The sequence below is a fragment of the Drosophila guanche genome, unplaced genomic scaffold (assembly GCF_900245975.1).
Source record: "Drosophila guanche unplaced genomic scaffold, DGUA_6, whole genome shotgun sequence".
Classification (NCBI taxonomy): domain Eukaryota; kingdom Metazoa; phylum Arthropoda; class Insecta; order Diptera; family Drosophilidae; genus Drosophila; species Drosophila guanche.
In genome coordinates, this window is record NW_022995747.1 from 7235496 (window position 1) to 7791118 (window position 555623).

The 555623-nt window shown below is 45.6% G+C and overlaps 62 protein-coding genes and 4 long non-coding RNA genes across 141 annotated transcripts; 30 read left to right on the top strand and 36 right to left on the bottom strand.

The window, feature by feature from the left end:
- Positions 1-19315: 19315 nt before the first annotated feature.
- LOC117582976 lies at positions 19316-21025 on the bottom strand. The gene has a single exon (XM_034271098.1). The coding sequence runs from the start codon at positions 21008-21010 to the stop codon at positions 19316-19318; it is 1695 nt and encodes a 564-aa protein (XP_034126989.1). The 5' UTR covers positions 21011-21025.
- Positions 21026-23399: 2374 nt separating this feature from the next.
- Positions 23400-25058, bottom strand: LOC117583232. The gene has a single exon (XM_034271453.1). It carries the CDS (start codon positions 25056-25058, stop codon positions 23400-23402), a length of 1659 nt encoding a protein of 552 aa, XP_034127344.1.
- A 10781-nt stretch (positions 25059-35839) lies between these two features.
- Positions 35840-103241, top strand: LOC117583366 (box A-binding factor). Of its 2 annotated transcripts, XM_034271646.1 has the most exons (4): positions 35840-37449; positions 57401-57466; positions 99198-99745; positions 99868-103241. In XM_034271646.1, exons 3-4 carry the CDS (start codon positions 99278-99280, stop codon positions 101776-101778), a joined length of 2379 nt encoding a protein of 792 aa, XP_034127537.1. In that variant the 5' UTR covers positions 35840-37449; positions 57401-57466; positions 99198-99277; the 3' UTR covers positions 101779-103241. The 2 variants fall into 2 exon arrangements, with proteins under 2 accessions (XP_034127537.1, XP_034127538.1); XM_034271647.1 differs by lacking the exons at positions 35840-37449; positions 57401-57466 and adding an exon at positions 79307-80028.
- A 912-nt stretch (positions 103242-104153) lies between these two features.
- LOC117583233 lies at positions 104154-106038 on the bottom strand. The gene is given in 2 exon segments (XM_034271454.1): positions 104154-105494; positions 105553-106038. Coding segments are annotated over 2 exon segments (1827 nt in total).
- A 388-nt stretch (positions 106039-106426) lies between these two features.
- LOC117583234 lies at positions 106427-108276 on the bottom strand. The gene is given in 3 exon segments (XM_034271455.1): positions 106427-106951; positions 106953-107771; positions 107839-108276. Coding segments are annotated over 3 exon segments (1782 nt in total).
- Positions 108277-108429: 153 nt separating this feature from the next.
- Positions 108430-109414, bottom strand: LOC117583011 (allergen Tab y 5.0101-like). The gene is made up of 3 exons (XM_034271161.1): positions 109260-109414; positions 108804-109198; positions 108430-108741 (listed from the first exon to the last, which is right to left on the bottom strand). The coding sequence occupies exons 1-3, from the start codon at positions 109395-109397 to the stop codon at positions 108474-108476; spliced, it is 801 nt and encodes a 266-aa protein (XP_034127052.1). The 5' UTR covers positions 109398-109414; the 3' UTR covers positions 108430-108473.
- A 12771-nt stretch (positions 109415-122185) lies between these two features.
- LOC117583235 (tissue factor pathway inhibitor-like) lies at positions 122186-122613 on the top strand. The gene is made up of 2 exons (XM_034271456.1): positions 122186-122306; positions 122372-122613. Exons 1-2 carry the CDS (start codon positions 122195-122197, stop codon positions 122611-122613), a joined length of 354 nt encoding a protein of 117 aa, XP_034127347.1. The 5' UTR covers positions 122186-122194.
- Positions 122614-125739: 3126 nt separating this feature from the next.
- On the top strand, positions 125740-134132 carry LOC117583012 (ankyrin repeat and SAM domain-containing protein 1A). 3 transcript variants are annotated; one of them, XM_034271162.1, is made up of 13 exons: positions 125740-126261; positions 127431-127434; positions 128601-129503; positions 129989-130307; positions 130378-130817; positions 130866-131100; positions 131163-132207; positions 132270-132481; positions 132542-132835; positions 132908-133082; positions 133143-133304; positions 133364-133495; positions 133564-134132. In XM_034271162.1, exons 3-13 carry the CDS (start codon positions 128630-128632, stop codon positions 133705-133707), a joined length of 4032 nt encoding a protein of 1343 aa, XP_034127053.1. In that variant the 5' UTR covers positions 125740-126261; positions 127431-127434; positions 128601-128629; the 3' UTR covers positions 133708-134132. The 3 variants fall into 3 exon arrangements, with proteins under 3 accessions (XP_034127053.1, XP_034127054.1, XP_034127056.1); XM_034271165.1 differs by having other exon boundaries at positions 125741-126261; positions 130878-131100; XM_034271163.1 differs by lacking the exon at positions 127431-127434 and having other exon boundaries at positions 128608-129503.
- Positions 134133-137080: 2948 nt separating this feature from the next.
- On the bottom strand, positions 137081-137571 carry LOC117583013. Of its 2 annotated transcripts, XR_004573771.1 has the most exons (3): positions 137454-137571; positions 137147-137396; positions 137081-137095 (listed from the first exon to the last, which is right to left on the bottom strand). It is a non-coding gene; the product is annotated as an uncharacterized LOC117583013 (long non-coding RNA). The 2 variants fall into 2 exon arrangements; XR_004573770.1 differs by lacking the exon at positions 137081-137095 and having other exon boundaries at positions 137112-137396.
- Positions 137572-138081: 510 nt separating this feature from the next.
- Positions 138082-138363, bottom strand: LOC117583014. Its single transcript, XR_004573772.1, has 2 exons — positions 138207-138363; positions 138082-138149 (listed from the first exon to the last, which is right to left on the bottom strand). It is a non-coding gene; the product is annotated as an uncharacterized LOC117583014 (long non-coding RNA).
- Positions 138364-141754: 3391 nt separating this feature from the next.
- Positions 141755-142200, bottom strand: LOC117583385 (protease inhibitor-like). Its single transcript, XM_034271670.1, has 2 exons — positions 142077-142200; positions 141755-142014 (listed from the first exon to the last, which is right to left on the bottom strand). Exons 1-2 carry the CDS (start codon positions 142186-142188, stop codon positions 141827-141829), a joined length of 300 nt encoding a protein of 99 aa, XP_034127561.1. The 5' UTR covers positions 142189-142200; the 3' UTR covers positions 141755-141826.
- Positions 142201-144605: 2405 nt separating this feature from the next.
- On the bottom strand, positions 144606-145059 carry LOC117583332 (kunitz-type serine protease inhibitor nigrescinin-5-like). The gene is made up of 2 exons (XM_034271592.1): positions 144908-145059; positions 144606-144838 (listed from the first exon to the last, which is right to left on the bottom strand). The coding sequence occupies exons 1-2, from the start codon at positions 145029-145031 to the stop codon at positions 144639-144641; spliced, it is 324 nt and encodes a 107-aa protein (XP_034127483.1). The 5' UTR covers positions 145032-145059; the 3' UTR covers positions 144606-144638.
- Positions 145060-156527: 11468 nt separating this feature from the next.
- On the top strand, positions 156528-158101 carry LOC117582918 (zinc carboxypeptidase). Its single transcript, XM_034271016.1, has one exon. It carries the CDS (start codon positions 156564-156566, stop codon positions 157914-157916), a length of 1353 nt encoding a protein of 450 aa, XP_034126907.1. The 5' UTR covers positions 156528-156563; the 3' UTR covers positions 157917-158101.
- Positions 158102-160267: 2166 nt separating this feature from the next.
- Positions 160268-161497, bottom strand: LOC117582919 (40S ribosomal protein S3). Its single transcript, XM_034271017.1, has 2 exons — positions 161386-161497; positions 160268-161096 (listed from the first exon to the last, which is right to left on the bottom strand). The coding sequence occupies exons 1-2, from the start codon at positions 161419-161421 to the stop codon at positions 160392-160394; spliced, it is 741 nt and encodes a 246-aa protein (XP_034126908.1). The 5' UTR covers positions 161422-161497; the 3' UTR covers positions 160268-160391.
- A 586-nt stretch (positions 161498-162083) lies between these two features.
- LOC117583812 (E3 ubiquitin-protein transferase MAEA) lies at positions 162084-163779 on the top strand. The gene has a single exon (XM_034272395.1). The coding sequence runs from the start codon at positions 162197-162199 to the stop codon at positions 163376-163378; it is 1182 nt and encodes a 393-aa protein (XP_034128286.1). The 5' UTR covers positions 162084-162196; the 3' UTR covers positions 163379-163779.
- A 129-nt stretch (positions 163780-163908) lies between these two features.
- On the top strand, positions 163909-165488 carry LOC117583813 (ras-related protein Rab-8A). Its single transcript, XM_034272396.1, has 4 exons — positions 163909-164364; positions 164427-164719; positions 164785-164898; positions 164962-165488. Exons 1-4 carry the CDS (start codon positions 164241-164243, stop codon positions 165070-165072), a joined length of 642 nt encoding a protein of 213 aa, XP_034128287.1. The 5' UTR covers positions 163909-164240; the 3' UTR covers positions 165073-165488.
- Positions 165489-166000: 512 nt separating this feature from the next.
- On the top strand, positions 166001-169075 carry LOC117583814 (serine/threonine-protein kinase Nek8). The gene is made up of 9 exons (XM_034272397.1): positions 166001-166747; positions 166806-166944; positions 167006-167289; positions 167350-167520; positions 167580-168089; positions 168144-168312; positions 168368-168553; positions 168614-168846; positions 168914-169075. Exons 1-9 carry the CDS (start codon positions 166047-166049, stop codon positions 169050-169052), a joined length of 2532 nt encoding a protein of 843 aa, XP_034128288.1. The 5' UTR covers positions 166001-166046; the 3' UTR covers positions 169053-169075.
- A 23-nt stretch (positions 169076-169098) lies between these two features.
- On the bottom strand, positions 169099-174134 carry LOC117583811 (SAFB-like transcription modulator). 2 transcript variants are annotated; one of them, XM_034272393.1, is made up of 9 exons: positions 173856-174133; positions 173240-173713; positions 173141-173168; positions 172948-173047; positions 172820-172866; positions 170789-171899; positions 170271-170420; positions 169738-170205; positions 169099-169687 (listed from the first exon to the last, which is right to left on the bottom strand). In XM_034272393.1, exons 1-9 carry the CDS (start codon positions 173973-173975, stop codon positions 169309-169311), a joined length of 2877 nt encoding a protein of 958 aa, XP_034128284.1. In that variant the 5' UTR covers positions 173976-174133; the 3' UTR covers positions 169099-169308. The 2 variants fall into 2 exon arrangements, with proteins under 2 accessions (XP_034128284.1, XP_034128285.1); XM_034272394.1 differs by lacking the exons at positions 169099-169687; positions 170789-171899 and having other exon boundaries at positions 170104-170205; positions 173856-174134.
- An 850-nt stretch (positions 174135-174984) lies between these two features.
- LOC117582877 (peptidyl-prolyl cis-trans isomerase sig-7) lies at positions 174985-177020 on the top strand. The gene is made up of 2 exons (XM_034270950.1): positions 174985-176541; positions 176603-177020. Exons 1-2 carry the CDS (start codon positions 175076-175078, stop codon positions 176976-176978), a joined length of 1842 nt encoding a protein of 613 aa, XP_034126841.1. The 5' UTR covers positions 174985-175075; the 3' UTR covers positions 176979-177020.
- Positions 176976-177645, bottom strand: LOC117582880 (complex III assembly factor LYRM7). The gene is made up of 4 exons (XM_034270954.1): positions 177600-177645; positions 177404-177547; positions 177264-177345; positions 176976-177200 (listed from the first exon to the last, which is right to left on the bottom strand). Exons 1-4 carry the CDS (start codon positions 177618-177620, stop codon positions 177034-177036), a joined length of 414 nt encoding a protein of 137 aa, XP_034126845.1. The 5' UTR covers positions 177621-177645; the 3' UTR covers positions 176976-177033.
- A 90-nt stretch (positions 177646-177735) lies between these two features.
- Positions 177736-187283, top strand: LOC117582878 (protein Lilipod). Of its 2 annotated transcripts, XM_034270952.1 has the most exons (9): positions 177736-178262; positions 182721-182845; positions 183030-183169; positions 183236-183466; positions 183588-183656; positions 184652-185148; positions 185219-185450; positions 185511-185667; positions 187164-187283. In XM_034270952.1, exons 1-9 carry the CDS (start codon positions 178191-178193, stop codon positions 187189-187191), a joined length of 1551 nt encoding a protein of 516 aa, XP_034126843.1. In that variant the 5' UTR covers positions 177736-178190; the 3' UTR covers positions 187192-187283. The 2 variants fall into 2 exon arrangements, with proteins under 2 accessions (XP_034126843.1, XP_034126842.1); XM_034270951.1 differs by lacking the exon at positions 187164-187283 and having other exon boundaries at positions 185511-185991.
- Positions 183574-184585, bottom strand: LOC117582879 (tetratricopeptide repeat protein 12). Its single transcript, XM_034270953.1, has 3 exons — positions 184177-184585; positions 184005-184127; positions 183574-183940 (listed from the first exon to the last, which is right to left on the bottom strand). Exons 1-3 carry the CDS (start codon positions 184512-184514, stop codon positions 183712-183714), a joined length of 690 nt encoding a protein of 229 aa, XP_034126844.1. The 5' UTR covers positions 184515-184585; the 3' UTR covers positions 183574-183711.
- A 192-nt stretch (positions 187284-187475) lies between the features above and the next one.
- LOC117582884 (protein polybromo-1) lies at positions 187476-192882 on the top strand. Its single transcript, XM_034270957.1, has 3 exons — positions 187476-188512; positions 188568-191618; positions 191680-192882. Exons 1-3 carry the CDS (start codon positions 187567-187569, stop codon positions 192648-192650), a joined length of 4968 nt encoding a protein of 1655 aa, XP_034126848.1. The 5' UTR covers positions 187476-187566; the 3' UTR covers positions 192651-192882.
- A 625-nt stretch (positions 192883-193507) lies between these two features.
- On the top strand, positions 193508-195254 carry LOC117583342. The gene is made up of 3 exons (XM_034271604.1): positions 193508-193740; positions 193813-193993; positions 194355-195254. The coding sequence occupies exons 1-3, from the start codon at positions 193599-193601 to the stop codon at positions 194983-194985; spliced, it is 954 nt and encodes a 317-aa protein (XP_034127495.1). The 5' UTR covers positions 193508-193598; the 3' UTR covers positions 194986-195254.
- A 197-nt stretch (positions 195255-195451) lies between these two features.
- Positions 195452-204286, bottom strand: LOC117583343 (ETV5-related protein Ets96B). Its single transcript, XM_034271605.1, has 7 exons — positions 204211-204286; positions 199371-199884; positions 199125-199298; positions 198120-198240; positions 197902-197948; positions 195932-196622; positions 195452-195874 (listed from the first exon to the last, which is right to left on the bottom strand). Exons 1-7 carry the CDS (start codon positions 204226-204228, stop codon positions 195490-195492), a joined length of 1950 nt encoding a protein of 649 aa, XP_034127496.1. The 5' UTR covers positions 204229-204286; the 3' UTR covers positions 195452-195489.
- On the top strand, positions 202433-204123 carry LOC117583341. The gene is made up of 2 exons (XM_034271603.1): positions 202433-202596; positions 202657-204123. Exons 1-2 carry the CDS (start codon positions 202527-202529, stop codon positions 204063-204065), a joined length of 1479 nt encoding a protein of 492 aa, XP_034127494.1. The 5' UTR covers positions 202433-202526; the 3' UTR covers positions 204066-204123.
- Positions 204287-206006: 1720 nt separating the features above from the next.
- LOC117583168 (solute carrier family 25 member 44) lies at positions 206007-208644 on the top strand. 2 transcript variants are annotated; one of them, XM_034271362.1, is made up of 4 exons: positions 206007-206071; positions 206510-207429; positions 207502-207629; positions 207705-208644. In XM_034271362.1, the coding sequence occupies exons 2-4, from the start codon at positions 206733-206735 to the stop codon at positions 207894-207896; spliced, it is 1017 nt and encodes a 338-aa protein (XP_034127253.1). In that variant the 5' UTR covers positions 206007-206071; positions 206510-206732; the 3' UTR covers positions 207897-208644. The 2 variants fall into 2 exon arrangements, with proteins under 2 accessions (XP_034127253.1, XP_034127254.1); XM_034271363.1 differs by lacking the exon at positions 206007-206071 and adding an exon at positions 206091-206110.
- A 153-nt stretch (positions 208645-208797) lies between these two features.
- On the bottom strand, positions 208798-218220 carry LOC117583167. Its single transcript, XM_034271361.1, has 6 exons — positions 217898-218220; positions 217681-217807; positions 213281-213670; positions 212497-213224; positions 212168-212443; positions 208798-212097 (listed from the first exon to the last, which is right to left on the bottom strand). Exons 1-6 carry the CDS (start codon positions 218211-218213, stop codon positions 208865-208867), a joined length of 5070 nt encoding a protein of 1689 aa, XP_034127252.1. The 5' UTR covers positions 218214-218220; the 3' UTR covers positions 208798-208864.
- Positions 218221-222849: 4629 nt separating this feature from the next.
- LOC117583273 lies at positions 222850-224847 on the bottom strand. The gene has a single exon (XM_034271498.1). The coding sequence runs from the start codon at positions 224513-224515 to the stop codon at positions 224258-224260; it is 258 nt and encodes an 85-aa protein (XP_034127389.1). The 5' UTR covers positions 224516-224847; the 3' UTR covers positions 222850-224257.
- A 4720-nt stretch (positions 224848-229567) lies between these two features.
- LOC117582794 (allatostatin-A) lies at positions 229568-234636 on the top strand. Of its 3 annotated transcripts, none has more exons than XM_034270803.1 (3): positions 229568-229773; positions 233304-233735; positions 233783-234636. In XM_034270803.1, the coding sequence occupies exons 2-3, from the start codon at positions 233345-233347 to the stop codon at positions 233866-233868; spliced, it is 477 nt and encodes a 158-aa protein (XP_034126694.1). In that variant the 5' UTR covers positions 229568-229773; positions 233304-233344; the 3' UTR covers positions 233869-234636. The 3 variants fall into 3 exon arrangements, with proteins under 3 accessions (XP_034126694.1, XP_034126695.1, XP_034126696.1); XM_034270804.1 differs by having other exon boundaries at positions 233307-233735; XM_034270805.1 differs by having other exon boundaries at positions 229569-229773; positions 233798-234636.
- A 10-nt stretch (positions 234637-234646) lies between these two features.
- LOC117582793 (protein abnormal spindle) lies at positions 234647-241389 on the bottom strand. Its single transcript, XM_034270801.1, has 6 exons — positions 241189-241389; positions 240946-241122; positions 240644-240856; positions 235658-240554; positions 235291-235592; positions 234647-235227 (listed from the first exon to the last, which is right to left on the bottom strand). Exons 1-6 carry the CDS (start codon positions 241201-241203, stop codon positions 234949-234951), a joined length of 5883 nt encoding a protein of 1960 aa, XP_034126692.1. The 5' UTR covers positions 241204-241389; the 3' UTR covers positions 234647-234948.
- A 481-nt stretch (positions 241390-241870) lies between these two features.
- LOC117583450 (dorsal-ventral patterning protein tolloid) lies at positions 241871-245823 on the bottom strand. Its single transcript, XM_034271750.1, has 7 exons — positions 245521-245823; positions 245383-245465; positions 244786-245202; positions 243903-244723; positions 243581-243842; positions 242948-243516; positions 241871-242885 (listed from the first exon to the last, which is right to left on the bottom strand). The coding sequence occupies exons 1-7, from the start codon at positions 245707-245709 to the stop codon at positions 241924-241926; spliced, it is 3303 nt and encodes a 1100-aa protein (XP_034127641.1). The 5' UTR covers positions 245710-245823; the 3' UTR covers positions 241871-241923.
- A 1013-nt stretch (positions 245824-246836) lies between these two features.
- LOC117582876 (dorsal-ventral patterning protein tolloid) lies at positions 246837-274402 on the bottom strand. 4 transcript variants are annotated; one of them, XM_034270948.1, is made up of 14 exons: positions 274244-274402; positions 265319-265940; positions 252152-252495; positions 251655-252082; positions 251299-251592; positions 250626-250883; positions 250003-250561; positions 249737-249935; positions 249399-249663; positions 249070-249275; positions 248351-248994; positions 248106-248286; positions 247795-248048; positions 246837-247730 (listed from the first exon to the last, which is right to left on the bottom strand). In XM_034270948.1, exons 2-14 carry the CDS (start codon positions 265755-265757, stop codon positions 247422-247424), a joined length of 4380 nt encoding a protein of 1459 aa, XP_034126839.1. In that variant the 5' UTR covers positions 265758-265940; positions 274244-274402; the 3' UTR covers positions 246837-247421. The 4 variants fall into 4 exon arrangements, with proteins under 4 accessions (XP_034126839.1, XP_034126838.1, XP_034126840.1 ...); XM_034270947.1 differs by having other exon boundaries at positions 250626-250880; positions 251655-252085; XM_034270949.1 differs by having other exon boundaries at positions 246837-247727; positions 251655-252085.
- Positions 274403-274799: 397 nt separating this feature from the next.
- Positions 274800-276233, top strand: LOC117583338 (methionine aminopeptidase 1). The gene is made up of 3 exons (XM_034271601.1): positions 274800-275006; positions 275090-275827; positions 275893-276233. Exons 1-3 carry the CDS (start codon positions 274853-274855, stop codon positions 276123-276125), a joined length of 1125 nt encoding a protein of 374 aa, XP_034127492.1. The 5' UTR covers positions 274800-274852; the 3' UTR covers positions 276126-276233.
- On the bottom strand, positions 276174-276619 carry LOC117583339 (DNA-directed RNA polymerases I, II, and III subunit RPABC5). The gene is made up of 2 exons (XM_034271602.1): positions 276434-276619; positions 276174-276356 (listed from the first exon to the last, which is right to left on the bottom strand). The coding sequence occupies exons 1-2, from the start codon at positions 276526-276528 to the stop codon at positions 276248-276250; spliced, it is 204 nt and encodes a 67-aa protein (XP_034127493.1). The 5' UTR covers positions 276529-276619; the 3' UTR covers positions 276174-276247.
- Positions 276620-277417: 798 nt separating this feature from the next.
- Positions 277418-282168, bottom strand: LOC117582931 (bromodomain-containing protein DDB_G0280777). The gene is made up of 4 exons (XM_034271031.1): positions 281883-282168; positions 279361-279918; positions 277729-279237; positions 277418-277666 (listed from the first exon to the last, which is right to left on the bottom strand). The coding sequence occupies exons 1-4, from the start codon at positions 281907-281909 to the stop codon at positions 277508-277510; spliced, it is 2253 nt and encodes a 750-aa protein (XP_034126922.1). The 5' UTR covers positions 281910-282168; the 3' UTR covers positions 277418-277507.
- Positions 282169-283295: 1127 nt separating this feature from the next.
- On the bottom strand, positions 283296-330141 carry LOC117583605 (calcium-activated potassium channel slowpoke). Of its 43 annotated transcripts, XM_034272011.1 has the most exons (27): positions 326124-326292; positions 325557-325768; positions 324928-325266; positions 321077-321235; positions 320771-320882; positions 320306-320457; positions 319838-320005; positions 315676-315767; positions 307514-307624; positions 305415-305520; positions 303208-303360; positions 302981-303136; positions 300947-301059; positions 299645-299803; positions 299508-299584; positions 295416-295466; positions 294159-294182; positions 292646-292720; positions 291806-291838; positions 291546-291735; positions 290866-290931; positions 288941-289118; positions 288365-288872; positions 288026-288162; positions 287771-287913; positions 287488-287707; positions 283296-287419 (listed from the first exon to the last, which is right to left on the bottom strand). In XM_034272011.1, the coding sequence occupies exons 2-27, from the start codon at positions 325602-325604 to the stop codon at positions 287282-287284; spliced, it is 3708 nt and encodes a 1235-aa protein (XP_034127902.1). In that variant the 5' UTR covers positions 325605-325768; positions 326124-326292; the 3' UTR covers positions 283296-287281. The 43 variants fall into 43 exon arrangements, with proteins under 43 accessions (XP_034127902.1, XP_034127911.1, XP_034127896.1 ...); XM_034272020.1 differs by lacking the exons at positions 325557-325768; positions 326124-326292 and adding an exon at positions 329653-330141; XM_034272005.1 differs by lacking the exons at positions 305415-305520; positions 315676-315767; positions 325557-325768; positions 326124-326292 and adding exons at positions 306939-307044; positions 312765-312856; positions 329293-329313.
- A 3692-nt stretch (positions 330142-333833) lies between these two features.
- Positions 333834-341480, top strand: LOC117583826 (protoporphyrinogen oxidase). The gene is made up of 2 exons (XM_034272414.1): positions 333834-335373; positions 341471-341480. The coding sequence occupies exon 1, from the start codon at positions 333924-333926 to the stop codon at positions 335346-335348; it is 1425 nt and encodes a 474-aa protein (XP_034128305.1). The 5' UTR covers positions 333834-333923; the 3' UTR covers positions 335349-335373; positions 341471-341480.
- LOC117583828 (bolA-like protein DDB_G0274169) lies at positions 335386-336075 on the bottom strand. Its single transcript, XM_034272416.1, has 2 exons — positions 335704-336075; positions 335386-335641 (listed from the first exon to the last, which is right to left on the bottom strand). Exons 1-2 carry the CDS (start codon positions 335992-335994, stop codon positions 335483-335485), a joined length of 450 nt encoding a protein of 149 aa, XP_034128307.1. The 5' UTR covers positions 335995-336075; the 3' UTR covers positions 335386-335482.
- On the bottom strand, positions 336127-340048 carry LOC117583824 (CLK4-associating serine/arginine rich protein). Of its 3 annotated transcripts, XM_034272408.1 has the most exons (6): positions 339660-340048; positions 337712-339541; positions 337508-337604; positions 337091-337199; positions 336886-336991; positions 336127-336826 (listed from the first exon to the last, which is right to left on the bottom strand). In XM_034272408.1, the coding sequence occupies exons 1-6, from the start codon at positions 339854-339856 to the stop codon at positions 336262-336264; spliced, it is 2904 nt and encodes a 967-aa protein (XP_034128299.1). In that variant the 5' UTR covers positions 339857-340048; the 3' UTR covers positions 336127-336261. The 3 variants fall into 3 exon arrangements, with proteins under 3 accessions (XP_034128299.1, XP_034128301.1, XP_034128300.1); XM_034272410.1 differs by lacking the exon at positions 336127-336826 and having other exon boundaries at positions 337549-337604; XM_034272409.1 differs by lacking the exon at positions 336127-336826 and having other exon boundaries at positions 337504-337604.
- Positions 340496-342134, top strand: LOC117583827 (probable serine/threonine-protein kinase mps1). The gene has a single exon (XM_034272415.1). It carries the CDS (start codon positions 340781-340783, stop codon positions 342074-342076), a length of 1296 nt encoding a protein of 431 aa, XP_034128306.1. The 5' UTR covers positions 340496-340780; the 3' UTR covers positions 342077-342134.
- Positions 342106-345285, bottom strand: LOC117583825 (set1/Ash2 histone methyltransferase complex subunit ASH2). Of its 2 annotated transcripts, XM_034272412.1 has the most exons (7): positions 345100-345285; positions 344854-345038; positions 344452-344796; positions 342977-343357; positions 342641-342921; positions 342326-342583; positions 342106-342257 (listed from the first exon to the last, which is right to left on the bottom strand). In XM_034272412.1, exons 1-7 carry the CDS (start codon positions 345216-345218, stop codon positions 342153-342155), a joined length of 1674 nt encoding a protein of 557 aa, XP_034128303.1. In that variant the 5' UTR covers positions 345219-345285; the 3' UTR covers positions 342106-342152. The 2 variants fall into 2 exon arrangements, with proteins under 2 accessions (XP_034128303.1, XP_034128304.1); XM_034272413.1 differs by lacking the exons at positions 344452-344796; positions 344854-345038; positions 345100-345285 and adding an exon at positions 343473-343631.
- Positions 345286-345641: 356 nt separating this feature from the next.
- LOC117583438 (ubiquitin carboxyl-terminal hydrolase puf) lies at positions 345642-360508 on the top strand. Of its 3 annotated transcripts, none has more exons than XM_034271737.1 (20): positions 345642-346044; positions 346147-347184; positions 347258-347975; positions 348193-349102; positions 349168-350054; positions 350105-353440; positions 353505-353691; positions 353750-354336; positions 354409-354532; positions 354605-354795; positions 354884-355157; positions 355231-355413; positions 355538-355937; positions 356000-356105; positions 356166-356337; positions 356416-356606; positions 356666-357018; positions 357077-358043; positions 358102-358439; positions 358508-360508. In XM_034271737.1, the coding sequence occupies exons 1-20, from the start codon at positions 346002-346004 to the stop codon at positions 359260-359262; spliced, it is 11760 nt and encodes a 3919-aa protein (XP_034127628.1). In that variant the 5' UTR covers positions 345642-346001; the 3' UTR covers positions 359263-360508. The 3 variants fall into 3 exon arrangements, with proteins under 3 accessions (XP_034127628.1, XP_034127629.1, XP_034127627.1); XM_034271738.1 differs by having other exon boundaries at positions 354608-354795; XM_034271736.1 differs by having other exon boundaries at positions 354409-354795.
- A 206-nt stretch (positions 360509-360714) lies between these two features.
- LOC117583442 (metallothionein-3) lies at positions 360715-361146 on the top strand. Its single transcript, XM_034271743.1, has 2 exons — positions 360715-360881; positions 360941-361146. The coding sequence occupies exons 1-2, from the start codon at positions 360857-360859 to the stop codon at positions 361102-361104; spliced, it is 189 nt and encodes a 62-aa protein (XP_034127634.1). The 5' UTR covers positions 360715-360856; the 3' UTR covers positions 361105-361146.
- Positions 361147-361340: 194 nt separating this feature from the next.
- Positions 361341-369854, bottom strand: LOC117583440 (atlastin). The gene is made up of 5 exons (XM_034271741.1): positions 369740-369854; positions 364090-364379; positions 362815-364028; positions 362673-362739; positions 361341-362612 (listed from the first exon to the last, which is right to left on the bottom strand). Exons 2-5 carry the CDS (start codon positions 364282-364284, stop codon positions 362460-362462), a joined length of 1629 nt encoding a protein of 542 aa, XP_034127632.1. The 5' UTR covers positions 364285-364379; positions 369740-369854; the 3' UTR covers positions 361341-362459.
- On the top strand, positions 365430-368424 carry LOC117583439 (putative tyrosine-protein kinase Wsck). The gene is made up of 2 exons (XM_034271740.1): positions 365430-366931; positions 366994-368424. Exons 1-2 carry the CDS (start codon positions 365825-365827, stop codon positions 368281-368283), a joined length of 2397 nt encoding a protein of 798 aa, XP_034127631.1. The 5' UTR covers positions 365430-365824; the 3' UTR covers positions 368284-368424.
- Positions 369855-370104: 250 nt separating the features above from the next.
- Positions 370105-372265, bottom strand: LOC117583441 (alkaline phosphatase). Its single transcript, XM_034271742.1, has 2 exons — positions 371958-372265; positions 370105-371897 (listed from the first exon to the last, which is right to left on the bottom strand). Exons 1-2 carry the CDS (start codon positions 372013-372015, stop codon positions 370327-370329), a joined length of 1629 nt encoding a protein of 542 aa, XP_034127633.1. The 5' UTR covers positions 372016-372265; the 3' UTR covers positions 370105-370326.
- Positions 372266-372942: 677 nt separating this feature from the next.
- LOC117582784 (serine-rich adhesin for platelets) lies at positions 372943-407138 on the top strand. Of its 10 annotated transcripts, XR_004573746.1 has the most exons (12): positions 389007-389127; positions 392436-392745; positions 392814-393463; positions 394608-394726; positions 394800-395514; positions 395586-395954; positions 396006-399095; positions 399174-399332; positions 399542-399960; positions 400555-400662; positions 401279-401304; positions 401548-401675. XR_004573746.1 is itself a non-coding variant. In XM_034270760.1 (11 exons), the coding sequence occupies exons 3-11, from the start codon at positions 392493-392495 to the stop codon at positions 401789-401791; spliced, it is 6018 nt and encodes a 2005-aa protein (XP_034126651.1). In that variant the 5' UTR covers positions 372943-373283; positions 380222-380873; positions 392436-392492; the 3' UTR covers positions 401792-407138. The 10 variants fall into 10 exon arrangements, 5 of the variants coding, with proteins under 5 accessions (XP_034126651.1, XP_034126652.1, XP_034126648.1 ...); XM_034270760.1 differs by lacking the exons at positions 389007-389127; positions 400555-400662; positions 401279-401304 and adding exons at positions 372943-373283; positions 380222-380873 and having other exon boundaries at positions 401548-407138; XM_034270761.1 differs by lacking the exons at positions 389007-389127; positions 400555-400662; positions 401279-401304 and adding exons at positions 372943-373211; positions 380222-380873 and having other exon boundaries at positions 401548-407138.
- A 1904-nt stretch (positions 407139-409042) lies between these two features.
- On the top strand, positions 409043-415524 carry LOC117583658 (multidrug resistance-associated protein 4). Its single transcript, XM_034272121.1, has 6 exons — positions 409043-409634; positions 410746-410976; positions 411040-413028; positions 413091-413644; positions 413709-414657; positions 414713-415524. The coding sequence occupies exons 1-6, from the start codon at positions 409555-409557 to the stop codon at positions 415035-415037; spliced, it is 4128 nt and encodes a 1375-aa protein (XP_034128012.1). The 5' UTR covers positions 409043-409554; the 3' UTR covers positions 415038-415524.
- A 460-nt stretch (positions 415525-415984) lies between these two features.
- Positions 415985-421148, top strand: LOC117583660 (probable multidrug resistance-associated protein lethal(2)03659). The gene is made up of 6 exons (XM_034272122.1): positions 415985-416237; positions 416572-416802; positions 416870-418780; positions 418835-419301; positions 419359-420316; positions 420375-421148. The coding sequence occupies exons 1-6, from the start codon at positions 416164-416166 to the stop codon at positions 420697-420699; spliced, it is 3966 nt and encodes a 1321-aa protein (XP_034128013.1). The 5' UTR covers positions 415985-416163; the 3' UTR covers positions 420700-421148.
- A 731-nt stretch (positions 421149-421879) lies between these two features.
- Positions 421880-442170, bottom strand: LOC117583661. 4 transcript variants are annotated; one of them, XR_004573809.1, is made up of 8 exons: positions 442023-442170; positions 430860-431783; positions 428184-428336; positions 427265-427405; positions 427079-427193; positions 426452-426639; positions 424709-425120; positions 423801-423922 (listed from the first exon to the last, which is right to left on the bottom strand). XR_004573809.1 is itself a non-coding variant. In XM_034272125.1 (7 exons), the coding sequence occupies exons 2-7, from the start codon at positions 431620-431622 to the stop codon at positions 423642-423644; spliced, it is 1641 nt and encodes a 546-aa protein (XP_034128016.1). In that variant the 5' UTR covers positions 431623-431783; positions 442023-442170; the 3' UTR covers positions 421880-423641. The 4 variants fall into 4 exon arrangements, 2 of the variants coding, with proteins under 2 accessions (XP_034128016.1, XP_034128014.1); XR_004573808.1 differs by having other exon boundaries at positions 426443-426639; XM_034272125.1 differs by lacking the exon at positions 424709-425120 and having other exon boundaries at positions 421880-423922.
- Positions 442171-444284: 2114 nt separating this feature from the next.
- On the top strand, positions 444285-446095 carry LOC117583124 (putative defense protein 3). Its single transcript, XM_034271316.1, has 2 exons — positions 444285-444877; positions 445941-446095. The coding sequence occupies exons 1-2, from the start codon at positions 444417-444419 to the stop codon at positions 446011-446013; spliced, it is 534 nt and encodes a 177-aa protein (XP_034127207.1). The 5' UTR covers positions 444285-444416; the 3' UTR covers positions 446014-446095.
- A 1522-nt stretch (positions 446096-447617) lies between these two features.
- LOC117583090 (probable phosphoserine aminotransferase) lies at positions 447618-448981 on the top strand. Its single transcript, XM_034271268.1, has 3 exons — positions 447618-447764; positions 447843-448519; positions 448581-448981. The coding sequence occupies exons 1-3, from the start codon at positions 447720-447722 to the stop codon at positions 448951-448953; spliced, it is 1095 nt and encodes a 364-aa protein (XP_034127159.1). The 5' UTR covers positions 447618-447719; the 3' UTR covers positions 448954-448981.
- Positions 448950-449752, bottom strand: LOC117583092 (guanosine-3',5'-bis(diphosphate) 3'-pyrophosphohydrolase MESH1). Its single transcript, XM_034271270.1, has 3 exons — positions 449689-449752; positions 449150-449626; positions 448950-449090 (listed from the first exon to the last, which is right to left on the bottom strand). The coding sequence occupies exons 2-3, from the start codon at positions 449570-449572 to the stop codon at positions 448974-448976; spliced, it is 540 nt and encodes a 179-aa protein (XP_034127161.1). The 5' UTR covers positions 449573-449626; positions 449689-449752; the 3' UTR covers positions 448950-448973.
- A 224-nt stretch (positions 449753-449976) lies between these two features.
- On the bottom strand, positions 449977-451095 carry LOC117583091 (cytochrome c1, heme protein, mitochondrial). The gene has a single exon (XM_034271269.1). It carries the CDS (start codon positions 451033-451035, stop codon positions 449992-449994), a length of 1044 nt encoding a protein of 347 aa, XP_034127160.1. The 5' UTR covers positions 451036-451095; the 3' UTR covers positions 449977-449991.
- Positions 451096-461285: 10190 nt separating this feature from the next.
- Positions 461286-461849, top strand: LOC117583389. Its single transcript, XR_004573791.1, has 2 exons — positions 461286-461459; positions 461536-461849. It is a non-coding gene; the product is annotated as an uncharacterized LOC117583389 (long non-coding RNA).
- A 5711-nt stretch (positions 461850-467560) lies between these two features.
- Positions 467561-468920, top strand: LOC117583251. The gene is made up of 2 exons (XM_034271477.1): positions 467561-468125; positions 468181-468920. The coding sequence occupies exons 1-2, from the start codon at positions 467671-467673 to the stop codon at positions 468845-468847; spliced, it is 1122 nt and encodes a 373-aa protein (XP_034127368.1). The 5' UTR covers positions 467561-467670; the 3' UTR covers positions 468848-468920.
- Positions 468839-471681, bottom strand: LOC117583250 (bromodomain-containing protein 8). The gene is made up of 2 exons (XM_034271476.1): positions 470422-471681; positions 468839-470367 (listed from the first exon to the last, which is right to left on the bottom strand). Exons 1-2 carry the CDS (start codon positions 471601-471603, stop codon positions 468979-468981), a joined length of 2571 nt encoding a protein of 856 aa, XP_034127367.1. The 5' UTR covers positions 471604-471681; the 3' UTR covers positions 468839-468978.
- A 692-nt stretch (positions 471682-472373) lies between these two features.
- On the top strand, positions 472374-473630 carry LOC117582959 (CDGSH iron-sulfur domain-containing protein 2 homolog). Its single transcript, XM_034271070.1, has 3 exons — positions 472374-472531; positions 473063-473280; positions 473341-473630. Exons 1-3 carry the CDS (start codon positions 472435-472437, stop codon positions 473422-473424), a joined length of 399 nt encoding a protein of 132 aa, XP_034126961.1. The 5' UTR covers positions 472374-472434; the 3' UTR covers positions 473425-473630.
- A 319-nt stretch (positions 473631-473949) lies between these two features.
- LOC117582958 (elongation factor 1-gamma) lies at positions 473950-475679 on the bottom strand. The gene is made up of 3 exons (XM_034271068.1): positions 475549-475679; positions 475255-475404; positions 473950-475085 (listed from the first exon to the last, which is right to left on the bottom strand). The coding sequence occupies exons 1-3, from the start codon at positions 475558-475560 to the stop codon at positions 473955-473957; spliced, it is 1293 nt and encodes a 430-aa protein (XP_034126959.1). The 5' UTR covers positions 475561-475679; the 3' UTR covers positions 473950-473954.
- Positions 475680-476131: 452 nt separating this feature from the next.
- On the top strand, positions 476132-481273 carry LOC117583595. Of its 3 annotated transcripts, none has more exons than XM_034271986.1 (5): positions 476132-476412; positions 477576-478097; positions 478163-479187; positions 479262-479874; positions 479934-481273. In XM_034271986.1, exons 2-5 carry the CDS (start codon positions 477588-477590, stop codon positions 481101-481103), a joined length of 3318 nt encoding a protein of 1105 aa, XP_034127877.1. In that variant the 5' UTR covers positions 476132-476412; positions 477576-477587; the 3' UTR covers positions 481104-481273. The 3 variants fall into 3 exon arrangements, with proteins under 3 accessions (XP_034127877.1, XP_034127878.1, XP_034127879.1); XM_034271987.1 differs by having other exon boundaries at positions 476133-476412; positions 477576-478101; positions 478167-479187; XM_034271988.1 differs by lacking the exon at positions 476132-476412 and adding an exon at positions 476433-476563.
- A 456-nt stretch (positions 481274-481729) lies between these two features.
- On the bottom strand, positions 481730-485845 carry LOC117583596 (aminopeptidase N-like). The gene is made up of 5 exons (XM_034271989.1): positions 485256-485845; positions 485051-485206; positions 483562-484996; positions 482985-483496; positions 481730-482930 (listed from the first exon to the last, which is right to left on the bottom strand). Exons 1-5 carry the CDS (start codon positions 485714-485716, stop codon positions 482645-482647), a joined length of 2850 nt encoding a protein of 949 aa, XP_034127880.1. The 5' UTR covers positions 485717-485845; the 3' UTR covers positions 481730-482644.
- Positions 485846-486063: 218 nt separating this feature from the next.
- Positions 486064-491658, bottom strand: LOC117583597 (aminopeptidase N-like). Of its 2 annotated transcripts, none has more exons than XM_034271991.1 (7): positions 491547-491658; positions 489155-489633; positions 488942-489097; positions 488023-488880; positions 487412-487961; positions 486503-487023; positions 486064-486431 (listed from the first exon to the last, which is right to left on the bottom strand). In XM_034271991.1, exons 2-7 carry the CDS (start codon positions 489622-489624, stop codon positions 486203-486205), a joined length of 2784 nt encoding a protein of 927 aa, XP_034127882.1. In that variant the 5' UTR covers positions 489625-489633; positions 491547-491658; the 3' UTR covers positions 486064-486202. The 2 variants fall into 2 exon arrangements, with proteins under 2 accessions (XP_034127882.1, XP_034127881.1); XM_034271990.1 differs by having other exon boundaries at positions 491552-491644.
- Positions 491659-493699: 2041 nt separating this feature from the next.
- On the bottom strand, positions 493700-497293 carry LOC117583598 (M-phase inducer phosphatase). The gene is made up of 2 exons (XM_034271992.1): positions 496792-497293; positions 493700-495838 (listed from the first exon to the last, which is right to left on the bottom strand). The coding sequence occupies exons 1-2, from the start codon at positions 496863-496865 to the stop codon at positions 494425-494427; spliced, it is 1488 nt and encodes a 495-aa protein (XP_034127883.1). The 5' UTR covers positions 496866-497293; the 3' UTR covers positions 493700-494424.
- A 1367-nt stretch (positions 497294-498660) lies between these two features.
- On the top strand, positions 498661-499372 carry LOC117583237. The gene is given in 4 exon segments (XM_034271459.1): positions 498661-498703; positions 498878-498930; positions 498933-498994; positions 498996-499372. Coding segments are annotated over 4 exon segments (246 nt in total). The 3' UTR covers positions 499084-499372.
- A 42613-nt stretch (positions 499373-541985) lies between these two features.
- LOC117583253 lies at positions 541986-543190 on the bottom strand. Of its 2 annotated transcripts, none has more exons than XR_004573777.1 (2): positions 542959-543190; positions 541986-542469 (listed from the first exon to the last, which is right to left on the bottom strand). It is a non-coding gene; the product is annotated as an uncharacterized LOC117583253 (long non-coding RNA). The 2 variants fall into 2 exon arrangements; XR_004573776.1 differs by having other exon boundaries at positions 542661-543190.
- Positions 543191-555623: the final 12433 nt, after the last annotated feature.

Consider the following 555623-nt stretch of genomic DNA (forward strand, 5'->3'; position numbering starts at 1 on the left):
GCGCAACTTAATTAGACGCTTAGACTGGCTAATTGCCAGTCGCAGGATTTGCCGCTCTGGCTGTGGCTATGGCTGTGGCTGCGTCTGAGGCTGATAAATTGATAAACTTCGGCTGCAGATGAACAGCTAATGATGGCCATTAACAGCAGTGACAGCGGCAGTCGCAGCACAGCCGACTGAAAAATGGTGCAAAAATGTTTATTAAATGTTCATGACTGACCGACGCGTCGGTCAGTGGAGCAGCCAGGCAGGCAGGCAGGCCGTACCAGGCCTAGCCCAGCAGCACCCAGCACCCAGCTCCCAGCTCCCAAGAGCTTGGCTTGGCTGCATTTGTTTGTTTGTCTCTTTGGGTCTTTATCTCACGAATCATTTTTGGCTGGCCATTTTGACAGCGTTTTGAGTCAACAACATGGCGCATGCAGCAGATACAAATCTAAGCGGCGCATTATGCAACGGCTGCGGCAATAGCCAGGGCGATCGTGCAATATACAAATGCTAAAACCAAAAACTATCTCATGGATTTGCGCAATTTGTCATCCTGGAATCAGCATCGGCATCGGCATCGGCATCGGAATCTGAATCGGAGTTGCTGTGGAGAAGAGTGGCCAGTGGGGCCACGGGGCACGGGGCACGGGGCATGGGCACTGGCAGTGCGTGTGTGCGGGCGTGGCCGTTGAACAGTTTTTATTGATAAGGCTTGGCAGGCCAGGCCTGGCCCGATGTTGCATTTAGTTGGCCAATTATTAATGCCTGTTGTCGCCGGTCTGCGTGTAATTTGTGGCAGTTGTACCAACCACTGCCGCTGCTGTTGCTGTTGCTGTTGCAGTTACTGAAACGCGATACATATTGGCGATTGCTCATTTATGAATGTCCAGGCGATGGCCGCGATGTTCGATCGTCAATCTTCGAACTTAGCCAAGCTTACATGTGATTTAACAAGCTAACAAGCAAGCGGCTTTATCGCCGATTAGCTGCACTCGATAAGAAGGGGCTTGGGGCTGGGCTCGGGTAGCCGTAGCCGTAGCCGTAGACCAAGTCGTGGCTGCCAGAAGAGTTCATTGAACGCGGCTTTCAACAGCTCGAGAAAAGCGTGGTGTGTGCACCATGCCACATGCAACATTTTTAGCATTTTTATTATCGCAAGTCATTTGTCAAATTGCTAAACTGACATTAAAGCCGCCTTTCCTGTGGGCTGATAAACCAATTTGACATTTCGCGGCGATGATCGATGGATCCCGCGCGCCTGATCCCGGGGAGTCAGTGCAGGCTGGTGACATTTTTGCGCCAATTTCGGTCGCTGGGCCATCAGTTAAGCCAGAGCCACATCAGGCATCAGACCTCCAGACCTCAGAGTGCAGCAATTCGCATTTTTCGCTTTCAGTTTTCCTGCAGCTCTTCGGCTTAAGGTTTTTTTTTTCGGTTTCTTCAGTTTCTTCGGTTTCTTCGTTTGGCGTTTGCATGCGTGGGAGTTGCACGAACTGTGTCGTTAAATAATGCTCCATGTTTGTCCTGCACGAGACCCGCGAAACACAAACCAAACCAAGCCAAACAAAACGACCAGGCCAACAAACAGACCAGCCACAACTGGAACTGGTTGGCCAGCGACGAGCGCGGAAGCGCTGCTAAAATGGCAACTGGAGCAGCGTTTTGGGTGGCCGGACGGATCGCGGAGAGTCCTACCTGGGTTGGGGTGTGCTTGGATGCGGTATGCGGGATGCGGGAACCGGGACCCGAGACCTCTGGGCCGGCCTTGCATTTGATGTTGATGTTGCAGCCGCCGCTTTGTTTAATTGATAGACGACGACGACCCACGCTGCGGCAGCTTCAGCATCAGCATCAGCCAGACCAGACCAGACCAGACCATGCCACGCGGCAGTGGCACGCGATGGCTGCTGCTGCTGCTGTTGCTCTTTGCCAGGCCGCCTGCCAGTGGCAGAAAACCCATCGAACTCAAACTGTGCGCATGCGCGCATGCGACGCGAGGCGAGTCGAGTCGAGGCGAGGCGACGTTGCGGCGTTGACAGATTGATGCCCCCTAACAGTGGAAGTCAGGGCCCCCGCTTCATTATTCAAATTACTTGTGTGTTTGTGCGGAATTTATCAAAGTCCTCCTGCAGCAAAAGAGGCAGACGATGGCCAAGAGAGTTACAGAGAGAGAGAGCATGAGGCTTGTGGGCCACTCGTCTTATTGCTCTCGTTGTGTGTGTGTTCGCGTGGGCGTCAAATGTTGCTTTCCTCTGCTCGAAATAAAACTATTTGCAGGTCAGTTAAGATAAGTCTTTGGAGCATGTAGTAGTACGTCCCAGACAACGTCCAAACTTTCCTTTTGGCTAAGGGCAGCCGCTCATTCAGCGGCGGCGGCAGCAGCCTCATTCGGCAATGGTATTGAAACTGGAACTCCAAGTCGAAGTCGAAGTTAAAGTTGAAGTTGAAGTTGAAGTCGAAGTTGGAGCTGTAACTCTTACTGGAAATGTCTGCGACTGGGTGTGGCATAAATTCTCATAAATCTATGGCCCAAAAAATCAACTCGTGTTCGAGCGAGTACATATGTAGATGGAGGTTGTACATACATATGTACATATGCTTGGCCGGAGTAATTAAAGCAGTTTAACATGTCTGAGTTGGCCAGTTTTTGGAGCTGTCACAACATCAACAAGCCTTCATTCATGCACTGCGACAGCCAAAAGCACAAGCCAGCCAGCCAGTTAGCAGGCCCAGCCAGTCCGTCCGTCAGTCAGTCAGTCATTCAGTCAGTCAGTCATTCAAAAGCCAGCCAAAAACTTGCCATAAATCAACTCATTTGAAATGCATCAAAGGCAGCAATCAGAAACAGAAACAGAAACAGTAACAGTTACAGTCACAGTCGGACAGAAACTGCCCCAAAAGAAAAACGCAGTCTGTTGCACAAATATTTTTACACGTTGCCAGCCAGATTTTCAATTGAAATTGAAATTGAACTAAAAGTGACAATGCGCGGGCGGGGCAACAGCCAACAAAACAAGCCCAAAACTGTCGATGCTGGGGCGTGTTGCACAATGTGTGAAAACAGGATCAAAGTCCTGCCTAAACATTTGTCAACCCAGCGGCGTTTATATAATCAACGATGCCATGCTGACGTTTTTTTCTTCTCTGTGTGCCCGCTCTTGTGGCATGAATATACACCAATTAAACAGTTTGTCTGCATGCAACGAACATGCATCAATCAAATGCCTGGGAGGACAAACATGTCGTCAGTCGGTCAGATCTGAACCGGAGCTAGCTCCACTCTGATTGAACCAAAAAATATGCATTCGAGGTTTGCTCCATCGGTTTCCAATGCCACAAGACAGAGCGCGACAGAGCTGCCTGCTACTGTTTGTGGCAGCCCTCGCATTGCCCTAGGAATGCCAACGCAAATGCAAATGCAGCAGCCGCAACTCTTATGACAGCCGCCTGAGCCGCAATTGAAACTGCAACTGCAACTGCAACTGCCACTGCCACTGCCCCTGGGCTGGAGGCGTGGCTTTGACAGCACTGCTCCGACTGGGACTTGGTTATTATTAGCATCGTTTGGCCAGTGCTTAATTGATTTGGTTGTTGGCCATGTTAATTGACAGCACGCACGGATGTAACATTGCGATAGCCGCCTGACACAGGCCAAAACCAAAACTCGAAAACTAAAATCGAAAAATCGAAAAATCGAAAAATCGAAAAACCAAAACCAAAAACCAAAAGCGCAGTTAGTTGGCCAGTCAGTCAGCTGTCAGTCAGTGAGGCAGCCACCGAGTCAGTGTCAGTCCAATCCCGTCCACTCCAGTCCAGTCGAGTCGAGTCACTGCTCCCACATCAGCTCCCAGCGCCCAGTTCCTGCGACTGACCATCGATCGGATCGGGGCAGCGGTGGGGGTTCAAGGGGTTTTATGGCCTCAGCCTCTACTTGCAGGGAGTCGGTAAATTTCACTTATCAAGAGCGAAACAATTAACGGCAGTTGCACGAGTTATAAATATAAATGTCAGGATGCCAGACACTCCAGACACTCACTCCAGCCTCCGAGCCCTGAGATTCGTGAGCATGTTGACCCACATGCAATTGGCAACTGCCAGCAATTTGCCACCTCAGCGAAAATTATGATCGCCAGCATTTCCTATGCCAGATAAGGCGACTCAACTTATGCACAAATGTGGATAGTGACTAGCTTGACTCTGGCTCTGGATTCAACTCTGACTGTCTCTGTCTTTGACTCTGACTCCATCTCTGACTCCAACTGCGACTGCAACTTCCCACAATATCCACACAAAGTCAACAGCAACATTTTCGTTATAATTTCTATTATTTTCCCTTTTGGCATAATTGCAGACAATTTACTTAACGATCAATAGCGTCAAACGGCAGGCAGCCTGCCTTTCAGGCTGGCATAGACGTCGAAAAATTTATTAGCTCCCGCAGCTTCAACTTCAGCATCGGCTCCAGCTCCAGCTCCAGCTCAAGCTCCAACTCTGGCTTCAGCCTCGTCCGTGGCCATGTGTTGGCCTCTTGGCAACATACAAAATGTTGCCAGCAGTCAATGCTGCTGAGCTGATGCTGCATCCACATCCGCGTGAGAGCCGCTCATCGTGCCCGGTTTTCTATCCTTGAGCCTCGCCGGCTAATGCGACCAACATTTTTCTTGGCTTTTGTGTGGTTTCTGTTGCCATAAAACATTTATTTAAAATGGAGCAGCATTTCTCCATCCACCACGGGCGACCAGCCACCAGCCACCAACCACCAACCACCAGGGCAGGCATCCACATCACCGATCTTGCGATCCCCAATGTCGGGCCAACAGATGAATGCTGTTCATATTTTAATTACGCGACTTTATCACGTCATTTCAGGGTGGCAGCCATATAGAATCGAACTGGAGCACAGTTGTGGAACATTTTGATGGCTGCTCCATGGATTACAGTCAATAAATTTTGCAGTTATTAAAAGATAGTATGTAAAACCCCAAGATAGATCTTAATACTTCAAAGACTACTGCTGCAAATGTCTAGAATTTCTGATTAGCAAATGTCGAATGTCTGTTCGGATTTGATGATCTATTACTTCAGTTTTGATGGACGATCTGTACTAGCAGCTGGCAGATGGAAAATTACACAGTTTAGCCATGAAACGAATAAGGAAATCAACATATATTTTTATCAGCCACTTGACCTACACATTTGTAGACGCTTTAACGGTTTCTATTGTGGTCAATGAAAAGAGAAAAAAAGAGCAATTTATTTGATGCAAACATTTTCATTATTGATCGCTTATATCTGGTGATTAACATATAACCTCTGGCCACAATTGTGGTTATTTTTGGCTGCATTCACAAGAAACTCATCGACTTGAGACGGAGAGAACTGCTTCCTCCCTTGGCCCATCGTTTGTGTGGCTCACTAATTTGGCTTAATCCGGTACCCGAGAGTGCCACCCGTTGATTGACGATAATGTTGCCTAAATGCACATTTGGGGGAGAGAAAGAGTGTTGCTACGAAAAGGGGTTACCAGGGGGCGGTGGGTACAACTATTTACCTGTCAATGGCCCCAAAGTGTGAGAACAGACTCGACTTTCCATACAGCTTGAACGCACATTTTGGGGGCCTCATAACAAATGAGCAATAAATTTCTAAATTTTCGCCAATAAACAAACGTAATGATCATGTTGATGATGTTGATCGGTGCGGTTCCACAGTACCACCGTACCGCAGCAGCCTGGCTATGATCAGTCGCTGCTGGACACCCACTGCCGGGGCTGATTATGTTCGTCTGGCCAATGTCTGTATAGGATTGGTAGGGTAGGGTAGGGTAAGCTAGGGTACTCGCAGTATGGATTTGAGGAGGAATCTCTGGCGATCTTCGACGATCATCGCCGATCTTCGTCTTCGTCGGCTGATCAATGCGGTGGTCAGTGAAATGTTGTTTATGTGCTGCTGATTATGAGCGGGCGTCGCGTCGCTGATGTTGGTTGTTGGTTGTTGGTCTGGGCCTTTGTTTCTGTGTTTTTTGATGTTTCAACAACGTCGAACTTTGGGGTCATAGCGGCAACGACGCATCGTAAATCATTCATAGAGGGAGCAGGCAAGGCACAGAGGCAGGCAGGCAGGCAGGCAGGCAGGAGCGAGGCATCCGACAACGTGAAATTTGTTGCTTTGCCTGCACACAACAAATTGATTTTAGTCACGATACTGTCAATTAGCCAGCCATGGGTCAGCATCGCATCGCATCGACCATCGACCATCGACCAGGGGAATAGCGACGGGACTCTCCTCCAGTGAGGTGTTGATGCCGGCGAACTCTGCTTGCTGCCTGCTGACCCGGCTCACAGTGCAGCAGCTGTGCTGTGCCTCATCTTCATTGCTCCAGCCCCATTGCAGCCCCATTTGCAGACCCATTGCAGTCCCCATTCCTGCTGCAAAGCGATTGTCTCCTCCTCCATCGCTTAGCCGCGATTAAGGCTGCAAAATTATTGTTATAGTCGCCTGCCAGGGCAGCCTCCGTCAGTGTTTGCTACTTTATTAAATCAAACTTTTCACATGATCATTATCACGTGAGCCCCAGGCCCTGACCCCACACAGATTCACACAGGCACACAAAAACACATGCAGCGGACCACACTCTGACCATTGTCTTTGATGGCCCTGGTTTATGGCCACAATTTGGCGGCCTTTCGCCTTGCCGCGATCTAATTGAGTGATTTCCGGAATGCCAAATGGGAGAATAAGGAAAACCTAATTAACTCTTTACCAGAGCCTTTGTTTATTTGCTTTGCTGCTTTTTCGGGGGAAATCGCTGAAATGCCTAAGCGATAATTAAAGCCAGCAATTCTTGGCCCAATCCAAATCCAAATCCAAATCCCAATCCACGGCACTGCACTGCACCTCCACTCGAGGCGCGCTCGGTCGCTCGCTCGATCTCCTTTTCGAGTCAGGCGTACCTGTTAAGAGATACTTTGAACCTGTTGTACAGTTAGAGTTACAATTTGCAACGGCCTGGCCTGGCCTGGCCTGGCTGGAGTCGTCGTAGTCGGTTGTATATCGATGGCGATGCACTTGAAAATCGTGATTTCACCTTTTGTACAAGGTAAGGCTGAAAACGGCAACTACCAAAAAAGCAGCCAACAGCCGCAGATACAGCCACAGCAACAAAAACAACACAAAGGCTTCTAAATGGCAAAGTAAACTGATTTACAATCAAAGGCAACGAAGCGCAAAGCGCAAAGAGCTGCAATGAAGTCTCAAGTTGAGTTTCGGTTTAGTTCCGTTCAATTCGTTTGCCCGGATCCTAGCTGCAAGTCCGACTGCGACTGCGACTGCGACTCCAACTCCGACACAGAGTAGCAGTCGCAGTCCCGTTGCCATCAGCAGCGCAAAATCAATTGAAGTAATTACGAAATGAAGGCACGAACTAATAAACTTGGTCGTCCCAGGTCTTTCTGCCGCGACTCGACTCGACTCGACTCGACTCGGCGGCACAGCCTTAACAAGCTCAAGTGCTGGGCCCAGGCCCAGATCCAGTCCCAGGCACAGGTCGCACTATTGGCCGGGTTTTGGATCCCACTTGTGGTCCTAGCGACTGGCAATTGGCAGACGACGACCACGACGACGACGACGACGACGCCACCGCGCCCAAAGCCTCCACAGACAAACTCTCAATTTACAGTTAGTTTAAATTAATTAAACGAAATGCACTTAATTAGAAGACAATTCCCCGAATGGCGAAATGCTCATCGAAATCGACCAGCGCCAGCTTCAGCTCTAGCTCCATCCAAAGGCTGGGACAGAGGCACAGCCACAGCCCAGCAAGTGCATGACTTTTGCTGCCTAACCTCGAAACGAAATCAGGCCAACCCAAAGAGCCACAATTGCATAGACAAATTCAGATTCAGAGACGAAGCAGGAGACGTAGACGGAGCCCTGAGACAGCTACAAATTTGCGCTGCTTCAGCGCTCGGACAGGCGCAATCGATCGCACGTCAGAAACTGGGGCCAGGCATCAAGAGAAATATGGCTTTTCATTTAAGCCGGGTCAGGACGCCCCAAACGCTGACCCCTGCAAATGAAAACGAAAACTGAATCGAAAAGAGCGCCACTTGTGTGTGTGTGTGTAGGGAATGGATTGAATTGGAAGGGAATGGCCCGCCAGGCCAATGCCCAATGGGCACGGGGCATCGGCCATTGGGAGCGGGCCATCTCCGGCTGTAGTCCAGCTCATGGTGCGGCATCAGTCAATTTCAGGTACCCATTATTATTATTTGTCGGCGATGAGTTGAGTCGCCCCCTAATCGAGGCGCACAGATCAAAAACGCTGCAAAGAAAACGTAGCCCGAGATGCGCCACACCCGCATCGCAGTGCCCGAAAACCCCGAAATATAAAAAAAACGAAACTACAATTGGACAAATGGAAATTAAATCTATTGTCTAGGCATTGGGTCAAGTGCTGGCAGAGACGCAAACTGAGGCAGCGACTGCGACCGAGACAGAAACGTGTCTTAAATGGGCGCGTGCCCATAATTTGAGATGATTTCACGCCGATTTTTGTTGGGGGTCTTAAAATGTTTGCAAAAGACAAAAAAAAAAACTAAATATGAAATAATGGAATTTTCCAAATGTCCAAACTTTATGGATTTATAGTAAAAGCTAGCTCAAAAGTCGATCTCATCAGGTTTCATTTCCTGCTAATTTGGCCATTCACCAATCACTGGGTTTATCTTTCATGACATTTCTAGGCTGGTGATCAATCTTTGATCGATCTTTCTTCGCGTGGCCAGTTTCTGTGGATTGTCAAGCACAGCCTTGCCCTTCGTACCTTGTATACCAAAGTGTACCAAAGTGTAGCCGTAATTGAGCCAAATAATGAGAAATGCGATCATAATTTGCCTCATCTATTTCTGGACCGAGTTGATCATCAGCTCGGCAAGCCGCAGCAATATCCTCCAAACGAAATGAGCAAAAATCTGTGGGCAACTCTTGCCCTTGCCAACGCCCACCAAATGGGTGAAAGCCGCTCCGAAACTTTGAGACTTCGAATCGAAAATACGGAAAACGTGCACCGATTTTGACACCCAACGAAGTAATCTGAACCCTCAGAGTGGCTCCGAGTGGAGTGGTTTCAGTCAGTCGGTGGTGCAGTCGGTTCCAGCTGCTCTGGAAATGGCGCCCCGAAAATCGTTTTCAATTAAAGCCAGAGCCCAAATAGGCCGAAACGTGCTGGAGATCAAATTAAATGCGCCAAAAAAAATTTTGATTATTTGTACAGTTGGAAATTAGAAGGAAAGTCGCCAAGCGAGTGAGCAGAAGAAGTAATCAACCTCATCATCACCTTTTGTGGCTTTGACTCCAACTCCATCTCCATCTCTGGCTCTGGCTCTGGCTGGGACTCGGGCTCGTCTAGTCTTGGCCTGACTCTGTGGCGTGCTGCCAGAGTAAGAGTAAGTAGGTTGACCACTGGCCAGAGTTGACCCACAGAGAGTCCCGTCCCGTCCCGTCCCAAGTCCTGAATGCATTTGGCGGTGCGCTGCGCTGCGGTGCAGTGCGAATGCGGCTGTCGTTGCATGCCACACGAGATGAAAGCACGCCGAGAGCGGCAGCGGCCTGCTCATGTTCCGAGGCAGGCCGAGTGCCAAAGTAATTAGTCTGATGGCAAATAATTTGGGCAAGCTCGCGGTTCCGCATTGCCTGCTTATTAGGCCTATGATAGACCCGCGGCCTCACATTAATTGATTAACATTCAAACAGCTGGCGAGAGAAATGAAGAACCAGCACACAGACACATGGATATATCCATCCATCTCATGGTGCCAAACAACTTGGAAATGCACTTCAAAATGCTTCATCATCCAGCGGCACCATCATCAAAGCGAATCAAGGCATTACTCGTAATAAATAAGCCAAAAATACATCTAAACAAAATATGTGATGCGGCTGCTGCTGTCGACGCCATCAATCAGAGGAGGGAGGCAGAGCTGAAGCTGAAGCTTGAACTGGAGCTCGAACAAGGCCGAAGGCGTTTTACAGTTTCACCAAATGAAATCCACTATAAATAGCCAAAGAGTCAAGTGAATGAGCCACAAAATGAGTGCCCAAGAGAGTCGAGATGGAGAACACATCCGATAGAGCTGTGATCCGCAACGAATCTCGCATACCCTAGCCACGAATCTAGGGTCTGATGGACTGAAGAGAGTCTGGACCAGCAAATAATTACCGAAAATCGACCTACCGAAAGCCTCATCAACTGTTCCGCAATTGCTGGGACCCCCCTTCGGCAAAGACTTTATTGCTATTTACAATTAATTTTTTTGTTTTTGTTTCGATCTCGGGTCGGGCCTTGATTGCCACACCAAGACGCGGATGGATGGTCGGGTTGATGGACGTGAGTAGTGTCCGTAGTTAAGGCTGCACATCTCGATCCAATCCCATTCCATCCCATCGCCCGAGCTCGAGTAATTAAAAGCAAAGCACCAAGAAGCGAGCACGAGCCGCAGCCGTAGCCAGAGTCGGGAACTGCAAAACTTTAATTGAACACCTCAAAATGATGCGCACGTAACGCAGCTTAACGACTCCAATGAGGCCTTAAAAACAATGCCAATACCATGTCCTCCCTGGGCCAACGCCATCCTATCCCATCCCATCCCATTCCATCACATTTCGTCCCATTCCATTCGACCAAATGAGGGCAGACGAAGACGAAGAGTCCGATCTGAGACTCTGACGCTGCATGCAATGCCGCCGCCGCCACCGCCTTAACACGCCCCACATCAAGTGGCCCGAAGTTTGCACAAGAAATTAAACTCGATCAGGGCTGGGGCCGGGGGAAAAGGGATACAGCGGGCAGCGGTGCAAATCAAGCCCCATGTCCGTGTATCAGTTGTGCATCTCCTTGCCCTTAAGTAAAGTAAAGTATCTTGTTGCAACTTCATTTCGTTGCATGGCCCCCAAATATTTTCGCATCGTCCTCGCATGGAAACACCCTAACAGAAGGTATTTGCACTTTTGTGAAACTTTATCTGCAATGTCTTTATTCAAGGATGCGATCGGTATAACTTCGAAAAGGAGTTTCAGCAGAGATCTGCAAGGGTATTTCAAGCTTCGACTCTGGAGTATTCCCCTACTTCTTGTTTGGTTTGCTTTGGGGACCGCAATAACATGCATGTTGCATATTTTGGCCTGGCCTTGTTGTTGTTGTTGTTGTTGTTGCAGTTACTCCTGCCTGTGCCGCTGCTGATCTTGCCCTTCCACAACTCTTCTCCTTCCTCTCGAACCGACTGAAATTATTTTCTCTCCCTCGTGCATGTTTCGTTTTCGGTTTTCGGTTTTCGGTTTTATTTTATTTTCGGGCTTTCGGTTTTCGGTTTTGGGTGTTTTTATGTTCTTATAATGCGACTTATCAGATTTTTCGAAGCTGACAATGGCCGAAAAGTGGCCAGGCCCAGGCCCTGGCCATGGCTCCGGCTCGAGTCTGACTCTGACTCTGACTCTGGCCGTTGGCAATGGCCGTGAAGGTGAATGACAGGGGAGGAGGCTGCCACGGGGAAAGCGACCCGGGGCCCAGGGTGTTGCGGTTTTAATGCGTGCGTCGCTGTCGCTGCCGCTGCCGCTGCAGCTTCCCCTGCCACTGCCTCTGCCGCATGTTGTATTAAATTTTCTTTTCTTTTTGTTTCTTGCCCCTCTCTGGCCACGCGTCTGGTTATTTAATATGGTTGTCTTTCCCTCCTTTGTTGTTCGATTTTGTTTCGCGATGATTTTCAATAAAATTAAATTGAAAATAAAAATAAAATAAAATTTTATGTTATTATTATTTTGACGCTGCCCCAGCGACGAGATGGAGTCCCTCGAAGCGAAAGATTGTTGGCTCCCCGCCCAGATAAGCGCGTCAGTAATGCATTCCTCATTCGGATTTGAATCTTAATTGCATGCGTTGTGAAACATGCATTTTCGGAGGGAAATCTTATTGAAATGACTCTATTTATTGCTGATAAGATAGGGAAATGTAGAAACCCAAAACACCTCTGTTTATGTTTCCCCCTATAATCAATCCAATAGTAACTCACCTGCCAAGAGTCTACACGTGTGACCGCCCATTCCTAGTCATTCCGGATATTGCCATTAGTTCCCACAACTTTAAGTCAACCTCCCCTCGACTTTGCATGGATCCCCATGGCACCCCTCACCTCATGCGATGTCCAATGGATTCCTTTTTGTTGGTGTTGGAGTTTTGCGCTTGTCAAATATTTGCAAATCGCTTTGACATCTGGTTCGACAACTTGTTATCGTCTGCATGCATTGCGTCCACGGTTGCCCGACTCCACTGCGACTCGACTCGACTCCACTCCACTCGCCTCGACTTAGCCCCGGCTCACACATATTTCGTTTTTAATAAATTGTAGCACTATTTGATATGGCCACGCCCTGCCTCCTGCATCGGCCACCCATTCCCGACTCCCAGATTTGTTGGCCATTGCAGCTGTCGGGCAGAAAATGGCATAAAGTCTTTGATTAGGCGTGGAAAAATATTGTCCGAAAGCATTTTAATCGTTTTGATTAAAAGCCACCACGCCTAATTAGTTGCAAACTGTCCGTCTATCGGTCCTCCGTGTGCCTGGTGTGTCTGGTGTGTCTGGTGTGCAGTCTGAGGAGGGAAACAAAACCGGTTGATTCGTGCCAGTGCAGATGGAAAACCTTTTCGTCAATTGCTGGCCAGCCAATTTAGCAAATAATTCATAGAAACATAAATCGCGATAGGCCCTGGCATTGTGAATGCATTTGTAATTTTCAGATACTTGCGGACGGACCTGCAGACCTGCACACTGGACTGCAATTGCAAATTGTTGGCCAATTGTTTTTGTTTTGCTTTTTGCTTTTCGCTTTTTGGCTAAACAAATACGAAATGCAGCAAATGTTTCTTTCAGCGGGCGACACGCCCATTGTTTGTAGATATCTTTTCGCTTTGGTTTTCGCTATTTTTTGGTCTGTGCATTTGTTCTAATTAATTTTTTCTCCATCTGTTTGGTTATTGTTTGTGTTTGTGGCATTGTTATGGCTGCGCACACTCAACACATTCTGTCGATAAGCATCGATCGAGCAAATGGCCAAGAGAACCAGCCCAACTAGCGGCGCGAACGACATTGGCAAATATGGACGATTAGCAGCGGATCAGAGCCTGAGCATTTCATTTACAAACTTGGCCAGAACACGTGCTGCTGCAGCAAAAACTGAGTACAGCCAATGCCGGCGGGTGGTTCGATAAGTCAGCAACGAATCTCCCATATGATGCTGGCCTCTACATTTGCCTAACTTGCGCTGCAGCCCTCGCACTTGGCCTGAGCATAATGTTCACAAAAACGTGCCACTACACCCATGACTTGCCACAGCAGCAGCAGCAGCATACAGCAACAAATGCCTTTTAATTGAAAATGTTGATTGAACTCAAGTCTTTCGCTTGGGCTGCCTTCTCTGTGCCACTGGCAGCCACTCTGTCCCTGTGCCTGTGCCTGTGCCTGTCTTTGCCCCAGCCTCTGCCCCTGCGAGTCTGTTGTTTTGCAGCGTGACACCAAACTGTTGTAGTAATTAATAATACCGGACAACTGCAACAAATTATGTTTTTAATAACTGTAAATTTGTAGTTGTAAAAATGTACGATTTAATTGCCGAACGCTTTTGAATGTATTACGAGTGCTAAAATGGAAGCGGAGGGGCTAAATTTCACGCTCTTTTCAATCATTTATTGTATGTACATTTATAGAGCAGCCACTACATATGTACATATGTATCTGTGGTGTGTGTGTGGTCCAACATTTGTATTGTATTAACATTTGACCTTAGGAATGGGGGGGGGAACGACCACCAAAGTGGCTTTGAACTAGACCTTGTCATCCGCTTAGACCGCTTTGGCTCTCTGACTTTGACGTTTCGCCAATGCCTAACCAATCGACGGGGAGCAGGGGAAACTACAGAAACCGTCAAGATCATTGAAGCTGGCTTTAACGTCATCGTCATCCTCGTCGTCGTCTTCGCCATCTTCGTGCACGGCTAACTGCACTTGGCCGATGCCAAAAAAGAGAAGAAAAAATGATTCGCTGCTTAGCATTTAGCTGCTGCTTCGTCTGCTGGCCCAGTGGTCGTGGTCAGGTTGATGTGGCTGTTGTCGTCGCCGTTTTGTTTAACTACAATTACTTATTTAATCATAATTTCGTTCGCGTTTCAGCAATCATCAATCATCAAATGCAATGCCGACAGCGGCCGGTCGCAGAGAGTTCTGCGACTGGGCCAACTGTCAGCCTGACAGATTGCCCGCTTTCAGCGCAACGGAGAGCGAGTTTGCAAAGAGAGAAAGAGTCACTCCGGGTGTGGAATGCAGCGGGGCATGGGCATGGTGAGAGTCTGCCCCAGCTGTTTAGTGCAAAAAGTGGCATCAGTGGCAGGAGAACGCCACAATTATCTAGTCAGCAGTCAGTCAGTCAGTCAGTCAGTCAGTCAACCGGCTCGTTGAACTTGCTGTTGCTGTTGCTGTTGCAGTTGCAGCGCTTCAATCGCGCAAATCAATCGATCACGTTTTGACTCCAAAGAAGCTCGAGTACCTATGACTGGGTACAACTCTGGAGTACCCTGTAGGACACAGGTTCGATGTGGATCGTAACAACTCCTATGTGCATTGCGATATACCTCTTCGCTTGCAGGATATCCAGGCGGCCTAGGAAAAAACTGAAGCGCAACTGAATGAACTTTCCAAATGGGGCAGCACTCGCGAAATGGTGCTGCTGGCTGCCGGCTGCCGACTGCTGACTGCGGCCGAGAAGCGGGCTCAGATGGATTGATTGATTGCCTGAAACAGTTAGCAGACATTGTCTGGCTGGCTTATTGCTATTTATGATCTTGATCTATGGATCGAGGGCAAAAGCACATGCGGCGACTTCGTCGTCATCGGCATCGGCATCGGCATCGGCCGCATCGAGCAGCAGCCAGTGCACATGCTGATAATCAGCACGGAGCCCCAGCCGAGCCTGATAATGATGCTGCTGCCGATGCTGCTGCTGCTGCTCCGACTGAGTGCTGGCCTTGATTGCGCCTCATGGTACGTCGCTCTTCTGCCCGATGGTGAGGATTCGATCATGCTCTCGGTGTGGAGAGCAGAGCAATCATCGGTGCAATACTCGGGCACGGGATCGGGATCGGGATCGGGATCTGGCTGCAGTTACCGCCTAGTTTCTGATTGAAAACATTTTGCCAAAAATTGTTGCACAAAAACCTTTAAGGGTAAGAGCCGTTTGCCTCGTTTCGGGCTCTCGGGTTAAAGAGCTGTTGGTGTTAAGTGCATGATAGTCGATTCGATTCGATTCGTTTGGAGGCTGCCACGGAGCTCGAAGCTCGCAATCCGATGATGCTGATGATGTTGGCGTTAAACGGCCAAAGCGCCAAATTGCCTATTTATGGCCAGCAACAGTTGGTGGACTTCCCCCCCTTCGGTCACCTTCCTCCTTGGTTCATGGATTTGCATGCGGTGGCTAGAAAGTACCTATTAGGCCGGACCCGAATGCGAAATGGTAACACAGCTCGGCAACACACAAAATTGTGAATTGTAACACATTGGTGCAAGGGAACAAATGCGAAAAAAAATCGATGAAAAATCTTGGCAGCAGCCCAAACTGGTTAGCACATATTGCCACTTTTTATATTTGCCTTTTAATTACGCGATCGCCCAAAAAAGACACACCAGAGACGGCAAAACTCAAAAAGAATTTTGTGTGCGTTTTCTGCTGCTGCTGCTGCAGCGGCTGCTTGTCGGCAATCAATGAAAAGTCAATAAAAAACACCCAAACACTGGAGCCAAAGAGTTATCATTAAGGTTGAGTTTTACATTTCAGGCAACAACGTGTTAAGCAGCGTTTTATGGGATCACTTGAGATGAGGCTGGGCCAGCGACTGAGACGGAGAGTGCTGCAGGTGCGGCTGACACGCCTAGCCCAGGCTGAGGCCACTTGCCACTCGCCACTCGCCACTCGCCTTATGCTAATTACTAACATGTCGCCAAGTGGCAACTGCAATTTGGTTCGGTTAATTTCTTGGCCCCTTACAAGTGTTTCGGCTCAAACGTAGCCAAATGCGTGTCTGCGAGCGTATCTACGTCAACGGATCCAAATTCAAATTTGTAGCCCCAGAAATTCTCTAATGCATTTGCCACTTTCGTTGGAGCCTCCCATAACTGACACCTCTGGGGTGCCATAAAGGCTTGACCACACTTCGAGGGAGCACGCTTCTTAATGTTCCCCAAAGAGCCTTGGTCCGCTGGATAGTTTTGCCCCAAACAATGCGCTAATGATTTATTTAAGGCACATTAGCATCAACATCGGCATTGGCAACGGGATCGGGATCGGGAACGGCGCATTGGGTTTCAGCATTCAGCAGTCAGCAGCCAGCAGTCAGCACGCGGCGGGAACCGAACCCACCGCAGCCAAGCCGGAGATTGCCCACTGGGCCAGTTGGGTGGGCGTCAGTGGTTGGGTTTTTGGGGCCGCACCCCTTCTGCGTAGCATTGGCAGTGACCCGGCGAGCGCCATAAACTTGCCTTGAAGTGGATGTGGATGTGGATATGAAAATGGATGTGGGAGCCAGGCTGGCCGCGTACCTCGTGTATCGCAAGCTGCGTATCTGCGCCGCGGGTGCAAAACGAAATCGACATTTAATGCGCTACCACAGAAATCGGTCTGGGCTGAAGCTGCTGTCGGGAAGGCGAGAGGGAGGGACGGAGGTATGGAGGTAGCGGCAGCGTTTCCGCTTGGTGCTGCGGTTTGCCATGATATCGCATATTTCAATCAATTTGCTTATTATTGTCGTTGCTCTCGGGGCATTCCCGTTAGTATAATAGACCATAAAGGTGCGCTCAAGATCGACAACAAAAAACAGAAACAAAAAAACCAGAAACATCAAAAGAAACAAGAAAGCAAGAAAGGGTAGCGCCAAGAGTCGTAACTGTGGGATACCCTTGCAGATGGAACCATCTGCCGCTTATATGGAAGAAAAAAGACATCAATCTGCAGGGAATCAGGAACTGGGATGAGCTCCTCAAGTGCTGTCTTGGTAACATCCTCTCTCAAACACGTTAGATCCCTTGGATAGGGTATTAAAGACACAACAGAAAGCAACCCAAAATTTCACCACAATATATAAGCGAAGACGAATCTCTGTTTTTTGGTTTTGGGGGGAATTTCGGTATGGGATGCACCGACTGGGTCCGAAGCGTGAGATGCGACCACATGCAAATTTGCGCGGCACGATGTCGTCCCTGACAGACACTTGTCAACGAATTTCTTTTTGTTTCGAGAGGCCTGGCTGCCTGTCTGCCTGTCTGCCTGGCCATTTTGTTCTCGACAAAACTATGCAAATATATGTCAGGCTCGGGCTTGGGGCATGATGGGGCATGGAAATGATGACGATGCCAATGCCGTGGCAGGCAGAGTCGTCATGTCAACTTCTCGACAACAACAAATGAAGATCAACGTTGGCTTATTTATTTTATTTATATGTACATCCCGACACATACACATGCACATATATCCAGGAGAGCACGCCCCTGCAACTGCAACTGCAACTGCAACTACAAGTGCAGCATCCACAGCATCCACTGAATCTGCAACACTGCAACTGCCGCATTAGGCATTCAGTTGAAGGCAAACACTTGGCCTGGCCAGAGAGAAACTGCATGGCAAACACATTTTTCGCGCCCCAAAAGTGTTGGAGGCGTTTTGTTGTCCACTTAGAGACACGGGGCCGTCTCTTGTCTGCCGTTGGATGTTGCTGGAGCTGGAGCTTTTGCTGGAGCTGCTGCTGATCTCGACTTGCAGCAGCCACTAAGCGTCTTAGGCACACGTCAGGCTGTCGCTTCTGTCTGTTGTTGTTGGTGTTGGTGGTGTTGGTGTGGGTTTCGCTGCGGCCTTTTGTTGCCTTTTGGCGCCTTGCGGTGGTAGTTGTTGTTGATTGTGGCATTTTGATTGATTTCTTTTGACTTTTGGCAGCGGCAGCCGCAAATATTTGGTAATCCTGCCAGCGAACAAGCCGCTTCATCAGCAATTTTAATGCATATTTTAACACCTTGGAATCGGCACTCGGCACTCGGCACTCAACAATCGGCTCTCCGCTTGACGATTTCCTCTGGCATTTTAATGCCAGACCGCTAGGCAGCAACTTTCTAAGCGATGGCTCCGATAACCGTCCAGAATTCGTTGACATCTTTGCCACTGTTACTGATGCTGATGCCGCTGCCGCTGCCGCTGTTGCTGCCACATTTTGTGCGGCTGACCATAAACTTGATTTCGGCGCACATTCGGCGACAATTTGTCAGAAATTCTGGCACTTTTTCAATCCGTTTTCAGCAGCCTGCGTATTAAGGTCAACGTCAGTGCTTAATTGAACACCTGGACAGCCACAGTCGCAGCCACAGTGGTAGTCCCCAGCAGTGGTGGTCTGCACAAATGACTCATAAGACGGTCCCAAGGTGAAGGCAGATTGTTTTCCCTTTCTGGCGTGGAATTTCAAAATAAATCAAATAAATCACCGCACAATGCCAATGTCCAGAACTCAATGGCAACATTAAGAAACTGCAACACACAGTCAAACATGTCCAGATAAGATGTGTTCCATGTCTGACAATGAATCAAAATGATTGCAAATCAAATAAAACTGTGCCGAAACCCTTCCACAACTGTTGTAAAACTGTTTCTAATAAACTTGTGAATTCAAATTCAAGATGTGCCACATTACGCCACATCTTTGACAGCTTTGAAGCTGCATCTTCGCTTGTCGAAATTACACAAAAGTATCTCGTTGCCGTGCCAGTTGCAGGTGTTGGAGCTGAGCTTTGGATTTGGCTGTGGATTCAACATCGACTTCTTCTCTGGCTAAATAGTGCAAAATCGTGAAATCAAATTTGTTCACGTTGCTGTTGGTGTTTGTTGTTGCTGTTTGCTGGCAGTCGATGTCTATTATTCGCTTTATGTTAATCAAAACGGGCCAACGAATCAGACACTTCTTGCGTTGTCCTACCGCCACAGAGAGTGCCACAAAGTGTAAAAGACAGACATCCCTTGGTGCCCCTTCTGGCGGGAGTAGGCCACCGATTTGTTGGTGTTTCTGTTGGTAAGGCTTTACATAATTTGGTGGATTTCTTGTGGTTTTTTTTTTCTTTCTGATTTCGCATTTGGAGTCTGATTTCGTGTCTCGCTCGCTCGTCGTGTTTCTGCGGTGTCTTCCTGGTAAGCAATTTGCATTTATTTTTATATACGAGTACAACGAAAATAACCAAATTTCAACCAAATTTGTTCCTCTACAGGCTGTTGAGAAAGACGGGTATGTAGAATCGCAGCAGTTCTAGCCCAAATGCGACGAGGGAAATTATTACTCCCAGGAGACTCAGGTGCCAGGCGAGCCGAAAGTCCTTCAGGGTGAGGGCAAGCAGCTGCTGCGTTTGACTGTAGTCCTTGATGGTCATGCGTCCGGCCCTGACCATGTCGTAGAAGCTCATGCGGATCCAGTAAGCAATCAGACCCGACTGATCCATTCGCAGGATATAGTGATGCAGGCGGTCCCTGTAGACAGACTCCGGCGGGATGAGCAGGCTGCCCTGAATGAACCCATCGAAACACATGTTGCGGGACAGCCGAAAGACGGGACGCGAGAAGTGCAGCTGCTGGGTGTTGATGACAGCCCACTTCACGGTGGTGATGGTGTAGGCCCAGCTGGTGTTGAAATAGTTTCGATTGTCGTAGAGTTTCGTGGGATCGTTGGTCAAATGGAATGCCGAAGCGTACTTGGCCCGAAAATCGCCATCGAAGTAATAGAACTCGCTGCGCATACCAAAAATCTTCAGACTGGACCGCAGCAGATCGTCAAAGCTATCAATTCGGGCAGAGGTGGGACGCGAGATCAGCAGGGAGAGCAGTTGGGCCGCACAGGCACAGACGAGGACGAGTGCCAGCAGTCGGGGCGTCAAGTGCACCAATCTGCCACGAAAGTGGATGCCCAGATATTTGAGTAAAGCCGGAACCAGCAGGCCAAGTACTACGCTGGCTGTCACTACCACAACCACTGCCTCGTAGCTCAGTATCCGACGGAACAGCGAGGACACGGGCATGGGTCGCTCCATGGGCAGCATCGTGCACCAGCTGGAGTAGAGCATGGGATAGGAGTACTGATAGTAGCTCTTGAAGCCCTTCTCCGTTATCATGGTGGTGGTGAGTCCAAAGTCCACGCTGGCATTCCGCGTCAGCTCCAGCATGTACAGACTGGCAGCTGTCCTGCCCGAAGCCCATGTGGGGTACGACGCCTTCAGCCTGCCACCCAAGCTGCTCGCAAATTCCTCGATGAACCTCCACAGGTAGCCAGCCACTCGCGTCGCTCCACTCGCATCCTTGTACGCGAATGTATTTGGGGGCGACAAGTCCGGAATGGCTATGATCTCTTTGCCTCCCAAATTTGCCAGTTGGTCCATAAACAGCTGGAGTCTGGATGGTCCGTGGGTGAGAATTTTCTGTTTGATGAGTTCAAAGTGGGGAAAGGCTCGAAAGCTATAGATGCTCAGATGGCGACTCCATTGCTGGAAGTACAGCATCACATTCAACATGCTGTTCTTGAGACAATAGGACAGGATGTTAGTAGCCAAAAGATCCTCGTTGGGGCTGCCAGTGTCCGGTACTTCGATCAGCACACGCACCCCTCGAAGGTGGCTCAGACTGGAGGACAGGCCCCGGAGCTCCATCTCAATGGAGTTCCGCGAGAGGCAGGCCAGCACAAAGAGATTTCTGTTGAACTGTTGAACTAGATCCACGGCGGGCCCATTCCTCTGCCACACAATCTGAGGATTGGTGGACAGGTTCCGTTGCCAGAGCCAATCCCAGCTGCAGTTGAGACCGCTTGGATTGTCGTAGAACACGGTGGTCTCTCCGGGCACCAGGAGCTGCAGCACCACACCGTACAGATCCAACAGTTCCAGGGAAATGCTCGGACTGAAGTGAGCCAACATGTCGCGGACCCTAAACCAGAACTGAAGGACAAGCGAGGCTCGCAGTTGGAAGCAGCTCTGTTTGCCTCTACTCCTATTTGCTTTGGAAATGAAATCAAGGCTCTTATCGGATTCCCATCGCCAACAGCTAATAATAGTTAAGGAAGGGCAGTTGCACACAGGGAAATGAAAAGTTTACACTGTGATAATCGCCTCACTGGGCTTCTGCGCTTCTACGAGTACCTTTATGAGCATTTAAAGGGGTCAAGGCGACGCGATGTCAAACTTTTGAAGTTACGGGCATCTGGGAATGTCTCTGCAGCCGTGTAAAATCCATAAATTCCTGACCTTTCAACCTGTTTTGGGCAGGGCACCCGAAATGTGAGCAAACACAAGGCAGAAATAAGAAACAAAAACCACAGGGAGAAAATATGCCAATTCGGAACCAGAGGCCCCAATTCCAGTAACCAGCGTCGAACAACCGACAACCAGTCGGCTGCAGCTGTAGAATTTTTAAGCCGAAATATTTCTTGGCTTCATTGTTTACTCTGACAAGAAGGGACAACACAGTTTTTAGCAGCAGCATGCGACGTTCGTGGGTATTTGTAAATATAATCCAAATAGTCATAGCGCCATTGCCTACCAACAAATTCCCTGTGGCTTTTCTTTGTCAGAGTATCAGTTCGTCGGTGTTGCCACTACCATTCGGAGTGCAAAGCGGCATTTTGTTTCTGGCTGACTTGACGTTACATGGTCGACGTAAGCTTAACTCCACTGATCCTTCATGCCATCTGACAACACCCTCGCATCCGTCTTGCGGAGAAAGTTATGTCGATCGCTTGCCGCTTGCGTTCGGCGGTCGGCGGTCGGCGGTCGGCCTGCGTAGTTTCCTCTTCGCTGACCTTCGCTGGCTGGGACTGATCGTTTAATAATTTTCAGCAAATTATAAGCAGCGGCTCGAGTGGCTGGCTGGAGAGAGAATCCTCCATGGGAGGACGGGAGGAGGACAACTAATGGCGGCGCCACTCTCCCGGGAACACCAAGAGCACGATTGGAAAACGTCTCACATGTCGTGCCTCTCGGAGTTTGGCTTATGGCACGCCCCCGCATCTCACCTTTTACGTTGCAATGATTCTGGCTTCATTTTCCCGTCGATCACGGCGACATAATTCATTCCCCCAGGCTTCGTGTTTTGTGGAAATTTGTCAACAAAGTCGTGGCGCTTCTTGTGTGTCATAAATTGCTCTTGGCCTGCCAATTGTCCCATCCCACAAAATACACATATCTAAATGCATTGGGAGGATATTTCTGGGTCATCTGAAAATGCTAAAAAGCTATTACAATCTTTATTGAATTTATTACTCTATCATTTCTGCACTAGGCAGGAAGGCATTTGCGTGCGAACATGTTAACAGGGTCAACTGAGTTGGTTGAAAGGTTTTCCTCGACAGTCGATGCATTCGCCTAACAAGAGCTCATTTGAAATTGAAATTGAAATTGAAATTGAGATGTGCAATGTTGCAACACATCTTTTGACAGCAACCATGCAAAAATGCATCTTCGCTTGTCGAAATTACACAAAAGTATCTCGTTGCCGTGCCAGTTGCAGGTGTTGGAGCTGAGCTTTGGATTTGGCTGTGGATTCAACATCGACTTCTTCTCTGGCTAAATAGTGCAAAATCGTGAAATCAAATTTGTTCACGTTGCTGTTGGTGTTTGTTGTTTGTTGTTGCTGTTTGCTGGCAGTCGATGTCTATTATTCGCTTTATGTTAATCAAAACGGGCCAACGAATCAGACACTTCTTGCGTTGTCCTACCGCCACAGAGAGTGCCACAAAGTGTAAAAGACAGACATCCCTTGGTGCCCCTTCTGGCGGGAGTAGGCCACAAATTTGTTGGTGCTAGACTTCTTCTCCTTCTTCATTGTTTGCTGCCAAGGTTTTAACATAATTTGGTGAATTTGTTGTGGTTTGTCTGGGGTTTGTTTGGGCACTTCTTTGCAGCTGGGAAGCGGCGTTCGTCTCCCATTTCGTGGTGCTCGTCGTGTCGCTGCGGTGTCTTCGTAGGAGGCAATTTGCATTTAGTTTTATTTGGCTTTGCCGTCGACAAAAAATGCAGGGAACAGCCGACACGAAGGTGTAAGTGTAAGACAGTAGGAAACCACTCAGCGATGCCAACAGCATTGTTAACTACTGTCAGTTCCAGCAGGAGCAGGACCCAAGCCAGAACCCTCGTCACCGTCACGAAGTGAACAAAAAGTTTCCCTTTTCCCTTTGTTGTTTGCCTGGCTTTTGTCTCTATTTGCCGAAGGTGGCAAGGGGTTTCAGTACGGAGTCCTTAGTCCATTGTGGCCTTATCGCGCTCACATCACAGCCAACAAATTTTCCACGCGTAATTGTCGCGAGGATAATTAAAAGCCGAGCCAGGACTTGGCCCGGCGCACAAGCAGCTCGCAGGCAAACAGCCACAGGCTAATTAGGACACATGTACCGTAGCTCAGGAACACATTGGCCAGGTCCTCGCTGGACAGCGGCCGGATGGGACGCCCTTCGCTGAGGTTCCGAATGTGGAGGCGCCCCGCTTGGACCATGTAATAGAAGCTCCGATCCACCCAGTGGTCAAACAGTCCGGACTCTGCCAGCTGCAGCATTAAGTGGTGCAGAGTGTGTCGGTGCGGCGAGTTCTCGGGAATGACCAAAGCGAACGGCACCATTTGGTAGTAGCAAAGGTCCGTGGAGTAGCGGAAGAGGGGCCGAGAGCTGTGGGCCTGCTGCTCCGCATAGAGCTGCCACTTGGTGTTGGTCACCGTATAGGCGAAGCTTGTGTTCAAGGAGTTCCTCAGCTGGATCAGTTCCGAGGCGAGATTGCTGAGTCGGAAAATGCTGGCGAATCTCGTGCGCATATCGAAATCGTAGGCGGCGTACTCGGAGCGTAGTCCGAAGATGTGCAGCTTGGAGTTGGCCATCGCCTGGAAGCTGTCGATGGGCGGTTCGGTGGGTGCCTCCAACAGCAGACTCAGGAGTCTTCCCTGGTAGTTGGCTGTGAGCAGAGTGGCCAGCACCAGCCAACCGATGGCCTGGAGTCGCCTGTGCCGCTGCCAGCGTCCGCGCAGAAACTCGTGCAGCAGCCACAGCAGCACCAGCAGGGCAACCGTCTGGGCGGGCACTGTCCAGGTGAAGACTTCGCTGACTTTCAGCTGTTGTTCCATGGGCAGCATGGTGCACCAGCTGGCACTGTGCACGGGATAGGCGTACTCGTGGTAGCGGTCAAGGTACCGCATCGAAATCGGTTGCACACTGGCTGCCACATCCACGCGGCCGTCACTGGCCAGATCCAACATCTGCACGTGGGTCAGGGTCTTGCCCTGCACCGGCTGGCCAATCAGCTGTAGTTGGGCATTGTGTTTACGAGCAAACTCCACCAGCATGTTCCACACATAGCCCAGAATCTGGGGACGGCCCTGATGATCTGAGTAGAGGAGAGTATTCGGCTCGGAGTTATCCGGCATTGTGCGTATTTGATAGCCATGAAGATTCCGTACTTTATCGGGGTAGAGGCTGGAGATCGGTGTGTCCAGTCCAAAGAATTGTTTCCTCAATGAAAAGCCCGGATACGCCTCGTAGCCGTACACAGTCCGGGATGCCTCAAAGTTGCGCAAGATCACATTGGCATTGATCATGTCCATTTGATGGCAGAACTCCAGCACTTTAGTGACCAACTGCTCATCGTCCTGCCTCGCAGCCAACTCGATGAGCAGCCAGGCCTGCCGCAAGTAGCGCAAACTATTGGACAATCCTCTCAGCAGATCCTCCTGATGCACGCCCGGCAAACAGGCCAGCACCAGGAATCCCTCGTCAAGGAGCCCATTGAGCTGAACAACAGTTTCAACCGAACGCCAAATAAATAATGGAATGTTCGAAGCAGCTTCAGGTCGTAGATACTCCTCCAAGTGGCAGTCTGTTCCAACGGGGTTATAGTAGAAGATTGTCCTCACATTCGGACTGCGACTAATCACCGATACAAGCCGAGTGAAGAGTCCTTCGGTGAGAGAATTGTTCCGTCGCGACATGTTTGAGCACTGACAGCGGTCTGAGCTCATCCAGGAAATTATTTACTATAAATAGAAGTAAGCTTCGTGGACGCATTTAACTTTTCCCATTGCCAACGCAATTGTAACTTAATGTTCCATCAATGGACGTGTCCTCGATTTAATCACAATTAAATATAGAACAAATGACGACTACTCATTGGACACTAAGGAACTTTGGAGTTTTTTATAGATTTCTGATATATTTGTATATCGAAATAGAAAGGTTCAACGGCTTATTGCCCCCCCTGTTACATATTAACATACAACTCATGCCACCCTTCATTATTTTCTTTCCCGATGTCACTCCACTTAAAAGTTGTTCCAGCCAATGCAAACATTGACATAGTGGATGGACAGTGAGCTCCACAGCAGAAGCCAACACATACATATATTTTCATTCAGAAAGACAGAAAGTCCTGTCCGTAATGCTTTGCATCATAACAGTGCAACGGGTTACATTTGGGGCATTCTTTTATATTTGTCAGCGTTTTTAAGGGCTGACTTGCACACTTCTGCACTCTGACTCTGAATACAATGAAAATGCAACCGGGAGAGAGGACAAGGTAGCACAATTCAAGAGGCACCGCGCCAACGCTCGAAAGCAAAAGTCCTGACCTGTCGCCAGAGTGACCCAAATAAACAAGTGAGAAGGTTCCGGCAAGAGCCTTCTCTTTTGTGCGAATACCCTAAAAACACTCAAGAATTTTAATTTTAAATTAATAATATTTCAGATTCTGCAGAATGCTGAAAGGGAGAGGGCTTGCTTCGTACGATTTTAATGCCATTTAATGTATTATTTCCATGAAAACCAATATGCCTGCCGACAGTGAAGATTATTGGGTATCCAAGACAATTGCTGGCAAGAAACCAGCGTGTTGACAATGGTCAAATGTTCGGGCCAAATGTGAAGATGCAGCTGGGGATCGTAGACCCCCGAACCCGAACCCGACCCCACCACAGCCACTCGCCACTCGCCACTCGCATACCAGCCCAATGGATTGTTTGTCTCCTCCGCAGACTCTGGCATACATCCGTACACCCACCAGATATGCAGAGGCTGGCGGTGCTGCTGCTACTGCTGTGCAGCAGATGCACACACACACACCACTTGCTGGCCCCAACTCTGCACAAGACTAGCAGCGACATTATCATCATCATCGTCAGCAGCAGCATCATCATCAAGCTGTTGTTGTTGTGATCGTGGTCGGTGGACTGTCTGGCACTTGTTTTATCGTCATTTTACAAGCATTTTTCATAAATTACAGTTTATTGTTGTTTGATAAACGGTCAGCGGTGGGCGCTACTTGTATTTTGTGACCAGCAGCAGCAGCAACAGAAGCAAAAGCAACAGCCGCTGCAACGGCAACGGCAGCGACACGCAAATAAAACCCAAAGAAGAAATTATTGTACTTTTTTTGATTGTATTAACATCATTGTCATACTCATCGTCATCGTCATCGTCGTTGGCGTTGGCCACTACCATTTGCCGCCGTGTTCGTGTTCATGTTCGTGTTTGTTGAACGGTCTTGATAAGTTAAGCGTTGACATCTTTATGCCCTGCCTGTCTGTCTGTCTATGTGTCTGTGTGGGCACTAAACATCCAAAACCAAACCCAAGCCCACCTTCTTCTTTTCGAGCATAAGGAGCAGTCATCGTAAAATTAACATCAGCCAAGAGGAAAACGAAAAACAAACTTTGGGGACACAGTTAAGTACTTGAGACCGTGATTAAGAGTGTTTGCCTTGTGCCCACTGAGTGCTGCCATTGTTCCAAGAATCCTGCTGTGCAAAATGCTTTCACTTTCCTTCGGCCCAGGAGTTCTGGCAGGGAGTCGGGAGCAGCCCCCTGCCAGCCAAGAGTGGCGCCTGGCGAGCGCTAAGCAGTTGGAAAAACAAAAGATACTTACGAACCGTAACTCACCCACTTATGATTTACGAGCCTGAGCCGAGCGTAGAGTCCGCGGGGGCCTCTGGCTTTTGGCGTGCAAATTACCAATGCAAATATGCATCCGCAGAGTGTCTGCCAGCGAGAGAGGGGACGAGGGGCAGGCATAGTGTTGGCGGTGGCGCAGAGATTTGCATAATTTTATGGCCACAAATTCCACTTAAACAACTTAATTAGATTTCAAAGAGAGGCAAGTAAAATGGCTGATTCGAAGGCACTTAAATAAATAAACAAAATTCGAAAATGGAGAATGGATGGCATGTCCCTTTGGGGCAGCTGTCATTTATTTATGTATCTGGCCTGCGCCATTTTGGCCAAGTCAACTAACTAAACGATCAAGTGCGCGCTGGAATGGGGCTTATCTATCGGCGTGGACCAACTAAATGGCCACAAAACAGGCTACGAGCTGCAGCCGCTGCAACCGCCTCACCGCCTCCGCCCGAACCAGGACTTGGACCCAGCCGCATCGGGCATTTGGTCATTTGGGCGGGCGGGGCAAATACGCGTTCGTCTCCCGCTCTAATGGCAGCTAATCTAGTTAACAGTTTTTCAATTATAGACGATTTGGTGCGGCTGATAATAAATGCGATAAAACATATTTCAGACCAACGACGCCAATTCCCCAGATTACATCAGAGATTGCCTGTCCGACGGGGCTCGGGCATGCTCCGGCCTGGCCTGGCTTGCGTTTGGTTTGGTTTGGTTTGGTTTGGGCGTATTTCGGCTGCAATTGTCAAAACGATTTGGTCTCGGTCTCGGTCTCGGCATCGGCTGGTCTCTCATTTGTTAGGCTCATGGTTATTATTAGCTGCGGGCGCTAATTGATTTGCCAGCTTGTACGAGCCGAGCCAAGCTCCACGACGAGTACAAACCAAATGCGAATCATTATAAACTTAATTAACGGCCTCGGACCGCCCTTTGATTCGGTTCGCCCTTTAATTACAAATTCTGGCAGTGCTAGTACGTCCCATGTTTTGATTTCCCAATTCAATTTCAGTTTTAGAAAATCTTGCGAGAGATTGAGAAATCCAGGCAAGCGATGGCCAAGCGATGGTGCCCCGGCGGCGACGAAACAATCATTTTTGGCAACAAATAAAATTAATGAGCTCGGAGCTGGCAGCGGACAAGAGCAATGCAGTGACGACGACGACCAAGACTGCACTGCTAACCCAGTTCAAGTGGCTGGCCAAATGTCAGGAGTTGGGCATTTTTCTGATAAATGTGCCACATGGCAACGAAACCAGGCACAGGGGCACAGGGCTGCGGCTGCGGCTGCGGCTGCGGCGATTCTATGCCAAACAAAAATGAAAATGAAAATGAAAATGTTGATGGCAGCCCCTCCCGAAAGGTGGCCTGGGCCCCGTCACAGTCACATCATAATGATGCCCCCAATCCGTGTCAGAGTGGCTCGAGGTTGGGTCCTTAGCCCAAGTCGTGCGCCGCCAACAAGGAATATGTCAGAGGCGGCACGGCCCGGCCCTGGCCGGTGATTCGACGTGTGCCCGCTTAGCAAACATGGCCCAAACCGGCGGAACCTAAAAGCACCCGCTCTGACGAGCACTACAAATGCCCTAAAAGAGGGTACATTCACGAGAATTTAAGTTATTCAAGCAGAGATTTCTCGCAAGTAAAGCTGAACAACAAATGAAATCCATCTAAGCGCTGAAAGTGTATTCGGAATGCATCTAGTTTGGTTGGAATATTTGCAATTTGTGTGGTTTCCTCATGCAGTTCTGTGCGGCGTGACAGCTCTCGGCTCTCGACAACAACAACAAAAAGCGGCAGACTAATGTCGAAAAACTTAGCATCGATCTGGCTGGCATATGACCAAATTTAGTTCGAGCCGGCGGCTCTTCTGCTGCCATGGATTTCAAAACTATATCTCAGAACTCGCCATCCATCGATCTCACTTGGCTATCCGCAGCAGCAGAGCAATGCAGTGGCCGTTGCCGTTGCCGTTGCCGTCGCTGTTGCTGGGTTGGCCTGGCAGTCAATAAAATTATAAATGCCACTTATTAGACCGAACCATTTCTTGGCAACGCTTCGCTGCCTCGCCTGAGCTGCGATTTGATGTATGTAAATATAATGAAGCAAATATCGGGCTAATTAAAATAAATTCAGGGCGTGGCGAGCTCTCATGCCGTTTGTAATTAAATTAATTGCCAGCCATAGCCCACCAACACACCACCCCGTCTGCTGCCTGGCATTGCATAATCTAGAGGTTCTGCCTCCTGCTAGTTGGACGCGGAACTGCTGCTGCTGCTGCCACTAGCGGCTACTTCCAAACACTCAAATCCATGGAGTAATCATTCTGTAGCCAATGGAATCGGATGCAGTGCGCAACTAATGCGATAAGAAAGAGAAACCAATTGATTAACCACAACTTTTGGCCCATGCCCAAACTCGTTAAACATTCCACTCCAGAATGCCCAACTGTCACAGGTCTGTGTCGTTGCTGCTAATTGTCCTGTGCTGTCTCCTGTCCTGTCAAATTGCCGAGTCCCTGCACCCGCGGGTCATCAATGGCGAGGATGCGGCGGCGGCGCATTGTCTCCTGAATCACCTGCCCACCATACTAGTGGGCGTCACGGACCTGTCCAAGGAGTTCGAGGGAAAGCGCTACAAAGCCGAGTACATGATTCCCCACTGCCGCTACGATCAGAATGTTCATGCCGACGACGTGGGCCTCATCCGGACAGCCGAGGCCATTAAATACGGAAAATTTATACAACCCATCACAATCGATTGGCGGCCAGTGCCGCCGGGCTCAAAGCTACTTACCACAGGCTGGGGCGCCATCTCGTATGTGGAATTGTCAAAGGAAAGCTCGCCCGTCGAGGAGTATCCCCAAAAGCTGCAGAAGATAACAATGACAGCCATCTCCCTGGAGGAGTGCCAACATTATTACAGTTCGAGTGGGACTGATGACACTGAAGGCGTGGACGTTGGCGGCCTCTGCGCCTTCTTCGCCGGCGGCACCTGCAGCGGCGACTCCGGCGGCCCACTTGTCCTTAAAGGAAAGCTGGTGGGCGTGGTGAGCTATGGTCTCGCCTGTGGCGATAACATACCCGATGTCTTTGCCTCCATGTGGATGTACTACGACTTCATACAAACAATCATCCGTGACTGTCTGCACCAGGAGTGTGTCTGCAGGGAAGAGATGCTACTTCCCCACGACAAACTCTACAGCGAATCAAGTAAAGTAGATTATTTTCAGAGTGCCAAAAAAGCATCAAATTCAAAGCGGAAATCTGTAAACAGGAGGACAGTTTTTGGATAAAAGTCTCAATGAGAAATAAATTATGTAGTCGTTTCGGTATATTTGTAGTTATCTGGCTACCACTGCGAACTGACGATTATGATGATCAGATAATGAGCTAAGCCTGTGAGAAAGACTCCTCCAAGCCCCCCTCCAGATACAAGGAGCTAGAAAATTCTCTAGAGCAGGTGTTGAAATGAATCTTCTCTGGCCATGATCACCCGTTTCATCACCCGTTTGAATAACACAACCAGGAAGTCGATGACAATTATAAATCATCTTGGTCTAGGCTGCATTTCTGCAGCTGTCATGATGAGCACTTCACTCAACAGCTCCAGCACTGAATCAGACACAAACGGGGGCTCCAGCACTGAATCAGACTCGAATGGTGGAGACTCATACACGAACAGTTGCTCATTACAGCAGCAGAAGCAGCAGAAGCAGCAGGAACACCCACCCACCCCGAAGCAACGGCAAATGGGGCAAGTCAAGTGCTGCACAGGGCGTCCTTTATTCGCCCTCTGTTCGGAGTGGGGCAGCTAACTGGATTCCGTTTGTGGCTTAGATAACATTGCTGTGATGTCAAATTTCTGGACATGCAGCGAAAGGTTCTTAAATTAGAAAAGCGTGTGCTGGCAATTCCTTCTTCCAAAGTATTTTCACATGTTTACTGACTCTCTGAGAGCTGTGGCTCTGTGGCTCTGAGCTCTGGCTCTGGCTCTGGGTCGTCGTGTCGAGTAGTTTTTTGTCTATTAAAATGCTATTCCGACTGGAGTAGTTTAGTTGAACAAGGGGCAGAGGCAGCAGAGGCAGCAGCAGCAGCAGCCGCCGAGTCGTAGTCATCATCATTTCGAGTGCTGAAAAGCATTTTTATGTTCTCGTGGCGTCAAGTGCCGCAGCGAGCAAGGAGCAAAAAAAAAAAAACAGCAACAAAAATGCAGAAGAAAAAAAAAACGAAGCTGCAAAAGTTGTGCGCGGGCCAAGAGGGCCAAGCGGGCCAAAGCCCAAAAACAAGAACAATGTTGATGATAATACTAACAACAACAGTCAGCCACTAACAGCAACTGCCTGCCACAGAAACAAAAGCAGAGATAACGAAGCACTTGATACCCTGGAAGTTTAATTACTAATGAATTGGAAAGATAAAGGGTTAAACGAATGAATATACTTTCTTCTCTGGTATACAAACATCTGCTTTAAATAAGTATTCTCTCTCTTCCAAAAGGGTATAACAACCACTGTGGCTGCAACTGCGCGGCGTGCAAATAATGCAATTTGTGCAATGCGCCATCACAAACGTGGGAGTCAAAAGCTGTAGAGTCTGAGGCAGTGGCAGAGGCAGAGTCTGAGTCTGAGTCGTAGCTAGAGCGCGGCTGCCTCATTTTAGTAGCTTCCCCACTGAGCAGCCGGGTCTTAACTACTGTCAGTCATACTCCTGGAGTTGGGTCTCTGCAGTGAGTGGCTGTGTGGCCGGAGCCGATGGCATTCTTGGGGGCTGCCTCCAAACAAATAAGTGCATTTAGTGTTTAACAAATGTTCGCTTTTGCGCTGATGGCGATGTTGATAAGAGCGGGCAGAAATGAATTAACAGTCATAAGCATGGGCCCGCTGATGACAACCACGATTCGGAGCCCCCAAGATGACAATTGATAGTAAGTATTTACCCCCCGTCTACGCCGAACAAGATATGATGATGATCGTTGTTAATGAGCCCGAATGTTTGAGAATGAACAAATAATTGAATTGAATGTCTGGCAAATGGAATGGAAATGAATTGCAATCTATGGCCAGGTCTACGAGCTGATTCTGGTCTTAAAGCGCATGGCAACGGCGGGCCATAAAGACGGAACACATTGCTGAAGCACCACCGCCGCCTACGCCGGTGAGTGAGGAAAATTTCACCTCGACTAATGCAAACACACTTGAAAACCTGCAGGGGCAGCCGTGGACTTGGATGTGGAGCAAGAGAGATCCGCTTGCAAACTGAGAGGCTGGAGGCAGACAAATGAGCGGCGGCAGGACAGCAGTCGACCCAGTACCCAGTACCAGGCGGGTGTCTCCTTGGTGGGTTTCATTTAAATTAAATTAGAGCTGCTAGCTCTCTAACTGTAACAATGAGTGATGCACGCACTAAAAGCTGACAGGCCAACGGGCCAACAGCAAATGGCAAACTCATCAAATGGCAATGCCTGCCCATAAATCAGCTGTTTGGTTGCTGGGAAGCGACCAAGCAAGATGTTGGCGACGTCCCTGTTCCCGGCAAATGGTAATTAGCAGACGAACCTGCTGCAATCAATACAAATTGAAATGGAGACGGAGACGGAGATGGACACAGACATGTAGGATTGAGATGGAACCAAACGAACCTAGACTGCGATGGCGATGGCGATGGCGATGGCGATACTGATGGCAGTGCACATAAAGAATGGACCGGAGCGGAGGCAGAACCAAACTCGACCGAAATGAGCCGCCCACGCGAAATAGATATTGGTTTTATGGCCTGTCGCAGGTGTCAAGTAATTCGTCATGGCATGTGGCAGGTCGCCACAGTCCGGCTACAGATCCGTTTGCATGCAAATTAGAACAAGTTGGAAAAACACACGACTCTCCAGCTAAAGCTGAGGCTAAAAACTGTGGCTGAGGCTGCGGCTGAGACGGACTCTGACAGTGCTGACAAACGGATTTGGCATGCACCTGCTGGTACGGCGGGGCTGGGGCTGCTGCTGGGGCTTACTCTGGGCTCAGGCTGGTGCTGGCGCTGATGCTGTCGCTGGTGCTGGTGCTGGTGCTGGTCCGGTCTAGATGTGACCCCTTTGGCCGTGGCTTTCACATTGCAGGCCACTTTCAAGTTCAAAGACAAATGGCTAAGCATTCGATTCGATTTACTTTTAATTTATAATTTGCCAAACCTTTTGAACCCCACTTCAAAATGGAAGCACCAGCCAGCCACTGAAACGAAGAGAGAAATGAAATTGTCGATGGCCGTCGCCCTGGCAATTTGTGGATGCAATTTCATTTTGTATTCAGTTCCGCATCATTGCGGTGCACCGAGAGAAGTTTACCCACACTTGTGCCTGCTTTGTCGGTTTCCCTCCCGACTGCAGACTCTTTGTCTCAGTGCAGTTCCGAACAGTGAGCAATAAAAGTAAAATAGTGCAAATAAAATCAGGTCAAACGGCGCTCACTGGACATTGGCCATTGGCCACGGGCTCCATTGTAACCGGAGAACTTTTGCGGCCATTTGAGAGGTGCACTTCCCAGGCCATCGGGCACTCCTTTCTTTCGGGACTCGACGCTGACCCTGGGCAGCATTTAAATCGCAGCTTAATTGACTTTTGTCCCAGAGACACACAGCTGCGTATCCCCACAGGCAATCCAAATGCGAATCCGAGACGGGACCCGGACTGGTTGTGGATGGAGACGGGCAGACTGGGATGGAGACGGACACGGAGTCAACTGTGGCGTTGTCAAGGCAACGTGGACAAGACATCAATCATCACTAAATTAAAAATGTGAAACGTTTAAAATGCCATCGAGGAGGGTGAGCAGGCGATAGAGCCAGTGCCAGTGCCAGTGCCAGAGCCAGTACAAGCGAGCGAGAGAGGTGAATGTGGCAGGATCGATGCCTCATAAATAATGCAACAGCAACAGCAACAGGCCGCAGCAACAGCAAATGTCACATTAAACAGGCAATATTAAAGCTGAAAAGCAGATGACACCGAAATCATGTTAGGCGGCACTTGAATGAGTATCAAACGGCAGCTGCCATAAACACACAAACCCACTGTCCAACCGTCTGACGGGGATCTGCTGTGCTCTCAGGAAAAGGAGGAGCCAGCACTTGGCCCAGCTCCAGCTCCAGGGAGGACAAGTCTCGGTAGCAGTTGCCGACAGTCGTTTTACACTTGTCGCCGGCAGTGACCAAAGTTGGCAATTGCCGCGCCACTTTTATGTGGCCTCCGCCTTGGGGACCGACCCGACCGCGGAGGCATCAAATGCCGGGATAGGTGCAAACGCCGCACGTCAATTGCTGCATTAGGCGATTCCGATTCCGATACCAATTCCGATTCCGTTGGAGTCCAGTGGCGTTGCCATTGCCAGTGCCGTTGCCGTTGCCACTGCCGTTGGTGAGGTCGGGAGAAGAGGCCCAAACATGTTGTCATTGTCGCGTTATTTATGACAGTGTTCGAGATGTTTCTGTTACCCTTTTGCAGCTCCTGCAAAGGAACTCCGGCAACACTTGTTTATGTTAATGCAGCTTCTATGGCTGCCACCGTCCGGCTCCTCCTCCTCCTCGCCTGACAGCGGCTCTCCATTCAAGTGTCCGTCAATGGGCCTCGTTAATAGAGTTCGAGGCGGCGAGTTCGTGTTCGTGTTGGTGTCCGAGTCTGTGCATCGTGTCCGTGTCTCGGGAGCTGGCCAAAAGTGGCGGGCGTGTGACAATTAAATTGTCAAAACCGCAACCTTTCGACGTGTGGCATGTGTTGGCCTGTCAGCTTCTGAAGCCTGTGGCTTCTCTTGTATATGCTGCTCTCTGGCACCTTTCCAAATATTTCAATTATGATTTTTATCCAGCGGAGAACTCTTTTAATTTTAGTATTTTTCACACAAGCCTTGCTCTGTCCAGGTTGGTTTTTTGTGCCTTTTGGCCTGCTGATAAATGAGCTTTGATAGTGTCGTAATGCCAGGGCGTTGCCAGCCAGGAAATGTGTGCACTTTTGTGGCTTAATGAAATACTTACATATAATTTTATTCAATTTCTTATCAGTTCGAACCTGGCCCTAAGCAATTTGTTGGCCATAAGAGCGGATTCGTGGCTCTCTTAGCTGGCGCTCTCTTAGCTTAATGCCTGGCCTGCGTTGACGCTAACAGCGCTGCTTGCGTCGTTCCAGACGCTTGGCTTCAACCTATTTTTTATTGGTCAAAAGCTGATCGGCAACTGATATTGCAGCCAACTGGAAATTAACCGCTACGCCAACCTCTCTCACTCTCTCTACATTTCTGCACTGGAAGGCCAAAAGCGAAGAGAGAGAGAGAGAGCGTCAGAGCAGGCAGCGCGTCAGAGAGCGTCGATCCGCGATAAACACGAAGCAACGAACGACGCTGGCAGCGACGACGAGCAACAGGTTTTCTCAGTGCTCTTAGCGGCGTTTTTTTTCAGCCGTTCCGTTGCTCCAGGTTCGTGTGCGATCGCTCGGCTCGAGCTCCAAACCGCAGCCTGCTCTACTCCTCTGATTCCCTCCCCTGCTCCCTGCTCCCTGCTCCATGCCTTGCGGACTGGACTGTATTACTCGGTCAGTCGGTCTCCGAGAGGTTGTTGCTATTTCGTGTTGCCTGAGTTTTTTGCTCAGAGATTTTTTGCTGTTTTGCAACTGTTGCTCCTCTGCTGCTGCTGCTGCTGCTGCTGATGCACCGGCAAATGCATTGCTGTCTCTGCTTCGGCTGCTGCCTGCTGCCTGCTGCCAGCGTCGCCTGCACTCGACTGCGGCTGGAACAGCTTGGGAGCCGCTTGCAATTTTTATCCTCTTGCAGTTTCTGTGCGACTTTCTTGCGGGACTGTTTGAGCTTGTTGCAATTGCGCGCGTTTTTTGCAGTGGGACAGGAAAGCTTTTTCCACGCGAGAAGTTCGCGAATTTCTGTGACTGAATCGCGTGCGCGTTTACGAAGTCGCGTGCGAGCGTTTCCACTGCGTTTTTTTCGTACGATTTTTTGGGCAACGAACTGCCATCGAAATAGAAATGGAAATTGAAATGAAAATGGGACACAAAATGGAAATGGACATTGAGAGGCAAATGAAAATGAAAATGATAATCCCGCCTGCATCTGGCGCTCAAACCTAATCTCTTACTGTGCGGCTACCTTACAAATAGTGCTCGTAAAAAGTCTGGCAACAGTAAAAGCAATTCAGTGTGGCCATAAAACCAAATCAAGGTAGTTATAGTAGTAGTAGAATACGCTCAACCGTATATGCGGAATATATACAAATAGTGTACAATGCCTATAGCACTATGCCGCGATAAGATCGGGCTGAACATATGTCTGTGCATACGTATGCGTATAAAGTAATATCCACAAAAGAGAGACAAACTCGTTTCGAGCATATAAAGAAATAAATAAAAAATCAAATTAAATTAAACTCACTTTTAATTACTGGCTGCCCAAAAGATCACATAAAGAGCGTGCAATAAAAAATATTGGTATCACTAAATTAATTATATTGTATATAGAGAAACATGTTGCAATAAAGCGATCTTAACGATTCACAAATAAAGAAACAGAGGCTCTAATTCAGCTCCGCACAGTTCGATCCCGCTTCGGCTACCAATTCCCGCTAACGCCTCGCCGCTTCCAATCGTTCAGTGTTCGCGTGGAGCTGAAACAAAAGACTTGGGCAACGAACTTGCTGCCATTTGGTGGTGTCGTTTGTCGTTTTTTTATATTTTGTCGAGCTGCACACAACAAAACACATAAACACAAACACACACCCCATCGAACATACACACATACACCAGATAACGGCGCTTCGGGCGCCTCCGAATCACCGAGTGATAGCAGCGGCAGCAGCAGGCCCCACCAGATCCCAACGAACTAATTGACAACTCAAATCCTGCCAAACAACGAAACGGCAGAAAAAACAATTGTTAAACAACGTTTCGCCTGCCAGTCGGATTGTCGGATTGTCGGCCTACCCCACTGGGGGGACACTTCACATTCGACTTCAGCTTCAGCTTCAGCTCCATCTCCAGCGTCAGCTACGGCTCCAGCTTCAACTTCAGTTTCAACTTCAATCAAATCGCTGCCCCAACGACAATTGCAAAGTGTGCCTCTTAATGCATTTTACCCGCAACCACAAACACACATTCAAACAAACAAACAAACAAACAACAAAACAAAAAAAGAAGTTGAAATAAATTTACATAAATATTTCACTTGCCAGTTTTTGCCAGTCCACGTCCACATCCGCGTTTCAAGAGATTGAGCCTGGATAGGCAACAGTGTGTGTGTGTGCGTGTGAATCTGTGTATGTGTGTGAGTGGAGTGTCCCGTTCGCATCTGTATCTGGATTCGATCCGTGCCTTAAACCATTCATCGCTCAACCATCGCATCGCAGCGCAGCAGAGATTCGGCCCAGCATCAAGAGATCTTCCAAGTCTGCCCCGCCCCAAGGTGAGTCGAACAACAAAACACTTTGCCTCAGTTTATGCGTTTGTAATTGCACTTTATGTGCCACTGCCAGTGCCACTGCCGCCCATCCGCGTATTGTGTTGCCTGGCTCCTGGTGCTGTGCCGATGCCACTGTCAGAGTTGCTTTAAGTCCGAGTTAAAGTTGAGGAAACTTATCAATTAGTAGAGGCAGCGATTTCAAATACAATTAACTGACAAGACAAGCGGATGGCAGACGGCAGACGGCAGACGTTTGTTCGGCCATAAAACCGTTAGTAAAGGCATTTTTAACAACAATTAATTGCTATGATTTGAGACTAAGACTAAGACTGAGACTAAGCCACACTCGTGCAGGGTGAGACATACCTGTACCTGGCACTTGGCTTTAAACATAATTTATCTCTGGCACCAGCATCAGCTCCAGCCACTTCCTTGCTCTCAGTTACATCCCACAGAGCTGTAATAATCAGAGTGAGCCATAATTACAAGTTCAGTTGAGCAATTTAAATGAAAACACTTCAACACGTTAACAATTGGCGCGTCTACAGTGTCAGTTGTCGTCGTTGTCAGTGGGATTGCTCTTGTGATGCAATTGATTGGAAAAGCGACTTTTTCCTCTAGCCTCAATTAAGAGGAAACTCAGCTGGAAACAAACTGAGTTTTTCTCCGTTTCTGTTTCATTTGATACAAATTATTTAAATTGAATGAGTAACCAGGGAACTTGATCTACCCGATAATGTTGGGAATATAACAAAGAAGTTCTGTACACAAATACATGAATATATTTCCATATCTTACTATAGAAAATATTCTTCTGCGTATTTCCTCTTTAGGAATACCTCCCCGATACATTAATTCCAATTTCTAGAATATCTATAGAGTATTCCAATGCTGTCTTCACATTCTGTAATTGTTTATTAAAAACTCACATTAAAACAAAAGCGAAGGAGAATAAAAAGTATTAATCAGCTTTGAGGAAATTGCCAGCGATAATGTTTATAAATAAATATGCAAAGAATTATTTAATTCTCACAATTGCGAAACGCAAGTCACGAGATCCCCGCAGCCAGCAGGGCGTGTGCTTCCAAGGGGCTGTGGCTGGGGCTGAGGGAACTGCGAGAACATAAAGCGAATTAAATGAAATTTAAGGACAGCAATGATGACGACAAAAGCATCAGCAGCACCAGCAAGAACAAACAATCACAGATGCAACTGCACAACAGCATCAGATACAGAAGGAGCAACAACAATTGTTTAATTGCCGAGAGCTCTGACAAAGAAATCGCCAAGTGACTGAGACAAAACGCGACAAATTAGTGCAAGAAATGCTGGCCAGAAGCTCAGACTCAGACTGAGAGTCAATGCAATTCTTGGTAGTAGTCTTCCTCCCCTAGTCTTTGAGTCTTCCAGTCATCGAGTAGCCGTCCCCCAGTTGTTAATTGTGGACTCGGATGAGTCAACAAGAAATGTTCTTAATAGCTGTTGTTACCGTTGCAACTTTTTTCCTCCTTTTTTTAATTAATACTTTTTTTCCGCTGCTTTTGCTATAATTTATGAACGACTTTTTTGTGAGCTGGCGGCTGCTGCTGCTGCAATTAATGTGACTGATTCGAAGCCGCGCGGCTCGGCTCGGCGCTGCACTGCGGTAGCGCGTTGCATTTGATTTGCTTTGCTTTTCTTTGCTTTGCTTTGCTTTGCCAGTAATTGTGCTCATTATGCCTGCGCTATTGTTGCTGCTGGTAAAGTTTTTTGCCCGATGTACGCGTCATTACACATGTTGTCTAGACTAAATGTCTGACTGTCTGACTGTCTGTCTGTGTGTGTGTCAGTCAGTCGGTGGGTCTGTCAATCGGTTAGTCAGTGAAGCCGTCAATCTAGTTGGCTGCCGTTTAGCAGCCATTTGATTTCCAGCTAACACTTGCTGCCGCTACTGCTGTTGCTGCCCTTTGTTAGCCCCCTTTTGATTGCAAATCAATGACGCACTTGGCTGACATTTGATTGGCTTGCCTCTGGGTGATGTCACCGCTGACGCGGCCTGTCGCCAAATGTCACGCATCCAATTGACTGGCAATTATTCTACATAGAAGTAGGAGTAGGAGGGAGGATCATAGTGTCGATCAGAGTTCGTTGCCCAAGTCTTTTGTTTCGCCACTCCCTCGCATATTTGGCTTACACTGCCATCGATTACCGCAACCCAAAAACCAAAAACCAACTATAATGAGGCAAGCGCAAATATTTCGCCTATTACTCAATCCGACCAACAGGCAGGCAGGCACCCAAGCCAAGCCAAGCCAAGCCAAGAAGACAGCACAGCCACAAAAGCACCAACAATGGTCGAAAATCAATGACTAGAAGACGTTAGGAGGCGCCAACTTATGTATGCATACATTTTGAAGTTTTCTTCAGTCCCAGTCCTCAGTCGGCAGTCCGCAGTCCACAGTCCTCCCCTCAGTCTTTTAGCCACAAATTTGAAGAGTTTTCACTAATTTTGAGCCGCTGCCGAAACAAAACACGCGAATCGAACAACAGCCACAATGATAGACAGTGCTGCATAAATAAAAGTAAATTTAATGACAAGCAAAATATTTCTTGTCATGCCTATCAGATTACAAGATTTCTATATGGACTCGCTGACGATTCACCATACCACACTCGCATGCTTGCATACACGGAAAATATTTGTATGTGTCGTTAAAACATGATTACTGGCGCTCGAAGAGAGACGGAACGACACAGTCACATATAGCCCAGTACATGACAAAGCCGTTAGTGTCATTTGAATGCGAATGTTGCAAATGTTACGAGTGCGATGCGATGTGATGTGATGATGCTATCAAGGAAGGTGTCCCGGGTCCAGGGTCCCCGCTACCCAGTCTTTGATACAGCCGCTGCTTGAGCAGCTGCACAGACAAGTTTCGTTGCATTTACTCCCAAGATGCTGAGAGTAGGAAATACTTACTGCGGCACTCGCTGTGATAGGAAATACATCAACTGATCAATGGTATAAGTTGACCCACTTTGTGCTAGGTCAACCTTCAAATGATCTCCCAAACAGTAGTACTAGTACAGAAACCCCGCTTCCATCTGGCATTCCCATCTATTCCGAGTTAATTGTCTTTAAACGCACTGAGACTGAGACTGAGACCTCCGCAGAGTGGGAAAACTTTTTGCCCATTACAAGCCCAATCGCCAAACGAAAATCAATTTCACACATTACAACGGAATCGAAACAAAATGAAATGAAATAAAATAAAGGCCATGAAAACTCGCTCTTTGGTGGGGGTCCCAGAAAGATAGACACAAAAGACAGAAACAAAGACGCATGAAATTGCTAATTGTGCGAATGAAGGGCCCAGCCCAAGCCCAAGCCCAAGCCCAAGCCCAATCCCCAGCCTAGCCCAGGCCTATGGCTGTGTATATGGAGATGAATAGATGGATATAGTGCGGTTATGCTCCGATATAGGCAGAATAACGCCGTGGGCTGCCTCAATTAAATTCGTAGCGAATTCCCAAGCAACAAAGAAAATTTAATTACACCACATGTGGCACAGGCCCCAGCCCTTTGAAATCGCTTTTGGGCCTGTAATCAAGTGAGAAATTTCCAATGGGCCTAATGAATTTTTTGCGGCAACTTGGCGGCCGCCGCTCTTTTAATCGACCAGAAAACTGGGCGTTATCGTTTTTATGGAAAAGTCCAACTAAAATCGAATTTGAATCAATATTAATCGTTAATGATGTGTTGCTGGTCCCTGCCGGCAAATGATCTTGATGTATATGTTTGTTGATGATGCCATACATTGGAAAGGAGGTCGGTCAGACCAGAAAAATATTGTATGCGATCACCAAATAGGTTTTGGCACATTGTTTGTCACCCAAACAGCAAACAATGGGGAAAAGCTGACAGCGCTAATTAATTGCAATTAAAAATGCGTTTGCTGTCATCAACGGCGACTTCCCCTAATTGGCAGCTGCGAACCCATCCAACATCCACCGATCGAAGAGTCTCCACCTGTAAGGTTCCTCTTCTGTGGCTTCTGGGGCTTCTTCTTTATCAGCGCAAAGCCATCGAGCAGGCAGCGGCAGCAACATTCTATGTTTATTTAAATGGATAATTTGCTTAATTAATTTTCAAACTGAAACGCTTCGCATTCATCATTTTAATTAGCCGCAGGTTCGCTTTCGAAGCTTGGAGGCTGGCTCTTAATTTATAAATTATTTATAAATATTTATTTGACAAATATCTGTTGTTCGTCGTTGAGCTATTAATTAAGAAACGCAGTCGATCTCCGATATACATACACGGTATGCATAGGTGTATCCAATATCCGAAGCCTGAAATATCGGCGCGTGAGGAAGCGCAAAACTCATTAATCTTTCGGCCTGTCTTCGCAAACAAAAAATGCACAACTGGCGACAGCCATTAATTCCTCTTTAATAGGATTGCAACTGAGATTAGGAATGCAAACAAGTCCACAATATCTCAAAACAAATATTGTTTTGTTTCCATTTCATTGAATGTGACAAGTACCACATCCCCCCGAAACAAAGGCCATAAGATCAAATTGAAATTAGTTTTCTTTATGTTTACGCTGGCTGTGATTTTGTGTTCGCTTTCCTGCATCCAAATCGGCGATTTGCATATTTCTCGTAGGTGGTTCAATGAACTTGCTGAACGGAGAGCTGAGAGCTGAGAGCTGAGAGGAGAGTGGTTTCTGGCTGGTGGGGGCGTCGTTAGATGAGGCGGCGGCGGTAGTGGTTGTGGAGCTGGTGGAGACGGCGACACTTCCAGCGCTTTCGGCTTGAGTCGGCTCGCCTACGCGTTATTTTGAGAAATTTGCAAACATTTGCATGAAATCAAAAACGAAACCAAAACAAAGCTAGATAGATATAAATTCAGTTTATGAAACCAATCAACCTAAGAATACCCTCAAAAATATTCAGGAGAATTCAATTTCACATTTTTGATGGATGTTTGTGGAGTCTGCCAAATGAATATTCCCAATTGAATGGGCACAGGGTACCATCTTCCTGGGTGCAAGCGATTGCACAATCGAGGAGCTGCTGAATCCGGCATTAAATAAATAACGCATTTGCGAAGCCATTGATAATGTCAATTTGGGCAGTCGGCAGGCAGACAACAATTGCAAACATTTTCCAGCTCGGTAGCAATTTCTATTAAAGCATTTTCCACCGGCTAACGAGGATTTCCTTCGACTCAGTTGCTGCTTTTTAGGTTTTTTAATTGCAATTGAGTTTCGACATGAACTGCGTGCATTTGCGCAATGATTTTTCCGATAGCAAACAGCATCGACTGTGCCATAGACCATGGGAATGAGCAGCAGCAGCAGCAGCAGCAGCAGCACCTCCAGTGGCAGTAGCAATTCCACCAACAGCTCCTGCCTCCAGCTGGGAGGAGAGTCTCTTCTGGCCGGATAATTTCATTAATTTATGCACTTGCCAGCCTTTGCAGCTTTGTCCACTGATTGAGATATTGGCAAGCGGGAAGTGCTTTGACAGCAATTTGCCTCCGTTTAGCATTGCTCCCGTAATGATTGGCCAACTAACGTTTACTTCGAACCCATTATTAGCCGGAGTCGGATACTACGAGTCTGCTATGTGTATCCATATCTCCTCGAGTCATATCCATTTATCAAACAACCTTCGCGCTAACCCCATAAATTTATTATTATTTGCCTCAATTCTTGTTACGCACTTCGGCCTGCACTTGCACTTGCACTTGCCTCAGTTTCGGTTTCAGTTTTAGCTCTAGCTTCGATTTCAGCTCGTAAGTAATCTAAAATGCTAATTAAGCTGCCGGCATTTGTTTGGCATGCCTTGTGCTGTGTGGTTGTTGCTCCTGTCGATGTTGCACGCATGCAAAAACGCACTTTACATACCCCGGAGGCTGACCAGCCTCAGGTGGGGGGTAGACCCGAGACTCTCTGTCAGACTCTGACTCTGAGACCGAGCTTGCATTAATTAATAAATGTCGTGATGTCGCTTTTGAAGTGTCTGTCATTATGAGATCAATTAATAGGAACAAAATTCTAGATCAAGGCGAAAATCAACAAAAATGTCGCACACACTCAGCGCGTGCGTTTCTGTGTCTGTTTTCGTTTTACACTTGCAGAGGGTGAAACGATTTTCGCAAGAACTTTGAAGCACAACAAGGAAATCACTTGCTCAAACGGGGGGAGCGTGTTTTGTATATGCGCTACCTTTTTGTGCTTCCGAAGACCATTCAATTAATTCCTTTCATATCACTATGCAAGGGTATCAAACGTTTCGGTGCTGCAAGCAGTCTTTTCTTTTATTTTGTTGTTGCCTCTATTGATCGACACGCAGTCGATATAGGCTTCGACCTGAACATGCGCTGACTCTCTGAGTAGTCGCATGTAAACTCGGATCCCGCCAGCCTGGATTTCTGCTTTTAATTGCTTAGATTTCGCAGACAGCACGACGTTAACGAGAATTATTACATCATGCAATGGACAGCAAATGGCAGCTGTAACTAAATCAACTCCAGCGAAGGCAAATCAGATGGCCACATGTCAATCATCATTCAAAAATACACATATTTTTTTATGATCTGCTCAAATTAAGTGCCTGCTGAATGGAATTTACACTAAAAGCTAAAGTGAACTTTTGCCAATTTGTTCATTACATATTTCTCAATGAAAACATTTACATTTACTACTCTGCAAATATCTTTATTGGTCGTGGATTTTTTATTTCCATATTTACAGTAATTGCATTTTCTTGATTGAACTCTTCAATAACTCTGAAATGGTTTCCTGCCTTCAAAACTGTGTCTTAATTTAGAAAAACATGCAAACGGATTTCTGGATTCAGCACTTACAAGACATTTTATGGTTCATGGCTTATTTATTGTTTTCATATTTAACTTAAAACTTTGCAAATATTTTAAAGATTTATATTTTTTTTTTAAGTTTGCGCTGCGTTCCATTTTAATTTATTTCATTTCATAAATTTAATATAAATTGCCACTAATAAACGCATTCCGGCCGCTTTCAAAACTATTTTGATATATTTTTTTATATTTATATTATTTTTATATTTTTATATATTTGATTATTTTAATAATGTTTTTTATTGCTCGAGAATTGCTTATGTTTTTGTTTATTTTTCATTTTTTCTGTTTTTAAAACCTCAACTAAAGTTTCCTTGTGATTTCCATAATCCCCGCACTAGTTTTCTGGTAGTGCAATATTTTTTAAATTTATTTTCCATTTAAAATAAACGCTTTTTGCACCGCCTTGTATTGCTGTTTGCTCTTGTTGCACTTGCTGTTTGCCGTTGTGGCTGCTATAATTAATGTTGCTGATACCAAAAATGTTGTTGTTTGGGCTGTTTGTTTGCTGGCGGCTGAGATTGCAACAAAGTTGTGCGGCTGTTTGGTGTTGGCTGCACTTGCCACTGCTGTTGTTGGCGGTTTTGTGTTACACACAAATATTTTCGCTATTAAAAACAGATCGAACACTACAACGAAAATTTGCCTTGCAAATCCGAGCGACTGAACATTATGTGTAAAATAAAGTATCTACAATATTTGAACTTGATTTGGCGGCATGACAAAAGTCACGGGCCATGGCCTGCGGCGAGGGGGCGGCTGTGGCCGCGGTGGCGGCTGTGTTCTCCCGGGGTCAAGTACAACGCGGCCGGCCACTGGCTAACCAAATGCAGCTGCGGCTCGTCGATTGCGGCTGTGCGTGAGAACCAGCTGTGTACAGATACAGATACATGGCTACAGCTACAACAATGTCTGCTGCCTTATATATATCAAGATTTCAATTTTTGCATTAGACTTATGCCACTTTGTGTGTGTGTGTGTGTTTGTGTTCGAGTATCTATGAAAGTGTTCTTGAAAATTGACGTGGCACGGCAGGCACGCATTTGTGGCCGCTGCCGCTTTTGCTGCTGCTGCTGCTGCTGCTGCAACAGTCAGGCTGGTTAATAAATTTGGCGATACTTATCAATTAGCATACGAATTACATGCCTTGCAATCATAAATAATGCGTGAGTTTGTGCCTGCCCCAAGAAGGGGCAGAGAGCAGCGCGAAAAACAGCTAGAAAATAAACCGCACTTTGATGCATAAATTTTGATTGGCGAGTCGCCGTGGTTGCTGTCCGTGTGTTTTCCGAAGTCTCCTAAGCATTTAAGATCTCTGTAAATTATAAACATTTCTACACACTTCTCGACTCGAAGGTGCGTGTTTGATTTGCCTCCGATTGGGAATGACAAATAAACAACAAATCATGCGGCACGAAGCCCAGCGGACCAACGGACCAACGGACCAACGGACCGACGCGAATGACTTAGGCAACGAACTTGATGGCCCGATCATGCCTCCTCCTCCTCCTCCTGCTCCCACACCACTCGAGTAGTGTAAATTCTGTAGGCTCATTGTTATGCTCGACACTTTTGCGCTATATTTACAAATTGGGCCAATAAAATGAACACCAACGAGCGGCAGAGCTGGGGCCCGGAGATTCCAGAGACCACAGACCAGAAATGTAAGGTCATAAAAATCGACCAGGCAAGAACCAAAAAACCAGAGGGACAACAGGCCGAGGCTGATGAGTTTTTATGCATGTTTTCATGACGGTCATATAAAAGTCGCGTCTAGAAGTCAATGATTGTTTAATGAAACACACAGTCAAACGCTACTATGCCGATCAGGGTAGCTCCGGTAAGGCCATTAAAATGGTCAGCAGATAAATCAAAAAAACCAGCTTCGATCCCAAAGTCATCCCAGCAGAAGAGCCACACACTTGATTACGCCGATCGGAGCCGAACTCCGAAATCCGCCCGCTTCGTTAGCACATCACCTGCTGGGCCTAGGCTGGAGAAAAATGTCAATTATGAGCTAATCCCCAAGATACGGAAAGCTCTCTATGCCGAATGAAATGAAAATGTTTGCCAAGGGATTAAATTGAGTGTTGGATGGAGAAAGAGACAAAGAGAGAGGGAGTCAGAGAGAGAGAGAGAGAGCGCTAAGCTGACACGGCACTGGGCACGCGCTAAAGCGTTTAGAAACTGAACACGTTGATAAATCGATCGATCCGGCTATCCATCGATCGAGACGATCGGCCGCCTTCTTCCCATCCCTTCCCTCCCCTCGTTCACACGCTCGTCGAGTGCTTATTGAATATTTGTGGGTTGGTGACTCCAATGTCTTCATGCATCCATACCATACCATTCCATACTTGTACATATCTCGTATCGCGTATCTGCTGCTCCAGATCTGGATCTGGATCTGGCAATCGATTGCTGCGTTGTCAGCCGAGCGACACTCCGGCTCCATGATTTATGCGTATTTAGATACTTTTTGTTGTCGTTGGCAGGCATTTAACGCATGTATCTGTGGGTGTACTCCAGTTCAGTCCAGTGTCGCTGTATCTGTAGCTCAATCTGTGAATGTGTGTGTGTTGAGGCAATTACGCCCACCTACCAATTTTCGATTTCGATTTCGATGCGATATTGGCATCGCATTTGTGTCATACGGTCAGACGGATTTTGAATGGAATTTCCCACATTTTATTCCAAGTCTGACTCAAAGAAATTTGCTAATTTTTATTATGGTTTCTTCTCGTTGCGGCTGCGGCTGAGACTGAGGCTGCGGCTGTTGTTGTTTCTGTTTATTTTAAAGGCTCTGCTAATTAAAAGCCAATAAAAACACAGGCAGCACGGCCATTAGCCGGTTACAGCCATCTCAAGCAGCTGCGGAGTCATCCGTTGACAAAACACAGCCTTAGACGCATGACTAAGTGACTGCAACTGCTCCTAATTGGCCGCATGCCACATGCTGCTCGCGGCTCGCTGCTTGTTGCCTGCTTTGCCACTTGCCACAGTGGCTGCCTGTCGCTTAATGGCTCTGTGGCTCTGCCTCCCTGCCTGCCCTCCGCCTGCCTACCTGCCTACCTGCCTGCCTGGTCCTTAGCGCTTCTCCCTCTTTCTTTCGTTAATTTGCGAAATTGGCCAACTTCTGGCATCTATCTACACTGGCAGAAAGGGAAGAGTGAAAGGGGGTTCGGTTCCCTCACAGCATTCTTTTTGAGAATTCCATTATTTGGATTGCATTTCTTGTGCAGTTTTTTCTGAGACTGCAGTGTTATCGGTTGGGCTGCTGGATCGCCTCGATCCCGGTCTCGTGGCTCTTATGATTTTTTAAATTTAAGTCACGCTTTTGGCAATTAAGTGCCCCAACACCGACGGAGCGACCCGGGGCAACGGTTTTGGATTCGGATTCGGATTCGGATTCGGGCAACTGTGTGGCCCTCGACAGGTGCTCCAATCCACTGCAAGATCTGGGAGGAGGGTGTTGCTCGGACTGGGGGCCTTTTCCCACTGCGATATGTTTGGGGCGACATGAGGCGCATTTGCAATTATTTTGCGGCTCATTAAACTTTTAAACACGTCGCTCACGTAGTGACGCGTCTGTCAGACGGCTGCCATGTAGCCGGGCACCCCACTCTCTCTCTCTCTCTCTCTCTCTCTGCCCCTTGGGAGTCTCCGTCCCACACCCAGCGGTTCTTTGGGGCTGCTGCTGCTGCTCCTCCAGCGCCTGTGAAAATGTCATAAAAATCTCTGGGGAGCTCTACAGTTTTGGCTGCTTTGATTTCTATGCTTTTGATTTGAGTTTTAAGCTTTGCTTTTGCTACCTTTTCTCTTGTGATTTCGCGTTTTTCGCTTGCGAAATCAAATAAAAGATTTCTTTTTTATCGCTCAAGAGTGGCTTGTTTGCCGTTTGGTTGGTTGGTTGTTTGCCTGCCTGCTTGCTTGCTTGCTTGTTCGTCTGTTGTCTGCTTTTTATTTTATGATTATTATATTTTTTGAAAATTGCCGTCACACCAGCGACAGCGCAGTCAGAGTCACAGTCACAGTTACTGTCCCAGGCTCATATTCAGTCTCAGTCTCAGTCTCAGTCGCGTCGCTGTCGTTGCACACACAAAAGACTTGAGCAAGAAACCTGGTGCAATTTTTTGTTGTATTTTGCGCATTGCATTGCCTGGCCATAAATGATTTATTTTGGCTTGTGTTTGCCGCCGCTGTCAGATGCAATTAGCTGCAGTTTAATTGAAAGCCGAGCAATTGCCCAAAATGCTTTTCGGACGTTTCAATTTTGCTTCTCTCCCAGTCTTCCCGTGCTCCGTGCCAAGGCTGCTCTCGTCTGCGGTGTCAGGCCGCATTAATGTGTCGCCCCGGTTTTCTGGTTCAAGTACGTTTCCTGCGATGACAACCAGCACAGAAAATTCCGTTTCATGGCCATTTGCATGAAAATCGCTTCAGTGTCTGCCGACAACGTCGTCGTTGTCGTCGTCTTCCGTTGTCAATAACGATTTCCATCATCATCATCAGCTGCAGTGCAGCATCATCCTGTCCTGTCCCCGGATCAGACTCGGACTCGGGATCGTGTGTGCCATGTGCCGTGTGCTGTATGCTGTATGCTGTATGTTGTGTGTCTGCCTGCCCGTATCCAGCATTGAAAGTGGAATGCGAACCAGTTTTGGGACAGCTAAGATCAGCACTCCTCCAGCCCCATCTGGCGTGCAGTTTTCGCCAACTAATGAAATACATATATGCAAAAAATCAAACTAAAGACTTTGCTTTGCTCCGTTATCAGCCGCCTGTCGCCTGTCGGCCGGCTGTCGCCTCTTGGAGTCTCTTGGCGTTTCCACTGGCTCTGATCTAAGGGGGGCATTCCTTTTGTTATTGAGATTCGGTGTCAGCTCCAGCTCCAGCAGCAGCAGCAGCAGCGGAACGGTTTTCGATCTTGCGGGCTTTTCTGTCCCCAAACCCCAAAAAAACTATGCATAATTTATGAGCCCTGAGACTGTTGGGTTGCATCGCTTTATTATGCTAATGGCGGCGGCGGCGACTGTGGCGGTGGCGGTGGCGTTGGTAATTTGTTCATTCCGTTTCTGGCCAGTTGGGCTTAGTGTCATAATTAAGCGGCTAATTGATTTGTTGCAGGCGTTTGTTCACTTCTGGTGCTATTATTATTTAGTTTTATGAATTGATTGGTGATTAGTGATCAGCCAGGCACGGGCGCTGGCTGGGGCACGAAGGTGCCAACAGCTTCATCAATCAATTAGTTATGGCCACGATATGTTTCTCTGATTGTGAGGCAACGCTTCCACCAGCTCTTTCTCAGACTCAACCCAAACCAAAAAGAAACTGTGCAGAGAAACGCCCCAGTCCAAGTGGCACTGCAATCGCAATGAATTTGGCAATAGTCGGGTCGGACACCCAAAAGAAATAGCAACGGAAATGCCATAAACCATATAAAAGAGAGCAGTGCGGCGCATGATTAGAGGCTGCAACTCTCGCATTGGGGCAGAGTCGACTAAGAGTACGAATACGAGTGCGGGCTCTGACCACGTCGTCGTGTCTGGTCTGGTCTCTGCTCTGGTATGGCCTGGCCTGGCCTGGCCTGGCTGGGGAGCCGTGTGGTGTGTGCCCCCGCGAGAGGTCGTCCAGCCACAGATCCGGCTTGCGAATGACTCCGGCTGGGTCCCCAAGTCTCAGTCTGACTTGTTACAAATATTTTAAAGCGCTTAATAATATGCAGTTTATTATTGTTATTGGCATCGTTGTGGCACATAAAACATGCAATTGGCATTATTAACGCCATCGGCTTGGGTCGTTTAGTTTTCGGCCTGGGTTTGAGTTTGGACCCTGCATTTTGGCTGTATTTTATTTTCGGGGCGTGTGTGGGAATGTTTTGCAGTGCAACAAATGACGCTGATTGATTATGCTAGCTGGCCATTTGTCGGGGCCAAAGTCGCCTCGCCTTGCCCAGGCTCTCTGTTCACACCTGGCCAGGGCATAAATATACATTCAAATCACCTGCACTCTAATTAACAGAAATATACTCGTATTCAAATACTCGCACACTCCAAATATCGATTATCGATCTGGGGAACAGTCGCTGGTCGCATTTAACACGCAAGCGACATTGATGGAATCGCGCCGCGCTCTTGTCAAAGGAAACGAGCCGTCCGCTGGCTAATTAAAAGCAAAAGTGTGGCTAATAAATAGATCTGCAAGTACATTTATTTTATATAATGACTCAATATACGTATGTACGTACGAGTGCGTGATTCGGCTGGGATCTGCTCGAGCGGAACGCCCGATGAATAATAAAAGTCCGTGAAGCTCTCGGCTCCACACACGATTATGAATGCGAAAACGAATTCAAATCTAAATCCTAGCCTGAATCTGTCTCACTCCGAGATACATTAGTCTAATGAGCGAGCCAGATAGATTTGCGTGACTTGCCAAACTCTGATTTTATTTCATTTTCTTATTTACGTTTTTCCTGCATTTGCACTGCGGGTGTTGGCTAATTCCCCAAGCCCCCAAAAGGGGTGGGCGTCATGAGGTGTAAAGTTGAAGTCAGACTAGAGGGGAGTCTATGGGTGATTTACTGAACCATTCTTCGTATTAGACTTTGTATAATCCTAGCCCATATTTCCACATAAAATGCATAACAAATTGTATGGTTGAAGAATTTATATAATCTAACCAATCACAGTATTCAATGACTTCGAAAAAAATCATTGAAAAATCAGTGAAAATCTGAGATAAAAAGCCAGCCAAACTGCATTTTTCATATGCAATATTTCGCTTTAATTTTCCATCTTTAGACGCCATCTCTGAGTGTGAGAGATGCCATATTTTTTCGTGGCTGATTTCGATTTCCGTATTGCCAAATTGTGGGCTTTCAACTAAGCCGCCGCCGACTGACTCCGAAGCGACGCGTCGTGTCGCTAACTGCGTGCAGCGGCGGCAACGCGGCAACGCGGCAACGCGGCGTATGCGCATTTTTAATTGCCCCAACATGTTGCAGCGAAGATTGGCAACGTTTTTCCCCCGCACACCAAACCTCCCGCACCATTTTTCGTGTGTGGTGCCAATCTGCTTCTTTGTCAAAGTGCTTGCGGTGCGGCAAATTAAAATTGACATTTGAACAGCTCTCCGACCAGGCCGGGCCAGGCCTGCCTGCGTCTCTCCTGGCTTCAGTCCGTTTTAAAGCGTGTCTGTCTGCCTGTCGTTCGATTGGCGCGTTAATTTCAAATGGTTCACCATTTTTGGTCAGCGTTTTTCATTCGGGCAGCACTTTATGAATTATCAGTATGGAGCCGCCGCCCCGCGATGACACAAAATGTGAACTGTTACTGGCCATTTTCCGCTTTTGGGCCTCTGCGCGATTTTTCGCAACGCAGGAAATAGTTTCCATGGCGGCTGCTGCTCCATATAAGGTCTAAGTATTTGCCAAATCACACGCCATAGAGTCAGGCCAACCAGCCAACAGGCTAGCCCCCCAAAGACAATGCCGTCGTCCAGTTTGGAAGAGAGTCAAACTCCCCAGATATAGGTTCAGCCTGGTCTGGTCTGGTCTGGTACGGTGGCGGCTATGGTCACGATTTTAACATTTTTGAGCAGCCGCAGTGCGCACCCCAAAATTTTGCAGCGTTTGCCCATTAATTTTCATTGAAAACGTTTTCATATTTTTGGCACAGTTTTCCTGTGGCTCTCGTACTCGTATAGCACAATATTTTCATTGTAGTGTTTTGGCATATATTTATGTGCCGTAAAAAATGCGATCAAGATTACAGCTAGGACCAGAGCAGCGAGCAGCAGCAGCCAGGTCCAACCCAAGACATGGACTACGTCTCTGAATCGAAGTCGGAACAAGCCTCGGACTCGGCTCGAAGACCTCAAGTACATGCTCCACATGTAGGCTGTGGCTGCCACATTGTTGTTCAACTTTGCACTTCAATTGCTATGGCTGTAGGTTCGGGCGTTTGCTGCCCGCTTGTTTCCCGGTGGTTTAGTGTGTGTCAGTTGTTTTTTTTTGTTTTTTTGGGGGCGCTGGTGCAAATTAATGGATTCATTCAACATTTTGGCAGCTGCTGCTGCCGCCACAACAACGAAGTTCAATGCTTATGTTAACAACTTGGCACCTCCCGTACTCGTACTCGTAGCCGTCTGTGTGTGGGGATTATGCAGAGGTTTAGCTAGCGTCCATATTAATTGAATTTCTTGTTTAATTTATCAATTAGAGTGTGGCCTTTTTGTTGTTAATTAAAGCCTCGGCGACTCATTTGACTGGCCAAATTAACGGCCAACTAACGTGGCCATTATATGGGGACTCGGTCAGGAAACAAAGAAACCACAAATTGTCTGTTATTGTGTGTGCTTTTTATTCTCTCTCTTTATTTTTTTGGGGTGTGGACCAGGGCGAGTCCCTCGATCTGACTCTGACTATGGCTCTGGGTCTGGGTCTGGGTCTGGGTCTTTGGCTCGGGCTCTGCTCGGAAACAAATGCTAATTATATGGCTACCGAGTACTCGTATGTTTCTTTATATGAAGCTCTTATTGATTCCCAACTGCCGAAGTCCGAGTCCGAGTCCGGGCAAGGTTATGATTTCTACTGGATGTCTGTCTGTCTGTCTGTCTGTCTGTCAGTCTTTCTGTCTCTCTGTTCCTCTTGGTGGCTGCAGCAACAACAATAGCCAAAGCCACAGCCACGCCCCTTTAATTGCCACCTAGCATTTAAGTTAACTAACTGTTCATAAATAGTTATGGCATACACGGTCACTCCGAACACGGGATCGGGCTGGGGCTGCTGCTGCTGCTGCTGGTGGAGTTCTGTTCACTGCTGGGCTGCGCCCAAAAAACTCAACCAGAGTTGCCGCTTCAGCTTCAGCTTCAGCCACTGCCCCAGCTGCCGCTGCCTCTGCCTCTGCCTCTCTGGCTGCAGCAGCAACAGGCAGACCATTGCAGGCCATGTCCACTGACAGAGCCATAGCCTGGCAGCATTTTCTTATTTTTTGCTGTATTTTGTTAGCCATTGTTAGCGCAACAAATTTTATTTTCCCACTCTCGAGCGGAGCTTTGTTTTTGCTGCAGTTGCCTATTGCTGGCTTAAGACTAAAATTAGTTAATTTAGCGCATTTTGCTGGGTTTTAGCACTGAGGCGGCGGCTGCCAATTTGATTTGCAGTCCAATTGTTGATTGCTTTATTAACCGTTCGTTTGCTCTGCAAGCCATGTCCTTGGGGCAGACACAGACACAGACACGAGACCAACCTCAAAAAGGCTTCCGCACTTTATGGGCCAAGAATCATGGCGATAATCCAGCGGCAAATTGTTTTCAGCGTTTGCTGATTTTCCAACCAAAGAGGGAAACATTTCAAATTAATATTAAAATTCTATGCAACTGATTTCTGTAAATACTTTTCTTTTCAAATTCTTTAGGTTGAGAGAGATATGATCCAGTTCCCCCAAAACCAGTGGAGGAATTCTTTTCTTTCTTAGTCAATCTTTTCATTCAAAGTCGCCTTAACTTTCTTTCTTAAATATTCCACCCTTTCCAATTAACTTCCAAAATGCTTTTCCGGTTGTCCCATTGTCCTATTCCATTTACAGTTGCAGCTTTTATATGATTTCTAATTGAAATATGGATCTGAGATTGGTCCAGCCAAGTGTTTCCCACTTTCATAAATTATCCAATATGCAAAGCAGAGCAAAACTCAGTTCCGATCTCAGGCTCCCAGGCATAAATCAGACACAACTCACAGGAGACCCCACACACACACACACACACATGGGAACCCCACACACAGGGCGGTGTCTTGGCTTGGTTCCATTCATGCGTGGTGTGTGCGGCCCGTACTCCCATGACATTTGGAGGTGTCGCTGCTCGAGACGTTTATGCAAATGAGCTGTAACAAAAACCACCACAAACCCCCGCCACCACCACCGCCACCACCACCGCCACACACCCAACATGGGACGACTGGCAGAGGGCGTTCATAGTTGGGCCTAATTGCCCAGGTCTCTGCCCGAGATACACAGATCCAACGGGGACACTCTCTCAGAGGTCGGTTCCCATTGTACTCGTACCATTGTCATGCAGAGTGCATAGAAACCCAGCCTGCACTCTAGAGCAGAATGACTCCAAGTACGAGTGCGACTACGACCACGAGTGCACTCGTATGAGTTGAAGTCTGGCATTTGCATAAATTAAGCCACTTGAGGTCCGGGGCTGATGCTGATGCTGATGCAGATGCTGATGTGGATATCGATGCCATTTGTCAATCAGCGGCGCATGCAAATCAATCAGGCGATGGACAAGCTATTCGTCATACACCCGACAGTTGGCCACAATTTATGAGCCAGCAGCAGGCCACTTACCAACAGAAACGAACACACACACAAAATAACAATAACCACACCAATAACAAATGAGAAAGAAACAAAAAATACACATAAAAAACGATAAACGAACAAGCCTTTGGGTTTGAGTTTGCATTGCTTTTGATGCGTGTAAATTGTATAAAAGATGCGTTAATCACATTTATTCACATCTATTTATGGGCACTGAGTGTTTGGATCTCTGAAATCATCCTCAGGCATAGCCCCAGACACAGACACAGACACAGCCAGAGGCACAGCCCCAGTCCTATAACCAACATCATCGCATCAACAAAAAGTGAATGGTTTTTATGCTTAACCATCATCAATGCCCGACGAGTTGTACAATTATGACTTTACACTTTGTGCCACCTTTTGGGTGGTTTACGATCCAACGGTCACATTTTATGGCCCATCGTTTAGCTCCGGCTAATGGGTGTTATTCTTTGGTAAAAAGTGTTGACACTTTACTTCGTAGAGCTCTTCTACTTTCCGCCGAAATATCAATAAGCGATCGTTAAACTTAAGCTCCCAAAGCTCCCCCGGTCAAAGGAGTTGGTTGAGTTGCCAAAAAACGATCTAAGGTTGGGCATTTCCGCCTCTCTTACTTACCTGACATCTGGTTAATGCTGTGTTAAAAGACAGTCACAAAAGACACGTGAATCGTCTTGCATATATTGTCAGAGGATTAGGCATTAGTTGGGACTTATTTGGGGCCTTTCCGCAGAGATCTGCATATGTTTATACTTATGTCTTGAGATCGTAAATGGAGTCGAGCAAACAGAAGTCCGAGTCTGCTTTGTTAACACTCTTAACTCAATACTAAAGATAATTCTGGTCGGATTTCTCCAGCATTTTATAGGTGAGAAATCAATCCATACACCTAAAGCAACTCAGCTCTGAAAAGTCTGTTTTTGGCCCATTAAATTGCCTTTCCGCCGAAGCGGGGACCAAGTCCAACCCATTGGGCAAGTCAGACGGGCGAGATATATAAAAACCAAACCATTTTGGCAATTTGGAGCAGTTCGAGCCGCAAGAAATGTTGAAATACTTAGCAAAAATACAGCCACAACGGCACACAATAAAAAATAAACGAACGTTTTTATAGCTTTTCAATTGATTTTAAAGTTTTTGGCGTGCAGAGCAATAAATAAAACTGCGTACGGCGCATTATACAATAATAAATCTCCCAGACTCTACCTGCGTAAATGTGTGTACGGTATGTGTCTGTGTGTGTGTGTGTGTGTGTGTCTCCTAAAAGTCCCCAAGATCTGTATGGTGTATGGTATGTATCAGTGCTCCAAGAAAAAGTGGGCGTGCTGCGTGTTTCGTTGTTGGCAGCAGCGCACTTTGCGCATTAAAATGCCGCGCATGCGTGCCAAAGTGTTGCAACGTCAGTCAGAGTCAGAGTCAGATTCAGATTCAGAGTCGTGCGCCTCTGCACCGCCTCGCCCTCGCCCTCTCCCTCTGCTCACTGCTCTCCACGTCTTCACCCTCATTCCATCTATACAGGATGTGGACAGATCGTGTTGGGCAATATGCCCAAAAACAGCCTTCTGACCTGCCCCAAAGTCCCACGGCAGAGCTCCCTCTTTTTTTGTTGCGCCTCGGCCGGCCGATCGTAATTAATGTTGCGCTTTTATTCATAATAAATTCACTTTAAATGCATGTTTTCTCGCACATTAAAAGCGCATAAATTAAAAATCAACACCCAAATGCGTCAACAGGTGACTCCGAGAGAGCTGCGTGTGTCTGCCACAGAGGGAATGGTGCAGAGCGAGAGGCTGTTGGCCGTATGGCCATGGCCATGGCTACCCCATCACTCATACGCAATGAAGACATTTATATGGCGAAAGCCATTTAGCGCCAGTCGCCCCGTTGTCGCTTCTTTTTTGGCGCCAGGACACAGGCGGCGCAGTGGGGCGCTCGACAGGTGCACAGAGATGCCAATAGGGGAAGGGACTGTTCAGGAATGGCTCAGAATAATGTGCCTGCCATGAGGATGATCCCTCTTCCCGGCCACGCCTCTGTTTGCTCTACTCACGCACTTGTTCGGCAGCCTGGCTCTGCCGCTTAACTGGGGGACTTGGCGGGGGACTTCTAGCCGCCTTTGGCCACACCACACGCAATGGGCGTTGCCAGGCAGGCACCTGTAGGCCCAGCCAGCAGCCAGCATTTTCCGTTGAAACCAGAGCAAGGCAAGGCACACTCACACACTCACACAGACATGTGCATGTAGTTGCAGTTGAGGCTGTATCTATGTGTCTGATGACAGCATCTTGGGCAGTAGGCAGGCAGGCAGGCAGGCAGGCAGGCTGCGACTTGTGCGTTGGCTTTTGGCTGTGGAACATGTTAATTCGTGGATTGCATAAAGAGAGTAAACGGAGACAGCATCTGTGGCCGTTACATGGCAGACCGAAGACCGTTGGCTGCTGGTGATGTTGTTGATGTTGGTGGAAGTTGCTCCTTATTTTATGTAATTGCCAACTAAACACTTTCGGCCGCAATCGTAGACATCGTCTGAATCCAGCTGCAGCTCCTCCAGCGTTTATGTCTAATTGAAATTGCTCTGCGTGCCGGGCATGCCAATAGCTGAAACCGAACCGAGCCGAACTACGGGAGTACGAGTATCTTTATATCTATAGCCGGGGTGTACTTATATGTTAAGTGTGCTGATTTGTATTAATTATATCGCTTTAATGATTTTTCACTTTGAAACTATTTGCAGTGCACTGGCTGGCATTTCCTGCGCACAGCACACGGCATTCTTCCTGCTCCGCTTGGGGGAGCCAAAGTAAGTCAATAAATCTATGCAAAACTTACTTACTTACTTATTATAAATCATATGACAAAAAGCGCGACTGTCGCGGCAGAGGTGGGAGCACTTTTAATTACCTGTTTTAGCCACTCACACACACAATGAACCAGATCCCCCTACAGGTTGGCTGTTGTTGTTGTTGTTTTGTCATAATAAGCCGCCTTAATTTGGCTTAATTTGCGGGGCGGCCGCCACAGGGTCGAATGAGTAACGTTTAATTGCTGGCCAGAAGCGAGCCAGCAGCAGCAGTAGCAGCAGCAGCAGCGCACTCGCAAGAATTTCAACTGAAATTGCTCATTAGGGCGGGGGGCATTCCTTGGAAATAGCAACAAAAATAACAGTTACTGCAGCATTAACAATAATAATAATTAAAAACCAATTTTTTTTGCTTCATTTCTGTTTCGTTTGTCCGTACGACTGGGTCATAAAACAACCAGAAAACTGGACTATAAACACACTCACATACATATGATGTCTGTGTAGGTATCCTATGGCTGTATGTTCGCTTAGTTTATAAGTTTGCTTAGTCAAGCGGCAATAAACAGAGGAAAAAAACTGGGCGCAGCCCACTGGCAGGCCAAGGAACTCTACACACAAAGCAGAAAACTATATCGAAAATATATGCAGATACACCCAAAAGATTGCAGCTAAATATTATTGCAATTAATAATTTAGCAACAGAATTTGCCACTCTGCGCCAGAATTATAACACAAATTATTAACAATTAAGCCTTGCCACTTAAGCAGCAACAACAACAACAACGAACACAAATGTCTGGCCAAATTTTTGCCACGCTGCAAGTGCAATTGTTGTTGCTGTTGCTGCTGCCACTGCCACCGGGAGTTAGGCAACAATTAAGCAATTTTCATAATTACAAACAATGACCAATTCTTTGACACGCTCGCAAAGCGCGAAAATAGTTTTTTTTTTCGGATTTCAAGCAGCGGATTGCAGCAAGCAACTGCAACTGCAACACCGTAAAACGTTGATTTGGGCCCGAAACTGGCAGTTGATGCAAGTTTAATCGGGTTGGGTCAGAGAGGAAGGGAACTGGCAGCATAAACTCAAATTTACCCTAATTTGTTACCCAAAGAAATAGTTTCTTCTACAGAAAATACTCAAAAGAATATTGTTATATTATCCAGCCTTTCTTGACACGAATCTCCTTCTACTTTCAAGTTAGTTCAAAGCAAAACAAGAGACTGCAGTCGGCTTGTACACATGTTGAAAATACCCAAAGAGCACCAGAAATAGCCTGCCACTGCTGTAGCAGGCTCCACCTGACAACAATCACGTGCCCAGCAAATGTGCGGCAGACAATTGACCAGAGGCTGCCACCGACGTGTCGTGCATTAGAGTGAGGACAGATAGTTAGATAGATGCTGGAAGAGGGAGGTAGGGGTTTGCAGGGGTGCCAACAGGCAGCTGATTTTACAGGCAATTTCTGCACCGATTTATATAATCAGCAGCGACACAAAACTTGGCAACATACTGCAAATAATTCGCCGCTTTGGGCAATCTAAAACAATTTGCGTTTTGTGCTTTTCCTTGTGGTCTTTACGATTGGGAAACTGACCCATGGGTGGACCACTGTGGCTGCAGTGGTTCCAGCAGGTTCAGCATATCGGACATATGAGTTTTGAGAGACATATGAGACTCATCGTCCCACCCGCAATTAATGCATAATAATTGTAAATGAAATTTTAGCCCAGTAGCAGCGGCTCTGGCTTCAGCTCCAGCTACAGCTCCAGCTCCAGCTCCAGCTCCTATTGCAACAAAGTGCGGCAAGTGTTGCAAATGCCGGCCGAGCGGGTCTCTAGGGTCTTCTGCGGCTACACGATATTAAACAATAATTGTAACTGTAAAGTGAGCTTAACGTGAGTGCATCAAAGCATAATCTTTCTTGCAACAGACACTGGCACAGCCACAGACAGACACTGAGACGGATGGAAGCCAAAGCCAAAGCGCAGACTGTAAAACAAAACAGCAAAAACTGCAAAAAAATACTCATTGAGGGGAAAAAAAGAAACAGAAAAAACATAGACAAACGGACAAATGGACAATCGGACCGGAGGAGTCAAGAAACTTGGCTAGTACGTAAAACATACCGCCTTATAATTAGAGCAGAAATTCTGACGTTTCTATTTCAATTTCCAGCAAACGCCACGCAAAACTGCCACGCCAAGTGACGTTTTGATTGAGTGATTGGCAAGACGCGGCCCAGAGAGAGACAGAGAGAGAGAGAGAGAGAGAGAGAGAGAGAGATAACTGGACAGAGTCCCAGACCCGGTAGCCAACCAGGCAGCAAGTGTTTGCCCACTGCGGTTGCTCTGCGATGGTTGCAAATATCTGCATACCAAGGTATTCCATGGCGTGGCATGGCGTGGCAAGGCAGGGCAAATAACTGAATGAAAAATCATTGTGAAAGAAGGTTTCGAGTTACCCTCGCCCAACCGAACCGATCCGATCCGATCCGCAGGTTGATGGCTGGCTGTCGCACTCCAAATCCGGCACGTAATTCAAGACCCGGAGAAATTTCCATTGCTTTATAACAAGAGCAGTAGAAAAACCTCCGATTCCGATCGTGTCCACTTTGTAGAAACATTTATAATTATCATCGCAAGACAATTTAGCAAAAAAGAAAAACTAATACTACGGCTGAAGCAGTGGCTGTGGGGGGGAGGGGTTCGCGTTGGGACCACACCCACTTTTATGGCATACGAGTTCCAAGTGGTAATTGCACCAGTTTGAATACGTAATAAAAAGCGAATGAGCAGCAAATCGATTAGCAATCTAACGCGCCCATTGTGTGGTCGTATCAGATTTTTGTTCCCCAATGCTAGAGACCAGATCTTGGACCAGCCCCGGTACGATCCAAGCGATCCGGTCCGCTCCGGTCCCGACTCCCCGACACCGAGCACGAGCTAGACGGCGAGACGTCTGTCTGCCAGTCCAATGGATCGACGGACCTAGCGACCGATCGACTTGCGGATACTGTCCGCTGTCGCCTGACACTGCTCAATGTGAAGGTCAGTAGGTGGCGGCCGGCAACCACAAACAATCAATTAGACCGAATGCCTAAAACGGTAAAATCCATATGTGTATCCCATACCGTACCTCCGATAATACTCGTACTCGTTCTCGTTCTCGTAATTCTATGCATAGTAGCACACACACACGGCTTGGCCGGCTGTCGACCAGGAACCTGGGTGTGTTATTTATACAAATAAATACATATTTATGTGCACATGTATATGAATCTACTTCCAGTCATGCACCAAGATCAAGGTGAGAGTCATTGAGCCGGTACCGAGATGGGAACCAAATGAATCAGACGCTTGAGCAAGAAAAATGCAAGAATAAGCAGGCAAAAATTAGATTGCATAAGATTACTTCTCAGCGGAACAGAGAAATTATTCTAAAAATCTGTTTGAACTCACTCTCACACAGTGGACTGGAAAATCTTCTTCACATATAATTTCTCTGAGACAAAACGTGTCTGCTTGCTCGAGAAGATCCACTTTATATCAAAAGCCACAACTTTGGTATAAATATTCCCTCCAAAGAGAGCTCGATGAACATTTGAAAGTAGTTTCAATTGTTGGATTAGTGTCGACTTAGCTAATGGTTTGCCGGTTAAGTATTCCCCCACCAGATGGTAAACGATCAAATTGTAATTGTTAATTGCTTTCTTTTATGCTCATACAGAGAGCATACCCAAGAGATAAAGTCCCGCCCACGCCTCATCACGGGTGCTCCAATTTGATTTGATAGAAAATATTTTGACAGTTTTCGCAGTTATTGTTTGATGCGCTGTCCGGGAGATGAGTTCATTAAGTGCGCCATAATTGAGCCTTAAATGCTAAGCCCAACTTATGAATAGGCGTGCGTTTTGACAGTCGGATTGACCGCCAGACTGCCTGACTGACTCACTGACTGACAGGCTGACACTGATGGGCCATTGTGGAGGCATTGGGCCAAGTGAAATTGATACAACGAAAGTAGGCAAGAGCCAGAAACACTTTGATGGCGACCACTTCCTGCTCAGCTTCTCTTTAAGTCTCCGCTTAAGTGTATTGTATTTTATGTGCAGCTATTTAATTAAAACAAGGGCTTGGTTATCTGGTTACCCGCCAGCTGGCCTTGATAAGAACCACCCCAGACAAGAGGCCAGAGCACAGCCTATGCCTATGCCCGACCCGTGGCGCTCCTTTCGACCAATGGCATATTGAATGGCACACAGTGAAATTACAGACATTTGATGCTATTAGCACAAATTTTACCATCTGCATTTGCAGAACTCTACTTTGATTGTGCCGTTTGGGCTGGCTCTAACAGATTTACACCGCCAATTGGCGGTGGGCCTCCATAAAGCACCCCCAGAGCTCTAACATATTGATTTCCATGTCCGGACCGGACCGAAACGAACTGAAGCGAGCCGGGACCGGACCGGACCGGGCTGGACCGGACCGGACTCGTGGCAAATCAAATCGAAATGAATCGCAGCGAATTGAATCGCAGCAGTCGGAGTCTGCAACCAGATGAAATAGATCCGCTTTAATATCGGTAATTAGGACCACACCTATGCGATATTCAAAGTGATTTTTATTCCAATCGCAATCTCTGCAAACTTTGCTTAGATTCTGACTTGTATTTATTTTATTTTTTATGTTTATGGCAGCTGCCTTTTGGCCGAAACTCGATTAGTTTCAATTTGCTCTCGTGTTGTTGCCTGCTTTTCTATGGTTTATTGGCTCTCTCTCTCTCTCTCCCTCTCCCTCTCGCTCCTTCTCTGGGTGTATGTGTGTGTGTATTTTATATTTGCATGCTGTTTTATTGAGCCGCAGCCATGGCCCCAACCTCGCCGCAATTCGGAGCTGGAGTTGGACTGTGCGACTTGTAGGGGAACGGGATCGGGATGGAGTTGCATATGGCTTGCCTATCACACGATAAACTGACCTTAAACTTGCCATGCTGCTTTTGTTATGGCAAAATTTAAATAAACTATTCAGCGGTCAACTTCTATGTGCAATTAGTTTTCCTATGTGTCCCTCGTCCTCGTCCTCCTACTCCAACCCCTCCACCGCTCCTATTTTGTGTTTGTAGGTTTCGCGTCGTGTGTTGAAAGTTTTTTTCTTTTAATAATTTTTTTCTTCATATTTTTTGTGCTGTTGTATTTTTGATTTTGTGGCGAGGTAGCAAGCAGCAGGTGGTCCCCTGCTGCACTGCCGCCAAAAGCTAATTGTGTTTTTCTCACATTTGCAGTTAGGGGCAGGCACCGTTGCCGCTGCTGCCACTGCCGCTGCCGCTGCTGCGGCAGTGCGGAGTGTGTACAAGTATCTGTGAGATACATGTGTGCCTTGCTCCATGCTTAAAACAAACACACAATAAATTGCCTGCGCACAGCGTGCGTCCCCAGCATACTCGCATGGTGGAGCCGTTGCTGGTGCAGCGGTTCTACTTCGATTTCATTTTGTTCATTTTGCATGTTGTAAATTGAGGCACGTTAGCCGTGATGCCTTCCTTCTCTCACTCACACTAGACTCCTTTAATGGAGGAAATCGTTAGGATTTAGCTATTAAGTATATATAATTGCTTGTTAGCGAATGTGAATGCTGGGGAATTATATGCTCTGTCCGACCATTAGACTCCCAGAGAGAGAGAGTGAGAGAGTGCCAAGACCCAAATTGAATCTGAATCTGGATGGTACCATCATCATCATCACCCATGTCCATGCAGCTTGGTACTGATTCTCAGGCATTTCTGCTGTCATCATTGCCATTCCCCAGTGTCCCGTGTCCAGCTTTCAGTATCCAGTGGGGCTACCTGTGTTTTCGCTCTCTCGCGCTGTCATCGGATCTCTGGCCAGTTATCTCACATTTTGTATCCACGCTGGTCGGGCCTATCAGAGCTCTATCGCCTTATGACTACCAGATTTTTCTCTTCTGAAGGAGCTGCTTCAGGCTTGGGCTCAAATCCCCACAACCGGTTGCCAAGCTGGAGAGTCTCTGGCTCAGACCACATGCTTCATTAGACGTCACATTTGGCCAAAGCGTAAAGTGTTCAAAAGCGAAAACGACCCGTCATACGACAAGATCATGATACGAGGATCTCAGATCTATGTGTATGTTGCTGGAGATTTTCACTTTGCCCACTAATGAAGGCACCAGGCGGCATATGGAAATGCATTTAGCAAAACAAAAATATCGTCTAGCAAAAATTAAAATAAATAAGCAACAATTTTCCAAACAGGTGCGCGGCCGCCTTGTCCGCCGTCTAATGGAAAAGCTTAGGCTGCAACCGTGTGGAGAGGAGAGGGGAATGGTGTGCAAAATGGTAACGCGCTCATGCAGATAAACAGTTAGGAAAAGCCAGGCGTTGGAAACGTTTTGTCCGTGGACCACATGTGGGCTGAGAGATGCGCTCGAAATGAACTCAACTCGAGTGTTGTCTGCAAATGCAATTTAAGGAGGGGATGGGGCGGTGTTGGTGGTGCCCCAGCATATGCATAAATATGTGTATATGAACATGCAATACAGTTGGGCTGCCAGTCAGCTTCAGTCATCTTCAGTCAGCCTATTTGCTGTAAGGTTGCGCCCCCCGAAAACATTGAAGAATTTTTCCATGTATCCATGTATCCATGTATCCATGTTTCTATGCTGCTGGATTGTCTTCGCTTCCGAGTCGCAGTCGATTGTTTGCATAGCACAAACAACTAAACTAACATAGACTGGGAGTCAGAGTGGGAACACAGACTTGGAGTCGGAGTCACCCAGTCTCAGAGCGGACTGCCGACTACTACCGACTGCTGCTGCTGCTGCTGCTGTTGGCGTTAGCTGTCACCAATTTGGTATTGAAAACAGTCAACAGACTGCTTGGCGGCAGCAACGACAAAAGCAAACGTTGTCGTCTCGCTCGTATTAGTTTTAAATGCCACATTGGCATTGGGCAAACACTTTGAACTGCGCGGTAGAGAGTCAGTGCCCCAGGTCGCAGCTGCGATACTCTATCAGGCGCGGCCTTTGCCCAGTCTCTGCCCCAAACAAGACAAGAGTCGGCGTTCCCCGGAGATGGCCCCTGGCTAATAGCTGGTCACCAGCTGTGGACAGCACTGTCCACCTGGCACTCTGTTTGCCCCTCTCTTTGTCCGTCGGTCCGCATGTCCGTCTGTTTGTTTGTTTTGTTTGTCTCTTAGGCCTAAGCGGCGTTAATGCGTAGTGCAAACACTCGTGTGGACCACACAGCAGCAGCAGCCAGAAGCAAGCAGCAAGCAGCAGGCATACAGTCAGCAGCAGCAGGAGCTAGAGCTTGAGCTTGAGCTCCGGGCTACCGTTAGCCACTGACCAGGGGCTTTGCTAATTGGCCAGAAAGCTGGAAAAAAATGGGTAAAAAAAAGTTAGTAATGCGGTGACCATGGAGATTGTGTGCCGCTGGTAGTAGACAGAAATTCTCAAGCAATTATGAAAGTTTCACTTTTTGGGGGCCCATGGCATGCGCCATGCCATTCCAGCAAGGAAAGGAAATTATGCAAAAAATACAACAAAGAGGCAAATGCGAAATGCGAAATGCGAAATTTTTCAGCTGTTTGCCAATTTTGGCCATGGCAAATTGTTTGCCCAGTCTGCTGCTGCTGGCTGCTAGCTACTGCCTGCAAAAGCGATGGCGATGGCTTAAAAAGTTGTAAATTAATAGGCGAAAATACGTGAAATATTACACACACACATACAGACGGTACACACTTTTCCAATAGGTGAACGCCCATTGCGGGTCTTTCAATCAAATGGCCGAAAATGGCTTCTATAAATTGCTGGCCATGCATTAAATGTGACGTTGTTTTTCGGCTGCCACGGACTGCGGCACTTACCAAACAATAAACATTCATTTTACCATGCGGCTGACAGAGATTTGTTGCAACAACAAGCTGCTGTCAATTGCCAATTGAAATTTATGCAGCATGCCTACTGCCTCCATCTCCTTCTTGGTCAGAACATTTGGGTGTGACGATTGCTCCGATCCGAACCCGGGCGACACTTGAGTCAATTTTAATTATGTGCACTCGTATGCCAGCAAATAATGACGTCGGGGGTTGCCCAAAAATGGCGCAGACAACATGGCCAGAGCACTCCAATGGACTCTGAGCCCAATGTAACGTCCACTTTTTTGTCGGTTTTTCCATGCTTGTTGCTGTTGCTTTGCTTTTGCTGTGCTTGTGCTTGTGGCAGTCCTGCCTGTCGTTTGTCAAATTGCCATAAGAGACTGCAGCTGGAAAACCTGGAAAATGCTAGCAAAACTCCAACACGATTCGTTTTGTTATACCCTTGTTAAACGAAGTACTGCCAGTGGATGGAGAAGCTGGTCAAAGTCTGCGAATTTAGAGGTTATTATTACATTCAAATCTTCAGTTAAAACAAAATTATCTAAAGAAGAAGTAACAGACCAGCAATCCATCAAGGGATCAAGGGATATCGCATGGTAAAGATTATTGTTAGCTTTCCCATGAACATTTTCAATTATCTCCCGCGAAGTGTAACACTTTTCGGGCCGCGCAAGTGTGTGCCGCTTGCAGCTGGCAGCAAAGTCAGAGTCAATTTGATGTTTGTTTTAGGTCGCACTTGTTTTGCATGCGGGCCTCGCCCATTACTGACAGCAGCACCACCACCGCACGCCCACCGGGTGTGGAAATGGGTACGGCTGCCATTTTGGGTGGGTGTTGCGCTCAACACTTTCGCCAGTGTGGAAGCCTATGCCGACGCCGAAATCGATTTCGATGTCAATTCGTTGTGTTTTTTGTTTTTTTTTTTCTGTCTGGCAGTCTGCACCGCAAATTGCATTGATTTGTGTGGGAATGCGGCGTTAATTTGATTTGATTAATCAAAGTGCATGAGCAGATTTCACCCGAGCCGAGCAGAGATCCGAGCCGATACACATGCCAATCGATCCAAAGGAGTGCAGGCGCGCTCCGACATGTGCCGCCGGGTCGTGGCTTTGGATATGCGCATGTGCTCGCGAGTGTTGCCTTTTTTGCTGGCTTGTGTTTTTTATAGGTGTATGGCCAATAATTCACTCGGGCGGCCTAACGGTTTATTAGCATAAATAAAAATAAAATTGATATGTTTGAACTATTTCCTGCAGCAATGCGCGCTACAATTTTCGTACATGACAACCAACAACCATCCAAGCAGCGTTCAACGAGCAACAACCAAAAGGCGACGGCAACAAGAACAACCTGCAGCGAAGCTTAGTGGCTGCCACGGACTGCGTCCGCGACTGCGACTGGGCTAAAACGAGCTGCAACTAAGTGGATTCAGCTCCAACTCCGACTCCATCTACAGCTCTAGCCGCAGAGTGCGGAATTGGTAGCCGCTGCAACAAAATGTTGCGATGTCAGCAGCAACGACGACGATGAAGGCGGCGCATGCAAATGGGGTTAGGGTACAGGCACAGGTACATTTACTAGACAGGGTGGAGCGGAGTTAGCTGGGGCTCTGGCTGAGGCTGAGGCTGAGGCTGATGCTGAGGCTGGGTTAACCACCATCGTATCTAATGGTTATATAAATTTGGCACTTCATGTAGTCCACAGGCTGTGGTCCGCCGTTTGCCGTTGTCTAAGCGCTTGTTTTAGACTCGAACATTGCCTTGATTTGAAACAATATTGCACGACGGGGGGAGGGCAGACGAACGACAAACGACAAACGACAGGAAAAGGCTGGCTTTGGGTTCACTTGTAGATCAGGCAAACGATTGCCGAACCTCTAAAACCACGGGAAATAGGTGTATTGTATAATTAGTTTGTTTCCATAAAATATAAAGTTCCATTAAAGCTGAAATATATGCAGCCAAAATGGCAATAATATTCGAGAAATTCCCAAAAAGCTCACTTAAGACCTTCCCTCTGCGGTGGATCCATTACACGTCACGCCGTTATGGCACGCCTCAGCTACAGCCAGCCGAGGCTGTAGCTCTCGCTCTCCACCTGTCCCCAGGTGAGATGTTAATTTTTACAGAGCCCAGAGACAGAGACAGAGCGGGACAGCCAGAGAGATACACGCAGTCGACACGCACCGCACGTACGCCACTCACTGGCTCACTGACCACGCCCTCTTGTCTATAGCGAAGTCAACTCTCCGCCGATTCATTGGCTCAGATCGATAGAGTTATCATTTATGCAAATTTCCCCTGGCAGCTTTTTGACAAAAAAGAAACGAGCTCTTTAGAGGCGGGCGACCCCCGAGAGTTTTGGGATCTGCATTTTGATTGAAATATTTCGTATGAAAAACATTCATGCATTTATGCCATTTGCATAATCAGACAAGAGCCCAGACAGGCGGCCAGATCCAGTAATTTTCCGCTTTTCTTGGGCAGCCGAATCGAAACAGCTAATGATTTACTAGAAGCTGGAGCTAACCACTTGAAGAGGCCTGCGTCTGGCGTTTGGGGTCTGTGTGTGGCCAAAAGGCAACAGCGACTAATATGCACTTAACCCACAAATGCCAGCAAAAGCAAAAAAACGGCTAAGACAACACGAGCTATTATTAAAAATAAGGAAAAAAAATGATTATAAAACCAACAACGGCCAATGGCCAGCCAACGGACAATGAGCCTCGGCGCGGGCCAAAAGCTATACAAAGTGTAATTGATGATGAAGAAAAGAGATCGATCATATTATGCGAGCTCATATCAATCACGACCACGACAAAATACACACACATACTCGTATGGCCGGGGCTATGAGCTATGGGCCAGCCAGGCGTATGCGTAACGTGTGGCATTTTGAAGCAGCGGCTACGCGGTGGCAGCAAGGTACAGCTACCTGACCATAAGCCACGACAAAAGCCAAGCGTAAATATTGGCTGTGTGGCCAGTGGGTATGCGGTTTGCGGCGTGACACTGCCCAGCAAAAATGTTTAACCCGACTAACCGTGCGTATGAGTAATGTTCCAAGTGAAAAAACAAAGCAGACGAAGAAATAGATATAGAAATAGAAAAAGAAACAAAAACCGAGAAACAGCCAGTACAGAAAATATATAAATAAGTGTAATAAGGCCCCGGCATTCCATTGAAACGAGTTTCATATTAATTGGCCTTTTCATAGCTGAATATTTGTTTCGGTTTCTTTATTCCTCCGGCCTTATGCGGGTTCAATGGTTTGTTCTACTTTCTGGGCCACCCCCTTGTGATGCCCGCCTCCCCCTCCCCCTCCCCACCCTTTTGGATATTACAAAGCACAAAAACGAGAAATATGAATCTATCTCGTACAATATATAGAGCTGCTCCTCTTTTGAATCATTCAAAATGTGGACTGTGCCCAAGGGCAAATATAGAAAATATTGTTGTACGGCTGTGCCTGTGCCTGTGCTTGTGCCCCTCTGCGTGGACCCAATTTCTTGGCCAGCACTTTTTGTTGTTTGCTTTTGGCCATTTCTTTATTGTTTGTTTTGATTAATTTTGTGTTGTTGGTTTTGTTGTCCGTGTATCTTAAGTGGAGCAGAAGAGATTTCGCGCTCGTTTATCCAACTGGCAACCCAATGCTTCCGTTGTTAAACGATTCGAATTAAGTTTCCCCCCTTTACCCAGCGTTTCTGTGAATGAACTTTTTAGAAATGAAATGGAATGGAATGTGCTGTGCCAGCGGAAATGAATGGGGATCGAACTTTCTTTTGGGTGTGCTCCGCCCGTATCTCTGCCATCGAATGATTGGGCGGAACGATAGCAGCCAATTGGCAGAATAAATACTTCAATTTGCTGCTGATAAAGTTCAAAGAGTTCCCCCCATTTACGGCTTAATTAAGCAGGAGCATTTTACACACGTAATTAAAGTGCTTAATCGCTCGAAAATACCAAAATAAGTTTAACAAATGTCAGTCCAAAGCAGCAAAAATCGTAAGATGTAAAAAAACACTTGAGAATCTTTATGCCATAAATCTTCACTTCCACAGCCAGCCCCAGATGCAATGCAGTCTGCCTACAGCGAAAAAAAGACACTTGTTGCTGTTGCTGTTGGTGTTGCTGCTGCCATTTTGCTGTTGTTGTGGCTGTCGGCTGTCTTGTTGGCTCATTTGACCTTTATTTCATAGAAAAAAGCGACGATGTCTGCATTTTGCCGTCTGCAATTGCGGGAGAGAGCAAAGAACCAGTTGGCCATTGATCATCACCTTCCTCTTGCCTCTTGCCTCTTGCCTCTTGCCTCCTCGGGCAACAGACCCAAGACCATTGATACGATACCCATACCATGCCACAGACCATTGGCCTGTCATTGCTGGCCTTGTTGTAGTTGTTAGCACTGCTAGTGTGAATCATAAAGTATAATCACAGCAGCGACCAGAATGATACCCTGGAGGGTAGACTTAACTCTTCGCCAATTTACATTTGAGAGATGAAATTAGTCAAAGAAGAGAGTACAATGAAAGATGATGTGGGAAATGGCTAATGTCTTGCCACTCTGCCTAATACGCCCATAAATCTGATACCATACCACAGAAGAAAAGCCGTTAAAGTCATTTCGCATCATTAGTATGATATGTGCACTTGTATGGGTGTTGATTTCTGATTTCCGAGCTGAGCGTCTTGTATATTTTACGAGATGTCTGTACATCTGTGACTCTCTGTGTGTCTGTGTGTGTGTGTGTGTTTGCCGGCTGTGAGAATTACTGAATGCGCATGTAAATGCAAGTGCTGTGGCGGTTAGCAGCAGAAGCAGCAGAGGAGGAGGTGACGGCAGAAGTTGCCGTACGAGTGCGAGTATTCTCCAGTCAACTTTTAATATCCACCTTGACTTTGATAGGCCATGCACGGCTGGGCCCGTAAATTAGCGGCAGTTAGTGACCCGGCCGCGGCCGCGGCCGCGGCCACGGCTTGGCTCGGGCCGTGTGGATTGGCATATTTCATGCGCTAAATGCATCATTAGGCAATTTGATTTACGGCACACGTGTGTGCTCAGGTAGAAAGAGGAAATGTACATTTACGAATAAGTGTACATAGGTATTTATGACTCGGGGAAGATTTATCCAATGCATATGCTAAGTGCAGTCCCGTGTGCTGGGGCATTTTAATTAAAATTGAAAACATTTTTTAGCCAGCAGCAGGAGCAACAATAAAATACAGCACATGGCCAAGTGAGGCAAACAATTTAATTAAAATTTTGTTTGATTTTTTTGCACTCTGCAGAGAAAATGGCCAGCCAATCTGCAGCGCTGTCTGCCACTTGCGGCAGTGGCAGCTCCAGTTGCGTTGCACTTGCAGCAGTGGCAGTGGCAGTTGGCTGCCAAACGGTGCGGCGGCCATTTGTGTTTCGATTTTGGCCAAAAGCGCTCTTGGATTTTTAGTGCTCTTTTGGTTAAAACGAGATCGCAGCAAGTGGCACGCAATGCGGCGGATGGTGGCTGCCACTTCACTGTCTCTGCGTCTGTTTCTGTCTCTGGACCTGGCCTGCAGGAGCCGACTGATGCGTATCGAGCGGCATTTTAAATGAAGCGATTAAAATCGAACGCCTGCACAGTTACACATTCAGCCCCCAGCACCTTCTGCCCACAAACCATCCCCCGAACCTCCTCTTGGAGAGTGTATCTTTTAATGCAATCAATTTTTCTCACAGCTGCCTGTTGGCATGAGAGCATCGATCATGTAAATTGAAATTGAGTTACATGACCAACATGACATCATTTGGGACCATCGCAATTTTCTCGATCTCTCTGAAAAGATGTACAGTACATATGTATGAACCCCCTACCTTCGCGACTCTACTCGTTCGTACATATAGTTGGGTTCATTAGAATAAGCAAACAGAAAAAAGACCAACAAAAATCTCGTATGGCGGTCAACAAGAGACGGAGTGCGTGTGGATCGGAACACCCACAGTTGGATAAACATTGACGCGAAGCAATTAGAGCCCCCGAGACAAGATGGCAAGTGAACTGCTCGCTGGCTCGCTGGCTCGCTCGCTGGGCACGGGCACGGGCACGGGTACGGGCCCGGGAGCTATCTTAGCAATGTGTCCATCCCAATGGGTGACTGCCATTGGTCACCTCCATGAATGTATCGTTATTTATGCGCCTGTTTGCCTTTACGGACACACACACTCCGTTGTCGATGGTCGATTGTCATTGATTTATGCCACTAATTGTTATTCATCGCACCGTAGGTGGGCCTCCCTCAGCTCCAGCACTATCCATCGATAGTTTAGGAGCTGTTCTATATCGCGTGCTGTTGTCGCATAAATCAGAGGGAGCCAAACCGAGCCGAAACACTGGCAGCCGAATAACTACATCACCTAATCATTTGTTTTTGTGGGCCCTGACAATGGGCTGCTACCAAAAACGGTAGTGCTGGCCACTAGCCTATGCTTAACCCCTTGGCTGGACCTGTAGTTCGTTTCGTTTGGTTTCGTTTCGTTTAATGATCGCCTACGCAGAAAATATTGCCTCAGATTTGTCTCATGTCAGCATAAATTTGTCTTAATTGATTTTAAATTCGACCACTCTCGTTGTTTTTTTTTTACGAGCGCTTGCAGGCCAAATTTGAATCTTGGAATGAGCTCAACCTCAGAGCAGCAACAATAACATTTAATCTGAAACAACAAATTATAGTATACATTTTTCCGCTTTTAGGTGATTGCATAGCTAATGCCGCACCAAAAGCAGCCCGATGTTTGAGAATTTTGATTGAGCATGAATATGCATGCTCAAATACTACTCGTATCTAATTCAATTAACGAGCGATAACGACTTTATCTAAGCAATTTGGGGGAAAACCTGCACAGACGGGAACAGCTTTGCATATCGCTCGTTAATGTCAAAATGATGAATTCCTTTGCATCGAACACATTTGCGTGGGTGTGGGAGAGCCAAGGACAGCAGACAGAGTTCTCTCGGGAATAGAGTAGCTTTCCCTGTTTAGTGTTTCGGATGGCAATCGAAAATTTCCATCTGATTAGACTCGAAGAGATAACCATCTAAATAGGGTTGTTTCTTCTCTTTATGTCAATCAAATCACATTTAACATATGTAAACGAGCCTGAATTTATCTCTGTATATGTATTGACATATGTCATTTACATTTCCATTTACATTTATTGGAATGACGTCGGAAGATCGAGTGTGGACACATTTAGGGCAGCAAATTATCAACTGAAATTGCACCATAAATAAGCCAAACGAAATGTAAAAATTATGAGACAGATACAAACAAGATTCCGGTGCCAGCTAATGGAGTGGGCCTCCCATGGGATAATATCATTTTGGTGGGGATTGGGGGAGAGAGCTTCCCACAGATCGTCGCACGCTTAATGGCGTGAATTATTTACCGATTTTAATGCCAAGCCAATACCAATATGCTGCTGCGCCTTTGCAGGCTTTGATTGTTGTTCATACTAATACTTTTGCGGCATGTCATTGCTTTTATTTAAAACAAATCGAAAATTGTTAAATGCCGGCATGGCTTTTGGGCAGTGCCGCCGACGCGACGTTAAAGCTGAAGTTGTATCTGGGATATGGTCTACGAATATCGTCGACTATGTGGTGTCGATGGTCTCGATGTGGCGGTGGCGGTACAGTGGCTATCGGTGGCATTCGGTGGCTCGTTTAAGGTGTGTCCCGGACCCCAGACCTTATAAAAATAAACAACAATGAAAAGCGACTCTATCGCTATCGCCATTGAATGCGTTAAATGCCGTGTATGTGGAGCAGTTTGATTTTTGAGAAACCTCCACTGTACGAGTCCGGTGAAAAAACAACAATGAAACGGCCTAAAAAAAAGATCAACAATAATTTCTGTACGGTCTGGAGGGGGCTACTTAAATAAACAGATCTCTTGGAATGGAGTGCTGGCCAGGGGGGAGGGAAAATGAAAAATAGCGGCATCGAGTCGAACAAAAATAAACCACTCTTTGAGATATTTTAATCATAATAATAGACAACAGCCACAGAAAAGCTGACAAGAGCCTTTGTTCAAATGTCAGGCTTAATAAAGGCGCAAAAATTCATTTTAAACGTTTTTTAATGACGTCGATCTTGAGCTGAAATGAGTCTGTGTGAGCTGTGATAATGCCAAACTCGGGCAATTTCAATGAGCCAAGCGATCCGCCAGCGCAATGACAACCATCACATTTTTACCTACTTACCCTGAAGAAAAAAGAGACTCTTTGTGCTTTGCGTTTTGTCTGGTGTTCGTTTTGTGGCTTAAATTAGAGTCAGGGAAGCAGAAACTGAGTCGGCAACCTCCTCCACCCACAACACCCACAACATGGCATCACGTACAAATATCGTATGCACGATTTTGCACTATTTTCATATCTATCCAACACCTGCGCAAAAAAGAGCCTGAAACTGGAAATGAGAATACAGTTGGAGATGCCCAGAGATCTATCTATCTAGCTTTGAATCTTTTTGTGAGTCAACAATGTTCATCGATCACGGCAGAACATGAAAAGCAGTAGAAAAGCTTTTTGTAGTTACCCAACTCCTTCAGATATTCAAATCTAAAGCCCAGAACGTGAATGCAACTTCATATGGCTATGACTTTGGAAAGACCTCAAATGTGTTTCGTATGCCCATTCGCTTTGGATGGATGCCAAAGTTTTTGGCACTGAAAAAAGCGAAAAGAGGCAAAAATCAAGGCGTTGAAAATCATTAAGCTAAACGCACGACATTTCCGTTTTAATCAACCACCCGCTACCAGCAAAATTAACTCGACTCGAATCAAGATACGAAAATGACAGAAACAGCGCCGAATTATTGGAGATAGAAATTCATGGACTGAGAGTCGTGATGAATGGAAGAGCTATGGGGGGGTTCCAACAAAAGTTTGAATACTCTTTTTACAAATTAGAGATATGGCTTATATGAAGAAACTGGACGATAACTTTGATATTTACTGTCTGGAAAGTGTTTTCCTGCAAGGATGGTGATTACTTTCTGAAAAGCAAACAAAGCTTCACCTGATAATTCATTTCCAGCAGCATAATGGCTGTAAGTGTGTAGCCAGGTACACACAAACGTATATAACTTATCCTCCATCAAAGAACTCTAGTCCACTTAAGTTTTATCCACATTCCTGGCAATCTATCCAACACTTCCCCTTAGCTTTCGCCCTCCTCTGCAAGGCAGCCAGGCAGAGGCAGAGGCACAGGCACAGGCACAGGCAACATGGTCTGCAGCAAATATCTTGCGGAAAAAAGAGTAAACATCAAAATTAACTTTAGCGGGAAAGAGTGCCGCAGAGGGCAGTAGGGGAGGAGAGAAAACGGAATTTCATGGCTCAATGAAAAGACCAGCTTGAAGAACTAATAAACCTCAGCCGACACCAACCGCTCCGACACCCGACCACAGTCAACCACAGGCCAGGCCATGGCTGTGGCTGTGGCTGATGCTGCGGCCGCGGCCAGAGCTATTGCTTGGAAATATAGTTCATAGGCATTGTGATTGCCTTCAATAAATTGCAAATAATTTCGACCTCATTTTGCTGGGCCCGCCACACGGTCACGGACACCGTTCGCGTTCGCCTGCCCCCGGACAACGCCCCACATGCCGCCCCGGCCAGCTACGCTGACTCTCCTTCTCCTCCTGGCTTCACGAGCCACCTCCACAGCACTCTGAGCTCTGCGTGATAAAATTTTGAGATCTATAGACAGATCAGAGTGCTCCAAAAAAGCTTTTCAGAGAGAGACCACGCACATGAACACAAATTTAGTGCGCCGTCATAAATTTTCCTGTGACTCCGTTCGACTTCTTTTTAATTAAAATGCTATCAAATGTCAAGTTTACATTGCCGGAGCGCCAGCTGCAATACCGACCAAAAGACAGGGCACAAACGCAGGCACAGGCACAGGCACAGGCAGAGGCAGAGACTTGGCCAAAAGCAAAGCAAACACTTGTCATCTTGACAGGCCAAACAAAGCGTGACAGACGAAGGGAAGGGAGAGAGCAGTGCAGAGCAAAGCAGAGCAGTGGAGAGGAGAGGAGAGGAGAGGAGAAAAGAGTTGTGGAGAGTAGAGGAGGCAGGCCTAACGAGGGTCATTCAATGAGTTGGAGCTGCATTTGCATTTGCATAGGATACCCCACACAGGCACCGACACAAATGCACGAGTCGAGCCGTAAGACTCGTAAGCACTCTTGCACCTGGCAAATGTGGGCTCAGCTCACCTCTTGGACTCGCTCTTGGACATGTTTAAGTAATTGCGCGCGTGCGTGGTGGCAAACAATTGAGACACACTGTGCACACACACTGGGCTGCCTTTGTTTCTGCCACAGTTTCAGTTTTGCTCTTGGTCTGGCTATGGGTATGGGCCTGGGCTTTTGGGCTTTGTCTCTTGTGTCTGTCTGTCTGTCTGTTGATAGTTTAGTGGCGATAAGCGCGACATGTCAGCGTCAGCTTCAGCTTCAGATTCAGATTCCGCTTCAGATCCAAGTTGAAGTTTAGCGTGGCAGGCAGCTTTAGATTTCGAGCACAATATATTTTGTCAGCTCAAACGGTGTACATAATAGCCCACAGATAAGATTGTAATGGGCCGGTTAAGCGGCTCATAAATCATTGGCATGGAAATTGGTTTTCCATGATAGACAAGACAACTTGTTGTTGCCGGTACTCGTACCCGCTAAGGTGACTTCCGCAAGGCAAGGCGAAACCTGCAAACTAAGTCATTTTAAGCAGCACTTTTCACTTTCCGCTAAACACTCTCCACATCCGCTCGAATCCAGGGGCCCCGGTGAAAAGTTCATTTCGATACAAAAAACTAAAAGCTAAACTCATTTTCATAACAGCCCCAGGCACCGGTCAGTACTCGACAAACTGTATTCAGTATCGTGAATGTGCAGCTTTTTATTTGTATTTTGTATTTAAGAAAAGAAAAAAAGCGTCTGGTATGCGCTTCCTGTAGAAATATGCTGGAAAAACGGGTAAGGCAAGTGGAGAAAATGAAGCCATTGCCTCAAGGAATTTATAGGAATTTTACAGAAGGCAAGAAAAACCAACAAGGAAGGAAATCAAGTATTACGAATGTTTCCATAGCTTTTTCTTGCACGTGTTATTAATGTGCCCATTGTCCTTTTATTTTCTGTGGGCCATTGTAGCTTTCGAATCGGAAACAATCAAGCAAATTCTTGACAAATGGTTTGTTTCTTTGATGCTATTTCTGGGCCTAGAAAACTCAAATACATATAGATTTATTTATGTCACATGTCTTTAAGCATTCCGACAATCAATTTGACGTAGTCGACAATAAATAGGCTCATTCTTTGTGCACCCAATGTTAAATGTTCATTTAACAATACCAAATTCTGCCACAAGGGCATGTAAAGTGCCAAAAAAAAAAAAAAAAAGATAAATTCCAGTCCTCCCGCCTCTTTCTTCTCCTGTGCCGGCAGCGGCTGTGGAGGGGGCGGTGTCGGCTCTTTGGGTATACAAATTTCCTACACCATATAAAATGATTGATTGCCCCGTTGACCTGGAAACGTAGCCAACTAATAGTTACACCCAACAATAAGACCAGGGGACAGTGGCACTACACGCACACCGAGATCGTAAAGATACATGCACACATCACACACACACAGAGATACGGATCCAGATACAGAAGTCCAACGGTAAATGGGTCAAAGGGGGCGGTGAACAGGCTCCACGAAGATGAAATAATAAACGTTGCCTGAGTGGGCGCTGCATACCAGAGCTGGCGATGTAGTTGGGGAAACCTCAGTCGGTAGCATATGGGGATCCATGGCAGGGAAGTGTTTTCCAGGTAGCTCTGGTAGCTTGCAGCACTTCGAACTGAACTGTGGGACTGAGAGAGAGAGAGAGAGAGAGAGAGAGATGGAGAGAGCCGAAACACCGTCGACCACATGACATGGCGCTATTCTCGGGTCATTTTTCTAGATTTCGGCAGTTGACGAAAGCGGCAAGTTAATGAGCTGGTGGCCCCTTTGTTATTCCCCTGATTACTAGAGTTTCTTACATTATTATATGTATGTTTCGGCCCGCCTCTCGTTTTCCGCTTTTTCCCATTTCAATTTCAATTTCAATTTCACTTTTCTATGCCATCTACATACGAGAACCGAGAGATGCAGAAGTCGAGCATTGACTGTCATGGTAGATGGCCAGGGAGATACACAGGGAGATCTTACACATGAGGAGAACAAAAGACTGGGACAGCGAACTTGTTTTGGAGTTACGGCCACGGGGGCACAGGGGTAATTAAGAAACCGTTAATATTGGAAACGCTCCACTCCACTCATCGCTGCTCGGGTGTCAAATCAAACATAAAAAGAAATTATTAAAAATTCATAAAAAAAGAACACGGGAGGAATATATACAGAAATACGTAGATAAAGACAAATGTGAACAAAATTGAAATTCACGCGTAGAAATGTGAGAAAAGTCAGCAGGAGAGGGCCGCTGTGGGACGGATGCCATAAAATGCAAAGCAGATGATCATAGATACCCACAGATACCCACTGAAGAGACCAATAAGCCGGGGTAATGCCTTGCCTCCCCATCCCGAAAATGTAGCGTTAAGTGCTCAATGGCCAGAAAACGGCATTAAGCCATAAAATCGTATCGAAAGAGAAAGAGGCGAAAGAAATGCTCAAAGACAGAGCCAAATCCCACAGAAAAAAAAGCAAACGAACGAAACGAACGATTGATGGAGTTCAAATGCATATTGATTGACGTTGAAATGCTCCAAATGGAGCACGAGAGGCAGGTGCAAGTCGTTTGTTGTTGCTGTCTTGTGGCTAATAAGTGGCATGAATTAGTGAAACGCTTATGGGGGTCAGGTCGTTGCGGCACGCCACTCAATGAACTGTTTACGGGGCGAGTCCCAGTCCCAGGCTTTTAAGAGAAAGACTCGCTGCCGGAATCGCAGTCACAGTCGCAGTCGCAGTCGCAGTTGAAGTCAAAGTCGTTGTAGCTCTGGCTCCATGGGCCCCATTGAGGCGAATCGAAATCGTAAATTCGAAATCATTGACTAAAAGCTTTTGATAAATTAGAAAAAAAAAAAAAACTGGAGCTAAGGCAGCAGATCAGCCATATGAGAACGCCTCAATGAGAGCGTTTCTATCAATGGAGCAGCAGAGGCAGCAGCATCAGCCGGCGCATAATTGTTGTGAGAAATCATCTCGTATATTTATGGGAAAAGTTCAATAGACTGGGCGTGTCCCAAAAGCCTTTCCCCATAAACTACAATCAAACAGAGGTCAAAAGGGTTGCATATTTTTGCACAGCTCCCCCATTCATGGGGATATAGAATACAAGCTCGTAAACTGTTGAATTTATGGGGCGAGACCATATCAAAAATGCTGACAGTTTTAATGCTACATGCTAGACTATGCAAATTCTAAAAATAATCCCAGCTTTTCATAGGAAACCCCCCAGACAATAGACGACTCAAGCAGCAGCGAACGTTAAGATAATTGACAAATATATTAAGAGCATAAATCAGAATCGGATTTGCTAAGAGAGCCCCAGCGAGACTCTTAACAAAGCTCCGAAATGGTTCCATTGAATCGACTCTTTCGTTGGCGAAAATAAACACAAAAAACAGCAAGTTTTATTATCATTTACCGCTTCCCCGATAGCCAGAAACAACCAAAATAGTATTAACAAAACCCAAAAATAAACTGAAATCAAAGCAACAAAAAGTCAAAGTCTCTGCCAGCGTTGTCGTCACGCTCTCAGCCGCAGACGCTGCTGTCGACGCTCGCGTCTCGAGCGACGGCCGCTGCTGCCGATGCCGCCGCCGTTGGCCAGCAACTTCTTGGACATGCTGGCCAGGCCAAGAGCGAGATTTGGTTCAGTTCAGTCTCAAGTGTTTGAGCGTTGCGTGCGTTTCAGAGCTGCGAGCGGAGCGTTTCGTCTCTGTATTCTACACGAGTATCTCCCCGACTTCCGTAAAAGTTCATTTGCCGTCGGTGTAACGTCAATTATTTTCAACGTTTTCGCTCTCGTCGCGATTCCTGTCGCCCACCACGCTAAACGGATGTTGCCCGCCAACGGAAGTCGTCGTCTCCGTCTCCTACCTTGACTCCCAACCCGATTCCAACTCCAACACCGTCTGCGATACGGAGCACGGTTTTTAATTAACCGCCGCCCCAGTGCGCCAAATTAGTTTCAGTCTCAGAATATCTCGGAGCCGTCAAATGCAAATGAAATAGTGCCAAGCAAATTTATGAATGCAGCTCAAGAATTATGCCTCGTCCGATAAGGTGATCCGATATGATATGATATGTGTGCGAGAGAGTGCCGGTCTGTGAGTGTGTCTCCGATCTGCCCAACAATTGGTGGCCATAAATAATGCCCATAATGGGCTGAGGCTGACTCTGACTCTGACTCTGAGTCGCGGCTGTGGGAAAAAAACTAATGAAAATCTCTGAAAATTTAATAAAAAATTCTAAAAATCTGAAAATCTTTTTGTGTGGCCCGAAAACTCAGCAACCTAATCATATCCTATATGGCCACACCACCAGCTCCTCCATTGTACATATTTATGTGGATTTATTAGGCTGTTAAAATTGGATAAACTTTCCGACAACATCTGTCTAAAAATATCAAACCGGTAAGTGCAACTTTTGTTGCCAGGTTCGTTGTCTAAGTTTTTAGTCTATTCTTATTTTATATTTCGGCGAACGCACATTATGCTAAGCAGATCCATATTAAACTCAAATTTCTATAGTTTCTATATATATATAAACATTATACATACATATTTCCCAATAGTTTTATATAAGAATACAATGCTGGCTGCCTTATCGCAGGCATAAATTTTGGTTTTATCGCTGATTTGTATTTGGAAAGTCGTGACGCAGGGTGACCACAGAAAACATGGCCAAAAAGCCGCAAAACAAAGCCAAATTAAATCAAAAAATATATATAATGAAAACAAAAAGGATTTTAATCAAGCTCTTGGCGCTTATACTTTTGTAGAGAATTCTTTGCGCTCTTTCTGCTCTTTTGTGTCTAAGAATTTGGCAAATTGAATAGGAGTTTGGCGAAGCGATGATAGCGCATCTCTTCATAATTTGTATACCCGTCTTATCAGCCACATTTGACAGCCATTGAGTGGCTGTGTTTCGCCGTAAGCACTGCAAGAACGGGCCAAATTAGACACTCGGAGTGAGCAAAGGCAGCGCATGCCCGGCCAGCAATAATTATATACTAATTTAGCGTATAATTAGCTAATTAGAACTGCGCAGCAACAGCCAAAGACTCAGGCAAAGAAAAAATCTTCCGGCAACACCTTCTGTGCAAAAAATAGAAAAAACACTTGCGAAAATAGAAAACGGCGAGCACCAGTTGAACCCTTGACAAGCCCGAAGCCCGAAGTCCGAAGACCGAAAAGCTATTAATCAAGTGTGGCTGGCTATGTGTTTGGTTTGCTGTAAATAATAATGACTTCATAATTGATAATTTTTGCCAGTTTCTGGAAGAAAGTTAAAGCCAAACGCGGCAGTAGCCGAAACCCTAATATCAGCTTTGATACCCCTACACCCGTACACACACACACACACACACACACACGAACGTATACACACACACACAAAAAGAACTGCTGACGCGTACGAGCCTCATAAATTAGCCATCAATGAATATTAATCAGTTTTATCTATTTATTTAAATTGCATAAAAATATAATAAATAATCAAATGGCAGTGGGGACAGTGGGTAGCCACTATATGGATAGTGTGTGCAGGCCGCCAACGAAAATGAAATCAATTTCAGATAAGATCCCAAATGGGAGCAACACAATCAGTCACCGAAGAGCCCCTGAAGAGAGACAAAGATCAGAGCTCAAGCGCAAAACAATTGGCACCAAAGCTCACAGGAAAGAAGCAAACACAAACAAAGAGACACCTTAATGGCATTTAAATTAAAAGACTGTCATTAAAAGCTCAAGGCATTAAAATTATTAAAGTGAAACGTCGCCACGTTAAAGTTAAAAACGGAAAATACAAATAATAAAATACAAATCCAAATCAACGTCGCATTCAGCAAGGCAAACAAAAGACTTGGGCAACGAACTGGAGTTAAAGATAGACTTTGCTGCATTTGGGCATTATTTTTGTATTAACTCTTAATCAAAGCCCCTAGGGGAATCCGAGACAGGAACAAAAGACTTGGCCAACAAACTCGCTTGCGCTTTCAGCTTTAAAAATTATGAATGAAAGCCCATAAGCTATCATCTGGGAACGTGTACAACTGATACTAGATGGGTCGAGATCAATGAAAGTCTGGTTACGTTATGCCAGTTAGTGTGAATCTTTGTGCAATATGTTTGCCAGTCTTTCTCATCGAAAGTGTTAAGCCAAAGCAGTCAAAGTGTGTGGAACTTTAAAGCCAGAACATAGACTGACTGATGAATGATTTGACATTCTCACTCTCTCTTTCATTTCATCAATTTCCCTTAGTTAATTTACCAATTCTAGCGTTTATTTGTTTATTTTGTTGTACTACAAAAATTAGCCACTCATTTAACCATTTAGCATCTATGCTGCCGGACCCAAGATTTTCCTCAATTAACGGCAAATTTAGTGTTTAGCCAGAAACTCTTCCAAATAGAAAAAATGAATGAAATAAAAGCTGTTAATTTGTTGTCAGCCAGCAGGTTGAGAAATCAGCAACTGATTGACTTTGTCGAACTTTACGATTCGTTGTTGTTTTGCTGGCATTCATGTTTTCTAATCTCTAATATTAATAATTAAAGTTTGATGCCCGTGAGATGTTTTTACCATGCAGCAGACAGTTCCCAAAATTGAATACATGTTAAAGCGCCACAAGGGAGGAATATGCAAATTTCGGAGCATGCCTTTGGTTGGTTGGGTGTTTGGTGTTTCTCTACGGTCATGTTCATAATTTTCTATGAAAAATGTTGCTGCTGTTCGGTTGGTTCGCAGTTTGCGGCTATTTTCTCACAGATAAATCTATGCCACAGGGGCATAGAAAATTTCACTCAAATGAAACCGGAAGCCTGGCCGTCAAGTGGAATGGACCCCGGAATGAAGTGTTGTCTGGATCGTTCGTTCGTTCGTTCGTTCGTTCGTTCGTTCGTTTAGCCTTAGCGGGTGTTTATCCGAGGTAGAAATTTTCATGAATTTCTACAGATACTCATGTGACCGTACATATGTGTGTTCCCCAGACACGCAGCACATTTTGCACTCCATTTTTTCTCACTTTCGCATGATTGTGTTAACCCTATGGCTCTTTCTGTTTCTTGCTTCTCTTCCACGCTCCTCATGTCAGACACTTTGTCAAAATAGCATTTGTTACGCTGTCAGTGCCAGCCACCAACGCACTGGACAGCAACAAAAGGTAGCAACAAGCACAGATACAACAGCAGCAACCACAACAACAACTGAAACAACACCAACAAGAAACATAGTAATAACGAGAGTTATCCAAGCATCATCATTATCAACTTTTAACCATCGGTTTATGTTGTTTGCCACCGAAATGATTTAATTTTGACAGACCTTTTTTTACCTCCCCATATACAAATACATATGTACATACTCGTACATATGTATGTACATACATACATACTCTCGTACTTTTTCGAGTTTCTTTCTCGACTTTTATGTGTGGGAGTTTTTAGCTTTTAATTTAAATTTCGTTGGTGTTGTATTTGTTGCTGTTGTTTATGTTGTTGCTGGGTGCTGTCTATTTTGGTCATAATTTTCGTCGTTGCTGTTGTCGTTGTTTCTGTTATTGTTGCTGTTGCTGCTGCTGCTTTTGTGGCATGAACTTTATTTGATATGCATTACCCCCGACCGCGCACTTTCGTCTTTGTTTATTTCTTCTACAACTTCTCTCCTTTTTGGCATTAAGTGCTTGTAAATTGGGTCAGTGGGAAGTTACACTTCAGCTTCGGTCGGGTTTCGTTGTACCTCACTCGCCCTTTCCCGTACTCCACCACGTCGTCATGTGTCATAAAGTATTTGTCCGTGTTGTGTGTGTTGTGTGGATCGCGTTGTCTGCTTTGAGAACTTTTCCCCCATTTGATTTGGATTTTTCTTTGCTTTATTTATTTATTTATTCAGTTACTTCCATCCACAAATACAAAACAATTTTCTTTATGTGACTGTTGCTGCAGCTGTAATTGCTGTTGGTTTTTTTTTTTTCTTTCGAGTATCATAAGTGCTTTTGTATGGCTGCAACAGCAAACACCTTTGCTGCTTTACGATCAACATAAAAATTCGCCAAACGAATGGCATCTGGGAGCCACTTCCTGTTGATAATCCACATACCTCAAGTACATAAACTGATTTGTTGATCCGAGCAGATCTCTCTTTCTCTCTTGCTGAGACAGTATGCAAATCCTTATACAACTTAAGTTAAAGTTGTCAATAAATTTTCCTCTGATTAGGATTAGCATTGGGCTTTTGATGCAGTTTCATGGTGCAGATGAATTTTTTATTGTTGGTTTTTATGTACATTTGTCTATGTATACCAGCGGGCCAGTGAATCCCACACTCAACCTCAACCTGTACGAGCATTTGGCCATAAAGCCGAATGCCCCCATCCTTCTGCCACGGCTCATTGAATCCGGCCGCGGACTCTGTCGATTTTGTCCATTCAGTCCGTTCTGCGGCAGTCAGGAAGCAATGTGCAATCTGAAGTGACTTTGGCTGTCTGCTGTCTAGACTCGAGACACACTCAGATGTGGCTCGTTCCGTGGCCGACAGCTGTAGCCGCTGCTGCCCGTCCAGATGATTCGAACAAGTGCAGCCAGCTCTCTGAATTGGTGGTAGATGCCGATGCCGATGCAGATGCAGATGCAGTTGGAGGAGGATGAAGATGAGGATGAGGTTGAGGATGCCAGCCAGTGCTCTTGCCTGATTTTTATTGACACAAGTTGTTGGTTTACTGTTGACTGCTGAGCGGGGACGGGGACGGGGACGGGGACTGGGAAGGGGACTTCAGCCTAGCCTGGCCTGGCACACATTTTGCATATTTTATGAGTTCGTGTCGATGTCGTTGTGGCTTGTGCAATGGGTGTTTTTTGTTCTCCTCTGAAAGCTCTTTGCATAATTATTTGTGGAACGTATTTTGTGTTTTTGATTTGAATTCTATGTAATGCCCCAGCTACTGTGGCATCTCTACAAGTACTTCCATTTAATGGCCGCATTTAGTAGTAGTTTGTGCCGTGTTTCTGTACTCTGGTGGAGGTGCAGCGACTCGTGTAGCCCATCTGTAAGTACAAATACCCACGGGACATGTGACCCACTTGCTGGTTAAGGTCCCCGCTCTGCTGCTACTCGTACTCGTACTCCCCACTGATCGCATCGCATAAATCAAGAACAGTCATTAATGTACCTACACATACATATGTACACACACTCATGCACATACAATACTTATACACTTTAAGCAAATCAACAGCAGATGAGGTGGAGAAGGAGGTGGACCCCCTGCTAAATGAGTTTTCACTATACGATCGCATAAGCATACACAAATACTGGGAGATTTCGCTTGTTAACATTAATAATAACTTGTAATTTGCAGTCGTTGTTGAAAATCACTCACTGGGCGCCGCAGACACAACAGACTCTTCACTGGAAAAAAAAACTAATTACAACATTTTTCACATGTCTGTGTGTGTGTGTAAACAACATTCATTCATAAGACCAGAGCCAGCATAATGTAATGTAAATGAGAAAAGAAAAAGACCTAAAGAAACGCAGTTTAACAAACAGAAAAAAAAAAAACCAAAATAAGAAGAAAAAACAACTGAGACTTTGAAGATCTTCCGCATGGCTGGGCTTCTGTCTCCTCTTCGCCCATCTCCTCTTGGGCATCTCAGTGTGTTGTTAATTTCTGTTCATTAAGTCAGAAAATAGCCAAGTTTAATGTTCGACGAGGCACAAAATTAATTAAACATTTATCAAAATCAACGCCGCCTCTCAGCCAAGCCAAAGCCTCCACAGATAACACCGAAAATCTCCCCCCCACAAGTCAGGGCCCGACAATGACATTTCGGCACTTTATGATTGGCATTGTTTTAGCGAGCGTTTTTGGGAACGCTTTCAACTTTTATCGTTGTCATTGCTGCTCTCGTAGGGGGGGTACTAGTCAAAGTTGAAACGAAATTCCGCTGGAGACCCGAGACCCGAGACCCGAGACACGAGACCCGGCGCAACTCTCGACCGAGGCCGCCAACGAAACCGAAAACGATGCCACAAATACCAAAAACCAATCCAATCCAAGACTTGGATACAGACATGGACAACGACAGCAGTCCGCCTGTCGTTTTGAAATGAAAAATGTTTAAAATACAGCAACAACAACCACAACAACAACAACAACGGCAATCCAAGTCCAAGTCAAAGAAGAAGAAATACTTTGGTTCGTTATTCTTAACTTGAAATTTACTTTTTTTCGGGGGCTCTCGTTTTTGCCTGCCACGATGTGGACTTGGATGCGGTTGTGCGGTTGGGGCATGGGGATATGGATGGGCATATCGATCGGCATGGTCCAGCACTTGAGATGCACTTGAGTGTTGTAAATATTTTTTAAGGCTGCCTTGGCAGGCGCTAAAGTTGAAACGAATCTCGAATGCCCTCCGTGAAGGCAGATGAGCCACATGTCTGTGGAATGATATGAGATGAGCCTGGCTTATTATGAGGGCAGCGGCTGGCTTTTGATGCCATCATTGAGGCTGTCAAGAGGTCACTCCAAGCCTCTATCTATGAACAAATATTGATGCACAGGCGAAAGCTAACAACACAATTTAGGTTGAGCTGTCTTGTTGAGAGATTCTATGGAAATTGCAATGACTTCAAATCAATGAAAATAATAACTTTAGATACGAATGTATTCCACTCTAAAATACATTTAGCTTCCTTCAGATCAGCCATGAACTCCATTCTGAAAGAGCACTCTACCCCTGAAACTTGTGTGTGTTCGTTTTGAGTTTTGGTTTTACCTTTTTACCTTCGGCTCCTGTTGTCCATTTGGTTTGCTTGCTGCTTTTGTTTTGGCTGTAAGTCTGTCGCGTTTTTTGGCAATTTGGGTTACATTGGCTGCTGTCCGAAAAATTATCTGGCACTTATATTCACGCTTAATTGGCATTTTTTATGAAACTCGAGCGTGCTGCAAAAGTGCAGCAGAAACAACAAACAGCAAACATTCGTGCTCTTCCCGGCTCCTTGGCGGTTTCTCTCTGGTCCTCGTCTGTCTTTCTGTCCACTGACAATGACACTGGCACTCAAAATCAAAGAGGAAAAATCAATTTAATGAGCAAAACATGCAATAAATTACATTGCCCAGACAAATGAATTTTATTTATTTTATTTGTGAACCTTTCAGCAAATTGGGTCAAATATTTTAACGGAATTTCCTTCATTCGGTTTTTTGCAATTTTTATAAGTTGGTTTCTGTTCCATTATGGCCTATCGCCTGAACAGGAAATGTTCAGCAGCGACAACAAATTTCCCATTTTAATAATTTCGATTTCATTAATGCGAAATTGAGGCAATTTATTTTATTTGATTTTTGTTTCTATTTCTATTTTGTTTTGCATTTACTTTAGTTTTGCTGTGCTGTTTGCCAAATGACAAAACGAGTTCTCAAACTCAAGTTTGACCTTTTGCTTGTCTTTTCTGTATTTTTGCTTAATGTTATGCATGCTTCCTGTGTGTGTGTGTGTGTGTGTGTGTGTTTTGGTGCATATTCAGTTTCAGTCTCAAATTGGACCAACAACAGCATTAGATTCCATTTGAAACTCCAGCAGCTACTACACATATACTTAAAATGTAACTAAGGGCCTTTAAACAACATCCATTTCGAGATCAATTTATTTGACAACATAGCGATTCAGCTCCGGTTATTTGTGGCTATCAAAATGACTGATGAGCCAGCTCTATAAACTGGTTCGCATCTCGATGGCCTGAGGATGAGCCTGAGCGTGGGTGTAGTTGGGTGTTTTATGGCTGCGGCTTGTGGTGGTAGCTGGAAATTATAAAGCTTTGATTCGATTTTAAATGCAAATCGATTTCGATCGGTGGAGTATTTAAATGCGTCTAAATTCGTTTTGCTTGCCTTTGTCTTAGTCCAAGATCTTTGAAATATTTTTATTGATTTCTGTTTATTGCGCTGTCCCGCTGTGCACTGCCCCGCACTGCCCCGCACTCCGGCAGACGGACAGAAATTAATGAATGGATTCGCTTGGGAAATTCTATATATTGGTGCCGTAAGCTTGCATCATTGACAAATCGCTGGACAAAAGGCTCTGCGATCACTTAGCCAGCATTCGGCTTAAGTCATAGACGAATCTGGGTATCGTGGGTAACGGGTGATAAATGGTATTTGAATGTGACTTGCTCCATGGCCTGCGTACACCTGTTCGGAGTCAACACATCGCTGAATGAGTCGGACTCGCTTCCGGCATGAATGGAATGAAATGGAATCTGGAAGCTGCCACTGAATGAAGGCAGTCTCAAGCTCTCAAGTGTTGGTCTATCTCTTGGCCTCAAGTGCTATCGAAGGTGTTTGCGGATCGATTGTTTAACTTTCCTTAGTATGGGAATCTGGACGATTGCATCACATAGCTAACAATAAATACCATAGCTAAATTACGCTCAAAACTCGCATCGTTAGCAGCTCAATGTTGATTGATATGGGATCCCCATGCGAAACGATTCCATCTTCAAATAACCATAACAGGGTTTTCGATTTTTAAAGTGTTTCTCGTTTGTTCTCCTCGTGCTTTATGACCAACACAAGCAGCAGCCTCTTGGTGGCTGCTCCTCATAAAACGCATTCGATACACCTGTTGGAGCATCTCAGGCGAGTGGTGTTCGTGTGGCTCGTCAAAGCCCAATAAATTTTCGCTAGAGGTACATTAAAATTTGTCACATAAATTACAATTTGCGTGCCCCTGTCGACTGTCCAACTCACTGTGCTGTGCACACTTGTCACACAGATATGCAGCAGACGCACAGATACACTCACACACGCTGACAAGGAGTTGGCATTTCGAAATGAATTTGTACGATCCCGACCCTAATTGCCATTGAGTGTTGTCCCGGGCCAAATGGCGAACACTAATTGTGCGTACAACTCGGCAACTGCAGCAACGAAACTGCAAACAGCTCAATTTGCATGTGATCGTGTCTAGCTGGTGGACGTAGATGGGGATTGGGATGCGGCTTGCGGCTTGCGGCTTGCGGATTGAGGAAGACACATTTGGAAGTCCCACTCCCGTTAGAGAGGAGGATTCTGTGGCTTTCTGGGCAATTAGCCTGGCGGCCAGGCAATCCAATGGGAACAAATCTGCGAAATGGAGCGCAAGCATAAATGTCAGCTTCAATTTGCCATGCAATTAAAAAGCAGTGCCCGGCAGAGCACTGAGAACTGACAGATCACTGGGGCCAACAGCTTTATTTGTAGCTTCATTTTCCTTCTTCTGCGGGAATCTTGCCCGCAAGATGAATGACTTTGCAGCTGCTGTGTATCGCCAGGCGATAAGCGAATGCCGCAGTCTGATAAAAGCCATATCGAAGGTAGAAAGTAAAGTAGATGACTTTCTTTTTTTCCAAAATACTTCTTGGGCAACAAGTTAACAAAGGAAACTGAAAGATATCTACGTATATAACTCAATTATAATTACAAGTCGATTGTGCAAAATTTTTTGGGCGTTGCTTGGATTCGATTTTACGTCTGGGTCTGGGTCTGTGGCACGAGTTGTTCCGACTGGGTTTCATAATTAAAATGCAGGCTAAACGGGAAAGAGTTGCGGTCACTCTGAGCTACCGCAAAATGTATAAATTATGCAAAGTCAAACAGCAACAGCAGCCACAAAAAGAAGGCAACAGAAAACCTTAAAATTCATTTTGTTGGCAAACGTGGGCATTGTTAGACGCTTTTGTTGCTGGTCAGCGATTGGTCAGCACTGAAAGTTGGCTCATTAGCATGTTTGGCACACGCCCCACACCGCAGCAGCAGCACACACGCCCCACAATCCCACCATGACCCACCAGCAGGTTGAGCCTCCCCCTGATAATGTTTTGCCTGGACTCGCAAAGGGGGGCCATTGAGTTATCTAGCCCAGATTGTTGTTGCTGTTGCTGTTGCTCTTGCCGCCTAGCTTGCTGGCTGACTGCAATAAATCAAAATTATTATCCACACATTTGACTTTTTAAGGCAGCGCATGCATTTCGACCATTTATGGCATTGGTTCCTGGTTGGGAATCCGTTAGCAGTAGCTCTTGCTTTGGCTCTGGCTCTGACTCTGTCTGTGGCTATAGCTCTACCTCTTGCTGCGGCTGTGGCACTGGCAAACGGCCTTTGAAAGAATGCCATAGACAGAGTCCGCGACCAGGGCTATAGTCAGCGAAACAGTGGCGCTGGCGTTGCGCTTATCTGGCGAACGCAATCTGACTGAGAGGTTGCAGATCCAAGCTGGAGCTGGAGCTGGAGCTGGACCGGGCCACATTTGAATATGACGCACGAGTGAGCCGCAACACACACCAAACTAGGGTGTGTGCCACTACCTCAGCACCAGTCTCAGCCTCAGCCTCAGTTCCAGTGCCAGTGGCAGTGGCCAGAGTTTTCTTTACACTGTGACTTGCTGGTGAGCACGCTTGATTTTCGATCGGCGATAAGAAATTTATAGTTTCGGTTTAAAAGGCATTAGAGTGTAATATATTTAAAGTTTGGCATCGTATCTCCCATATATACATATAAATACAACTAAAAGGAGGCTCGTTTGCCATTGTTGCTGGCTCTTAGATCTCTAGTCTCTCTGGACTCTCGACCCGTGGGTGTGTAAATCTATATGCAAATATTTTCACTCCCAGTCCCAGTACCAGTGCCTGTTGTATGCCCAATACAAAAGACTTCGACAGCGAACCCTGCTCAGCTCTGGCCTGTCATAAAGTTGCGCCAAAAAGGAGGCCACAGCCACGGACAGAGCAGGAGAGTATCGGACAGAGGGCTAAGAACTAAGCTGATAGCTGAAAGTTTTTTATAGATCAACTGCATGCAATCAGCAAGACCGAGAGTAGTGCGGGAGAGAATAATGGCGCCGCTCGGGCCATCTAGTAAGATGAATGGATTTAACAATACATTTAACGATATGTTTTACAAACTGAATGGCTTAATGGCTTGTCCAAGATTTATATTTATTAGCCGCAACCCAAGTTACTTAGGCTAATTATTTAATTGAGTTACTAAGATACATTCCCAACAATAAATCAAGTCCCAGAATGTTTCAACACCTTATGGAGCTTAGTGTGGGCTAATTCCCTCAATTACCTAGATTGCTTGAGCTAACCAATAATTTGCATTAGATTTCCCTTTCCCAAGATCTGGTTGTAATCCAACATCATTATTCCCGACTATAGCCATACTTATACTCAAAAACTTGACGCGACAAACTCTTGCAAATTCATTTCTATGCAAATTTCTTGTTTCCATTTGGATTGTGTGTGTTTTTTTTTTGTTTCTGTGTGTTTGGTTTCGTTTCCAGGAGTTTCACTTTCAATTTGTACGGGTACGGGTACGGGCACTAGGATTTGTATGGGTTTTCGGTGCTTTTGTCACAGTTTCTTCTGTTGCACTTGGTGTATTGTCTCTCTACTTATACGACTTTATGACAATATGTGTGTTCGAGTTGGGTTTCTTTTGTCTTTGTGCGAGAAGCAGCAACATCAGCATCAGCAGCAGCTGAAATTGTTTTATATGGTAAAATGCAATTTGTGCAACTTGGAAAAGCGACAAACAACAACAACAAAAACAGCATCAGGCAATGCATCCTTTACTATATATTGAAAGTGAAGTCTCTTGCTGCTGCTGCTGTTTTACTCTGTGAAATTTGCATATTTGCGCACAGCTGCTTTTTCTATTTTCATTGGGGACTTTTCCTCACTTGCTGCTGTTGTCTTCAGTCTTCTATTGCATTACTTTTGGCTTCTTGTGGTCGTCCCCATGCCCCCATCCCATTGCCATCGTTGTCGTGGTGGCTAATATGGTTGCTCTCAGGCCACAGGAAAATGTTGCTGCAGCTTCTGTTGTGGAGCCTCTTTTGTTGCTCATGTGCAGCATTTGTCGTTGCTGTTGCCACATTCTGCCGCTCAGGCGGTTTGTAATTAATGGTTAATTAATTGAAACGAAGTAGCTGACAATCTTAATGATCCGTAATTTGTTATTATGGTAATTTATACAAGCCAAAGCAAAGTCAGCAGCCACAACAGCAACAGCAACAGCACAGCAACAGCCACAACAACACCAACACAATGAAGACTGATCTGCACTGGCAGCAGTCTAGTTCGTATGCCGCGCACTCTGCTGTTGTCTTGTAAGACATATACAAATAAAAATTCATTAGCTACTGATCCGAGTGAGTTTGGATGACGGCGACAATTGTCTAATTGCAGTCACGAGCAATTTATGTACCTACTTCAGCTATGAGTTATACATATATATGCCATACTTATATGGGATCTGTGCTCTTATATGGGCGCTGCGGAGAACGCCCACAGGTGGCCCTAAGAGCCGGTGCAATAATCATAAATTGTGCTTAGCCAAAGCAAAGTCAAAGCAGCAAATAATGTCAGGCCATAAGAAATGCCAGCAGAGACATTACTCCTACTGCTCCCACTACTCTCTCTCTCTCCCGCTTCTCAGATCCACCGTACAAAGTATCTTCAGCATCACTAGCCACTAGCACCAGGGAGATGAGCACGACTGGCAAACAACAACAGTCAAGAAATTTGCATCTTGACGAATTTAATGATGATGATGAAAAAGACGCCACAGCAGAAAAAAGGGGGGGAAAATCATTTTGATCGAGGCAAAAAGCAACTTCAAGGAGCCCCCAGACAGCACACGATGTTTGTTGAAGACATTTTGGGGATGTGGGAGTGTTGATGCTGCTGCCGTTCCCGTTCCCTTTCCCGTTCCCGTTCCCGATCCCATGTAGATGCAGTCGTTGCTGTTGCCGTTGCACGTTGCCGATGCATCGCGATGGTAGAAAATATTTATGAAGATGCCTTTTGGGTGGCATTGCGGAATGTTTGACGTTCGCTGTCTCATGTCAAGTGGTGTGTGTCGCTCGATGGGCAAGTGAAAATATTTTCATTGCACTTTGACATGACAGCAAAACAAATTGCCAGGCATACCACGAGTACGAGTATGAGTACGAGGCAAAGACGGTTAGACGGCTACACACCTACAACATGACCGGTTAAATGGCATTAATGAATGGCAGTCAGCCTTCAAAACTAAATACATGGGAGCGTCACCCTTTTGTCTGTGCTGATTAGCCAGAATTTCTGGCCTGGCCCGGCCCGGCCCGGACCTGGTCCGTGCCCCAGCCTCAGCTTCAGCCAGAGCCAAAGCCAGTGTCTCCTTTGTTTGGCTGCCAAGTGGCGCCTGCAGCCATCACGTCACAGACAGCTACAACAGCAACAATTGCTGGTTTCTTTGTCGATTTGATTGTTGGCCCAAAGCTCACGATTCGGATTCAATGTCTTCGCCCCGGCGCTCGTTTGCCAAAATCAATAAAGTTATCATGATTTCTGGCAGAGGCGTCTCTGCACGTAAATGCTTTAATACTTTAATTTCTATATATTTTCATATCAATCCAATTTGAAAGCGCCCAAAATTAAGTTGCTGTTGCTCAGGCAGCTGTCACAATTTTTCTACTCACTCTCGGGGGTTGAACGCCCACCGCGCCCACCCAACGAACAACCAAAAAAAACTGTTCAAAATTCAGGAAAATAAAAACTCAATTAACATGTCACGCTTGAGCAATGCAATGCAGTTTTTGTTATATTTTTTGTTTGCTACTCCCAGATTTTGACTAGATTTTTTCCAAGAGTTTTTTGTGTGTTTCTTTTTCCTGTTTCTGGTTTGTCATTATTATGTCGCCAGTCAAAAGGCAATTGAAAGTAACAGCCCAAAATTCGTGAGCTACCGTTTTGCAATGACTTAGAACAACAGTCAGCAGCTGAAAAAATTAACTTGTTAAAATGCAAATTTTTGTGACTTGGGGGGCTGTCTGCTCCGCTCGGCATTTAGCCTTGTTATTAGTCCGGAGCGGCATTGAGACAGTTCCCGTATTGATTTTGATAAATTACTTGTGTAGCCCGTCGAACAATTGCCAATCATATTTTTGTTTTGTTTTTGGGGCTGCGACTGGGTTGGGCTGCTCGATTTTGGTTCTGATTTGATGGAGCGTTGCCTTAATTAAGGCATTAATCAATAGCGTAACTGTAGCCCCCACTGTGGACCTACATATTCGATGTTGTGCTTATGCTGCAGCTGTGTGTGAAAGTCCCAATGCAAATTTTCACTCATCCATGTACCAGTGGGGGGGCCAGAGCTGGGACTGGGACTGGGTCCTCCTGTGAGTGTGGGCCGCCAAGATGGACATGTTCTGATACAAGTTTCATAGCAAATTTGAAATTTATTGTGCCATGTTGCTGCGGTGCATGGCACGACAGCAGCAGCAGCAACATCATCAGCTGCAAGCCGCAACAGCGGGAGCAGCACCCACAAGCACAAGGCCGTTAGGCACAGGCACAGGCACAGGCACGGCACTCTCTTGGCCTTATTTGGCGGACAGTATTTATGCAGATTTTCCGTGTGGGTGGGCAACACTTTCTACTCTACAATTCCACTTGCACACTTGCATTCAATCAACCCGAAAAGAAAAGCGGAACTCGAGAGTGCTTTAGTTTTTTTTTACGTTTTTTTTTTTTCTTTTTTTTTATTGATGCCTGGTATTGATTGCTTTATGAGCTGTCGCTTGGCATAATGTACATATAATTTTTATGGCCAGGCATAAAAATCTAAGCAGTTGCAACAAATGCATCCGACAGTTGACAACAGCAGCGGAAAGCAACAGCAAACAGACAACAGGCCAATCAGCAACATCTTCGTTAGCTGCCTGACCGCCTGCCTGCCTGCCTGCCTGCCCCCTTGCTGCAACTGCAGTTGCCTTTACTGCTTCGTCATTAATCAAATGGAATTGAAATGCGCCGCGTGTACATCACACGCCGTTGTTGTAGCTCTCGATGTTGATGTTGATGTTGATGTTGCTGCTGTGCCTCTCAATGTTGCTGTTGCTGTTGCTGTTGTTACCGTCGAGCAGCGCCCATTTGGAGTTGGCCATTTTTGCGCATTTTAATCATGCCCCGTCTCGCCTGTAGTTATTTGGCGTTTTTTTTTCTGCCCTGGCCAAAAGAGATCTGCGCCAACTGATAAAGTGATGGCGATGCCAGCGTTCAGCTGGTTGCGGACTTCCCCTCTGCCTCTGCCTCTGCCTCAGCCAACGCCAACGCCAACGCAGGCCGCACTGGCCAAAATGATTAATACATCTTGATGCGATTTGGTTTGTAACGCAGGCCGCAATAAAAACGTGGCTTTTGATTGACAATGGGGCAGAGCGGCAAAAAGAGTTTGAGATGCCGGACCGTTGATTGCTTCATTAGGCGGGGGCCTCGAAAGTTGGCGAAACCGTAGCTGAAGCCGAAGCCGGGAAGACCATTTGATTCAATTATGCATTTGCATGCAATTGAAACATAAGCCACAAGTGGCAGTGGCATACTCAGAGTCAGCCTCCACAGCAGCAGCAGCAGCTGCTTATCAGCCAAAGAGAGCCGTTGAGCTATTGGTCAATTGGTCAACAGGCAGTGCCACTGCAGTGCCACGCGGCATGTGGCAGCCGTGTGGCGTATCCGGCTAGTATTTGGGGGCAGACCAGACTGGTGGGCGATAATTATCTGCTTGAAAAATGATCGAATGGTCTGCCGCTGGAGAGCGGTCTCACTTGGCTAACGATGACAATTTGCAATGAAGAGCGGGAGAAAAATATATGCAAAATTATTTGCAGCTGCATGCCACACACCCTAGCACACAAACACACTGACAGACACACTTAAGCCATACGTTTTGAGCTCCCGTGCGTTTTCAAATGGGTTTTGTAATTTACGCAGCGCTGAAAGCGTGAGTTTCACAATTCGCATATAGCGGAATATGGCAGGTCATTAATATTTGGAATTTCCTGTGCGTAAATGATTGAACCAAAGATCAACGGAGTTTACCCCAAAAGTATGCAACGAAAGGCGAAACGCGACACATCATTAAGTTGCACAGCGAGCCATGATTAACCCATTTTCTTATATAATTATCACATTGTACACACGCACACGCTGGGCAATGAGCACCGCGTATACGCAATGCAGAACGCCCCATCGTTTATCTCAATAAATGTGATTACGGAGCCAGGCAGGCCAGGCCAGGCCAGGCCAGGCCAGCGAGAAGATCATCAACAAGTACCGCTTTCCATCGATGATGATGGCTCCATTTTGGCCAATCGAAGTGCAATTTGATTGCGGTACGTGAATCCACTCAAAGACATCGTCGCGTATGCTCTGCACTGCTCTGCTCTGCTCTCCTGTGCTGTGTGGAATGGCCAGCAGGTTTTCATTTGTACCGCATTGTCTTCGTTATGCCTCAATCTTCTTTTATGAAATTTCTTGCCTGCAATTGTTGGAATTATTTTAATTGATTGAGCCAACGCAAGAGGGGGTGTTGTGTGGTGTGGTTTTTTTTGCTTTGCGACTGGTTTTGGCTTTTATTTGAGTCAAGCCGAACCGAACCGAACCGAACCGAGCCAAGCCGTCTGCGCACACTCACGCACTCGACGATTGGTAATTGAAACTTGTTAGTGAAGACATTAAAAAATCGTTTAGCAAGGTATTTGGGTTAAAAATGCGTGGAAAATCGTGCAACCAAAGCGACAAAACAGAAATGCCAGCAGCAGCAGCAGCAGCAGCACAGGCAGTGACAAGTCCAACAAAGAAAACGGCGGCACAAAGCAGAAGCAGCCAAAGCGTGTGATTTTCATTGATTGTCTCCCAGGAGGGAGGAAAACCCAAACCATTGAGAGAAAATTGTGTAACCGCAAAATAAAAATTCCTGCACATAAACTAATCCCAGACGATGGGTTTGTCTCCTCTTTCTTGCATGTTTTGATCACTGACGCCGGCAACAATGGATAGAGCTCCGGCTGTGGGTTGAGGTTGGGGATTTGGATTTGGATTTGGGTCTACTCATAGACCAAATGGTGATGGTTTCCCCTCTTTCCACTTCTGCAACATGCAAATAACTAAGTCAAAGCGCTCAAGATCTTGGCTTAATTAAAAAGCTTTCCAATTATAGTTACATTTTTATTTATGACCCTCTAGTTGAGAGCCTAATCCCCGGCTCTCATCAAAGCCCCCCCTTGGATATATGGATAGTTATTCAAACATAAAAACCCATCATGCTATCATGTTTTTAAAATGATGCCGCCTCGGGCTGTTTGCATTGGCCAAAATGCGCTAACAATTTCTACGATTACGATTGCGATTACCATGCGGCATTTGGGGGGAAATAAAATGCACTTCCAATCCCCCTAGAAGACCCCCCGCCAATCGCAATACCCCGTTTTGCAGATGCAGTTGCATGCATCTTCATCATGCCACAGACACGAGCAAAGATGGGAAGATGCATGTGCCGGGCACATGCACATCCACATCCACATTCACATTCACATCCATGGGCCACGTCCATGATTGGCTGGCCGCCAGTTATATGAGCACGTCTCGACGGCCCGGCCAACTTTCTTTCCGAGACTCAGACTAAGACGCAGACTGCGGCTGTGGCTCAGGCACAGGTTGAGACTCCGTTTTGTACTACGTCCCGCATCCAAATCACAATAATCGTGCTCAAATTAGTCAATATTTGAGCGCCAAAACGCTCAAACAAAGGATTATTATTTTATTTCATATTTCTGCGCCTCTCTCCTCTCTCCTGTCTCCTGCTCTCTCACAGAGCGTTTCCCTGCTGTCGGTCATAAAGTATATATAAAGTAATTTCTGCATCTTAAACATGATTATTAAGTAAACCACTGGGTAGGCAAGCAGCAGCAGCAGCAGCAGCAGCAGCAGTAGGTTGGGCTGTCAGTTGGCAGGCAAATGACCACAAATGATTACGCAGAGTTTTTGTGTGAAACTTTCAGTGCTTTGCCTCCGTGCGATAGTCGTGGTGCGATAAGTCAGGGAAAACACTGGAAAACGAGCTCACCTTAAGAGCCTTAAAAATGTTAACTGACCGCTTACCAAATGGACCGCACTTGTTGCCACTTTTTCTCCTCTTTGGCCTGGTCTTTGATCAGGTGTTGATGCTGCTGCCGTGTCTGCTGCCGTCTCTTAGCTAAGTATTTCCAGAGCCCCATGCCACAGTTTGATTTCTCCACAGATATTGCACTTAAAAGTCTCTAGAAGCAGCAGCAGCCTGGCAGGCCGGGCAGCATCTAAAATATTTACCAACAGCGGCATTTTCTCTACGCTCTGCCCTTATCTAAAGTATGCAAGCCGGGGTACGGGTCTGGGCACTGGTACAAGCTCTACGACTACACGAGCAATGCAAATTTGTTAAGTCATTTTTGTTTGTGGTTCTCACGCTGCCACACCGCCACAAAACAGCGACAGAACCGCCGTAAGGTCCATTTTTCATACACACAAATATACGATTACTCTACGATTGGGAGTCAGTTTCCAGCGAATAAATAAACACACACAAAAAAGAGTCAAATCAATTTGACAATTTGAACATTTGGCACATTTGCTAGAACACGACTTGGGGGCACAACTAGATACAGATACAGAATCAGAAATGGCAAGAGAACCAGCGCTGGACTGTCAGTTCGATCACCTTAGGGGTACACCACACATGAATATATTGTGTGTAATTCTGTTCTGATATGGGAATACGTATACAGTAGCCAATATCAGACGGAACTTGCGGCGATCTACAGTGCAGGGTAGAAGGATAGGATACCCCAACACGTGTACATACAAATTTATGAATTTACTCCGTAGATTGTGGTGCAATAAATTTTGTTGTTTTCGTTCGATTTTAGTTTATCTTTTGTCATGCTTTAGTTTATTATTAAGTAATGTATTTTATATATATTTTAATCAAATTGTATTCCCATTTCTCTGTCTCCCACTGTGCATGTACGTAGCCGTTCTTTTTGCAAGCTTCTATTCTAAATGCCCGGCTCGTAGTGCGTCCGTCTGTCTGTGTCTCACTTGCCAAATCTATGCAAATGAAACAAGCCAAAAACTGAGAGAAACCAGAATGGGTCGCAAAGTAAGGGAAACAAGACAAATAAAACAAAAAAGAAGAGAAAAAAAACTGTCGCAATGACAGGTTGAGTTTGGTTCGAGTTTGAGTTTGGCATTAGCCAAAGTCCAAGTGCGCCTTCGCGAGAGATTTACGAGGCGGGCACGCCAAATGTGTTTACACTTTGTCACCCTTCTGTCAGCTTGATTTATTCGTTTGCAGATAGCCAGCCGGCTAAAAAGCCAAGCCAAGAGCGGCTCAAATTAAAATGCAAGTATGGCCGGAATGCAGGCCCAGGCAATGCGGCTAGAATGAGTGAGCGAGCTGGCGAGTGAGTGAGCGAGTGAATGACTGATTGACTTAAGTGGCCGACTGACAAGTGGCTTTAATCAATCGGTGTGTCAGAAAGTGGTACTCCATGTGTGTGTCAGTGTGCGTGCTGGTCGGAGAAATGGAGAAACTAAAACTGAAATCGAAATCAAGGCAGAAATAACTTAGTCACACTTTTCCTGGAGCTTCTGCACAGAAGAACTTTTTCTACTATCACGATAGAATCGTTTTTGGAAATCTGCTCTAATTGATCAACTTTCTTTTATTCTGTTTCTTCCGCAGTTAACCAACACTGACAACCATTGCGCATTAGCCCACACTTGTCGAATTAAGGCGCTACTCTGGCGCTTCAGGCTCAACAAATGATCGGCACTGAGGATATGTCCGCGTCGGCTGGCATGGATATAAGCGAATCCTTTCGTGCCGAGGATCTCTCCAAGGCGGACTTCTTCGACTTTGTCACTGGCCCCGACATGGGCATCGGCATTGGTGTGGGCGTCGACTCATTGGGCGTCAGCCTGCACCAACAGCAGCAGCAGCAGCAGCAGCAGCAGCAGCAGCACCATCAGCCCCACCAGCAGCAGCAGCACCACAGTCAGCACAACAGTCACACCGCCAGCCACGTTCAAGTGGTGCACCAGCCAGCCATCTCCATCTCCACCCAATCGCCGCAGCAGGCCCTGTGTGGCGGTGGTGCGAGAACCAACAGCAGCATGATCCACGATGGTGGGGGAGGTGGTGCAGGCGGAGGGGGAGGCGGCATTGTGGTGCCCGTGGGCAATCGAAATGGCAGCAGCAATGGAGGCGATCCCACGTTACAGGGCTATGAGGTAGGTGCACAGGAAATCATGCACAGAAAAACCTCTTAAGAACTACCTGAACCGATCTGATCCAATCTTATATGATAATCAACTCCTTTCAAATGATCTTTTGTTTCTTGTAATCCTTTCAGTTCTGGCACCAAGACAAGGACAGCAGTCGCCTCGATTCCACCTCCATATTCGAGGATCTGGATCGTTACTGCTGGCAGCAGCAGCCGATCACTGCCAGCGCCGGTAATAGTGGAGCCACCAGCACCAACCAGCCCAGTCCCACATCTCCTCAGTCGCATCACCACCAGCAGCAGCAGCAGCAGCATCCACATCCACACCAACAGCAGCAGCAGCAGCAGCAGCAGCAGACAAATCCCAGCAGTTCCTCGGCCGCCTCCAGTGGGGCGGGCAGCAGCAGCGACACCATCAGCAGCCTGGACACCACCGACGGACAGATCTACACCCTGACAGTATTAAACGGCGGGGAGCCCTGGCTCAAGCGCTCAGAGGCAGAGCAGCTGCCGAGTTCCCTGGATCTAGACAGTCTCCTGGGCAGCTTTCCGGGTTACATCAAGTCGGAGTATCCGTACGACGACAGCGGCTTCAGCACAGACGGCAAGGATGTGCTCGTGAATGGGGCAGATGCCAATGGTCTCAGCAGTATTTCCCAGGTCCCCTCCCAGACGCTGCCCTCGCTCGTCACGGCCATCTCCATTGCGGGGGGCAATGACTTGGGGCAGCAGTTGGCCCAGTTCCAGAACAATAACAACGACTGGCATATGGCCGATCACAATGCCGACACGGAGCAGAGCACGGCGGAGTCGCTGCTGCGGAGTGCGCTCCAGGGCAAGGGATACGCCAAGGGTCTGCATATGCAGAACGGTCTGGCCATGCCCGTCGTCAAGGAGGAGGACATGCGACGGCTGCTCTTCACGGACGATGCTGCCGATGCTCTGGGCTTTGCCGACTCCACGCTGAGTGCCGCCCAAATGTTTGACGAGGCTCAGGGCATGGCTGGTGTCCATCTCACATCCCAGCAGCAGCAGCAGCAGCAGGTGCAACAGCAACAGCAGCACAATGGCAACGCCAACATCATTGTGGACGACATGTTCCTGTCGCTGGAGAACGCCTTCAGCGATGATTTTGAGAAGATCAAGCGGATCGCCAATGAGGTGCAGCAGTTCTGCACCGGAGGCTCCTCCACGCCCACGCCTGGCGCGGATTACAGCAGTGCCAGCGATGTCCTCATGCAAATCTCACCGAATGCGACGGCAATCGCGACGGCCAATCAGCTGCAGCCGCCGCAGCCTTTAAAGCCGGAAGTGAGCACATCCACACCGCCCACGGGTGGAGCTGCCTCAGCCGCCACTCATCCGTCTGGCAGATCGGGCAGTGGCATCTCAAAGCCCAAGAAGCAGTACAAACGGAGCAGCAGCTGCAGCACCAGCAGCAGCAACAACAATAATCCAAATGTGGCTAACAACAACAACAGCAGCAGCGGAGGAGGAGGGGTAGGGGGAGGAGCACTGGGCGTGGTCATGGGCAGCAGTGCGGGAAGTGGCAGCTCCTCCTCCAGCGGCAGTGCCAGCAGCAGCAGCAACAGTCCGCCCGCCAACTCCAGCGGCTCCGGCTCCTCCGCCAGTGGACAGCGAAAGGAGCGCTCCCTGCACTATTGCTCCATCTGCTCGAAGGGATTCAAGGACAAGTACTCGGTGAACGTCCACATACGCACGCACACGGGCGAGAAGCCCTTCGCCTGCTCCCTGTGCGGCAAGAGCTTCCGGCAGAAGGCGCACCTGGCCAAGCACTACCAGACGCACATGACCCAGAAGAACAATGGAAACCTGATCAAAGGCAGCTCCTCCAAGCACCAGAGATCCAGTGGCGGATCATCTGCGGCAGCCGCAGCAGCAGCAGCGGCCGCAGCGGCAGCGGCAGCCTCCATCAATCAGCAGCGGCAGATGACCCCATCACTGCCGGGGATGATCAGCAATCCGAACACACCGCCCGGCATCCTGCCCCCAGCGAATGGTCTGCTCACGAATCGGTAGTTCCACGTAGCAGAGGTACCCGCAAAACGAAACTATTTCTTGTTCCTTACTCACAAAACACACACAAACACACAATGACAAAAGCTATAAAACTACTACTCGAATACACACACACACACACACACACACACTCCTGGAGGGACCTCTCCAGATGGTCCACTCCGCCTCGAATTTATGTCATTGAAGAATTCCTATATTCAGCTTTCTGTGCAATTCCTATACCTATACCAACACTCGAAGCACTTCCAAATAAAATACTCAACTTAATGTACATTTAATGCCTAAACACAACCACAAATTAAATTTAAATGTGCCAAATTTTGAAGATTTTAATTAATGCTACTACCAGATAGAATCTACAACTAAACTAAATAGAGATACGAACATTTAAGCGTAATAATCAAGCTAATGAAGCAATTCTACGCGTGGTGATATCAAAATGAGGCCAAACGCTTCCCTGCTAAAAGAAATACTTGTGTACTCCCCGTCCGACATCCAAACTTTATTCTCATTCTCCAAGAACGTTGCGTTTCGTGTTTTTTTTTTTCCTGTAAATTAAAAGTATTTTGTTTTCTTAGTTGCATTGCCCAAATTAGCAGAATTTTGTTTGCTAGTGTAAATGTAAATAATTATTGAGTTAATTAACTAATTATATTGAATTAGTTTCTAATTAGTTTCCAGCTAAGGGAATGCCAAATGCTTGAGATCAAAGTTCAAGAACACTGACCCAGGGCCAGTCTTTATGTGTTTTTTTCCTGCCAAGTACTTTCCAGAATTTCTCTCCTCCTTCAAGGATCTCTTTGATCTCTTGGGCCCCTCCCAGTGTTCGCAGACTTCGAAGCGGCATTCTGCTTAAGTAGACGAGGGCACAAGTAAAATTAATCTATAAACAAATAAACAATCAACGCGTTCCAGCAGCTGTCGAAACGAATGCGTAAAACTCAACATGCACTTGCCATTATTTTTGTATTTGATAAAAATAAATTGATATAATAAAACAAATAATAATACAAATAGTGCCCTTAAATGTATAGAAAACGATGAAGAGAGAAAGACAGAGAGAAGTAAGCGTTGGTTAAGCTTAAACTAATGGTTAATTAAACTGCCAATTATTTTGTGATAGTTTTTAAAAATTAAATTCCATTAATAATATATTATTATATGTATATGTAAGTGCATATCTTCAATGGTGTTTGGGTTATGTAACATTTAATCGATTTGTTATAAACTGTGTGTAAACTTTTTGCAATACGAGTAGTATTTCTTCTTCTAATTTATTGAATTTAATGGTTATATGTACATACGACATACGACAGTCCGTTGAGCAAGGGGGAGAGGAGAGGTCGTTCGATCCTTGTTTTATATTGAAGCCTAGGCTAAGCCACAAACACATCAACAGAAAATCTTAGTTAAATCTTTGTTAGTTAATATTTATGCACACACACACACACACATATCCATTTGCGGTTAAGTTTTGCATTAATATTTTTATTAGTATTGCAAGCATAAAAAAAAATAAAGAAATCTAAAACGTTTTATTGACAATTAAGATTCGGTTCGCTTCGTGTCTGCATTGATCCTGCCTTGGGTTAATTAGTTTCAGCATCTGCCACTCGTTACGGAGCCAGCCACCACTCGTCTCTGAAGATTGAAATAATTTTCTCCAATAAAGGAAGGCACATGAAAGCTCATGCAGCTGCGCATGTCAACCGGAGACGCAGCCGGGGCCCACGGGCAGGCGGCACTTGTCAGTCAAAATCAAAGTACTTCGTACCCGGCTACCGCCACAGCCTGGGAGCATCAGTGCCTCATTTGGTGGATGGCCGCAAATGCGTGTGCCGCATGCGCCAAACAGCCAAACAGCCAAATGGCCAAATGGCCAAACGGCAAACTGCTAACGCCAGCAGCAGCCATCAGCGTAGATTAGAGAAAATTTTTCACCCGAAGAGATCAGGCACCACACGACCGAGACACAGACTGATGCCTCCACGGCTCCATGCTTCGACTTCAGCAACAGCTCCAGCAGCTGCTGTTGCGGCAAAAAGTCATTTGAGATCGAAACATGTCGATTAGGGAATTTCAAGAGGCGCCAGTGGCCGTCGCACAGGTGGCTAACATCATGGATGCCGCTGCCGCAGTCCGTGGCACCTTTGGGGGGTGCTGCAACAAGCACGCGTCTTAATTGCTTCTGATGTTTGAACTCTGAGCCACGCTGCAGCATACGTACAAGTACGAGAGTATATTTGCTCAATGAAAAATATACAGGAGAACAGACAGCAAAGCCTAATATCGTGGAAAAGAAAGTTATCTACGAGGACTAGTCAAATATAAGCCATAAGTCTGGGCCATAAAAAGATTAGAGGGGTGCGATGCCTTCATTTAGCTAACCGTCGCGACTGTGTATGCAGCCTATGTCGGACAACGACCACCTCCAGTAGCCAGACGATTGAGGAGAGCGCGGACATAAAGCCGAAACCATACCAGACATACTGCAGATCCATTAACTGCATGGCCCGGAACTCTCTGAGGGGACTCAGGTCGAGAAAGTGCAGTTCCCCTGCATCGATCAGCTCCGAGAAGGCGCTCTGCATCCAGTGCAGGCTGAGGCCCGTTTCGGCCAGTTCCATGATGAGCGTGAGAATCGGTTCAATGAACACTGAATTCTCATGGATGGGAAACCCGAACGGTATGTTATTGAAGAAGCAGAAATCCTCCCGCATTCGAAACAAGGGCTTGGAGAACACCTTCTGCTGCTCGGTGACGACCATCCACTTGGTGGTGTGCATCATGTAGCCGTACTTGGTGTTGAAGGAGTCGCGCAGACTTATGTACCGGCTGAAATCCGGCACCACCATGAACATGGAGTCGTACCTTCGGAACTCTGCCAGTCGCCCAATCAGCTCCGCATATTCCGGCGTCCAGGCCACCACCTTCAGGCTGGAGGCGAATAAATCATCGTAGCTGCGATACGGCAGCTGCTTGGGCGCTGCAGTTACGTAGGCGGAGAAGTAGGAGTTGTACCAGGCCGTGATGAGAATTCCCAGCACGCAAATCTCCAGGTAGATGCCACGCACCAGAGTGGGAGCCCGATGCACCTCAACGAAGGACTGCCCCAGCACTCCACGCAGGCAGCTCTCGTGCAGGAGGAAGTCATACGGAGCCACCTGATAGCCATGAAGCCACAGGGTCATGGCCAGCAGAGAGGAGATCACCACCAGCGTGGACAGGGCCACCAGGAAGGCCTGCAGATCGAACACCCTCGTGTAGTACTCCGGAGTGGGGACATCCGCCTCCACGGGCAGCATGAGACACCAGTTCATCTGCTCGTAGGGGTAAGTGAAACCGAAGGGCGGTATGGTGGGAAATGTCAGGGCCATGGACATCTCCACGGAGTTGTTCCGCACAGCGGCCACCGTCTGCATGGACGGGGCAAAGACAGTCGGCGATGTCTGCCGAAGCGGCTGCACAAAGCTGAAATTGTATTTCCGCTGAAAGACGTCCATGAAGTGGCCAACGGTGCCCTCGTACACCAATGTGCCCCGCTTGTAGTAGGCAATCATTCGTGGCGAAGTGCCGCCAATAATCATGGGCATTCGATAGCCGAGGAAGTTCCTCAAGCGATTGGGGAAAATTTCCAACGAGGAGTTTGGCTCATAGAGTGACTCCTCGACTTGAAGATGGGGAAAAGGTGAGTAGCGGTAGAAAGTTTGGGTTATCTGGAGGAAAGAGAATATATTTTTATTTAATTGAATCCTCGAGTATTTCTTTACCCACCTCGTGATCCGCAAACAAGACCAGAACATTTAGCATCTTCATTTTCCAGCAATGCGAAAACAAATCCAGGAGTAATCCTTCACTTGCCACTTCCACTTCCACTTCCATCAGAAATATAATCCTCGATGTGGTCATATGTCAGAGATTGGCTACCAGCGCCCTGAGCAAGCCATCGTGCTCCTCCAGCCTTCCGTTGCTCAAGTAAACCACGGACACCAGTCGATTGCTGATGCTGTTGTGCAGAAAGTAGCTCACATTCTCATCCAGCTGTAGCACAGGAATGCTCAGTTCATCCATGAGTTCCATGGCCAAAGAGCTGCCATTCCAAGCCTGGTCCGGCAACGTGGCATTCCGGTTCTTCATCAGCAGCAGGTAATCAAAGCGTGACTCCTGCCGTATCCTGTCCAGCAAATGCACAACCTTTGAGGCATTCGCCCCCAAGCAAATCAACCAAAGGCAGCCAAGGATCAGAGCCGGACAATCCATCACGATGGACGAGTCACCACTGCATGACACTGATTGATGCCGCTGCACATTTAAAGGGTTGCTAATGAATCCACCGACAACGCCGGCTAATGGCCAATTCCAATTAGCAGGCCATGTTAACAAGTCCCAAAAGCGAGTGAAAAAACCGTACACCAAAAAGAAAACATATTTCCCTTGGGTCTACAAGGCAACAACTGAAACAACCAAAAAATGTGGTGGGAACTGTCCCATACAATTGTTGTAAAATAAAGAATTGGGTTGACTAACGTTTGAAGTTGCTAAAGCCTGAGTGTTGGAGACTCTTTTATTCATATTGGATACAATTATAAATTATATTATAAATGTGCATCGAAAATACGATTTCCTTTGCCATTTTCTCCGAGTGTATTTAGCATACAAACTTCCTAGCTCTGTCCCTAATTTGCTGACGATAGAACCACATAAGCTCCAAAAGAAACACCAGGGCAGCCGCAGCCATCATCAAAGCAAAGCCCAGAGAAATCTGTTGCAAGTCCATCAGTTGCATGGCGCGAAACTCCTTGGGCTTGCCCCGATCGACCAGGCTCATCTGACCCGCCTTGATCATCTCCGTGAAGGCCATTTCCCGCCAGTGATTAATTAGACCCGTGGCCAGCGATTCCAGGATGAGGCGGTTCAGGGCCTCCTGGAAGATGCTGTTCTCCTTGATGGGAAAGACAATGGGAATGGCGCGGAAGAAGCAGAGCTCCTCCTGCATGGTGAACAGGGGAGAACTGAAGACCTTCTGCTCCTGGCTGATCAGCAGCCACTTCTCCAGCGGCAGCATATAGCCATATTTGGTATTGAAGGAGTCGCGCAGCTCTATGAACTGCTTGTAGTCCGGCTCGAAGTGAAATATGGACTCATACTTCTCCATGCTGCTGAAGAAGTTCAAGTTCAAGTATTCGGTACTCAGCGGTCCAAACCACGATCTTCGTTTGGGAACGGGCAATGCTGTCGTAGCTGGTAAATGGTGGCCGCAGCGGTGCACTCGTCACGTAAGCGGAGAAGTAGGAGTTGTACCAGGCGGCAATCAGAATCCCCAGCACACTGATCTCCAGGTAGATGCCACGCACCAGGGGAGGGGCGTGAAAAACCTCCGCAAAGGACTGGCCCAGCAGTCCCCTCAGGCAGCTGTTGTGCAGGACAAACTCATTGGCCCGCACACGATACCCATGGAGCCTCAGGGCCATGCCCAACACCAGAGAGATGGCCACCAGCGCGAGGAGAGTGAGCAGAAAGGCGGGCCATTCAAATACCAAGGTGTACAGCTCTCTGCGTGGAATCTCCTCCGGTACAGGCATCATCAGGCACCAGCTCATCAGCTCGAAGGGATAGGTATAGCCGGCAAAGGGCCACTGAGGATAGATGGCCGCCAGAGCAAACTCGGCACTTCCGTTGCGCACTGCTCCAATGAGTTGCAGGGCTGGCGGTATGGCGGATTCATTGAACGGATGAGGCTGCACCAGACGGCAATTGAACCGCTGCTCGATGCACTTCATCAGATTGCCAACAAACCCGGTGTACATTAGCTCTCCATCGGACCCTCGGTACACGATTAGACGAGGCGCAGATCCGCCCACCACAAAGGGTAGCTGATATCCATGTAGATCCGTCATTCGTGGAGGGAACAGCAGGGTGGTATTCTCGAGGCGTCTCTCAATAAACTGCAGAATGGGAAACGGAGTGTAGCTGTACAGGATGTGGCCAGGTTGCTGTAAAAGAAAATGTTGGAAAATGGAAAATGTTATGCAACAAATTTATTTTAAATTTATATATTACCTCAAAATCCTCATAAATAAACTGCACATTGAGAAACTCATGCAGCCAGCACCATTCCAGCAGTGTTTGCACTCGCATCTTTTGATTTCTCATCACGAAAAGAATCGGAACAGTGTTCAGCATTCTCAAATTCAAGTGGATAGCCTCGAGCAATGCCTCGGGGAAGTCGTCACCCACAAAACCAATGCTCAGAAAGTTCTTCGCATGATGTTTGCTCAGATTATAGTTCACGTGCGGGAACTGCTCGTCAATCTGAATGACAGACACCGGCAGCTGCCATAGACTCTTCAGCCAAATGGGCTCAGAATTTCCCAGCAGCAGAACATACTCAAAATGCAGCTCGGCCTCCAGTTGCTGAAGAAACTGCAACTCGAAACACTGCCAGCCGGGACACTGCACAGCCACCAGGATGAACTGAAAGAGCCACAGCTGCCTCATGCCGTATGACTGTTGGAATGTCTCTGTGGAAGCAGTACCCTGTAGCAGCTCCTTTTATGCACACCCCAAACACACACATTAGCATGGGGGCGTGAACATTGAGAGTCATAAATCAGCACACACAACACGTGAGGTTTTTGCACAGGTAAGCCACGTTTGGGAATATATTTGAATCGAATATGAATGGGATTAATCCATCAACGCATGTACTGGTCGGAATATATTTTCATGTTGTCGGGATACTTCTCCCCGAGGGCACACAGATTCTTGAATTGGACATCACGACGCTTGCAGAGCGCACCCGCTGACATGGCGATCTGGTAGATGGCCGTGTGCTTCATGCCGACAGTGGAAAAGCAGCAGCTGAGGTAAAAGTAGTTGTTTCGATCCTCGGTGAATTTCAAAGCAGAACAACCCACAAGCGTGTTGCGATCTGTCATCAACAGCACTGGCCTGTATGTCGATCTGGCGAGTATAGAAAGAACTATTGAAGAACTCCCTTATGGGGAAACTGTTAGGGAACCTACTTAGAGTCCTTGCGCTCTTCTAGATACATCAATTGCTCTTTGGTAACATATTCTCCCTCGTCGAACCACTTTGACATGATGTTGAGGACCACTTCTTGGTTTTTCTTCTCTTTTCCTTGATAGCCATCGGTATCAAAGATGCTGCCAATGTTGGGAATATTCGGCGATGTCATACAAGGACGTGGCAGGGGCATACAGGTCATGAGATCAGCTCGGGCAAAGTACTCGAGCTCATCGGACCAGTCCACGCGAGCCATCCTTCCCGCAGGCATCAGATATCGCGTCAGTCCAATGGCGGCCTTATTCCGAAATCCATTTATGGCTCCCAGTATTTCCGTCTTGTAGTGCTTCAACTTCACAAACTTAGCCATGGGCCTGCACTCAAAGGAGTAGTTCTAGGAGAAGGATATAAAGTTGGCGCTGCCATAGGAATTTCTATGATTTTCATATATCTACGGTCTTTAGGCAAACGACATTGTTCGCTCCACAGTACGGCAGATCGCAATAAGCGCTGGCATCAAATTTGAATCCCGAAACTCCAGTCAACCAACCTGCCAGCAAGAGGATCAGCGTTAGGCACTTGCCTGAGGACATCTTGGTTGGAGCAGCACTTGTAGCAAACTGAGATTCCCTTACCGAACGGCTTGGCATTTAAAGCCGAGAATTTCCTGCATAAAGTATGGTCTGTTCTTTAATATCAGGTATAATTTCTGAGAATTTTTGCCAACTGTCCAGCTGGTCAACGAATCAATTCTCAGAGTGCCATCAGTTGTTTATTTAACTAAGAAATATCAATGAATGTTTCACAACTGAAATACATTTCAGTCAGCACAGCACCCTATTTATTTCATCCATAAAGAGCTCTCGACGAGCTCTCAACTTCCAAAAAAAGACGTATAAAAATGAAATGAAATTAAGAAAATAATTGCGGAACGCATCGCAGCCATAACTGAAATGAGGCAGACATCTCGTCGCACCGATGGATCACTCTTAATGAGGAGCGGCAGCAACATTGCTCATTATACGAGTACATATGTATGTACATACGAGTAGTATATATTTTTCAAGCACTTGTAACTTTTGCTGCACTCGACTCGATTTGGCAGATGCGTCAGCACTTGACCCGAGCACAGACTCAGAGTCAGACTCCTCCGTTTCCCATTTGCAGACTCTTTGCCATGTCCCATGCCACCATGCTCCATGCCCCATGCTTGTTGTCCGCCAAATTGAGTTGACGTTGACGTAATGCCCCGCCACTTGACTGAGTCTCTTTTTTTGGCTTTGTCTTTTTCTGGCTGACTTTTTTTTAATATATTTTTTGGTTATTTTTTTGTTGATGAAGTGCATCAACGTCAGGGGCCGCCTTGGTCGGTCAATTAGCTGCACAGACCGAGAGTATCTCCCGGGTCGGTCGGGCACGAAAAAAGTGGCAGCGTGGTGAGCTTTACATGGCAGGGCTGCAAATCTTGTTGATTTCTTCTCTTGGTTTTCCTTCGTCAGTTTTTATCTCCAGTTTTGTTTTGGCTGGAGGTCACGTGGAGACTTTAATTGGCTGGATTGCGTACGCGATGACAATTTACTGAGAAGAGCCTCCAGAGTTCATAAGTGTTCGAGCGCATTCTTTTTATCTTTTGCAATGCTTTAACCTCATTCGGTCCACTTTAAATGTAGTTTTAAAACCCATAATCATAAATGTTTGCCTTCAGAACATCAGTTTCAAGCCACAGATTGTAAAGCTGTATAATCTGGAGTACAACTCTTTGAAACATCGCAAACATTATGCAAGATTTGCAGAAGATTTTCCCTGTTTCGCCTCCTTCCTGTGTACACCCGAGAAATGGTGCCTGAACATTACAACTTCCTGGCGATCATAAGCAAAGATCGTGGCACCGTTCCATTCGTTTGGCAGGCTCTTTACACATGCCCCAGGAAAGTAACATATATATGTGGGGAGGGGAGTGGAGAGAGGACAGGTACATCTCGAACCATAATGCCGCAAGTGATCGTACATCCGACTGTTTGGTGCACTCTTTGGTTGCCCAGTTGTTGTTGCTGCTGGACACGAGACATGCACGAGCCGGGGCATACGCCACCAACTGCAGCTCCTCCCCAGACAAGCGTTGCATGCCACCAAAAAAACGGTAGCCTTTTTTGGGATAACAACAATGAGGCCGGACCTCGGACCCCGGTCCTCGGACCTGGTCTCATTGAAAAGCGAAAGATGGCCAAATAGAAAATGGTGAAAATGGCAAAAGGCCAAAAGCGGACTGACAAAATATTTTTGTATATGATAAATGGCACAGTTTAAAGTAAGTCGAGCACTTGCAATTGTCCATGTGCATGCATCATGCGGCGGCACAATGTAAATTTTTGCACTGCACCGCCGCTCTGACCATTTGTGAGTGTTTCTGGGCCGTTACTGGTGCCTGGCTAATGGTGCCACACTAACCATAGTCCATAGCCATAATCTAGTACATTTTTCGCTAGGTCGTCCAATGGAGTCCCAAAGCTCCAGTCCAGTCAAGTCCGGTCCAGTCCAAAGTTACCTGATTTATGAAAGGGTCTCATAATTTACCACAAATATGGTCATAATTTTTGTTGGCTTTTACTTTTTGGGGGGTACAGCTGCTGGTCTCTGCTAATGAAGCGGCAGCCGCCAGAAATAGCCAGAAAGACCCCGAAAAAAATAAAAGAAACCAAAGCAATAGGAGACAAAACAAAAAGTAAAGAAAATCTCCAGCAAAGAAACTCATTTAAGTGGATGGACAGCCGATGGCCACTTGTTGCCATCGTTTCCTAGCAATCAGCAACTGCAGTGGTGGAACGTGTCATTCCTAACAGACCAGGACCAGACCAGACTAAACCCGACCCGACCAGACCAGACCGAGCCGTGCCGTGCCTATAATCATCATCAACATTACCAACCAGCCTCAGAGTCAGCCTCCAATGTGGAGCAATCACGTCCTGGACGGCACTGGACTGTGCCGGACTGGCCAGGGGCCCACTGTTTCAGCCATGCTTCAATAAATGTCACTCCTCAAGCTTTGCATCTAAAAATTGATGACAATAATTTGTTGCATTCGCCCGAGGGGGTGTGGCCAGCACCGATCTGCTGCGATCCGCTCCAGCTTTAGCTCTAGCTTCAGCCCAAAAATTGTCTTGGACAGACTGAAGCTGGCTCGAAGCTGCCACTGCCACTGCCACTGCCTCTGCTGCTGCCACTGCTGCCGCTGCTGTTTTCAACACAATTTATACAAAGTGTCGCAGTTTTTGGCGCTTTGCATTTGTTGCTGACAGACTGCCAGGCCGCAGCCGTGCCCCAGCCATGCCCCCCTGCAACGGTTTGCACTTTGCCGAATACAAAAACGAAGCATAAATTTCGTCATTTTGTCACAAGTCGTTTGTATGCGATACCCTGGCCGGATAGAGGCAGGTTTAGGGGCGGCAGCTGGGACGGGCACTGGAACTTGGGCTGGGCTGGGCTGGGCTGGTCTGGGAGTTGATTGCAAAGCGATTTGGAGAATTGTTTTCCCCCACAAATCCATGAAAAATCAACACACACTCCTCTAAGAGTTAACCAAACCCCAACCGGACTGGACTGGACACGAACTGGGACTCGGACTCGGAGTCGGAGTCGGACTCGGACTCTGTCTGGAGTGTGTAGAGGCGCTTTGATTTGATTTCGATTACACATTTTTCAATTTGATAAATTTATTGAGCTCCGGCTTCCAAACAAATCGCCTGCGATGCCAGATAAGAGCCAGGAAACTTAATACACCGAATATAATGAATCCTCTGGCATGAGGGCAACGAGTAGCATCGCCAGCTACTGGCTCCCTCTTGGCCATGGCCAATGCCACATACGAGAGCATATGGCCATGGACTGGCAATCGACTTGTAAATGGCATCAATTGCGACCTTTTGCCATTCTTACGGAAACATTTCGCTAATGAAACCGATACCTCAAATGTCAAGACACGATCCGGTTCGCCTCGATTTGGTTTAGGTTCGTTTTTGGCCTGTGGTCAGTCGCCCGTCTTGCTCCTGGCCAGTGGCAGTGGCCTGCAGCATTTACCACATTCTAGCGAACTTATGGCAGCCATAAAAATGTTAAGCACAAAACATTTGCCACATTGGCACCTTTTGGCCAACAAAAAAAACAACAAAAAGAAAAAGTTAAAGAAAAACGCTGAAATGGAGCACGCACGTGGCAAATGCACCCGAGGCGAAATTGGATGCTCCAACTTCTCCATAGTGATCGCAGCTGCAGTTCGTTATGCGGAAGCTGAATCCAATCATAATTTGAAGACGTTTTTTTGTCGGTTCGGTTAATTTATGTAGACTTTCCCGGGCTATCTTAGGAATGGTGCGAAATGAAATTACCACTGAAGAGAAGGCCAGAGGATCGATTTAAATAAATGATCTCTTTAGCTATAAAACCATACAATCGACTAGTAAATTCGCAATCTTATTATGTGTAGTATATCCATCCAGTTCATCCCTCTCACTTAAAAAGAATGCTTACCATAAACCCTTTTGCACACAAACATGTGCCCCCCAAAGCCATAATCCAGGTGCAGCTGCGTTTATAAGCATTTTTACAAGTTCTACTTGAGCAATTGGAATTGTATATGTTTTACTGCCTCACTTGATTATTTCTTTACAAAGCAGACAGCTCGGAAATTAATAAAAAATAATTTGTTAACAGCACACACTTGATGCCAAAGCAAAGAGATGATGCTGGATGGGAGTGCGGGCACTGTGGCTGTCGCTGTCTCTGTGGTGCCCCAAAGAAAACACGTCAAGCAATCATTCAAAGCTGTCCCAGAGATGGGGACAGGGGATCAGGGATCGGGGATTGGAACCCATGTTGGAGTGTGCTGTGGCGTGGGCGTGCAGCAGAGGCAGCAACAAAAGATCTGTGGACACATAAACAACATGCGACGCTCGATGTTGGCTGGACGCCAATTTCGTGGTACTCATGGGAGCCCAGAGCAAACCAACGAAAAACATATAAACGACCACGGGTACGAGTGCACATACGAGTAAGAGTACGAGTAAGAGTACGAGTACGGGTCCCAATATACGTGTTTAAACAAATACAATTTGCAATTATATGGCAAGCAAATCAAGTTGAAATCAGCATGCGATTTCCACCTGTGGCCGGCGTCATAATTCGTGGCTATGTTTTTGGTCATAAATCTAGCGATTTACAATTATTTTTGTTGTTGTTGTTTTTGGTTGTTTCTGCCTTTCTGCAGGTTTTTGTCTCTCGTTTTTGGAAATAGAGAAATATACAGAAATGCATTTCGTGGCACAGCGGGCCTGGACTTGGACATGGACATGGTTGGTGGCTGTTGGCTGTTGGCTGTTGTCTGTTGGCTTTGGCTGTGCCTGCGACTGTGCTTCGTGTACAGCAACAAAAGGCACCACACAACTGCTCCTAATGGCCATTATGGTCATTTCGTTATCACTTGCAACAAAGCAGGCGGCCCAAAGCGGCAACAAGGAAACGTTGCCACAGCCTCTCAGTCTCTCAGTCGCTCAGTCCCGATGCTGAGGCCGAAGGAAGCCCGAGCCAAGCAGAAACCAGAGACCGAACCGTGATCTGCTGACAGTCATAAATTTGCATAGATTTTGCAATGCAACAAATACAAAATGGAAAACTGAAAAAAATCTTAAGCTAAACACTGACAACAAGAAGAAGACGAAAATTATTTATGATGACGCTAACGAGCGACGACAGGTGGCGCTACGCGCTCTCCCCATCCATCCCACTTCACTTCAGCAACCATCTCTCCCCTCTCTCTCTGTATGTCTGTCTCACACGCACTGTGATAACGCAGAGTGCGTGGCTGTAAATTGATTTTACGGCGCCGCCCGTGTCCAAGCCCCAGGCCTCAAACCACAGTCATCTCTCTAACCATTCAGCTTGTCTAAATTATGCAAAAGACAAGTGAAAATTTGCGTTAAGCTGAGTTTTTCCACAGCCGCAGCTACCCTCCCTCCCCTCCTCGCTCTCTCACTCACTCTCTCACAAGATCTGTTTTAGAGATGGGCCGTCAGTCGAGCTTTTAAGGCATGCTCATGGCAAATATATTACAACAAATATTTAAAGTTTAAGCTTTGAGCTTAATTTAATGAACACAATCAAATATTGTTTTCTTTCACGGACACTCACGAAACAAGTGCAGAGACCGAGCACGAAGCAAATCCCCGATCCATTCGCATCTCTAAGCTGTTCGGTTCCCTCTCTCTTTCCAGCAGACATCTCCCGCTGTCAATGGGGCATACCATGCATTATATAAAATCGGCTTGAGGGATTAGCATCGCGTACGTACCGACTAGATGTAATTAAAAGTGAAATTGTTTTGCTTTGCCGAGCGGTGCTAACGAGTTTCCCCCCCCCCAACTAGAAAATGCAACTGCAGTTTTGCTCCACGATATGATTGATGGCTGAGTTTGAGTTTGTCATGCAAATTTCAACAGTACGAAGCGTTTCGTTCGTTCGTTCGTTGGTTCGCTCGGTGCACTGATGATGATGTTGTCTCTGGGGCAGGGACTGGGACCGGGACCGGGAACGGGACCGAGACCGAGACCCCTCTTATCCTCTAACCAGCGAAGCTGCAAACCATCTATAAGTCGCGTTTGGGGCTAACGAGCGGCGCGTGGTACCCAGTGGAAGTCTGGTTCGGTTTTTCTTAGCCATATTCTGATATCATAAATATGAAGCTGTTTTTATTAAAAATTGCCTGATGCCCGAGACCTGGCCTAAGCCATTGCCGCATGTGTGTGGCATATAAATTGCATTGCGCTGGAATTTTAATGACAGCCTTTGGAAATTAATCTAACGCGTTCGCCGGCAAGGCAGCCAGAAGAGACCAGAGCTCTGGCCCAGTCCCACATCAACATCTTGTTGGGAAACGAGTTTGGAAAAGTGTCGCAGATTGTCGTTGCTGTGGCTGCTATTGATTGTTAAGTGATTTGCTGGGCCTAGCTACAGATGAAGCCCTGTCATAGAGTTGCGGCTGGCGGCTGGGGAGACACATGCAGTTGCGGTGGGTCTCTTCTGCAGCAAAGTCCGATCGTTATCTGAGGAAATAAAGAAGCCACCGGCTGTGGATGCGGCGGCTTTCACTTGTCCCGCATTTGCATGGAAATTCCGCGCCAATTTCAGCGCAATTAATCGCACAGCCGAGACCGATCTAGAGACGCCCCCAACCTGGATCCCCATCCTGGCAACAAAAAAAAACCCAACAAACCAGTTGCTGCTCATTTGCATGGCGGCTTAATTAAAACCGTCTGTGGGTGGGTGGATGGGTTCGTTGGTGGCTTGCCATCATCCACTGCCTGGCTTTCTCTCTCTCTCTTCCTCTGAACCTCTCTGTGGCAGCCACCGCTTGTCTTTATTTATGTGAACATTTCGTGGCACATCTGCCCGGCCCCCATTTAGTCAACGGCAAAATATACTCGCTCATAATTTAGTCAACGGCAGGAGGGAGAAAAAACACAGACAACGCGAAAACTTTCATGGCCAAAACGGTGGCAAGAGTGGGCGAGCAGCCATGTGTCAGTCATGGGAAAAGCGGAATCTCTCCGCCGATGGAGCTGGCTGATTGAGTACACTAATTTCCAGCAGTGGAGAGGTTGCTGAGGTACACCTTGCCATCGGCCTGTGATCAGAATGTTCATTATCAATGAAGCATTTTAAATAAACAAATATAACAAAAGACAATGAAAATATATACAAAAGGATATGCAAAAATGTTAATATTTAAGTGGTAGATTTATTTAAGTAACTTTCAAAAAAATGTGTACAGCATTCGGGTTAGTTTTGACCCACATATGGCCACTTGAATGGTTATCAATAACTGAGCTAAAAATGTAACAAAATTTGATTGCTCAATGTAATTAGCTGTATGGAATTTGTCATACATTGGGTAACCTTGCAGAGCGGCTGAATGATATGCAAGATTATCTAGTGCAGCGCATTCCGCTTTATAAACAGATCCAACTTGAGTACCTTTACCCGTCCAGACAAGCATCTTGTCAGGGGCTGGCTAATAGATCGACCAGCGTTAATGTGACAATTGAAATGCTTTCAGTTTTGTTTCTGTTTATTTTTCTCGGTACAAGCCAGAACGAATTCGGTGGCAACAAGTAGAGGAAATAGCCCAAAACCGAACAACGGCAGCAACAGGAACAGCGACAACGACAACGACAACGACGACGATGACGACGACGACGACGACAACGACTGAAACGTTGTCAATTGATTTTCTGCACTATTTCAATTTGACCTGGCCCCAAAGCAACGGTAGCCGGAGGATTGGTTTGCTTGATGCCGGAGTTCCAGAGTTGCCGAATCGCAGAGACAGTGCAAAATGAAACGAATTAACAATTTGATGTAACTGTGATTTTTTGTTTGCTTTTGCTGTTGCTGTTGTTGTTGTTGTTGTTGTTGCTTTTGTTTTTGTTTTTTGTTTCGTTTTGGCCACAGTCGCTCGCACACGCCCTCAACGAAGCGAATTCAAAAGAAATGCTTATCGTGCTTCAAAGAAATCCAGGCAACGGCAATGCCAACGACTGGCCAGCCACAAAACATGAAATTGAAAATGCCAAACGCTCCGTACCCATACCCCTACCCCGCAACAGATCGACAATGTAGAGCTTATAGTAAAACTGTAACGAAACCCGATTGAACCCGCCATGGGTGGCGGTGGCTTTGGCTGTGCCTTTTGCCAGAGCCCACAAAATATAACAAGTAAGAACAATATGGTGAACATTTGGACTATGGGATACCCGCTAATTGGACGCTATCTATTATAGATTTTGAGTATTTGTTTGGGGTTACAAGGAAGACTTCAAAATCCTTCCAATTACATGCCGCAGCTCGACACATCCGCCCGCTCCATAGCGTTCCATTTAATACGATATACCTCTATGTGCTCTACGAATGCCGGGTATTACAACAGCAAACGGCGGACCTGAACCTGGGGACACGGACAATAACATGTACGAAAAAATTGCATTGCTGGTGCTTTTGCTGCTATTTTTTGTTTCTTTGCGCTCTATGGCGGCCGGCCACGATCCCGATCCGGGCCGTGGCCGAGCGAAAAAATCTCTGTCAAAAAATCGCTGGCGGCCAGCTGCAAGGCCCTGCCCAAGCACATCCTCACGAGGCAACACCACCACCAACAACTGGAGGAACAACAGCAACAGCAGCAGCAGCAACATCGACGACTACGACAACAGCAGCGACAACAAAAGGCCAACAAAAAAAAAGAAATAATTAATATGCCTCAAAATATCCCGGCCAGGTTTTATGACAGGCGGCAGGGTTTTCGAAGGGAGACTGGGTGGGGGTGAGGATAGGGGACAGGAACTGGGACTGGGGGATTCATGCAGCTGCAACTCGGATGCTGGCCGCTGGACGCCGTTGGCGGCAGGAGCTGTTGCTGTTGCTGGAGCTGGAGCAGCAGTTTAACTAACGGCTTCTGTGCTTGTTGTGCTGCCGTTTCCGCATCTCGGTGTCGCCTCAGAATGTGCACGATTTTCCCTCAGATTCAATTTCAAGTGCAGCAGTGGCAGTGGCAGCAATAGTAGCTACAGCTGCAACTGCAACTGCAACTGCAACAACCACAACAACAACAACAACAACAGAGACAGAAGCAGCAGCAAGCGCCGCTATTAAGTCGACGACAACAACAAGCAATAACCCTAACCGATGGAGCCGCCAGCGGTGCTCGTCGGTGTTTTGCCTGCTTGCCACTGTCTGCCGCCGCGCTTCTTGCTGAGATTTCTATCTTTGATCTCTTACTCCACATGGAGCAGTCTCCATGGTAGGCAGCAGCAGCAGCAACAGCAACAGCCTTTTGCCGCATTATGTGGCAGGGCCAGCCAGTGCTGTCTGCTTGTTAAATTGCTCATTTAAAGCATAACGAAATGGTCTGTGTGCTTCGGGGTCTAGTCTGCTTCGATCTGCTCCAGAGCATGTGCCTTCCTAGAACTGGCCTCGGCACTTGTCTCCCTCCCTCTCTGGATTCTGGTTCCCCCTCTCCGTTCCAGATGGCAGTGCAAATTGCTTGGAGTCATGTTGCCAAAGGCATTTTTAATTAGCATCCAGCGGAAATTAGTGGCCCAACCTCAGAGAGGGACCTGTTCCAGACCCCGAATAGATTTGTCAGCTCAGATCCCCTCCCATCAAATGTGAGCATTTTGCGATTTGCGTCATAAGCCTGCCGTCAACATAAATTACAGTCTCTGGGTATTGGAATTTATCGGTGACATTGCGATAACGAGCATTGTCCGCGATCGCGGCTTGGGCCCCCCGACAGCATCTCAAGTGGCCACGACACACGCAATTATATTTGATATTTTTATGGCATACGAGTACGGGTATTATTATGTGTTTTTGCTCCCGACTCTCCCTGAAATCAACAGGTCTGCAGCAGGCAGGGCAGTGTCATGTTGACATAGAAAGCTGACAGAGACAATAAGCTCAAAGTTTAGCCTTTTTTGTCTAGCTTATAATGAAAGAATTTGTCCATAATTAAGAAGATTGCTTAGGGATGTCGAAAGCTTCAGCTCCGAGATAGGTAAGAGCTGACAACCAGCTTAGGTAGCTTCCAATAGCTTACTTTATGAGCTTCAAATATCTGCATATCTGTGCACAGCAATTGCCAAATTGATGTCACAAGTTCCAATCATAAATCAAGCAAATTATTATTATTTTTATTATTATTGGCCAGCAGCACAGCTCTGTGACAACGATACGGGGAACGGGAACATGTGTATGTGTATGAGCCACATATAGAGATATCTTTGAACTACAGATCGTAGAACAAGCGCCAATCTCTCTCGCTGCTGCTCCTGGTCCTCTCTCTCTCTCTCCCTCTCTGGCTGCCTTTCCTTCTCCTCTAGGAAAAAACCATAAATCATGACAATACCCCAAAGCCGGCATCCCCATCGACATTGGCACAGACACAGCCATCCTCCATGCTTCACTGGACAATCATAATAATCACAGCCGGCTGCCGCACCATCCAGAGAAACATCCAGCAGCAGCAGCAGCAGCAGGAAAAACAGCAACAAAAGCTACTTACTATGTCTATGTCAAGCCGATATGCAACTGATAAAAGAAAAACTGGCCAGCAAATATATAAAAAAAGAGACAACTCGAGCCGCAGAAATACCCTAAGCTCTGAAAAGAGTATCGAAACATTGGGCTTAGCCAAACAGAATCCTGATAAATTGGTTGCTTGTTTGCTAGACGAATATTTGTTTGAAGATCTCTAGCGGAATATTTGCTCGGTTCTCCTTTAGATTATTCTCAAAAAGGGTAACTAAAGTTCATTCAATTCTAATTCAAATTTAAATAATGAAATAAGTCAAATAATAATTTTAAGAGAAATATTCGCGTTTCCATTTCTTATTTATTTAAGTCTCGTCTTCTGGTGTAACTTTTAGCGTATTTTATCTTCGTTGTGGCTGGCCATCCGTGCAGTTTTTCCTACCCATTGATTGTTTTCTTTGTTGCGCCTATTTTCCATCTCCATCTCCTGCTCCCCATCCCTGGCGAGCAGCAGGAAAATTGACAATTGCGCACCTGCTTCATTTTCCTCTGCTGCTGCTGCTGCTGCTGCTGCTGCTGTGGCGGCTACCTCTGCGGCTTGCGGCCAACAACAATGCCACTGCCAATGCCGCTCGGCCATCGTCTGGCTAATGGCATTTAACGGTCACCAAAATGCCCGCTGTGTAGCAGTAAACTTTCCAAAAACAACACCAAAAAAAACAACAACCAACCAACAAAAATAATAATAGAAAAATCGTAGAAATAAAAAAAAAGGCCGAAAAGAAAAACTATATATTTATGTGGCCATCGAATGCTGGTTTATGGCTAATATCAATACGGATGCTCGCGTGCGCGCATTCAGATTTACATTGTAACGCAAGCAATTTGCATAATGCCTGGGATACATACACCCAAACATACATTCATCTATCTATGAACATGGCCATAAATATTTCATAAATTGCATAAACCAAAGGCTCGGATTGCGCATTGCGCATTGCGCATTTGCTCTAATTGTATGCTAATTCGGCCATGCCCCAAATAAATCAAAGAGGCCCCTGCCACTCTCCCCAGCCTGTGTACCCTCTCTGCATAGACTTGCTTGAGTTATGAGTGGGTAGCCCTGCAGCTGGTCGGCATCCTTTGTTCGGTGGCTGGCCAAGTCCAGTCCTAATTAAAAACTGCTTATGGGGCCTATCAAACGGCCATCACTGGGCCAATTAAGCGCTGGCCAGCGCAAAATATAAGAAATAAGCCTCGACCTGACCAAAAGATCAATGAGTCGTTGATGAAGTTGTTTTGATAACAACAACAGGAGAAAGAGGAGGAGGAGGAGACGCTCGCTGAGGCTGTGGCCCTGCCTTAAAAAACGTGCGCAATTTATCTAAATCAGTGCAGGGAAAGAGAGCTCTAGCTTAACCTTCTCTCTATCTCTCTCTTTTAGTCTGACAATTGGCATGGCAGCAGCAGGCATGGCTTCTGCTTCTGCTTTTGCTTCTGCTGGCCAAGATAACCATCATAAATGCATTGAAATGTCATTGCCAACTTGTGCTATCAGTCCATGGGCAAGCTCAGGGGCGAGCTACCCAAAAAGAGAGACACAGCATCGATGGCGATAATAACAAGAAGTAAGACCCCAAATCGATGGGCATGGGCTTGGCCAGTGGCAGGAGCTGCCAGACAGAGAGCAGCAAGTGCCGTTACCCTTTATGCAATTACAAGTACGTGCAATTGCCAAAGAGCTTAATTAGAAGCGCATAGAGGGGCACTTGACTGCCTCGCCGACTGACTGACTTGACTGACTGATGATTATTTATCACCGTCGTGAGTCGTGCGACAATGACACGAGATAGCCACAGAGCGGCGAGCGGCGCAAAAGCCAGGAGACCAGAGGCAACATCGTTAGCAACATTTTGTCTGCAACAAGTGACTGACACAGCCCATGCCCCCATGCACTGATGGACAGCCAGGATGACGGACTGCCTAGCTGCCCGACTGGCTGGGCGCACTCAATCTTTCAATTTGAGGCTGCACTCCAATCGGTTCAGGGCCCTGTCATCATTTTGGTTCCTGACGTTCTGTGAGAACGAAATTAGTTTGCCATCAAAAAAAGGCGCAGTGGAAAGCAGCACAATTCCACTGAATAAATGGTCTAGAAATATAAATATTGCTCAGCTCAGGTTACGCTTAAAGGAAATCGCAAATGGCTGATCAATCACCTGCTGGTTAAGTATTGTATTTCTAGCTATTTCACAGCTCTAGATACTACGAAAACTCTGGCAATTGTGAATGTCAGTAGCACATTGAAGCTTCAACTATGCTCAAACGTTGTTTATACGCAATTTTGTTGGCTCTTCTGAGTGCATTGCCAGAGCATGCGATGGATGACGATTATGCCAAATTATTTGTAGACTTCACCATTCGGCAAGGTGGGTTTTTAATTAGTATCTGATAACATTAATGTAGCCATCAATGGTTTTCTTTTCACCCACAGAGAGTTGCCTGTTCCGACCCGTTTATGGCCGATGCAAGAAATTCTTAAAGGCATACGGCTACGATTTTGAGAACAATGTCTGCGTGCAATATCTCTATAGCGGCTGTGGAGGCAACACCAATCGCTTCAGCTCTATGAAGGAGTGTAGAAAATTATGCGTTGTGAACAGAGATAACGTAATCAAAAATGTCAGAGACAAAGACCCATACCCGAGTCCTGACTTCGTACCGGTATGGCCGTAAGATTCCGCTTAATTTTGGAATGTAACGAAAAAAAAAACTATAAAATGATTAACTATAAAAGTGTACTCCTCTTATTGAAGTAAAATATAGATCCAGGTGCTCTATTCCTCTTGGATATACCTTCCAAAACTAATCGCTATATGGGTGCATGGCTAATCCCCAATTCATATCCAATTTGTTCTATGCGGAAGTGCTTTGTGGCAGTCAATGCAGCGGAACTAAACTATTAACGCCTCAAAATTGTACGAGTACGATGCTGGTACAATCTAATGACTTTATTATGAGCAATGCAGGGCCACAGCCACAACCGAGAGCCACGGACTCGTAAGTTGTTGGAGGCTGCTGCTTGCTGCTTGCTGCTGGCTGCACCCACCAGCAAATGACGTCAGGGTGCGGCGTCGGCTTGGAGCCGGAGCCTTTCAAGTGTGCTGTAAACTGAAATGAATACGAAGCCAAAAGCAAAGCAAAACTGAACCAAGATCGGGCCGGGCCATGACTGTATATCAGTTGACGTTTTCTTTGGCTGGCGTTGACAATTATTTATGGTAATAAACAGTTCCGCTAGCGCTTGTACTTGCCCTCGTATCTGTATCTGTGTCTATTCCTTCTCCTTTGCCGAAGAGATACTAAATCTCTAAGTCCCGCCAAATATTTGTGAAGCCCACATAATGCGCCTCTAATTGCTGCACTGCGCGACACTGCTATCCACACTTCATCGATGAGTTATAATAACCGTTACATTTTACGGTTTCCACAATTGAAAATGGGTGGAAATGTGCATTGAGCAGGGCGGACTGCATTCAAAGAATTCTCAGTTGGTAAGGCACCCAGAGGTCGGTTCGGTTCGGTTTCAGCAAACAGCTGGAATGGAAACAAAACGCAAGACAAAAAAAATGGCAAAACAAATGGCCAGTGTCTCATTAATGCCACACAATAGTGGCAGCCAACGGCGTCCAAAATATGTATGCAACATTCATCAATCACACAGCAAGCGAACGAACGAGCCAGCCAGCCAGAGAGCGAACGGAGCGTGCCGCACACTCTGCTGACCGGACGGACGGACGGACGGACAGACGGACGGACTACTGAGAATGAGTTCACGCGCTGCACTTGAGGTCGGACGGACAGAGCGGACACTGGGTGGACAGAGTGGACAGCGGGTGGACTTGTGTGCGGATTGATTTGCTTGGCGCATTTTCAAGTCAATTACACATATTTGTGGCATTTGCGGCAATTGAGTATGAAAACTCATGCGGTGGGTCGTAGGTGTTGGTCGTCTGTCTATTTTATTTGTTTGCGGGCTTGTTGGTTTGTGTGTGTGTATATAGATGTGTAGATGTGGCATGCCACAACACGGCAACAGTGCGCCTCGCTGCATGTGTCCGCCCACAAAACGTAGCTAAAGCTGGAACTGCGACTGAGACTGAGACTCAGGCTGACCAAGTGAGTCACGTTGCCAGTCATGCGAACCATAATTTATGTCCCTGTCCATGTCATTGCACAACAACATCTGCATGGGGACGACGGCCAAAGCTCATGGCACAGGGCCAACCAAGGGTTAAGCGGCGGCGGCTCTTATCAAACAGCTGATTGAAAAACGAAGCTTTGCTTCGTAAAGAGCAAACACACTGATAAGAAAGTTTCTGGGCGGCGCATGTGTCACGCACAGAGAGAGAGAGAGACGTAGAAGTGAGAGAGCGAAAGCATGGGAGAGAAAGTAAACACTGTTGAGTGACATATTCAGAGAGAGAGAGAGAGAGAGAATATAAGCACACGAAAGCTCAGTGGGCCAGCAAAAACAGCAAAGAACAACTACAACAAATACTGCCAGGTAAAGAGAAGAAAATAACAGCAGAAAGTTACTCATTTTGTTTACGACGAGAGTATTTACTTGTGTTTCTTTTATGGGGTACAACATTTTATGATCTTAGATTCGGTCAGTACGCGTGTTATTTGTGCTACTCGTACGATACACGAACTTGAGTTGAAGCTACTTTGAAGATTTCCGTTTTGGCCGTTTTCGGACAACCTTTAAACTTTAAAGTATTCACAGTGAAAGTTCTTTGGAAAAATATTTCAGTGCAAAATCATAAATGAATGATGTAAGCACAAATCCTATAATTTTTTATTTTAATTTGGAAGTTTCCAATAATATTACTAATAAGTTTGTACATACAAATTTAAGATGTAAGACTCTAAAAGCTGTAGGCGGATATTTCATTCAATCTCTCTGAACTTTAGCCATGGGTGTTCGCCACTGCAGTGCATTTCCCTGAATGCACATCCATATATCTAAGAGTTTCAATAATAAACTAACAACTGCCCGAGCTGCAAGATTCTGGGAAAGATATACAACAGATCGGTACTTACTCAACACCTTCCACACCCACATGCTGCATACCATCATAAATTCTTTGTCGGATCATTTATCAACTCAACGATCGATCGATCGTTGCAGTAATCCAATACAACTTATTTCAGAGATAGAACATTTATTTTTATGCATGGCAACACGAAAGGGAAGGCGTTGGTTCTTTCACTGCTGGTGCAGTGCATTCCTCCAGCAGCATGATTACAGAAATGTAAAGAAAAGCTGCAACTATTTTTACACTCTTACATTCTTACACTGGCGCTATCGTTCCCTCTCTTTCTGTGCCCTGTGCTGGGCTTTCTCCATCTATCTCGCTCTTTGGCTGTGCGTCTGTCAGTTTCGCACATCAAAATACGTAAACAAAAGCATATTATCGTCTAAATAAACACAAACAAAACTGTATTTATTCTCAGAGCGCTCTCCCACTCTCTTTATCGCTCTGCATTGCTCGCTGGCTCTCCGACTCTGAGCACACTCTCCGGCTGCTTTCCCCGCTCTTTCGCCCGCATCAGGAAGGCAAAACAATCGAGTGAAAGCGCGGAGCGGTGCAAAAGGCAAACCATAACCAAAATGTATTGTATTCCCATGAACAAAACAGAGAAATACTGTTATAAAAAGAAAAACTTTCATTGGTGTCGTCTCCCGAGCGGATGGGATGAATACATTGCACACAAGAGCCAAAGTGCACGGCGCATGGTGGCACTGGCAGTGGCAGTGGCAGTGGCAGAAGGGGAGCAGAGCAGAGCTGAGCACAGCACTACGGAGCGGAGTGCCACGGAGAGCGAAATTATTACGGAACTAACGCCAGACCCAGACCCAGACCGAGACCCAGTCGCTGTCGCAGACTAGAGTTGTGCAGTCGGAGCGGAGTCGGAAATTGGTATCGTAGGGCGGAATCGGAATCGGAATCAGAATCAGAATTGCGGGGAGTCGAGAATTGAGAGGCGGACGGAAAAGACCAAACCATTCTCGTCAAATGGGAAAATGTGCTAGAAATGTTTGCTGGACGACGACGACGACGACGACGATGAGGATGGGGCATGCTGCACCATGCATGAAGACAAGCAAATGAAATAAATTGGATTCCAAGTGAAACGAAACGAAATCAAATGACAAAATTTATTAAATTAAACAAGACGTGAAAAGTCGGTCCCCTAGGCACACGACGGTCCGCCCACACGAAACGAAAGTCTACAAAACGGCACACACACTCGCTTATACCGTGCCGTATATAGCGAAATAGAAATAATACTTCCCAAATAAACTAAGCGAAAAAGGTAGATGGAAAAGAAATCAACGAATTCAAAGAAAAGCGAAAATTGTTGGTCTTGCAAGGCAGAAAATGTATCTGCCAAGTGGCTGTGATTGTATCTCAAAGTGTGTGTGTGTGTGCGTGTGTGTACTTCCATCTGCAAGAGTGTGTGCGTGTGTGTATATGGTAGTACGAGAGTACACGCCTTTTAAGTGCACTAACCGAAAATGCCAATAACAAATGTGTGTGTGTGTGTGTGTGTGTGTGTTTGTGTCTGCTTGTCTGTGTATTCCCCGAGTTTCACAAATGAATGAACAGACAGTTGGACAGACAGCACCGGAAACGATTTACCAGACAAAACTGTCAACGTTTTCGCATTGGATTACACCCGAGAGTACGAGTAGTATCTGACAGATACGTTTTCCATATGCATTCACATTGTCTGGCTATAGCTTTATGGCTGCTTAGGGTCAATATCCTTTGACCCAATTATGTTCGGGGTCTCTCTATGAGGGTGTGTGTGGTGTGGTGTGGTGTGGGGGGAAGAGACATGCAAACTACTGCCAATTGACATTTGTCGTTGTTGCTTGTGTTGTTGTTGCTGTGGTGTCAAGCGTCTGCTTCTAATGTGCCTCAATTTCCGTTGCCTTTCTTTGGCCTGGCCTAAACGCATCCTCCGTAACCCCCGCCCACGCCGTCTCAACCCTCCAGCTGCTGGTGTTACTCCTGACACGCCTCAGAGTTTGCTGGCGAAAAATTATGAATAGCCAGCGGGGAGTGGGGTAAGGGAAAGCACTCCACTCCTGGGGTGTAGCATAGTACGAGTAGTATGGGGGAGTGGAGCACAAAGCTTGGTGGTGGGCGCGGCAGAGCAGGCGCACTCTATACAATTCTCTCTCTGGGTCGCTCGCTCTCTCTCTCTCTCTCTTTGTACCCCTGCCTCTGCAGGATGTGCCTAACCTACCTTTTGTTGAATTTTATAGTATATAGTATGATAAATGAGACATGTACATATCCATGTTTGTGGTTGCTTCTGTGTGTGTGTGTGTGTGAATGTGTGTGTAAGCAGGTGATTATCTGTTGCAGCCTTCTACCAGTATTTATCTCATTGAAGCATTGAAAAGTGGCAGGACAGACAACACGACAGGACAGGACAGAGCACGACTCCACAGGACACGACGAGACGACGGGCAGCCTGCTTTTAGGCGCACACAACGTGCGTTATCATGTTGCAGAGTCAGAGCCCAATGCCTTTCCCACAAGTATAACTGCACAATGGGACAAACTTGCTTGAGTTATAGTAGAATTCTCCATGATTTCATCTTATTATCAGTCAGCAATGCGATTGCTTTTTGTGTAATTTCACACTCTGCCATTTAGCTACTCGTATAGCTGATGCATCACTCTTTGAAATAGAAAACGAAACCGAGTATATGGTGTGGCAGGCTAACATTATCAGACATCTGTCTGTAGATTGTCAGGAACAAAAATAAACAGTATATATTACATATATATACATACAATAGTACATATTTATATATTTGTATACCTCATGCAAGCTCCTTTAACTTTTGGTAGATTTTCCTAGCATTCCCAGCAGCAATTATCTGTAGCTTTCATTCTTAAGTTGCCACATTCCGTTCAAGCTATCAAAGCAATCCACTTTTGATAACACAAATTCCATATCACGTTATCTTAAACTCACCTAAAACATTAATTACTTACTCTTTTATAGCAGAAAAAGTTAATACAAATAAACAAATAGACCACAACATCAATATGTTAGCTTTATCAAGCCGAAATCACTTTGATTTCTGGTATTTCCGATAAATTTCCCCTACTTTCTAACACTTTCTTTCTTATCAGACATTGCTGAGAGAATTTCATATCAGAGATTTGCATGTGAGAATGGCATTTAGCTCCCATGGTGCTTGTCACGACTGTGTCACGTAGCACATATCAAAGATACTCGAAGATATTCCAGCGCGTGAACAGCACTTCATCAGGAGCAAGGCTCCACTCGCTGTGCGAACGCACCACCAACCCCATTCTGGTGTCTTATTGTGCAATTTTTTTAATGGCATCCCCTGAGTGGGTGGAAAGCAGACTGTTCTGGGCTGCTGGATAGGGACGGGTACGAGCCGGAGCTTAAATGGAAAGACATGCAAAAAGTCATTAGAGAAAAGGCGACCTGCCGCCTGCCACGTAACACAAAGCCGCCGGCGTTTTAATGAAGCACACTTGACAGTCATAATTCATTTGCAGCAAATCAGCACCTCAGGGCAGCGAGGGGGGGACTGGAAGGCTGGTCCTTGAAACCTGTCAGCGATTAAGAGTGTATGAAAGTCCATTAACGAGAATCCATTTACAGCCTCTTCCCGCATCCAGCGACAATGGGCAAGGATCAGGAGTTCCTGGAGGCGGCACGTAACGGCAACATCAGCCACATCGAGAAGGTCCTCACACAGAAGGCTAAAAGAGTCGGACCCCTCGCCAGCCTACGTCGCGGCACTGGAGTCAACGTACAGGATAGCGGCGGCTACTCGGCCCTCCATCATGCCTGCCTCAATGGCCACGAGGATATTGTGAGGCTGTTGCTCGCCCACGATGCCTCGCCCAATCTACCAGACTCCCGTGGCTCATCGCCCCTCCATCTGGCTGCCTGGGCCGGCGAGACGGACATTGTGCGACTGCTCCTCACACATCCCTATCGACCGGCCAGTGCCAATTTGCAGACCATTGAGCAGGAGACGCCGCTGCACTGTGCCGCCCAGCATGGACACACCGGAGCTTTGGCCCTACTCCTGGGCCACGATGCGGATCCCAATATGCGAAACTCTCGGGGAGAAACGCCCCTAGATCTGGCCGCCCAGTACGGCCGCCTGCAGGCGGTCCAAATGCTGATACGCGCCCATCCCGAGCTGATCGCACACCTGGCGCCCATGGAGAGGGGTACGCCATCGCCATCGTCCCCGGCCTCCCCCAGTCGGACAATCTTTCCACACACCTGCCTGCATCTGGCCAGCCGCAACGGACACAAGAACGTCGTGGAGGTGCTGCTGGCGGCGGGCGTAAGTGTTAATCTGCTGACGCCCTCGGGCACGGCCTTGCACGAGGCATCGCTGTGCGGCAAGGAGAATGTTGTGAGGACACTGCTGAGGGCTGGCATCGATCTATCCGCCACCGACAACGAAGGACGCACTGCCCTGGACATTCTGCGCGAGTTTCCGCCGCATGTGACCAAGCATATAGTGGCAGTGATCAACAGTACGTATAAGTAATCCTTGTCGAACAAACCACAAACTAAATCAGCTTTAAGATGTATCACAAATTAATCATTTGTACTCATAGAGAATGCAATTATATACGTAAAAGTTATCTGAAAGGAACGACACAGAAACATTGTTGACCCCATTCGTGGAGGAGCGAGTGTACCACATAAAGAGATAAGTGCTAGGTCCATTCCACTTTGATCCTCAAGTGTGTTTATCTTTGTGGTGCAAGATCAACTTGTTTTTTATGTCGTTCCAAGAACTATAGCTATCTTTTCGCAGAACTAAGTTCATCCCTTTGTCCGTAAGTCCGTAAATTGCCTGACTTTATTTTTTTATTATTTATTAATTCTTCCCATCACTTAAAATAACTTAAGATACATGAAATGCATCTAAGTAATTATTGGCGTGATTTGTTCTCATTTCTTTAATTGTTAAATTATGTTCTTAATCAAAAAATGTCGTTGTTTTTCTTTGCAGACTTTCGCCATCAAATGGACACCGATGAGGTTGATGAGGTGATTTACAGACAGCACACGGGACCGCCACCACTCTCTGGGCGGGGTAGCCAATTGAAGCAACAGCCGCAGCACAGCAGCAACCACTACCACTTCAACTCGAACAACCACTTGCTGAACCACTCGCACTCTATGCAGCAGTCCGGCTACAGCAAGCAACGCCTGAGTGCCGGCAATGGGGCTGGCACCTACAATGGCGGCAAGTCCCTGGACAGTGCCCTGCAGCCTGAGGATCGTTTCTACCAGGATCTCAATGCGCACTCTCCGCTGCACAGTCAGATGTGAGTATGGGAGATCGGATTGCTTTGGATTGTCTCTATCTGTTTGCTCTATGTTGTCTCCTTGCTATAGCGAAATGGTTGGCGGCTACAGTGTGAGTCCTTCGTCTTCGCTGAGCAGCTTTGAGCCGGCATCGGTCTCACCTCGTTCTCGGTGCTCCACTGGTGGCGTTGGTGGCCAGCCCCTCCAGATGAGCACCTTTGCCCCAGCTGGTCCGCCAAAGAAGCCGCCGCGTCGGAATCTCTCCGTTTCGCCCACACATGCCGGATCGGGCCAGCAGTTCAGCTACAGCTCCCCCAGCTCCGGCCAGGGACAGCAGCAGCAGCAGCAGCATCTGCGGCGTCCGCCACCCACCGACAGTCCGTACTCCCATCAGAGCCATGGCAGTGTCGGTGGCATGAGCTTCGATGAGACGCAGCTGAGGGAAAGGCAGCGATGCGATCGGCTCTATGCCAGTGCCAGGCAGAGCACACGCTCCGCCATAGATGGGGCAGTGAGCATCAGTTCAAGCAGTAAGTAGAGTTAATAAGAGCTGCCACTGTGGGTCACAACTTATAAAGATAATCTTGCAGATGACATGCTGGATCGGCAGTGTAGCAGCTCGGAGCTGAACAGCGAGACAAGTGTGCCGAATTCGAGCGGCGAATCGCCAGCCACCAGCTCCATGAAGCGGCCCATTCCGGCACCGCGAAGTGCGACCACCAAGTTGTCCAAGGAGCTGCTCAAGTCCTGCGAGAGTGCTACCCTGAAGTCGTACAATCCCAACCGGAAGCTGAAGCGAAACCGGAACAGCAGGTGAGGAAATCCTTAATGGGAAATCGATTGGAAATAAAATAATAATTTCGAATCCATTGCAGCGCAAATGCAGCCAACAAATCGAGTGGTGCCGCCGATGAGAACTGCGAGGCCAAGCAGCAGATACCCAGCAGTCCCACCCACTACAAGCAGCCACCGACGCCGGATCATCCGCCGCCCAGCTCCAGCCAAGCGGAGCGCACCATCCACGAAAGGATACGTCCGTTGAGTCAGGAGTACAAGCGTCGCTCGGCCCTGCTGCAGTTGCAGGCGGCACAGCAGCTGATGATCGAGACGGGTTCATCGCCCTCGAAGCTACTGCCCACGCTGGGCACGCCCGGCTACGACTACGATGATGCGGTGACAGTGGTGCCCCGCTGTCCGGCACCCTCTTCGGGCTCTTTGAGCTCGAGCATCTCTTGCTCCTCGGACCACAGCCTGTCCCACTCCACGGACTATGTGGAGGAGTTTGTCAGTGATGTTCCCTTTGCGGGTCTGCTCAAGGGAGCTGCCTCACAGCCCAGAGAGCAGCGACCAACGGTGCAGGTGCTCGTACAGGTACCAGAGGAGGGAAAACTACAGCAGCAGCAGCAGCCCATGCCCCGTGTGCGTCCTCCTTTACCCACCAAGCCAGCTGTGCCGGAGAGAAAGTTCATGAAGCCCCCGACGACGCCCACTAATCAAGCACAGCAGCAGCAACAGCCGTCACCTCAAACGCTGGAGGCCAATGGCAACTCCTCAACGAATGCGGAGGCAGCTCCCGTGGCACCTAGACGTTCCCCCTCAAAATCGCCTACAAAATCGGCTGGAAAGTCCCCTGCCAAGTCTCCGGGTAGCGGACACTCGGCGGCCACACGGAATTCGATCAACCTGCTCAGCCCCTTCAATGCGGAGGAGGCACGCAAGAAGATCTCGGAGATCATTGAGAACTTTGGCAGCGGCATCTTAAACACCAGCATCACGCCCACACACGACATTGAGCTGGATTTCGAGGACATGGAGGTGCCCAACGAGCGTCGGGAATTGGCCACGCGTCTGCGAAACGCTGGACTGCTGCATCTGGAGAGGATGCTCTTCGAGAATGGCTATGATAACTACAAATTTGTGGTAAGTTTGTGCTCAGCTGCAGCAAACTTCAAGAAATTGTACCTTCATGTTGCTCTCTCCAGCACAATGTCTTCGAGGAGCCTGATATTCCTTTGCTGCACATTCCCGAGCGAGATGCGCCGAAGCTGCTGCGCTTTGTACAGACTCTGCCGCCTGCGGAGTTTCAGCCGCAGGTGCCCAGCAAGACACAGCAGGAGAATAAGCAACAGGGTGTCGCCACGCTGCAGCAGTGGCTCCACAGCATCGCCCTGCCCGAGTACCTAGAGTTCTTCAAGTAAGTTGCATAGCCGATTCGCAATAATTATCCATACAAATCGTTTTAAATCTCGTTTAGCAAACATCTGTACAACACCATTGAGAGCGTGTGCGGTGTGTGGGATGTGGAGCTGCAGACGGTGCTGGAGATCAACAAGCTGGGCCACCGCAGACGCATCCTGCAGTCCCTGGCCTACATCCGACTGATGCGGGACAGCGACTCCAAGGCGTCTCTGAAGACGCCGCTGGGCGAGAACAACGAAACCAATCAGCTGACAACGAATGGCAACAGCAACAAGGAGGTGGTAGCAGCCAGGATACCTCCCAATCCTGTGCAGCATCGCAATTCTATAACGGGCTATCGCAAGAGTCGGTAAGAATAGAGCTAATTTTGGAGTAACCAAAAGGAACTCTACTCATTTACATTATTCATATTCACCTGAAGACCTGCACCACCACCACCGGCTCCTCCGGCAAGGAAAGCCGTGCCATCCACTGCACCACTCCACATACGGGCACCCACAGAGCTGCTGCTGGGTCTGCCAGCCAATCTCCGGACCACCGAATGGCGCCACTCGGCGCAGACGTTGCTCAACGAGCACATCAATTACGAGGTTCAGGTGGGGGTTATCCTTGCACCACTCTCATGGGAGAAAACTAAAGCTAAAGAATATTTACAGTATCTCGGCTCAACGGTTGTGAAAGAACTACGTGGCACAGAGTCCACTAAGAAGTCCATACAAAAGCTGAAAGCCTCTAGCGAGGGTGAAGGCAAATCGGGCTCACCGCTCTCCCTGGCCATCAGTCATCGCGGGGTAGAGTTTATCGATGTGAGCAGCAAGGTAAGTCCATAAAAGAGAGCTCTACCCTATCTTTATCTGTATATGGATATTCCTTGTAGCGCATCATTTGCGAGCATGAGATACAAAACATCAACTGCGCCTGCCAGGACTCGGAGGATCTGCGACACTTTGCCTACATCACCAAAGAACAGGATCTGCACTACTGCCACGTGTTTCAGGTTCAAAGCACGGTGAGTAAAACCAGTAACAACAGCTCGAAGGTATCCCCTTGCTAAACTTCTCTTATTTCGCCATGCAGGACCTGGCCAGTGAGATTATACTGACGCTGGGACAGGCCTTCGAGGTGGCCTACCAGCTGGCGCTGCGCGATGGGATTGCCGCCACGCCAGCGCTGCTCCTGGATAATGGCATGCTGCTGGGCGAGTACTGTAGTGGGAAATAGAGTGAGGACCTGGCCGTAGTTCAAGCAGAAGCCAAGCAACCCACACCGGCACCACTCAGGCCAGGTCGCAGTCTCAATCTAAATCTCACTCACAATCCCAAACACAGTCGCAGTCGCAGTCTCTGCTCCAAACTACTTTGCCTCACCAACTATGGGGCGCTGTTCAAGCTCTAGTTAGATGGAATTTTTGTAATACGGTAACTACACAACTTCCAGATCGTAGTTCTTGCATTTTATACGAAATGTTATTTAGAAAAAGAAAAAGATAAAAACATTTTCGAATGGCCAAAGAACAACTACAAAACGAATAGAACAAAAAGACTCTTAACAAAAGGCACAATTTTTTCAATGTAAGAGAAACGCACAACAAAAACCCAAGGCTTTTTTCGAGCTTCAAAACTTCCACAAATGATAAAAAAAAAACAGAGCCCAACAGCTTACATTCATATGGAGATTATCATTAGATGCATTTTTAATTTTTCCCCTCTTAAAAACCAAGCATATGAACATAATTGCATTTACAAAGTAAACAAAAAAAAAAGAAACGAAATATATGAAAATGTTTTAGCAAATTTTTAAAAAGATAAACAAAAAAAAACAGACAAAACCATTGAGAAACACAAACAAATTTAAAAATATATTGGCTTATTAAACAATTTTATCGATGTTGAATGCTGCACAGTTCCAATAGGAACAAACAAAGAATTGAAATTAAATTAAAAGTAAATTTAAAATACAAAAGCAATGCAAAAATCATATCCCGCATTCATGGATATCTATAATCTATTGGCTAATCCACATTTACTCTATATACTATATACATACGATTAATACCTATGTAATACCGATATGTATGCGTGTGTTGTTATATAATTTTTAATTGAATATTTAAGCGAATCGAATCAAATCAAAGTACAGACAACGCATCAAGTTATAAGCGAATTGTTGCTTACAAAATCATCATTAATGAAAGTTTACTACATCGATGTGAAGAGAGTATTGTATCTTCATAAGTATTAATGAATGTACAATTTTAAGTATCATTTTTGGAGCATATTTTACGAATTTTTAAAGGAATGGAATTTTTAACTAGTCCCTTAGTTGTTAAATTGTGAAACATTTTGTATTTGGTTTAAGGCCAGGCCTTGTTGTTGTTATCCTCTCAATCATTCTCTTGAGTTGATGTTTTATTTAGCAATTGTATTCATAATTTATTCTCAACATGATTCTACTCTATCGATGTATGCAAATGCTTTAAATGTTAGCCTGCTTCTGGTACAACAGACTCCATTAAGTACCTACCTAATCAATACAAAAACGAAGATAATTAAAGATCATCTTAATCCAAATTCTCTTGGGCAATTCAATACTTTGTTATGCCATAAAGACAACACCCTGCTCCTACTCCTTTTCCTGCTCATCCCAGATATAAATCAATTTTAATAAGCTATATGCGAAATCATATTCTAGCCCATAACTAATGAAATTGAATAAGAAAAAACAAACAAACAATATATACAAACACATACACAATATACAACAAATTGAAAGCTGACGATAATCCGAAGAGCAAAAACCCCCCATAAAAGAGAAATAAATACAAATTACAAACGAAGCAAAAACAGAAATTGATGGAGAATACTAAATAAATACATAATTAACTGAAGCCACAAGTTGTTTAACTCTTGGACGGGTCAGGTCTTCCCATTTAAACGCCTCATGATGTCAATTAAGGCGCACTTTCCCACACTGGCCTCACCATAGCAGAACGAGACAGCTAGTTGCATAGAGGGACAGAGAGGGAGAGAGCGCGCGCGCGATCAGTTACACAAAGGCATACGCGTAAATGCTAGTTTAATGTGAGCCGGTTTGCGGTACGGACGGCCAAGCGATGTCTTGTTGGTTTTGTATAAGGCTAAATGCGTTAACCATTTGATCATGCGAATATTAATTGGCTTTGGCCAACACCAAAACTCGTCCCGAGCCCCGAGCCCCAGCCCAGCAGCACTTTTGCTCTAATGTTGCCTGCAACAAAATGCGCGCATGCGTCAAAAGTTGCCATCATTGGATAGGATAGGCAAAGAGTCTGTCCAGCCAGAATGACGACGTTTTGAGCAGCCTGGGACAACGTGGAACCTGGGACCTGAGCATCGGCCAACATCATACTAGAGATGGGTTTTAGTTAAAGCAGAGAAAGAGATTTTTAAGTACTTTCACAAAACAAATTGTACAAAATATACAAATTTCATCTGATAATGCCAAAATTGATGTAGACAAGCATTAAACAGGAACTTTTTCCATGATTTCCAAAATACTGTCACGATATCGTGTCACGTACCCATCGCTAGGCGGCTGGCAGCATTTGATGCCGCTTCATCTGCCGCTTAACGGTTTAAGTTATTGTCTCTCTCCGTCTCACTTGCGTGCAATTTGTGGCGCACAGCTTATCACAATTTCATTATTATTATTATTATTATTATTAGTATAGTCAAGGGGATATGTACATGTATCGTTACCATCAGGACACCCCACCTTCCAGTCTCTCTTCTACAGAGTACCATTTGCCATTTATCTGGATGTGCGTTTATTTGTAATTGAAATTGCGTGACTTTATTCTTTGATTTCGCTATTCGCCATTGCCATTGCCTTTGCCATTGCTTCTATTCTCGTAATGTGCTTTGGTGAATAGGGTGGAGCGGGGGAATGTGGAATGAGATGCCCAGAGGAGAGGGGTCAAACTGTAAACTTGCACATTTTGCCCTCTTCCAACTGATTTATGCCTTTAACGGCACAGCACACAACAAAGTGCATATACAAAAAAAAAACAACAAAGCCCAGCAGTTATGCTTCAATTCATAATACGACCTGAGGATACCATATGTATTACCAAGCGTAATACTAAGAAGAAGAAGCATGTCAATTAAAATATCAAAATGATTAAACTATGAAGCTTTTACAATCAATTTCATCAGCTTTTTTAAAAATTATTTTCTTTTGTACCAGACTGTTACAAATTTCTTCACAAACCCAACATACCCTTGTATTCTACGAGTAATGCATATAATTGCCAACAAACTTTTCTTGAGCTTTCATTTCGCCTCGGCTGCAGCGCAGATGAGAGTGAGTGGCGGTTGCTTTTAAAGCTGTTCTCCCGTTCCAAATGCCAGCAAGCAACGAAATTTTTGCCCAGCCCTTGACAATCGAATGTGTCCCAACCACCTCCCAAATTGATTTTGTGTGTGTGACTGTGCATGTGTATGTGGGTGCGTGGGAGAAAGCAATACTAGACAAGAGCTTTTTTTTTTAGTGCTGTGCTGATAACCCGAATGCTGGGTGCCTGTTATGAGTTGTACCAAAAAAACCGCCAGACGCCAACAAAACGTGTGTACTGAAAGTGGTCGACATGTTAGCAATTCAAGCATTTATTCCATTCGGTGACTTTGCTGCAGATGAATGAATAAAATAACGATTACTCTAATTTCTCTCTATTGGCATCCATTGGCCTGAGACTTCGATATACGTGTAATCCTCACAAGTCTCAAAGCAATGTCTTTCGGTAGAAAATCTATTCCGATTGCCGCCACAATTAGAGTATGTAAATTGACGGCATTGTTTTCGATTCGCATCGTAGGCCCACATCAAACGATGTCCTTTGCATTCTCCATACTCGGGACGAAGTTCACAGACCCCTATACAAAATCACAAAATTAATTCCTTATCCGTATCACATTTATATAAGAGTTCACTTTTTCTCAATGAAACACTGGCTACAAAATCAACAACAACCACAAACGCGGCCAACATGCCAAGTAAAACTCCGAGCATTCGCATTATCGCTCCTCAAACTCAGAATGTAAAGTGAACTGGATTTCAGCTGTTTTTGGGATATTTATAGCTTACAAAATATTTCATTTTGTTACAAATGGAAATGTGCTTGGGTCTATTACACCGAGTCATTATTTGAAATGAGTTAAGTTGCTATCGGAGAACATCTGCATTTCTCGTATGTACAAAGTCGAAATTGGAAAACTAATAGAGAAACCAAATATCACAATGCTGATAATGTAGACATGTAGGTATACAGAACTTTTTTTTCTTTTTCTTTAGCGAAAACTAAGATTCTCGGTCCCCACTTTTACTGTAAGCCATTGAGCTCATCCGCACCTACGAGAGATGTTTCTACCACGTTTTCCATCTTATATGAATATATATTTATTGAAAATAATATCTTTTATTTTAATTGTGGTATTTATATCTATATTCATCAGTTTTTTCAAACATCACACAAGTGTTGACACATTCCTCATAAGTTGAAAAACGGTTACGATTGCCACCGCAGTTGGAGTAAGTGAATAGAGTGCATTCATTATTGTCTTTATCGTAGGCCCACACCATTGTATGTCCATCGCATCTTCCATACTCGGGACGCATTGCACAAATCCCTGCAAGAATTGTCACCATTATTATATCCGTGTTCCATGATATCGCTTATATCTTACCCATCTGCAACGGATCATGAGCCAAACCACATTGTATAAAAGCAGCAAGCACAGGCAATAGTCCAAGTAATGCTCGAGAATATTTCATATTTTCCAATTTGTCCCTAGAAGGTTAGAATGCAACTGAGCTGAAGTGCAACAGATGTTGTAGTATTTATAAGTAAGCTTTTCCTAGAGCAGTGAGTCCGTGTAATTGAAATGAATGAATGAAACAATGAACTAGTTCACTAAGCCCAACGATATTTTCTGTTATGGGTTTTAAATTCCTTGTACAGATATTTTAATTAAGGCATAATTTTAATTTTAGGCGTACATTTGTGCAGACACAACATTTATTAGAAATAGCTTTATTTAAATTAAATCTTTAATTGTATTTAACGTCTAATAAACCCTTATCCGTTACAATAACTCATGCACTGCTCATTGCTGTAAAAACGATTTTGGTTTCCACCACAGTTCGAATAGACGAACAACTGGCATTCATTCCGGTAGATGTTATAATTAAACAGTAACCGATGTCCTCCGCAATTGCCATAGGCAGGTCGCATGCTGCAGATAGCTGTGCAAAACAGAAAGCAATTGTAATCAATTTTTAAAACATTTCAGGGTAACAAACCAAAACGTTTCTTTTTTTCTAGCTTGTCAGATACGTCCTCCGAGGATTCTTTCTTGGCATACACCAGTGAAGCAGCTAAAAAAAACACAACAAGACGCATCCAGAACATTTTGATATATTTGTAGAACCAGCGGCAGTTCAATGGCAAACTCAGACACGGGTCTCTGACATTTATAGTGCCATCCAAGGGAAGGCTATTAGTCAGCACACATTCTGTTTTCTCCACAAATAAAAGCTGTTGTCTTTATATAAATATTTTTTTAGGCTGTAAGATGTATAATATTTATTGAAAGGCGTGCAAAAAGAAAGGGTGGGCGATTTAGTATATAAGGCACAATCGTAAGTTTTTCATTGGTAGTCTGCATCAAATTCCAGTTGTTTAGTCATATAACCCGGTGTTTTCGGCAAAGCCTGTCACAATTTCTAAGGGAGTAGAAGCGATTTTCATTGCCACCACAGTTCGAATAGATAAATACATCGCATTTATTCAATAATGAATTGTAGTACCACTGAGTGCGATGTCCCTTGCATGCGCCATAAGACGGTTTCAGCAGGCAAAAATCTATTCGGATCGGAAAGTTATTATTGTCTTTTTGGCACATTTTTTCATTTAATCTCAAGAAAACAAACCCATGTTAAATGATATATCTTTTATCACAACTGTACCTGGCAAAGCCTCCACGCTTTGGGTATACACAAGCCGAGTGACAAGAGAAAAAAGAGCAATGCACAGCCAAAACATTTTAAAGTCTTCACAGCACCCACGGTAAGCAATTGAGCAACTTATGTCCAGACCGGTGCATTTATACTGGCCGTCAATCAAAGTATCCATGAATGTATTCTCACGAATGTAAACTTAGCTCTACCTGGATTCTTAATTTAGCAAACGAGCTGATCCGAAACTTTGATGTGGGAAAGGTGTGCACATTAAAGGTGTTAACGATTCATCAAGAACAAATTGTACTCATTTCCACGGCACATAAGATCCGTAAACCAAGGGGATGGGCTGAATACAAATGTACCATCTCTAAAATAAAATATTTCAGAAATGGAAAAATAAATGACAGAATGAATAAATAGAACAGAGTCGACATGTCTGTTTCTATACAAAGTATTCAGTTAGTTTTACAGAAATCTACAATAAATAAGACTTCAGAGCTATGCATTTTAAATTCTCCTGAAATATCCTCTAAAATTATTACATTTTAAATGTACCATCATCCAGAGTCTTCAAAAGGGCTTTAGCTGTTTTCTATATTTCCCCTTATTGATTTAAAAATTAAACCATTCTTAGATAATATTTGTTCATTTACTAAATAATTTACCAAACCCGTGAGATACATTTTCGTCATTCTTTATTAAGAAACTGCTAATATGATCATGACAAATATTTTCACGTGTTTTTCTCAACGCTTTTCAAAAAATCAATTTCGTTACATACGTATATCATTTTATTATTAATATTTTAGTGAATATTTCCATTTATAATTATTTTCTAATATTAGCTAATATCCAATCATTCATTTGTAAAGATTTATAGATAGTATCCGGGTCCTGTTGTTTGCAAAAATCGTGGCATTCCTCATAGCTGTGAAAACGATTGTTATTACCGCCGCAATTCGAATAGATGAAAGACTCGCATTTCAAGCGCAAAGCGTTGAAGTAAAACTGCCGACGATGGCCCTTGCATTTTCCATAGGAAGGTTTCTGGAGACATACATCTGAAAAGATAGTAAACTTATATCTTTAATTCGTTGGGTAAAACTGAGAGTAACAAACCATTGTGTAATTTTTCTCGAAGCTCTCTAAACCAATTATCCCTAAAAGGATCTTTGGTTGCGGTGGCATAAACAATACCAACGATCATGGAAACAATTGCAATGCGCAGCAAAAACATATTCAGGTGAGATCTTTCTGCCAGCGAATGACCAACACAGTCCCAGAGTTCTGGCATTTATACTCCAATGAAAGTAGAGGGTTTCTACAAAGCAAAAAGTTTCCCCTACCTGTACTATAAATTTAGCATCCAAAGTTATCCAAAACTTGTCATGTAGAAAAGGGCTTGGGCTTGCATTACTCAGTACGAAAAAATCTCCGAGAAACAAAGTAATTATGCAGGCACCAATTCAGTTAAGCCACGCGCATTTATTTCAGTATATTTAATTGTAGTTTTCAAAGCCGTACAGAACTCTTATACTCTTTGTATGTTTCACAGTGTATTTCTATGTACATCTTAGAGTTGACGGCAAAATTTGACGCATTCGACATATTTGGGGAACCGATTAGGGTTGCCGCCACAGTTTGAATAGACGAAATGCTCGCATTTACTCCGATGATAATTGTAGTACCACATAACACGACGACCTTTACACCTGCCATACGACGGACTCTGGCTGCATATAGCTGAGCGGAGAAGAACTTTTTTGATTACTTTTCAGGGAATATTTCATGGCAACAAACCACTGCGTACGTATGTCTCCATGTTCACTATTTTCTCCGGAGGTATCTCTTCGATGTTAGCATACACAAGCGAAGCGGCTAGAATAGCAAGAGTAAGGCGCCTCCAAAACATATCTGAGTCGTACCCACGGCTAGGCAATGGCAGGCTTCAGCCCGGTCTACTATAATTTATAGTGCCATGGAGTGGGCACGAGCACTAGCCAATTAGTGAGGTGTTTTCTGTAATAATAAGTACCAACTGGTTCTTGTTTTTAATAGTTCTGTGTGTGTCCAGAAGTCGGTCGACCGCTTTAAATTAAACGTCCAAGCGGTGGACTCCAACAAATATTGGGATATTTATATATAAGTATTTATGTACAAATCATCAAAAAAAACGTGACACCAAAAAATATTATGGAACAAAATATTGAAATTAAATAGAATTCACTTTAATTTAAATAATTGTATATTATTTTAAATTTAAATGGTTTACGTTTTAGATACATTTTTAGATTTATGTTTAAATGAGAAATATTACGGCTCTTTTATTAAAACCACCAAATCCTTATTTCGATTTCGATCTATGGAATGAACGACAAAATTCGACACATTCTTTATAGCCATTGAACCGATTGTGGTTACCCCCACAGCCCGAATATATGAAAGGCTCGCAATTATTTCGTTGCTTATTGTAGAACCACTTTGCCTGAAGTTCTTTGCATCTGCCGTAGTCCGGATTATTGCGGCAGGCATCTGTTCGAAGTAAATTTATTTTTAGTTAGTAAATATAGTAAGTATGTATAAGAGTAACCAACTTTTGAGTAACTGTTTCTTCCACTCATTATCCTTTTCCTCCGACTTATCCTCTTCGTCTGTATACACATTCCAAACAGCAAGAAGTAAAATGACGAGGCGCAGCCAGAGCATTTTCTGAGCACTTACGACACGCCAATGACCAATTCTGGCAAAGAGTTTCTGGCATTTATACTTACTCGTATAACGCGTAGTCCGTTAAACAAAAGAAAAAGGAAAGTTTCTCAAAAGTGGAATAAAAACTTTGATGTGGAAAAGCAATGAGCAATGAAATAAATGTTACCGATTAGTCAGCGGGAATCACACTCTTATCGACGGCGCTTTAGTTGATAATTATTGTATTTACTTATCTTAGTTCTTGAAATGAGGAGGTAGTCAACTTTGTTGATTTTTTTTTATTAAAATAAGACGTAAAGTAAGTTAACTTTATTAAACAAGTTTAAAAACATGTAAGTCCAATATAATGTTAATGCAAATAATAATATTGATCTTAGTTTTAGGGAAAATGATTTCTAAGCTTAGCAGGAGCCGCAAAGCACTGATTAGCGCATTCCTCATAGGAGTAGAAACGATTTTGATTGCCACCACAGTTCGAATAGATAAAGCGCTCGCATTGATGGCCGATGTTATTGTAGTACCACAAGGAGCGATTTCCCTTGCATGCGCCATAAGAAGGGTCTTGGCTGCAGAATACTGAACGGTCCGGATCATGCATTAGTTATTACGGCAATATTTGGCTAACAAACCTCTGCGCTTAATATATAACATAGTTTCAGACTCATCCTGCGCATTCGAGTATAAGTCTTCTTTCCTCCCTTTGAGTTTTGCAGAGGCGAGCCAAACGAATAGAGAAACGAGAGCAAGGCGGAGCCAGAACATGGCGAGATCTCTCGTGGGAATCCACTGAAATCCACTGACCTACAGAGGCACAGGCCTGTGCTATTTATAGTTCCATTAATTGTAACGAAATAAATGAAATGATTGAAAAAAGAAAGTTCTGATCCATTCCACCTGGCATTTAAAATAAGTGGCCAATTTGTTGGCAACTTTCATGTGGCAAAGTGTTTGTGCCATAAAGGGCTGTAGCTTAGAGAATTGCATTAGTAATTTTACTGATTTGGATCCTCACACACAGGGAGAGACGACCTTGTACTTAGATTCTGGAATTGATGTATTTCAAAACAAATTTGAATCTTTTTATAATAGTTTTGCTTTGGCTGAGCGCATATAAGTGGGATTGTGAAATTCTGAGTTGAGCCAAATAGATTCATTATAGATATATACATATTCTTAGCTAGGAAAATGATTATTTTTTAGAAAATACATCGGAAGTTTTCCAGTGTTCTTCGCTGCAAAACTTCTCGCAGTCATCTTGGCTGTGGAAACGATTTCGGTTTCCTCCACAATTCGAAAAAGTGAACGGAGCGCATTTTTTGCTTCGGAAATTGAAATTCCACATTTTGCGTTTTCCTTTACAACTTCCATAGGAGGGTCCTTTATAGCAGATTGCTGAGCGGTTGGGAAATCATTGTATCATACGTGTTTGGTTAAATCTGTGTTTAACATACCTCTGCGCTCCTTTAGCATACTTTTTACACGCAGAAGCATCGGATTCTCAAGTTCCTCAAATTCTTCGGAGCCACCAGAGACAAGTACAATGCAAAGGACTAGAAAAGTAAGAATAAGCCGCTGCCAGAACATGTTGAGATCTTCTCGGAATCCACTGAAAGCTTCTACTGATCGACTTAGGCACAGTTCTCTGACATTTATAGCTCCATTAATGGAAACTTTGGGGCAGTGCAGTCCACTTCGTCACGAAACTTCTCACTTAATTGGCTTTTAAAATAGAACTTATCAAGTTTTTCTTAGTTTTTATTTCGATCCTCCATCATTGGTTGTTGATGTAGCTTTAATTTAAGATTTGGCCCAATATACCCACAAAACTTTAATTTCACTAATAGAAACACTTTTCTTGGCGCTGAATCTTTTTAATTTGTTCATAAATTAAGTACATACGAATATAAAAAACCAACCAGGAAAATAATACAAAAAACACATTTTCAAATTCACAAAAATATGAAAACAAAATAAGTTACTAATAAAAATGTACATACTGTAGGTGGTATACATACTTTAAAGATTGATGACCAAATAAAATGGTCTTCTTGTGGAATAGAATTCAACCGATTTGAACAAATCTTTTCCCTTCATCCATTCAATTGCAAAAAACACCATTGACAAATATCAATGTATTTATTTTTGGAAGCGGGCTTTGTAAAAACAGAATATTACTCTCCGATCCCAACCCTAACAATGACCATCAACAAAGATCCAACATATAGATATTAGACTGTATATACGGGTTATTTAAATAAGAAAATTGATGTAGTCAGCAATTGAGGTATAATTTTGTATTGAAAGAATCATTAAAACTTTATTTTTTTTTAAATATTTAATGCTAAACTTCGAACCACAGGCTGGATTCCATCAACTACAATTATCTTTGTATTATTATTAAGGGAATATACATAATTACAATTCATTTAATTTTTATTCATTCAGTGCTACAAATTTTCCAAAAATTGTTTCATATTGTAGTTGCCGCAGAATTCCATACATTCCTGACGGGTGTAGAAACGGTTCCGGTTTCCACCACAGTTTGAATAAATGAACGATTCGCATTTATCTCGAAGGGCATTGAAGTGCCACATTTTGCGCTTTCCTCTGCAATCGCCGTAGGACGTACGGGGTATAAGGCAGACCTCTGATTAAATGAAATCATGTATGTACATATGTGTGACTAATTTGTTGGCCAATTCTATGGATAACAAACCTTTGCGCTCTGTCATCATTTTATCTTCCAACAGTTCCGATGCGTCCATTTCCTCATATTCAGTCTGTTCTGCATATACAAGCCAAATGGCTATAAAAACAATGGCAATTCGCAGCCACAACATGTTTGGCTCTTCACGGAATCCACTGAAAGCCACTAACCGACTAAGAATCAGGTCTTTGGTATTTATAGTTTCACTGAGGGAAAGAAAAGTCCACAGATTTGTCATAAATACTTTCACTTACAAAGTTTTCACAACAACTTCGATGTGGAAAAGTGGTTAAGCTGTGGCTAAACGTACACCTAGAAAAAATAAATAGTTTTAAGTAGAAAAAACTACCGTAGCCACACCGCTTCAGTACTTGTTGGCAAATTTATTTTTTTTTGTAGTTTATGCCTTCTGCTTTGTGTTTTCCTGATTTTTTGTAAGAAGTTTATCTAATTGCTCTTCGCCATTTCATGAAAAGAGGCAGAGCTCATGGGGTAAGCATAAGTAATATATAAATTATTTTAATATTTTTATGCCAGCATAATCATAAAAAAAAAAATATTATTATCGATTTAATGAAAACAGTAACTTTATAGTCAAACCAGATTTTGCTGAAACATGGCAAAGGCACGTTGTTATTTGAAACATTGACTGTACATTTTCCAACAATTTACATTTTTTCTTAACGTTGTTTAATTTAGATGGCCATAACAAAACTACCTTTAACATTTGCCCAAGTCAAAACTCAGTGAAAAAGGGTTTGGGGCTACAGCCGCCAATATGGAAGTCTCTGCCCTGAGAGGCAGAACGTTAGCTGATCCACGTTCCAGAAGGTATCTTTTGTCATGTCTTTGTCGATGTATTTTGGTAGTCCGTAAAGTGAATAAAATAATAAACTAGCATTATGTTTAAATAAAAGAGTCCATGATTTTGTTTTCTTGTAATATTTTTATTGAAGGGTAAATTACAAGAATGTTATAGATGGTCTGATGCAGACCAGATTATGAGTTTGTTCCATTATTACGCCCTGGATGAGTATATTGACAATTCCTTGCATTTTCTTCATTCATTCATATATTTATGGATCACACTTTTCAAGTTGTAGTCGCTGCAATATTGCATGCATTCCGAATATTTGTAGAATCGATTACTGTTACCACCACAGTTGGAATAGGGAAACCGCTTACAGGTATCTGACATAGGATCAAAGTACCACATTATGCGATTTCCGTCGCAGTTTCCATAGGAATGCTTTTGGAGGCATGTTTCTAAGTAAACCAAAAAATTTCAAATACAATCAATTTTGCACAAAGGATTGGCATTGACATACCTATGCGTTCCTTCTTTGCATTTGTGTCATTCACCTGTTCCACATCGATTTCGTCCTCTAAGGGTTTCGCGTACACAAGCCAAACGGCTAGAAAAAAAAGCAAAAGTCGCCCCCAGAACATGCTGAGATCTACTACTAATTGGACAAGGCATAGTCCTCTGGTATTTATAGTAAAACGGAAATAGAACAAAAAAAGTTCTGAACCGTTGCATCTGGCTTCTAAAGTAAGTTGGAAAAGTTAAATACTTAGATACGTACGGATAAGGAAAAGTGCTTAGCAATTGCTCAACTCAACGTGTAATCAGTGGCCAGAAAGTTATGTGACTGGTTGGTTGGTCAGCAGCAGAGAAACAGCAAGCGAATTCAATTAAATTTCCCAATAAATTGCAAGTGCAGAAAGCGAAATACAAAAAATAATCGCACGCGTTTCCACGGCGCTTCAGTTCATGTTAGACAGATGCATAAAAAAATATATAAACTGGCCAGCCAGCCTGGTCTCTGGCGTGCGACGTTTAAACCGGTACTTAGCACTCCAATACATGATTACGCAAGCTGAACACCTTAGCTCACTTATACATACAACTGTATATACATACATCATCTTCTGCTTCATATTAACGAATCATAATATCTGCTGAGATCGCACACATCACACACACACGCCGCGCTGAAAGCGAAAACATCGGGAAAAATGTTTTGATAAATTTGAAATTCTAGATCAAGGCCAGGCCCGGCTAGGCCCATAAATATAAATGCACATTGGATATCAATGCTAGGCACACGCAAAATGCGTAAGTAAACTAGTTTTTTGTTTGCCTCCACCGATGCAGCAGGAGATCTGGAGAGCCAGAGCCCGTTCCACGTTCCACGTTCCACGTTCAACGTTACTCCGGCAAACGATTGCAAAGGAAGCACTGCGCTGCCACGCAACACGATAAATTGTCAGGCGAATGCATTTTGTCACATTTGGCTATTTTGCATTTGTAAATTACAAGACAAAACACTTAGCAGTCGCTCAGGTTAGGTGACGCGAGATCTACAGGCTACAGGCTACAGGCTCGGGTTTGGGGTTTTGGGTTTTGGGTTATGTTGCGCGCTTGGCAGCCCCAATTACAAATGGAAATATATTTTATTTATTTTTATTTCGACTAGGTCTTGACCGGAGTGACTTGCGCAGCAATCAAATGTGTTTCAGGTTTATTTATGTTGAATATAAATCAGATTAAGAAACTTTACGACTGATTGCCACCGTTTTAATGTTTTAAAAGTAATAATAAAAACTTACTGGCTTGCATACTAATGGGATGGGATAATACTTAAAATAGCATTTAAATTTCAGCATCATTTCAACTGTGCTTCAACTCAATGCAATTCCATCGAATATCTTTCTATTAGATTCTTACATTTTTGATAGAATATAATCAATTCGTTTCAGATTATTGCCTTAAAAGATTCCGTTAATGAATGCTCGCAATTTTTGAAAGCCAAATTGCCCATAAAATTATGGCAAATCAATAAGTAAGTGTGCAGAATTCCCCCGAACTTTGCAGAAGTGGTGGCCTTCGTTCTAGTCTTGGCCTTCTATAAGCAAATAATATAAATTATGAATAAATAATAATAATAAATACAGTTGGCTTCAGATTTCGGCTTGGGGCAATGACAATTTGCAGTGGAAATCAGGCTGAAACCTTTTCACTGAATTGATTGCGCCCAAATGCGATTTATTTAAATGTGGCATTTACATGCATAATTTACTAAACTTCGCAGACACTTGGCAATTATTTGGAGTCATTTCCAGTGACCCTTGGGCGAGCAGTCAAGGCCAGGAAGTGGGCTATCGCGGGGCAAATCTCTCGCCACTTCATGATTGATGACAGCTGGAATTCCCTGGCTGGCCATTCAGCTAGCCTTCCAGCCAGCCAGCCTGTCGTACACGCAAATGAACCACATGGAAAATTGTGCAATTATTGCTAATAAAAATGTTTATGAACGTAACATGTTACCCGATGCCAGCACGATGGCAGCGATGACTCCTCTCCTGTGCCTGCCTGCCTGCTGGTGATATGAATCACCATAAATCTAAGAGCGGTATAAATATTTATCGCAATTTTATAATCATGCCAGTCCGAGGCCAAGACGGGACCGACCAAGCGGCCTGCTTCATGCATGCGTGAGAATTGCACACGCATCGAAAATAGTGAAAAAATGTGGTAGAAAATGTGACTCAAACTAGAGATACCCTATAAGCTTGAGAAACATCAGAGCTGCAGAAATTATAAGGTTCTTCTCTGGACTATTCCTTCTTAAGCCTCAAGCCTTTTTCTTAAGCTCACGCTCTACAACAATTTTCCGATACATCCCCTTCTTCAACTCTGGCCAATACAATCCCACTGTTTGATTACAGGGTAGCGCACATAGTTGACCATTGGCCAGTTTGTGTTGCTTTTATGACAGGCAAATTTTACCACTGCGATTCGAATGGCAGAGATTAAAACGCCAGCCAGAGAAACTCTCGCAAAATACGATGCAGAGGGATACGAGAAAAAAAGGTCGAGCCGTGTTAGAAAGTGGGTTAATTAGGAGCAGCAGGAAGCCGCATCCCACCGTCCCGTCACCGAATTACTCCAATAAAACGGGGCAGAGCATAACGCATTGGAATGCCCGAAAAACTTGACCTGAAAAGGCATCAGACATGTCCAGGATCCGCTGGACGACGTCATGGTTAATTGGGCATTCAAATGTCAAGTTCAATTTTGGGCCACATTAGCGTTACCTATAAAAGGGCCGCTGGTTCTGCGCTCTGCATAAAATGAGATTTATTGTTGCATTTTTCCCAACTGCCTCGAATGCCACGACTCCTGCCTGCCAGCCTGCCTGCCAGCCTGCTGCCTCGCTGCTGGTGGCAATGGTCCAGTGATCTGGGCCTGGCTTGGCCAAAAAAAAACAATTGTCCAGACCTCGCCAGTCGTTTGCCTTCTATCGTTTTGCTTTTGAATAATTTCTGCCCCCGATCGCACTCGTATAAATTGGAATATCGTTAGAAAAATGCAAGCTAAATTTTTGCAAATTGCATTTTGATGTTCATTTTTTAGCTGAACTTAGTTTTTGTCATCTTTGGCATAAATGAATGTTCTCCTGGCGTTGACATGCAGCTTCCGCTCAAGTCTGACAGCTTTTTTATCAAACTAAATGAACGAAATAAAAATGTAAAAAAACTTGCAATTAATTTCGACTAAATTGCTTGGCTCTTAAATCTTTTAAGTGCAGCCAACTAGATCACCAAAAAAAAGAGAGATATATAAAACTAAAGAAAATCTGTGTGCGCTTTAAAGCATGAAAATTGATTCGGCTGCATTTGTGGGTCATAAATCAAAACGATAAGTAAATTAAAAGCCATAAATTTGCAATTAATTTTTAATTTGTGCAAATTGATAGACATCAGCGTGTTGAATATGCCAGTAATGTGTTTTTGCCGAATAAATCATAAGCCCCAGAAAATGGAAAAACATAAAACAGGCAACTTTGATCCAGAATCTCACAAGGAAACGCCCAAACGCAAGTGGACTTGGCCATACAAATAATTGTACAAATTATTCAATAACTATCAAACTAATAACAATAGATATGAATCCTTAACGAGTGGAAATGCCGGTAGAAAAAAATACAGTGAAGTACGATTATGACTTTGAATATTTCCATTAGCTTTCATCAAATGTACTACAACATTTTTCCTTATATTTTTCTTAATATTTATTTGTGCCATTTCCCAAACGAATTTCTTTTCATGCCTTGGCAATTATGAATGTGCCAGCGTTATCTCGCCAACAAATTCGTCTTGGCCAGCCAACACCGGTGCCAACAATCAAATTGCATTAGCTGTCCAGCGGCGGTCCAGCTGTCCTGGGAGCCAGCCTCTCGCTCATCTTCCACCAAGTTCAAGCCATACAAAATGCCCATGGCTACAACCTACGCATTGTGGCCAATAAACAAAAGTGTGAAGGTCTCGGTCTCTTGGGTCCACACTCCAAGCAGCACACAGATCTCTAGTGTAAAAGGTGCAACACGAACTGTTGACCCTGAGGATGTTGCTGCTGCTGTTGCTGTACCTCATGTTGCTGTTGTTGTTGTTGCTGTTTCTTTTGGTCGTTGAACATTATTGGATGTGATTAATTATGCTGACATTAAATCGGCTAATAGAAATATATCTCGTTGCGTTGAAAATGATGTTGACGTGATTGTAATTGAAGTTGTTGCCAGTGCCGTTGCCGTTCCCCTGTCCCCTGTCTGATGTCTGATGTCTGATGTCTGTTGGCTTTGCCTTTGAACCCCGACTGGGGAAATTGCCTTTTTCCAACTGCGTGCTGCTGTGCAGTTTATTGCAAATTTGTTTGTATTTATGATAATTGATGGGAAGAAATGGTGAAAAGCTGAGCGCTTATGAATCCTATCCCCATTTTGGCACCAGGGCATAATTCAAAACGATAACTGGCGAGACTGTCGCTGTTTGACTTTCACGCCAATGAAAATGCAACTTAACAACCAGATAATGATGTTCCAATGAACAGCACATACAAATTAGTATCCAAATAATATACTGAACGGTTTTTGTTTTAATTCAAGAATATTTCCTTTCATTTCTCAGTGCTGGCCAGAAGTCAGAGGCGGGCTTCAAATCAAACTGAATACTCAGCGAGCAATTTGGAAAAGCTCGGGGGTTGTGGCAGCAATTAAGCAGCCAAGCCATGTCCGGGGCTATATAATCAACTTGCAACCTGCTGCAATCTGAAAGCTTGAGTTATTTGCCACGCAACGTCAACGTATTTAAATCAATTACAAACAGCAATTTGCGCCGGCAGCTTCTTCGCTCAGGCTCTAGCTCTGGCTCTGCTCTGCTCTGCTCCACTCTGCACTCCGCTTCTACGAGTATTCCTGCCACCAATTGAGGCATGCGTTTGTATTACAGATGGGATGACAACCTGCAGCAACGAGCTGAAACAACTTGAATCTCCGGTACGTATACGTACCGCTCGGTCGTGTTAAGTACGCGCGAATTAATGTGCTGCCACAGTCACTACATCTTTGCAGCTCTCTCTCTTTCTATCTTGCTCTTGGTGCCCCAGTCTCTGACTCCGCCTCTGCTGCTGCTGCTGCTGCTGCTGCTGCAACGATTGCAGATTGCCCTCCCACCTCCCCCCCAGATTTGTGGCAAGAATTTAACAGCCAAAGCGCCGCCTGGCAGCCTGGTAACCAGGCGTCGCGTAATTTACGTCGATTTGATGTTGCCAACATAAATTTATCGCGCGCACATTTTTCGCCAGCGATTTGTTGCCAGCGTCGCCTCCATGCTGCACAGAGAGATGTCGTTGATGATGCTGCTGTTGCTGCTGCTTCTCCTCCTGCTGCTGCTGCTTCTGCGTTGCATGTTGCTGCCATGCTTTGATTTCACAGAGCTGCAAAAATGTCGCAATACAATAATGAAAAAGCAAGGAAAATCATGTTGGCATGCGGCATGGAGTGTTGTTGCGATTGGGTTTGAGATTTTCGCAAGGCAACATTTTTTAGCCGGAGATTTTTATTGACTGAAGAGGCCGCTAAAGATGAGGCAGCAGACTTTTGGTGAAGAGGAGGCGCCTGCGTGCACGAAACACGCTGCGGTATCACATGTGTGTGTGTGTGTGTGTGTGTGAGTGTGTTGCATGCCATGACATGTTCGAGGAGCAGGAAGTCGTTTTGCGTTTGCCTTGGCCACATTTATGAGTTACGCTTCTGACGTACGTACATACATACGAGTGGGGTGTTGCAAGCACATGGCTGCCACATGCAATGTGCCATGGCCAAAAGGATAACACTATGCACTTTGAAGCTAAGAATGCAGCAGTCCCAAAATAGTTATCGATTAGGGGATAGACGAGTTCCATGTGCTCAAATTTTCTTGTAGAGCATTTTCTTCAATATATTCTGAGCGTTTTCTTCTAGGTTTATATCTATTGTAGAGCATCTCTGCTTCTGGATTTTCTTTTGCTGGACATCTTGCCCCTTGGGGTTGTTCAGCTTTCTTACAACTTGTTTTCTGCCTAGGCCAGCAAATGATGTCATTAGTATACACGTACACACTGGACACTGGACACTGGACACTGCTGCCAAGGTAGGTAAAAGTACAGCACACGCAATGTGAAATGAAGAAATTAAGTGGCAACATTTAGCAACTCTGCAGCATGCAGCAGCCAGCATCCAGCAGCCCATTCCGCCCAGAGGGCAGCACGCCAAACCAATCCAATTGTAAACAGATCAGAATTTCATGCAAATTGTTTTGCAATGAAGGAAGAGGATCTATTGGTGGTGGGTGGATAATGGGCCCTGGGACCAATATCCGTTGAGGCGGAGCCAGCTTCCCAATTACAGGGAGATATTGGCAATTGACAATTGGGGTTGATCGGAGCGAGACCGAGTGATTTATGCACCGAACCATTTAAAGTCCGCGGCGGTTCCATAAACAAATTGTCGCCGTGCTCTCTAAATGGCCATAGCTCTCAGTTGGCTGCTGTTTCTGTATCTGTATCTGTTTCTGCTGCTGCTGCTCTGAAATTGAGCTGTAATTGAATTGCACTGCACTTCAGGATACTACTGGGCTACGCTCTAGCTTTGTTTTTTGGCCATCTTGCAATTTATTGCAATGCATTTCACAATTAAAACAACACAGACCCAGACCCAGCCATGCAGTCAGCCAGCCACCAGCCACGTCATTAGTTTTCGGCCCAAACAAATATGGCCATTGTGTGTGTGGCTATGTGTTTGTGTGTGTGTGTGTGTGTGTATGTTTGTTACGAATACAAACATTTTGCACATTTGTTTTTGGTCCGCTGATAATTTGCTGCCAGACGCTGACTGACTCCCCAACAGGCTGCCAGTGGCAATGGCAACAATGTTGCACCAACAGCAACAGCCGCCAAACTCATTATTTTTATTGTATGTGTTGGTTGATTTCAGTTGGGTTTGGGGAGAGCACTTTGCAGATCTTGCAAAATTATTCTCGGCAAAATCCATAGCCTATAGTCAATGCTATGGCCAATACCAAGCACAAACCAAACCAAACCAATCCAAACCGAATCGAATCGAATTGAACAAACCCCCAAAGCTGTATAAATATCATTGTCAAATGCGCTTTTAATTGATGTGGACAGGCCTCGAACATATTGGACAGCCGTGCCGGACACTCGAGCAGGCAGATCTGACAAGCTCACATTAGCAATAAAATACATAAACATATAATTGGTGTCCCCTCCCCTCCCATTCCCGCCGCTCGTCGGCTCTTTCCTTCATTTCATTTACAACTCGAGTCTAGGGTAATCGAGACTTTTGTTTCGAATGTTTGTCCGTAGTATTGGTGGTTTTTATTTTTGTTATTTTTGGACTTATGTATGTGGCACTCGTTGCACTCTACTATGCGGCGTGATTTATGCCTTCCAACGGAAATTTATTTCATTTTTAATGAGTAATTTACACAAAATTGCATTAAGCCAGTGCCAATGCCCGGCTCAGGCCACAAAACGCAACAAGACATGGCAAATTTCTGACATTTCCTTGATTTATGTGCTCTGCAAATTGATCGCTTAACTGAATGGAATTTGTTCTTTAATTGTTAAATTTGATTTGAATTCTTTTCGTGCGCCATTAAGTGTGTGCAGTGCCCCAGGCCTCAGGAATAACTGGATTCCATGTTGGGAGAGTGGTGCATAGAAACCACAAATTCTACTCATAAAAAAGTGCACTAACAATTAACTTAATCTTAAAAATAAATGGTTGTTCTCCCATGGGGTTTAGAATCGATTTAAATGCATTCTTTGACTTGGGTATATCCCAGGAAAGTTGTGCCAATTAACGCTCAAATAGCAAGCAGTGCAATGTTGCCCGTATTTCCATATGCGAAAGCAGTTCAAAAAGATTGTAAACTAATCCCCTAAACGTAAATTAAATGGTAAATTAATCTCTTAAATGAATGAGAGGTTCGTTGCAAGTGTGAGATTTAAATTTGAAATCACTCTGGGCCTCTGCTTGGACCACACCAACAGCGCATGGCCCCCAGAAAGTGATGCCAATTAACGCAAAACATAGTCCAAGCAGTGTGCTGCAGTGGCAAGTGTTGCAATGATTTCCATATGCGAAAGCAGTGCAAACGGACCCAAAGTCTTTGGAGATGATTTAGTGGCCGACCATCTACGGCCAGCACACTGGACATATGTGTATCCATGTATCCATGGGATACACATTTTAATTAATATGTACAAGCATCACCTAATGAAGCGGCTTGTCTGAGGCAGCGGCTGACAGCGGCAGCATGCTGCATACGTGACCAACACGGCTGTCTGGTATTTTTGGTATTTTTACAACACCCCGAGCGACAGAGAGAGACAGGGAAGGAGAGAGAGAGGACAACAGGCATAGGAGAGATGGCAGGCATTTCCATAGCGAATGCGAAATCTTGGAAAATGGTGCGAATGCGAATGCCTTAAACCGAATGCCACTGCTGCTTACAGGTGGCTTACATTATATGGCCAAAACACCTAAGGCCATGATTTATAGTTTGTGGTAAATTAAGAAATTAAAATGCTTTTATGGACAACCATCCAAGCCGTAGGCTACGCAGCCAAAGCCGCCCGAGAGGAGAGCAGCTTCTGTTTATTTCTGTTTTGGTTTCTTCCTCTCTCTCTCTCTCTCTCTGTCCCTCGCAAATTAATTGCCAAAATGTTTGATAAGATTATTTCTCTGCATAAGCCGCCCCCACGACCAGCACCCCAGCACCCCAACCACCTGCCACATGCCACCCTCAACCACCCCCAGGAGTAAAGCCATGGATTTTCTTAATTAAAATTTTCGGTTGCATGCTACTTGAAAAATTGTATTGCTCAAAAGCTAGCAGCTAGCAGCTAGTAGCAACAAATTGTTGCCAGATATTAATGTGGCTTTGTAATTGGTTTTTCTCAAGTCCAAGTCACGTTAAGTCAATTAAGAGAAATGCATTTTTGCATTCCTATACGGAACGAACGGAATGAATGGTTGGTTGGTTGGTTGGTTGGTTGGTTGGATGTATAGACGGATGGTGGCAGCAGTTGTATAACAAATTATTGTTCAACTGTCTATTGGTAGACATGGCGGAAAGCATTGGTAAATTGAAAGTGAAACCTTCTCGGGTAAGATACTTAAGGGCGAGCATAATTTATAATTGAACATGCCAGAAGCTGGAAAATTAAGGATTTACTTTGCATCACTGCCTACCCCCCGAAGAAGATCTCCACTGTCTACACAAAGTACACTCGGTTGAAACCTTGAACCACATTACCATTTAAGCTCTATTAGCAGCGCCAAATATTTCCAACTTTGTGTTCGGAGGGGGGCTAAAGGGAAATACATACCACGTTAATTGGTTCTCGTGTTGGCAGCATACTCGTAGTATTTCTATTTGCTGGCACAGACACACGAGGAAACGAAGACGCAACGCGGCGCTGCTGGACTTAAAGTTGCGCCATTGCAACGCGCACTTGTTGCCACCGATTGCTCTGACCAAATTCGGATCCCCCAGCACCCTCTCCCCCTCTGTCAACCATCAGCGAATGCCCAGAACAAGCTCGTTAAACGTTTTCCGATTGCAATTGCGCTATAAATTCAACCAAAAATGTAACTAATGAAGTGTTATGAAAGATGCTCATAAATCGTTGACATCGATTGCCGTTGGGTCTGTTGCAGGGAGATAGAGAGGAGCAGCATCTGAGAGAAGAGCTGGGAAGATAGAGGAAGAGAGGAAGAGAGAGGAGGCAGAGAGAACAAATCTTCAGAAAGAACATAAAACTCTACATGGAAACTGTCAGCCGTGCGAAAATGATCAAGGCTGGCAGATGATATTCAGGAAACATTTCGAAACAAGTCGGTGATACGATGGATTTCGGTAAAACTAAATTAAAATATAAACTTTTACTCAACATGCGTTAGCTTGGAGAGAGCAGAATGACAAACGCTCTGAAAAGTTCTTCTTCAAAGCTTATCTCCAAACGGGAATAGCAAACGCAGTGAAAAGCTCTTCGTCAAAGCTTATCTCAAAACGGGAATATTTTCTGGGGATGAGACAATATTTTGTTTTCATGCTGCTCTCGATTCTTTTACTGCACGGAGCATATTGGGCAAAAGCTTGAGTGCTAGTTTAAGTTTTATTATAGGGTATCCATAGATGGACCCTGCAACCACTACTATTGCTTATCAGTGTTTACTCTGCTTAGCATATTCCACTTTCAGTTGTTTGACAAAAGCAACACGACTAAACTGTCTCTGGCCATACGCGAGTGAAGATGTTGTGGATCAGTCGATTGTTGCTGTTGCTGTCACTGACCTTTGGTCACCTTGGTGCCCATGCACAGGCGCAAGTCCAGGCACAGGCCCGATATGACCACACGCGCATCTATCAAGTGGAGCTGGCGAGTGCGGAGCACGTCCAACTGTTCCAGGCGTTGGAGCTGGCAAGCGATTCGTGCTCGTTCATGGGCCATGCCCGAGTGCCGGGCCAGAAGCTGACGATCATGGTGACCTCGCACAAGGTGGCCGACTTTGATGATCTGCTTCAGAGCTACAACGTGAGCCACCGCATCCTGAACCACGACTTCCAGGCACTGATCGATGCCAACTACCGCGAGGTGGCACCCGAGGGCACACCACCGGATCAGTTTAACTGGAGGCGCTACTTTCAGCTGGACAGCATCTATGCCTGGCTCGAGCATCTGGCCAAACAGCGCCCAGAGGTGGTGACTCTGGTGGATCTGGGTGCTAGCACCCAGGGACTACCCATCAAGGGTGTAAGAATTGCCTTTGGTGGTGGGAACCTTACAAGCGTCTTTGTGGAGAGCGGGATACATGCCCGCGAATGGATAGCCCCGGCCACGGCCACGTACTTCATCGATCAGCTGCTAAACTCCAAGGATGCGGCTGTGCAGGCTCTGGCCCGCTCCCAGAACTGGCTGATATTTCCCACAGTCAATCCCGATGGCTATCGCTACACCTTCAAGGGCGATCGCATGTGGCGCAAGAATCGCTCGCTCTTTGGCATCTGTCGTGGCGTGGATCTGAACCGCAACTTTCCCTTTCACTGGAACGTTACGGGGGCCAGTGGCGACCCCTGTCGCTATGACTACTCAGGGCCGTCGGCAGGCAGCGAGGTGGAGACACAGCGTCTCGTTCAGTTCCTCAAGGATCACGTCCAGTCGGAGCGCATAAAAACGTTCATTTCTCTGCACAGCTACTCCCAGCTGATAATGTTTCCCTATGGCCACACTCCAGAGCGCGTGGAGAACTATGAAGATCTGAAGGAGATCGGACAGCTGGCAGCCCAACGGATAAAGGAGAAGAGTGGACGGATCTACAGGAGTGGCAGCATCTATGAGACCATTTATCCCTCCAGCGGCGGATCCAAGGACTGGATTCATGGACTGCTGCAGGTGCCCATTACCTTTTCGTACGAGCTGCGCGGACCACCGGACAGTGAGGATCTGTTCATCTTGTCCGCTGTGGAGATTGAGCCCACGGCCAGCGAAGCCTTTGCCGCACTCCAAACAATCGTGGAGGAGGCTGCCAAACGTGGCTATTACCAGTCAGAGGCAGCCGCTACAGACCAAACTCCAAGCAGAAGCAGCAACAGCAACAGCATCTGATGATGATGATAAATGTCGTCTGGCCCGGCAGTTCACATGAAAAACACATTACGCGCCAGCCAGCGTTTCTTAATGCTAAATAATGATGGCAAAATCATGACACAAAACCTCATAATAATGTTGGTAAATCAAAGCAAATATAGCCAGAGCAGAGACTCGAACGGAGCTGAGCTGAGCAGAGCAGAGCCTTATGCCTTATAGAAATACAAAATACTCGTTGTAGTTGCAAGTTGCAACTATTACAGTTATGATGCCATTGTTATTGTATACTTGCCACGGCCATGGGGTCTATGGATCCACTCCACGATGGATGCGGCTTGTGGTGCGGCTGAAGGTTAGATCTTCCAGTATGGTATTTATCAAAGAACAGGATAAGGCATTAAATGCTTCTATAAAATTGTGTTTAGCGTGGGAAAAGCTGACTGTGGCAAGTACTTTAAGGGAAGTCCATTCAAGTAGCTCATTAATTTTTTGATTTTCTTGCAAATTAGCTGGAAAAAGTTTGCTCATAAGGATGAGCATGAGAGACAAAGTGGATCCATTGATCATAGAATCATAAATACTGATCAGCATGATAATGGATAATTAGTAGATTCCCCTATCAGAATGTTAAATACGGTTTTCCCAAGGTGGTGTTTAATTTCAATGAATTTAGTTTGAGTCTTGCAATTTCCAATATATCTTGGCAACTACTTTAGATTAGATATGCTGAACATTGCCTGAAGTCTTCCTTCCCATATTCCTGAATTATCTTTCGGATTTTAAAAACAAAGTGTATAAAAAGTGCGTCCTAGCTGCAACAGATTTGCTTGCACCAGAACTCTGGCAGCTGACGGGCAAGTTATGAACCTGTGCAGCCCCGCGACAGACAATATGCATGTTGTACAGACACACAAACACACACACACACACACACACACAGGCTGTGAGACAACTGCAACATGCGACTAGCAACACGTTGCTGGTGCTGCTGCCGACATTGCAGACTTGTTGACGGCAATTGTCGAGTTTTTGTTGCTGTATTCCTTTTCGTTTTCTGCTTTTTGTTGTTGTTGTTGCTGCGGCTGTTGTGGTTTATGCCATTATAATATATAGTTAGTATTATTGCCGTCTGTCTATATGGAGAGGAGAGCTATGGCAGCCACACACACATGTCAGACATTGGCCGGTTAATAATGTTGCTCGCGCCGCCGTGGCTGAGGCCGGGGAGATGCCGATGACGTTGAAGATAGATATTGATGTTGGCCATAATCACGATCTAATTTATTTACAAATTTGTGTTGAAATCATACGTTCAAAGTCGTGTTTAAAAAGGTTCTATGATTTATGCGAGCGTTGAAATCCACCAACAAGCAACAAAAAGCCAGCAACAATGGAAATTCCAACAGCAACAAAAACATTTCTCACAGTCCCGCAGATCGGTTTGGAAAATTAGCTTCTTCTGGACCCTAATTGATTGGCCAAGTGGCAGTGGAGGAGGATCAGCTGGAGAGAGTATAGCAGGGGTGATCGTAATAGTGCTGGAAACCAGGAACCAGCCGCTTTTGAGTTGGCTAATTTAGATTTATTGCGAAAATCGCAACTTGATGCGTGATGCCGCCAAGACATGGCCCACAGCCGCCTCTCCCTAGTCCTCCTCCGACAGGAACAGCAACAGCGACAGCACCAGCTACTCCTCCCTCCTCCCTGTACATAGTACGTGTGGAGGCGAGTGTTGCATGTGGCCATTTGTCATCGGGCGAGGATCGTGTGCTGCAGCTGCGATTTCAGTTTGTTTCAAATGGGCACGATGTAAAAGCCCCTAACATGAATCTCTTTCTCTTGCGCTCTCGCTATAATCTCGGAAATGTTGAAAAATTGAACGATTGTTGATTTTCACGCTGCCGCGCCGCTGCCGCTGCCTTGTCCCTGATGCCTTTGGGGCCGGGCCGTGTCACAGTACTTGGAAATAAACATATCAACGTGATAAATAAGAGACCCATAAGCGAGCCAGGTTATCAGCGGACACCGGACACAGAGTCCCGGCTACACGCTAACCGAAGGACAACCTCATAAATCAGGCAGGGAACAAAATGTGAGCCGTTTTAATCGCTGATTTCCGCTTCATAAGAAATGGAAATACAGACTGCAAGAGACGCAAGTAAATGAACAGAAAAAAACTCGGCAAAACTAAAGAGAATTACAAATAAAAATATATTCCAAACTGGTTTGCAGGCCACAAGAGGCACACACTCACACCCCGACTTTGGACATTCGAAACTTTTGGGGGCAACCCTCGCGGTCTACACTGCACTGCACAAAAAGGAGACTCGATTCGATTTGATTCTTCGGCGGCTCATACTCGTTTAAAGTCTATTTATCTTGTGAAGGTTTATTGAATTTATAGGGTTTTCTGTGTTTTGTGGTTTGTTTTGTTTGTTGTATTTACGGGGCGACTTGGACTAGTCGCTCATTTGATGAACAGTAAAACTAAGTTTACAAAACCTTCGCCTCGGACAGATCGTCCAGGGGCTTGCTGGGTGGCGGGATCTTGTACTCCGTCTCGGGGGTCTCGTAGATCTTCTCCTCCTTGGGCTCCACGACGGACACGTTGTCGGGCAGTGGCTTCTTGGGGCCAATCTTGTTCTTGGGATCATAGGGCAACATGATCTTGACCTTGATGCCGAGCACTCCCTGGCGCAGCAGCACGTGACGGGTGGCGGTCTCGACGTAGTCGTTGCACGGATCACCAGAGTGGATCATCAGGCCATCGACGAACTTCATCGACTTTGCACGCTGACCACGCAGCTTGCCGGACACAACGACCTCACAGCCCTTAGCTCCCGACTCCATGATGAAACGCAGCACACCGTAGCAGGCGCGACGGACGGCCAGTCCTCCGGTCAGCTTGTAACGCAGCGACTCAGCCTGGGCGATGGCGCACAGACCACGGGTGGCGACCTTCTCGGCGTACAGCTCGATGCGGCCGGTCTCGAAGTTGAAACGCTTCTGGACCATGGCGGTCAGCTCGCGAATGCGGCGTCCCTTCTCGCCCAAAACCTGCTGGGTCTTGGTGGCCATGATGATGATCTCAGTGCGGGAAGGGGTCACACGCACCTCCACACCGGAGTAACCATCCTCGGCGAGCTCACGAGTCAGGAACTCGTTCAACTCAGCCTTGAAGATGCCGTCGGAAACGAACTAAAATGATGAAAATACCAATTGTTAGCAACTATTCCACACCAAAGTCCACTGCCACCGCTCCCTTCTGTAGTTTTTGTTGTGATTCAATTGACAGCAGAGGTGCTCCGCTCCACGCTGCCTCAAACAAAATGTTGACGCCAGGCCATCCAACGGTTTGAGGTTATCTACGAATTCACTTCACTTAACGACTTTCCGCCCAGATTTTTCACACAACTTTATGCAATTAACACGCAAGCAAGCTTTGCACTACCCTATGCATTTCCCAATGCGATTTGCGTTAAATTACCTTGCGTTTCTTTGAAATTGGGAGGCTGGCATTCATTTTGACAACTCGCACGGAAACGTGGTAAGCAGAAAAGAAAGTGTGACCGCGAATTTTCGTTAAAGTATACCGAACGACCCTCGAAAATATACTAAAATATACCGTAATATACGGAATAGTTTTCGAAATATACCTATATTTGCACCGATATATGTAAAATATACCGAAAAGTATAAAGTATACTGTAAACCATTGATGTAACTATTGATACTCGTGATGCTGCTAAACCAGAGCTCTTTCGCTTTAAGTGTGATTTCATTTCAAATTAATAATCATACCCAGTATCAGCATTTGCATTCAGTGGTGAAATTTTGCAGATAGAAACGAAAATAGGGGAGCAAAATTGTCATCGTACGCCCAGTCGGTAGTATCGATACGTTAAGCGAAGGAAGTCATCGATTTGGTACAGAGTTGATAATTTATTTCGAATCAACAAAAATTTCCGTTCGCCCGTTGTCGACCAGAGAGTATCTAAATTTTCATACAAAAATTATGAAGAAGTATGAAGAATTTTAGATTAGTTCAGATGAAAGATATCGTAGTAACTTTTATTTTTAAGTAAAATTTGTTTACCTATTTAAATAGAGGGTGCTCAAGTGGGTTAAGTCCGTATGTTTACTATAATTAGTATATAATACAGTATATGTTTTGGTATATTACTGAATATTTCCGAGGGTCAGACGGTATATTTTATATTGCAATTGCAATTGCGTCTCAATTGCAAGCAAATATAAATCCATTTAACAAGGAAATCTGCGAAACAAGGACAAGGAAAATGTCGGAAATCAAGGCGTTGGAGCACGCCACTCTAAAAGTGCCATACGAGATACTGAACAAGCGATTCCGCTCGGCCCAAAAGATAATCGACCGAGAGGTGGACCAGGTGATGAACGTATCGCGGCAGGTGGATAAGGCCTTGGACGCCGATCCGCCCGTACTGGCGGATGTGACCAAGCTGATGGGCAATGTGGCGCAGAAGCTGCAGGTGCTCAAGCGCAAGGCCGAGGAGAGCATCAATGACGAGCTGAGCGTCACACAGATATGCAAACGCAAGCTGGAGCACCTCAAGGGCATCATGCCTCCGAACACGGGCACTGGGGAGCTGTGGCAGGGCTCTGTGGACCAGTGGAAGCGCATACGCCTGGACCGCCTGGTCATCGAGCATCTATTGCGCATGGGCTACTATGAGACGGCCGAGGAGCTGGCCGCCCGCTCCGATGTGCGCCATCTGACCAATCTGGACATATTCCAGAACTCGCGCGAGGTCGAGGACGACCTGGCCAACCACAGCACCACCAAATGCGTGCTCTGGTGCATTGACAACAAATCGAAACTGCGCAAAATAAACTCGACCATAGATTTCAGCCTGCGGGTGCAGGAGTTCATTGAGCTGGTGCGTCACAATCAGCGATTCGAGGCGGTGAAGCACTCGCGCCGCTACTTCCCCGCCTACGAGAAGACACAGTTGAACGAGATCTGCCATGTGATGTCACTGCTGGCCTATCCGGCCGACACCGAGATGGAGCACTACAAGAAGTACATGGACCCGCAGCGCTGGCAGAAGCTGGTGCTGGACTTTCGCCATGAGAACTACCGCCTCTTCCAGCTGTCCAGCACTTCCGTCTTCTCGGCAGCCGTCCAGGCTGGCCTCTCCGCACTGAAGACGCCCCATTGCTACACCCAGACCTGCCGCAATCTCAATTGCCCCGTCTGCCAGGATGATCTCAATCGCATCGCCCTCAAGTTGCCATATTCGCACTGTGTGCAGAGTCGCCTCATCTGCCGGGTGACGGGCCTGCCACTGAACGAGCACAACCAGCCCATGATGTTGCCCAACGGCCAGATCTTTGGCCAGATGGCTCTCACCGACATAACCAAAGACGATGGCACCGTCACCTGTCCCGTGACCAATACCAAGTTTTCGAATCCCAAAATCGAGAAGGTCTTTGTGATGTAAGCCCCGAATCCTGGACTCTAACGTTAACCTAAACCCTCATCACTAAGTTAAGCAATGAATGACTCTATTTTTGAATATGTAACTCCCATATCTATGATTATTATGTACTGTACACCTATCTATGGTATTAAGAAGTAACGCAACTGCAGCGCGCCCCCCTCGCCAAGAACTGCGCATTTGAATTTCGATTTCGATTGATGTCAATCGCTGCTACTACGTCTGCCTACTGCTGCGCCGTCGCGGTTGTATTGATTTCCTCCGCAGAGCAGGGCAGCAGCAGCAGTCGGTGGCCGAGGCTGAATCACACGCGAACAAACGTTATTTGATTCCTCTAAGTGGAAGATTATGCATACATCTATATATATAATATAACGAGCCTAAAATAAATCAAATACAAATTATATTACACGATTAGTAAGCAAAGCAAAAGGGAAGTGCAGTTGTCAATTACAAAATTCTTGCATTTCGATTGTTTCGCGCGAACTGCTCTCTCTCTCCGTGACGTGCCCCACTCTCTCGCGCTCTCTTTCTCTCTCTCTCTCTCTGACAGGTTCAGCTGAGTGCAGGAGGAAACGGTAAAATTGACTGTAAATATCCATGACGCCGTTGCAGTCGTAGGAGAAACAGCTGCGTTTAGCAAACAAACAGATACATAAACCCCTCTCCCCGCGGGTGAGAGGAGAGCCAAAGCACCACCACCACCACCGCCTCTCCACTTCCACCACCTCTACGAAAACCCCACCACCAACAAAAACAACCTCAGAAGCAGGGCGCACATTCGTAACTGAAAGAAAAAGCAAAGCCTACTACCCCATAAATAGTTGTATTAAATATTGCCATCAAAATTGTTTATACTGGCATCATGGCACTGGACTTTGTGGCCACATATAAGATATTGGTGCTAGGGGACTCGAATGTCGGCAAGACGTGCATTGTGCACAGATACTGCGACGAGAAATACTACGACACATACATCTCCACCATCGGTGAGTGCATCCCCCCCTGCAAATATGTTACATCTTTTATCTTTTTATCTCCTCTCTCGCAGGCATAGACTTCAAGCAGAAACTGATTAATCTCGATGGTGTGCCCATAAAACTGCAAATCTGGGACACGGCCGGGCAGGAGCGTTTTCGTACATTGACAACAGCGTATTATCGTGGCGCTATGGGCATACTGCTCATGTACGATGTGACCAATCTGGAGAGCTATAACAATTTGTCCTATTGGTTGCGCAACATCCAGGAGAATGCCTCGCCAGATGTGGTCAAGGTGCTGGCGGGTAACAAATGCGAATGCTCCACCACACAGCGAATGGTCGACAAGGACAGGGGTGAAAAGGTGCGTGCAACTTTCGAGATATTATTTGGGTATACACTAATAATCCTGGAGTCTATATCCAACAGATAGCTGAAAACTTTGACATGCCCTTCTTTGAGGTCTCGTGCAAATCGAATATCAACATTGAAGATGCGTTTCTGTCGCTGGCCCGCAAAATACGCGAACAACGAGAGCGACGGGTAAGCAGAAAAAGAAAATATCTAGCCCTAGAGATGTTTAATTGAAATTATGTTTATTTATAGGGCGACAACTTTGACAACGAGGAGAACAAAGACAAGAAATCCCCTGGATCGAATGGCCTCGGCACCTTCAGCCTTGGCAGTCTATCCGGCGAGAATCGCTGCACCTGCTAGATGTTAGATGATACACGAAATGCGATCGCAACCGCAAACCGAATACAGAAAACCTGAGAACCAAGTTGTCCAAAGCTGTTGAAGCTGCATTGTAGCCCAAGTATGTGGCGCACACCAAATGCCAAGATATTACAACAGAAATAATACGAAACCAAAGCGCGAGATGAACATTTTAAATGCAAATAAGAGGGTCGATGGGTGGCAATGGATGCCTGTATTAAATTCGATATATTGTATGTGTATGTACAATACAGATTGTGCATTTTAAGGGTACAGATAGTCCAAGAAACATAGCATAAATATTTTAGCATATTCCTGCAAATACCATAACAAGGTCGATTATACATGCATATTGTCTCGATTCCAATAATTATAATCTAATGCTAAAAATACATTTATACTCGTAAGAAACGAAACGAAATCCATTTACTTTAGATTATGATAAGGTTTGGTTTCATTCTATTCTTAGGTGAGTATTTAAATGTCTATTTGTACAGAGAATTCATTACAGAATGGGCAAAACTTTAATGACTGTTCCTTGTGCTTTCGTTAATGGGTTTCCCAAGCAAGTTGAGTGCAAATATTGTCTCTAGAACATAGATTCACATAGATTTATGATATATTGGTTTAGTCATTTATCTTTTATTAAAAATAGTTTTCTGGTATTTATCATTTTAATTCATTTAACGTCAATCAATCAGATTAGCATTCGTGCAAATATTACCTTCAATATGTGCGCCTTCCCTTGGCATTTCTTATACGATAATTGCACTTTGCTGCTGCCATTCCCCTCCCTGTGGAGGTGTCCAATTATTCGAATGACTGATAACAATTAGACTGCTGGCGGTGCGGCGCCTAGCAACGGGCTTGACCACAACTCTGGCACCCACATGCCAGAGGACAATTATACAATAGACAGGACCTGCGATTCGATTCGATTTTATACGCCCACGGCCGCTGGTTGTGTCTGGGAGATGAAAAAACTGCGCGCTAAGGCGAGCTCCCTGCCCATCTTCAATGGCAGGATAACGGATGCCACAACCTTGACCACGACATCACTTAAACTGCCGCTGGGTGGAGGAGTGGCAGTGACTCAAAAGAAGCCCACCTGCACCCGTGTGCAGCCAACAGTGTACACCATTACGGACGGCACCACAGGGGCTGCCAACACCTCGTTGGCCGAGGCCATGTCTAGCAACAAGGCGCCACAGCTGCACCAGCAGGCGGGCAGACAGGAAGTCATGCTGCAGCTGGGTGTGCCCAAGGAGACCATCAGCATTGCGGGCCCAGAGCTGGCCAACTACAATAAGGTTCGTGTCGTCGGACAGGGTTCCTTTGGCATTGCCATCCTGTACCGCCGCAAGTCCGACGGTCATCAGATCGTGTTCAAGCAGATAAATCTGAGCGAACTGACGCCACCGGGCAGGGATCTGGCCATGAACGAGGTGGACGTTTTCTCGAAGCTCCATCATCCGAACATTGTCAGCTATCTGGGCAGCTTCATCAAGGACAACACGCTGCTGATTGAAATGGAGTACGCGGATGGTGGCACCCTGGCCCAAATCATTGCCGAGCGTCAGGGCCTGCATCACTTTCCGGAGCGGTACATCATAGCTGTGTTCGAGCAGGTCTCCAGTGCCATCAACTACATGCATTCCGAGAATATTCTGCATAGGTAGGGCTTTACCTTTAGACACTCGAAGGTCTTTAGCTGTTTCATCTATCGATTGTAGGGATCTGAAGAGCGCCAATGTCTTCCTGAATAGACGGGGCATTGTCAAGCTTGGCGATTTTGGAATCTCTAAGATAATGAACACCAAGATCCATGCCCAGACCGTACTGGGTACGCCCTACTATTTCAGTCCCGAGATGGTATGTGCCTCCATTAACAGGTAGTCTCTTCAGCTGATACTCTCTATTGATCGATTTCCAGTGCGAGGGCAAGGAGTATGACAACAAGAGCGACATCTGGGCACTCGGCTGCATTCTGGGCGAAATGTGTTGCCTGAAGAAAACATTCGCTGCCACCAATCTCTCCGAACTGGTCACCAAAATAATGGCCGGCAATTATACGCCTGTGCCCTCTGGCTATACCTCCGGCATGTGCAGTCTCATGTCGAACCTGCTGCAAGTGGAGGCCGCCCGACGACCCACTGCCTCTGAAGTGTTGGTCTATTGGATACCACTGATATTTCGTAGCCTGGGAAAGAACAAAGGGTGAGAGAATATTATTACTTTATGGATACCCTAGATGATCTATAACTTCTCTTTTTGTAGCTACTCTTATGAGGATGAAGTTAGCAGCACTGGTAACCAGCTTGCAGTTACTGTTCCCATGGCTGCCCGCAGCAATGTAACCATGGAGCTGGAGCTGCCCACCGCCCAGACGGAAACCAAGCAGCTGATGAGCGCGGAGACAGCCGCGCCACATGAAATTCTGGAGAAGAGGTTGGGTTTTGACATTCAAAGTAATTATTCCACTTGACTCCTGTTTGCTGCTCTTTTAGATCGGTGCTGTATCAGCTAAAGGCATTCGGGAACTCCTTCAGCATGTCTCCCATTCAGCTGCCGCCAAAGGCTGTCATTGTGGGCATGGCCATGAGCGATTCCCACTTTGTGGTGGTGAACGAGGATGGATCAGCGTATGCCTGGGGCGAGGGCACCCACGGGCAACTGGGTTTGACCTCGCTGGAGGCCTGGAAGCACTATCCCAGCCGCATGGAGAGCGTGCGCAACTATCATGTGGTGGGTGCCTGTGCGGGCGATGCCTTCACCATTCTGGTCACCAAGTCCGGCAGTCTGCTCAGCTGTGGCAGCAACTCGAACCTGTCGCTCGGCCAGGACGAGCAGCGCAACTACCACAGTCCCAAGCTGATAGCCAAGCTGGCGGATGTTCGCATTGAGCAGTTGGCAGCCGGTCTGCATCATGTCCTGGCCCTGAGTCGCGAGGGCGCCGTTTATGTGTGGGGCACCAGTGTTAGCGGAGCCCTCGGTCTGGGCAACTATCAGCAGCAGCAGTGAGTGAAGGGAGCAGAAAGCATCACAATCCGTTGCCCTCTTTGTCTCCTTAGGAAGTTTCCCCAGAAGATCCTGCTATCCCATGTGAAGACCAAGCCCACGAAGATCTTCTGCGGACCGGACACCTCGGCCGTGCTGTTCGCCAATGGAGAGCTGCATGCATGTGGCAGCAATAATTACTACAAACTTGGCTTCAATCGTCCCGGCAAGATTACAGCTTTTGTGAGTACTCCTGCACTTCTCGTCCCACTCTGCTCCTCATTCCTTTTGCTTACAGAAAAAAATCCAACTGCCGAGCAAAGTGCTAAAGGCCAGCTTCTCGTCCACTCACTCGGTTTTCCTGCTGGAGGGTGGCTATGTCTACACCATGGGCCGCAACACAGAGGGTCAGCGTGGCATTCGTCACTGCAATCAAGTGGATCAGCCCACATTGGTGGAGGCTGTACGCTCTCGCTACATTGTGGTTTGTAGTCGATTTTCTGCTCTCCAACTTCCCTCCTGCTGATTACTGATCCTCCCGCAGAAGGCCAACTGCAGCGATCAGTGCACGATTGTGGCCTCTGAGGATAACATCATCACCGTTTGGGGCACTCGCAATGGCCTACCCGAGATCGGGTCCAGCAGCAGTGGCCTGGGCCTCGAGGTGTGCACTCCCAACTCGGACATGGATCTGGGAAACAATACGGCGGCGTTCACCAATTTTCTGGCTTCGGTCTACAAGTCTGAATTGATACTGGAACCGGTGGATATATTGGCGTAGGTTTAGTCACGTTTAATCTACTTCCTGCTTACCAATCCGCTGCAATCTCTTGTTCTTTGGCAGTCTGTATTCCTCCAAGGAGCAGTGCGAACGTGGCTATTATGTGCAGGTCCATGATGTCTATCCCTTGGCGCACAGTGTCCTCGTTTTGGTGGATACAACCACGCCGCTTATATCGTCCTATGAGGGGGATTGTCCCTAGCCGCGAATCAGTCATAGGTTCTCGCTTCGATGCTTATGTTAAATCATATTTTAATTGTTAATACATTTATTGGTTTTCAAATGTAATTGTAGAAACTTAATCTACTGCTAAAACAAGCTAAAGTATAGAGATAGCGCTCCATGGCGCTGTGTGGGGAAAGTCAGTGGAAGGGCGGGGAAGCAAGATAGGTTGTTGGTGGTGGAGGGTGCGCGTCATCTATTGCCTAACAAAATGCACATTGCCCGTTGTCAGCCGCCTAATAGCGTGACACCTGATTGCCGTAGCGGTCCTGGGCCGGGCGACTGCCGCCGTACATGCCCCCAGCACCGCCACCGCCGCCGCTGTTGCCCTGATATCCGCCAGTGGAACGATCATTGTAGCTGCGATCAAAGCGGCTCTGGGCTGGCACCTGGCGCCAGCCATTGTCTTCGACTGTGGTTGATTTCGGCCACGAATTGTTGCTATGCATATTCGAGGACATGCCATTGCCGTAGGACTTGATCGGTCCGCCACTGGATCCCAGGTGTGAGCCACCCGAGGAGGGCGCCCAAATGTTGACATTGTTCGAACTGCTGCCATAGCCGCCGCCGCCGCCTCCACTGCTGGTGGAGTTGTCATAACGCTTGGCGCCGCTACTAAAAACGAATAGAATTAGACTTAAACAATTTGAAAGGCTCTCTCTTACTGCTGCAGGCTGTGGGAATCGTCGCGTCGGTAGTTGGAGGTGTTGCTCCGATCAGAGTCATTGTAGCGACCACCAGTGCCTCCAGTGGCGTTGTTTTTGTGTACATAGGAGCTGGCTCCACCACCACCACCGCTGGCATTGGTCTTGTGTAAGTAGGAGCTGCTCGAGCCACCGGCACTGGCCGATATGGGCATGTGACGCACCTCCACCTCGCGCTTGTAGTCCTCACGCTTGCTTGACGAGCTATAATCGTGCTTCGAGCTGGAGGCACTGTAGTCATTGCCGCTCGAACGCTTGCTCGGCACTGTGGTATAGTCATCGACAGCTCCACGCTTCGAGGCAGACGATGTGGCATAATCGTTGCGCTTGTTCGTATAATCCAGACGCTTGTTGGTGCTCGAGTAGTCGTCTATCACGCGCTTGGCGGCCGACGAGGAGCCATAGTCATCATGCTTCTTATCATAAGCGCTACAGCGGCAAATGAGGGAAGTTTTAACAAAAAGGCTTCTATTGTAGAGCAAAGAAACACTCACCTGCGAGAGCTGACTAGAGATGCATCGAATCGTGGTGGAGGTGGGGCATCAAATAGGCCACTGCGCTTGCGATCGGGTACATCACCGTAACGATCATCCGCACGCTTGGCCACGGCACGCTTGACAGTATCATCGCGCGACTCCATAATCCTGATGGCCAAACAAGAGTGAGAGGAAGAAAGATGAAAAGAGGAAACGTAAATTTAGTTAATAATCTTCGGGTAATGGATAGATGGGGAGAGGGTCAGCGTAGAGGACATCAGACTTTAGACTAGGATGCAATGCATTTGCCTATCAATGTTCCGTTTCTGAAGCAGTTCGGAGTTGAGGAAACATCAACAACGTGGAGATGGCAGCTGCAACTTAGCTTAAACACACAAATCAAATGCTCTCCGGCAGTGAAAATAATTATATCTATAAGTAACTGTGTTGTCTAGGGCGTTGGAACGAACGTGTGCCGTGCCATGACGCAATACGGATTTGTTTTATGTTTGGTTTTGTTTGTTTTTTTAGCATACTTCATCTGTTGACGCTTCAGCTCGAGGCGCTCCAGTTCGATTTTCTCGCGTTCCAGTTTCTGGCGCTCCCGCTCCATGCGCAACAGCTCGGCCTTCTCGCGCTCGAGCCGCTCCCGCTCGACGGCCAGCTTGCGTCGCTCCTCCGCTAGGCGCTCCTCCTCGATGCGCTGGCGTTCGCGTGCCTCGCGACGACGGCGTTCCTCTTCGCGCAGCTCGCGCTCACGTTCACGCAGACGCTGGCGTTCGCGCTCCTCACGTATCTTCCGGTATGAGAGCATCTCACGTTGACGGCGCTCCCGGTCCCGCTGGCGCGCCTGGATCTCACGGTCTACGTCGCGCGGATTGCGCCCCGAACGATGAATGTCTTGATTGGAGCCCTGACGCTTGCTGTTGCCGCCTGGCCCGGATCGTGAAGTCTCGCGATCGTGACGCCTGTCGCGGCTGACAGACTTGTCCTTGTCGTCACGACGCTTGAGGTGACGCTCCCTGTTGTCCTTGCCGTCGCGCTTGGAATCACCGCTGGCGGACTTTGTGTCGCCTCCATCGTTGTTCTTGCTGTTCTTCTCGGCGTTGCCGTTGTGGCTGCCCTTGCCGCCGCCATTGCCTCCAGACTTCTTCTCGTCATCCTTCTTCTTGCCATCTTGCCCCTGAGTGGCCTTGTTGTTGGTGTTGTTGCCCTTGCCATCCTTGGAGCTGGCACTTCCCCCGATCTCGTTCTTGGTGCGCTCCACCGATATGATGCGTCCATGCAGCTCGGTGCGGTGCAGATTCTCAATGCACCGCGAGGCATCCGCCGAAGAGGACATGGTCACATAGCCGTAGCAGCGTGTGCCGGGCGTGCGTGTGTTGGTCACGACCTTCGCACCGATCACCTTGCCGAACTTGGAAAAGATCGCCTTGAGGTCGCTGGCCCGCGTGAGGGTGGACAAGCCGGAGACCCAGAGATTGCGTGACAGCGTCGTCGCCTTGCTGTTGGACGCGGAGGATGTTGATGTTGCCCCCACAGATCCGGCAGCACCCGATCCCGTGCCCGAACCGGATCCGGACTTGCTGCCAGCGGCACTCGATGCGGCGGACGAAGCTGCCCCAGCGGCTGCTGTCGCTGATTTCTCTGCAAGTTCCATGTAAATAATAATATTGGAAGAGAGTGTTATGGTCAGAGCTTTGAGGAGTGGCTGTAACTGGTTAACGGTTAACGTTTTTGGTTTATGATACGATCTTTAAGGGAAGCATTTTTTGGCAAAAAACACACACACACATCTTGTAGCTGGCTGGTGTTGGTGGAGTTGGAGTTTAGAGCGTAAACATCATGAGACTTTCTTCGATAGAGAACCCGTCGCCCCAGGAAAAAAAGGAAGCAAAGAGAGTGTGAATTTGTTTGGGTTGCTGCTGCTTGGATTGTTGTAGTCTTCGTCTTCGTCAGTGGCTGGAACAGGAAGTCCTGGGAAGAGAGTAAAGTTACCCTGAATCTCTGCGTCATCCCTGCGCCATGTGTGTGTGTGTGTCTGTGTCCTTTAAAGCGAAATTTCTCGTAGCTGGAAACTCCTTTTGTGGTCTGCTCTGATTCGTTCCTTTTTCATTTGATTGAGATGTCCTGCTAGTCCAGATGCCGGTAGTAGTTTATCTCCAATCGAAACTTTTTGATTCACTTTCAGTCATTGACATTCCAGGATCAAAGCTGTCATAGATGTGTTTGAATATTTTCTTCACATTTTCATGGAACAAACACTCTACTCTCTCTGCCTCAGCAATGCTGCTCATGTGTCCATGGGGAATCCAACGCTGCTCCATTGCACACGTCTTGTCCTCATCATGCATGTGGGGTAGGGGGGCTGGCCCTTCACTCCTTGTTGGCCCAACCAAATTCACACTCTCTTGCACGAAACTATTTCACATATTCGTCTACTCAACCTTAAAGTTGATCGAACCTTAAACTCGGATCTTGCTTGGCCCAAGCATATCCCCTTTCCCAACGTGCAACTCTCCGAATTTCACCGGAGATATGCATGCGGAAACGCTAACTTAATTTACCTTTATCATCCTTTTGGCTGGACGACTTTGAAGATAATTTTTGATCACTGAAAAATAAATTTAAATAAACTCATTAGCAGGGGAAAAAATATTTGAATCGGACTCTATAGATTTTGGTGGACACTAACCTGGTGTCCTTTTTATCAGCAGACTTTTCATCCTTTTTCTTTTCATTTTTCTTATCGGCATCTTTCGAGTTAGTCTTATCTGATTTATTGGCTGGTTTCACTGTGAATCAAAGATTTTTCCCTCATAAATTACTGTGCTTTGAATCTTATACATATTTAAGCGACGGATCAGCCGAAATGCTTCTACACTCACCCGACTTGATGGATTTGTCATCTGGAGCCTGGGGACAATACAATACAAAATTAGATTAGAAAACTGTAATTGAATTTAATTCAATTTATTCAAAGTCACCTCATCGTGCAGCAGTTTTTGTTCGTCTTCACCAATTGTTAGATTGATGGACTCGTCGTTGTCCAGGTTCACCGTGTCCCCGGTGTTTTCCTCCTCTTCTTGAATATCATTAACGGCGTCGGCTTCACCGTTGTTATCGCCCTCTTCTGGGACATCCTCGGCCTCGCCATCGGCCTCACCTTCGCCGTTTTGCTCTTCGTCGTATTCCTCCTCCTCTTCATCATCGTCAAGAATCACACAAACGTCGTCCACGTCGCCCACCTGATCTATTTCATGGCCATCCTGTTCGTCATGACGGGAAAGGTCATCACCATTATCAGGTCCTGCCTCCCCTTGCTCGTCTTCATCGACGGGCTCCTCCTTTATTTTAATTCCACTCTCATTCTCGCTCGTGGGCACTGTTGTGCTCTTCTTTACCTTTGCAGCCGGCACAATCAAATGGGTGGCCGGGTCTAGACCTTCCTCTTTTATTGCCTGGAAAAATACAACAGAAAAACATAAAACACACACAGGCATACGAAATTGCACAACCATTTTTCGTCAAGCTTCTAAACGGATTTGAGTGCGCCTTTTCTTTGTTCAACGAGAAATAAATGGGGGCGGGTGTACACTTTACCTTTTCTAAGCGATCGATGAGCGCAGCCTTTGGACCCAAAGTGTCCAGCTTGCGTTTTTCTAGCTCATCTTTCAAGTCGCAGACACGCAACTCGGTTACCTTCTTGCCTAATTCGGGCATCTTCACGTGCACTTAATTAATTAGTCACTATCTAATTACTTTAACAACGCCTAATGCACTTATAAACCGAAACCAAATTCAATTCTTAGACACAATTTTTCGTTTTCACAGCGTGTGAAAATCCCAGACAAGTCACTGAATTCGGAAGTAAAATAAAAATGGCGACGATTACAGTTCTGACATGTACATATCGATTGGGCCTACTCAGGTACAAAAATACTAAATTCGGGGAAATAGACGAGGTTTTTAGTCAGCTGTTTTTATCGTACCATATTTTTCATTCAAAAGCCTAGCATTTGGAAATGCATAGGAAATGTTTTCGAGCACATACTGCTTTCTAGCAGCGGTACGCTCAAAAAAAAACCTGCCAATTAATCTTAGAAAATCAGCTGATGGTATTTTATGGCACTCGATCGTATTTTGCTGGATTAAATTACCAAAAGAAGGATCTGAGGGCAGAACCATTACAAATCATGATGGTTTCAAGATCAAATACTCACGTTCATAAAAATGCGTCTCTTCTTGATTCTTTCCCGCTGGTACGCTCTTTCAAAATGTTGTTGGCGCTTTCTACGTTTTGTCCTCCTCCTCCGCTATTAAAAGAGCCACACATAATATAATACAGCCACACAATAAAGCCACACATTTATAATAGAATGGAACACTTATAGTGTTTTCCCACGTCGATTCATTTCCGATTCAATGCTTTGTTTACTTTTTGTTCACTCCTAGGCACAAAGTAAACAAATCACCTCATGTGCCGGCAAGTTTAACCGTACGGAATGCACTTTACGCCTCTGGTCACAAACTGCCGCCAGAAAAATATATTGCACAATTTGCTAGCAAACATTATTTCGGATCTGAGTGCTAGGCTAACAGCCTTTTCACACTGGCGACCATCCACCATCCATTTCTGGATGTCTGGCGTACATTTTAGAAACAATAAAATAGTTGCAGTATAATTCGTGCTACCATATTAACATGTCGATAGCAGCCAACCGATATATGTATGTTCCACCTCTAGACCATCTTTAGGGTGTTTTTGTGAAGAATTTTCTGTTTTCCATGGGTGTTTTTGCTGATAATTAAGAAATTGCATCATGTCCGTGGTGATTGAGACCACGCTGGGCGATCTGACGGTCGATCTATTCACAACCGAACGGCCCATCGCATGCCTGAACTTCCTGAAGCTCTGCCGGCTTAAGTACTACAACTACAATCTCTTCCACACCGTGCAGCAGAATTTCATTGCCCAGACCGGCGATCCAAGCGGCGCTGGAGATGGTGGCTCCTCCATTTGGGGCGTTGTGGAAGGCCCGCAGAAGCGCTTCTTTGAAGCCGAATATCTGCCCAAGATTCACCACTTGAATGCGGGAATGCTGTCGCTTGTGAGCGCGGGAAAGAACCTTGTGGGCTCCCAGTTCTTCTTCACCCTGGCAGAGGACCTAACCTCGCTGGATGGCACCCACTGCGTCATTGGCGAGGTGGTAGAGGGACACGAGGTGCTGCGCCAGCTAAACGATGCCATTGTGGATGAAAAGTTCCGTCCCTACCAGGACATACGCATAACCCACACGGTGGTGCTGGAGGACCCGTATCCCAATCCGCGTGGCTTGCAGGCTCCCAGTCGCTCGCCCTCGCCCAGTGCCGAACGGTTGAAGAACGGACGCATCGCCGCTGACGAGGACATCGACGACACCGACGGCATGACAATGGAGGAAATGCAGGAGATGCTGGCCGATCGCGAGGCCAAGGCCCGTGCCACAATACTCGAGATCGTGGGGGATTTGCCGGATGCCGAAATGGCACCCCCTGAAAACGTACTCTTCGTGTGCAAACTCAATCCGGTCACGACGGACGACGACCTGGAGATCATCTTCAGTCGCTTTGGTGTGGTGAAGGGCTGCGAGGTGATACGGGACCGCAAGACAGGCGACTCCCTGCAGTATGCATTTGTGGAGTTTGAGGAGCAGAAATCATGCGAGGCAGCTTACTTCAAAATGGACAATGTGCTGATCGACGACCGGCGCATACACGTGGACTTCTCCCAGTCCGTGTCGAAGGTTACGTGGCGTGGCAAAGGACGTGGCGTGGAGGGCGCTGACGGCAAGCTGGACTTTGACAATCTGCGGGATAACAATGATCGAAGGCCACAGAACAACGGCAGGGGCAGAGACAGAGGCAGAGACAGACCCGATGAACATAGGGATCGCAAGAGGCCAGACGATCCGAGAAGTCTATTGAGCTCCGCAGAGCGGCGGAAGGCAAGAGAGCAACGCCACCAGGAACAAAACGATCGAAGGCGTTCACGATCCAGCGATCGAAACGAGCGAAGGAACCCAAATGAGAGGCCGATCAGAGAAGGAAACGATCGAAAACGTTTCAATGATCGCCACCGCTCACCCTCCAGAGATCGTAAAGATCGACGGGATCAACGTATGGATACAAGAAGATCCAGATCCCGAGATCGCAACAATTACAGGCGAGGGAGATCCCCACAAGCAGAGAGACATTATTGTCAAAGCAGAGAACCCATCAGAAGCAGAGATAATGGGCAAGACAGAAGGTTTGCCGCCTGAAATTGCCTAAAAACTGTGTCAGTATATTAATAAGAATTCCTTTTTCAGGCCCCAGCAAAGACATCCCGAATCCAGAGACCGCGATGCACGTAATCAGGATAGAAATTCAAAGCGAATAGAGCGCAAGGAGACTCCCGATAGGAAACGTAAGCCCGCAGCATCCGTGGAAAAGAAACACAAGAGCCAGAAAGTGGCAAAGAAGAAGTCGAAGCATGTCTCCAGCAGCAGCTCAGACGCTAGCGAAGATTCGTCGGACAGTGAAAGCGATTCGGATGACGAGTCCTCGGATAGCTCTGAGGAGAGCTCTAGTTCATCCTCCTCCTCGGACGAGCGCAGCAAGCGCAAGCAAAGCAAGAAGACGAAGCAAAAGAAAGCCGAATCAAAAAGCAAACACAAATCTAAAAAGAGACACCATGGCAAATAAAATAAAGCGATTTACTTGACTGGATTTTAACTACATCCTAAACGTTTCTTGTTTTCTATTTCTTCCGAGCGGCCACCTCCGCGTCGAGCGCCGCCATCGCCGCGCCGCCACAGCAGCCTTCTGTGGCCTTCGCACCGCGACGTTTGCGCGGCGACTCGATGACGGCATCCGGATTGAAGACTATATTGTCCATTCGCGTCGTCTCTGGCGTTATGCGGAGCTCTGAAAACATTTAAATTTGATATACACAGTGGCATGGTAATGTTTATGTAATGTGCAACCCACCATATACGCCGTCATCTCGTTTCTGGGCCTGAATCACATTCGTCCGCAGCTCGTGGGCACATTCCTCCGCCAGTTTGATCTTCTGTAAAAATGTGGGATCAGAAAGGACACAAATTTAAGGAAGAAAACCCCTTGCATACGCTCTGAATCACATCCTGGTCGGTCACAGCTCGGTTTTGCCGAAATTCGTCGTTGATTTTCTTACGCGCCTCTTCCAGTGCCCGAACGTCGCCATCAAACACGTACTGGCGCGTGCGATGGAGCTCCTTGAAGGCGCTGAGAGCCTAGAATTAAAGAATTAGGATTGTTTTAAATGCGATTTTACGTTTAATTTACTTGGCGGCGCAAATTTGACATTTTTAATAATTTTTATTTGTAACATATACAAGAACTATCGGCATTAATTCTGGTATTAATTCAGTATTACGATTACTTCCGTGGTATTTTCCCCTCTGCCTCGTACGGTCACTTTGTTTGTTGATAAATTTTATTGCGGCGGTTCGGTCGTTATTCGGGGCCAAATTAAAATAAATTTTGTCGGCACCCAGCAAACTCAGAGCGGAACGAAATACGGCTGCAAAAATCTATTTAAATTAATTGTAACTACCTAAGGTCAGCCAGTGCTGTCCCGTTAAGTGAAATAGTCAAAATTTAAGTCACACAACTACGGCTAGAACAGCGCGTGCCCCTTTACCCCTCTGTTGTAATCGTGTTCGTTGTGCGTGGTTTAATGCGTGTGTGTCGTCACGGGGAAAAAGTGAAATTAGCTACCCATAGGAATTTCATCTCTACAAGAGATTCTCCGTCTGTCCAAACTTGGTGTGTGTCCAAGTTGTACTGTGTTTTGTGAAGTGATTTTAAATAAAATAAACAAAACTGGCCCAGTTACAGGCAACAAGCGATAAGCTATCCTCGTTCCTCCTGAACATGGACGAGGAGGAGGAGGAAGTCACCGATCTGAAACTGCAATTGTTTCACAATACAGTCCGCGAGCACATTGTAAGTGAATACCACCCCAAAAAGGGTTTCCAGCAAAACATAATCAGAACGCATCAGTGGCAGCTGCCGTTGCAGCCTGACTTTTCATTGCAACTGTACTGGTCGTCGCAGGGGGCGCTCGAATCTGTGTCTGTGTGTGTGGGAATCGAGTTACATACATTATAAAATTTGATAAAAAAATCATGGGTAATTTATTTGTTTATGGTTGTTATCAGCACTTTCTGAGCCTGCGTTCGACTTGTATATATGGTCTGTCGTCAAAGCGATTATCGGGGAGGAAGTGGAGAGGCGATAGTGGCCAGCAGCCACTTCTTTGCACTTTCTATTTGGGCTGCAAAAAATTATCGCGAAATCGCACACAGACGCACACAATCAAAAACACACCTGTTGTTTATAAATAATCAAGGGGTTCGAAGAGTTGATACTTAGTAAACGAAAATTTAGGTAGCAATCGTATTATGATAGATTCAGATCTTAATGGGAGATTAAACTGTAGCATATGCACTTTTTAATGGAGCATTAGTAACAATGGACAAGAATGTGTCATTGAGAAAGCAGGTTCGGCCAAAGAGTGCCCCTAAAGGCATATACCCTCCGACATACACCTGCACCCGCAAGCACAAAAGTTCAGCAAGAAGAAGACTGAAGTAAAAGAAGGTGAAGCAGAGCATGCAAATTGATGAAACGGTAAAAACAACACAGAAAGCAAAAGCAAACAACAAAAAATATCAAGAAGAAAGAACACAAAAGCAACAAGTGAAAGTGTTCCCCACTAGCCAGATGTCTATTTATAGACATTTGGTCCTGTAATACCCAAAACTGAAACAAAATGCATGTATGTAAATGTACATATGTATGTATAAAGATATGTTTGTGTGTAAGCAATGTTTATAAGATTGCGAAAAGCATAAATTTTTTGTTTGAAACAATTTAGACAACAATTTCGAAAAACACTTGTGTAGACAACTTGCAGACCCGAGCGATTTTCAAGTGCATGGCAAAGGCTGCCCGATATATTCGCCCTCCCTCCTTCCTTCCCTTCGAGACTGGGAAGGTAGGCGTCTGTCGTGACCAGCGGCAGCTGCTGGCGTTTGTTTAAACAATGGCAGTCAAGGCGTTAAACACATTTGAAATTGTTCAAATTACTCATAAAAACACACAGACATACACACCCATGGTATTTTGGTATTTTTGTATGAATGCATTTAAAAATAGCCATAGGTTTAAATATAATCACTGCAGATGGATTTACTCCCAGGAAATGGAAACCATTTTTTTATTGAAGCACATTTCTCATTTGCCGAAAATTGAATAATCCCCCCCCCCCCCCCCCCCCCCCCCCCCCCAGGCAGAATGTGGGTCAGATCAGAAGTACGTGAGCTTTACTCGAAGCCCAAACCGAATGCCATGGACTGTAGGAGACATAGCAAAGCGCTCATGAATAATGCAGAAGTACACCCAAAAACCGAAACAGAAGTACCAATGTTGGGTTAAGTGGGAAGTTCTGGCGAGCGTTGGAAGCCGGCTTTCCAGCCCACAGCATGGGACGCATGAATGTGGTGCCTCACTGGTGGGTTGTGTTACCACATTATAATGCAGGTCTTAGTCATTCTCTTACAACTGCTCTGTGCCTCGGCACAGCGATAAGACGTTTGATATGTATAGTTCAGAGTGGTTTACGAATAAAATTTCATAAATTTCATTTTGCTTTCAGTTTTCACCTGCACAGACTGTTTCGTATCTAAAAACATCTTTCACCTTGTTCAATTAAATTATGTGAGGAAATTCCCATAGTTTGTGCCATTAGATACCCATTAATTAGAGATTGAACTAGCTTGCAAGTAGAATAATAATAATTAAGGCTTCAGTCATAAGTTTCCCTTGGACGAGAAGTCTGCCCAACAACCACTGCTGCAGTCCTCAAGGTCCAAGAGTTTTCAACCTTTTCCCATCTGCAGGGATGCAATATGCCCTCGGATGCTACAACTCTTGGGTATAGAGCACTCAGTAAATACATTTCGCCAGCCCATTCACCGGCAAAGTTGTCTTCAAACCAAGCAGCAACCAGTCAGACAAGATATTATAGTATATACTCGTAGTACAAATGCCGCTGCTCTTCCTCTCTCTCTCCCTGTGTCTCCTGCTGCCTGCTTCTTGCCTTGCAGTTTGGGCGTTGTTCCTATTTATGGCCAAAGTCGACGTCGACATTTAATGGGCGTTGTTTTCCTGCCGATTTCGATGTCTCGAGTTCATGTCAAGTCATTGACTCTCCTTGTCGCCTACGATACGATTTAGGGGGATATTTTTTTTAGATATTTTCGGTTAGAAACTAAATTTGTTTTGCGGGCACAAATCTCTTGGAGCGTGCCATCATTTAATTTGCAGCTACTTATACGCTTACTCGTACTTGAAGCTCTCGTTGCATTTTCATTGCCTCATTTTCATTCTGGAATGTGTACGGAGAATGTTTATAGAAGTAGAAGCCGCGCATACTATCTCGCAGTGGACGTCGTCTACGTGTTCCAAGTTCAACAGAGAGAGGCACGTCACTGCCCAGCAGCATGTATAGTGCGTTTCAGAGTCAAAAGATTATTGTCAGAGATTACAATTCAATGGTCCCTGGATTATGCTCTGTCATTTGGGTTCTCCCCATATTATAGTTATGAAACTTGTATGTTTTATGGTCTTTCTACACGCTTGACTCTACAGTCTCGAGTCTAGACGATTGAATGTTCTATAAACAGACGACGCACAATTGTTGATAGCAAATGTTTTGCGTTTCTTTATACATTTTTTTAAAATTTGGTCATAGTTTTGTAGAGAAAACATCTTGAACAGTAATAAATTCGGGGCACACAGCATACATATGTAGATATGAAGTTCTGTGACTGCCGAATGGCACAAATAATTGAAGATAATTTGATTTAATTGTCTCTGATCAGACCGATCTATCCGATGCTTTTCGGTGGGGCCAGACAAAAGTTAATTGGAATTTGCACGAATACCACACTGAAGAGTAGCTCACAGATACAACTGCAACTATCTTGAATAACAAACAAAAGCAGAAAATTAATTGTTATTTTTTGTTCCCTCACTCTCTGTTTTTTTTCTCTGCCTTTGGGTAGAACATGAAAAGTCTCTTTTGTTAATGGGTTATAGTATGTGTATGTATGAGCGCCTCTGTGTATCTATCTGTTGACGTATCTATTTTTGTATTGTTTTTGTTTGGTTTACCACAAAAAAATATAGAAATATGACGTGTTGGCATCTATTTTGTGGACATAAATATTTCCCAGTCGATCTTTTATTTTTTGTGGTTCCAGACATTAATTCATTTTGAACATAAGTCTTGTGCGGGAATAATCGCCAAATGTTTGAAGTGGATGACATTCAATTGGTTCTGCTGGGTCTTATCGTCAATTTTCGTCGGCCACTGATAAGCCCCGTTTGTGACCTTTGCACGCTTCTATTCCTGGTGTCGTCGGAAGCATTGGTGGTCATAATTAATCATCAATTACTCGTATTTATTTGCTTATGTTGATAGACGGTGTTGTAACCAAGGTGCTGACACAAGTGGTTATGGAAAGTGGTTTTAACCCGATAGTAGATTCAATGGACAAATATTCATTTTATCCATTAATGTGAAATGCGACTGATTCCAAGATAGTTTATGCCTGAATGGAAAACATTTAGAGTAAAATCTGTAGGCCGTCTACACTCTCTTTGCACACATTGTAGGTACATAAATGTGCCGTGCACATTGATGCACGGCTCGAGACGCACAAGCGTAAACAGCAAAAGAGAATGCCCGAGAATAGTATAAAAGAAAACTTTGATACAATGCGCGTGCTTAACTCAGTTAGGGTTTTTCTATGTTGCTTTTATGTTAGATATATTCATTTGTTCTTCATTCTTCCAGCTTTCGCTCTAAAAACACCTTCTAAATATAAAACTACTTGTCAAGTCAATTGAAAAGAACATTTCTTTGATGCAAGAAACAAAATCATTTACCAAGAATCTTTTGTCCAAGTTAAATACAATCTTCAATGCCATAAATAAGAGCAGTTCGACACAAGTACTCGTAGATACTTCTATAGATATGGCCCTGAAACCGTGCAGGAACAAAGAAACAGACTTTGACACCTAGTACCTTCCTGATTCACGTCGAATTTGAAAGAGATCTAGTTCCTAATCGTATCGTACATGCATGTGTTTGGGGGTTTGCAAACATACATTTACTTGAGTATAAATAAATATACTTTAAATTCGAGCAAATGTTTTGGCAGTTGGTAGACCGAAACCCCAAATAACGACAAAATATTTGCATTTAAAACAAAACAAAAGAAATGCGTGGGTGGGGAAAACAGTCTTATGAAATCGCAGATAAACAGATCAAGAATTGTAGTTCAATGTATGGCAGCTACAGGAATGATATATTTTCTATATTCTTTCTTTCAGATTTTCTTGCTGCTGATTATTTTGCTGTACTTTAGCTCCTATGTTGTTGTCTCACGTTTTCGGCGACGCGATCGTGACGATCTCTATTCGAATGACGAGGACGAAGTGCTGGTCTATCGCATAAGGTAAGGCATCCCATACCATTTCACATACGATCCAATCCGCCAGGGAGAGAGAGAGAGTCAATAACCTGTCGTTTACCTTTGCTAATTGCCAAGTCACTCGCGAGAGTTGCTGCATTCAAACATGCCAATGCCAGTGCCATTAATGAAAACGTTTTTCTTTTAACCCGTCCACCAATCTCTACAGCTTTTGGCTCTGCACATTCACACTGGCAGTTGCCGAAGGGGCTGCCATGCTGCTGCCGGTATCCATAGCCAGCAATGAGGTGCTGCTCTTGTATCCGAATAGTTACTATGTGAAATGGCTCAACAGTTCCCTCATACAAGGCAAGTAAAGTCAAACCCTAAAGCCCTCATGTTGATTAATCTTATACCTGATACTTCTCCCTACAGGTCTCTGGAATCATGTGTTTCTATTCTCCAATCTGTCACTGTTCATCTTTCTGCCATTCGTGTATTTGTTCACCGAATCCACGGGTTTTGTGGGCCACAAGAAGGGCATTCTGCCGCGTGTCTATGAGACCTTTACGGTATTCATGCTGATGGCTGTCATTGTCCTCGTAATAACTGCTGTTCTCAGCGCAGTTTTTGGGATACAAAAATTGCAATTCTTTTGGTTTTTAAGTGAGTACTGCACCCATCCATCAATCAACCATCCAACGAATGGGGGAGCGGTTACAGTGCACACTGCACCCTCTTTAATCTATAAACAATTGTCGTAATTTCCGCTCTTTACGCTTCACAGATCTGGGCAGTGTTCACCTGCCGTTCCTTTATTCTTGTGTCTCGTTTCTGGGCGTAATGCTAATGCTGAGTGAGTATAGAATACAGTGTAAATTAATAGCTTTAATAAATAATGTGTATGGGTTCTATGTCTCCGCTTCTGTTTCTGCCTCCATCTGCTTGATGTACTTTTCGATGTAGGCCAACTGCTTGGGATTGTGCTCGCGTGCCTTGGCCACGCTCTCCACAAAGTCCGTGGTCTGTCCGAGACGCTTGTACGCCGTGGCCTTGTACAGCCAGGCTCGCAGATTGGTCTCCTGCAGCTTGTCCACCACATGCTGGCAGTCCTGCAGGGCGCGCTTGTAGTTGCAAAGTCTGAAAGATCACAAGAGTGAGAGCTTAGGGATGGCCAGAGGGTTAGGCTCTTCTATATACCCACTTGATGTAACACAAGGCGCGATTGTTGTATGTTATGGCACTGTCCTTGATCTGAGCCAGGGCCTTGCCGTAATGGAGAATTGCCTTTTCATATTTTCCATTGCGAAAAGCTTCGTTGCCATGACTGCCAGGGAAGAGGAATGAAATCTGCTCTATAGATTTGAGCTGCTTACCTTTTTTGCACCTCCGCCTCGTATTCGCGCTTGGCCCGTGCCTCGGCCCGCTCATTGGCATCTTTCTCCACCTGCTGCATGAAACTCTGCTGGTTCATGGCCTGCGCCATGCCCGCCTCCTTCTGCTTGTCCTCCTCCATGCTCTTGCGGTTGATCACAGTGCGATTCTCTCGCACCTTTAGGCGCACATTGTCGGGATCCAATTTGTCAAAGTCCGTCTTGGCCTCGGCTGCTGTGGCGGCTGCTTGTTGCTTCTCATCACTCTCGTTTAATATATCGTCGATCTTCTGCAGAGTGGCCTCGAACTCGGCAAAGTCATCAAGTCCCTTGCTTGTCATATTGAGCTCTGATCTGTAATATAATATGCTGCTGTTCCTTACCAATTTCTGTTTAAACTGTTGTTTGGATGTCATAGAAACCAACGCGCACTTTGTTTACATGAAATTGATAGTTTGTTTGTTTTTTCTTCCCTCAGTTTGCACTCCCTACGGCTTTGTGCGTCTGTTCGGTGTTGTCAACCAGGTGCTGGTGCGTCCAATGCTGCGGCGGGATGTGAACGAGGAGTTCAGCGCCTTCTACATGGAGGAGGCGAGCGTCAAGCGAAAATTGGCCCACATTGAGCTGCATAACGTGAGCATTTCGGATGCCACCAATGGCCATCGCAATGGACGCAGTCGTGGATACCTGCCACCGTCTCTACTGCAACAGTCGTATGTGCATCTCTATCAGCGCAAGGCGATGGGCCACGATGTGAGCGAGGAGCAGCAGCAGCTCAACGAAAGACTGAGAGAATTGGACTGTGAGCGCAAGGAGCTGGACAAGCAGCGCAAGTCGAGCACCTTCCAGCGTACATTTGTCTATCCGCTGGCCATGCTGCTGCTGCTCTTCTGCACGGGCATGACAATTCTGTTGGTGGTGCAAAATACGCTCGAGCTGCTCATAGGAATCAAAGCTCTCCCGCTGAGCACAAGGGTAGGTCGCCAGTTCAGACTTTTACCTAATTTTGTTGCTAATTAAATTGTGTTTTCAATTTATTTTGCAGCAATTCACGCTGGGCATTTCATCGTTATCAAAGCTGGGACCCTTTGGCGCCGGACTGGAGGTCTGCCTCATCTTTTATCTGGGCGCCACCTCTGTGGTGGGCTTCTACAGCATGCCCTTCATGCGGAATGTGCGACCCAAGCGGCACCAGACCTCACTGCCCCAGCTAATGCTCAACTGTGGCTTCATGCTGGTTCTGTCCTCGGCCCTGCCGCTGCTCAGCAGGATTATAGGTACACGCTTAAATGCGGAAACACTTTAACGATTGCAAATAACATTTGTAACACTTTCAGGCATTACGAACTTCGATCTGCTGGGAGACTTTGGTGCCATCGAGTGGCTGGGAAATTTCCAAATTGTTTTACTTTACAATCTGGTGTTTGGCACAACCACAGCGTTGTGTTTGGCCAACAAGTTTTCGGCCACCGTGCGACGTGAGCTGCGTGCCCGGTTAGTGGAAAACTATGTGCTCTTTACCAACTACATGAGCTTCATCAACTGATATCTGCGTAAGCGACGCCACAATGTGTCTCTCGTGCAGCTGCAGAGATGCTTTGTCGAGTCGCCGCTTACGAGTTTAACTAGATTCTATGCTAAGTATCATAATTTAAGTTTTAGAAGCAGTCGCAATACCACCGCTAGTCGCCACACAAACGAAATGAACTGTTGAGAGATAAAAGGTTGAGATATATGGGTAAACTGACCGCAAGACATATACATATATAATACATACCTTATACATATGTTCTATATACACGTTTAGTTTAAACAGAACTGATATTCGTACCATCTATAACCAAATGTTGAACCGTTTCATTGTTGTACTTCACACTTATGGAGGGTGGCCCGGGCCCCCTGGATGGACACAGAAATCTCACAGAACATGTAAATAAGTTGAGATTTGAACTATCGCAAGAGAAGTGCAGCAAAAACGATTCGATTTATGATCTAAGACTTGCCCAATTGTCCGCTTTCTTTTAAGGTTACTTTTATGTGTATTTTATTTCGCTCATATATTTTGTATTTATTTACCATTTTTATAATTTTGTGGTCGAAAAGAGCAGTAATTTCTATATGACGTGGCGTGACGTCTTGTCCTCCATGCGGGATAATGCTTCAGGTCCACTATCCCTGATTTTAGTTAACCAAGCTCTCTCACATACAGTGGTCTGATATCCTTGGATGGTTGTCTGTCCTTAAATCTTGCCATCTGATCAGGATTGCAACTGGAGCTGAGCGTCAGGATCGGGAGGTCATCACAGGCAAATTCTTTTTCTTCGTGGCCTGTTAAGCTCTAGAGTCCCCTGTAGCCATTCCGAATCGTGACTCAGTTCCTGTCTGGCTCCATCACCATCCAATACCATCTGATGAATGGATTGCTTGGACATGGTTGTTCCGACGTCTATCAAATGTGAGGTCTGAGTTTTGGCTTCACGGAATGTTTTCTTTGTCTTGCTGTCAGAGAGATTCTCTTTAGCTAGAGGAACACCACCTTGCTCTTGATCGAAATAAAAGCTTGGAGTACTTGGTCGGGACTAGCTTCCTAGTCAGCGATTTGCAAGCTGTCGATCGGCCGGAGTCTGGTGTGATAGGTTTGTTCCTCCCTTGGGAGAGAGTACTTTGGCATTCGGATGGGTTTTGCAAGATTTGTCAATTTTGACTCTGAGTTTTGCTAAGAAATATAGGTTTTCTTGGCATATATTAAATCTATAAATGTTTAATAATTTGTCTGCTATTTATTTAAGTTTCAAGAATGTTCCTTACACACAAAACAAATCATTTTATCGCATACTCAATCACACACACAAGCATCTAAAAATTATGTGATACAACTATAATAAATTAAACATTTTAACAAAATTCACTTGTTTCGCTCTGCTGCTTTTTCACCTCCTTCTTTGTACAAATAGTGACTGGCTATGATTTTATATTTTCTTTTCTTGCAGCTTGACCTCGCTCATTCTAATGGCCTGAACGATACCCGATCCTAAAAATAATAATAATTTGGCTGTGATTTGATGTGTATAATGAATATCAAGTGGTTGAATAAATATATAAATTTGTAATTAGATAGGATTTTTAAAATTTCAAAATCTTTTATTTACCACAATGAGCAATATTCAACAGGTTCATCACAAGCAATCGATACATCGATACCAGCACATGCACCCTTAATTTTTAGCACATCGCTAGAAAAATATGTAGTATATTTCGGTATATTTATGATTGTCACACGGTATATTACAAAACACGGTCACACTGTGCTGCATTTTTTTATCTGGTGGCGTCGCGTTGTCGGTTTTATTAAAATTAATTATTTTCTGGGGCAAAGGCACATATAATTAGAAGATGCTGAGTCGCAAGCGTCGCGCCAGCTCCATATCGAGTCGCCAGGACGAGGATCCGCTGATGCTGGACGACTCGACGCCAGAGCAGTCGCCGGTGCAGCAGACAGCGACACAATCGGCGCGAAAAAAGCGCCGCCTGGATCCGACCGAGCTCTGCCAGCAGTTGTACGACTCCATACGGAACATCAAGAAGGAGGATGGCTCAATGCTGTGCGATACGTTCATACGGGCGCCCAAGCGTCGCCAAGAGCCCTCGTACTATGACGTGGTGGTGAATCCCATCGATTTGCTGAAGATACAGCAGAAGCTCAAGACAGACTCTTACGACGATCTGGAAGATCTGATGGCTGACCTGGAGCTGCTTATTGGCAACGCGAAGGCCTTCTACAAGCCGGAGACCATCGAGTACCGTGATGCCCACGCCTTGTGGCAGCACATTCAGTCGCAAAGGCAGCGCATTATGGAGGCCAATGGCATGGCCGAGGAAGAACCGCGCGCCAAGCGCATTTCGCGCAACATTCGCCGAATGACGAACAGCACGGAGCCGGGCGGGGATATGGATGATGAATTCAATCAGTATGAGGAGCTCTTTGCCTCCGTAATGATGGCCACCGACCCGATGGGCGACAGGGCCATGTACCGCATGTTCCAGCTGCTGCCCTCCAAGAAGATCTATCCGGACTATTACGATGTGATTGAGCACCCGATTGACCTGCGTCTGATTGCGACCAAAATACAAATGAATGCCTACTCCTCGCTGGTGGAAATGGAACGAGATCTTCTGCAGATGACAAAGAACGCGTGCCTCTTCAATGAGCCGGGCTCGCAGATCTACAAGGATGCCAAGGCCCTGAAGCGCATCTTTACGCAAAGGCGTATCGAGCTGGAGACGGGCAAGGGCAAGCTGGCCAAGCGACTCAAGAATTTGTCCAGTGCGGTGATAGCCGGTAAGAGAACGAATCCTTCAGCAAGATACAAGTTTGAATTTCCTTTCATTCGCAGCATTGAAGGAAGAAGTGGAGAGCTCCGATGACGAGGAGACGAGTAAAAAGGGCGAGGGACCCATGTGGGCGCTGTTTGATTATCTCTACAATGCGCCTGGGACTTCCGAGCATCCTGGCACCACGGGTCCACCGCTGGGCAATTCCCTGTGGAAGCTGCCAGTGCGTCGCTTTCATCCGGATTACTTTGAGATGATCAAGCGGCCCATTTCCATGAGCCAGATCCACACGAAGCTGAAGAAGGGCGACTATGCGAATATAAGTGATCTCACCTCCGATCTATATCTCATGCTGGACAATGCCAAGAAGGCGTTTCCGGTTACCCATCGAACCCACAAAGATGCTCTCAAGATGCTGAAAATTATGAATGCCAAACTCGTGGAGGAGTCCCTCGAGGAGACTGGAGACGAACTGGAAGACGAAGAGGGTGACGATTTGCTAGATGCTGAAATCTTTTCATCGACCAACACACAGCCGGAAAAACGGAAGCCGGGCAGGCCGCGCATCAACTCCAATTCGAATTCAAACACATCGCACACGCCAAACAACTCGAATTCCCCCAAAACGAATCGCATTGCCATCAATGGGGCCATCAAGAAGAAGATTCTGGCCATCCAGAAATGCCTCGTTGAGTACTTGGTGGGCAATCGTCGCCCCATCGAGCTGTTCATGGAGAAGCCGCTCCGTAAAGACTATCCGGACTACTACGACATCATCCAGAATCCCATCGATATGAGCACCATCGACCACAATATACGCAGCGATCGCTATGCAACTGTGGAGGATGTTGTCTCCGACTACCGCTTGATGTTCTCCAACTGTCGGCAGTACAATGAGGATGGCTCCACCATCTACGAAGATGCCAACATACTGGAGAAAGCCCTCAACGAGAAGCTGAAGGAGTTCCCGGGCCTTGTGGAGGTGAAGAAACCTGTGCAAAAGTACTCCAAGGTGGGGCGCAAGCCAAAGACTGCACTAGTCACCGATCGGCTCTGGCAATTCTATGAGACGCTGCGCGAGTATCAGGAGCCCAAGGGCAAGCGTCAGCTGTCGCTGATCTTCACCAAGCTGCCGTCGAAGAGCGAGTATCCGGACTACTATGACATCATCAAGGAGCCGATGGACATGGACCGCATTGCCCAGAAGCTGAAGCAGTCCGCCTACGAGAGCCTGGACGATCTGTCCGCCGATTTCCTACTAATGCTGGAGAACGCCTGCAAGTACAACGAGCCCGACTCGCAGATCTATAAGGATGCCTTGGTGCTCCAGCAGCTGACGCTGCAGTTGAAGCAGCAGCTGCGCATAGAGCGGGATTCACAGCCGGATGTGCCGCTGGCCGTACAGGAACTGTTCCTCACGCTCTTCACGACGCTGTACAATCACCAGGATGAGGAGGGACGCTGCTACTCCGACTCCCTGGCCGAGCTGGCCGAGTACGATGAGTTGGGCGAGGGGGCCAAGGTGCGCGGCATTTCGCTGGACTTGGTTAAGCGCAGACTGGACAAGGGCGCCTACAAGCGGCTGGACATCTACCAGGAGGACATCTTCTCCTGCATGGAGCGTGCCCGCAAGCTGTCTCGCACGGACTCGGATATATTTCAGGACTCCATTGAGCTGCAGACCTACTTCATACGCAAGCGGGATGAGCTGTGCAAGGACACCCTGAGCTCGCCCGCTCTCAGCTTTACGCTGGAGCGCCTGTTGGCCGATGTGGAGGTGATGCGACGGCAGAAGCTGCTGCAGGAGGAGCAGGAGCAAGAGCAGGACAAGGATGAGTTCAATGCCGCCAGCAAGGGCGAGAGCATGACAATCAATCAGCAGGTCTACTCCCCCGGCGACTATGTGTACGTGCAGATGCCGGAGAACAAGATTCCATCGATAGCCTGCATCGAGCGGCTGTGGACATCGCCCAACAACGAGAAGCTGATGCAGGGCTCGATCTTTGTGCGGCCCCACGAGACGTATCACGTGACGACGCGAAAGTTCCTCGAGAAGGAGGTGTTCAAGAGCAGCATCTCGCAGACCATTTCCATGGACAAGGTGCTGGGCATGTGCTATGTGATGCACATCAAGGACTACATCAAGATGCGTCCCGATCGGCTGCTCGAGAAGGATGTGTTTGTGTGCGAGTCGCGCTACAATCTGCAGGGACGCTGCTTCAAGAAGCTCAAGAACTGGCCCCAGATACGCGAGGGTAGCTCCGTGCGGTTTGTGCCGCGCGAACAGCCGCTGGAGCTGAAGCGCGTGATGTCCGTGTTCAAGGAGCGCATTGAGAAGCACAAGGGTGAGCTCGAGGAGCTCAAAATGCAGGAGGCAATGGTGGAGAAGGAGAAGCCCAATGTATCCTGCGATCCGCCACCGAATGCCGAGAACAACAGCGTCTACTACCAGCAGTACAACACTGCCTGCAGCGGGGCCATCAAGACGGGCGACTTTGTCTACGTGGCCACCCAAACGGGCAAGCAGTCCGTTGCGCAGGTCCATCAGATCTGGGAGCAGAACGGAAAGTCCTACTTCAAGGGTCCCTGGCTGCTGCCGCCCAGCGAAACAACGCCCGCCCTGGGCAAGCAGTTCTTCCGTCAGGAGCTGCTCCTGAGCACCGTCGAAGAGGTCAGTCCCGTGGTGGGTGTTGTCGGTCGCTGCGCCGTGCTGGAGTACGCCGAGTTCATCAACTCCCGACCCACAGAGATAGCCGAAAGCGATGTCTATATTTGCGAGTCAGTCTATGATGAGGTGAAGAAAGCTGTGCGCAAATTGGTGGTCGGCAACATGCGCAAGTTCCAGCACAGCTCGGCCGTCACCGAGGATGAGATCTTCTACTTCAAGACCCCCATCAAGCCGGCCAAAGATGTGAAGAGCGAGATCAACGAGCTGAGTATGCTGGAGGACTCGATGGATGGGGATACACCGTCACTGAGTTCCGAAATTGCTACCATGTCCTCGCCAGCGCCGTCTGTGAACTCCACACCGCTGACCTCCAAAGTGAAGGCTGCCAAATCAGCCAAGAAGTGCCTCACCGGCTACATTCTCTACTCCAGTGAGGTGCGAAAAGGTAAGTGCTCTCGCCCCATCCATAAGATTTCCATAAAATCCTAATCATACTTGATTTTCAGGCATTTGTCAGAGCAATCCAGAGGCTTCCTTTGGGGACATATCCCGTATGGTGGGCAACGAATGGAAGAATCTACCGTCCAGCGTCAAGCAAAGTTGGGAGGATCGAGCCAGCAAACAGAACGAGGAGACGGCAGCGTTGCGCCGTGAGATAGATGATGCCCAGAACAGTGCCAGTCCTTCGTCCCAGGTCAGTGCCACACCGGAGACTCCAGGGCCGCCACTCACCTACGAGTGTCAGTGGGACAAGTGCGATTTCCAGTTTGAGGAAATGCCCGACTGCACCGAGCACTGCCTTTCCGATGCCACCGGACACATACAGCGGCATCCGCAGGCGGGCGTTGAAATTGAATACGTCTGCCTCTGGCGCAACTGTTCGCGCATCAAGAAGTCCACCCAGGGATTTCCCAACGTGCTGCGGCTCATCAAGCACGTGCGCGAGGTGCATTTGAGTAAGTGCGGCAAGGTCTTGGGCATTGCCGAGCGCAGCAAGAACTTTGTGCCGCGCCGGCAGAAGCACATGCCGCCGATGGCTGTCACTGTGCCAATTCCGCCCATCAATGCCCATTCACCACGTGCCCCCAACACCATAGAGGCAGTGCAGCTGCAACAGCAGCCGCCACACACTCAGCAGATGCTGCAGCAGCAGCAAACGATTGTCCTCGGCCCACCGCCAGAGCCGATGTTTGTCACCGTTCCACCGCGCACCACTCGCGTCATCCACTCGGAGGCCTACATCAAGTACATCGAGAGCCTCCAGACCGGCAGTCATCTCAATGTGGCCGCCTGCAACAACAACTGGCGTCGAGCCCTTACCCACGTGACTCCCGCCCAAGTTGCGCCAAACGCGCCACTGCCCGAACACTGGCTGGGACCCAATGTCCGTGATCAGGATAGCGTTGTGCAGGCCCTGTGCCACCTACGCAACTTTATGCTAGACGATGTGCTGCAGATACGCCGCAGCTGTAACTAGCCGCTAAGCAACTAGCCTCATAAGTCCAAAGCGTTTCGAGTTCAACAATTAAAGTAGCCCCCAGCATGTTTTCGTATCTATTAAGCATAAGCAGTCGTTTCAGGACAATCGTATCATTAATTGTGAACTATGAGTACATATTTAAAGGTGGCACAAAATACCCAGTCCAACTCAATTGGACTGCAATTCTGTTTCCCTTAATTCTTTCAACAAATTGTTTATAAATGCTAAATTGGACTTTTTCCTTGAGCGTTTTCTTTTATTCAATAGTGTCTATATATTTGAAGATGTGTTATGTATTACTTCTTACTCCATTTCACAATTGTTTCTCCTGAATATATTTGTAATTTCCTCTATTACATAAATGTATTAAAATAATGATTCTTCCCATAAAATACAGATGATTGCAGGAAAAACAACATGCATGTCGTGTGCATGACTAGAAACATTGCTGAAACATTTCTTGTTGTTAGACTGTTACTGAAATGTGATTCTAATTTGCTACAACTTTTCTTCAGCTGCAGTTTTTGTGAGGGTCGTGTAACCGCCCCTGTGCTCCACTCCCATATGGTTTCCATTCGGTTATCAGTAGCTAGGGGGGAATGACGTCAGAGCATTGTTTAGTTTTTGTGTGTTCTGTTTTGCTCCGTAGCTACGACAACAAACCGGTTCCCCCGGACTTTGGCGGCGTCACCCAGTTATTTCGTGGCGCTTATCTAATTGGCCTCTGCTCTGGCCTGCTCAGTGGCGCTCACTGCCGCTCACACGCGCTCTTACTGATGGCCTCATTGGATGATTACCCGCTCGCCGCCACCGCCGTTGCCGTTGAGGGGCTGTTGTGCCCAAAACTTGGACCTCCGAAATCAGTCGTAGTCTGCCACTCGCACATCGTGGACGGTATTCATCATACACACACACACATTTAATTTATTTACTAAAGAAACAGATATGTCGGAGGGTGAATCGAAGTTTGGTTTCAAGGATATGGAGAAGGCCTTGGAGACGCTGAAGCTGCTGGAGGATCATGACATGCAGTACCGAAAGCTGACAGTTCGCGGTCTTCTTGGACGCGCCAAGCGAGTGCTGACCTGTGAGTAGTACAAGCCAAGAGATAATCCCAATCCAAACTCACTTGATTGCTCCTCCTTCCATGAAAATGCAGTGACCAAGGCCGAGGAGAAGCTGAAGAACATCAATGAGGCGATTGGAGTGTTTGAGAAATGGCTGGAGGATAATGGCGGCGGTGCGTCCAGCAAGAATGCCAAGACTGACAACGAGGACAAGGTGGAGACAGTGCCCGGCCTGGGCTTCAAGGACAAGGCGGCGGCGGAGGCAACGCTGAGGTAAGCGGGACATTTGGGGACATACTAATGAGGCGAGCGATTATCGACCTTCGGGCAAGAGGGCGAGCAGCAGCGGCTGCGGCATCTTATGATGTCATGTCACAGTTATAGAGTGTTTCGAACTCGGAAGTCTCATTAGATTGATAGAGCGAGCGCTGCTCTTTTTGTATGCCTCTCTCTCTCTCTCTCTCTCTGCTGCTCTCTGCCAGCAAAGCGGTTCGTAATTATATCGTACAAATATGTATACCCATCGTCACTTGTATATACATATATCCAAGAGCACATTCCACTGCTTCTGGCTGTATCTACAATATTTGAATAAGTATATTTTATATGCATTCGATTCGATTTGTCATTGCAGCATTTTGGCGGAGCGTGATCCGGATTACCAGAGGTTGGCCATCAAGGGACTGATTGGCAGCTCGAAGCGTGTGCTGTCCGGCACCAAGAATGAGGACAAGATCAATTCCATCAAGGAGGGTGTCCAAGTGCTGGAGGATTTTCTGGAGAAGTTTGAGGCCGAGAACCGCATCAAGGAAAATCGCGCCTATTTGGCCTATACTGTCGCATCCAAGCTGCCAGAGCCCAAAGACGATCTGTCCGTTGAATTCCTGGCCGCCTATGGCGGCTCCAAGGCCAAGGGCAACTACAAGCACCTGCGCACGATGTACCCGAAGGACGATGAGACCACCAGCTGGGACATTGTGCGCAATCGTCAGATAGCCAAGCTGCTGGAGCAGATCAAGAGCGAGGATGCCAAGCTCTTCGACGCGGAGTCGGGCGAACCTACAGAACTCCACTTGCAGTTAATCCACTGGGCGTACACGCCACAGCCGGACAAGGTGAAGGCGTATGTGGAGAAGCTGGCCAAGAAGACGCCGCAGAAGCGCAAGCCGGAGAGCAGCAACAACAGCAACAGCAGCAGCAGTGCCAACGATTCCAGTAGTGAGGATTCCGACGATTCTGTGCCCAAAAAGAAGAAGCGCGAGTAGGGGAGTAGCCACCTAGGCTGGAAATTTAACAAGGCTGCCACTTTGTAACGAACAGAAAACGGTTCATAGTTTATTTAAGTATTTTAACTCAACCTCAACTCAACGCAAACTACGATTAATGGTGGACATCTTCTATATATACATATATGTATGTACTTATGTATTGTGGTATATAAATATCGTATTGCGTATGATGCCAACCCAAACGAAGGCCTCGCTTTGATGTACAAACAATAAATCAAAGAGAGTGGAAGAGAGAGAGAATTGCATTTGGGCCGTTACAAATCGAAACATCGCGTTTTCTACGTTCCCCAACACTCACGCATTTGTTCGGGTCTTGCACTCTTTTTATCCGTTATTTACGTCATCATAGCGAAACCTTCACTTAACATTCATTCAAGCCCGCCCTCCCACGCACCCTGCACACGCAACTAAATTACACAATGTACAAGAGACCCGGCCACGCCCACACACCACTTGCAGCCACTAATACTTATACGAATACTAATACTTATGCAAGCCGGCCGTATCATAATAATCCGACTTTGGCACGCGAGGAGATTGCGTTTGTGCATCGGTGGGAGCTGGCGGCGTCTTGGCCAGCGACAAAGTCAACTGGTGCTGATCGATCTTGCCGGTTCCGCCTGCCGTGAGATGGCCATAGGCCATGTTGAAGAGTGCATCTGGATCACAGACGAAGCGGTAGACATAGCGCTCCCCGTTCACCTTCTGCATTATGCCCTTCTCGTAGTAGTAGCGAAGACTGCGGGACAACTTGTCGTAGTTCATGGCCGGACGATTCTTCTGGAGGCCCCAGCGTCGAGCGACTTCCTCTGGTTCGATCAGCTTGAACTCCATGCCCCGGCCAGTCCACGCTATGCAACTGGCACTGCAAATGCACAAAAGGATTGTAATAGAGTAGGAGATTCTTGGTCTAGCCTCTCACCTGGTGTTGGGTTCATCCAGAAGGGCTACCAGGAATTGCCACAGTTGCAGCGAGCCACGCCGCTGGCTTATGGGCTGGCCACTGCTGCTCGTGGAGATGCCATTGCTGGCATAGAACTGATCCAGGCGCAGCTCCGCATCGCTGGACGTGGTCGAATCGACAACGCTGGGCCGCAGAGCCGCGGGATAGGTGGAGGATATGGTGGCATTGTACGGACTGCCATCATACTTGAGGTCTCCATCACTCACCGCCGCCGCTGAGTTGGGGGAGAGATCTCTATAGATGGCGGCGTGCGACTGGGATTGCGTCTGCTGCTGGTGGACATAGTGCGCGGGTGTGCCATAGACAGCCGAGCTGGAGATGACAGCCGTGTGGCTGAACTTGAAGGCTGAGGCTGCATGCAGTGGCGTCAGGTGGGTCAGTGCCTGCTGCTCCGCCTGCTGGTGGTGGTGTCCATGATGATGATGATGGTGCGGATGCAGTGCAGCATGTTGTAATTGTTGTTGCTGATGCTGATGCTCCTGCTGCTGTTGCTGCTGTTGCTGCTGTTGTTGCTGCTGCTGCTGTTGCTGTGCCGCTGTCGTGGTGGAGTCGGCGTGCTCGATTTTTGTGTTGGGCTGAAAGTGCTGGCCAGAGGAGACATCGTTGCAATAGACGGCAGCAGCAGCGACGGCGGCAGCGCTGGCCGTTTCTAGAAGGGATCCGGAGAAGAGTTGAAAAGCCGCTTTCATGCACGTTTAAACAATGTCGAGACATCAAGGGAAGGGGGCACTAATCAGGATACTCTTCCCCACAAAAGAGCATTACAGGTTGAGCAATACAGATTGAATGTTCAGAATGTTTATGAATTTCCCCACTTAATGTGTGTCCTTTAGCTACATTTGCTACACATAAGTCTTGTCATATATCTCCAACCATCTTCAGGGTATTCCACACTTCGTCTAGTTCTTAACGAGCTCCCTTGGCTCGTTCTGTTGTTCCTGGTGCTGCTTTGTACCTAAATGGCCAAGGTATTTAGCAGCCAATTAATTATTTAAACAGCCCACCCTCTGGAGTCGGGCACTGCAAAATGCTCAATATGCTGCAATTTAACAGGAAAACAAACCTCTCTGTGCTGGCTGTGCACCCAACCCACTCGAACCCACACTGCTGCCACGGGGCCTGCCCTTTTCATTAGCCACCATTCCCAGGTCTTTCCATCACATTTCACTCCCCCTGGGCGCGACTCGGGCGCTGGGCGCATTAAAAATTCAGAAGATACCTCTGCATAATCCATGAGCAAGTGTCGACAAGTAAAAACATCATTGTCGATAACAACAGCGATACCACCGACGCGATGCGATGCGACGCTGCTGATGGAAATGCAAACCTGTTGGCTGTGCGGCCCAAAAGGGCAACTGCCCCACACCCAATGGGAGTGGGTGTGAGTACCACGTACCCCAGTCTGACTCTCTACCCATCGAACCACTCAGCGGCTGCCTGTGATTGAGTTGCTTGTTTGACAGATGCTGCCACCCCATGGCATAGCTGCCTCATCCTCATCCACCGCAGGCCAACTACTATATCGCAGTGCGTGGCGTTGCTCTCGAAATTGAATTTCAAAGCTCGTGCCTCCGACTCTGGAACCGCCAATTGGATTAGCGGTTACTAACACCGGCGAATATTGTTATTGTAAATTATGCGCGCAATATCTTTCATTTTATTTGAGAAAATATCCAGTAAAAACGAAAAAATAGCGCAACGAGGCAACCAGTAATTCCCCGTAAGTGAAACGAAACCCACCAAGCCATAATCTTGGCCCAACAAATTGAGTTATTGGCATGCAAAACTGATAAGGCATGGAGCCCCACGGCTCACGGATAATTTGAATAAATGATGAAGGAACGAACGAAAGAATGAATGGCTTTAATAATTTTCTTTTCATTTTTCATTTTTCATTTCGATCAACGCGGAGTTATTGGGGGACTTACCTTCGTCGCTCTTTTTCAGAATGCCCGCGGGTGGCGATGATGGAAATCTGGCAAGAGCATAAATCAAGAAGAATATTGAGAAATGTATACATAAATATAGTATATTTTATAGCAGAGGAAACTGCCCAGAAAATTGCTGATTGACTTAAAGTTGACTTGTCTTGTCAGCATGAGATTCAATAATCCAACGGCAGCGGCAGCGCCACATCCCCACTTACCTGTAGCAATATGGATGCGGATGTGAGTGCGGATGCGGGTGCGGATGGGTGTGTGGGTGCGTCACAGCGGGTATATCGAAGAAAGTTGATGTTCTTTCATGGCGCACGCCTTTGACATTCACTGCAGAGATTCACCCAAGAAGAAAAAGCGAACACAAAATAAAATTACACATTTTTTGCGGTTGCTTGCCGATTTATAAATGTTAGAGACGCTACCCATACTCGTACTCCCACTACTTAATCGAGGGAACCTTTAGCTTTTGTTAGATAATATTTCATATTAACGCTCGCACCGGGATGCCTTTGAGAGCACAAATCGAGCGCTTGTCAAATGCACTTGACTTGCCCATAATCGAATGGCAAGACAGGTCTAAGATTAGATAACAACAAAAAGAAGGGAAGTACGAGTATGTACTTTATACTTAAGCAAAACATAAATTCGGTTCGTGTTTAAATCGTAAAAATCATTCGGGAAATTTAACAAATAGAAAATAAATTGCTTACAATTGTTTCTAAATGGTTTAGTAGATGGCAAAGGCTTGCTTAAGTTCTAAATTTGTTTCCCCCTTTTGGGTTCTATTTCGTTACCCCCTCAAATACCTTCTCATGCTGATCCCGAATCTGTAAATATATTTACTATATTTAGGTACGCGGCACGCGCCATCGTCAGTTATGTTTTCTTAATAAAAAACTTAACAAAACAAAGCAAGTTAAAACAAAGCCTAAAGGCCAATCCCACTCCAAGCTATCGGAAACGCCTGCCCCACAGCATTCCCATGGAATGATTTCTCATCCCCCAAACTCCCCCCTGACTCATAATGGAAAATTAATAAACAAGGATGGGTGGGGGACGACGTGTAAATAGCAAAAACAAACAGAAAGTAGACACAGATACAGTTCATACAGGGGAGGGGGAAGGGGTATGCTGCATCCGGGCATGAACGTGTGGATGGAGGAGAAGAGCGGAGAGTGGAGAGTGGAGAGTGGATGTGGACGGACGCTTACCATTGTACCTTGCGTTCAAGTAACCCTCGGTGGATGTGTCCAGACCGAATTTGCCAATAGCCGGCGTGGGCGTGGGCGTTGCATACATGACCAGCTCATCGGCCAATTGCTGGTGATGGTGGTGGTGATGGTGATGATGATGATGCGCATACCAGGCCGACTCGCGTGTGAGATCTGCAGAGGAAGGATAAGAGATTATCCGTTAAAGCAGATGGTTATGGGAGAGTAGAGAGGATCACTACGGACCATTGCACAGGGAGGCAGCACCTCCGTTTGAGCTGCTTGAGGCCGCGGTGGCATTCATCAGAGCGGACGTTGCAATCGATGCCGGTGGCGGCGGCGGCGGCGGCGGCGTCAAGCTTCCGGCTAGGGCCGCTAGGGCCGGCGATGTTGCTGTTGACTTCTGGCCAATGCAGATGGCCTCCATCAGAGTGTGGCCGGCATCCAGGTCATTGCTGTGACATTTCTTGTGCTCCGACTCCAGGTGGCCGCAACTGGAGGAAGACGACGATGAGGATATGGCCTTGGCCACGGCCGGCAACGTTGAACTGACACAGGAAACCACCGAGTCTGTGGTTAACGTGGATGTATTCGGTGCCCCATGATAGAGCGCCAAGTGAGGATGATGATGATGATGATGGGGATGATGATGATGCGAATGCGGATGCGGGTGCGAATGGGAAAGCGAGTGATGATCCAAGTGCGTGAGCGTCTGCTGGAGCTGCTCCAAGTGCGTCTTGGCCTCCTGGCTGTAGTCGCTCTGTGGAATAAGGAAATGAAACCAGACGCAGCAGGAAATTACTCATGAGTTTCGGGGCGTTACTTTGGGGGTTCGATTTTCGCGTTTTCTTCAAATTAGTTGTCAATTTGTAAATCTCTGTTTTTGGGGTAGCATTTCGGTGCGACGACCTGAAGGGCATCGACCATTCAGACCTTTAAGGGGGCGCCTTAAAGCCACCTGCTGAGTGCGTTAGTGATACCCGCTGCTAACAGGTTGCAGGAAACAATGGAAACAACAAAGCCCAGTCCCAGTAGCCAGTACCAGCCCCAACCACAGTCTCAGTCCGTCACATTGACATAGTCAAGTGAATGGAACTTGTGGCAATTAGTTTAACAGCTTCTGCTTCTGCTTTTGCTTCTGGGTGTCAATTGTCGTTGTTCTTGCCTCGGACCCGTGGTCGTGCCCATTAAGTAATGAGCCATTGTCAGCGCACAACTAGAATTCGCACCAACTGGACACACAAACACCTCAAAGTACTCATATGAGTACTCATATGGTGGCAGTGGCACACCAACTCCATTTCCTCCAACTGCTGGTTTATTGACACTTTTACATTTAATGAGCTCCGCGTTGAGGTTAACCTTTCTTTTTGGTCACACTCTCGCTCTCTCCCCTCATTAAAGATTGCGGGGAATTTCACTTTTCTTTTTCTTATGGGGGGAAAATTGTTTGAAAATTCCTATCCCTAGTCTAATCATATCTCAATGCAACAATGAATGAATCACAAATCATTATTATTCATAAAATAAAGTTACACCGGAAATACAGTAAATGTGGCAAGACCATCTCCAAGTGTTTGTTTTTTTTGAACAATCTGCTGGCGACCTACATCCCAAAGTGCATTTCGTATCCCTCACTTGACATTTGCAAACTGGAACACCAAACGATGCGATGCGATGTGCACCGTCGCATTCGAGAATCATTTGTACGATAGTTACCCCTAATTACATGCCCGTAATCATTGCCGGTTGGGCTCTATCACCAATAGAAGCATCAGTGCCAGCCCTGCTCCAGATAGATACTCTTCGAAACGCAGAAAGCGGCACCGCACCGCGCTCTTTGTAACATTCAGAAGAAGAAATGCAGAATGCTCAGCTTTCTCCTCCTCCCAGCCGTGGGTTATGTAAATCTTCAATGTTGTGTGTACATTCAACTTGAAGCAGATTACATTTGGCAATCGCTAAACAGTTTTGCTTCCGCTTTCCTGCAGCTACCAATTTTTGATAAATTGCAAAATATGTCGTTTGCCTGCGCTCGCTAAGTGCAAGCAAACAATTTGTCAAATCAAATTATTACCACAATTATTTAGTGTAACTGTCACGAGCACATGGCGCACACGGAGGTGCACAGATTTAGCGGGGGGGGCAGAGGAAGCCAGCGAAGCGTTGTCACCTGCCACGCGTGCGCAGCTGCAACAAGGGCTTAGAGGCGAAAGCGTTGGTACGACTACGGAATGCCCTTTGGCTCATAATCTATCATTAGGTGTTCTATGATGAAGCATTTCCTAGCTTACTCCCAGATTTTTGCAGTTAAAAAAGAAGGAAACACTTAAAAGAATGTTATGGAAATTTCTTTAAAATTGAATTCTTAATGAAATTGTTTCCTGAAATCTTTTCGAAGATTGATCGTTAAATATCGAATGTTATCTTTGTAATATCAAAATATAGCCATTATAAATATCTCCGAAAGGTGCTCAATAACAAATAGTACTTCAAATTCGAATAGTTTAGTTCCAATCACACTTTAGTGGCTCTGCAGCTGAAAGAGATACATATACCGTATACCCTTTGCATACTCTTAGAGTGTACTTCAGGGCCCTACCATTAGGCCCTAATTTGTATGCGCAATTGATGCCAATTACGATTGCAGTTGGGAAAAACAAACGTTGGCTGCCGGTGACTGACTGACAATCGTTCGCGTCCGTTCGATGAATCAACTTTGAACTCTGGCAAACAAAGAGCAAGGTACGAGGGTGGGTGGGTTGTTGCAAAAGATTACGACGCATGCGCGCCCGCAACTGACATTACGAAACTTTGGCTGTATTTACTTTGAATTTGACAGTGCCTCTGTGGGTGTGTGTCTGTGTACCTGTGTACCTGTGAGGTTGATCTACTTTGCAGCAGCCGCCACACGAGACCAGAGGAGGCAGCGCACAGAAGGGCACAAGAGGCCGACAGGAGACAATGCTTTTCTTTTTACGTATTTTTTTTCTCTGCTTGCTTTTTTGGTGTCTTTTGTTTCCACGCTGAGGTGCGTTCCGACTCCAACTCTGTCGCTGGCTGTACCGCTGGCTCTGCCTCTGGTTCCACCTGGGGCTTGGGCTTGGGCTTGTGCTTGTGCTTGTCGTGGAAAACACTTTCACTGCACATGAGGAGGCAGTGACACGGTCGTCTCCAAAGTCTTTGCTGTCTTCGCTCTTCTTGTGGGTGCTTTAGGCTGTGGCTGTGGCAATGGAAGCGCGACCGAGCAAGTTTCTCGGTTTGTTCGCTTCGCCTGCTTTGCCTTTTGCATTTTCGTTTGAGCTCTGGCCCAGTACGGAGGTGTTTCTTCTCAGCTTTCCATACCCCAAAACAGCCGCTAGAGTGCCTCAGAATTACCTGCTCCATGTTCAGTTCAGCGACATGTCAGAACACAGTAGCCGGGACTATCTTTGGCTGTGCACTCTGCTGCTGATCTGCGCCGTGATCCAGGGTAAGTAATCAGTCTTTGCTCTCCCTCGAGCAGCTATAATACCTCTGGCTTTCCTTCCAGTGGCTCTGTGCCAACCGTACCAGGTGCCGCATCGCTGCTCGAATCGCTTGGAGAGCGCCCTGGAGAACATGCGACGACGCAGCATTCAGACCAAGAGCTCCACCGATCGGACTCGCTCGCGATCCATGTGGCAGCCGCCGGCGCAGAGTCCCTACCAGCTGTACCACAGCTTCTATGGCCAGCACAGTGATCCCGAGGATGATTTCTACAATGCGGGTGGCAGCTACAATTCGGGGCGTGGCTACCATGCCAAGCTGCTGCATAGGAATGGGCGCCCCTATCCGTTTGCGGACTCCACCGCTGCGTTGGAGCTGGAGGAACTGCTCTCTGGACACCAGCAGCAGCAGCAGCAGCAGCAGCAGCAATACCAACAGCACCATGAGCACCGACAGCCGCACAAGCTGGACATATCCCGAGTGGATGTTGAGGATCTGAAGGTGCGTGTGCCGCCGGCAAAGTCCGCCGCACGTTGGGTGGAGATCGACAAGTGCAAGTTCAGCACGGAAAACTCCACACTGGACACGCGGCTAATCTTCCCGGATCTCACGCTCAGCGGCAAGGTTGTGATGCAGCCCATGGGTGGACGCTGCCACATGATACTCCGCTTGCGGCATGCGGGCATCGAGTTCCGCACTGTGCCACTGGGCATGGAGCCAGCGGGCTCAGGCGCGCTGCCTCACACGTATGAGCAGTCCAGGAGATTGAGCGCCTCCTCCGTGCGCACGGATTCTCACTTTGCGGAGCCAGGATTCATCTCAGTCTTTGCACACGGCTGCCAGGGACCGACTGGCATTCGGCTGCGACAGAACTCGAAGCGGAGATTCGGCTACGGCGCGGGCACCGCTCCCCAGGTGGAGTTGGGCGAGCCGCATGTCATCATGGGCACGACGCGACCGCAGCCCCAGAGGTGGGGCAAGTACCACAAGCCGGACTACGACATCAGGCTGGATCAGACCACGCAGCGGGACAAGAGCCTGGAGTTGGGCAGCGATAGCCGTGGCCAGGACTCGTCGGAGTTTGTGGATGTCAACGGGGACAATTTCTACCGGCGGAAGTTCAACAGGCGGCGACGTCGTCGTCGGCGCTTTGCAGATAACGGAGCCACGGAGAACTTCGTGGATCAAATGAGCTTCAACGAGGATGTGCTCCACTTTGAGGATGAGCAACTGCAGCAGATGGTGGAACCAGATGCCAGAGCCTTTGCGGACATCTTCAGTGCGAGTGGCGGTGGCGGCGGACACAGCGGGGATCGTGATGAGCTGGTGGGCGAGGCCATGTCCCACGAGCTGGAGAAGCTCTTCTCCATGGGAGTGCGCGGTCTGCTGACCACCTACATGCAGCGCGCCCTGCAGCCGGCCATCAAGGAAACCCTCATGGAGAACATGGGCTACACCTTGAGCTACGGCTGAGTTCCCCCACATGGGGGGGTCCCATCCCATGTATTAACCCCTTAATTTATGTCAGATTCAACAGAAATAAAAGCTTTAAGCAGACTAATTGATACATTGGACTGGCTCAGGCGCTCGATTGTCTGAATGGATTACATAATCTTACCAATTTGGCGGTATCCATTTAGTGGAAAGTGCAGATGGCACGCTCGACTTCACACACTCACTCACGGACACCGGACCCACACTCTTGAACTTGATGGCGCTGCTTGCGCTGGCTGCGGGTAAAAATGTTCACTAATAGGATCCCGTTCCGCTTTGTTTCTGCACATCAATAACATTCAATTATTCAGCACTCGATGGCTTTCACTTGTCGCTGCTGATCGGCACGCATTCCGTTGTCATCGTGCAGACGTTCTCGAGTATCCGTGATAACTGCCGTGGTGACGCCGTTACAGGATTCGACCAGGCTCAGGCTGTGCTTAGGCTTAGGGGGTGTCTGTGTAATGGGGTTGGATGCGCCAGGATGCTGTGGATTGTGCTCTGCGCAGGTGCAGAACGCCCCCAGAGGCTGCTCATTGGTTCAAATGCTCCTAGGAACGGTGGCCAATAGTGGGTCTGCGTGGGCGTTAATTAGTTTGAAAACCAAATTAAAATTAAATAAATGTTTAAGACAGTTTTAAATCATTTCTTGCTAATCTTGTGGTAGTCATTAGTTTAATTAATTGCTTTATCAAAGAGGTAACTTCAAAAACCTTTCTCAATAGAATTTCAAGAGAATTCTCTAATAAATGCCTATCTTAATGATTATAATCGCAAATATGCAAATTTCATGTTCAAATTTTCAATTCAAGCGAAACTTAATCTCCAGAATTGCCAACCACTTAAACTAAGGTCATGGCGCTGCCAGACTGCTGGATTTACGTTGCGTGTGCCAGTACTGCGTAGCGTGATAAGTTCATGGTATCTTCGGCAATGTGGTGGAATTTGCATGTTTTCGTTGCATTAACCTGTTTTCCATGATCCTTATTTAATTGAATTTTACCTATATTTTATGTATATTTAATGGATTTCATTAAATTCAATTTTTAAAGTATATTCAATATATAGGGACGTTCTCTCTTCTCCGTAGGAAATTTTCTCTCTCTTTTAAAGGGATATTTATCTCTCGCAACATCGGAATTTTCATCGCAACAATGAGTCTTTATTCCATCCCCACTTACGTTGAATTCCAACACTACTTACGTATTTTACCGTTGGCAACACAATTTGTATGGACCAGCAACATGCTGCGAAAAGTTAGCAGCAAAATATTCTCCAAATTTAATTTACTAATTGTATTCTCAATTGTATTTTTATTTTTTAAATATAACATATAGTAACAAAATTCTGTAGCATTTCCCAAACATAAAATTGCCTAAATTACAGTAGATGCAGTTAATCCAATTAAAAATATTACAGATATGGCGATGGGACCCATTGATATTGGAGAATTTCCAATTGATCCACATTCCATAGTTGGTCCAATTTTTCAATTGGATCAACTGCTATGGAACCCATTATTAGTATTGAAACAGATCCATTGAAAAATATTAATAGAGATTTTGAAAATAAATCCCAGAATATTGATACATACAAAACATATGAAAATGTTAAAAGCAGTTGATTAAAGGGATTTACAAATATTATTATTTGGTTGACCCTTTTAATTTTAACCTTATTATGCAATCAATTAAGGAAAGATGTATCATAAAATCAACAAATCCTATGTAGAATTTAATGATGATTTGAGTAAAATTACATTTTTAAAGCTGAGAGTCCTAACCAGATGGTATTATTAAACTGAACATCAAAATTGAGGAAAAGGCTTTTAGATTCACGGTATATTTTACGGTATTTTTTGAAAATGAAAAATTATATTTCGGTATATTTTCGAGGCCCTCACGATTTTATCGATAAATACGCGGACACTGTTTACTATGTTTTATTATACAATTATTGTACAAATCAAGTCCATTCATACAGGCGTAAGTAGCTAACAACAACAACAACCAAGTGCCGAACAGGTGAACACCCACCCCAATGGTTTTTGATGCAGTGCAGGGCATGGAGAGAACTCCACCTTGAAACTTTGTTTACGCACAATGTTTTGTCGGAGGTGGGGGCGGTGTGAGGCGTTGGGTGGCCACTCAGTCAGGTGGTGCCTTGTGTCTGCGCATTATATAATGAAAACTCGAATATTAAAAATGTGAGAATGGTGCTGGAAGATAAGATAGCCCTTGGGATTACGCAAAACTCCGGCCGGACATCATCCTTTGCCTTGGCGACTGAGCAAAGGTTGGGGCCGCGTGTACCCCAAAATAAGATTCGATCTGTCATGGCGCGACCTTGAGGCCTTCGCAATGATTTTCGTGCGTATGCGTTCGAGTTGCGTCAACACTGAGATGTTGTTTTGTTCTTTACAGATACACACACACACGAGAACGGAAACAAAGGGAGAATACCCAGGAAACTAAGTGAATGATAAACATCATGCTGGTTGAATGCACCCGCCGTCAATGCCCGAAGATGCTCTGAACAGTGCTCTTCATCTAGAAGAAAGCGTTACATCCGCATCGGCATCACTCACATACGTGCCCCGCATGCAAGCGCATCACTCCGGACGCACTGTGTCCGACAGGTAGCATCATGGCGGAAACGAATACACACCTCACTGTGGCGTCCAGCGGAGCCGCTGGTACGAGCAGTGGGGTGGACGGATCTCCCTACATACGCACAATCGAGTGGAACATGATGAACAAAACCAAGTTCTTTCCGCTCTCCATGCTGAGCTCGTTCTCGGTGCGCTGCTGTCTGTTCCCGCTGACCGTGATTAAGACGCAGCTCCAGGTGCAGCACAAGAGCGATGTCTACAAGGGCATGGTGGACTGTGCCATGAAAATCTACCGATCCGAGGGTGTGCCCGGACTATATCGAGGATTCTGGATATCGTCGGTGCAAATCGTATCGGGCGTCTTCTACATCAGCACCTACGAAGGCGTGAGACACGTTCTCACCGATCTGGGTGCTGGACACCGTGTGAAAGCTTTAGCCGGAGGCGGATGCGCCTCGCTGGTGGGTCAGACCATCATAGTTCCTTTCGATGTTATATCGCAGCATGCCATGGTGCTCGGCATGTCGGCGCATGCCGGTGGCAAGGGGGATATCAATCCGTTGGGTATTAAATCATGGCCCGGCCGTAGCCGCCTCCATATCTCTATGGACATCGGGCGGGAGATAATGCGTCGCGATGGTCTGCGCGGCTTCTACAGAGGCTATATGGCCAGCCTCATGGCTTATGTACCCAATTCGGCAATGTGGTGGGCCTTCTATCATCTATATCAGGGTGAGTCAGACCGCAAAGTTCTTCCATTAGCCAGATAAGATTAATTTAATTTGGATTGCCTCTTCATTCCAGACGAACTTTGTCGCATCTGCCCCGATTGGGTATCCCACTTGTTTATACAATGCGTGGCCGGCAGTTTGGGTGGCTTCACAACGACAATACTAACAAATCCATTAGACATAGTGCGCGCCCGTCTGCAGGTGAGTACACCCCACCGCGCGAGTTATAAATATAATACCTTATCTGTATCATAATGTTTTCGTCACTCTGTCTAGGTGCATCGATTGGACTCGATGAGCCTTGCTTTCCGCGAGCTGTGGCGTGAGGAGAAACTGAACTGCTTCTTCAAGGGCCTGTCCGCCCGCCTGGTGCAGTCGGCGGCCTTCTCCTTCAGCATTATCCTTGGCTACGAGACCATCAAGCGAATTGCCGTAGATGAGCAGTACAAGCATCAAATACGATGGTAATGAATTGCGCACAAGACCCTCAAACCAACTCAAACTTGCATTTACGCGACGTACTGAAAAACCACCAGAGGAGATTCGACTACGTTTGTAAATACCAATAAAAGGAGCAGAGCACAGGTTGACTAGTTAAATTAGCTAGCGATAGCAGAATGTGGACACCGTATACCGGTTACCGGATATCGGATGTATTCACTATGATTAATTTTAGTAGAATGTTTCAATTTTCTCGCGCCTAGGATATTCAAATAATGCAATTTAATATTCAAATACCCCCGAAAAGTGTTGTAGCTTAAACTGTACATTATATTGTTATAATCTTTAGTCATTTTATACCTAACAAGTAGAGGCAGATAGATCGGGGACAAGCCTAATTTATTACAAATATAAATATGTAGAAATTGTAATTGTACTTTGATGATGATGTTGATAATAATGCCGTTTACAATGGTAACCCAATTACTTGTACTTTTACATTTACACTACTTAGCACAGCAATGTTTGCGCCAAAATCATATTACTATATTATATATTATATTGTATTGTATACTGGACATGCCGAAACTAGAAATTAATGTCGAAACAGGGTCCCCGGTAATACAACCCCTGGGGGAAACAAACACCTACCTATAGATAAGCATTCGCGTATGTCTGTGTGTTCTCTGAATGAATAGTTTTAGTTTTTGCGTACATATATTGTAATAAAGTACAAACCAAGAATTGTTACATTTTTGGCACTGTGAATAGTAAATTGAAATCCATGATCTCCATGTGGCAGAAGATCCAATCTCCCTGGGATAATTTTCTACCAAAATTCAACAGAGTTTCTACGGATTAACACTTCTTTCATGGTGGATTCTACACTTCATTGAGACTCAACGCATAATGATTGATGATTGGAATTTATTTCGTGATTTTATAATGTAAATAAATTAATAAATGTTAAGTAATCTAGGGCTAATTTGGCATTACTAGTTACTCCCTGTTGCTGCCACAGTGGTTGACTCTCTAGTATCTTTTCCAGCGCCACTACCCTCCGCCATCTCCGTTGTGCTGTCGGTTTGTCTTTCTGCCTCGGTGGTTGATTCCGGCTTAGCTTTCAGATCTTGTTTCTTCCATCCATTGTTAAACAAACGTATGGGAGTGGGTACCTCCCCGGTGGGCGCCACATCCAAGCTAAGGGTCGGCGACTGAGGCAAAGGCGGCTCTTCACTGGCCTTGTTATAGATCACCCAATTGTCGGGTCTGTCAGGTTTGGTTAGAACGGTAATCGGTGCAAAGGCCACGCTGGCCAGCTGCTTCAGTTTCTGAGCCTTCTGCAGGGCACCAGTGCCAGTGGCAGTTCTAGTCTTGTCATCGTCATAGTCGTCCGTCTCGTCGGCTAGAATGTCATTGCCCAACTGCTTGCCCAGGCTGTCCGGGAAAACGGTCACCTTGCTGTTGGTTATGCTCCGCGTGGAGGTGGACAGCATGGGCTTGGGTACCTCCGTCACGTAGTTGCTCTGCGTCTTGTTCTCCAGCATGTGCAGTACGTAGTTGTCGTCCAGTGCTGTGACGTTCGTTGCAGTTTTGTTCTTGTCTGTGGCGTCCAGCATTAGTTGGGGTCTCAGGTAGCCGTCCTTGTCGTATTTCTTGGTGGACATTCCACTGCCGTCGGTTCTGTCCTGTTTTCCCGTCACCTCACTGTCCAAGTCGTTACTGGGTTCGTACTCGTCGTATACGTAATCGTCGTCACTGTCGTTTTCGGTGCTCTCGTCCTTCGTGATATTGGATAGAGTACGGCTGATATAGTCGTAGTCTTGTAGGTAAAGTTTGTTCTTGGTTTTGGTCAGGTCACTGTCATTGCTGTGGCTGAGTTTGTTGCTGTCCGGTCCAACTTCCTTCAGTTCGGGTGTCCGTCCGTAAAAGTTCTGCGTCTGTATGTGCGTATGCGTCAGTGGTCTGTGAGCAGAACTGGAGAACGGACTTGGCTTACTGTCCGAGCTAAGCTCACGATCGTAGTAGAGTTCGCTCTGGCTTGGGTGATAGTCTGGCCTATAGGGAGACTGTCCCGTCAAGCCGTAACCCCCGCCACTCTGACTTTGTGGCCGTGGATAAGAGCTAACCACTGGACTCACCTCGGGACTGGGACGTGGTCGTATGTTAAAGCTAAATGTGCTGTCCGCTCCATTGGCACTGGCCACCCCAGAGATGCTCCCGAAGTTACCGGCACTCACGGCGCTGCTGGAGGCATGCAGAAAACCCGACTGTGGATTTCCGCCTATCTGGGAGCTGGTGGACACAGGATACGACTGTGGATTTCCGCCTACATGGGAGTTGGAGGGCACAGGGTACGACTGATGATTGGTGCCTATCTGCGAGATGGTGGACACGGGATACGAGTGAACCGATGAGGGTCTGGAGGAGTACGCTGGATCCGCAATAATGTGGGTGCCTCCCACACTTAGGGGACTGTTCACCACTGTGTTCTCGTAGTGGGGCCGCTCCTTATGTGGCTGGGAGATCGGAGTCGGTGGCGTGGGAGAGGGGCGTCGATTGCCGAGCGGATTGAAGCTGCTAGTGGCAAAGGTCAAAAAGTTCTGGAATATGTTCGGTGCTCGAGTGGTGGTCTGGTGTCTGTCGTCATTGTCGTTCAGGTAAATGATTGTCGGCGGCTTTGTCCTGTGCGATTGTGTGCTAAACTCCTGCGCCTGTGGCTGAAAGTAGCCATAGCTGGGAATGGGCGTGGTGCTGGCATACTCCCCGTAGTGTGCATCATAGTTGTGGTTTGTGTTGTACGGTTTGTAGACAGTCGTGTACTCGGCATAGTCCGCCGTGGAGGAGGGTCGTGTCTGTGGAGATTTGTTCGTCTGTCGTATGTTGATTTCGATCTCGTACTGGTCGGCGTTCGGTCCGTTGACTACCACCTTCTGGGGTCTTGTGTATATCGGTCTGCTCTGGTATTGTCTCAGTTCAACTACGCGTTTTGTGGTCTTGTTGGTCTTGGGTGCTTTGGTCAGTTGTGTGAATCGTCCCAGGTTGGCTGTGGTGGAAGTATTCCTTGGATTGGTACGATTGCGTTGTATGTGCAACAGTCGTAAGTCAGCAGTCTTGTCCTGTAAAAGTTTTCTTGAGACACGCTTCGAGGCATTCAAGTCGTCAGTTGTTTGTCTTAGTGGGTCTATGGAGCTGTCTTTCTCTGTTGGGGCATTGGTTATGTTTGTCAGTGGCTGTCGGTCTGTTGCTTTTGGTTCCGTGTTGTCCGGTACCAGTGGTTCAGTACTTCGTAGCTCTGCCAGTTCTTCCACGTCCTCTTCTATGTCCACGTCCTGTTCTTGGTCTTCGTCCACGTCTTCTGTCTCTGTTACTGCATCCGAATCGGTTGCATTTCCACCCGCGGCATGCCTCAGCTCTAGGGGAACATTATTGATGATCACCTTGCGCTTGAGACCCGTACCCTGGTCTGGTCTTCTCACGTTCACGTTCTTGATGTTCAGTGTTATCTTGGGAGATTTGTCCAGCTTGTTGCTTACCCCGTTGCCGGTCTTTCGGGTCGGTGTCACCCTACGATTGTTATTGTTATTGTTTGTCGTCACTGTCTTGCGTTTGAGGTCGAGTTTGTCGCTTAATTTTGTAAAGTTGCCACTGCTGGGACGTTGGAAGCCACTGCCCGAATTGGGATTGACCTCCACCTGAGGCCTGACGGGCTTCACGCGATTCGAGAAGCCCGCCTTCTCCTCTTTGATGATCTGCAGTGAGCCCAGCTCCGGCTGCCCAATGTTAAACACCTGATCTGGTTGCTGGTGATGATTGTGTCCAGCCACAAACGGATCCTGCTCCAGCCAGGGGCTCAGATCGATGGGCGCCAGGCTATCCACGCCACAGCTCTGCCGCTCGTTGTCCGTGAACTCTGCGGGTATGAAAATGTGCGGTTGGAGCGTACCTCCGCCCACTGTCCGACAGAGAACCTGGGCCAGGGACACTCTCCGCAGTGAGTGCAGCTGGGCGGGCGTAAAGGAGCTCTCGAAGCCTCCGTTCTCATACCAGAAACGATCGCCCCTCCGCGAGTTGCTGAACTGCTGGGCAATGATGCAGGCAAAGGTTGGACCCACCAAGCCACCCACCACGGGACGCTCCGCTATGCCGCCGACAAACAGATCGATATCGTGGACGCTGCGGTAGGCGTGGCCAATGCGCTTGGCCGACTCTGGTCCGACTACGTTGGCTGAGGATTGCAAGAGAAATATTCCTTGTAAAAATCTAATGGATAGATGGGGAAAATGAGAGATAATTACCAAAGTCATCCCAACTTTGGATGGGCGTGAGTCCACAAGGCACACGCCAGGCACTATATGGAGCAATTCCATGATCCCTGCCACGCTGGATGTTGATGGCAGCCAGATCCAGGCCAAAGGGAAACCCAGCCGTCTGAAACAAATGATTGGTGAGCTCCGGAGTGATGAATTCATCGCGCTTGAGGGCACGCTGGGATGCTAAGCCTCTGAGTAGGCGATGCAGGGACCCGGCAGAGCCAATGTCTCCACGCTGGAACTCCTCATGGAGGCTGACATCTGGAGAAGGCAAACATGAGTTGGGAACATTCAAAGGATACCAAATAACTCACTATTGTTGATCACATTGTGATGGCGATCGCATCTCGTGTAGGAATTCTGCACCAGGGAGTGGCCAAAGCGAAAGGCAGCCGCGGCGAAGGCATTGGCCACCGTGGGATTCACCTTGGAGCTGTAGCGTTCGTAGTAGCCAGTGGGGAGTAGGTCTAGGTCGAAGAGACGGCACACCTCGCGGCCCAGAACGACTGGCAGGAACTCGCGGTATGTGATATGCTGGAACATGGCGCCCACAAGTCGCCGCGTCTCCTGGTAGACCTTCTCGTCGCTCCAGTGTGGATTCATCTCGCTCAGCTCCATGGCAATGCGATTGTGTTCGCCCACCCAAACGTGGTGCATGGCCAGAAGGCCCGGCTGCTCTCCGCTTCGGCCATCACCGGAACGAATGCACTTGGTGGCTATGGCCCCGCGCTGGCAGACATCCTCGGCGGGATCACCGCGTCCGTAGATGAGCAGGCCGTGGCGGAAGACGCGTGCATTGTCCGAGGACTTGGCACTGTTCGAGTAGATGGGCGAGGCATCGATGTAGGAGGTCACCTGGTTGGTCTGCTCTCGCCAGGACAGCACACAGTCCCGCCGCTGGGCCGGAGCCGAACGCAGGAACTCGAGGCAGCGCACCTTGAGCGGTGCCAGCCAGGGATCATCCAGGGGCACTTTGATGGGGAAGCAGGCGGGGTGGAAGTCCTTGCCGCCACAGCAGCTGGGAATCGAGCCATTGATGGAGCTGCACAAGAACAGGTCTTAGAAATTGGCGAAAGATTAAAGACAGTTTTGGCTTACCGTGGCTGGGCCGTGGAGGTCATGTCGTGGTCGAGCATCTGTCCCCACTGGGCTATCATCAAGGTCAAAGGCGCCTCACCTTCCCTTGCTCCATGGACTAGTAGACTCACGAAACGGGAAGAGGATAGCGTGCTGCCATCCGTGGAACTGCGGACAGTGTCCACACCATCGCCGTACTCCGGAGGCAGAAAGCGATTGAAGGGCATCTGAGCGGTTCCCCAGCGAGGTCTCCGCTTGTTGTTGCACGTGCCATCGTGGGTGCGATACCGCTCCGAGGCGGGCATGCAGGGTGGTGGATCTCGGGGCGGACAGAGTCCCTCCAGGGCCGTGCGGCGCAGGGAGATCTTCTGGGCGTGCGACTGGCGGGCCAACTCATCGATGTGCTGGAAGCTGTCGAAATAGAGACAGACGAAAAGAGAGACAGAGTCGTGTGATAGTAACAGGATCTGAGGACATCATCCTGGCTGCCTGCTAGGCTCTAATGGATCTGGCGTCCACGACATGGCTGCGCTCAAATTTCGTATTCGAGTGCTGCCTGCCACCGTCGCTGGCTTCTATTTATAAAACGCTCTGCCAGAGCCGAGCACCGAGCTCCAAGCGGAGTTGCTGGAAACGGGTTCGCTGGCGGCGGCATCAAATTGGGATCCACCATCCACGAATTAAAGCAAGTTGCGTTGTGTGGGGCTGAGAGTGTGAGAGTGCAGGTTTTTGTGTGGCGGGAAAACGCATAAGAAATCACCGAGCTTGCCGCTGGCTTTAATTTACTCGCTTTTGCTTTCCATTTGCCACATTTATTAGCAGGTTGTCGCTTTTTATTTTTTGTTTTCGTTGATTTTCATTTCGTTTGAATCTTTGGAGGTATAATCACTTGGTCATGAAACATGCAGTGTCACATAGGGCATGATCGCATAATTTAATTGTGGGAAAGTTAACCATAATACAGGGTCACTTTTTCTGGTGAATTTTGCTTTGTTGTGCCAATAAATGTTGGCGAAAAAGGTTCATTGTATCTACAATGTAATTATGACCGAAAATATAGTCCCAGCTGCCAGTTGGTGCAGGGGAATATTTTTTAGAGTATCGTTTTGGGTGCGTTTGAATATATTTTCTATTGAAGTTATAGTCCGTTTGTTCTTTTAACAGACATGGATTATTTCTTGGGAAACTGTCTTAATATTTCAGCTCAAGAAAGCGAGCTTTTGTGAAGCTTAAATTTCTCAAGAAAATAAAGAAAGAGATTATTTTTCTGAGGCACATCCGAAAAATGTTGCAGCTCAGTTTCTGACTTCCTCTCTCGCGTAGAGATATCAAATCACAGATGATTATTTTATAAAGAACCATATTACAATTCCAATTAAGTAATCAATGGACCATCAAAAATTGGTTTTTATTACAGGAAATTAGTAAACTCACAAACTTTCAACTTTCTCTCAATTGTGTTCCATTTTTACTTCCTATCCGGGCCATAATTATCCTGAGATCTGTCGATCAATCGATCTTCTAGATTTTCACTGTTTCTTCGAGGTTCGAGACGAACATTTAGTGAATTAACTTTGATTGTGGGTTGCTCTTGGGAGGATGTGCAAGTGCAAGTGTATAATGGTTTCGGCACGTTTTCCAGTTTTCCCACAGGCCATGTGGCAGGTGAAAGTGGAAATGTTTTCCCGGCTTTGTTTTGAGCTTGGGTTGTAATTTCTCGCAGTACAATTTAGTTACAAAGCTTTTTATTTTGCATTTGTGTTAATAATAAAATAAGTCCATACAAAACATATGGCCCTGTGCCTTGGGGTTAGACAGCGTATGCGCAATCTCAATCAGAGAAACATATTTAAATACATATGTACATATTTAGGTACATATGTATGTATATGTATATGTATGTGTGTAGGAGTAACAAAAAGCGCAGCCGCAGCCACGGCAGCGTTCATTGAACTCTGTGCAGAGACGACAACGAAAACAGCAACAAAACAGCAAAAACAACAAAATCCACTATACAAAAGTACAAAAACTTTCGTATGGCTGGGAAGCTTGAGGCCGAATTCGAATTCGATGCTCGGCGCCGACGCTGGTAGAAAACGAAAGTCGCGTCATGTTTGTGTTTCATTTTCTGTTTCTTTCTTTTCTTCTCCAGCATATCAGTGGAAGTCGTCGTCGCTGTCGCTGTCGCTGTCGCTGTCTCCGTCGTCGTCAAAGTCCACTGTCTACGTCTTCGTCTGCTTCTGCGTCTTCGCCTCAGTTACCCGTCCGTCCGTCCCTCGTGGAGCTTTGTGTTTAGCTTTACCTTTCGCTGTTTTGTTGCTGATGCCCCTTTTGCTCTCCCCCACCGTTTGATGTAATCAAATTGCGAATACCCAATCCGAAGCTTGCAATGGAAGTGCTTGGAGTGGGTGCGAGAGGGAGGTAGCTCACCTACGATTCGCTTTGATTCGGTTATGCCCATCGGTACCCTCAAAGCGGGTACTGATAGTTTTGATCAGAATACTGACATGCAAAGAAAGCTTTTCTAACATCAATCTCTGTAGGGAGTTAATATAGTCGAGGAATATGCAGATGATGCTAGCTGAGCTTTATATTCAGTGGATGGAAATTCCATGCTTACTGAGATGATTACTAATGATGTTCTATCGATGCATGGTGTACAGAGTACACCGTAATTGCCCTGCATTTAAGAGTATTTATATCTTCGGCTACAAATTCTGCATTTTTCCTTAGTTTATTTTTCTAACGTTTCTTGTCACGTTCGCTCACTCGCTTTCTTTGGCTTCTAATTTGGCTAAATGCTACTTTTGGCACTATTAACAAGCCCCACATCATCAGCATCTGCTGAATGGCTTGTATCTGTTGATATTTGTTGATATTTAATTAAAACCCAACATGTTGGCCATTTCGTAATTTGATTTTTTAGGCAAGCAGACATTGGACAAACATTCCATACAGCTATGGCCATCAGCATCTTTTGTCTGGACGGTTCGATGTGGTGTCGCCTCATTGATTGCAATTACATAAATGTAATTTTGAGAGCTTTGCATTTGGCTCGGTCAGAGCTCATTGCACCTGAGAGCCCTGTCACCTGGAGACTCCAACTGGAGAGCCCGAAAAGAGCACACCTGTGGAGCATTGTCTGTGTGTGTTTTTTGGGTGAAAGTTCTCGACTCTGTAGCGAGTTAATGCGTTTTATGACTTTGTGTGTGGAAAATTGCATGGATTTTCACAGCCACAAGCTGGAAATTCAACCCGTTGTGAAAAGTGAAAACTTACCAGTGAAAAAACTGGAAAAACTTCGTTCAGAGTTGGAGTCGTAGTCGTAGTCGCAGTCGGAGTCAGAGATGGTGGCGTCTGCCATTTCCGTTGCTTTAGCCAAAGAGGTCATTTAACCCTGGCGGCTTTAATCTACCTTCACCCATACCCTGCCCGCACCACTTGTCTTAGCCGGGCCTGATCTGGTCTGGTCCGTTGGCTTGTCTTGCAATTATCCGGCATTTCAATGTCAAAGTGAAAGTTGACTCTTAGTCATGAGCATTCGCACAGAGACACTCCCCGTACGGGTCCCAACGTTTTGGCTACGATTTTTGCTGCCGGTCGATTTTCGTTTCATTTTGGAGCACCTTTTCGATGGGACGGGGGTCGCACTTCCACTTGAGCCAACTTCCAGGCCAGACCACTGCCACTGCCATTCCATTCCCAACACTCCAACTCATTAGCCATGGCTTGGCTGCTCTCTGCTGGTGCTCCCTCTGCTGCTGTGCCTCTGCTGGCTGCCATGGATGCCGTAGAACTCGTTAATCAAGCGAGAAAGTTGCCAACGGTAATTGGTAGGAGAAGTAACGGGGGTACCTACTCGTATGTACCGCAGGAGAGGCTTCCTCAAACTCAATAACACGAGTCGTTCGAGTATTGCTTACTTTTTTCTGTCTTTGTCTTTGCTGTTGTTGTAACTGTTGGTTTTGCATTAGATTGCCCGCGGCCAAGCGGCTCGAGTGTGCGGCATGCCACTCTACTGGCGGACATTAACGAGAGCTGCACGCAGAGTTTTAGATGTAGTTTTGGTTGGGATAAGTGTGTAAGAAATATGTGTAGAACAAATACCCTCTTTTAAAAGGACCTGCATGGCATAATCAAATTGGGGCATTATTCCCATAGTTTCCCAAGTGAAAGAAGATCCCACCTATTCATATTTCTGTCTATTCTTCATTCCACCCTCGTTTCATGAAATCGATTCGATTTTTAATTATGCGCTTCGCTTTTGCGAATAACTTTTTTCATATGTCATCGATGACATATGAATGATGAACTTTTGCCGCAGCACAGCAACCCACACGAACACCACATATCAACCAGACACCCTCACATAGGAGTACCACCACCCCTGGTGTGCCATATGTGCCATCCCTGGAACTTACTTTTTGCGAAAGGCCTTGGCTGCTGCTATGGTAGCATAGGCGGCCATCTCCCGTCGCTCGGTGTCCACGGTGGGGGCATTGAAGCGGGAGAGCATCGCGGCCGGATGATTGTCCTGCAGGGTTTGACCTTTATGCGGTATTTTCAAGGATTGGAATTAAGGTTAGGACTGGCGGTTATTGTCTTTCCTGCAGCAAACCCCCAACCACATATACACACCATTGCGCAGCATCTCCGGCTGGATGCGACCATAAAGCTCGGCCATGGCGTCCAGTCCCTGCCGCACGCTCTGCTGCAACGCCACATCCATCAGGGTGGGGCGACGTGAGCGTCCATTCCGCTCTCTCTGGAATGTTCCCATCTCAGTCTCAGCGTCCATGTGGTCCTCCTCCTCGAGTGGGATCAGTGGACGGGGTAGCTCCTTGGTTGGTGGCTTGCTGCTGGCATTTTCCAGATGAAGCGAATGGGAAAATGTCGCTAGGAGCAGCAGCAGGAGCACCACCATCAAAAATGATGGCTGCACCATTCCGAGCATTCGGTAAAGTTCTGTAACAGATCATGGCATTGATATTGAAGACATTTCGCGAAGGGTATTTTCATGGATAAAACTGATGCATATTTGCAAATTTCATGGCTGCAAATTATTGATGGATTGCACTACTCTGCCACCTTAAGGCCACAAAAATTATGAAAAACAAAGCTTAATCAACAAGCTGACAAATTAAACTTAATTATCCATGAAGCAACGATGCTGTAGGGTCACCAATCTTGATATAACATTTATGTTTTTACGGCTATTTCTGTTATGGTTTGATTCGATCGGTTACATCAGCAACGATAACAAAAACAGAAGCCATTCAGCAAAACCCCGCTATTATTTAATATATTTTTTGTGGGGCTGCATACAGCAATTACAATAATAAACAAATAAGAATGCTAAGAAAAATATTACGGCTATGGGAATACCTTTCAGTCATATCAGTTAAAATTATCTTCAAACAAAACAATCACTTTCATCTGGTAAGATTTGCATTATCTAAGTAATCTCCTTATAACGAATATACCTCTGTGCAGTGTGTAGTCTGGCTATACAAAATTAACTACAGCTACAAATTGTTAGCGCCTAACCATATTTATCACATTTTTAGCTGTAGTTGTGTTTTTGTTGTTTCTTGTTTTGCACTTTTTTTGCATTTTTATTTAATTCACTTTGCGCTGGCTGCGCACGAGTGATTTTAGTGCTTGCTGTTATGCTCATACCCAGAAGAGTTGATTAATTATGTGGTGTGAATAGAATTTTAATTGATTTGGCAATCAATGGGTATATAAACCATTTGGGTAATTCGGGTATCTAGCTACATACACACACACACACACACACACACACAGTATACACTTGCAGATAAGGTATCGTTACCGATTAAGTCAATTAACTGTTAGGGGTACGCCATGCATTGTAAGCCATGTTTCCCCAAAGCTATATAGTGCCAGTCTTGATTCGTTTTTGCTGATTTGATGTAATGCGGATCACTTTATATGCTTCAATGGCCACGTAACGGGCGTCAAGATTGGCAGTTCTCTATGTAATAAAATGTGGCATTCCCAGAGTAATACAGTGTGGTGTGCATGCAACTCCAATAACCGGGTGTTCACAAAACAAAGGCGTTGCATAAAGCGGATTGAGGTATTTGGGAATGTTAGTCCAAAAGAACATAAATATTTGGAGCTGCGGAGAGTGGTAATCGTTCAAATCGGCAATATGCCCTCTTTCTGCACTACCCTAAGCACTGGTAATTGTTTAAAAATTCAATTTTTCATAAACAAATTATGCAATTATCCGAAGCTTTAGGCTGTCAGATGTATAGTTTTGCATAAGGCACACAGCTTGTTTCCACATTCAAGGATCTGCCCCTCTGCCATCCTCCACTAACCACCAGGAAGTGGCTGACTTGGGAGAAATTTTCCGGGTGGCCGTCGAAGCGTTTTGTTGTAAGTAGATGTTTCCTTTGGCCACGCTCACTTGGCCAACTGTGGCAGTCGGGCCATTAATAATAATCAATTTGTTCGACGATCTTTTGCGCAAAAACGGAAATTGACTTAACCGAAGTGCAATTTGTACTGTGATTAACACCTGCCTCAATTAAGTAGCTGAAGGGGGAGTGGCCGCGTATCTGTGCTACGTGCTCGCTCTACTCTCTGTTTGAGTGGGAGTTGCTCCTCGTGACTCCTGGGGCTGGGGCTCTCCTTGTGGCCAGTTCGAATATGCCGCACACACCAAATAGAAACTTTTTCGCGTTTGTATCTTTGATCGTCGTAAACCGAACTAAATCGATTCTCACCTCACGGCTTCCATTAGAAGCCGAAAGAAACGGAGATGCCGAGATGCCGATGCGAGACGCCAAGCCGTGCTGTGCCGTGCCACAGAGTTGCTCACCAAAAAAAAAATAAAAAGAAAAAAGTCAAGTCGGAGCCAGAGCTAGAGCCAAGACCCAGAGCAAAGTCTTCCCAGGCAAGCGACCAGTTCTCTGTTGGCTTTCATTCACTCGGTCTCGTAGTGTCAGTTTTGCTGCCTCCCTCCTCGGCCACTCCTCCATCTGTCCCCCGATCCATACTCTTCCACTTTTAAATATTTATTATTTATTTTCAACTTGTTGGCGCTTATCGCCGTCTCCGCGCCGCACGGCCCCTCCACGACTCTGAATTTGTTTTGTCCAGTATTCAAATCGCAGAGAGAGAGAGAGAGGGAGAGAGATAAAATGCCTCCGGCTGCATAAAGTTCCCATTATAGCCGGGGCATAAGAAATGTCTTACTACATTGTGGATTGCCATTCATCCACTCATCCTCTCCGCTGATGCCACATCCAAAGAGTCAACCAGTTCCACATCCACATCTACGTCCATGTTCACGGTCCATCCATCGCCATGGCCGGTCCATCAACAGATGCCCAGCTGGATGCTTTGCCACTGCTCCTCGGCTCCGCGGCACCACCGCTCCATCGATGGCTTATCGCCCGCCATCATCGAACTGCTTTCAATTAGAAGAGAAAGTTCTTGCCACAAGAGCATGCAAGAAAAAGTGAAAAAAGCCAAGACAGAAATACAAAAATAATCAACCAATACACACACACACACAAAAAGAAGTGCTGCTGTTACCATGAGATTGGATGCTTTTACTCTCAGCCCATGAGGGGGACAATGAGGGGATACGGGGCCAAGGGCAGGGGCCGGGCACAGCCAGCTCATAAAAATTGCACCTCATAAATTAAGAAGTTGATGTATCACCCAACAAAGTGACAAACAATAACACTCGCACCTCCAGTCCCAGTTACAGTCTCAGAGATCAACGTGGATAAAGAGAACTGAAGATTTGTGATCTGAACCGAACGGAACGGGGCGGAACTGAACGGAAGGCGAAAAGCCCATGACATCAGCATTGCAAAAAGTCTGAATATAGAAATGGAATAGTGCGGTTGGCAAAGAGTCTTGACATTGATAGTCAGATATCTAGTGGGTCTGATGGGAGAGACGAGAAGCGCATTGTACAATCTGTGATAACAAAGGGGACTTCCTCTAATTAGTTTTATAGAGATTGCAAAAGATAAAGAAAAGTAGCGGATTATATACGACCCGGAAGTACAACATGAGAGCTGTGGAAGTTGTGTATGGGATTCTTATTAAAGGTAACAGAAACGGAATTTCAAGGAATCTCAGATGATAAAGAAGTCCAAAAGATAGCAGATCTTATACTTGAATTTAATCCCCTTCGAAAATGTACAAAATCAATAGAGATATTTCATGCTCGTATGTGGGATGCGCAGGAGATCGTTTAATTAAATATGAGAAGAGACGTTTTATACATTTTTAGGAAATATGGCATCCATTCAAAATTTTTATTGAAAGACCGAAAGAATTTAAGAGAGTTAAATATAAGTTTACCGAATAAAAGTTCCTTTCACAAAGCCTAAAAGCGATTGCTCATGGGATTTTCCATACCCCTCCGTTTCTCGAAGTTTTTTAATTGCTTTCAACTGTAGTTACACTTGATCTTATCAGATCTGAATCACGTAATAATCCTGAACTTGTTTCAGATTAAGTGTTCTTTGGAAAGTTGGATCATCATTTCAAATGATGCTGAGATTCCAGACACAGAAAATATTCAATTTGAAAGGTAAATGAATAAATGAAATATGCATAGTCCAGCTGCAAGATTAAAGCCACAAATGGGTTCAATTAGCGTTCCATATAGTATTTCAATTACAGTTCAAAGCGATTCTCTCAATTGGTAATTGGAGTGACGTCCCATCTGGCTAAAAATGCACAAGTGGTGGGCGTTGCATTTTGTATACGCCTCGTAAATTAAGTATACGTAAGCAAATAAATAAATACATTTGCTTGACAAGAGCCACGCACTTGGGCAATTGGTTTCAATTGAACTGTGTGCGCCCTGCCCTCCAAAAAAGAGTACAAATAATCAACAACCAGAACTATAAAAAACGCTGACTTTGATCCACTAAGCGACATCCATCCCACAAAAGCTTTTAAGAGCCCCGCGTGTAGAGAGTGGAGACGAAGAAGCAATATGGGACTGAGATGGAACTCTGCCGCTGCTGCTACTGCTGACGACACTTAAGTGCTGGACGAATAGCGACGGCGGCGGCGGCGACCAAAACCTGAGAATGAGAATGAGACTGAGACTGGGTCACTGTTACGAGAGTAAGAACCAGCAAGTATACTCTGCTCACACAAACAGACGCCGTCCAGATAAGCAGAGCGATTGATAATTAGAAGAGAGTGTGACAGAGAGAGAGAGAGAGAGGGAGGGAGAGCTTGTGTGTGTTTGTGAATGCGATAGAGGGACAGTGGGACCGATAGACGGACAGTGGTGGAGCCAGAACACACAAAAAGAATCGCTGAAATAATACGCGAGGCGCCCCCTTGGCTTCTGACTTCAGACTTCGCTTTCGTTTCGCATATTTTACTTTTCCCCTTTTGCTTTTTTGTAATTTATAATTTATTTGAATTTTTTGTCTGCCGTTTCTGTTTCTTCACTTCTTCTTTTTTCTTACTTTCACGCGCAGCCACAGTGGTGGAATGAAAAGGTTCGCCTCCCTCCCACGCACAACCATTGTTCGGAGTAATTGAAATTGGCAATCTCTTGAAGCGTTATTCGGTTTCGGGTTTTATTAAAAGTTCGATTTTTATTGGCCCTTGTTAGGATAAGCTTTATAAATAGATTTACAAGTAGTACGAGAAGATATGCAAGTATTATTATAGATATTTGATTATCTGGTATAATAAATATATTGTAGATGCGCTGTCATGCTCTCTATACGAGTACGTGGTCCTCCTAATGGCTGAAAAACTACTCATGGTCGTTGTTCAGAATGTTTGCCATTTACAGCACTTTGTTTGATTTAAATTGAATTTCAATTTCTGTATAATTTTTTAATTTTATTTCATTTATTTTCGTTTCCATTTTAGTACAAAATCACTTGAGCAAACATGATCCCATCAAGAGGAATATAATTTTTAGTATTTCATTTTTGTTTTCGGCTTCTTTTCTGTCGTTTCTTCCAGCATATACAATATGATTATTAAAAATAATAACAGTTGTATAAGTATTAATGGATATATTCATGTATGTATGTATAGATAGTTATATTTATATGGTTTAAGAGTGTTTAGTGTTTATGTGTATGTGTGTGGGCTACGTGCTTTGCATTTTGAGCTGCAGCAGCACCTGGAAGTCTCCAGACGCGCAGCCCAAAACTGGCGGAGCGCGTGAACAACAAAAGCAAAATTAAACAACATTGTAAAGTGTATGTACGGGTATATGTGTGTGTGTGTGTTTGTGCGCTTAAAAAATAAAACAAACTTAAAGCTAGCCATGTGTGTGTTGGTGTGTGTGTGTGTGAGTGTACAGCTAAAGTATTGCACTATATAGTATGTATATATAAATATGTGATAAACAATTTACATCGAATTGAATTCACCTTCCTCGACAGAGTCGGGCTAATCTTCTGTTTGTTTTTTTTTCAGATGAACTATCGAAAATTAGTAACTGAAGGAACAGGAGCATGAACTGGTTGAAGGATATTATCATACAGTGTACATATGGAGAGATATATAGAGAGACAGTTGAAAGTAATAGGATGCACTGACAGAGTTACAGTGTGGCAGATAATCGTATAAATATGTGATGTTTTTAGTTCCCACTTTTTTTTGTAGTTGATTTTTTCTAGATTTTTCTTTTTGGATAGGTTTTTTTTTGTTTGTTTAAGGAATGTCTTTCTTAATTGTTGGCCATACTCATCCAGCAAATCAGCAAATTGCTCTGCCCCCGTAAACACCTTTGAAGCCTCTAACATCACCCAAGCATCCGCATCCAGTGAGGGATTTGGGATCGGGACGGAACAGGACAGGATCCAACGCAATCTGAAATCCCCTTAAAACCCACTGCACAGCACTCGAAACACAACCCCGACGACGCCCGCGTCCAACATCCATTATCCTCCTACCATCCGATCCGATCCGATCCCATTCCATCCCATTTGATCCCATCCCATCCCAGATTCACTTTCAGTTGCGTCGCTCCCCGGCGCGCGTTGTTGCCGCGTGCCGTGTCTGCTGCTGCTCCTTGTCGCGCAACTCCTTGATGGCGCCCACTGTGCCGAACATCACCTTGGCCGTCAGCTGTGTGTGGTGCGAGGCGCTGGACTTGCCGCCGCCGTTGGCCGCCGTCTCGCGGTCCAGACCCGTGTTCGCATTGGCGTAGGCGCTCGTGTAGGAGACGTAGTTGTTGTTGAGATCGCGACCGCAGCTGCACTGATGCGACATATTGCACGTGGTTGGCTTGGATGGGGTTGGCTGGTAGAGCCCTGACCGATGAATGGATACGGCTTGCTGGATGGATAATTCCAAACTACTTATTCGGTTTGGTTCTGCGGATCGTTTTCTTTTGATCTGCCAGCTATTTATATTTGTCAGCTTTTCTTTTTTTACTGCTGCTTGTGTGTGGGAGTGCTTCTTATTTCTTATTTCTTGTGGCTGTTCTCGGAAATGAGTGACCAGTTGATCCGCCTGCGGTTCGCCAATTGATCGCGCGTGCACAGAAATCGTCGTCCGATAGTCGCAGTCGCTCACACTTTCACAGACTCACTAGAACTAATTTCGAAAAGCTGTGGTGTTGTTTTTGTGGCCAGGCCCCAGCCAGGCAGCGAGCGTCGGCCGCGCAGCAGCAGCGACGGCCCCACGATGAGCAGAGAGCGCCAAAGAGAGAGAGAGATCAGCAGCTGAGCAGACCCAAACCCAAACAAGAGAAACACTGAAAACTGGCTGCGATCGCTTGCTGCGCCGCTGTCTCTGTCTTGGCTGCAGTGAAATGATAAATTTCTCTACACTCTGCAGCTCCGATGAGCCGTCGCGTCGTTTCGGGGATCGGTCTCTGGGCTCGGCTCGACTCTTGAAACGGGGAGCCAAGCCAGAGCTTCAGCTTCAGATTCAGCTCTGACGCTCTGGTGCTGCGCTGCGCTGCGCTGCGCTGCTCTGCTGGTTGGGAGAGCTTTCTTGATTGCAGCAGAGTGTTATTTCTAATGCCGTCCCGCCCCCTCCCATTGCTCTTCGACGAATGTACATACATATGTATAATCGTCGACGCTGCGCTTGTGTAATCTTTACGTCGTCTTTGTATGGCAGCGATTTGGTTTTTTTTAATGTTTTGCTGTTATTTTTCTTTTTCAGTTTCGTGCTTTTTTTTCTCTCTCTGTTTTGCTCATAACAATTTGCGAATTCCAAAGGCACGCTCGCAAGAGCCGGAGACCAGGTGAAAATCACTAAGCAATGCAGCGAATCACCTGTTGGCTCTCCACTCCACTCTCCTCCGCTCTCGCGACTCCCCTATCGACTGCTGGCATTCACTAAGTTTCATTCACCTTTCGGGCCAAAGCAGACAACAAAAACTTACTGTTTTTTTGGTATTTTCGTATTTTTTAATTTTTTGTACATAATGCAATGCACTTTGTACGCACACGGAGCGGAAATGCCATTCCTCTGTGTGAACCTGACCCCAAAAGTGGAAGAATTAACAAGATTTCTATCGCATAGCAGCAGCTGGAAAGCATACAAACATATCTAGAATGACATAAAGCTGGGACAAACGTCGAAGCAAACGCATTCGCTTTCGATCAAGTGGACGTATCACTTTCCTCTGCCAGAGACCTGTACTACCAGTTTTCTCCAAGAACTCCAAGCGGTGTGACCCATATAACGGCGACGTTGGTGTTGACGTCAGCGCCGCGCCGGTTGGCGTAAGCGAGAGGGAGAGCGAAGCAAAGCGAGTTGCGGCTTTTAAGTGGGTGGCAAAGTAAAGAACCAAATTTTTTGTGGAGACCGAGAGAGCGCAAGTGATGGAGAGTTCGAAAAGAAAGCGAAAAAAGAAATTTCAATGCAGCGAAGCGTAGAATGGAGAACGTACATTGGAGTACACACACAAACACACATATTCTGTTTGCTGCTCACCTACTTCTGGGCCGCGGCGTTTGTCGGAAAGTGTGTCACTGAGAAGAAACCGAGCGGCAACAGCAGCAGAGGGACAGAGAGAGAAAGAGAGCAAGCAGTGACTGAAGCAGAAGAGAGCCAAAGCAGCAACATTCTTGGCTTTTCTGACTTTCTGTGTCTCTTCCATGCGAACAAAGTGCAGTGCCGTAGTCTGCTTGGGTATGCGATCTCCTGATCTAACCCCCCATTCATGCTGCATTCTTGACTACGCATCTGCCCGACAAAGGCTGCACTGCTTATTGTACTTGTAAATTTCCATGCCATCCGCTTTCGACTTTGCTGGGCGCCCTGCTTGACTTCTAATTATAAATGCATATTTATGCTGCCTGTTAGTCGCTTCTACTAGTTTTAGTTGCTGCTGCCTCGAAGAGTTATTGCTGCTGCCACTATCTAACGCCGCATAAGTTCATCTGGATCTCAAGTGCACTCTGTGCACTGCGTTTTTCTCATGCGCAGAATCAATTAAAAGAGATGGAAAATAAACCTCAAGACGGCAGAACTTGTTGTGGGAAAAATCTCCGAAAACCTGCATAAAAATCGTGATTTTCCATTTTTTATTTGTGGTTTTTAGTCTGTCTAACAGCAGCAACAGCAGCAACTACAACAGCTATGAAAATGTTTTCTTTGCTTATTTTTTATGTTTTTGCTTATGCATTTTTTTGTCGGTGGGAAGTTTGCACTGCCCGTCTGTCTTTATTTGCCTTTATGTGTGTTTGTGTGTGTGTGTGTGTGTGGAGTAGGTGTGGGCCAAACAGGTTGGGTGCCTCGTTGTCTTTAGCCCGGCCAACTGTGCCCAGGTTGAATATATATACCCGGTACTTTTAGATCACAAGGGTATATGGTATTAAAAACGGAACTTGGATCTGTAAGTACAAAAATACACAGAAAATAAAAAAACTTAGGCTTACATATTTCAGTCTATTTAACGATCCACATATAAATCATCTTGAACGAGCTGTTATTACGGCCGAAGTACTGAAAGTAAGATTTTATTTCCGTATTTTATTTCCACTTTTATTCTTTAGCCCAAAAATTTCAAAATATCACTTTTAATTGTTAAGCGATTTTTAGAGCATTTATTCAAAAATTTATAACCATCGAGCACTGAAATGGATTATTTTTTGGCAGGTATCTAATTGTCGTAATGTGTCCTATGGTTTCCTACTTCTTTCCTCGCTGTTTTGGTCTGTTTTGTCGGAGATGATGATTTATAGCTGAACTTGTCTTCTGGCAAACGGGCAAAATTTAAAATTACTTGAGAGCGAGATCGAGTCACACCATTACGACGACAATGACAACGAGCCCAACAAAAACTGGCGCATATGGGAGCCATTCTCCTTAGCGCCATATGCACACATGGCAGATGCCAAATGGTAAAATGGCCAAATGAGCCGCTGGCCTCCGATTAGACCGCTGGGAAATTTATTAACCTGTTCCGGTGCGATGAAGGCCCAGAGTCAGCCCATCGAGATTAGCGCGGCCACGCTTTGGGCCATGTTCTTGGTTTCAGTTACAGTTTCCAGCTCCCCCAGCTCATGTCATGTCCGAACATATCATTAGCTTTTCTTATCAGCCTGATTTATGATCGATTGCTTGTGGTGAATAAGGCTTTCCAGACAAATCCACGTGCAGCCCATTGGGGATCGTGTATCCCCTATGCAAATGACTCTCCAACTTTATCTTCCTTTTGTCAATAAGAGAGAACTTTGACTGGCTGACGTAATTGAGCGCCATTTGCCATCGAAAGCCATAAAAGCATGCGTACATATAAATTTCCGTGGAAAATTGTTATTGCTCCACAAATCTCAATGCAATTTCGGTTTCAAGCTGCGCTCGGGCGACATTTCCTACAATTTTCCCATCATTTTCCTCACAGGCAATTAGCCTGAATGTGCAGGAGCCGAGAGTCTCCCATCAAACGTGAATATTTTTGCCATATTTTCCAATTAGCAAGCGATTTTTCCTTTTATTTGTAATTAAACTATTTACAACTAAGCATCGTCTCAGCGGGATAACCATTGGTAATGGCTTCCTCCACTGTAGCGTTTTTTCCACCCCTCTTTGTGGGTAATTGCTTCGAAAGGAAATCATTGGAACGTATGGGAATAACGTATGGGAATTTCTGACGCAGCGAAAAGGACGCTGTGCAAAAAAAACACGTCAAGATTTAGAAAAACTTGTTCAAGTGCAATTATTTATATTAATATATTTAATTTTTATAAATCTATTCATTGAAGCATACCACAACCTTCAATAGTATCCACCACTGCGAAAATGGTGTTCAAAATACTTGCTAAAAGTGCGTTTGGATCAGCAAAAGGGGCGACATTTGTATAATGCACAAAGGAAACGCGGACAGGACAGAGAAGAACCAAACCGAGCACAGATGAGCATAGCGAATGCGGAGCAGGATAAATGTTGCGTGGCAGGCCCCGTGGCGACATTGCGAAATGTATGCTGGCATTCCGCATAAAATTCCTTGGCGTTTCGCTTTTGAAATGTTACAGCTACAGCCAAAGGAGGGGCATATCGGGACACTGTAGCGAAAGGACTGCCTGCATGTCATTCGAGTTGTCTGCCTGGGTCGCGGGTGCCCCACAAAGCCAGGTCTAAGAAGGAGACTAGGGCCAAGGCGCTGGGAGGCAAGTGTCCTGCATTTGACTAATGCGCGCCCAGCCAGCTGACAATTTTCCATTCGAAATGAGAAATAGTTGGACTCACATTTGCAGGATGTGGGCGCAGGAGTGAGAATGCAAATCACACATATGTATGGAATATCCCGGGGGCGTATGTTTCCTTCTAATGAACCTCAACACCGCATTCATCATACGCACTGTCCTTCTGCAATGAGAGTAAATTGTGTTTCATTTATAGCGGTCTCCTCTGGCATTTTCTTGAAGGTTCTAAAGTGTTTTAGCTTGTGTCCTACATTCGTGACGTCTTTAAAGGAGCCTTCTTCCATCCTCACATTTCATAAAACTAGCCTAGAAGAAAGATAAGTTAAGGCAAGTCTGAGCCAAGAACGGTCTCTTGGCTTCTACCAAAATGCAGCACGGCCATGGCCACTTGTTACATCCTGGCTGACAGCAGCCACCAGCAAGGACCCTGCTACACGACACCACCAGCACCATCACACAGCCATTCAGTTCGTGTTGAATTGCAAACTCACCACACATTGTCGTCATCGGCAGCGGCAATGGCATACTCCCCTCCATGTTGTTGTCGTGTGGGTGGTTTTGGTTGATAAGGGCTCACCACCACCACAACAACAACGGCAAAAACGAAGGAAAGCAGCGACGGCTCGCTCATATAAGAGCCACGGTTCCAACGGATGCGAATTCAAAAGTTAACCGACATTCGATCTGTCAACGTGCAGCAGTCGAAGGAGCAGCCGCAGCAGCAATTATACTTGGCCGCGGAATATTTAGATATTTGATATATCTCGTGTTTTCCGTACATTGAAGTGCATTCAAGTTTCAGCTAATTCTTTTATCGTTTCAAAAAATTACTTCGCGATTTGTGTGCTTTTAAAATAGAATGTAAGTTGTGCCTATGGATTGAAAGACAAGACGCTTTCGAATTTGAATTTTGTATTTTTAAGACAAATTTTAATCAACTGTGAAACCCTTTTTTTAAGATTTAAAAATGTATTTAAATGTGACTATATTTGATTCCCATTTAAGAACAAATATTTTCCAGTTTCATGCAATTTTTCACCTGTGCCTTTAAAGTTTTGCAACATATTCTTAAATCGATCAAGATTTTAATCTTTGATTAAATCTGCAGCACTGAATATTACTGCGCAAAGTCTGTACAAATCACCATAAGAATCTTTTAGGGAATCACTGAACTTTGCTATACTCTCGACTGACAGAATATATTGGGGAAAATATTTAAACAATTACAAAATGTTAGCATTTTCTTATGCAAGGAGCCAACATTAACGATTATTTTGTTTTTCAATTATTTAAATATTATTTCTGTTAAAAAGGATAAAAAGACAAATAACTTTAAAGGGCACAACAATGATCTAATATCCAGAAATTTGATCGAAATTAATGTTTAGTATCTGTTGGATACAAACGCAATGAAAATATTTATCAAGTCACGTCTCTCAAAATGTCATTGATGCTCAAACGAATTCCTTGACTTATTTGAAAATACCCCAAAGCCCAAACCATAATGTGGCCCCAAAAAGTATGCAAGAGAAATGAAATGCAATTTGTATCCGCCAGAGATCCAAGAAAAAGCCTCAAATTCAATTCGGCTCAATTTCAATCGCTTGGCACCAAGAAAAAACCCAATTTGATTATATATAATGCTGGAGGCAACAATTGACATATGGCCCGAGAATCAACAGCAAAAACATTACAGGCAGGGCTGGCGAAAGCGTTAGAAATCACATCGCAACAAGACAAAAGACAAGCCCCAATCAAATTGTAATTAAATAAATAACAGCAGAAGAAAAAACAAAGCAGGGAGTCCAGAAGAAAAATATAAATCCCACACACCCACATGAAAGAAGATAGAAAAAAGCCCAAAAGCCATGCCTAAAATGTTGAATAAACAAATCAAGAGACAATTGTTGATTGATGTGAGGGCAAGTTTTGGCATGGCCGGAGATGATACATATGTGCCCAAGGGGCAGAACCCATGCTTGCTTGCAAGATAAATACATGTAAAATGGGCGCAGAACACATTGTGAAATTAAAGAAAAACAAGGAAATGGTTGGGTCAACGCTCAGCCAGAAACTGAGATAAAAATGGGGCAGAGGCACCATGAGGTGCTCGGTTTTTATTAGCCGCTCGTTGGCTCGCCTAACTGCCATAAATTGATGCAAAGAAGTTAGCCACTTCATTACCTGAGCGTAACTTAATTAGAAGGCTCAGAGGGGAGCTGCCCCTTGGCGGTTCTTTGAATTTAAAAAGAATACATGTACAATATTGGGAGCGTTTCAATTGCAAACAGTTAATCTTCTTTTTTGTTACTTTCATGAGCTCCACCTTTGGCCTTAGATCCACCTGCGGCTGGCTGAAGTAAAGGGAAGATCTTCCCTGTGCCTGTCGTAATTTGCCACATCAGCCAAAATTGCTTTGTACTCTGGTAGCAAATTTTCTTATATCCTTTGGCTTTTGTTTTCTGCTAATCTTCTAATCTCCCCTATAGACGGGAAAGTTTTCAAACCTAATTATGGCAGGGCAAGGCAGCGCCTTGGCCACTCCTTTGAATTTCCGTTGCATTTTGTATGGCGGTCAAACCTAATCGCCGCTGCGGATATGAGAAAAAGCTCGTGCCGCGGCTATGGTCATAGCCAAAGGCACGGGCCGGATCCGAAAGAGTTATTGCTGAAAGCGTAAATTCATAAACAGATAATCTTTGAATCTCATTTGGGTGCAAGGGTAGGGTAGAAGCGGCGAACAAACAAGATTTTATTGCAGACACGGAAATAATAGTGAAAGGTGATGACACATTTCGCAGAAGTTGCTTTCTCTCCACAGATTTACGATTGGTTTTGCAAAACTCAGTACGACATCGTTGTCATTGTCGTCGCCGTGTTGCGGTTGATAAAGTCTAACAAATGTGACGATTTTCCGCCTATTATCTTGTGGCTGTTGCTGGTCTCTCTGGCCATAGCCATCGCTTTTATTGTCCTGCGTGGAAAATGCACAGCTGCCGCTGCCGCTGCCTGCCATGCCAGTGCCATTGTAAATCATACACGGAGGTTGCGGGTCTGGGGTTCACATTGGAGCAGATGTGGTTGTCGCTTCTGGCGTTGGCTTCGTCTGTGGTGGATATTGTTGAACCTGTTGCATGATTTGTAGTTCTAGCTCTAGCTGTTGCACATGCACCCTACAAATTTATGACAGCCGGCGCGGCGCGACGCTACGTTGAGTGTGCGTCATTATTTGGATGAGCAGACAGTGAAAGAGACAGAGTCCCTGTGCGTAGGCTTCAATTAATTGCAGACCCTTGTTTGCATATCATTATGTGCGACAGCGAGCCATCAATTGGCATTGAAAACTAATCCTCACTTGCCATTAAGTCAAGTCAGCGAGCAAGGAGCAGCAACAGAAGCTTTGAATAGTGACTCCAGCCTTTGGCCTAATGGAAAATGTCCTAGGCTCCAGCCAACTTCATTTGCCTAACCAAACAACAAGCGGCGGCTGGAGGCAGTCGGAGATGATGGGGATTTTAGCAACACTTTTCCGCGGCTTGTACGTGACTTTTGTCCGGGCGGAAGTGCAGCCAAAGCAATGCAAATAGCGAATCCGATCTGAATGAGGGAACATCTTTCAGTTGTTGCCTTCTTGTGTGCACTCTCCATTCATGGGCCCTGACAGTGCAAGATACGAGTGAAAGTACGAGAATGCTCGTATTGACAGCACCACAAATGTTGATGGCCCTCCTACGGAGACTGACAGCTATTTCGCTAATGGAATACTGTGGAGAAGTTTTAAGCCAACTAAAGGTACATTCTTCAACGACTGTCGCAGCTTAAATTTTGGGTAATTGTAGCAGCTAATTGTGGCAGGAATTAAGCTACTCAGCAAACGTTGAAGGACAGTCTTAGTAGAGAGGGTAAAGGGGGGACGGACTTTCGTTTCACGGATCAAATTTAACTTTTACGAGCGAAGCACTTGGATGGTGGAGTGCCCTGCAAGGCCAGCAGAAAATTTGTCTGCTGCAGTTCAGGTGGCCAAAGACCTTCCGCTTGACCGAGACAGGCAGACACAGACTCACACAGAGAGATGAAAAAAGTTTTGGTCACATTTTTGAGCGTTCTCCAGCCAATATTTTTCATTGGTCTCTGTTTTTTTTTTGGTGTTGCTGTTTGCTGTCAACGAGGCGACATTTGTTGCCGTTGACATATATTCTCTGTGCGAGTCGGTATATGTGCGGAATTCCTGGTCGATTCTTTGTTTTGCATAAGTATTTGTAAGCGATAACGAACCCTCCATATGGCATGTCCTGTGTCAGCCGCAACATAGTCTGACAGTACAAGAACGGAGGGGAAATAATGCTTAAAATTCTATTCGTTGTTTGCTCACTTTGTCTCCCCCGTTTCAGCAGTCAGACGTGTGCCCGTGCTCCGTGCCCACAGCATCACAATGAACACGCTCAATGCGCATCTCCTGCTGCTGGCCCTGTGCTGCGTCGGCTATATTGCCTGCTCGCCGGTCATAGGCCAGGAGCAGCGCAGTCAAGTCTCTGGCGAGGGCGATGTCGACGGCCTGCTCGGCGCCGACGAGATGGCCGATAATGGCGCAGACATTGATAAGCGGGTAGAACGATATGCCTTTGGATTGGGCCGTCGGGCTTATATGTACAACAACGGCGGACCGGGCATGAAGCGGCTGCCAGTCTATAACTTTGGGCTGGGCAAGAGGTCGCGTCCGTACTCCTTTGGACTGGGAAAGCGCAGCGACTACGACTATGATCAGGACAACGAGATTGACTACCGAGTGCCGCCAGCGAACTACATGGGAGTGGAGCGTGCGGGTAAGTGAATCTTTTCCCCAGATCAAATATGACCCTTAATTGGTTAGCTCTCCGCCTTGCAGTCCGACCTGGCAGACAGAACAAGCGAACGACGCGTCCGCAGCCCTTCAACTTTGGTCTCGGGCGGCGTTAAATCAAATCGCGGAGGAGGTCGCCTCAAATGGCACACTAAACCAGATCCAGCCGTGTGCCAATTGAGACAAAAACCTACTTAACTATCAATTCAAGTATTTGCAAAAGGCTATAGGACTCTTGTATTGTAAAACTTCTCCAAGAACTAATCTAAATGTCTTTGAATCAAACTGCACGCCCTTCGTCCCACAAAATATCTAAAATAAAGCATACCGATAAACATTATGATTTCCACATTAGTTATTAACTCCAGACGTTCAACGGCGGCAAATGTTTAGCTTAAAGAGCAATATAAAATTGCAAAAAAAAACCAAAAAAAATAAGAAAAGATGAGAAGGGTCAAACGATGAGAATGAAACCGTGGCGTGTGCAATTATCAAGGAAGAAATACATTGAATGTTATACGAATACAAATAGTACATAATATACATATAGATATATGCATATTCAATCCAATTTACAGTACACATTTTAATGGGGCATTAGCTAATATACACACACAGATATATACTTATGTATGGACATATACTTGGGGCACTCTCTCGAGTCGGCGAGTGGCATTGGCTGCATTCAAAATTGAGGCGCATAGACGGACAAACTTGAATATTGGGATTATACACAAATAGCAAACTAATATTGGATGTATCAAAGTGATTATTAATTTAACTATACTATATATACATACATGCATACAATATATGTAATTGTTTTGTGCATACATGCATCTATTCCTAAATAAACAGCACAGCAGCATGGTGCAAGCAAAACACGTAGTTCGCTAATTCTCATTTCTCAAATTTATTTCCTACACTCGTTCTGCATCTGGACTCAATAAAAACAATAAACCTAAGCTTAGCTCTTAAATACATAAGTTACAATCTTCGCTGACTTTTTCCATACGTAGCTAGTCAGATATAAATATGTATTATACAGTAAGAAGTAATGTGTCTCTTTAAACGTAACTTATTCTACATTTATGTTAAGGTTGGGCAAACACTCGACATAGTAAACAATTTCAGTCAACATTTAAGGGACTAACAAAAAACGTTTCAAACATTTAACATTTAGCGTAGGGTTAGAACTAGAATATATCAATTTTCAGCTTGCACAGAATGGTATCGAAGGCAAACACGGACGAAATGAAAGTGTACGGACTGTTGCGTATGATGCCAAAGTCCGGTTCAAGACTGGGTAGAGCGCGGGGCGAGAAAGTTTGCAACTGCTGCGAAGGATGGCGTACGTTCGTGATGGGAGGATGCTTCCGAGCATTCTGCTTCATTTTCTCCTTGCGGGCCACGAGCTTCTTCGTCTCGCGCACCATGTAAATGGCCTCCGTGTTGGTCATGTAGTCGTGAATGATCTGCAGAGTAAAGATTATGATTTAAGGTACAACAAAATGGGCAATGTTAGGGATACAACTCACCTTTCGCTTCTTGGGGCAGTGGGCAAACACCCAGATGAGTGTGCAAAGGGTGTTGAATATCTCGCTGTCTTTATCGCACCAGCGCAACAGCATCTGGGCAATGGTCACCAGGCCGCCCTCCTGGAATGTGTTGACCGTGGTGCTGTTGTAGCGAGCCAGATTGAGAATGATGCGACTGCAGCGTTCGATCAGCTGCTTGTCCACCTCCGAGCGTATGGCCTGGGCCATAATGCCATAGCAAAATGTGGACATGAACTCCGAGCACCACATGAGCAGATGTGGCACAGTGCGCGACAGACGATCTGTGGAGAGTGCAGCAGGCAGGCGGATTAGTTTAGTGCATCGAATCAAAGTTAGAGGTACTCACCCAATCGATTTAGCACTGCGAGGGCATCGCTGGCAATAAAGCGACCGCGCAGGAATCCAACTGCCTCCTGCACCTTGGTGCGCACCGAGTTGGCAGCCTTCGCCTCATGACGCAGCTGCACAATGCGCTTTCGCATGGCCAACAGACCCTGATGACGCTGGCGACGACGCGTTTGATACCCACGCCAGTAGCGCTGTATAACCTTGGCCGCCCGCTTCTGGCGTATGAGATGCTTCATCTCTGGAGTCATCAGAGCCTGGAAACGCTTGCGGGCCAAGTAGCCAAGTGAATGCGTCTGGAAATTGGAAACGGAACGACGCAGCAGTAGGAAATGCTCGCGTTGCTTTATCATCAGGCGCTTGCCGCGGAACTTTTGCTGCAGATGTATGGTGATCTGTCGTAGCTGGACAAAATCGTGGCGTACTTCGTGCATAATGCGTGTGGCTCTGAACTTCCGCTGTAGGCGAATGGTAATCGACTGAAGGAGCTTAAACTCCAAGCGCACTTTGAGCATGGACTGAAGGGCACGGAACCGACGCTGTAGAACCAAAGCTGCCTCACGCTGCTTCTGGTACTCTTGACGTTCCTTTCGCATCTGCAGAGTGGCTCGGATAAAGTGCTGCAAGAGTCGAATCTTCTGGATGGTCTTTAGGAAGATCTCACGCTGGAAACGGGCAGCAACGGTCGCTCGCCACTTGCGTTGGATGGTCATCGAACTAGCGCGCATTCTGCGATAGCCTTGGCGCAGTTGAATCATCTCTTGGAGACTGCGCCACCACCTTTGAATGCGAATGACTGCTTGGCGTTGCTTTTGGAAGTGTGAACGCTGCATCCTCATCTGTAGTTTACCGCGGTAACGTTGCTGGGCTTTAATTATGACATCACGATTCTTGTGGTACAGAGTCAGCTGCTTCAGCATTTCGCTCCTGGCTCGATAGCGCCGCTGAATCACGATTGCTGCATTCCTGAGCTGCCTGTAGCTGTCCCTTTGCCTAATCATTGCCAATCGGGCTCTGTAATGCCGCTGCAGTGTGATGGCTGCCTGACGCAGTGCTAGAAAACGACTTCTCTCTCGCTGTCTCAAGAGATGCGCCCGCCAGTGCATCTGCAGGCAGTTCACGGCAGCCTGGGTGCCTCGATACTTGGCCCTCATGAAGCGCATGGCCTTATCGGCATGGAACCTTCGCTGCATGCTGATGGTGACCCCACGCAAACGAAGGAAGTGCTGTCGCTGCTCCCGCATCTGAAGCGTTGCTCTGCGACGCTTTTGAACCACTAGCACAGCTTTCTTCAGTTGAAGGTACTTCTGTCTTTGGATTAGCATTAGGCGCTTCGCACGGAATTTAATTTGGACGTAACGGGTGCTTGCTTTGAGCTGCAAGTACTTGGAACGCTCTTGACGCATCTGCAAAGTGGCGCGCCAGCGTTGTTGGACATTAACGATGCAGCGACGGGTCGCCAAAAACGAATTTCGATCCTTGATCATATCCAGGCGCAAGCGGAAATGATGTTGAATAATAACAGCAGCAATGCGCTCTCTCCGATAGACTTCTCTCTGCTTACGCATCTCCCAAGTGGCACGAATGCGTTGCTGAATGACAATGGCACTTTTCTTGATGGCCTGGAAGCTGTCACGGGCTTGTCTCATCTGAAGTGTGGCCCTTCTGTGTGTCTGCAGCTTAAGAGCACAAATACGAAGTTGCTGGAAGTGGGTCCGCTCCTTCCTCATCAGGACCGTGGCACGCCAGCGCTGCTGTATGATTTGGGTGGCTTTCTTGAGCTCTAGGAACTCCTGGCGCTGCTTTTGCATTAACCATTTTCCTTTCATTCGACGCTGCACAAAGATAATGAGCTGCCGCTGGCGCATGTACTCTCGCCGCTGGCTCCTGCCCAGGCAATAGCTGCGCCACATCATCTGAATATGGCTGGCCGCAGCTTGTTGCTTTTGCGAGCGTTGAAGACGAGCTGTGGCGGCAGCCACTAGAAGTTTTTTGGCAAACAGACGACGGCGCCAAATGCGCTGCAAGAAAATTGTAGACTGACGCAACTCCAGGAACCGCTGGCGACAATGCCGAGCCAGCAAATGGGCCCGCCACCATCGCTGGATGACGATTATGCTGTGGTAGCTCTGGTAGAGTTGCTTTTGGGCCAGAAAACGTCGCGTGTACTTCTGCAGGATGATGGTGGCCTGAAGTCGCTCCTCCTTGTAGAGCTTGGCGTACTTTCGCATCTGGTGACCGCGGAAGACCGCCTGTATGACAGTGGCTGCCCGATGGCGACGCATCAACTCCTTGTGGCGTATGCGGCGCTGGATGACAACGCCCAGCCAACGACGATGCCACCATTTCTGGAGCACCATGGCAGCCGCATGGAACTTGGGCGAGCGGAACTTGTAGATGATCTGCCAGAGCAGCGAAAGCGTCTTCTCGCGATGACCGTCCACGATATCCGCGGCGGAGATTTCACCGCCCAGCTGGAAGTCTGCCGCATTCAAAGCGTTCAGAGCCAACTTGACATTAAAGACTCGCTGAAGCCGCGATATGGCAGGCACTCTCAACTGACGGGTCAGATCGTCGCGCAGCAGAATGACCTCCATGACGCGGGTTAGCCGGACGCCGTCTCGCAGATCTATCGCCAGATTGTTAAAGGCATAGTCGAACTCGTCGAGGAAGGTCTGCTTGTGCTGGAGCACATAGCCCAGGCGGCGCAACTCGCGCGTGATGTCTCCAACGTTGGCCAGCAGCTCCGAGGAGAATCGCAGCAATATGTCCTTGGTTTCTTTGTGGGGGGACTTCTTAACAAAGAGGCAGGGATTATGCTTGACGATGCGCTTTTGTTTGGCCTGGTCCAGGAAGAGCAGCAGGAACAGAATCTTTTGCAGCGTGTGCTTCTTGATGGTCTCCGCGTACTCATCGGTGAGGGTGAAGGCCTTGCTGTACTTCTGCTCCTCGAACTTGTTCCTGAACAGCCGATTGAGAATAAAGTGGCTCAAGCCCACAATATCTCTGTTTGAGTGCATCTGAATCTTTTCGCCAAACACCACCTCGAGACCCAGTCGCAGCCACAAGGGATTAAAGCAGAGCAGCAGCTCCAGGATAGTTCTCTGCATGACCACGTCCAGGTGCAGATTGCGATCACTGCGTATACGCAAAGCTTGCTTGTTGACATAGACGGCCACCTTGGAGCAGGGCAGACGCATTTGCTCGCTGAAGAATAGCTCCACAGCTGCCCGACGCAGTGTTTCCAGACGAAACGTGGTCAGATAGTTCATGGACTGCTCCTCCTTGCTGGGCGCCATGACCAGCTCTTTGTTGCGCACCTCATTGAACAGCTTTCCCACATCGATTTTGCTGTTCGAGTCCGCATCCAGATCAGCGGGTATGGAAACCAAGGCGTTCAGCCATTTCTTAAAGTCCGCCTGGTGCCGCTCCACCGCCTGCTCATCCAAGTACATGGTGCAGGCCAGAAAGGGATCTGCAGTGGTTGTGGCTGCAAACGGATCCGGATTGATGTACGTCTGCATGTAGAGCTCCGAGTCATAGAGCTTTACGGGAGCTGCTTCCCTAGCCTTGCGCTTTGGTGTCTTCATAAGCGACATTGTTTGAGCCAGCTTAAACTTCTTGGGCTGTGTTTGCGTCCACGTGCTGCCACTTCTGGCGGAGGCATTGGCTGGTGCTGCACTTCGGAGCAAGGAGATGTCGTCAACGCGCTGTTTCTTCGGCGGTGAGATGGCCATCGTGGTCTCTTGGCGATAAAGAGACTCGTTGCTGGGCGAATCCGAGAAACTTAGCTCATGGGAGCGTCGCTTTTGGGTGTTATCAGTGTTCATCTCCTTCACAGGGCTGCCCTTGCGCGATTTGCGGCCCACTTCATGGAGATTGAATCGACTCGACTGGGCCAGAATCTCGTTGTGATTAAAGAGATAGTCTTGCGGGCACATAAAGCTCGCTTCGCTGCCAATGGAGTTGTCCAGCAACGTGCGGTCTACATGCTTGACATTCATTTGCGGCGGCTGCTGCTCCTGGAAGTACCGATTCTGTTCGATCGAACGTATCTGCATCTCATTGAGATTCGGCATCGAGCCTTGTATGGCAATCTTTGTTTGCGGCGAGAGCAGCGACAGATCCTTCATGGACTCTGAATATTTTCGCAGTGGCGAACCAACCAGTTTGATATCCCTCTTCAAGTCTTGAACGGGGCCCTTAGCTTCCGCCTTCGTGGGGCTGGAAGCCTCCTCCTCGCGGATGCATTCCAGGGCTCTGGGGTGCGTTGCATGGACAATGGTTGTGGTTTTATTTTGAATAGTTGGCGTTTGTAGCAGGATTTCGGAGCGTGAGCAGTCCAACGTGTCCAATGATATGTTTATGGTCTCTGAATGCCTCACATCAAAGGTTTTGTTGGTGGGTGGTTGATCTTCAAACTCGTCAGGGACGAGCCGACGGGGTCGCAAGTCGCCGACAGTCGGTTTGGCATCTGTGAGCAGGTTAGGTGTCGGCCAGGCAGCCAGATTCTCTGGCATAATGTCAGCGCCAGTGCCGCGTGTTTCAGTGAGCGGTGTGAACTTAAATGTATCTAATATGTTGAACAAATTTGCAGGAGTCATGGGACTAACGTTCTCCTTGCACGAGCGTGGCTGTGGTGAGACATAAGCAGACTCCTCCTGCGGCTTGTAAACATTTTTCTCCATCAGCGGTGCATGCTGGGCCGCTGAGGATGCCCGAACAGTACGCGAGCCGCTGCACGAGCGCCAGGGCTGCTTGGACGGAGCCGCTGCTACGGAATGACGCTTTTTCTGCTGCGCAACAGCTGCTGCCGCACTTTTTGTTTTCTTCGACCCGCCGCCCGTCGGCGATTTCAGATGCAGCGTCTTGCCCACGGTGGGAAATTTGCGCGCGTTCTTCAGGTAGGCGAGACATAAGGGAAGAAGCAGAAGCAGAAGCAGAGAAGGGTGAGTGGCGGGGTTGGTGTGAGGCTTAAAGGGCTTACCTTGACCGGCTGGTTGCTCTTGGACTTGAGTATGATCATGACGTCCTTTCGAAAATTTCTATTGTCCAGCAAATGCAGCGTCTCCTTGCAGGCCACCTCCATTTCGGGGCTCCAGACCAGCTCCATGGAGACCTCGTCGCGAGCGGGAATTACATGCTCCATCCATTCGACGGTCAGGTTGTGCTCCTCCCTGATGCCCTTCGTTACTTTGACCTAGAAGCCGTGAGGGTGATTAGCATTGATCAAATACATGTTGCCAGGCAGCCGAGCCGCCGACTGATCTATATCGGCGACCAACTAACCTCAATGTCGTCGTCGCTGGGGTTGATGACGCGCACGAAGCGCCTGGCTGTTTTGGTTACGGGCACGTCCTCAAACTGCACAATCGCTTTGGCCGAAAACGGAGCCATGACCACCAAGGCTGGCTCGCGACCTTCGATGTGCTTCTTTTGCTTCAGCCGCGACGGCGTCACTGTGACCTGCAAAATACATGCATCCTCAAATGTAGAAATGCAAATCTTTGTTGGATCGCAGGCACCACTAACCTCGAAGGCACTCATCGCGAATACCGGCACACCGAATATAACACTTGCAGAAAACAGCGATGAACAAAAACGTCAATCTGAATTAACAGCCAAGTGCCATGAACACAGCTGCACTTAACACAATTAACAAAACACGACCAACAACAATTAGAGCTGAAATCAAAATCTAGTGTCGAAAAAATGCCGCCGTTGCCATTTTGAAAGTTGTCAACAGTGTGACCGCTGAATTATCCATCAGATATACTGTCCTTCAGAAATATACCGAGAAAATATATACATTCTACATATTAACTACATATTTGTGTAAGCACCAACAGAGACACCTGACGAGGAAATGTGTACGTTTCACAACAAGTTTCGCAATGAAAATATTTTTCTGTTTTGATATTCTGCTTAACATTACTAACAAGCTAGAGCTCACAACTCTGAAACTATAACTTTATCCGATTGATGAACAAATTTTCCACTAGAGTGGCTAGCTCTAACGCATTTTTTTTTATTTATTTGTTCTCAAATGAGGTGCAGACTAAAAAGGGCTTAAGCGAATATGAAACATTGCACATGTTAGCGTTATTTGTGAGTGGCAGAGCGCGCATTTCAAACTTTACTGAATCGCCACGAACAACAGCAAGTACGCCACGAGAAAGGGTCACTTAAAATAAGTTTTATTTATAGTTTATTTACAAATATCAACAAAAAAAAAACATACATTCCACTCAGCAATGCTCAATCTGTTTACAGAAGCCTGCTGGGAGGCAAAATGTGTGTTCGCGGTAGATGGTCGCTGCCCGTTTCGGAGGAGTACATGTTCTTGAGGTATCCCGGAAAGGGTGTGACCGCATCGAACTCCTCCCCACCAGTGTCGTCTGGGGGATCGACGGCCATGAAGGAGATGGCAAAGCCACGCAGAGAGTTGCTCTCATCCGTCTGGAAGCGCAGCAGCAACGTATCCGAGTTGGAGACAATAATGGGAGGCTTGTGTTTGCCACAGAAGCGGCCGTGGATGGTGTTCATGGAGTAGCCCTCCTCGGTGATCTCCAGGAAGTCGTAGTCACAGCGCTCCGAGTACTCGATCTCAAAGTTCAGAAACTTAATCTTCACACTGCTCTCGGGATCCGACTGAATCCGCCAATCGCAGTACATGTTGCGCTTGTAGGGTCTGCTTCCGTAGCGGGGATGCGAGTAGAAGGTCTGCGAGTGATTCGTGGCCCTCAAGTAGCCACCGCACTCGGACACAAAGGTGGCCTTGAAGCCCTTCCTCTGGAGCCCCGCATCTGTGGCCAACACCATGAACATCTCGTTGGTGGAGGCGATCACCGCATATGGTTCTCGTCCACCGCAGTAGATGCCCAGCGTGGAGCTGTTCTCCGAGCGACCGTCATAGATGGCCACATAATCGTAGATGCACTCCTGATGGCTCTCCACGGCAAAGTCGTGGAAGGTCAGCTGGATGCGGTGGCCCAGGACGGTCTGGAAGTGCCAGTAGCAGTATATGTTGCGCGGATAATCATCCGGATAGTTGGGGCTCTGCAGCATGCCGTACGAGGTGGTGATCTCGAACTTGCACCTCGTCTCCGTGCAGTTGTGGCCGTTGTCGGACAGCGTGTAGCCGTTCCGACAGCTGCACTGATAGGAGCCATAGGTATTTCTACACCGGTGCTGGCATCCTCCATTATTAACAGCACACTCATCCACATCTGTGGGAAGGATAATTTAGGGTTACTGAGGAATTCCCTAGATTTTGTTGATCCAAACTCACCTACGACAAACTTGGCCACAAAGCCGCTGCGCTGCACCGTGCGATCCGAGTAGAATTCCAGACGCAGCACACTCTGCTCCGAGTTAACGAACGGAGGCAGCTCATTGCCGCAGTAGATTCCGATCTTCTTCAGACGATTGTCCCGCATCTTGGAGTAGATGATGAGATAATCGTAGTTGCATTTGGTGTACTGGAATCGGGTGCCCTCCAGGTCAAAGTGGGTAAAGTTGAGGAAGACAGCGTGATTGGGTGGGGCCACCACTTCCCACACGCACTGCTTGGCATTGGGATAGACGTCCGGATACGAGGGTGAGTAGAGGGTGCCATTCGATTTGGTGGCATCCACAATGCCGCCACACGCATTCTCGCAGGTCTTGCCATTGGCCTGGAGTTCGAAGCCAGCATGGCAGCCGCACTGATAGCTGCCCATGGTGTTGATGCAGACATGCTGGCAGCCGTGGTCCGTGAACTTGCACTCGTCCACGTCCAGCATGAGGGCGGCGGAGAAGCCCAGCCTCTGCACCGATCCATCCGACACGAACTTGATGTACATCTGATTGGTGCGGGTTCTATGGGAATAAAGAGAAGCCACTTGGTAGGGATATGTCCAGGATATGGCCAAGCTTTACTCACTTAATGTTGGGTGGCAGTTTGTCGCCACAGAAGCGTCCAATCAGCCGGGAGTCACTCCGATTGCCATCCCGTATCTCCACATAATCATAGACACAACCATCGTGTTTCTCCAGCTCAAAGCTCTGAAACTTGAGCCCCACCTGGTGGTGGATGGGTGCATTGATGAGCCAAACGCACTCCTTATCGGGTTTGTACTGCATCGGGTAGGTGGGCGAGTCGATGGACTGATCCTTACTCAGCTGAATTACTCCTCCACATACCACTGGGAAAGTTAAAGTTGACTTAGATGGCTCCAAAATTGGATGATTATGCTCGAACTCACCTTCAAATCGGGCCTTGAATCCGCGATATCCTTTGGCCGCATTGCGGTTCACATAATTGATTAGCATGCGACTGGTTTGGGTGGTGATAATCTCCCCACTGGCATTGCCACAGAGACGCCGCACCAGCGGCGATCGATGCCAGTAGCCGTCCCGGATTTCTAGGTAGTCCTCGGAACAGTTATCGGAGAGCTGCAGCTGGAGCTGCTGCAGATGGAGAATGACCTTCTCGCCATTGGTGGCCGTGATGCGCCACTCGCAGCTGGTGAGCGAGGCATCAAAGGAACCATCGTCACCCGGCTCTGGTTCCGCATCGCCGCTGCCCTCGAACTCGCTGAGTACCCCATTGCCCGAGTACACGTAGTGTGGGCTGATTATGTGGCCAGAATTCTCTTGGTAGGTGCGTCCACAGGCCGCACACTTGTAGAGCAGATTGGCCTGGACAATGTCGCCACGGCTAAGCCGACGTCGCTGGCCCAGCTCGATGTGGGTGCCCGGGGGAATGCCTATGGGGGTGATCGTGTCCAGGTAGGAGCTCTTTGAGAACGAGTTCGTGGCATAGTGCATGATGGAATTGTAGTCGTAGGGCAGCAGCGGATGGTCCACCTCCTCCGGTGACAGCACATCGAAGTTATACTCCTGGCCACGCATGATGTTGGCCTTATTGATGATGATGTGCTTGTCCCGGTCGCCGCGGGCATGCTCGTGATGGAAGCCAATGGTGTGGCCCAGCTCGTGGATGATGATGCCAAACTTTTCGCAGTTTCGACCAATTGAAATGGGCTGGCGACCATTGCCATTCTTGCCCAGAAAGGAGCAGCAACTGATGGGGGAGGAAAAAACTTAAGACAATATACTTTCAGAGGCGATTAGGTCGAGGCTTACCCGCAATTTTTGACCGTAAAGAAAATGTAGTTGTCATGCAGCTTGGCATCGCGCTCCACGAACTTGATGCAGGTGAAGTTCTCCCAGTGTCGCATGGCCTGCTTGAACAGCGCCTTGTGGGCGCCACTGAAGATGCCATCGATCTCGTACGGAATCACGCCGTAGTCCCATGTCCGCTCCCGGCGCACCGTCACGCCACGTCTGTGCCTCCCCCTTCCTGTTCCCGTTCCCGTTCTCGTCTCAGTTTCAGTTTCAGTTTCAATTTCAGTTTCTGCTTCAGCTTCAGCCAGAGGTCGAGTGTAAGGAGAGGCGGGCTGCAGCACATCCGTGGAGGCATCGGTCCAGAGCAGTGGCGGGGGTAATCTCAGCAGGGCTTTGCCTCGCGATTTATGATGCTGCTTCCGGCGCTGCAGGCGGCTGGGGTGGATGGGATGGGATGAGAAGCTTATGAGCTCAGGTATTGCTAGCGTTCACAGTGTGGCGAAGCATCTCAAGTGCCGTCCACCTCAGGCAACGTCAAGTGGCCAGACTAATTGTGCGCCATTGTGCCGAACTAATCCCACTTGGGGCATCTGGCTGCTTGGTCGGAAGACTTACCCCATCGCTGGCCGGGCTCTGCTGCTCTCCGCTAGGTTTATGCGATTCCTGGGCTGAGTCCTCTCTTTGTGCGCCTCGGGCACCTGTTGTATAAATCACACTGAATTCCCAGACGCTGAACCACGTGACCGCACTCACCTGCACGGCATCTAGCATGCCATAGAAGTCCTCCGGCTTTTCCTTGAAATCAAAGTCACATTCGTTCTCTGATTGCTGATCCAAATGCCGGCACTGGGCCAGCTCTAGCATCGAAGTCACGGCCAAGGCTGCCACAACCAAAATAATAAATTCCATTCTCATTCTTTTGGCATGGGGCATGGCGCACATTCTTTGACCCTTGAGGAATTTTTCTGAGGATCGTTGACTCTTTCACTCGTTCTCCTTGAATTCGTTTTCGGACAACCGACTCTGGCCAGCTCAAAGTTCTAACTAAATACTGAAAGCAATGATGGTCGAATTTTATTTCTCAGACACGGCCGCGCGCTCCACGGATTAGGCAGGTAAGAGCAAGAGAGAAAGAATATCCATTGAGAGCGAGAAAGAGAGGCAGCAAAACGCGATCCCAATCGGTCCTGATCTGACGTCGTCATCGACAACAACCACTGACCACTACATGCAGAGACGAGGCTCGACGACCGTTCGTGCTTTAAGCAGAACCTGAAGAGGCAGCTAAGGAGTCCGAGTACGAGGCAACAGAAACTCCTCCGCATCGGCAATTCAAGCGGTCCATTGTCTGCCTGTTTTCTTGATTGTTAGCATTCAATGGGTTTTGATTTGGGTATCCCTACACCTTGACATTGTCTCGCTCTTGCTCTTGCTCTTGTCCTCTCCCGTTCCCTCCTTCGTCTGTGGCTCTTTTCCATCTGCCTACCTGTGGCCGGCCGGCTTTGGCTATGGATCAGGTGTTGTGTGTGTCGTCGGGCCTTTTAGGGCAGGTCATTAATGAGACGATCATAAATCCCTCTCATGAACGAAACTTTTCTCGGTAATTCCACCAATAAATGCTATTCAATCTGCATGGCGCCCCCTAAGGCAACGACAAGGTGGAAACGCAGCCATAAAATGTTTATATCTACATCTACATACATGGGTTGAGGATCATCAACGGCTCTGTTCGAAATCTTCTTCTTTAGGAGAGTGAAAACGCGCTTTAATATTGGTTTTAAAACATATTTACTATTATTATATTATACGAATTTATAATATTAATATGTATAGTATGTATAAAGATTTAATTACGTATTAAATTGAGTCAACTATCAGAGAGTTGTACATATGCATTTATGTATTATGTGTAAAGTTCTCTAAGCCCCTGCAGAAACAAGATGATACGAGTGTGTGTAAGTACAACGAAATAAAGCCACCGAATCGAAACACTAAACATCGTCGAGCTGCATTAGGAATACATGTTTTAAATCTATCTACAAGGGCCTCCACACACATTCGGTGCTGTCTGTGTGTGTGTTTCTAGCCTAACTTCCATTTGGACTTTGATATGGGACATCCATTAAACCTATGCTAAGATGCCAATCAGAGCTGCCTGCCTGAGCTAAGGTAAAGAAAATGCCCTAAAGTCTAGACTACCAAGTATGGCACAATATAAAGATTACAGAAGATATCGAAATAGAAGAAAATGCTTTAAAAATGGCAACTAGTAAAATGCAAAACGAGAGCTGCACATTCAGAGTAAATAAACTGAAGAATCGATTCTCAATTTAGTTGGAGCAACATCCATCCAGCGATGTTCAAGTAACGTAGATAAGTTCGACTTAATTTCTTATTATAGGTTTCAATATTTTGCACTTGACTGCGATATGCCTGGCATGCTAGAACCTAACCTGTTTGGATTACCTAAAACTAACACTGTGTATGTGGGTCGTGATTATGCTTCGTGGGGGGGGGGAGACGGACAAAGAGAAAGGAAGATCTAAGGAATCTTGCTTTATGTACGCGACGATATGCCTAAATGTTGTTAAATAAATTCCGTTTTTAATATATTGTCATGAACTTTAGCGCGTCGAGTGCGTGCCAGTGCTCGCCTAGGTGGGGAAGGGATAGTACCGAGTGGGCAGACTGTAGCGACCACGGCCATTGAGTACCACCAACGAATTGCCACTCAAGTCACCGTACTCGTCAGTCTCCTCGGTGTCCTCGATGTAGATGGATTTGAGGGAGCCAGGAAATGGGGTGACCATCTCGGAGCTGTACGAGTTCTCCACATCCTCGTCGCTGTTGTCAAACGGATCGACGGCCACATACGAGGCAGAGAAACCTTTCATGGGCACCGAACTGTCCGTCTTGAAGCGCACCAGCAGCGAGTTTGTCATGGAGATGATGTCCTGGGGCTGCTATCAAATAAAGATTCATTGGATATTTAAAAATATTGCATTAGATTGAACGTCTTGGACTTACCACACTGCCACAGTACTGTCCGTACATGGGTCCGCTGGTGTCCTCCATGTTCGAGAAGACCTGCACATAGTCGTAGGTGCAGTTCTCGCTGCTCTCAATGTCAAAGGTGAGGAAGATCAGCTGCACATTGCTGTTGGGCGGCGCCTCAATGGTCCACTCACAGTCCATGTTGTCATCGTAGTCCTGATTGCCAAATCGGGCATGGGAGTAGAACTGCTGGACATGGTTGCTGGCACGCAGAAAGCCTCCACAAGCTGCAAAGGAGACAAAGGATGGGTTGATCCTTTAAGGAGATACCCTTGTGATCTTACAGGTTGAGTGAAGGGCCATGAATCCATTCAGCTGCTTGTTCTTGTCAGTCTTGAGGACCATGTACATCTGGTTGGTGGTGGATGAGATGGGGAAGGGTATCTTGTCGCCGCAGAAGCGTCCCAGCACCGAGCTTGCCTCCGACTCGCCATCGTAGATGGCCACGTTGTCGTAGGTGCATTCCTGTCGTAGCGAGGGACTCCAATTAGCGGGTGGCTCTCTCCCTTGGCAGATATGCGACACTCACCTGATGGGACTCAATGTTGAACTCGTTGAATATCAGCTTGATGCGATGCCCCGGCGTGGTTATAAAGTGCCACACACAGTCCGCGTTGGGGGGATACGAGTCCGGATAGTTGGGGCTGTAGATGGTGCCGAAGGAGGCGGATATCTCGTACTTGCACTCCCCCTCCTTGCAGTCGTGTCCGTTCTCGTGCAGCGAGTATCCGTTGTGGCAGAGGCACATGTAGGAGCCAATGGTGTTCCGGCACTCGTGCTGGCACCCGCCATTGTTCACGGCACACTCGTCGATGTCCGTGAAGAACACGGCAGCAAAGCCGGACCGCTGAATGGACTTGTCCGAATGGAACTCCACGCGCAGTGCATTGCTGTCGGAGGTGGCCGTTGGTGGGATGGCACTGCCGCAGTAGGTGCCAATGCGCTTCAGGCGATTCTCGGTGAGCTTGGAGTAGATAGTCACCGAATCGTATCCGCAGTCTGACTGCTGGGCCGCTGTGCCCTCCAGGTCGAAATGGGTAAAGTTCAGCGAGATTTTGTGCTTTGGCGGCGCCACTATCTCCCAGATGCACTCCTTCAGTATGGGATACATTTCGGGGAACGAGGGCGAGTTGATGGTTCCGTTCGGATAGTCGATGACACCGCCGCAGGCATCTGGAATGAAGAGAGCGGAATGCAGATAAGCTCATTAGAGGCACAAACCGATGACAATGGCTGTCCGGGACCCACCTTCGCAGTGCTTCTTGTCGCTGTGCAGCTCGAAACCGATGTGGCAGCCGCACTCGTAGCCTCCCAGCGTGTTGATGCACTCGTGCTCGCATCCATGGTTCTGTGTCTCGCACTCGTCCACCTCCTTCATGAACACGGCCGAGAAGCCCGCCTTCTGCACCGATGTGTCCGACACGAATTTCACGTACATCGAATTGCCACTTGACCTGAAAGCGAAGCCGAACAAAGCAAAGTTGGTTTCAATGGAACAGCGATGGAGCTGGGCTTAATGGTGGGTGAAGTGAGGAATAGGAAGTACGGAGTAGGGGTGGATGAACGAGGGCACTTACTTCATGTTTGGCGGTGGCTTGTAGCCGCAGAAAACGCCAATTACTTGCGAATCTTGTGAAGGACCATCGCGTACCTCGACATAGTCATAGATACAGCTGTCATGGTTCTCCACCTCGAACGATTGGAATTTCAGCGCCACTTGATAGCCCTTGGGCACGGTGATATTCCACACGCATTCCTTGTTCGGCAGATAGTCCAGCGGATAGTTGGGCGACTCCAGCCGCCCCTCGGCATCGTCCACCGACAACTCGCCGCCGCACACAACTAGAGCAACGTCAGTGTCATCAGTTTGGTCAGTGTGAACTCGATTAGCCTCTTCTTTTTCTTCCCTACTCACCATCGAACTCCGCCTTGAAGCCGCGATAGCCCTCGCTGCGGTGGGAGTTGACGTAGGTGAGGAGCATGCGACTGGAAACGGTGCGAATTTCATCCTTGGCCACCTTGCCGCAGAAGCGACCGATGAGTGGGGACTTGACATAGTAGCCATCTCGTATCTCCAAGTAGTCCGTTTCGCAGTTGTTCGACTTGAAGATGTTCTAAGAGAAAGACAATAGAAATATACGTAGTTTCCCCCACTTATGTTGGACGCAAGAATTATCCCACCATATTCTCCAGATTGAGGACAACACGTTCTCCATGCGTGGCTGTTATCCGCCACTCGCAGTGCTCCGTCTCGTTGGTCAGTGCTCCAGCGGTGTAGTAGGAGGGCGTGGCAAAGATCCCTGTGCTCTCCTGGAAGGTGCGACCGCATTTGGGACACCTGTAGAGCAGATTTGCCTGGGAAATGTCTCCCAGGCTGAGGCGCAGCCGCTGACCGATCTCGGGCCGCTTGCGACCCTTCATCTCGATGGGCAGAATGGTGTCCAGATAGGTGCCCTTCGAGAAGGTGTTTCGGGCATAGTGCATAATGGAATCATAGTCATAGGCCATGCCCAGCGAGTCCACTTCATCCGGTGATAGCATATTGAAATTGTAGTCCTGGCCCTTCATTATATTGTTGTGTTCGATCACCACATGCTTCTCCCTGTCGGGGCGAGTGTGCTCGTGCCAGAAGCCCACCACATGACCCAGTTCGTGCACCACAATGCCAAACTTGTCGCAGTTTCTACCAATCGAGATGGCCTGAGCGCCATTGCCGCGTTTACCCACAAACGAGCAGCAGCTGCAAAACCATGAAACGATTACCTAAGCCATGTCTCCTTGAGGAATGGAGTCCCGAAACTCACCCGCAGCTGCGCACCGTAAACACAATATAGTTGGGATGTATCTCCGGGTTGCGTTCCACAAACTTGATGCACGTGGAGTTCTCCCAGTGTCGCATGGCCTGCTTGAAGAGTGCCTTGTGCAGGCCGCTGAAGTTGCCATCGATCTCATAGGGGATGACGCCGTAGTCCCAGATGCGCTCCTTTTTGGCTGTGACAGCACGGGCAACGCGATGACGTTGCTGCAGCTCCTCTTCATCTTTCTTCTGGCTGAACGGACTGCTGAATGATGATGATGGAGAGGAGGGTGAGTGGAAGAGATGCGTTATAGTTTGGCTGGCAAAAGTTTTCTCGTGGCGTATGCGTAATTTTAATTGCCAACAGCTTTCCATGCATTTTTCACTGCTGTTTTTGGACTCAACCTCTGGCACGCGAGTTTCTATTAAAATTCATAACTTTTCGCATGCACTAACACACACACAATGAGAACGGCTCGTTGGGCGTGTCTGTGTGGTGGGGGGAGGGGAGTTGCCAAAATGGCTGCTGTTTGTTTAAAGTTTATGCCGAAAAAAAAACCACTGAATGAAAATGGCCAGCAATTTACAGTGGGACAGGAAATGGCAGCGGAAACGGATGTGGCGGTGGCGTAGGCGGTGGCAGTGGCTGCCATGGCAGAGGGACGAATTCAAAAACTTACTCCGCTTTTGGTAAATCCATTTCAAGCGTGGCCTGCCGCTGCCCCTCAACAGCAGCCTTGGGAATCACGGCCTGTGACGATTGATTAAATCCAGGCATGGCATGATGTACGTTTTGAGGAGGAGTCTGGCCTCGTCGGCGATGCTGACGGTGCGAACGGTGCTTCTTATGATGATGACCCTGATGGTGGTGCTGGCGCTGCTGCTGCCGATGATGTCCCTTGCCCAGTGGCCGGTTGAGTTCGTCGCGCAAACGCTGCACTTTTGTTTCATATTCCGAGTGATGGTTGGTGCGTCTGTGGTCAATGGGATAGAATATGTAGGATTTAGGTAGTCTCCACGAGCTGCCTTTACTTACCGCTGCTTGGGTCCACGTCTGTGTCGCCGTCGGACCACTCCGCGGGCATGCAGAAAGTCCACCTCATCGTCCAGCTGCATGCCATTTCCCCCCGCATTGCTATAGACATTGGGCAGCGTGGAGCGTTGCTCGGGCAGGGAGGTGGGCAGAATGTGTGTCTGGCGCCGCTCGGCCACGAAATTGTTACCCGAATCGTCTTCGATGTCCTTGTTATCCGACTGAATCTTGCGGGCATCCACATTTCGATGCAGAGTTGTCTGCGTCTTGTTGGTGGCCTTCAGGCTCATCTCGGCCAGCGTCAGTCTGGCTGGCTTCAGTCCGCTGCTGTGTCGTTGCTCGGGCGGCGAGATGACCTCGTTCTTGTAGCTGGCGGGCTGTGCAAAGTCGGAGGGGGACTCTGACCCGGGCTTCACCGGTTCATTGGCACTCTGCTGGCAATGGAGGGTGGAATTCGGTGAGTAAATCACCTGCAGGATATTAGGTATTCCGGTACTAACCTGTGTCTGTCCCTGTCCTGCCGTGAGGTTCACCGGACCCATGCTCGGGAGCTTGGTCTTCTTGCGTATGATGTCGGTGAGTCCCTCCTCCTCCACCTGCAGACCCTCGTGATATACCTCCTGCTTGAGCTTCTCCAGATCCAACTGAAAGGTGGCATTGTATTTGATAGGGACTGTAACTGAGACTGTAGCTGGTCCTGGTCCTGGTCCTGGTCCTGGATCGGGTGCATCGGCCAGTAGCTGCTCCACCTCCTCCCGCTCCTGTTCCTCGTCGTCGATGGGTGTGTGGGCCACCACAGGACCCGAATCACCATCGGGCAGTGCAATATCCCCCATGAAACCACCTGCAACGGCACAGATAAGCATATTCGTGAGAGCTCGCTTTAAATTAAGGGAATTATTGTTTTATCCGGCTACTTTAACGCAGCTTCCATAAATTGCAAATCGTTTTTAATTATAGGCAAAAGGCGGAAAGCGTATACATTTTTATTTTAATTGAAATTTCATGTGGTTCTGTCGCCGCTCAGTCGTGTGCAGCCGGTTGGGTGGTCGGTTGGTTAGTTAGCCCCGAAGCCAGGACGATGTTCTCCTTGCTGGATATTTATAATTTACACTGACAGTGAACGCGGACGCTGGCCGGAGTAGGGATTGAGTCTGACAGTTATTTCGCCAGCCGGCTGGATAGACATGGTCCGCATATCCATTTAATCAGTGCAACAGTGGGCAAGCGGACACCCGGACAACTGGCCAACTGATGCTTTTGTTTGCCCAAACGAGCTCGTTCCACGCGGCAATTCGAATGCGAATATGACGGGAAGTGGGAATTCCGACTGTGAGTGTGTGTGTGTGCTTACTCTTTGTCTGTGCATGGCCCACATGTGGCCATTTGGGAGCAACTACGATAACAGTTAACAAGCAAAATATGAAACTGTTGCCCTGCCGGCCTGCCTCAGATATGTTAAACAAAATTAATTAAGTGCGTTTGCACACTGCAAAAAGAAATACAAATGAAACATGGAATTAAAAGAGATGCAAACTAAAAGATAAATACAAACTCAGACCGAATTCAAGAGACTCTTTTAGCTGTCTACAACATCAGATATACATAAGTGTTATCCATACCAGTCATGAGAGAGAAGTTCCAACTAACTAACTAGGATAGATGGTACATAGATAGCCACTCTAAACTCTAAATGCACACACACTTCAATGTTTAGTTTAGCATTTGCAACCAAAACAAAAAGTTGACACAAATACGATTTAAGGATGGAGTAGAGAAACCTATTTGCTTATGAAGTCTGTCTGAGTGCAGATGCTTCTGGTTGGTTGGTCTCGCCTGTCTGGCTGGCTGTCCTGAGAGCAGGGCTTAATTTAAACATAAATAAAATAAAAATGCATTCATGCTACTATTTACACGGCGGGCACAGTGAAGTCTGCTCAAGTGGATACCGGCTCGACCCGGTCATGGTATGATAGGGCGGCGTTAGTGTTTACGCTTTTTGACTTCTGAAGGCCGCTCAACGTGTCCCACATTTCGGCATTGCCATTCCCAGCTGCACTCGCATCCGCCTAGCATCCGCTCCCACCCTGTGCCAGTAGCTATCTCAGACGGAGTCGAAATGCTGACTGAGACTCCTGCTCGAATCATCTGAGATGCAGATGCCGATGCCGATGCCGATGCCGATGGGGTACAAGCTGGCAATTTGATTATCGCAAATGCTGTCGCACACGACCAATAATCTTTTAGCTTCCAACTGCCACACGGGCAGGAGCTGGGCCAACTTGTAACTTAACTGGGTCAGTGCGTGTGGGAGAGCCAAGCCAAGCCATAAAACTACTGACACCAGCTACGCATGCCAATTGACTCGATATCCCAGAGGGCAATCGCAGATAAAATATTGAATTTGTGCTGCACTCGAACATCATTGAGACTGGAATCCAAGTGATAGCAAGAAGACTGCCAGGCAGTGCAGCAGGAAAAGAAAATTACAATTTTGTTCTCCTATCTGGTAATAGGAAAGTGCGACAACATCCAGAGATGAAGTCACAAAATACGATTTTTGAAAGATTTTATTGGATGAATTTTCTTTTGGCATAATCTACTGATTATTTCTAAGCACGTTTGTGCTCAAAGAAATCCTTTCATTGCTTCAATTTAATTCAAGCACCCGTATGCATGGCAACTGGATCTTCGTGTTGGTTTCCGAAAATGTTTCCATTTGCCTTGCAAATTACATATTTATGAAGCTGCAAACGTTTTTTGATTTAGTTCCGGAAAGTGCAACATGGCATGCCAATCATTGTGCACAATCACACAGACACATTGAGAGAGAAGCTGGGAAAAAATGAACACCAGACCACAGTTTGCTTTGCTTTGCTCCAATCAATGTCAATCATACGCACCGTAACCGAACTGTGATTGCTGCCAGTGGCTTTGGCACTGTCACTGCACTCAAGGTACAGGAAACGGAACCTGAGGTTGATATATGAAATGCCATATTGAGCTGCGTATGTGGGATGACAAGACAGCACCTGCAAGACTGCAGCCTCCTACCAGCTTCCAAGCATTCACAAAATAACAAGTTGGGGCGGGGGTTGCAATGAGGCAACTCCAATCAGAACGTGGAGTCACAGATCAGAATGCATTAATTTGAGCAGCCGTCAGAGTTCAGCTGTCGCCTGGCATGGGGATCTGTGCAGAGGTTGTGTGATGAATCATAAATGCATTCCTTGTAGCCTTCAACCGGCACATAGTATACAATACCTAACAGAATACTCATCATCCTACTCTGGGCTTTTGATTTCACAATATTCTAGCCCATACACGTGTACTATTAAGATCGTTCTGTACCACTAGCATATTCTCTAAGCACATCCATCCCTCCGCATCAGAATGAATCTCTCTGTTCTTCTACCTTTGTTTTTGCTGCCATTGCAACGTGTCGACTTTGAAAACATATCTTGTTTACATTTGATTTGCAGTCAAACAAATTTCTAGAATTGCTCAAATATTTACATATTTACATGCGAGTGCATGTGTGTGTTTGTGTGTTTACAATCTGAAAATCTGTACAGCATTGCGAGCACGTGTGCTCTGTTCCGTTGTGGATTAAAAATACATACCTACATGTCTCTATATATGTATGTTTTTGTATGCGTTGCTGGTGTTACCCGTGCATACATGAAATTTAAATTTAAAACGCAGCTACTCGCGCACGCCCCACATGCTGTATGATTGATTTGTATGTACAAATTCACATCATGAGGGGGAGACTGAACGTAAAGCCAAAGAGTTGGCAGAGTTAAACTTAGGTCCGGGCCAAAAGGCACACAAGCAAAACACGCTTCCAGTTGGCATTTAATCCCGCTAACACTGGCTAGCAAATATGAACGTGGACCTGAGTGGGAGCTGCAAGTGGGTGTCTACAAATGAAAAAAAAAAGAAAAGTATGAAAAGTGGCAGCAATAAAAAGACGATGCACTCTGCGAGCACAGCAGGCGAGAAAACTTGCCGCATAATGCGTCACGAAGCTGGTGGAGGGTCAAGAGCATGTCTCGTCCATGGCTAAGCGAGGATTTTCCACCCACTTGAAGTGCTGGCAGCCCGGGAAACCGAGACCAGAAGTAGAACAAGCAGTGGAAATGGAACTGGAAATGGAAACGGAAACCATCCAATGTGCGTAGCACAAACAGTTCACGTCGCAGTCCGTCTGCAATTTCATTACATTTACGTTAAATGCCTTTGGCTTTCCTGTCCGACTGCCCAGTCCGACTGCCCGTGCACGGCTGACTGGCAGACAAACAGTTCGCACAAGTGAAAGTAATTAAATTTTTGAGCGTCGCCTCCTCCACAGTCTCCACAGCATCATGTCCCATCACGCCAGTGCTCTCCCCTTTCCCACCACTTGGCTCACATCATTCACACTAACGAACTGACGCACAAAACGTGCCATTTTAGAATGAGATCTGGTTAGGTATCCATTCGGGTGCGAGACCAAGTCCAGTAGCGTACCCTTTTATGGCGGCCACAAAAATGTTCAACACACTTGCCTTGTTGCAGTTGCCACTTTATCCCGAGCCCCATTTCCGCTTTCGAGCCATGTGGCGTATGCGTAATGTGGGCAACAAGGGCTGCCCTGCCCACTTTATGAGCATCCCTCCTCCTCCTCCTCCTGTACAGGCAGACTGTTCCGCTGTGGGTTTAATTAAAAATAAAACCACTCCTTTCCAACCTCCTGTGGCACTACTGATTACTCGCTTTGGGCAACGCTTTATACGTGTGATACAACAAAAACAGCACAAAACAACACAACAGTTGCCACACTTTACGCATCAGAAGAGCCGGCAGGCAGCCTCCGTCCATTTTGTGGGTCAAAAGCAAATAATTGAAGGGAGCTGACCGTCGAGCTACCGTCAACTGATTGCCATTGTCCAGTCGGGTCATTCGGACACGGCCTCCTCACTCACCTTTTTTTCTCCGTGTGTTTGTTTCGTTTCTTTTTGTGTTATTTATGGCTTTGGCGCTCTGTGGAGACTGTCAATACTCTGTGGCCTCTGTCATAAAATAAAATGAATGTGCTCAAATAAAACACAAGCGATTAAACAGCCCAATGTCTCCCTGGCAAAAAAGAGTTTCGATATAACATTGCCAGAGGATCCGAAAAAAAAACTGCTAATTGGCTAAAACTACTCATGTGCTGGATCTCTGGGAGTTGTTCAATTCACTTAAAGTTTTTTGTTTTCATGTGGTAACTGCGCGACTTAATTTTAGTAAAACAAGTCAAAAACACAAGTGATTAGCTATGTTAATGTTATATTGAAAGATGAAAGCAGGCGTGCAAATTGCACATAAATGGAACGGAAATTAACAATAACTCAAATTAGTCTCTCGAATAACACAAAAGATTAAGTAAACAAAGCAAATTTAATGAAGTCCTTCTGTGTACTAAGCTCTCTCTGAGGTAATTATTAAACATAAATAATCATTATTAAATCCGTTTGTAAATACAGGTTTCATGACTAGTTATGTATTACGTAAACGAACATGTAAGAAAATTGTTTTGTTTTTAAATGTTTTATTGAACATTTTCAATATTTAATGTCATTTTGTATACATCCTCAATAATAGGGGAAGCCTCAAATTAAATTTGAATAAGTCTCTTATGTTGAAACCAATATTCAAATACAGTTGCTGTGGAGGTAATTATTCATATTAGTTCGCATAATGCCAGAGATACATATGGGTAGCATCATGACCCAGTGCTAGCAGAGTTAGCCTTGGCTGACTTACGTTGACCCGACTGGCTAACCCTGTTGGCCTTTAAATCCCTGCCAGCAATCTGAATATGTATGGATGTAATTATGCATAAGCTTCTACTCGTTGGGTGGTGTGTTCCGAGCGAATTGAGGGCGGAAATGCATATGCATATCGCAATGGCCCCCATTACTGCATCTTGGTGTCTGTATGTATGTATGTATATGTGTGTATATGTATGTTTCTGTGTATTAATTACCATAGCCATAACAATGAAATTCAATTTGCTGGCTTCGCCCCGCGGACAGCTTAAATGGGCGGACATCCACAGATGTATGTTTGTATGATGACGAGAATTATGTTTTGATAAGCGGTCGTAGGGGAAAACAAGCCGGCAGACGGATGTGTACACGGAGACAGGCGTTGGCCGAAATTAAAGATGAAATCAAAGCAAACAGAGGCAGGCAAATAAACCACACAGACATAGCGTGGAGTGTTGCAAACACAAATGGAGACAGAACGGAACGGAAGGAAGGAAGGACGGATGGGAATATATGGCTGGCGCAACTAATCCGACGGCAGCAGAGCAGCCATGAAGACCTCAACCATTAGCTATACTCGGACTCCAAATCAGAACGACTGGCCAGAGACATCAGACAGAAGCAGCAGCAGCAGCAACAGTAGTTCCGGGTTTTTCGGTACGAATAGCAATGGTTCGGACAACAAAGATGGCCACGATGGCGGCTATGGCTATGGCGACGGCGATGGAATTGACGAGTGACCCAGGAAGTGATTTTGTGCTCGATTTAGGCTTTGGCTTTGTTTGCGTTTTATGAACGTGGGCAGGCGAATGTGTGTATGTGTGCGTGTGTGAAGGGGATTTGGTTTGCTTATTTATACCTACTCGTATGTATTTAGATGAAGAGGACGAGAAAACGCTTTTCTGTCTAGCGGGATTGCAGAGAGTGCAGAGAGTGAGTGCCGAGGAACACCAGAAACCCTGGAAATGGGAGGCAGTTGAGGGGCACGCATCGATGGAGTGTCAAATGATCGAACAAAATCGAATCAACTACAGAGATATGTATTTGAAAATCTCCTGCAATGCAGATGGAATAAGCGGATGGGTCTACCCCAAACAATAATGAAATGAAAGAGATTCCTGAGTGGTGTGCAATTGGAGAGGAAGAACAAATTAAAGATAAATACCCAATCCTCTACACACTAAACGGGTACGCGCACAGTCTGTCTGCATTCACCACATGCATCAATCAATTGAAAGAGCTCCTATATCACTCCCAGATCTGAATTGTTTTGTACCAGGCACTGCCGTCACACAGAATCCGGTCAATAGCCCAGACTAGGCTTAAAAAGCCACTGAGGCTTATATTCATGTGCGCTTGAGTTTGGCTGTGTGCTAGTCCGTTCATGCTCGTGGCCAAAGCTCCATTCCCACTTCCGCTCGCAGACCAAATCGCAGATAGGACTTGAGGGCAAACAATAGATGGCCAATGTTTGAGTTCCCGCACCAGATTTATGATGGACAACTTCGTCGAAATATTTATGCAGCTGCAGCTGTGAGAGAGCTGCGCCCTCTCCTGGCTTTCCCTCACCACCTCCACAGCAACCACTTTGCACCTACGGCACAAATATAGAAACTATTTTCCATTGCGTCCCACAAAAAGACGAAACAGCTCGGAATCTGCACTGCCGCTTTTTGCACAAAGCGTTTTTAGAAAAACTTTTGCCACAGCATCGCGGGTAAAAAAAAAATATTTTGTTTTTGCGCGTAGCTTTATTTTCAATTTGAAATGGGGCTGAAAACATTTCCCACTGCTTGCAGCAATTTTCGTGTGATGTGTGAACATATCAGCCTGTGCATATGATGTGTACATGCATTTGTACACACCTACCTATGTACATACATACATATTCATGACTAGGAACATGTACTGGGAGCACACCTACTCAACTTTCGGTGGCACTTCATTACGGTTGGAGTCGGGTTCAATAAACTCTCGATGCACAATACAGCCACTGCCACTCACCCAGTCCATGCGTACATTCATTGGCAGCGCCATGGCAACAGAGAGCTACCATTCCCGGCATTTGCAGTTCCATCTGATAATTGTGCCATCAGAAGAGATGCAAAGACTGCCTGCCAATGTCTGTCTGTCCCGTGTTTATTTTTGCCAAACACTTTTCGCAAAAAAACAAATAAAACGAAATTAAATTGAGGCATTCCGGGGGAGCAGGACCAAAAGCATTCCAGGGCAGGAATTCATAATATTTAAAGAAAAATGCCTAAATGCTGGAAATGAACAGTGAGCCGGAGAAGCAGTTGAAGGGCCAGCACCGTAATTGAATTCCATTTTCTAAACGAACTCTCAATTATATCTCATTTAACGGAGCAAAGTTATTTGTAAGCAACGAGTATTGTTGGTTTTACTATTTATAATTGGTTCTCCTGCCACTCTGTATACATGTAAGCAATCATGCTATCTGAATGTATGTATTTCAATAAAGAAAATATAGCAATACAAAAAGAGAAAGCATGGGACTGAAGTGCGGCAAATGAAGCTGGATGCATGCTTCAGTGGATATGGAATTTATGTTGCTTGCCATATACATATGTACATAAATCCCATATTGAATTTGTTTTGCATTTGCCTTAAAAAAAGAGAGCCAGAAATGCATTCAATTTGTCTTGCTGTTCATGCTGAAAACAGACCAAAAATCAGAACGCAACTAATACTTGTAAGAAATGGTACACAATAGAGAGCGAGCGAGAGATTTATAAATTGTGGTTTAGTTCTGGTCTGGTGGATGCCATTTACATATGCATAGCCTTATGCTGTTATCCTTTTTCACCCTTCAGTTGCAATTTGGATTTGGGACAGCAGATTGTTGGCTGAACAATTAAAAAAACATTTGCAAATTTAAAATGCGATTTGCATAAATTACGGCAAAGCCCACAGCTGCAGGGGATCCCACAGACACAAACATATGTACAGAAGTACACAGACATACTATGTATACACGTACATGAGTGGGACATAAATATGGCTGTACAAATGTGTATTTATGTGATTGTGTGTGAGTTGCCTCCACCCCCTGAGGATGGCCAAATCATAAGCTTCGTTTTGTGGCATTATCTGAGCAGCTTTCGAGCTTGTTTGCTCCGCTTGCTTATTTATGCCAATTTGCATAAACAATGATTGCAGCTGAACAGACAGCAGCACGATAACAAGTTCTGTCTAACAGGTTGCCCAGACACATCTACATACACACGCAATAAGAAGATATTGCACGTGCACTGGTATTGGTTGGGTTGCATGCAGCATAGCGCCAAGAAGTATGCAGCAAAAAGTTACGGAATGCAGCTGAGCTGAGCCATTACCCCGGAAGGATGCGATGCCGTTTGGTAACTATGGTGCCACTGGCTGCTGCCCTTAAATGTGCGTAGGCCCCAGCCCCTCGCCAATGCGCTCTGCCCCACCCACAACACTTGTTCATGCATGTGTGTGTGAGCGCTCTGCTCTGTCATTCTTGCTGGCATTAATTAATTATGCAAACAGTTTAAATGCAAGTTTATTTTATTTACACATGTTTCTGCCGGTCTGCATGCGGGGCACAATAGAGCTGGGGAAACAAAGGGAGAAGGAGAGAGAGCAGCTGCCAGGGGAATGTCATTTCAATAAATGCAACTAAAATGTTGCCAAACAAAATGGTCGAACACGCCTGCTGTAATTCTGTGTTTTGTCTGTACAATAAATTTCATGTGAAAATTTATATAAACTGCGGTCACTGTCGCAGGAGGCGGAGTCCCAGCAGTGCAGTGGTTGTAAAAGTCTATCTTCAAAGCGCAACAACAAGTGCAGTCAATAGTAAGGAAAGTCTCTTCCAGCAGTTCATCCTTTGAGTGGGTGAGAAGAAACAGCTGCTTCTTACTTTTAGCACTGGCACTTCCGATTTGCTAACATTTCCGGCGTCTGCTTTTTCGTCACAAGTTAACTTTTGTTTTGTTTCTGTTGCCTGGAGGCCAACAAGATTCTCTTCTTGCTTCACGTGAAAAGCATAGCCGGGAGCATATCAAGACCGAGATGAAGCTTACAAACAAAATGAATGATGATGGAGTTTTATTGCAAATTTTCCGGCTTAATGTGAACGAGCTTCAACAGTTGCGAATATTTTAGCTCTCCACAAATTAATTGGCATTCAAATGAAAGCCTTTTGTTTGCCACGAGTACCCGGAAATTAATTGAATTTATGTATATATTTATACACGTAAAATAAAGTTATTCATTAAATAGCTGCGGTTTTTAATTAAGAGCATGCAAAGTTCTCTTCACGAAAAGTTGTTATGCTCGGCCTCACCCCTGCCTCGTTCAGCGCTGTCTCGTTCTGCGGCTTTGTAAGCTGATCCTGTTGGCTCTTTTGCGGTCCCACCACAGCATCCCACCATTTTCGCCTGCTCCACCCCGCCCACTATCCTCTCGTGTGATCCCCCTCAGACAGTCTGCCCCTCGCAGTAGCAACAAACTAACTCAATCCGTCTGCACACAATGCCGCTAAAAGTGCGAATTGTAAATAGTTTCAGGCATCAGGCCCTGGCTCAGGCTCTGGCTCCGGCTCCGGCTCCGGCTCATGGCCTAGGGATGGACTCAGCGGCAGTGCAGCTGGGCACGAAATCCTATGTATATATTCGAATCAAAACGGTGGATTATGCCTCTGGATTATGGTTGGATGAACGGTTCTTTATATGTGGATTTGTAGTTTCTTTTTGTGTAAGCTTTTTCTTTACATTTCTCCTTTTCTTTCATGCTGGTGATGGGACGTACACAAGCTACCGCTGGGCAGGAAATACGACAACTTTTGTGATGATGCATTTATAGAGTATAAAAACTGTGCAACATGGAGGCATTTATGTATTTTTTCTATTTTTCTTTTTTGCAAGTTTGTTTATCTTCGGGATGACCTCATTCATTTACAGGAAAAAATCTGCATATTGTGATGGCACTGTTTATTATTTTCAATCATTAGTTTTTGTATTTAAACTTTTTCTCACAAAGATTCACGACCTACTGGGAAAGTAGTCTTTTATCTTTACTCTATTGAGATATGTGGTTCCAAAGTTATGTTGCGTGCGATGCTTTCAACTCAAAGTTGTCCCCATCTCTACCTGTGCCGTCCCGGGACTCTGTCCTGATGTCTCTGTCCCTGCGCTGTGCTATGCATGCAATGCCTTCCAAGTGCCTTTTTATTTCAATGCGCGAGAGAGTTAACGGCAATGAGAGGCAGCGTTAGTTTGTTGCCTTTCAACCGAAACCGTGTCGAGCCACTGCCACGCAGCAAGAGCTCTATCAATGTGGTTTCCCCTTCCGCTCTCTTTCTCCCTATCTGTATGTGTGTGTGCCTGTGGAGTGGTGGGGGGGGGAATTATTTGCAGTCACTTGGGCAGGTTGTTTGACTTGGAGTGCACGATGCCTTCCAGGCCACTTGAAGCCAACGCCATCGTCATCGCTGCCAGTCCACTGGCTGACATTTTGGTGGCTCTGCCTTGACGTTGGTTATTGTGATGCTGTTGTCATCATTACTGTCGGCAGATTTTCCTAGTTGCCTGGTCTGAGTCCTGGGGCACTTGGAGGGTCGGGTGGTGCACCATTTTCACATTTGCAGTGCCATTTGCAGTTTGATTCCTTGTGTGCGACCACAGTCACGCCTCCCTGCGTGCACAACTTCCTGCACTACCATCGCTTTGTTCTACTCTTTCTGATACTCCTCTGGGTTGTCCCCATCGAAACCCTTTGATAGAACTTTTGTGCGTTTGGTGTATGCAAATTAATTAGCGACAACTGCACAGGACAGTCGATTTGAGACACTAAATTGCTTAAGGTGTGTGCCAGCACGTTATGTTGCAGGAATCTCTATGCCAGTGCGGCTTTGTGGCGTTCTTATGGGAGCCAGGACATTCAAAGTCCTTAATTAACTTTCGAATATTTACCAAATGAAGCCCAACTGTTTTCAGAAATTGCTTTGTGGAATGTGAGAGTAAAGCAGAGCAAGTAGGGGCGAAGCCCATGGGATGCTCATGTCTGCATTGCACAGCACATTTTTGGCAAATTAAATTCTCGAGTTTCAAATTGCGCCAACTGCAATTGAAAGTTGATTAGCTACCAATTTCTCCTTGAAACCCAACGACGCACCGTTAATTTGATCCCACTTCAGAATTCAATTACGCTGCTTTGTGCGGGGCAAAACCGAAGGAAAATTTGTTTATTTTGCTCTGCCACTCCCACCTCCAGTGTGTTCCCCCGGGTGACCCTCCTCTCGACCCACTTGGACGTGGCGTGCATTTGCATACATTAGGATGCCATTCATTTGGCTCAGCCAGTGCTGTTGGTGTATCCGTGGGCACTATAAATCGGCTATGACCCAATTCTCTGTGGGGCAGCATAAAAACGCAAACAGCAAACAATTCATTAATTGTTGGGGCGCCAAAAAACGCGACCGTGTTAAAAAGAGCTCAAAGCTGCTATGATTGATTGTGGAGTTGTGGCGAGTAGGGTGGGCCCTGGCACTCCTCATCTTCCTATCGCTATCGCTTTGCGGCACGTATGCATATTGATGATATATGTAGGGGTGTGACTTATCTGGGAATCGAAAAACCACGCAAAGACTTTCCACTGGACGAAGTCTGCAGAGGCACAATGGAAGGAACTTGCACTTCCCGACTTTAAAATGAGACTTTAACATTACACATAAATTAAAAAATATACAAATTTATGGCACTTTTTTTTTTTTTTTTCGTTTTGCACTATTGCAGCATTGTGTTATAAAAGTTGCATTAATGGTTTTCTCTTGGCTGTTCAACTATTTATGGTGTTGTACTTATACATTTTGATTATCTTAAATTGAAATTTGTGTCCATTTCATATTGCCATTGCCATAGTCACCCACTGGAAGGCACATTGCTGATGGTTGACGGTTAGGGCGGAAGTCGTTTGCTTTTCAATATACGCATACTTCAAGAGGAGTATTCAGCCCGAGGAATGTATGTATGTATCTATGTCTTTATGTGGGTCGGTAAGTAGGTTGTGGGGGTATAACTTTTTGACAATTGATGTGAGCAAATACTTATAGACTCGTCGTACTTCCAGCCAGACAAATTGCAATCGAAAATGGTTCTCCTCGACTCCTGCCCGAGCCAGAACCAGAACCAGCAACAGACACGGACATGGACACGGAACAAGAAGACAGCCATTGATACGTCCTTAGCTCCTCAGCTCCTCCAGCTCAGCCCAGCTCAGCTCAACGCATTCGCATTGCTCTCGCAGTCAATTTCCTTATATACTTCTTCTTGGTTTTTTCTGTTTATTATTTCGCCGTGCTTTTTTGTGCAAACGCAGGTAAATTCAATTGAATCGAACGGGCAGAGAACGAGGATGGGATGTCTGCCTGGAGGTAGCTGATCTGGTCTGGTTGGAAAACAGCGAAAGCTAAGCGCCAAGCATGCCACAATGGCGCTTAATTTTCAACACTGCAACAAGCGACTGATGGTGTACGGGTGGGAGGTGGGATCTGAGGATACTTCAGGAGGTGGCTATAAATCATGTCGAGTGTGGGGGAGCACTGCCATGTTTGTGTGTGTGTGTGTGTGTGTGCGTGTGTGGGACTCAAGTTAACAAGAGTTTTCGCTTTTACTCAAACTTCCAGGCTAACACAATTTTCAAAGCTTTTGTCTTGGTTGGGGACTCGGTAAGAGGCTTCCCAAAGAATCCCGTATAGGTTCATGGCTTAGAAATTGGCTTATGCCAAAGTAGAGTTTGCACTGAAGCAACGCAAATGCGAAACCATTTCCGTGCCACACAGACAGAGAGAGAGAGAGAGAGAGATGTGTTGTGTGTACTACTCACCAGCCTTGCAGGGATCCATGTCAATGTCTTCGGATACCTTTGGTGTCACTTGCAGGCGCATCAGCTGCTCGATGGTGTATTTGCTGTGGTAGGTGCGTCGATTGTTCCGCAAAAGATTCGGATGTGGATGCGAATGTGCCCGGTGCTGCTGTCGATGCTGATGATGCATGGCCCGGAGCTGGTGCTGCTCCTCATCGGAGCCGGATAGCTGATGTGTGTGTGGATGTGGGTCCGATTGGGCATGGGCCTGCCTCTCGGCGAGTGCAACGTGATCCGTGGACAGGGGCTGCAGCTCGCCACTGCCACTAGGCCTGGTGCTCTTGGCATGCGCCGAGATAAGCACCAACAGACCCGTGGCCATCAGCAGGGCAAAGTTCGTGTAGCTCATGGCCGTGCCGTGCCTCCTACGCATCCACAGCGATTCCACGGCTGCCGGCATGGAAGCGGGTCTCTCCTCCTCTGATTTGCACCCTCTTTTTGTTGCTTTTTTTGAACACAATTCGACGGGGGCACGCGGCCTCTTAGCACGTTCTGTGGCTTGTCGCTGAGTGCTGGTTCGGTTGTGCCTATCAGTTTTTACTTAAAACTTCTGCATTTTCGCTTAGCTGAGCACGTGCCTGGCCTGCAATTGAAAAATGACCACAGAATCATTAAACTAAACACTATAATAATGGTTTCATTCAGCTTTCCATCAGACCTAGTACTATTTTTGTATTATTTCTTTTTTATTGTTATGTTGTTTTATTTGAAAAAGCTCTCAGTGCCGCTGATAACCCTTTGTACTATCAAATGACACACAATTTAATGCGATAGAGCTCGTCATTGATTTTGTTTGTGCCCTGACCATGAAAGATTTCACGATTTGCTTTTATTGTCTTTACAATGAAACGGAATTTTTCACACACAACCGAGTGGGTAATTTGACACAGAATTTGCATGGAAATATTTCTAGGATTAAACTGTTCAAATGCAGATCAAATGGCAAGCCGAATTGCTATTCCTCGCTGGTAGTAGCGTAAAAATAAATATATTCTCGTTGTATACGGTACGTTTGCAATTTGAATCCTGAGCGGAGGAGAAATGTCATCAAAGTGGATTCATTTGCTCATTCCAAGCCAGACGCTACGGCTGCCAGGGGTGCAGCTGCCTGACAATCGAATGCCGAGCAGATTATGCAGCTCCGACCGTGCACATCTCATCCAGATTGAGTGAGATGTTAATGCAACATGCTGCTGTATCTTTTAGAATCCCAACCCCCCTAGCACAAGTCGTGCTGTCGGGTTAGACTCATTTCAGGGCAATCAATGCACACCCGGTGTCTGATTTACATACGAGAACGTTGTATAGAATCTCGTCTATGTTGAAAAGTGTGCGGGGATCTAGTACACATCTATGCCTCGGGGCCTCGTAAAGGCTGGCGTGTGTGTGTGCTCAGCTCCGAAGCTGCCACCAAGCATTTGAAACAAAAGAGGTGTAAAATTTCAGCGAAACCATCCGGCAGCTGTGCCATGGAGTCAGGAAGGTACACACATACATAGGTAGGAAGTGAAAGGAAAATATACTAGAGAGCAGGCAGGCAGGCGTCCAGGTAAATGGCGTCTACCATCAACTTAGCACTCAATTAATTTCATGCCGAAGGATGCGAAGGTAGAAGGGGAGTGGCAGGCAGGCAGAACCTTTACAGCCCTGCACAATATCGGGTAATTAAAAATCGCTTAGCTCGAACGCAATCCAGGACCAGGCAATTCACAAAACCTTTTCAATTAACTTGAATGTTGGGCCGTAGCCATTGCCATTGTCATCAGGCTGTTGCTACTGATTTTGCTGCTGCCCCAACAATTGTGGCAATTTCATTAAATCATTTCATTTCCGGCAGCACACACACACACACACACACACACATTTACACACTTACACACACAAAACAAATCAACGAGTCGGCTGGCTTTTTATGGCAAATTAAGTTGCCTTTTGTGCGGTGGTGGTGGCTAGGGTGGTGGCAATGTGGCGGCGGGTGGGACACGATTTAACCAGAAACAGGCTACTAACAAATAAAGCCAAACACCCCGCAGACAATTCAACGGGCAATCCTTGGACAAAAGTTTTTGCAGCCAAACAAAGCAGTTGCGGGGCACAGCCCAGAGCCAAAGGAGTGCAACATATTTTCTTAATTTCATTTCCTTTAATTTCACTCGGCACAAATTGCGGGGATCTGAGGGAGGCGACAGGAGTAGGAGTAGGAGTAGGAGTAGGAGTAGGAGTAGGAGTAGGAGCGGCAGCAGCAACAGCAGGACCTAAAGCAGCAGGGGAGCGAGTGAGGGGAAGGTGGAAAGGCAAAAAGGAAAAGCAGCAACAGCCATTTCCATAATCCATGGTAGCATAATTACGTATACGCCGCGTGGGGCCAACCAGCAACAGCAACGACAACGAAGCTAGGAAAGTTGATGACGATGCTACTTTCTCATTTAAGCAGAATTAAAAATTCAATTGATAAATTCCCAACTAAATAAGCCAGCGTAAAAGAAAACGAAAAGAAAACAACGAAAAGTTAAGCGTAATTTCCCATTGTGGGCAATGCCCCGCCCATTCAGATCTCTTTAGCTTTTCCCGTCTTTGGGAGGAAATTGAGAATCGTTGAAAAGTATGTTAATTGATTGGAGCTAAGGTTGCCAGGCCACCATTACCTCTCCCTCTCTTTGATTCCCTCCGTTACCCAGCAATTGGACAGCTCTCATCTCTGTCTTTCTATATCTGTCTATGTTTCTCTCTCTCTCTTATCGCACCCACATGGACTAGATGGAATTATCAGAGCTCTCTGGGTCTGGGTCAATCCACGCTGCGATCTGTGTTCTCGGAACGTAAACAAATAAATGCATAAGCGTAATCAAAATAGAAGCATAAACAAATACGATTTCCATTCCATTTACCTACTTATGCTCTTTGGATCTGGTCAAAGTCGAGCCTGAGCGATATTTGATTCGAATTCAGATTCAAATTCAAATTTGGATTTGGATTCAGAGTCAGAGTCAGATTATTTTCGCACTCTGTGCATAAATGGAGCAGTTAAAAGCTTTTAAATGTCATTTTCAAATGGCACGCGCCATTTACTTTTAGTTTAATTAGATGAGAGGAGATAAGCGCGCCAGTCAAGCAGCCAGCAGGATACTCGCATTCTGGGATCCAGGCACACTCCTCCGTGCAGTCAGGGCCATCAATCAGGCTTGTCAAGTGCTCGCAACTTTCCAACTACAAGAGCTGACAATGACAAGCGTCAAGTAGCTGGAGATTCGTTCTTCTCGAACGAGCGCGGGGAGGTTCCGCTTCCACCGACAAGTGAGTGGAAATGGAGCTTGGACTAGAACAACCGAATCGTACTCACACCAATCCATTCATCCATCCAACCAACCACCGTTTTATCACCTCCCCTCCCATGCCATTCCATTCAATCACATCCCATCCATTCATCTCTCATTTCGCCTTTGTAATTTTTAGTGTTTTACAAGAGCAAATCTTGACAAGACTGCAAAGCGAAACCCAACCCGAGTGTACCCTCCCCTCAACTTCTTTGTTTGCCTAATTTTGATTTGCTCTGTCGCATCCGACAGTTGGCATTTGCAGTTGTAAACTACTCCGGCTAAAGATATGAATTCAAATGAAATTCAAAGGAATGTGTAGTTGACATCTAAAGAGCAGAACCGATTGAAATGGAGAATATTTGCCAAAACTTCGAGAAGTATTCCGCTGTCATCTGGATCTGTTGTGCTTTGAGTTGGTTAATTCATTCTGGACACACTTTGCGAGTTTTCTTATTTGGAGGCGGTCTTTGCATCGAAATGGAATGAATGAAATGGCATGGCTTCAGGCAAACTGCAGAGCGGAGAGGGGGATGTAGAAGCGTGCCTCAATTTGGAAACAACTTAATTTCAATTACGAACGCAGAAGAGGAAAGCGTACCTCTTGCAACGGCAGGACAGCAGTGAAATGCTGTAATGAATCCGATGTTCTGCAGCCTCCATCCGAGAGTCTGGTTGGGTCTGGCAGGAGCCGACTTTTATGCGATTTAAAATGCTTTACAAGCGCAAAATGCAACCATGGCAAGGTTGAACTAACAAACGGACAAACAAACATTGGCACAAACAGACAGACAAAAACACACCGACAGACAAGGGCTAGAGGCCAGGACCACGAGCAGCCCCAGAGGCCAGAACCAGGACGAATCCAAAGCCAGCGGCAAATAATTAAACTTGGCTACCTAGCACCTGTGGCCCCTGTCCAGGGACAGGAGCACCCAACCAAGCAACCACCCTCCAGCCTCCAGCCACCGTGCTGCAAGCTCCAGGTGATTGCAACTGTGGCCGAGTCGGGTCAAAACGACACGAAATGAGTTGGGACGGGACGGATGAGGCAAGGCTTGAAGAAGGAGTAGGAGGAGGAACAAGGCGAGCCCTGATTATTTAGCTGCTCTGCATGTGAATGTAAATAAAGTTCAGCCATAAAATACCTCGCAGACAGATGGGGGGAAACACTGCCACCCACCAGCTGCCGGGCGTCGCATCCTCATTGCCATAATCTGTAACAGAAACCGGGTGATGCAAATAACCACAGGGCCAGATACGAGCCAAGAGGCCATGAACACCAATGGCCAGCACTGGACTGTTGTAGCTGTGTTCTGCTCACTGCTCATAAAGAATTTGCGATTTATTTATAAACTTGGCTCGCAGCCCCGATTCCGGCTACCGTATCCTGATGGCTGGCCTCTGTACTAAAGTTAAGAAATAATTAATACTAACAACGACAAATGAGGACCGGCCTGTGGTTTGGGAATTGGGACTGGGACGGAGACTGGGTGGGAGCGGGTGTAGGCCTCTGGGATGCCCACCTTTGCATCCTGGATACAAGGCTGCCGCCACTGCTGATGCTGTTGATGATGATGCCCCTGTTGTTTCGGGCCATGAATAACAATTGCCGGGAAGCAGCGCCAGCAAAAATATGGCGGCAAAGATTCCTTTTTATGGTGATTGCGTGGGAAAATTGTCGGCCACGACGAGTCCCAGTCGCAGGACCCAACGCCTGCCAGTCTGGCGATAAAATATGGAAAGGAAAAAAAATACGAGGGAAAGCACACACAATGCAAATATGAAAAGCGAGTGAAATCCTTTTAATTTGGCAAATAAAAGTGATGGCAAGGCAACCGTTGTACAAATTTATATGGAAACCCCACAGCGCGCTGCCTGGGAGGGATGCCAGGACGAGGCACAAAGCGAGAGAATTTTGTGGGGGAATTGGCGACTTAACTTCTGCCATGTAAATGCATGCAAGCGAAAACGATCTGTGGGCAAGAAAGAGAGAGAGAGAGAGAGAGAGAGAGAGAGATGCTGTTGGAAAGTGAAAAGTTCGTGGACCAAGTTTAAGTTTAGCCAACTACAAAATGCCAAAACCATGACCAAAGCAATCGAAGCTGTTGAACGGTTGAATGGAACTCTTCTAGATGTAGGGCAATTTTTCGGCGTATTAACATTTTTCGAATAAAGTTCAATACGTACTTGGGCGGACACCCCGCTAACAGAAGGTCTTTTATTTGCTTTTAAAGGAGATGTCTGCCCATGAGTGATGTGTCAGGGAATAAAAATCGAAATATTTAAACATAAAATAAGATTTGTAAATGTAAATACAGATGGCTGTAGTCGTCCCAGAAAAATTTCAGACCTAGTAAGTTGACATCTTAAGATAGGTTAGCAATTATCTACATAAATTTGTGTGTGCATATGTCTCCCTATGGAATCTTTTTATTATATTTTTGAAATGCATTAAATGTGACTTGGAATTAGAGCCCCTTGTCGCGCACAGCTATGGGGATGCGACTCCAATTAGGTTTCTTTATCAGAGAAAGCAATAATTATGGGAATAATAATTACCAGAAGAAATATGACAAAAAGTGAAATGATGTACATCATAAATTCGTCTTGGTTCGGGGCCAAGTAAGTGAAATATAAAATCTGCTTAGACTTTAATTAATTACACATGTTGCAGGAGGGGTGCCAAGAGAGTGCCAGCCAAGACAGGACTCAGCCAAGTGGAAGCGCACTTGTGTCGCACTCACACAAGTACACTGTGGCACTCACATACACACAAACACACACACACACACACACACACGTACAGACAAACACTTGCGACATATCATTAACTTTGCTTTATGGCAAGAGAAATTGGGGAAGGGAAAAAATTCAAAGCAGTTCCAGTGGCAGTGGCAGGCGTGGCAAAAGATGAAGTAAAAATACGAAAAGAAATACTCGTAACTCGTGGAGTTTAAGATGATGCTTGGGAGGGTGTGGGTGTGGGTGTGGGCTGTCTCTTCAGTATATCTGCTGAGGATGTGGATGCTACGATGCTTGTTAGGAGCATGGAGACAGCTGTAACGCCTACACAAGAAACCAAGAAGCCTACCCCTGCACCTTAAACATATAGAGACTGAGACTGAGACTCTAATATCCATAAAATAACTCAAATCTTATATACGATTTGTCCCATTGCTGTATCGTGTGCTGGCCACCTTTTAGGTCGTTACGTATTCACCTGATGTTAGCTGCAGTTATCTTCGGCTACCAGATACTGTGTGGCTCCCCCATTTGTCGCCCTAGAGTTTGTCAGTACTTAATTCGCTTTTAATTTTTGTCCTGCTACGACAGCAAAAAATGCGAAAAATTCAACATTTCCAGGACAAAAATACAAGAGAATGTGGGGGTCTAGACAATAAAATAAAAAAAAGAAGAAATCCAGCAAAAATTTGTTAAGCGCCAGCAGAGTGAACTGCGTGTGGAGACGGAGAGACAGAGAGCGTAAAAGAGAACAGAAAAAGAGGAAAAGAATAAGAAAAGGAGGGGGAAAGTATAAGGGAATGGGAACGAAGGGAAGGAAAAATCAAAATGAATTCTATTCAAAGCGTGGCTCTGTCACAAAATATGAAATGAAATGTTGTCGCTGGGGAGACAGAGAGAGAGAGAGAGAGAGAGAGAGGAAAGTACGAGTATTGTCCGGGGCGAGAAGTATTGTTAAGAAATGCATACGCGGGCAATTTTTATTCCTTTCTGCTGTCCTTGGGCTTGTGGGAGTAGGGTGTCGGGTGTGGGATCCGGTGGGGGAGCTGGTGCTGCCACTGCTTAAACACGAAATGCTTAATGGCCAAGTTGCCACAAAATGTTTGCCAGTTGAGGGGACAGACAAGGGCAGCAGTCCAGTGAAGCAAAAATGAAATGCGTTTTCTAGCTCCCAAAGCTCCTTTTCCCACCGTTAGTCCGGGTGTGAGCGGGTTGGGTTGGTGGGTTTATTGGAGCGTGAGCAACCTGGGCAACAATATCAATATGCGTCTTTTGTTCAGAGTCGTCGTCGTCGTCCCAGCCGGTCTGCACCACAAAACCCGCCCACCCAACCATCAGCCCTGCATTAGCCAACCCTCCCGCTGACAATTGTTCGGCAGCGGAAGTTGATATTCTGGCAAAACGGAAGTGTTGGAGCATCTCAGAGTGCGGGGGCTATCCCCCCACACATTTTGAATTTCATATTTTCCATTTTATTTTGCCTCTTTTCTTCTCCACGCATAAATTTCCATCTAGCACTGACAGACAAAATGCGGAGCATATGAAAAAGTTTTGCAACAATCTGAAAGACGACATTCCTGGTCCCGAAGAAGGAACCATCGCAGGGCCCCCAGACCCATAGCCAATTAAGTCTAATGCGCGGACGTGCAAGCTGCCTTTGGGCTTCCAGCTTACCTTTAATTGCCGGTGCCTCAGGCACACGGTAGACGGCAGACAGACCACAAATGCGGATCGTTGACCAAAAAAAGCAAAGGAGAGAAAGACAATGAATAAAAGGCCAGCGATCAGGCAGGGACTGCAAGACTGGGGAACTAGGGGACTGTGGGACTGGGCGACAGGGTGACTGGGGACTGCGCTTGAGTTCGTTGCTACCAAGGGGTCCACCAATCTGCTTCTACTATTTCGCATCGTCGTGGCCGTTGCTCGGAGATCATGGGCACCTTGACTCCGCGCTGGTTCCGTATTGCAGTTGCTACACCAACACACACTCACACACACACAGATTGTATAAGAACATGGCATACTCGTGAAACAAAGCGAAATCGAAACAGCACAAAAAACAAAAACAAATATAACATTCTATTTTAATTATGCCGGCGGCCTTTAGATTGGCAATTGACGATGATCTGCGTTGAGGTTCTTTTTGTTGTTTTTATTGTTTTGTTTTTACTTTTGCGATGTGTGAAATGAAAAGCGGAAAACTGGAAAACCGCACAGCGTCGTCAGACATATGTATGCATGAACATATGTAAATATGTAGATAGAAGGAAGCGAAAGACGCAAAACACCCACCAAGACGGGGAGCAGTGTCACTTGAGGAAGAGGCAATGATACTGGCGAGCAGAGCAGTGCACACAATCAGAGGCAGAGTCAGTGCGCCGCGTGCCGCTTGTTATTTATAGCCATTGAATGCTGCGCTTCTATCAGCAACAGACCAACAGAGCAACAGGGAACCGGGAGAGGGGCAGGCAACAGCGGCGTGTTCATTTGTTGTCTGCTCAAGCTTACGAGCCTTGTACGTGTATACATACATATACATATAATGCAAAAGCAAAACCAACAACTGATAACACACTCAAATGCACACAACGATTATAATCGAGTTAGAATCGAGTGCGAAGATCGCGGGTCTAAGTGACTCTCGAAAACACAGAATCAAACCGAATAAACCGAGTGCTTAGCGTGGCGGCCACGATGTGTTCAGCAGTCCAATCACAAAGTACACTTGTTGAATAAACTGAACTACCATTTCCATCTAGTTGTTATCATAATCCAATTAACACTCTATAAACACATTCATTTCTCCTTTCGTTACACAAACACTCACTTTAGAACCAAATAGATTTATTCTTTTAGCCCCTGCTGCAGGTATTTGTCTTCTGCCATTTATTGCAAACAAGTTTGTTGCCAATATTCTTTCGTTTTCAATATTCTTTTCCCGCCACTGCGAAAATCATGTCCGTTCACGACCGAAGTTGTTCGCGTTTTGAACGTAAACAGTAGGGATGTTGAATATATATATATAAACAAGCAGAGCATCTTGCCAGAATAGAACACTGATGGGGGTGTATATTTGAAACTAACTTTGGCGCGCATTCTCTTTCTAAAATTGAAATGGTACTTATTAATGATTATGAAAGGAAACTTTTGGGAAAAATAGAATTTGCGGGTTAATTTTACCAACAGTCTGATGGACCCTCTGTTTTTCTTGTAATTATATTTATATTTTAGCAAATTTATTCACTTTTAATATTTCTTATTTACCTCGATATATCGATAGCGCACAAATAAAATGATATATTTCGCAGAAATACCGATTCATCGCCTGCTCTGCCTATCGCACTACAATACTCGATTTGTTTATATATCAATATAAGCTACTAACGTCTCTATTGTCCTATTTTCGGCAAGAAAATTGTGTTGTGAAATAATTAAAATGACTAAAGTATGCGAGACACCCAACTGCGGCAAGGAGGCGACTCTGCAATGCCCCAGCTGCCTCAAGCTTGGTATCAAGGGGTCCTTCTTTTGCTCGCAGCCCTGCTTCAAAGGTTTCTGGAGGGAACACAAGGCTATCCACGCCTTGGCAGGTATGTACATTATGAAATTTATTTAGTCTTAGTGCGCGTTTAGAACAAAATAATGAATAAAATACTTGAACTATTCAATTTAGGTGGAGCACAGAATACCGCGGCTGAAAATGGGGCCTACAACCCGTGGCCACAGTTCAAATTCACCGGCAAGCTGCGTCCGTTCGAACAGACCCCCAAGCGCGCAGTGCCGCTTTCCATTCAGCGACCCGACTACGCTGATCACGTAGAGGGACGGTCGCTCTCTGAGGAGGCCCTGCGAGGCACAACCATCAAGGTGCTGGATGATGAAGAAATTGAGGCCATGCGGGTGGCAGGCCGTCTGGGAAGAGAATGTCTGGACGAGGGAGCCAAGGCTGTGGAGGTTGGCGTCACCACAGACGAGCTGGATCGCCTGGTGCACGAGGCGGCTATTGAGCGAGACTGCTATCCGTCGCCCTTGAACTACTACAACTTTCCCAAATCGTGCTGCACCTCTGTCAACGAGGTGATTTGCCATGGCATCCCTGACAAGCGGCCTCTTGAGGACGGAGATCTGTGCAATATCGATGTTACAGTCTTCCATCATGGGTTCCACGGAGATCTTAATGAGACATTCTTTGTCGGAAATGTCTCCGAGAAGCACAAGAAGTTGGTGCAGGTCACCCACGAGGCCCTGACAAAGGCAATCGAGCTTGTGCGTCCGGGCGTCAAGTATCGCGAAATTGGCAACGTTATTCAGAAGTATGTGACCCCACATGGTTTCAGCGTGGTGCGCAATTACTGCGGCCATGGCATACATCGTGTCTTCCACACAGCACCCAATGTGCCACACTACGCCAGTAAGTTCAGATGATATTATGAACCAGATGATAGACAACTAACTTGACCCTTTAATCTTTTGTAGAAAACTCTACTGTCGGCGTCATGGCCCCTGGACATTGCTTCACCATTGAGCCAATGATATCCATGGGTGTGCGCGAGGCCAAGAGCTGGCCTGATGACTGGACTGCCGTCACCGGCGATGGCCTGTATTCGGCCCAGTTCGAGCAAACTCTTCTAGTAAACAACAATGGCTGTGAGATCCTTACAAAGCGCCGCGAGAACAACGGCCAGCCCTGGTTCATGGACAAGATGTGAATAAACAAACATCGTGCGAACCACTGCCAATTTGGATTCAGATTCTCATAATTTTGTGGTTTTCACCAGGCTTTAATTTTTACAATAAAATCTACAATTTCTAAATTCTCCGACGAGTAAGTTTACTTTTCGAGCGGTGCATAATTGAGCAGCTTCTCAATCAGATCGACGTGTCCGAGCAACATGCGGCGACAGCAGTAGCGCTTCAGGCCCAGTGCGTCCAATGCATCGCTGCAATAAGTGTGTGGGTTAGATACAGAAAAGGACCCGGAACGCGGTCGAGACTCCACTGGTGGTGTCTGACTTACCCTTCAGTGTACTCGGCCTGCAGAAGACCCAGATACGACTCCCACTTATTGCCGATGACTTTTCCACAAGTGAAGCAACGAATTGGAATAATCATTTTGTCTTTTAAGATTTGTTTTCGTCAATTTAAAAATTAAAACAAAAATTGCACGCGAGTTGAAATGTGTTTTTTTTTTTTTTGGTATTTTATCGCTACTGCGAATTGGATGTTGCTATCGTTTGTTTGATGCTATCGATGGTTGTTGATGAGGGCATGCAAGGTGTTGCATTGGAAATGTTCTTATAATTTAAACGATATGATGACTTGTTAAGCCTTGTAAAGCCTTGTTAAATGTCATTTAATGGTTGCTCCTCAAAATGACTTCCGATGGCACTGAGTTAACCCAGGCTCTTCAGAGCCTTTGAGGCGCCTTGACTATCACAGAGAATTACAGTTCATATATAATCATATAGCTATTGTTACTAGGGAAATCTAGAATACCTATACCATTTCCACTATCGTTGTTTTGCCAGCCCTAGTTTCCGGCGGACTTATCGATAAAATATACCGACAGACCCTCGGAAATATACCGAAATATATTTATATACCATTTCATTTTCAAAATATACTGTAAATATACCGTAAATCTTAAATAGTTTTGCTCGATTTTGATGTTCTATTTCATATTACTAGCTGGTTAGGAGTCTACGCGATAAAACTATAATTTTATCTGATTTCTCATTCAATTCTCCACAGCAATTCTTGTTAGAAAACGTATGTAAATCGTTAACAGAGCAACGTTTCGATGAGCCCTGTTAACTAATATCATTGAAAATTAGCGCGCGCTACTAAAGAACAAGATAAACCCAAGTTGTGATTCTGAAAATTTCAGAAAGCATAGGTCGATAAAAGGAAACGGAGTGCACCAAGTGGTTTATTTGTTGAATTGTTAAATTAATTCGAAATCGATTTGAATAAATTAATGATTATATTTATTAAACTACCGACTGCTCGCTTTATGAATGCATTTATACAAATGAGTGTGTAGAATAAATATTTGAACAGCGTCGAAGCCTAATGCCATAACAACAAAAAACTATGTACTGCCGGCACTTTGATGCTCGCCGGCAACTTCTACGGAGGTGGATACCTCAAATAAATCTTTGGCTGACTCTGCGTCGCTGTCGGTCGATCCCAGATTGTGCACATCCTCCACGGTGCCTTTCTTCAGATCATCCGATCGTTTCTGCAGGCGCTGCACAAGGGAAAATATTCAGAGTTTCAGTAGTTCTTTCCGATTTTCGGGGATTTTCTTACCGATTCGGACGCTGCCTCCTCGTCTGGCACAAAGATGCGCAGCGGCGTGTTGCTGCCCAGCTGTTGCTGCACTAGTCGCTGATGCTCCTCGAAGGCCGTTGCAGCGGGATCCTGGGCTGGCTGCGGGTGATGTTGGACAGGCTGCTGGAGTTGTTGATGTTGCTGCTGCAGTTGCACCAGCTGTAATTGTTGCTGCTGCTGCTGATTTTGCAAGTGCTGCTCCTCGGCCTGGGCTTTCAGCTCTTCAAACTGCAGCTGCTGCTGATGCTGGGCATGAGCCTGAGCCCTCAGGTCCTCCAGATGCTGATTTTGCTGCTGCTGCGCATGAGCCTGGGCCCTCAGCTCCTCCAGATGCTGATTTTGCCGTTGCTGGGCTTGAGCCTGTACCGTCAGCTCCTTCAGATGCTGCTGTTGTTGCTGCTGTTGCTCTTGCTGCCTCTGCGCATGGGCCCTCAGTTCCTCTAGATGAAACTGTTGTTGTTGCTGCTGTTCCAGAGCTTGGGCGTTGAGCTCATCGAGATGATATTGCTGCTGCTTTTGCAGCTCCAGGGCTGCGTGCTCGGTCTCCAGTTGCTGACGGCGGGCCTCCTCCTCTGCATAGGCCTGGAGCAATTGCGAGGAATCGTGCGGATGTCCGTAGTAATTGGACACGACGAAGCCTCCCTCTGGAGCCGTGGACGTCACCGCCGCGGCCACATTAGGCAAATGGAAGGAAGCCGTCTCGTAGGCACTCTGGACAGGCTCACCCAGAGCCGGGGCAGCAATCAGAGCTGCGTATTGCGGCGCCGAGTCCAGCACGGGGTGAATGTTGTGATGCGGATCCTTGGCTGCCTGCAGTATCTGCCCATTGCTTGCCACTTCTTGGGTCAGATCCGCGTTCACGTAGCCAGCCTCGAGCACATGCTCTGCGCTGGGCTTGAAGAGCTGTTGTTTGTGCTGCGTGTACAGCTGATTCGACTGGGTCACCAGATAGGTCGGATTGTAGATGGGAATGTGGGCGGCGGGAATGGAGGCGGCTAGGAAGGGTTGCAACTGCTGAGTCTGCTGGGCGTACTGGACTGGATAGATCTCCGGAGCCGAATGAGCGGCTGCCTGGGCGCCCACAATCTGCACCAGTGGCTGGGCGGGAAGATGATTACTCTGGACATCTGATGGCAACGGTTTGCTGTTGCTCGGGGTATTGAAGGTCTCAGTGGCGGGCCGAATCTTTGAGGTGGGCAGCGAGGGATCTGGATCTGGGGCAAAGAGTTTCTGCGAGCCCGAAATGGGATCGCGGATGGTTTGATCATTTGTCTCATCCTCATGCACATTGTAACCCGGTGCCAGGTATGTCTGTGGGCGTGCGGAGGGGGGCGGGGACTGGGAAGTGTGCTGTGGGGGAATATAAGCGGTGGCAAAATGGCCGCCATCGTCCAGCTCCAAGTGATTGTCGTGCACGGCCAAATTCGGTGCGGGTACCGTGTAAATGGGTGCAAAGTGCTCAGTGTTGAAATTGTTGTGCGTGTCCAGCTGTAGGGGGATTTGGCATGTGTATGCGTGTAGTGGTTGCTTGTGGCTGTGTACCAATCAAATCCTCAAAAGCAGGCATCGAAATTGATTCTTGCTTTTGGAGCTATGATCTTTTCAACTTACCGGCAAGGTTTGCAGCTCGCTGTAAGACACAGCCGTGGGTTTCTCAAACTTGAAGGGCTTCTCGTACCCGAAGGTCGGCTTCGCCTTTGGCTTCGAGTTGTTCAGCTTGATCTTCAGAGGCTTGCGCATTGCACTGGCGGGCTTCAGGTAGACGGGAGCGCTTAGTTTGATGGGTCGAGGTCCTCGAAGATGCTGGTGCTGATGCTGATGCTGTGGCACGTGCAGAACGTGAGGATGACTATGCAGGTGGGCATGCGAATGGGGGTGCTGCAAGACATGCGGATGGATGGCATGTGCGTGTGCCAAATGCTGATGAGTCGCATGGGTGTGTGGGTGACCTGGACGACCCTTCAGTACCAGTGGCACCGGCTGATCGCTGCGTATCTGTACGACCAGTGTGCGCTGCTTCCCCGGCGCACCTCCAGCCGCCGGTCGCGACAACTGCTTGGCGCTCTTTGGCGGCCAATTGCCGTAGACGAGAGGACGCTGATTTCCACTGTGCTGCGACTGCGGCTCACAATTGGCCAGCGTCAAGAGAAGCGCAAAGAGAATGAAAGGCTGGATGGATGGTAGTGAAAATGTCAAATAACATTAAATCAACAAAACTTAATTATTTTACGAGTGCATCGACAAAAACATTAAAAGAAATAAAAACTTTCTAAGCTCCACCATGAAGGGGAACCAGGGGGAGGGCCGTGTAATCGTTGGACAGTAACAACAACAAAAAAACTGTAATGGCCTTAATTTGAACAAATTGGCGGTTTTCTAAAATTTTATCACGTCCCCCGACGCTGACTACTTAACCAAAAGCTGCTTAAGCAAACGAGCCATCGAGTATTTTTATTTATATATGTATGTATGTATATGAACAAATGTTTATAAATGTAAACTTGTGTGTCTATGCCATAATAACATTGTCCATTTTCCCCGATTCGTCATTACCTGATTAAACTTTCAATCCGCATTGCCGTAGAATGAAAGTGAAAAGTCGAATATTGATATGGCTGGGTTCTGTAATTGTTACGCTGATATTTTTCTATGACTTGGCTTGATGGGTATATAAGGCTTGGTGACTCGGCTTGCTGTGATTTTAGTGATTTCATTTGGGAATATGTAAAGTATCTGCTTCTTGTGAAGGAACAACCCCTGTGGCTTGGTCATGGATGGAGCTAAGTAAGGAAGCTGGGTCCTATGGCTCCAAGAAATAATTCACTGGATGAAATACAGACACTCTCTAATCAATATATACATTTTGACCTCATTCCAAGACAAATTATTTACTTTTTACCAATACTGCATTCAAGTCCCATAATAATTCTCTTTAAAGTCAATAGCAGTAAATGAACTTTGTTTCTGCTTGGTTACTTTTTGGTCGTGCTCCATCAAAGTGGAAGTCGGTAATTTGATGGCAACCACTGGATATACCAATTTCACTTGACCAGCCCCGCCACTACAGAGGAGCAGACGGAGAGGGAGGAGATGGAGGAGTAGGCAATGACAATGACAATGTTGTGTGCCGTTAGCCAGACGTCAATCAACGGGTGAAATGCCTAACAGATACCAATACGCATATATATGCATACGTACACATGTGGTTATTGATTACGTGCAGAGTTTGCTTAATCGCAAAACAGAGACAGAAACAAAGATAGGTGTAATTGGGACGAAATTGTTGCCTTATTGTTTATCGAGTGGTTGGTTAGTTTGTCGCCTTTACATACAATATGCATAATACTATGCAAATGCATGTTGCAGGCCTGGCTGGTGAATGAACTGAAGCAAGGAGACGGATGCTGGGATTGGTCACCGTGTTGGCAACGTGTTTGAATGAAAGTCAAAATATTGACATTGGAATGCACTTAATTTCGAGTTTCCTTGGGCCGTACTGGGCTTGGCCCGGCTGGGACATTGAACTTGACAAAGGATTGGGGGCCGTTAGGCATTAACGGAACTATTGATTAGCAGCAGCCTGTCACCAGCAGCGCTGTAGCAGCGAGTCCACAAACAACAGTTTGGTTAACCCAAATTACAACTTGAATTGCAACTTTTATTTTAGCGGTAAGCATTTTATTTTCAAGCCCGCTGCACATTGAGGCAAAGTCAGGCAAGCAGTGACTGTAATTGGTGCACGTAAAGCGATCCATTGTCTAGCTTGCAGTGGCAAGTCCAACTTCAGATGCCAGAGCCACTGCCACTGCCACTGGCTCAGCGAAACCTGGCGCATCAAGTGCTCTCATTGCAAATGAAAGTACGCCATTTGCCGGCCACACCACAATTTGTCAAATATTCAATTCAATAGCAGATGCGGCGGCATTGTCTGATAATTGGATTTGAAGGTGAAGGTGAGGTTGCTGATGAATGTCGATCAAATGAGAGTCGTTGCACGCTGAGTGATCAAAGAGTAGAGAAGTGATGTGCCATTCAAATTACATTCAATCTATTATTATGCACAGTGAGAGATTTTTTTAATTATCGCTAATTGCGGACAACAAACTCGAGATCACTGCGTGCGATTTACTTACCCTCATCTTGGTTTGGGTTTGTGGCATTGGATTATCGTTGGCTTGTCGGAAGATGTTGGGGTTTATGATGTTTCCGTTGTTGTAGAAAGCTCTGGGCAATAGTTGACTGACTTTCGGCTTCTTTTAAGCCTCAAGCAGTAAGTAGATGAAGATCAAAATGGCAATTAAGTATATAATCACATCAATTAACTTCATGTCAGCGTCCGCCGCGGCGCTTTCTTTAGTACCAATTGCACGCACAGAATTCCAGAGATAGCCGGAGACGGCGACGTCTGCACTTGTTCAAGTCGCGAAGACAACTGAATCGGAGTCGGCAGTGGAGTCCGGACAAAAACCAAGTGCTGACGATCCATCCACTGGAAGCCCACGTAGCGGCGTCGCATTGGAAATGCTCACCGCAAAGAAAGTGGTCGGATTTTCATGCGTCTTCGTCTACACCGCTGCCGGTGCAGAAAACTTGTTTGCGTCGATGGCCCAGCCTTAGCACGCGACCAACGAGCAACATGAATTGGCCAACAAGTGGCCAAGATTGCTGCCACTCATTTAAGCCACAATGGAAGCGCAAACGAAAGTGTTTTGCCACCGACTGTTCTTGCCCGGCCAAAGAAGAAACGGCACAAAGCGAGGAGAGGTGAAAAAACAAAAGACTTAAGCAACGAACTCGTTGTCTCTCAGCAGTTGCTCTTTACCTTAAAAAGCAATGCAGACCAGGCGCACATGAGCAGAAGAAGGCATCGCTGTAGCCAGTGCACTGCCTGCCACCTGTTGCTACTGTGGCAGTGGAAGCAGAGCCAATCAGGAGCAAAGTCAGAGATTGACATTACGAAGTGTGGCAGCCACATTGGCCACTGACTGTACTAGTTTTTATAATTGAAGTCAATCCCTATTTGTAGTTAGTTACGACGCTTATCAATATGTGTTGACGGGGACCACCCTTCTAGTTACACAAGGCCCCTATATTATGATAATGAGCCCTCAACCAGACGCTTATGAAACATACCCGTGCGTAAGTGGTTAAATTTTATGCAGAGCGCAACCGCCAATTTCTAAACCCAATTGGTCATTGGAATTTAACTGCGTTCGCCCTGCCATATGTGGGTCAAAATGGTCTCTTGGGCAGCCCAAAACTTTGGGCCATAACTCAAAATTTCACTTTTCATAAGCCTGTGATTCAAATGTTTTCGTTACATCGTTTTTTGTTTTGTCTGTATTAATATTTTATTTTGAAATATTATTTTTAACAAGGTTTTTTAAACATTAACAACATAATATTATTATACCTTTTATTTTATACATTTATCATTTTTTTTCTTTTGTTTTTTCTCTTCACATTTTAGACAAATGTTTAAAATTACCTTTTTTTAGCGTTTTAATTTTTATTTAAAAATGTTTTATATTTTTTGTGGCTGCTTCAACTAAACTAATTGTCATTATGCGCGTTCTGCTCTGATTTCGATTTATTTATATTTTGTTTTTAATATTCAATTAATAATTTTTTTATCGCCTTTCACGTTTTCTGTTTTAGTTTTAGGTCTACATTTAAGTTTACATTCTTCCGATCGGTTTTCCTTGTGTAAATATATTTATATAAATAGCAAGTAAAAACTAAAAAAATTTAACTACGTTATTGTTGTACATAATGTGATTGGTATTTGGTTTCTTTTATTTATACATTTTGTAATGCATTATGAATTATGTGAAAGTGCCGCAAATTATAAAAATATTTTTTGGTTATGCCATTTCGTATTTAATTTCTATTTGTAAATTAATTATGATATTTACTTCAAATATCTTTATGGCCTTAAAAAATGAACTTGATTCAATTGCCGCTTAAACGTGTAAAATTATCGTTTTAACCCTTTGTAAGTATTTTTTGTTACTTTTTTTTTTAGCTGCAAACGTTGATTCTATACAAAAATCTAACTACAGTAAAATGCTGCATAGCTTCACATTTACGAGTATGATAATATATATATTTATATATATTCTTTTTTTTTATAATTTTTATTCACCAATTTTCTATAAAAAGTTTGCTCTTACATTTAGTTATACAGCATTGAATAGTTTTATGCGATTTAATTAATATATATATGTATTTGTCTGTATCTAGCTTTTTTTGTGAACAAAGCTGCTGAGAACTTGTCGATGGAGCGAAGAGGAGAAGTATTCGAACTTTATTCAATTTGAAATGTGAATGGCAAAGGCAGCTTTGTCGAACAGTTTCTTCATCGATATATGCTTAGGGTTAATTTTGTTATGTTACCAAGAAGTTTTTGGGTAGGCTTTTGGGTATGTTTCTGAATAGTTTGTGGTATATTAGTCGTTTTCCTATTGATCTGCTATAGCGTAAACATGATTTTATCAAGTCTCACAACATCGAGAGTTCATTTTGTTCTTGTTGTTGGGGTCTTCGCTGTTGTGTTTGTGTAGGTGTGTGTTTTGTGTGTGTTCTTATGTGGCTTGGTGTGTATTTGTGTATGAGTTTGTGAAATTTCTATAAATGTAATGCCTAGTTTATTCATTTAAAAATTATGTTTAACTTTTGGGTTTTCGCTACTCCTTTCGCTGGTTGCCTATCTCTTGTTAATTTAGGATTGCAAATGCGGTTGTTGTTAATCGATTTAATGTTTAGTTTTATTTTAGCATTAACAATAATGAACTTCTTGCCACGATATCTAGTCGTCTTATGTTTTATGCTAAGCTATGCTATGCTCTTCATTCGTTAACATTTACACCTGACTAATCCCTTTAGCTTTACTCTTACTTTAACGTTTACTTTAAATGAAGTTGAAATGTTTTCTCACATTGCACGGCTACATACACGTTTACATAAATTTCGAAGGCGCATAATATTCACATATTTATTTAAGTTTACGTTCTGGGTAAGCCTAAGCTACACAAAGTTCCCCTACAAATCAGATACAAAACGAAAATGAACTCGTTAATCTCATTCACTTATTTCCCTTACGATCTCCCATTTGGTTTTTGATGTATTAATTTTAAAAGCTCGAATTCATTTTACTTAAATTTGTTATTGGCTAATCATGGGTGGTAACAAACCTAATCATTGTATGCTGCTGCTCTGTGCCGTGTTCTTGTTACGCTTCTGGTATTGTGTTACCCATTTAATCGGATGAATGCTGTCTGCTTTTGGTTGGCTGATCTACATTTAATGTGATTTCTATACGCTTTGGCAGTGTTTATCATTTGAACAAATTACAATTATATGGTACCGAAAACTGGTTGCACAAAGAAACGATAACATATCCGAGATACTATCTGGAGTTACTTAATATATTTACATGCTATGTACAAAAAACAGAGCGTTACCCGTTTGGCGGCTCGAGCGCAGGTGCGTGAAAGTCATAGAATTGTAGAACTACAGATCGGAGAAGGAGAAAAGTCTGAGAAAAACAGAACACAGAACGTACGTTGTCGTCCTTCGATTTGATTTACCGATTGTATCTATCAAAAATTGTTTAGAACACCACAGATGCTGCTCGTAAATCGCTGGTAAAAAGCGCACACATTCACATACACTAAAAAATATTACTAACTACATTTTCATCAGCTGATCGTGGCACACTTACCCCTAGGTATAGGTGTACTCTAGATTGGATAATGATTTGAATGCGCTACTTACAGTATTTTGTTTTGAGTATTTTGTGTGTATTTGTTGGTGAAGATGTGAGTGTGAATAGTTTCTGAATTTTGAATTAGCAAAGTTGTAGTCTGTCCCACATGGAGATGACATGTTAAGTCGAGTTAAAAAGCATTATTTATGTGTAATTCTTGGAGCTTATTGCTTGGGTAGTAGTACCATTCTTGGTAATCCTTTGCTGAAACTACCTTGCTTTACTCTGGCTTTCCCTGCTTTCTAGCATTCATAAAATGTCGTATTCGAGCCGAGCTTTGTATTTTTAGTTGCATTTGCTTTAAGTGTACGAATTAGCTAGCTGATTGTTGGCCTTTAGTAGTCGCTAATCCTTATTTGTGTTTAGTTATACCTTTAAAGTTAAATGATTACAGTATGACTCGCTCTATATAAATCATTTTGCGCATGCTCAGAAACTTCTAAATGCAGTTTTTGAATTTGTATGCAGGCACAACAATTCGTTTTAGCATCTTCGCCCTGTATGCAGACATGGATACAGGATACAAAATGCCCGATATATCATCTCTACCTATGCTCGCATTTGTAACTGGTTGATTTTCTATGTGTTTTATGTATAAATTGTTGCGTAATTGCTGCTGCTAGACTGCACTGCAGCTTAGAGAAAGACTCTGAGACAGTTGTTGGTGTCGGTGAAAGTACATAGATTGTGTTTTGTGTTTCGTTTAGTACTTAGACTTAGTATTAGCTGTAGTTTGTGCCAATCGATCTGGTCTGGTCGATTGGCCGTTTTCCTTGTTTAATGTGTAGCTTACCTCACTAATGGTTCCCAATTGCTTACGTCACACCATTGAGATGGATTTTCGTTTAGAATTGTTCAATTAATTCTTATGCAATGATAGCGCCATGAAGTGAACTCAAATATAAATCAAAATGACATGAAATTAGTGAGTAAAAATGTGAATTAAAATTGAAATGTAAATGTAAATGTTGGTGTAAATGGTTGTTTAACGAACTCATAGATAAATACATACCCATCAAAATATAACTAATGATTGTTGCTTCTAGAACTAAATCGAACTGGGATTGATTGGTATCCAAATCATAAACTCAATGCATTAACAAGAATATTTTATTGGGGCACAGTAAAGATTACAAAATTAGAAGAATAATAATAAATTGTGTGGCAGATAAACCAATGAAGAATAGGAAAGGTGGTAAAATTATAAATAATTACATAGAATAGAGAATATATATGTTAATTTCAAGGTTCTAAAAAGGCATACGGAATGATGTGGGAAGCAATCAGTTGGCAATTGAACGATGGATAACGGGGATGATGTTCTGACTCCCCTGATCTGAATTAATTCCCTTAATATATGTGAAGGCAGGCGGCGCTACCGTTGACGTTACAGTTGCAGTTGCAGTTGCGGTTGCGATTGCGATTGCGTTGGCTCGTTCGGGCTGTCTCTTGATTGTTATTTGGGATGGACAAAGTACATCGCGTCGCATGCCTCCACACACATAAAGGGACAGAGCAACACACTTGCTGGCACCCAGGTTTTGTAGGGTATTTCTAACTAGTTAACGCTTTTGATTTCAGTTTTGTACATGGTACAATCGATACATACAAATATGTCTTTGTTGGGGTTTGTTTGTGAATCGAATCTTATGCCAATAGTTTTGTATAAAGGGGCCAGAAATGCGATGCTCTGCATTCAATGATCGTCTCCACCGTTCAAATGTACGAATAAGGACCATCAGTTAAGGCGCTACACAGTAACAATCAAGAGTTATCATCCTTATTGGAGCCGCCCCCACCGACCCCGGAGCCTTGTGTATTGGTGCCGCGTCCGCCTGCGGGTGCTCGTACCGCTGGCGGCTTGTACTCCAGCCCCGGATCGAATTGCATTAAAACGAATACCTGGAATGTGTCAATATACGTAGATATATATTTCTGATCGAAGGATGCTGGTGGAGCTTCTGCCGTACCTGATCTGTTGGCAGTAGTGAAAAGTCATCGGGTGGGTTGGTTATTACATATCGTTTGCTGCTCGCATCACAACTGGAGCTGGTGTCTCGGAACCGGTACAGACCAATGCACAGCATGCCGTACGACTTGAGGGCGGCCACAAACAGATCCCCATACTTGCCGCATTCTCCAAACTGCGCCAACGGGCCATCATATAGCGATATCTGGCCCACTCGACATCTTTGGAGTATAACCGTTACTTTTAGTTCGTACTAACAAGGTACAGAGTAATGGAAAGCTTACCTGTCGCGATTACTCAGACTTTCCACGGTGCTGTAGCCACCGCGCAGGCCGGCTCCCTCGGCCAGAATCAACTCCAGCTCAGGTGTGGCTCCGCCCGTTATCAGTGAGCGGATCAGCGTTAAGGCGTTTTGATTGAAGTATGTCTGGGCAAGGGTAAGATTAACAATAAAAGATCAAGTGTTTCGGGTCAAGGTCAGGAGACAGAGGCCAAGGGTGTGCAAGGAATCAGAATCAAAGCTAGAAGCGAGACATTACCGTGGACATCAGTGAGTCTAACACACTCACAGCGAAGGCTGTGCCGCAGGCAAAGGGCTGCGTCAGATACAGCTCTGTATCTGGATCATCGTCGTCGTCTTGATCGAGAAACTGCACGTTACTATCATTGACCAGTTCTTTAAACGACAACCAACAACAAAACACACACATGTGTGTGTAAAATTAGTAAAGCACACACCTCAACAGTATAGGAGGCGGGTGAGGCTGGCAAGGACACAGATTTGTTTATACCCCAGATCCGCCCAACTGTGGACCTGGCCAGCCTCACATTCGTTCGGTCGTTCGCAAACTCGGCCAACTTAGTGCGATGCAGTTTACCTGTAATCATGGGCACATTGGCGCCATAAACTGAGCCGCGACGCTGCAGCACAATCGGGCTGCCAGCGGTCGCGCTCAGGTTGTCGAACTCCGGGCCGCGCTGGCTGAGCACGCCGATCGTGTCATCGAAGGTCATGGCCTTGATGTTGAGCGAGGCGAGGATGGCCTCCTTGTCGGCCAGCGTGGGATCATCGTTGCTAGGAACTTTGGCCGACAGTATGCAGCACATATCACACAGATTGACGTTGACCGCCCGCAGGTCGGCACGACTCAGTGGCGAGCCATTGAGCACCGATATCTTGGGCAGGTTCTGCAGCATTTTCCACTCGCGCCGAATGTAGTCCACCGATCCTACTATCACCACATGCTTCAGCTCGTGGTAGTGGAAATTGGACGCCCGCAAGGGCATCACCAGATTCCTCAGGCCGATCAGCGGCGAGTCGGGATCGGCGAACAGACAGACGACCACATGACCATTCAGCACTGTCATGGCCGCCTGGTTGCGATCCTGCACATCAGAATATGAGGATATGTAGGATGGTTCAACCTTTTCCGTGTGTATCGATTGGATCTTACCAGTATGCAGTCTTCTAAGCTCTTTGCCGGACTCCAGTGGAACATGCCCGTCGAGTCGTACTTCATTTCGGTCTTCTCGAAATCAAAGTCCTTTGACTGGTCGTCCGCTATTCCGGCGGGCAATGAAACGCCGCCATTTTGATTCTGCGTACCCGTGCCGGAGCTGCGACTCGTCGGCCTAGAGTCAAGTAAATCGATAGAGAATTGGTTTAGCCATGGCGGTCTGTGCTGTTGCGCTTTGTAATCGCTTCGATCGTAATGGGATTTGATTTCAGTTTTTATCAACTTTTGACTTGCATATGCAGATTATCAACCAATTCAAAAACAAACGCTACATCCAAATGCAAAAGTGTTCCTTGGAAACGCTACGAGTACGTGTTTCGTTCAAAAAATGATGTGAATACTTCAATACGAGTACAAGTACTTGGAGCATATTGAATTAAAAATGTGTTCTCAAGATACGTACTATAGTTAAAGATAGAGAGTTTACGTTTACATAGATAGATAGATAGATAGTTACGATAGTTAAAAGATAGATAGAGTACGAGATAGAGAAGAGCTTGTGCTAATAACAAAAGTCTCGAAATGAATGCGAACAAGAATATGAATACGAATCAAAATCAATCGTTCAACTACTCAAAACTCTTCCACTGCCATCCGACGAAGGGGAGGTGTCGATCGGTCAATTTTGGGTGTTATACGTGGTTGGCAATCTCCCTCTAGGTGTGTGATGGTGATTCAGGTGTTCGGCATGCGCGAGGGAGATGCCCAAAACGATCCATCAGCCTCCCCGTCCGCAGGACACTGCAGTCAATTATGCAAGTATACTACAGTTATTGAATGCTGTTCGTAATTTTTAAAGAAAAGAGAAAAAGTAATGGAGGGTATATGGTACACATGTGCAGGATGAACACGAGAAAACACGCACAACAAATAGTTCGACATATAGATAGGCGAGAGAGAGAGAGAGAGAGAGAGAGATAGAGAGCGATTTTATGTTTTATCCGGTCTTAGAATATCTCAGCATACGATTTACAAAAGAGCTAAAATAGCTTGAAAATGTTTCATTGACGTATTCGTGGTGAAAATAGAGTGATGCCTCTGCTTTAAAGAGTAAGCTATAGTTCATACAATATCCCTAGGTATTGGTTGGATTGTACTTTCAGTTTGCCGGCCAAAAGCCCATTGACAATGTTCACTCTAACTTTTACTACATACATACATACATAGGTACATACATATGTACAAGGTATATTCTTAAATGCCTTCAAATTCAAACACATGGAAAATAATATATAGCTTTGTTCCGTTGAAGAAAAAGAGTTCGAGTATAAGTACAAGGAGTGACTATATATGTGCTCTGTATACAAAATTATTATTAGTTATTTATTAGTAAGTAGTTAACATGAAATTATTTAAGTACAGTCAGAAGTTAGTGGCACAAAACACTGTAGATAGGATAGCTGGGCCAGGTGTTTGATGTTAGTAGACAAAATGTTTGAAAATGTTATGAGATTGTTAATGCTGGGTTCGTTTGAAGATGCAGAAATATTCATGGGATGGGTCACACATACACTCAAGAATAGACACATATTAACAGAGAAATCTATAGACACGCACATTCATACAGACATTCACGAATATAGATACGGATACAAATACAGAAGACAGAAGACAGCGACATGAAAATAACGACACAAGTTTAGTTAGTATTTCGTTAATTTTAGTACGAATATTTGATGGAATGGCATAGCTTTTCAATCAATCAATATCAAAACGAGTATCAATCAATGTGTGTTAAACAAAATGCGCATAAAATGTAGTTAGAATAAGTATTAACGAATACTAAGTTATAGTTTAAAAAAGGCTTTGGCTTTTTTAGTATTTTTTGTAAGTTAAATTTCTAGGAAATTATGGACGCATACATGAGCTTTTTAACTTCGTAAGCAAGTTGATAGCCCGCATAAGGGTTAGCATCATTCTCTGGTGGCCTGAAACAAAATGTTCGTTTTTATACATTTAGACTGGTTAAAAGTTCGAGTAATTATTGTGTTTTGGTTTGTTTGATTTGGTTTTGTTTCGGTTTCGTTTTTGTTGAGTGAGTGATAGAGACAGTTAGTGGTGGTGTTAGGGTTAGTTAGTTAGAGAGCATTTACATATGTACGAGAGACTTATTAACGAACTGCCTGGCTCTTATTTTTATTTTTATTGTTCTTGTTCTTGTTCTTATTTGTTTTCTTATTCATATTTTTTTGTTCGGTAGTTGTGTAAAATGAAACACTTAAACACAATAATCATAATCGAATGGTTTTCTCTTTTGGTTTGCTGTTGGTGGAAAATGCAGAACGGAAGTAACGCAAAGGAAAATATTGAAAATCAAAGTTGATGCCTTGACCTATAAAGTGTGTTCATTGAATTTTTGTTGGATTGGCTTTGCTCATATGCTCGATTACCGATTACCGATTGCATTGCTATATTGAAGTTAACAGAGTGCCATTTATATGTGATAAATATCTGTATATATATATAAATATATATAGATAGAATTGTTGGCCCTCTTCCCTGGCCTATGTACACTTCCCCAGCATGGTGCATCCCCACTCACCTGTTGTACTGCGACGGAGATATGACTTGACCCTCAACTTGCCGGCTCACATTCACCGTGGGCTTCACCTTGTTTACCTGCTTGCCCGCCGCGGCAGCAGCAGCGGCTGCAGCAGCCGTGTTGTTCATATGATGCATGGCACCTGTACCGTTGCCAGTGCCATTAGGACGGCGCACATTGCGATTGAGTACTGTAAGAAAGATTTGGCAACGATTTAGCGTCATTATTCACTCTATTCATGGCTTAATTCTGGGCCTTACGATTCGTATCTTCTCTGTCACGTGTGATATCACCTGTGACAAAGGAATTGGCATTGGCGTTGGCGTTGGCATTGGCGTTGGCGTTGGCGTTATGCAGAAGCATTTTGTTGGAGAGACCAGAGAGAAAGAGCAGACGGCAATCGATTAGTTAGTTCCATAGCTAAGTGAATGAGGTGCTGGTCGGAGTGTGGAAGAGATACTCATTGGCTTTAAGTATTAGTCAAAGTTAATCAGGAAAGGTACTTTTGAGCCGCGTATTGCTTTTTGTTTAGGTTGGTTATTGGTTCTTAGTTCTGGGTTCTGTGATCTGTGATCTCTGGTGTGTAGCTTGCGACAATAAAATATAAGGTTCTTAACAAGCAGATTGGTTATACAATTGAAAAACATAAAGTAAGAATGCTTTAAATAGACATCGATATGGATTGAATTAGATTCAAATATGAGGTATAGGAGATATATAGCAGTTCATTAGATAGATTACATTAACCAGTTACATTAGCAGAGAAACGAGTTCTGAATCAACAAAAGACAACAGATTATGCAAACAAATATCTAAACAATTAGTATGAGCTTTACTTGTTATTTTTATCGATTGGTTTGGATACGTTTCTTATCGTATGATCTGAGGCAAAAAGCAAACTGGGGCATACAAAACCGAAGCGAAAACGCAAACGGAAACTGAAACTCAAACTGAGATTGATTGGATAATATGTGTGTGTGTGGATTGGATTGGTCGCCTACTGACGTATTCTGTTCAAAAAAACCTTTCTCTGGCATTTTCATTGACTTATACAATATAGTGAATGGTTCGCTTTTCTATATTGTGAGACGAGACTTTACCCGATACAGATCCACGCACATGCACCCGCTTGGGTAGCTCTGGAGGCGTAAATGTGGGTGCAGGATGGTGTTCATCTGTAAGATATTTTGGTTTTGTTATGGCACAGCTTCAATAAATCAGATTCTGAGTGTATGTATTTCTTATTATTTTTTATTTTTTCTTTTTGTGTGTTATTTATAAGGTAATGCTTTTTATGTGAAGCTCATAATTTGCTTTTTGAATATACATTTTTTTTTGGTTTGTTTAAGGGGAGATAGTGTTGGGTTTTTGTAAGAACTGAAACGGTAATAGTCTGCATTGGTTGATAAAATAAAATACTAAAATTGAGAGAAAATCATAGTGAAACTAGTCTGACTGTTCGGTAAACCCAGGAAAAACCTTACGAACAGAAAACAAAATATACCTTCTTTCAACCAAAACTCAAAGAAAAGTGTTCAAGATGGTCGGGGGAAATGGTTTTTTTGGGATACACTTTAGGGTTTTTGCTTTAGAGTTATTGAACAAAACATGCAAATAAATATGAGTTGGAACAGAACTTGTGATGGTTATTATAGACATATAATACACAATATACAAACAGTTATACAAAGAGTATACATATATTTATCCAAAGGCAAGGCTAAGCAAGCAGGAATATCGGTTAAGAGTGGGATTCAAAAGCATATCGGTTGAAGCTTGAAGCAGTATTTAAGCAACACGTTCGACTAAGTGCGGACTACAAGCTGAGTAGCAATGGGCAATTGTATTTTCCATATCATTATTATCTTTAGCTTTGGCCTCAGTTGAGTTTGGTTTCGGATTACGAAAGCATTTATTATTTAGTACTTAGACTGCTAGAACTTCTAACACCCACTGAACGGAATAACTTCGAACAATCTCTCCAACTACTAGTTGCACTAGCTATCTTGACCCTTGGCTCTGCCATGGGGCTGCATTTAACGATTCGATGTATATTTTGTAACAATTAAACTGCACTGAATTTGGAATTTATCGGTTGAATATGTATACATCCTCCCTTCCTTTTTGTGGCTGGTGCTGGGAATGGGAGGAGCTGCTTGATTGCCGCATACTTATATTTTGGTGTGGGTGATCTGATTGTGGCTCTAATCATTCGGCTTCAGTTGCTTTGCTTTTCTCAAGTCATTTGCATTTATTTATGTTTTTATGTATGGTAAAAAATAACTTACATACATATGTATGTATTGATGTACATATGTATAAACGTTATTACTAATTTCATAGAGATATCTCTGAGAAAACCCATAAAGATTAACAAACCAACTAAAATGAAAAAACGAAACCAAGATACAACACAAATCACGTAAACTGAAGAAAAACGTGCACTGGCACACCGTTGAAGGAATTTGTAGAAATTCGAATTAATTTAAATCAAAATGAATGTTTATCAATTAAATGTATAAGACAAGTACAAATGCGATTTGATTATTAATTTTTTTTTTGGTTTTTTTTTATTCTTTGGATATACAACATTTTGAGTTAGTTTTGACTTACTTGACAACGAGTATTCATCGTCTTCTACACACACACACAGAGACATATAAATAGGAGTATTGTAGTTGTAGTAGTTGATACGGAACACGAATGTGTGGGTAGGGGAGGAGTACAATAGAAAGATGATACGTTTACATATATAAAAGATATATATATATATATATATTTATATTATTGAAAGGAACACAGCTCCAGACGAAGAATGTTGAGTGTCTTACATATATTTTACAGAGAATGTGAGTATAATGGTTAAGATCGGGTTGGAAACGAGAAGACTGTTGTGTTTTCATGGGGTGTACGTGTGGGTATCACTTGGGTAGTATGTTTGGTAGGAGTACGTGTATATGTTGTCCTAAGATACGTGAGCAAATAGCGGTTGTACCACGCATACACGAAAGATACTATACGATACGATAAATACAATACGGTACAATACATATAGGAACTTTTTGTACAAAATACTTTTACGACATACGATATTTATTTAGAGTAAGATGATAATCCCACGACCTCATATGGGGTATGTGTGTATAAGTACGGGTGGTATGGATTACATACGAAAACAGAACTTTAGAAACGAGTATGAGTTTTGAATAGTACGAGTATTCGAATAGTTATCTGAATATAAATTGGCTCAAAACATATGTACTTTGGTTTTTGATTTGCTCTTAACTGTTCTACACACACACACGCACACTAAGGTTAAAGTTGATTATGAAAAAGTACAGAATTACTAGTAACGAACGAGTAGAAACGAATATATTTGTGTGAGTCTGAGTGTGTGTATCTGTGTGAGTTTATGTGTACACGAAAAGAGAGCGTGGAAAGGATTCAGAGGTGGTTTTTATGTGTTGGAATCTGTTTAACGACTGGGTTAAATTGATTTTCGATTGTTTGGCCAACTGATTGATAGGCGTGGGTCTGTTTCGTCCTGACAGTATTGCATATGCAGCAGAGCAATACCAATCAGAGTTATTTTGTTAGTAAGTTAGGCTCTTAGAAGAATTTTAGAGGATCAAGAGCTACGAGTAAATGTGTATGCAAAGGGTTAACATTTGAATTGCCGATCAGAGGCTTCGTTCTGTTTGTGTCTTGATTGGGTTCTGTTGTAAATTTGTATGTTTCGTATGCTTATTCGGTTACAGTACGGTAGAGTAGAATAGAATAGAGTATAGAGTAGAGTAGAGACAGAGTCAGGAGATAGAGATAGAGAGAGGGAGAGAGAGGAAGTGAGAGAGTAGAGAAAGTTATACGTACTTGCACGCCCAACCATTTGTACGGCTCGGACGCCTTTCCGGAAGGTGGCCACTGTTTTTTGTTTCATGAAAACAGAATTTTATAGGATTTGTGTGAATAGGTAAATGATGGTAAGGTAATGATAGTTGATTTTCCAACATATTCTTCTTTAACTTCACGTTCATCTGCTTTAAAGGCATTTGAATATCATTCAAGGAACCAATCAAATTATAGCTTAAACAAAATTCAAAATAAAATACTCTAAAAACCAAAATTATATAATTAAATCACACGGCACACGTTGTACTTGAACTTTCGGTAAATATATGTTTAGATATTTATATGTGAGATGATTATAAATATATATATGCAATGTATTCAGAGAGTACAGACTAGATATGCTTTCTGTTTTGTATGACAATTTACTCGCGCGTCTCGGGCGAGCCAAACCAGGAAGAAATCGTTGCAAAACTAATTTAAATCTATTTTAAATGTTATATTTATACTGAATACGAGATAGAGAAATCGAACGATAGAGCGACAGAAAGAGCTATGGTACAAACTGAAGTCAACATTTTAACTGAAACTGAATTCCTAGTATTTGAACTCCCTACTCGATCCAATTCTTCGATTGTTCTCACAGTCTCTATAGTCTTGCGGGGTTCGGTTCTAGGCGGGTTTCTTATGGCGATTAGCAGCATTTTGGCATTAACTAAAGACACACAAACGCTGATAGATTTACATCAATTTAGTTAAGTATTTTAGGATTCCAGGTTCATTAATTTATTAATTTGCGAATATTTTTCGTTTTGGTTTTGATTTTAGTACCAATTTGGCGGGCCAAATGTAAAGAGCGCATTCCAAGGGGGGCTAAGTTTACGTTGGTGTATAACCCTGCAATATTACAATATTCATTATTCGTGATTTTTAATGAGTTCAATTTAGCTATAAAGCTAAACCTATAAACGGACATGGGAATACGGCTATCAAATAAGACCTATGAACGGTATTTTATCATCTCGATTCTATTCAGGACTATACATATAAGTAAATATTTAGACATCCTTTGGCAGACGCTCAATTAAATTTTTATTTCGATTGGGTTAGGTTTAGCAGCAACAAATAAATCGTTTGGCATGGTAGAATATAGATATAAGGATATGGATATTAATATTTTATAGAGCGCCGCAAATGGTAAATAATTTGTTATTTGATTTTGGTTTCGTTTTGTGGAAATGGTTTTGAAAGCGTACCCTCCATTGTATTCATCACCGATGTGATGCCTTGGTTGACCATGCCCGTCTGCATCATAATCATGCCGACATCTGCAAGATGGTTACGATTTGGTATTCAAATAAGCACACGCATCCAAACATACATATGTACATATATACTCGTATATGAGAATATATATAAGTCTGTGGTGTGGGAATTCGGGGATTGTTTTTAGAAACTTAAGCTCTAGGCGCTACAAATTGGCGAATGGAACTTTCACAATCACAGCTGCAACACGGGGCCCGCTTCTCGGTCAAAGCCATAACGCAGCCAACGCAAAATCGGCAAACTCGGCCAACTTACTAACTACTTGAGAACATTGGCAGCTAACATCGTAAGGTTTTATACAGATTAAGATTAAAAGTCGTAGAGTATAGGTATAGTTTGTTTAGGTTTTACGCTACATAGAAACCAAATACATAACATTAGTTGTCTTTGACAACATTTAAGTTCTTTAAGTAACCTGCTCTAAAGTTATTTACACATTTTCCTTGGAAGTGTCACTGCCACTACTCTTGTTTATATATGTATGTACAATCGCATAATATAATTCACAGTTATATAATATAAATAGAAATTTTGTTAGTGAGGTGAGTGCCACGCCAAGAAGACAAAGTAAAGGAAAATAGTTAAAAGGATTTTTGTGAAGTCGGCGCAGCATTTCAATAACTTAGGTCTACGGGCAAGTATTTAAAGTTAGTTTAGTTATAGGTATTAATAAGAGTATTTAAATATCAGAGCTGGATGCTGCAAAAGTGAGACAAAATGGATCGAAAATAGAGAGTATATTCGTTTACAAAACGTTTTATTTTTTCGTATGGTGATGGTGTAATAAAATGTAAATCGATTTCTGTGCTCGGTTCCATGCACCTAAATTGGTTCTGTTAGATTTGTTCTTTTATGGCTCTCAACACATAAGTATAGGGTACAAAGGATTAAGAGGGAGTTACAGAGACAGACAGAGAGAGAGAGAGATATAGATAGAAGGCGATGAGAAGCGAGACAGACTGTTAAACAAAATTGTGCAGTTTTAAATGCTTGATCAAAAGAGATTTTCGCATTTAATTTCGGTAAATTATTTGTAAAAAATATAGAAAAATGTTAGCCATGCCCTTTACAATGAAATACAAAGCTGTAAAACGGTCTCAGAATAAGTTGAAAATTTGAATCCATAGAGAAAAAGTTTTCATTCCATTTTCGAATTTCTTTAAACATAGAATTTTGGTATATTTTATTTATTTAAATAGGTTATTTAAAGAGTCGGTGTCTCTTTTCGGGTTCTTTTCAGATTGTATTTCATAAGGGTTGAAAACAAAAAAGACTTTTAAAAACTCAAAATCTGAAGTGTTATCTATCATGTTATACTATAATAGTTAGTTGGTTATGGTTAAGGGAAGCGAAGAGTTTGGGTAAACATTTCTTGCTGGCTGTGCCTGTTGTATTTATGATTAATCAAAGAACTGGGGTTGCATATCTCACAAACATATTTACAAGTTCGATGGATTGTGTTTAGTTATCCAGGGAAGCCATCAAAAGGGTATTTATGGATATATATATTTTATATGTCGATATATATGTGTGTGTGTAATCGTTGTAGTCAACTGTTACTTTGTGGATTATATAGGAGCGCATGTCAAAACGAAACAGTGACCAAAAAAGAACTGCACATGGGCTAGATAAACGGGCAGGACGGCAGGACGGATGGCACATTTTTCAAATATATAGTAGAGGTGGTATGTTTGTGGTTATGATATCGGAAACGGCTATGGACAGAGGTCTGAGCACACAAGGATAGTCGATGGCTGGCAAAATGGGACATTTTGCATTGAAAAGTTCTTTAAAAAAATAAACGAAAAACAATCAAAATCAAATGAAAGAAAAACTTAACTGTTTTGTGCTCTTCGGTGGTGGTGAAGGTGGGTAAAGTGCTTAAATGGGAGGTATCGGTTCGGGTCTGGGATTCGTAGGGACCTTCATTTTGCTGTATTCAATGTACAAACAAAAGAAATTGGAATATGCATAATGTACTTTATACAAAAGTTGGAATTGGAATTGGTTTTGGTATTGAATAAAACTTCATAAACTGAGAAGTGTTTGTGTGGGTTTTGGTGTTCTTAGTCTTGTTAGTGTATGTTTTATTGTTGGTTGGGTTATACGGTGTTGTAACTTGATTTACCTAAGTCATCAAATTTGCTCCTGGGCTGAACAGTCACTGTGGGACAAAGTTATGGCATTGGTTGGTATTATTTTGTATTATATTTGATTCGATTTTGGTTTTATTTGTTATGTCATGTTGCAAGTGCAGCGCACACACGCACCCATATACGCATTGAAATGTATAGGTGTGTGTTTTGAAGTGGCAGTTGCAGTTGCAGACATGCAATGCATATTGTTGTTGCGGTTTGTTTATACATAGTTAGTTGTTGTGGTTGTTGCAGTTATTGGTTTAGGTTTTTGAGAGCGAGGGCCACACGCGCCAACACATATACATAATAAATATATAATAAAAGAACATCGATATTGTATTTATAAGAATATTCGAGTAGTTTCAAAGGAGAGAATTTAAAGATATTCATTAGGTTAAAAAGAGTATGGAGAGAGCGCCTTATACCTAGAATCTGCCCGTGCCTCAGCTAGAAAGTTCTTACAAGCTAGATTGGAATGCTTATTATTTCGGTTTGGCATGTTCAGCTCTGGCTGTCTTCATAACTTTCGATTCACAAACGAAACAATTAAATCAAATACATATTAAAATAAAAACCAATAATTTAAAATAAGTACACAGATACTCTAAGATATATAGATTCGGGTGGAATATCGGTACATGGGTTTGCTTACAGTTTTTGCATTTGCATTTCTTGATCAGCGTCTCGTCCTTGATATCCTCGTGGCAGGCTTTGCAATAGAACCAGGCACTGAACAAGCAAACAGGTTATTGGATCTACACATAAAAACTCTACTTCAGGTCTTCTTACCGCTTCACCTCGTCGGCGCTTTGTGCTATGAAAAAGCCCTGCGTATTGGCCTGAATCTTGGCCCCACGAGGGTTTATGGAAATTTTGCTGTCCACACCCTCCTCGGCTCCCTTGATCTCAATTGCGAGCAGCAGCAGTTTCAGCTTGGAGAAACACAGTCTAAACGCGGGGGAGAACGGGCGTCCATTAGTTCCCGATAACCCAGAAAGCTCAAACTTAGTCTAGAATTGCTTTACAAGTATTGTAATTGAACCTAGTTTAGTATGCTACAAAAGTGTAGTCGAACTCTCTCAGAACATGGCATGCACATTTAGTGTGTGTGTGTGTGTATGTGTGAGTGTGTGAGTGAGAGTGTGGATGTTTAAGTGGCGTGTTTGTTCACGTGTTGGTGTTCGTGAGTGCTTTCAAAGCGTACACTGTAAAAAAAACGTGGCAAACAAGACAATTGACAAGCAAAAAGTTGTCATGCTACGCAAAATGCTTACAGAAAACAAGTAATCCTAAGAGAAATGCTTAGAAAAATTATGAAATGCTAGGCAAAATGCTTAGAAAAATCATGTAAAACGTTAAGAAAAATGTTAAACAAAAATCAAGACTAAGGACGCAAGAACATCAGTGGTCCATCGCCAACTACGTACAATTTACTAGGTTACACTCTAAGACTTTGGGGACAAAAACGTTACACTATGCACATGCAATGAGTCGGGAATATCTAGGGTGGAGTTTGAGAAGTGGACTGGAGTGGAGTGGTTCTGGTGGAGGTGAGCGCCTTGACAAAAAGTCAGGACAATTGTTTGCAGTGTTTTGGTGTGTGTGGTGTCCGGACGGATTACGAATCGCAGCGAGCGGAGTTCGGTGGGCAAGCGATTGCGGCGATCGGATGCGATTACGGTTGCAGATACGGATGCGATGTGAGCCAATTAGAATGAGTGTTGTATAGTACGAGTTGATATACAGTTACAGGGGTTTCAATGCGTTTGATCTGGATTGGGTTACAGTTTTCGTTTCACTTGCTATGAGTAAATAAGTATGGAGGAGGTAGTACGAGAGTGGTCTGGGAAAGTTTGGGGTTGGCGTAGGCGACAATAAGTTGAGTTGTTTAGTTGTTTGTTAGGAGTATTATGAGGAAAGAGAGTAAATCAAACGGAATCGAATTCAAGTTGATAAATAATGGGAAAAAGAATTGTTAAACAAACTTATTTTGTACAATGCAAAAAGTTGTAGTAGTAGTAGAAGTAGTAGTATTTTTTATACAGTTTGCATATAATTTGTTTTCGCTAATTTCTCATTTTGGAGTCTTACTCGCTGGCTTGTGGGAATGTCATGCCGGTAAATGAAGGTGATAGGGTTTCGGTATACATCTCACACCCTGTACCTTGAAGATAATCATTTTGCCAGGCCTGTGTGTCTGGTGACTGAAAGTTAGAAAATGGTTTTGTTGTGGTTTGCATTTAGTAAGTTCGCTAAGTAACTACGTGGCGCATTTTTTGTTATCATTTTTTTGTTTGTTCGTTTTTGTTTGGTCTGTTTTGTAGTGTGGTATTGGGTGGGTGGAATGGCCTAGAGTGGATTCACTGGCTCGCTGGGATACATCTTACACTCATCGCATAGCTGAGCAGGGGCTATGGGTCTACGGCACACATTTCAACAGCTGGCGAGGGTCTGTGCTGGCTGAGTGGTGTTTCACTGATTGTGTTTCTTTCTGTGTGGGGAAGTGCTTGTTTCTGGGTCAGGCATTGCATACTTTGGCGTTGGCTTTGGCATAGATACAGTATACAGTACAACACGTTGCGAACCCTTCGGGATGCAGTTCTCTGGTCTTGGCATCCGGTTTTATTCTTTTTTTCTGTACACTTCTGGCGAACTTTACTTTACAGCATTAAAGGGGCACGAGCGGGGGTGGCGGACGGCATCAAGACTCAGCCGAACCGAACGTGTGTCAAATGAGCAGAAAACAAAAGCGTCAACCAAAACTATCAGAAAATCAAAAAAGAAAAAAACCAACTTGAACTCAAATGCACGCTGCAAAACTTAGAATTGTTTTTAGAGATAGATAGAGAGATAGAGAGAGGAGGGAGATTCAGAGCGCTCCGCTCACATCGATACCATACAATTAGCGATGTGTATATGTGTTGGTGTGTGTGTGTGTGTGTAATCGTGTTTATCTGTGTGTGTTGGTGTCCTCAAATAAAGAGTCAATAGAACTGCCTGGACAGCTTTCGAAATTTACTTTTGGAAAATGAAGTAAAATAAACCATATTTTTGTATTTGCAAACACTGAAGGCATTTTGAACACTTAGAACACTCAATTACACAAAGAATTAGCTTGAAACAACGACTAATTTTTCACAGTGTATATGTGTTTGTTTGTGTGTGTGTAACTGTGTATGTGATTGTGTCTGAATGGAAAGAATAAATATAATCTAATTCCACTTGCAGGCACATTTACACGTTATAACACATTAAGATCGGTGTAAACGTGCCGGACTTTTGTCATTTTGAGTTAAATTAAAAACAGATCGAGTAAAAAAGTTTTACAACGACAATCAGAACTGAGTGGAAAACAAATAACAATGTGTTTTGTGAATCGTCTCTCATGGTTTGACAGGAAGTTTGATTGTGATTGTATGTTTACTTTCGAACAATATCATACGTATGTAAAAAGGCTCCAATCACAATTAAACTTCATCACATAAACCAGAGATACGTGTGTATGTGTTTCTTATGTTGTTCATGGTGTAAAATATGTTCTTGTTTTATTGTAATAATCTTGTTTTTGTTTTTTTTCGTTCAACGCTGCACGATTAACAAGTAGTAGAATAGAGTAGTAGTAGATACGATATTGTATTTCTTATTTATTTTTTTGCTGGTACGAGTATTACGATATATAGCATATTTGGTTGGAAAGTTTGAAAACTGCCTGCTGCGTGACTTACTCAGTGGCCTGAGCAAATGGTATTCCAATAAATGTGGGACTCAATGTTTCTGTGTACATTTCCATGCCAGTGCCGCGCAGGTAATCATTTGTCCAAGACTGCATGTCTGGCGACTATGGGTTAGAGACGTAATATATAGACATTTGATTTGATACTTATATACGGTACGGGAAACGGGCATAGACCCTTATTGACATATTGATTGCCCCCTTTTTTTTACTCATGGAATATGTCAGCAATACAACAAATTCGGTTTGGATCTGCAAATCTGTAAATCTTCAAAATATCTAACTTGTGGTTTTTGGCCTGGTTTTGGTTGATTTAACGTTGGTTGTGTGAATGTGTCGGGTATTTCGTTGGTTGGGTGACAGACTCGGGGAGGACTGGCAACCCTACTTACCGTCTTGAACGATCGCATGGCAAACAGATTGGCCATCATAGTGGAGAAGCCTGGGGCCAGGCAGCTCTGGGCAATGAAGCCCAGCTTCAGCTCGGCCAAGCAGATGACATCATCTCCCTGTTTCCAGTCCCACGATGGTATGTTGAGCAAGTACGCCTGACAAACAGATAATCGATCAAATTGTATACCATAGAATCTGGAGGTATATATTAGAGAACGGTACCCACCTTATTATGGTACTGCATCAGCTGGATGATGACACGGATGTCGTCGCTGTAGTTCTTGATGGAGATTACTCTCATGATGTTGGCAGCATCTTCTGCGTCGGGATCTTGGCAATATTTGTTAGCTAGCACAAGGCAGGCATCGGCTTCGTGAACCTGTTGGGTTTGGGTTTGGGTTTGAGATATTGAAATGGAGAAGTCACCGATTAGCATTGGATTGTGGCATTTATTTCTTGTTGTGGTCAGACTATGTCTCATGTGAGTTAGTTTTGTTATGTTTGAACTGTTCCAAGTTGTTTGTAATGGTTGAGTTTGTTCAGTGATTGTAATTGTTGCTGTTACTGTTATTGTGAATATATATACTGCAGAGGTGTCACGTTTAGAGCATTGTCCACAATATTAACAATTAGTAAGCGGTTTACACGCACATTGACTGGACAACTATGGTACGAATATGAGTACTTCAAATGCCACAGTGAAGTGTTTGTTTGTTGGTTTGGTTTTTGGTTTTGGTTTGATCTGGCACTGTCAGATGTCTTGCATATACATGAGTATTTGGTAGGTTTCGTTTGGGATTGTTCATTAGCATTGCCCGATACGAGCGATTGGGGGAAGATAGTAAGCGGTAGTAAGATTGTTGCTGGGTGGGTGGGTTGCTGGACATTGTCTTTGGTTTGGTTTTAACTTCAACTGAAGGACAACATAAGAAATCATAAAGCGAACGCTCGGTGCATTTCTGGGCGGTGGCTGGGTGAAGAGGTGTGTAAGTACAAAGAACGCTGAAGTGGCTGTGTGTTGGATAACTAAACAGAATATCAAAACCAAATACAACTAAAGAGCAAAATCAAGTGGGGATTAGACAATAGATTAGCATTAGCCACAATCACTCTGTCGTCGATTATGGGGCATGCAGTCCCCGCGCATGCAATAGATGCGATAGATATAGTTACGGTTCCACGTCCCAAGCAGGCACGACAATAAAGCAGCTCTGACTCATGCAGGATATCGATTAAGTTGTTATGTACAAATTTATATTAATATACGAAATGTCTTAGGACAATATTAATATACTTGGAACACAATAAGTAAAGTTAAAATTTTATATGTAGATACAACTGAGCTGCTTGCAAGATTCATTTTGAAAAGTAGGTTAAAAAATGTATATATATTTATACAATGATAAACTGAAACCCTAGCGTATTCAAATGAGTGTATATTTCCTCAATTTCTCACTTAGAATTCGTTATCAAAGAAACTGTTTTGTGGTTGAAAGACTCTTAAGGCTCATATTATGGGAATAATCCATTGTAGAGTTCGATAATTTAATGGCTTATGGCAATGAATCTATATAAATTACCTTAACCAAATATCAAAAATTATATGAAAGTATACAATGGATTTTAGAGATTGCATTGCATCAACCGTTCCTCTGAGAAAATTCTGAAATTCTCTGGATTTGTTTAAGGCTTGCAATTTGAGTGTTAACTCCCTAGTATACAATATACAATAAATAACTTAACAATTACAATAAGATACTTAGCACATACATAGATTCGAAAATACATTAACGATTATTGTTTTAAGTAATGCAGCTTCACTATTGATACTCGTAAATTAAAATTAAATCGGGTTTTTTCACAGCAATGTCAACAGCAATTAATTGTGTAATGTGTGTTTATGTGTGGCCTGTGCATCGCAGCTGGTTTATTTCTGTATTGTTCACAATCTCATAGGGTTAGTCGAGTGCTGGGCCAAATGATACGAATGCCAGATACAAATGAAAAAAATGATGCTGTTTGTTGGGCAGATAAATAAATCCAGCGAACGAGAATACGTTAACGCATAATGGCCACATTACTATGATTTACATACATAAACATGGCAATACATATGTTGAACACGGGTATCGTTTATACACATAGATATACGATACACATACACACATATACATATACACAGATATACACGATTATGGGTTTATTTATAGGCGGGTTGTAATTACATTTTGAGCGTTCGTTATACAAGTACGTACGAAGTAGTGGTAGTACGCTTAGTCTGGGGGTTTTTGGTTAATACATAATGAAATCATAGCTTAGAACAGGTCGACACATGAACGAAAACGGAAAACGGCCAACGGTAAATGAATGGAACGAAAAGGAACATACAAACATAGATAACAGATCAAATGAAAAGACATTTTTTTGTTTTACCTTAACCCTTTGCAGATCAATCGGATTCATAATGGTTCCTTGGAAGAACTCCACGGTGGTAAAATGACGTTTGAACAAACCCTCAAGTTCCAAATCGGGTGGTTTACTTTATTAATTTTTCAATCAAAATTCGTTTTTTTGTTTATTTTCGATATTTTTTGTTTTTTTGTTATTTTGTTTTTGGGAAAATAATACAAAGTTTTTAGAGTTTTCAATGTTTCCAATGTACACAAGGTTTACGTGGATTGGGTTGGTGTTCAAAGAAACAGAAGATCATCATTGCAGGTGGAGTGTGTGGGTTTGGCATGTGTGTATATAACACAACAAACAATATACACATCATATGATTATGGTGCAGTTTTTTGTGGGTCGGCAAGTATGCAAATGAAAATAAAAGAAAATCAACGAATGCAGACAACTGTTAAAAGAAATACTCCAAACCGGAGGTGCAACGAAAATTGTGAGTCATTAAATCTAAATACTCCATCAAAACTCCTTATAAGACTGTATAGCCCTGGGTCTAAATTCTATGTATAAACTCTTCTTAAATAACTTATTAACATTACTTAAGGACTATGGTCTCAATACTTGATCGACTCTAAAGGGTATCAAAATTGTTTACCATAAAGTACAAATAAAATATATCTGTTTCGATTTCTACAAAGTATTCGAAATAAAGAATAAGATTACAGCTAATTAAATTTGAGCTTTTTTATGTTAGCTTTAGCTCGATTTTAATTGTATGGAGTCAAAATATATGCTGCTATATTGTAATTTGGAAATCGAATAAAATTTCATCTAAGGAGGACATTCCATTAAGCAGGTTAAATTACTTAAAGCCAACGTGTAGGATATTACAAAAAAGAAAAAAGTGATATTATGCGGTAAGGGAATCTTAACTAAAATCTACCTAAATATATTTGAGTATATATTATATTTAGTGAGTGTTTTTTATTTTTTTTATTTCATAATGAAGCTCTGAGAAAAAATTGGTAGAAAACGATTTCTGGGAAATCTCATCAGCAGCAACCGGAAATCATTAAAAATAATGCCATAATGAAGCTATAAAATTGCAATAAAAATAAACATAATTGAATTGTTCAAATTCAAGGTGAGAGCGAGCAAAGATTTATGGTTCGAGTATATAGAGACGTTGGGGAGAGGGCGTGTCTTTTTGCTTAGTTGCTGTGGAGATGTCAGCAGAAAATGGAACTGGATAATATTGTTTTTGAATTGCATTTCGGTTATTCGGAGCACTACTTTGTAGCGTGTCACTGTCATGGGCTGCGAACGGACACAAGAACAATTACATGGTATACGAATGAGTTGTAGTATCGTTGTACATAGTAGGAGCACCTGACAATCGCGGTTTGAATATATCGTTATTTCTGCATGTGTCTTCATGTAAGCTCACTGCTTTCACTCTGTATTGTGTATGTATGTATGTATGTTTGTTTGTCTGTAAATGTACGTGTGAGTGTTTACTGGTTGCTTGTGTTGTGTCTTAGTGTGTGTTCTGTGTACCTTGACTCTCTCCAGGTCGACTGCGTTCATCATAGTGCCCTGAAAAAAGGCCACTGTGGTATAGTGACGCTTCAGCAGTCCCTCTAGTTCCAGGTCAGGCTCTTTGCTATTTAATTGTTCGTCGTATGGTTTACATTACATGATATATGATATATTTCAATATTAATAGTTAAGTAGTCAAAGCAAAAGGGTAAAAACAATATAAAAGTAAAATCGATTGGTATCTCTCTGAGTGTGGACTAGAAGCTAGTTTAATGCAAATACTTATTAATAGTGCCTTGGGTCTAACTTATCTGATTGGGGGATGCCTGTCCCCCAAATATCGAGTGAGAGGCGAGCAGCTGTTGACAAAATACCATAGCATACTTTTCTGCACAACTGGTGGCCCCTTTCTCATTCTGCTTAAGTACTGCTCTATATTTGTTTTTTTGCTGCTGATCTCATTTAACAAAATCAATTGAAAATACAATACGTTTACGAAAATATAAATTCAAATGAACAACGGCACAACAAATTAGCAATACGTTTAAGAAGAGGTTTGTCTGCTGTTTTGGACAGGTTCTAGATAAACTTACCGATGGAGAAAGACCACTTCGACATCGACATCCTCCCGATCTTCGTGGAGAAAGTCCTTCAGGAAATGCGACACGGACTCGTATGTTATATGACCGCATACCACAATATGTCTGTGTGTTTCGGTTGGTTCGTTCAAGTGTGTGGGGGTGTGGCATAGAGAAATAAATAGATTAGTTCCATTGAATTGTTATTGGTATCGATACGGGGAAAGCAACATTTTGGCTTAAACCTAGGGTGGAATGCATTGAATCGCTGTACATGTATTATATCAAATGGGTATGTAAATGTGTGTGTATGTGTATGTGTGAGTGTGTGTATGTATGCGTTTATGTGTGCCAGAATTAGTGTGTGAGTGAAGCAGCAAGGGAGACAGAAATTGATTTTGGCTTTAATTTTTTAATTCAATTCCTTAGTTTGTCTCTGGGCCTGGCTCATTAATTTATCTCTGATATGATAGCATTCCATGAGCCAAACCACAAGCCATACAATTACATATTACAACTGATGCATGTGTTTTGTATGTGTGATTGTGTATCTGTGAGAGTGCCTTGTATGTGTTTAGATGAGTGCTTTGGGTTCTTTGGGTGAGATTTTATATATTTATTGTCTTGTATTTCTGTATATTTCTTTATAGTGATTTATGCTTTGATCTCTTTTGTATTATTTATCAACTGCTTGTCGTTGCTTGGTTATGTTATATCTTTTTGGCTTGTCAGTATTATTTTGTGGTAAAGTATAAATTACTTTGCATTTTCTTTGGAAAACAAACATTTATCAAAAATTATACAAAATACACAAACCGAAAATTTAATGAACTAAAGTCAAATCATAAATGCAGAATGCATGAATTTAGTCTGCTACCCCAGAGGCTTGTTCACAAAACAATTCAATGTCATGAAAATATAATAGACACAAAATGAGGATCTCGTCCCCGCAGCGGCAGCACTCTGCGGCTGCAGTTCAAACAAATGATAATTATATAGTAAATACATATTGGAAATCAATATGGTTCTAGGTTAAGGCTTAGCTACGCACACCATTTGGGTTTCAATCAACTTACATGCATCAAGAAAGCATCAAAACTGGCCAGCAACTGGCCATCGTATTGGTACTCTATATACTATGTACACATTGTATAATACACTACGCTCATTCCATTTGCTAATGTTTAGTTATTTATATTTCTACAGGGTGCTATGATTAAAAGAAATTATGGGTTTGGTTGGATATTCACTGTTATCACAGTCATGCAATCAGGCATTCAGGCGAATCAGGCAGGCATTCTTTCCATACCTAGGTAAAATAGTGTAGTGTATCAGTGCCAGGCTAACTACGACATGCATACTCTTTTTTATGTGGGTGTGTTTGTGTGTGATTTTTGTGTGAGTGTTTCATTGTACTGTGTCATACAAACCATGACCACAGTAATCTACAGTGAGGAAACCAGTCGAATAATAAAATTCGTTCACAGTTAAATGAAGGTCAATTTACCCTAAATAGAAAAACATATCATAAGATCTTTGCAGCTAAGAGATCTTTATAAAATGTTTGTAGTCTTGAGGTTTTGACTCAATATAATTTGTGTTTTTTTTTTTCAAAATATTCTCTCTTAGTCCCAACTTTAATCGTCTTTACGTTAATTTTCCAATAATGATAGAAAACGTGGTCCCCGTGTTATAATAAGTGAATTTTGTCAAATGTTTCTTCGTGGTTTAAATCTGGTTGCAAGTCAATATCAACAGGTTTACCTCTACAGTGACAGTACAAAAATTGTGCTATATTAGAACTCTAAAAAGAAAGAAGAACTTCAATTTGCATTTAACGAACAAACAATCAAAATAAACGAACTACGTTATATTAGTTCTTGTGTGGCATTTTCTTGTCTTTTAATTGCATCAGCTAAAAAAGAATGGTGAAACTTTGTTTAAGACTGATTTTGTGTTCTTTTTTTTTTGGTTATTTTTATTTATTTTTTTTGAAATAATGTAGATATGGTGAGAAAGTTAAACATTTGATGCCTGGCCACGCATTTTCATTATTTTATTTCCTCATATAATTGCTATTCATGTGGTGGTCATGAAAATGAATCTCAATCAGAAAATATAATATAATTTCAATGTTTGTTCTTCAGATGCACTCAGATACATATGTATGTGCAATGAATGGTGAGTTTCAAGTAAAATAAAAACAGCGTATAGGACAAATCTTGAGAGAGTTACAAAGAGTGAGAGAGAGAGAGTCGTAGAGAGATGGAAAGGAGATTGTTTGTGTATACAGATTTGGAAGGAATCGGATACGGATACGGCAGTGGAATCGGGTGTTGTTTCGATTACTTTACGGATAGTACAGGTACGAGTAATACTCTTTGCGAGCAATCAATCTCCTCCATTTCAGTGGTTCCTTAGCTACGCAACAGAGTGTGGTGTGTGCATACGGGGGGCCACTCAACATACGAGTATCATACCACATCAAGTACAACGATGCAGGTCCCTAAGCATTCGCCTCCTACCTGATCTGATCCGAATGAGGTAACCAAAAGGTAAATAAATTCAAAACGTAGAGCGCATCCATACAAAACACTGGGTAACGACAATTAAGAGGAGTGGAGTCTTATTTTCAACCGTTTTGATAGATATATTTAGATCTAGAGGTCCGTATATATTGTATATTTATGATTCTTTATCTTTTATTGCTTAATTATACCGTTGTGTTCGAATGTTTTGTCGGCAACAGATGTTCACAAAGAAGAGGAAAATTGATGAGAACCAAAATTTGTATCATTAAGAAAAGAATTCAAGTATAGTTTTTGTGGGGTGTGGTATGTATGGATCATAAAGAGTATATAAAATTGGTCCAAGAACTACAACACATAGTAGCTGATAACTGATTGAAGGTTTAGAGAGAGATAAAGAGAGATATAAATATAGTTATAGAGAGAGAGAGAGAGAGAGTAAAATTATATTGGTTATTCGAGTATGCGGGAATATGAGTTCTTGTTGCTTGATGCTCTTTTGGATTGGCATTACACACACATCTAATTATTAGATGATTCTGTTACAGCAGTTACAGCCATCTCGAAATATTGCCTACTCTAGTATTGTACATACATTTCTAGGCAAAAAGTTTGAGCAAATTAAAGTCTTCCGGGAAGTTTAGAGTTGCTTGTTATTTACAAATTGCTGTCTGTACGAGTACTTGTGGAGAAGTGTCTAGAGAGTCAGACTCTTCTGCGAGTTACTTATGCATGTGTGTGTGTACATTCTGATTTATATGGAGTTCTAACATATACGTATACAATCGAATCAATAGTAAGTTATTGTTAATATGTATTTAGTATGCATTATTATTGTTTAATGTTTAATCGTTTAAGGTTGTCTTGGCATAGTATACAAATACATCGTTTGCATATTTATATTTGTGTATATGTATATATATGGATATATAGATATATATACGAGTTACGACTTCGATATCAAGGACTATATAGACAATTACGGTAATGTAACACAATAATAAACACCAATCACTGATTCACTTCAAGGGCTAATACAAATGCAAAATTAGGCTAGGATGATATGGCATACAAAATGGAGACAAACTTAGGAACACGATCATACGAATGCGGATTTCGGTTTATGCCAATCATCAGCTCTGACTTCAAACTTACTCGAACGGTACGGATCGAAAGGAGAATCAAACGATCTATCGATCAGTTGTTGTACGTATTCAAATTGGCTATAATAAAACCAAAAGGAAAAGCCAAAAAAATATAATCAAACGCGATTCGGGAACGCGTCTAAACTGAAGAGGAAATCGGAAAACTTAAAATAAACGTGCAAATCAAACGATAAAGATCTAAAGAATTTAGGTTCAAGATCAGAATTTACGAGTACGATATAGAGAGTAGAAAGTAGCAGAAGAGTAAGTTGAAAATTTGGCGTTCAAATTGAGGATGTAGTATGGAAACTCACAACAAGATAGCATTTGGTAGTTAAGTACGCACATGATATAGTAGATACACTCAGAACAGTTTTTAAGTACGAAACAATTAGTTTTGTTATAGTTTTGTGGTACGATTCTCAAATACGAGTACGATATCTGCAAAATGCCAATTGAAAGAACACAAAAATCAAAAACTGGCAAATTAAAAGGCAAATCGATGGGCAAAACTAAAGAATAATGGAACTAATGCAGTAATCGGCACGGCCCCCCATCACCACCCATCATCATCATCGAAAATCATGATCATCATCATCATCAATCATAATCATCAGCAGGGGGCGGCCATTAAAGTACGTTACGTTAGGTGACGTCCTAGGTTACGTTTACGATTAACGTACTGAGCTACGTAGGCGACACGTCTAAGTCGAAACGCAAAATGAAATCAAATTAAACGCAACAAACAAAATGAGTTGTTGGATAACTGAAAAGTATATATTTATTTTTTTGGGTAGTTTTTTCTCTTTGTATAAGCAATATGAATATTTTAGTTTAATTTTCTTGTTGATTTTTTCTTATTTTCAATTGTCGTGTGGGTGGTGTTCTGTGGTGGTGGTGGCTGGTTTCTGGTAGTATTATTTGGTGTTTGATCGATAAAATGTTTGAAATTGGGGTTGAGTGGATGATTGATTGGATGATTGATTGATTGATTGCCTGGTTCTGGAAGGGTTCAAATGTACAAATGTTAATAGCAGCTGCGCCAGCGAAGCTGTCCCAACGGGCTTATGAGTAATGCCGCATGTGTATGTTTCACTTGAGTTCATCGATTATGATGATTGTGATTGGGTTGGGTGGCCATGTTTTTTGGGGCATTGAATCGATTTTTTGGTGTATGTATAAGGTATATGCATTGGATTGTTGTTTTGTGTTTTTCTGGAATATAATCAAAATCAAATTTCAGCTACTTTTCCACACTCACAAAACGCTGGATATGAATGAAGCGCAAAGTAAAATACAACAATTTTGGAATTTCTTTGCTTTTGTTTCAGAAATTTCATTTTGATTTGGTGTTTATTTTGTTTAAAACATAACAAAAACTGTTTGGTTTGGCTGGTTAGTTGATTTGAATATTTTTGGGTGACTTTAGATTGGTTGTTTTGGCTTAAACTTATGTTTTGTATATTATTGTTTTGTGGTAGTACGAGTATATGGTCATATTTGTTTCAGTTTATTTTTATATAATTTTCGGTTTAATCGGTTTGTAGATTAATTGTTTGTTGATTGATTGTTAAAAAATTTGGTTTGTCTCACCTTCGCCCTTTTTCATTTTTTAATGTGCCCCCATATTTGGCTCTTGTTCCAATCAAGTCTATAATCTCAGGTATACAACTTGCAAAAATCGCCTGTTTACAGTATGAAAGATAATGATGACAGTGAAGTATTTTGTTCTTGTTTGTTCATAAATTAAATCAAAAAGCATTTAACAAATTTCGTATGACGCAAGGGTAGAGTAAAAAGGCAAAGAATTTCGCTCCAAGGATCAACAGAGAAACACATAGAGAGAAAGAGGAGAGTGGTGAGGAGTGGAGAGAAAGAGACATGGTATAGGGGCTTGGTAAATGAGGACCACAATTTTCGAAGCAGGACCCCTAGAATTGAAGTACGAGACGGCGGTGCAGAGAGGATCGGATCGGATCTCTGATTGCTGCTCTTGTTGTTTGTTCATTTCGGTGGCGCTTGTCGCTGGTTGCTCTTGTGTTGCTGGTTTTGTATTATAACCAGACGCCATTGTTAAAAAATCATATTCGACCAAAAGAAAATGGAAAACATAAACTTAGTAAATGATTCAAATGAACTAAAGATCGATTGTAAAAATTATATATTGATTAATCTTCAAAAATCGACAAACCGCCTCGACAGCTTGCAACTAAATTTCTTATGGCTCTAATGGTTTCTTGGGGGTATGTGTTGTGTGGTTATTAAACGAGAAATAGTATATACACAATAATATATTCATAAGTAATGCCAAGTGAGTGGACAGATCCCTATAAAAGTTGGTGCCAAGTACACACGCACACACATCGACAAATTGGTTTTAAACTTCATCTTTGGGGATGGGTTTCAGTGGCTAAAACTTAAACTTGAACTACCAGTACTATTAATATGTGTATCTGTATGTGTGTTGGTATGAGAGAGGCTATCTAACAAACTAACCCGCTTAGGTGTGTGTATAGGGTTGGGTTCGGTTCAACTCGGTTCGGTTCAATTCGGTTCGGTTGGGAATAGAGTTACGAGTTACGAGAATAATGTGAAGACATGATGCTGATACTGAATGCGATATAGTACGAGTAGATATAGGTTACTGCAACTCTTTACTCATTACAAGTATACAAATATCAATTTTCCTCTAAATGATGATCATCGGTACAAAAAAAAAAACAAACGAGTATTTGCAGCGCCATTTGGCGCAGGCATCGATTTCGTTTTCGTTATTTTATGCGTGGCTGCGGCATACAAAGTGGGTGCAAGCAAATTAACGACTTGAATTAGAGATGGTTAGATTGATTGATTGATTGATTAGGTGTGGAATTATTTTCGTATTTGGTATGGTATGTAAATTACAAGTAAATTCAATATATTATGTTGGATAAATTGAAATTGCATAAACGTAACTACTGCAATTGTATTTATGTATGTATTGCATATAGAAACAACTGTTAAAAAATATATGAAAAATCGTATTTGGGAAAAAATAACTCAATACAGGAACCGAAGCATCAACTTGGTGTTTTTCTGTGTCTATGTGTGTGTTCCAATTATCAAAATCAAAATCAATACAATCAAACGAACAAACAAATGAACAATTCAACAAAAATGCACTTTGTTAACACAAAACGAAGCGATTTACAAAATTAGGTATATATATTCATATAGTATGTATATTGATTCAGCGCTAGTTGTGGAGCTTTTCGTCAACCGTTCAAACTCAAAACAAAATGACGCAGCTGAAGTTGCATAAAAACACGCAATTGTGGTCTAGTCTGCCGTCTATTTACAGATACACAAACATAATCCAAAAAACAAAACGAAAAATAGTACACACTTGAAAACATGGAGCTTTAAGATCTTTAATTGACTGTCTTAGCAAATTCTATTCGAGGTACACTTTCAAATACTTCTGTAAATTATATTCCAAGATATGATGTTAGGTCGGTTGAGCAATTGTACATTTATTGTTTGATTTGTAAACTACCAAATTCGAAATGTGCATGCTTCAACAAATGGGGAAGGAAGCCAATAAGATATCTGAGATTCATTAGCCATATATGTAGTTTTCTTATATTAAAATAAAATATGTTTCAAAGGGAAAATGCGGGCCATTCAGTATCCTAAACGTAGAAAGCCAAAAAGTGGTGCATATACACAGGCGCCCAACAATTTACATTGAACAATTTTATTTGAAAAGGGATTAAAATAGTTATCTGCACACTGATTTCATTTGCGAGCTTTTCTATAAATATTTGAAGCAATTAAAAGTGAAAAGCACTCAAAAATTAAGCCAAAGTTGCAAAACATAATTGGGTTGAACGACAACACGATTTACAGAAGGATTTGACAAGTCGAAATAGGCTATAGCTCTCGCTTCTGGATTATTTTGACCCTTTCATTTTAGTGCAATTGTTTGATAGTTTTTCTTTTTGGTTTTTGCTGATTCAACTTAATACAGACACATGCCGCCAAGAAACCAATGCCTTTCCAGTCCTAATTGCTTTTTATTACTTTCGATTTTTTGTGTTTTTGACTTGCTTTATGAAAATAATACAGAAAAAATAATAAATGGTTGTTTGTAGAGTATAAATGTTTTTAATGTGTAATATTGCAAGCCCGGACGACACTGAGTTTTGCTTTATGGGCCGGTCTCGTGGTCTTGGGCATTTTTATGCACTTCCAGGTGACGTCAAAAAACAAACAAAAATTAACAAAAAATTCAATAAAAAATAAGAAAAAAAATTAAACATATGCTGTTGGTTGTTTGATTGGAGTTAGTAAAGAAAAAACGAATTCAGTTTCTTTGATTGCTGAGGTGTTTTTTTTTGTGGTTTTTGTTTTTGCGTTATAGTCATTTCTTGTTTATCTTATTATTTTTTGTGTGGTATTTTTTGATTGGGTTTTCAGATTTTTGTTTTCTCTTAGCGGTACAGCCAGCAACGTATTCGTGTACCTTTTTCTAGGATCCTTGCTATATGTTCCACCATATTTGCTTCTCTGCGCGGCCAGTTCAGTGATTTCTGGTATCCAACTAGCGAAAACGGCCTAAATTCAACAACACACATACACATTTAGATTGATTGGGTGTGCCAAGAAAGTTTCAGATTTTCTGTTGAGTTTTTTTTTAGTATTACAAGGTATATTTTTTTATAGTGGATTTGGGGGGTTTTTCTGTTCTGTTCTGTTCGGTTGGGCTAACAAATTGCTTGTTTCTGGGGTGTGTAGGTGTGTAAAAAGAAATGGACAAAATTATTATGTATACAAATTGTTAGAAAACGAATCGACGACAACGACGTTGAACTTTGACGCTGACGGTGAGGCAGACGACGTAGAACAGTGCACAATGGAAACCGCTCAACTCTGATTCAGACTCACTCACAAACACACTCTAACAGCTTAAAAATCATTCAATCGCTTATTTACACACATCAACAGCAGGCAGAACGCTCAGCCAGTCACTCGGATCGGTCCTTTCACACAATATATTAAGGCTAATTGTACATTACTTTACATATGTAAATCTCTTTGGCAAGAGCTCATCTGTTGTCATCTATATACTGTACTCTTACTTTGGTTACATCTAATAATTTATAATTGTAATTTACAATACACGACGAGTGCAGGGATCTGCCTGGACAGAAACAGAGGTGGAGATACGGATAGGGAAGCCGACACCCATCTCTAAAACCACATCGATTCGGCAAGGGATAGTTCTTTGCTTGAGTAGTGCGCTCTATAGTTAAAATCGAACTTTAACGCTATGCGAGATGCCGTACTTTATACAATCCTAAATACATGTTACTATGATTTTTGGGATTACGCTTTCAGCTGGATTGGATTGAATGAGTTAATAAGGTTGAGGAATAACAAAACTTCGGTTCCCCGAATTTCAAAGACAAACTCCTTAAGAAAATGTCCCTTGTTTGAATGGTGAGCTTTTCAACTATTTATGGATCAGTGAGGCTGACAAAACGATTGATTATTCAAAAAGAATTAAAAGGAAATATGAATAGAAAAATATGGCAAAATTTGAAGCTTGAATTTGCTCTCTTCAAAAAAAGAAATGAAAGTTACGTGTTACGACTTTAGATACGAGAAACGGATTTTTAATTACATTTTTGGCAATGCGTGACCGATGCTATAGTTGGGGGACGTGAGTGTGTCTGTATGTGTGTGGCATATATATAAATATATATACTTAACCATGTGTACATGTGTGTGTGTGGGATGTGTTACAACAATGCGCCTAAATAGTTGCTTTAAGATATCGAAAGAAATATATACGAGTATGAACCTTGAACTATTGCAAATTGATAAACGCATATCTGGTATCATAGTTCTGGTGTTAATACGGAACGTTTAAAGCATGGCAAAGTATAAAGTGTAAAACGATAGGTATCTCAAATCTGAATATGTAGATAAAACGAAAAAACAAAAATCAAAATAAAAATCATAAAGAAAAACATAAACAAAAACGCTTTGATATAAAGTGTTCAATAAAAATGTTTAACCAAACCAAATAAATCAAAGAGAAACACAATTAATACCAGAGGAAACGGAAAACATAAACCAATAAACGATAAACGGTAATGAGAAAACAAAACCTAAGTGAATAGGACATTAAAATCTTTAATGGCATATACATATACAGATCTATGTGTATACGACTCTTCCGGACAGCCTCTGACTGCGAGTCAAATCAAAAATGTATCCAAAAATAGTTCACTCAATCAGAAAGATAAAATACAAATAATATAAAAAATCGAAATTTTAATATTGTACTTTACTTTTATTACTTGTTTGATGATTTATCAAATGTCATGTTGTTTTTTTTTTGTTTTGGTTTTTCGGAATACTTATTTATCAAAGAAATAAAACAGTTACTTAGAGAAACGGACGACTTTAGAGTCGGCTGAAACTACTTTTTGATGCGGGTAAGTCAACTGTGTATGCGAGTCTTAGAGATTCAAATTCAGTTGATAAATGAAATTAGGGAAACAAATTTAGAGGGTAACAGACTATATATTGTAATTTATCGATTCTAATCAATAGTTATTAACATTGGAATTACTCTAATAGCTAATTAAAGCTTCTCAAATACGAGTGTGAGTACTCAAAGAGTGTGTTTTATGCGAAGGTTTTTGTTTGTGGTTCAAGCAAACCTAGCGTAGAGCTCATCATATCTGAAGGACCTCCTCAACGATCTGCGTATGCATATCACTCCTAAGCTTATTTATCCCTATATATATATGTTATATTCTTTCATAGGTTATACTTTAAGTTTGTTTTTAATTTATCATTTTTTTGTGGATTATATTGAAAATGTTGCTGGGTGTTTTTTTCACAAAGAATGCGTTTATAATTTTTTGATATTGCGTTATGGTTGTTATAGACTACCTCTTTCCGTGTTCTCTTTTCAGTTCACCGCCATACTTATTGCCACTACCGACGAGTTCAATTATCTCCGGTATACTGCTGGCAAACATTGCCTAAAATATTCCATCGTACACGAGATTAACAAAAATCAATTGTTCAGTTTTTGATCAGCAAAAAATATACATATGTACTAGGTTATATAGATGTTGTTGTGGATGTGTCTTAGGTTTAGTCTTATTGTTAGCATTATATTTCGAGTACTTGCAGTTATACGAATACACACAAAAAAAACAAAGCGGATCCCTTAACAGTGGGTAGGTACGAAGTCAGGTCGGCGGGACATTCACACCGAAAGGATAGCTAATTGGTAGGTTGGAATTAGACCTAGAAGCGTTTCGATTTCGGTTGGTTTTGTTTTGCTTTGGTTTTTAAACTGATTTTGGATTAACAGATGGAATATGCGGCAGCCAGCATTAAAGCATGCAAAAAACATTAACCTTTGGAAATAACATTGCATTGGTATATTGATGTATTTATGTATGTATGTATGTATAAATATTGCGGTATTTTGGTATTCTGGTATTCTGGGCTAACCGACAGGACCCTAACCAGACCCTAATCCTTGACAGTGTCATTGTGTGTGTGTCTGATGTTTCGGTTTTCGGTGTCTACGAGTTTTCCATTACAAAAACCAAAGGCAAATCGAAAGATTCAACTTAAAAGGTGATAATTAAACTGCATGCAAAAATGATCGAACATGGGGGGAGAGTACGAGTACGAGTATCGAATGGGCTGCGTGAGAATGAACGGGCACCAGTTGCCACACCGGCCAAGGGCGCTCCTGTATCTTTCGGATGTTTCAGATACCATGTCTGGGTGTGGCTCTGTGTGGCAGTGTAAGAGTAGTATTTGAGGTGTGACTGGTGGTCGTGGTCGTAAGGCAGAGTAAACGCGGTAAGCTTGGGTGATGAGGTAAGCTAACAAAACTGGAGAAGGATGAACTGAATGTAAATATGGAACTGAGTCGCAAAGGTCTCAAATAAACTTTAATAATTCAAAACTTGGTGCAGCTTACGAGTATTAAGTCGTTCTATGTATTTACAGTAACGTGGCATGTACTCAAGTACATGTACATAGATGTACAATGTACATACATACATAAAGTTTTTGAATGCAATTAACAAATGTACGAGTATTGAGTATATATTAAGGCTATTGTTATGTAAGAGAGAAGGGAGCTCAACGAAGGGGTACGGTACGCTAAAATAATTACGGCTAACAGAGTTTCGAATTCAGTATGGAGTATTGAGTATCGAGAGTGCTACACTCTGGCTACAAGTACTGCATATTTGATACTGGATTGCTGGATTACTGGACTGTACTGTTTTGGCTATTCAACTCAACTATGGTTCTTGAGCAAAACTGTACTAGTAGTATCTACTAGTAGTAGATAAGGCGGCAACCAAAACATACATCATTCACACACTTAAGCACTTCCAAGCCCGCTGTGGCTTGGCCTAAACTTAAAATCAATGGGCATCGAGGCAGAGAGATTTTCAGAGGGAGAGAGAAAAACGTTTTCTATACATATGCATATCTGTACGTGTATAGGAGATATTCATCTAGGTATGTATATTCAACTAAAATAAAGCTTAGATTTCATTTCGGTATATCTGGTGTGTGTTAAAGATAAATATATTTTTTGTTCTTAAAATATTTGTAGTGCAGGGGAAACTTACCAAGCCGACGAGCAGAAAGAACACGAGAAATGTTCTTCCCAGGACAGTCTCACAGTAAACGTCACCATATCCTACCGTTGACATGGTCACAATTAGGAAATAGACACAGGTCCAATACGATAAACGATGAGCATTATTAAAATCCAGCGGATCGCCAGAGTTCTCCAGCTAAATTTTAAGTAAATGCAAATGCCATTATCCACCGCATCAGCGATTTTCTCTACTACATTGGACACTCTCTATATATACGCCTAGATATGTACGATCAGTATAGGATCAGGCGTGCCCTCGTTCCAGACTCTGTAACCGGATGAAATGTGGCCTTTTAATATGTTAATAATGATGACTGGCTCTTGGCACACGTTGCAATCCGGTCACAGAGGCATAGACAAGGGAACAGCTGGTCCAGAGTGTGCGTGAGTTTGTGTTTAATCATAAGTAGGTGATATTTTTTGTGTTTCTACATACCAGATGTATAATGCCCGCTGCTGTTAACCACACGGATATAAAAATTGATACTAGTTGAGCCAAGCGTATGGAGCTCGATGTTTTTAGTACGTTTAAATATTGTAAAATATCTGGAACAGTCATGAGACGTAGCGCTCGAAGAAATCGAAGACCTGTTCATGGTAATACATAATTTTTATACGCATATGCATATATAAATGTTGATGGATGGCGTAGAGTAAGGCACATTGCATGCATACAAATCGATCAGGACCCGGGTGTTGGCTTGTGTTTGTGTATATGTGTGTGTATCAGTTTTTCAGATGTGTTTTGTGTACGGGAAAAGGGTGTGGATATACACAGGAAATAGATTCAAATTCATATTCATATTTGTATGTTAACCCAATCAGCTCAGATTTGTATGCATATAACATTTTTGGAATTTCCTTGAATTAGGGTAATTTAATAGGGATTTGTTTCGCTTACCGATCCATGTTCGATCTAAATATATTGATACGAAGGACGGGGGTATTGTAAAATAATCTACAAAACTGTACATTTCTAACATAAACCAAAGCTTATCGGACGCCGCTATGAACTGTAAAAAGATTGTCAGATTGAAAAGAACACAAGAATTTGTAAGAATTTGTATAGCATAAATCATAACCACAAATAATCATCGCTCCAGCCAATCGATTTAAAATAATCGGTAAAATCAACTCTGTGTGGCTCGGCGCTGTAAGTGTGTGTCAGTGTTTGTCTGTCTATTGTTTGAGGCCATGTGCAACTTACTCGTATAAAAAAGTAAACCATAAAAAATATATTGAATGCGAGATCGATCTGTTGAGTAATGTTGTTACTCCACTTTTGGCATCTTTCGACTTCTTCGCTAGATGCATCAACAAAGTATATAATGAGGGATGCAATGCTGAGTATAAATACGAGTACGACCTGAAAAAGAGATAATGATATGGTAAAATCATTATAGACAGCATTAAAATATGACATTGATATGCTCTCACAAAGATGAACTTTATTTCGTAATGGGCTGCGGCTCTTCTGGCATATGGCCGAATAATACTTTACACAAGCGCCCATGCTCATCCCTCTATAGCAGCTACAGCCCATTCAGTTCCATAAATCACGGCCTTGTCAGATGACAACCACAGTCGAACGCTACATTGAACTTGCTGCCCTGCTGCCCCGTCCCAAAGGAAATCTCTCAGAGGAAGAAACAGGAAATGGAAATCGAGGGAAAGCGGATATTGCCCCTAAAGAGAGGGGAAGAGGGAGAGCCAGAGGATACCGCAGTAATGTGCATTTTTAATTGCACACTTTGGCACCGGCTTCGGGGCCCTGCAGCCAAAGCCGGACCACGACCACGGATCATTTGATTCATGGGGACAAGGCAGCGTCCGGGCAGCGGCAATTAGTCGAGGCACCCCGCTGATAAATCTGCGGTAGTCATGAAAGTTTTACAAGGTAATTTCGGATGCGCATGGCTATATGTATGTAGAATGTAGAGGAGACAGCAACACACCAGTTAAATGTCAGAGCTGCTTGCCAAGAAACCTTTTTATAGAGGCCAACTGAGGTAGTTCAACTTCAGCCGGATACACTTTAGGCCTCCCCGTTCCTAAGCAAACTATTTATATGCTATATGTAATTCCTATATAGTACACAATGTCAATGTAATTCTAATTGTTGGTGCTATCGTTTCGTAATTACTGGGATAATCGAAAGCAAGCGGCATGTAGAAGGCAGCAAAACTAAATTTGGCAAGGGACCGACCCGGCACGCAAGCCATTTATTTAGGGCCATAAATTGAAATGTCTCGGCTCGGGATCTGATTACTCATTATTCAACCGCTTCTGCCTGTTGTTTCTTATGCAAATTACACTCCCAAGCAAATGCAAACTTATTCACTCCTCAGAAAATTGTTAGTTGCGCAATAAAGTTTTTGGCAACACAAGCTTACTCACGTAAGAGAAACTTTGCTAATATCAAAAACCAGACGAGAATTTTCAAGTAGAGCGTAAAAACTTGTAACCTAGCTTAAGGATTGCGTAAACGTCATGTGGTGCCGAGACAACTGACATTTTCATTAGTCCCTGTTAATCGCCGTGGAACTGAAACCTAATGAAAATTAACTTTTCCAGATAGTTGACGTCATGAAGTTGGACTAGGAGCAAGCACAGATGGCAGATGACCCAAGACAAAAGGCGGACAAGATGACGACAACATTGTCTGACGTCTTTGGACCCAATCCTCGTCATCCTCTGAGGCTCATAAAGTACGTCTACTGGGCGTGAAAACTGGGTCAATCACACAGAGACCAGATGGAGACAAAGAGGTCGAACAGGCAAAAAGAAAAGCACTTAAGGCCTGCTGCCATCAAATTGCATCAACGCGAACTCCAAATGTGGGTCACACAGCGAGTGAACACGTGTATGGCTCTCAAAATTCTCGATTTGATTTATTGTACGTTGTTCGAGCAGTTTTCGATGTGATTCGGAGCATTTGTTCTTTCAAATATAGCCATCACTTTAAGAGCCATCCACGGAAGCAGTTTAATGGCCTCCACTGCCGGCGGGAAACACTTCAAAACTTAATTTCTCTACAGGCGGTGTTTACTTTAAATCTATGGCGTGACCAAATACAATCCCTGCTGCCATAATGCCAGAGGCTTAACGCTTTTCCTACCGACTTCCGCATTGGAGTAGCGACGAGAATTGTAAAGCCAATTAGTGTATGCAGCAGGGCTTCTGTGGCTGTTTAGGGAGAGAACTTTAGCAGATAGTTCCATGAAATCAAAGTACAACGTGACAATTGTTGGCATTTGCAGATATTTTTAGTGAAAGTGGAGAAAGTAAAAGAAAGAAAAGGAGCAGCAGCAGGCACGAATAGTGTAATATCCAAATGGCAAGCCATATATTTTACCAGCCACAATAACAACAGCTAATACAGCAACACCAACCAACAACAGCGATTACCATCAGGATGAGGCACCACAGAAAAGGGCGCCACACAAATGGGGGGTAACAGCTGCAGCCCCCAAAACCGAACGAAACCGAAACGAAACGAAATGAAACGTTTGACGGTGTCTGCCAAACAGCAGAGGCAATTGGTTGCCACACAGAAACCCACCGAATAGGCCCGGTAATAAACATTCACAATCTCCCAGCACACCCCACAATAATCTATTTGAAACCCACTCCACCTTCAACCTTTCCGCTACCTCAGGCAGTATGGAGAGAGAATGTCGAAATGTGCGCCGCTGTTCCATCGATTTTCTCTTTGAAGGGAGGGAGTGAGCCTTTCAGGCATTTCCTGCCTAACCAGCCGCTATCCTCACATTTGCCATATTATTTACTGTTATTTGTTGTGGCTCCTATGGCACCACCTTCACCCTCACCCTCCCCACAATCCTCGCACATCTGCATATATACTCGTACATTATTCTTTGGGCCCACTTCCCGTTATTAGCTGAAAGTTTCCCAGCAGAACTATAGATATTCGCAGTATGTGCCAGACACAGAACCAGAAACTCATCGCCGCGGGTGGCGTTAGCATGGTAATACTCGTACTTGTAGTTGTACTCCCCGCCTCGCCTGCTGTGCAATTGTGGTGGCCGTCCTCTGTCAAGAAGCAGCATTGAACTGTCTCGCAATGATAGCACGTGGACTCCAGCGATGGTCCAAGGATGGAAGTTCGACATTTAACCCCATGCAATCGGCCAGACAAAGAAATTTTCTGGGCTACATCTGGTGTCCCTGAATTGGGTTTGTCATTTAAAATGGAACTACAACTGGGTGGATTTTGTGTTGACAAGCGATAGACATTCCCTACCCGATGGCTGGTAAGGGTACGATTTACATACATGCTGCCACATCGAATGCAAATATTCACAAACATACGCTTACGATTAGAGTGTCGGCTATTTAAAAACGAATTCTTATCATATGCATTATTTTCAATGCTCAATAAGACCCCACTAAATAGCTCTTCAGACTGCTAGACCAATTAGCTAATACCAGTTAATAGATGGGCGGTACACCAAGGTGTATGCGTAATATTTGAGCAAACAACTGATTTGAATCGCCGTTTCGTAAGAAAAAATAATTGAAGTTAACTTCTGGGAAGGCGGGCAATGTAGGCGAGGCTCTCTTTCTCTCTCTCCCTAGAGTCAATTCGTGTTCATGTATTTATTGTACATGGAAATGGCACATTTACTTTGCTGCTTCCGCTGTCGACACGAATTGTGCCCCCAAATATTTATACACGCAAGTCGTCCACATCCCAAGTGGTCGCCTGATGGGGAGGGGGTGACGCTATGCTGGGAGAACTTTTACGAAGTGCAGTGTAAGATGGCACTCGGTAAACTTACGCCAGCTGCAGCCATGGACAAGGACACGTCAACATCAATATTGTGTGGCTATGGCCAACAATAATGGCAGATCTCTGAATAATTCAGCAGCTATAATGTACGAGTAGACCAGGCCAAAGTGCTTAGCAATGCGACCAGATGTGGTCGAGTGGTTCCCAAATGAAAATGAAATTCATAAATGATGAATCGCAACGGGCGATGGGCGGGGTGGGGTAAAGTTGGCTGTAAAAATGGGTGCTTAAGTATGTGTACTTACCAAAATTCGACCAGTTGTTGTTTGACCCGAGATAAGCTCTCCAGCCCAGTCTTTTGCTTCTGTCATAAAGGTGCCCTCGAACTCCTGTTTGTTGCGGGACGCCTTCTGCTCCTTCTGCTTGGGATCGTTGGGTCCCAGATCGGGCTCCTTGCGGCAGCAGATGAATGCGAATGCCCGCCATAGCAGCACAATGAGCAGGCCAGCAAGGAATGTAAAGATGCTGGACAGCAGAAAGCACCAGTACTTGCGAACTTTGAGACAATCATCGGCATCGAATGGTGAATCTGTTGGATCATCGGCCAATGATTCGACAGTGCTTTGATCACACCCCGACATCCCCTGAAAAACACACACAACGGAACCAATTAGTCTCGATTGGCTGGCAATTAGTTGAATAAATTTAGCATAAATCAATACAATAACTGGCGGTGGTATTCTTTACGTCATACGCCTGACATTTCAAATCATTTGGGTATGTAGTATGTAGTATAATATATAAATGTGTAGTTCTCTACTTGGCCACGCTCAAAAGTGTAAACAAAAATGTGCCCGGCCAAGAAATTAATTTTTATATAAAGGTCTTAAGTATATTTTCCCTCCCAAAAAAGAATCCGTGCATCGTTTCTTACATTTGTCAATGTGCTGCTGAAATTTGTGCCGATTAAATCCGTTGCCATTTTTGCTGCTTACATTGCGACCGAAACGGTTTCACACAGATATGATATTATATTTTACAATATTATTGCGATATATTCAGTTGGCTTTCAAGTGCATACAAGAGACATCAAGTTTGGGGAATGACGACACCAAAATCAAAAATCCGAGAGACAAAATCCGAAAGCTACAACACAAAATGAAACGGAACGAAAACTTGGCACGACTTTTATAAATAGCATCAAACAAATCTGTTATTTTTAAAGTGATCTACTCCGACGCATGCACGGCACAGGCGGCGACACGATAGACGACAAAAGTTCTCATAACACTGGGAACTTGGTCTCTTGGTAGTTGGGCACTGGGCAAAGGCAAAGGTCACCCATCCACTTGGTGGGCATCGCACTGATATTTGTATTATTTTGTATCAGATCTAACTACATATGGACTGGTTGAAAGGAAACTGCGTGGCCTGCATTCACATTCGCATTAAACATTAATTTATGGCCAGAAAACTCTCAGACAGAGGCCAACGCACTCACTGATTCACTCTATATACTTTCGTATATGTGTAAATAAATTTCGTATATATTATGTATTTGGATACTACATATACATATGTAGTTGTCACACACGACGCGGCACGCACGCAAATTGCTTCGTATCGAATAGGAAAAAGGAGACACCGAGCGAACCGCACAACTGGCGTCCACCAACTGAACGGCGAGGCGCGTTTTCCAATTGCCCTGCCGACGGGGCCAACGATTGCGGAGCTCTTTGCTATCTCCTGGCGGCACGGGCTCACAGGCCTGCACTCTCATATTTACTCTCTCTCTCTCTCTCTTTCTTTAGTTCTCTGGATGTGTGGGTCTCCCGCTCTCTGGTCGTGTGCGTCTCGGTGGCTGACCGCGAAAAGTGTCAGCGCAGGCGACAAACTTGAATTTAATTAAAAGGCAACGCGAAGACAAAGAAAATTGAATTAGATATTCATTGGAATGAAGCGGATATACCCTAACTAGGATTTACTTTCGATGGCGATGATCGGAGGGCTTTAAAGGTTGATCAAATTATTCAGTTCCCCAATAGAAGAAGGAACCGTAAAGTTATCTTAAGGCTCAACATGTTTGCAGATATACTACGAAAGGATTTTCCGGCATTAATTTTAAGTGAAGAAAGGCTTTAATATTTGAAATGGAAGGAAGTAGGGTAAGAACCCACAGAGATCTTTATCTCTTAATATAGGGAGCTTACTTTTTTCAATTATAACTTTAAATGGACAGAACTCGATCTTAGGTCTAAAGTTTTTCCTTCGAGTTCTTTCAAAGTTTCTTGAAGCGGAGCACCCCAAAGGGAATACGGGATGTGCATGTTCCAACTTGTTATAAAAGTTGGGAATACCCTTGGCGAGGGCATGTCCGCATATTATAGACCTGTTCCCATGTTAGCGTGTGTCTCTGTGTAAGTGTGTGTGTATGTGAGAGTTTTCTACAATGAATTATTGTTACAGCAAAAACAACAACGGCAGGCAGGCCGAATAAGAGTATATATAAATAAATTATGAGTTCTTTTCTATACATTTTTGTTTTATTTTCTCTCTTCTTTTGTTGTGTGTCTCTTGCCTCATATTTTCGTGTTCTTTTTGCATTCCTTTCTGTGTGACCTGACGGGCCCCGGGCAGCGCTCGGCCTGGCCGAGGTCCTAATGAGTGATGGGGGAGGAAAGAGGCAAGGAAAAGAAGAGGGTGCAAGCGTGGACTAGGTTAACCTGAGCGTTAACGTTAACGTTACTGCCACATTTAACTTGAGCTAGTCACGCCATGTCGCCAGTTAGCTGTCGTTTCATAATTTACGCGCTTTGTTTGCCATTTCCTGCGGGGGCGGCTGGCAGCCGTGGTAACAAGTTGGCCCAGTTTTTGTTTGCACATGCCACTATTTCCACTGGCCATAATTGCGCATCTTCATCATCATCATCCCTTGGCCCTAATGCCCCACCTCCCTATCAAAGGCCAGCGGCATGCATTTTATTTTTAGTTTTCACTTCATGCTTTTCTCTCATTTTAAACATTTTTATTTGCGATGCGATGCTTGGGCGGTTAGGTTCTACGCTTCATTGCATCTACGCAATTAAAAATAGCAAAGTTGTAAAATTGTTATTCAATTAAATGGTGTTTCACTCGTTTTAAGCAGCCATTCACCTTGAAGTTGTGTGCATCGAGAATAACTAGAAAATTCAGACTGTTAAGGTGTGTAGCTCCCACCCAGGAAAATGTTGAATCAGTAATTAAATTGCATTTGCATGATATAGAAGCCATAAGTGAAGGTTATTCAAACTGCAATCCTTTGGGAACTTTCATGGGTTATGGTTCGGTGATGAGAAACTAATTAAATGCACACAATAAATTGGATTGAAACTTTGGTATAGAAATTGTCACTTGAACACTTTTAAGACATTTTTGCTTGTCCTTAAACCATTTAATCAAAGTTTAAATATGGCTTGCCTGTTTCTGTATGGGTTAATTCAAAGAACCTTCATCGAGTCAGTCCAAAATGCATACTGATGGTTTTGATTCAATTATTTATAGTTGTCTGGGGACTTGGACGTGGGAAATGGGTTGTTCTGGGCGGGAATGGAACTTGGTCGTGGCGCCTTAACTGGTCTTAAGATACTGTGCTTAGTCAGCAGAAACCAGCGCAAGAAAGCAGCTGCGACTAATGAATAGGAGCAAAGATAGCGAGCGATATGAATTATGCCGCCAGAGTGAACGTGAACCCCACCGGCCGATTTGGCTGTCACTCAGCGGAGGGCTAAATGTGGGGTAGACCGGCCACAGCAATCTAGCGGATGAAGTCACACGGCAGCTGTGCCCGCTTGATAATAATTTACATTGCGAACTATCGATTTTGGGAGCGTGGGAGAGCCCCTGCTGAGCAGATATACTCGTAGTACCTATCTAGACGCATGTCCGTCAAAGTCCAGCGCTGTGCAAACCAAACAAACAGAAGGAATGAAAAGACAAAGACAGAGACAAAGATACAGCCACAGACAGGGACAGTACCACGGGTGACCAGACAGGGAGCTGACAACTGACGAACCTGACAAATACCCTTCGACTTTCTGAGCAATTTATGGCCAGCACTTGGTCCGCTGATTGTGGCCGTTGATTCGGACAGCGACAGCCAGCACCATTTGGTCGGTGGCCCTCAAGGCCAGAGGGCTTAAAGCGCTGCACTTGGTCGAATGTTTATGTGTATGCGTGGGTGTATTTGTTCTTTGTGCTACATTCTCAAAGGTCACGAGAGCCATTAGGAATGTTGGTAGCACCAGTTGGGGGTATGGTGAGGGTCAAGTGATGGAAATCCCATTTATTAAATGAAGCGAAACGAATTCGATACGAACTGAATTTGTGGCAGAGCAAAAGGGGCGGCTCTTAATGTGCCATAGGAGAGGTCTAGGAATTTTTTGGGACTTTCTTATAAATGGCTGGCAGTATACCACCCAGTATACCCTATAAATTACACTTGCTAAGTTTTAATCTAATCAATAATTGAATCTATTCTATTGCAATGCAAATTACACATCATGAAGTGGATTGTTTGACTGATTGATTGATTGGCCATAGCGCTGCTGACAATGTGATCTTTATGACTCGATTCGATAGTTCTGGCTAGCGATGGATGATATTTCATACACGTAAGACATCGAGGGCTTTACCTTTGGCGAGATGGGCGGATAGAACGGTGGCAGTTCGTGACAATTTGGACACCAGGCCATGTCTGATGGATTGCTCTGTATATCTCGTTTCCAATTAGACCCCTTGATGTTGTCGTTGTGGTTCTGCCTCTCCCTCTGCCACTGGCACTGGCTCTGATTCTGGTTCTAGTTGCGGTTGTCGTTCTTGTGGTTGTGATTGTGTTTGTGCCCTCCGTTCTCATATTCGCTTTCTTCAGGGTGGCGTGTGTGTGTGCGTCAAATGGGAAAGTGTATGGTTTTTTCTTGGCGGTTTTGAGGTGTTGCGGTTTCAGGTGTGTGTGTGTGTATGTGAGTTGTTCTAGTGGGCGAGGGAGTACTCACCTAGTACAGGCTAAACCACCGAGGCAGGGCTCCAGGGCTGCCAACATTCACACGCTCAAATCGCACATCAATGTGTAGACGATTTGTGGGCTGTCGTTCTTACTTCTGCTGCTGATGCTGCTTCTGGTCCGCACAAAAGTTGAAACGTAGAAATCCTATGCTTGACTTCTCCTTGATAATTTTCCTGGCTGGTTATTTCATATTTGCATTAAATATTTGACTGCAATTTATTTTATTTTACTTGATTTTCTCTAGATTACAATTCCCTTATCACCATCATTAATATTATCAGTTTCATTGTGCGCTTGTTTGCTTAGTTGTTAATTTTTGTAAATCTGATCGATAGTTTTTTTTTTTTTTATTTGAATTTCAATCAATTAAAAATTCTGTTTATTCACACTGCTCATTTTGTTGTCGTTCCTTTTTTCCTTTGATAACGCTGCTTGCCTATGAAATTTTCCTCGTTCAGTTGCTTGAAAATGTGTTAAGCTGCAAGAGATTTATGTTGAGTTGATTTTGAGGGGGCAAATATTGAATAATATTTAAATTGACATGGGCAATTAATTATGACTTTTAGTCGCGTTGTCAGTGGTTTTTTATTCAATGATTCGTTTATAATTTGTTTATGTTCGTTTTCATTTCACTAATTAGTTTTGTCACACAGTTTTTATTTCGTTTTCACTTAAATTTTGCATTTTAATTTACAATTTTCGTAAAATTTACAAAAAAAAATAATCTATTTTTTTTGTTAAATGTGCATTCATGTGCACATGTGCATTCAGAAGGAGGAAGTACAAGGCGGCCAAGTAAATAAATAAATAAAGACGCGAAACAAACGTCAAAGCAAAAACAGCAGCTTCTCTTTTTATCACTCGTTCTCTCTCTCATGTTCTACTCTCCCACGATGGCTCTCGCTCTCTTCCCGTTACAAAATGGCGCCTGCGCCTTGTTCCGTTTCCGAATTTCGTACAAACGGAAGCTTTTTCTTTTATTGGGGAACGTCGCACATAAATTTTTGTTAAGCATACGCAATGTTGTAGCCAAAATAGTATTCAAAAATATATTAATACATTTTTAATTATTTTAAATTTGGATAGTTTTAGTAGTTCCTAAATGTTACTAAATGAGCAGCAAGAGTCTTTTACGGATACAGACACTGTCAGACACTGGAGTCCTGGTACCTCTGCTCGTTTAAACTGTGCTAGTCACTGTGCAGCTCCCTGCGGCATGTCGTTGAAACGGAAACACACTGCCCTAGTTTTAGTTTCCCTTCGTGTCACAGACACACACAAGCACAAGCTCACCCGCACACAAACACATACACCTTAACACAGGTATGGACAAAGGGGCAAACATTCATGCAGTTAACAAGCTGCTTAACTTGACTGCAAACAATGGAAAGCAGGACAAATACCGAGTGAAATAAAAGTTGCATTTTCATAATAAATAATCGGGCGACACAAATTCCGAGCACGCCACGGTCCTGCAATTGCCTGCAATTCTCTCAAAAAAGCGGTGGGAAATGGCGAAGGGTCGGGCGCGGGCTCCCGAAAACAGGGCCACTGAAGGGGAAATGTAAACAGAGCTGAAGACTCGTTCTGGCCGCGCATTGAACTCGGAGCTTCGGCTCGGGGTTTAATTTCTTTGTAGGTATCTACTCCCTGATACGCACACATACGCGTGCACTGGGATACTCTGACACACAGATACTCTCGGGCAGTGACTGACTGACACACATATACCAAGAAACGCGTTCACGAAGGCAACGAACAGCAAACGGACAACGAGTAGGAAACAACAAAAATAACATTGACGATGGGAATGTGAATGTGGATGTGGATGCCGACGGGGCCGAAGCGCGCAACGAGCTAACATGATGAAGGAAACAGGGACGAATCTCCTCGCAGGGAGAGGGACCCAAAACGAAACCAACGAACGATACAACTGTATCTCCGGCCTGGCCCATCGACTTTATCATCGTGTCCTTTCGCTGGGGAACTTGTGGTGTGTTCTCGTTTTGTGCGTTTGCATGTAAAAGAAAAACTGGCTCACTGTGCCGTATCTATGTCTGTATGTATGGCACATGGGTGCGTGTGAGTGTCTGTGTGAGTGTTGATTTGAACGAATGTATCTTTTAAATGAAAATTTCTGCAGCACCAGCAATTGAAAATCACAATTTTCTTTATAGATTTTCCTCTTGAAGATTTCTTAAATTAAATTTTTGTTAATTTATATTCCACGCGTGTTCCTTGAGAGCACACAATTTGAATTTCCATTAACAGGCACTCGACCACACACGCACACCTCAATCGGTCATGCTATTTTAATTTAATTTCCTGTGTATATGTGTGTATCGTATCGCACATTCTCAGGTTTTTCCGCAGACCGACCGACAGTACGTTTTCAACGGATACCGAATTTTGCACAATTGCCATTTCGTTTCCCAAAATGATGATCATAATTGGATGGGTTGGATTTGCGTCAGGCCATCCATATTTTTCTCCGTTTTCGTTTTCGCCCCGTAATTGGCATACGCAGTTGGAAAATTTTTCACTTTCCTATGTATGTGCGTGTGTGGGTGTGTGTACACGTCCATATACATATGTATATATATTAAAGGCAGTTTTCTTGACACTCCACACCAGCGCACTCACACACACTCACAATCACTCGAGACGCGCACGGACATGTGAAAACCAACCTTTCTCGTCAGCAGCGTATACAGTTCTGTTCTGCACGATGTGAACTCGGATGACTTGTAACTCGGTGCTTGGCACACGGTTCAAGCTCGTCTCTAAGCTTTTCGGAGTGTTTTAGTGGCATGGGTCGAGGGCATTTTCGGTTTATTAAAACTGGCGCCAAAATCCATGCAGTTTCTGTGGCCTGTGTAGGTGTGTGTTTGTGTAGCTTTGCCGTTAGCTAGTTTCCTAGCGCACGTGGCGTATGTGTAATAGGTTGGAGTTCAATAAATATTGCAGCATTTTAGGCGGATTTTGAATTATATTTAAGGTATGACACATATTTTAAGACTGTGTCACAGAGAAATTTACACAATCTAGGTGAAATCTAGTTTTTAGCTCGTGATGAGTTGACCATCTCCTCTTACTTTGAATTCGCATTAAATCCACACAATCTTTTTGGAAAATTCTAAATCCGCGAAAATATTTGGTGGACTAAAAATACAATTTGTTCATGGAATTCTCGTGTCATTACGATGGTTGTATCTGAAGTTACTCAAGACCTACATATTTAGTTGAACTGTCACTGCACTTCTTTAAAGTTTTGTCATGTACAAATTTTGGAATCAATTCGCTACCGTGTAGTTAACATGTAAATTGTTTTGTGCTCTTTTTATAAAGAATACTTTGGATATAATCCAATGAAAACCGGCTCTGAAATCTAAGAAATCGTATGGAAAATATATCCTTTTATTGGAGTAAAATATATTTGTAGTGCTGATGATCCTAGCTAGCTGGCGATACCAAACGGAATATCAAAATCGACTATTTCAATCAGTACGGTTAACCCATTGTTGAACAAATGGGTATTTTAAAGACACCCACTTAAATTATGAAACGCGATGAATTTTATGTTGGCTTGACTCCGCTATTTCAATTTTTTAATTAGATGGGATTTAAAAGGTAAGTTAAGTGGGTTAAGGAGAATTATTTATTTGATTCGTCATGCAACGGCCGTAGGCGGATACTTTGGGATATTTTAACTACCTCCCATACGCATGTTTTTCAAATGTTCCTTGAGGGATCCAACAAAGTCCTTATTAATCTTTAAGAGCAGCTTGGAAAACTGAATTAATTAATACTAAAATTAATTCATGAAAATAGGATATCCACACATAATATACCATACTACCGGCAGACAAGCAACAAGTTGTCAAATAACGAACAAAATTCTTTCCCACTCACGTAACGTTTTGTAATATTTTTTGTTGGTTGACGTTAATAGTTTGATCCCTATTTTGATAACAACCCAATGGAAGAACGTTATGAAAAGTAATTGTTTCATAAATTGGATAAAATTATAGTTTTAGTGCTGAGAGACCTACCTAGCTGGTAATATTAAATAGAATTGCAAAATCGAGGAAAATTATTTAAGATTTACGGTATATTTGTAAAATGACAAGTATATTTTGGTATATTTTTGAGGGTGGTACGGTATAAAATGATAGCATGATATTTGATAATCCTGCCAAGAAACCGAACATCCAATCCGAAACACTCAAGAGAAAAGCCGGAGATATATAAACAATCAACATGACAACTGCCGTGCTGGGCGGCGGCCTGAGTGGCCTCTCTGCCGGCTATTACCTGTTACGCCGGTTCGGCAATCCTCTGACCATCTACGAGGCCTCCCCGCGGGTCGGTGGCTGGATACGGACGGAGGCTCGCAAGGATCGCGACTTTATATTTGAGACAGGGCCACGCACTATACGTCCCGTGGGCGTGCCTGGAGCCAATACGCTGGAGCTGATGGAGGAGCTGCAGTTGCCACTGAAACCAATCCCCAAAAGTCATGTGGCGGCACGGAACCGCATGCTGTATGCCAAGGGCCAGCTGTGTATGCTGCCAAATAGTCCCAGAGGACTGTTTGGTGTCAAACCACCGTTCACGCAGCCCCTGTACAAGGCGCTGCTTCACGATCTGGCAACGGGGAGTACTCTGGCCAAGAACGAGGATGAGTCGATATACAGCTTTGCGGAGCGTCGCTTTGGCAAGGAGATAGCAGACTACGCCATCAGTCCCATGATCTGTGGCATTTGTGCAGGAGATGCCAAGCAGATCAGTGTTCGATTCCTAATGGACGGTCTCTTCGAGAAGGAACAGAAGTACGGCGGCGTTCTGAAGGGCACGTTGTATTCCCGCTTCAAGGAAAATGTAGACGAGAAGAAGGAGGCTCTGTTTGCCCAAGATCAGCCGAAACTCTATGCCCAGGCCCTGCAGGAGAAGTGGGCGATGTACAGCATTGAGGGTGGGCTGGAGGCACTGCCTTGTGCCATGCGCAAGTATCTCGGCCAGCGCGATGTCAACGTGCAGCTAAGTAATCAGTGCAAGAATTTAACATTCACAAAGAGCGGCGTACGCATGTCCCTACGCAATGCTGACGTCCCTGTGGATCATGTCGTGAGCTCCGTGCCAGCCCACAAACTGGCTCCACTCGTGAAGCAGCAGCACCCCTCGCTGTGCGAGCAACTGCTGGAGATTCCCTATGTGGATGTAGTGGTCGTCAACATTCAGTATGATGGGAACTTGCTCAAGCAGGATGGCTTCGGTCTGCTGGTGCCTCCCATCGAAAAGCTGCCCATATTGGGTGTTATCTTTGACAGCTGCTGCTTCGACATGAATGGCAACACGGTGCTAACCGTAATGATGGGAGGTCATTGGTTCGACCAATGGTTTGGCCATCAGCCCAGCCAGAAGGAGATTCTCGATACTGCCACCAAGTACGTTGGCCAGATACTCGACATTCAGGAGGAGCCCAAGTTCAGTCGCGTGCATATGCTGAACAAGTGCATTCCACAATACACTGTGGGCCACAAGCGACGCGTGGAGAGTATCCGGAAATATCTAAGGGACTACAAGCTGCCCTTGTCTCTATGCGGTGCTGCCTACGATGGTGTTGGCATCAACGATGTCATCTTGTCGGCTCGTCGTCAGGTGGATGCCATACCACGGTTCTAACTGCATTTCCGTTTAGACGCGCCCAGTTAAACGATTATTTGTATTGGCATTTTTTGTTTATTTCCTAAGCTGGTTTGTGAGTAGTATTCCTTTTGTACATAAAGATTCCAAGTAGCCTTTATCGTCGCTTCGTTTTACTTGCCAAAGCCTCCGAGGCACGGCGGACTCTTCTCTGGTTCCTGCTCAGGCTGCCACTGCTTTGGCGTTTTAGCCTCAATGGAGAGCGCGTGCATGAAGTCAAAGCCGGCAGCCTTCAGCGCGTTCTTCACTGTGTCGTTGACCAAACGATGGCGCTGCAAGATTTTCACAATTTATCTATTAAACACCCATTAAAATCTGATCACAAGCCCAGTACCTTGATCAGTGTCAGATCATTAAATTTCTCGGACACCACCAGCACTCGAAAGTGGGACTCGGATCTCTTGGGCACGTTGTGCTGGGGCGATTCGTTGATAACATCCAGGAACACTGGCTTCAGTTCCGTTGTCAGCGCCTTTCTCATGGCCGCCTCAATGGGTGGATACTGTGTCGCCTGCGACATGGTAGCCTTGGAGAATATGTGGCCTAGGGTGCTGCTTCTGGGGGCAAGTTGATTCAGACTTTGTGCGGAAACTCCAGCAAGACGACGAAAAGTAGCGGCAATCATGTTTTCCAGTTTAATTCACACACACACGCAGCTGTTCACGGTTACATAAACCAGCTGGGCACACAGAGCTGCATTCCGAGAATAGTTATCGAATTTGAATTTCTGATTGTGGGAAAATCGAAGGGAGGTCTGTTTTATATCTAAAATTACTTTATTTGGGGGCCAAAATCAACAGTTGACGCTTTCCGCGCACTAAAAAAGTGTCTTATGGCTAAAACAATTATGCGATATTTTGTATAATCCAACACATATTCGTTCACAGTCGATTCAATAGTCAACCAGTTTCTTGAGCTTTGGCGGTGCCGAGATGACGACACGTCCCCGACTTGGGCCACTGTTGTTCCCATCTCTATCCCGATCCCTGTCTCGCCCACCACGAGTTCTTTCCTCCTGCTGTTGCTGCTGCCGATGATGATGCTGCTGCCTGTACCGCTCACGCTCTCGATTCCTCTCCATACTCCGTTCGCGTTGTCGTCGGCGCCTCGACTGACTGCGACGGCTTCGTGATCCCCTGCGCTCGCGGCTACCACTACGCCGGCGGCTGTGTGAACGTCGCTTTCGGTCCACGCGGCTTCCGCTCCTCGAGCGCGATCTCTGCCTTCGATTGTACCTGGGACTAGGACTGCGCGTACGCCGCCGGCGCTCGGTTCGACTGTTGCTCCGCCTAGTGTGCTGCTCGACAGGACTCCGCTTGCGACTGCGTGATCTGCTGCGACTGCGACGAGCCGAGGGCTGCGGCAGCAGGCTCTCGGACGCATCCGACGCATCTCCATCACTGCCAGACAGCTTGCCACTGGAGGGTGTGCCGTATTTGTGACGCAACTCCCGACGCCTGTGAATATAGAGATGTGAGAGGACTGACCAAGAGCCACCCACAAGCACGATACCCACCTTCGGCGTAGCTTCAGCGCCAATTCGCGCATCTCATCCTCGCGCTCCTGCTGCTGCTGTCGCTCCCGCTCTGTCTTCTCAATCTCAGCTCGCTTATCGGCCTTATCTGAAATAATTATTCCCTGTTTAGTATGGATGCCGGGCCGTGGGGTATTTACTAATGCATTTGGTTAACATCACACTACTACACTCCGAAGTGGCTTACATTGCCGATTGAGCAGGTTCTGCATTTTCCGCTTAAGACGCTCGCGCAGATTGGGTCTTCCACTGCCACCGCCACTGTTGCTGGCCGACTGTCCATGCCCAGAGTGTCCCTGTAAAAAGCACCCCAAACGCGCATTTAGCAAGTTTCAATTAAAGATTTCAAGGGGGGGGGAGCAGTAGGAGTCAGTTGCGGTCGAAAGTGCTGGTGTTCTGTCCGACAAAAAACTGGACACAAAACGGAGCGATTGTACTAAGTAGTCACATAGTCAAAGGTCCTCCTAGAGGTGATTTTTTGATTTCTCATTGGTTTCGTTTTGGTTTTTGGATTTTTAGCAGGTTAAAGGTTAAGAGACGTGAAAATTTTGGTGGTGTACTCCGGTTAAGTGGGGCAATGAGACACTTGGCTTTGCTTACTGACTTTGGTTTCGGTAGCAGAACTATATTTGCCTGTTTGATTACCCGTGCTGCATGTTGACGACATCGCTGGGTGGTGGAGCGCATGCGATCGCTCTGACCTGAAAAAAATACGGAAATTCGTTTAGTTGACACTCGAAGATTGACTTTTAAATGTGTGTGTGGTTCTGCCTCTACTTTACCGCTGGCGCTGCATCACCAAACTTACGCAGTGTCCGCTTCCATTTCATCGGAATCATCGGCTTGTGGCTTGTTGCTTGCCGCTGGCTGCAGTTGTTCCTCATTGCCACTGGCCTCGCTGTTATCGCCGCCGCCCGTTGACGATGAGGAGGAGGTATCATTGGCTCTTTTCCGGCCATAGTAACGTTTGAGTGGCGGCGGCGGTGCCTCCACCACTTGCGGCAGTGCAGGTACAGGCACTGTGGGAGCTGCTGGAGCTGCTGGAGTCGTCGTGGTCAAACCGAGGACTCTCGTGGACAGCGGATAACTAATCATGGGTGGAGGTGGCGCCCTTGGCTGCTGTTGCTGTAGCAGCTTCACTGCTGTCAAAGTGGATGTGGTTGTTGTTGTGGTTGTTGTACTCAGGCAGTAGCCGCCTCCCGCCGCAGGAGGAACCGGGGATGGTGAGGTCTTCTTCTTGGGGCGGCTACGACGGTCGGAATGGGAGCGAGAACGCGAGCGACTGCGTCTTCTCCGTCCCGCTTCAAAGGAACTGGCACTGGAACTGCGCGAGGAGTAGGAGTAGCGCTTGCGCGATCGCTTGTAGCTTGGACTGCGGCTCTTGTAGCGTTTCCACGATCCAGAGCGAGAGCGGGAACGGGTACGAGACCTCGATCGGGACCTAGATCTAGAATAGTATCTGCGACGACGGCGTGACCGTGTCCGGCTGCGTCTGCGGTAGCTGCGACTTCGTCGATTGCGTCGTCGGCTGCCGCTGCGACTCCTGCTACCGGATGCACTGCGGGAGCGTGAGCGAGATCGCGTCCGACGGCGACCACTGCGCTTGGTCGTCTCATTCATCAGCTTCAGCTTGTCGAGATTATCCTTGACCTTCTGGGCATACGAGACGGAGCCACCAGCACCGGAGCTGGCAATGGCCGCCCCAGTGCTGGCATTGATGCAGGATTCGCCCAGCGTGGGACCGGGCTTGGACAAATTGATGGTGATTTTTGAGTGCGGCTGCATTTCGTCCTCGCCTCCAAATGAGGTAATGTAGGTGATCTTCTCGGGCCCAGCCTCGGCCGGGGAAGGTGAGCGCGAGTCGCTCTCTTCATCCTTTTCATTCTTGCCACCCTTCTTGTCCTCCTTGGCCGCATAACTGGGCGGGCTAAAGGGCCTATTGGCAATGCGTCGCTCCTTTTGGGCCCGTCGCTCTCGGCGCGACTTGCGACCACTGAGCAGCATCTTCTCCTGCTCCTCTTCGCGCGCAATGCGCAGGGCATCCGCCTCGTCTGCATCTTTTGTAAGATGCGAAAAGAAATCATTGCTCTTCATGCCATAGTTTCGGCCACACGCGTTCAGCTCGTGGGCCTGCGCCGTGTCCAGCTTCCCAATGTCTATGGACACGTCCATGTCGATATCCGAGTCGGATTCATCGGAGCCCTCGCCCTTGTCACCGCCGCCGGCTGTGCCGGTAACAATGGCCCCTGCCGCTGGCGAGTTCATGGAATGCCCAAAGGGTTGTGGTCCAATTGTGGCTGCTCCCGCGTCGCCTGCATCCTCATAGGAATAGCCAATGGTGGCACCTCCCGTCTTCTGCTTCTTCTTGGCCAGATTGCGTTCCGCCTCCAGCTGTGCATTGGCCCCGAACTGCTCCTCGAGGTACAGCTGGTGCAGAAACTTGTCCTCGCTGACATTGAGGAAATCGTTTTGGGCCAGAATCCGATAGCGTTCGTAGTTCAACTGCCGCTCCTCGGCCGTCATATCCGTGTTCGCATCGCCACCCTCGCCGCCCTTGCCCACTGGCGGAATGTGGTCCAAATGGGCGCGCACATCGAATCGATCTATTAGATTGTCCTGCTGCCCCTGCCACGGCACACTGCAATGAAACAAGAACGTGTTCAATTCTCTTCGCCCAAGACAGGAACTCCAGCAATAATAATTCCTGAAGTAATCAAAAAAGAAAGAATGCTATGCATAAACTCAATATCACTTGCATGATGGCGGCACCATCGCCCGCTGCCGCTACCGCTGGGTCCAGGTAAATCTTGCTCCGTCTGCCATGCAGCTGCAGGAACTGTGTGGGATCCGCTTGGATTTTGTCGTAGAAGTATTGTCGCCGTTCCGCTCGCTTGCGGTAGTCCACAATCAGGCCGCGTATCTTGCGCTCCTGCTTGCGCGCCTCATGCCACATAATTGCACACGCGACAACGCACTTATTTCTCTCGTGAACTTCTTTAAATCCCGCAAACAATTAACATTTAAATATTTTCGCTGGGCCCCAGCAAGAGCTTTTGCTGCAACCACGCCCCTCCAATAGTTATATTGATATTTGTAGGCCGATTTTACCGGCTTTTTTTTTGGGGCACGTCCGAAGTTGTGAAGTTTTTTTTTATTGTATTTAATCGCTACAGCGGTCGCAACCGCGAACTTATCGATCAAATATACCGCACAGCCCTCAAAAATATACCAAAAATTACCGTCTCATTTTCAAAATATACCGTAAATCTTAGATCAATTTCCTCGATTTTGAACTTCTATGTGATATTACCAGCTAGTTAGAACTCTCAGCACAATAACTCTAATTTTATCAGATAGATGAATCTTTTTACTAGAGCATTGCCATATTTTCAAGATTCTCAAACCGTGAGTGGCCAAGAAATGAATCGCTAGTTCACTCACGGCTAACGATTTTCAGGACTATACTTGCATTTATACAATCATTTCTAGTTTATTAACAATTCAAGTATTCCAAGGAATAGCAAAAAACGCTTATTGGACTCCAAACAAACCTCGAAATGTTTTCGCATATATTTGAACCAGCGTACGTTATTTATTTTCGTTGCTGGCAGTGCCGCTGGGCGGGAACTGCGGCTGCGCCTTGGCTTGGGGGATGATGGGAACATCAAGACAAAAGGATAATAAATAACTAGCAAAACTGGAATGAGCCACAACACAACAATTGTCTCTCGCCGCCTTTTGCGGCATCGATTTTAAGGAGACACAACCAAACGCACATCACATCCTTTGCAGATAGGACAGCAGGACGGCAGGACAACAAGGAGACTGGGATTTAGCAAACTAGAACAAGTCCAGCACGTTTGCGGAACCAGTTTTAATGTCAGATAGACGTTACTATTTCACATCAGAGCAACGATACAACACCCCGGGCGACGTGGACAATGATTGTGCTGATGATGGGCTTTTGTATCCTCGCCGGGATAGCAACAATGACAACGAGAACGACAACGACAATGGGGCCAATGCGGACAATGAGCCGGATGCGGACAAAGACGACGACTTGGAGTTCCTGCAGGACGTGCCCTACTCATCCAGCAGCATTGACCGCAGCTCTGTGGGCTCCATACCCTGGGCAGACGATGCCATCAAGAAGAACCTGCTGGACTGGGAGCGGGTGGAGCGTATGCTGAGCGGTGAGGAGGTGCTGCCAGAGCAGGAGCCAGAGCTAAGGCACGAGATCGCCGATTGGCAGCACAAATTCCCCATGCTGATGGGGCGCAAAGTGCGGATGCGGTCACTGCGCCATCAGAGCTTCGACAGCCAAACGCGGCGCGACGATGAGTCTGTGGACATAGATTCCATTTCAAATCTCAGTCTGAACTCGCTGGACGATGATGACGATGAGGATATTGAGGACGATGGCTTTCGTACGCCGACAGCAGAGCCCCAGCACCAGCAGCACCACCAACAGCCTCGGAGTTATCTGCGGCCCACCCACAATCTGGTGGACATTCTGGATCGTGATCTGCGTGTCACTTCAGTGTCGGTGAAGCTGCTCAAGCGACAGCGCTCCCAGCAGCAGCAGCAACCCCAAGCGCAGCTGCCCCCAAAACTCAGCTCTGCGGTGCCACAGTCGGCACGCCTGCGGATGCCGCCCATACTAAACGTCCTGGACACGAATCGTCGGTTCCGCGGTCTCCTCAACAACCGCAGTTTCGTGCAGCTAACGCAGGTCCAACAACAACAGCAGCAGGCCAAATCGGCTGCCCTTACCCATGCGAGCAGTGCAGAGCGAAGACAGTATCACCATCACCATGCGGGTAACCGCTCGGCCTGGCACATGCCGATGGCCGCGAGCCGATTCTTTTCGAACAACAAGAATGCCATTGTGCTGCCGTCACTGAATCTGAGCCGGCACAGGGACTACGGCAGAGCAACAGCCGCCACCACAACGGCCACATCCAGCCAGACCAATTCAAGCGGTGGCGGTGGCCACAACAGCAACAGTTCCTCTCGCACCCTGCATCCATTCGCGCTGCCTACGAACTCGAGCAACACACCGTCGACGGGTCGCTCGATCTCGGCAGCAGTGCACCATCCTCGGTCGGAGTTTGCCTCCAACAGTGCCTTCTACATACCGTACAGTGCCTCAAAATTCAAAGCCTTCAAGTAACCTCATGCCATGTATACAACAAGCAATAAAACTGAACTTAAATGAGACTTTATTCGGAATCTTTTGCAGAGGGAAGCTACAAGCCAATGTTGTCCAATCGCAGACGGCCATCGTGTTCAGTAAGGTAGAGGGTATCGGCTAAGCATTGCTCCGTAATCAGCTCCTCCACACGATCGTTCATCTGCATAGGAGAGAAGATTATCAGTAATCGGTAAGGTGCATTGGCAGGTGTAGGACTCTTTTGCTCACCCCTTTAGCTTTACGCTCGCCAAGAACCTCGGGATACTTAAAGGCTGGGCCAAAGTTCACGCTGACAGTGGCACTCTTGTGTATGGATATGGCGGGGAAATAGCTACCCGCATAGATGTCCTCGAAGGCCACACCCTGCGACTCTCCATTCTTGAAGAACTCGATGCGGCTGCCCTGCAGTATGTGAAGATTCTTGAGCGTTTCATTGATCTTATCCTTGTCCTCGTAGTACAGATGGGACTTGAACTTCACCAGCGGCTGCAAAGGATTTTAAATTAGCAATCGTCAGAAAATTGGGTATGGCTGAGAACTTACCCGATCCTTGAATGTGTTCGGCAAATACTCCAGAGATGCCTCCTCGGGCAGTTCAATGAGAAGTCCCAGGGTATCGCCTTCGACATAGGATTGGCTGTAATGCTTGCCATGGCTCTCTGTGAACTTGGTGCCCTTACGCGATCGCCAGGAGTAGCCGAACTTATCGTAGCCCAGCGGGGCCTGTAGATTTCCATACTCTCGTCCCCAGCCCAGGCGCGTGGCAGCTCCCTCGGGCATCTCCTCGATGGTGATTTCGTAGTACCAGCAGCCTCGATTAACCGCTGCAAAAGGGAGATTGAATCTCTGCTGGGGGTCTCCATTCTTATGCCTACTTACAGTGTGTGGCCCGAACCATGCAGTATCCACGCTCACCCGTCACCGCCAGTCGATCTTCGCTGATCTTCAGCTGCGGCGCCCGGTCGTGCAGCGCAAGCAGCACCGCATGGGGCACCAGGGTGCGGTACAGCCAACCGGGTATGGGCTTGCCCGCCCAGTCTGAGCTCTCGTCAAACTCTTGCCTGAATGGAGCATGCGGATCGGGCTCGGCCAGTATGTAGCGATAGCCGTCCTTGTTGAACGGATGTTCTAGAGGATAGCCATGTGGTGGCAGCTTCACGTTGGCAGTTATGTCGGAGCTGGGGCGACCCTTCTTCCCTGTGGGTCCTGAATCGGTGCCAGGAAACTTCCGCTTTTGCCTGTTGTTCTTGGCAAGATTTGCTGCGGGTAGGAAGGGGCGAGAGAGGGGAAGGCGTTAACTGCTGGTAGGGCGTACGTGACCGGCCATAAAAGGGATTCGGGCAAAGTTCGTTTCGAATTGCAGTTGTTGGCTTACATTCCTCCTCGTTGCCGCTAGCCAACGTTGACGTCATTGCAGGACACACAAATGACAAAAACAAGCACAAAAAAAAACCGAGGAGAAAAGAAAACCCAAAGAGAGAGGAGAACAAACTACAAATTGCGTCGCGCTCAAAAATCAAAACCAAAAATCAAATTAAAATCAATTCCACACACACACGCAGAGCGCGGGCCGGCGAAGCGAGCAAAATATACAACAAAATAAAATCGTAACTATTCTTTCTGTTTTGCAATGAATGAATTCTGAGAGGAGTGCTTGTGTTTGCCCCACCCCGCCCCACAATCTGAGTACGTGGGGCCTACCAGATGTGCGCCGGGGCCGACGGGCCAAGGCAAGGTACCCGAGTTGAAGGTAGGGCAGTGCCACAGAGGGTGCATTTTTTAAAGACATTTGCTCGGACCCATGACAGGATGATGGAAAACACCTTTACACTACCACATGTACTACATCCGTATTTCTATGTTTTGGATTCAAAACGAAACAGAGTGAGTGAATTAGCAACAATAGGTCCCCGGAATGAGGGACGCCCTTACCTTCTACTAGGCTTTTCCGTTCCACTGGCTCTCTTTCGGTATCTGTGTTTTGGCTCAACTTTAGCATGGCGTGTGTATGTGTGTGTGTGCAAAAAAAGCTGCGAAACGATCTTTCTTTCTCGCTTTTACAATTCGCAAAACATACAAGAGATTGGAGACTGGGAGATAGAGAGAGAGGGCACGTTTGTTTGGGGAGATGGGAGACAGTATGCAAAGCAGAACGAGCAATAAATGCTGCAACTTCAGAAACGAGACCCCCAAATCAGCTGTGCAGACAGTGTTGCCAGTTTATCTTTTTCGTACAAAATTGTTGGCCCAGCAACCTGTGGAATTTGGCACAGTCTTACTCTAGAGTGCATGTCATCACCAATCACAAGATCAGATATTATCTGATCCATATATAATCTTTCTGTCACTCTCACCTTGCGTGTAGCCATCCTCTGTGAGCCGCAGTGCACCCGTCTTGCTCATGCTTTCATAGTTGGGCTTGATGAGCCGCAGATCCTGATGGAACAGACCGTACATGGCACCGTGCTCCAAATGCTCCTCGTAGGTGAATAAGGTCTGCACATCCTTGACCAGGGAACGCTGTACGGTGCTGTACCAGGACTGTGTGAGCCGTCGAGGCATTGTGGTCATGGCCTCCCAGTACTGCTCGATGTAGGGAATGATCTCCTTGTCCTTACTAAATTGGATCTGGCGCTTGCCATCGCGCGAGGCCGCCTGCTGCATGTTGGCAATGGCACAGTGACACATCTGGGAAATGGCTGAAAAAGACAATCCATGTACATTTCTGTGGCTAAGTCAAGATGTATTCCACTTACTGGCCTGGCTCTTGCGGAAGTTCTCCATACCCGTGGCGGAGCAGTTCTTGCAGACGAACACATAGTTGGTGATGAATGGCAGCAGTTTTCCCTTGCCCAGCTGATAGGACACGCAGGACTCGTGCACCCAGCGTGAGCAGGTGGCACAGAGCAGCTCGACGAGGTTCAGGTTGCGCTCTTTCCCGCTAAAATGCAGAGTGCTCTTATCATTTGGTCGCCTAATTAACAGCGATGCGATGGTCATACCAATAGCAAAAGCCGGCCGCGGCCGCTCGCTGCTCCGTCGATTTTTCCTCTTCTGTCGGAAAATTAACATCGGAGCTGGACTCTGTGGGTGAGCTGGTCTCCATTGGGCTCTCTTCCATGGCAGTGTATAAAATCAGTCTTTCTTTTTAATTCACAAAATCATGTAAACAATGATAAAAAGTCGCCAAGTGAGACCATGTCGCAGGGCTGCACAACCATCGATGGTATCGATTGTTTTCTTTTGGCCATCGATATATATGAGAATATTTTGGATTCCAATATATAGTGTAAGGTAATTGCACTTCAAAATTAATCTCTCAGCGGTAAATGTTATAATTTAATGAGACACAACTGCGATGAAACTCAATGGCCTTTCAGCCCTACCAAGTCTGGCCACGTTCACGAATGCAGCAGAAATAGCACAATTTCATAGAAAAAATACCAAAAATAGTGACTGCTAGGACATCGATTGGTAACCATCGAAATTTCGCGATACATCAAAACACTTTTTATACGGTTTGACAACTCTTACCCTGCCTCTCCGCCGCTCGTCTCTTACTTCGCCTGTATATATTCACATATATATTAGTACATATATATGCCTAAGTGTAAAATTTAATTTTTTTGTTGCTGAAAATTACGTTTTTTTATTCTCGCGAGAGCGCAGGTACACGAAGCGTAGTTATAAATGGAATTGAACGTTTGTCGTGAGCGAGTGAAGAGAACGAACACAAGCGCACCAGCAGCAGCCGCAGCAGAAGCAGAAGCAGCAAATTCTCCAACACGAATCTAGAGGAAAAGCGGCCGCAGCCGCCGCCGCCAATAGGGACAAGTCGCAACGCGGCTTTTTCTTTGTAGGGTACTCTCCCCTCGCTCTCGCAGGGCCTTGGAACTAGTGCACTATGTGCGAGGTTTGCACTGATTTCCAGAACCTCCTGGAGCTGTGTAAGTATCGCTCGGTGCTCGGCGAGCCGACGACTAGCAGCCCCCGCCCCACCCCCTTCCGGCAACAGCCAACTGAATTTTCCGTTTTTCGTCCTCTTCCAGATGAGGCGCGCGTGGCCAGCTCGGAGCTGAAATTCCAGCTGCTGTTGAAGAGCGAGATCGAGACGACATTCAACTATATCCAGTCATGGCCCCAGCGTCAGTGCATGTGCCTGTATCGGGACAACAAGAACTACGACCGCTTCAATCTGGTGGTGCAGTCCCTCATCTGCCTGACGGTGCAGCATCTCAAGCACATCGATCACCTGATTGAGAACTACAAACGTCTCACGGCCAGTGCCGCTCAGGTGGTAGCTCAGGCCCAGCAGCAGCAGCAACAAAAACAGCAGCGGGACTCCAGCAATGAGTCGGAGTCGCCGTCGTCTGAGAACGAGAACAAGCCCAAGGAGTCTAGCCCAACTGGGGAAAACAGAAAGGAGTCTGGCGCCGATGAAATCCAAGCCTCTGGCGATGGTCCGCCCAAGAGGAGCGGCCCCAGCACACCGCCACCGCCGCCGCCCAGTGTAAAGTCGCACATCCAGTACACGGAGGAGCCGTGGATATTGCCGGAGGTCGAGAAGCTGCTGGTGCTCGTCTCCAAGGTGTTTCTGCTCAACTTTCCCCTGTACATGGCCCACAAACATGGAATGCACTCGCGCCTGGACGACCTCCAGGCGGAGGAAGCCCACCATTTGGCCCTAATCTGTGATCTACACGATAATGAACTTCCCATCTACCTGCTGCGAAATGTGAGCCTCTTCTGCAACTCGGGTGGTTTTGGGGCCATGTCGCTCTGCTTCGAGCATCCCGACCTGCCAGTGTCGACGGCTCACTCCATGACGGCCGCTGTGTCGAACGTGAAGCTCTGGCTCAACTATCACTGCAACACGCAGCTTTTTGTGCCCCTGCGCAGCCGCATACTGCAGTTCATGTGCAAGCTGTCCGATCAGAATCTTCGCTCAGCTGCGACCCGTGCCATGGCGGACTTTGTGTGGTCCTCGCTGCGCGATCCGCTAGATGTGGCCGTAAACTTTGACACCGAGGGCCTGGCCCTCGCCTTCAAGTACTTCACATCCACCACACTGACGATGCGTCTGGCAGGTGGGTAACACTCAATAAAATCTTTAATTTAACTCCACATTTGAACAACTTTTTCCATTGTCTTTTTTTTTAGGCATGTCGCAGATCAATTCGCACATAAATCTCTTCAATGAGATTTGCACCACGGAAACGGTCAACGAGGTGGAACTCTTTGGCCAGCGCATTGCCAACTGGCTGACGGAGAACCATATTGTCCAGCATCTGTTTGGGCCCAATCTGCATGTGGAGATCGTTAAACAGGCTCACGTTCTGCTCAACTTTCTGGCTGTCGAGAATCAAATCTCAGAGGACGACATCAAGCTCATCTGGCAGGCCACGCAACTGAAACACTGCTCGAAGACCATCTTCGACATACTGCCCTCGCTGGTGAAGAATCTGGCACCCCGTCCGGCCATGCACTTGTACTCGCTGCTCTGCCGCATGGACCCCAAGGATCACACCGAGCAGAGCATTTACATTGCCTCGGCGCTGACCAAACTGCTGTGGACACGCGACTGCTCGCGCAGCCAAATGAATTTGATGCAGGACCATTTGCTGGGCGCCAATGTCACGGCCTCCAGCTCGGACAGCGGCAGCATTGAGGGCAGCAACACGGAGGACGATCATGTGGGTGCCGATGACAGCAGCGTGGCCAGCGGAGGCGGTGGCGGCGGCGTTGCCGGCCCTGTCTGCCAAAAAAGTCCCATCGATGGCGTGCCGCCCTGCAAACAGGCTCGCCATCGTCGCCACATCTGCGATCCCACCACCGAAAAGGGCAAGCAGCTCGGCCCCGAAGGCAAAGTGGAGATGGTGTATGTAAAATATTTTCTGACTAAACTAGACTTAAGTATTGAGTAATGTTTAGCGAAAGGGAAAGCCAAGTTCCAGTGGGATTTGGTTAGGATTTAGTTATTCGAAACTTGATGCAGAAAGTGCGCCTGAAATATGTAATGGGAAATAGGAAATTAGAATACATAATTCTATAGATATTTACAATTCTTGTAATTCATTTATATTGTGTATTTGCAGCCGAAACAATCGAATTGTGAACATCATCGACAACACCAGCAGCGAGGAGGAGCTGCAATCGCGTGCCGCTTTGGAGCTGCAGCTGCATCGCAATCGCAAGAAAACGAGCAATAAGCGGCGACGCCAGAAGGCGGCCAACAAGCAGCTGATGCTGCCACACGATCTAGTGGAGATCTGGGATGGACCCGAGGATGTGCCCAGCAGCGATGATGGAGATGCCGACGGAGATGGCGAACTGCTGGCCGATAGCGACGATTGCAGCGATGGCACGGCCAGCCAGCTGGTGCCCTCGGCCGTGCTGAAGCACCTCCATGGCGAGGGCCCGTACATTCGGGCCATTGCCGAGACGAACATCAGCGAACTGCTGAGCGGTGGCGAGCACGATGGCAGCTACTCCTCGCCGATGAGCAACAAGTCGGAGAAGAATCTGGCGGACTTTGATGACGAGGATGTGTCGCCCTGCGAGGAGGAGCTGGCCCAGCTGGTAAACTCGCATGCCGGACGTGTGGCAGTGGCTGGTGGGCAGTGCCGGGATGTGCCGCCAGCCTTTGCGGCTGCCGCTGCCGCCATGATGGTGGCCCAGTCGGCCATGGCCATGCAAAAGTCGGGTGAGACAAATGTGGCAGCCGCTGTGGCAGCCGTAGCCGCTGCTGCCGTGGCCACGGACAATGCTCAGCAATCGCTGGTGGCCACCATGCGGCAGGCAAACGCCAATGCAGCTGCAGCTGTGGCAGCAGCCGCCAAATGCAAGTCGGACTCGGATGTGGATCTGTTGGACGTCAAGCAGCAGCAGCACAATTCCCCCAAAGGGGGAAGCATCACACCCTCCGTACAGCCCTCCTTCAAGCTGAGCGATGTCTGCCTGCCGGGAAATACGCTGCTGTGGGATCTACTGCAGGATGACAAGATTGTAAGTGCAATTGCATTCCTCCCACTAAACGTTTACCATTCAACTGATTCTCTCCTTTCTCCCAGTGTCAACTGGGTGAATCTCTGGCCATGGAGGCAGAGAAGGCTCTGGCCACCCTCCTCTGCTTCAGCATGGACCGCCAGCTACGCACAAAGTTTATCGAGGGCTGCCTCTTCAATGTGGCCAACAACCGCAGCATAATCGTGTGCCTGCGTCTGCTGCCGAAGCTATTTGCCTCGTTCCAGCAGTTCCGCCCCTCGGACACGCACTCGATGACGCTGTGGGCGGAGCGCAATCACCGCATGATGCATTGCTTCTTCCAGAACATTCGGTACTACGCGCGTCGGCATGCCGAGCTGCTGGTCAACCAGAATGGGGAGCAGCAGCAGCAGCAGCTCGGTGGACAGTTGTACTCGCACAAGACCCAGGTTTCGGTGAGGCTGCAGTTCCTCTCCTCGATCTTCTCGACGGTGGGCTCCCCGAAGACCTTTCGCCTGACTCTGGAGCAGCTGGATGCCCTGTGGGAGTGGCTGGCACACGATCCCGAGTGCGCCGATTGTTACTTTTCGTGGTTGCAGGCGCAAGCCAAAGGCGGAGATCAACATGCACTCGGTATTGAGGCACTGCAGCACTTGTACTTGAAGAAACTGCCAGAGCTGCGGCCCGAGGAGTTCTCCATGGTGGCCTTGGGCCTGTTCCAGCAGCTATGCAGCTTCGCGCGCATCGCCATGGCCGAGTACGACAAACACAACGATCAGATCTCGTCTACGGCCAGTGCCGTGGGCATGTATCATCTGTGGAAGATTGCACTGCGGGCGCAGAGCAACGAAGTCTCATTGGCGGCCATCCAGTACATCAACATGTACTACATGGGACAGCAGCTGCGCCTTGAGAAGGAGTTTGTCTCCCAGTGCATGGAGAATCTGGTGCAGGCAGCCACAGCCCTCGAAAGGTGAGTTTATATCCGATCTATAAACATTTCTAATTGGAAACTAATTCCAGCATTGAGGATGAGAACGCGCTGATGCGGGTGCAGCGTGGACTGCTGCTATTGAACACCCACCTGGACACGTTCCGGCGGCGCTATGCCTTCCATCTGAGACGTTGGGCCATTGAGGGCAAGGGCATTGCCTCGCACAGTAACCTGAAGAACGAGGGTGCTGGGGCACCACTGCGAATACTGCTGAATCAGGCAGGGCTCTCGGAGAAGAGCTCGCTGCAGATGCATGCCTGCGATCTGATTGCCGACCTCAAGGCCGAGGTCTCCAAGTGGTGGGAGAGCCAGCAAACGGGCACTGCAGCCCCTGTATTGGGTCTGCTGCTCAGCGATGGACCACTGAGAATCATTACCCAGGGCCAGGAGCTAACGTCCGACTACGATGAGCGCAGCCTAGGCGACGCCGGCTTCAAGGATAATCAGATTGTTTACGTGTCACTGGGCGGGAGAGGCGCCCGCCGAAAGGAGAGCAATCTGGAGCATCCATCGATGCTGCCACCGCCGCCCAAGGAATGTTTGCCCACCGTCCTCCTGCTGCAGCCAAAGTACTTTGAGAAGCTCTTCTGCCTGATGCAAACCCTGGGCGACATGAAGCCCCAGGCCTCGGCGGTGAATCTGCAGCATCACACCAAGGCGCAGCTGCTCTCCCGACGCGTCTGGGATATACTGGCCATGCTGCCCACCAATCCGCAGATTCTCGATGCCTTCAAGAGCCTGGTGACGGATCTCAGCGAGCTGGAGCAACTCGATGCGGGCGCCGCGGAGGACAAGGAGAAGGAGGAGCAGCTAGCCAACAAACGCAAGCAGATTAAGCAAAAGTTTCGCGACCTGCTTGACCCCAACAATCTGCAAAAGTTCATGTACTCACTCCACATCGTGGAGAGCTTAGCCTTGAGCAGTGTGCGGCGCGAGGCCAACGGCAATCTCGAGCTTATGCGCTGCAAAAAGTCTTCGTCGTCGATTGGCAGGCGAAGGAACAGCAATGAAGGGCCACTGCCACCGCCAGATCCAAGCTCCAAGCAACAGCAGCAGCAGATTTGTGAGCTACTGGAGGATTCCCATTCGCTGACTCCCACGCCAGTGGGTGGTGGCCAGCAATCGGACACTGAGGCCAGTGGTAGCAGTGGCGGGGACAAGGAGAACCAGCCGAGCAGCAGCACCACCACCAAGCAGCAGCAGCAGCAGCACTGCAAGCGTCAAAAAAAAACCGAAAGCCTGGAGCGACCCGTCGGCTGTGCCACACCACCATCGCCCATACCCCCACCACCACCATTGACAGCCATGGCTCTGGCTCAGGCTATTCCCACAGCGCCCGCGCCCCTGGTGCTGGGCGACAACAAGTGGAGCGAGGCATTCGTCAAGTGCGGAGGCCTGCGGCATCTTTACGAGATCTTCATTGCCGGCCAGCTGCAGCAGAGCTCCTACCCGAAGGAGGTGGCACTGAACGAGTGGCGCCACGACTGCCTGGCCAGCCTACTGCGCATCCTCTGGCTGCTGGGCTTTGAAGAGCTGCACTCCCCGGACATCCATGTGCTGCTGTCGCGCCCGCATCCCTTCATGCTGCAACTGATGGAGGTGCCGCAATGTCTCCGCCGCCTCTCGAGCATCCTCAACGATGAAGTGTACCAGAATGTGTCGCCCAACTCCCTGGTGTTCCCCTATCAGTTCCACCAGCTGCGAACGGGCTTCTGGGGCCGGGCACAGCTCGTCCAGTTCACCATGAACATCCTCGTGAGCTTCATCCACGCCTCGGCAGAGGCACGGCGCGTTCTGTGGTCGCAGGGGGACCCCGGCATGTGGCTGCAAAAGTTCATACTGGAGGATCCCGAGCCGTCGGTGCGTCGCGAGATCTGTGCGGGTCTGTATCGCATCTGTTTGGGTAATGCCCAGAGCTACCGCCTGCTGCTGGCCCCGCTTCTGCACAAACTGATCACGCTGCTGCCAATGGCCGAGCAGATGAGCGCATCCACGCAGCACACGCAATTCCTGCTCTCGGAGGAAGGCAAGGAGCCGTACGGACCCGCTTGCAGAGACTACTTCTGGCTGCTGGCACGCCTCGTGGACACCCTGTCGTCGGAGATAGGCGCCGAGGAGCACATTGACATTGAGATGCTGTGCGAGAGCATTTCGCAGAGCATCCTCACCCGCGAATATTACGAGCTGAGGCAGGGATTCCAGGACGATGCCATGGTGGGGCTGCTCAACCTCATGTCTAACTTGATTAAGCACGACACTCGCTTCAAGTACAAGCCCAAGATCCTGGTGTTCATGGACCAGCTGCTGGGCTTCCTCTTCGACATGCCCTCGCCCTCGGATCGCAACAAGCCGAAATGCAAGTCGCCCACGTCCCGTGCGGCTACCTTCGATCTGCTGACGGAGCTGACCCGCGGCTGTGCCACCAACTTTACCTATCTCCATGGCCGACTGATGGCCCAGCACAAGTCGGGGCCAAAGCCTCCGTATCCGTGGGATTACTGGCCCCGCGACGAGGGCAGGGCCGACTGCGGCTATGTGGGCTTGACCAATCTGGGAGCCACCTGCTACATGGCCTCCTGCATCCAGCACCTGTACATGATGCCCCAGGCCAGGGCAGCAGTGCTGCGAGTGCCGCCCGCAGGAGCCCAGAAGCATGCGCCCACGCTCCTCGAGCTGCAGCGAATGTTCGCGTACCTGTTGGAGTCGGAGCGTAAGGCCTACAATCCGAGAAACTTCTGCAAGGTGTACCAGATGGATCACCAGCCGCTGAACACCGGCGAGCAAAAGGACATGGCCGAGTTCTTCATTGATCTGGTGTCCAAGCTGGAGGAAATGACTCCCGACCTGAAGCATCTGGTGAAGCGGCTCTTCTGTGGAACGCTCAGCAACAATGTTGTCTCCCTGGACTGTGGCCATGTCTCACGCACGGCCGAGGAGTTCTACACGGTGCGCTGCCAGGTGGCGGATATGCGCAACCTGCAAGAGTCCCTGGACGAGGTCACCGTAAAGGACACGCTCGAGGGCGACAACATGTACACCTGCTCGCAGTGTGGCAAGAAAGTGCGCGCCGAGAAGCGAGCCTGCTTCAAGAAGTTGCCACAGATTCTGTGCTTCAACACGATGCGGTATACGTTCAACATGGTCACGATGCTCAAGGAGAAGGTGAACACCCACTTCTCGTTCCCGCTGCGTCTGAATATGCGGCACTATGTGGAGAAGACGCTCATGCCGCAGCAGTACAAGGAGGAGCGCGAAAAGCGACAGCGGGAGCAGGAGCGTGAGAATGAGGCGGGATCGGGCGCTGGTGGTGATGAGAACGAAAAGGCTGAGGCAACGCTGGATGCGGACATTGAGGAGTGCTATGAGTGAGACTGTGAAACATTTATAATTCGTTGGAAAATCTTATAGGAATCTGATATTCCCTTTTAGGTACGAATTGGTGGGCGTTACCGTCCATACGGGCACCGCAGATGGCGGCCATTATTACAGCTTCATCAAGGAGCGAACGAAGAACAATTTTCATCCACTCGAGCGATGGTTCCTCTTCAACGATGCCGAGGTCAAGCCCTTTGATCCCTCGCAAATAGCAACCGAATGCTTTGGCGGCGAGATGACGGTGAGTAGTCTTGAAGCCTCTTTTTGTACCGAGTTTTATGTGTGTATTTTTTTTGCAGAGCAAAACCTACGACTCGGTGACGGAAAAGTATCTGGACTTTAGCTTTGAAAAGACCAACTCCGCCTACATGCTGTTCTATGAGCGACGGCTGCCGGAGCATCTGCAGCGTCGGCATTCCGAGCTGTTGGTCACACCCACGCCCAGTCCCGCTGTGGAGGAGAAGCCAGATGTGGGATTGACCAGTGCCCAGGAGGATGAGGAGGTGGAAGTGGACGAGGCGACACCGAATGTGGAAAACGATGAAAAGGAGATCGAATGCGACAGGAGAAAGGTGGAGCCAGTAGAGAAAATGGAGAAGATTCAGACTGACAGAACGGAGGAACAGGAGGAGGTGCAGCAGCAGCTGGAAGGGGATGGGGATGGGGGACATCTAACAGCCAATTGTGATATTTCTAAGCCAAGCAACAGCTGCAGCAGCAGCAGCAGCATAAGCGAACACCAGCAGCCTTCCACCTCTAAGGCTTCTTCATCCCTGAAGCTGCAGCTACTTCGTCCCTTGCTGAACAAAGAGCTCGAGGATTGGATCTGGCAGGACAATCGCCAATTCCTGCAGGAACGCAACATCTTCGATCACACATATTTCAAGTGAGTGTAGAGTGGCAGTCAGATAAACTGAGCGTTAAGCTGACTATCAAATTCCTTGTTGTTTCCTTGCAGCTTCATGTGGCAGCTGTGCAGCAACATACCACAGACATTGATTTCCGAAACGGACTTCACCTGCATGGCTGCACAGCTGTCGGTGTCGTTTTTTATCGAGACCTTCATTCATGCCAAGGAGAAGGTACTAAAATCACTTTATTTTGGATCTAGTCAGTCATTAGTACAATGTCTTTTGTGGTCTCTTCCCCTGGAGAAGCCAACTATGGTGCCCTGGGTGGAACTGCTGACCAAGGAGTTCATTGCAAGCCATGAGGCATGCGAGTGGTTCCTATCACAGATGGCCCTGGAGCCCTTCTGGCCCGTCCAGGTGCTCATCCAGTGCCCCAATCAAATGGTGCGACAAATGTTCCAGCGCCTAGTCATCCACGTTATCCAGCAACTGAGGTAAGCGATCAATCCAAATCCGAAGCTAAACACACCCCCCCCCTAGACAGTCGACTAATTTGTGTGTGTTTCTTCTTCTGCTGTACAGAGCATCACATGCGGATCTGTTTCTGGATGTGGAAACAGATGACGAAGGTAAGGAGCTGATTGGCCAGGCTTCGTGCGTTACGCGCTTCCTGGTCTCCCTCATATCGCTGCTGGAGCACGGAGCGCGCTCGCATCTCCGACATTTGTCCGAGTACTTCAGTCTGCTGTGCGAATTCTCGCGCATGGGCGACGAGGAGGCCATGTTCCTTCTGCGCATCGGAGTACTCAAGAGTCTGGTGGACTTCTATCTCGGCAACAAGCAGGCGACGGACAGCGTTAGTTGCTAACCATTTGGCCCACAAAAGGTTGAATATTTATCAACATTTATCGCTATTTTACGCATTTCAGATCGAAATAAGCTCGGACAACGAAGACAACTCCTCCGATGAGGCACTGTCGGTGGAGAAGATGCGACCGGCCTCGCTGGACAAGATGATAGCGCTCTGTGCGAGTCTCGTGGAGAGGTCACGGGGCCCCGACTTCCGTCTAAGACTTTCCCCCAAAGACTTTAACGCCATAGCCGGCGGCAAGGTGATACTCAAACAGCTACGAAATCCCTACCTTAATCCATTTTTCAAAAGATGAATCTAAATCCGCAATCTGTCCGCTTTGAAGCACGATTTTTAATGTACTTTTGCGCATATATGTTTCGTAGGGTTTCCCATTTTTGTACCAACAAATAAAGGATGGCATTAATCCGCACCAGACCAAGCATTTGATACATGCTCTCTGCCGCTGGGACGAGCGCCTGGCCACACAGATCGTCAGCATGCTCTTCGCCTCGGTCACCAAGCACACGGAGCTCTGTGCTCCCTTCTTCAAGCTGCTCACACTGCTGACAGAGACCCAGGGCGGTCCAGTGGGTCTGCCCTGCTTCACGCAGCTCATTCTGCCACGCATGTGGGACGCCGCCGAATACTGCCCTCAGTCCGTGCTCGATTGGCTCTCACTGCAGGCCACCAAAAATAAGATAGCCCACGCCTGGATACTCCAATCCGCCGAGCAGTGGCTGGAGCAGTTCCTTCTAGCCCACGACAACACACGCGTGAGGAATGGTATGTCTTATCCACTTGCTGGGTTGTGCACTGCTAAACTTTACTTTTTTGCATTGTTTCAGCTGCCGCTTTTCTTCTGGTGGCTTTGGTACCCTCTCAGCCCTTCCGCGCCAACTTTCGGGCACACTCACAGCACAAACTGCTGGCACTCAATCCGAACAGCTATCGGTAGGTGACGCCGAAAACAATCAAAAACCTGAATTAAACTACATTTTGTGTATGTTCCAGCGACATCAATAGCGAGGCACAGGTGGTGCTGCATCAGGTGATCACGTTGCTGTTGCGACTGTTGCGGCCGGCACGCGTCTATGCGGACATTGCCTCCCATGGAACCACCAAGCTGACTGCCTACTTCAATCTCCTCAGCTACTGTATGGTTTCAAAGACTGAAAAACTAATGGCAAGTTTTGGCAGCAGCACATCTCCCGCTTCTCCCAAAAGGCTTAAGAGTATTTTTCTTTCTCCCTTTGACCTGTAGATAGGATCGTTCATGCGCTCCCTGTGGGAGCTGTTCCATCCGCGTCTATCGGAGCCCAGTGTGCCCGCCCATCACAACAAGCACGCGCTGCTCACCTTCTGGCACCACTCACTGGTGGACTGTCCCGAGAATGCTGCCCAAGTGGCCAGCTGTCCGGAGATAACGCGCAACATAGCATTTAATTATATATTGTAAGCATAATCATGGTTACCCAGTTGCCAATTTTAATTCCCTCTTTTTCTCCTTTAAGGGCCGATCATGATGACGCCGAAATTGTCACCTACAACCGGTCCATGCTGCCCGCTTACTACGGCCTGTTGCGGCTGTGCTGTGAGCAGAGCCGTGCCCTCACCCGCCAGCTGGCCCAGCACCAGAATCTGCAGTGGGCCTTCAAGAACATCACGCCACATCCCACCCAGTATGCGGCCGCTGTGGATGAGCTGTTCAAGCTGATGGCTCTGTTTGCCACACGGCATCCAGATGCCGGCGAGCAGGAGAAGCTGGATGTCATACAGTTTAGGCGCACCATCATCATGTCCTACATGAGCAGCCTGGATGCACGCGTCTCCTGGTCCACGCTGATCAGTGCTTTAAAGATATTGGGTAAGATTATCCTACAGTAACATCTGGAACTCATTTAACTTGCTGTGCTCTTACCCAGTGGACAATGAGGACGATCGCATGCTGGTGATCTTCAATGGCGGCATTGAGATGTGCTTTGAGGCTTTGCACACGCTACATTCCATGCACCACGAGGCCACGGCCTGCCATGTGGCCGGGGATCTGTTCGATTTGCTCGGTGAGATGCTTCTGCTGCTAGCCACCCTGCGCACACGGACGGATAGTCCCGCCCAGAAGAAGCAACAGCAGCAGCAGCAACAATTGGAACAGCAGCTGCAACTACAGCAGCAGCAACTCCTGCAGAAGCAGCAGCAGCAGACACAGAGCACCCAATCACCGCAGACGCCGCAGCAGAAGGAGAAGCAACTACAACAGCAAATGCAGCAGCATCTGCAACTCCAGCAGCTGCAGCAGATGCAGTTCCAGCAGCAGCATTTCCTGCGCCAACAGCACCAGCACTCGGCACTGGCCAAGGCACTGCCTGATGCTGTCAAGCGGCTGGCCACGCTGCTGAACACCTTCAACTCGCCGGAGATCAGCCGCATGGCTCTGGAGGTGCTCAAGGAGCTGGTGCGGAACACCAGCTTGGAGGCCACCAATATACTAGCACCCATTCTGATCAACTGCCATTTGTCCGTTGCCAATGCGCCGAATGCCATTGGACCCCTGGGTCCGTTCTTTCCACGTCGCGGAGCCAAGCACACGCCCTGGCCGCTGGGTGCCAAAAACTCGCCACGTCCGCCCCGTCCCATGGTTCAGATGTGCATTGCCCTGTCGGAGTTGAACTCGCGTGGCCTAGATGCGGAGTACGATGCCCATGTGGAGGGCTTCTACAGGCCCTACCACGACTTCATCGACGTGATGATGCGGATGTGCGTCAACACGGGCTCCCTCAACGACACCCTCGTCAAGCTGCACTGCCTGGTGGCGATCGAATCGACGCCTCTGCATTTTAACTACTTTCCCAAGTTCTGGGTGGGAATACACAACAATGCCCTGACACACAAGTGAGTTGATGCCCGACCGAGTGATTTGATTCCTTAAATTATTTATCTGATTTCACAGATACGCGGAGCTGCTGGTTAAAAATCAACTGCTTGTGGAATACCTGCACAATGTGCTCCGGGACGAGCGCAGCATGCTGAAGGATGCGTGTGTGCGAGAGTTCCTGGAGCTCTACTACCATCGGGTGGCTTCCCAGTTGCCAGTGGCGCGCATGATCTACACGATCAACTATAGCATGCACTCGAAGGATGACATCGACGAGCTGTGCGGCGATCTATTTGCCATACGGATCATTGCCCAGGCCACGGGTGTGCCGGCCACCGTGCGAAAGGAGTTGCGTGGCTCTCTCAGGGCGCTCCAGACCAAGACCGAACGCTTCAGGCTAGAGGCAGAGCGGGGTAATATTTCATTATTTATTTCTTTTTTATTTTATTCATTAATAATTATATTTATTTTGCATGTGTAGACGATTTTCCCAACAAGAAGCAAAAGCGAGACTCGTGCAAGGAGAAGGAGAAAGATCAGTCCGACACGGATAACTCCTCGGTCACAGATGCCAGCAAAGCCACAGATGTCTCCATGGAGGTTATTGCCACCAACAAAACCAACAGCGTTAAGAGCGACTCAGTTATGGACACAACTGCCAAACCACCGACACCTGCCGGCAGCGAGGATGAACAAATGGAGAGCACCTCCTCGGAAAAGCTGGAGAAAGCTGGATCTACCCCATCGTCCGACGATGAAACCGAACTTGAGGATGAGCTGGAGCCCACGCCAAAGCGCAACAAGAAGTCCAGCAACAAGAAAACCGCGCAGGATCGACTGAACGAAGAGCGTGAGAAGCATCTGATCACGCTCATCACCATGGAGTCGTACATCCAAAACATATTCTCCATCTTGAAGCGAGACTCGAAGCAAATTGAGGAGCCAGCCTCAGAGGCCTCCACCTCAGCAGCGGCGGCGGCCAAGGCCAGACCTAAGGGGGCACACACCCCGCCAGAACCACCTATGCCCGAATCGTCCATGGAAACAGAGACGTCATTCTGTGGACGAGCTGAGGCTGAAAAACGACCGCATTCCCCAATGACCAGTAAGCCCAATGGCAGTCAGCCGATGTCCGCCGCCGATTCCCTGCCAAGCGTTGTCGAGGCTGCCCTGTCTACGCCCACCACCCCAGCTGTTGCCTCCACATCCCAGGCGGCGAGTCCAACACAAATGTAGTTGTCGTTCAACGATTTGATCAGCATTTTATTTTTCGGCAAGCCCCTGGACTGATAATGAGCAAACGGGGATGATGATGGGATTGGGGGGCTGGTCCTTAACTTGTAAGAATTTCGTGGCCAAAGGTCAATGTTATATACGAATACGAATACAGAAACAGTAACAGATAAATGTAAGCAACCCAAGGTTGGTGCTAATGGTTGACATGTGAACTCCAATCAAATCCACTCACTCCACACATCCACATGAAGAGACAGACGAAAGATACGGACAAACAATTCAGATTTACGAAAGCTACGGATAATAGACTGTAAGATTAGCTTAGCAGCATCTAACTCACACACATTCAAGACCCACAAACACATGCATACATACATATATTCAATATATAGCGATAAATGTAACTAACTTTTAAGACTCTTCCCCACAACAAGCACGCAACCCAGAAGCAAGCCCAAGCAGAAATTCCCTTTCAAATATTACAAAAATGATTGTTATGCCAAAAGAAAAAAAACAAAAAGAAAAACATTAAGATCAAACTCAAAACGAAAATGGAAAAATGGAAACATTTATAAAGCAAACAATTAACAACAAATGGCATTAAATGTTTTAACAGCAATAGTGGAAGATGAATATATCAATGAAACGGCTTACGAGACGCTAATATCTATTATATGTGTTGTATTAGGATCCATTAAGTATCATTTATGAAACGATGCTAAGAACATTTGCTTCCCTCAACCCATCCTACCGCTTATCCTGATTCCACCCTCATGCCCCATCCCAACCACTTGCACGGTAAACACGAGAAATGATACGTTAGAAATGAACAGATATTATTATGATATGATTAACTTAACGAAAGATTTTTAAATATTGGGATGTGTATTGTCAAGCCAACGATGTCCAATGTAAATTGTGCATAAGGCAAACAAAATACGAACAGTTTTTAGTTCAAGTTATAAAATATAACTTAGTCCATAAGCAATTGCTGTCCCAAGGTGAAACACAACAGGACACAAGAAATGATACCATTATAAATAAATAAAACGTTTAGAAAAGGCTAACCCCGACAAACCCCGGGGTAGGCGCATATTGTTAGACATAAGCCAAGTAAACCCCCAGCATACGATCGAAATCTATAATGTAATAATGTGTTGAAAAAACAGAAAAACAAACGAAAACTAAAATCACGAAAACAAAACAATGAGAGAATATAAGTTAACTGATATGTAATTGAATCGAACTCCTTTGCAGTTAATTCTTTTTGGTGTGGTGTGGCTCCTTTTCCCAACCTCCCTCAACCTGTTGCTGCCATCAGAAACAAGAGAGATTCGTGTTCTGTTCTCACTCTGTTTGAACGCATGCGCCAACAAATTCCTGGCAAATGTCATCCCAGTAGTCGGAGAAAATTACGTGTACGTGGGGAAAAAAAAGTAAAACAGAAGTCAGTCCAGTCACTTTAAGGCAGTCTTTGGAGTACGAACAACAAAATACTTGAATACTTAACAGAATATATTATTTTCCATTGGAAAAAGAAAAAAGGAAGTTCGAATTTATACTGCATTTTTTGTAAATCAAAAAAGAAACAAAAATGCCTTGCATTGGTTGTGAAAAGGGTGAGTAGTCGATTTATAATGCCTGGTGTCTGGATATTTAACCCCTGGACATTTTCCAGACTGCAAATGCACTCCCGAAAAGTGCTGTGACAGCTGCAAATGCCAGAAGCCTGGAAAATGTGGCTGCAATCCAGCCAATGCCCCCGCATCAGGTGGATGCTGCAAAAAGAAGAATGACTCAGCATCGCAGGGCCAGTGCTGTGGCAATGGGGACAAGAAGTAGAGGGCAGTCATTAGCACAAATGGAGCAGCTGCATTTGATTGTTTTGATATAAAATACAAATAAAATATGCAAAATGTAATTTGCAATTAAACAAAAGCCCCGTACCAGTAAGTATTGCAACTGTTTTTTTCAATATGCAAACATATAAGTACTGGCAGGTGCCAAGAGTGTAGCAATCCATCGGGAAAAAGCTGCCATGGAAAGACTTCACGCAGGGGATCTACAAGGAAAATGCATTTAGTTTTCGTTTATTTTGTCGATGGCCATAACTGCTAGAGTGAACTAAATCAGTTATCATATGGTACATACACATTTATTGTTTAATCGAAACAAAACCAAGAGTTTTAATTTTACTGCTCAACACAAACTAGATACCTAAACCAGCATTGCATTGCCATTGTGTTAAATGTTCAATGGGTGACAATGGTTTAATTAAATATTTATTTTCTTCTTTATTAAAGAGGAGAGACTAAGATTAATAACAAAACGGTTGGCAAAATGAGGCGCTTAGCAAACCAGCAAACTACTACAAAGTGCACTTTTCTTTTTATACATACAACACAATTTTTGATTGCTAATGGAATTCTCGAACAAAAACGAATGACACGAGGTTGGAGGACAAGGTGGTGTGGTGCGTGGCTTGGCGGAGGCAAGATCAAGATTATAAAGAAATTCAACAAAATTAAATTCGTTAGCGATTTGTTTATATTACAGCGTTAGATTTCATATGTCCGTTCGTTTATAGACGCATATCGTGTATGGTACGAGTATATATAAAAAAACAGTTTAAAATTTAACTTTTCTAAACAGATACGAGCCACTTACTAAGGATGCACTTATGTACGCTTAACTATAAGTAATATATAGACCAACTACACTTCAATTAATGCAATATAAAAACAGGGTCCTTTCAGGGGGCTTTTAATAACTAGACGTGTGTGTTTCTTTCATCCTATATAAAGTATCGGTTTATACAACTCAGGGAGAGGATTCGGATTCCCTCCTTTCAAAAGGGATGGATTCCGGTAAGGGATTGCCGCACCAATCGACAGATTCATTTAGTTGCGCTTTGGCTTGCGTTTCTTGCGACTGTTGTTGTTGTTGCTGCTGCTGCTAGAGGTGACCGATGGGGGCGACGCGATGGTCGTGTTCGTGGAGCTGCTGCTGCTGCTGCTGCCGCCAAATCTGCGCCAAATACTTTCGATGAAATCAGCTCCACTTTTGTTGCTATTTTTTCTTGATTTGTATGCCACATTGTTGTTATTATTATTATTGTTGTTGTTGTTGCTGTTGCTGCTGTTCTTGCTGCTGGTCGCCTGCTGCTGCGCTTTGTGCTGCGATGCTTGGGCGTATTCTCATGAGCGCTTCACCTTGCCATTTGAGGCATTCACCGATGACTGGGAGCGATAGCCGGCAGCAGCGCCTCCACCCACAGCCAATTCGGTGGCATGCGTGGCCACATGATGTATGCCCTTTTCCATGCATCCATGATAGATGGGACGCATAAACTGCAAGAAGAAAGCATGGATTAGAATTCCACTTTAATGAATATCAAATCACTCTCTCACCTTCTCCCACATGAGCGTGGCAAACTCATCCAGTTTGCCCCCGAAATCGCTCAGCTCGCCGCTGTATCTGTAAGTGATAGAGAAGACAGAAGACATTTAGTTGGTTGGGAACTCTCTGTTTTGATCTAGGCAATGCCTTTACCTGATGTACGCCCAGAGGGCAAGCGTCAGCAGGGCGACGCCCATCACTAGATTGCAGAAATTGGCAAATGTATAGAGACCGACCAAGCCAAAGATGCCACTGAGGATGTACATAATGACGGCACAGGCAAAGTACACGGCCGGTGTACGGGCCGCCTTGAAGATGTTCTTGCTCTCGTTGTGCGCTTTGTAGTTGACAAACACCTCCTCGAGATCCTCGTCCAGCTGCACCCGGAACTTCTCGGTGAACTCCTCGCCGCCCATTTTGCGTTTGGTGGCAAACTGGAACAGGGCCTTGTCCTTGACCCGTATATGCTCCGTCTCCAGGTGGGCAGTGCTTAAGTACGGCCGCGTGCCGCCGCATACCTCCTCCATGAGCTGCTGGTACAGCTCCTTGGCGGCAGCCACAGCAGTCAGATGATTGGCCTCGGCCGTGGCCACCAGCATGCTCTTGGGCTCTGGCAGCTCGTTGCCTTTGTAGATGTTCATATAAGACTGGAAGTACTGGATGAGATCGCGAGCCCGCACCCGCTGGCCGCTGATCTCCTTGTAGACCAGATTGTCCGGCGCCAGCAGCATGGGTACCAGGGTGCGCAGGCTGTTCTTGAACTCGGGCGTGATGTCAGTGAGCCGGCCGTCGAACTTGGGATTGGTGGCCACATTCAGGCCCGGATGTGGCATCAAGAAACATGCCACCTCGGTGAAGCACGATGAGATGTGGCGACGCAGCGACTGTAGCTCCGGATGCTGCTTATCGGACACCTCCAGCCGGCGCTTGAGTATCTTATCGCCCCCCATTGCACCGTACTCCGCCTCGTAGGGGAAACTCCAGTCGCGGACCAGGAACTGCAGGCGCTGGAATGGCTTCTTGCCGGTGTCGGCCAGCGCCAGGCGGCCGTACTCGGTGAACAGCTGCAGATGCTGCAGGTCGTCCTCCTGTATGTTCTGTGAGAGATTGTATATCTGCACCGACGACAGCATTGTGCTCAGCGCAAACACCGTGGCGCAGTCTCGCACTGTGCTCTGACTGTCGAAGGCTCCCTGCGTGTCCAGCAGAATGATGGCGATCTTATCGCCATTGGGATAGTCATGCAGGAATATGTCGGACCACATCACAATGCCGGTGGTGTCGCGCTCAGAGCCGCCGCGCCACGAAAAGCCCGACAGTGGCTCCGCCTCGTCGCCCAACCAGTCTGTCACATCGTGGCGTACATACTAGAAGAAAAGAGTCATAGATAAGCATTCATAAGCATAAGTATGGACTGCACCGACTTACCTTTGAGTACATGTATCGCAGAAAGAAGTCCAGCAGAAAGCTCTTGCCCTTGCGGAAGGCGCCAGCAACAGACACCACGCACACGAAGCGATCCTTGACCTCCTCCCGCATCAGCACCTCGCTGAGTGCATCCTCGTTGAGCACAAATGTGTGCTCCTCGGATGCATTGATAACTTGCACTGCCGAGCCGCCCATTGCAATATCCTCGTGTCTTTCCGCGGTGAGTTATTGATTTTATAAGAATATTTCCTTTTATTGCTTCACAAAATTTGGTATTTCGGGGCGTTCAACTGTAACGAGACGAGACGAAAATCACTAATAAGCATAGATTTCGAAAACACAAAGAGTAACCCATAATTGCGCAAGCTTCTGCCCGTTTCCACCTTTGGAGGGGTTCTGTATAAATCTTGGCACCGCCACGAGACACGGAGCAGCGGCCTGCAATTATGAGAGGCAGCCAAAAATAAACCCAACTATGTGCCCTGTCAAAAGCAGATGTAAATGGAGGCCATGCCCCCCGATCTCAGGGAAAGTTCATTTTGCAGAAACACTTTATACTCCTACGTAGTTAAATATTTTATTCCATCGTTGGGGCTCAGAGAGGTTAAATAATGCACAATTGCATTCTTCACACTGCACACACATTAAAATTAATTTCATTTGCTGCGCCGTTGATGACGTCGACAAACTTTTGTTTCGATACGCAGTTGACCAATGCTTTTGGTTTGGAATCCGATTGGAAATAAAGAACAAAACAGACACTGAGCACGTACCACGTACCACTACTGGAGCAGCAGCACCTACTACATGGGGATCTGGAAATTATGCCAGACACACGCGATTGCCACCTTAAAAACACACAGAATATGTTTCTTTAATTAAATTGAATTAGAATCGGTGACAAACGACAACGACAGCAGCAGCGGTACGGACAGCGCTGTCAACGAAATCACAAAAACAACATCACGCAAGTCATGGGAGCTTACTCAATAGGGCAGTGAGATTGAGAGAGAGAGAGAGAGACCCCTGTGCGATTAGTGGGAGCAAGAGGTGGAAAAGAGAGTGATCACTCTGCCCGCATGGCACACGTTGGGGCATGGGGACAGCAGCAGCTGTCGGTTGCAAGTTGCAACGCGACTGTCCGTACAATTAACACATTGCCACATAATTAAATTGGAAATTGTGGCTGGTATATGGCTCTGGGCCAGACTTTGGCGCGGAGCAGCATTTTCAAAAAAATATTCAGCACTGGCAATGCCATTTCCAAATGCTACCTGCCCAAGTCGAGCTCAAGCTGCTAGGCTGTCAAACAGGTGTGTGAGCAGCACAGCTCTATATCAGCGAAAACCGTACGATCAAAAGACAAAAACCACAGCACCAGTTGTCTCTATTGCACTCACGCGGTGGTCTGCTTGATAGCGATGTAAACAACGAAATTGAAAAGTAACAGCAACAGTTGTGCCAGCGTCGACGCCGGCAGAGCCAACGATTAGTCAACTGGAAATGAAATGGTTGCTGAGAAACCACCAACAACAGAAAACAGAACGGCGGGAAGAAGAAGAGGCTGTGTTCTGAGCAGCGCTTGAAAAAATGTTGAGCGGCCAAAGGAAAACGAAAATAAGCGTTTAATTTACCTAAATTGGGTCCGAAAAAGTGTTTAATTAGCTTTAATCAACTAGGGGTGCTCCTCGACTGCTGGAAAACCACCACGAGGGTCACTCGCCATTCAGACAGCATGCAGCGCAGACTCGGACTCGAATGTGGATGCGGACACCGCCCTGTTCCAATTGCCAAGCGGCTGGCCGCCTGCCTCGTGGCCATGCTCTGGCTTTGGACAGGTGCATCCTGTGCGTCCGAGCAGACTCCCGTGTACTACTACGTTGGCTGCTACACTGCCCGCACGGATCTGCTGCACGAATCGGTGTACGCCAAGACGCCGCAGACCTGCATCGAGATATGCGAGCGCCAGCGTCATCTCTATGCCGTTTTGGCGGCGGAGAAATGCTTCTGTGCCAACGGCCTGGAGCCACAGGATCAGCAGGATGAGCAGCTGTGCAACACCCGGTGCCTGGCCAACAAGGCGCAGTACTGCGGAGGCGTCGGTGTCCACTCGTACTACTCCACCACGCTGACGAGACAGCCAGCGCCGCACCATCTGCGAGTGGCCAATCGCACCGAGAACAGCCTAACCGTCGCCTGGGATGCCTATGAGCCGCGGAAGCTGCTCCTGGCCGGAGCACAGGCTGTGATGCCTAACCGACAGATTGCCAGTTTCCTGATACGTGCCCAAGTCGTCAAGACCTACTCATCACTGCCTGCCTTCCCCCAGCCCGAGTTCATGGTGCAGAGCACCGAGTCGCAGTTTGAGCTGACGGACCTGCATCCGGCCACACTCTACAACGTCACGGTGAGAGCCATCTGCATGGAGCAACAGCAGCCGGGACAGACGGAATGTGGACAGGACAGCCTGGCGGCCAGAACGGAGGTGGGCACCCCAAGTCCAGCTCCGCCGCAACCGAAGATCCTAACACGCGCAGATCGAACCCTCACCATGGAACTGGCGCCTGTGCAGAACGACAATGGGCCCGTGAGCAAACTCCTTATCATTGTGGAGTACGTGGACGATGCCATCAGTCAGCCATTCGATGAGCAGCTGCTGGGCAGCTGGCAACAGGCACAACAGGATGGAACGCCCTATTACATTGCTGCCGAACTGGACTACGACAGGCCGGAGGACAACCGCACTCGCCAGTTTGTCGTGGGCGATGGCAAGCTCTACGGACGCTACCGCAATGCTCCGCTCGAGCAGCCTGCAGCTCACGTTCACGTGAGCCTGGGAGTGGTGAGTAATCCTCCTTCTAGCTGCTACTTTCTTCGTTTCTAGCTTTCTTTTGTGATCTGTAGGTGAGCGAGCTGGAGGGCGTGACCAAGACTGTGTACACGCGAAGCACTCACGGACAGCACACCACCTCGCTGGACGACTTCAGCTATGCCACCTTCGAGAAGGGTCAGTCCTCGGTGGTGGCCCTGGCCGTCACCTGCGTGATCTTCGGCACCTGTCTGCTGCTCAGCCTCATTGCGTACTTCTATCTGCGCTACAAGACTTGCAGCGGTCGAAGACTGGGAGGACGCAATGGCCACGAGATGACCCTGCAGACGCCGATCATTGAGCGCGAGAACAATGGCTATCTAGTGGAGGAGGAACTGGCCACACCGTCCTCGCTGGAGACCTTTAAACAGCAGCTGCAGCAGCTGGTCGACGGATTTGATCGTCTGCCGCGCAATGCTCTTCGCCTGAATGTCAACGATGTGATTGGCGAGGGTCGCTTCGGAGAGATCGTCTCGGGAAAGTTTTCTTCCAACGATTCTGCCAAGGACTGCGCCCTGCACATCCTGTCATTGGATGATTTGAATGGGATAGCGCAGGCCCAGTTGCTTAGAGAGTTGCGAGAACTGTCGCAGCTGGAGCGGCATCAGCATCTGATCAACTTCTATGGCATCTCGGCCAGTCCAGACTGGTTCTATCTGGTCTTCGAACTGCAGCGCGTGAGCCTCAAGAGACGACTCCTCGAAAGTCGACAGACGGCGGCGTCGTCTCCGCGACTCAGCTCCCTCTCCGAGCAGCTGGTTCTACAGTGGATCTATGAACTGGCCACTGCCATGACGTATCTCGCCAGCTGCCGGGTGGTGCATCGCCAGTTGTGCTCGCACAGCGTCTACATCAATGCCGAGTCGAAGGTGAAGCTCTGCGTCTTCGGACCACTGCACTACATCCACAACAGCTGCGAGCAACTGGACCAGAGCCGTTGGCTGGCCCCGGAAGTCCTGCGTAATCATCAGCATCATTCGATCAAGTCGGATGTGTGGGCCCTGGCCTGCGTTGCCTGGGAGTGTTGCGCCCTGGGCGGCACCCCCTATGCAAACATGGTGGCCAGCAGTCAGCAGCTCTTGGACGCCATACGAGCGGCTGTGCGTCCTGCCCAGCCCTCCTACGTTTACGGGGATCTCTACCAGCTGCTGCTCAACTGCTGGCAGCTGGAGCCCAGCGAGCGCATCACCTTTGAAGATGTGGCCTTCGGGGTGCGTCAACTGATGACCTCACCGCGTCATGCTCTCTGCTTTGATCGTGCAACAGCAGCGGGTTCAGCACTGGATCCACTGCCCATGCATCTGCCTCAGCTGGAGACCAAATAGGAATAGGCTTTAGTGTAAGCAAAATAGCATAAACGAAAGCAATCAATTGTATACCCTAATAGGAGCCGTCTGATGTTGTTGTATATATATTTATATATATCAAAAACAAATTAAATTTATCGGAAATTACGAACCATTAAATGAAGTGTGTGTGTGGGACCATTCGAAAGTCGAAACAAAGTTCAATCGAAAGTGCTGAAGAGCGAATCAAAGCGGAGAGTCGTTGCTATACATACATACACACTATAATAGCTTTAAAGATGTCTTAATCCATTTACCCGGAGACAGCAAACCCCCGAAAATGTTGCACAAACTGCACGGCACAAGGCAAAAACAATAACTAAACCGAATGCAAAGCAAAGTTGGCAAAGAGAGGACAAAAACGCCGCACAAGTGGCGCAAGAGAGCGAGCGAGCGAATACTCTGATCGTTGGCGAGCAGCAATTAATAATAGAAAATATACAACTAAACAAGAATCGGGCTAGAATCGGCATTTACATATGTACATACATACATCGGTGTACTCTTGTGTATGTGTGTAACAAAATTGACGATTAATCAGGTTTAAAGGTCTTGCACCAAGGGGGGCACAAACATTGTTTTGTTATGCGGAATCTTTAATTAAACAAACACAAAATTGTCTAAAGAGCCACAAGAGCAATCTCTCAACTTTTGGCACGATCACAATATCCTCAGAATTAGTCATAAAGAGCAGCAGTAGCAGCAGCAGCAAATATTTGCCTACATTCTCTTAGTATATCCGATTCTTTGAGACATATTGTCGGGCATAATGTCCGAATGGCAGTCAGTGGCTCGCTTATCGCTGGATCTTTTGTGGCAGCTGATAAGCCATCCCCCATCGATAGCCACTAAATTGTCTTGTCGACGTGTTATAGCACATGCTCCATGGATACATTGACTAACTGTTCTGAAGAGCCTCATGTGAAATGAAGCGCAGCAGAAATCAACATTTGAGCGGGGAATTGACTTTTGGACAGACGCGACGCAACGCTCCACCTGGCAGAGCACACAAGTCAAGGTGAATGACGTTCGTTACCCAAACGGGGAGCCCAGCAGTGCCGTACCGTACCACTACATATAGACAATAATTATTAATAAATCAAGCTGCGAGCCCTGAAATGATGATGCTAGCCAGCGTTCGGACAACGTAATCCCCGAGCGAAAGTGTTGGTAAGGAACGCAATGGTGATGGCGGCGTGCGAAATGATCCAACTTTTTTGATGTTTTGCATTGCGTGTAAATTGTTATTGTTTTTATTATATATATACACACACAAATGCACACACACGCACACACACATCGAAATTATCTCTCTGGAGCGCAAGTCGCACTAAACTGGTTGCTGACACACAAAAGGCACCCCGCACCAACTCTGGCTCAACTGCGCACATTTCATGAATTACATTAATGTCTAGTCTATGCGTTTGTTACTCACTTTATTTTAGTAAATTTCCATTAAATTCCATTTAGTAAACAATTTCCAAGTCAGCGAATGTACCAGTGTGGCCGCGGATGTGTCGATTAAATATACCGCATGTGCAGCAGAAATATACCAAAACATACCTTCTAACTTTGAAAATATACCGAGATGGAACACGAACTTTGGGCACTCTATTTTCGATTGTGCTGTGTCCATGATCGAAAATCTTATATCTCGATTTTGATATTCCGTTCATTATTATTAGCTAGATTTGACTCTCAGCACTGAACCAAGCATTTTATCCAACTGATGCATCAATTTGCTATAAGACTGGCTTATTTCGAGGTCACTCTTTTGTAGAATTGTTTCTAAAGTCAATATCAAACCAAAAGGGATAATTTTACTCAACATTTGTGTACGTGTTATCTACACGGCCACCATACTTTTGCTGCTTATGTACATTTGTATACCCTATTTCCATTAATTAATTAATTCAGATATAAAATATATATTTTAAGTATCCCTCCCCTTACACTATTACTTAGCCTAAAGGCTCTCATTTGAGAATAATACAATATTTCCTGATAGTTACGACAACCGCCTTAGCGCGGTCTCCGCGCCATGCCTCCATCCACACACATGTTGCGATCGCTCAAACAAGAGGCGTAGCCCATTGCATGGGGGATAAAGTGCTGCTCAAAGACGCCAGTGAAGAGCTGGGCATAGGGTCCACTGGCAAAGACGGCAACATCATCGCCGCCATGAGTCTCCGACTCCAGCGGCACCGTGCTGGGGAACATAAAGTCCTTGTTCTTCATGTTGATGGCCCGCAGATTCTTCCGCTTCACGGCACCACCCTCTCGCAGATAGTTGGAGTTGTAGCCGGGTCCGTTGGCATAGCTGAGCGTTGCATAGGGAAGATCGTCCGCTGCCAGCTGACCGTTGTTGATGCCAAAGATGTCGTTCTTGCGGCTGGAATAACCCGCCAGCGACATGGTGTGCGAGTGATCCGAGGTGACCACGATCAGAGTGTCATCGGTGCTGCTGTGGGTACGAGCCCATCGCACTGACTTGTCGAACTCGGCCGTTTCGTCTATGGCGCGCAGAGCCAGTGTGTCATGGTGTCCGTGATCGATGCGGCCGCCCTCTACAAACAGGAAGTAGCCCCTTCCGGCACTCTGCCGCTCCAGTATGCCCATGGCCACCTGCACCATCTCCTCCAGCGTGGGATGCTCCTCCGCATCGGCGTCCAGGTGGTACGGCATGTGGTAGGGCGCAAACAAGCCCAGCACTCGGGAGGTGTGATTGGATAGTCCAAGCAGCTCGCTTCGCGTCTGGACGTAGTGGGCACTGTTGGTGTGCTGGCGCTTCCACTCCTCGATGAGATTGCGTCCGTCGAGACGTCGGCCCGGTGCACCACTCACATCCCTTACGCTCTTGGGCAGGAAGTTCTGGCGACCGCCGCCCAGGATTACATTCAGTTTCTGGCCAACCGGATTGCTTATAAGCTGAGCAGCAATGTCCGTACAGAGGCTGGGATCCCCATTGTCCGCTATCACCTCCGCATCGTTCTCCCAATTGCGATTGGCCGAGTGTGCGTATATTCCCGCCGGCGAGGCGTGCGTGACTGAGGTGGTGGTGATCAGACCCGTGGCCATTCCCTGTCGCTGGGCCCACGCGGCAATGGAGGCCACATGGTGCGCCGGCTGGCCCTGGGCCAGGCAGTCCTTCACCTGTACGGCCGCACTCACGCCCACCGTGCCGTAATTGGCCTTCACTCCTCCGAGGTAAGCGGTGGCCGTGCAGGCGGAGTCTGCCACCTGCATGTTGGCACAGTAAGTCTTGCTCAGGCCCACAAAGGGAAACTGCTCGAAGGAGAACTGCTTCTCCTCGCCGCCCAAGTAGACGCGTCCCGCCGTGAGCGTGGGTATGGACATGCCGTCGCCCAAGAACAGCATCACATTCTTGGCCAGCTGGGTGTTCAGCCTCAACTTACTCTCCAGCTGCTGATCCAGGGTTTGATGCGCCAGTCCCTGCCAGTACTCGGCGTACTGCTCCTCCGCCTTCAGCGGATCAAACACGATCATCGGCATGGCTCGTTTGAGTCGACTGCCAGCTGATCCCGCCGAGAAGAGCGGATGCATGCGTCGCTCTGTTTCCCGAGTGTCCAGCACTAATTATGGAGGTACAGTTCCGTTAGTTTAAATTCGAGACACACTCTTAGATAACTTACCTCGACCACTGACCAGCGCACACAGGCAGAAGAGGATTGGGAAGATTTGCAGGCTCATCGTTACGAGTTTTCCTGCTCTAATGTCAATGCGTTGCGGTTCACGTTTCCCTTGCCACTGATAGTGTTTGACACGAGACCTGCGATATTTATAGAACGTCAGGCTACTCACATTCTACTCATAATGAGATGCCCGATTTCGTAAGAAGTCATCAATGCCGGCAGCCTGACCTGATAAAGGAAAAATTCAGCGGCGATCGTAGTGCCGCCAGTAGTGTTGTGTGGTTTTGTTTTGAGTACAGTGAACAGTAGAACCTACCCGTGATACATATCTCGAGAATAGTTCACAATTTGTATCAGTTAGAAAATTCTTTTGTGAAAATGTCGTGAAAACTTATTTTATTCAAGGCTTTCCATAGATATTTGCTCTTGAATGTATTCTGCACTTGATATCGATCATAATATTTACGTTTAGCGAGTTCTTACTGTATTTGTTTTTCGAAAACTGTTGTTTTCAATAGTGCTCGTTATCATTAAGACCCGACGTCGTCTGCCTGCGCCTCTCATCCCACAAGTGAAACGTGCACCCTATCCCATCCGTTTGCCTGCGCATCCGCCTGCCTGAACACGAGAGTGGTGGTTCACGTGATCAATGCTGATGTTCTTTTTATGATTTCCCCTTTCCAGTTAAGTCATAAATTATAATTGCTACAGACGCCGCCGAGCACAAACACCGAGAGCGTTATCCGATTTAAAACGCGCGGGCGTTGCGTTCGCTGTGAGTGGCAAACCGTCGAGCAGAGGCGCATCTGGCAATGCTGGCAGGTGGGATTATTGCGCAGCCGCCAGCATCCAAACAACAATTTGTATCTCCCCGTAGCATCTCTCAGAGCGTGCCAGAGCAGCCGTTATCTTTGCGCGCTGCGCCAGCAAACATATATCCATGCAATATATATAGCATCCATCGGCATTCGTCGCGTCGGCCGTTCGTTAGTTCGTTCAGAGAGCTTCTGCTTTGGCAGCGCGCACTTGGCCAAAATAGTTGTTGGTTCGCATGCAAAACGTTAAAATCGCATTAGCTAAAAACATTTTTATACCAACGGCGCGTTTTTAATTTTTTCTACACTACAAAAACACAAAAAACCCAAAAACAACACACACATATAGACAAGATAGAGCAGGAAAGCAACGGCAAAACAAGAAGCAAAGCTGACTAAACTTTTAACGTTCAAAAACTCGATGCATATACATACATAGGTATAAATAAATAAACGCGTGTATATATAACATATAATAAATGATATTTCAATAATTTTCAAACAACAAAAGGTAGCTTCGTGTGAAAAGAAAGAAATCAAGAAAGAAAAGTGCTGTGAAACCTGGAGAAAATCCAATCCAATCTCTAAAATGTTACTCGCACATTGATTTTTGAAAAAGTTGACAAAAGAAGCGACAGAAAAGCAACCAAGTTTCCTAAAACTGCAAACAAATCATTTTAGTTGAAAGTTTTTCCTCTTTTTTGGTGTATTCGTGTGTATAACTGTATAATGCACGGCATTAAGGACTCTGGGCTGCCATTTTTCAATGGAAGGACACGACAAAAATAAGAGTATTAAAAAGAATATCCTACACAGAAGAGAAGATGTAATGCTGCTTGCTGGCACACACGAAAAATTCATACATAATAGAAATACAGTAAATTGCTAACTGTGTTTTTGTCCATCCATCTCGTTCGCACTCCCTCGCTCTCCCTCTGCAAGTTTGTGTACTATGTGTGTGTGTGTGCGTGGGGATTATGTGACTCTTCGTATATGTATATATAAATACATACGGACGTTCATCTACATCCACACACATGTATTATGCTGGAGGAGGTGGCGCTCGCTACTGGGTGGCATCTGTGTGGCAAGTTGGCCGCCCAGCTGGCTGTCAGAGCGACATCCCCAACATAGTTTTACGTTTGACAAATGTCTGTGTGTGTGTGAGTATGTTTTCTGTTTCCACTTTTTATGCAAGTGTGTGTGTATGTGAGTGAGTGTTTTACTACCATCTGGTGGGTGGGGTGCGGATGCTACGGGATAATCCTTTTGCCCATCCTGTAAGCCCCCACCCTCATGGCACCAACAAATCTCTCTTAAAGCTTTGCCCGAAAAAGTTCCATTTAAAGTCGAGTCCTGGACTCTAACGGTGGTTGAGAGCTTGCAACAATCTGGCAACTTTCAATTGCCGTCATTGACAGTTAAAACGAAAGTTATCAAATACACGAACAGCGAGCGAAGTTGCCACGACAAGTGGCAACAACAGAAACAAGAAAAGTAAGCTACCATTTGTGGGTGGATACCGTTTCGATACCCTAAATGCTGAGATATTATGGTTGTGTCTGATTTAGCTAAGCGTCGTTAAGTTATTCTGTAATTACATGCAATAGGAATCTGAAATTGCTAGAAGTGTTTTGATTATTTATACAAACATCATACATTTGCTCTCAATATGATATGATAAAGAGATTCAATTTGATCAATTCTATTTCTTTCTTTAAAACGGAGCAGATTCAAACTAATTAGTCTAATTAGACTCCGAAATAAACACTATAATATAAGTAATTAATTTAGAGATATTTCGCTTTAGTTGCTAGTATGTATGGATGGGATACCGTTGATTCGAAAAAATATATAATCGAATTAAAATGCTTGATCAGAGTTTCAGATACTTAGATAACGAAAGAGTGCGAAATGTACCGCCACAGAATTGCAAATTTATAGTCTAGAAAAGAAAGTTTTTATGAATGTTGGGATACAATACAACTATTTATGTGGGAATCAGTAACATTTCCAACCCATATAGTATGTATGTATGTACATACAGCTAACGGAGGTTTCCAGCCATAGGGACTGTTTCTTTACAATGCTATATATTGTGCATTGCAAACATCTACTCAAAGCCGTAATACCTTCTATATATGTAAGGGAATGGCGGCTATAGAAGAACGATGACAACTACAACGACAACTCAGAAGTCAAACATGAGTCGCAACAACAAGAACAATACAAAAACAATTAAATAACAGAAAAAGAAAATAAAAAAAGCCAAAAACTTTGCCAAGACACCACCCCCCTCCATCACCACCCGAAACACACACACACACACACACATACGTACACACACTCCTACTTTCGCATACATGAGCACAAACAAGTTGCTGCTAGCGTCTTTGCGTAGGGATGAGAGATTGGATGAGATGGAAGGGAAGAGGGATGCTGGTAGCGATGCTCGAAGGGGGGGTGTGGCCATTCTCTATGGAGAAAAAACTTTTAACATAGTAGCCCACATACAGCTATACATAAAAACACGTAAATTTGCACACAAAAAAAGAACAACAGAGAAAAGAGAAAAAGAAAGGACGATTGCACACTGTGTCAATGCTGTAACAAGATTCGATATGTTGTAATGGAATGGACCCGCATCCTCGCACAAGTATAACAATCCTCCAACATTGTGCCGATAATGGTTTCCCTGTTTGTGTATGTGTGTGTGTGTGGGAGTGTACAGTGGTGTGCATTAGTCCTTGACAGTGCAAAGTTTGGATTTTTGTTGAACTATAATATGTGAAGAGTCTGTAAGTTTTTATACAAAATTAAAGATTCAATGAGTTGCATTTCGAAATCGGGCTTTCTCTTTTTAAACAATGTTCTACTGTTTGTGGATTAAATATCAATCCACTGAGTGAACTTTTTAAAGAACCAAGAACCAAATGGATCGAATATATAAAGCAACCCCGTTTAAAGCAAATGTGTGGTCGAGCCCAATCTAAGACACCACATCCGAGAATGATCGATTCAAATTTTCTAAAGATAAGAATTGTTACTCAAATGAGCCGACATTTCCCTCTTTGAAAATTGATTTAATTTAATGGTAATTGTTGTGTTCATAGGAATTATATCAGCCAACAAAATGTTGATAATTTCATCCGACAATTTCCGACCTCCAGCCCATGGTACATCATCAACGAGTATTCTTGCCAAAAGGATGCCCGATGCGAGGACGCACGAACGGGCAGCACGAACGCACGAGCAGAACAGTGTGGCACGAGTGGATGCCACACACTGTTTCTCTCTCTCTCGCTCTCTCTGTCACTCTCTGCCTTCTCTCTATCTCTCTCGTTGCGTACGTACGGACCCCCACTGCCACCATCTCCTTGCCAAGCGTTGCGCTCCACCGAGTTAACTTTGACGTTATGCTGTAAGCGTTGGGTGCTTCGTTTAAATGAGTGCTCGTTGAATGTGTGAGTAATTGGAAGGATGCTGCTTTCCTAGGGGGGTTTTCGTTGGCGATGTGCTGTAGGTACTGCCACAGGGGGGGTGGCAGATGGCGGATGGAGTAGAGAGGCAGGGGCAGGGGCAGTGGCAATGACTAGGACTGGAGCTGGGAAAAGGAAAAGCAAACGACAACAAGCAAAACATTGATGTTACTGAGGAGGTTGCCAGCGCAGACAGTACGGTGGCTGGGGCTTTTATAGTTCCAACGAAGGAGTGAAATGGCGCCAGCTGAAGATTTATGCGTGTATTTGTGTATCTGTGCGTGTGTGTTAGTATGTGTTTGTGTGTGTGTGTGGTGTAGAATGGGCTGGGGTAGGGATGGTCTGAAATTATGAAAGCATTTGTGTTTGAGTTTGAGTAAACATGACCATTGGGAAGACGGAGGAGACCCTCCCTCGCTAGAGGGTGGGGGTTGTTTTGGTTGTTTGGCTTATCCCTATGTACATACATACAAACATATACATATCCGTATGTTTGTGATTGTATATTTGTTTGGTATTGGTGTGCATCTGTGTGTGTTTGTTTGTTGGTTTGTTTGCTTACCTTCACTGCAGTTTGCTGCTGATTTTACGGCCTCTGAATATTGTTAATGGCCCATCCCATCCACCCCATTCACCCACACTATCCACGAATGTCCTCGGTGGGCTTGTCCTGGTGCTGGCACTGGCTCTGGTACTGGCACTGGCACTGGCACTGACGTTGGGCTAACGGTGCAGCCCTGGCTGCTGTGACCTTCACCCATTTAACGCCACTTAACCGATGACAAGCCGACCGAAAGTTGAATGTCATTCATTTGTTAGTCTTCGGTTCTAGCTATTCATGCACAACAACATGCATTTGCATGTTGCACCCTGCACCTGGCCGCCAAGGGCCAAATGTACAGCTCGATCTAATAATAGAACTCCAGAGTTGCATGTGGAGTATCCCGGGATTACCATGACAACGGGCAGGGCACAGCAACAAATCAGTTAAATCCGGGCTCTTGTGACTTCATCCGTTATTGGCTCGGTCAGTGGCAAATTGAGAGAGTACAAAATCAGGTTGCAGCGGAAGCAATTTGCATCCGGTGCATTTGTGGCTGTGTCCTTGGAGCACTTTTCAGGTTTCATTCTCGTTCCTGGCTGTGAGATTTATTGGATTCCCCGCCAATTCCCATTTGCATTGAACGCCGTTTATTAATAAAAATCGAATTCTATTTCTGTAAATAGAAACGAGTGAAAATACATTAAATAAATATATTTGAACGTTCGAATAAATGAAATTGCCATCCAATTTCCATGCATATATTATAGGCATAGACCAGTGGCAAAACGAATGTCATCCGCGACAAGGGAAAATTGCTGTCGTTAAATTATTTTACAACATCCTACAAAGATTGAAAAGAAATCAGGAAAATGTGAACGAGTGTGTATGTGCGTCGTTTATGAGCTGTGGGTGTGGTTGGGAGGTGTGCCGCTTTCTGGGGCAGTGCCTACAACGCCTCAAAGTAAAATATGATGAGCGTCCAAATATTGTCAGAGTCATGTGAGATTTTCAGATTGTTTATTTACATTGTCGGTGCCTGTAAAAGCGCATCCAAAGCAGCCCCCGACTACATGGCTATGTCCCATATAGTATACTGATATATCATTGCACATTAGGTGTATACATAATTAGTGGCCATCAATTGGCCATCAGTCTGGAGATGTTCGAATTTCGAAAAATACTCGTCTGAATGATTTCTCTTTGGGTTTACACAGAGCTTTATATACACTCGGAAATAATACATTTCGACTGGATAGTACGAGAAACTGCGTTATCTAAAAATTCAAAATTCTCCCATATACGCAAAAATGTTTCAAATTCTCAAATTCTCAAAAAAAACATCTCTTTTCTCAGTGTACTCAAACGATGTATTGTAAACAAAATACGAATGCAGAAGCAGAGAAAAACATTCATTGAGCGTTGCTTAAATTCGTTGAGGGAAAGTGCTGGAAAGAGCCCCCCGCCTGTTTAAGCCAATCGAAACTTTTGCTGTGCACACTTTGTCCTCTCAGAGGACTGTTTGGCACCTGGCATTAGCATTTAAGGCAATTAAAAAGTCACACCCCATATAATGAAAAGTTTAACTTGATTTAGCAACAAAGTGGCATAACAACTTTAAACACATCTCTGTCCTCCAATGCCCTCCCACGCCTCTTTGGGGGTCTGACAGACAGCTGTTACATGGAAATGAGACCCCGAATTTCATTTAAGCCCTAAGAAATGTTTATTTGAATTTGTTCTTCTCGCTTCTCGCTTCTCTCTTTTTTTGTTTTTTTTTTGTGGGGCGTTACGAGTATTTTGCAAGTTATTGAACCCTTAAAAGTTTTTAATTAAAATTCAAATTAGACAAATTAAATTGTGTGCTGAACGTTCGAATGGAGGGATTGTATTTTGATGTGAAAGGTGTCTGGCAGAATGCGAGATGCGAGTGCGTTTTGACGAGACGTGCGTTAAATTTTAATTGATTTTTCCCAACAAAATGTAGGAGTTGCTCGACAAAACATATCTACATCTGTATACATCTGTGTGAGTGTGTACCTGCTTACGCGCAAAGCAAACGAAGCGAAATGTGGAGTACAGAACAACAGCATCCGATCCGACATACACACAGACATACACAGACCAAAACGAACTGGCAGACAGTCAGGCGTGCGAATAAACGAACACACATCCAAGTAAACGCAAAACAGACACAGATACAAGCATACACAGTACAAATACAGATGCAAGAACAGAACACAAATACAGATACAAAAGCACAGTTCAGACACAGATACAATCAACGAAACGAACGAGGCTCGGCATTCGTATTCGGCCTGCGTATGAATGGAGAGGAGAGCCCCAAGGAGGAGTAGGGGCTGGATTCAGAGTGTAGCTTGGGATGTGGGTGGTGGTGGAGCAGGCGGGGGATTCCCATTCTCTCCCACCACCTCGGGTGGCTTGGCTGAAAGGACAATTCAAGGAGGCAAACGAAAAACATTTTGTGTTGCCTACTGTTCGTAGGCTGTTTATTGCTGCTGCTCTTGGATGCTGTGTTGTGTATCTATGTAGAATTTATCGATTTATTTTGACTTCTCTTTATGTGTGCCTGTGTGTTTGTGTGTATTTAATACAAACACAGCGATAAGAACCCACAACAGGAGAAGCAGCAGCAGCAGCAGCAGCAGCAGCCAAAGGAAACTTGTTTAGCCGCCAACCCATTCCACTTTAGGGCGCTTCTGGGTTCAACCTTCCAACCTTCCAACTTTTCCTCTTTTTTTGTGGCCTCACTTTTTTTTCGCTTAATGCGCCAATTCTGACAACAGCAGTAGAAAGGGCAGAGACAGGGGAATACAGTGGGGAAAGAGAGGAAAAGTCAGCCACGACCCAAAGTCAAATTGAGTAAAACGCATTGAAAACTTAAGTAATTTCCCAAGAACGGCCCACAGTTCTTAAAAGCTTTTTTTTGTTGTTGTATGCCCCTGCTTTTTGTTCTAAAAGAGGAGAGGTGGAGGTGGAGCAGTAGGAGTGGAGGCGGAGTCGGAGCCTCGAGCAAGTGTTTCTCTTTCTCTTTCTGATTCTGTTTCGGGTTTTCTCTCCCTTTTATTATTACTTTCTGCTTTGCTCTCTTTTTTTTTTTGTCCGTGTTATTGCAGATGGCCAAAGTTGTTGGCCAAGTATAAAAATGTGTTTTATATTGTAATAACGAAGAATGCAGTGAAGTCGAAACTCCAGCGAGAAAAGCACACAAAATTCATAAACTGTTTAATGAAGCAAAGCAATTACATAAAACCAGAATGCATTCAAGAATGGCAGCCCAAAAAAGCGATAATAAAGCCAATTAAATTTTGTTAACTTTACTTTTAAGAACTGCCAAGGGAGCGAAATGCTTTCAGCGTACATTTCTTCCCAAACTCGATTCTACAATCATATTGATTTCATTTGCAGAGTAAGATGTGTAGATATAATCGAAAAATGCGTGTCAAGCCGTCCTCTTTACAAAGCATGAACCCTAAACTAATGTAAACTACGACTTTTTAAACATCATAATCCTTTGAGAAAGGCAATACCAGAAATTTAAGGACTTTGTTTGTGTGTGCGTGTTCGTGTGTGTCTGTGTGTACATAAAGATGGAAGGCCGTGTGTGAAACTGAGAAGGCAAATATGGCTGCCTGCCTGCCTGTGGCCCACCTTTTGTGTCCGTGTCCGTGTCCGTGTGTGAAATAAAACAAAAGCCAAACGAAACGAAACGAAACGAAAGAAAAGCATTAACAAGAAACAGCAACAGCAGCAGCATCAGAAGCAGCACCACCGGCAGCAGTAGCATTAGTGGAAAAGCGATTCAATGTCACAGTCAGCGAGCAACGTATAGCATCCCCATGTGTGTATACATGGATACATGTACTCGTATACCCCGCACGTACATATGTGTATATAGAGAGCACACATAAAAAGCCATAGCCGCAGATTAGTCTCCCCAAGTAGCTGACAACGAAGGAGCCTCAGCCTCAGCGTCAGCCTCGACGACGACGACAATCAACATTCATCATACGCACCGTGGGAAGCGGCGCAAAACGCAAATGCAGCCCCAATTCGAAAGGTAAGCCAGACAGTGGATAATAAGCAATAAGAACAACCCTTTCGTTAGATATTTCTCGTCTCTACACATTCCTGCAGTTTAATTTGAGTTTTTGATTTAATTGAAGTTCTGTGTTCCTTTCAAAACTAACAAAACTAAACTCCGTACTAACAAGCGGGTGGGGGAATACGATTTAATGGCACTAGAGATCACAAGAGTGCGCCCAATATTGTGCTATGTGATGATAGTGATAATGACGATGACTTTCTTTGTGCGCTGAGAGTGGTCCTCCACCTCTTCTTCCTTTGATGAACGTCCCAATTTATTTATGGCTGGTATTAACAAGCATCTAAAATATGTGCTGACAAACACACACATACTTGTACACACACACACACTCATTCCCACTCATGCACAGAGATACCAAAGCACACAGAGAGAGATACACCATACCAACACCCGCACAACACTTTGGCACTGAGCTCTGTGATAAATTCACGCGGCAGAAACGTGCTGCCAGCCAAACAAAATCTGTGTACCCTGTTCCCTGCACTGACAACAAAAAGCAGACCAAAAATTTGTGTTCAAAGTTCAATGACGTTGTTCTCGTCATGTGGGGCCCACTGAGCTACCTCTGGCCTAAACTAATGGAATTTACCCCATTGTTTGGTTAGAAAATTCATTTCATTTTATTACAGAATTTCATGGGAAACCCAGTTCCCAAAACCTTGATTCTGGGAATAAACTTTAAATATTGTTTCGGTTGGTTTTCAGGGGAAATTCGTTGTCCATGCATAAAAAAAACTATTTGTGAATTGGTAAAATCCGATCGTCAGTTTACGAGTATATTGTTGTATGAATAAAGTAAATATAATCATGGAAAAATGGCAGAGAAAAAATAAAATTGGGTTTATCCAACTTGCAGCTCGAGCTAAAAACATACAAAACTTTATTGTTGATTGAAGACTCCACAAGAGAGGATTTGTATGTTGAATTGTGGGGTGGAGTTTTTTGTTTGTTTCTGCCGAACCACTTTATCAAGTAACCACCCTAAAGTATTACTAAATATAATGAGCATAGATGAAACCCTTAGATAATGTTCTAATATCCGGTTCCTTTTTGTTTGAAAAAATCATTCAGACGAAAAAATATTCATTTTCTTGCCGACTCAATATTTGATTATGGTTTCCGTTCGTACTCGTTTACTCATATGTAATTTTCTACTCCACCGATCCCCCAAAGCACCTTTCGCCCCCTTGAAATGATAGCGGTTCATTCAATGAGCAATGGCTGCCAGTCAAATTTATGACTAAATAGACAATTGACGTCACCGTAAAATGGGGAAAAGGAATTTCTTATTTATTTAAAATATTTGTATTTTGCTTTTACGTGGATGTCTTTTTTAGTATATGGCATATGCGGTAATATTTTTCCGTTGCGTCAAGTGGAAAGCGAAAAGGAAAGACGGAGGCTGAAGGCTGAAGGGAAGGAATGGGATATGATCTATGGAGGAGAGAGGGTTGATCTATTGCTGATAAAGTGAAAGTCAAGTTATGCTCGAATTGTAATTACTCATGTCTGCCACTGCCACTGCCACAGGGAAGCAAACAAAAAACAAAAAAATTCAAACAATCCGTCTAGAAATATGTATTGTACATATTCTCAAACAACATACATCTGATGCCAGAGCAGGGGAAAGGGATGCTGAGGAATGCGAATGGACAGCATCGAGTTTTTTGGAAAATACGACTACGAATACGCCTATGTATCGCTTCTTGTGTCCCATAGTTTGTCTGGCGTCTCGACGTACGTTGGGAATGGGGAAGAGGATGGCCGACGCGTCATTTATCTGTCAGCATTTGCCGCCGTTTGATGAACTATTAATTTCTGGTTACCGAGGCAACAACTTATTTTCGTCAACTGTGGCACGTGTGGCGCGAACATCATTTCAGATGCGGCAGCTGATGCTGCTTCATAAAAAATAATTTAAATAAATTCCCTGAGACAGGCCATAAAGGAACCAAACACTCTGACAAATCTTCCGTGTGGTACAATAAGAGTTTATGACCAATAAAATACGAAAGTTGACGAGTTTCCATCTCCCACCTAGCATTAAAATAAATAAATTTTAAAGCTCTCCATTCGAGCTGAATGCAATGCCTGAGCGCTCCCCCTAATCCAACTTGCTCTAAACAGAATTCCTGATTGCCATTCGAGCCACACAATATTGCCACAAATGCACCAATTCTAATCATCTGCAGACACTGCGAGCAGCTAGGCCTCAAATTTGCAACAATGTTGCTATTGAAACGAGAATTTCAATTAGACAATGTGATGGCTACAGCACAAGAGATTGTTTGAATCAGGTGAAGCATACATACATATTTATCCAATTTGAATGGACCAAATCTATCGATTCATTGAATTCATACCATACCAGACCAGGTTGTTCATTAATGCGCTTAGGAATTTGACAAAAGATACAATGTGCAGAGCAGAAACTTAGTCATCGGCATGGCCCAAAACATAATTGTAAGGCCTCTGGCAGCAGCAGCAACAACAGATTCGGCCACATGCAAAGGAAGTGGCAGAGGTAGGGCCTGTAGCTGTGGCTGTACCATGCCAGCGTGGCAGTGGCATGGCGGCTGTTCCTATTTGTACAGACAAGGACAGGTGGTCGCCAATCTGTTGGGGTGATAAAACGCTGCAGCAGCAGAGTATACGCAGGGCTGCGAGTGTGTGCCTGAGAGAGGAGAGTCGAGTCGTTATAATGATGCTGATGATCGGACAGGTTTGCGTTTGCTGCTCTACTCTGGCTCTCATAAGAGGCATAAGAGGAGTATGTCCAATGTCCATTAGCTGATTTAATGAAATCGTAAATCAAACGAGCGCGGATTGCTAAAAATATATTTGCGGCGCGTATTTTATGTTTTTTGAAGTGGAACCTATGCCACAGCAATAGCAACAGCAACAGCAACGGCAACGGCAACGAGTACGGCAGGCAACAGCCGCTGAACAATAGATGAAACGTGGATGATTGTGCCAAAGTATGGCCCTGCCTCAGAACTACATGTGTATGCGAGTATATTAATGTGTGTGTGTGTGTGTGTGTGTGTGTATGTGTTTGTGATGGCTCCTTCTAATGATGAGCACATGTAATGTTTCGTATTGCAAAACTTGTCGTTTTATTTCGACATTTCTTGCCGTGCATAATGCATGCGATTCCTTGGTGGGGCTGAGGCTTGGGTTTTTGGCAAAAGTGCAACCATTGTCGTCGTCGTCGTTGTCGTTTTCGTTGTCGTCGTCGTCGTCGTCGCCGTCCGTCTCTCACAAGGCGTGTCCGTTGTGGCGTTGGCCAAGATTTCGCTTGGCTGGCCGGCGTCACAGTTTTCGCGTCTGCGTCTGCACTTTCCCAGAGAGTACCCCCTCCCGATCCATCCATGGATGCCAATGAGTGTGCGCATCTTTATTTAATTAACATATTTTATTTTCTACCACCCGTTCCCTTTCCCACATCCATTCAGACGGTGGCGTTGTGATTTATGCCTGGCGTTTGTGCACTTTATGTTGCCTTTCACTCATCATCCCCATTCCAATCTTCATCATGCCGATTGTCATCTCTAAGTAGCTTCGGCCGAGAACCTCTTTGCCACCCTTTTGCGACCCCATCCATAATATTAATCGTATGCATTAGTCGGTTGCTGTGTCTTGCCGCTGGCACTGGCCGTGTGACTAATTTTATTACACTTGCCAAGCATTTCTGAATCCGCATCCCAATCTGATTCTGAATCTAAATCTGAATTTGATTTTCTTTTTTTTGAGTTATTTTGTTGCATTTTCCGACACGACCTGAGAATTTCGGCTCTCTGTATTAAATTAATGCTCACTTACTGTGCCAAGCATTCTGTTTTATTTTTAATCGTATATTTTATTAAATCAAATGCATTCAGAGTCTGAGTGCATCGCGCAGCTACAATCGCCAGTATCCGTGAACATTCCTCGAATGATTTGTCATCAAAATGTGATTAATTTTTGTGCCTTCAACTCGGCTGTGGCACGGGGCTATTTTTAGGCGACTAACAAATAGTTTCAATCTAAAATGGCAGAATCAAAAAGTCATTCAAGCACATAGGGATAATCCCCAAGCCAAGTGAAAGACGGAACCAAATAAATACATATATAGTGTGTTCTTCCCCTCAGGGAAGGGACTTCAACATTTGAAAAAGTGACAAGGGTTATCCAACTAAAGTACAGAAAACATCAGCATTAGGCCGTACTAAAATTGTGTGGGGTTTTACCATCATTTCAGATGAATTTCATGTAGTTAAGTCCCCAAAGGCCTAAACACATCCAGAGCAGCAATTTATTAATTGATTGATGGACACTAAATGATTGGGCAGTCGAGCTAAATGATTCCCCTCTAGGGACATTTCCATTCAACAATTATTTCCACATTATTTCCCAGCAAAATCAAGGTTGTGGTTAGGAACTGGATTAATTACCAACTGACAGAAACATTTGCATTATTTTCTCCGAAAAATATTGGACAATTCTGGTGCCAACGGCCTTGTTTTTGTTTGATGAAGTTTCCCATTTGGTCAGGATAAGGTCTTTATTTATTACAGAACTTACTTACAGAGAAAACCCTATTGGAGGCCTCAATTTGGTGACTGCCTCGTCGACTGGTTGTGCCTTAAACCCAACCTACAATTAAGTTTTGTTTGTATATTCACTCACAGAGAAAAGTTTTCATTTTATTGCTTCAATTCATGCTGAAATGTTGGTCACAACTTGAACAAATTATAACTTTGCGTTTTTGAATCATAAAAAACAAAGGCAAATGAGAATAAAAGAATGCTTCACACACACTCGATGCTGACTATTAACCCAATTCTCTGGGGAAGTACGAGTACAAAAAAGAAACTGCAACTCTCAAAAGGCATTTAAGCATTATGTGCAATAAAAATTATAAATAAAAGTCAGCACACACAAGTATGGGTAGGCAGAACCACTCCATTCGATGAGGACCGTCTGCTGTGGAGCAAATGTTTATGGGTGGCGCGCTCTCATTAGGCAAAGTGTTCGATAATTAAATGGAAATGTAAATCACAGCCACCCAGATGTGCCCCTTCACACGTGAGGCAATTAGCAGCCGATCAGCGTGCAGCTGTTTAATTGGCGCTGAAGCTAAAGATTGAAGTATTCCCCCGATTCGAGTTGGCATGGGGTCTCTGCCTCTGGCAGGGGTCCTCTATTCATGTCCACTCGCGCGGATGCTGTTTATCGAGCGTTCAATGAAACAGGCAAACATTATACCATACGCAAACAAACAACAACATAAAATCTAGTATCCATACATAATTATCTAGATGCTGATATGCGATAATAAAATAAAGTGAATGAGGTTCATTCGATGCTCGGCGCTCGTTCTGATGTTTATTTTTGAAGCGTGCGAAAAATTTTAATTGGATTTTGAAATGATATATCTAACACACTCCACCACCTCCATGCCTTCCCATCATCTCCTTCTCGTCTCCTGCTGCTCACCTTGGCAGAGGCCTGCCGCTTCCAATCATTCCTTAACATTTTACACAAGATTATTTTTAGTCTGTGGTCTAACATTGAAAATATTTATAAGTATGTTTGCTGTCTAATATCACGCATAGATATTAATATTATTTTTATGTGAATTTTGTGTTTGGACGCTGTTGCTGTTGACATGGCCAGCGGGGCGTATACGCAACGCTTTTGATCCTCTTGTTCTCGTAATCAACAGCCAGCCGAGTGTGTGGGAAATTATGAAAACACACAAAAGAGCAAAAAACAATCAAGAAAATTAGAAAAGGAAATTTAACAATATAAACAAGAAGATGAAGCATACAAATTGGCCATTTGCATGGCATAGAGATATATTTATTAAGATTGTTAAGGTACCCCTGAAGTGGGGTTTGTTATTGGAACGATTGGAACATTATGATTATTACTTAATCGATCGGCAAGGGTATCTACGTCTTCGGTTACCCAAAAGCAGACATTCCTTCCTGTTTTTGTTGAGGTTATCATGGAATTCTCTGACCACCGCTGCTGCCATTGTCTTATTTTCTTCTTTGTTTATTGTTGGTGTCGTTATTCTTGCTCTTCTTGTGGCGTTGCCGCTTTTGCTGTTTTGGCGGTATCGTGCTTTGGCTTTCTTCATTAGTGTGTTTTAGTGGGCGCCTTGCCAAACATTTTCTGAAACATATTGGCGTCGTGCTCGACAAAATTCCGCACGCTTACGCCCCATACAATCGCCTCGGCCAGAGGAGGAGCGATTCCGAAGCAGACGATGGCGGCACCAACGGCGACGGCGACCCAGTGTGACACACTGTGCCAGTGTACCACTGTGCAATGCACAATCTGCACACTTGGCTCATACATATTTCTAATTAAAAATCGGCAAGATACTGGGATACTTTGACTTGGCCATCGCATATGCCTTTGCCCGTCGCTGTCGTAGTTCCTTGCAAATATATAAAAAAACCCAGTGGAAAACCAAAACCAAATGTATATGAAAATGCAGGAGGCATGGCATCTGATGCATGTGGCAGCCATCCCCTCTGCCTGTTGCGTTTTGAGTACGTCTCTGTGTCTCTCTCTCTCTCTCCCCATATGACCGTACTCATCCGTGTGTGTTAGGGGCTGCGTCTGATGTCTAACAACATGTGTACGAGCGTGTGGCGCTCCGCATTCCGTAACCCCCTCTGGGACAACCAGCAGCAGAATAGTTCCCTTGGCCAACTGCGTCTTTTGCCCGATGCCTTGGCGACGCTCGTGTGTCTCTGTCTCTTTTGCGATTGCTGTTTCTGTTTCTGTTTTTGATTTCGCAATCGTTTCTGACATACTCTATACATTGTCGGGTGTAACTTGGTTAGTTCAGGAAATATCACAAAATGAGTATTTTATATGCTTTATACAGACATATTTCCAATCTCTTCTAAATCATTAAGAGTAGTTTTTATGTACATAAATACATTTATGTAAGTACATTTAGCATCTGAAAGTTGCCAAATTATATTATATTTATTATTATAAAAATTTGAATCGGAAATTCCCAAGTATTTAAATGCTGTATACATAAATATATATTTTTGTAATATTTATGAATCGCGTGCATAGGAAAAAGAGCATTCAACCGATGCATTCCCCCACTAAAGATTTGTCATTTTTGCCAATCTTTTCGTATAGCTTTTTGTGGCATTTTCAGCGCATGTTTTGCCAAGCGCTGTCGAGGAGAGGTGGGTAGGAGAAACATGAATTAATTTAAAAATAAAACTATACAAAATTGTAATTAAATAACTAAAATAAAAATAAGCATGCACGCTGGCTAACAAAGACCATTGTGTACCGAAATAAAATTACAAGAGACAGCGCAGAGACACAGACAACGACATCGACATCCGAAAAAAATATATGTTCATGCAGATACACTCGAGTGTGCTGTCTGTGTAGCAGATATACAGCGGTGTCGATAGAGGAAAACTCGCGAGAAATGCAAAAGAAGCGAGTGCACAGAATTATTCAAATTGTCAATGCTGCTAAACAACACAGATCTTTGGGATCCTTATCTTTTAAAAAATAGCCAAACTTTTGGCTTTCTTCAACAATCCGAATTGTATTTTCAATGTCATATTTTATGGTTTGCTAATCTGGCCGTCAAGCTAAGCCCCACTGGCCAATCAGTCGGACAGTTGGTGAGCCAATCAGTCAGTCAGTCAGTAGGTGGGTCAGTCAGTCAATCAGTCATCACATTGCTCAGCCAAAAAACCAAACTAATCGCCATCGCCCCTCCTTAAGTCCCCAAGCATCCCCTCAAGTAGCCAATCGACATCGACGCTCTTGTATCTCATGCTTTTTTGATTGTGTTCTTGCATCTCCTACATGCATGCCTGTATCTGTATCTGTGCAAGTGTGCATGTTTTTGAGCTCTTTATTTCACTAATTTGTATGCGCACATTTTTATGCATAAATTTGTTTTTGATTTTCGGTTGATCTTTTGCCTTTTGTTTTTGTTTGTATGTCACCAAAAGAAAAGAGAAAACGCAACAACCAATTCGAATATGTTCTATCATACCAAAACTTTTTTCAGATTTTTGATTTTATATCCCCATCATCACCACCACCACTACCACCACAACTACAACAACAACTACAACAAGTACAAGCACCATCATCAACAACCAGAACAACAAGCAAATCATCAACGGCGTCAGTTGCGACGATGGCTGCCATAAATACGGTAAGTACGTGACTACCCACATCACAGAAAAAAGTACACAAAGTACATGAACGTCAGGACGGAAAACTACAAAGAAGAGTAATGGAGGGGAAAACTTGTTACAGAGGCCGAAGCCAGTTATACCCTTGCAGATCGATAGTTCTTGTGATCTTTCAATTAGCTATGATAAACCTATAAAATTCACAGCTGTTCGCTTCCGGTTGGAATAATTAATATTTGCGCGACACCAAGAGAAACGTCAATTAATTGTGTGCAATCAATCAAATAGCAAATTAATTTATGGCACATGCCACGTTTTATCTGACAATCCAAAGAGTTTATTTTACTTGTGTACAATTGAATGTTGACTCAAGTGAGCGATTAAATATGCAGTGTACCCGTGTACAAAGTTACTTTTGAAAAATTACTATTCCTTTCCTTATAGTGTTTTTATTACTATGTGAAGGATTTTGAGTTCTTATTTTAATTCCAATAAAGGCAATTGAAGTTGATTAATTTTAGGTCAACAATTCAATTGAAGAATGTTCCTCGTCCTCCTTCGACCCTTGAATATATGTTTATTAATTAAATTTGCTGTACCAGTTGGTATTTTAGCATTTTATTTCCATAAATTTCCCTGAAAATGCTGCTCCCTTCCTCTCCATAAATATTTATGCAATCATTTTGCCTTTTTATTTTAGTTGGCAGCTTCCCTTGTGCATACATCATCTTCCAAATGCTGAACAAATTCTTCAGATACCCCGATACCGAAACAATATTTTAATAAAAATACTACTAGCGTTGAGCTTAGGTTTGGTTTCAGCCATTCTCTTTAGGTAACATAACCATCGACCATCAGCCCATAAATATTTAACCAATAATTGAATTCAGTGCGAAACCATTTCGATACGTATACATCATTTTGCTGGTGTAGTAAAATACTTCAAAAAGCATCTAATGAAATATCAGGCATACGATGTGTTGAATGGCAGCTAATACCATTCAAGCAGCACCGCAAGCTCAATCATAAACAACATTTTAAATTAAAACAGAGAGATTTCTTGCACGATGACCGATTTACCAGATGATGAATCTGTTGTTTATGACGACGCCGAAGGCGCTCTGCTCTGTCAGCCCTTGTGTATGCCCGTGTTTAGCTTCCCGAACATGTGTTTCAGCTCATTTTACTAATAAGCAGGCGGCACAAGCAACAAACACAAGAGATGGGGCAGCAGGAAAAATGAAAACCCGATGACAAATTACCACCTAGCGTATTCAATTTTCCACTGACATCAGCTCAAAATTTTCATTAATATAAATATGTATCTGGGAGTTTGGCCCAAGACCTTGCCAAATTCAAATCAGTCCAATGTCCACCTCCGCGTCCACATGCACACCAACATCCCACAATCATGTCCATGTTCTGGCACCCATCAGAATCAGACCCGACGGAGTCTGGCAGTGGAGGAAATATGATTTTGGCAACGTTAAAGTTCTCATGGGGAGCCGGTTCGTCCTCTTCGTTTTCCTTCAGTCTTCGATGTGCTTTTTTTTGACGCCAACATCAACGCGTCGGCTTTTGGTTGTTTTTTGGAGTGACATTGACATTTGATTGACACGTGAATCACGCCGTATAAATATACAAACACCTAAGAGTTCAGGTATACTCCGGAGTATGGGCAATTGGTTTGGGCCATGTCGTAACAGGATATGGCGTCCCACAACCCGCTCACTCTTCACTCTCAGACATGACAGCCGCTGCCCTTGCCGTGCCCGTGGCCTGCGAGACGATGGGACATTCTATCACTTGGCATACATACATAAATCATCCGTATTGTGAAAGAGAGCAACATCATATAATTGCTTGATGCCTGAATTGATTTAGAGTGAATTTAATTGCTTGGATTACAGCCCATACAATTTTGGAACAACTTCTTTGGAAATTACCAAGACTTTTCCAAGTATTTCGGTACTCATTTAAACAGCTTTCAACAAGGTTATCACAACACTTGTTTCACATTAATCTAATTTACTTCTACGCATAGCACTTATTCGATTCAGCCATATATATTTCATGGCTCATTGCTGGCACATTTAAATAAACATTTGCAGCTCGAAAGAACTTTTATAGAGATCAGATGCGAACACAGGGATGATTTCACGGTGTGCCACTTGTGGCTCCATTTCTACTTTCAGTCCAGTTCATTGAGAAGAGAACTTACTCATTAAGCTGGATGTATTTTTATCCACCCAGAACTTAAACAATAATAAAACTCTTGTTTATTTATTCTACGAGAAATTTTATTTGGCCGAAACTAATTTATGCGAATGTCTTCGTTTTCGTGTTTGCATCTCTGCCTCTCTTTTGTACGAGGTTCTCCTAAGCAGCAAGGGTATACGTGTATTGTATATTGTATAAATATTCTGTTGAATTATAATTGTTTTACTTTCTACAGGATATCAGAAAGTCCTAATACAAATGATGCCGTTCCTCGCTTCGTTTTCGCCTTGTTTTCATTGTGGTCAGCGTCGCGGGCACTTTTGGAAATTTATGCGCTGTTATTTTATTTATTTGCGTTTTGTTTTGTGGTTACGGGCAATTGCAGGCCACTTTAATTGGGCATCGGTTGCGGTTTATAAAGCATTAATTGCCCAATCTAGTAGCAGAGCCCACCCAAAAGACCACCCAAAAGCCCACCCCTCTGCACAGTGCACTCGCGCGGGGCAGCAGAGGGAACGAGAGTGCATATTAATGGATGCAATTTTATTGCATTTAAATTAATATACATTGAGGTTCTGCCAAGAGTAGCAAGAACATGAACAACTAAAAGCACACAAAAATACAATTGTTCTGCAAGTGCCAAGTGCGGATTTGTCTGTGGATGACGAGGTCCCACAGCGGCACGGCAATGGTCACACGGCGAATACTTAACTTCCGTGATTACTGGCAGTTCGTACCGGGGTGTGGTTGTGGATGCGGGTGCGGGTGTGGTACAGGCAGTTGTTGGACTTAAAGTGAAATGCATTTAAATTCAATTAATTATGCGACACGCCGTCCATTAGGCGACAGTTGCTGAGAATTATCAATAATCTCGACTAATCTCTCCTGACAGCCATCGCTTTTGCCGCCGCTGCTGCTGTCGCGCCTTTTGGCAGCAATTTCGAGTGTGCATATGTATGTTCATGTCTCTATTGTGGCCCCCTTCCACTCCCTAACAGACACACACACACACTTGATAAATATGTAGTTTGTGTAGCATATAGCACGATATAGAGAGGATACATTTTCAACCATTGAGATGCTGTTCTGCCTTTGACTTGCCCCACAGGTACCAAAGAGCATACACCTGCCATTGACAAGTCTCAGCAGCGCGCCTCGCGTGTTGATGTGCAGCGCCTCTGTGGGCTCTGAGGGATCCGTAACATTGCAACTGAGAGATGCCAGCGCCTTGGAGGCAGCATCAGCTTCAGCATCAGCAGCAGCAGCAGCAGCAAGTACGAAATCTGCCACATCAGCAGGGGGGAATGGCGTTACAACGCTTGCCACGTCCTCAACGTCGGCACTAGAGAATGCTTTGACGATCGGGTATCCGGATCCGGAAATGCTGGCAGATGTCTTGGGCAGCATACAGACAGCCTGTGAGTAAGCTACACAATTTATTTCCGATAGATGTACTGACGTAGATTTATGCTTTATTTTCTAATAGCTCTGAAGAACAACCACACAATCACAGCCACAACTTTAAGCAATAGCTCAACGAAATCGGCTAATGGCAATCATCTGAATAATCCCAACAAAATAACCATTACTAGGCGTAGTGTGCAGTCCGTCAGCACATCCACGAACACAACCACAATCGGTGGCAGCCAGAGCCAGAGCCACAGCCACAGCCACAGCAAGACAAATACCAGCTACATTAAGAACTGTTTGATTCGCAGCAGCAGCTGCAGCAACACGGTCACCAATGTCACGACGCTGGCGCAGATTATGAGCAACAGCAGCACCAGCAGCGCTTCCAGTCTCCTCAATCAGCACAACAACAACAGCAACTGCAGCAACAGCAGCAACTTCAGCACCGCCTCCTCCGTGGGCAGTAGCATCAGCATCGGCAGCAACAGCAGCAGCAGCAACAGCAACAGTAACGATAGCAACAGCAGCACCGGCGGAGGGCATAGCCTATCCTTTAAGAGCAACGGTAGACATGTTCCTGGACACAGTGGGGCAGTGGGTGGTGCAAGCACAGTAGCCACAAGCACTAATACCCCTGGCATTGGTGGCATCATCAGCATCGAAGCACCGCGCAAGAATCGCCCCAAATTATCCTCTCCAACGCGACACGGACCACAGCAGTGTCAGGTGTGTATGGGTGTGTGAAACCTCCCCAAATAATTTTGGTTTCGATGCGGCCTAATCGCTAATTTATCGCCGGTCACTTTGAGCCATGCCAACATGTCAGGACAGCCAGACAGCAAGTGCTATACCGTGCCATATCGCGCCGTGGCATATTTATAAACAGACATTAAGGTCGTCTCGGCCGAGTGGCAGGTGAAACGCACACAAAGCGCTCTCAAAAGTGCTCGCTCTCTTTCTTTGCCGCCCCAGCATCAGCACTCGTATTCCTAGTCGTAAAAGTCGGCGGCATATCCACTTGGAAGTACAATTATGTATATGGCCATAGTCGGTCGTGTTTATACGCAGCGCTAATTGAGCGTAGAGCCCGTCTGGTTGCGGGAGCTGCATGTGGCGTTTGTGCCATATGTTTATTGAATGGACTTTTAAAGTATTTCTCTAGCAACCCTCTGATCACGATTTCAACACGTTCTGCTGCAGTCTGGAAGGACCAGCCCAGACCCTTTTTCTATGCTGTCACTTGTTTTAATTTGAACTTTTCGCCTACAACCACTTAAGGCCTCTAGTAAGGAAGAGCTCTCTAGCACCCCTCGCATGACTATTTAAACACGTTTCGAAGTCTGTCAATAAAACTGACAGACGCTCAACGTGCTGCAATTTAAAGTCGTCTTTTACTCTTCTTTTTGACCGTCTGTTCGCTGAGAAGTACGAGTATGAAGTCAATTTTATGACGCGTTTTACGACACTGCAGAGAAAATGTTTGGGTCGGCAGCAGGAAGTGGAAGCAGCCTGAAATTTCACTGCTGCTGCACATTCCGCTGATGTACCAAAAGTTATCGTACATCCCTCTATAGTTTAGAGTATCGTGTGGCTGGGCTTTTGGTTAGCTTTCGGTATTTCGGCGGGGAGGTAATTAGGGTGGGTATGTTGTGGCAGCCGCAGAAACATAACGTATACGCAATGTGGCTCATTAAAATGTTCAAACAGCGTCAGTGGCAGGCGGGCTGGCGGTCTGCGATGGCCACCGCAACAATTTCAATTACCTAGAGATGGAGGAGAGAGAGAGAGAGAGAGGAGGAGGACAGAGAGAGAGAGGCCTTCAGGCAAATGCTAATTACATTTCACTTGGCTCTTGTGGAACTTTTTATAGATTTGTTGCAAGATCTTTGGAAATGCCTCGGCGCTGGCCAAGCACAAACTGACGCACAGCGACGAACGGAAATATATTTGTGTGCTCTGCTCGAAGGCATTCAAGCGGCAAGATCACTTGTAAGTAAATGACGCTGATCCATTGATCCATTGATCCATTGAGCCACTAACCCATCTACCATAATCCCCACAGAAACGGACACATGATGACTCATCGGAACAAGAAGCCTTACGAATGTAAGGCGGATGGCTGCGGCAAGTCCTACTGCGATGCCCGCTCCCTGCGCAGGCACTCGGAGAACCATCATGCGGGTGCAGTCACTCCCAGCACCAGTCAATCGCTCTCTCCCACAGCAAGCTCGAGCGGGGCGAGCAACAGCAGTGGCGTCGGAGTGGCCACCAGTTCGCTGAGTCTCTCGCCGGCAACGGCCAGCGGGGACGCGAGCTCGCCGGATGGTGCCACGTGCATTCGAACGTACATTTCCACGGGCAGTTCTTTGGTGGATGCCGCCACGGGAATCGCTCTGTCGGATGAACAAATCAAGGCCATGAACTTGCCCATCAAGACGGGCATGACGCTGCTGTCACCCACCACCTCCACATCCTCGAATGCTTCCTCCACGGCCTCGTCGTCGTCACAGTCCTCTTCCCCGTCGACCATCGCTTCTTCGGTGGCCAGTGGCACCGTGATAGCCAGCTCACCCACCATTACGCTCAGCGATGGCGTCAGTCTCGAGGGCGAGGGCCTGACCCGCGAGCAGCTCGATCTCATCAGCAAGATCATGCAACAGACAAAGCAGACGAGTGCCCAGGTTACCGTTTCCTCGCCCACCAGCGTCAGCTCCTACAAAATCAACACAAACTCGGCGCCGTCATCGTCCAGGCCCCGTACCTGGAACATGCAATTGGTGGGTTGACATCTACTACAACCCATCAGTCTTCCAGCATTGCTGACAGCCTCCACTTCATTTATTTACAGCTAAACAGCGCCCAGAATGTGACCCTTCATGTGGAAGATGGCACCGATCTGGTTGCTTCTTCATCGAACTCCCCCGTTGAGATCAAAGAGGAAGACATGGGCCAGCAGCAACTTGTGGCCACCGCCAATCCGCACCTGCTCGTGAAGCTCGACAAGCCAGTCGAGTGCAATCTCTGTCACCGTAAGTTCAAAAACATACCCGCCCTCAATGGGCACATGCGCCTGCACGGCGGCTACTTCAAGAAGGATCCAGAAACGAAGCGCAGCGAGAAGAAGGACTCCAGTGGTCCACCCCTGCAGACGGCCAGCATTGGAGTGCGTGCCCTCATCGAGGAGAAGATCATCAGCAAGCGCAAGGACATGAACAAGGTGGGCTCATCATCAAGCGAAATAATATCGATCCATCCAACATTAAATTAGCATCTCCTCTTCCCGCAGGGCGCCTTTGTGGTACCCGCACCACCGCACAGCAGTAGCAGCAGCAGCACCACCACCACCCTTCGACGATCGATCAGTGACCTCGAGAGCTTCCTCAATCCGAAGAGCAGCTCCAGTGCATTCACCCAAACGCTCTCCACCAGCACGGCCACCACCACAGCAGTGCTGCCGGCAGCCACAACAATCAAGAGCAGCAACGGCCTCAGCATACAGCAGATAGGACTGCCCCAGAGCATCGAGATCTTCAGTGGCGGCCAAAAGCAGTCGAAGACCCTCAGCCTGGGCAGTGGTACCAATACGATCACAATCACCACCAACAATGTGCCCACAACCACGACGATGAGTGCGCTGACCGCTCTGAAGGCAGGCGGAACCATTAGCGGCATATCCGCTGCCACCAACACGGATCCCAAGGACTCCACCCTGATCGAGCTGCTGAAGCGGGGCACACGCATTGCGGTCACCTCCAAGAAGGCCCAATCCCATTCAACCCAAAGCGGCACGAATGTGCTGATGACGAGTAGCCAAAATGGCGCAGGATCGGGACTTGGAGCCGTCGCAGAGCTCACAACCATCGGGGGAAGTAATATTCAGACGGTCGGGCGGCAGATCATCACCAACAACAATCGCACCGTGATTATACCCTCCGATGTCCAGGTGGTGGCCACCAAGAGCAAGCTGAGCAGCCTGTCCAGCCTCACGGGAAGCCTGATTAAGACTAGCAGCAGCGTGAACACATCCTGTTCGTCTGGGAGCATCTCCTTGCCCGATGACACACCCCTCTCGCTGAACATCGCCCCCAGTCAGGAGGGGCAAGTCGGCGGTGCGACCGGGGGAGTGATCACGAGCGGGGGAGGCGGAGTGTACACCGTTACCTATACCAGCGATGGCACCGATCTGTTCGACGATGCAGAGGTATACAACGTGTCTGACACTGAGATGCTGCTTCAGACAGTGGACTCCATGGAGCTGCTGAACGACGAAGAGGACGTGGCGCAGATCAAGAGCGAACATTCCGAGGACTTTGCCCTGCTCAGCGATGCCGGCGATAGTGTGCACACACAGCTGGTCAAGCTAGAGCCGGACACTGGCAACGCCAATGGCTCCAGCAGCACCACCACCACAAATACCAACACCACACCGCTGCCCACCTTCCAGCAATTCCATTCCAAGGAGCTCATCATGCAGAACAGCTCCCAGATTCAGGCAATAGCCAGCATGCGAGGCAGCATCCTCCCCTCTCCACTCCACTCGCCGCTGGCCTATCCGACGCCACCCTCCAGTCACGAGAACATGGCCCAGTCGTCGCCTTTCATTGAGGATGCGGCCGCCCAGTTTGTGGACGCCAGCAACACCTTCTTCGGCGACAAGACGGACTTCTCGCACATCTACTTCAAGACCGACGATGGCCAGCCCATCGAACAGCTAAACGAGAACGATACCGAGAAGATCCTGAAGCTGAAGTCGGTGCTGGAGGAGAGCAGCTTCGATCCCTCCATCAAGGTGGAAGACTTGCTGAATGGAACGGAAGATGACACCGAGTGCGATCTGCGGGAGTTTGCCGAGACAAATCTGTCGTTCCTGGACGAGGACCAGGAGTTCCTCAACGATTCACGCAATGCCACCTCCCCGTTGTCGGAATCATTCTTCACCAGCGGCATTGGTTCAGCGGAGGATGTAAAGCAGGTTCTGCGCGAAGTGCTCCCTGACGAGAACATGCAGCTGCAGCTGACCAGCGCTGAGCAGGGCGAGAACATCATTGATCTCTACTATTTGCCGGGCCTGGGACTGCAGTCCCAGATGATGAACAACTCGGAGGACCCGATGCTCTCCTCCTCGCCACGCGAATTTGGACTGCAGCGTCAGATGGGACAGATCCAGGCCACAACAATGCCACAGCCGATGGAGCCGCAGCTTCAAACCACGGCCATCTATCAGCAACAAGAGTCACAAATGCAACAGCAGTCACAGCAACAGATACAGCAACAGCAACAGCCGCAACAGATTCTGGTCCCCCAACAATCTCTGGGCCAAGGGGTGTCCATGCAGACTCAGGCAGGCCAGCAGCAGACAGAATTTATGCTGCCACTGGTGGGTGGTCATGGCTTTGCGGCGGTTAGCAGCCAGACCCAGTACCTGGATACCAGTCAGAGCACCATGACACTGCAGCCTCTCAACAGCCTGCTACAGCCCCTGCTTTATGGAGGTGGCTCAAATGGCACACCCACCACAGGCACTGCGTCAGTACTCACCACCGATTGCCAGATGAATCCCAATCAAGGTCAGACCAACGCTCTCGATGCCAGCCTGATTTTTTCCTGCAGCGCCACAGCCACTAATGGCAATGGAAAGTCCCTGCTGGCCACCCTGCCCACAGCGGTGCCCACCTCAGTGGTGATAGCCACCCCGCCCAGCGTATCCAATCTGCAGCCGTTGTCGAATCAAACCAATTCCATACTGAAGCGTCGTTTGCGCTCGAGTGCTCCCCAGGAGACGCAGAAGTTCTCCAAGTTCCACACCCTGTCGCCACACCGCTCCAAGCTGCGAAAGCCCTCGCGCACACACTATACGCCGGCCCCCATCCTGAATCCGGACCGCAAGGGAACAGGTCTGTATTGTATTGTGCGTAAGCAGCAGGGCCAGGGCATATTCGATGCCTTCGAGGATGACTTTGGCGATCCGGTGGGCCTGGTAGATTTCTCTGACGAGTCAAAGGTTAACCTCGGCTCGGCGTATCAGGCACAGATACCCTGCTGCAAGCCTTTCGAGGAGGCCAGCAATGATCCCATGGGTGCGGAGATGATGTGGAACCCCGAGGTGCAGGAGGACGATAAAATCCTGATGCGTTACATAGATCTCAGCAAATCATCGGCCGTGCCAATGGGCAGTCATTCCGAGGAGGTGGCTCTCCACACGCTGCTCAAGTCCCAGGGCAATTCGGCGGCGGCGGTGCTGACCCTCCTCCAGACGCAATCCAGTGCATTTCAAATGAAGTGGACCGCCATCGAGCTGGAGCAGTTCCTGCGTGGTCTGGAGAAGCATGGCAAGGACTTTGGCAAGATTGCCTGCGAGGTAAGTGCGGGGAAACCAAAACCAAACCTTTTCAAATGGCAAACTTTGTTAAAATTGTTTCCGACTCCCATTGTGCAGCTTCGCACAAAGTCCTCGGGGGAGTGTGTGCAAATGTATTATTTCTGGAAGAAGCTCTGCGTGGACTATAAGGTATCGCATTTGAAGATGGAGCCAGTGACCCACATCGTACCCCCCGTGGAGAAGCCCTATGTTTGCGAGATTGCAGACTGTTCAGCGGTAAGTTGTATGTCTTGAATGCTGCAGCATGTCGCCAGCTCTAGCACACCCCTCTTGAGACCTTACCTAGCCAAACGACAATAAACGACACACACACATTAAACCCACCTCACCTCGCCTCACCTCACCGGCTCTTTCTGTTTACTTTCTTTTCTGTATATAATGCTCTGTACAAATCAAACCAACCCCGCCTGCCCGTCCAAATGTAGAGCTTCAGTTCAAAGGCGGCGCTGCACGGCCATGTTCGCATACACGCTTTTGGCCGTAATGCCAGCAGCAACAACAACAGCAACAGCAGCAACAACAACAACAGCAGCAACAACAGCAACAGTACGCAGCATGCCATGGCAAATAACGCCGCAAGCGGCAATCAACAAAGTTCCAACAGCTACGCATGCGCACCGCTGACAAACAACAGCAGCAATAATCCATTATGCAATGCAACATCAGCAACAACAAGTGCAACGAATCATAGTGGCAATAATGGCACTATTAATGGCAATGGCAACCTAAACACAACGACAAACACGTCCTCATCGACAACTTCCAAAGTGGAAACGGGCAACACGAACGTCACTGCCCCGCCAGCCGTCAAGGAGGGGGAATTCCCCTGCAAGGTGTGCGGCAAGTAAGATTCCCCCAAAGAAATTTCTACCAAAACTCGTATAACCAAACAAAACAAAATCAAGTGAAAAATCAATCCTAAAAAAAACGGAGAAATCCGCAAGCGATTTGAGTGCCCGTATTGACTTGTGTTGAGATCGTAAAGCACGCTATATCGTAAATTATTTACCATACCAGCTCGACTATTCGTAAACGTAAACGAGATCTTGAGTTATTAATTACATAGATCATGAGTTGACTGAACTTTCTCTTATTGTTTCGAAGGATTTTCGTCTTTTTATTTCAATTGTGTTCATCAATTGTTCGTTTTATCTTGCTATATCTGTCACTCACTCTTCTAAATATATCTCTCTGTCTCTGTATCTCTCTCTGTGATTACGTACGAGTATAGTTTTTGGCCTTGAGTTTGTAGACATTATGAAGCCTTGAGTTCCATTCTATCGTATCGTATGTCAGTTTCCGACTTCTCTGCCATTTAGTTAGAGTTTATATCAAGCGATTAATTAATTGTTGTTATTGTTGTTGTATTGTATTGTTCCATGATCAAACAAATTCAAATTACGAATACAATCAATAAATCGAAATTGCAATTTTAAAGCGAGGAGTCACAGCTCGCAAATAGATGTAACCGGAACTGATATCAGATCCACAAGTTCACACAAACAGCGCGACTAAAGACGCCAAGCAGGCGCTGGCAAATCGCCCGGTAAGTAAGCAATTTTCATTCTTTCGTTTCCACCTTTCTTTCCATTACGTTTCATTTCGGTAACTCCATCTTCCGTTCTCACACTCCATTCGACTCGATCTCTGTTCTCTGATTTGATGTATAATTGTTTCGATATACAATACTTACATACATTGCAACTCGTACCTAAGAGCAGCGCTAAATGCCTCTTGCATTTGATTACTTTTGTAAATATAACTACTAATTAATAAATCACGGGGCTGTACTGGGACTGGGGCCACCTCTAAGCAATTGCTATATTTCCTATGTAAATTGTACTTTACCGCTCGCCTAGGACGTGATCTGATCATTGTACACACCTATGGTATGTTCCCACTGTAACTGTCTACGAATTGGTTTATCTCGATATTTTGGTCAAATTTTTCATTGAGATCACCACCTGAGGGAGCGGCTGTCCAGTGTACCTCTGCTATCATCATTCAAGCGCACACCAAACTCTCAACTCTCAATCTCAACTCTTCCGTTTTCCTTCGAATATATAAATGTACTTATTAAATAATTTTATTTGTTTCGGTTTCGTTCCCATAAACAATAAACATGAACTCTCTATTTTCCATGGTTATTAATAACAACAAAGCAAATTTTAACTCCACACAAGGCTAAGTAAGAGGAAGTGACAGAAGAATATCTTCATATCTCCGCATGTTGCTCCCTATCTACCTAAGCATGCATCTACTATACTTGTTTTACGATAATCGCTGCCTTTACTCTATGTGCTTCATTTTATCTAAATGTCCAAAATATCCACTTAGTGTGCATTCTAGCTGGAAGTGATCGTAACTGCTTCTCTAAATACGCATATTCTCATGGCTCACACGTTCTTTTTGCTCTCTCTCCCTTTGTCAGAGTATTCAATAAGGTGAAGAGTCGCAGTGCTCACATGAAGACGCATCGGGTTCAGGAATCGGATCAGTCTCCCAAAAACCAACATCATCAACAGCAACAACAACTGCAGCTGCAACAAAAGCAGCAACTAAGCAATCTAACAAATATTATCACAGGATCAGTCACCGGGACAGGCACTGGGACAGGAACAGCATCAGGATTAGCATCAACAGCCGCCTCATCAGCGATCACAACGTCGTCTTAGAGACCGATAGGGAAAGATATATGGATGCAAAATACTTCCAAAAATAATGATTAAACAAATGAAAAATCGATTGACAATCGCATTAAGCAAGCCGCGTTAGAATTTACTCTTAGACGAATTTGAGTCTAAAAATCAATGTCATCTGTACGTAGTAGTTAAAGGCATTTCTCCATTCAAATCGCTCCTTCAGTCTATCTCTAACTACGCATCTCTAAGTCTAGTGTAGAATCTATCTATCTATCCAATGAAATCACCCTATCTTTCACTCTATATCTATCTATCTATCTATCTATCTATCATCTAAGTAGGAAACACTTTGACTTACTCTAGGGAATAAGTCTAGCCAATGATTGGTACAAGTTCAAATTGAATTGTTATTAACTATTGTAGGCAAGTGCAATATTTATGTTGAGATATGTAATTCTAATATACCCCCTACCGTATTTTTATATCGTAGTAGGCGTTTATTCTGCTCGACTCGACTGTAGGTGTAACTCTATAACTTTAAACACAGAAAAAAACAGAACTATGGCTAAAGCTAAAGCTCAATCCAAATCTATGATAAACACTAGCGCATAATTACTGTTAACTACAAGTTTTTTCTACTCCAAATACTCGTACATAGTTGCAACACACTACACTGATACTTTACTAGAGCGATAAAAGTGTAGACACTAAGAGAATCTCTATATATATGTACATGTGTACATACGAGTATGTATGTACATGTATATGAATATATGCCCTAGACTTACGATATATGCGATATATGATTGTTGTTCTAGTTTTAACGACGCAAGTCAGCAACTCCAAGTAGTTGAAATTTTACTTAGATCGTACTTACATACATACAATACATACTACCTACAAAAACCTAAAAACAAAAACAAAAACCCAGAACTATTGTACTTAAACTATGGCTTAAAAACCGACAAAAACAAAAATCCATACGAAAATCTAGTGAAATCAAGTGATATTGAGTGAGATCAAAAACGATTTTAGCTAAAAACGAAAAAGATTAACAAAATTTAACACTTACACATACACATACACAAACACACTTACAGATGCAGATACAAGAGACACAAATCTAATGCAATGAAATCGATATTATGGAAAATTTTAAATTTAATTTTAACGCAATGTTTTAGGCTGTAAGGCAATGTACATAAGATAACCGTAAGGATACCCCTTAAGGACAGATAACTTTCAAATCTCTCCAAAACGCATAAAAGACATTAAACTATTGATATTTCTAGATTTATCCCTCCCCAATCCAAAACTCCCACCACCCCAGCCACATCACCTTCCCCCCTCTCACACACAGACACACACAGATCAGTGACTGAGAGGCAGTGAGGGTTCCATCCCCACTCAAACTCAACCCACAGATCCGAATCCTCATCCAAAATGCTCAGCACCCAGGAAGCACACACAGAGAGACAGTACAGTACAGTTTTATATAGACATAGGTTATACATACATAGTAATTATATACATACATATAATTATATTCAATTAAATGGTACAACAGTAAATCTGCCAGTAATTTGAAGCAACAACAACAAGAATCACACGTTTTCCATTTGGACAGTGAGCTAATGTACTACAACAAATTGATCAATTGATTCAAACGTTTTTGAGGCCAGTGCCGTGCCGGGTGGCGTATATTAATCTAGTTTAATGTAAACCAATGCATGCAAAGCTAAAAACCAAATACCAAATTAAATATTCGTATTTAGTCTAATATCTTCAGACCCGACCCTATCCCCGTACACCTACACCGTTACACAGATCCCGACAGAGACAGAGCCAGAGATGCGAATGAGAATGAGGAAAATTAATGAGAAACTATTAGCAATTTTTACGGTTGTACTTTTCCAGTTGTGTGCGTAAGGTTTACTTATCGCACTGTATACAAAACCACTCTATATATGATGTTGTAAATATCACAGACAGAATTCAGACCTGACACCAACTTACACCAACTATGTATGACCATCCGTCGCGTTGGTTGTCTTTGACATGTGTTCGCTTCCTCCCTCTGACTTAGCATACTTAGTAACCATAACCATAGATTTAGTTAACGGATGACATAATTCTTGGATATTTTTCGGTGTTATATACAATAAGTGTAAGCGTATAAACATAGATACGAGTACAGCTACAGCAACCCACCATAAAGCACCTTCAAGAACTGTTTGTTGTGGGCTCTTCGAAGCCGTTCAAAGACTTTCTCACGTACAATAATCTGTTTGTATCAACCATATTGTTCATCCTTTGTTCTGTGTATTATCTCCGCTATTTTCCAATTCCGTTTCCTTTTTAACTCTTCTGTTCTATTCTGTTCCGTTAAGTTCTGTTTTATGCTAAAATGCCTTCAAGCGTAAGTCTTAAGTATTATAAAATAAAGTATGTAACAACAAAATGAATGTTTATCCTTAAGTAAGTGTTGAAATCTAGGCGTATATATAATTAGCTTAAGTTGGAATGTGTGTGCACTTTGTTGCTTTTCAAAAAAGTTTCCTAAAGACAAACAGACGATAAACGTGAATATATTTGTATTGGTTCTACCGTCTACATCTAGTCAACTGCAGTAGGTTATTTACCAAAATTAATTTATATTTTATTTTAAGCATTGTTAACTGTGCAAAATGTTTATCGTTTACCAATTAAATGATTTCAACTGTTTCATTTTTCATACGATTGTTTTTTTTTTGCATTTTTATATTATTTTCTTATACGAGTAACATAAAACGAGAAAGACAATCTGTGACAAGGATCGTGTGCTATTTTTCCCCTTGTTCTCTAAAGCTTATTTCAAGAAATAACTCAGCTACAGCGACGCACCGCTCTGCTCACTCACTTAATTCGAATACTCTGCGTTGTGATTGTTCATTAAGCGAATGTAAATCGTATTTACGCAATACTTATATATACGTATGATTATACGATATTATAATCTGTATATAAATAACCCTAATCAACGATTCCACATACCAATCAAAGGTCATGCTCATACCCAGACATGCCACGCGCATCTAGCTGGATGGGTAGCCGACTTCTTTTTAGCTCAAAACTCAAGTTCAAGTGATCAAAAATACGAAATTTGATTCTAACTCAAAGCCATTAAATAGTTCAATGTGCAGCTCATCAATAATTTTGCCATTCAAGATAAGTACTGCATGCATAAATGTGTATTTTGTACAACTTACAGATACCATACTGAATAAAGCTACCATAAATGTATGTATGTAGTCATACCTGAAAAACAAGGGGAGAAACAAAAAATATAACGCGTAAAATGCAACTGAATTACTTCGAATACAATACAAAAATCTTTTGAAATTGAAAACGATTGATAATAGCTATTAGACATATCAATTTTATTTAAAGCGAATCGACTAAACATTCAATATAATATATATATACACACCTGTGCGTATATGTACTACATAGTTGGTACACGTGTATGTATCTGTGCAAGTTTGCATTCCTGTTTAGTCAGTAAGTGGACATTTTAAGCAACATCGGAAAGTGCAAGTGCATAATGATGTGATCTACGAGTATACACATGGTAAAGTAGTAATTAGGGGATCTTCTGTTAGGCACAACTTTCACTATATCTACGCTTCACATGCGACATCTCAGAGTATTTAGACTGACGAGTAATAAAAGAATACGAAAATGTGAGATCTCAGCATTGGATGAATTCTTCAGCCTGTTCATTCTTGTGCCAAACAAAGTATCGATCATGATCTATACCTACTATATGTATATTGCATATGTGACGCATTGCGAGACAAACTTTACCGCTCAGTATTATCGAGATTCTCGCCCGGACTGGGAGTCCTTATCCTCGATTTGTGCGGCTCTCGGTCTCGGTCGGGCAGATCGGCCCTGCTATTATTAAGTACCATATATACAAAAACTACACAAATCTACTATGTAAGTTTTAACTGTAATAAATATGCAATGATACACTTTTATAAAGAACACACAAACTGTTACTTTATGGCATTTAGCTGAGATGCTGTAACCTCTTGTTGAACGTAATTTGTACAATACGTACTACGTAGCATGTAAATCTATTTAGCTCGCAACATGCCGACACAGACACAGATACAGACTCAGATATACCCACACATAAAGAATATATCTGTATGTATTTATACAGTGCTAATATTAATGTGTATCTGACATACATACATATGTAAATACATAAGAGTAAATGTAAACTTAAATGTTTTCGTGGTTGTAAACTGATGATCAAAATAGATTTAAACGATTTTACATGCTTTCATTTGAACGCGGCGATACTTTAACTTTGCTTTAACACTTTTTGGTACCGTACCTAATAACATTGTACTTAATAACAACCGGCACATGCTCGTAAAATGCATTTCTTTAAACGAAATACGCGTAATCCTTATTTTTTCATTTCGACTCAATCATTGTTTATACCAGTCTTACAATATCATAGCAAAGTCTATGGAGAGAAAATGTAAATGGGAAAAACGTAATGTTTTCACGAAGATCAGACTTTTTTATAAGCATGATCAACAATATAAACGATATTTGAAAAAATCATGAATATTCCCTCCAAATAATTTTTAAAAAATTATGTATTTGCTATAGAAGTCAAATCTCTGATAATTGTAATGGAATGCGTATAAGGAGTCAGGCGGCAGGTGGCAGGATGGCCAGAGGGGCTCAAAGGAATTTGAGCCTGTTGAGATGGGGAAACGGAAATGAATCTGTCTATAATGGAGGTATATTGTATTTAGCATGATGTTACCAGTTACATTTAACATAATTACGATTAAAATGATTATTGTGTATTGCATGTGTATGTGTAATGTATGTAATTACAAGGAAACTCTATAAAACAAAAGAAAAGAAATGAAATCTTAAGGAGATTTAAGAAAACCAGAAACTATGGCACACTTTTGCCATTTAATTGTAGTCAATTCTTCAAATGCATTAGAGGATAAGTGTAAAGACGAAGGATGATGAACAGGACGATGATATATGGACACTATTTTCTAAACATATTACAACAATAATTTATGAATTTGTTGGTAATTTTATACATATATATACACAGTTATTGTACTTTTGTTAGCTAGCAAAACGACAACGACAACTTAGGTAGCGCTGAGGTAGATAAACTTTATGAATGTTGTACCCAAAGCCCACGCCCCGGACACCAGCGAGAGCACTCTGTACAGTCACCGAGCTAGAGCCCAGCCTCAAGGCACGACGACAGCAGCAGGAAGGAGCAGGACCTGTGTCGTGTCCCCTACCAAGTTAGTTAGGTCCGCGTCCCTCAAATAAACTCTCCTTACAAAAAAAAAAAAATCCAAACACACAAAAAACTCTTACACACTCACCTACTCTCACTTTATATAATTATAATCTTGTATCTGTTGGATTTGTTGTACTCTGCCATTTTTGGTGTGATATTCTATTGGTTGTGGCGGCTCTTTTTGGGCCGTTTTACACGTTGTTGCATTTCTACTAATCGCATTGAGCCACACTCTCAGCGGCCAACGCATGATCGAATAAGAAAACCAAAAACAAAAATACATACATAAAACATGCATATGTATATTAAAACTTATTCAATTTCCTGTTGTTGTTTTGGTTGTACTACACACATGCCTACATGGGTTCTTGAATTCGTTTTCACTAACTGTAACTGATTGCCAAACTTTGTTAACTATTTTAGTCCATACATACGTACACACATACTTTTAGGTTTAAGCACTTGTAATTTAATCGAACATGATTTGAGCAAACTTAATGAAAATTAACTAAAATTAAAAAAAAAACAAAATGAAAATAAAATGGTGGTCGTAACTAAAAAAAAAATTTTTAATTTTTTAAATTTGAAATAGAGGGGGCAGAAGACAGAAGACGAGAAGGTATTGATGATATGTAGATTCTCTTGGAAGTTTCAACTTCGTACTTACTTTTACTTTACTTTACTGTACTTTTCTTCTATCAATCAAATTGTGGCTGTGGGAGATTTTCGCCCTCTGCGGTGGCGGAAGGGGTCGGGGCTCCTTTTGAAAATATACTTGTAACAGTGTGAGCATACAGAAGTCTAGATGGAAATTGGGTGGCTCTAACTTTTATAGTCTCTGAGATACAAGCGCGGATAGACGGACTAACAGACAGACATGGCCATATACTTTATGGAGTCGAAAACCCATAATATATCCTATTTACTCTCCGAGTACCGGGTATAATAATTCTGCAACATGTCAAACACACAGCTGAGCCATTTCTACATGCACGACACCTACATCTGATTTTGTGAAACTAGTGTAGAAAAGCTGGGAATTGGTTATTTAAATAAGTCAAATAAACTTTTTTCTTTCATCACGCATTTATAAGGAAAATACCGTGCTTTTGTCTCTAGGAATGTAGATCTGAAGATTACTTCTTGTTTGCTGTTTTAATTGCTGTTAATAGCTTTACGTAGGTTCTTGGCATCTTTTTTATACCGAGAGCTTTTTTGATTAGAAGCCGTTTCACAAATTCTTGCAAGAAGCATTTCAAACATAAATAAAACGATTTCACAATTCTGAGCAACTTTATCTCTCCATGTGTTCTTGTTTTCTCTCTCCTCTCGCTCGCTTTTCTTACATCTCTCTCTAGCTCTCTTTTTTTTAAATCTCTCTCTCGCTCTCTTTTTTTAAATCTCATTGTGGCTCTCTTTCTCTCTATCTGGCTCTTTTTCCAACAAAAACTAACATAACAAATCGGTGAATGGTAAATCGTTTGTTAATTTATTAATTCTTTGTTTTCGTTGCCATGCGACCATTTAATCGAACAAAAATCACAGTTATTTCGCTCTCGTGTAAAATCAGTGAGAGCAAGAGTGCGCACATGCGCAAGGTATAACTATAAGGGTACGCATTCCGCTTGCCTAAGCCTGCGCATGATAGCACATATTATATACGGTGGTCCCGTCGGACCACTACAAAAATTCTCGCTGCATAATCTGAAATAAATATCGGTATGTGCGCAGTCAAGGGTTAATATTTGTGTACACATTCACCCACACACAGCCTTTCCCTAAAACGATCGATCAGGCAGCCGACGGAACCTAACGGAACTGTAATATACATATGTAATTGCATCATGACTGGTGCCCGATTGTGAGTGAGTTGTCCCTTCCCCTTACTATACCTACCTTGCTAAACAAAATATATATAAATGGTCGCGCAGAGAGCAGATTTTTTTGTTTCTGCTCTCCCGTTTCGGTTTTCGCGTAAAATTATTGTTAACTTTACATATTTAATTAGTATAGCTTTAGAAGTGTTGACATATTGTCAATATTATTAGTGTGTCTGCCCGTGCAGTCGGACGGTTATAGTTTTTGCCTTGTACAAAGAAAAGTCGGGGCGCAGTTCATTGTTCATTGTTGGTGCGTTGTTGGCAGCTCTGCCAAAAGCAACAAACGGTAAAATTCTCACAGTCATTGCACTAACGGCACAAACCAAACTGACTGCAGCTGACCTCGACCTAGGCAATTTTCGCATACAAATTTTGTTGTTGCCGGCAAATTAGAATTGATTTTCGTAACCCGTTTCCGACTGCAGTAGACTGTGATCGCCGCCCTACTATAGTATATAGTACAGAGAGAGAGAGGGAGACAGGTGCTTGAATTCCCTTGTTCCCCTGTATTCTTTCGCTCCCTCAGCCGTAACGGTAAACGGCCCTGTGTAGAACAAATCAAGAATACGAATATTATGAACCGCACCAGAAGGAAAGTCGTCCGCCCAAAGAATCCCTACACCAAAGCGAACTGCTTTTCACAATGGACTTTCTGGTAAGTGTTTATCTATAACCATACTAGCGGCTTCATCGTGTTCACCCCCCCATCATTAGTCAGTCATGTGCACATTATTTACGGTTAATTTTTGTACTGTGACTGCCTGTGCGTATCCACATTAAGTGTGTTTAGCACGTGTTGTACCATATTGTAGTGACCAATATGCCGCCCCTGCTTATCTCTCCGCCTTCATCATAGTATAAATAACACAGTGAAGCCTTATCTGATGGCTAGACCCGACACTTTCTCTGCTAGAGGCCCATCTGATTGCTAACCCCAACATATTCGATTGAGATAAGAGCATAGAAGCAGAAGAAAATTAGCCACTAAATTTAATGAGAATTAGAACTAACATCCATTAAATTGGAAACGACAATTTTATTAAATGCCATTGTTGGACACCAAGGTTACATTGCTATCTGGCCGCAATATTGTACATATGTGTATGTATGTACAACATAGTATGTATGAACACTGTACGCTTGCAAATTAAAGGCAGCTGTGGCAGCGATTTGTTGATATTTCAATGTAAGCTGATAACAAACTTTAAATGTTTTCATTACGAATAGCTAGTACAGCCCACAGCCTCTCAGCAGACACGATAGACCAGTCGTGTACTGAATTGAGCTGAATTGTATTTCATTAATAAAGACTCTTAACGATCCCACAGTGAAGCCTCGCATTGGTCAACCCGGCTCATGATGGAAATGATTTCTTCAAATTATATTTCCACCCTGAAAGTCTCCACTGAATTGAAAAACATATTGCACATATTGTATTGTTAATCAAACAATGTACATACATAAGGGATTTCTTCGTAGCCAACCATCACGAGAATGCTTTTTTCCCCCCTTCAATAGCTACTCTGCTCTAAAGACGTATATTTTTATCACATTGTGTTGCCAAGGAAGGTCATTGCATACCAACTTGAAGCCGGAGACTCCGTTTAGTATTTCCCAAAGTTATCTTAGAAAAGCCCCCCACTTAGCGACTATCACATGGCATTAATGAAGGGGCTTCGGGAACTCTATTAAAGCATCATCATACAATAATTAACAGATAGCCACTGTTATAGTAATAAAATTGTAATCTCTGCGCACATTTTCAGGTGGATGCGGGATCTGTTCAAGCGAGGCCTGCAGGGTCCACTCACGGACGAGGAACTGTACCAGCACAGAAAGACGCTGGACAGCGAGCGGGTGACCAACAAGTTCAGCGAGTTGTGGGCGGACGAGAAGAAGCGGAGCAATCCCAGTGTGGTGCGCATGATACTGCGTGCATATGGAATGCTATTCATTCCCTTGGGCCTGGCCTTCTCGGTCGCTGAGTCGTGCTGCAAGTAGGTAGCAATCACCCTCCAGCGGATTAGCTAATTCTCCAAATTCCCAAAAATTTCTTGCAGATCGCTTATGCCCCTGTTTCTTGGTGGGCTGGTGGGCTACTTTGCCACGAATCAAACCACGGTCACCAAAGAGACGGCGTATATGTACGCGCTGGGAATTGTGATTTGCATGCTGGTACCTGTGATAACATTCCATCCCTTCATATTCTACATCTTCCAAGTGGGAACAAAGCTGCGGCTCGCTCTCTCCGGTCTCATCTATCGGAAGTGCCTGCAGGTTTCAAAGAGCAGCAGCAACGATGGACTGCGCGCCAGGGCCATCAACATTCTGTCCAATGATTTGGGGCGCTTCGATGTGGCTCTGTGCTTCCTGCACGATACGTGGAAGGGGCCACTGGAATCGCTGCTGATTGGCTACCTCATGTACCGCGAGATTGGTCTGTCCGCTGTGATAGGCGTGTCCTTCATGCTCAGCTTTATTCCACTACAGGCGTGGGCGGCCAAGAAAGCAGCCTATTACCGACAGATGACTGCCGAGAGGACAGATATGCGCGTGAAGCTGATGAACGAGATCATCCAGGGCATACAGGTGATCAAGATGTATGCCTGGGAAAGAAGTTTTGCCCGCGTGGTGGCTGAGGTACGCCTAAAGGAAGTGAAAGCCATTCGGGGCACCGCCTACATCCATGCGGCGCTTGGATGCACCTCCATGATATCACCACTATCTGTGTTCCTAGCCCTGTGCTCATATGTCTACTTCGGAGATGCGTTAACTGCTCAAAAGGTTTACACCGTGTCATCCTACTTCAACATGTTAAATGACTCGATGGTCCACTTCTGGCCGTTATCTATCACCTTCATTGCGGAGGCCTTGGTTTCGGCACGACGCTGCAAGGAATTCCTGCTGGACGGGGATAGAGCCGAGGTGCCCATCAACCTGGAGGCCAATCAGCAACAGACAAAGACCAAGCGAACGCTCACCAAGACGGACATCCAACAAAATGTGGAGCTGAACGGCTCGCTTCTGTCCAATGGTCTACCGCAGCATAGCCGCCTCAGGGATTACAATCCGGAAGCGTCAAAGAAATGCGTGATCCTAAAGAATGTGTCAGCTTCATGGGATACTAGCGATGGACAACCAAGTTGCGCCATCGAGAACTTCAGTACGGACATACAGGATCAGACTCTTGCTGCAGTTGTCGGACCCGTGGGCGCCGGGAAATCAAGCTTCCTAAATGTACTCCTAGGTGAAGTGGGCATCGACAAGGGCGAAGCTCTGGTCCATGGAAAGGTCTCTTATGCCTCCCAGGAGCCCTGGGTCTTTGAGGGAACCATCCGCGATAACATTGTGTTCGTGGAGGACTACAATGAACGAAGATACAAGAAGGTTGTGAAGGCCTGTGGCCTGGAACGCGATATGGAGCTACTTTCGAGGGGTGACCTGACGGTGGTCGGCGAGCGAGGTGTTAGTCTCAGTGGTGGACAAAAGGCCAGAGTGAGTCTGGCTCGTGCTGTCTACCGCAAGGCGGATATATACCTCCTGGACGATCCCCTATCCGCCGTGGACACTCACGTGGGAAAGCACATCTTCGATCGCTGCATACGAGACTTTCTGTCCAACAAAATACGCATTCTGGTGACACACCAAGTGCAGTATTTGTTCGATGTCGAGCACTTGCTGCTAATGGGATCGGGCAAGATTGTGGCACAGGGCAGCTATCAGGAGCTTCAGCGCTCTCGTCAGTTCCAGTTCCTGGAGCAGACGCATGATGAGAGCGGCATTGACACGCACAGCGTTAGCAGCTATGTGTCCCGCAGCGACTCGGAGAAGAGTTTGGAACACCATCCGCACAATCGGCCGCTTCTGCGTCCCGATGAACAAGTGGAGGAGCTAAACCAGGAACAGCAGTCTGTGGGTTCCGTAAAGCTACACGTCTACGCCTCATACTTGAAGGCACTGGAGAGTACCTTTCTCCTGGGCCTGATTGTGACGCTGTTCGTCTGCGCCAGAGTCATGCTTACCGGTGTTGATTACTTCCTGTCGCGATGGTAAGTGTCTTTGTAACAATATCTAAAAGCCCGAACTAAAATTGAATTTAACCATTCCACAGGGTCATTTGGGAAGAGAAAATTGCCGCTAATGCAACCGAAGCAACATTATTAAGTGACACGGATCTGGTGCCTGCAAATGATACACTGCCCCTTAATGCCACCGACTCGGTGGCAACGCCTTTTAATGGCAGTATTGAGGCCAGCGTTCGCCAAGAACTTGTCCTCTTCTATGCCATCATACTGGGCGCAACGATGATTGTCTACTTAATACGCACATTTGGGTTCTTTAAGATGTGTCTGCGCATCTCTCTGCACCTACATGACCGACTGTTCCGCGGCATTACCCGTGCCACCATGTACTTCTTCAACACGAACTCTTCGGGGCGCATTTTGAATCGCTTCTCCAAGGATATTCGCACGGTGGACACGGATTTGCCGCACACGCTTTTGGATTGCTTGGCCTTCGTCATTGATGTCTCTGGCGTGCTGATCATCGTGGCCATTGCCAACTATTGGCTTCTGGTGCCCGCTTTCTTTCTTGTTGTGATCCTTGGCTGTATTCGCTATCTCTATGTGAATACAAGTCGCAGTGTAAAGCGTCTGGAGTCCATATGTAAGTAAATGTCACTAACAAATCAGTATGAATACAAAGTTAATCCTGTTGTCCTTCCTTACAGCTCGCAGTCCAGTCTTTTCGTTGACCAATCAAACCTTCCAAGGGCTTACCACCATACGCGCTTTGGGGGCACAGAGCGCCTTAGAGTTAGAGTTTCACGAATACCAAAACGCCAACACATCGGCCTGGTTCCTCTTCCTGTCGTGCACACGTGCATTTGCCTTGTGGTCGGATCTACTATGCATCGCCTACATGACCGCTGTGACCTTTAGCTTCCTGCTTCTGCGCAATGACTTTGACAGCGGAGATGTGGGATTGGCTATATTGCACTCCACCACGATGACGGGAATGTGCCAGTGGGGAATGCGACAGACAGCCGAGTTGGAGAACCAAATGACCAGCGTGGAGCGAGTGATCGAGTACACAGAGCAGCCATCGGAGCCGCCACTAGAGACCGCGGAAAAGTTTAAACCAAAAACCGAGTGGCCCAACAAGGGGCGCATTGAGTTTATCAACTTTAAGCTGCGCTACTCGCCAAAGGAGGAAACTGTGCTCAGGAATCTGAATTTCACCATTGAGTCGCAGGAAAAGATTGGAATTGTGGGTCGTACTGGTGCCGGAAAATCATCCATCATACAGTCGATCTTCCGTCTGGCCTGCAACGAGGGCATGATCCGCATCGACGACATTGATATCGAGCACATGGGATTGCATGATCTGCGCAGTCGCATTTCGATTATACCCCAGGATCCAGTTCTGTTTTCAGGCACATTGCGTTATAATCTCGATCCCAAAGATGAGCGCTCAGATGAGGAAATGTGGAAAGCTCTGGGAGATGTAGAGCTCCGCTCCTACGTATCCACATTAATTGGTGGACTCAACTGTCGCATGTACGACGGCGGCTCCAACTTTAGCGTGGGCCAGAGGCAGTTGGTATGTTTGGCGCGAGCCATTTTGAGGCACAACAAAATTCTCATCATGGACGAGGCCACAGCTAATGTTGATCCAGAGTAAGGTTAATATAAATATGATAGCGAATGCGTTCTTATTCTGAATATCTTACAGAACGGACAAGCTGATACAGCAGACAATCCGCTCCAAGTTTGCACACTGTACGGTGCTGACAATTGCCCATCGTTTGCACACCGTGATGGATAGCGATCGTGTGCTGGTCATGGATGCGGGCGAGGCCCGTGAACTGGGACATCCCTACGAGCTGCTTCAGCGACCAGGGGGCTATCTGCGCCAACTTGTAGATAATACTGGAGCGGCCACAGCATTTGCACTAAAGCAATCGGCCGAGCAGAGCTATAGCAAGCAGCTGCTTGGCGATGACACTGCCACCGACGACCTCAACATCACACTGGCTCTGCAAGAGCAGACTGAGTAACAAAAAACACGCACTCTTCGCAATTACTTCAACACACAAAATCTGCTTAAGGATTATAGCATAAGAACTAAAAGTATTATGTACATAGCAGAGTTGTACTTAAAGTTACCGAACTACTTATTGCCTTGTACTTAGGAGATATGATATGTGTAGTGTATGCCGTGTAAGCCTTATTTAATACTACGAATTTATGTATGTATCGTATATGTTCCACTTACTAGTAGTAAGTACTGTACTACCCATTAATCGTGTTATGTACTAGTATGTTTTGTACACCATGTGTTCTTCTATTGGCAAACCAATATAAAGCAATTCGCATTCGCCGCGTGCACTAATCGATAGCAAAATTCAATCAAATTAAGACAAAACGAAAGTGTTAAATAAGGTACTTTTAAAAAATATAGGTAGCTAATGTAATATAGAATATGTATTACAAAATTCGTACTTATCACAATTCGTACAATCTCAACAAAGTGCCTGAAAATTACCCAAACGGAACAATTAATGAAGCCACTTAATCAGTTCAATTTGTCGATGGGGTCGGGGAAATATCTTTGATCGTGAATCCAAATGATTCATGCAACTATGTTCGGGTACATTACGTAGTGGGGATCGATAAGGATGAACCTTTCGAAGCTCCAATTAAAATAGTCAATTGCTAAAAAGTGTAATCAGAATAAGTCAACATGGTAACCAATGATGATGATAAGATACAAGAATCGAACAAGTGGTCAATGAGCTGGAGCTCCTCCCTGCTCCACTCCACACCACCTGCTCTCCCAATCGGGATGCCCCGATTCCCGCCGTGCCGTCAAAACTTTCGTAAACAACAGTAAAACACACTTAGCCAAAATGTTAGCGGTTGCTGCGTCCGCCTCGCTGATGCGTTGCTGTCACCCGGCATTAAGATAAAACAGTGCTCCCTGATAGGACGGGCCACAAGCGGATCATTGATTTATAACGATGATTCCCTAGCACGTCGCCAGTGGTTGGTTAAAATTCAAATGTCTGGGCGGGCAGGAATTCAGTGGCGAGCAGAGCGGCACGAGCACCGCACGCGAATGTCTTCCGTGGTAATTTGTGTGTGAACTGTGTCAAGGATCCATGTGATAATATTAAATGTAGAATGAACTCGGTACATGAGCAACGAAAGCCGAATCCGGTCCTAAAGGCCAATTTCCTCTCAAAATGGTTTTTTATGTGAGTCATGTGAATATTTCCGTTAATCTGTTGACAGTGTGTTGAAGGAGAAAGAATCCTTCAGATTGTACATGTGTGGTGAAATCAAATTTAATTTCATTGAAATAATTTCAAAATTTCCACGTACTTGATGTCCTGCTGATAAGATAGAGCTAAAGAATGCCTCCGATCCAGATTTATGGCCAGTCTAGCCTTGGCCATAATTTCGAATTTATAACGCGAGTGGACTCGCTTTTCAAGTGCGATAAAAATAACCCACGACAGGCAGGCGACACCTGTCACCGTCCATCATTAGCCCCCCACCTGACCTGAGTGTTCGTGTTCTCTCTTCCAGCTGGACACGCGAGCTTCTCGCAAAGGGAATGCGACAGAGTGTAGAGCCAAAGGATCTGTATGCTCCCGTACCCAACCTCGACAGTCCCAAGGTTTCGCACCATCTCCTCGGTCATTGGGAGAAGGAGCTGAAGCGCCCCAAGCCCAGCGTTTTGCGTATGGTCTTTCGGGCGTACGGTTGGGGCTTTGTGCCCGTCAGTATAATCTACTCACTGCTGGCCATCGTTGTGCAGTACGTATTTACCACTGGGGACAACTTTTTTGTTTGTTAATGACATCCTCTTTGTTACTGTTCATAGCACTTTGCAGCCATTGCTGCTGGGCGGCCTGGTCTCCTTTTTCTCGGAGAGCACCGATGACATATCCAAGAAATCGGCATACTTGTATGCCATGGGCGTTGTCCTGTGTTCCCTGGTTTCGGGTCTCTTCTACCACCCCTTTATGAACTATCTCTTCACAGTGGGCTCCCGCGTGCGACTGGCCTGCGCTGGACTCGTCTATAGGAAGTGCCTAAGGGTTTCGGTGGCTGCGGACAACAGCGGCATGAGCGGCTATGCTATAGCCCTAATGGCGACCGATCTGCCGCAGTTCAACGAGGCCTTCTACTTTCTCCATGAGCTGTGGCGCGGACCGCTGGAGGGATTGGTGTTTGGCTACATCATCTACCAGTTAATTGGCTGGCCTGCGCTCGTGGGACTGGCAACCATCATCGTGTTCATTCCACTGCAAGCTTGGGCTGCTCGGGCGACCGCCCGGTTCAAGCGCAGATCGGCGGAGTTTGGTGATGAACGAGTGAAGCTGATGAATGAAATCATTACGGCCATGCAGCTGATCAAGATGTACGCATGGGAGAAGTCGTTTGCCAAGCTGATCGGCCGTGTCAGAAAGAAGGAGATGGGTTCCATACGCGGATCCATGTATATCTATGCGGCCCTCCAGTGCACAGGAATGATATCGAAGCTGTCCCTCTTCCTGTCCCTTGTCAGCTTTGTCTTCACTGGGAACATTGTCACCTCGCAAAAGGTCTTCATAGTTTCCAGCTACTACGACCACCTCAGCGAGTCTCTGCTGCATCTCTGGCCACTGGCCATCAACATTTGGGCCGAGACTTTTGTCGTTGCCGGTCGCGTGGTGGACTTTCTGCTCCAGCACGAAGACCCCGCCGATGGCGGCATCGATAACTTCAAGGATGTGGATGAGGACGTGGACCACGGAAACTTCTTTGGCCGCATGCACAATCCCCGTGCCATACACAAGAGCGTCACCGTACAGAAGTTGACTGCCAGCTGGGACCAGGCGAAGCAGGAGAAACGACAACGCCACATGGATGACATCAGCTTCCAGGCCACGGAGCAGCAGTTCGTGGGTATTGTCGGCACTGTTGGCTCCGGCAAGAGTACCCTTCTACAGGCACTGCTGGGAGAGCTGGACATCCTCAGCGGCAAAGTGGAGGTCAACGGTGTTCTCAGCTATGCCGCCCAGGAGCCCTGGCTGAACCGCTGCAGCCTCCGCGACAATATCCTCTTCATGGAGGCATTCGACGAGCAGCGCTACAACGAAGTGCTGCGCGTCTGTCTTCTGGACAAGGACATCGAGGAGCTGCCCGCTGGAGATGCTACCACTGTGGGTGAGGGAGGAGCCAGCCTCAGTGGGGGCCAGAAGGCTAGGGTTAGTCTTGCGCGTGCCGTTTACCGCAAGGCCGATATCTATCTACTGGATGATCCCCTCTCCGCAGTGGACTCGCATGTGAGTAAAATGCTCCTCGATCGCTGCCTCAACGAGTTTCTCAGCGACAAGATCCGCATCCTGGTCACGCATCGTGTTCAGCTGCTGAAGCATGTCGATCACTTGGTGCTACTAGAGGGTGGCCGAGCCTCCATTCAGGGTCAGTACGATGCACTGAAGAAGCTCATCCGGTTCCGTATGTCGGTGGCCAACGACAGTGAGGTGGCCAAGCTGCGTGCCGTGCGCACTGACAGCATCTTCGAGGAGACGCAGCCCAGGGAACCCCTGACCCAGCAGCAGCAAGTCGATCTGGATCGAAGGGAGCAGCAGTACAAGGAGCAGCAGCTACGGGGATCGGTCAAATGGTCCACGTACAAGGCTTACCTGGGAGTACTGGGAATTCCTTCTGTGGTGGTGCTCATCCTCATACTCTTCATAGTGGCACGCGCCTCAGAGGCCACCATGGATATTTTTCTGTCCAAATGGTAAGTAGATCTCTTTTCGGCGAGAATGTAATCCAATTTTGAATCTTTTTTCAGGGCCACGTGGGAAGAGACGGAGCCCAATCAGCACGAGCCCATCCCGCAGTATCACAAAACCCGAATGCGTCTGGTCACGCTCTACCTGATTTTGATCCTGACCACCCTGATCTTATATGTTCTCCGAACCTTTGGCTTCTTCATGATGTGTCTGCGCATCTCGTTGCGCATCCACAACTACCTCTTCCAGGGCATAATCCGTGCCAGCATGCAGTTCTTTACGCTGGCAACATCCGGGCGTATACTTAACCGTTTCTCAAGCGACATCCTGTCCATTGATGTCACTCTGCCGCAATCGATGATGGACTCCATTGAGTTCTTTGTAGATGCCTTGGCCGTCCTCACTGTGGTTAGCACTGCCAACACATGGCTGCTCATTGCGGCCGTAATTGTGATGTCACTGCTGTATCTCTGCCGCTGCCTGTACATTGGAGCCAGCCGGAGCCTGAAGCGCATCGAGACCATATGTAAGTAGGCCTTCGCCCTAACCATGTAAAACACTAATCTGGTTATGTGCTTCACAGCCCGCAGTCCCCTTTACTCTCACATGAATGCCACTTTTAAAGGACTCACCACCATTCGTGCCTTCAACGCCACTAAGCGCCTGGAGCGGGATTTTCATAGCTTACAGAATGAGAATACTTCGGCCCTGTACCTATTTGTGAGCGTAAACAGGGCGTTCGCCTTTTGGACGGACCTTATCTGCGTGCTGTACATCCTGGCGGTGACTTTCAGCTTCTTGCTGTTTGATGGAAAGGAGCACGGCTACTACAGCGGCGATGTGGGATTGGCCATCACCCAGTCAATGAAGCTGGTACTTATGTGCCAGTGGGGAATGCGGCAGACGGTGGAGCTGGAGAATCAGATGACCAGCGTGGAGCGGGTGATGGAGTATGTAAACATACCCTCGGAGCCGGCCTACGAGACGCCGGAGTCGGTGAATTTGCCAGCCAGGTGGCCCAGTGCTGGTCAGGTGCATTTCCAGGAACTGCGTCTGCGCTACAGCGATCATGGGCCGTATGTCCTCAAGGGACTTAGCTTCACCATCCATCCTAAGGAGAAGATTGGTATCGTGGGTCGCACGGCCGCCGGCAAGTCCTCCATTGTGCAGGCTCTCTTCCGACTGGCTCCCATCGACGGCATCATTGAGATTGATGGCTACGAGACATCCACTCTGGGGCTCCACGATTTGCGCAGTCGCATGTCCATCATTCCTCAGGATCCTGTCTTATTCTCGGGAACACTGCGCTACAACCTCGATCCGTTTGAGCAGAAAACGGACGAGCAATTGTGGCAGGCACTGGAAGCCGTCAAGCTCAAGCAGTTCTTTGCGGACATGAAGGGAGGCCTGAGCTGCCGTCTCCACGATAGCGGTGCGAACTTCAGCATGGGTCAGAGGCAGCTGGTCTGCCTTGCCCGGGCCATACTTCGCCAGAATCAAATACTCATCATGGACGAGGCCACGGCCAATGTGGATCCAGAGTAAGTAATCCAAGCCCGATTGGTTATCTTCATGTATTGATTTTCCCGTTCTTGGTAGGACTGACAAGCTCATCCAAGAGGCTATACAAACCAAGTTTGAGCAATGCACCGTGCTGACCATCGCCCATCGCCTGCACACGGTGATGGATAATGATCGCGTGCTGGTCATGGATGTGGGCCATGTTGTGGAGCTAGGGCATCCTCACGAGCTACTCCAGCGTCGAAACGGGCACCTCCATCGATTCGTGGAAAAGACCGGAGTGGGCACCGCTCAGCATCTGCGCCACCTGGCCGAGCAGAGCTACCGCAAGCGGGTGCTGGGCAAAAGGACTCGAAACTCCAAAGATGTGCCTGAGCACGGCTACCATGGCACCACTCTCTAAAAGACTGCATCGTAAAATACTACTTCATAGGCATAGAATAATGTACTCGAACGCAAGTGTCGATTGTTTTGTTCTGTAAGGTATGGTAATATAGTTTTTATTATAGTGAACTGATCTTTAAATATATATTTTATATATGTATATATTTATATATGTACTTCATAATATATACGTTACTTAGTTGATTCAACTCTTTCGTTTCGTTTGCCTTTCTTGAAGTTGAAAAAAAGCAGTTTATCTTCATGCAGTTGCGTATGTAACGTAACTGTACCATTCTCTATGTCAGCTATATGTATGTCTTTGCTACTCGTACTGTCTGGCTTTGATTCGCTCTCTATAACTACGATCCTTTGCTAGTTTACTTTTATTTTTGTCTTGTTTCTTTTCTGGTTAGTCACAAGTCACATGAGAAATCGAAATGTTTAACTATACTCGTATAATATGTACGTTTTGCTTCTTTTCTAGACTTAGAGATTTAGTTCTTGTTTTCATTTATTTGTATTAAACTTTAATATATCTTTCTTAGATGTGCGATAATGGCATTTGAATCTAGATGTATACGTAATATTAGCATTACGAGATTTTCTTGCATCGTAGGTATATAAAATTTGTTTTTCCTTTCGATTTTAGGTAGAGTGTAAATGAATTTATCGCATTGGGTTTGGTTTGGTTTGGTTTGGTTGGTTTTTCCTTCACGAAACTTTAATACAAGTGTATATATTAGTTGTATGTAGTTGTTGTTTGTGTATAATGTATATATTAAAGTAAATAAAGCATATCCATGTATGTATATAATTGGTTTTAAAATATTCTCTTCCACCGCCCTTCATCGATTTAGCTTATTTAAAATTCGCTTAAAGTCTGCCTTCAACAGTATTTGATGTAAATAGAAAAATCAGTGATTTCATTTATTATAATTACTTGTTAATCTGGTGCTTAGATGTTACATGTTTTGCAGTTCCCAAACAAACAAAAAACAAAGTTAATCCTTGAAATTCTTCCCCAAATTCCAAGGATCAAATCGTTTTTATTGAACGCATTTTGGAATGTAAATAAGTAACTAGTTTTCTTGTCCTAGAAATAAGATTGTTTGTTTGCTCTTTCAATATTAATTTTTTTGGGTTTTTTTTGTTTTGTTGTTTTTAAGAAAAAATTCGATGCTTTAATAAAATTGTTCTGGTTTTGTTTTTGTTTGTCGTTAGAGTTACACTAATTTTAATTGTTTAGCTAAAGTTTTCAAGCATTTTAAGATTATTTTCTTGCTCTACATTTATTTGTATCTTGTATTCGTTTTGTTATTCTCACAGTTAAGCTTCTTTGATTGAGCACAAAAGCAAATGAGAGTTATCTGTTTTTCCATGGTGTCTGGGGGCAACAACTAAACCTTATCGATCTCAAACTTCTACATATGTATATCTACTATGGCTATAACTTGAAGATCTTACAGCGGGCACCGCTTCAAACTCCGCATTGGACAGACCCGAAAATCTTCCCCTATTCTCGGCTAGCCCAATGCACAATCCCAGGTCCCCGGCCTCGATCTCGATCGGTGAGTGGAAAATATCGCTGTTAAACCAAATTTAGCACAAAGTGTTTACAGGGACTCTAGAACTTAGGTAAAACTATAATATTATAAAACTGGAAGTCAATTTAGATTCTATGTATATGTTGTGTGCGTACTGCTAGCATTCATTGTATATTCATTATCCTTAATATCATTTTGTGTGTTGTGTGGCGTGGGTGTGGGTGTGTTCCCTAACACTTTTAGCTCAGCTAGCAAAAAGTTGGTAAAAGTATAGGTACAATTTTGCCGTATCTTAATCTCTAGAGCGAGATGTGTGTTTCTTGATAAAATAAATCGAAAGTTGAAAATAAGAATAATCTGAACGTGCGTGCTTCGCAATGAAACGCATATTTTGATTATAAAATATGGTCCCGAGGTTGTTTAATATTTCTTCATCTTGGTTTTCCCTACCATTTCCATTTTGGGCTAACATCCATATGTGGGAGCTAGAGCAGCCATTGGAGGCGTGGCTCAGTCGCGATCTGAGTCGGCTTGTCACTATAGTTACGAGTATAGATAAGGCGTTGTATCAGCGAATTGCTTTTGGTTTTTTTCCGAATTCATTTCGTGTTTTTTTGTTTGGCAATGATTCCGCAGTGACCGTCTGCGAAAGGGGTCACACCAATTGAGATTGATTGGTTATAGAACACTACGAGCTGAGATCGTGCCTGACTGACTTGGGTCTCTCTACGTTTTCACTATGCCTAATGGGTCTTTCTCTGTTTTGTTTCATAAAGCCTTCAACCCAAAGCTTAGATATCTCTAGTATAACTGCATTACAATATATTATATAAATGAATAAAGTTTTCTTCATTGATTTTCTTTGTTTTGCTTGTTTTTTGTTTTTGTTTTTTTTGGTTGAAAAAAAGAGTAGTATGAATTTGTTATGCAAGGTTTTTTTTCAATATTTTTTTACGGTGTAGTCGCGGTATACGCATTGCTCGCTATATATGCATATATCGTAAGTAATTCATTAGCATTTTCTTTGTTTTTTTGGTTGGGTGTGTGTGTGAGTGTGTCAGCAAAAGTTGTTATATGCTCCGTACAATATATATATAATAAGTATATAATTGGTTTGGTTACAAAATTTGTCACTAATTGCAAAAATTGTCTTTGTCAAAAAGAGTCTAACAATGGCATCATGTGTGTGTGTGTGTGTGGCCTGGCCCCCCATTCGCCCATCCTTTATTCGTATCGGGGAGCCAGCCTTATTATCGCGTGCATATATCGTGACCAAGTACATAGTATATATACTCGTATACCGACGATTCGAATTCGTGTACAGTGTTCGTGTCAGAGAGTTTGCCATTTATCTGGTCTAGTATGCCATACTCCATTGCTTGCCTCACTATTCCTCCTTCTATTGCTCCTCTTCCTCCTATTTTTGTCCCGGCTCGATGATCTCGACAGTCACGCTCTCGGCCACCGGATTGGTGGTGATGTTGGTGATCAGCGCCTGCTCCTGCGGTGACTGCGGCTGCTGGTTATGCTGCTGCTGATGGTGGTGGTGCTGCGGCTGATGCCCATGGGGATGGTGCTGCCGATGGGCGGATCCGTGGCGCTCATGATGTGTTACCTTGCCGGGAGCTACCGAATTGCTGCGATTGGAGCGCACTGAAGTGCCCGAGGCGTTGCTGGCGCTGCCGTGCGAGTCCGAGCCTGTGTGGGAAACGGACAATCATCAGTATCAATGTAGAGTCATGGCCCCAATCTACAGGCTACAGATAACCGGTTATAGGGAAGTTATCGTTGGCATCACGGTACAACAGCCATGTGGTCGATTCAGGACTCGAACTTGGTTCATGTTCAAGTCCCTCACTACTCATGTTCTATATTAATAAATGTATCAAATTATATGGAAGAAAGCCAGTTGAGGAAACTATATTTATATAGAGGTCGAATATCGTATAAGAGCCGTGCCATAAAGGAAGGAAACCAAAGCGGAAACTCAAATCAAAATGGATGCGTCAATGAATCAGATAGTGTTCGAATAACAGAGAGAGAGAGAGAGAGAAAGCGTTTGATGACAGATTCAGGATGGTATCTACGATTGTATCTTTTGTGTGTCTGTGTCGGCGTGTATTTGTCTGCTCGGGTATCTCTGGAACTATATCTGTGTAAGTGGGGTTCTAGAGGTTTGTATTTGTATAAGTGGAGTAGGAGTACTGGTAGCAGGAGTAGTAATAGTTTTACATACAGGTCAAACTGCTACTCTCAGCCAAAGCTTAACATTAGGTTTACAATAACATTTCGAACTAAGGATAACAACGACAACAACGAGTACAACAACTACAAGTACGAGTACAAGTACAACTTTGGATACAACTTTCGCTAACAAGACATCAAATTTACACTACAAAAACTGTTCACGATTTCGTGGGACTGGGATTATATGTATTTAGAGGTGAATCGGTTGGATGGGACATTTGGACTGGGACTGCCTACCTCTTGGACCCTGATATGGATGCTTTTTCTTTTGCTTTTAGCATTTTGCTTTGTGATACGTATTGTTAAGTATTTGTGATCTAAAACTTAATCGTTCGGCCACAGGCTGGTGCCGCACCCGGCGATGACACATAAGTGGTGCTGGTTGTGGCGGTGACTGGCTGCATCGCTGGCGATGCACTGGCTGTGGGCGTGGGTGAAGGCGTGGCTGAGGCAGCATACGTTGTCATGGCTGTGGCTGAGGCTGAGGCGGTGGCCGCCGTGGTCGTTGGCACATAGGGCAAAAAGTGACTGTGGACTATGTTGTGCTGGTTGGCGGCGCTCGGGTGCTCCAGCAACCGGGAACAGGTGGACACATCGCTGACACGTGAATCACTGGAGCGTGTGTTGCTCTTCGAGCGGATCATGCGTCCTTTTTGTTGTGTCGTTGATGGGTTCACCATAGCGGTGTCGTTGTCGTTTTTGTTTAAGTTTGGATTTTGGTGGTTTTTGTTGTTCGTTTGTTGTGGGCGGTGGAGTGAAGGGAATGAGCGGGTTGGATACGTTTAATATTTCGCTTTTACAAAGGCACGCGACATTGCGTCCTGATGGGTGAAACCTGACGGTTTTGGGGTGTTTTGGGCTGGTCTGGGTCTGGTCTCGTCTGGGCTTGGGGGACTTGGCGCAAAACTCAAACAAGAATAAAAATAACCCAAAAAGGTAATTTCAGACAACTGTCCGCTGGGCTTAGCACAACAACAATTATCACGGTAATGGCCAGAGGCAGTTACAGCAACAACACAAAAAAAACAACCATACCCCCCAAATGGCAGCGAAAGGCGTCGAATAAAACGGTTCTTAAACTGTCAGTCAAATTGATTGAGCCCCTAAAGAGCTTGTTGTTGGTCTTGCTTCGTTTTAGCATTTCTGAACGTTGTTGATGTTGGATAAGGTTGCCAATATGGCCAGATACTTGTGTACAGTGCGGCCCAGCGAGTTAGCCACGTGCTGTTTGTACAACTAAAAATATTAAGTATACTCTAAACCAAAGAGTTAACATATAAAGAATGGAAAGCAGGTGGTGATGATTTTATTGATTTTATGGGATCCTTTTCTTAACATAATTGTTTGGGCAGGTAATTTGTCAAGTTAAATACGAATCGAATTTATGTGTCATCGAGTGTGTAATGATGGATATCTCAGTATATTTATAATGATATTTATGTCAAACTCCTTGAGCCCCAAGCTTTATTTTCCCATACTTTATATTTCAAACCGCTATTGCTGTGTTCATCATTGTACTCCGTACCCAGACATAGACTCTGCTCTGACTAGCTAGACTTCTATCTATTTTAATATCGCATATCATACTTATTATTTCTGCCATGTTTTGGCACATTCCCCACCTGAGAGTTGATGCCTGGAATATATTCCCGAGAGAGATTTCGTTTCAGTTTGGTGATTTTGTTTGTTTCTTGTTGGGTGACTGACTGATCAATTGGTTGCTTGACTGACTGATTGATTGAGTTTGTATTTGGAGTTTCTCTTTCTTTTCGTTTTATTTTTATTTGGGCTGTAAAAAGAAAGTTCTGCAGTTTGTCGATACAAATCAAACAGTAAACAGAAAAATAATAAGAAAGGAACCAAACAAAAAAAATTATAATAATTCAAATCAAAATTGTACACTCGAAAGACTCAGAAGAAGACCGGACAAAATGGGTGTGTGTTCCCTTGGTGGTGGAAATGGATACAAACCTGTCTTACCTAGCGACGGATTGGGCGAGTGCGGACGCAGCGAGGCCATGCTGGGCTGCCGAGATGGGGCGCGCACCGACATCCGAGATCCACGTCGCTCCTGGCCGTGGAGCAGCTTGCTGTCGCGCAGCAGCGAGACGTTCATCAGGCGCGGATTGGGCGTATTGAAGATGGTCCGATTCTCATGCCAGCGGGCTCTATAATGGTTTGATTGAAGGCATTAGTTTCATTTCTGGGATGGGCAGAAGAAGCTCAGCGGTTGATGGGTGCCAAAGCTGGGAGATGGCTGTGGCTAATGAGGATGCTGTTGCCCTTTGCCCTTGCCTTGGTTTTGCTCGTAATTGATGGAAAAATTCAGTTTATTAGACTGGAAATTAATTGGTGCTCAAATTATGTTTCGCTTGCCAACCGCATCGGCACTGGCATCATCGCTTGAGCATCGGCATAGGCAACAGCATCAAGCAAATTAATGAAGCCTCATCGAAGCATCGAAGCATCGACAGCCGCATTGACCCAGTTCAGGGCCCCTCTAGACGGGCAAAAGCATATGGCCAAGATGGAAGAAGCTCAAGTACTGAAAGTGGTGTTGGTGTTCGGTGTGGGGCGGTGGAGATGTTTGCATTGCAATTTACTCACTGGCTAAACAATCGCAGGACGACACAAATAATAATAAACATCAATGCCATTCCTACCAGCACGAAAATCATGGCCGGATCGATGTAGGTCTCGGGTCCCCGTTTATCCTGGCGCCCTGCAAGCAAACACATTTCCCCATTAACATGGATACTTGTCGGCTGACCGTCTGAGCAGCTGAGCACCGACCTGCACACTCCACAGTGCCATCCTTGGCCCAAACGGGTGACATCTCAAAGCGGCAGGCGCATCGTCCATCGCGGCACTCGGTCTGAAAGTATTTCTGCTCGCACTGCTCGTTGAAGAAGCAGGACTCGTTGATGGCGGCCTCTGCAAAAGGAAACAGGAAGCAAACATATGGGCATCGGATGAGTGGGCATTGGCATATCGCATCGAGCTGACACTATGATTCATACGGTCAACAACAAATGGTACCCATATCAGAGAAAATATTTCCCCGCTGTCGTGACTGTTTGTGGATTGATTTGAGGGCTGATTGAAGTGCGACATGGCTGTGGAGGATTGACTCTGCTGTGTGGCTTGTCCACTTCGATGACAAATATTATCATGGAGGGGAGGCACCACAGTTACAGGCAGACAATGCTCGGGTTGTACGGGGATTAGTGGCCGAGGAGATGGAAATCAGGCAAAACAGTTGAGTAACACCCATAAAAATAAGCTGTGCGGCCTGACAGCAGTTCGTCATGGGATTCATTAGGCACCAGCCATAAATATGCTCATCAAAGAGAATAGAATACGCCTCAATTTGATTTTAATTTAAAGTATTGAACAGATGTCGCGTTGGGGGAATATCCATTATAATTATATCAAACATGCATTAGTTGCACTTTTGCCACTGTCTCCCCATATTGCTACCTGCTGTTGCTGCTGCCAAGTTTTCTATTTTAATTTACAGAATTTGTGGCTGCGCCCCACAATCAAGACAACGCTTTGGGGGATTTTACTTTGCTGGCAGTGCAATTTCTCTTCACTCTTTTTTAATGAAAACTTGGCAGAGTGACAGCAGGAAAGGCAGGAAAGGCAGGAAAAGCCGGAAAAGCAAGGGCGGACAGCCATAACCCTACCTACCTCCCTCACGTTAACTTACCTTTGCCACATTTATCAATGTGATTGGTGACGGGCAGATCTTCCGTACACTGACAGGACTTCTTCTTGGGATCGCATATGGAGCCAGGGAAACCGCACTCCAAGGTGTTATCGCACTTGTCCCCAAACTTCTTCTGTCCGCGGCTGGCATAATCTATAGGGAGAGACGCAAAACTGTTGGTAACTCGTGTCTGTTTTGACTAATCCCCATGTGGGAAATCTGTAATGAAAGCGAAACAAACTTTCGATTTGCCGCTGTGCATATCAATAAAAAACGTGAAAGAGTGGAAGGAAACTTTGTGAAATGTATTCGGAATCCCCCAGCGACTTACAGAAAGATTAAAATGTAAATTCTTTAGCCGCAGCGCAGCTCTGAAGCCAGCTTGGTAGAGGTGTTTGCCCGTGTCTCTCCATTTCCCGAGAGAGGCCTTAAGAGTGCCAGCGGCCTGGGTCGTGTCTTGGCCTTTGCTGCACTTCAACCACAAGAGAAAGTACGAGTACGTACGTATACATATGCCCGGAGGCACTGGCGAATCCTTCATTAACGTTGAATGGAATGAAAACATGGCCTGCCGCAGACACAGACACACTCACCTGTGCTCGAGCTGGCAGCGAGTCGAGTTTGTGGCCCTTCACATCTTAATTAAGCTCTTGGGAGCGACTCTGGCTAGGGGATTGCCACCGACAATGTGTGCAAAATCTCAGCCCCAGTCAAGGGTTAAGTTAACCCCGTTACAACGTCATGGCATATTCGTATGCTCGTATACGCCGCGTTTATGCCAGCCGTTGCCTCACTAATTCTGTTGATACTCCTGCCATAATTACTGAGAGACCAAGACCAAGACCGACACCATAACAGGGAGCGGGATCGACAGTGGGACCGGCAAAATAGCGGGCTGTGGAACGGATGCGCCCTCGCTCGACATTTAAGCCAGCGGAAGCGAAAAGACAAAACAAAATGGCTGCTCATGCACAAACGGGGTGCGCCATTTTCTAGATGCTTGCTCACTCCGCCTCCCATCTGCCCCTAGTGCATGTTTGTGTTATAAAGTGTGTGTGTACCAGTGTGTGTGTGTGAGAGCCTGTTGTCGGGGCCGAGAGTCTATTTGCTTGCGGTTTATTTTTAAATGCACCGCCTTCTGACTATGAATAGTAGCTTTAGTTCCAGCAAAATGCTAAAAAATGAATGCTAATGTGAATAATGAGCGAACTGGAATGCTCGACTTAGGGCTTCCTCAAGAACCAGTAGCCTTTATTTCCTTGACTATAATATATGGGAGATCTCAATCAACAATCCGAATTTTCATGGAGGTTTTGTTATTGGAAATAAGCGCACTTCTGCTATAAACCCTTTCCTTTCTGAAAGAAACAATTTCTAAAATATTCAGAAGTACTTTACTTGCATTAAATCACAAGTTATTAATTTAGGGCACATTGTAAGCATGTTTAAGAATTTATAAGTTGAATGAGAATCTGATTGAAAACTTAAGACAGCACACAGCACATCCCTTTATCGACTCAATGCGAAGAATTTAATTTATTCACGAACATACAAATTTAAGCCATTTCCATTTTAGATATTCCTTATTGGATTCGACATTAAATGCTTGGCATCAATCGACCCTTGCACACCCTTCCCTTGTAGCTTACAAAAGAGAAATGGAAACCCCTGCCTGCCGTAGCATCATGCCACACAGCTTTGCTCAATATTTTTTTGCAGCTGAGCTTTATTTGGTTTCCGTGGCACTGCAGCAACCAGGAAATTCTCTCAAAGTGTTGACAAAGTGGCAACCGCCGGCAGGCCTCCAGGTTGGATGCGGGTAGCGGTTTGTGTGAGGGTGCCGGTCCCTGTCCCTGTCCCTGACCCGAGGCCAACCTTTGATAGCCTTACCGAAAAGAGATTACCCAATTGCCAGGTTCCATTCACTGGGTGCCGGTACAGGGCCAATTTTTCAACAAGGTCCCAGCATGACTCTTGAAAAGGTCCAAAGACTGGGGCCAAAAATCGGTGAACAAATTGCACATGTCAGACGGGTTGATGGCCTGGCATTAAACAGCCCCCGAGCTGCATTAGGAGCCACATTTATAATTAACGAAACCAGGGCCGCTTCATTAAAGCGAACTTGGCTTATAAGCTCACCTCGAAAGATGCTCGAGTACTTAAGGAACTTTTGCACATTAAAGCCAGAGCACAAGAGAGAGAGAGAGAGATACAAGTAATCTGTGAGTAGGAAAATGACTTTTGTCTCGTGCTAGTACGAATACACTGAACCCTGAAAAGCGGTTCAAGGAAAGCCAAGAAGTGGGATTTCCATAGAAAAAGATGTGCACTTCTAGAATTAGCAAAACCCATAAAACTATTCGGTTTCTATTTATATCTAAAAGTTCTTTCGTACATCAAGATACTGTACACTGCCCTGCCCTGCTCTGTGCTTGAGTAGCAAAAAATACAGCTTATGCAATTGAAATGGAAACCCCTCCAGCTAAATGAACAAAAGATGGCCGAGGCAGCCGCTTCATGCAGGACACCTCGATGACGTCAGTGCGGTCTACGAGTATATCGAATGCCAAGCCTATGCCTAGGATAAATATATGTGTGTAGTTTAATTTCACACTAACTGCTGCAGCATTCTTATCTGCCATATACGGATATGGAGGGTGGTGGTTCGTTACTTACCAAACTCTGGGGTTGTCGTCTCCGGTCCCGCGCTGAAGGCATTCACGGCGAAGAAATTATCACCGTCATCGCCGAGCGTTAATGCCGGCAGCAGGGCAATAACGGAAATCAAGCATAGGACAAACGTGTTGAGGGGAGCGCCCCAGCCCCAGCCCCAGCCACAAAGGCAACTCCAGTTCCGGCTCATGCCCAGATCCCATTCCTTAGCCAGAGCCAGGCCAATGCCTTGGCACCTGCTCCTGCTCCTGCTCCCGCTCCTGCCCATGCTAATGCTCTTCTTCGGGTCCGGATTCGGGTTCGGAATGGGGTTCCTTGGCCCCACAGTGGCGGCCATTAGCATTAACGATGGCTGGGCACGCTTTTTTAGGGTGGCGACAATGGGGGAGCGTTTCACGTTTCCGTCGCACAAAGAAATGGCCTGGGCTGCAGCTCTTGGGGCTGTTGCTCTTGTCGTGGAGATGCCCTCAACGTTGAAGTCCAAGTTGGCTTTGTTTGCTGTCTTACTTGGTGGCAGCGTCCAGTGGCAGTTGTTGCTGCTGCTGCTGCTGCTGCTGATTGTGTTCCTTTTGCTGTTGTTGCTGCTGGTCAAGCACTCAGCTTCTGTGGCTGCATCGTCGTCTTCGTCAGCTTGTTGGTTTTGCTTTGTCTCACATTTTTCACGCGTCTCGCGCCTCAGTGGGGCAACACCATGGAAGCGGCCCTTGAGGATGGCAGCTCCGTGACCGTGACGGTGCCGGGGCTCTAAAGCCCCATCTAATCTCATATTATTTGATCGTCGTCGTGCTCCTCATCCATGCTGCTCGACAATATCAATTTGCACACTATTTTCCCCTTCTCTTGCCAGTTGGCCCTATGGCGTCCTATGGCTTCCTGTCTCTCACTGTCTATCGTCGCCTCGTTTCCGTTTCACATCAAAGTCTGTCACTGCCAAAGAGAGAAACAGAAAACGATTTTGGGGTTAGTTCGGTTTATGATTTGGGAATTCAATTAATGCTGCAAGTGGGTTCGGATGGGGTGGCCAGACCAGGCTGTTGTTGCTTGTAGATGGGTGTGGGGGCTACAAAGCAGAGCTAATCACTTTGCGGCGTGTGAAATTACAAACCGTTGTTGAAACAATTTCCGAAAGTGCCACCAAAAGTCTGTAACTGAAACCAGAATTGACACACAGGTGGCGCCGCCCATTCCCCGGATAGTTGTCCCGGATCCGGATGTGTGTTTCGGTGTGAGTGTGGCTGTGTGCCTTCTGGGTGTGGGTGTCAGAGTTTGTGGCTAGCTTTTTGGCACTGGAAACTAAATTGACTGACGGCAAGCTTGTGTGTGTCCATGACAGTTAATTGGATTAGGAGCGTCCACCCACAACAGCAAGGATACAGCTAGAACTATAAAGCTATATAAGTATATATAGCCCATTGTTCAGGCAGAATGAAAAGCTTTTAATTAAAACTCGTTTCAATAATTTGATTTAATTGTTACTACCATGGTGTGGGTGTGGGTGTGATGGGGTGATTGGTGTGTGACGGCTGCCATGGACACCATTTTGGTAGAGTAGTCAGTTGGCAGCTGATGAATAAATCATGGAGTTGAACATGCAACGCATGTTGTGGCACCTCATCCTCTTTTGTGTAGTGCCTCTTGTTTGTCCAGCGATTATAAACAATGAATAGGGCAACATTGCTGCATGCCACATGAGAGTAAATTGGCTGAAGTGTGTTATGTGCTCTACACATACAATCCTACTCGAATGCATTTGTGTACGATTGTATATCAGGCTAAAACATGAAAATTTGTTTTATTGTGCGGTCTGAAACCTGTCAAACTCTTGCTTTTGGTCATTTATAATCATCATGCAATTAATTCTAGACTCTTTTTAATGTGGTTTTGTATGTAATTAAACTCTCGTGTGTCCACACTTATATTTATCTTCTTATCCTGCCAAAAGAATAGATACGTACGTATCCACAATTATTTATATGCCGGCTGCTCTTGACAATAGAGATTCCAGTGCCTGGGGTGCCTTGGTTATAAGCCAAATGAGCCAGCTTTGGTGCTGATTTGAGAATTAATGCCCCTGATGGGGCACACCAGAGACATTACCAGGTTTTACAGTCACACAGTGAAAATCCGCATCCGCATTCCGTTGTTATTTATGCCGCATTGCCTATAAGAAATTGTTGTGCCACAAATACGAGTCTGCTTTGGGTTAAGCTGGGCCTGCCCTGTTTACGATATGGTTTTGGTTTCGGTTTCGGTTATGGAGAGGACAATCGTAAACCCACGAGGCACGCACCAGCGCACTGAAGCGGGAATGATGTACAGGAAACATGTTGCATATTTATACCCCACTGCCGTTTCACATCCTTGCCCGAACAAGGGCCGTTTACCCATCCGGAGGAATTGTTTCTCGTTTTTTCATAAATTCATTCGTTGTCAATTGGTTGGAGTGTATTCATTACTGCCACACGACGTGGGCCCAGTCCTCCGACGGCAGGATGGCAGCCCGAAAGACCGAAGGGGGCTGGTGATGTGGATGGGAGAAATGCCTGACACATGAAAGCCAGCCACGAAACAAGGAAATTACAGCCATAATACATATCTGCTTCAGTAACGAAGCGGATGTTGGCAGGACTACGAGTATGTTGGTACAGTGAAAGTTCAATTGAAAGGATGCAATTTCATCATCCTTATCCTCTGTCCCAACAACAAGTTCAATTTCTTAACTAATTACAAGCGTAATGAAATCAATTAGGAGAAGTCCTTGATAGTTAATTCCAGGGGATTTCATTGTTCTTTGTTTTGCGCTTTTCTTCGTTTTTTTTTCCACTTTGTTTCGTTTTAATTATTTTTCGTTTTGTGTCACCATTGATAACTGGCTCAGAACGCAGAACAACTGGAAACCTGTATCAAGAGCTGTGGGTAACTACACCACCAAAGTAGATTAGCTAAATGATATATAATTTCGTAAAATATAGACCTCAAACTATTTCATGAAACTTGAAGGAATAAAATAGCAGTCGAAAATAAAGCCATATATATTTATGAATACCTAATTTCCCTTTTCCCCTCCTTACATTTCAGTAGTCTGATCCCTTACTGCTAGTGTGCACTGTGTAAATGTGTCATGTTCGTCTGCCCGGCGGCTGTTCAGGTTGTTCTTTGTTTTGGGAATATTTTCACATGCGACAACGTGTCGTATGCGCAGCACACAGAGACATGCAAGCACGAGCCCAAATCAGCCAAAGATCGTGCTAATTAACATGACACAAGCATAAATCATAAAGCAGGCACCCGCCTGGAAGAAATCTCCACCCCGCATCCGGCGTTTTTGTGATCCCATCGACGTGGTATGAGAGTTGGCCCAATAAATACTTGTGAGCAGGAGTAGCCATTGTTTTAGCATAAGCCTCAAGGACAACAGGCGCGTCTGAGTGAGGCTTTGAGAGCAGGTCGAGGCGCGTGGGCTTTTTATGGGTATAAAAATAAAAATAAAACTGCAAACAGTCGCAAAGAGCCAATTCAGATATTCGTGCTATAAATTCAGCAAACAATGGCAAAGGACACACATGTGGCTATGCACACGTGTCTATATATATCTACACAATTCTATATATATGCATATATGTATATATCTGTGTGAGTATTTACAATAACAACAATACGCTGAGCATGGGCAAACAATGGCGAAAGGCTGCAAGAGCGAGGGCAAACAAAGCGAGTCCAAGTGAGCTTTAGAGAGACGCGGCCAAAACGAACGCACTTTGGCCAAGAGCCAGTCGTGTGCTATAGTATATCTGGGCAGATACAGATACAAGTGCATGCTAAATTTTATTGATTGCTGATGGGAAGCGATGGCGAATCTCAGTGCAGAATCTAAAGAGCCAGGCCAAAATACAGTTTAGCTCGCATATTTTAAGCGACTCTCAACCAATCAAGGCCAGAATCTATGCCCCCCACAATCACTCCCCAACACTCTGCCCTCTGGTTGTGTATGCGTGCCATAGCTGCAATTATTTCTTAAGATTTATATGCATGGAACAAATTGCTTCGCATTTGGCACACACAAGCACCCTCCGACAGAGACAGACGCTAACAAAGACCAAAGGCGAAGACGAAGACGGATAACCCCAACAATTGGTCTTAGCCAAGACCGGCTGCCACCCACACAGAATGGCGACAATGTTCGGTTGGCCCTTAATGGGCCTCAAGATCCAACCAAACAACTGGAATCTGCTGTCATTCAATTTGGGCCAAGAACCACCAAATTGAATCCGCACAATCATCGGCGTCGTTTGCTCCCAAGCCTAATCCAGTCTTGGGATAAAAATCAATGATTCCATCAACTGAAAGTTCCTTCATTCCTTTCACATCTATTTAACTGATTAAATAGCGATGGTTAAAGGCGATGGATTAATTGATTTAATAAACAGATTTCAACGTATGTATGTGGACATATGCATCTGGATTTCAGGAATAAGCTCATCTACAAGCATTAATGAAAATAAATGACAGTTTTTTCGGTTTTTGGGAACTCACTGATCCGAGCTATATTTATATTATCTGATTTAAATAAGTTCAAAATATTTATTACCATTTACCATAATTCACCAACAGCAAAAAAATCGAATAAAATATAAATCACAGTGAAATCCGCGCTAAATGCTTTCTGCCATTTGTTTTTTAAACTCTTTCCTACCTTTGTCTATCTGTGTGACAAATGCATTATTCCCAACTGAATGTGAATTGAATTTCAACTAAAGCCCGGAGCGAAAATTAAACTCAAATGAATTGGGCGATTGAGCAATCAATGCAGAGAACGTCGATGCGCATCGATTACAGGCCATTGAATGGCATTCCTTTGTTCACTTTGTTCATTTTGTGCGGTGCATTTCTGTGGCCACGAGCACCACGAGTGGACAATAATGTCCAGACCCTTGAGGCTAGATTAATGCTGATGTGGACCGGTGTAAATGGGAAAATTCATGAAAATTCTGTTTCAACTTTTCCACACTCAATTAGAATGGTGCACTCTCGTTTTCTTTTCAACAAGGACTCTCCCCAAAAGGGACTCCCCTCGGTTATACAAAAACTTGTTTTGCAGGTAAATTACATTTTATATTAAATTGCACGCTCCTTTGAGCTTCCTAATAGCATTACCAACAAGGTAAAAGCAAACACATTTTAAATACATACAAACATTAAAATATATGTATAAATATCATAACATAGTAGTTAATTCATTGTTCTTTGTGCTACGTCCCACGTACAAATCCGATACATTTTACGTGAATTTACTGCGACCAGTCACTGGGTTTTTGGTACCGCTTATCGTATCGCCTTCATGGCTGGATTACATTAGGTTTTAGTTTTATATTTCAAATGTACCCACACCCGTGTGTTTTCGTGTGTATGTAATGTACATTAAAACCCAATTAAATATCGCATGTTGTCAAATGGCCCATCAGGGCAACGCCATTCCGCAGGAGTACGGGTGGGTATGCAACAACCAAAAGAATTCCTGGCTGTTCATTATGAATTAATTTTGGCTCTCATTTCATTGAGTTGTTCGGAGGGTAAATTCCAGATGACTAAGTGGATATACGAATGCCAGGGCATACTCTTGGGAGTATATGAATTATGATTGTTTTGGAGCGGAGCAAAACTGTTGAGTCTAAGAATTGGAAGATGGATGGATGGAAGGTTGCTTTTGGGCGCCTGGTTTGCCTCTGATTGCTGTGTTCGGCCTGCTCTGGTCTGCCTTGGTTGCCATGTGAAGGGCAATAAATAAAATGGCGAAAAATGCGAAATACAATAAAGAATTGCCAGCAACCAAACAAACGAAAAAAAAAAAACAAACAAACCCACGAACCAAACAACAAAAGGTTACCATGTGGCACTGTGACGACGACGACAACGACAACGAGAACGACAACAGCGAGGCGAGTGGCAAGCGGAAATGGCGTGAGTTGTACACGTTGTAGGACGCGTTTGCAGGAGGTTCCAGCACCAGCACTGGCCCCAGATCCCGCCCTTCCCTGCCACGACTATGGTTCAGCCTTTGGGGCTCTGTAACAACGCACTGGAATCAAAGAAATCACGAAACATGGCGTGGCTAGCAGCGGTTCCTGATCGGCCTCATGCACTGAAACTTTTCTTGTAGCTTTTGTACCCACCCCAACGAACAGAGCCAATTAGCCCAGCACCACCACTAGGCCAAGAAGAGCACAGCCCCGTGAACGGGTATACAAAAAACCAAATACTGAATGGAAGGCTAAAAAAGCAGCAGGAAAAGACATCGTGACAAGTACTGAAGATTTGCCGCTTGTCTTACAAGGCAAGACGAGGCGGATGCATGTCCCATGCTCTTTGATACTTTGTCGTCGGCGGCGGTCGCTTCGCCCTTTGCCTTTTGTGCATATCCGTTTCCGCTCTGGGAAACCGTCCCGCTCCTATCACCCAAGTAAAGGGAAGTGAGAGCGAGTTCACTGCAAGCGGACTTCCATAGAGCTGCTTCTGCAATTGATTCGAGTTGGAACAGAGTGGCAGTCGATGGGCAACTTTTAACCTTTGCCGCCTGACACATTATAAATAAATGTTGAGACGTTGTTATAAACAATATTTTGTGCCAGTCATAGCTCTACTTATATGCACCACTCACAATGCAAATGCCCCACTGCCATGCGGGCTGGGCTGTGTGCGGGTGTGCAGCCATCTGAAAATAGCTTGAACATGAGCCCAGTTAATGAGATTGTAATGCACGCAACGAGGCGTGTCAACTGAGATCGGGAAAAGCCACATATGTCAAATTGTAACAGACTGTTATGGTAATATTCCTGATTCATCAGACTCCACTCAAATGTGGCAAATAATGTGGCAAGAGTAATGAACCATAAAAACAAACAAAATCAACGAAAGGATGGGATATTAGACTACGTTCGATTTTCTTTGTGCCATTTCCATTTGGCGTTGATTTTCTGCAGCAACTTAAGCTAAATTTCCCGAAAAAATAAAGCTAGAAATTCGTGCCATTAAATTCGCATGCCATGCAGAAAGCCATCAACAATGGATCCACAACCACACACAGTCCCCTTCCATTCTCTTTTCTAATGGACTTTTGCAGTGTTGGCGTCTAACTGGCGATAAATATGATAAAAGCGGATACCACCCAGTGAGATTGCATTATTCAGAGTTTTCAACTGTGGAGTACCCCGCCTTTTTAAAGCCATTGAATCGATTCGTGGAAAATATTCCGCGTTCTGGTTGAGTTTTTGTCGGATAATGTTTTTTAACAATTTCTTTTAGCTTTCAATACCAACATTTAAGGTTAAGACACCCTGCTTATGGGATACACTTCTGTATGCTCTAGAATTGTTGCATGCTACAATCACAGAATTCTAACAAACGCTAAGAAATGTAACGAGAATCAATGGAAACACTCAAACGTACAGTTTGTGGTTTATTTGACACAGAGTTAAGAGTAACTCGATATGAAAAATGGACCATTAATCCTCGTATACCCACAACCACCCATCAAAGGCAAAGCCTCACGGACACATCTTCCTTTTTGCCGTCGGAGCGGATGTGAGTGCGGATGTGGCTGCGCTTCGATGGCGTTTCGAAAATTGCATAAAACTGCTGAAATATATAAGCGCTGTGCAGGTGGGCAGAGCTTTAGCATTGCCTTTCTGTGTGCACTGTGTGCGACACGTCACAACAGTGGCATGCTACCTGGGTGCGTGTGCATGTGGCACTAAGCTTTCACACGTTTCTTTGAACGTTCCCGAGCCGTCGGCTAATGCGATTCTCCGCTTAATCCATAAGTGCCCCCTCAAAACATCGCCTGCCCGAGTGCTGAAAGTCGGACATTGGTCATTTAAGTTGTGCCACGAAAAACGATTGCCTACGCAGAATTAAATGTATGCCAGGGAGGGAATAGGTTGCGCGGGGTTCAGTTGGATTGGATTGGATTGGATTGGAGGATGGGGGCTAATGGAGTGTGGGATAGACTGGCATATGCACTTGCCATGACATGGTTAATGTGGCAACAACTGTTTGTACAGTTTGCTTTAATATTCCACACGTGCAGCTCCAGGCACACCGAGACACCAACCCGGACATACTCTGACACATGTTCCGAGGGTCATAATAGACGGCTGCCATTGAAGTGGCAGAAGCCAGAGTTACTCGGGCCTGTGTCATCAGCAAAATGGGACCAAACGACCGCAGCACAATTGGATGGCCTAGACAGGAGGTGGAGCCGAAGTTTAAGCCCTAGAGATGGACACTCATACGTAAGCACGTACTGTCCTTAAGCTACTTATAGAACGGCCACACATTAGGAGGTTGGGAGCGAAGGCTAAACGCAATTTACAGACTCACCTCAGTCAAATTAATTAGAGCAATTAAGCAAACCGCGCCTACGGACGGAGATGGTGCCCGACAGAGTTGACAGTTTCACAGGGGTGCCCTACCACTTCACATTTACCCGAAAAATACGCAGTGTAGACAGCACTGGGTTCTGTCTCTGCCGACAGACAGACTTACTGCCTGACGATACTTCTTTGAAAATGGGTTAGCCAATGCGGTTCCCTTCATTGGCATTCATTCCGGGGACAGCGACGCAGCAGCCCAAAAGAGCAAAACTTTCAAGAAAAGACTTTACGGGGGGGGGAAAACGAAAACGATTTTCCGGCCAGCGGCATTGGCGGCCACAAACAATTTATCTTCCTGCGCTGGCCTATAAAAATGGCAATCATTATTATAGTCATGTACCAGGCAATGGGGCGTTACAGCAATCAACGCCAACGTCTCAAGACGTTCCATAAATAAGCGCAAAATTTCAATTTTCAACGACGCGCCCCTAAAGGACCCAGCAAAAGGGGACAGACCGCAAAAGATCATATATACATATGTATGTATATGTATATATTTATCTGCATGAGTGTGTGTATTTAAATGCACATTTTAATAGTCATAAAGCAGGGAAGCCCTCGAGCTGAACGAAAGCACCAAAATGCCAGCGGGCATACTTAAAGGTCTCCTCATAAGACAAACACAGGCACAGGCACGGAAGAAGATAGGCCCAGAGGCACAGATACAAGTACAACTACAGATACAGATAGAAAGCGTAAAGACAAGGCCGAATGCGCAACTAAAACAAGAGAATATATAGAAGAAGAATGCAATATAAATTATAAACGCAAACTGTGCGACAAGGATTTCTGGTCTCGTTCTGCTTTCTATTTTTTCTGTTCTTTGTTTTTTTTTGTTTTGGGTATTTTATACGAGTATTACGAGGTTTTGCCAGAGACATGCGATTTTGATGGCAAATGATTTTGTAGTTGGCCGGGTCTGAGAATGGGGGGGGGCGGTAGACCTTAGAAAATCAAAGCATAAATGGGCAAATCGAGCACATGGTACATGGTGCATGGCACAAGGTACAAGGCAGTTGTCGAAGGTCAAGGGTCATGCCGCCGCTTGTCGGATCATATTGAAATTTACTGCAGCCCTTTCATCTATCCCTCGGAAATCGGTGATATATTTATAGACTCGATGCGATTTGATGACGTCTCCATCCAGGCAATCGAACCATCCATCCATTCTCCTACAAAGCCCCTCCACGCCGCATGCAGATTTCCGTGCAGCAGTAAGCAGCGAAGTAACCGAGCGAGACTGCAATTGCCGCAAAGTCTGTGTTTCCCCCAAATCGATCCGTAGGAGGAACCCTCGAGTCAGTATAACTTCACCCCAATGTGCATGTGTGGTAGTGACTGTGCCACTGTGTGGAGGCCAGAGCGGGCCTGGGCCTGGGCCTATGTGCCACGCGATGTGATTGTGAGTGCGAAAATGTGACGACTCGACGTTGGGGCAGAGTCAGCCCCTGGCCGAGTCTGCTGGTTTGGCTGCTGGCTCTGGCTCTTGCTTTGGCTATGGGTTCTCTGCCGCTGCCGCTGCCGCTGCCACTGCCACTGCCGCTGCCTCTGGCTCTGTGCTAGGATGACGTAGTCCTCCAAGCTAAGTGTGTTAGTATGCCTGCCCTTCTCCACTCGGGCTTGCACATACACTCTCATACGTACACTCACAGAGGGTGCGAAGGGGCATTAAATGGTTCGTGTTTTCTTGTTCCTTTTGCGTCTTTTCCGTCTTCTGTTCTGGTGGGTTTTCTGCCTCTGCCACATCTTGCCGCTAGCCGCTTGCCGCATATTGGGGTCGCCTGACGTTCCATACTTTAAAAAGCGTCATTTAGTTCTGAGCGAAGCTAAATTATTAAAAGCAAATCCAACACACACACACACACACAGATCCACTCGCATGCAGACACCGATACTGGGACAGGCAGTTCATTAAATTCAATGTATGCAAACTGGCAGCAACAAATGTGGCAGAAGGCAATCTTCCACTTCCTTTCATCCCCATGTACTTGCACCACCATCCTTTGAATGTTCTTGCCCCCCCAGCTGTTGTCAATTTGTGTCCTCCTGCTGCTGCCCCAAAAAGTCACCAGTACTGCCTCATCATAATCATATGCTTCCTACATCCTTGCCACCTGGCTGCGCAAATATGTTTCGCCAACTTCAATTTGTGTGGCAGGTAGAGTAGCTGTATCTGTGTGGGTTGTGTGTCTGTTGGTGTGCTTGTGGCTGCTTTTTTTTATGCGTCACGTGAGAATTTCCTTTATTATTATTTGGCTTTTTCCCCGCCGTTGGCTCCGGCCATGGCTCCGACCATGGCTATGGCTATGGCTTTGGTACATATCACGTATACGTAGCGTATAACTCAGCTAAAAAGGCATTGATTTTTTTGGATTTCCCTTTTATTCTTGGTCTTCTCCTCTTTTTCCTTGTGCTGTTCGCTGGTTGCCACTTCATTTATTACTTTGATTGCTTTTCACTCTCCTCACCTCAAGCTTTGGTGCTTTTTTTCAAAATATTTGCTTGGCTCAAAAAGCAAAAGTTTATCCTGTTTTTGTTTGTGTTTGCACTTTTCAGTCGGGTTTTGCTTGTTTTGTTGGATGTGGTTCTGTTGCACGGTCTGAATCGAGTTTGGATCTCATCATCATCATTCACTCACACACCCAAAGACTCACTCACACACTCACACACAGATAGGGACACAGACAGGGAGACGACCACGCGCGCGTAAAAATATACTAAAGTACAAATTGCTCACAATTTCCTTCGTCGACTGCTGCTGCTTCTGCTGCTTCTGCTGCTGCTGGGCTCTGCTCTAGTTTGTTGTTGTTTCACTGCTATTTTCCTGTACTCCCCTTGAATTTTCCGGAGCAAGAACTTTGGACGACCACGCGCTTCAACGTATGACTACGTTCTGAACATGCAATCCTCGGATGTTCTAAGGAAATCGCCATCGTTGGTGAAAGCTGTTCGCAAATGTACACCAACAGGCGGCGGAGACCAGCACCCAGGACCTGCGCAATGGGCAATGGGAGAGAGGCGACCCTGCAGGTGACACACTTTTCCGCGCCAACCGTCGTCGATGAAGAGGCTTTGGCCCCTCTCGTCGCACGGCCTACAAAGTTTACTATTTACATGGCACATCGGTTTAGGGCAGCAGGCAGTTTTTCCTCATTTTCTTTCCACGTTTTTTTTTCGTGCTCAACCAAATTTCGCATGCATTGCCAGAAGGTAGGAGTTCTCCCGGACTGGATTCGACTGGACTCGGGTGTGATGTGGCGCAAATGTCATTTTGAATGCTGGGCCATTTAGGAAGCTGCTGCCAGTTCAGGGAGTTGAAAGTTCGCATTGGCCGCATCCATAATACATGACACGTCCTCCCTCCGAGAGCCGTCTTTCGGGTTGGCTCTGGCTAAGCCGGGTTAACTGACCTTTCGCCAGTGCCACAAAATAAAACAATGCCAAAGCCAAACAAAAGCAGTCCAAATTAAACGAAATATTCAATTGTAAAGTTCAGCAATGTTTGCTCGACAAAGTGCCATTCAACATCATATTTATCACAATTTAAGTCGACCACATTTTCGCAGAGTAAACATTTTAATTCGCTTAGAGAAAGTTGCCGTCGCAGCAGCAATTTCCAATTTAAATATTTAACCCAACATTTTAATTAATGAAACGAGTTGGAAATTGAGTTTGCCCAAAAATTGTGCTTATACATACCAAAATTTAAGGAATAACTGCGCTTGTATACAAGAGATGAACACTTTTAATTGGTATTAAATGAAACTGTTGTTTGAAACTCTTCTCTTGGAAGCACTCCAGTTGTACATTTGATGAGCACGTGAGCTAAGTGCAGTGCAACCACCAACGAAACCAGTGGAATGGCTAGATGGTTTCCACGCTGCACCTGGTACGTGCTACTTGAATCGGAAATGAATCGCGTTAAAGGGATTTATTTTATGATTAGGTCAATGCAAATATTGCATACTTTAAGGATTGACAATTTGGGGGAAAACATGTCTAGCATTGCATACTTTGATTAATGAAATATCAAATGGGGCTTATTTATTCATTTAATTTAAAATTTGATAACTGACTTGCATCAAAATTGTTAGAAATTATAACATTTTCTTTACAGCTTCTTTTGTCTCATCAGCTTTTGAATTTTTAAAGAAGTTTTTCGGGGTATATTGCAAAATTTAAAGCATGATCTTGTGTAATCTGAATGCTACTTTGACCGCCCACGAGTGCATGAATGTCTGACATATTTTTTAGATTTTTTCAAAATATTCATCGGAAGAACAAAGCACTTGGTGTAAATACATTTACGCACACACGAGTACCATTGCCGGAACCACTAACTAAATGCTAGCTAAAGTCGAGTTCTTTTGAAATGAGTGAAAAAAGGGGAGACAAAGTAATGCTGAAACGCATTCAACAGAACTGCGGGCAACATCAAAATGAAATGAACACCACGCTTTTGGGTAAAAGTTATACAAATTCACATTCGGGCACTGGACGCTGGCTGGTCCGTGTGTTGGCGGTGCCCAGAATGGAAACCGCCTCTGGCAACTGCGAAATGCGAAACGCGGCGCAGAATCAGAGTAGGAGAAATAGCATGAAAATGCTCAGACCAACGAAATCAACGCCAACGGCGGCTGCCTGTCAATTAAAACATTAAAACGCGCTGAAAAATGCACCAAAAATAAAAATAGGCGCAAAACAAACAAACGACACAACGATTAGAAGCATAGAATTTCGCAATCGAGCACTTAGAGCTGTTGGAACCCAGACTGGGGGAAGGGGCTAATGTGTGACCCAGTTCGGAGCACTGTGCAGGAAAGGAACTCTCAGCGGCATCGGCAGCGGCAGCGGCAGCGGCGCTGATTTGGCTATTGCTTTTTTTGATCATTAAAAACTGGTTGGCCAAGGCAGAAACTGCAGAAGCAGTCGGCAAAAGCCCATACCCATATCTCTCCCCATATGACCGACCGCCCATGTCTTTGACGAAGTTGCTGCTGGAGCTGCTGGAGGCCTTATAAACGGCCGGCGATGGCGGCCGCGAGCCGAGTTTGCCCGTTAGATTAGCAGTGCGCGCGCGTGTTTTTCCCACGATTCGGAAACGAAATATTCAAAGAAAAATTACAAGAAAATGAAGGATCGTTTTACCAGAATAGCCAAGGAAGTGCCCAGCATACTGCTGATTATGCTACTGCCTTTGCTGCTCGGAAGCACTGCCGCATTTCCGGATGGAGCTCCAGCCGATACGTGTGTAAAGCAGCGCCAGAATCAGCCCAACCACGGAAAGGCCCGCACACAGCCAGCCCATACGAATCCCTTTGAGGTGGTGGCCGATGCTCAGAGCTACCATCCGGGTCAGCAAGTCTCCGTGGTCATCTATCCGCACACACAGCAGAGCACGGTCTTCAGGGGATTCTTCCTGCAGGCCCGCGATGCGCACTCCAATGAGTGGATTGGCGAGTGGGTGCAGAGCGAGAACACAAAAACCATACCGGAGTGCTCGGCCATAACGCACTCGGACAATCGGGACAAGCTGGGGGCCAAGCTGATATGGAAGGCGCCGCAGAACAAGCGCGGCAATGTTTACTTTACGTAAGTGTGGTGCGGGATGACCGTCGAGGGGGCTTCTTGATGATTTGGCAATAAAGTAAGCCTGACAGCAAACAGTGTCGTCTGTCGTTTGTCACCATCATCATCATTACCATCACATAATCATCATCAGCAGTAGCAGTATTGTGGTACTGTGGTAGTATTAGGAGCACCATCATCGTCTGGGCAGGGAATTAATCATTAATCATACGACACGTTGACCCACATAACAAAATGCGCACATAATTGTCTGGCCGACAAAACTTGTCAGATAATCACACAAAAAGCATTATGTAATTGATTTATATGGAAAAAGTCAAACGTGAAAGAGTTCCATCCATCCATCCATTCAATCTTCCATCCAGGCATCCACAAAAAGGCAACAAACGGCAAAGACGCTTTGCTTCCCACAGCCAAACTCATAAGCCGAAGAAAAGTTGTCAATGCTTTTTATATGACAACAGCAACTTTGTGGCCAGATAGCACTGTCCTACATGGGTGGGTGCAGACTGGACAGCACAACGTACAGCAGTTGATAGTTTGACTCTCTTGTCATTAATCATTTTACCAAAAATTATGCTAAAAGTTACATTAAATGAAACAGGAAGTAGATAATTTAGAGAGATAGAAGCTAATGTCTAGGACTATGCAAATATCAGGACGACTTTCTTATTATTAAATTGTTTATTCCGAAATATTGCCAAGTTCAAAATCAAGAGGAAAAGCTCAAAGTACCAGCTTATGGGAAACAAACATTTACATAAGTAATTCAGAAATGTAAAGAAAAAGGACGAAAAGCTTCTTACAAAATGTTTAAAGATTCTTAAAGATGCAAAGTTTTAATGCCTCATTTTATATCAAACCCTCAATACTCCAACATGCTGTTGCCCAGTGTTACGGATTATAGCTCCCACATCAAATACCCTACCTGGAAACTGTCGTCATCAATTATTATCTATTTATATCAACCGCCTTTATATATAACCAACATTTTTGACTCTGCCATGCGAAAATCATGACTTGCTCAATTGTAAAATGTTCCTCAATTTACATTTTCCTTTTGCAGCGGCACTGTGCTACAGGAGTACGGCACCTTCTGGAGCGACATTGTTAACAAGGTGCAGGCTGAGCCGCAATAACGAAAATGATGTACTTATTTATAACAGCTGTACTCGTATATAATACCCTGTTCTGGGCAATAAATCTTAAAAACCCTAATTAGTCAAAACGGAAATTGTTGTTTAAAGATATCTCAAATCCCCATTCGGAGGACGGATGAACGTCTATCGGGTCCAAGCCTCCCCACAGAGCTGTGCAATCAACATTACTAAGCAAAATTATTGACTTTTCGGCTTAACGTTTATGAATGACCAGAGCACCACACACAAACACACACAGGCATTCACACACTGCCAGAGCCATGGACGACAGGCCCTCCCACATCAGAGCACTCGAATCAAGCTACCTCTGCGCCCGACCGACTAACATCCACCCACCCACACTTGAGGCCACCCACAAACGGACGCACGAGCCGAGCACGTTTAAGTTTCCAGACACGTTGGCCAGCTTCTCATTGGAAATTCGTTTTGGCCGAACAAGTAAATTGGAAACTTTAAGCACCTTTCATGCCGGCTGTGAGCAGAGACTGGTCTGGGCCAGAATATGGCGATAAAGCAATTAAGGCACAGGCCGTTGACAGACGGCTAGCGAAATTCCCATATAGCATACATATATTTCAGGCCTATTTAACTATTGGAATCTTATCAGAGGCAGCGGATAAGAAATCAGCAAAGTAAATGGAACCAGCCATATTTAAGTGCCGTGAATGTCAGCTGGCCCAAAGCCCAAAATGTGAATCGAAGAATATAGAAATGTTCAATTGTTACGCATAGAGAAGCTTGACTGTAAATATATTCATATTTAATTGAAAGTCTTTTGATAGCCATCAAGCCTTCACCTACTTATGTGCATACATACATATGTACATAAAAACAGACATGTGTAACGATTTCAATGATTAACGTAACAAAATTTAATATTTTATGAATATCTATAGGGGGTATAGATAGTCTACGGACTATAGTCTTTTCTTGTCTTGCCAAAAATTAACTACTTTTTTAAGTATACAATCAAGGTATTATTTGTTTAAAGTTAGACTCTAAGCTAATGCCCTGTTAGTAGAGGAATTATTTTCAAATGTACTTCCCCAAATGTGGCTTTGTACAGAACCGTACATAAACATCTGTATTGAAATCCCTAAATTAAAAGCCATCGAAAAAATTAAGTACCTGATAGCAAAATATAACTCTGAAATAACTCTGAAACGAAGCTCTACTGTACACGCACACGTGCAGACTCAACCCGTCGCTTGTTTACTGCAATTCCAGTTGTTTTCGTCATTGTGCATAGCAACCAAACCCACACAAACACTTCAAACCGGGAGAGGGGGTGGCGGAGAATCGCATGTTGTCTTCGTGCGTTGCAGTCGGCGTCTGACGTCGACCGCAAACGACTCTTGGCGACTTGTTTTGATCGAATTCGCTGCATCTGCCATCATTGTCTGGCTTCGCCGGCAGCCCAGGGGCGCAGCCAGAGTGTATGAGCAATGCAGTGATCCACCTCCAATGAGCGCTATACGGCCCTGGGCAACGCGAGTTCGTTGTCCAGCCCAAGTCTGTTTTTCCGCCACACGCTTTGTTTCACTTTACATTGACTTGTTGCTGTTCTTTATGTCATTCCCTTTATCAGCACGAACGTTTGACGGCGGCAACAGCGCTGGGAGCTGCTCCAACACTTTCAGTTGTGTCTTGCCAGAGAGAGGTTCACAGATCGCAAAAGCTTCAGTATGGTTATCAATTTCGCAGCCGGTCCAGCCAAATTGCCCGAAGAGGTCAGCCGCATGGTCAGACGAGATCGTTCCGATCCAGTTCTAACCGAAATTCTGGTATTTTGTTTCCCAAATCTGTAGGTTTTAAAGGAGGTGCAGAAAAATCTCCTTGATTGCAATGGCAGCGGCATCTCGGTTATGGAAATGTCCCACCGTTCCAGCACCTACGGCAAGATCCAGGAGACAGCCATCAACGATCTACGCGAGCTCCTCAACATTCCCAGCAACTACAAAGTTCTTCTCATGCAGGGCGGTGGCACTGGGCAGTTTGCTGCCGTCGCCCTCAATCTGATTGGAGTCACTGGCACCGCCGATTACGTCATCACCGGCTCATGGTCAGCCAAGGCAGCCAAGGAGGCGGCCCAGTATGGCAAGGTGAATGCCGTTCTTCCCAAGGTAGCCAAATACATATCCGTGCCACGACAGAGCAGCTGGCAGCTGGACCCCAAAGCCTCGTACGTCTACTACTGCGATAATGAGACAGTCGAGGGCGTGGAATTTGACTTTGTGCCAGAAGTGCCGGCCAGTGTGCCGCTGGTGGCCGATATGTCATCAAACTTCCTTTCGCGTCCCATCGATGTTGCCAAGTTTGGGGTAATATTTGCCGGCGCGCAGAAAAACATTGGACCAGCGGGCACAACGGTGATAATTGTGCGCGAGGATCTCATTGGCAAGCATCTGAAGAGCACACCATCCATCCTGAACTTTGAGCTGATGGACAAGAACAGCTCCCTGATGAACACTCCACCCACATTTATGTAGGTTTCCAGGCGTTCAGTCTTTTTTTGCGTAGGAGAAGCTAATTTCCATTCTTTGCAGTATTTACGTGATGGGCTTGGTTTTCAAGTGGATCAAGCGAAATGGTGGCATTGCTGGCATGTCTAAGCTGGCCAATGCCAAGTCGAAGCTCATCTATGACACCATCGACAAGTCCAACGGCTTCTTTTACTGCCCCGTGGATCCGAATGTGCGCTCCCACATGAACGTTCCATTCCGCATTGGCAGCGCCGCCGGCAATGATGCACTGGAGAAGGAGTTTCTGGCCAAAGCCGAGGCTGATGGCATGATCCAGCTCAAGGGCCATCGCTCAGTTGGCGGCATTCGTGCCTCGCTCTACAATGCCGTCACCCTGGCGGAGACGCAGCAGCTGGCAAATCTCATGTTGGATTTTTACAAAAACAATAAAAATTAATAAATTCAATTGATTTATATTTACAACAGTCCACGCTGTCTGAAGATCTCGTCCAGCTTAAGTTCCAGGTTGGTATTGGTGCCGCGCAGATTATCCACCACCTGCTTGGCCCAAACGAAGTACAGCTCCCGTCGTTCCTGCAATATATAATGGGGGAAAGCTAAGATTGATTTTCTGTGCCGGCAACACTATTTACCTCCGTCCATCCCTGCGGCGTGTTGACCAGCAAGTCCCTTAGATTATCCAACTTATCAGCCAGCTTAATCAGCTTAGCCCTGGGGCTCGTCTTGGCCGCATTGGCAATTTGCAAACGCTTGCGTTCCTGCTTATCCAGCGATTTGTCGTCGGTCACCTCCCGTACCAGACCACAGACATCGGCACCGAACAACGCCTCCAAGTCTGCAAACGTGGCGTCCGTGTCCTCGACCACATCGTGCAGTATTGCAGCCATTAGAACTGCTTCATCCTCAATGCAAGCCTCTACAGCCAGAATTGTGCTCACATTTATCACATGATTTACGTATGGCGTTTGTGCTGGATCCTTGCGCCGCTGGTCCCGGTGTTTGTGTGCTGCATACTGCAGACATTCCATAAACCTACTGGATGGATGCGGTGTCATTTTTTAAATTATAAACAAATTGGTGTACGGGTTTCATCTGTTTTTGTCCTGTTTCTGAAGAAAAAAATGGACAGGGTTTGGCAAAGTTATGAGAGATAATCCATCCATATATTTACTTATGTGGAGCAATGTTTGTATGCTTGGACCCTAAATTGCAAATGTAAATTATTACTTATGTTTGTTTTGCTTTATTTATCTTTATCGGCAGACCTATCGCTACAAACTTAGCCCACTAAGCCCCGAAAACATAAACAAAAAATTATCGGTATTTTTGTGCGATAAATGGTACGAAATTTGTGTGCAGCCCTGGTTTGTCTTTTGATCGCAGCGCGCGCTGAATTTTTCTTCTGAACATGTTTTATTGTTTTATACAAACTAGAAAATTGCAATTGGCGTTGTTTTCCAAGAATAAATAAATATTACTTGGTCTTGCCATTTCCCTCGTTCTTCTTGTGTTCAAATTTCGGGCAACCTTCATCGGTCTTGGCGCTGCCATTGCCCAGGTCCTTTCCCTTGCTCTGGCCATTTCCATTTCCAGTGAAATCCGGCACGTAGAAAATCTTGCGTGACTTCAACGCCGACCACTTATGGCGCTTAATGTAGTAGCTGATTCCAATCAGGAACGAACTAATAAGGACCACCTTGATCAGCAGCAGCTTGCGCTCATCCGACTCCGGCTCCGAGGTCCACTTGAGGAACGTGACCACATCCTTGGCAATCTGGGAGCCCGATGGGGCAACCTCATCGTCTGCGTAGGTCACAACCTCGTTGTTGATCACCTGGCCCATCGATATGGCGCCGCCAGAGAAGTACGGATTGAAGTACTGCCCATCGCGCAGTCCGAACCCAGCTGGCGGCTCACAGTAGCCTGTCAGCAGTGCAAAAATGTAGTCCTCGCCACCCTTGCGGGCCGACACGATGTAACTCAGATCCGGCGGATAGGCTCCGTTGTTGGCCGAGCGGGCGGCATCCTCGTTCGGATAGGGTGACGGCAAGTAGTCGGACAGCTTGCCCGGGCGCTCGAAGTACTCGCCGTTATCATCGGGTCCATCCTTTACCATCACCTGCTCGGCCTCTGCCTTCGCCTCAGCTTCGGTCATGCAGTTGTTGGCCAGATTGCGGTATGCAATGTACTGCAGCGAGTGGCACGAGGAGCACACCTCCTTGTACACCTGGTAGCCGCGGCGTACAGCCTCCCTGTCGAGGGCCGACAGTAGACCCTTGTGGGACCACAACTGCTTCGGTGGGTGCACACAGTCGTTTGAGGCATCCACGCTCGCATCCAGGGCGTACAGCATAGCTCCCAAGCCGGCAGTCAGAGCGCCCAGCGCCAGCCATTTCGGACGTCCTGGGATCCAGTTGCGGGCCGAAAAGCTAGTCTTTGGTCGCACGGGTGTGCGGTTCAGATAGCCCTTGGAAAATTGCAGAAGCTTTGAGCTAACATATCCAAATTTGTTAGCCATGACGAAACTTTTCTTTTCGCAAAATCTTTTCACGGCGACACAAAAATTATATTCTGGCGTTTGGTCAGTGTTGTACAACTTTTTTTCTTGAGGAATGAGTTGCCAAGCAGTTTTAAAATCTAACAAATCAGGTTGCTACAAGAGATTTATGAGCTTAAACACTTTTTCAAGCTGAAAATTGCTGAAGCGCAGCTTTTACTTATCTGCGATCTTTCTTCATAAACCATATGTAAAAAAATACCCACCCCCCCAAATATTACTGTTATTCTGTAGGAATCAAAAACTCTCTTAGAGATAAAAAAAAATGAAAAAATTAGAAACTGTTGAATCAACTTTGTGTTTCTTTTGTTGTAACGATCGCCTCCTCTTGCGTTTTCTTCAACCACTTACAACCCCAAAGGCCCCAGCCAGCGGAGCAACAACTGCCGGGGCACTTTCATTTCTTATCTGGCGCAATAATCTGTAAATCTGTAACAGCCCACCAAACAACGGTGCATACAATATTTCCTAGCCATTCTTCACACTGTGTGACCACGAAATCGTCAAAGTCAGGCCGAGAGCAGAGCCCAGCCCCAGTGTTCAGACTGCAGCTCAACGGTCTGGGCCCCCGACGTCGACGGAGCGAGCGATGTAAACTGTTTTTGGTGGAAATTTGTACCTGATTTTATATTTCCCTTTTTTGTTACACTGTTATTACGTATTTCCATGTTTACCATATTTTTACACGCGCTTACAGACTGCTTTTTTCCATGCTTCTCTGCGAGTGTGGAGTGAAGTGACTGTTTGTACTGCGTTCTGCTTCTGCGCAGCGATGCATAATTCCCACTTTTTGGATTTTTGTGTGCCATGGTGTGCTGTTGCTGCCTTCTGCGGTGGTGGTGGTGGTTGCCTTTGCTGCTGCGCAATTAATAATTCTTTTCGACTAGCGTGAAATTTTCATAAAACAAGAAAAAGCAACAACCGCACCAACTTTCCATGAAAATCTCCGGCCATTAGTAGCAATCGCAACGCTTTTCCCTCCCCCCTCGAGACCAACACGAAGAAAAGAGACAGAGAAAGAGGTAAATGAGGAAAGAGACTTGGAAACCACAGAGAGATTGGTCGACCTCATAGAAATGGGTTCACGACATAAATTTTATTTAAATTACAAACTCATTAATATATGACGTTGTTGATTTTTCCTAGTCAACGGAGCTGATTGTTCAATTTGATCCAACTCTATCTGCCAGTGTTGCGCAGCGGATGGGCAACGCAACAATGACATATTGGAGTAGCATAATATAAACATTCTTAAGTTGATTATTCGCAAAAAAGGCGATCTGCAAATAAAAATGCCTGCATACAAACAGCAAAAAAGTATGCATAATTTTGCAATAAATGTAAATATTACTGGTCCGTCCGCTTCCTTTGGGAGAAGAGACAAAGCGCCATGCTGCTGTAGTTTCCTGTTGCGTTGCCCCATCGCCGCTCGGCTCCACCACGATGATGATAATGACGATGATGCTGTGCGCTTTGCTGGCCTGGCCATGTCCCACTCCTTATCTTGGCAGCACGAAAACCAGAAACAAGAATTATAGACCAAAAGCCAGTTGCAATGTAAGTGCACCATGTACCGTAGGTGTGTGTGGGGGCAATGTACATATGTATGTATGCATGTATGTGCATATGTATGTATGCATGCATGTAGTTGGTGAATGTGTGCGTGCCTGCGGCTAGAAGTGAAGTGAAGGCAGAACAAAACATCTGCTGCAGTGTTGGTCAGCGGTGAAAATATATGCATTGATTTAATGTGAGGGGATATGGGGGCTACTAGATTTATTGCATGGAAACAATCCGATTTATTTATGAACAATAAGTCGATTAGAAGGATTAAATACATTTCTAAGGGCGTATCTTTACGATTTTTTGCACAGTGAACAGAACAGCTGATCGATCGTCAGAATCAAATGTGAACATGCTCTCTTATCGTTCAGGTTCTCATTCTCGTTGCCATGTACTTTTCAATCTCGCAAAAAAAAAAAAACCAATGTTCCCCTATGTACAACAACATCACGATCGGGTCTGGCCATGTGTGTGTGTGTGTTTATGTATAGCATGCGGTTGCTGTGCTTCGGATTTTTGTAAACTTTTGCCACAGCTCTCGCGGTCGTCACTCACACAGAGAGGCGGCTTGTGGCATAGGCACTCAGGGCTTGCAAAACGAAAGGGGAACGGAGGAAGACCCAAACTTCATAATGACGTTGTAACTGTCTTTTCAATTTCTCGTTTTGCCCGATTCGGTTTGCCAAATGGAGCCTAGTAGATACACAGCTTAATCGCTCTTAGCTGAATCGAACCCTTTCACGGTAGCAGCAGAGCTGTTAGCAAACATTTAGGGATGTATGTATGTACATACAAACCAAACTATTATTCATCTATTCATCTATTTGGAAATGAAAGAAAGGAAGCAGCACACGGCTAAATAATTCTTATCTTAAGAGCTACTACAAAAATCATGGAAAATCGTTCATTTATGTTAGTGATCCCTAATATAAAGCTTATGCTCATAGCTGAACGAGTGTTGGCCCTTTTCCTGGAGCAGACCAGAGCTGTTAGCTAAAAATTGTTCTGCTCAAGCAGAGACAGCGGCTGTGGCAGGGCCTGGAACTGGAACTGGGAACACTGAGCGTGGGGCTGAAGATGGATCTCTGTCAGAACGTTTGTCCGTGTTCTGTTCTCTTCTCTTCTCTTCTGTTCTTTTCTCCAGCCGCAGCAATTGACTCGTGCGTGTGGCTAAGTGTGTGTGTGTGAGCAGCTCCCAAGTGAGTGTTGGTATCTCCCCAACGACGTGGTTGTGGATGTGGATGTGGATGCCGTTGATGAGTTTTGTTTTAATTCTGCTTCTTGGCTTCAATTTCTTATAAAAATTGTTTATATGCACGTAATAGTTGGTCCCTCTGTCTCTCTCTCTCTCTCTCTCTTCGAGTGTATGTGTGCCTGTACAGCCACACAGATTCATACACTTTCACAAAGAGCGACTGTTGTTGTTGCTGTGATTTGGTGAATCGCGCGTAGCCGATTGTAATTATTGTAATCGAGTCTCGAACCGATCCAATCCGATACGATACGATCGCCTTAGCAATAGCAATAGCCCATTGCCGCTTCCAACTCAGGCCGCCTCGACATCAACATCAACATCAGCATCTGAGCATCTGAGCATCATCGTCTTCGGCTGATTTGATTTTGTTTTAGTTGTTTTGATCATTTTGTAATAGTTTTCTTAGTGCAGCGGTCTGTTTAAATCATCTTGGCCAAGGCAGAGTAGAGCAGAGTATGAGCCTGAGTCAGAGCAAGAGCAGAGCCAGAGACTCCAGCCAGATCTCGTGATCGTTTTGGCTTGGCTTGAATTGAGCCGAACAGTGCCCGAGCCGAGCGCGCGCTTTTCTCTTTGATGCCAACGTCATAGGCCCAGTCATGATTGTTGTTGCTGTTGTTGCTGTAGCTTTTGACTAAAAGTTGATTGACTGTCTGTTCATTTAGCCGCTGCTTGAGCATGGCTCGCTCCGTTTGTTGGCTTTGGCTTTGGCTGTGAAGCTTGTTGGTTTGTTTTGTCCATTTGCCATCTCTGTCGTGCCCCCCATCTTCATCTTCGGCAGCGTCAACGGCAACGGCAGCGACAGCGGCTTCTCTTGCACATTTCGTTTTAGGCCATTATAGTTTTGAACATGTTCAAGTGCCATTCTCACGATTGTTTATAGTCTTTTAATTTCAGCTCGAACACAAGAAATAAACAGTGAAATTTAGCAGCAGGCGAATGGTTGTTCTTAGGCTTTAATGTTCTTCACTTGAGGGGCCAAAACCAAACCAAGCCAAAGCCGAAACTGAGCTTCGAGTGCAGCCCTCTGTTGCCGGTTGGCGCTTACCGCTTCGGTTTCGACCTCAGCAGCATCAAATCAAACTCCACTCCACTCCAAGCAGCAGCAGCAGCAGCAGCAGAAATGGTGAAAGGCTTCAAGTGGTCAATAAGTACCAACCAGGGAGCTTGACAGTCTTCTGGCGGCCACACAATCTGAAGTACTCCAAAATGTTTGCCTATTAAACAGTCATCAATGATTGTTACATTCTACAAATAGAAATTGGAAGAGCTGGGATTAGAAAAGCAAAGAGGAGAATGTTTAAAGAGCTGGAAGCGGTTCTCTTCCATTGAGTCAGAGATGTACACACATCCATAAATATATTTCTTGTGTGTGTGTGAGTGTGTGTATTGTGCTAGTGGCAGATCAACGCTGATCTGCTGATCTATGGGAGCTTGATGAATCTATCTGTACTTATCGCATCGTTGAGATCTGTCTCAGATCAATCAACTGATCAATAAGTGCATCTCTTTATCCCCTGCAGCTATCCTAGATCAAATTTATTGTGTGCCTAGTGGATGTATTGTCTATCAATAGATTTTCTTTCGGATCTCTGATATCATTCCAAGAGTGTACAGAGCATTGTGTACTTTCAAACAAGCAATTCGATCACTCGATCGTTAATTAACCTCCCATCCAAATTCCACCAAATTGACATTCTCAGAGGCGTCTCAAGCGCAAAAGCTTACCATTTCCACTGACATCTCAACATTTGTCCATTGCAAAAGGGGGATCTCTCCACTGCAGTCCATTCCACTAAAGTCCATGATCACATGGCATGGCATGGCATCTCTCATGATCATCTTGGGCAATTTTCGCGCATGGAACTTTCAACTCCAAAATGGACTGACAATTGATTTGTGCCAGCCAGCAAAGGCAAGTTAGACTGCAATTTAAATTAAAAGCGCAATTGAACTGGAAAATTCGTCTAAATTGTTTTTACAATTACCCACACACGTACTCAGGGAAAACCTGAGATACAGTACACAGTGAGATGGAGAGAGAAAGAGAAAGACTTGGGGAAACGAAGAAGAGTTTCAGTTTTTATTGTGGCACTGCCATGGTCGCAATCAAATCCCATCCTAAACAATCGCAGCACTAACAACATGCAATAGGAGACCCCAAAACGACGAGACCAGAGTACAGAGTACAGAGCACAGAGCACAGAGCACACAGTCCATACAATACATAAAAACCTCAAAACTAATGATGCTGAGGACAAGAGGACGCCGAGACGGAGACGGAGACGGTGACCGACCCGATGCCAGGCCATGTCTATGACTACAGCTATGACTATGACTATGGCCATGGGATGAAATGAAACTGCTTTCGTTCGAAATTTATGCATGAGAAGAAAGATCGCTTTGGCAGGAAGAGGATCCCCAACAGCAGGGTAGCTAGGCCAAAGAAATGGTTCGCTTGGTTTTTTTCCTTTTTGTGGGAGTTCTGCATTTATTTATTTTTATTTTCTTTGCTCTTCTGCGATAAAGATCGGAAAAGCCCGAAGTTTAGAAAGGCAACAGCAGCAGTTCAGAGCATAGCAGAGCAGAGCAGCATCCAAGCCAGGTCCAGGCTAGCAACAAGCAAAGCCAAAGCCAAAGCCAGCCTCTACCGGGTATCTATGTATCTGCAATACATAAATTGTATGTATCTATGGCCTGCCACCACTGCCACATACACACATAAGTACATTCTACAATGTATCTTCTTGGCGTGTGTGTGTGTGTGTGTGTATCTGTATCTATGTAATGAGCATGTAACTAAACTTCTGTGCAGCCAAAACTCCTACAACAGAGACACAAAAACAAAAAGAGACAAACACCACACCGAAACCCCAGTTGGAGGAGACCCAGAGACCAGAAGAGACAGGGGGGGGCAAGAGTGGAAGGTACGGTACGTGTAGAGCTGAAGCTGAAGCCAAACTCCCTCAATACCCGTTTGCCGCAACTTTACTTCAATTCAACTGTACTGGCTCTTTTGCTGGGACTCTTGGCCGTGTCTCTGGCTGCGGCTGCGGCTGCGGCAGCAACAGCGACTCTGCTCTATCTGATGATGGCCGTTAACGTTCAAGTTAACGCTGAAGAGCAGAGCGCCCGACCGACCGACCGACCCGACCTGCGCTGCCCTACCCTACCCCTGCTGTCCTCCCTCCCGCGTTCTTGGTTCTCCGCTCGATTGCTCGATCGTCTGCTGGCTGCTAGCTGCTAGCTGCTCGCTCGTTCGTTTTGGCCAGAAGTTTGTGTTGCCTGGTTCTGCTTCCCCACTCGTAAACATGAGGTACGTTCTTTCCTCTTCTTGTTGTTCTCTTCTTTTCTTTCATCCCTGCCTGGCTGCCACCACGGCTTGACTTCATTTGTTTGGCTTTTTTGGGAGACAAAAAACTGGTTATTACTCTTTTCTTCTCCTTTGGTTTTGTTTTTGGCTTTGGCTTTATCGGTTAGAGGTTTTCGGTTAGAGCGGTGGGTCTCTCTTGGTCTTCGTGGTCTTTTGGTCTGGTCGCGCCGTTGACTCTTTTTGGACACAGTGGCGTATGCAAAGGGGCCAAATGAGCACGATGGCCCAGAGCTTACCAGCCATCTACGTCGCTGGCCTGAACTCTACAGGCTACGCAGCTTCCCAGCAGCTACCATTTTCGTTCCGAGCCACGACCGACGGAGGAGGCATAACAACCAAATCTCAGCGTCTAAGCAACGTTTTGTGGGCAGCAGCGGCAGCGGCAGCATGCAACAAGTAGGAAGTGGGCGCGCATTGCCATAGGATAGGCTTGGCCCGGACTGGTCGGTCTTCCTTCTAGCCTAGCCAGCATCCAACATCCATGCCACCATGCCACCATGCCACCACCTCCAATGCCTATCTCTGTTATCCCCCAGCCGCCCCTGCCGCCGCTGCAATGGCAACTTTTTTAACGTCCAACTCCTTTGTTACATTTCGCGAGAGAGGTAAACGATCGTTAGAAAGGTTTTATATGAAGCCATGGCTTCAGATTTGCGCTCATGTCTATTTATTGGACTTGCCGTTGCTGGTGCTGATGCTGGTGCTGGAGTTGGACGTGGACGTGGACCTGGACCTGGAGATGTTGCTGGAGCTGAAGCTATCGTTTCTATGGTCATGTTACCGCAGCCTGTCGTTTAAGATGGCTTTTGGCTGCGTTCGTTGCTGGGTTATGTTTGTTTGGTTTGGTTGTGGTTTGGTTTGTTGGCCTGCAAAGTTTTTTATCTATTTTGGTGGCCGTGGCCTGTGTGCCATCCCATCCCATCCTCCAGCCTGCTGAATCGTCCAGCTACAGCCTCAACTTCAATGGCAGTGGAAGTGGCATGAAATGTTGTTAACCTCGTTTGAACTTTGCCATTTGTTTGAGCCATTTGGATGGGACGATCTTTCTTTCTTTTCTGCTTTTGGACTGTTTAGACAGGCCGGCCAAGCAATTTAAATATATTGCAAACAAAAGGAGTGTATGTAATTTAATGTGAGTGGACGTCGGACGTCGGCCACGGACATGCCTGGGGGTGGGGAGATCGAAATGGGGTTGGGGTCCTAGATGGGGCACATGAACGTGGCCTGGCAGTTGGGCAATGGCAAACACACAACTGACATTTACAATAAAAGATACGAGTCCGAGCTGGAGCTGTAGCTGTAGCTGAGGCTGGAGCTGGAGATTGTTTGGGTCACACACCCTCTACCTCTCTAACAGCAAACACCGACACCTTTCCTCTGCACACACCTCAAAGTTTCCGCAATGACAAGTAGCCCAGGCCAGGCGTGTGTGATTTTTTGTAATACCCGGCGTACTCGCGGCGTCTCTGGGTATATTATGGTTATAACGGCACGAAGGAAGAGTTTCTTAATTCATTAAAAGATGAATGAGATGGCCATCAAAAGCTATGACTGCTATGACTATATCCTTTTAAACCGATTTTAAGATCCTAATCAAATCTGATTACGACTCGGCGAATAAGTTTTTAAGCCGTAAATGATATGAGGCTTGTTTTGTCCAAACTGTCATCGCCTGGTTGGAATACATTATAAAGCAAAAGAAATGATTCAAAAAGAAGAAATTCATTATATTGTCCCCTAATTAGTTCCATCGGCTATTTAGCGCCCAATTAGATAATTTTCTAGTTAGTGCACACACAATGGATCCAAGTAGCGGGTATTTCCTAGTCGGAAAATATACTTTGACGTTTTACCTGCTCTTTAATCTGCCACAGAGCTGGAGAGCTGCTGGTGCTAAAACCCGAGACGGGGGCTGGGCTTTGAATTGGGTTATGCGATGGGGCCCATGCCCGGTACTGTGGGAAGAATTTAGCGTTTAATTGGGGCAGCAACAGGAGAACTAAAGAGAGAGGGAGTAACTGGAGTGATATGAAAGCAGGGAATAAAGATGCTATAAAGATGTTCGTGGCTTGTCAGATGGCTTCGAGATAAGGTTATATTAAGGGGGAAGAACCCTGGCAATCAAACGGTAGTAGATGACCTGATCTACCCCCAAATGAGTACTTCCATCAATAAATGGGAATACCGGGGAAACCATTCATTCTCAGGAATGTCTCTCGCTTTACTCCCGCGAATCACACGTCACTGAATCTTAATTGCAGGAAGCGGAAAATGAATGAAAATACTGATTCGTATTTAAATACAAAAAATTTGTCCAACTCTGCACAATTCCATTGAAGACGAAGACGCAGCCCGTACGCAAAACTGTGTCACCTTGGACAGACAAGCAAAAAAAAAACAAAATCGAGCAAAAACGGAAAAGACAACGAAAATATTCTTCCCGCTGGGCAGTTTGGATAATGGGATTCCGAGACAGCAACAGCTGCGCTAGCGCTTTAGCAGGGAAGGACGGACGTTGATGTGAGGCAGGAGGGCGGGAAAGCTAAGACGACAGACAACGCAACCCTTCCTGTAAAGATATCGCCCTTATTTTTTGGCAACAACAAAAAAGCAACAGGAATTCCGCATATTGTGTGTGTATGTTCTGTACATTAAAACAAACATACATTTGTGCATATATACATACAGCGTCTGGAAAACCTTTCCACTACAATTCCTCAAGAAACTACCCTGTCAATGGCCCGGGAATAAGAGTGTGAGTGAGAGGGAAGGAATAAACAACAGCCACAAACAAGCTGCAGCTAAAAAGGTGCGCGCGTAGATGACAACGACGCTCTCTTGTCGAACCGAACGTCGACGTCAACGTCTTTACCAAGTTGAACGCGCCGTTGTAATTATTTTAATATAATTTTTTCACTGCGTCATCATTATTTTTCTCTGCCTTTGATATAATTCTTCTGTGTATCATTTGCACACGATTGCACACACACACACACACGAACACTAGGGAGAGAAATTCACGCTCAGCAATAAATGTATGTATGTGACTAGAGTTCAACACCACTCTCGGGGCTGTCAACCTAACGCAATTTACTTGAACCAGTGCACTTAAATATTAAAACTTTTTTCAAAAAATTCTCTTGTAGATCAACTATTGGAGATACGATTTTTTGTTGTGTGAACTTTCCAAAAAATGGTCACAATTCAGATGCAGTAAAATCAACCGGGTGGACAGCCCCAGATCGCGACCAGAGAGAGAGAGAGAGAGGCTTCGAAGAGAAGAAGGTTCGGAAAGAAGAGAGTAGAGGATATAAATACAAGCGCAACGCTCGGTAGAGGTTTTGTTGTTTCTGCGCCGCCGTCGCGTCGCTCCAAAAACTATAACTATAAAAAAAGAAATGTAAAATTCCAAGTGTCACTCCGGCGAAAAATATGTTATAAACAAATAATATATAAATCCGTACCGAACCCCAAACAGTATTTAACGCGTGTGTTCCCATCCGCCAGTTGCTTTGCCGCGAATCTACGATTGTGTGAGTGTGTTTCTGTGCCTGTATGTATTCGTTGAATGATGTGGCTGTGCCGTTTTTTCAAATTGCCGTTGATTACAAGCCGAGACAGTACGATCACACGCACACACTCGCAAACAAAGACTTAACCGAAATAATGAGTGGGTACGGGACGGATGCAGGCAGCATTTACAGTTGGTCGGACTCCGCGACGCTCTGCTCTGATCTTTTCCTTCGAATGCAGCACCTAATAAGAAATGATTTAATTTCAATAACGATTTAATAAAAATGAATTTGCGAAACGAAATTGACGAGAAGAATAACGTGAAAGGCCTGAGCAGATCACATCGGACCAGACCAGGCTCCTCGTGCGTGTGTATGCATGTATTGGTGTGTTTGTGTGTAATTCGCCATACTTCTTCCTCAATGCCTCAATTCAAAGAACAGACAGAAGAAGAGCACTAAAACAACAAGAACAAGAAGAGCGGCAGAAAAGCAGCAGCGGTGGCGGCGGCAAAAGGCAAGACATACTTGAAAAATAAAAGCAGCGCTGCCCCGATCGTTACTCACTCACACAACGGCACTCACTCACTCCAGTAGTCGCTCTCACTCTCTGCCTCTCGTTTTGCTCTCCATTGCTGTGCTCTCGCGAGTGTGTGTGTAAGCTTTGCCTGCCATGTCTGTTCTGGTATGTATATAGCAGGCGAAAAAAAACCTATATATTACGTTCAATTTTCCCTATATTTTTTGCGCCTGCCAATAAGCGGTTCTTTGTCGGAGTTGCCACACAGCCTCGAAATTCGTCGAATTTTAAATTGGAAACGAGCAAGCAAGCGCACGGACATTTCATTGAAATAGTTAAACCATGTATGTACACTTAAACGAGTGTATGTAGGTTCTGTATTCCGCTGATAAGACACGCAGAACCGCCTGCTCCAGAGACTCCCGGCTTATCAACGAAAAGAGGAAAAAACTGTGTAGCAAAAATGGGTCGAGCGACGACCGAGCAAGCACATTGTGTATTGTTTTTTGTTGTGTTTGCACTATCGCTTAATAATTGAAATTAAAGAAAAGATTGTAAAAAAAAAAACGAAAAGAGAACCAGCATTCAGTCCCATTTTAAGTGAGTGTTCGCGATCATCATACTACTGTTTTTAGTGAGTGAGGGTCCAGTGTTTCACATTGATTTTCTTAGTATTTGTGACTAGATCCACACTCATTAATAACGGTAGTTCAATCAACTAAACGCACGTGTTCCCCTCCACCTACACATGCCGATTCGTGGAATCGTGGAATGTTTCTTTGACATTTCTTTCCTGCAAACCCCGTTCCGTTTTTCCTCTTCATCTTTTCAAACAGCCACCACCTGTTTGGGCCCTTTCTGAAAAAGGTAATTAGTCAACTGGCGGCTCTCACACGCACGCAATGCCAGCCAGTCAGAACGAAACCACCTGTCCCCGGATGGGGGAGAGAGATGGAAATATCCCAGTATAACTGTCCGAATGGAAACATGAGAAAGGGAGAAACAGAACAGATCTCCTCTGCACACATTTGTGGGCTATTTGGATATCTATCTATATTACTCAGCACTAAATTACCATTAATGCTAATGTGGATCACTTTTTTGAACAGAGTCAGGAACAGAAGCAACAAAATTAGAAAAGCATAAAGAATGAAATTAAAATAGGGAGCGACATGAGAGGAATGAAGGGAATTCAAAGAGCAGAAAAAACAGAACGAAGATAAAACAGTAGGAAGAACAACAAAGAAGGCCCGAAATTAACTCACAAATTAATTGTGGAATCGCTTGAGAAAATGTGAAAAATGTTGTTCGAGTGATCCGTTGTTCCGTCTGTAGTTTCTGTAACTATAACTATAACGAAAAGGTTAAGAGTTCAAGCGCACCACTCAGTCCAGTCCGCCGCCCGTACATGTGTATTCATGTTTGTAGTTCCGCCTCCATTACTACTGCTGGGTGATGTTTCCTCTACTTCGTTCCGTTCCTCCGCCGCCCCTCTCTTGGTTGGGTTTCTGCCGGAACAAATTGCTGAAAATTCTGGGAAGTCTTGCCATAGTTCAGATTAATAGGTGGTGGTACTTGGATCTTGCCATGGGGACAAACAAACAATTTCCGTTGAATCATTCGTTTGCCATATCGGATTTTGTCCTACTCTTATTTTATTTTTGAGAACTTTTGTCCAGATCAGCAGAAATTCAAACTGCAACGACGCCGCGCAATTCTTCAACAATCGAAAGACGCACGGGGGAGGGTGACGACGAATACGACGATGTCTGTCGGCTTTTGAAAGATGAAGGAAGGCGGTGGCTGGTGACTGGCATTTGAGACGGGGGATATAGTATTGTATAAATCAGCAGAAAACCCAACAACAACATGAGCGAACGGGCACAAAAAATAATAAACCTTAATTCGAAGCTTGAAGCTTGATTCATTCATATTACACCCCACCCAGAGCACAGCCCAGAGGGGTGGATGTGGACGGAACGTGGGGGCAGTAACAGTCTCGGACCCAATTGAGCTATGAAAACCGATCAAACGTCGTCGTCGAGCCCACAATCGAAAATTGTTGCCAGGCACGAGAGCAATGACATGCCATGCCATGCCAAAAACAACAAGAGAGAGAGAGAACCCGATCTGAAAACCAAAACTAAACCCAATCACCACCAATCGACCGTTTCTCGGGCGAAAAATGCCACAGAAAGTCGTGCACTGGCAATAATCATCGTTTGGAGGAGGAAGAAAGGATGGATCCCGTACTAGTACTTAGTACCAGCAGCAGTACCAGTGCCAGTACCGGAGCCTGATTCGGCAGCGTTTGCTCTTCTCTGACTCTATTTTGTCGGCGAACATGGATCTAGTGCACGGTTGTTCATGATTAAGTTCGTGACTAGATTTCATGCTCGTCTATTAAGTTGGGTCAACACAACGAACCGAAAGAGCAGAGCAACGCAGTTGTCGAAAATTGCACCACAGCTGCACTGCTGCCAACACTCCCCCAGGAGAAACTTTGGGTTCGGTCGGGTTGGTTTGGGTGGGTCTTGGGCAATTAGCAGACGCATTAATTATGGGAACGATATTCTCATATAGTTTGACGGGATTGGATTCGGTATTGCATGATTGACCCGTGACCCACATAATGGCACACGCCCCGCAGCAGCTTATTCAATGAGGGCGTGTAAGTTGGACGAAACAGAAGAAGAAAAAAAAACGAGTCAATGGCCTTTAACCGATGACTGTAGTAAGTCGCTGGCTCAGCAGCGGCAGCTCACACGCCCCTCGAGCGCCCAGCAGCAGCCCGCATCTCGCGTCCCGTGGACAGTAGCATAGCTTGACGCTGGGATCGCTGATTTGTGTGTTGTGTGTGCCTTTTTATCGGTACTGTGACAGAGCTGCAGAGTGGAGTGTCAGGCAACAGCTAGTGACAGCAGCAGCAGCAGCGGCCCACCAATTTATGGGCTAGTCGCACGCGATTAAAAAAAATCGAATGCGCGCTCGGCCTGGGTTGACAAAAACAAATGGAAAATGCAATGCAATGGAGGGAGAGTGGCTGTAGGAGCCAGCATTCGCCATTCGGCGTGTGAAAATCCAACAGGGCTGACTTGACTGTGTTTGCTAAGGCTGTGGCGCCTGCGGGTAAGTGTTGCCATCCATGGAGAGTAACGGTGCTTGTTGTTTTGTGACCAGACCAGCGTTACCAGGCAGCAGCAACCAAGCCAACGACGATGACTATTGCGTGGGCGTCTAACTGTAACACCTGCTGCTGCTACTGCTTCGGTCGCTGCTGCCTAATACCAACTTTTGCTATTAAATTAACATTTCTCTGCACTCCCTCTCTCTTTCTCTCTCTCTCGCTCTTTCCAATTTTAATTTCAGCTAAAGGAATGAACGAATGAAGCCGGAACACCTTTCAACCCAGGTTCATTGTTATTGCTGCTACTGCTGCTTCACGCTTATTTAAGTGCCAACGCACCAGAGAGAGCGAGAGATAGAGGGAAAAGAGAGTCGAGTCTACTTTACATATTTTCTAAATGAATGCTGTTTGTTTTTTTTTTTCCTGTATGATTATTTGTAGGTACAGACACAGGGCTGTATCCATGGAGTTTCAACCCCGGCCAAGAAGAGCATTGAATTGCAACGGTTGCAGTGGAAACTGATGACTTTCTGGCCTGGCTTTCCCTGCACTGAATTGCACTTCCTCCCAGCCAGTCAGGCAGCATCAAGTTGGCAATCAGGAACAACGACCAGAATTCGCCTCGTCAAACGCTGAAACTAATTGATATAATAGTTAAAATAACAAACTAACGAGAAAGAACCTGGTGGGCAGCGCGGTGGTAGAAGCAAAAGAGGTTGAACTGCATCGCACCAACAGCAGACAGAGCGGACAGAGCAGAGCGCGGCGTTGGTGAAGTGCAAAACCTTTCCAATTTGAAAATAGTTTTCCTGCTATGTGTGCTCGTTCCCACAAACAGAAATACCAACAACAGCAGCAGCCAGCAGCAGCAGCAGTCAGAACAAGCACAGCAGCAACAATGCCTGCACTTTACAACGACGCCATTGGGCAGAGGAGGAGAGGAAAAACAACAACAACTACAAGAAGCAGACGGAGAAGAAGGAGCTGCAGCGGCAAGCGGTGGATTGGATCGGATCGGGAAAAGTAGAAGCAACAGCAATCGGTGGAGCGGGAGTAGCAGAACCACCAGCAAGCGATGATTGGGGAAAAGGAAGGAGCCAGAGCCTCAGCTGGATAGGAGGGGGACTGGGATGGTGGGGGATACTCGTAGTCAGCAAAGATGACAATGCAGCGATTAAAGCAATGCAGTACGAAGAAGAGATGCGGCGGAACAACTTGAACTCTCTAGTTGCTGTCGATGCCTCAGCGACAGCAGAAGCAGCTGGAAAAATGTTTACCCCAATCCCCAATGCGCGGCATTTCCGTTTGCCAGCGGAGGGGGGAGGATGCGGCAGCCGATGCTGATGCACTTTGCAATCGGCACTGCAATGTGCAATGTTCTGACGGCAAAGAAAAAATAATCACATTTATTAAATCAAAATAAAATATGTTTGAATGCACTTCCTAAACGCGCTGCGTCTTTGATTTATTCGTTTTGTAAGGGAACAAAAGAGGACGAGGGGAATGCTACGCCCCTTGCTTTGGGCAAGTTCGACATTGCAGCTGCCAGGTGAAATGGCCGCTCTTAGATAACTACAGAATGTTGCATAGGTCAGGTTTATTATTCTGCTTATGAAAATATACAGAGTCGAAGCAGCAATTCACAACAAAACAAAAAATGTGGCGCGGATCCGTAACAAGATTTGTAATTTGGCCGGCATCCATGTTTACAGTGTTAAGCATATTTTGTGCTGTTAGGCGCGTAGTACGGCACAAGCCATGGTGCTGAGCGTTAAATTCTCATCTGGCTGCCACACCGAACCGAACGAACGTCAGTGGCTCAAATGCTAGTTATGATAATTACTTAACAGCATGTCCAGCATCCTGTTTAAGATTTTCGGACTCAACAATGAAACTGAATAATATCGATAATATAACTGAAATAAAATTGCCGAGTACCCAAAAGAGGAAATTTAATAATTGTCTGCAAAAAGACAGATCTTAAATAGAAGTTGAAACCGGCTCAAAAAAAAAAAAGACGCGTAGTACAAAATGTGCTGTTAAGCGCGAAGCTGCAGCTTTACAGCACTGCCGATAGCTCGTTTCGATAACTACACTTTCACCTCGATCACATTTTGCCATTCACACGGCGCGTATCAATGTTGAAATGCACCAATTTGAATTTGAATAAAAGTTTAAGGTGAATTACATTGATTTGAATATTAATAGTTACTTTATGGAGCTCTCAAGTTAATGATTTAATTAAACAATAGCTTGGGCACTTAATTAAAGTAATTTTAGCTGCAAACCATTTGATGAACAAGATAATTACTCGCAATCTACTTATAAATTAAATGCTTTAATACGAGTTTTGTGCGTTACTCCCACTTGCCTTGAATGGAACTCGAAGATTACAAGTGCAATAGGCTTGTAAGCTTTTCCTTTTGCGCGCAACGATCAGTAGCAAACAAAACTAACGTAATACGAAGGCGGAGCGGAGCAGCCACAATAAATTACACACATGTTTGTGTGCAATGGACTAGCAGCAGGCAGACCAGCAGCAGATATGACCATATAATCTCGCTGTGCATAAATTTTACGAGCCGAGCATTTGTCGGATTTTGTTTTGCACACAATTTCGCAGCAGCTGAGCTGGAAGAGCAGCAAGTCACGCTGCAGAGCTGCCCCCACTGGCCCACAGCGAAACTGTAACAATTAAAGGCCGCCCCAAAAGTTGACCATGAACTGCTTATGACTCCGTCAACGGGGCCTTAACTTGGGGGGAGGTCGTCTGTGGCGCTCGATCTGGATCTGTGGCCCATTTTCCTGCCCGTTGGGAACTTAATGTGAATGTGGGTAACCTGTCCAGCCAATATTTGGGTTGTGGGCTTCAAAATTGTGCCAACGAATGCCATCGATACGTATTTACAGAAAATCTGCACCAAATCCGTTCCTTGCCCGCCTGTCCGCCTGTTCATTGTTATTGTTTTCAGCTTCTTATTTGCCATTAACACGATTTTGAACAGTTTATACTTGAGTTTTTCTATGTATTGTCGCTGTCTGTCTGCCTGGTGTGTCTGCCTGGGTTGGGTGTACTTAGCTGCGGGCAGTTGGCTTGGCCGACTGACTACCGCATTTCGTCGACCGGGGCAGCTTCAATTTTTGATTGGAGCTCGACTCGTGCGGTTCGCGGTCGGTGCGCATGCGCAAAAAAAGGCAAGAAAAAGCATTTTGATCGTAACGCGAAATCAACTATAGTTCCTGGACAACATGTTGTGGCTATTGCTAGTAGCGCCAGCGCTGTCGCTGCTGCTGCTCAATTATCGCTGTGGAGTTGTGGCAAATGTCACGGTAATTGAAGACATTAGGAACGCCTTCAGAGGCATCACCAACGACACTGAGGTGCTAGACCACATTATACAGGAAATGTACGGTTCAAGTATGCGCAGTGCGAATCCCAGCTTTGTCTTCCGAATGCCCAGCGGTGGAAGTGAGGGCTACGAGCTGCTCACCATGCAGCGTTCTGATTTTGCGGAACCAATCTTTCCGAATGTCAGCGAATCAATAGCAACCACAGTCAGTGCACCCTTGACCGCTGAGCCGCCGGAGACGAATGTGAAGACCAGCCTGGTGACCTCTCCCCATGCCGAATGGCAGCAACTAGGCCTGGAGGGTTGGGCAGGTGAATTGAACCCTCCCCTGCCCTGGCTGGAGCAGAGCCACAAGTGAGTTTCAATATTTGTATTCCACACCGACCAAATCCTTCAAATTACTCTTTAGGGATTCCCATCCAGCGATTAGCTGGCAGAATACATATCCGCGCGATGAGATACTCCTCGATCTGAAGAACAAGCACTTCGACGGCCGTGTCACCGATATACGGATCATAGCTGGTGGCACGAGTGGCAGGCCCGCAGAGTTGGAGGACCTCATGGACGGACAGAATGTGTATATTGCGCGGGTGAACGATCCCTTTGGCTACTCCATGAAGTGGACGTTCAGCAATGACAGCAGCAAGGTGCCAACAGTCGCCGTGGATCGTGGCAAACGGGATGTGGCCAAGCTCTATTCCATGATCAAGTGCTCCACGGGCTGCGATCCGTTGATATACAAAGGTTATGGCTGCTATTGTGGCTTCGGTGGCCATGGAGTGCCTGCAGATGGCATCGATCGCTGTTGCCGCCTGCACGACAAGTGCTATGGCCAGAGCAACTGCATCTCCTACCTGGAGTACTTTGTGCCATACGTGTGGAAGTGCTATCGGGGCAAGCCCCTGTGCGCCGTCGATCACGGCGAGTGGGGTGGTCCCGACTCCTGTGCCGCACGCCTCTGCCAGTGCGACCTGCGGCTCTCGCGTTGCCTCAAGAAGTATTACTGTCCAAAGCGTAGATCCATTTGTCACTCATCCCGATCGCGACGCTTACAAAATTTAATATTCTTCGATTAATTAAATGTTATGATTTATTTATTGTTGATGGAAATGCGTAAAAATGTTCCCTAAATTGGTATTTGTGTGTGCACTCGATATGGAATACTTATCTGATGAGGAATCTTTTGTGAGCTGTCCTCCTTCCCTGGCTAATGATGCCTTTGGCTCTTCCTGAACCCACTTCGTGCCTTGCTGCCATGTGGCCTCTCAGCTCTACTGCTGCTGCTGCCGCTGCTGTTGGCGGCCGGAGTGGAGATGCTGGCGCTGCTGCTGGCTGCCGTCTCTGGCACCACCGAGAACTCCTTCAGCGCCTGGACATCTTCCAGGAACAGACGCGCCGTCTTGTACTGCGTGGTGTGGGGCTTGTAGGCCAGCAGCACGTTGTGGGCCATGAGCAGCACATCGCGGTGCAGCTCGTTTAGACTGCGTATCAGGCCAGAGTCGATGTTGCGCTTGATGGTGGGGAAGTCCATGTGGCGCAGACAGATCTCCGCATGTCGCTGGGCGTGCTCGTCGTGAAAGGGTCGACGAAAGGGAGCTGCGTGCTTGCTCTCCTGCAGCGTCGCATAGATGGAGAGGAAGAGCTTCTTGGTGGCGGCTCGGGTCTCGCGCTTCTCGTCGGTGTGCTCGCTGGAGGCCGGCGAATTGGGTATACTGTCGATCACTGGCGTCGATGAATATCGGCGCCGTGTGCTCGATCTGGCCGTCGAATGGTCGCTGGCTGTCGTTGTATCGTCGTCCACCATGGGGCTCTCTGAGCGATCTCGATGGGGCAGCTTGCGCAGAAGCGGTGCTCGAGCCGGTGCCGATGGGGGCTGGGGAGTTCCAGCCTGTTCCTGGTCAGCTTTGGAATGCTCCTCGGCGGCCGAATGCTTGGCGGATTGCTGCTGCTTAGATCTGACACTGCGTGGCGGATCGTCCTGCTTGCTGCTGTCCGTCAACGAAGAGGTCTCCTCGTCCGTGTCGTGCAGGGACACAGCAACCGGTGCCGAGAGTGTGGCAGTCTTTTCCTCCAGTGCCTGCTGCTTGTCGGTTTTCTCTAGGCTTGCTTTTGCTTCACCTGCTGCCGATGTTGGCTCAGCACTTGTTTCGGACTCCTCTGTAGCTTCTACTGTGTCGGCGGCTTCGCTAACAGCTTCAGTTGTCGCCTCATTTGTGGATTTCTCTTCTTCGTTCTTCGAGACCTCCTGGTCAGCTTTAGTTGGCGGAGAACCTGCCGTGTCCTCACTGGATGTGCTGATGAGTGTTATCGTCTCCCCAATCTCTTCTACAGCCACCTCGCTGGCCAGACGCTCTGTATCCTCCGGCCTTCCATTTCCTTCGGAGGCAGTCACAGTGCGGTCTTTGCTGTTGTCCTGCGATACAACTGCCGCCAGTGGTATATTATCGTTTGAGTCATCACTGGAGCCAATTACCACCTCAACTGGCTTGGCCACTTCGCCGGTGGGCGTGGATCTGGTCTGTTTTCTCTTTAGTGCGTCCAGCTTGTCCTCGAAGTCAATCCCCTCGGATTTGTCGGGCACAGGAGAGGCAATCGCCTCATCTACTTCCTTGAAGATCTCATCACCGATGACGCTGGCCATGTCAATCGCCTCATCTACTTCCTTTAAGATCTCATCATCGATCACGCTGGCCATGTCAATGTCAATGTCGTCGATGTTTGACATCCCCTCCAGCAGCTGGTCGGCCTCATCGGCATCGACCAGGGCGTTTCCTGCGTCATCCAGCAGAGGCTGCTCCTGGCTTGCTGTGCTCTCAGATTTCTCCGCGCTGTCGACAGCCTCGGCAGCCTTTGCCGCCGCCGCTTTGTTCTTCTCCAGCAGCATTGAGAGGGTTGGAGCTGACTGTGAGGGACTGCGCTCCAGGGTGGGAGTAGTGGGTGTGAGCGCTTCAGTGGCTGGTGGCCCGGTAATGGGGCGTGACATGAATGCCGCATCGGAGGGGCTCTTCATGGAGATGGCCGGCTGGCTGGACACAGTGCTGGCTCCGCTGGTCAGCAGCGAGGTTATGGTGGGAGCCGTAGCTCTAGCCACACTACTGCCAGTGCCGGGCGTCGAGGGAGGAGCAGCTGGACTGCTGCTTGTGGGTGACTTCAGCAGGGATGTGAGCAGAGGAGACGGCCCAGCTTGCTGCTGTTTGTTGCCACCGCTGTTGATGTCCTCCACATCCATGTCGACGGCGGTTGTGTCCGTTGTCTGAACAGATCGCCGTGCGGCGGGACTGTTGTTGCGCCAGTTGGCCGTCATCTCCTTTTTGCGCTGCTCCCGCTCGCGCATTTGATTCTCCAATTTCATTTCCTCAATGCGCTTCGTCTCCTGCTCTTTCTCGATCTCCTGCCACATGTCTTGCATCTCCTGCTCGTCTACCTCGTCCGACTGCAACGAATCGATCTCGCGCTGTATCTTGAGATACATTTCCTGATCGGAGCGCATCTGCGCCTTTATCTCCTGCATTCGCTCCTCTGTCAGCCGACGGAGCAGCAGCTCTGTTGGGGTCTCCACCGAGGCCGGGGAGGAGACCCCAGCACTGCTCTCACTGCTGCGCTTCTTGCGCTTGGTGGCCTCCACGCTCTCCAGCAGGTTTCCGTACTGCACGGCACAATTCTTCTGCGAGTACCAATCTGCCGGTCTGCTGTTGTTGCTGTTGCCATTGCCGCAGACTGTTTTCAACGTGCGACTGACTGTAATCCAGTTCTGGTCGCCGCTGCAGGAAACCGATGACGCCAGGCACAGATGCTCCCGCTTGGTCCACGTGTCCAAAGGCGCTCGGTTCATTTGAAAACGCTATTTTTGCACTTTGTTTTCACAAAACAACAATTGCACTCGAAGTCGAAATAGAGGCGGAGAACTATCGATGGCACTATCGGTACTATCGTTGGTTGGACACTATCGACATAGCTCACTATCGATGGTTTATAGTGGTCGATAATATCACGATAGTCTCCAAAATTAGCCACGCACCCGCAAAAGGGCGAAAATCTCGCAAAGCTACAATTTTAATGATATAAGAAAACTAAGGAATGACCATATCTATCAGATCACCGAATTGGGATCTGATCATTATTATAGCCAGAATAAAGAAATCAATTTCCAGTGGCTATACCCACTCCATCCCGTAGTTTTTATTTGTTTTTTTCACATTCTCTCATTTAAACTCTGCTTCTGCCTCTGCAGTGTGCGGTTCTAGGGTAGGAGGCGAGCTAAAAGAGCGGGTTGGCGTGAGAAGCTATTTAGATGTAGATGTTGATGAAAGATGTAGAAAAAATTCAAAATGTAAAATTTATAATTTGAAAAAAGAAACTGTGAAGGTACAGATGTTCTACTGAGTACAGGGTATATAAGTTGTGACGCGTAATAAGCGTCTCACACGTCCCTTCTTCTTTAAAACCAAAACGTAATATACCCTGTTAAATCGATGCATCAGGGATGCATCAGTCAAGAGTATTATTAAGAGCACATTGTGTGCAACTATCGACTTGACTACAAACCATCGATAATATTCCAACATAGCTGTATCGCAGGCGCCATTCGAAACAACAAAAACAATAACAGGTTTTTTCAGACTCGCAATCTACAACATATAAGCAGATATAGAAAGCTTCGAAAATGGAGCCCATATCACATCTAGTTAAATCTACATTGCCCAACTACTTGTCCAACTTGCCGATTCCCGACAGTATTGGGGGCTGGTTCAAGCTATCTTGTAAGTTTTGAGCAAAGTGAACATTCGATCCAAATTGGAATTTGCCGTAAGGGCGCCCTACATTGAACTGACCATCACCACACGTCAAACCAACGATGACACAGCATCAAGGGCTATTATTGAGTTAAAGATTATACACATAACGTTGTGGGATTATCGTAGGAAATGCATTGGCTATAAGATTGGAAAGCATGCACTTCTTCCAGTGGCAGTAGCTACGGTGGACATGCTGCACCTGTTATGCAACGTTTGTTGAACTCTCGCCATTATGCCGACTGTGGGAACACGCAATTTTTAATTGGCTTCGGTTTATCTGCAAACGATAGCGGGAAGTGAAATTAGATAAAAGAATACCCAAAAAATATGCGTTGACGCTTCATCAAACAAAGAAACTTGCAGTTACAGTTATGTGTAGGCTATCTCTTTCATGCCAAGGCATTTCGGCCTTGTGCCGGTTACAGCTCAGTGATGCTGCTAGATCTGCTGCTTAAAATAAACATGCTAACTGCTCGGAACTTATCCCATTTACAGTCACGGATTGGCTCGCTCTCATTCCACCCACGGTTGTGGTGGCCGGCCTTGGGTACACCAGTTATCTAGCCTTCTGCCCTGCCGCGCGATGCAGTGACAAGAAATCTGGCCTCTGCAACAGCTTGATCCGCAAAAATGAGGCTAAAGTGGTGACCATGGTCGATGTGGAGGATATTGCAGATAAAGCGGCATTCTGTCGCTGCTGGAAAACCAAGAACGTAAGCTATCTGTTGATGCTTTTTCGGTGACGTGTTTTGATCATTTCTTCTTTCCTGCAGTGGCCCTACTGCGATGGCAGCCATGCCGAGCACAACAAGGTGACGGGCGACAACGTGGGACCCATTGTGGTCAAGAGGAATTAATTCCAGCGGTGCGTCGATGATTTTCGCGTTTAGCATTTCCTTGTTGAAATTTTCTTCGCCCCGGAAGGGGAGGGAATTCTTTTGTTCAAATACTTCAAGCCCTGTCGAGCCTTTTGTAATAGTAAGCAATAATTGATCGATATCGAATCAGATCTAACGAGAAGCCAATAAAAATTGCCTAATCAGATACTAAATGAACATTTAAAGGGATGGACGTATCATTTTTAGAAAACTGTTTATTCTTTATATAAATTATTTTCTGGCTGTAAGCTGGTTTTGTGGACAATATCATGATATATATAGAGTATGGGCGATACAAAACGATTCTTCAGTTGACAAATGCAGAAGCCAAACACAATACCAAACCAGAACACAACACAGCACGACGGACGACGTCTCATTATGATACTATCAGTTGGAACTTAAACAATAGAATTAGGCATCGTGATTTTGCTTTTGCTGCATTTTGAATCTCAAATTTTTATTGTTGCTGCTGTGTTGCTGTTGGGTGTTAGTTGGCTTTGCTATGCTTATTTGAAAATCTTGCCCTGGTTGAATTTGCGGCCATCCTTGTCGGTGCCGGACCAGGAGAAGTACTGGGTGACGAGCTTCTTGGTTTCCTCGCTCTTGGCATCCAATTTCTTCCAGTCGTAGGTCTCGTAATCTATCTGCCAGTCGGGCGACAGGGGGAAGGCCAGCTCCTGTCCGCGCCACACCCACACACCGGAGATGGTGCTGTTGTTGTCCTCACCGAAGAGGCACACGGAGGCGAAGGACTGCTTGCGCATCTTGTCTAGGCGCTGGAACATGCCAGTGATGAGATTGCACGACATGAACACCTTGGACAGCTCCTGGCTGTACTTGTATTCTCCGAACCAGATCGAGTAGTTCTCGGCGTCGAACTTCTCAAAGAAGTAGGGGATGGACTTGGCCTCCTCCTCGTTGGAGTAGACGCGCTTGAAGTCGTCAAAGTTGAAGGTGCCCTTGGGCATGGCATCGAAGGGATCCTTGGATTTGGGCTCCAGAGCCAATGCCTCATCGGCGGCATCCAATTCCTCGGCCTCGGCGGCCTTCTTGGGCGCAGCCTCCTTCTTCTCCTTGGGCTTCTTCTCGTCCTTTGGCTTCTGCTGCTGCTGGGGCTTGCCACCGCCTTGCTTAGCCTGGAATTCGGCGTACTTCTTGGGGTCGAAAACCAAAGCCTTTTCGCACAGCTTGTAGTCCTTGACCACAGCCTGCACTTGTGGCTGGTTCAGGATGGTGAGGAACCAACGGTTCACATTGCCGAAGGCAGCGCGTGCAGTCGGCTCCAGAACGTACTCGTACAGATGCAACAGGCTGCTGAAAACAATGATGTCGGCAAGGGTGATGCGCTCGCCTGCTAGGTAGGTGACATTGAGCAGTTTCTGGTTGAGCTGGGCCAGGACACCTTCTACGTCCTGCTTGGCAGTGGTGTTCTTCTGCTGGGGCAAGATTCCCAGAAGGGGGAACACCAGTGCGCAGGAGGCAGGCACGATTTCGTTGTCAGCAAACGAGATCCATTGCTGCACTTGAGCCTGAACGAAGGGGCACTTGCCACCTCGCAGTTGCTCGTTGGCCAAGAAGTAAGCAATGGCATTGGACTCGCTTAGGTACTTACCTTCAGCGGTCTCAAATGCTGGAACCTGTAAAAAGAACATGACACGCGGCACAAGTTAGTATTACGCACAGTAAAGTAGACATTTTTGCTGATGACGTAGCATGCCGGCTCAACAGAAGCGAGCACAAGCACTCACCCAAAGGCGATAAGAATATGTGCATGTTTTTGCCTGCAATTATTATATGTTTAATTACCTTGCCACTGGGGAATTTCTTCAGAAATTCTGCCGATTTGTTGGTTTCACCAAACTTGAAGTTATCGGCCACTTTCACCTTTGCGCCAGAGTACTGGGCGGCAATGAGCGCCTTGTACGCGCGGAAGTTCTCGGGATAGGTGTAAAGTGTCTGCAATTAGCCAAATCCGAAACGAAATAACATTAGTAACAAGTACTCCAACGCATTGGGCATGCGTTCAACATCCAATTGCTAATTATAGCCGCATGATTGCATTGTATTTTGCGAATTTTTGCGGCATTATTTTTTACTTACTCCAGTCGACATCGTGATTTCTGCCGGAGAGAGTGTGACCGTGTGACCGCGGAGTTATCGGTAAGAAATATACCAACATATACCATCTCACTTTAAAAATATACCGTAACATACCGTAGTCTTAAATCATATTCGTGGATGTTGATGTTCTATTTGATATAATTAGCTTGTAAAGACTTTTAACACTGAAACAATAATTTAATCCGACTTCAAAATCAATTTGGCTTATTATAAACACTAATTTTTATTGAATTGCCCTTATATTTTACAAATTTGACAATAAAGTTCTAAATAAAATGATATAATTAATAAAATGATTTCTGTCGGAGAAAAGAAAATGTAAAACCATCGATAGCTGCCTGATACTATCGAATGTAGTAGTGACCATCAATTATCGATCCATCGATTTCAGCCGGACATTTGCAGTGTGACTGGTATATTTTCTAATAAAATTTTAATTATCAAGTAAGATTGGTTTTGTTCTCAAACGATTTTCAAATAAAAAACAGTATTTCTGAATTTCAATGCCTACGCAATAGGAAAAATACTCCGTGCCATCGATAGCTGTACGCTTATCGATGTCACTTCACATCCCTAGTCGTCCGCTGCGGCGCATAATTTTACACGAATATAAAACACAATTTAATATTGTTTGTAAAAAACCTGAAAGTGCTAGTTTGCGGCAATGCAAATTTCGACTTGAAGGACACCTGGAACATCTAAAATGCCATGCTCGAAATAGTCTATAGTGAGGCAAATTTGTATAGTGAAAAAATGTGAAAAGTGGTGTTGGGAAGAAGAAGAAGAGCGGAGCGGAGCAAAATCAGACTTCTCAGCGAGTACAAGCCGTGTTGACGCGTGTGTGTAAGTGTGTGTTAGAGTGCATGTGTGTGCGTGTCTTACGTTGCAAACACACAAATTTCTTTAAAATTTCGCATTTGCTCAGCGGCGTTTTAATTACCCGTAGCAGGACTGTAAAGCTCCAATTGCCTTCAAATGTTGTTCCTCAAATTATGTGAGTTTCCCGAAAAGGACAAGCAGAAAAACAAAAAAAAAACAATCAGAATAATTAATCAAGTCCTTGAAGCATGCCGTGCATAAATTAGCTACATAATTATAACTGTTTACCATCCCAACTGTTGTTGTTGCTATAATTTGTGGGCTTTCGTTTTTTATGCATTTGTGTTGGAGAGGCAGAGCTTTTCGTGGTTCCGCTGTGGGCGCATACAGATTTTAGTTTGCCGTGTTCTCTTTTTTTGTGGGACGTGTGACCTTCATTCCAGCAGCTACAAAATCAATAGTAATATCGTTTACGTTCACGTTGCATTCACTAGACCCTGAGCCCAAGACAGACTAGAGCAGAGCTGAGCCCGGGGAGCCTACCCCACCAAAGCATAAAGCAAACGAGCGCACGCCCGCCACCGCCGGTAAAACCATTTGCCACCCCCTGAGTTTTGGCTTTCACAATATTTTTTGTCAAGTTCATGATACACAATATGTATGTATATACATATACAATTGCGGGCCAATCAATTGACTTACTGCCATAATGAGCTGGTGGGGAATTATGACGTTAATTGATATCGCATGTGATCGGATGAGGCCTTCCAGAAACAGCTGACCATAGCCCTCCCAGCTAAAAAACAATAAAAGCTTCTGATTGAGCTTTCGAAGCCATCAATATCTCAGAGATCAAACTGAACGATTTAGAAGGGGAAGTTCCCTGTGAGAATTTGTAGATTCTCTCTTGTCAATCCCCATTTACCAACCCTATTAAGTATGAATCACTGCTCGACCCAACGTAGGCAGTAGGCGTAGATTAATGATTGATTATCAAACAGTTTGTTATCATGTATAATAGAGGACTTATCAGGCACACAACAAAAACGATGACAAACACCTGAGAAACGTAAGAGCTTGTGCCATTCACATAGCATTGCTCATACTGCATGGTTCAGATTCCCTCCTTACGTCTTTTTTTATGGCTTAAAGATGTGTGTTACTACTTTAATTTTTGGTCCTTGCAGTAGGATGAAAAAATGCAAGAAAATGACTTAAACGAGCGTCAAGAGGAACCAGACAGTCTTCCACATACAAGCAACGACACAAACAACAAAAACACAAGCTGCATCGACAGCAGCAAACTTCAAACTCCCAGTGAGGCGGTCACGGTTACGGATCAGCAGCAGCCCCAGGAGGATACCAAGGATCCGCAGATAACTAAACAAGTAGATTCCTTTACGACAGCTTATTCAGAAGCAGGTGATACAACCAGAACAGCAAGCCCCGATAAAGTCGTCGATCAATCGGTGGATGAACAGTCGTCGTCCATAGTAGATACAGATAGAGAAGAGACTTTGCAGCAAATTCCAAGACGAAAACGTCAGCGTCGTGTTTATATCGCCGACACCTCCCGCTGTTACAGCTTACGATCCAAACAAGAGTCCAAAGACAAAGCTGAGACAGGGTCGAAGCAGGTGCCGACAACACCGCCGCCAGCGCAGGTCGCCTCCTCACCGACACCCACAGAATCCACAGAGTACACTAAACTAGGTGGGTTGGATATTTCCTCAGTCCCTAATCAATTGTACGATCTAAAAAGAGTTTTACTTTTTCAGAGCAATTTAATCCGGCATTCTGGAATTTGATTGAAGAAGAGGAAGTTAAATTCGTTGACAAAAAGCGACGTGCTGCCGGTGGACGGGGTCGCACGCGACGCGCCAAGCTACTGAGCGAACTTGGTGAAAACTACTCGCCGGAAACAGCGGCCGCTATTGCGGCTGCACAGCTTGAGCTCGATTCGACTGGGAAGCCATCATCACGTGCCACCCGTAAGAGAAACTCCGCCATGTCGCTGTATGACCGTCGATACCAGAGCACCTCCGATGAGCGGCGTGTGCCGAACGGGTATGGCGGCAATGGACTGCGTACAGGCAGTGCCGCCTCATCGAGTGACATTGAGGCGCAGGAGTTGCAGGGCCATCAGTATTATGGATCGTCAGGAGGCAGCAATCCAACGGGCGCCGGTACGGGCCTAAATGGCAGTGGAGCCGCTCTCAACCATGCGCCTTCAATGGGCACCCTCTGCAACATTGGCAACACTTGCTACTTGAACTCGGTGGTGTACACGCTGCGCTTTGCCCCCCTGTTTCTGCACAACCTGCACCATCTGATCCACGATTTGAATGTGGTGCAGCAGACTATAGTGCGCCAGCAGACGGCCAAATCGGCCTCATTGGGCCGAAACGTGAGTGCCACGCAGCTGGAGCATGCACGCAGTTGGAGCAGCAAGGATCTGGCAACCTCAGAGCACTTTAGCAACAGCACCAATGGCAGCAGCGGCGGTGTCAGTGGCAGCAGCAACACAACCAACAGCTTAATCAAGGCAAGCTTTCAGTCGGTCACGGAGAAGCTGCATGATCTGTACCACAGCCTACATGGCAATGAAATGGCCGACTCGACAGAGCCTTACCATGCGGACACACTGCTGCACGCAATACAGGATGTGAATACCACATTTCAGGGCAACCAGCAGCAGGATGCCCACGAGTTTCTCATGTGCGTCCTCAATTGCATACGCGAAACGAATCAAGCTCTGATCAAAGCCATTGACGAATGTCCCGAGGTCATTGTAAATGGGTAAGGGCTTAGATCACTCACCTAAATTCTAAAGAAACTTTTGCTTATACTTACCCAATTCATTATCGCTTCAGTTACATAGCCAATCCCGATGAGTTGGACTCTGGGGACGCTGCCCAAGAGCGTACGGATGCAGCGATGGCTCTGGCAAGCTCTGGCAACGGCAACACGCTGGCCACTAGTCAAACAACCACGACAAAAACGTCGTTCTTCTCACGCAAATCGAAGAGAAAAGATGAGGTCAAGTCATCGAAATCGACACGGATACAATCACCGCTGAAGGATAATAGTCCGACGGCGGGTGGCCTAACCGCTGCACCGGCGCATTCCACTGCCAACAGTCTCTTCTATTTGAATACAGTTGATCTCAGCGGCGCCAGTAACGTTGCGGCTCCAGCAGCAGCAACACCGACTGTTTCGCAGCCGGCACCAACCGCAAAGTACTCCAGTGACGATGAAATGAACCCGGCCAGTGCGCTTAAGGATAGCATGCGATTGAAGGACCGTATACTGGATCCGAATATTAACTTCTTCAATGCCGACTTTGAGGGCGTTGTGGTGCTGACCACCAAGTGTCTCAGCTGTGAGACGGTTACAAAGCAAAAGCAGGGCATGCTTGACATCTCCGTGCCGATAACAGGCTGCGACACTGCCGACCTGCAGGACAAGCCCAGCACCTACATTCAGGTAAGAGAATCCCTACAGAGAATCCATTGAACCGAATATAATTGTTGTACTTCTTTCAGAATTCTTGCATCACAAAGGAATACTTTCAGGGTGATAACAAATATAGTTGCAGTCAATGCACCGGCTACACTGAGGCCATACGCTCAATATCGTACGAGGTGCTGCCTCGTCTGCTGGTCGTTCAGCTGAATCGCTTCTCGGGCGGCATGCAAAAGGTGAGCACGTATGTGCCCACGACCTTTACCCTGCCCTGCTTCTGCGCCAAGTGCTGCGAGCTGAGCGACGGCAACAAGCTGCATGTGTACAAGCTGTACAGCGTGATAACCCATGTGGGCGCCACACTCAGTGTGGGCCATTACATTGCCTACACGTGCTTCCTGGATCTGCCCAGTGACTATATAAACTGCCCAAAGGATCGACGGAACACAATGTCGGGATCACAGACACAGCACTCGGCGGCTGCGGCGTCCTCCAATGAGAATACGGCACCAAATAACGGAAGCAGCCATGTGGCCAGCACACCCGTATCCGCGGCTGCCTCGGTCCTGGCCTCCTCTGGCACTAGTCTGATAAAAAAGATGAAATTTGGCCGCAGCAAGGCGTCGAGCAGCGGCGACATGAGCAAAAATGTAAAGCAACTGAATGGCATCAGCAGCAAGAACATCACCAATGGCATTGGTAAACTGAGCATGAACACCACCTGCCATGGCGTGAGCTGCTGCGCCATGCGCCTGTGCTGCAGTCAGCAACCAAGTGGCGCCGCCGGGAACAGCAACTCGGCCAGTTGTAGTGACTTCAGCGAGGAGTCCCTGCAGAATGGCAGCAACAGCAATCTCAGCCATGGCAGTGGCAGTGGAGCAGCAGGCGGCAGCAGCAGCATCAACAGCAGCAATGTTCTGCCAAATTATCCTACGGGTTATGGCAGTACGGGACGTGGCGGTGTCAAGGCCAACTATGCACACGGCGGCACGGATCCCATTTGGTACATGTGCGATGATGACAAGATCAAGGCGATGACACAGCGAGAGTTCGAGGAACTGTTGTCCCCATCACGGAAGATAACCATAACTCCATACTTGCTTTTCTATGCACGATTCGATCTGCAGCCGCCATCGAAGGCATCGGGCACAACATCCTCAACGCCGCCACCGCCATCTGCGTCATCGCAAAGCTCCTGGTCGAATGAGGCATTGTCCGGCAGCGGTGGGGGAGGTGCGCATAAGATTTGAGGGTATGCGAAAAAGCAGAGGAAACAGCAGCATTAATCAACAAGCCAAGCATGTGCGATACGTATTGGCATACTGATAGAATCGGATAGGATCGGATTGGATGTGTCTCTAGAATAATATAATAAGAAGATGAAGTCTGTTTGTTAAACAATATAATCGTACTAAGAAGATCTATCGTTTATCTACATGCATAACTATCATTAACATAACTAACCAGCGGTTTGACTGATGCCTCTCCCCCATACTTCGATGCCCAAGAAAATTTTATGTTTTTACACACATACACACTTCGGTTCTACTTACCGTTTTCATGGGATAATTTCATCGTTTCGTTTTACACACAACCTTTAAATTTTATTTGGCATTCACGGTTAAGAACAAATGCTGCGTAAACGGAACACGAATTTAAACGCCGAGAATGAAGACGGTTTAGAATTGTTTGGCTCCCCCGCGCAACAGGCAACATTTTCGATATACTCCTAGTGCATAAATTAAGTCCCTAATAATACATTTAACACAAACAAAACAAAAATGTTGTAATAATAATAATAACAATATTAATAATATATGTACGTATGAAATATGGAATAATCTTGGTTATTCTCATAGAACAAAACGAAAAGAAATCCAGTTGAAGGGAGACTGAAAGCAGTAGCAGTGGCAGCAAATCAATCTGTAATAATTACAGCATCAAGTATACATACATCTAGTAAATGGAATGGAATGGTTTATTGTAAACAATGAGCTATACATACATATGCATATATTTAAGTGGATACATATGTGTGTACACAATATTCACGAATTATACATATACGAAGTGTTGAATAGTTGTTAAACGCATGACTATCCATAGGAACACGCAGCAAGCAGGCGGAATATAATTGATTCGAATTAAAGAAAGTATGGAACAGACAAGATCAGATCAGATCTGATAGAACGGAGAGAAACGGCATCAAGATGGAACAACTGAGAATTGTTATAAAATGTTCAGTGCATAGTTTATAAAAGTGTTTTCATATGACAAAGGAGAACAGGAGAACTTCATCACACAAAAACCACATAACATAAACGAGTGTAATGTAACATTGACAAATAGTTTTAATAATTATTATAATAAATACGAAATAATAATAATAGCACACACACTCTCTCACCACACCCACACACATACTACTTATGCAATATGTTTAGTATTTAGATTTAGTTTCTCCATTTGCATTCTAATTCATAAAATTCGCTAGTTTTACTCTCAATTTTATTCCGTTCCTTTTTAGTTACTTTTTTTCCTTGTTTTTCAAGAGCGCTGCTATAGTGATATTAACATTTACAAAGCAAATAATTATGTAATGTACATTAACACACACACACACCACACAACAGGGAGATATGTATGTATGTATGATTATATTGGAAGGGACGATGTTGAACTCCAATTCTATTTATGTTTATTATGAATTAGCATGTTCTAGCTTAACTAAATATACGAAATATACAAACATCTACATATGGTATATGCAGTATCTCGTATCTTCATATTTCTAACCCCCATACTTATCCACTCTTATCCCCTCCTCTGCCTCCTGAAGCCTCATAACCTTCCTCAGAACACTGGCCGCCTTCTTGGCATTCCGTGCTCGCCATTTAACGTTGCCCACCATGCTGCTTACCGCCTGGCGTAGCTTATACACCAGTTCCTCCGACTGGATTTCTGGCATGTGATTCCTAATGAGGATGGCCAAGCTTTGCGCTTCGCTCTTGGTGTGGATGTTACGGGTCACGGCAATCAGCAGATGTGTAAAATTAATAATGGTTTTGCGGCTTTTCCTATTGCGAGTAAAGGCTTTGGAAACATATTTGATCAAGTCTTTTATTACTTACGGAAGTTTGCCTGCGAAACGTTCCATCAGATATGCTTTGGCTATGTGAAAACCCACATCCTGATTGGTCATCGCCTCCACTGCAGCACTAACATCTTCATCGGGCATTACGCCATTTGGGCGCATAATGAAATCCAAGAACTTGAGCGCCACCCACGGTCTTTGTGTGCAGGCCAAGGCGCTCAGGAGCATGCCACGGCTATGGTGATCGGTGGGGCTGCTGTAGCGCCGCCACAGGAAGTACCAATTGATTTCATCGCCCTCGGCAATGGCCGTACAGTAGACGGTAGAGCGCATGTCCAGCGGTATGGGATTGTGTTTCTCCGGATCGTTGACTGACCGCCAGCGAAGAAATAAATCTATGGCATCCTTTATGCAGCGATCCACCCTGTTGGCACATGCCCAAGCAACGAGTTGCGTCTTCAGCATTTTCTGTTTAAGCATCAGGCCCTTCTTGTCTTTCAGTCCACCCAGATGCTTGTAGATGGGCGTTGTTATCAGCTGTGCAAGACCCTGGGAGCGAAAAGGAACCAATGAGTCTGTGGGCACAAACGATGGAGCCCCATCGAGATGCCTACCCTGAAGCTGGGATAGTGAACTGTGCGCCTCATGATGTGAGTCAGTTTCTGCAGATTGGACATGGCCATCAGCCAGGGCGAATACTCCAACTCCCGTCTCAGATACTTCACCAGCGGCAGCGCCACATCGTATCCGATGTACCCGACCCAGGCCAGATTGAGGGAATCATCCAGCAGCTGTCCTCGGTTCAGGGCGTGAATTTTATTGTAGTGTTCGCTGTTCAAGGTGTCAACGATAAGCTCCCAGTTATGCCTGTCGTAGTTGACTTTATAGAGGCCAGAAATGCGCAGATTGAAAATGGCCCACTGCTTGTCGGAGATTTGCAATGGAATATTCAAGACATCGGAATCCGTATTCGTATCCTTCACGGAATCTGATTCACTGGGACACTGAAACCAATGTCGAGGTACTGTGTCCATGAAATCCAAACGCTTGGATGTTGTGAAGGAGAGTGGTATCCACCAGCAGTCCTGCCGCGTATCCTCCTGCTGATCCTGCAGGAAGCGCTGCTGCGTTACATTCGCTGTGCCATCATTGTAGTTCCGGGTAACATTGATCAGCGGATAGCCCGGCTGCCTTGTCCACGTGTTCATAATGGTCGCCACACTAAAGTTGTCCGGCAGGTTTTTATTTTCTTCCGCCACCCGAGTGAAGGCTGCCCAAAGATCCTTCCTGCCAGCATTGCCATAGGCGAACCGCTGCAGATAGTCACGCATGCCCGCCTTGAATGTGTCGGTGCCCAGGAAGTGGTGCAACATTCGCAGGACAATGCCACCTTTACCATAGGAGAACTCATCGAAGGTGGCGCTGATCTCCTCGCCATCCATAACGGATCGCGCGAAACTCCGGGAGTTGTTGTTTGCATCCGTACTGAAGATCGTGTTCAGACTCGCGACGATCGTGTGCTCGCAAGGCTCATGGGCAGGCATTAGTTCCTGCAGGGCATAGCAGCCAATGTACGAGGCAAAGCCCTCGTTCAGCCAGACATCCGACCACCATTTGGCCGTGACCAGATTGCCGAACCACTGATGTGCCATCTCATGGGCCACCATCTCTGCAATTGCATGCCGCTCCGACACTGTCGTCTCGGCTGTGCTGAAGATTCTCGATTCTTGGTAGGTGACCAGGCCCCAGTGTTCCATCGCTCCCGCGTAGTTGGGCACGGCCATCTGATCCATCTTTGGCAATGCGTAGTTGATGCCGAATAATTTCTCCAGAATCTGCAGTACCTTGAAGCCAATGACATTGCCATAGACCATGGCACGCAGAGTCGTGGAGTTTCTATCGTGGCGCGCCCAGGAACGGAACTCGAATCCGCTGTCTGACTTCACGGTCGTTGTATGATCAAAGTCGTTCACGGAGAAGGCCACCAGATAGGTGGGCATGGGAACGGACTCCTGAAACTCCGTCCAAACGTATTTGTGAAGCTCGGGGCTGTAGATAAAATACACGTAAAGGCCAGACAGAGCTTCCCCATGATCGACTTACTGAGGAGTTATTTGTTTAACTGGCATATTGCTGAGCGAATGATAGGCCTTGTCGTGGCCCAATGTGATGGTAAAGTTCGCTTTAAGCTGGGGCTCATCGAAGCAGGGAAACACATCCCGTGCGAGTGTTGGCTGGAACTGAGTGGCCGTCAGATATCTGCAAGAACATTTCTTTATAAGGAACACGAACTGCTGGGTGCCCGTACCTGGTATCATTCTCTCTGTCCTGGTACTTGTTCCAATAGTAGCCATCTCCGCCCTCAATTATATCCCCTGAAAAGGCCAATCTCAGCTCGTAGACCACATCGGGCACAAGCTTCGCAGTCAGAAATAACATGTAATATTGCAACTCTGGCACTTCGCCAGTTCCATCCAACTCAAATGCCGTATCGTTGCCATCCAGAGCAATTAATTTATTTTGGGACTCATGGATCGTAATGTTTCCAGCATGTAGGGTTACATTATCTGTCTCGAATCGGGTGACCATTTGAATGTGCACTTCGCCTTCGAAGGTGAACTTTTTGGGCCCATGCAAATGGCTGACAATCTTTAGATTGTAGCTCAAGGGTTTCAGCGCTCGCGGCAGTCGGGGATGGGTGTATTCTGCTCGGCATAAACTTAAGCAGAATAATCCAACACAAAGCAGAGAATGCAAATGTCCAGGCATGATTGTGGTAAGGAATTACTATTCGTGTGATCTTTTAAGAGTCTTTTGTATCGTTTAATCGTTAGAAAAATAGTCTCTTTATGTACTTGAATACGAATATCGGAATTTAAGCAACAATATTCTCTTCTTTACTTGTAAGTCTTTATCTTGCTCCTTGCATATGCAACATCCACTGCCACTTGTTAAAAATAAACTAAACCAAAGCCAAGGCAAAGCTGCCTTTTATAACCCATTAATCTAGAACCCAAAACATCTTTCAATTATTGAAACTTTTAACGACCAGACAGGGCCGTAATCATCTCCGGCATACCCTACCCCACAGAAATGGAAAATCTTCATTATGGATATACTCGGATAATGCTTGTATTGAATAGTTTATTGGAGGATTTTCTAAATATATATATCGTATTCCTGCTTAACTGAAGAGATTCCTTCGTCAATTAGAGCTGATGAGAGCTGGAGGGGCTGGGCTAGGAGGACACTGGCTTAGAGGAGGCTCTGAATGGAGCGCGACATCTGATGTAAGTTGCGATTTTTCCATTGCACATTGGTGAGCATCGTCTCGAGGCTCTGCTGAATGGCCTGCTCCAGACCCTTGAGCGAGTCCCGTGACATCAGAACAAAGTTCCGGAAGTCATTAAAGTCGCTCTGGGTGATGACTTGCTCCGAGATGGGCGTCAACAGGCGACCCATATCCTTGGTTAACGGATAGTAGCTGAAGGAAAACACAAAAGGGATTAACATATAATGCCCATCACTCCTCCAATCGTTATTTGTGACACTTACAACTTGTATAAGAAGTTGACATTGTCCATGAAGTATTTCTTGGCCAGTAGTGAGCCCACTTCGTTGAAGGCAATTGCCTGGAAGGCCCACATCGAATCCTGTTTGCGTATAGCCTGGTTCGGGTCGTAGGTCATTTCCAGATACCTCTGCAGAATCCAAACCTCCCGCGAGCAGCCCAGAGCCGTCAGAATGGTGCGCTTCTCGGCAGCCACATTCGAGTTCTTATAGCGTGCCCACAGGAACTCCCAGTCCGAGTCACTGCCATGCCTGATCGAGGTGCAGTAGATGGTGCCCCTGAGGTTGAGCGGCACGGGGTTCGTCTCGTCGGGCTGTGCCTCCGATCGCCAGTTGCGATAGTACTGCAGGGCCTGGGGCACACAGTCACCCACCTGATACTGGCACGCCCAATTGGCGATCATTGTCTTGAGCAATATCTGATCCTGCTGCTGTATGCCACTGAATGTGTCGTTGAGGCCGTTCAAGTCCATGTAAATCGGTGTAACCAGCTTCTTCATATAGCGCTGCGGGTGAGGTAGAGGTGCAAACAATACGGATTAATGGGTATTGGGTAAGCGTTATATGATGTCTGGGGAACACTTAAATACCCGGTAATCGTTGAGCTGAATGTACATCTGTTTGGATCTTAGAAATTACAATTTAAAGCTAACATTCTGCGATTACCGAATATTTTATAGTCGTTGAATTGACACGACTATAGTCTCCGTTTTACTCGTTCTTACATCATGCATTGACTTACGACAAAAAATAACTTTTCGTTTGGAGTTTTGTTGGATGGATTTTTGGTTGGGAGTGCAATTTAAAGACAGTTTAGAATGAGAGCCAGAGGTTATGCCAAGTGCAGGATTTGGAATACATTATGGAGTACTTGTGGGAGTTTGGGGAATTTACCTTGAAGAACTCAAACTCCGGCGTCTGTCGCACAATGCGACTCACACGTCTCAGATTCTCGAGTGCCGACTTCCAGGGCAGATACTCGCGCTCCCGCTGCAGATAACCAATCAATCGCATGGCAATCTCGTAATCCTGCTCGCCGGTCCAGGCCAGGTACAAGGCATCGTCGATCAGCTGTGCGCGATTGATCACGTGGATCCTCTCGAAATCCCCCTCGGTGAGTGTCCCGATCAGCAGCTTCCAGTTGTGCGAATCGTAATTCACTTTGTAGAGCGTCGAGAGCTGCGTATTGAAGATGACCCACTGATCGTTACCGGGCAGATCCTGTATGGTCTTGGGCAGACTCTCGCCCGTCTTGCCGCACTCCATCCATGCCTTGGGGGCCGTGTTGTTGAAGTCCTGCTCCCCCTGGGTCGTGTAGCTGAGGGGCACCCACCAGCAGCCGCCGCGATGTGCCCGCGAGATCTGAGTGTTGAGCAAATATCGCTCCTGGCTGAGCTTGGCACTCTTGCCTGCATAATCCCGAGTGACATTGATCACGGGATAGCTGGAAGATCGAAGAGGTTTAGGAACTGTAATTAAAAGAGTTTCGAAAGAGCTGTCCATACCCCGTTTGTAGTGTCCACGAGTCCATGATGCTCTTGATGTCATAGCTCTTGGGCAGAGCACTGAATTTGTGTGCCGCCTGGGTCAGCGATTCCCAGAGATTGTCCTGTTCGGCGTTCTTGTAGGAGTACATCTGCAGATAGGACTGCAGACCCGCACGGAAGGACTCTTCGCCGAGGAACATGTGCATCATGCGCAGCACCGACGAACCCTTCTGATATGAGATCTGATCGAAGCTCTCGGATATCTCCGAAACCATTTCGATGGGTCGCGAAATCGGGTGACTGCTCTCCAGTGCATCCTTCCTGAAGATGGCCAGCAGATTGGACAGCGAGTCCTGCTCCAGGGAGCGCCACTCCGGATTGATATTCTCCACACCCAGACTGGCAATGTACGTGGCAAAGCCCTCGTTCAGCCAGAGATCCGTCCACCACTTCATCGTCACCAGATTGCCGAACCACTGATGGGCCAACTCATGGGCCACCACATTGGCCAGCCGCTGCTTGTCCGCCAGCGAGGTGTGATTCGGCGAGAAGAGCAACGCAATCTCCCTGTACGTGACCAGTCCCCAGTTCTCCATGGCACCCGCACTGAAGTCGGGAATGGCAATCTGATCGATCTTGGGCAGTGGGAACTTGATGCCAAAGAACTGTTCGTAGTACTGGAGGACCTTTGGCCCGAACTCTGCCGCATAATCACACTGGTCGATGGCATTCGGGCGGGCCCAGGTGCGGAAGAGCGGGCTGTTCGGCAGTGTGGAGGGTTTGTTCGTAAAATCATTGACGGAGTAGGCCACCAGATAGGTGGACATGGGCACCGACTTCTCGAACTCGACCCAAATGTAATCGGCCAGAGATTCGCTGTTAGGGAAATACTTTTACTTTTCACTCTACATCAAATCTAATGACGATCGAAACATACTGCGGTTTGGTTTCCTTCACTGGCATATTGCTGAGACCCGTGTACCTCTTGTTGAATCCCAGAGTAACCACAAAGGGTGCCTTGTAGCCGGGCTCATCGAAGCAGGGGAAGGCGGCACGAGCCGAGGCCGGTTCGAATTGGGTAATCGAGAGCCATCTGTCAAGGAGATTCCATCAGTTGTGTATAAGTTTGTACCCTGAACCTGTCTCGCACCTTGTCTTACTGGTTTCACTATCCTTGTAGGAGCTGCGGTAGTAGCCCTCCAGCTGTTTATTCAGATCAGCGGCAAAGGGCAACGAGAGCTCGTAGACGTTGCCGGCCAGCAGCTCCTGGCACGTGTTCAGCACATAAAAATCATGGGCAGAGTTCAGCTCCGTGGAGGACACACAATTATCCTTCTTCTCGTCGCCGCGAATCTGTCGGAGCGTGATCTGGCTTTCGTCTATGGTCAGATTCTTCGAGTGAAGCGTTATGTTGTTGGTGTTCTGCAGCACCTCCACGAGAATCTTGACTGTGCCAGCGAAACGCAGCTCCTCCGGATTATCCAGATGCGTCAGAATCTGCAGATGGTACTCCTGGGGCCGCACAGCCGACGGCAGGCGGTAAAAGTTATAGCTGGAACTGGTGCTGGCCGCGGCCAGGCCCAGTCCAAGGGCCACCACGAACAGCAAAAACCACTTCATGGCCGAACTCTACAGAGGAGATGAGGCAGAAGAGAAGGAGGAGAACTCGTCAGGGGGTTTTTGTGGGGATGACTCGCCATGCAATTAACTAAATCACTTTGGAAATTCATTAAATAAATCAAACCGAACGAAGCAAAGCGCAAACACTTGTTACTGTTTTACGTTTTCCATTTTCTGTTTCTCTGTTTTTCTGTTTTCATAATCGTAATTTACTGTGTTTTCTCATTGCTTTATTTCGATTAAATGCAAATCGCACTTCGTTTAATTTGTTTTCATTTACGATCGCGGTGCGGGAGCTCTGCTCATTATGCCGGACACGTATTAAGGTCTGGGCCAATAAAACTCGATTCATTATGCTCAGTGGCGTCTTTTTGGGTTTGGGTCGAAGCGAGTACTTAAGCACGTCTGCCCTTGCCGGCGGGAGGTACTACTTAGTTGTGTGGCTACATGTTTGATCAACCAATATAAATCTTTACTTCTGTTAAATTCGATTAAACATATGCGCTATGGAATGTAATTTCACATTTTATCATCCTGAATTTACTCCACAGTTTACTAACTACACATTTGACTAAGCGCAAAGTAAAAATAATTAAAATAAATAAATAAACTCAAAGCTGAAACGCTTTCAATTCTTGTGTGGTCTTGTGTGGTAATGTTTCCAAATTATGGAAATTATGTTGAATAAATTCGGAAATAAATATTGTAAAATTCTGAAGAAAGAGCTACTCCTAAAAGCTATTCTTTACTCGTATGGTCTTTAAATGTAGTCCATAAATGTAATTTTCAAGCATGCTAAAACTCTCCAGATCACGGTGTAACCGCACCCGAAGCAGAGTAGAAGGAGGCGGAGTTGCATACTCAAACATTTACTAGACTGGATTAACCAGATTGCAACTCCCTCCCGTTTCGCTTTATTCCACTCTGCTCGCTGGCACTCCTAATATTAATTATGCAAAAGTTGTTCGGTTTTTTCTCTTTTCTGGCTTCTGCTTTTCAAGTTCTTTGGGTGCATACATATGTTTGTATGTAAATGCGGGTGCGTTCAATGAACCTGAAAAAATTAGCATATACATATAGTATGGAAACCGATGCCAAGCCTTTGGAAGATTATGTGAGATAAGCTACAATAAGCATAAATCAGAACATGCTTTGAATCTTAAATAATTCATTTTAGTACCTGTAAAAAGGAAATGGAACATTTGTCTAACTATAACTAATTGCCAGCAGCTGTGACCAGCTGATTTTCACACTTCCAAGGACAACACACAATTAAGCTGACGATTTTTGGGCTCAGTAAACGTCAAGCACGTGCTGTCGCAGTCGATGCTCTCTGGGTCTGGCATTTACTTATTTATCAATTGAACCCAACGCCGGGCCACATGTCCAATATGTATTCGCACTGGGACCATACATTCGTGCACTCTACAGTTGTTGTGCCAATTGATTTGAAAGCAGTTTACAAAGTATATAGATTGTGGTCCATCGTGTTTATTGCTGGGGCGTTCTGCAGTTGTAATAATATTTACACAATTTCCCCAGAGTCTGGGGCACCGGTCACATGTCATTGTTTACAAAAATATGGAACTACAAATAAAATCCGGCCAGTGTTCAATCAATTTCTAGCACAACGAGTACCGCAAAGTGTTTGCCAAAAAAAAATAAGTTCAAATTTCTGCCAGCACTTGATACACAGAGACAAACGCTCACACACGGAATAAAAACTTGTTCTGGCTATTTCGGTTCTTGAATGCGGTCTCTTAACACACTTTTATCACTTTGTTTTGCGAAAGACCGAAACAATTGTATTTGTTATTGCTCTTAAATTTGGTTGGTTATTCTTTTTCTTTTGAAGCTGTTGTGGTTGGCTTCAAGCTGCACTTGACAAAACTGCTTGACACACAAATGCTGTAGAGACGCACCAAACCGTTAACAGAGCTGTCACACAGTTGGATGCCACAGAGGGGAGAGACAGCGACAAGGAGCAGCAAAGAATTACGGGGCGAAATGTACGACCTGCTCGACGCTCGACGCGTATCTAAAGTTTTCTGAGCAGCGCTTTTGTCTTATAGCCAGACGACTGCTACGCACACTGGTACAGCACCACACACACACACACACAAATGCAAGTACAGTTGTAGAACGAGAAATACAGATAAACATTTACAGAGAAAATGTAAAGAGAGAGAGAGAGAGAGAGAAAGACTTGAAACGTCGACGGCTTAGAGGTTGCGCAGTGGAAGCTTTTCGAGCATCTTCATCATGCATAAGCCCACACACACACACACACACATACGTGTATTGGTGTGTGTGTTTGACACAGACAGAGAGTCGCAGCGGGTGGCTTGCAATAAAATAATGGCAGGGCTTACCCGGCGTATGCGCAATTTTGTGTCACACTGCAAAACGCGCACACACAAAAAAAAAACAAAAATAGAGACATGGTTTTGACCTTAATTGTGCTGATTAACCCATTTCTTTCTATTTGCTATGCCCACAGCACCTCAGCCGCCACCCGACCCTAGAGCCGAGACCACCCCCCGTGGCGGGAAGCGCAAACCCACGCCACACCCCCCATACAGATAAGCGAACGAACACACACACACACACTTAAACACAAGAAGAAGTGGAAAAACAATTGTTGGGCTACCCCCCAAAGGGCAGGGACTCGGAAGTACACAGACGAGACACTCATAGAAAGGCTTTTGCTTCCGACTAATTGGCACCACATCACATTCATGCGAGTATCCCCCCCCCCTTTTTTCAGGGAATTAAAGTAATGGTAGGTATACACTCGTGCGCCAGTACTCAGGCATATGCGCTGCAAGGAAATCAAATACTAATCTGCTTACGAGTTTGTGCACTGGTTAGGGGGCAGAGAGAAAGCGAGGGAGAGTCTGTAATGGGTCTTTCGTGCGTGCTTTAAATACCCTTTTCAGTTTTCAGTTACGGTTTTGGTGAAAGTTTCGAGTATTATGTGACTGTAAGCTCTGAAGTTTCATTGTAGGTCTGCGTTCTATTTTATCTTATATTTTGAGTGAAGTCTTAAGCATCCAAGGAACAGGCACAATTACTCACTTGTTAACCCATACCCAAATTGTATGTGTATAATGAGGATAAACGCCTACGCCAAAAGGTAAAGCGTCATAAGATCACAGCGGCAAGCCAGCCAGCCAGCCATAGGTAAAATGCGATGAGGTACCGTTCTCTGGCGCAACAGTTTCGCCAGGATACTCGAAGGCTGCACAATGGCAGAACGCAGCGGAGTTCCGTTTTCCAAGTATCTCACCATATCCCGATTGAAAGAAGCGCAACAAGACGCATGAGACGGGTTTGATCATACTTCAGTTTGCCCATCCCTATCCGCCGCCCAGCATTCGAATGGGTGCATTCCAACGCGCTGCAGCAATTGCCTGCTCTTCGGCCACCCTGCCAGGACATGTCAACGTCCCAGGACCTGTGCAAACTGCGGGTATGTGTACCACCTAACCGCCGGCGAGAGGTGCAATCGGGCGCAGGCGTGCCTCAATTGTCGTACGAGGAAGGTGCCCCACTCGAGGCATCACACCTTCGACAGGGAGTGTCCCACTTTCATCTGGGAGGATCAGAGTCGAGCCATTTCCATCGTTTCGGAGGTCTCGCGACGAAGGGCCATTTCGATCTACAGAAGTCACTTGCGCAGAGACAGACCAATGTCCCATTTTTCCTACCTGAAATTAAAAGTGAGTGAGACAGTGTTTAATTAAGTTTACAAGTGTTTAATAAATGTGCCATTCCTGTATGTACCAAAATATTTGATCATCGCGCCTGCACGATTTTTACATTTGAATCGGTTGAATCGGTTACTGCTATCGAATTATTACCAGTTCCATTTGTTGCCGCATAGATGGCACTTCTGTCATGCCACAAATATCGCGCCCTCTGGTGCTCATTTTTCCAATCTTTTAATCGCTGCTGTGCTAGCTACTCGCGCGCCAAATTTGAACTGAGAAATTGGCATCAACATTTTTTCCCGCTCTTCAAAGGCTTTTGGCGCCAGAAAAATACAAATATAATGCCAGTGGTATAATTTTCGGTTCAGTTTTCGTTTTTCTTGTATTAAGTATTAAGGTATATTTAAAATTAAACAAATAATAAGCGTAAATTGTACCTAGTCAAAGTTTGCAACTTTAACTCTTATATAATCATACTTAAACATTTAAACATGGATTGATGAACGTATGTGTGTGTGTGTTTGTAGCCATTTCTTACTGCTTATCATCTAAAACTTGATGAAGGAGTCTGATGGGGCGGGTTGGTGGGGTGTGAGGGTGAGGACATCTACAATGTATAAAATTCTGTTTCGGCCTCTTAAATTTAAATGACATGACAGTTTCTCGCTTTTCGTCTTTTCGTTAGCTTATAATGCACATTTTTTGTTTGTTTGTTCGTTTGAGCTTTTGCTTTTGCTTCTTGGGCGTTTGCTTGTTTTCTCCGCTCTTTACGTTAAAATTTGAACTAAAGGTCTACAAATAATTGAACTAAAGCCGAATTCATAAAAAACAATAGACAACTAAATAAAAATGAAGGGTGACATCGAAAGTTGTGTGTTTTTGCGTGTGTGTGTGTGTGTGTGTGACAGAGTGGGCGGTGGTTAAACTTAAGCCATAGATTAACAAATGAAAATCAACAAAAATCAACTTAAAATGCTGCGTGTGAAATAAATATCCCCCAGATGAGCGACCATCTCTACTATTATATACAATACCCAGATAACACCCAAATTGATAACGACTCAAAGCCATACTGCTGCCCACTCCCTTACAGCATAAGACGGGAGCGGGACTTCTTGAGACGCCCAGTGGCACCGCCGAGGCCATCGCCGTTCCAGGACTTTGACTTGGCCCTGAAGTGACGGTACGCCTCGTTGTAGGCAGGGTCCAGCATGGGGCGGTAGGTGTGCGGCTCGCAGTGCTCAATGTGCGTCTCGAAGAACTCCTTGTAGCCGTTGTGCAGCAAGTAGATCTCGGGATAGTGGAGGGATGGGTAGGCGTTGGTGTTGCGCTCCCGATCGAGATTGCGTAGGAAGCGCGACATCTTGGGGCCACGCTCCGAGGAGAACTCGCAGTGGAAGATGATGATGTGGCGCTTGGGGCCGGCTTCGGCCGCCTGCTGCTGTTGCAGCTCAGTCTGTGCGACAGAAAGGAACTCCTCAAGAATCTGCTCGGTTGTGTACAGGTTCTTGGCCCCCGCAATGTGGCCGCCCTCGAACTCGTACGGGTAACGGCAGTCGATGATGCGGTAGCTGGCCACATCCCCGTCAAACTCACCGCGCAGCAGGCGGGCCACCGTGCTGCTGGATATGGACTTGAGATCGCGGTGGCGTCCCTCCATCAGTGGCAGGGCGTACGTCTTGCTGAAGTCACCGATCAGCTCCGGCTCGTTGTGGTTCTCAGAACGGGCCATTGCAGACATTATCTCGGCGTCATTCAGCGACATGCACTTGCGCAGCGGTGGGGGATGGGAGTTCACTTGCGTGGTGGTGCCACTGTGGCTGTGTGGTGCGGTGGCGGTGGGTGTGGGGCAGTTCTCCTTCTCGGCGCAGCGGTGGCGCTTGCTCTGAATGGGCGAGCAGCTGGCCGATGCAGGGGGTTCGGGACGCTTGAAGCAGTCCCGGGCAGTCTCTTTCAGAATTTCGGGCGTCTTTGGTTGGGTTTGGAGCTGCTGCAGCTGATTGCTATTCGTCTCCGTCATGCTGAGGCAGCGTCGGACCGAGGGACGGCGCATGGTCAGGGCGGGCGATCTGATGGGACGGGCTGGCGAGGCCACCTTGATCTGGCCGCTGATCAGCGAATTGAGGCCGCTGGGGAATCCCAGGGAGTTGGGCTGCTGTCCCGCCATCGACTCCATCTCGAACAGCTCCATGTACTCATCATCCATATTGGACTCCATTGAGCAGGTGGACGAGAGGCTGTTGAAGACGCGGAAGCCGCGAGCTTGCGTCTCGGCTGAGCTGCCCTCTCCCGCTGTCGCCGGCAGCGCTTTCTGCTGGCGCACAATCTGGAAGTGCTGGGGCGATCCCTCCGGCGAGAGCAGGCCTATCAGCTCGGGACTTGGCACGCGCTGTTCGGGCAGGACATCATCGTCGTAGAAGGACAGCTCCTCCATGGCGATCATTTCGCTGCAGGCCAGTGAGCGGCGGGCGCGACTGCTGTTGTTTTTGCTGCTCGAATTGCTATAAAGAGAGCGCAAGAAAGAGAACGAGGATTAGTCAGCTGCATTGTGAGAGAGAGAGAGAGAGTGTTTGAGGGGTCTCTGTTTCTTCCCTAAATTCTGAAGCGGGTCATTAAACCCAGACGGCGCTGCAGCTAAAAATACAAGCAGGGGGAGCGCAGTCGGGCGGCGGCGGTGATCGTGGTGGTAGCAGTGTTGTAAACACAACAAAAACGCTAGCGGGGTTGCTATTCCCCTGCCGATCACACTCTCGTAAATTGGAATTCGGAATTAGAAATTTAGTCGCACTGTTTTTGCTTCTTCCCTTCTTTTACTGTGTTTCTTCTTCTTTTTCTTTGGCACGCAAACACGCACACACACATGTGCACGTTTACCGTTCTGCCCGAGTTCTTTTCGTTTTCACTGCAATTGTTGGCCCCCCCTTTCCTATGCTCGTGCCCCTGACTTTGGGTCACGCAAAGCGGGGGAATTCAAAAAAACTGCACAAAGAACCGCAACAACACAAAAAAAAGTGACGGACTGACGACGACTACCTTGTTGTTGGTGTTGCTTTTCTTCCGCTTTTGGAGCCTCGCGGAAGCCGGTTTAATGAATGAAAATAAGCAACAATAAAATCAAGAAGAACAACAACAGCACAGCTGAGTCGAAATAAAAGTAAACGCTGTGTGTGGAGCGTGCAAAAAATAAGAAGCAGACAGCAGAGGAGCAATAAAACTCTTACTTTTGTTCAACTGTAAAGAGGCAGCGCGCGCAGTGGCGCCGCAGTCGACTTTGTCTTTTTACACCGTTTATTCTATCACACTTTTTTTTGTTTTTTGCTGTTATTAAACTTGCATTTTAGTGCCGATTTGCTATCCTTTTCTTCTCGCTATTCTTGAATTTTCACTTTCAATTCCGATCAAAGTTGGTTTGGTTTTGGCTTGCTATTCCTGGGCTGGATATTTGGATAATTACCTGATATTGCAATCCATGTTGTTGAGGCTGCAGTTGTTGCTGCTGCTTTCTTCCACAATCGTTTCCCAGAGCATTTTGTTGTTGTTATTTTGTTGGATTTCCAAATTGATTATTGATTCCCTTTGAGAGGATCTCTTTTTATCTTCGAAAAATTGCTAAAACACAATTTTCTTTCGATGGATCACTTTTCACTCTTCATTTACAGTTAGTTCTACTGTTTTCGGTTTTTGCACTTTGTAGTCCTTTAGTGGTGGTAAGTTATAACTAATATTGCATTTTATTAATACTTTTATTTTTAGGATTGTTTAATGTGTCCGTTTCAGCATGTTTTTCATTTGTTGGTGTGTGTGTGTGGTGTGTGTGTTAATGTTTATCCAATAGTTACTCCACACAGGCGACACTACCGCACGGAGAGAGGAGCAACAATAGATGTGTTCACGACGGCGGATGAGAGGAAAAATGTATGGGATTCTCGGGGCGCATCTGGTTTTTATAGACGGCGAAAGGTGGAATGGAGGAATGATGATATAAATAACAATAAAAAGGTCTTCATTGTGAATGGGACATTTTTACCCATTGTGAATGTGCAATTTGTCAGGATATTCTCAGGGAAATACTCTCCAGTGCCTGAACGGACAGGGAAATACTCTCCTGAGTCAGGGAAATATGCTCTCTGGAGAGAAAAATGTGTGGCGCAGCTGGTTTTTACCCCCGCTCTCGATCGAGAAACAGGGTAGAATGAGCGAACGAGAATGCACAGCTGAGCGGTGAGCTGGTGTGAGTGTGAGTGAGAGGGAACTATCCAACTATATTAGTTAGTATTTTGTTGTTGCAGCAGAATTTTTGAGTCTTTTGCCATCTTAGCAAATGTGTCGGGGAGAAGGAGACGGAGTACATACTCTTCTCTTTTCTTGCTGCCTCTCTTCCAGCTCTCGGAGAGGGAGTAAGCGGTGTCGACTATATGGTGCGGTGGCCAGAGCAGGATCGGGAGCTATGTGCATATTATGTACTTGGATATTGAGTGGACAATTTTCCGTTTCCCAACCGAAGAGTGTAAATATTGGAAAATCTGTGCAGTTGGAGCGGTTCCAGTGCAACAGGTAGCTTGCACTCAAATTCCTTTCCCCTACATTCTTCACGAGAACACGACGAAACGAAACGGAGCAACCAGCAAGAAGCAAGAAGGAGAAGAACGAAGGCGCCAAAGTCGACGGCGTGCACTATGGAGGGCACTGATTTTGGCGCGCTAGCTTTTATACCAGACGCGAAGCCCAGGCCCCATCGGCAGCCAACCCGAATGGGGATCGAGTGGGGCCCGAGTGGAGCCGAATGCGAGGGAACCAGTAAAAACACATGGATTTAGTGGAACTGTGAGAGGGAGAAGTGGGAGAGGAGGCTGCTGCGGCAGCAGAGAGCAAACGAAGGAGGCAGAGCAAAAGAATTGAGTAAATCTTTAAGCAGAATTCAAGGCATCGGCTGGCGGAGGCAACAGGGGCGGCGTCGGCATCGATTGTGTCGTTTGCAGGTAATAATGTGAGATCCACGCATTCCTTCCCCCCTCTGCACGCCTCTTGGTGGCTCCAGAAAGCCATCAGTAGGTAGTGGGATCATATGATCATCCCCATGCCCTGGCCGTCGCAGTGGGGCGGTGGGGAGGCGTGTCTCTTTTGTGTTTTTGCAGACGTAGACGCCAATGTCGTCGTTAAATGAGCAGCAAAGCGCTCGCTCCCATCCTTTTGTGGTGGAGTGACCATGTGTTTTGTGTGTGTGTGGTTGCGGCAAAGTTAAAGCAAAAATCGAGTTACATATGCGCTCAGGGCCCTGCGGGAGTCATCTCTCACAGATTGTTTGGAAAGGGGTATGGTGGGGATGGGGAGTGGACAGTGGGACACCCATGGATACTCCAGTGCAAGTGTGCTTGTGAATCCCCTCCAGCTGTAAGGTCCCCCTCTTGGCCGTACATATGGCAGGCAAATATGAATGCAGAAACAAAAGACAGCAAAGACCGGGTCACACCAACATATGATATCATTCACAGTTATTGCCAACACATGCTCGCGTGAATGATTTCCGCTCGATTCGTCAGCCAAAGCCCACCAAATGAGCTACGGTTTCATTCTTCTGAATTCCTCTTCTCAAGCGAGCTTTTGTTGCTGTGCTGCTGCAGGAAGAGAAGAGGATCATCTTTATGGAAAACAACCGAGAAGAGAAAAAAAAGGACGCAGAAATCATAAAGTGGTTTTGAACAAGTTAAAAAAGCGCATTTGTTGTATGAGTGAAAGACTGTGTTAGTGTGAGAGAGGGGAGGGCATCAAAACAGGCAGCCGTGCAGCGAAAAAGCTCGAAACTCATTCATAGTGCGGGACAGTGGGCTGAAACACATTATTGTAGTCTCAGAATAGATCGCGGTACTTGCTGAAGAGCAAATGAAATTGCTTTCAATGAATTCACAGAAACAGACACTCTCTCTGTGACTCTACCGATTAGCTTTGGCCATAGCTCAAATAGTTCAGTGACACAGTGCGACAGCCTCCGGAAGAAGAAGCAGAAGAGCAGAAAAAGGGCATATGTACATATGGAAAAAAAAAAGGACACTCTTATACACATCCATATGTATGCTGCTGGAGAATTTGATTGCGGGCAAAGAACAAGAATGAGAATAGGCTGCACACACATACACACAAAGCAAGCAAAAATTGCAGCAACAATGTGAATGGAGCCGCACAACAATAGCAGCGGGAGCAGCAGCAGCAGAAAAAAAGCGGAAAAAAGTGAAGAACTAAATTGTAAATCGAAATTCCAAGAAGTGAGCTTTGAGATTCGTTTTTTTTTTAAGCGCCTGACGTGGGGCGACACACGGTCGTGTATGTGTATGAGTACGTGTGTGTCTGCAAACACATAAAAGCCCATAAGTGTATAACAAGCGTTTGAGATACATTCGAGCGCGCGCGCAAATGCTGAAATCTGGGCGGAGGGGCTGGCCGGGCGGTCCCAGTGTACGTGTATGTTCCTGGCCGGCCGGCAAAGGGGCAAAGGAAGCTAAAGAAGGCGCGCAATGCAATTAGAAGGAAGGTACAAAGCGGAGAACCAGCAATTTGATGTCTAGGTGAGTTATTCCCCACACACACACTTTTCCAAATGTATACATGACTACAGTGAAAGTTTGCTGGAAGCTAATAGCTCTAAAAGTATGAATGTACGTTTACCATAGTTACCCTCTTCCACCCAAGGCTGACTCCACTGTACATAGTCAGTTATTTACATATCGCGCATGACGCGGACTCCCCCAACAATTTGCATTACAAATTTTTGTCGAAGGTGTCGACAGTCTGTCATCGAAGAATTGCGTCTTCCCCTTCTCCAGCCCTTGCCACTGATCTATAAATTCTCTTCTCTTCAGGTCGTACACAAAAAAAAAGAAGGGGAAATCACAGTATATAAGAAATAGGAGAAATAGAAAAAAACTAATCAGAAAGAAACCGATGAAAATACATTCATAGGCAGACGGAGCAAAAAAGGATCGCATGAGAAACAGTTAGACAAGGATAGCGGCGGGGAATGACCCGTCTCTTACTTTCCTTGCCCTTCCCACCGTGTGCTCCTGCCTCAATACATGTGTTCAATCAGCTGATCGAGGGCCCAAGGAACCGAAGGATATGAGCAGCAAAGAAAAAAGGAATTAGTCCTGCTGAGAACGGCTCGTGTGTGTGTGTGTCACGAGCAGGAGGCAGGAGCCAGGAGCAGGAGAAGGTGAACAGGAGTAGAGGGTACGAGGACGTGGACAACAACGTGCGCGCGCAAATTCCTTAACACGAGCTCTGCTGCGCGTGTGTGGGTTAGTATATGTGTGAGAATGAGTGAGAATTGTTGCAGAAGAGTGGGGGAAGGGAAGCCACAGCCGCATCAGACGCGGCGCTGAGATTTCTTGCAGTCGACAAAGTGCAGCAGAGAGCGGCAGCGCGGCGCAGCGCAGCAGAGAAGTAGGTGAAGAGCAGACCACAGAATGAGTGTGCAAGGAGGAATAGGAGTAGGGGAAGGAGGTTTTTGCGCCAAAATATTGTACATGTATGCAGGACTCGTTTTGAGGAGTTTGGCGTTCAATATGTATTGGTGTCTCTGTCTGCGATTCTGTTTATCTTTCAGTTCTTCGCCTTCGCCTTCGTCTCCTCTTGCTCCCAGCGTGCTCTTGTGATTTCTTGCAGTCTTTGTCGTTGTTGTTCTTTCTGCTGCTGTCCGGTTGTCTTTTTGCCTTCTCTTTGGCTGCGGCCGCATTTGTTGTTGTTGCCGCTACTTTTTATACCCTTGCCGAGGGTATGATCGTTCTTGCTCACATGTGGGAAATGCAGAGACGGAAACCTTGAAACCTTCAAGAACGAATTACTATGTATGTATATCTGATAGTTGCCATAGAATCAAAGAAAAAAATTCATATCTAAAAGGTATCCAATTATTTAGCTAATGTCAATGGCATCAGAAGGGTATCAACAAGTTTACCCTTTCTCCCCGTTTAAGTCGCGTTCTGTCTGTTTTTGTCTTTTCCTTCTTCGTCGTGTCTACAAACCGATTGTGAGAAATATTCTCGAGATACTTTTCGCGTTACTTGACTTTCGGCTGCGTGCGTAGGTCCCTGGTGCCCCTCACAGTACCCCTCCCATAACTGCTGGTCCACTGTCCCGCTTTTATGCTCTTCCTCCACTAATTGATTCTCTGCATAAATTTTATTTAAAGCTTTAATAAATGTCAAAATAAGCAATTCATTTCGATGTTAGAGAACGCATTCATTCACACGCACACCAACAGACCATGGGACGGACGGACAGTGACCGCCAAATGAAGCTTTCTCGCCGGCAATCAATTGCTGGGATCAGAGTTTAAATGCGCTTCGAGCCGGAGCCGAAGAAAGCTCAAAGAGGAAATCAATAATTGTCCATTAAATGCTGGAATTGTTCTGTGATGGGGGCTTCTTGGGTGGGTGTGTTGTGTCATTTTACAACGAGAAGAAGGTTATCTGGCATCAAGAGGGAAGTAAAATGAAATGATGATTGCAATTACAGATTTATTTAGATATTTGCCATACTCTTTGGTAGAAGCAGAGCCGGAAGAGCAACACCTGGGATTTAATTTCTTTCTATCAGCTTTTGTATGTTCTACCGTTCCTACATTCCTTCATTCAGCTTGCATTGGAACCCCCATGAACCCTCTTATGCTGGTGCTGCTGATAAGCTGGACTCAAGCTCTCTCCCTCTGCCTCCAAATGCTGCAGTTGTTTGTTTGTTTGTTGGCAAACCTCGCCCTCTCTCTCTCTCTCTATCTAGCCACTGCGTGATATGGAATATCTCGACTATAATACAGAAAAACAGCCTCAGGAAGTACTAATCAACGATGCTTTCAGTTTTCAGTGCAGTCTCCCAGTCGCCCCGCCCGCTCTTGCTCGCCTTCCTGCTCTACCCCCCCCCCCCTCTCTCTCTCCCCACATATTTATAACGGCTGGAGCTGTATAACAAAAGTTGGTATTGTATGGGAGAAAGAGAAACAGAAACAACAAAAATTGCGTGGAAATAGGAGGGGACTGTGTATGTGGATGGCGATGTCGTCGCTGTTCCGTCGTCTAATGAGCGAACAATGTTCTTGACACGCTTAGATATGAATTTTATTTTTATTTGCATACTCTAGCAGGAACAGAGGGTGTAATACATAATTTTGTCCCTTGAGTTTTCACATATTTCCAAAGCTATTTGAATCATCTTAGCATTTAGTAGTTGTAGAGTATTTCTTGGCTAAACTCATTATTTAAAAATTTTACTTAAAAGTTCTTGTTTTAATTAAATGATCTACAATTTAAATACAATTTTGGTAACCACGCATAAGTTTTTTTTTCAACAAGGAAATTGTAAAAATTTTGTTGTTTAAGAAAAATAAGATATATGGATTATAAATATCCAAGGGTATCTACGCTTCAGATTCGTTAGTCAGAATTTTCTTCATGTTTATAGCATACAATTTTATGACTTGTTCGCATTTCAATTCGATTTTGATATGCCTGTCGCACATATTGGGGTTTTCAGGCCATCCATACTCATGCAGAGACCCCATGGACCCATGGCAAAAATAAAGATTAGATTATAAGGCCAGGCTGATCATCTGCCTGCCACATTGCATCCATGCCACACAATCGATACCCGCTGGGTGCCACTTGAGTTTCCCATGCCCGGGCGGCCAGACTCCAACACGCCAATGTGATCTTTTGCGAAATTGAGGAACAAAACTGAAGGTTTTTCCCATGGCACCCCCTCCCGGGTTTGGCCCGTTCGGTCGCATTGTATGGACCAAAATACAATTAGTTTGTGTTTTACTGGCAATTTTCTATATAATTTGAATAGTAGCAGCTCTACCGAACCATTGTCCTGGTCAAGTGGTTGGCCATTTATCAGGACATGAGCTCGCCTTGTGCTCGGCACATTGCCAAATCCAAATCCATTTCCATTTCCCTTTCCCATAACCGGCTTTGTTCGGGATCTCTGCACTGTTTTGTTTTCGCCAAAAAGCAATTTGGGTCACAATGTGTGTGCTCGAAACTAAAACAAGTGCCACACAAACACAATGAATGCAACAGTTTTTGATCTTCTTTCTGTCTGTCTGTCTGTCTGCCGGTATGTCGTCTTGTCGGACAGTGCCAAAATGTTGTTGTTCTTGTCACATGCTGCAACACGGGACTCGACTCGACTCGACTCCGTCAGTGGTTCCCACACAGCAGGCTGCTGAAATTCTTTCCCATTTTTCGGTTTTTTATGAGCCCTGGATGACTTCTCAAGTGCCTTGACTTTTTGGCGCGCAAATCGTTGATGGTGACAGCGGTATAGGGGCTCAATAAAGTGTAGAGATAAGAAATAAGCGCTCGAATCGTACTAAATTAAAACTTATTTAGAGTTGAATCCTTTAAAAAAGGTCACTAAAGAAAGATCATCCTGTATAATCCTCGCTTATAATTGTTATCCAATAAATAACTGATTTGCCATTGGGATTTAAAGAAATGTTTCTTGCAAATCAACAAACCCCTTTTGGCTATCAGTCTCAACCCTTTTGACTGATGGTCAATATTTATTTGTATATTAATATCAGACACGCGACTGACCCACGTACCGCTGACCGATGGTCAAGCTAATTTTCTGGCCCGCACACGGCCGCTGGTCCCATGCCAATTTATAGATAGCCTTGGGAAATGTTTGAAATTAATCAAGAGAAAAAAAAGGGAAAAGGAGAAAGGGGTAACCCCTGGGCGGTGGCGAATCCTTTATGCTTCATCTTCTATCCTTTATTTCCGCTATCCCTCCCTCCCTCTGGCGCATACGCAGCATGTAATTAATTGATTAACATTCTTAGGGATAGCATTGCCCTGTGGATTGATGTGAGACGATCTTATCGCGTTACATACTCGACTCGACTCGAGCGAGGCGATGCGATGCGAGTGAGGCCTTCAACACATTTAGCCCTCACTCTACCAAACCCCTTTCTCCTGTGAAATGTCGGCGTATGAGATCAGCGATTTGTTTGAGTTGGACCAGATCTGGGACAATAGGAATGGGATAGAAGGCAGCAAGGGAGAGACTGAAGGACTGGACATCGTCACATCTCCAGAGATCCACTCTAATGCTCGCTGATCTTAATCTTCATCTTGCCTAATGCGCAGTTTTCGTGGTTCTTGGAATTCGGACAAACATATGACAGAGAGGCAAACCCCAATATGAGTACGAGTTTGTTAAGGAAATCAGTCACAAAATCATCTTAAGATTGTCCTGGTCCAGTAATTTTTCAATGTCTCTAGGAATTATACAGCACATTAGATGCCATCAATGATGTCTTCGTGGTTGTTGTTGCCGGTTGCCGGTTGCATAATCATCAGAGGAGGAAACCCAAAAACGGTTTTCCCACTCTCCTCCACATACAGAAGTTGCGGCAGCTGCCCAAAAGTTGTGTGCAGCACCCCTCGCAATGAGCAGAGATTTCGCACCATTCCCAGTCGATGGGACAGGACAGAACGGGATGGTATAGGATAGGATACGGATGGGTCTGAAGTCCTGAAGGTAAAGGACCTTGCTTACCTTGGAAGGGGGAAAGCAAGAAGTAAGAAACGAAGGAACGAAGGAACGATGCCAGCCCAGCAGCAGTCGGTCTCAGCTTGGGACAGCCAATTGCATTGTTTTACTAACAACATCACAAGTTATGACAAGATTTTGTCTATCACATGCCCCCGTCCACGTCCAAAGCAGGAGGGTTAGGAGGGATGCCATCGATCGACAGAGTGAGAGTGCCATGCCGTGTCTGGATGTCTGGCAAGATGACTGACAGGCAGGGGCAGCCGTGTGTCTCTCGTGTCTCGTGGAAATGCATTACGATTCGAATTTCAAATTTAATCGCATATACAAATTTTATTTATGTGACATGGGTATGGGTGCATTTCCACGTAACCGTGGGATGAAAGACGGAAAAGAAAACTTCAAGATCACCGAAGATCGACCCGAATACATACAGTAAATGGTCCATGTCGATTTGCAATTGCCTTCTGCCTCATGTCTCTTGTAGTTGCAAAAGGTGTGGTGGGGTGAGAACTGAGAAAATTGATATTCTGGGAAGAAATCAAAATCACTAAAAGTCTAAGAGCAGTCAAGTCAAATCATCTATGAGAAAATATAATTAAAGTGGTGAAAAGCAATCTGCTAAAATGCTGCGATAAATAATAAATGATGTACTTTATTGGATCTGATCTGTCAATAAGCTTTTTGTTTCTTGATATACAATATTTATTGAAGAAATTTGGTGATCAAAATCGTTGTTATATTTGTGTGTTTTCAGTTGGGTGCACTATCCTATGATATATAGTTCCCCGTTTTCAAAGACCCTATACAATGATTAACCATATTATTTATAATATCATATTACTAGATTGAAAGTAAAGTTTGAATTTCTACCTTGAAGGATAATCCTAGCGAGGAAATGGAATGATCCATAATTGTTCAACTAATTGAATGATCTTTGAGTAATTTATTTCCCCCCAAGATGATCTCTTCTTTAAAATCTCCCATTACCAGATGAAAACGAACATGTCTATATCTAGATAAGATTTGTGTTGGAAATTGAATGATCAATGGCAGATTTTCTACATTTGTGGGCAGTGATCCTCTCTTTAAACCGAAAAACCGCAGCAGAAGTTACTATGTACTACCAAAAATATTGAGGGCGGTGCAAGTGCAATCATATGCCCATCTCCACGTGGATGGCTTGGGCAGCCTCATTTGAGGATTGTTCTGCAATCTTTTGCTGGAATATCGATAATTGCACACACATTCAGCATCCATTGTGAGGCCTCTGGAACAATGGACTAATGACGTATATGAAAAATATCAATCCATCAACAGATCCTGAACATATACCCTCGCCATATGTGTGCAATATTAATCTGCGAGCAACATTTCTGTTGGTGGGGATTCTACTTGTCTTCCTTTTTCTTCTTGTTGATGCTTGTCAGCGCCTGACTGCCACAAATGAAGTCATTGTCAGCAGTTGTCAATGCAGCCACGCCCAACGCCCCACGCACCAACGTGTATGTAGATGAAAATTCGAAAAATTTTTAAAAATAATTTCCAAATTATGGGTAAAAATGGTTAAAAAGAATCTTTGAGCTGCCACTGAGAGTGGAAAAAGGTTTTCTTCTCTTCGTTGTTTTCGGCTTTTGGTCTGTAAAGGAGTGTCCGCTGATCCAACCCATAATTAACTATTCAAACAATAGGCCAGATACAAAAGGATCTGCAATCAAATACACACACGCACACAGCACAGAACAGAGAACCCACTCGGAACTTGGTCTTTCGAGTCACGTTTGCTGACACAAATCCTTCTTAGGAAAGGCAATATTTCCTAGTCATTGCCCATGATCAACATCAAACATCAAACATCATCATCATCAGCAAGAGCAACAGCAACAGCAACAGCAACAGAAACAGAAACAGCAACCTGAGTGAACCTGAGATATAGGAAACCTTATTGACAGGCCCAAGCCCCGTGCATACCAAAGCAGATTGCGCAGATTTTAAAAATGTTAGAAACGAGAGAGGCGCACACACAACAGAAGAAACATCGATGATTATGAGTACGTGAGTTCTGTCTACCTATTGTTCAGATCCGATCCGATGCGATGAGATCCCCGAACTCAGTTGCTGTTGCTGTTGTTGCTGCTGCTGCAACCTGTTCTGTGCATTCGGCGGCGTAAGGTGTGCCTCGCCCTCTATCTCCCCTGGATCACACCTATTTCTACATATAGTATTATAGTATTGTATGTGCTACCCCGTTCCGTTCCCAGCGTGTGTGAGTCGCTTGCCAGGCATCAGTCCATAGCCTTGACAGACCCTGCCTCATAATTCACTCACTGCAGGTTTGAATTTCTTAAAAATAACTTCGTTTGCATGGCATGTCTCTCGCAGTCTGCGACTTGGGACTTTGGATTGCCACTGAGAACAGAACTCCAACAGAGGTCCGGTCCGGTCCGGTCTTTGGTATTTCTTTGGGGTCTTCAGATATTAAAAATGTATATATTTATACACATATATATGTGTACATTAATATGAATAGATCTGTGTCTTGCCGCTAACTGACTCTTCACTGCTGAGTTGATTGCTGAGTTAGTGCTATGGGATATGCAATATGTTCCATGTATCATATTTATGAAGGAGAGAGAGTGGGACTGTGAATGGTTTATTAGCTTGAAATGTTTTGCTCGCAATTTGAGTTTGTTTATTTTGTTTAAGACAAAAGAAACTAAATGAGATTATGCAATGATTATGCACTTACACTTACAATTGTAACAGAGCTCTTGAATAACTCTCTCCATTCATGGAAAATATTAATTACTAACTCTTTCTTCCTTCCTTCCTTTTGCAGTTCTTCAATGTAAGCAACTCAATGAAAATGTTCCTATAATTTACCACATTCTCTCTGCTGTCCTCACGCCCACCAGCAGCGAGCACGAGCATCGTGATCTGCATTTTTCGGGGGGAATCCTTTCAATTTGGCACGTGTGCCGGATACAATTTTCACCATTGGAAATTGCCATGGAAATCGAGAGGCACGCTCTATAATTCTACTTTCTGTACGTACAAATATTTTTCGGCCCGCATAAAATGTATTTATATGGAGGACAAAATTGTTAATATGCATCGCTTACAATGGGGTCCTTTTGAAAGGATGCGATTGTATTTGCATTAGAAGTGGCATTGTTTGGGCCGGCATCAGGATATCAAACATAAATGCTAGAGCCCCGGCACCAGGATACTCCTCGTAGAGGGGGTGTGTGTGCGCGCCAGCAGATCCTTTTGTCAGTCAAATGCGCGAAAGTGTGGCGCAGGCGCAGCAGGATCAGAGACCAAGGAAAGAGCGCACGTGCGCTTAGGTCCTGCGCAAAATGGGAATTGCTGTAAAGGGAATATTAATCGGAATATTCAGAGAGAGAGAGAGAGAGAGAGAGAATTCAGGGGTGAATGAGGCGCTTCGCCCCCTGAATTCTGAATTGGAAAAATGAGAACAAGTGAACGGCATTTCCGCAAGGCAAACAAAATTGATATGCCATGGTGGTGGTACGGGTGGTGGTGTTGCTCCTGCTGGTGGTACGGATGGTGGTGTTATCCTGGGTGTACACTCAACATCATAGCTGGTATATCCTGGGAGTAGTACAGTGCGCAAAACTGAGCTGCGCCAGGATAATGCGCGTGTGAATCTAACGGCTGTCTGTGAGTGCCATGCGCGAGAGGGTGGCTGGATTGCTGGTGCTAATCGTGATGTTGCTGGTGGTGGTGGCTGCTTTATATTTTTGGGGTGGTTGGCCAACCCCCAAGGATATGGCACGGGCCCGTTTGTTGTAAGTTGTAAGCAGGCAAGGCAGGTGCAAGGCTCATGGGCTCATTGGCTCATGGCTCATGGCTCATGGCTCATGCTGGTGGCGCGGTGGCTGATTTCCCGTTGATGATACTCCGCTGCTGCTGATGATGCTGCTCCTACGGGTGGCAGCTGCTGCTTCCCGTTCGAATCGGTCTGCATGTCCTTGTCGAGTCAACGACCGAGTAGCTTAATCAGTGCGGCGGGGTCTGTGCTCTGATTACATGGGTGACATAAATCAGAGCGGCAGGCAGCTGCAAAAAGCTTTGCTCCCCCCGCCGTCTAAACAAACTCGAGGCGCAGCTGGGTACAGTCTCGATGGGATGGCTGGCTGAATGTCTGGCATATTATTTGGGCATCAGGACAATAGTCAAATTTGTGCAACAGAACGGCAAGAAACTGACCACAGAGCCAGAGCACACATTGTTGGGCACACCGGGCCTGCCAGGCGGCAGCGGCACGAGACAAGGAAATCTCTTTCCCTCTTTCCCTCTTTGCCTCAGTCTCCAAATCCCTGAAATCATATAAATAACTGGCAGGACATTAGCTGCGCACAAACGGTAATCATTGCGCAATGTCACCAACGAAACGGACGGACAGAAACTGTGCAAAAATGTTTGTGGAAAGAAGAAATGGAATCGAAATCAAGAAATCAACAATGCAACAAACAAAGACGAGGCAAGGAAAATCAGTGCAGCACCGGGCTCTGGGCTGCTCCTGGCGCACATCTTGCAGTTGCAGTTCATTTTCCCTCCGCTCGGCTGCTCCTCCAGGACAATGGGCTCTATGTTTATGCCATTATTCTTCCGGCGCACCTCGGCTATTGTCCTGCCCAGTGATGCTGATGCCCGGCAGCTCGCTGCCTTCGGGCTTCCATCCCCCGTAGTAGTAGTATCCCTCTTCCGTCTCCAAAATGCAATCATTGTAATCGATTTTGCACAATATTTCGAATGCCCAAGACACTCTTCAAGACATCCACATCTACAGCCACATCTACAGGCGAATGTCTTAGGGGTAGGTTAGTTTTTACTTGCATTAAGGGCTAGGGGCCACTGCGTACAGCTAGGAGGAAGCTAGACGCCGCCACCGCCACCTGGAAGAAGAACCCCGAGTTTCATCCCCCTTCGAATGTCAACGTGCCACAGCTGATCGTCGTGGCTGTAGCTCGTGCCAAAGTGCGCGGGGTTTTTTTTTCGTTCCTTTCTTGAAGGAGGAGGCAAAACTGTAACACAGCCAAGCGAAGCGATCCGGTAAATGCAGCAAATAATGAGGTCCTTCCAGCCGGCATCTCCTACTCCTTCGCCCGCGCGTCAGAGTCAGCCTGACACCTTCAATTTGTACGTAGAACGTATTTTTCTTTGGCACAAGCCAACTCCGCTCCGCCAAACATCTGTCCCATATTTTGTGCGGTTTTAATGTGCCTTTGGACATTTCTACTATCCTTCTGAAGGAACTCCTTCTGCATTGCGAGTGGCATGTTATCGCGGGTCGACAAATTTGGTAAGTGATCCACCGGTTTCCCCACAGTTAAAAGCCGAAACGAAGTGGAGACACTTACCCCAAATGCTCACTATTTTTACAGTCAATTGGGGGATTGTTAGTTAGTTAATGAGTTCGATTTTGGGGGAATGGGGCAGCAGTTGAACACAAAACTTCAATTCAAGGGTTGATGTGGCTTCCTCTCATTCTCTCTGGGGCTCCAATTGAATTCTTGTTTAGCATAATTGTTCTTAATTCGAAATTATTAACCTGCAGTCTCCCCATGCCGATACATTTTCATAAATACTTAATGGACACAAGGTGAAAATGATATGCTAGGCTACCGCCTATGCAAATGAAAGGCTCTAAAGCAGCTTGCAGTTGGATTTTCCGTTAAAGCCAATAACAATAAATGAAGTTCGAACTGCCGAAGTTTCATTCCGAAAGTTAACCCCTTAATAATCTATAAATTGATGGCACAACTTGATGGAGCAACAATTGTATAATCTTCGGTAAAGAAATGTTGATCAAATATTTGTCATTTCCGAAGTACAAAAATGTTTTTTATCATTTAAAACCCATTTCTATGGTGCTCTTTTTCCCCTATAATACTGTCTAAATATAGCTATATCTAATCCCCTATTGCTTATCACGTGTCATGGTTTTTCTGGGACGTTTCTGCATTTATTTTATAGGTTTGGTATCGTTTATATAGATAGGGCTGTCTATGTGGCACGCTCTAAGGAAGTTCAACGAACTGTTTGCATTGCCCCAGACACGCAGACCCGAACCTAAGACAGTAGCAAGATAAGTGCCCCACATATGGATCGAATGGAATAGGCGGACGGACGACGACTTCCCATTTTCCACCCCAAACTCGACATTTCCCGCGCGTTCACGCTCCACTCCCCTCTGCAGTCTAACGGAACTGCTGTTTCAGCGGCATATTAATAACATTTGGGGTCATTGTCATGCCGGCACTTCCATTTATTTACGACTGCCAGAACCAACATATAAATGTCGGCAACTGTCTACTCTCGCCCCAATTCCATTTCCCCAAATCCCCGCCCGCTGGCTGCATAGTTTGCTAGGCTGCAAGAGAAAGGGAAACCCCCCCCTAGGAATAGTGGAGGAAAAAGCAAATACGGTGCTAAATGTAGCATTACTGTAGAAAGATTGCAACGGATTTAGATGAATAAATTGTCAGATAAACTCTTTTTCCGACCCCATAGGGTGTCAGATTTCTCATCCTCATGGCTAGGTGTCTCTCATCTATGCTCTCAAATAGATTAAGTTCCAGAATTCCAGTTTTCATTCCTCATCAATATTCTGGGCAATGCTCTGTGCATTCTGTGAGAGTCTTGTGGTGGGCTTAGTCCATCGATCGATCGGGTGGTAGTTGCTGCTGGTGTTGGTGCTCTTGAGGATGGTGCTGGCTGATGGTTGTGGTACTGGTACACGTACTGGTGGTGCTTTACTGCTACTACGAGTTCGAGTCGAATGCGAGAATCAAGTTGAACCCTCCTCCTGGGCAAAGGAACTGGCATTGAGCAGCTGCGCCTCTGGCTCAGACTTTTGGAGAGTTTTCCCTGGGCTCTTGGCTCTGGGCTCTGGGCTCTGGCTCTTGGTCTGACTCTGGCTGTGGCTCTTGCTGTGGCCCTCCTTTTGCTCCTTTGCCACGATTCATTAAATTTTTGCTTCATTTCAAATGCGATTGCATGCCCCTGTGTCCTTCCAACATTATGTGTGTGTGTGTGTGTGTGTGTGTGTGTAAGGAGCAGGATTACTTATGGGCGATCGAGGTGGCATATGCGTTTTCTTGGCGCGAGCTATGTGGCAAATGCACACGCAAGGAAGCGAATGAAGGAGGAGGCAAGCAAGCAACCAAATGAAGAAGGAAGGAAGCAAGGAATGTGGCAAGAAAAAAGGGAGGCAGACAGGGCAGGCGCACACAAAAACTAGGGAGAAGCAAGAAATGGCATAATGAAAACTTTGTGCCCATGGGGTGACGTAGGGTTCTCCTCCTCATCAGGATCAGGATCGGGAGAAGGAACTGGAGAAGGATCAGGATCAGTACGAGGAGCAGCAGCAGCCGGTGGTGCTTTATTCTGGTGTAGAAATGCGCGCAAAATGCAAAAATCTCGGCAGCATACAACAAATTGATGTGAAAAGTAATCAAAAAAGTGCAAGGAGCATTCCTTTGCCTCGTGAGTGTGTGTGAAAATATGCAAAAATAATGCGCTTTATGGCAAAAACACACACATAGACTTAGATCCAGATCGCAGGAGGACACACAAACACACACACAGTCTATCCATTAATAAGCGAAACATTTCCTTCCTCAAGGGGGCCGAGCCTCAATTGCTTGAGGTCCTTGGCATCGTTGCAGCAGCGAGCAGCGAGCAGCAGCAGCTGCCCCTTATACCCCTGCTGCAGCAGTGGATGTGTGGCAGAGTCTGCGGCAAACTGTGGCAAAATGGGAAGAAAATTATGAAGCTGCAACAATGCTAGATGCCGGCTGCTGGTTGTCATTGATAATCTAGAAGGAATCCCCGGGCTGTTGTCCCGTGCCAAGACATTCCACGATCCAGGGGACTCCAGGCCATAGTCGGGTTGACTTTCTTCCTTCTTTTGGAGATTTATTTGCCAGACGGTAAGAGAGCGAGTGAGGGTGTGAGGGAGCTGCACAGAGAGGCGTGTGTGGACATATTGTGACGTGTCACGCCCAGGGAGTTCGAGGAGAGTCCCTCTCTATCAATAGGAGCTAATTATTTTGCCATTGTTCCAACAGGAGGGGGTTTCTTCTTTTCGCAAGCTGCGTTCCCTGTTTTTGGTGGAGTCTGTGTTCAAGCAATCCAGGAAGTGGTCGGCATCCAGGCGGCATCTACTTCCAGGCGGGACATCAATTAGAGAGAAAGTGTCAAGTCAGATGAAAGGGAAAGGAAAAACCAACTTCATTAGCAGGTTCTACAGCATTTCAGCTTGCACACACGTTTCCTTCCCTTCTTCCTGGAAGCAAAGCAGATTTGCATAGAGCAAAACTGTTTCCATTTTCATTTCTAATAAGCCAAAGAAAGCCCACCCGCCAACATCTCAACACCTTGATGGCAAACAAAGGCTCAGCCGTAACCTCTCATTTCCGTAATCAAAGTTGATCAACAAAAAAGAAACGAAAAAGAAAACCCTGGTGAAATGCAAATCTGCGTAAAACTTCAAACCAATTAACTTGCTACCCGAAAAGAAAGCAACTTAAAACGCCTTGCGGCCATATATGAGGCACTCCATGTGCCAGATTTGAATGAGAAAAGCCCATCAGGACAGCCCCCCAGGGGGAGACTAGCACTGGGATATGGCACACGCGGCCATTCAGCTCCAACGAAACGGAAAATTCCAGCAAAAGCTGGTGGAAAATGCAAATGGGCTTAGCTTCAAGAGAGGTAGCTGAGACCGAAGAACCCTTTCACCTTTCCCTTAGGCTCATTAGTCGTTTATTGATATACGGCAGGAGGCAATCAAATTCACATTTCGCAACATTAACATGACAATGGATGCGCACCGATGCGTTGCTAATCGATTGCGGCGCATTTCTACCGATCGATCGATGGATGGTTGTATCGATCGATCCTCGAACCGAGTTCCAACTGTGCCCGGAGCTGAAACGAGACTCGAAATTCTGGTAGAGCCAGCTGAGAATTCGCAATCGAAGCGCGCGCGCGCTTAAAAAATGCAATTAAATCCCCTTGGGTTGGGTCTGTCTGTCTGCTTTTTTTTCTTCTTTCTGTCCTCCCCATAGAAATTTGTAGCAAACGTCTTTGGTTTTTTGGGTTCTTGATATATCCGTATGCCTCCTCCTCCCCACAGAACCCGTGTTCAGAAGGCAACCTAAGGCAACCCTTCCTGGTCTTACCCTTTTCCCTTTGCTTCGTCTGAGTCTCCTGCGATGCTTAGGGTGTGGCAAGGTGAGGCAAGGTGAGGTAGAGTAAGGTTACCTACCTTCAGATGCTTGAAGCGCAATGTGTCATGGGGTTTTGTTTGTGTTTTTTCGCAATTGATTTGCGGAGAAAGCATCGATTGTAGGGTAATTGTGCAAAAATTGGGAAAGTCACAGGCGACGTCCGCATTTTCATCTTTTCTTTTTTGGAAAATGTCAAATGGGGAGGAACATTACCGAGGTTTCGATGAACACGTGATAGCAAAGAACTTGACAGGGAAAATGGTGTACAACATTTAAGAGAAAATCATTGAGAGAATATAAAGATGGGAACTGCTACTGAAAGCTAACTCTAAAGGGAGAATTCAGCTATGAATTTTGATTGTGGTTCTCTTTCTACTAAAGAGTATTCTGATTTCCTTTATAAATATTCCTTTCTTCTTAGTAATTTGTTATCATTCAAACTAAAAGTTGCAGCTGTCTTACAAGTAACAGCGATAATTCCCCCCAAATATGATTTATGCCTGACACATCGAAGTAGAAAACCGTATTCAGTTATGAATAGAAGTAAAGGCCGAGTCTAAGCCATAGCATGCCCCATAATGGGGCAATTGAGGGCTCAACTTGAACAGATAAGCCAAGCAAATAAATATTGTAATTACATTAACATAAAGTTGGAAGCAACCCCTCCAACAAAAAAGAGCCAACTATCTAACAACTGACCTACTTTCACCTCAAAGAAGAACGTTCCCATCCGTGTATCAAAGAAATCCCACGACATAGTCAAGGAAAGTGAAATTGTAGCACTCTCGACTCCCGACTCTGGCTCAACCCTCTATCGTCGCGGTCCCCTCGGCTGTGTCTGATCAAAGCTGCACAGCTGCTATTTATTTAATTACCAAATATTTATTGAACATACATTACGGTTAATATCATGCTGCTATATACTCTCCCCCCTCTTGCCTCTTGGGAAAAGGGATCGCGATTTGGGTGCGTCACGAATTTTTGCAATTTGCTAGGACTCTTCTCTGGCAAACAATGATTATTTCGCATACCATACCCTTCAAGAAGTGCCCCCAACCCCAAAACGGAACACGAACCCCAGACTTTGTCTCAGGTTTTTTTTTGCCCAAGATTAGGTAAGGAAGGAAGGAAGGAAGCAAGGACAGAAAAAAGTAGGTCCTTTAGGGTGCCGATATTCCCATCGATTGGGAATTTGAATCGATCTGAAGATCTGCGCATGCGCACCCTTCATTGAAGATTTTCCATATGCATGGCCTAGGGATTTTCTCGTGTTTTTTTCTTCCCATTCTTTTGCGAATAATTTATTGCGTTTCTGGAATTTGAAATTGCAATTTTGCAATTTGAATTTAAGGCGTTTGGGAGGGTTTGATCTGGGATTGTCGTCTCTCCCAAAAAAGGGATAATTAGAAATTCCAATTCCACATACAAATGCCAGATGCCAACCTACGATTTCCACTGCAACGCAATAAACCTTAATTAATATTTATTGCGAAAAGAAATGCATGAAAAAGTATCTCAAATTGAGTGTTATAAGCTATTTTCCCTCTGGCACTTTTATTTACATTTATTACAGGGAAAAAAATCGTAGAAAAAATGTCTCCTATTGTGTATTTTTTGCTTCGCATGTATTGAGACTTCTTGCGCTCGAACACGCTTCGGACGCATTTTGTTAAGCTAATTTTTATCCCATTTCGAACAAAACATTTTCCCTCAAAAAGAAAAGGCTTTTTTCTTGTCTTTTTTTTACTTCTCATGTCTCTCCCTTTTCCCTGTCATGTAGAGAAAGTGCCGCCCCATGGCCTGCCATTGATAGGCCTGCGGAAAAAAAACAACAAAAAAACAGTCAAAAATTATGTTATAAATTATAAGAAAAAGGGTAACTTCATGTTGAAAATTTCAAGTGTTTTGTAATAAGGAACGCAGCAGCGCAGTCAAAAAAAAAAAAAAGAAAAACAAAAAACTGCATCAACCCCAAAGATTTTTGTGATTAAAAAACAAGGAGAAGAGTAGTACAAAAGATGTCAGGAAAAAATGTAAAGAAAGAATGGAAAAAGTTTGCTTGATTATGTTCCTTGTTTATGGGCGTATACACTTTCCCAGAGCGTAACCCATTCCGATAAGAAGTTTGGTATGCTGGAGAGTGATGTTGACTGCCGAGGTTGGTATGGTTATACTAGTTAGTTCTGTGTTCTGAAAGTTAACTCAGATCTGCTTGTTTTCTCAAACAATATTTTAAGGTTTTCTTTCCCTAAAATCCCAAAATGATTTTATTTTTAAGAGTATTCAAGTTTCGTTGAACCCTGACAACCGGTATCCTGATTCCATTTGACTGTTTATTGTGTTTTGCGCTGCGCTATGCAGCATAATGACGATGATCATGATACCCCAAGACAGGCGCAACCCAATGGCATAAACCCAAATCCCACAAGAACTACAAATTGCCGTTACCCGCGAATGCAGCCAAGCGGCTGCAATCCCAAGAAAAACATGGAAAAAAGCTAAGAAATATCTAGAGGATGGTAAGAGGGAAGAGAAGCAGCGAATGCTCGTAACCTTGCGCCAGTCACTCACCCAGGCCTGCCAGACCACCCCTCGCAAAAAGGGGAAACGAAAAAAAAAAATGAAAACCTCACCCTCCTTTTGGCAGAGAGCTGATATGCCAGAAATAGCATCAGTTTACCCAGTCCAAAGCGTCACCAGTCGTCGTCCTACAGCTCTACAGTCCTACAATCCTCCAGTCACCAGCAGCATCAGCAGCACCAACACCATCACCATTCGCATCTCAGTGCTGTGGGCCCATGGCATTGAGTAGCTCTAAGTAAACCCAAAGATTTCACACGCCACGCCGTCAAAGGCGTCAGGCTCATGTTTTTTTTCTCCTCCTCCTCTCTTCTTTGCCTCTGTGGAGAGAGGAGATGGGTGTGTAGTTTTCTGGGAGGGTCTGGCGGCGGGATGCTGGCAAATGCAGTTTTTTACTTGACGCCTTGGCACAAAGCTGCTGCATAATCATCAGCATCACCATCACCATCATCAACCAGACCCCGACCCCGACCCAGACCCAGACCTCAACCAGACCCTTATCAGGCGTTGGGAGTGCGAAAAATCGGTGTGGAAAAATCTCATTTGAATATCCCCCGGGCACCCATTGGATTGATACTGGGAGGAAAATGGAAAATGTGGTGCGAGGTAAAATGGATATGGAAATGTGCCTTGTCGCTGCACAAATTAATGAATATTTCCGAATACTTTATGAGCCATGGTTAAACAACAGGCAAAATGCATTACTAATTCAGTGATCATCATTTACATGGGGTTGCTCCAGGGGCAAAACTAGTTCTCAGACTCATGCATACTCTTGCATCATCTGTGTGGTAAGATACAGATACACACAATATTTATACTGTATGTTCATATTTCCTGCTGGAAGGGAGACAGGAGCCACCTGTGCCCTGGTATCCTACAGCTCCTGGAACTACTTAAAACGCAATTAAGACCATGTGGATGGTGGCACTTTGGGCCGAACCGAACTCTCATCCTCTGGGAAAGTGCGCATTGGGCATGGAGCATCATCCACATCCACCGATCTAGATAGAACAATGGAATTTGTGATTAATCATCGGAAATGCTTGTCGCTATATTACGTGACGTCTAACCCATTTGCGGCAGCTCGTAAATAATCAATCGCGGTACCGGTAAAGTAGAGCAGCAGCGGCAGCAACAGCAGCAGCCCAAAACTCAAACCCTAATCGACAACAATACGTACGACGAATCAAGCTCAAGAATCTGAAGTGCCTCGTATCCAACCAGCTATCGGATTTCTCAAGTGCTTGTTTCATAAAGTTTCGGCTTCCCTTGCCACATCTAGGGGTAAGCTTGAACACTTGTGCCCCGTTCTGTCTGCTGCTCCCCTGCCAATGGGACTATTTTGGATTTCTATGAATTTTGTATGTGTATGTTTTTTGGGGGGTTCGTTGTACTCTTTTGTGGCCTCATTCTCAGCAGGGATCAGTCTCGCTCTCTTTCTCCATCTATCTCTCTCTATGAGGTCTAGGCGTTATAAATTGAAATTTATGCTGGGGCATTTTTAATAGATTTCTCCCCCATATTCAAAATTCATTTCGTTTCTCAATGATTTAGTGTAATCAGAGAGTGCGCCCCACACTGAAAACACTCGCACATAAATATTCTGTTCTTTGGTCTGCTCAACGATTAAGATCTCCTCCTTCAAGTGAATTGAGACCGAGAAAGTGGGTTGATTGTGAGATCATCAATGGAATATGCATGTTCGTTCCACTAATTGATGATTCGTAGTTGGTCTTGAGTTTCGGGTCTGGCAAAGGGCTTTTGCCGGCTAATTGAGACATGGGAAACAACCATAAAAGTTTTGTTCTCTCTCAAATTCTGTAGAGATATTATAATGAATTCGTGTCTGGATATATGGGGGTTGTGCCTGCCATTCACTCACTCAAACACTGAAATTGACTTGTAACCGCCAAGATCTTACTTTCTTTCTGTTTCTAAGAGTTTTCCATTTCCATTTCGGATTCTTTTTAAACAAAAGTGTTTTCCATTATGTTGCTGTTTACTTTTGTGCCCAGAAAAGATCACAATAGGAGCATCCCGCCTCTGGCATCAGCCGACAGCTTTATGTGGCACTTTTATAAGAAAAGCTGTAACGACCTTTGTGATCCCGAGATGCCGATCCCGATCCCGTCCGTCCATGGTTTGACATGGGCCTGCCGGTGTAAAGGCGAGCGTAATTCCCATAAAGCAGCTTAAGACACTTTCCATTCAATGGTCGTTCGCTTTGCTTTACATTTCCAGTCTTTTCTTTCGCTTTTCCGGGACAAAAAACACTTAAAATTAAGCATAACATTTTCTACATGGTTTGAGCGCTAAACGAAATGATCAGCAAATGGGTTGGATGGGTTGGAGATGCTGGAGACACATGAAAGGGTAAAATCTCGTAATTTACATGAAGTGCCCCTTTTCATAAAACTGAAAACTGGACCAGAAACAGGACCCAGCCTCTATCCCAAACTCAAATAGAACTTTGATACATTTGATTGCCCCGCGGTTGGACAGGGGATCGCAAAAGGGGTGGCAAAGCTGCTCTTGATGATGGGAAAGTGCCCCGACAGCATCTTCTCTATTTTTTTCTGTTTCTGTCTTTCTGGCATCTGCAGATCTGCCATGCTCAGGATCTGCGGGATGCGATGAGTGTCCGCCACGGGGTCACGGATGCGGCTAATGACCGTGCAACGAGCGCGGAAAAGGAGGCAAATGCCCAGTTGCGCTATTAGCAAGACAATGCCATCAAATGGACCCTAGAGGAAATTTGCATTCAAAATCAGCTAAGGCTTAGCCAGGGGAGCGTGGACCGGGGATCTCTACGGTTCATCTGTTGGTTCTTTTGGGTTTTGGTTCAGCTTTTACGAGTATTTATATTTTGGATTGTTGTCCCCTTTTGTGGACACTTTCTTTGGACATTTTTATTTTCTTTTGTGATTTACTTGGTCATTGAGCTGAAAGCAGGAGTGAGAAAGAAAGGGTAATGAGGATTAGCTGGGGTTCGGATCGGTTCGGTTCGGGATGCTGCTGCGCCATCATTTATCCCGCGGCTTGACCTATTTTGCCAACTTTGTGCCGGCCATAAATGTCAGTGCCGTCATTAAGGTTATTTAATTTATTAAAAGCCGGCTCTCTCCCTCTCGCTACCTTTCTCTTACTCACCAGAAAAATTAGTTAGATTTTAATTTCAAGTTTTGGGACAGCAGCCAGGCAGCATTTCTCCTCAATTGTTTCGTTTTTCTTGGAGTGGTTCTGAGCACGCGCCAAAACCGGAAGTGGTTTACTCACCCCCCCTTCAGGCTCCTCCTGAGATCTATAGCAATTGATCTAATTATAGAACAGATCTTGAAAACTGTTTTGTTTTGGTTGTTGTGGGGGCGTTTTCTGTATTGTCATGTAACAGAAATTCTGAGCTGTTTGTCAGCACTGCGGCAAATTGGGGCGATCCTCCAGCATAATGCCCATCAACAGTCACTTATTTCAAGATCCCCCGAGAGATGGGGAAGAGAGTGAGTCAGGGAGTGTGAGGTCTCCAAATGAACGACAGCTGCAGAGTTTTCGAACTTGACTTTTGTTAAATTTCATTTACAGAAATGCGTGCGGCATTTGCAGCATCAATGGGCTACCGTTAGTCCACCTTCCCACCCAGCAACAAAAAAAGAGAACCAGAAAGAAAAGATATATCCTTTTAGTCGCATTTTAAACTCAATTAGCGCTCATTAGCAAATAACTGGCGGCACAAAGTGCGAAGGGAATCATTCACAGAAGTGCCCCAGAGCCTAACACGCAACCCAAGAGGCTCCTCCACTCCATACTCCATACACCATTATATTGGAAGCCCCGTCCGGCACAGAGTGAACTAAACGGAAACGAACATTGACAACGACAATTGCTTGTTATTTGCAAAGCGAATTCCAGTGCTTCATCAAGTTTGAAAGGAAGCCCCCCCGTCCGAATGCGGAACCAGGGGAAGAACAGACTTCAACTCGGTCGCAGAGAGAGAGAGAGAGAGAGAGACAGCGAGAACGAGTGAGGGAGACCCTTCTTCTGTCGCTCCCTGTGCCGGGGCGTAATTATAATTATGAGATGGGACGGCCTGGGTTGGGTTGGGTTGGGTTTGGTTCAATTGGTGGAGAAGAGGGTACCCTGAAGCAACAGACCGGCAGCATCATTACCGCCAGTCGAAACCCGACTGGAGATCATCATTGGCATGATTATCAGACACAGAGAGAACGACATCATCAACAGCAGTGCGAATTGGTGCGAGACGCACTTTGACTTGGACAGCGAAAAGCTCTTTATACCCTAACCAAAAATTGGGCAAATGCAATCGAGGATATTGCAAGGGACTTAAGGTTATATATGGTGACAACTTCTTCATTTATCTTCATTCTAAGTTTTTAACTTCAAACATTGGAGATGGATAATGATTTTGGGTGCCTGGCAAGCTCTTCAATATTTGAACATTTCCAAAGATATCTAAGTGTTCGGCTTGTAGGAAATTAACTTCCTTCTCTGGTTCCTCTGTAGAGTGCACCGGCTGATCGGACAGAAGAAGCATAGTGCGTGGCATGTTGTGAGACATTGCAACACGCTCTTGTGTCCCCCAGCATCTTCGTCACTTGTTGGGGTCGGGGAGGGAGATCTGGGAAGCCTGCCAGAGAGCTCCAAGCGGATACTTTGTTCTCGTTGTCTGCTCTTATTCTGCTTTGCTTTTCTGCTCCTCTTTCTCCTCTCTGGGCTGGAGCCTGTGTCCCTGTGTGTAATGCAATTTTCAAAGCGCGAGAATTACAGCGAAACAAAACAATGAAAATCATCTCCGTCTGGGTCTTGAGTTGGAGTTGGGACTGGAGTCTTACTTGTAGTTGGAGTCAGAGTCAGCAGGCAGCGTAGGGGGTCGGGGGTCGGGGGTCGGGTCTGGTCTTCGTATTTATATTTGCAATGAGTCTGCGGCGGGAGAGGCTCGTTCGGATGCCTGGTGGCTCTTTCAATCGACAACCTACAGCCTGGGGACTGGGCCTTAGGCTGTGCCGGACCCAGCTCCAACTTGCAGCAGGACTGGACCTCTGTGTGGACTTCAATTTCAATTTAAATGAAAACAAACTGTAGTCACTTTGTATTTATGTATTTTTGCCGTTGTTCTTGCTGTTCTTGTTGTTCTTGTTGTTACCGCCATTCATTCAGCTTGTTTGCATCTTTAATGCTTCGTGACTTTTGAGTGTACTTAACGACACAGATGGATGGACTGCATGGTACGTGTGCGATGCAGTTGCAGATACAAAGTGCAATTGCAATTGGAACTTCATACCATACTCGTGCAGACAGAAAGAGGAGAAATATCGCACTTGGATCACATGCGAGTGCGTTCTGAGTGGGCTGGCAGAACCTTTGAACTCTTCTGCAAGTGCTTATTAATTTATTGTGTGAGGATGTGGCGATGATATTCTTTGTAAAAAGATTGAGCAGAGGCTACTTAGGATAAGGATTAATTGCGTTGAATTTATTGAACAATTTCGTATTCTTTTAATAAATATTCCAACTCTTATCATCTTTCAACATTCCATTCATAATAAATTCAGCAAATAATATTGAATTAAGGCTAATCAGAAATATGGCAGCTTGTTTCCTTATAATTCAAAAATGTTGAACTTTGCTTGAGCCTAATATTTGCTGATATGTGTTATGGATATTTGTGTGAGTGGCCAGCCAGTTCGAATAGTTTTTCTGTTATTTTAAGTGACTAACACTCGACTTATCTGAACGCACAAACATTCCTTGAGGCCACCCATGCGAGCATCCCATGCTCGCTCTGCACAAAAACTTCACGCTTTAGGAAAACAAACAGAAACATGAATGAAACTCAAAACTTGAACCCGAACTCGAACTCGAAGTCAAACTCAAACTGGAAGATGACTGTGTGTTGGGTAGAGGGTGGAAGGGCCATAGAAAGGGTACACTAGCGCCTAGGCGAAGTGTGAAGAGCATTTGACGCATTTTGCCAGCCTTCTTCCCGCTAAAACAATTGTTTGTGCTTGTGTTGCTCCGTGGCACTAAATGATCATGTTTTCTGCGAATGCAAAGTCAAGTCAAGCCCAGAGCCAAGTGGAATGTCTACCCCAAGCTGTGACAGCATGCAGCATCCAGTGTCCCAGCATCCCGTGAATCCCAGAATCCCAGCACACAGCATCCCCCAACCAGACCGCAACCAGCTGACGAACGGAAACGCTCAGCGCCGTCAGTCATACTACGTGTGTAGGGATGTGTGTCTGATGTCTGTTTTGCGCCAAAGTTATTTTGAATATGCAAAAAATTATGAAAATAAAAAACGAGCAACAAAAAGGGGGAGCAAAGAATGGGGCAAAGGAAAATGAACATCAGCAAAGAGTTTGCTCCATTATGGCATTCAGTCAATGTACATATGCGGAGATGTACGTACATACATATGTACGTATTTGTATACTGTTTAGGAGGGTATTCTAATTAGGCTTACATTTTTGGCAAGAAGAAAAGGAACCCAACTCCGATCACTGATCAATGATAAAAACTAAACTCAATTTCAGCAATTAAAGTTAAACCTTTTTTAATAGTTTTCTGCCAGGGTATTACTACAGCGACCCACTGTAGATATTTTGCTCCTGATCTTTTCTTTTTTTGTTTTTGCTAAAGTCACGTTATGTATTTGTAGTTGTTGGCTGGCTGTTACTTTGTTGTAGAACACACAGAAACCGCTGAGACAGTGGGCAGGGGCACCTCAGACCAGGGACGAGACGGGCCAAGGGCTCGACAAAGCCAACAAGTCGATGTGGTAGGGAGGAAGGGAAAGACGGCCAGAGGCTGTGGAGACATGCATATTTGAAGATCATAAAACGACAGCAGAACCAACAACAACAGCAGAAGCACCAGAGCAGCAACAGCAGCAGGGCAGGAGTGGGAAAGAGATGGCCATGGCAGGCCATCTGTAGGCTGTTTCGGTGCTGCTCCGATCTTCGCGGACGAGTGTGAAATTGTCAAGTTGTTTAAAGTTTACGCAGCATATTAAATATTTGCCAATCGGCGTTTATAGATCTTGCCTGATCTGGGTCCAGGTTCAGCCGTTTGGCCTGCTCTGCTCTGCCCTGCCCTGCCTGCCTGCTGTTGCTGGGTTTGCCGTTTCTCTGTTTCTCTAATTTTTTAGTGTAGCAAAAATGTCTTAAGCCACAGGACTGTGGGAATAATCTAAGAGCGTTGATTCCTCTGTTATTTGGTTTCTTTTTTGGCGGAGACCCATATCATGCCTCCCCAAATACGAGTATTGATGGCTATGATAATGATGATGTTTATTTGTGTTGACAACAATGTTTGGCGGCAAACTGTGGGCGTACATCTGTATCTGTAGCTGTGCGAGTATCTCTGTGTGTGTGGGGGATCTTCACTCTGCGATGGAAAAGTTGTTCTCCCACTCTCGTTTTTGTCCGTTACAAAATAGAACGCTCGTGCCCCCAGCCTGTGTGGATGCTGTTGTGCCCACATAGAGTCTGTATCCACAAACTACAATTACCAGATATGCAGCAGTGTCTGTGTGTTTGTGTGTGTGTGTGTAGAGTTGCTTGAACCTTAGATACGATCCAAGGGCGGGGGAGGGCCAGCCAGGACTGGCATTAATATAGCTCCTCTTGGCTGCTGCACGTCTGTGTGGGGGCTGGTTGTGCTCCAAGTACAACTTGGGTACTACTACTAACTCGGCTCCAATGTAAACACACAGATGCACAATGGCTGCACACACACAGATACACAGATACCGACTGGCGGGCCTGGGTTGCATTAACTAAATGCATTGACCTTTCGGCTTGTGCTGCAGCCACAGAAACAGCCGCAGCCTCCGCCTTGCTGCTCGCTACTCACTTGGTGGCAGAAATACGAGTTTTCCATGTATCTATCCCCATGTATAGTATGTAACAGCCTAACTGCACGACTTGTGATTGTATCTGTATCTCACTCTCTCTCTCTCTCACCCTATCCCTCTCACTCTCTCTCTCCCTGTGTGTGTCTGTGCTTGCCTGGTGTGGGGGGGGAGTTGTTCTTGAACTTGTCCTGCATCTTTTCTATGCATCGCCCCGAACAACAGCTTCGTGTTGGCTGATGGCTGATGGCCATGGGGGCATTTGATTTGCTCTTTAGTATTTTTAGAAAACGGAAAAGAAAAGGGAAAACTCTAACTTGGGGGAGCATTTAGTTGAAGGCGTCAGTCCCTGGCCCGTTCACTTGTAATTGCCCTAAATGGATGCACAATTTGAACTGTGACTGGGACCCCAGTCTCAAGATTTGATAAAACGAAGAATTGTAGTCATATTTCCCAAGAAACGAACCCATTGAATTGAGACTGCAGATATGCATTACATACACTCATTTCGGAATACGTGCTCTGGAGAATACTCCTTGGTGTGTCCAAGAGCCCTCGGATCGGAAGTAGTATGCGTATGCCGGACGCATATTAAATGTGCAAAAAGCGAGAAACTCTCTGATAATATTCCCACGGGACCCATGCTGGACAAAAGGCACCAAGAAGAGAAAACAATGAGCAACAAGAGACCAAAGCCGAGCACACATTCATATCCGATCCGATATGAGGCGATGAAAAAACAGCGACCCAACGCGAAACGCGCTAAAAACACAGAAAACTCCAGCAACGGCACCCCTCGATAAGAAGGGAGCGAGCAAACATATCTCTCCATATATCCTAATCACTTAATTTGTTTGGTTTTCGCAGCAGCAGCGCAGGTACAATGACCGATTGAAGACCACCCGACCCAATCGATTGGGTCCACCGACCACCAGTAGTCAACCACTAATTGGCCAAAAGTAGCCCAGGGAAATCTCTTTATAGCCAGATGAATCACAATCACAGGAAGCAAGTGCAATAGACAACACACAACAAAAGGGAAATCTCTCTATTCAGTCTCTTGTTTCTGCTTCCACTTTTTTTTGCACAAAGACCAAGGATCTACGCTGCCTTAAATGGCCAATGTATGGACCAAAGGAGAGAGACGGGACAGACGGACAGGCAGACGGCCACATTATGATGACGTACAACGTCCTAATCTCTGCGGCCCGATATCCAGGTTTCAGGCTCAACATTGTTGCTAATTTTCTCCAGGCTGACCGCAAATAATCAGACAGGAAGCTGTGCTCGGGAATGCGCCCTCAGAGAATTGCAGCAGACGCCTCACGTGTGATTGGACCCGTGTGTGTGTGTGTGGGCCTAATATTGAACAATTTCATTAGCAAGTGTCTGCAGGATACTCGATTACATTTTTCAATGTATCTTCGTATCTGTGTGTGTCCAGAAAGCTCTCAGCAGACAAGCAAGTCCTCGGATCAAGTTTAGTGCGTGCCCCAAAAGTTTAAGTGGCTTTTAATGCCTCTATCTTGGCGCCCAATTAATTTTGTCCAATAAAACGAAAAATATATGCATAAAGGGTATACTCGTACACACACACACACTCGCGTATGTGAGAGAGAGAATGGGATCTTGAGAGCACACGATGGAAGGGCGGCCAAAGCATAGAGTGGAAACAAAAAGATTTGCAGAAATTTTGGCGCCAAAATGCAAGTTGATAAACCAGTTGCGTTGCATATTTGCCTCAAATCTTTTTTTGCGCCTTTTTCCCCCCCGTCAGCACACACACGCACGTAGATACAGCAATACTCTAGTGTGTTTGTGTGTGTGTTTGAGAGTCGAATCGCTTATCGGCGCTCTTCAGAGCCATTGAGGCAGTCAGTGCGGTCTACATTTATAGCGAGCTTTCACACATACAAAGGCACATCACAGACGGACTCCCAGATACTTGTGCACACAAACTTTTGGGTTTGAATTATAAAAGAAGGGACAAACAAACAGGAATATGGAAGTATTTAATACCCTTTCTTGGGGTTCCATAGTAGTCCAATATTTACGCTTGCAGTTTGCTTTTATTGTAGTTTTTTTGGTTCACTTTTTTCCTTGTTGCTTGTCTGCAAAGAGACGTCAATCTTATTTGTTAAATAAAACCGCTGAGGGGAAGCCTCAAATGGCAGATATTTTCCATATTGAGAGACTAGGATCCTGTTCCTAGAAGTTTCTGGAATATTGTCATTTAAAAATGTTTTAGCAATAGTCATTCAGATTTCCATAAGCCCGACATTCCTATAAGTACTACATATAGACTTTTGTGACTTCTCTGAAGTTTCATACCGATGCCATGGTATGGTATGTCAAACCCAACCCAAAAAAAGGGATCCGATCCCAGAATAATCAGACGGAAAGCAACGGCAAAGGCGACGCATAATTTGTAATAAACCTTCAGGACTAATGTGTCTTTCTACCTCCACAGACCGTGCCGAGCCCCACACCGCCCCATTTCGACCACCCCCTTTTCGAAACTTGGGTCATAAAAATCAACTGAAAAGAATGAACGAAAAATTTGAGCCTTTAAACTTTTCACTTAATGAATCTAAGCGGAGTGAGGCGGCATGAAGTTGTATGTGATCGTCGTCGTCGTCGTCGCCGCCGTCATCATCTTCCTTCTTGTCGTCCCCAATCGTCCATCGTTCACCATGGGGCAGGTAGTAAGGTTGTGCAACATTTTTTCCCAGGAACTTTTGCTGGTGTTGTTGCTGGTTGGAGCTCCTTATTGAAGCATATCGAGAACTGGTGCCACAGCATTCCATGGGACATCCACCAAAAACCGAAAGCAAAGCCAAAGGAGCCCCAGAGAAAAAAAAAGAAAGAAAAAACAAACTACCAAAATGCATGCCGGCAACACCGCGGACGTATCAAAGACCTAAACAGCCATTGATCAATGGTATTTGTTGTTGTTTGTGTGTATGTACATACGCACATATATATGTAAATATATTTATGAACGGGTATTTCTGTTGCACCGTCTGGTTAGAACTGCAAACTTACCTGACCAAACCATTTAACGTGCCAGACACATTTCGGCGAAATGTTTTTAACAGCCAAAAGTGCAGGGCCAAAGAAGGATCAAGGCTTGGCTCGAGTCCGGACATGCGAAAGATAAGAACTTTTGATACCCTTGGTAGTTGCATGGAAAAAGGGAATAATCCATTGATTGATTCAGCTGGAGAAGATGCAAGAGAAACAAAAGCCAATCTTAAGTCATTCCTACTCCAATTCGGGTAACAATTTATGGCTCATCTATAATTTTAACACTTTAAAATTCCGAATTTCTTGGGGATGGGCAGGCTACATCTTCATCTATCCTCATAGTTTCCAGCCATGGCTTTATCAGTATGGATATATTTTCCTCTCCTTCTTGGGTGGAAATATCTTTTAGTGGGTATCTTACAGTCTCAGTACGCGACCATGAACTTCTTTCTCTGATTTGCTTTTTCCTGTGGACTGCAAGGCCCACAAAGCGAAGAGCTCCAAGAATTTGCCAATGCGAGACTCTGCGTGATTAGAGAACCAAATTAAGCATTTCGCCTTGGCTTGGCTCTGCTCTGTTGCTGTGTTTGGCTATGGTATTGGTTTTGGTTTCGGTTTGAATTTCTTTGTGTGCGGCAGATTTCGATTTGTGGCTGTGTGGCATATGCCACCTCCAGACCTCGTCTCACCCACAATCGCGACATCTTTCTGGTGCACGCGTATTGAAGGCACAACATACGCGTACATACAGACGTACAAGTTTGTTATCGCCGTTTGCCACGTTCGTTATGTGTGTGGTTTGGTTCCCTCGCTCCGTGTATCTGAGTGTACGTGTGTGTCTGTGTGGAAGACCGCCAAAGTGCAGGCAATCCAATCGCTTTTTGGACGTGTGACGCAATTTTTGGCGCGAAAAGTTGGCGTCTGTTTTGGGGCTGCTTTTGGGGCAGGCTTGATGACTCGCGATGGGATGTGATTTGATTGATGATGATGTTGGATGATTCGGAGGGGGAGAAGGAGATCCTTTTGAAGTTCCCATACCTGTGGCTGCTTCCGTTTCCTTCAGTGCGATTCCTGTTCTCACTTTCACCGGAAGGAAGTTCTGGTTATTTCCTTGGCTAAGTAAACTTTTGCCAAACTTCTTGAATCTTTACAACTCGATTGGTCCTAAGTAAATAAATGCCACACGTAACCACATCCTGAGGTTTCTCAGGCAGTCGGAGGCGGGGTCGCCCAAGACGCAGAGATCATCATTGAGGCCGTTAAGCAAAGTTCGCTTGTCAGGGCGATTGACCGCAGAAACCCATAAGTAGAACCGAAGTGACATTTGGTTGCGTGTAATCCAATACGCCTGAAGAGGCTGCGAAATGGTTTGGTCAAGGCTTGCCTTACATAATCGATATACACGTCCACTTGGCTGTCATTTCAAGTTGTGTCGCGTTAAGGATCGGCATCGACAGCGGTAGAGTCTGAGGGAGGGCGGAACAAGGGACTGTTATGTTCACGTTGCGATTTTCATATCTGTTCGTGTATTTGGCCCCTCAAGTGTTTGGTTTAGCGGGAAATTCTCAGGATTTCAGAGGGGTGTGGCACCTGTGACTAACCGTTCTGAGGACTAGGACTGGGAGTAGCCGCTGCGCATCCTTGCGCAATCCTGGATTTGGTTTCGCGGAAAAATAAACCCACCGACCACCGCAAAAAGTCCTCAGCCTAAGCGCCGTGTGCATTGAGAGGTTCGGTGGACCTCCGGTGACAGTTATATGGATAGATGTAGGGAGGAAGAGATAGTAGTTGGACTGCCGACATTCGATACCCATTGAGTAGGGGAAAGTGATCCTGGTTTAAGGATGCGGCTATCGGTAGACAAATCTAAGCGCGGCACTTGAATGCCGGACACTTGAGTCGCACAATTTTCTCATCATTGCCAATGCGTTGGTCAATTAATGGACTGAGAGATACTCACAGACCCAAGTGCAGAGCCCAGACGGAGTTGGAGTGCAAGTGCAAGAGGATCTTTGGACAGCATACAAATATCCTGTTGTGCAGTTTACTTAGCCGTTGACACTCCAAATAAAGTGCAACAACGGCAAAAAGATAGGTTTTTTTTTACGGCTAGTTAGAGATATCCCTTGTTGGACAGACAGTTTGACATTTTTGTGTTCCTGTCGCCGCCGTCGCCGTCCTGTGGTGCTGTGTTGTGTCTTCCCATCGTCTTCTCCTGCCGTTCCATTCTGTCCTGTTAGGCAAACAACAAGTGAACCTCAAAAGCCGTTGCTTTTCTGGGTTGAACAGGATCTTGAGACATCTTGGGGGGACATCAGCTGAGAGTTGTTCGGTAGAGAAGTGCTGGGAAAATTTCTGTTCAATCAGCTGTTACAAACACATAAACACAATCCCAGTCCCAGTCCCAATCCCAGAACCGAAACCGATGCTGATTCCAATGGAAATTGTTGTTGGCGACATCGTTATGGGAAAATGGGACGTTACTATGTGGCTTTGGTTGGCAGTAGGGGACGTACCCGGGACCTGTCCACCGTCCTACCATCCTCCCGTCTTGACTTGGCTGAAGTGTAGCTAAACCTGTTTGACTTTTGTTGTTATTCGTACCACCACTGTCTTGGCTTCTCCTCTCGTCTCTTCTCTATCCGTTTGGTTTTTTAGCTGTGTGTGTTTTTGGTGGACCAGTCTAATACCCTAACTTGTTGCTGGTATTGCCGGTGAGTTGTTGGCCTTTGTCCTGATTTTCGAAGCCAACAAAGGGCTCGGCAAATCATCAAGTGCTGCTGCTGATGCTGCGTATGGTTGGATGATAATGATGGCTATGGGAATCGAAGTCGGATTGCACCATCATTTTTCCAGCTGCACGAGCGTGGCAAGTGGGCGATGTGATCCTGGGACCGATCGTACCTGCTCCTGCCGTGTGCTGATCTCACGCTCGCCCAACAATGACAAAGTGCTGGGCCTGGCTATGCGGCAATGGGGTTCTGTCCTCCTTCCCATCATCCTCACAAATGGACCCTAATAACGCTGTTTCTATTGCCATTGTGTCAATTGCTGGCAAGTCCCCGTTCCCCCTTTCGAGGTGTTACAATTGCAGAATTATTGTCCTGGGAAACGGCTCCACCCAGGATTCGTAGGACCACCAGGTTGATGTCGGATGTTTGACGTTGGATTATGCTTGTGCGAAATGGGGAGAGTCCATTCCATCTGTATATCTATCCAAAATATCTTTCCAACTGTATTTGGGGGTGTTACGATTGCACTCCACCCCGGACTTTGTAGGACCATTCAGCCCTTCCACATTGGACATTGGATCGGTCCCCGGCAGTTAACCCACGCCATGAACCATAAAACTTAAAAAAAACTCCCGCTCAATGAGCGAAACATTATGCAAAAGGGGCCCGAGGAGAGTGTGGCTCAACAAATTCTTAATTCTTTTTTCTGTTTTTAGCTGTTGAGGCGGTTAGGGCAGGCGCTCGGGCACGAGCACGGGCACGGGCAGGGGCAGGGGCATGGGCCAAGGGGCGGGCGGGTTCGACAGCGAAGTGCATAAAAAAAAAATGTATTTGTCCGTTACGAAAATCTGCCGAGCAGATAGATAGACAGAGTGAGAGTGAGAGCGGGAGCGAGAAGTACATAGAGTATATAGAGAAAAACAGGAAGAGAGAGTGAGCGAGGCGAGGCGAGTGTTTGTGAGTGTGTGTTTATGTTTGATAAAATGCGATATGGGCACATTCTCAGTGAAACTCCCCTCGCGACCTGCCTGCCAGCCTGCCCTGCCTCGACAACTTTGAGGCTGTTGAGCGAGCGAAGCGGGCAGAAGTCTCAAAGAGCGGGAGAACCATCTAGAATAAGTCTTGCACACAGAGAGGGAGAAAGAGAAAGAGAGAGTTAGGCTGTGTGTGAGCGAGCCAGAGAAAGGGAGAACGCGCGCAAGCAACATTGAGCAGGCGCGCCACTCTCTGCACACGACGACGGATATGTATGGACGTGTGAGTGTGTCCGCTACTCCGACCCCTTTGAGGCGCAACATAAATGAGCATAACGTATTTTTGCTGTCGGTGTAGCACCAACACAGTCAGGGGACAGAAAAGCAGAGACTGTGAGATTTGGAGAGGAGATCCCCCACTAACTCACATAAGGCGAGAGGGTGATGCAAAGGGAGAGGGAGGGAGGCACGGTAGAGTGTCAACTTTTCAGACTTGAAGTCAAGGCAATAAAAACCAAGTAATTGAAAAACAGACACAGGGCGAAATAAATAGAGATACAGAGAGAAAGGGAAAGACATAGAGAAAAGAGCTATAGAGTGGGGACCACAATTTATCTCCAATATTAGATGCCGGCCTGTCTTTCAAAAAGCAGGAGGGACTCCCTCTCTCTCTGTCATTGAAGTCTGGCTTCGTCTCTGTTCCTGGAGCCAGCATCAATTTGGGGGGCGCGTTGACGACGAACGCAAGACACTTATGATTAATGTTCTGGCAAAATTGAAAATATATTTTTAACCCCACAACCAAATTTCAACCAGCACGACACAAGCAGAACCAGAACGGAAATGAGGAAGTCTTCGTATCGTTTATGTTCTGCCAAAAAGAGTTGGTGTGTGGTGGAACGGGGTAGAACGAACGGGTACGGTACGGCGAGGAGTTGGGCACCGATCATCGTTTTGGGGCATGCTCACAACATACGGCGACGATCACAAGCATTGGAATTAGGTTTGGAGTCGTATCTGGCTGAGCGGGATGTGGGAGGAGGCGGAGGACTGTGTGTTGTGTACCATTTCCAGAGGAAGTTCGAGTTGTTGTAGTTGAAATTCGTGGAACAGCGCAATTGTATACAGGAGAATAGTGTTTTTTTTTTTGGTCGAAGAAAGAGTTTTGGGGTATAGGGAGTTGAGGAGGATGTTTTGGGGATGGAACGGAGATTTAGGAGGATGTAGACTTCGCGGGCGCAACTGAATAGGAATAGAGCTGAGAAGTGTAGAGTTTGGTGGTCAAAATTGAGAGAGATGAGAAAAAAATTCTAAAATTTCAACGAAATTAACTTTTTTATGACCCTTGGAGGTATGCAACAGATTTCGAGTACAACTTAAAATCTCACAAATCTGGCTCATATGAAAGTTAAATTTTACGTGTGAAAATATCTTGAAATGTTCCAAAAATTTGTTTTGTGATAAACAAAAACATACCAATTGATTTTTAATCATCTTCCTTGAAGCTAATTATAGATTCAAGATCAATTAATTTTTCCCAGAACGATTTCATGGCATTCGCATTTTAGGCATGGCCATAAATCTCCCTCTCTCTTCAAATCGAGATCAATGCACGTGCAAATTGAGGATTGGAAAACGTTAAGAAACATTTATTCCACTGGCAATACGAGAGCAAATTGCGCAGTCGTAGAAAATAAGATAAATGACCTGCCGTCCCTGCCCATAAACGATGCTGTCACTTGGCCGTAACCAAAGACCAACACTGGCAAGTGTGTGTGAGTGTGTGCCAAGAAACGTAGTTTCCCAAAGTCACCTTTGGAAAGAAACGGTGCCCAAGTAATAATAATAATAAAGTAGACAGCAAACTACGACAGACGAAGAAAGAGTATTGTAAAAGTAAACACGCCAGGATATCAAGTGTACACGGCCCGTCTCCGACTCCGACTCCGACACGACTCGACACGACTCGGATTGGATCGGATAGTGAAGAGCATGAGTTATGTTCGACTGTGGAGAGACCCAGACTCATGCGAAAGATCTCCAGTTTCTGCACTTGCACTGCCATGCCATCTGAAATTGCAGGCATTGTGCGACCGATAGATAGCCCAGTCGCAGTTCCAGTCCCCTACCCCATCCCGGACCCAGACAGAGTCAGTGCCAGGGGCCAGCCGAAGGAGAGTATCGTGGGAATGGCCATTGTGACAAAAAAATGAGAGGAAAATTGTCTGTGGGCTTTGTCGAACGGTTCAAGTGTCGCCAATGTACTTGTTGTTGCCCGTTTCTCTTCGTGTTTTCTTAGACAAATGTTTCAAACTATCGTTGTTGCTGTTTTCCCATTATCTTCCCACTGGCCACAAAGAAAGTGCATGTAGTAGTACGCGTTTACCATGCGTCCATCCCTGCATCAGAGGCAGCGGAGATCCTCAAGTGGTCAGCGCTGGGAAAAGACAATCAGAGACAGTCTAATTTGTGCGCGGGCCACTTGAGCCAGAGAAAGAAAGGAGACGGTGCGGGCATCTATCTATAGACAAAAGTGAAAGAGTAGTCGGGCCCAGTTGTGGTCCTCTCCATGTCCATGTCCTGCCTATGTCCTGCCCAGAGGCAGATGCATTTGGCGTGCGTGGGAGTCAATTTCTGTTAGGGCCAATGTGGGCATGATGATGACGCAAGGGACAACAATTTGAACATTAAACGCAGGTTCTCACGGGTAAGAGTAAGGTGTCATTTTTTTGGAGAAAGGAGCAGGAAGAGAGAAGTCGATTCTCATCCAGAATTTCCATTGTATTCAAATCAGAAGAAAGATATAGTATCTGCAATGATTGTGTAATTTTTAGATATATTGTTTGATTTTGCAAATACTTTTGGATTCATTGTTTTCAATAGTATTTCCATAAAGCCAATTTTTGTACTTCTTCCTTTTTGGGCATATCTACATAAATATATAATGTTCTTTCCATGCACATGCTATTCCGAAAAAGTACTCAATTAATACTTTACACGTCAACCTGTTGGATAGCGCGAGATTTGAGTCTAATTTATGATGCCTAGGTGACATTTATGACCATTTACACCGACTCTTCCGGTCAGGAACGCCAAACGATACTGACTGACCGAAAGAGGGAGAGGCAGAGCGGGTGAGTTCACCAAATATCGTAAATCAATGAAATCCCAATCAAATATCTTATATAGACTTAGCAAAAAGGTACAAAATCCAACGACAGATACAGATACGGCGGTAGAGATTGCATGAATGAACCGAACCGTCGAGGCAATGAAAGAAATGAAACGAAATGAAAGTAAAGAATTTCAATTTGAACATGGATATGCAACAATGTTGCCAAGTAAGTCTGTGCAAACATTTGAAAGTTTGTTGCCTCTGCTATTTGTACAGAGATAAATGCTGTTTCGTTTCGATAACGCATGTCGTGGAGGAGGAGCTCTCAACTCTGGTCTCTGGTTCCGTCCCAGAGAGCCGGGTCGATAGGGCATCTCGCATGATGGCCTGTTGCACAGATAAAGTCGGAGGCAGCAACAGAATTGAGAGAAATTCGTTGTGTCTGGTGTTTGCCATTGCAAGAAATGATTTCTCTCTCTCTGGGTCTTTCGGTTGTGAGGTCTCGATAAAGACTCTGTTCAACTGCCAAGCGGTGTTTGTTTGATAAGCAAATATGCAGATACTGAGATATCGTCACAGATGCAGCCACAGATACAGATATGGCCACATTTGGTTGCAAAGATACGAACCAGAAGTGTGCAAACATATTTGAACTTAGTTAAAAGCGCGTAAAAAGTCGATAAATGTCACTTATCTGTTTGTGGCAAGTCAATAAGCAGTCAATGGGTCTGCGGGGGAGGAGTGTGTGGCAGGGGCAGGGGCACAGGCAGAGGCAGAGGCAGTGTGGGTAGCGAAACTGCCTCTGCGGGTTGTGCAAAACGGAAACCGTCTATAAAAAATAATAAAGAATTAGCGCCAGCTGCACTTGGAGTGACGTCATGGCAGATATCTCATACATACATACTTACACATTCTCTCTTCCCCTTGGCATCACACACTCCCCTCTGGAATACCGACCCGCATATTCATATGCACAAACATATGCTCCACGCCACTGATAAACAAAGTTTTTATGAATGAATGAAACTGATTTTTGATTGCTTTCGTCTCCGATCCTTCGTTATTGTTGCGCGCTTATCAATGGAACGTGGAGCCCCAACATTTCGCCTGCATTCTGAGTGTTACTTTCGGATGGTTGGCGGCGGCACGCTGCACAAAGTTCTTTTGAAGCGATCCTGACCTTGAATGCCGCCTCTTCCCCGAGATATAAAAAAGAACACATAAGACAGTCACATACTGTATACGATACTCTGGAGTGCAAATAATGTGGAGGCAAAACATATGTACACATGTCATTTGTGCGAATGTATCTCAGCCAGCGTATCTCAAGGGTGTCCGAGTGTGTTTGTGTGTGTGTTTGCATTTTGGTGGAAGTTCGGGGAGCGAGAGAGAATCATATTATATCTTACTACGGAAATGTCGGCTACGTGCTCAATGTGGAATTGTGCAAAAACGTACCCGTACCCCTCTGCTCCTACTCCCCGTGACTTTGGCCAACCGATTCGCTACAATTTCAGTCAGCAATTCATACAGACACATATCATCTAAGCGCATATACATATACGACTGCAAATATGAGTATGAGTCTGCCACCTTCATACATATGTACATGCATATTATTTGTATATATTTTATTTTATTTGATTTATTTGGCTTTCTTGTTCTTTTTCCTTTCAATATTTACCATAGCTGGCGTGTGCTTTGGGTTCTGAATGAAGCAAGTTATATTTATAGTTGAGAAAGAGTGCTCCAATTCAACCATTGAGATCATGCCATGATATATACCCTACATTTGAACAGGCCTTTCAAAAGGTTTGGGGAAGGCAGGAAAAGGTATGTAGAATCAAAATTAATAGCTACATTCTATGTACTGAATGACATATAATTATAATCATTAGCTTATTTTATAACTTTACATTTTCAAAGCTCTAGTGAAGACTCAAAGTTTCCTAGATGAAATACATTTTGGCTTGTGGCCTTAGGGGAACCCTCTTCCCACTTTTCAGGGTATCGAGCATATCTTATCACAGCTGACTCTCTTAGCTAACATGCATTGACATACATACATATGTATGGACATACATATGTACATAAATATATTCTGCTCAGTTTGCATATTTTAATACCCTTACCCTCTGTAAGGATTCCAATCCGCAGCTCCTTTTTAGCTACTTGAAACTAAATTGAATTTAAAACAGCTTTCAATGAGATTATTATATTATAAACCTGACAATTCGTTGATCTAAATTGAATTTAAAACAGCTTTCAATGAGATTATTATATTATAAACCTGACAATTCGTTGATCTTCAAAGGTAGAGTATCCCCGATGTTGGCTCACCAAAAGCTAGACCTCATATCTCACCCAGCTGCGTTTTTATGCCAATATACGGCAGCGTATCGTATCAAAACAGTTATATGATAAAAACGGAGAAATACTTATGAAAAATTCTTAGAAATGACTTCATAAATAGCTGAGGGCACAACCACATTCCGGGCATAGTCAGGTTTTATCATTGTCGGGTCATCTCTCAATGGGATTTCATTTGTGGCCACTCCCAGCCATTGACCAGAATCATTTATTGAATGGTCTTGAGAGGCACTCTCGTTCCTGGAACGCATTTAGGTGACACAGTCGGCGACGGTGGACTCGCGGCCACTTCAAACTGTTCGAGTCTCCCTCCCGCCTGGCTTTCAAGCACTCGAGAGAGATTTTATTATACGAGCAGCGTCGGTGACAATGGCCTGGATGCTGGAAATTATGCGGAGCACGGCTCGAACAAAAGTGTTAAAATTGCGTAGAGAAATTGTTTAGAAAATATGAATTACAAGCCTCTCCAAGCGAGCCCAGCACAGCTCCCTGAAGAGTTGAGAAAGAGTCACCTGCCGCGCTCTGCAAGGGGTTTTCCATGCAGCTCTTCTCCGATGTGGTGTTGCTCCGGTTATGCAAGCCATTGTAACAGGTTTGCCTGTCACTGACTTTGTCGTCCCTCCGCTGTGTTTTTTAAGTGTCTGCTGTAAAAAATCATCTTTCTGGTTCGCGCCAATCCTTGAACTAGGTGTTAAACAAACAGCAGCCCGACCTGAAGCTGTGCGGAAATTGGTTGAAAATGGCAAACCATAACTGAAGTGAATAGCATTCAAGGGGGGTGTGATTCAAAGGGAACATAATACTTTATGGGAAGTGCCTACTGTTTAATTTACAAGAATCATACATAGTTTATTTCTTACAGGAGTCTCTCGTGGTTAGTCGTCTACCTTTCATGTTGTGCTGTTTCTTAAGATTCTTCAACTTTGATCCTCTAGACAGTGATTTCAGTTGCTTTCCACTTGAGTATTCTTTGGTGTGTAACGATTTCAAAAGGTTTAACTATGATCATCTGGAGAGTAGTTGCGTTCCCTTTTTATCTGAGGAATTCTAAGATGTCTTTTATATCATAGATTTGTTCCATATCTGACCTATGTATGTATGTACTTCCATCTACAAGGACTATCCAATGTCAATGTTTATACAATTAGTAATTTAATGTTTCTTTTTTAACAAAATTTGTTCGATATTTCATGGCTAAAAGAGAGTTTTTTTCTGACCTTTCGATTGTGCAATCTCCGGCCATTCATTTAAAGTCAAACAAAAGCCATTTAAAAACCTATTTCATTCAATTAATAACAATAAAATTACACTAAAATTGCAACAACACCACACACCCACCTCCAACAATAACGAAGACTACAAAGGACACCAAGAAATAAAATACAAAGGACATTGTCAAGGCACTTGCCACTGAGGGCTGAATGCCGCCGCCGCGCTATTCAAAATACCTCGTAATTCTGTTTCGGATCGACTGGGTTCATTCAGGAGTGTCGCATTCGGAGTATTAGTTGATATATTTTAAAATTCCCATGTGACATAGGGCGTGGCAATACGCACTCGACTCTGACTGCCAGAGAGACATTGCACGTGCGTGAGCCGAACAATTGTCCGGCAACATGCAATTGTGTCATGTACTGATCTCCTTTCTGTGCTGCCGCTGCAATTGCACTGTCCTCTGTCCACTACCCACTGTCCAGTCTATTTGGAATCAGCGATGTGAAAATGTCTCAAGACGTGATTTTTATGTAGTTTTTTCCGTATTCTTTTTATCGTTGAACAGTCTGTAGTGGTGCATTGTTTGGCCAGTTCATTAGTGGCCTGGATTTGCCCCGGGTGTGTTCATACTGGTGCATGACCATCAGTTTCAGGACACGTACAAGACCTTACTGTGTGTTTGCCGCCAAAAAGTGTTGCCTCCAGGGCATAGGATTCTACTGAGAAGCTTTGCCGCCTCAGCTGCGGTCGATTGCCTCTTTTTTTTTTTGCTTTTTGCTGGTTAGGATTGGTGTTTCAACCATTAAACTAATTTATCACCAATATATGCCAACATCCCAAAGGATGGATGGCATGGAATAGGAAAGGATAGGATAGGAAAGGCCACCCCTTGTCGCCTTGGCGTGGTGGGAATGCTCGCTTGTGCCGTCTCTAGGATACCTCCACTGAGGTTGATGACGATCGCTGTCGGTTGTTGGGCTTTTGTGTCTATTTACCATAATGAAAACATTTTCAAATATTTTATGCAAAGTTGTTGCTGCACGGCAAGCCCCTGACATGACCTTTGCTGAACCCCAACGCGTCCCGGCGTATCCCGTCGTGTTCCTCGTCGATGTCCTGTCCTGTATGGGAATTGCAGTTGCCACCTCGGATATACCCATACCGGTTCGTAATTTGCAATCTGAACTAGTTTCCTTCGTTTCGTTTCCTTGGATGGCCTGTCATTATGCAGATTTTCTAGACCAGAACTACCTACTACATAGACGCACGCAAGTACGAAGTTCCCCCCCAACATGGATTGATGGTAAGAGCGAGAGAAGTCTTTCAGCTATTACTTGTTCTTCGGGGGGTCATCAGAGAGCATAGAGATTTTCTCACAGGAAATTCGTTAAAACGTTGGAAACCTTTACGACCGCTGCCCCTAATAAACCTTGAAAGCACAAAGAGAACCAGATAACGATCCAAAAATACAGCAACAAATGTATCCATCAGAATGAGAAAAAAGGTAACAAAGCCGCAAAGTAATTTGGCTTGTGAAAATCGAGGCTGATCCATTTGCAGGACCATTCCAGATTCCCGGCTTCTACTCCTACGCGGGGACCACTCCTCCTCCGAGCTGACTGACTGACTGACTGTTGGGTTGACTGTCTAAGCCGCAGGTACAAAATGATTAACTTCAATGCCGCTGAAGATAGTATTTCTACCGCAATTAGGATCTCGGTTCGGCCCTGGCATCCTAATAAAAAGCAAATTGAATCAGGAACTAGTGCAGCTAGAGGACAGGTCCACAATTCAAGGACCAAAGATCGGGCATCGTGAATCGGGAATCGGAGTATTGAGGGGCTGTTACAGCTGATAATGGCAAAGAATTGCGTCGTCACAGGTTCACAGAGCGACAGAGAATGAGGGAGAGCTGGGGGAGATTGCCGAATCAAACCGACATTACACTCGAGGGGGGCAAAAAGGTAGAACAATTTTTTAACATCAAACGAATAAAGGTCATGCACGCACACACAGGCGCTCAGATACCCTCACGCACTTCGTGGTAGAAAGGAGCTCGTGATTTGTTGCAAGATTTCTGTGTAAATGGCATAAAAAAACGGCTCGAAAAACAAGGCGACAAGCCGTGGGATCGCTCTGGATGATGTGGATGTGGCTCTCTGGATTGTTGTTAATGGCACCAGACCTGTTCACGTCCACAGCCACATCCACATCCACATCAACATCCATAATCACAATGCTGGACAATTAACACACAGCGGCAGCAGCAGAATTGGAGGCACATCCTTGGGAATGTCGAGCAAAACAGAGGCCAAAGAAATCAAGGCCTACAATATTTTTTTCTCTCTTCTTATGAATTGTTCATATTTTGTGCCTCATTCAAAAGGCCAATGCCGCCGTCGCTGCCATCATCAGCTGATCTGTTGCGGGGGGATTCCAGATTCCAGTATCCAGTATCCAGAATCGAGAATTTCCTGGGATTAATTATGTTGACAGGTTCCAAGCAATTGAAGTGCCCCCATCCGCCCGCCATAGATTAGGGTCTAAAATGTGATCTGAAATTGGAATTAACTTTTTCAATGATTTCTTTATTCTCTCCTCTCGGTATTTTCGGGTTTGACTCTTCTTGGAATTATTGATAAATCCTTTGGGGGATTCGTCTGATTCGTTAAGAGTCAGAGATCTCAAACCTTTTTTTCATTGCATAAATTGCAATTTTCCCAGCCTGGGAAAATCGGTTTTTTCCCACTTTTTCATTTTGCAAAAGGAAATGATTTGGCCAAAAATTTGAGTACAAATATTTTCATTGGAAATTTAATAAATATTTGATAAATTCATGAAATCAAATGTGAAAAAGAAAACCCCGTCAAGGTCGGTCCCCCGAGTGTGAGGCTATGAATGAAAATTTGTGTAACGGTTGAAGGGCAAAAAATACGAAGAGTTACCGTAGTAACGGAATTCGATTCATAAAAATTGTTGCCACCAGATCGTGGGCAAATGAAAAGACCCAAAAGGTGACAGGGCTCAAAGCAAAAACTCAGCTGGAATGCGTTTTGCCTCTGGTTGAATGTCGCCTCAGGTGACAAATTGCAAACGCTTGTGTTGCAGCACAGACACAGACACGGACGCAGTCCGCAGGGCAGGTTGCCACAGTCCGCAGTGCAGGATTCAGCTCAGTCAATGACGCGGCAGGTTCCGTGGACCAGACCAAAAGAATGTGCCATTTCGCACCTCCATAAAAACGTGTCCCAAATGGGTTTCCCCTCCCTTCATCAATGTCCATCAATGGCAGCGGTGACCTTCGCTTTGGTTCGCTTTTTGGCTCGGACTTGGACCCTGTTCTGCTTGCATAATGTTTGACTGCTGCTTCTGAGAGTTACATGTGGGCTCTAATGTGCGATTTGCCGGGCAATCTGCATACGGCGGAAGGGTCAAGGCGAGCAGGATGTGAAAAATGCTGTGCCATGAAATATATGTTCACACAATGTTTACCCAACGCGATTTGGCGCGCAAAAATCAATGGGCTGGATGTTATTACCGAACATCCTGCCTTTCAGCATGTCACGTGTGTTTGCCTGTGTCAGTGGCTGAGGAATTTGTGTACCACCCAGGTTACATAAACCCAAAGACACTTGTCCCGAACCTTAATAGACTTGTTGGCAAGGCCGCAAAAATTCCTTCCTTCTCACGCCTCGACTGCATGCTGAATCCTGCTTAGGTTCCTTCATTTTTTCCAGCTAAAAACGCGGCAATCTTTCAGATATATGTATGTATTTATTGTACATGTTCACCGTCCCCATACGTTCGTTCGTGCACTTCATTCATGCAATTCCTGGCTCATTCATGCTCTCCCTCAACAATACACTCGACAGCAGCATAATAAGGACACAACTAGCAAATCTCTACAAGCACTTCAGGAACAATAAGGAGCCGCGTCCCAAGCAAATTTCCTTTTTTTATCCTCAAAGGACATTCAATGTTCTCACGTTTATTTCACTCAATTTTGGTACCTTCTTTGGGTGTTTTTATTTTATTTTTTGCCTCTTTCGGCTCTTTTTTTTAATGTTGGCTTAAACCTCAAGTGACCGAGGGTTTGATGAGGTTGATGATCAGAGAATTTGCAAAAAAGAGCCCAACCGAAAACGGATACTCGACCACTCCACACAGTCAGAGGCGCAGGGGTGGGTGTTCGCATCCTCATCATCCGCTGATCATCCCGGATATAGTTCAATATTTTTTTGCCAAGTTCAGTGCGGTCCTGTGATGTTCTGTACGGGATGGTTCGGGACGGTTCCTTTAAGGTGCAATTTTCATAGAATTTCTCAAAGACATAATCAGCAGATAATGCTGTTGATTATCTCAGGAATTTTGGGAATCTCTATTCAGCGCTGGCGCTGCTCCTCCTTCCGCTTCATATATCCTACGCTGTGTGCGGCGGCCTGCCAAAAAATGAGAAGTGAGAATTTATGAGGTTTTGTCGGTTAAAGGAAGGGGGGAAATTTCCCTGGAAAGACAGTGGAGCTGTGCGGTAACTGTGGGAAAACTCGCTGCATTTTCCTCCTTGACTTTGGCGTTTCCAATGAATACCGGACGGAACATTATCAGAGATGTTGTTGTTGTTGTCGCTCACCTTTCTCATTGTTTAGACAAACAGAATTTAATTTGATTACAAATCAGAGAAGGAGACGGAGACGGAGACGGACACGACATTTGCATTGACAACTTTTCCCAGCAACCCCAAAGCCCGCATCCCTCTAGTCACACACTTCCACACTGGTTGGTTGGTTGCTTGGATGGTCAGTTGGAAGTTGCAGCCGAAAACAATTTATGCAGTTGATAAGCACGTTTCGGCATTTCAAAATCTGTGTCATTGTCGCTCTTGATGAAGATGAATGATGTAATAATTCCGTCATAAAAATTACGCATACTCAGCAAATGGATTTGAGTTGTGTCTGCACAGCACAGCAGAGAACAGCAGAACACTCGGATCTCTGTTCTATCTGTGGTTCTAGCTCTTATATATTCAGGGTTGGTTTAGCTTTTGAGCGGTCGAAAGCGGACCGGACCAAATCAAAGCTAAGAATCCTCGGGCCAGCTGCCAGCTCAACAAGTTTCCAGAAAAACTGCATGCTGTGTGTGTGCTCGTATATACATTTTCATTTAGAACTGGTTTACTCTGCTTAACCCCATCATATCCATTTACATTTATCGCATTTTCCTAAAAACCAAAAAGCAGCTTTGATGTTGCCTTCCAAAACTACAAAAAAACAACAACCAAACTCCTCGTCTGTCAGATGGAGAGAAAATCCATTAGCATGCTCAGCCAGGCAAATCCATCGTAAGCCATTCCTTAAAACTGAAATGAAGAAAAAAAAAGATGAAATACTTAAATCTCTGTTTGCCTTGACCCTGTCTCCACTCACACAGCGAACACACACACACAGAGTCTCGAACACACAGATGCTCAGATCGTGAATCCTTTTTTATGTATTGGATACTTGTTTTATGTCTTCTTTGGGCCTCGGACTCGGCCTCTTGCCCTCTGGTTTCACCTCGCCACCAGGTATCACATTTTCTACAACTTTGTTTTTTCTTCGACTCGGGCCAATGTTCGATGAATTTTGTTTTGATTACGCTGTCCGCTGTCGCTGTCGCTGTCGCTGTCCAGGTTCCCCCGTACCTCATACCTCGTAAAACCCATGCCATCCCATACCTATGCATTTCCATTCTCATTCCCGATTGCCGATACTCCATCTCCCTCGTTTGTACAGTCAAAGTGTCGAATTGTAAAGATCAGTCACCTTTTGGTGGATTGGATCCACCAGGGGCTAGGCCTACACACTCGTTAATACATAGACTGGCACTCGTACTCGTACCCATATGTTTGTGTGGAGATGCATGCATGGGGGGGGGTACATACATATGTACATATGTAAGGTATCCCATAGATACATAAACATTTACATTGCTCTTCCTTGTCTTCTTCTTTGTTCTGCTGGAGTCGTAGTCGCAATCGTTGTTGTGGGCTCTCTACCCCTTTATTATGCCAGGCATGTTCACCGTCTTCCTCTACGTTTCGATTCCACTGTATGCAATCACGCTCAAGTCCAGTTCATTCCGTGCCCCCATCCACAGCCACAACAGCCTTCCCATCCCATCCCACAGCCATCCCACCAGATCCCAGCTCCTATCCGATCGGTTCAGTCCCGCTCTATGGCTGCGCACGCTTATTTGTTTGTTTGTCGGCTGGAAAGGCTGTAAAGTCTGTGAAGCCTGTAAAGGCTGGATAGGCTGGTCGTGGGCTCCAAACTGGTACTGGCATCCGTTCCATCGCATTCACTGTAGGTACATAGGTACAGTCCTCGATTCTCTCCTTGGCTTGGGCGTTTTTCCTGATTTTTCTCCATCGGGCGCCCCATGTTTTCGTTGCCTCACGTCCAACAGGTTTGTCTAGTACGAGTATCTCTCCACTTTTTCCTTTTTTTCCCCCTCTTTATTTCTTAGAATGTTGTTGTTTTCCTTTCTGCTCTATCTGAATGCCGATCAAGCCCCCGCGCTCTGTGCTCCGGCTGGGCTAGGAGTCAAGTTTATTTACCTCGCCACCAGCCTTGTTTGCTCTTGCTTTCGTTGGACGAGACTTTCAGTTCTCGCAAAGGTTGTGTGGTGGGGAATGGAACTCTAAAAGAAATAATTTTTTATAAGCCGCTTTACTGCCCAAGGCGGAAGGAAGTTGACCAAATGATGATGCGTGGAAAATATTAAACAGGGAATCCGATGGGAAGTCTGTGGAAAAGACCTCCCTCGGAATGAATTCATACCGTGAATTCCGTGCCATCATGCATTTTAATTTTAAATACAGGAAAATTGTTGTAATAAAAGGGTTTAGGGCGACAGACAAATTGTTTTTCGATTATTCAAACGTTAGTAAAAGGAAATACCACAAGAAAATATATTAGGATCATTAGCTGTATGATTTTCCACTACAGAATAGTTTTTTCAGCTGTTTTCTTGGGTTTCTCCTTAGCCATTTAGCAAACCACAGACACGCCCATTCCGAAACTCGAGTGTCTCGCCCCTGCACTTGATGCCTGATTGAGATGTTGCATTTTATGGCTAATTGATTTTAATCTAGACTGCGACGATGGTGGCCCAGGAATCAGCACACAAATCCATATACATTACAAATAAATACCGAAGAAGAGGCCAGAAGAAAAATGAAGATATATCACGACAAGAGGGTAACATTTTGCGCATCATCGTCAGCCTTATCGAGAGCAGGTTCAGAGCCAGGTCCAGTGGGATCTCTCTTTCTCTTTGAGAAAATAATTATGGCAAACGCAGATTAGTTGCGGATAAATGGCAGCAAAGATCTCCTCTCGGAGTAGTTATCAATGGCACCCACAGCGGGACCTCACCTCTGTCCAGCCGATATCTGGGGTCTCGCATCTCTCGGAGATGATAAACGAACGCATCAATGAACGGGACTGTCAACAAAAAAAGGAACGAAAAACTGCAGAAAGGATTTTATTTGGTTTTATTTATTTATTTTGTTCCTTGGCTCGTTTCAATCAGCTGACGTCTATCCAGACCCACTTGAGGTCCAGCCGAACCCAAGATAATATCTATCCGCAGCTCCTATGCTCGCCTCTGTTCTCCTTGTTGCATGGATTTTTAGTTCGGTCCTGTTATCTAGGGTAAGGGCAAACGGCAAACGGTAAAGGACAAAGGCAAATACAAGGAAACTATTTTTGGCGCTCTTTTTTTTTGGGTTGGCCGGAGCTCTGAAATAATTTTACTGTGAAAGGATTTCTGGTGTGGACCTTTGAGGAAAGGATTTGCCTGCCCTGCCGCTCACTGCTGTTCACTTTGCTCGGCCTCAGCACCAAAGCCAATAACTCTTAACAGTGTGTGCGCATTTCGTAGCTCATATCTTTGGACTCACATCGTGAGTTAGGCCGGCTTAAGATTTCTGCTTCTACTTCTACTTCCATTTTTCATTTCCCATTTTCAGAATTTGCATGTGTAGGCTGAAACAATATTCTGCCGCACCCACATAGAGGGAGATGTGCATATTCATTAAGAAATGCTAAACAAAACCAAACAAAACAATATCCAAGTTAGTTATTCTCTCTCTCGCTCAATAGACTATGCAAACCAGCAATATTTTCAAGTTAAAGTAGGCTTATCCCGGTCCAAGATCCTCTCTGTCTCTGACCATCTCTCTCTATCTCCCTCTCTGCTTTGGCTATTGTAAATTGATTAACTATCCACAATGCAAGTTGTAGCTGTTCAGTTCCAGTTAGAGAGCTGTTCTGCATATCTAAAATAGATCTTCTGGGTACGACCTGACCTGCATGCTGGTCCAGCCGGCCACACATGTGCCAATAGACCAATAGACCAATAGTTCTCCTCGGCTGTGCATTCAATCGTGAACCTAAATGTGTGAAATACCTTTGTTACCATATGAGATGATCTCGTTTTTGTTGTGCAAAAATCTCAACTGGACGAAAGAGTAGAGCCTGTCAGTTGGCATCTGCAGACTAGTTTCCTATTCACATAACTAAATCACATTGATCCCCGGCCATTGAGCAATATGTCGTCAAACAGTTGCCGCCCTAAGTCCCTCGTGCTCATCCCCCGGACAGGTTCAGTACATATCCATCCATATGCAAATTATGCTCAAATTGTTCAATTTCCTGGAAGTATTCACTCAACCAATATCCATACGTACTCGTAGTTTTGTTTTTTGCACAAGTGTTACCATTCTGCCGGAAGTTTTTATGTTTTTTTCCCGAGAACTTCACTTTGAACAGTAGCTGACTTGCGTAACGTTTTGTTTCCCAGGCGAAGATTTTATTTTATTTTATACTTGTGTTTATGATTCCCAGTTTTATTGTTACGAAAGAGCCTAAGCTCAGAGTGAAGCGGCAAAGATATGTCGGTGCTAGGATACGAATGGATAATGGGTTTTCACACTCTGCCGCTAAAATCCAAAGGTCGAACATATACAGTTTCATAGATATTAGATGTTTTTGACTCGAATGTAAATTACATTTCCAATTGTTTACACGGAGTGTTGGGAACTCAGAATTGCTATTGTCTTTAAGGATACTTTCTGGAGATTTTGGAGGTGGTATTTAGAGGAAATTCAACAGCATTGCAGTTGGACTGGATGGATATATGGTTTGAGTGAGATTTGGCAATGGAAATACTGAGGAAACAAATATGTATTTATGTATATTTTTTTACATTTTGTCAAAACTTAGGACTGTCGAATTAAACTTTATGCCACTACAGAATGTAAGTCTATTCTTTTGGCAAACAAACAGAGTGTCGGTTCATTTGACTTCATTGTGTTTGAAACCACAAATTCGTACTTCAAAGATCCAACCGAAACTTAGCAAAAGTATCTTTGCAATTTTGCAGTCTCATTGGGGCATGCTAATTGCCTTTGGTTAGAGTCTGAAAGAAATGAGTTGTAAATGAGCAAAAAGAACTTTGTGCCAACAAATCCTTCATAGGCATAATGCATAATGCCGCTCGAGCCACAGGAGAGATGCCTGTCACAATGCTTTGAGGAGGCCAAGCGATTCCGACCGACGATCTGCCAGGACAGAAGCCAGCTAGAGAGCCAGAGATCATTAATAAACCTTTCGGAAAGTAGCCAAAGATGGGACTTGAAACACACCGACTATGCCAGCATGGTAATGATCATATCATCAAAGGATTTTGCCCATAACGGTAACAAATCGATTTGCCACCAGCCACACAAGATAGATACAGCCAATCTGTAGATTCAAATCAAACGCTAAGCACACGCCCACGCCACTGCCTTTCTCCTACGACCACAACTAACAAGCCGTGAAATTATATTTTATTTCTTTTGGGTATACGAGTATCTAATACCTGATGCATAAATCGCTTGGTTATGAAAAGGCAATTAAGTGAGGGCAATCAGAGAGAACGAGAGAGGGAGGCGTTGGATGATGGTGATGGTTGGGGATCCTTCACCGCTGGTTGAATGACCCCAGACGGGATCGTGAGAATCGGTCGGATTGCCAGTCCATGATGGAAAGAGTTCTGAAGAGGTTATACATTAAAGAATTAGATGATTGCATTTTAGTGTGTCATTAAAATCTGACTATTTGTATTTGATCTCCTCGGCGAAGAAGTGTTTCCACGTATCCATCCAGCAATCCATCCAGTGCCTGGCTCAGCAGTTTTTCCGTTACGGAATCACAACATATAATTTTCCCCCCTTGAGTGAGGTCTGGGAAGGAGAACTGAGAGAAAACAGAGAGAATCAAACCAACAGGTAAACACACACATAAGGAGTGAGATGGAGAACGAGAGAAGAGTGAGAATCTCGGGACATAGAGGAAAATCCAATACATACCCCGTACAGGTAAGGTATATAGACAGAGGCGGGGTAGTAGAGGTTGATCCTAAACAATAGAACCTGTTTGTCAGAGTGTGTGAGACAGAGAGAGGGGGAAAGTCCAACTGGAACTCGCTGAGATTTCCTGCCAAAAAGAAATGGGAAAAACAAACCAAGAAGAAGGATAGGCAAAGGAAAAATGATAAATGCCATGCAAACAGGTTGAGGACAGGTAGCATGAGGGCCACCACCACGAGGGACAGGAGTTAGAGGCGGGCAGGGGCGGGGGCAGCCACAGCCACAGCCACAGTCAGATTCAGATTTAGTTCCAGATATATCGCGCAGTAGCCTGAAGCTGGAACTGCGACTGAAGCGAGGCCTGCACGTGGATCGACGGATAAATGGATGGGATGGAGACCGAGTTGCCGCTGCTGCTGCTGCTGCTGCTGGGCCGCGAAGGAAAGGATTCACCATGATGTTGCCCTTTTCATCTCTATGCGCACTTCCAAACGTCAAAGGCCCTGTAACGAGTTTTGTATTCATAGCTCTCGTAGATAATGGGAGCCATGGGGGAGACTGAGAAAATGAAAACAAGTTGAGAGGGTCTCGGTCTCGGTCTCGGTCTCGTCTCTCTCTTGTGGTTTTTATGGGGGTTTGGCCTTTTCACAGATTACCAAATTATTTTCCATTCTTCGGGACTGCGCAGGCGTTCCAATGTAAATGACCAAACAATGGCTTGCAGCAAATGTGTGATGTGGCTCCTTTTCTTGGCCTGGGAAAACCAATATGCCCCGCCACCACCAGCCTACGTTGGAGTCTTTGATTTTTGGACCCCTGGACACTTGGACCCTGGACCCAGACGTAAACAACAGAATTTAGATGAGCCCCGGGGTCGGGTGAATGTGTTTGTATAAGCCAAAGTTTCAAACACATGTGGACAATGTTGCAGGACAGCAATAACGACGGCGGCATAAACAATCACCGAGTTTTAGGACTCTATAAATCGATGCTGATCCTTTCATGTCGCGACTTGACCCACAGCCTCTGCCTTAGAATCACTGGGAGCTGCTAATGAGCAGCAAGTCGACGTTACTTGAGATTTTATCAAAACAAGAAGAGACAGAAGACACAGCAGAGACAGTGCCGAGCAGAGTACTGGGGCGGGCAGGATAACGGTAGCTGCGATCGGTTTTCATTAGATCCTTTTTGGCGCTGCCGCCTGTTTTGTTTACGGCTATGTGTTTATTAGGCCCCGGTCACTGGGCAGCCCTCGACAAAAAAGCGAAAGAATTACGAGCATGTCGTGAAACCCGAGTCGCCTTCGAGGAGAGCGGCATGCGGAATCCTTGAAGTGGTCAACCCCTCAGACCCAGCCATATGTCGTCGATGTCGTTGGTGAAATATGTTCATGTATAGATGTTGCTTTAAATATATTTTGTTGGTTCTGAAACTTCTTTGCATGTGGTGTTGATTGAGCAATTTGGGCCTGTAGCCTGGTAGCCATGTGCAGGAGTAGTACCGAGTATCTGTGTGCATTGATTTGGAAGCTGTCAACGTGGTTGCTCCAATTTCATGGGCGATTTGCCCAAGTGCATTCTAATTAATGGATCATTCGATTGAAACCTATTTGACCAGAAAACCATAAGGACATCTGGCGTTTGCTTTTCTTAATTGGATATCAAGGTTGTTTGGAGGTGGGATCCCTTTTTTTTTGGGCTCATCAAAGGATTGAATTCATGGCACGGTTCTTTTTTTAACTCTTAGTTCTTCCCAGAAAACAGACAGGACAGCTTCAAGCTTATGAGTAGTTCGTATAGCAGCTGTTTCTTTGCTGCAAGTTCCTTCCCAGAAATGAGTTTCTGAAGTGCATAACTTTCAATACAGAATTCGATCCTATAACTATGGCATGGCAAATCCATATTCAAGCAAAATTCTTTCCCCTAGCCGAAATTTCTGCGAACTGTTCAATTTATGAGCACAAACATTATCTAATAGTCGCATCTGGCCACCCAGCATTGTTTGAGTTTGTTTGGCATTGCACTTGAAAAGATCATTAACAGGAATAAGATCGTAAAAATTCGTGACACGCGAAAATAAAGCAAGTGCCGCCCCCAGACAGCCATGAAATTGCAACAGAGAGCGCCGGGTTGGGTTGGGTACATCTACCATATTGTATATGTCCGATCGATGGATGGATGAGACTGGGACCTCCCGGGAAATCAAAATGTTCAATTGCGGACAATTGCGGGCTCGAGTGGTGTGCGAAAGACAAAGGATGATGACCGAGGCAACAAATTTATAGGGACACAAACACTGACCCAGGACTGTCGTTGCCTGGTGTCGGTGTCTTAGAATCAAATGCACTGCGTCATTCGGCGACCTCAGTAACCAAAATATATCATAAATGCACACAGGTTGTGCCCAGTGTATTTCTTCTTACAGTTTTTTTTTTGAGGTTTTGCCGCCTTTTTATGATTTTGTGGGGATGTGTTGGTGGTCGCCTTGGACCAAAAAGGCCGGAGCCAAGAGCCAAAGGATTTCTTGGAAGTCAGCAAATACAAAACGAGTTGGCGGCGGGGTCTGAGCGAAAATATTATGAGAAATAACATAAGAAATAATGGAAAAAATGCGAACACAGAGAAGAAGTCAGACGGAGTTCCCGCCACTTGCTTGGTCGCAGTTAATATTTTTCCAGTAATATTTATTTATTTGCCTAATGCATTTGTTTGCCTTGAAGATATTTGATTTGAACGAGGGAAGGCGAGGAGAGTCGTGGTAAGGTATAGGGAGAGAGGCAGTTAAGAGCGGTGTGAAGGAGTTTGGAAACCGATTATGATTTGCCACCACACAAGTCGAGGACATGCCCCGTATCGCGCGTTCTATTGGGATATGCAGAGTAACGTGTCAAATTGACAGCAGGACACTGGCCGATACCATTCCCGGTCCCTGCGACAATTTCGCACGGTCACGAAGAATACCTGCGCCTATCCCACGCGGCGCTCGTGTCCACGGGGCCCGGGGCCTCCGTGCAGATCTCTTGCCGAGTCGAAAAGTCGATCCAGTCGGGCCCAGACATTTAGCTCATTAAGCCCTGTCTTGGCTGGCGCCTATCCCGTGGCGTCCTCTCCGTTTGGTGGCTTTGCAATTAACTGCATTGTTTTGTATCTCTGGAGAGCGCACGCGCAACGAGTTTTCTGCTTGCAGGACGTCATTGCGGCACTGCGACACTCGCTGAGTTGTTCACATTTTTCACTCCTTTGGAGAGGAAATCTAATCGCAAAACGCTGACCGTTCGCCTTTCTCTTCTCCTCACCTATCTCGACCCTCTACCCGCTGCTTAATTGCTGGTCCACAGGATAGGAACGTCGACATCTTCTCCAACACATGGTGTGAGCAGATCGGCTAACTGTTTCTCAACGCCCCCCTTTCAATGGTGGCCAAAACTATGCCAAATCCTGGCCTAAACATGTGCTGGACAAAGTGCTCCTGTGGGTACGCCTCCACCCAAGTAATAGACAATAAATATTTTATTGATTTCCAGCCTATAAAAAAGAAAACAAGAAACTGACAAACCCAATGGATATCGATCCCGAATCTATGTTTTTCTCTCTCTCTATCCACCTACCTGAAGTGAGGGAGTTGACCGTGACCTGATGCTGATCCCATGCGTTTCTGTTGTCGATCCTTTGCACTTGAACTAATTGACAAATGAAAGGTGAGAGATTGCATTTGGCTGATAGGACCAAGTGATTTTTGCCGTACTCTTCTCTGTCTGCTGTTCCTCCTTTGTGCACAGAAATTTATTGCATTTGTCGAGAAGATGGTTCTTTGTGCTCGTCGGAGGTTTCCCACTGATCGCACCAAAACAAAGTGCCAGGACGACTCGGGCCTGACATGGACTATTAATTTGATTTTTATGTACACTTGTTCTGCCTCCGATTCCATTTTATTGCAGTTTAATATTTTTGCGCCTCGTCTCTGGTTTATTACAATGGAACGTAAGAAGCCACACAGGGACCACAGCGAGGTTCTAGGCCTCCTCGAAGCCCCCCTGCCAACAGCCAACAGCCAACAGCCAACGGCCAACGACCTACTTATATGGTTACTCTTACTTACAATGCGATCGATGGAACGAAGCAGTGATCACATCGCTGATGTAATTCGATAGCTTTTTGGCAACATTTCTTGTGCACATGTTGCTACGTGCCATTAAAGCTGGAATCCTTTCAAGTGTTCATTGATGTGAGCTTCCTGCTGCGCCCGCCCCTACAAAATGCACTTTTAATGTGGGAATATTGTAAAGGAACACGAGAATTATGATCATCCAGGCTGTTCCCCTCCTTGGAGACGCATACAAAGCAAAGTGTATCAAATTTAAACAAGTTCCAGTGAATCTATGACGAGAAAATGTCAACAAAGCAATTAGGAAATCCTGTTGTTCTCAACTCTTGAAATTCGGGATTCATTAACACTATCGGTGGATGAGATGGGATGATCTATGAAGGAACATTAAGTGGAACCATTACTTGAAATGTGTATCAATCAAATTGGTGTGCATCTAGCAAAGTGACCTCAGGATAATTACGATGAATGAAATGTACTACTAATTGATGACAATTTTTGGTTTTATAATCAATTATAAATCAATTCATTTAATAGTTGCAATTCATCGTGTGAGTTTTTAGATAAACGATCTACAATGCTTTTCTAGCTGATATTGCTGCTTGCAGATAATACCATCCAAAACATATTATCTTTTTGTTCAAACTACAGCTTTGAAAAGTATTTCTATTCGACCAAAATGTCCAAGCTCTCCTGATATAAATAGATTGGAGATCTTGATTTATATGGGGTAACATAAATTTTAATTAAACAAATTATACAAACACAGACATCTTAAGAAATGGAATGAAACCAATTTTTAGGAAATAATATTTTTGGCCATCAATTAAATTACTTGTCCAGGCGGAAAAAGATTTGGCATAAAAGAACACGTTCCGTTCGACTTTTTATTATTAAAATTTATTTTTGAATTACTATCAGAAACGATGACACAACAGTCGATAATAATCTGGGTATGCAAGTACTCGTGTGCATTAAATTCTTGCAAAATCTTAGGACTATTTATTTATTAGAGAGACAACATCTGGTTCGTAAGAGTATATACTTTTTGATCGTTCATTCCACTTGTAAGACTTTTAGTGCATGTGCATTTAAGGTTCGAGGATATAGATCATGACAAACACAAGCTTGCCCAGTTGGTGATCTGCTGGGACCACCCTAAGAGTGAAACTTTCCAGCCATTGTACAGCGGGTGGAACTTCCCACAGAGTTGGTTCCACTTGAAGTGGTCGCCATATGGTGTCCTGGTCGAAGAAGTATCAGTACAATTTTTCCATAAACCACACCGCCCATGCCCTGGCCATGAGACAAGCGCCTGTTTCTCAAATTAATAATTGCAAAATTTCGCGCTAAGTGAAACCAAGAGAATGGGATTGGTAATGCTTGTGCCCGTTAAGGTTAAGGGTCACACATGCCCGGCACATTTAGGCCTCGATTCGAGGAGTCAGTTGGTCACATTTTATGAGTGCATTAACAGGACGGGGGAGGTACAGCACGGCCCGACACGGCATGAAGCTCACAGTTTCGACTTTGACTTGGACAAACAGCATGGGAGGACGAAAGACAAACAACCGACAGGGTATGCTGCTGCTGCCGTTGCTGTTGCTGATGTTTCACCCATGTGTGAGCCATATGAGACGCTGTTCAGTGACTGATCCTTGCGTGCGTGACCGTTACAAACAGGACGCCGGCCATTCGACCATTCGAACATTCCCATTTGGATGACTCAGCCGAGTGCTATATGCTATTTGGTGGCAAGGATCGGGAATAGCAGAGAGGCGCGGGTGCAGGGCGTGCGTCAGTTGCGTCTAACCCTTAAACGCAGCCGGCTCTAACACGCCAGCCACCCTCTAGAGAGTCTATCTAGTGCAGTGCTGGCACTCCACCCCGTGTGTCCCAGTTTAAAATGTTAACCGACAGATAAAGAAGCAAGCGGCAATCGACGCGCCCACATTAACCGAACCCCGAAGTTGTTATCCTAGGAATATTTTCATTTTAATTGTTATGCTGATGTTGGCACGAGCCATCGCCAGCCCGAGCATATGTTGGCAGAGCAGAGCGGAGGTGCGTCCTCGTCCTGGCAACAGCGTTTTCAGAACCCAGTCGAATGTCATTGACTGCCAACGCGGTTGCCGCCGCTGCTGCTGCTGCTGCTTCTGTTGTTTTGGCGCCCAATTCCCAATAGCACCGGACTCCCGCTGCAGGAAAACTCCTCGCTCGGGGGTTGCACTGTCGCTGAAGGAAAACTGTTAGTTCTGCCACTGTCGCCACCGCCACGCCACCACCACCAGGCAGCGGAGCGCAACCAAATTATGCTCAAGTTGTGGCAGCAGCGCTTGGCTGACTCCTCGACTCTGTCTTTGGCTTCAACTTCGACTTCTGCTTCGGGGCTGGCCCTCAACCTTTGAGCACGCGCTAGCAGCCACTTCCACTTCCACATTCACATCTACATCCATTTCCTCAACTTCCTTTTGAGTCAAGGCACCCAAAATGTAATGAGTCGGCTGTGTCAGGTGCATGCATGTTACATACTGAATGACCCCGACAGCGACCGCGACCCCAACCCCATTTAGCCACGAATTTTCTTAGTTTCTCTCTCTGTGCCTCCCCGACTTGGGCTCTCTCTCTCTCTCTCTCTCCATCTCTCGCTTTCTCAGTCTAGCGCATAATTACAGTTGAAGTTTTTCTTTATGGGCCAGGTCAAAACAGCGACAACGAAAAAGACAACGACGACAACGAGGAGGACTCGAGAGCGGTGTTCATTAGACCAAAGCATTTTCATGGCTTATAGTAGAGGGTGCATAGACATCTGTATGCGAGCACGAGCTATGCCCAGTTTTGTCCTTATGTTTAGCGTATTTCGTTGTAATAATTTCAAATTTTGATCAGGTGTTTCTTTTTATGCACTCTGGCTTTCTTTCTCTTCCCTATCGCTGTCCCTGGGGCCGGGTTCAAAGGGGAACTACCAGCGTTACGAGTCGTCGAACCGTAGAATTCCACACCACAACGCAATGCAATGCAACTGCCTGTCTTGGGGAGGGTCAGTAAGTAGGAGTGTAGTACTCTGGGACAGCTTTCCCCTGCCCCTAACAG

Coding starts and splice junctions, on each gene's coding strand:
- LOC117582976 (XM_034271098.1), bottom strand. CDS start 21,010: ATGTTGGCTCACTTCAGTCCGAGCATTTCCCTGGAACTGTTGGATCTG.
- LOC117583232 (XM_034271453.1), bottom strand. CDS start 25,058: ATGTCGCGACGGAACAATTCTCTCACCGAAGGACTCTTCACTCGGCTT.
- LOC117583366 (XM_034271646.1), top strand. CDS start 99,278: ATGATCGGCACTGAGGATATGTCCGCGTCGGCTGGCATGGATATAAGC. Junction 99,746..99,867: donor CCACGTTACAGGGCTATGAG/GTAGGTGCACAG, acceptor TAATCCTTTCAG/TTCTGGCACCAAGACAAGGA.
- LOC117583011 (XM_034271161.1), bottom strand. CDS start 109,397: ATGTCCTCAGGCAAGTGCCTAACGCTGATCCTCTTGCTGGCAGGTTGG. Junction 109,199..109,259: donor ATGTCGTTTGCCTAAAGACC/GTAGATATATGA, acceptor TCCTTCTCCTAG/AACTACTCCTTTGAGTGCAG. Junction 108,742..108,803: donor GAAGAGCGCAAGGACTCTAA/GTAGGTTCCCTA, acceptor TATACTCGCCAG/ATCGACATACAGGCCAGTGC.
- LOC117583235 (XM_034271456.1), top strand. CDS start 122,195: ATGCTCAAACGTTGTTTATACGCAATTTTGTTGGCTCTTCTGAGTGCA. Junction 122,307..122,371: donor AGACTTCACCATTCGGCAAG/GTGGGTTTTTAA, acceptor TTTCACCCACAG/AGAGTTGCCTGTTCCGACCC.
- LOC117583012 (XM_034271162.1), top strand. CDS start 128,630: ATGGGCAAGGATCAGGAGTTCCTGGAGGCGGCACGTAACGGCAACATC. Junction 130,308..130,377: donor TCTCCGCTGCACAGTCAGAT/GTGAGTATGGGA, acceptor TCCTTGCTATAG/CGAAATGGTTGGCGGCTACA. Junction 132,836..132,907: donor ACGGGCTATCGCAAGAGTCG/GTAAGAATAGAG, acceptor ATTCACCTGAAG/ACCTGCACCACCACCACCGG.
- LOC117583385 (XM_034271670.1), bottom strand. CDS start 142,188: ATGCTCTGGCTGCGCCTCGTCATTTTACTTCTTGCTGTTTGGAATGTG. Junction 142,015..142,076: donor GAAGAAACAGTTACTCAAAA/GTTGGTTACTCT, acceptor TACTTCGAACAG/ATGCCTGCCGCAATAATCCG.
- LOC117583332 (XM_034271592.1), bottom strand. CDS start 145,031: ATGTTGTGGCTGCGAATTGCCATTGTTTTTATAGCCATTTGGCTTGTA. Junction 144,839..144,907: donor AATGATGACAGAGCGCAAAG/GTTTGTTATCCA, acceptor TCATTTAATCAG/AGGTCTGCCTTATACCCCGT.
- LOC117582918 (XM_034271016.1), top strand. CDS start 156,564: ATGTTGTGGATCAGTCGATTGTTGCTGTTGCTGTCACTGACCTTTGGT.
- LOC117582919 (XM_034271017.1), bottom strand. CDS start 161,421: ATGAATGCCAGCCTCCCAATTTCAAAGAAACGCAAG. Junction 161,097..161,385: donor CAATTTCAAAGAAACGCAAG/GTAATTTAACGC, acceptor TCATCATTTTAG/TTCGTTTCCGACGGCATCTT.
- LOC117583812 (XM_034272395.1), top strand. CDS start 162,197: ATGTCGGAAATCAAGGCGTTGGAGCACGCCACTCTAAAAGTGCCATAC.
- LOC117583813 (XM_034272396.1), top strand. CDS start 164,241: ATGGCACTGGACTTTGTGGCCACATATAAGATATTGGTGCTAGGGGAC. Junction 164,365..164,426: donor CACATACATCTCCACCATCG/GTGAGTGCATCC, acceptor CCTCTCTCGCAG/GCATAGACTTCAAGCAGAAA. Junction 164,720..164,784: donor ACAAGGACAGGGGTGAAAAG/GTGCGTGCAACT, acceptor TATATCCAACAG/ATAGCTGAAAACTTTGACAT.
- LOC117583814 (XM_034272397.1), top strand. CDS start 166,047: ATGAAAAAACTGCGCGCTAAGGCGAGCTCCCTGCCCATCTTCAATGGC. Junction 166,748..166,805: donor TCCGAGAATATTCTGCATAG/GTAGGGCTTTAC, acceptor TATCGATTGTAG/GGATCTGAAGAGCGCCAATG. Junction 168,313..168,367: donor CCGGCAAGATTACAGCTTTT/GTGAGTACTCCT, acceptor TTTTGCTTACAG/AAAAAAATCCAACTGCCGAG.
- LOC117583811 (XM_034272393.1), bottom strand. CDS start 173,975: ATGCCCGAATTAGGCAAGAAGGTAACCGAGTTGCGTGTCTGCGACTTG. Junction 173,169..173,239: donor AAAAACTGCTGCACGATGAG/GTGACTTTGAAT, acceptor TATTGTCCCCAG/GCTCCAGATGACAAATCCAT. Junction 172,867..172,947: donor GCTGATAAAAAGGACACCAG/GTTAGTGTCCAC, acceptor TTTATTTTTCAG/TGATCAAAAATTATCTTCAA.
- LOC117582877 (XM_034270950.1), top strand. CDS start 175,076: ATGTCCGTGGTGATTGAGACCACGCTGGGCGATCTGACGGTCGATCTA. Junction 176,542..176,602: donor GATAATGGGCAAGACAGAAG/GTTTGCCGCCTG, acceptor TTCCTTTTTCAG/GCCCCAGCAAAGACATCCCG.
- LOC117582880 (XM_034270954.1), bottom strand. CDS start 177,620: ATGTCAAATTTGCGCCGCCAA. Junction 177,548..177,599: donor TGTCAAATTTGCGCCGCCAA/GTAAATTAAACG, acceptor CTTTAATTCTAG/GCTCTCAGCGCCTTCAAGGA. Junction 177,346..177,403: donor ACCAGGATGTGATTCAGAGC/GTATGCAAGGGG, acceptor ACATTTTTACAG/AAGATCAAACTGGCGGAGGA.
- LOC117582878 (XM_034270951.1), top strand. CDS start 178,191: ATGGACGAGGAGGAGGAGGAAGTCACCGATCTGAAACTGCAATTGTTT. Junction 183,170..183,235: donor CAACAGTTCCCTCATACAAG/GCAAGTAAAGTC, acceptor TTCTCCCTACAG/GTCTCTGGAATCATGTGTTT. Junction 183,657..184,651: donor GGGCGTAATGCTAATGCTGA/GTGAGTATAGAA, acceptor TTCTTCCCTCAG/TTTGCACTCCCTACGGCTTT.
- LOC117582879 (XM_034270953.1), bottom strand. CDS start 184,514: ATGACAAGCAAGGGACTTGATGACTTTGCCGAGTTCGAGGCCACTCTG. Junction 184,128..184,176: donor GAGGCGGAGGTGCAAAAAAG/GTAAGCAGCTCA, acceptor CTTCCCTGGCAG/TCATGGCAACGAAGCTTTTC. Junction 183,941..184,004: donor CGCGCCTTGTGTTACATCAA/GTGGGTATATAG, acceptor GTGATCTTTCAG/ACTTTGCAACTACAAGCGCG.
- LOC117582884 (XM_034270957.1), top strand. CDS start 187,567: ATGCTGAGTCGCAAGCGTCGCGCCAGCTCCATATCGAGTCGCCAGGAC. Junction 188,513..188,567: donor GTCCAGTGCGGTGATAGCCG/GTAAGAGAACGA, acceptor TTTCATTCGCAG/CATTGAAGGAAGAAGTGGAG. Junction 191,619..191,679: donor CTCCAGTGAGGTGCGAAAAG/GTAAGTGCTCTC, acceptor CTTGATTTTCAG/GCATTTGTCAGAGCAATCCA.
- LOC117583342 (XM_034271604.1), top strand. CDS start 193,599: ATGTCGGAGGGTGAATCGAAGTTTGGTTTCAAGGATATGGAGAAGGCC. Junction 193,741..193,812: donor CGCCAAGCGAGTGCTGACCT/GTGAGTAGTACA, acceptor ATGAAAATGCAG/TGACCAAGGCCGAGGAGAAG. Junction 193,994..194,354: donor GCGGCGGAGGCAACGCTGAG/GTAAGCGGGACA, acceptor TTGTCATTGCAG/CATTTTGGCGGAGCGTGATC.
- LOC117583341 (XM_034271603.1), top strand. CDS start 202,527: ATGTCAGAACACAGTAGCCGGGACTATCTTTGGCTGTGCACTCTGCTG. Junction 202,597..202,656: donor GATCTGCGCCGTGATCCAGG/GTAAGTAATCAG, acceptor CTTTCCTTCCAG/TGGCTCTGTGCCAACCGTAC.
- LOC117583343 (XM_034271605.1), bottom strand. Junction 199,299..199,370: donor TGCTGCCTCCCTGTGCAATG/GTCCGTAGTGAT, acceptor CTTCCTCTGCAG/ATCTCACACGCGAGTCGGCC. Junction 196,623..197,901: donor TCTGAAAAAGAGCGACGAAG/GTAAGTCCCCCA, acceptor GATCCCTTCTAG/AAACGGCCAGCGCTGCCGCC.
- LOC117583168 (XM_034271362.1), top strand. CDS start 206,733: ATGGCGGAAACGAATACACACCTCACTGTGGCGTCCAGCGGAGCCGCT. Junction 207,430..207,501: donor CTTCTATCATCTATATCAGG/GTGAGTCAGACC, acceptor TCTTCATTCCAG/ACGAACTTTGTCGCATCTGC. Junction 207,630..207,704: donor TAGTGCGCGCCCGTCTGCAG/GTGAGTACACCC, acceptor CACTCTGTCTAG/GTGCATCGATTGGACTCGAT.
- LOC117583167 (XM_034271361.1), bottom strand. CDS start 218,213: ATGCTCGGAATGGTGCAGCCATCATTTTTGATGGTGGTGCTCCTGCTG. Junction 212,444..212,496: donor TCACAATGTGATCAACAATA/GTGAGTTATTTG, acceptor TGCCTTCTCCAG/ATGTCAGCCTCCATGAGGAG. Junction 212,098..212,167: donor CCAAAGTTGGGATGACTTTG/GTAATTATCTCT, acceptor TGCAATCCTCAG/CCAACGTAGTCGGACCAGAG.
- LOC117583273 (XM_034271498.1), bottom strand. CDS start 224,515: ATGTCGCATCAGTGCAGCTGCGGTCGCGATCTCAACAACAACTACGTC.
- LOC117582794 (XM_034270803.1), top strand. CDS start 233,345: ATGAACACGCTCAATGCGCATCTCCTGCTGCTGGCCCTGTGCTGCGTC. Junction 233,736..233,782: donor CATGGGAGTGGAGCGTGCGG/GTAAGTGAATCT, acceptor TTAATTGGTTAG/CTCTCCGCCTTGCAGTCCGA.
- LOC117582793 (XM_034270801.1), bottom strand. Junction 235,593..235,657: donor CGCAGTGCTAAATCGATTGG/GTGAGTACCTCT, acceptor CACTCTCCACAG/ATCGTCTGTCGCGCACTGTG. Junction 235,228..235,290: donor ACTGCCCCAAGAAGCGAAAG/GTGAGTTGTATC, acceptor TTTACTCTGCAG/ATCATTCACGACTACATGAC.
- LOC117583450 (XM_034271750.1), bottom strand. CDS start 245,709: ATGTGCGCCATGCCCCATGCCAAAAGAATGAGAATGGAATTTATTATT. Junction 244,724..244,785: donor TTTACGGTCAAAAATTGCGG/GTAAGCCTCGAC, acceptor CTCCCCCATCAG/TTGCTGCTCCTTTCTGGGCA. Junction 243,517..243,580: donor AAACTGCCACCCAACATTAA/GTGAGTAAAGCT, acceptor TTATTCCCATAG/AACCCGCACCAATCAGATGT.
- LOC117582876 (XM_034270946.1), bottom strand. CDS start 265,757: ATGCCGGCAGCCGTGGAATCGCTGTGGATGCGTAGGAGGCACGGCACG. Junction 252,086..252,151: donor CAGGACAGGGACAGACACAG/GTTAGTACCGGA, acceptor CTCCATTGCCAG/CAGAGTGCCAATGAACCGGT. Junction 251,593..251,654: donor AGACGTGGACCCAAGCAGCG/GTAAGTAAAGGC, acceptor CATTGACCACAG/ACGCACCAACCATCACTCGG.
- LOC117583338 (XM_034271601.1), top strand. CDS start 274,853: ATGACTAAAGTATGCGAGACACCCAACTGCGGCAAGGAGGCGACTCTG. Junction 275,007..275,089: donor GGCTATCCACGCCTTGGCAG/GTATGTACATTA, acceptor TATTCAATTTAG/GTGGAGCACAGAATACCGCG. Junction 275,828..275,892: donor CAATGTGCCACACTACGCCA/GTAAGTTCAGAT, acceptor AATCTTTTGTAG/AAAACTCTACTGTCGGCGTC.
- LOC117583339 (XM_034271602.1), bottom strand. CDS start 276,528: ATGATTATTCCAATTCGTTGCTTCACTTGTGGAAAAGTCATCGGCAAT. Junction 276,357..276,433: donor CAGGCCGAGTACACTGAAGG/GTAAGTCAGACA, acceptor CACTTATTGCAG/CGATGCATTGGACGCACTGG.
- LOC117582931 (XM_034271031.1), bottom strand. CDS start 281,909: ATGCCACAAACCCAAACCAAGATGAGG. Junction 279,238..279,360: donor GCGAGCTGCAAACCTTGCCG/GTAAGTTGAAAA, acceptor ATCCCCCTACAG/CTGGACACGCACAACAATTT. Junction 277,667..277,728: donor AGGAGGCAGCGTCCGAATCG/GTAAGAAAATCC, acceptor TCCCTTGTGCAG/CGCCTGCAGAAACGATCGGA.
- LOC117583605 (XM_034272012.1), bottom strand. CDS start 325,604: ATGGCAACGGATTTAATCGGCACAAATTTCAGCAGCACATTGACAAAT. Junction 289,119..290,865: donor TACGAAGTTAAAAAGCTCAT/GTATGCGTCCAT, acceptor ACTTGACTCTAG/GCCGACGAGTCGCAGCTCCG. Junction 288,163..288,364: donor CAATGTGCCCATGATTACAG/GTAAACTGCATC, acceptor TGTCGTTTAAAG/AACTGGTCAATGATAGTAAC.
- LOC117583826 (XM_034272414.1), top strand. CDS start 333,924: ATGACAACTGCCGTGCTGGGCGGCGGCCTGAGTGGCCTCTCTGCCGGC.
- LOC117583828 (XM_034272416.1), bottom strand. CDS start 335,994: ATGATTGCCGCTACTTTTCGTCGTCTTGCTGGAGTTTCCGCACAAAGT. Junction 335,642..335,703: donor ATGATCTGACACTGATCAAG/GTACTGGGCTTG, acceptor AAAATCTTGCAG/CGCCATCGTTTGGTCAACGA.
- LOC117583824 (XM_034272408.1), bottom strand. CDS start 339,856: ATGTGGCATGAGGCGCGCAAGCAGGAGCGCAAGATACGCGGCCTGATT. Junction 337,605..337,711: donor GAAATGGAAGCGGACACTGC/GTAAGTTTGGTG, acceptor TATTTTTTTCAG/GTCAGAGCGATCGCATGCGC. Junction 336,827..336,885: donor GCGCTGAAGCTACGCCGAAG/GTGGGTATCGTG, acceptor CTATATTCACAG/GCGTCGGGAGTTGCGTCACA.
- LOC117583827 (XM_034272415.1), top strand. CDS start 340,781: ATGTCAGATAGACGTTACTATTTCACATCAGAGCAACGATACAACACC.
- LOC117583825 (XM_034272412.1), bottom strand. CDS start 345,218: ATGGAAGAGAGCCCAATGGAGACCAGCTCACCCACAGAGTCCAGCTCC. Junction 344,797..344,853: donor CTTCCGCAAGAGCCAGGCCA/GTAAGTGGAATA, acceptor TGTCTTTTTCAG/CCATTTCCCAGATGTGTCAC. Junction 343,358..344,451: donor AGAGGATGGCTACACGCAAG/GTGAGAGTGACA, acceptor TCCTACCCGCAG/CAAATCTTGCCAAGAACAAC.
- LOC117583438 (XM_034271736.1), top strand. CDS start 346,002: ATGTGCGAGGTTTGCACTGATTTCCAGAACCTCCTGGAGCTGT. Junction 356,106..356,165: donor CTCAATCCGAACAGCTATCG/GTAGGTGACGCC, acceptor TGTATGTTCCAG/CGACATCAATAGCGAGGCAC. Junction 356,607..356,665: donor ATAGCATTTAATTATATATT/GTAAGCATAATC, acceptor TTCTCCTTTAAG/GGCCGATCATGATGACGCCG.
- LOC117583442 (XM_034271743.1), top strand. CDS start 360,857: ATGCCTTGCATTGGTTGTGAAAAGG. Junction 360,882..360,940: donor TTGCATTGGTTGTGAAAAGG/GTGAGTAGTCGA, acceptor GACATTTTCCAG/ACTGCAAATGCACTCCCGAA.
- LOC117583440 (XM_034271741.1), bottom strand. CDS start 364,284: ATGGGCGGCTCGGCAGTGCAAGTTATCAATGCATCCGAGGAGCACACA. Junction 364,029..364,089: donor TGCGATACATGTACTCAAAG/GTAAGTCGGTGC, acceptor CTTTTCTTCTAG/TATGTACGCCACGATGTGAC. Junction 362,613..362,672: donor CCACGCTCATGTGGGAGAAG/GTGAGAGAGTGA, acceptor TTCTTCTTGCAG/TTTATGCGTCCCATCTATCA.
- LOC117583439 (XM_034271740.1), top strand. CDS start 365,825: ATGCAGCGCAGACTCGGACTCGAATGTGGATGCGGACACCGCCCTGTT. Junction 366,932..366,993: donor TTCACGTGAGCCTGGGAGTG/GTGAGTAATCCT, acceptor TGTGATCTGTAG/GTGAGCGAGCTGGAGGGCGT.
- LOC117583441 (XM_034271742.1), bottom strand. CDS start 372,015: ATGAGCCTGCAAATCTTCCCAATCCTCTTCTGCCTGTGTGCGCTGGTC. Junction 371,898..371,957: donor TGCGCTGGTCAGTGGTCGAG/GTAAGTTATCTA, acceptor CTCCATAATTAG/TGCTGGACACTCGGGAAACA.
- LOC117582784 (XM_034270757.1), top strand. Junction 393,464..394,607: donor ACGGACCACAGCAGTGTCAG/GTGTGTATGGGT, acceptor AACTTTTTATAG/ATTTGTTGCAAGATCTTTGG. Junction 395,955..396,005: donor AGCGCAAGGACATGAACAAG/GTGGGCTCATCA, acceptor ACATTAAATTAG/CATCTCCTCTTCCCGCAGGG.
- LOC117583658 (XM_034272121.1), top strand. CDS start 409,555: ATGAACCGCACCAGAAGGAAAGTCGTCCGCCCAAAGAATCCCTACACC. Junction 409,635..410,745: donor TTTTCACAATGGACTTTCTG/GTAAGTGTTTAT, acceptor GCACATTTTCAG/GTGGATGCGGGATCTGTTCA. Junction 414,658..414,712: donor ACAGCTAATGTTGATCCAGA/GTAAGGTTAATA, acceptor AATATCTTACAG/AACGGACAAGCTGATACAGC.
- LOC117583660 (XM_034272122.1), top strand. CDS start 416,164: ATGAACTCGGTACATGAGCAACGAAAGCCGAATCCGGTCCTAAAGGCC. Junction 418,781..418,834: donor GATATTTTTCTGTCCAAATG/GTAAGTAGATCT, acceptor ATCTTTTTTCAG/GGCCACGTGGGAAGAGACGG. Junction 420,317..420,374: donor ACGGCCAATGTGGATCCAGA/GTAAGTAATCCA, acceptor CGTTCTTGGTAG/GACTGACAAGCTCATCCAAG.
- LOC117583661 (XM_034272123.1), bottom strand. CDS start 431,622: ATGAGATTAGATGGGGCTTTAGAGCCCCGGCACCGTCACGGTCACGGA. Junction 428,337..430,859: donor GACGACAACCCCAGAGTTTG/GTAAGTAACGAA, acceptor CTCTCCCTATAG/ATTATGCCAGCCGCGGACAG. Junction 423,923..426,442: donor TCCGTCGCTAGGTAAGACAG/GTTTGTATCCAT, acceptor TTTCCCACACAG/GCTCGGACTCGCACGGCAGC.
- LOC117583124 (XM_034271316.1), top strand. CDS start 444,417: ATGAAGGATCGTTTTACCAGAATAGCCAAGGAAGTGCCCAGCATACTG. Junction 444,878..445,940: donor CGCGGCAATGTTTACTTTAC/GTAAGTGTGGTG, acceptor TTCCTTTTGCAG/CGGCACTGTGCTACAGGAGT.
- LOC117583090 (XM_034271268.1), top strand. CDS start 447,720: ATGGTTATCAATTTCGCAGCCGGTCCAGCCAAATTGCCCGAAGAG. Junction 447,765..447,842: donor CAGCCAAATTGCCCGAAGAG/GTCAGCCGCATG, acceptor CCAAATCTGTAG/GTTTTAAAGGAGGTGCAGAA. Junction 448,520..448,580: donor AACACTCCACCCACATTTAT/GTAGGTTTCCAG, acceptor CATTCTTTGCAG/TATTTACGTGATGGGCTTGG.
- LOC117583092 (XM_034271270.1), bottom strand. CDS start 449,572: ATGACACCGCATCCATCCAGTAGGTTTATGGAATGTCTGCAGTATGCA. Junction 449,091..449,149: donor CGCCGCAGGGATGGACGGAG/GTAAATAGTGTT, acceptor TATATATTGCAG/GAACGACGGGAGCTGTACTT.
- LOC117583091 (XM_034271269.1), bottom strand. CDS start 451,035: ATGGCTAACAAATTTGGATATGTTAGCTCAAAGCTTCTGCAATTTTCC.
- LOC117583251 (XM_034271477.1), top strand. CDS start 467,671: ATGTTGTGGCTATTGCTAGTAGCGCCAGCGCTGTCGCTGCTGCTGCTC. Junction 468,126..468,180: donor TGGCTGGAGCAGAGCCACAA/GTGAGTTTCAAT, acceptor ATTACTCTTTAG/GGATTCCCATCCAGCGATTA.
- LOC117583250 (XM_034271476.1), bottom strand. CDS start 471,603: ATGAACCGAGCGCCTTTGGACACGTGGACCAAGCGGGAGCATCTGTGC. Junction 470,368..470,421: donor TCTTAAAGGAAGTAGATGAG/GCGATTGACATG, acceptor GAAGTAGATGAG/GCGATTGCCTCTCCTGTGCC.
- LOC117582959 (XM_034271070.1), top strand. CDS start 472,435: ATGGAGCCCATATCACATCTAGTTAAATCTACATTGCCCAACTACTTG. Junction 472,532..473,062: donor GGGCTGGTTCAAGCTATCTT/GTAAGTTTTGAG, acceptor TCCCATTTACAG/TCACGGATTGGCTCGCTCTC. Junction 473,281..473,340: donor GCTGCTGGAAAACCAAGAAC/GTAAGCTATCTG, acceptor TCTTTCCTGCAG/TGGCCCTACTGCGATGGCAG.
- LOC117582958 (XM_034271068.1), bottom strand. Junction 475,086..475,254: donor AGAAATTCCCCAGTGGCAAG/GTAATTAAACAT, acceptor TTCTTTTTACAG/GTTCCAGCATTTGAGACCGC.
- LOC117583595 (XM_034271986.1), top strand. CDS start 477,588: ATGCAAGAAAATGACTTAAACGAGCGTCAAGAGGAACCAGACAGTCTT. Junction 478,098..478,162: donor AATCCACAGAGTACACTAAA/CTAGGTGGGTTG, acceptor AGTTTTACTTTT/TCAGAGCAATTTAATCCGGC. Junction 479,188..479,261: donor CCCGAGGTCATTGTAAATGG/GTAAGGGCTTAG, acceptor TTATCGCTTCAG/TTACATAGCCAATCCCGATG.
- LOC117583596 (XM_034271989.1), bottom strand. CDS start 485,716: ATGCCTGGACATTTGCATTCTCTGCTTTGTGTTGGATTATTCTGCTTA. Junction 483,497..483,561: donor TTCACTATCCCAGCTTCAGG/GTAGGCATCTCG, acceptor TTTCGCTCCCAG/GGTCTTGCACAGCTGATAAC. Junction 482,931..482,984: donor CGTTTCGCAGGCAAACTTCC/GTAAGTAATAAA, acceptor TACTCGCAATAG/GAAAAGCCGCAAAACCATTA.
- LOC117583597 (XM_034271991.1), bottom strand. CDS start 489,624: ATGAAGTGGTTTTTGCTGTTCGTGGTGGCCCTTGGACTGGGCCTGGCC. Junction 487,962..488,022: donor TCGTGGACACTACAAACGGG/GTATGGACAGCT, acceptor TCGATCTTCCAG/CTATCCCGTGATCAATGTCA. Junction 487,024..487,411: donor CGGAGTTTGAGTTCTTCAAG/GTAAATTCCCCA, acceptor CCTCACCCGCAG/CGCTATATGAAGAAGCTGGT.
- LOC117583598 (XM_034271992.1), bottom strand. CDS start 496,865: ATGCTCTGGGAAACGATTGTGGAAGAAAGCAGCAGCAACAACTGCAGC. Junction 495,839..496,791: donor AACATGGATTGCAATATCAG/GTAATTATCCAA, acceptor CTCTCTTTATAG/CAATTCGAGCAGCAAAAACA.